The following is a 553,135-nucleotide window of genomic DNA, read 5'->3' as shown; positions in this document are numbered from 1 at the left end:
GCTTCAACATGTGATTTGGGGGGACACAGTTCAGTCCATAACTGGCTCCATGCTCCCCTCCTAGCTGCTGGACACCAGCCCCCAGCTGAGGGGCTCCCTGCTACTGTGGGCACAAACGTGGCACCAGGCCGTCTGCAGAGGGGGGCCTGGCGGGCACTTGTGGGCACCCCTGGGCTGCAGGCTCTCTCCACATGAGACCTTGGCGTGCGGCCTGGGTTTGGAGAGCTCCCCTCACTGGGCTTTGCCATCTGCTGGGTGCTGTTGAGTCTCCTGCATCCCCTTGTGGAACTGGAGGTGGTTCGACCGTCACCCACGGTCACCCAACTTCACCCAGGGGAGCCACAGCTGGGGAGGAGGGCTCGTCCAGCCTCTGAGAGTCTGTGGGCTCGTCTGGCCCCTCAGGGGTGGCTGCTGGAGGAGTGGGGTCCCAAGACCCACACAGCTGGGATCTGGGAGATCCACGCATCTCCTCGCCCAAGCCCCATGGCTGCCCCCACACTGCCACGGAGTGAAGTAGCCTCAGCTATTGATTGCCCCCAAAACTGTGTGGGGTGCCTGCATCCAGAAGACAATAGATGGGATGCAGCCTGCTCTGGGGAGGGGCCGGCGGGGTGTCTGTGTGCTGCCATGATGACAAGATGGTGGGCCTCTGCAAAATGGAGATGCCTCCAGCCTTGGGGAGCAGCAGCCGGCAGCCAACCAGAGCTGGGGCCTCGACTGGAGCCACCCCGCCTGAGCTCCCACGCACTTGCTCACACTGCCCCTCCTGCCAACTAGCCCGAGCCGATCTCTGCCTGGAGCAAGGGCCAGCACTGGGGTCTTGCCCTGACACTGGTCACTTGGAGTGTCACCTGGAGGTCACTTGGAGCGTCAGAGGGTCACTTGGAAGGTCACACAGATAGCCACCATGTGGCTCTGGACCCAGCCAGGATTAGAGCCCAGGCTCCTTCACAGCCTGGTAAGGCTGTCACCCCTGAGGGTCCGGGTCACAGGCACTTCCTCAGGGGTGCCCACCCCCAGCTGATGGAGCCAGCCCCCCTCTTCTGTGGTCAGGGGTCCTGCTTCTGCCCCTCTGGTGTCGGCTTCTGTTTGCATAGTGACCTCAGCTGTCCCTCCTGCCAGGACTGGTGGTTAATGAGCAGCCCTGCTGAGGGGCGGGCCCACTGGGTGCTGGAGAGCGCCGTCCCTCCGTCCCTCCTCCCTTGTCTGGTCTGCCCTGTGCGAGGAGCGTCCTGACCATGTCCCGGCTGATGGAATGTGTCCCCAACTTCTCAGAGGGGAACAACCAGGAGGTGAGGCGCCAGGGGGGCTGGCTGGGGGCAGCACACGGGGCTCAGGGTGAGGAGAGGGGGCTGCTTGGTGTGCAGTTGGGGGTCAACTTCTCTCAAAAGGGATGAGCCCTGTGAACGTGGGGGACCTAGAGGTGACCGACCAGGGGAGGAGAGGGCAGGGGTGGGCAGTCAGGATGGGGTCCTGGCCCGCGTGGTTATGCCTCCCCTCCCCACGCCTGGAGGGGTAGGCGCTGTTGTCATCTCCAGTGCTCCTACAGGGACACTGAGGCATGGAGTTGGGTAGGCCAGCGAGGGCTACGGAGCAGCTGGGCCCTGAGCCCTTGCTCCCAATGTTGGGCCATCCTGTGGCCTCGGAAAGTTCTAGGCCCTTCATGCTCCTCCCTGATGCAGAAGCTCCTGCTGGTGGCTGGGCCCTGACCTCTGACCTTGGCCTGTAGGTCACCTTGTCAGAGCCCTAGCAGCCCTCCCCCTGGGTCTGCTTCCTGCCTCAGTTTCCCCTGGAGGGTCCTGCCCATTATGCCTCCTTCGTAACCCTGTCCTGACCGTGGGTCCCCCAGGCTCCTGCTCTCTGAGGAGTCCCCAGTTGCTTAGCACCAGCTTCTCAGGCCCATGTTCGAGGTGTCAGGAGAGGCACGGCCCCCTTGAAGCTCCTGTTCCCTCTTCCAAGTGGGGAAACTGAGGCATGGGGCTGGGCTTTCGTGCCCAGGTGATTGACGCCATCTCCCAAGCTGTGGTGCAGACCCCAGGCTGTGTGCTGCTGGACGTAGATGCCGGCCCCTCCACCAACCGCACCGTCTACACCTTTGTGGGGCGGCCTGAGGACGTGGTGGAGGGGGCCCTCAATGCCGCCCGGACTGCCTTCAGGCTCATCGACATGAGCAGGCACAAAGGTGAGGGGTCCGGAGCGTCGGGGCTGCTGTCCTGCCCACAGGGTGCGGTGCAGGGGTGGGGGCCAACCCAGCAGGCTTCTTCTTGGGAGTCTCAGGCGCAGCCCGTGGAACATGCTATGCTGGGTGAAGGTGTGTGGCACCCCCTGTCCATGTTTCAGGGGGTCCTCAAGAGCCACTGGCAGTGAGGCTGACACTCTGCTGCAGGCCCTGGAGGCTGGAGGCAAGACATGGCCTGCTGGAAACCGGCCTGTCGACAGCCCACAAAACCAAACACGTTCACTGCAGCAGGCAGGGTCAAGGGTCGCTGGACACACGGGGAGCTGGCCAAAAGGTCAGGGTCTCTGGCCGCTCACAGCAGGGGACGCCAGGCCCTTGAGGAGCGAATTCCTAAGTGATCCCATCTGGGGAAGAGATAGGAGGCTTATCTGGAAGCAAGGAGCTGAGGGTGGAAGATGTGGGGGATGGGGGCTCGCCATCTTGAGGGTGCTGCTGACCTGCATCTTGGTCTGACCCACAGCAGGGGGAATCAGGTTATAAGAAGGGTGCTCTGTAATGTGGCATGGACCCACACCCACCAGGGGAGGGAGGGCTGGGTGGCAGGAGCCCGGCCAAGACGGCCTGGCAGCCTGGCCAGAGCTCACGTGGGAAGGTGTCCTTGCGGCTTTTAGGAGAGGGAGGGGTTTACCACAAGGATGTCCAAATACTGGGGCGCTTCTTCTCCCAGGGTCCCTGTGGTCAGCGTGAACACTGGGTGTGTGGATGCGGGCGGGGTGGAGCAGGAGACGGCGGGGGTCTGCGAGAGCCCATGGGGCCCATGCCCACCCCTGGACCTCCCTTCCTCAGCCTCTTCTCTCTGCAGGGGAGCACCCGCGAATGGGTGCCCTGGACGTGTGCCCCTTCATCCCAGTGAGGGGCGTCTCCATGGATGAGTGCGTGCTCTGTGCCCAGGCCTTTGGCCAACGGTTGGCAGAGGAGCTTGGGGTGCCAGGTGAGTGCCCCCAGGAGGGGCTCCCCAGCCCCTCCTCACTCTACTTCAGTCCCATCAGCAGCGGGGCATCCCTCATGGTTCTCTTCTCCTGACTCCTTAAAAATGCTGATTATTTTTAAAAACCTACCATGAGTGAACTCACGTGAAGGGAAATGTCCCGCTCCTTGCACGATGAGATAAATGCCAGTAGGAACACGAGGATGCGCCCAGTGTCAGGGAGCAGTGGGGCGCTCACACGTTGCTTGGTGGCAGGAACCCTGCAGCCACTCTGTAAAGTAATTTAGCAAGACAGACGGAGAGCCCATGCCCCCCAGTAGAATAATTCCACTTTGGGGAGTTAACCAAATCAAGAAAATGACATGGGACAGATGGAGACAAGCTGGAGACGAAGTGCCTGCCCAGCACAGGGGTCTGCATGAAGGACAGGACACGTGCGCACGTACGCAAAATCTAGCCCATGTGGGTGTAGGCCCCACGCACAGACTGAGGCACCCTGCCTCGGTGCCACAGTGGTTGTGGACGTGTCAGGGGTTTGGGCTGAGGTTTCTTTTCTTTCCTCTGTGTCCCTTGATCTGTAGTCTCGGTCATTGTGCAGTGAAAAGACCTTGTGGGAAGGAACGTGAGCATCTCTCCACCCCGCATGCCCACTCCTAACTCTTGTAATCACAGCAACGGCTTTTTTGGGGCATCTGTGCAGGGGGAGCAGCAGAGCAGGGGTCCTGGCCCATCAGGAGTATCCATTAGCCACCACCCACACCTGTCCCACGCAGCACAGAGAAAGGGGCGCTCCCCATGAGATGGGAGCCACGAGAAGGCTGCCCCAGGGCTGCGGCTGGCTGGATTGGGCCGCCTTGTTTCTCCTCTGGGAATGGGGTTTCTGGACCGCCCACTGGCCAAGGACCTGACCAGCAGGCCCCCCTTGCAGTGTACCTCTACGGCGAGGCAGCACGGACGGCCAGTCGCCGGACCCTGCCAGCCATCCGGGCTGGGGAGTATGAAGCCCTTGCTGAGAAGGTGCTGTGTCCCCACTGAGGGTGGGCAGGTCTGGGGGTGGACCCTGCAGGGGTGGGTGCCATCCTTCTTCCCCCTCCCCAACTCTGGGGATACCCCCTCCCATGTGGGACATCCACCCCAGGGTAATTCTCCCCACAGCTTAAGCAGACTGAATGGGCACCCGACTTTGGCCCCAGCTCCTTCGTCCCCAGCTGGGGGGCCACTGTCACTGGGGCACGGAGGTTCCTTATCGCATTCAACATCAACCTGCTCAGCACCAAGGAGCAGGCACACCGCATCGCCCTCAACCTGAGGGAGCAGGGTCGCGGGAAGGACCAGGTGAGCAGCAGCCAGGCTCATGGCCCACTGTGCCCACGGAATCCCGAGGGGCCCACGGGAGAGCGTCAGAGGCTGGATGGGCTGGGGTGTGGACCTGCTGACCAGCCCAGCCTCAGGGTCCATGCCACTCGGGGCCGGGCAGGGTCAGGGCTCCAGGGTTTGAAGTTGAGGAGGACATCTTCAAAGTATGTCTCCCATGGGAGCAGGCAGGACTGTGCCTATTGTTACAATATTCAGCATTTCCATACTGACATGGAAACGCTACTTCTCAACCCCAGGTGCCCCCACACACCTCCAGGTGCCCCCAGGTACACTCAGTTATTCCCAGGTGCCCTCACACACCTCCAGGTGCCCCTGGGTACACTCAGGTACTCCCAGGTGCCCCCACACACCTCCAGGTGTCCCAGTGCCCTGACCCACCAAGTCTGCCACAGCAGCTGTCACCTAGTTTGACCTCACCCCTGCAGAAAGTCCAGGTTGGACACAGGTAGACACAGAGACACCCGGGGAAGGAGGCGGAGGGTGACACCCTGCCCACCTGTCAGCACCCCGCCCCCCAGAGACCGGGGTCCCACCAGGCAGCTGATTCCTGCTCCTCAGACTCAGTTGTCTGTGGGCACAACACAAAAGCACAGTGAACCCCAGATCCTTCTTAAGGTCCTGCTGAAGTCAGAGGTCAAAGTTCCCTCCTCAGGTGGACTGAGTCACCCCAAGGAGCAAGGGGCTGAGAGCCAGCCCCTGGGATTAGGGGTGGATAGGAGGAAGACACTGAGCACAGGAGTTTGGAGTTGGGGGGGTGGCCCTGGGCTGGCTCCCAGGACATGGGTGTGGGTAGATGCTAGCCAGAGGCAGGGCCTGGTCTGAGCCTTGTGATTATGAGGGTGGGCATCGCAGCACCTGATGCTTTGGGGCCTCAGTTTCCCTGTGGTGGGTGGGCTCCTCCTGGCTCCACAGATGAGAGAGCCAGAGAATGAGCAGGAGAGCCAGACTCGGACATGCCATCGGGCAGAGCCCCAGACACACTCCAGGCCATGTGGGCCAGTGTGCCGGCTGCCCTCCGTGGTGCCCTTGTCCCGGTGTCTGGAGAGGAAGGGAGCCTCGGCCAGTAGGGGCTCGGGGGCAGGTACTCTCCGTGCGGGCCCCAGGAGAGGCTGGCGGGGCCTGGACTAGGAAAGGCTTTTGCTTTGCAGCCAGGATGCCTGAAAAAGGTTCAGGGCATTGGCTGGTACCTGGAGGAGAAGAACCTGGCTCAGGTTTCCACCAACCTCCTGGACTTTGAGGTCACAGGGCTGCACACGGTCTATGAGGAAACCTGCAGAGAAGCCCAGGTGAGCAGGGCGGGTGTCCCCTGCTGGTTGAAGGGGGGGGGTCCATCCAGGTGAGGATGGCTGGTGTCCCCACCACTCTCCAGGGTGTTCTCGAGTCCAGCGCTGCAGGTGTTGATGCTGCTCAACCTCTGCAGGAGCTGAGCCTTCCAGTGGTGGGCTCACAGCTCGTGGGCCTGGTGCCTCTGAAGGCCCTCCTGGACGCCGCCGACTTCTACTGTGAGAAGGAGAACCTCTTTGTCCTGGAGGAGGAGCACCGGATCAGGCTGGTGGGCTGGGTTCCATGTGAGGGATTGGGCTGGTGGGGCAGCAAACGGGCTTGAGGGAGCAGGTCCCCACACCCACAGCTGGAGGCCCGCAAACCCACAGCTGGAGACCCCCACGCCCATAGCCTAAGGGCCCCACGCCCAGGCCCAGAGCCCCCTCGCTGGCCTCATTCCTCCTTTTTTGTTTAGTTGTCTGTGCTTAGAAGGTGAGATCATACTATTTTCATTTTGGGCACACTATTGAGGTTTTCTTTGTGACCTAAAATATGTTCAATCCTGTAAAGATTCTGTGGAGAGGAGGGTACACCCAGCTTCCTTATTCCCTTCTGGGGTCTGTCTTGGAGCTGCGTGGCTCTGATGAAGGACGTGGCCCTCCCTCTTGCACATCTGGATCGGGGTGTGTGAATCTACTGCCCCTACTCAATAGATTATTTGTGCCACGTGACACCTTGGCCTGGAATTCCTCACGGCCGCAGAGCCTGCTCCAGGTGTGCACGTCCTTTGCCGTCCTGTCACTCTGGCCTCTGAGTCATGTCATTTGGAGGGTGTTTCTTATGATGAGTGCACGACTGTGTTTGGTGTTGAGTTATCCTTGAGCATCTGCTGACTGAGCAGGCACATCTGGACTGCTTTTGTTCTGCTTCCAGGTGTGTGTGGGGGAGGGTGTGGCTTCCTTCTGCTTATGTGGCAGAGTTAGTTTGTTTTTAGGTATTTGGGTAATTATAATGTTGACGCAAATAAACAATAACCACTGTACAGATAGGAGAGATGAGGTGAGTTTCACTTGAGCCAGGATTTCAATCCGGGAGAGCAGCTTTCACAAAGGAAGAAATTGCTCAGGAGAAGCGTGGTTTTCAGTACAGTTTTATACCTTCTTAGAACACAGAACATGCATCAAACACGCCTGGGATACGTCTTCATCAAAGTGGCAAAGACACTCAGCTGCGCATTAGCGGGTCCACATGACCCTGATGTCGGGAAAGGGAACTCCTCGGGAGTACTGATGTGGGCGTTAGGGATGCTGGAGTCCTGGGAGGGAAGTATGCGCCCGTATCTTCAAAGAGTGCATTCTTGTACTTTGAGATAATGTTTTACACACTGTTTACTTCACTGGTTAAGGCAGATGTAGAATGTCTGTCTGATAGGCGAAGTCAGGCTTCTTAGTTCAGGCTGAATCAGGGTCAAACCAGAATAGGCGCCCCATATACCTCAGTATGTGAAAATTTCTTATCAATAACTTAATATATTTATCTCTACTTTTTCATTTTAAAATTTTATCCAGATTTTCTAATTTTTCAATTTGACTGCCTTCTATGAAAATGGGAAAATAAATACGCAGCATTTACTCTCATCTTTTCTTCCTCCTCTATTTCCTGATTTCTCAGAATTGTTATTTTTTTTAGGGGGGGTTCTTTTGCTGGCTAACTTTTTTTTATTGTGGTAAAATACACATAACATAAAATTTACCATCTTGACCACTTTTACATCTACAGTTCAGTGGTGTTAAACACACTCACAATGTTGTATAGCCATCGGCACCGCCAGGATGGGTTTTCCGTTTCTGCAGCATCGTGGTTAGGATTCCGACAGTGGCGGCACTGGCTCTGTGGACTGCCTTGGGGGGTGTTGCCGTCCCAGCCGCGGGAAGTCTTCCAGTCCCTGCGCACAGGCTGCGTTTCCACTGATCCGTGTCTTCCTTCGCTTCTCACCTCAGTGGTCTCCAGAGTCCTCGTACAGGTCTCCCACCTCCTTGGTTGAGTTAATTAATTCCTAAGTATTTTATTCTTTTTGATGCTGTTGTGAATGGAATTGTTTTTGTGATTTCTTTTTCAGATTGTTCATTGTTGGTGTATAGAAATGCAATTGACTTCTGTGTCTTGACTTTGTGTCCTGCTATCTTGCTGAATCTATGAGTTCCAGGTGGTTGAATTTTTAAGTTTAAATAATATTCCTTTAGCTCTTTATCAGTGTTGGGCAATGTCTGTGACTCTTGGTGAAGAAAGAAGAAAATTAATGCACTTTGGTGAGCGCTCATCTCTGCTCCAGATTTCAATTGTGTTATTTTTACATTGTTGAATTTATAACATTTAGCTTCTGTAACCACGTCCACAAATATTAAATATATTAAATATCTGCAGATATCTGATCTTAACTCCACGTTACGTCAGTGAGGCCCAGATGCACCTCTGTCCTTCACGCAGTCTCCCTACTGGTCCGTCTGTCTGGATTTCAAAATCAAGTGGACTTTTAAAGAAAAGTCATGGGGGTTTTATTCTGTAGGTTCTGGCAAGTTTGGGAATGTCTTTCTGTGAGTTTATTCTCGCAAGACAGTTGGGCAACCAGAATTCCAAGTCACTTGTTTGTCCCTGAAAATGTTGCAAACATCTTTACCCTTTTCTAGAATTAAATGTCACACAGTGGGGGGTATCTACGGCCCCCTGACTGTCCCTCACCCCAGGTGGCTTGTTCTTTCTCTGTGATGCCTGAAGAATTCCTTCTTTATCCTTGAAATTCAGTGACTCTGCCATATATGTCTTGGGTGTTGATTTTTCCACATCGTGTTTTTGTGATTAACAGATTCCATTCTTGCTTAGTTTCAGGAATATTTTCTTCTGTTATATTTTTGACCCAGTTGTTTGGTTCTTTTGCTTTAGGGACAGCGATTTCATGGCAGTAGCATTTTCTGTCTTCTATATATCCTGCCCTTTCTCTACTTTCTTTCCATTTCTTTCCCCTTATAGTCACTGTGGTTTTTTCAAATCTAGCCAAGTTGCTGATACACTTTACAGCCAGGACTGCTCTCTTTCTAGCTGTTACAGCTGCTGTGTGACTTTTTATTTGGATGTGACTTCCTACTCACAGAAGAGGTGCAGGAATCGTGCGAGGTCCCCGTCCTCTCCAGGTCCACCAGGTGTTGGCATGTTGCCCACTTGCTTAATCATTCTGTCTGTATTTGTGCATCATTGCATTGTTCTTTTTTTTTTTTTTTTAAAGATTGGCACCTGGGCTAACAACTGTTGCCAATCTTTTTTTTTTTTTCTGCTTTATTTCCCAAACCCCACCCCGGTACATAGTTGTATATCTTAGTTGCAGGTCCTTCTAGTTGTGAGATGTGGAACGCCGCCTCAACGTGGCCTGACGAGTGGTGCCATGTCCACGCCCAGGATCCAAACCCTGGGCCACTGCAGCAGAGCGTGTGAACTTAACCACTTGGCCACGGAGCCGGCCCCCATCGCGTTGTTCTTTTCGGGACCATCTGACAGTAGCTGAAGACCTTGTGGCCCTTTAGCCCCTGATTTATTCAGGGTGTATTTCTTAAGAACAGGGACGTTCTCTTACACAACCACAGTATGATGATCAAAATCAGGAAATTCAACATTAATAAAATTCTAGTATCCAGTCTACAGACCATAATCAAATTGCATCAATGTCCCAATAATTTCCATTATAGCTATTTATCCTCCAATCCCAGATCAATCCAGGTAACACAATGCATTTAGCTGCCATGTCTTTTACAGCCTTTAACCTGGAACAGTTCCTGTCCTCCTTTTCCTTCACTGACCTTGACAGACTCTAACATGCAGGGTAGTTGTTTTGTAAAGTGTCCCTCACGGGGTCCTGGTCTGACGTTTCTCGTGACTAGACGTGGTTGGGCATCTTTGGCAGAAGCAGCACAGAAGTGATGTGGTGTCCTGGGCGCCAGGTCATGAGCCCTGAGGTGCCCATTTATCCGGGTAAACTTGGGGTAAACTGGATCCCTTGACAAGGTGGTGTTTCCCGCTTGGGTTATTCATTGCAATCTTTCTACTTTTCCTTTTGTAATAAGCTCTGTGTGGGGAGGTGATTTAAGAATATGTAGGGGCCGGCTCCGTGGCCGAGTGGTTAAGTTCACGTGCTCTGCTGCAGTGGCCCAGGGTTCGGATCCTGGGCGCAGACATGGCACTGCTCGTCTGGCCACGTTGAGGTGGCGTCCCACATCCCACAACTAGAAGGACATGCAACTAAGATATACAACTGTGTACGGGGGGGGGCGGGGGTTGGGGAGATAAAGCAGGGAAAAAAAAAAAAGAATATGTAAACACCCTATTCCTCTTGAAATTCCAGACACAAGTTTTAGCCGCCATTGATGATTTTCTAACTTCATCCTTTTCCTGTCGGAAAAAGCTTTAGCCTCTCCTAGTGTTTGATGCTCTTTTCTATTTTTGGCATCTTATCTTGTATCCTTTATCTGGAAGTTCTGATGCCTGCAGCCTTTGAGGGTCTGATTTTGCACCTTGTTGTGTCTACTGACTCTCTCTCATGGTGACTTGCTTCTTCATGTGTTTTGTGATTTTTGGTTGTGAGTGCATATTCTTTGAAGTTTTATCTGTGGTAATTATTGGACACCTTCATTTAAAGTTTGTGTTGGCCTCTGTTAGGTGCTTGGGGACACTACCATGCGGGGCCACTTTAGACTGAGTCTTTTCTCTGGAACTACACAGGCAGAGAAATCTATGGGAACCGTGGCCTGTATCCCATCAGGGTGGCTTGTGGTTAGAATTCCCAGGAAAGATTTTTTTCCTGCTTCGCAAAAGGGAAGGCAGAGACTGGAAAGTATCCCAATTATTTCCTCCAGAGGGTGGTTTTCTCTTATTCATCCTTGGTGATGTTCTCTTCCAGGGGTCTCCAGTCTCCCTACCTCTTGAGGGCTGGAGACCTCCCTCCTTCAGGGCGAGCAGGCCTCTGTGGTTCACTTCTGTCATTTCTGGCATTGAGTGACCTCCTTACTTCCCACCAGCTTAGGCAAGCATTTAAATTCATTTAAATGATTCTGTTGATCTTTCTGAGGTCGTCTGTGCCAGGAGGACTCTGCCGTGTTGCCTGCTGACTCTTGGGGGTGCTCTTTGTTTCCACGTTTGTGGGGAGAGCTCACGACACCCCGGGGCCCACTGGCTTGTTTCTCTCAAGCAGCAGTGTTGGCCTTTTTGGCTCAGAACAGGCTGAAGCTGGGTGCTGGCATATAACACTGTAAAGCATCTTGAGTGTTTTTTGGTGGGAAGAATTCTAATCTAAATGGGGATTGTTCCAACTTTATTTTGAATTTAGGTAGAAGTCACTTTTCCTCACATAGCAAGTCTTGTGTTTAGGCGAGTCAGGCAACTCCTGGACTTTAAGAACCAGTGAGACCCTGACACCTGAAGAGTCACAATCTTGTCCAAAGAGGCAGATTCTGTGGCCCCTTCCAGCACCAGGTGTGTGGGGTCATCTGTGGGACACACGAGAAGGGCCCCTGTGGTTTGGAATGAGGGTCAGTTCGCTGAGGGATCACCAGTGGGTACTTTCTCTCTCTGGGACTCAGTTTCCCTGGGGTTACACAGGTGGGCTGATGTGTCAGGAGGTCTGCACAGGCAGCCTCCCTGGGCTGGCGGCTTTCTGGGGGAGTGGGGCCCGGCTTGGACGGGGAGCCAGCGGTCAGCAGGGCTCCCAGTGGGCAAGGAGTGCCATCACTATGCCCCTGCTTGGTTCCCCACATAAAGGGTCAGGACAGGAAGGCCACCGTGAGCTGAGGTGGGACCCTGAGCAGTGTGTGGCCTTCCTCCCATGTGGGGACAGGCCCTGTGACTCGTCCTCACCAGCCCCTCTTCTCTAGGTGGTGAGCCGGTTGGGCCTGGACTCCTTGTCCCCCTTCAACCCTAAGGAACGGATCATTGAGTGAGCAGCCCCTCCATGTGGAGACCTGCCTTAGTCCTTCCAGAGCCTTCCACTTGGTCACATGTTCATCAGCAAACACCAGAGTGCCTATGCCAGGCGTGGGGTGGGGGCTCGTTGGGGGGTGCAGCGAGGCCCCAACAAGGTCTCACTCTGTCCTCATAGGGGCTGCTGGGTGTCATGGCCCTGGCCAGGCTGCAGCTGCTCTGCAAACCGGGACCTCTCTCCCTTGTTGACCAGGGCGGGGTCTTGGGGGTGGCCTGGAGTTAGGAACCGGAGTCTGAGTCAGCCCTGCCCTCACAGCCTGGCAGTTATCACCCAGAACCCCATCCCCATCCCTGAACTACCCTGGACCCCGTCCCCCATCCCCAGCCTCACCCTCCCCTCCAGGGCCTCACCTAGCCACCTCCTCCCCTCAGGTACCTGGTCCCTGACAGTGGGCATGAGCAGAGCCTGGTGGACAAGCCCCTGTGCACCTTCATCCGTGAGGTGGGCGCCCGCACAGCAGCTCCGGGGGGTGGCTCGGTGGCAGCTGCCAGCGCGGCCATGGTAAGTGGGGACTGGAGCCAGGGCTGAGGCCAGAGGTGAGGACAAGGATGAGGACAGGGGCGAGGTGGGGCAGGGACATAGGTGGGGACAGGGGCAGGGGCACGGGCCTGCAGTTCTTTCCCACACAGCTGGCTTCTCTCTCTGCAGGGTGCTGCGCTGGCCTCCATGGCCGGCCTGATGACCTACGGGCGGCGCCAGTTCGAGCACCTGGATGCGACCATGCGGCGCCTGATCCCACCCTTCCATGCTGCCTCAGCCGAGCTGACCACTCTGGTGGATGCTGATGCCCATGCTTTCCAGGCCTGCCTGGTGAGAGCAGAGGGGCTGCATGGCCACAGAGGTGGTCCTGAGCGAGAGAGGGGTCAGGGACGGCGGTCAGGGGGCTGCGGCAAGCGCAGGTGTCTGGAAACCAGGAGCAGCTGGTGAGGGACAGCGGTCTGGAGGCTGCTGGGCCCCTGTCCTGCTAATGCAGGGTTGAGTCCAGCAGGTTTGAGGGTTTGGCCCAGGCGTGCCCCCAGGCTGGCATCTGTGCCGTGGCAGGGTGGGGTGGGAGGGAGTAAAGGGCACCTCTGGGGATCAGCCCAGGCTCAGCACCCCCCACCCCAGCTGCCCGCTGAGCCCTGAGATAGGCTGGCACTCAGACCTGCCATCGCCAGAGGAATGCATGGTCCCTAGAGATGAGCTCGCATTCCAGGAAGGGCAGGCGGCAGAAATCTTAAAAGAAGAAAAGCTAGTGATTAATGGTCTCAGAGAGATCAGAGAAGACATTTCAGACATCGGACAAAAAGGCCACATGGAGAGCTGGGACATCTTCACCGTCACACAGCGGGTCTGCTCCAGATAAGCTCATCCCAGACTGGCTGGGTGTCAGGTGGGAAACAGGGAAGGGACGGTGCTCAAAACCCAGAGCAATGGCCTGGGAACATGCAGAAAGGTCAGAGCCGGGAGTTCAAGGTCCAGAAGTCCCACCACGTGTCTGAGAGCAGGACCCAGGAGTGGCGGGAATGACGGAGCTCAGACTCACCAGGCGAGTGAGGACGACCTGCCCTGGAAGGTGTGAGCTCCACAGACTCACGTCCCAGAGGCTCAGGACAGGGCTGCATCACGGGCAAGACTGAGTGTGAAGGCAGGGCTCAGGACAGGGGCCAGGGCTCAGATTTCCGCCGTGACCTCTGGGGAATGCATGTGGGCTGTGCGCCCCAAAGTGAATGCTGGGTCCACACAGGGAAGAGTCAGAGTTTCATCCAAATAAGTCTCGATACAGGAGGAGGTAACCATCTAACCAAAGTTCGTGTCACCAGGAGGGAGGTGCAGCTACTGATCACCTTATTCTGTTGTTTTTAAATGTGAATTTTACATATGTGCTTTTTAAGATGGGTGAAACCTTCAGGAGGTTCTGAACTCATGGGGCGGAAGGGCAGCCGTGAGCCGTCCCGGCGCCTGCCTCCGCAGCACCCTTCTTGCCAAACGGCGCAGCCTCCAGAGCTGCCCGAGACACTTTTGTATATTTGTGTACGTCCGATTTTTCTTTTTTCTCCTTTCTTACACAAATGGCGATGCATGTATTCTCAGGTTTGCCTTTTGCATTCCTCACTGGACGTTCTGTCAGATCTTTCTGTATCAATGCGTGGAGACCCCCACCCAGCTGCCCAGGGTTCCGTGGACGCACAGTTGTAATGTCTTCGACCAGCCCTGCCGGGATTTAGGCCGTTTCCAGTCTGTACGTGGGCATTGCAATGTGGACAACCCCAGCATCCGTAGCTGGGTGAGCGGTGGGCAGTCTGAGAGTGATTCCTAGAAGGACTTGCAGCCCATGCTGGGTGCCTTTCTCATTTCAAAAGATGCTGCCAACTGGCTCCTATGGAGCTTGCATGGAAGGAGCCCCTATGGCATGAATCTGCCCTTCTTCTGTGTCTCTCGGCCATGAGACGCCCTCATACCACCGCGCTGTCATGCGTGCGCTTCCCACAGTGAGCAGGCAAGGCGTCCTCACACTCGTCACATGGTTCGAGTCCTCTTCAGGAAGGTGTCCTTCCTCCCGGGTCTGTCGTAGGGCTTTTCCTTACTGCTGACCAGGACTTCTTTATGAACTCGAGGATGGTCTGCCTGCTGCCCTGGTTTGTTGTTTGTCTTCTGACATTGCTGGTTTCTGACAGTAGGAGTTTTGTGTTGTTGTTGAATATGCAGTCTTTCATTTGCTCTTGTCTGGGTTTCGTGTCATGGTTTAAATGGCCCCTAGACCAAGCATATTGAACTTCTCCCACGGTACTTTCTAGACTTTTATGGTCTGATGAACTTCAGATGTTGAGAGGTGTTGAAGGAGAAGCATCAGTTTAATAACAAGTATTAAAGAAATAGGGCTACCCACTGGAGATGAGAAATGAGATGAAAAATTGGAAAGCACGAGGAGAGGGAGTGGAAAATGGAAATCTAATCAAAAGCTAGGAAAGAGAAAGGAAAGCAATCAAAGATGTGTGGCTGAGGGAAAACCTAGAAGACAGTGTGAGCTGTCGACGGTCTCACAGGGATGCAAAGGTCAGTGCCGCGTTGGCTATGTTTCCTGAGAGCAGCGAAAAGATAGACTCGAAGAAAAATAAGACAACATCCTTATCTTGCACCAAATACATAAGTAATTTCCACGTGGAGTAAAAAGCCAGCTGCGAACCTCCCCCCAAAACAAACTTTGCAGTAAATCAGAAAACAAATCCAACTCTGGTGGGCAGGCCTCTTGACCCAGCGCAGATGTGGCCATGAGCGGCGGGCTTGACTGAAATCAGCAACTTCTGCTGGGGAGGTCCCCAGCCCCTGCAGCATGACGGCAGCCGGGTCACCATCCTGCGCGAGCCTGGCTCCAGGCCCCCGGGGCGGATGCCTGCAGAGGGACCTACAGTCACGGGGTCGGAGGACAGGCTAGTCTGGACTGTCAGTGTGTCAACTGCCGTTACCAGCACAACAGCAGGTCCAGTTCTTGTCGGGTTGGGGGTCATTGCTCCCACGTGTGGCTGACGGAAGTGGCGACTGTAATGCCTTTTGGGTGGAGCTTTGGCCAAATCTACAAGACTGTATCAGCTACAGTCCCCACCCGGCTGTGCCCATGGGCCCATCCAGAAGTCCTGGGGTGGACAGGGCCAGACACTGGGTGTGATGGGACAGCCTGGACATGGCCACACTGGCAGCACAGGGATGCGTGCAGGAGGGGAGGCCTGCGTCGTGGTGGCCAGTCCAAGGAGAGCGAGATCACTGTGTGGGGAGGACAAATCCAGCAGGGCCACTCCTTGGGGATGGCTGGGTTGGGGATGGGGGCGGCTGGACCTTTCATGCCCAGACTCTGGGGGTTGCGCAGTTCCCCGTGTTAATGCGCTAGCGGTGACTGTGTGGGGGCTGTGGGCGGGGGCGGGGCTGGATGACTTGCCTTCCCTTTGACCCCTGAGGGCACCACCCCCTCTTTTCCAGTGTCTTAGTGCCCGATGTGGGGTCCCTGAACCCAGCTGCCCTCCTCTGCCCGGGGCCAAACGCCAAGGACTTAAACCATGGAACCTGACAGAAGGGCTGTCCCCAGAGCGCATCTGTGCCCTGCAGAAATGCCGGCCCCTCGGGTGGTGATGTGGGTGCTGTACGAGACAGGCCCTCACCCTCCCAGGCTCTCCGCGTGGCCCCGGATGTGGCTGCTGCTCACCATGTGCATTTCTGTGTTTTGTTCTGCCAGGAAGCGATGAAGCTGCCCAAGAACACACCTGAGGACAGGGAAAGGTGAGTGCAGCAGTGGCCGCGGGGGTGGTGCCCCCTCACCGTGGACACCAGGTGCCTTGAAAGGACCTAGGTCCTATTCACTCCTCCCTCTGGGGTGTGTTTGTGATGAAAGACTGACTTCCCTGTTGTCCCCCCGCTCTGGTTAACTGCTCAGAGTGGAGCCGTTGGGGTGGGTCTGGCTGTCCCTGGGTGCCCCAGACTCTGACCATTGACGCCTTTGTTTCAGGCGTGCAGCCGCCCTGCAGGAGGGACTGAGGCGGGCAGTGGCCGTGCCCCTGGCACTGGCGGAGACCGTGGCCTCGCTGTGGCCGGTGCTGCAGGAGCTGGCCCTGTGCGGGAACCTGGCCTGCCGGTCTGACCTGCAGGTGCGAGTGGGGCCTAGCCTCCTGCTGTGGGGGAGCTTGTGGAGTGTCATTGGGAGACTGTGGCCATTTGTTGGGTATTTACTGAGCCAGGCCTGGACTTGAGTGCTTCACCAGGGTGGTCTTGTTCAGTCTCGTGCAGCAGGGCTGGCTTGTGTAGCCCATTTTAGGATGGGAATTAAGGATCTTGTTCGAGGTTGCACAACAGAGAGGCAAAGACTCAAATGTGTCCCCAGAGTCCACCCCTAAGCACGCTCCCCCAGACCCTCCTGGCAACTCCTCCCCTCCCCCGCCCCCTCCTTCCTTCTTGTCACCCCCTTCTTGTAGAAAACTCCGAAGGCAGCTCACAGACATGCACACGGTGCCCTGTCCACAGCCTGCATGTGGTGGGCTCGGGACCAGGGGCATCGGAGCAGGCTCTGCTTTCTGCAGCCCGTCCTGAGGCCCCACAGTTCGCAGGGTCTTTACAAGAAAGACACCTGTTCCAGTGTCTGGTCCTGAGGCCTCAGAGAAGTGTCCCCTTCTTCCCTGTGGAGGTCACTGTGTGCGAGTTGTTGAGGATGTTCCAGAAGGCGCCTGCCATAAAGGCTGATGTTCCTGCCATCCCAGGTTCCTCTTTGGGCCCCAGCCCCTGCTCCAGCCGTGTCCTTGGCCTCGTGGGGTCCTGTGAATGTTTGATACTCACTTGTTAGTTATTTATTTAGTTAGTTAGCTGCGGCCCTGCGCCGAGGAGTGGGCAGATGGAAGAGTGGGTGACCATCCCTGTCCGGCGGCTGTTGCAGGTGGCAGCCAAGGCCCTGGAGACAGGTGTGTTTGGTGCATATTTCAACGTGCTCATCAATCTGAAGGACATCACCGATGGTGCATTCAAGGACCAGGTGAGCAGCAGGTGCATGAGGCAGGCCCGTGGAGGCGCCTGAAGACGGCTCTCAGGGCCACGGTTTGCAGATGCGGGGCCTGTACCCCAGGCCGGCAGGTCCTCGAGGGAAGCATCCACCTGGTGAGACATTGCCCTGGCCTCCTGCAGGTGGACGAGGCCTGGCCTGCGGTCCGCGAGCGTCGAGGGCGGCCACTGTTCTCTCAGGGTTTCTGTGGAGGCAAGTGGCCCTGGTGCCCGCTGGCCCCCTTTCCCTCCAGGGGTCTCTAGCCGGGCCTGGGCCCATCTTGGGTGGGGGAAGGGGAGCGGGGAGCTATGGAGATCAGAGCCCCGGTTCCCTGGATGTAGCTGCTCCCGGCCACCCCAGCCTGCCCACCTTACCCACCTTCCCGGTGGGGCTGCCCAGGGTTGGGGTCCCCGGGTGAGCTGGACCACAGCACCCGCAACATGATCCTCAAAGAATGCTTGCCACCCGCGGTGTTACCTTAGCTTCAGCATTCATGATAATATCCTTGTTATTGTTATTGAGGTAAAATTCACAGAACATGCGAGTCACCATTTTACAGAGTACAATCCAGGGTATTTACACATTTATGATGTTGTACGACCACCCACTCTTTCAAGTTCCAGAACATTCTCATCGTTTCAAAGGAGACCCCACACTCATTAGCAGAGACCACCATTCCCCTGCCCCCAGCCTCAGCTGCCACCCATCTATCCTTGTGATTTTGTGATAATCTTTAAAAAGCAATTTCACAGTTCAGAAAGGTGGCACTGTGGGCTTTTCAGGGGCCAGCCCCTGTCCCCACCTGCCTGCTCCAGCCAGGCTGAGCTTGGCCACCCAGGGAAGTCACTGTCCATCATGTCACCACATGGGCATGGAGTTAAAGGACTGGTCACGTGAGCCCTCTGGGCCTCGGGGACACAGCCTGCCCTTGACAGTCAAGGCTAAAGTGGGAAGACCAGGAGAGTGAAGGCCTGGGGCCTGGCTGTCCCCACATCCCAGGACAGACAGAGGGGCCCCTCCCATCCCCTCTGAGGACCTGCGAGGAGCTGGGGGTCCCCAGGTCAGGGGTTCAGGATCACCCCAGAGTGGACAGGCCATGGAGTGTGGCTAGAGAGGGTGCGAGAAGGTGGCAGGGAGGGCCTGGGCCTGTGGGTTCAGGCGGCAGGTGCAGGGTGATGACGGGCCCTGTGTCTGTCAGGCCCACCAGCGCATCTCCAGCCTCCTGCAGGAAGCCAAGACCCAGGCGGCGCTGGTGCTGGAACGCCTAGAGGCCCGGCAGGAGTGACACCGGGCGGGAGCCTTGCTGGACTCTGCATCCCTCAGTGGCCCCTCTTCCTCCTCCATGGTGTCCAACCTCAGCCGATGGGACAGGGCAGCCTCCGGACTTCACTGCTGTGGGGCCCGGAGGGGTGGGTGTGTGGGGGGGGTGGGAGCCTGTCTGGGGTTGGCAGTGTCACTGTCTGTCACCTGCGGCGTCCAGTAAAGTCACAGCACACCAGTGCCTGGTCCTGTGTTGAGCTGGGGGAAGGGCTGAGCTGAGCTGGCAGGTTGGGAGACCCTGTGGCAGTGGGCATGGGGAGATGGGGTTGGGGGAGATGGGGTTGGAGGAAATGGGGCACAGCACGAGTGACACATGGGCTTCAGGGTCCCACAGACGCCTGTGCGATGCCGCAGATCACTCGCGGCACCCTGGGGCCCGGTGCAGGGCGCCTGGCCTGAGCTGGCCCTGGGGTGGCGCAGGGGACAGAAGCCCCCACAGGGACAGCAGGCTCCTCCCTTCACGTGGAGGGAAGCCCCAGAGCTGCCTGACGGGGCAGGGCGGGCAGCGGGCCCTCTCGGGGGGCGTGGCGATCCGGTCACCGCGGGGCGGGTGAGGATGAGGAGGGGCAGGCTGCCGGGGAACCTCGGGGGCTCCCGAGTCCTGCCTGGGAGGGGCGAAGCGTCGGGGTCCCGGGAGTGGGGCGCCGCGTGCGCTGGGTGCTGGCTCCTCTCGCGGTGGGAGCTCGGGGTGAGGCCGGTGACTGGGTCCCCGGCTCCCCCTCTCCCCGCCCACCCTCTGCCTCTGCAGCCCCCGCAGGGCCTGGGCGGGCTGGACGGGCAGGGGCGTGGCGAGAGCATCCCCGCGGGCAGCCCAGGTCCAGGTGTGGGCGCGATGGGGATTGGGATCCGGCCGGGGGCGGCCGCGGGGCCTGGCTGGGGCTGCGGGGGAGCGCAGGAGGAGGGTGGCGGGCGTGGCTGCAGCGGCCCCGCCCTGGTCGGGGACACCCGGGGCGGGTGGTCGTGTGGCCCCAGGATGGCGCTGCCCTGAGGCTTTGGCCTCCGGTCAGCGGGGGTCGGCTCTGCGTGGGAGGGCTGGCACCACCACCGTGGGCAGGGTCTCCGTTTTGTGGTTTCCTCTGGGCGATGCGGGACGCAGTTCAAACCCAGGACGATGCAGGGACTCCCTCCCACCAGGCCCCGTTTACCCTCTTCTGGGAGTCACGGAACCCCCTTTTGTGCCTGTGTAGTGTCTATTTAGGCAACACAAGCCCGTGTGGACATACAGTCTTAGTTCCTCCTCGGCTCCATAAGAAGAGCAGGTCATATGCTGATGGCCTTTCTGCTGAACCACATGGCCAAGACCCCCTCTCAGTGTTTAGAGACTCGACTCACCTGTGTTGTACTCACTCGTCCTCTTCCCTGCCTTGCCTTGACCGGTTTGCTGTGAGATAAACACGTTCAGAAAGGTGCTCAGAACAGTGACTAACAGGGGCTGGCCAGCGGCGTAGTGGTTAGGTTCCCATGATCTGCTTGGGCGGCCAGGGATTCCCAGTTTGGATCCCCAGCACAGACCTTGCACTGCTGGTCAAGCTATGCTGTGGCACCATCCCACTCACAAAATAGAGGATTGGCACAGATGTCAGCTCACAGCCAATCTTCCTCACACACAAAATAATAATAATAAAAGTAATTTCGAGAGTACATCTTTCTTAAGCCAAGTGAGACCCCAAATGCCTTAAACACTTGATTCTGGTAAAAGACATCCCAACGCAGGGCAATGAAAAGAATCCTATTGGAAGGAAACAAAATCCAACGAATGTAACAGGCAAAGAGTTACTATCAACCAATACAGAAAGCTCCTGCAAAGATGTGGTATATACACACAATGGAATACTACTCAGCCATAAAAAAAGACAAAATCATTCCATTCACAACATGGATGGTCCTTGAGGGTATTATGTTAATCGAAAAAAGACAGACAGAGAAAGACAAACACCATAGATTTCACACAGATGTGGAAGATAAACAAAGACACGGAAAAAGAGAACTGCGTAGTGGTTACCAGGCGGAAGGGGGTGGGGGGATGGGCAAAAGGGTCGTGAACATGGGGCACGTTTATATGGTGACTGACATAATAACGCACAACTGAAATTCACGGTGTTATAAACTATTATGACCTCAATAAAAAAAGAAAAAGCTCCTACAAATCAAACTGAATAGGACAGTGCACCCTGGAGAGAGCTGACGTGTATGTGCACATGTGTGGTGGGTGTATTCCTCTGCATCTGCATGTGCATGCGTGCGTGCACGTGTGTGGTGGGTATATTTGTCTCTGTGTGCGTATGTGTTGGCATGTGTATGTGTATGTATGCAAATACAAGGAAAGTTCCAGGAGGGTCCCCAGCCATGGTAACTCTGGGGGTAGGTGTGCAGGGGGAGGGTCACCCTCACCGTGGCTGTGTATCTTCCCATGTGGCTTGAATCTGTTGGCAGCAAAAACACATTTGAGCACTACTTTATAGGAAATACACCCAGGATCTCCCTTGCCCCTGCTAAGCGAGCAGGCTGGTGGTGGTCACATGGGGAGCAGAGGGGCCTCAGGAAGTGAGGAATTGACACATGGTTTGCTGCTGACCCTGGCTAGAGGAGCTGACCCCAATGAAGGGCCTCTCCGACTTGGGGCGTGTGCCTCGCTTGGGTTCCTCCCGCAGCCCTGGCCTTGGCTCCCTGTTAGCTGTCCCCCACCCTGGGCTTTGTGGACGAGGGGCTGAGGCTGGGGTGGTCTCAGGTCAGAGCTGGGGTGTGAGCTGAGCTCAGCAGCCCCAGGAGGTGTCCAGCCGGTGTCCGTCTCCTTCCTCTCATCCTGGTGTCTCCGGAGAGCCATGCTGGACCCAGGTCCCTGCGAGCTGGATCTGTGCCCCTCCCTGTGACTGAGGCTGGGCTGGGCTGAGCCCCCTTCCATCCATGGCTCACAGGCTCAGACACCAGGCAGGTGTCACTGCTGTTGGTAACATCTCCCAGGGACCGAGCGAGACCCGGGGCCCTTCCCTGCAGGCCGCCAGCCCTGGTCCAGGGATGTGAGCAGGTGAGCTTTTTGGGGCGGGGAGGGGTGGCCACTTCTTCGGCCCTTGAGATCGGGTGAGCCTCTGGGAGGCAGGTGGCCACAGGGACTGGGACCTGCTGTGGGAGAGTGGCTGGGCGTGGCCACTCTTCCTGTCCTGTGTCCACAGCTCAGGCCCTGGCTGACCCCTTGGCCTTTCCAGGGACAGGCGTGAGGAAGGGAGGCTGGACTGGAGATAAGCCACCCCGGGGAAGGAGAGAAAGGGCCGAGTCACATGGGTGGTGGGAAAACTCGGCTGGGCAGTGCCGTGCCAGCAGTGCTGGCTCTTCCTGAGGAACCACTCTCCAGCACTGGCAGCCCGGCCGCTGCCCATCCCTGGCCTCTGAGGGGCCTGTGGGGACACGTGCCCCACAACCTTGCCGGACTCGCACCGCGGGCCCTGCTGCCCTGGGGATGAGCTCCTGCTGAGCTCCTTCCGCCTGTCTCTGCCCGGGACGTTTCTGTGGGGTGCCATCCCCAGGCTGGGGCTGCAGATGCAGGTGCAGAGAAGGCTGCAGAGCCAGGCCTGGGGCCCCCAGAGTCCAGGCGGTTTGGGGAGTGCTGGTGGGGCCACAGGTCTGCCCAGCTCTGTAGCCTCCAGGTCTGACTGTGTCCCTGGGGGACCTCCTTGGACCCCTTCTCCTCAGTGACCATGGAGGGCATGGGCTAAACTAGACACAGGGAGCAGCAGCCCTCATGTGACCCTGCACATCTTTTGGGGTCGTTTGTGAGGTTGGCAAGACTGGGCTCCATCTGACAGTCAGGTCTCCCTGGAGGCACCTGCTGTGGGATGTGACCCAGGACTGCGAGCACAGAGCCATCCACTGCTGCCAGGAGGTGGGTCATGGGGCCTCGGGGCCAGGGAAGGGAGACAGGCCTTTACATCAGGGAGCACAGAGGGGTTGGAGGCCCAGCAGCCATTTGGGACCCGCTTTGACCAGGTGGGCCTGGGAGCATCCTACATTCCCCATTCCATTTCATGGGTCAGAAGGTGGGGCCTTAGTGTAGGCACATTGGTGAGAGCATGCTGGTGAGGGGACGTGTGTGAGGGATGCTGGTGAAGGGATGTAGGCGAGGGGACATTGTTGAGGGGGACTTTATTGTGGGGACGTTTGTGAGGGCCGGTTTGTGAGGTGATGTTAGTGAGGGGGTGTTGGTGTGGGGACTGTGGTGATGGCACGTCGGCATGGGGGTGTTGGTGAGGGAATTGTTGAGGGGACATTTGTGAGAGACGTTAGTGAGAGTATACTAGTGCAATGACATTAGTGAGGGGATGTTGGTAAGAAACATTGGTGAGTGAACACTGTTGAGGACACATTAGTGAGGGAGTAATGGTGAGGGGATGTTACTGTGGGGACATTGGGGAGAGATGTTGGTGATGGCTTGTTACTGACGGACGTATGTGAGAGGATGTTAGTGAGGGATGTTAGTGTGGGGATGTTTGTGTGGTCGTGGTGGTGAGGTGACATTCGTGTGGGGTGTTGGTGAGGGGACTTTTGTGACAGGATGTTAATGAGGGAACATCAATGTGGGACGTTAGTGTGGGGATGTTAGAATGGTGACGTTTGTGAGGGTCATCGGTGAGAGGACATTTGGGATGTTAGGGAGGAGACATTTACTGTGAGCCTGAATGTGGGGACACTGGTGTGGGGTCATTCATAAGGGGTGTTGGTGAGGGGATGTTGGTAAGGGGATGTCATGTAGGAGCATTAGTTAGGGCATCTCGGTGGGAGGACGTTGGTGAGGGGATGTCGGTGTGGACGCATTGTTGAGGGAACCCTGGTGAGATGTTAGTGAGGGGACATTAGGAAGCAGCTGTGCTACTCTGAGACACCGGAGCATGGCTGGTCCATGCCCCTCATCGAGACTTTGAAGACCTGGGTCACTCTGGACTGGATCTGTCCTTCCTGCTGGGAGTGGGATTGATAGCTGTGGTATCAACTCAGGCCGAGGGACCGCCTCGCACACTGTCTCAGAGGTCACGGAGTAAGGGCGTTGTTCCTGGGTGAGGCCTGTGCACACTTTCGAGGCCTAGGGAGTCCATTGGGCTCTCACAGGGACCTGGGACCCCCACTCACGGGCATGCATGCTGGCGATGCCTTGTGGTTGGTGTCCTTCACTGTCCTGGGTGGGTTCTGTGGCCACGCTGCTGTGTGCCTTGTCTGCCCTGACTTCCTTCTGTGACCTTTGCCCCAGGTGAGCCCCTTTGGGTTGGGCTCATGTCCACTTCTCTCAGGGGACAGGATACATGTCCGAGTGGGGCCAGGTGGCGATGAGCAGGCAGAGCAGGGGGCCCAGCCAACTGGGGCCATGGTGGAGGCTCTGAGGGTGTCCTGTGTATTTGGAGTGAAGGGTCCTGTATGAAACCATCACAGAATCCTAACTTGAACATTGCATGTGGCAGGCAGTGTGTCTGAGGGCCCCCCCGAGGGGCTGAGGGCTGGGGAGGTGGGGCCTGCGGGGGCGGGACCTGGACATGGGGCTGAAAGAGCAACCCCTAGAGGGGGCTGGTGCCCTTGCCCTCTGGGGAGGTTGGAGCCCCCAGCAGAGAACTCTGTGGACACCAGTGTGGCGAGCACTCTGAGGGTCTCGGAGCTGGCCTGCACCCTCGAAGAATCCCACCACCCACTCAGTGGTGCCATAAGTCCCTTCCAAAGAGACTGTTCGTCTCGTCTCCTGAGGGTCAGAGGCTAAATGTGCGGGGGCTGGCATCACAGAGAGGGATGTCCTTTGCCTTGCAGAGGGGACCCTGGGCAGGGCCCAGTGGGCAGAACTCGGGACATGTGGGGGGGCCTCTCCCTTCCCCACCTTCCCGACCCCTGAAGTTTGCAGGCCAGGGCTGCTGCTGAGGCCTCTCCTCTGTCTCCTGTTGGCACTTTGTAGGTTCTTTGCAGGGAGGGAAAACGGAGGCAGAGGGAGAGAAAACACTGGCTGCAAGCCTGCCCTCCAGCTCAGGCTGTGTAGGCAGATGTCAAGAGGGCTGGAAGTACCACAGAATGAGTTTGTCATCCCCAAAAGGGGATGAGCACGGTGTCAGCGTGCTCTGGGCTGGCTGTGTCCCCCTAAATTCGCATGTTGAAGTCCTAGCCCCCAGTACCTCAGTAAGTGACCTTATTTGGAGATCGAGTCCTGGCAGATGGAATGAGTTGAGATGAGACCAGACTGGAGCTGGGTGGGCCCTAACCCAAAATGACTGGTGTCCTTGTAAGACTGGGAAATGTGGACATGGACTCGCACAGGGAGAACCGCCAGGAGCTGGAGAGAGCCTGGAACAGACAACCCAGAGCCTCCAGCAGGGGCATGGCCCTGCCCACACTTGGGTCTCAGACCTCCGGCCTCCAGACGGTGAGACAATCAATTTCCGTTGTTTAAGCTGCTTAGCTGGCGGCAGCCCTAGCAAAGAATAAACGAGAGCAGAGCGTCTGCCTGTGGGAGCTGGTGGTTTAATATGGTGCTTCCCAGAGGGTGAGCTTCCGAGGCCAGGGGTTTGAACAGAAAGTCGCTGAGGTTCCAGAGAAAAATGGAATCTATCTATTTATCTATCCACAGAATGTTTTCATGCAAACCAACAAGCTTCTGAAAGCACGGTGGCCCTGGTTCGGGGACAGAGGAAAACTTCATCCATCAAGTAGCATCCTTTTCAGCCCAAAGCTGACTAGACCGGGTGGATCCACAGCTGAGGCATCCAGTCTATGCACTTGGAGACGGTGTGGGTGGCCAGTGCCTGGGGGCAGCACCTGCCCTAAGAGAGGAGGCCAGGCCCAGCACTACTGCAGTGCACTGAGCAGGTAGGGGGATGGGGCCCTGGGGGCATGATCAAGTCTGCGGGCATGGGACAGGCTGAGTGTCCCCTTGGCCGCCTGGAGGGGTCCCTGGCAGGGCACAGACACATAGAGCTGGGGAGCAGGAGGGGGTTCAAAGCCTTTATTGGATTGGGGCATGTGCACACAGGGACATGCTGGGCCTGCTGTCACAGATCAGTCTGACCCAGAGCAGGTGACCCCCAGAGGCGATGGGGAGACCTGGGAGCAGGGCCTGGAGGGCTGGCGGGGCTCAGCGAGCTGCTGGGGGTGGAGGTGGGGACAGGAGTTCTAGGATGAGGCTGGGCTGAGGGAGGCTGAGGGGACAAAGTGCCTGCGGATGAGGGTCTGGAGACTGGCTGCTGGGATGGCGGGGGGAAGCCTCTGGAGTCCGTGGGGGGCATGGAGGGCAGGGCCGGCGAGATAGAGGGGAGGGGTGGTGGGCTCCACGGCTCAGGGCTGTGGGACCCCTGGGAGGAGCTGGGGTGGGCGGGGTCGTCCGCTCCTGACTTCACACCCACACGTGGAGAGATCGAGGTGGCAGCGCGCAGGACCTCGCGGTGGGGTCTGAGTAGCACCGCCGACAGGAGGGCGGCGCCCACAGGGAGAGGAGCGCGGGGCGGGGCGGGGCGGGGCGGGCGTGGGGGGCACTAGCAGATCCAGCGGATGAACCTGTCGAAGAAGCCGGGCTGCGCCAGGCTGTCATAGTCCTTCTCTCGGAAGACGGCGGCCGCGTCGCCCAGGCTGATCTTGGAGAGCACGTCCGCGTCCACGTCGCTGCCCACGGCCACCACGGTGGGCACCACGTTCTGCTTGCGCATGGAGTGCACCGCCTCCTCCAGGCTGTCGTTGCCCGTGACGCCGTCCGTGAGGAACACAAAGGCCAGCTCAGCGTGGCGGCGCGCCCCGGCCCGTGCGTCCTGCACCACGTAGTTGATGGCGTGCACGATGCCCGCGCCCACGTGCGAGAAGGAGTTGAGGTAGCGCGCGCTGGCCAGCGCCTCGTGGATGGCCGTCAGGTTGGAGGTCAGCGGGAAGGCCACCTGCTGCTCGTCACGGCCCCCGAACTGCAGCAGCGCCACGCGTGCGTTGAGCGGGTCGTCCTCCCTGCGTGCCAGCGTCAGCCGCCGGGACACCTCCTCCACGAAGCGCCGGGCCTTGTGGAAGTTCTGCTCACCCAGCCGCTCGGAGCCGTCCAGCAGGAAGACGATGTCCACCGGCCGCTGCGTGCACTGGGCCACGTACAGCTCTGGGGGCAAACCGGGTGGTGGGCGGGGGCCACCCAGGCGAGGCCCCCCGCGGCCCTGCCCCTCCGTGGCCACACCTGGCCCAGGCCATACCCCGCCCAGGCCATACTCCGCTCTGGCCAAGCCCACTCTGGCCATGCTGTTTCCATCTCTTTATGCGACCCGACCACTGGAGCCGCAGGGATGCTGGGGCTTGGGGTGGGGGTGGGGGTTTGCACCCAACGTCACCCAGGCTGGGCAGGGTCCAGCATCCCACCCCATCTCCTCAGACCCATAACCGTCTTTCCTGGTTGTGCTTCCCCCAGGAAATGACCCCAAACCCAAGGGCTGAGGGGCTGTTTCCACTCCGCAAGCACCATCTCTGCCCAGCGGCCTCCTCTAGGCCCTCCAGAGCAGGAAGGCGTCAGTAAAGCCCCTTCAGTTGGCCCCAAAATTGGATACCCCCACAAAAACCATGGTCTGTGAGGAGTAGGGGTGGGAGAGAGGAGCAGGGGAGCTGTCCTCACATTTCTACTTGTGTAGAAAGACCTCATGAAGACTCTTAGCCCTGAAGGCTCCTGGACACAAGGACCCACCTCTGGCTGTGCCCCCCTCATTTTCCCTATTTCAGAGCCACTTGGTGCTGGCTGGGCCACATCTCACCTGGCCCTGGGAGCACTGGAAAGGGGAACCCATGTCCACTCCGACTGGACAAGACTTTGGTGGGCAGTGGGCACAGGTCTGGCCAGAACCCTGTGGCAGTCCCGGTGACTCATTGTCACCTGAGGGGACCCCTGCCCCGTTCTGGGTGGTCACCAGCCCTGGACATGCCAGACAGCATGGGGTGAGTCTGCAGTCAGGGCTGAGGCTGGGCCTCTGGGGGACACGGGTGTCATAGCTTAGCCTGAAAACTGGCTCCCCACATGTGAGACCATAGGCTGGAGCACAGCCCACCCATGGCAGCCACACAGCCACTTCCTCCCTTGTGGCCATGCCCAAGACCTCAACTCTAACCAGCACCGGGGCTGGGCGGACACAGGCTGGTCTCCCTGCTTGCGTCCAGCTCCTCAGCCCCACAGCCCTCCTCCTGGACGTGAGGGCAAAGGGCACTAGTCCCAGCCCAGGTTTGCCGACGCCCAGGGCCTGGAGTGTGGGGATCCCGTCGGGAAGGAGATCCTGACCTGCAGCACCACAACTAGGGCGTCAGCTGAGCACCTGGCTTCCAGGCGGCCCCCTGTGCAGTGGCAGCTCTCGTCCAGTCCCAGCCAGCAGCGAGCACCCCAGCGCGGCACCCGACCAGAGCAACGCATCCACCATCTTTGTTTCTCAGCTTTTATAGAATGTTTATGACGTGCTCACAGCATCTGAAGGACACTCCCCGGGGGCCGGGGGGCCAACAGAGGGAGCGGGTGTTCCTGGCAGACGGGATTCTCTTTCAAGGAGCTTAGTAACGACGTAGCTTATTTTGGCTGAAGTGCAAATGAAGGGCAGCTTCTGCTTTAAATTCAACAGCTGGAACTTGCAGAAAAGGTCCAGCAAGTTGTCTAGACTAGACTTGGACTTCCAAGTACCTACAGGCAGAGACAGACACGCGGGGGCGGCTGGTCTGGGGGAGTCCTCATGCACTGCCAGTGAGGCTGCCAAAAACGCACAGGGCGACTGCGGGCATGGAGGCCAGAGGTTAACACAGGAGTTTTGGGGTTGTTTACCAGGCTGTGCTCTTCCCTCTTCCTTTTTGGCTAAATAATGGCCCCCCAAAAGATGCCTGCGTCCTAATCCTGGAGCCTGTAAATATGACCTTATGAGGCAAAAAAGAACTTTGCAGGTGGAATTAAATTACAGACCTTGAGATGGGGAGACTATCCTGGACTATCCCGTGGACCATAAATGCCTCCACAAGGGTCCTTGTGAGACAGGTAGAGAGATCAGGCTCCAGAAGGGGGGAGGCCGTGTGGTGCGCAGGCAGAGGTAGGAGCTGGTGAGGCAGGGAGGCCCCCCACAGAGCCCTGAAAGGGGTGCAGCCCTGTGACACCTGGATTTGGACCTCTGGCCCCAGACGGAAAAAATAGATTCCTGTTGTCCCGAGCCCCCTGTATGGTGGGCAGCCCCGGGAGCTAACACAGCCGGGCGGGGCAGCTCGGGCTGTCTCTGACATGCGTGGCCCGCGGCTTCAGCAGAGCGCCAGCGCGGTCTCGGGGTCCCCCACAATGTCCTTGTGCACCAGCTTAAAGGTGTCAATGAACAGCTCCATCCAGTCCTGCCGCTCGTTTCCCGTGGCGAACTTGGCCCGCTCGGCGGTGTACACCAGCACGGCCACCAGCCGGGAGTAAGCGGCTGGGTCCTGCGTGAACTCCGTGGCGTTTAGCAACTGTTGGATCAGGGGGATGGTCTTGGGGAAGGAGCCGTCCGGGCTCTCTTCCGTGCGGAGAAAGGTGACCGGGGACTCGCCGCCGGGCCACGGGCCATCTGCGGGGCATCCAGAGAAGGCCGTCAGGGCCTCGGTTGGCGTGAGTGGGCCTCCAGCGCCCTCCTTGGCCCAGACAAAGGCGCCCCTCTCCTGGGAGGCGAGTTAGGACCAAAGCGAGGAAGGAGGATCAGCTCACCGAGGGGTCAGCGAGTAGACAGCGAGGCCGCAGCCCCCACCAAGGGCACAGGGCACCAGAGCTGAACAGGGCGGGGGAGCCAGCAGCAGAGCGCACGGCCGTGGAGACCGGGAGCAGAGCGCCTTTGGGGTCAGCACAGACGTTGGGAGCCACAGGACTTCCCACACAAACAGCCACACTGAGATTGGCCAGACGCCAGCTCGCTGCTGACCACTCAAGGCCATGTCCCCGAGATGAGCCCAACGCCCCTTAAATACTCAGCACCACGAGGAGAATTGCCTGCTTATTCCAGCCCAAACCCGGCGTCGGCAGGTGGCCCTGGACCCCTCAGAGCAGGGACATGAGACAACTCGCCATTACCTGTCCTCCTCTGCCCTCGAGGCGTGAATCTCCCACCGCCCAGAATTGTCCCCTCCAGTCCCCGCGGAGGTTAGGGCCATGCTCGGAGGGCACCACTGCTCCTGTCCTGAAGGTGAGAAGCTTCTCTCTCCTCCGGGCGAGCGCCAGTCAGCGACCCAGGGGACTGGCCACGGCCCCAGAGCCCTCGGAGCCTTCCCCTCAGCGCCAGCCTCTAGAGTCACCTGCCTTCGTCTGGAGAAGCCGAGCGCAGGTCCCAGGGCTCCTCCCTCCCGTGGGGCCTGTCCCCAGACAAAATCTGCTTCTCTCTGATGCCCTGTGGTTCCAGCACAACTGAGCTGCCCCTGGCCTGGTCCAAGCCCGGGTGTGGCTGGGGCTCTGGGTGGACAGGGCCATTTGGCTAGAAGGTCATGGCCATGGCAGAGCCGGCAGCGTCCACCCAGCACTCTGTGTGCAGCCCCGCAATGTGGAACCCACACGTGTCAAGGAGGCCGCTTCCCCCCTGGGTCAAAACGCCTAATTTACTGGGAATTTCTAGTCACTTTATAGGAGGACGAGCTTGCGAGTCTAGTAGAAGGGCATAAGGAGGAGGTGGGAGGGTCTCCAAGGCGGCTCCGGGGCCCAGGGGCCAGCGTCACTCTGACTAAAGCCAGACAAAGGCATCACAGAAAAAAACCACAGCCCACGACCTCTCATGAATGTGGACGCAAAAGTCCGCAGCAAAACATCAGCAAGTTGAATCCCACAACGTATAAAGAACGTATCCACTACAACCAAGCGGGTTTATCCCCCGTCTGCACCGCCAGTTCCCCCTCTGAAAACCAGTCAGTGTAACTGTCATGTCAAAGGATGAAGATGGAAGATGGCACAGTCATGTCAGTGGACGCAGAGAGAGCGTGATGGACTCCCACACTCCTTCACACTATCACTATCAAGAACTAGGAACAGAGGGGCCGCCCCGCCCCGACGAGCGGCCTCCACAGAGACCTCGGCTAACACCTCACCAGGGGTAGAGTTGTAGCTTTCCCCTAAGATCAGGGATGGGGCATGGGGGCTGGCCCCACTAGGGCTGGTCTGTACCTTAGGGGGGTCTCGACGCCCCCTAGGAGGACCACGCCCTGCAAGGCGGCCAACGCCCAGGCCGATGCTCTCGGGCCAGCACCTCCGGTTCCCGGTGGCCCCCGGCACCGCACACGGCCGTCCTCAGCTGACACTGAGGGCCCCCGGCAGGCTCCTGCAGAGACCCCACAGCTCGCCAACAGCCATGGCGTGGTCACTGGTACAACCGCAATGAGCGTTTCCTCTGAAGCTCCCTGTCAGCATGAGTGTGGGGACCCTGCCCCGGCTTGGCCCACCCCTCTCCTCAGGCCTTTGAACCCGCCCGGGGACCATGTGACACACCAAGGAGCCCGCATGAGAGCCAGGGAAATGCTGATGTCACACGGCAGGCGTGGGTGCCCCAGGGGAGGCAGTCTGTGTCCTCCGACGGACCTGCCAACACTGCCTGGCCCTGGGGGCCCCCACCTCGATGATCCGGGGAGGGGACAGTCCTGGTGACCCCGTTCCAGCTGGAGGATCCCCTGGCCTCAGGACCCAGGCCGGTGGGGGCAGGGCTTGCTGAGGGGGACTCCGTGGCCCCCATCGCTGTGCCGCAGCGCCGTGTGCACACGGGGGACGACCCCATCCCGCCCTTCCCCAGCCCCGAGGGCCCCTCGAGGACAGGCTCTGCGTGCCCCTGTGCTCCAGCCTTGCACACAAGGGCAACGATGTCGGGTGGGGGCATGGGCCCCCAAGCACCAGCAGGGTCTGTTCCCAGAGGGGTCAGTGCAGCCGTGCCGCCAGGGGTGGAAGCAAGCATGTCTGCCAGGTGCTGGGTGCCTGTGGGCGTGCTCACCTCCCGGGTGGTTTTCAATCAGCCATTTTGTTCACCAGATCCAGGGCTTCCACCTGTGGGAGCCGGAGGGCCCTGGGGCGTCTGTGCCCCTGGGTGGTGGGGACCATGAGGCCCAAGCACCTCAGCCGATGAGGCTGAGAATCTGCATTTGAGACCAGCTCCCTCCTCACATGTGCCAGTGAGGTGAGGATGGCCAAGGCCTCGAGATGCCACACCCTGTGCCCCCGGCACCTCCTCAGACGTGCTGGGGTCCTGGGGCGGAGAAACCCGCCAGTCTGGGCCCAGACCGGAACCTGAGAGTGTGTCACTGTGGAGAGGCCCCCTTCCTGGGCCCCTGCACGGGCCCCTCCTCCCCCAGCCCCGGCGCTCGTGAGTCGGGACTCGGCGGCGCCCGTGTTACCTGTTTGGCAGGGCAGGTCTGGGCACACGATCTGAGGGTCTAGAGGAGAGAGACAGAGGCCGGGGTCCCATCAGCCTCTGCCGGCCAGGGCAGGGCCGGGCTCCCTCAGCCGCCCACGGACGCCTGGCCCTTCCTGCCCAGTGGGTCCTCCTTCCCTCATGCAGGACCAGGGCTGGGCAGGCCGAGGGGGTGCAGGCGCGGCTGCTCACCTGGGCACAGGACGTCCTCCATGTCATCGATGAACTTCTCGGCCACCAGGTCGGAGAAGAGCGTCATGTTGCGCACCTGCTGTGGCTTGTCACAGGCGATGGAGTACAGGTTCTCGCTCTCGTGCCTCTCGTGGAACATGTCGCCGATGCCGATGGCCGTCACTGTGACGTCATGGTTGCAGAGCGCACGCAGGTTGAGGTCATCGTCCCGGGGGTCGTGGCGGCCATCTGTGATGACCACAGCGAACACGCGGGTCTTCTGGCGCCGGCTCTCCTTGATGAGCTGGTTGTAGGCAAACTTGAGGGCAGAAGGCGTCCAGGTGCCTCCCGCAATCCACTCGAGGTTCTTGACAGCCTCCTTGAAGCTGGACAGCGAGTTGATGCGCTCGTCGTCCAGCTGGATGGCCTCGAAGGTGCCCTCGTGGCTGTACTGCACAACGCCCACGCGGGTCCCTGTGATGGCCAGGGCGGGCATGAGGGACTGGCCCCGGCCACCACCCCCATGGCTCACATGGGCCCTGGGGCCTTGGCAAAGCTGAGGCCCAGCCTGGAATTTCTGACTGGATCTCAGGGTGTCCCGCCCGCCTGCTTCTCATCACGGACGGGGCCTGGTGACTCCCTGCCGCACGGGCCCCGGCGCCCCCCACCACGGGCGCAGCTCACCTGTCTCTGACTTGGGGTCCTTGGCGATGGCCCCCAGCCTGTTGACCACGTTGATGACAAAGTTCTTCTCCAGCGTGAAGTTGGTGTAGCCGATGCTCTCAGAGCTGTCAATGACGAACACCACGTCCAGGGCGCCACAGCGCTTCTCGCAGTCTGAGGGCCAGGCTCGGGGTCAGCGTGTGGGCGAGTGGGTGTGTGCCCTGACCCCGGACCCCGGGAGACCCCCCCAGGCTCCAGGGGTGCACAGCCAGGTACATAGTGGGAAAGAGCGACCCTGAGCGGGAGGATGCGACTCAGATGATGACCCTGACCCCTGGACCAGAGCCTCCAAGGACACAAGCATCCCGGCCGTGGCGGCCCAGCTCCCCCACTGCATGGGGGCCGCGTGGCAGTGAGCCTTACCACAGCAGCCACAGGTCTCCCTCACGTAGGTCATGACGTCACACTCCTGCAACAAAGAAGGGTCAGCCTGCCCGGACAGCACACCCCGGAGAGGCTGAGGACGTGCTTCTGCAGGAAGTCCGCAGGCCCCTGCTGACCTCTTCCTCTGACCTCACCCCTGCTGACCTTGCCCTTGCTGCCCCTGCTTTCTGACTTCAGGAGGGAGGAGGACACTGATTCCACCCCGACTGACACCTACCGTGAGGCCGGGGTCTCCGGGGGGGCCGGGCTCTCCCTGGAGGAGGAAGGACGAAGTGAGAAGTGACCACTGTCAGGGCCGAGGCTGGGCAGGGACCCACTCGTTCTCAGGTGGCTGTTTCGGGGCCCAGCCCTGCATGCTGTCCCGTGTTCCAGCACCAGCAGAGCCCTGAGGTTCAGGGTGCGTGTCGGCCCAGGTGGCCCAGGGCCGAGGCTTGAGGGCTAAGGAACGGCGGCTGACCTACCTCGAGTCCTGGCTCTCCTCTCGGCCCACGAGGGCCCGGCTCACCAGGGGGACCAGGATCTGCCTGAGAGGGGAAGAGGCAGGTGGGCTCCAGTGGATGCCTGGGGCCCCACGCTTGGCCCTGTGCCCTAACCAGCCCACCCGGCCACGGGACAGCCAGGTACTCACAGGCTCACCCTTCTGGCCTTTCCTCCCTGGGGCTCCTTTCATGCCGAAGTCGCCTCTGCCCCCCTGAGACAGACGCACAGGTGAGCCGGGCGGAGGGGTCTTTCAGGCGCCCTCAACTGCTGCCCCCACCCCTGGGTTCCCAGTGAGACTGCAGGACACGAGTGTGCAGGTGGGTCTGTCAGATGGCACTGACGGCGGGCTTTGCAGGCGTGGACTTCAGGTTGAGAGACTAGCGCGGCCTCCCCCTTCAGCCCAGGGAGTGAGGGGCAGTGGGCATGTGGGCGCAGGGAGCGGGCGCCTCGGATGGACGGATGTACCTCGGGGCCGCGTGGGCCGGGCTCGCCTTTCTCTCCCTGGAAGCAAGCACAGGTCACGGTTCAGGAGGCGCGGCGGCTGCCTCGACGGGAGGCCGAACCCCCGAGGCCTGTGTTTTCTTGGCCCGTCCTTCCCTCACGGGGGGCCTCGGCTGTCAGGACCCGTGCGGAGCCGCGCGTGCTGTGGTGAACGCCATGCAGCCTGCACTGCGTCTGAGCTGGCTCCCGGGGACCTGCCTCTGCACCACACCCCTGTCCTCACCCTCGCCCTGCCCCCCTGCAGAGGCCCTTAGGGAACTAGGGAGAACCTTCAGGGCCCTCCCAGCAATGCCCACCCCCTCCCCCGAGTCCCAGGCCACACAGGACTTACGGGCTCTCCTCTGGGTCCCGGGTAGCTGAATCCAGGCCTGCCGGGGTCTCCCTGGAGGAGGTGAGCCGGTCAGGGAGGGTCCAGCGGGAAGGAAGAGACTGATCAGTGGTGTGGACTGAGGGCGGTGGGGCTGGCTTCTGGGGAGGAGCCGTGTGCAGGGCCTGGCCTTGGGCAGGGTGAGCCACCTGGAGGATTGGGACACAGGGTTTCCCGGCCCCTGACGTCCTCCCACCAAGGGGCTGGGCCTGGCACGCACCAGCAGCCTCACTCTAGAGCCAGAACCAGCTCAGGCCCGAGGCCCATCCTGAGGGGTGAGGAGGGTGGCGTACCTTGGGGCCAGGCTGTCCTGAGTCTCCGCGAGGACCAGCGTCCCCGGGGTCTCCCCGAGATCCCTGAAGACAGAGAGAAAGTGGGAATTCAGCACAGACAGGGACTGACTGCATCCAGCTCTGGCCACCTCACTCCCCTGCTGCCCTGTGGGGGCCGCGGTTCTGATGGTCACTGACCAGCTCCTGGGCGCCACACCTGCTGCCCCCTTGCCCCCCACACCTGGTAAAGCTGGACCCCTCAGTGCACAGGGCTCCTGGCCCCATCCCATTGCCTCAGTTTGCAGGGGACAGTGTCCTGCCCGAGGACAGGGGGACCCAAATGGCACTACAGGGGGGGAGGTGAGGTCAAAGGGCAGTGAGGGGCCTGGGCCCCAGAGCCAAGGGGCTCCCCCAGGGATCCTGCTACTGACCTGCTTCCCGGGCTCCCCGAGAGCGCCCTGGGGGCCCCTGGGTCCAGGCAGGCCACGGTCTCCCTGGGGAAAAAGGGGACGAGGCACCTCAGAGACCCCGGAGTCAGTCACTGTGGACGCTGGCCAGGTAGGGGGTCTGCTGCCCTCCAGGAGGTCCTGGGCATGGCCTCGGTCTGCAGCCCTGACCACAGTGGCCCCAGGCAGGGCCTGCAGGGCCCCACGTGCAGCCCCTCCAGCCAGGGAGCTGGGCGCCCACCCGCTGGCCCACTTACCTTGGCTCCTTTGTTGCCAACCTCTCCAGCCAGGCCCCGGGGCCCCTCAGGGCCAGGGTCCCCCTGTGAGGAAAGGCCCAGTTAGTCTGCACAGCATGGGGGTGAAGGAGAGGCCATTTAGCTCCTGGAGACAAGGACCCCAGGTTGTGGAGGTGACACTGGAACAGCTGGAGCCCTGTGCAGCCTTCGCACAGTGTGGGCAGGGACCACCACCCGCTTCTCTGAGGAAGAAGCCCCTTCTTTGGCCCCTTCACCCAAATCTCACAGGAACTGGCCGCCCTGGGATTTCATCACAAAGACAAAGACATCGCACACCAGCCACAGGAGCATGTGTGTCTGCGATGGGGTGGAGCAGTACACAGCCTGCACATCTGTGCATGGCACTCATGGAACTGGCTGCGCTTGGCCCAGACCCCCCAGCAGGGAGCACGGGTGGGGACCGCCTGTCTGCCTCCTGTTTTTGGAAACCCTGCAGGATGTTCCCCCTGATGGTGAGGCCCCGGGGGGTTGCTTTTGTTCTCCTGGATAGACCATGGGAGGGGGTGGCTGTCTCTTGTCACTGGGCCCTGTCGGCACCACGGTGAGACCCCAGTGCAGATGCAGACACACCGATGGTGCCCCGCGGCTCCCCCATGCGGACACTCACCTTCTCGCCCTTGGGGCCATCGCTGCCTGGGCCGCCTTTGGTTCCAGGATCTCCCCTGCGTCCCTGCAGAGAACGGGCGTGTGGGTGGGGTCCCTGATGCTGGGGGCCACAGGAGGACCCCACACAAGGACTCTGGCTCTGGGCTCTGGGGGGCCCCCCAGAGGGCCTCAGGTTAGACCCTCCCCTTCTGCCGGGTGGACTCTGTCTCAGCCAAGGACTTAGGAAACCATGAAGGGTCCCTGGGCAGCTTGTAAGCCGGGGTCGAGTCAGTGTCTGGGTTGACGTAATTGGGACCCGGCTTTGACCGGCTATCAGCGAGGTCGCTGGGTTCACTTCCAGGTCAAGCCAGATCTCGGGATGCACCCTCTGAGGATCAGCCCTTGGCCTGGGTCCCCACCCCAGGTAGAACACCTGGGGATGGCTGGTGCTGGCTGGGGATGCAGCGTGGGACCTATGGAGTGTGTGCCTGGGTCTGCGTTAAGCCCTGGGTGTGCTGCGGGGGAGCGAGTCGGGACCCGGGGCCACTTCCCAGGCACTGAGTGTCCAGTGGGACTGCGGCTGAGCCGGGCCAGTGCTCGTCAGTGGCCTTCCTGTGTCGGCTGCAGTGGGAGGAGGCACATTCGGAGAGGCCAGAGGATGTCGGGCGCAGAGAGGCCCAGCGGCAGGTGGTGGGGCGGCCCTGCAGGAGGGGCTCTGGATCCCGGACCAGTGTGTGAGCTGTGGGGCAGGGGTGCACTCACAGGCTCGCCTTTGGGTCCTCGGGGCCCTGGTCCGCCCTTGGCGCCCTTCACGCCAGGACTTCCTGGGGATCCATTGTTGCCTTGATAGCCCTGCAGGGAGGAGATGGTCAGCCCTGGGCTGGCTGGCCACAGGGGCAGAAGGCCCACGGGAGGGCCCAGCTGCGCGGTCACAGGCCTGCTGTCATCTGGTGGGACTGTGGCTGCCTCGGCGTGTGGGGCATCCTGGCCAGCTGGCAGCAGGGATAGAGGGGTGGCCTGCTCAGGGCACAGGGCTGGCCTGCACACCCGTGGGCTCTGCTAGGGTGACCGGGCAGCTGGGAGGAGCCCTTACCTTACTTCCTTTGGCCCCGTCTTCTCCCGGGGGCCCTCTGCGTCCTGGGCGGCCCGGGTCCCCCTGGAAGGGTTTGGAGAAATCAGCCTCACGTCCTTTGGACGCTGGCAGTGGAGCAGGACCCCGGCGGAGCTGGGGCACAAGCTCCCCTACACATCTGCAGGGCTGGTGGGATGCCAGGTGCTGGCCGAGGTTGCTGACAGGACCTGGCACCAGCCGGTGAGTGTATGGGTGTCATTCTTGGCTGCTCCTGGCCCGTGCCCACCCCCCCATTCCTCCAGTGTCCTGGGCAGCCAGGGAAGGGATGCAGGCAGGGACAAAGTGACACCTCAGGTGACCTAAGAGGGCAGAACCCCCAGGCGCCTGAGAGCCCTTCACAGGGAGCCCCTGAGAGGCCTGGCAGGAAGGTGGGCTTGTTGCTGAGGTCATTCGAGCACCGCAGAGCTGCCTGAGCTGGGACACGTGCTCCCGTGTTAGACATGAGCTGGTGAAGCCCTGGGCACGGGCACTCCCAACCCCCTTGGAGAAGAGCACCCCACACCCCCTTCAGTGTGAGCACCCACGGTCCCCCTGGGCAGGGCACCCACGGCCCTCTCCTCGTGTGCAGGGGCAGGCCCCTCCTTGCTGGGCTTCTCGGCCAGGTGACCCCCCAGAAGCCATGTTCCAGGCAGGGAGAAGGCCACGGGGCAGTGGGGACCCGCCCGCTCTTCCCGCTCGCCACCTTGGCCAGGCTGCCTACCTTGGCGCCTTGGTCTCCTTGCTCCCCGGGGCTGCCTGCTTCCCCCACGTACCCGTCGGGGCCCTGTGAGAGAAGGGTGACAGGCTTGTCCTGGGGCTCCTGCTGAGAGCTGTGCTGGGGTTTTGCCTGTGAGCCCAGGGCCAGCGGACATGGGGGAGGCTGACCAGCACCCCACTGTCCAGACTGGATGCTCCGCCTGAGTCTCGGCTGTAGGAATCCACTGGGCCTGGGCAGGATGACCAGACAGGCTGCCCCCACACTGAGCCTCTCAGGACTCTGGGAAGCTGCTGCCCTCGACCTGACCCGGAAGCCCCTGAGGTTATTTTGTCATATGTGACCGCAACCCTGGCTGAACCCTGGGCAGGGGTCAGGGACTGGGAGGGGAGGAGCTGAAGGAAGGATCCAAGCTCCGTGACTGCCGGGTCCCTCACCGCAGCTTGTGGGGCCGGCCACTTCTCTCCCACCCAGCCTGGTGCCCGGCGTCTCCCAGAGCCCAGGGTTTAGCCACACTTACCCGGTTCCCAGGGTCTCCCTTGCAGCCAGGAGGCCCGATGCGCCCCAGCTTGCCCTGAAGGAGGAGAGGGGAGCAGAGGACACATCAGGGGGGATTCAGGGGTGGGCAGTGCCTGTGACAGAGGTGCAACAGCAGGTGCAGCCCATGCCAGGCCCACGTGCAGCAGACACAACTGTGCAAACATGTCAGTGGCCCAACTATGTGGTGGCAGCTCTGTAGAAGGGGAGTGAGTTCCGGGATGCAGACGGAGCACAGATGTCCAGAGTGCTCCCTGACGTGTGTGTGCCTGCACGCATGTGTGATGTGTGCGTGCACGTGTGATGTGTGTGCACACGTGTGATGTGTATGCATGTGTGATGTGTGTGTGCGCATGTGATGTGTGTGAACTGCTGGTCAGGCTGGATCTGGGGTTCTGCAGGACAGGCTGGGAAATTCTTGCAAGGCTGAGCCTTGGTTTTCAGAAGCAAATGTCCACTCCTGCTGTCACAATGTTCTTATTTGTCCTGCATCCACTGGATAGGTGCCCAAGCCATAAGTTGTGGGCAGTGGCCAGTGGGGCCCAAAGACCGGCCCTAAGGAAGGACCCGCGAGTCTTGAGGAAGTTCTGCTCCTTCTGCAACACTCGGATGCTGCAGTATACCTGCTCCCCAGCCCAGCCCCACTACGGAGCCCGAGGTGCACTCTACCTTCTGTCCATCGGTCCCATTCTTGCCGGCCAGGCCAGGGGCGCCCTGGAGGGAGAAGGAGGAGGGGACCCCATCAGCCCTAATCGTCATCCCCTCGGAGCAGCAGGAAGGTGGGGTGACTGCCTGCCAGGCTTACCTTCCGCCCGTCAGCTCCAAATTCTCCCTGTGCAGGAGGAAAGTGAGGCGTTAGCTCTGCGACTCCACGTCACAGACTCCGTGGCCTCAGGGGCCCAGTCTGCCCTCAGGCAGCACATGGGGCCAGAAAGAGCCCAGGACGAGGTCGCCAAGGGAAGCCGAGTCTCGCCCCCAGCAGGGACCACAGGCTCGCTGATGACACTGCTGAGGCGCCTGGGCACGCGGCTTGTGAGGTGGGAGGGAATCTCACCTTCTCTCCTTTGAAACCAGGAACACCCTGAGGTCAGAAGGAAAAAAAGCAGCATTACTACAAGGGATGTACACTGGGACCCCCCCAGGCCCCGGGGAAGAAGAGCAGCAGAGTCATCAGCCTCAGGCGACAGGCGTGACCAGGGCTCCGGCTGGATGCTGGGTTTGGGGACAATGTTCAAAATATTGAGGCGCTTCACGTCCTGGGGTCAGGCACAGGGAGGCTGGGCTGGGCTGGACACATCCTAACCCATTGGCCGGCCCACCCGGAGCCCGGCAGCGCTTGGCCTGTCCCTTGTCCCCAGCTGTGGGGCAGGGCCAGCAGCAACTTGCCTTGGGTCCTGGGAATCCAATGGGGCCTTCGATGCCTGGATCTCCCTGTGGAAGAAGAACAAAGAGCCGTGGCTGTAATCCCAGGAGACCGGGGACAGGGGATGATGGATGGGGATGGATGGCCGGGGGTCCATGGCTGGGGGCCGAAAGCCAGGTCGGGGCAGAGGACACTCACCTGTCGTCCCTTCTGTCCAGGCTCTCCCGGCTCACCCATGTTGCCCTTGGCACCCTAAAAGCAGATGACAGAAAAAGGGGTAAACCAAGGCAAGGAGGGATGGAGTGGGCCACCAGGGACCCTGTTGCCAGCTCCTGGGAGGTGGAAGAGCGATAGTGTGGTCAAGGCCGCTGGTCCCACCCAGGTGACGACATCACATGGGGACGGCCCAGTCAGGTCAGCTGTCCCTGAGAATCGTGGCCTCTGTCAGGCCAGGCTCTGTTCTGACCCCGTTTCTCCAAGCCCTGACTAACAGCTTTCCAAGAAGCCACCCTGCCAGATGGGCCAGAGCAGCCCAGGGTGGGGGCGCCTGCACAGGCCCGCAGCAGCCCCCTGCAGCAGTGGCTCTGATTCTGCACCCGGCCTGGGCTGCACCCACACCTCACACCGTGATGTCGACTCCTCTGGACCCGGCAGGGGGCCCCTCAGTAATTCACACAGATCGGGGCTTTAGAAAGCCAGTGAAAGGTTATGCTCCTCGGAATTAGAGTTTTAACCACGTCATGTAGGACTTTAGTAAAAAAACGCATCCATTTATTAATATGCTTCCAACTTCAGCACAAAGAGTAGCTGAGACGGGGGGGACGTGAGGCTTTTGGGGGAGAGAAGAGGGAGGAGAGGAGGTCAGGGAACCGCAAGAGGAAAGGAAGGCAGACAGGACACAGGAAGCAGGTGGGCGGGCAGAGGCTTCCGAACTGCTGGGCCCTGTTTTGGGGCTCCTTCTGTGTCCACTCCATGCTCACTGCCCCTCAGATGCTAACTGTAGTCATCCCTGTGGCAGCCTCCTGCAACCCGCACCCACAAGGACTGAGTCACTGCCCTGCCACAGCAGCCAAAGCCGCCTCTGGGGGCAAATTCATTCCCAGGCTGCGGCGGGTGGCACTGCCCCCAGGACCTGAGAGGCCAGGGAGGCAGTCGGAGGGTTGGCTGGTGGCCTGGCGGATGTGCATCCAGATACCTACTGGTCTAGGCAGCTCTCTTCCGAAGTTAGGAAAAAGAAAACACAACCCTACTTGGCAACAACTTTCTCTGAGCCGTCTTTCAGACTCTGTGTCTCCTCTCCTCAGAGGCTTCTTTCCCCTCCTCTGTCTTTCTTTATAATTTTTGACATGAATTACTGGTGTTTATGATGCTCTAGCAGTGAATTTTGGGAGAATTTCACCTCATACACCTCTGTTGTTAGGAAATGCAGGGCCAACCAGACCCTGAAAACCCACTTATTTGACAAGCAGCACAGTGGGTTCCTGTGTGGACTGGCGGTCACACCGCAGCCATCATGCGTGCCGTGTTTTGTTTATGTACGTGAGCAGCTTGTTTACTTCACAAGTATTTTAATGGCAAGTCAATAACAAAAAAGTGTTCCTGTTTTTCTCAAAATGCCATTTAGACAGAAGTAGATAAACATCGAATTTTAGGGTCAGAAGTGCTGAGCCACCCGAGGGGTAGCTGGCCCTCAGCTCAGATCTCAAGACAGGTTGGAGATTTCCCACTGGCGTGGACCCCACGGTGGTGTGGGCATCTTACCTTCTGTCCGCGGTAGCCCTTGGGGCCAGGTGGCCCAGGGATCTCCAGACAGCTCACTTTGTAGCACTGAAACGAGAAGCAGGTGGCGACGTGTGAGGCCAGCGAGACAAGTCCCAGGTGGGAGGGAGGTGGGGGAGCTGCCCAGGCCTGCGGCCTGCTGCATGGTGGCCCATCCTGAGCGTGGGGCTGGGTGAAGGAGCAGACTTGAGAGGCATCAACCACGGACGGGCTCAGGGGTCTACACAGCGCTCCAGTCAGGTTTGGAAATTGAGGCGGGGTTGAGTAATGACTGACATTGGAAGGGCTCACATCGCTGTCGGCCCCTGTGTTCAACTGTGTCTGCAATCAGCTGCTCTGGGGATGGGCGTGTCTGTAGGAGGCCCACTGAGTGGGACGCACCCTTCCCGGGCAGGAGTTGGTGCTGGGGACACACAGGGATGGGCGGGTGTCAGGGGCCCAGAGCCGCAGGTTCCCATGCTGGGTGCTCCACGGGCTGCTGCCTTCTCCTCCTGGCCTGACTCAGGTGGACAGAGCCCATCAGCCTGGAGGGCGACCTCCACCTGGACCCTCACCCACTTGGCGTGTGCTCAGCGGGTGACCCTAATGCTGACTTCCTGGCTTTAAACAGTCTGGTTTTGGCCAGGAGCCCTTCGTCCAAACTGGAGAGTCTGGGGCCCAACATGGAGCAGAGGGGTCTTGCTCCCTCGGCTCCCAGGAGTGCCAGGGAACCGAGACGTGGTGTGACCATCTTTGCTGGGTCAGCGCCTCCGAGGCCCAGAGGCAGGACCCAAGCAGGGTGGGCAGGGATGGAAAGTGCCCCTCACCTCTCCATAAGCTTCGTGTTTCTGCAAAAAGACACAGAGAGAAACCTTGGTTAGCTGGGAGCTGGAGCTCTGATGCAGTGCCATGTCCAGAGGACGCGGGACACTGGAGCCAGAGGGGACCCCGCAGTCGCCTCCCTCACAGACAGGTAAACTGAGGCCTGGAGCCGGGGACCACTCACTGCCATGCCAGGTGAGCAGATCCCCGGGCTCTGGACCCCAACCCCGGCCCCGGATGCCGGTGGCTCTGCCTCTGGCCCGCAGCGCTGTAGCTCACCATGACCTTGATGATGCGGTTGATGGTGTCCTGGTCGATGTCGGTGGAGTCGGGCCGCATGGTGGCGTAGTTGCTGCGGTACAGCTCCAGGGGCGTGCTGGCGATGTCCCGCAGGCCCTGCTCGTGCAGGTTCCGATTGGGGGCCACGGCGAAGAGCCGGATGCCTTCCTCGCGGGCCCTCTCGGCCTGCCGCTTGATGCCCCCGCACGGGCTGCCGGTGACGTGGCCGTCGGTGATGACCACCGCGAAGTTGACCCCCTTTTTCACGTGCCGCCGGATCTCCTGGGTCATGTTGGCCAGCGCGCAGTCGGTGAAGGTGCCGCGGCGGAAGGAGCTGATGCTCTGCAGGCTCTTGATGAAGGAGGCGCGGTCGCTGTTCGGCGGGCTGAACACCTCCACCTGGTCGGAGAAGTGCAGGCCGCCGTAGCGCCAGCTCAGGGCCACCTGGTCCAGGTAGAACTCGTCCTGCAGCTGGCTGATGAACTGCGGCACGAACTGCTGCATGTGGTAGAGCAGGCTGTCGGTGGGCGACTGCATGGTGACGCTCTCCGAGGTGTCCAGCACGAAGTACACGTTGACGGGGCAGTCGGCTTTCTCTGGGAGACACGGGACCTGTTACCTGGCCTGCGCTGTGGACTCATCCCGAGGCCCCGCGCTTGGGGACCGTCCTGGGCTCTGCCCGCCCCCGCCCCCGCCCCACCCCACCCCACCCCACCCCACCCCACCCCTCCTCCTCGGCCCCACTCCTCCTCCTCGGCCCCGCCTCCCCGGGCCCGCCCCGCCCCCGGCCCCACCACGGCCGGCCCTCCCGACTCTGCCAAGCCGCACCCCCGGCCCCACCCCTCCTCCTCGGCCCCGCCTCCCCGGGCCCGCCCCGCCCTCACCACGCCCCGCCCTCCCGACTCTGCCAAGCCCCACCTCCGGCCCCGCCCCTCCCCTCGGCCCCGCCACCCCGGGCCCAGTCCGAGACGCCAGAACCTGGGCAGTTACTGTTTCTCTCCGAGGGGTCAGGTGCGATGACCTCCTGCTGCTGGGCGTGGAGGGTCCCCAGGAGCCCCCAGAGCAGGAGGGCGGAGCAGGGGCCTCGCAGCATCTCGGCGGCACCCGTGCACCCTGCTGTCCTGCAACAGGGAAGGGCGACTGCTGCAGATGGCGCCCACCACACGCCCACACTGCCCCTCCCACCCCTAAGCCCTCCTCCCGGGTGGGGGTGTGGCACGCACAGGTCACCCGGATTGGGGGGCGCTGCCCCTCATTCTGAGAGTAAACGAGGGCGGTGGCCCAAGTTGTTGCCAGCACCTCGTCTCCCGGAGGTGCCCTCTCCCCCTGCCTGGGTGGGGGCCACAAACATTTCGTGGGCACAGGGACTGTAACCTTTGAGCTCAGTTCTGAGTGGGGTGCGGTGGGCTCCGTGGGGGCCCTGGGGGTGGGCAGGGCAGAGATGTCAGCTTGGGGTGACTGGGAGGAGGGGCATCACAGGAGGGGAGAGAGAAGCCCAGGCTGGGGCAGGGAAGGCCGTCCAACCCACCCCATAGTGGGGGAATGGCCTGGATGGTGGAGTGTGGGGGCTGCGACACAGGCCTGGGGGGCCAGCAGGCAGTGGGTGCCGCGTTCCAGTTTGTTGGGGGACATGGGGACAACCGCATGGGTTTGGGGGACCTTCCCCAGAGCGGGTCACTGTGCCCAGGCAGGTCTCCACCGGGTCTGAGGCTTCCCGGCTGCCATCTACGCCCGGGCCCACCCTGTAACCAGAGGACAGGAGAGAATGCAGGGGTGGGAGGACACGCTGGCCAGGCTCTGGGGATGGGGAAGGAGAGGAAGGGAAGTTCTCTTGGTGCAGTTTTCTGGCTGATGACCATCAACACTGTGGGAAACTCGCATTGTGAAAGGAGGTGGATTTGGGGGCAGGTGTTACTACACCTGGGTTTAAGGTGAGAGGGGCTAGTCCCGGCATAGTTTGGGGTGAACAGCAGCACGTGGCCCTGCCTCCCTCCACATGGGGTCACGGTCAGGTCAAGAGGCTGTGGCCCTTCAGGGTGGCAACAGTTGCTGAGATCAAAGCAAGCCCAGTGGGGGCACCAGGAAATCCAGGAGGGCTTCTCATAAGAGGTGACAGATGTGCCCAGACTGGTGGAACTGGCCAGAGGAAGGGGAGCTCCTGGCTGAGGGGAGACTCATTCACGGAGGGCTGGGGGCAACACCTGGCTGAGGGGGAGGCCAAGAAAGTGGGGTGTGGGGCAGGCCAGGGACCCTGAAGAGCCTGGAAGCCAAGAGGGAGTCAGGATGCAATAGTTAGAGCCATCAACAACTGGTGACAACCACCCTAGAACCTCCCAAGTGCCGAGGTGGGGAGTTGGTCAGGGCTGAGCATCAGAATGTGGGCGCAGCTCCATCCGCCACTACCCCTTACCCTGCTGCTCCCATAGGGGAGAGACTCCTGGGTCCCACCCTGTCCTGTCTGCTTCAGGTTGGGGAGGAGGGGACCAAGGGGCCAGGGAGACTGTGCCCAGCTTGGCATTGCTCTCCATGTGTGCATACACGCACACACACATAATAAATTAAAAGAAGTCCACATGATAAAGTGCACTGGTGGAAAATCTGACTCTTAAATGTAATAAAAGGTTTAAAAAGTATCTACACAGGGGAACAATACAAAAGCAACAACAAAATATAGGAAACACCTAAAGGAAAGAGTGTGGCAGCCTCCAAGGTGACCTCCAATTATTCTTGCCTCTTGGCATTCATGCCTTCATGAAGTCCTCTCACACACTGATTCGTTGCTGGCCTGTGTGACCAACAGAATGACGTGGAAGGGATGGTGTGTGACTTCCAAGACAAGGACATAAAAGACACTGTGGCTTTTGCCTGGCTCTCTCTTGGCCGGCTCGCTGGTGGGGGGAAGCCCACTGCCATAACATGAAAACACTCAAGTAACCTTTGCAGAAGCCACAGGGGAAGAGCTGAGGCCTTCAGCCAACAGCAGTGAGTGAGCCGTCTTGGAAGCAGATCCTCCAGCCCAGTCGAGACTCCCAGCGACCAGGACCATGGACAAAACCCTGATGGCACCTCGTGAGGGCCCCTGAGCTAAAACCACCAGCTAAGCCTCTCCTGAATCCCTGATCTGCATAAATTATAAGACAGTAAATGCTTATTGTTGTAAATCACTAAGTTTTGAGGTAATTTATTACACAGCAATAGATAACCAATAGAGGCATCAAACATTTTCTCCACAATATTGTAGACAGGAGACAAAGAGACAATAACTTCAGAATTTTGGGAGAAAAATAAAATGACCCAAGGGTGTCACCTCAGCCAACTTATCTTCCATGTACAAGGATAACAGTCTCAGATGCAAATGGGCTCAGATCTATGCCACCTACACTCCATTCCTAAAATAATTCTGCAAGAAATTTCTGCAGACAACAAAGAAATGAATAAAAATAAATTAAAAAAGCAAAGAAATTTGAGAAATACAGTAAAATACTGAAAATGAAGGGAAAAAGAAAAGAGCCAGGAAACATAAAATTAAATGCCAGAAATATCACATAGAACAGTTGTGACAATAAATATGAATGGTCTAAATTCTCCTATTAAACACAAACATTTCTAAATTGGTCAAAAAATGAAACTCATTTCAATGAGGTTTATAAGGGTCACACTTTAAACAGAATGTCACAGATGGAGCAAAGGAAATAGAGTGGGTGGGGTGGAGGCAGATGGAGAGGAGAGAGTGGCAGTGTTGCATGAGACCAAGTAGAATTTAAGGCAGAAGGGTGAGGGATGGGCCCAAAGGAAAAGTACAGGCTGAAGTCCAGTTACAAATCTTTAGGAACTGAATTTCATTAACATAAAATTACGTAAAAGTAAAATCTGTAAAAAATCAAAGAAAACTGACTGCAATCATAGAAGATTTTAACTTATCTTTTTTGGTTATTTATAGATTACATGAACAAAAAAGAAATGGAGGCTCTGAATGTCACGTTTTATAAATCTTTGACAGTAACAAGTAGGGAATATATAATTTCTAAAGAAAGAATTTGGATAATGTGCATAAAATACACACATATTACATATATATAAATATATATAAACACACACACACATATATCTGTGTCTTTGAAACCTTCAAATAGGGAACATACATTCTTTTAAAAAGTTTACAAAATTTGATCTCAGAGTGAGCTACAAAGAAAGCTTTAATTAATTAAAAAAATTAGAAATTGTACAGATCAAATTCTCTGAGCCATAATGCAAAACCAGTCACTAGTAAGGCACAGGAAAAAAAAAGCACTCGGGAATGTAAACCCTCTTTCACAAGAACTATGTAGGAATTGGTGACAATGACAATGTTTCTACAAAAACAAATATGAGAAGGCCAAAGCAATAATCAGAGGAAAATATATAGCCTTGTATGCTTTATGTTATAAAATAAGAAATTGGTGTAACAAACTAGGCATGTAGTTGCAGAAACTAGGGACAAAAAAATTTAACAAAATGAATCTCAGGAAAGCAAGAGAGAAAAATAATACAAAATTAAACCAATTGATTAAAAAAATAGCCACAGTAGAAAAATACATATATCTAAGAACTGATTCTTTCAAAAGGCCAATAAAATAGAAAAATTTTTAGCAAGTCTAATCAAGAATAAAAGAAGATGAAGCAGAAATATAGAAATATACAAATTTAAGAATGAGTAAAATACTATAATGTTAGGTGAGGAAGCTTGTGTTTTGTATTTAAGAGCATACCAAGCACAGCTCTATGCTAATAAACGTGACAGGCTGTTTTTGGGAAAGGCGTTAAGGAGAGGTGAGCCACTGGCTGGACTCCACCCTGGAGGAATGGAAACTGGAAGGAAACACATCCCCAGGGGTCCAGCCCAGGCAGCTTTTGGCTGAGTTCTTTTACATCTTCAAGGACACAGACTTCTCTGCTATTTTAACCTGTTTCAGAACATAAAGAGCTAAGTTTCTTTTCAATTCATTTTTAAACCTGGCAAAACCTGAGGCCAAAACTTGACAAAAGAAATGCCTAAAAAAGAGCTCTACACCTAAATCCCACTTTTGAACATAGCTGTAAAATTCCTAACTGATATTAGAAAATAAAATCCAGTAGCATATTAAGGGCTACTATATCAGAACTAGAGGAAATTAGTTAAAAATACAATGATGCAACACTAGGAAATATATTAACGTAAGTCACATTAGTATAAAAAGAGAAAATCACAAACATTTTAATAGAGCCCCAAACATCCGTTTCTGATAAAAAAAACAAAAACAACAAAACAGACAAGGCAAAACCTCATAAAAAAACTTAGGAGTTGGATTAACACTATAAAGCATGTAAATTTCAAATCAACAGCCAACATTATATTTTACACAAAAACTAAACTAACGGTTCTTATGTTTGTGGGTTATGGACGCCTTTAAGAATCTGGATTATTTCACTTGACACGAATGCACACACACCCATATACAGAAATCATATCCTTCATGAATTCAGGGAGTCCATCTATGAAGTTGACCCTAGATTAAAAACTCCTGCACTTGAATAATGCTCATTAGAGGTAAAAAAAAAAAAAAAAGGCAAAGAGTGTTGATCTCACTCCATCATTCAGTGTTGTGTTGGAAGCCAATGTAGTAAGACAGTAAAAAGAAACAAAGTATAAGTCTAGGAAAGGAAGAGATGAAACTGTCTTTATTAAAGACGGGACTGTCTACCTAGAAAACCCAATAAAATTAACTGAACAAAACTTAGCGGGGAGAGAGAGAGAGAATTCAGTGAGGCATTTATAAGAAAAATATATACAAAAAGGTATTGGTTTTCTTCTATCAGCAGCAACCAATTACAAAATGTAATGAAAAAGTACTATTTACACTTGCAAGAAAAACAACGTCAGTCCAAGGAACAAACTTAACAAGAATGTGCAGGAATTATGAAAAGAACTCAAAAATTTTCTGAGGAACACAGTGAAGAGCCAAATCTTGTTTTTGGATGAGAAACACAATATTTAAGAATATCAGTAATTTTGGGGCTGGCCCTGTGTCCAAGTGGTTAAGTTCACACACTCCACTTTGGCGGCCCAGGGTTTTGCTGGTTTGGATCCTGGGCGCAGACCTGGCACCACTCATCAGGCCATGCTGAGGCAGCGTCCCATATAGCAGAACTAGAATGACCTACAATTAGAATATACAGCAATGTACTGGGGGTCTTTGGGAAGAAGAATAAGAAAAAAAAAAGACTGGCAACAGATGTTAGCTCAGGGCCAATATTTTAAAAAAAAGACTATCAGTAATTTCTAATTGAATCTACAATTTAATGTGATTTTGATTAAAATCTCCAAGAAAATATTTTTCTTTTTTACTGGTATGTGTTGATAAAATGAATCAAAGACTCACCTGGAAGGATAAGTAAGGGTAGCTGAGAAAAATAACAAAGAGTGGTGGGGAAATCTGAACTATCAAGTGAAAATGATACAATAAAATTACAGTAATTAAGCATTTGTGGTTTTGGTGCTGGACTGTGGGCCAACAGACCACACAGCAATGGGCATCACAACACACAAGAGCAGAGGAAATGAGACCGTGGTGCTCAGAGCAGTGAACAGGGGCTGGAACAATGGCTCACGATGTGACTGGAAATAAAGGTAATTCTACCTCACACAGCGCACCAAGCACATTCCAGGAGAAGTATCTGAGTGCCAAACATGGACCCAAAAGTCTTCAGAGAAAATAGAAAGGATGATACGACAACGAAATGATTACTCTGTACCAGTATCTCTTCACCTCTCTTAACATTCACAATAGTTCTTGGACATTGATACTGCTATAATCCCCCTTCAAAGATGAGACACTGAGACCAGGTGTAGGCAACTTCTCCAAGGTTCTTGGCTAACAGCAGAGGTCCAAACCCAGGCAGAGTGGTTCTGGGTCTGCACTCTTGGTCACTGGGCTCCCACATGGGATCAGCATTACAGCAAAAGCAACAGGTGTCGAGTGGAAACAGACCATGAGCCAGGCAGCAGACTCCCAAAGTGTGACCAAGATCTCATATTCTTAAGGTTTAAAAATTTTGATGGCCTGTTATTGAGTGTGTAAATCTGCTCTGTGTATTGAATCTTTTATTAATACATAATGCCCTTGTCTCTTATAACCGTTTTTGATTTAAAGTCCCTTTTATCTCATATTAGTGGGGTCACCCTTACACTCTTTTGGTTATTATTTGCATGGAAAAACCTTTTCCATCCTTTCACTTTCAACCTATTTGTGTCTTTGGATCTAAAGTAAATCTCTTATAGACAGCATATAGATTTTTTTTTTTTTTTTTGAGGAAGATTAGCCCTGAGCTAACATCTGCTGCCAATCCTCCTCTTTTACCTGAGGAAGATTGGCCCTGAGCAATGCATAGGTCCACGCCCAGGATCTGAACTGGTGAACCCCAGGCCACTGAAGTGGAGCACGCAAACTTAACCATTGCGCCACCAGGTGGGCCCCTAGATCTTTTTTTAAAATCCATTCTTCCAATCTCAGTCTTTGGATAGGAGAGTTTAATCCATTTACATTCAAGGTAACTATTGAGGAGACAATTACTTCTGTCATTTACAAATTTGTCTTCTATATGCCTTATAGCTTTTTTGTTCCTCATTTCCTGCATTCCTGTCTTCTTTTGTGTCTAGTTGATTTTTATAGTAAAACATTTACATCCCTTCCTCATTTCTTTTTGTGTACATTCTTTAGGTATTTTCTTTGTGATTACATTTAACATCCTAAAATTATAACACTAATTTGAATTTATACCAGCTTTACTTCAATAATAAACAGAAACTCTACTCCTTTAAAACCTCCATCCCCATCCCTTTCAGTTACCGATGTCACAGAATTACATCTTTACACATTGTGTGTCCAAAAACATAAAAAATTTTTACTGCATTAGTCCCTTACATCAGGCAGGAAAGAAAGTGGAGTTACACACCACTGTTACAATAATAATAGCTTTTATAATTACCCATGTGTTTATCTTTACTGAGATCTTTATTTATTCATAATGGCTTCATGTCTAGTGTCCTTTCATTTCACCTGCAGGACCCCTTGAGCATTTCTCAGGGCAGGACTAGTGGTCACAACTGCCTCAGCTTTTGTTTATGTGGGAATGTTTTAACTTTGCCCTCACTTTTGGAGGACAGTTTTGCTGGATATAGGATTCTTGGGTGATGGTGCTTTTCTTTTGGCACTTTGAACATACCAGCCCACTGCTTCTGGCCTCCAAAGTTCCTGATGAGAACTCTGCAGATAATCTTACTGAGGATTCCTTGGATATGATGAGTCACTTGTCTCTGACTGATTTCAAAATTCTATCTTTGTCTCTGTGGTAGTTTGATTCTAATACTGCTCCTCAGTGTGAGTCTCTTTGAGTTCATCCTACTTGGAGTTCACTGAGCTTCTGGATGTTTCTATTCATGTCATTCATCAAATTCGGGAAGTTTCTGGCCATTATTTCTCCAAATATTTTCTGTCCTTTCTTTAATTTTTTTCTTTCTGTTTCTCAGACTCAATAATTTCCATTGTCCTATCTTCAACTTTGCTGATTCTCTTTTCTGTCTGCTCAAATCTGTCTTTGAATCCCTCTAATGAATTTTTCACTTTAGTCACTGTATTTTTCAGCAAGATTATTTCCTTTTGGATTTTATTTAGGTTTTCTATCTGTTTATTGATGTTCCCATCTTGTTCATCCGTTGTTTTCTGGGCTCTGCCCGTGCCTTCCTTGAACCCTGTGAGATGGTTGTGTTAAAGTCTTTGTCTGGTAGATCCTCCATCAGGTCTTTCCTGAGACAGTTTCTTTTGGTTTATATTTTTTCCTTTGAATGGCCTGTACTTTCCTCCTTCCTTTGTATGCTTTGTGATTTTTTTGCTGAAAATTGAACATCTGAATTTAATAATGTGATAACTCTGGAAGTCACCTGCTTCCATTTCTACAGGGTTTGCTGTTTTTTGTTTTTGTTTTTCTGATTGTTGTGGTCTCTGTGCCAAGGATCAGCCTGAGATGTAAACTTAAGGTGTTCTCAGGTCTTTTCTGAGCCTGAACCTTCCTCTGGGCATACTCAGTGACTTTTTAATTTCCCTGGTATATGCAGCTGCTTTTGGATGTCCTAGTCCTCAATGTCTGGCTCCCAAAAGGAGAAAAAGGGAAAAACAAATGGGGGTGTGTGCCAGCCCTTTAAATCCTCTGGAAGTCACTTCAGTCAGAGAGGGAAGAGCTTGCAACAATAGGCAAGTGTAACCACAATGGCAGCCTCAACAGATTTAAAAAGAAAATATTATACAAAGTGTCTCCTCTGACTACAGTGGGATGATGTTAGAAGTCAATAACAGAAGGAAAACTGGTGAATTCACAAACTTTTGGAAATCAAACAACTCACTCTTAAACAACTAATAGATCAAAGAATAAGAAGAGAAATTAGAAAACACTCAGAGACTAATGAAAATGAAAACACAACATACCAAAACTTACATGACACAGTGAAAGCAGTGCTAAAGAGGATATTTATAGCTATAAATATACATTTAAAAAACAAGAAAGATCTCAAATCAACAATCTAACTTCACAACTTAAGGATTTAGAAAAAGAAAAACAAATTAAACCCAAAGCTGGCAGAAGGAAGGAAATAATAAAGATTAGAGCAGAGATAAATGAAATAAATAACAGAAAAAACAATAGGAAAAAATCAATGAAACCGAAAGTTGGTTCTTTGAAAAGATCAACAACATTGACAAACTTTTAGACAGATGGACTAACTAACACTCAAATTGCAAAAGTCAGAAATCAAAGTGGGGACATTACTACTGATCCTACACAAACAAAAAAGATTACAAGAGAGTATTATGAGCAATTGTATGCTAAAAAATTGGATAACCTAGACAAAACGGGCAAATCCCCAGAAGCATAAAACCTACAAAGACCAAACCATGAAGAAATAGAAATTGTGAATAGGCCTATGACTAGTAAGGAGACTGAACTATTAATAAAAAATCTCCTGGGGCCAGCCTGGTGGTGCAGCGGTTAGGTTTGCATGTTCTGCTTCTCAGCAGCCCAGGGTTCACTGGTTTGGATCCTGGGTGTGCACACAGCACCGCTTAGCAAACACCATGCTGTGGTAGGCGTCCCACATATAAAGTAGAGGAAGATGGGCATGGATGTTAGCTCAGGGCCAGTCTTCCTCAGGAAAAAAAAAAATCTAATGAAGAAAAGCCCTGGACTTGATGGCTCCTCTCGTGAATTCTACCAAACATTTAAAGAAGAACTAACATCAACACTTCTCAAACTTTCTAAAAAATTGAAGAGGAGGGAATACTCCCTAACTCATTCTATGAGGTCAGCATTATTCTAATACCAAAACCAGACAAAGACACTATAAGAAAAGAAAACTACAGACCACTATGCCTCATGAACAGTGATGCAAAAATCTTCAACAAAATATTAGCAAACAGAATTCAATGGAATATTAAAAATATTAAACACCATGACCAAGTGGCATTTATTCCTGGAATGCAAGGATGGTTCAACATATGAAAATCCATCAATGTAACACACCACATTAACAGAATGAAGGAAAAAAACCCACGCAACCATCTCAATTTGTGTAGAAAAATCTTTTGATAAAATTCAACACCTTTACATAATAAAAACACTCAGCAAACTAAGCAAACTAGGGATAGAAGGAAACTACCTCAACATAATAAAAGCCTTATATGAAAAATCCACACCAAACATCATACTCAATGGTGAGAGACTGAAAGCTTTTCCTCTAAGATTAGGAACAAAGCAAAGATACCAACTTTCACCACTTTTATTCAACATAGTATTGGAAGTCCCAGCAAGAACAATTAGGCAAGGAAAAGAAATAAAAGGCACCAAATTGGGAAGGAAGAAGTAAAACGATTTCTGTTTACAGATGATGTAATCTTGTATGTAGAAAACTCTAAAGAGACCACAAAAAGAAACTGTTAGAATATACGAATTCAGCAAAGCAGCAGGATACAAAGTCAACACACAAAAATTAGCTGCATTTCTGTACACCAACGCGGAACAACTCAACAAGGAAATTAGGAAAATAGTTTCATTTACAGTTACATCAGAAACAATAAAAGATTTAGGAATTACCTTTACAAGGAGATGAAAGACTTATTCACTGAAAACTACAAAACACTTCTGAGAGAAATTAAAGAAGATATAAATGGAAAGACATTTCATGTTGATGAGCTGGAAGGCTTAACATTAGATGCCCATACTACCCAAAGCGATTTACAGATTTAATGTATCAAAATCCCAACGACGACTTTTGTAGAAATAGAAAAACCCATTCTAAAATTCATAAGGAACCTCAGGAGACCCCGAATAGCATTAACAATCCTAAAAAAGAAGAAAACTGCTGGAGTAGCCACACTTCCTGATGTCAAAACTTACTACAAAGCTACAGTAATCAAAACAGTGTATACTGGCATAAAGACAAACATACAGACCAATGGAAGAGAACAGAGAGTCCAGAAATAAACCCTTGCATGGAGTCAAATGATTTTCAACAAGGTTGTCATGACCATTTAGTGGGGGGAAAAGACAGTCTTTTCAACAAATGGTGCTGGGAAACTGGATTTCTACATGCAAAAGAGTGAAGTTGGACCACAAAATTAACTCAAAATGGATTCATGATCTAAATGCAAGACCCAGATCTATAAAACTCTTACAAGAAAACACAGGGCAAAAGCTTCATGATATTGGATTTGGCTATGATTTCTTGGATATGACACCAAAAGCACAAGCAACTAAAGAAAAAATAGGCAAATTTGGCTTCATAAAGATTTTAAAAATTGTGCATCAAAGGACACTATCCACAGAGTCAAAATGTAACCTACAGAATAGGAGAAAATAGCTTCAAATCATTTATCTGGTAATGGATTAACATACAGAATATACAGAGAACTCCTAAAACTCAACAACAAAACACCAAACCACCTGATTCCAAAATGAGCAAAAGACTTGAATAGACATTTCTTCAAAGAAGATATACAAATGGCCAATAAGCACGTGAAAAGATGCTCAGCATCACTAATCATTAAGGAAAAGCAAATCAAAACTACAATGAGATACCAGCTCACACCCACGAGGATGGCTTCTATAAAAAAACCCAGAGGGGCCAGCCTGGTGGCAAGGTGGCTAAGTTTGCGTGCTCCGTTTCGGTAGTCTGGGGTTCGCGGGTTTGGATCCTGCGTGTGGACCTAGCACCGCTAGCTGGGCCATGCTGTGGCAGCATCTCATGTGAAATAGAGGAAGGCTGGCACAGATGTTTGCTCAGCAACAATCTTCCTCAAGCAAAAAGAGGAGGATTAGCAACAGATGTCAGCTCAGGGCCAATTTTCCTCACCAAAAAAAAAACCAACCCCCGGGAAATAACAAGTGTGGGAAAGGGTGTGGAGAAATTGGAAACGTTGTGCACTGTTGCTGGGAATGTAAGATGGTGCAGCCACTGTGGAAAACAGCATGACAGTTTCTGAAAAAATTAAAATTAGAATTACCGTACAATCCGGCAATTCTACTTCTAGGTATATACTCAAAAGAACTGAAAGCAAGTTTTCAAAGAGAATTTTGTACACCCATCTTCACTGTAGCATTACTCACAACTGCTAAAATGTGGAAGCAACCCAAGTATCCACCAACCGATGAATGGATAAACGAGATGTGTGTACGCATACAATGAAATATTATCCAGCCTTAAAAAGGAAGGGGATTCTGACACCTGCTACAACATGTATGAACCTTGTAGATATTATGCAAAGGGAAATAAGCCAGCCACAAAAAGACAAATACTACTTGATTTCAATCATATGAGATACTTACAATGTCTTAGAAATCACAGAGACAGAAGCTAGAATGACGGTTGCCAAAGACTGGGGGAGAAGAGAATGGGGGTTAATGGTCAATAGCTAGAGAATTTCAGTTCTGCAAGATGAAAAGAATTCTGGGGATGGGGGGGAGGGCTGCAGAACGACGTGCATGTAGTTAACACCACTGAACTGTCCACTTAAAAATGGTTGAGATGGTAAATTTTACACGTGTATTTTACTACAATTTTTAAAGACAGGCGGGGAAAAGCTCTTATAAATGAATAAAAAGTGAGCATCCATTAGGAACGTGGGGAAATACTACCCAGGCAGTCACAACCACACTATGAATGGTCAGCGGAAAAAAATGTTGTCCTGCATAAAACCAAGGACTGACAGACACACCAACAGCCACCGTTCCTTGTATATGAAACTGGGAAACAAGAGAAAAGACAGGGCTGCTGCCCGCTCTGCAGGACACAGGGTCTGCCTCCACTTTCGGGCGGGCGTCTGACACAGCCTCGAAAGCCTTAACACTTCGCAGAACTCTTGACCCAGACTCTGCTCTCCCTGGAGCAGGGCCCCTCCCAGTGGGATCCCCACCCTCCGCCGGCTCCTGCTGTGAGGCTGGCCACTACTGTGGCGTGGAGAATGTTGGTTTAGAGTATGGCCCAAGCCCCGGGGAGCCCTGCTTCTTTGCAGGTGTGCCCCACACCGGGTTTTGCTTTGTATAAATGTGAGAAAAAAGCCACAGGAGGGACCGACTCACTAAGATGTGGGGCTGTGTTTAAAAGGAAACAATCAAGCTATTTGTATTCTTCTTAAAATCACAAGAGCGAGGTTTTTCCAGCATTATAAAGCATTTTGTGGCTGCAAACATGGTTTGCCTACACTCTGTGTACCTGGAGACCCCAGCAGCCTGGCAGGGAACAACGGAGATGGTGTTAAGCTGACCTCTTTCTACAGAGGAGAAAACCGGGCTCGAGACAAGGGAGCGCTCAACCCACACCTGCCCTTTGCTGAGGCCCCAGAAGAGCCTGCAGCCCCAGCTCCTTGTCCCGGGCACTGGCCATTACACAGGGTCTCCAGTGGTCCCGGCCCATCCCTGGGAGCTGTGTCTGAAGGCCTCCCTGCTCCCATGGCTCCCGAGGACACTGAGGGACCTCAGGTGGGCCCTCCACGGCAGGGCTGCCCTCGCCGCCTGCAATGCAGGGTCCCCGCTGGGCGTGGACATGGCTGCCCGGTGCTGGGGCCGCTCCATCCAACCAGATGGCCCGGTGGCACGAGTGTGACTGCCCCTTGGACACTGCCTTTCCTGTGGTTTGATGCAGGTGTACCCAACATCTGCCCCGACCTGCTGCGGTCTTCATAGCCTCCCAGGTCACTTTCATCAGTATAGGGTGGCAGCTTCCCAGCGGCCAGAGTGGCCCTGTGGCCCATAGAGACCCTTGTTCCACTGAGGGGACACAGCTGGGTCCCTGTGCCCACCTGGGTGTGCACCCTGGTGCCCAGCCCCTCCAGTCTGGCCAGGGAGACTCAGTGTCACCTATGCCCCAGGGCCCAGACCCACTTCCGGCCCCACTCTCCTTCCTTGGAATGAAGGCAGGCAGGCAGGAAACTCCCCTCCTCGGAGCCCCAAGTGCCTGGCCCGCCTCCTGGCCAAGGCAGGAATAAACCCCAAACACTGTTTTTGTTGCTGAACAAATGTAAGATGGCCCCCAGGCCAGCACTCCTTCATCGGAAGAAAAAAAACCCAGGAAAATCTGTGGATCTCAAGCCTCCTTTCTGGGCATCCATGTAAAAGTGAGAACCTTTCCTTGGGGACTGTGGGGGAGACAGGGGGTGGGGTGCAGGAGCCGGTGGTTTCCTGCCCGGGTGCAAGGGGCGATCCTCCAGGTGGGCACCGGGTGGCACGGCAGCCCCTGAGGCCCCATGCCCTGCTGTGTTTGTGTGTGTGTCTGGTGCCGGCAAAGATCTCTCCCTAGCTGACACTCCCCACACCCCTGAGGGTGCTGGTTCCCCAGGGCTCTGCTACTGCCCCGTGAGGAGTCCTGGGCCGGTGTTGGGGGCCCAGCAGGGAAGCGACCGCAGGCAAGACCAGCCTGGGCGCCCCCTCACTCCCTGCGCCCCCTGCTTGGTCTCTCCCGATTGACTGGGGAGAGGATGCCCAGGCGGCTGCCTCCAGCCTCAGAGGAGTGGGGGGCAGGCTGGGCTCTTGCTGATTCCTGGGGTAGGGTTGGGGTTGGGGTGTGACTGTGCTCTCCCCGCTCCCTGCCCTGTTGCTGGAAGAGCCCGGGTAGCCCTCAGGAACTCACTCTAGCCACCCTCTCCCTCTGGAGCCCAGGGGAAGGGACCAGCACCACTCGAGGCCCTGTGCCCAGTGCCAAGTCAAAGGGGGGGCCTTGCCATGGGGGCGACTTAGTTTCCTCAACCCTTTGAAGATGTCCTCCAGGCCGGAGTGAAAACCAAACCCTCCATGAACACCACGGGTCTGACTGCAGATGCTGTGCCCGGGGGTGCTGGTGACCTGAGAGGTGTCCCAGCAGAGGGCTGGAGAGCTGCGGAGTCTCAGCACTGGGCCGGGAAGAGAGGAAGTCCCCCTACCCTCCCCCGTCGACCCCAGAAGAGGCTAAGGGGGACAGCCAGACTGCACCCCGCACAAGTAACTCGGCCCTGGGCCCAACACACAAGGCACCGAAGGTGCCGACATCAGAGCTCTGAGCCAGGCCCAAGTGGTTGAAGTGGGGCCACTAAGGCGGGTGTGGTCCCCAGGGCTGGGGTGGGGTGGGGGACATTCCTTATCGTAAGGGAGAGCCCTGCCAGGTCTCCCGCATTCCTGTCCCGTCCTCTGTTCCGTTCCCTGCTCACTCACTCCTATCCTGCCCCCTGGTTCCTGTCCTGTCCCCCACTCCTATCCTGCTCCTGTCTCCTAGTCCTGTCCCCCATTCCTGGTCCTGTCCTCCACTCCAGTCCTGTCCCAGCTCCTGTCCTGTCACCCCCTCCTGGTCTGTCCTCCACTCCAGTCTTGTCCCCCCGACGCCCCCCCCCCCCGTCCTGTCCCCAATTCCTGGTCCTGTCCCCAGCTCCTGTCCTGTCCCCTGTTTCTGTCCTGTCTCCCGGCTCCAGTCCTGTCCTGTCCCCCGATCCTGTCCCGTCTCCCACTCCTGTCCCGTCCGCGGAGTTGCCTAGCGGCTCCAGCGGGTGCCCGGGCTCCGGACGGGCCCGGGAGGGGCGCTCACCTGACCGAGTGCGCGGGCGCCCTGGCTGGACGCGTCCCGAGGAGGCTCCGTCCGACCGCCAGACGCGGCGCCGAGCGGCAGGAGGGAGGGGACCGCGGGCGGGGCCGCCGCTTTATACCCGCCTCCCCCGCCCCCACCCCGACGCCGCGGCCGCCGGGAGGCGCTGCGGCCCCGCGGATGGGCCGGAGGGGGCGGCGAGCGGGGAGGGGATGCGGGGGAGGGGGGACGAGGGGGACCCGAGGGGCCACGGGGGAGCGGGGAGTTCGGGAAGCATGGAGGGCATGGGGGGGACGAGGGGGACCCGAGGGGCCACGGAGGGGGCGGGGAGTGCGGGGAGCAGGGAGGGGATGAGGGGGACGAGGGGCGGGCGGCCGAGAGGGAGTGGGGCGGGAAGGGCGTCGGCGGGATGGGCCGCTGCCAGCTCTCAGAGATCCAGTCTAGGGCGAAGTCAGCACCCCTTGCCCCCCGCCGGAACCCCGCCCCCTCCAGCGCCCCAGCCTCGCGGGGGCCCCCGCCGCCCCTCTCCCCCCGCGGGCCGCGTCTGCTGGAGGGTCCTGGTCCCCCACACAAGGCCGACTAGGCCCGCGACTCGCCCCGCAGGAGCTGCCACCCAGTCTCCGGGTCCCGCCTGGCTCAGCGGCCCGGCCTTTCTCCTCGTCCCGGCCCCGCGGGTCAGAACGTGCGTGGTCCCTGAGGGCGCGTCTGAGATGAAGGGCCGGCGGGGATGGGCCAGGGCAGCTGGACTCTGGAGGGTGCTCTGGGGAGACGGAGGGCGGGGGGGGGGGGGCGGGGGGGGGCGGGGGGGTGCTGGCTGGGCCGCCCCTTCGCCAAAGAATCCCATAGCGGTGCTTGGCATGGGCCCGGGACCACTGTGATGTCCCTGCCTGAGTCTGGAAGAGGGGGAGGGGCTCCCTGGCAGGGCTGTGGTCGAGATCCCACTCCCCACCCCGAGCGGCAGCCCCTCCAGGACCAGTGCTCCTCCTTGAGGTGGTGTGCAGGCTAGGCTGTGGGCAGGTCTGGGCTCTGGAACAGGCTGCATCACCCATATCCTTGAAGGGGGTCACGCAGCAAGAGACGGTGGCCTCAGATGAGCAGCGTTGCAAATCTCTGATTTAGTCCCCTCCCCCACAGAGGAGAGAGACCCGAGAGCCTCTTGGTGACCTGTGCGTGCCCCAGGAGGCCACCCTCCAGTCTTCATGGCCTTTCTCTCTGCACCTGTGGTGGCCTGGCCACCACTTCCCACCTCTTTCCACCTGCACCGTGGTTCTGGTGTGCCCACCCTGTCTCCTGCCTGATGGTGAAGTGGCTGAGGGCAAGGGTCTTTGTGTTCTCAGGAGCCTGCTGTAGTGACAGTGGAGGGGGAACAACTTCCCAGTGTGAGGAGGGACATCCAGCCCCAGCTCTGCCAGCCAAAGGGCCTGCAAGTTGTGCCCCAGCCCCGGCACACCCTCCCTCCTGCCCCAGCTCCCAGGGCCGCCTCAGGCTGGATGCTGGTCACTGCCCACTCGGCCCTTCGCTGCTCATGAGCATATGTGTGTCTGTGTATGTGTGTCAGTGTATGCGGAGTGTATGAGTATGCTTGTGTACACCTGTGAGCAAATGTGTATGTGTGTCTGTGCACCTGTGAGCGAGCCAGTGTATGTGTGTCTCTGTATAAGTATGCATAAGTGTGGCAGCCGTGTGGTGGCTGTGGACAGAAGCCCACAGCTTCTGGGCGTGCTGTGCCCCCAGATCCACCTGCACTCCCAGTGGCAGCACCTCCCACAGGGGCTGCTCCCAGGGGTGTGAACAGAGGCCCATTTCTCCCAGACCCAAATCCTTTCCGGGCTTACTTTGGCTCCAGGTGTCCCCGTCAGCCTGGCCAGGAGCTCCTCCCACTGAGCCTCCTCCCCCAGCGCTCCCTCACAGGGGCCTTGCTTGTAGTCTGAGGGCGCCCTCTCGTCTTCAGCCCCCTCCCCTGTCCCTCACAGCCATTGCCCCAGTAAAGGTCTAGTCAGGTCTAGCCTCAGCCCCTCCTTCTTAGAGGACCCCAGTGAACACAGAGAGTGCAAGAGGGCATCTATGCTGCCTCGCCCAGCACTGGCAGGTAAAGGGGACGCCATCCTAGTTGGCGTGTGGGGTCCAGGTAGTTCTTGGCAGGAGGTGGAAGCCCAATTGCTAGATTTCACCCTGGTGACCTAGGAAATGTCCCGGTGCAAGGGAGCAGGTGCGACAACTCGGGTGTTTGAAGGGGTGGGTGGGTGGGTCACTGCTGAGTTGCGCTGATGGCCCTGCAGAGGGATAATGGGAGACCAGGGCAGTTAGCCAGCAGTGAAAGGCTCAGTGTGAGAACCGGAGGCCTCTTTGGCCTGAAAAGAAATCCGTCTCCTGCAGGGAAGAGCTGATCTGTCTGGGCAGCAGCTGAAGATGATAGTGAGGACTTCCTGGCTCCGGACATGCTTGAGGGGTCGGCCAGCGCTGGTCTGTGAAGGTCAGGACCCAAGCCGGGAAAACCTGAGCCCCTGAAATATGAGCTGGAACATCTGGGTGGAAGCCCTGCGGATGCGGCTCTGCAGACTCCTGACCCTTCGGAGCTGGTAGAAGGGCCCACCTTCCCTCGTAAGAGCCAGCACTTCCTTTGTGCTGGAAGATGCTGCAGGGGCCTCCCCGCAACAAGGTGGCCTGCATTGGGGGCCACCCGTCTGTCTCCTCGCTGCCAGGCCAATGACTGGGGGGGAAAGAGGTTCTACACCAAGAGCTGCAGGAGCTGCTGGCTCCATCTGCAAGAGGCAGGGAGGCCCTTGGGCTGGGCTTTGAGGGTCCTGGGCCCAGGAACCAGAAGTGAGGATGGATAAGCAGAATTATTGACTTTGGGGAACTTTCTCAGAACATAGGATTTCATCCCCTGGCAAGGTCTTCAGGTCACGGGGCAAACTCAGTTCTGGGATGGCTCAGAGAAGCCTGGAGAGAGTGATGGCCCATGTTGAGCAAAATAGAAATGCCCAAGCTGTCTTGGTAGATGGCAAAGGAAGGAACGAATAGGCCGAGGGCAGGGGATCCAGTAAGAAGTCATGATCCCACTTGAGCCAGTTTTTTCCTCTGGAACCATTGACTGCAGAGGTGGCTGAAGGGCCAGGAGGAAGAGCAAGGCCACATCTTGGCAAGTGTATGCTGTAGGACCCCCCAGTCCTACATTTACTTGGATGACTGAACACTGGGGAGGGGGACAACTGGACACAAGGTCTGTGTGGACACTGACCCCTGAAGACCCAGTGTCACTATGGCCTCCCTGTGGAGGAGAGTTTATGGGCTCAGGTAACATAAGGACTCTTGGCTCCCCTGGTCAACAGACTACCCGGGGGTCACTTCCTAGTCCCCAACTGTGTAGCTGTAGCTCACATACTTGCCTGTTGGGTTCCTGGCCTGTGGCCACCGACCTCCTAGTGGGGAAGCCCCGGGGAAGCCCTGGACTTTGCCCCTCCATGGCCTAGACAGCAAACCACAAACAGTGTGGCCTCCCTGGAGGCCCAGGTCCAGAGGGTGCAGGTGTGGCTGGCCGTCCATCTCCTTGACGCCAAGGGCTGGTGTGGGCCTTACAGGGACCGATGGATCCTGGAGAGTGACCGTAGGCCACTGAGGCTTAACCAAGTGACAGCCCAGCTGCATCGGCTGTGCCAAAGTGTCTGAGTCACAGCAGATTAAAGGTCCTCAATCTGCCATCACATTCTTTTCCATCCCAATTGGAAAAGAGGATCAGAAATAGTTTGTGTTCGCATGGCAGGGATGCTGGTACTCAGTGACGCTCACTTACACTTTGGTTTCAGGGCTGTGTTAAGCTCCCCTCTGTCCTAAGATAGTATGAGGAGACTGGGCCCCTGGACAACTGCGGGACGTGACACAGATCCCTTCCAATGACGACATCATGCTGACTGGGCAGGACGCAGGAGAGGAGGCTGGTGGGCTGGAGGCCTTCAGACACGTGCACTGCAGAGGGTGGGAGATGAGCCCTGAGTGAGGTCAGAGACCCGCACTCCAGGGAGGTTTTGAGGTGCCCAGCGTCCAGGGTCCTGCCAGAACGTCCCCCTACAGTAAAAGACAATTGCTGCATCTCGCACCCTGTGCTCTGCAGGAGGGAGCTCCGGCCCGGTGGCTCTGGGTTCCGAAGGCAACATGTTCCACTCTTAGGAATATTGCTGTGACCCACATCTCAGGGGACACGGGGGAGCCAGCTTTGAGGGGGCCAGGAGCAGGAATGTCTGTGCAGCAGGCCCAGGCTGGGTGCACGTGGCCTTGCCACTTGGCCACGGTGGCAGAGGTGTCAGTGTGGGAAAGACGCCCTGTGGAGGTTATGGTGAGGCCTGGGGTCTGGAGTGAGGCTGGGCACCTGCAGAGAACAGACATCTTTAGACTAAGGCTGCCTGCCTCCTGGGCAAGGGGAGCAGCCTGGTCACATGGCTCTGTACTCCAGGGACGCCAGGCTCTGGCTGCAGGTTGGACCGGTGATGGGAGGCTGGGCACTGCTTTGCAGCCTTGCTGGGACCCTGCTGTTCCTGCCTGCTTCCTGGGGGAGGGTCCTGCTGCAGCCCGTCAGCGCATGGTGCCACCTCTCCAGGTGGCAATCATAGCATCAGTCATGCAACAGCTTCGCCTCTCCCAGGGAGCGTGCGCACCCCAGACGTGGCACGTGCAGCTCATGAGCTGCCCCCTGCCCTCAGCTGTCTAGAAGACAGGCCAGAGAGCTAGAGTGACCTTCCTGAGATGGCAGAGCCTGCTCAGTCCCCAGGGCGGGACCCGCCTCATGTGCTTTTGCAGGACAATGCCCAGCATGGAGCAGGCACCAGGCAGGCATGAGGTGGGCACGGGCAGCCTTGGCAGGGCTGCTCAAGCGCTGAATCCTGGAGCCTCTGAAATGCAGGCTTGTCAGGGCCCCATGATTCCGTGGAGATTCACGAGGAGCCCGAGACCCTGAGAATTGCCCTCTGGGTCCAGGCAGCCCTCGGCTGTGGGGTGACTGTCGGGGTCTGTGAGGTATGCAGTAAAACCAGATGCCTCACGTTTCCATGGAAACCGACAGGGCCTCCCAGCTGCGGCTTTATTGAGACAGCTCAGGAGGGACCAAGCTCTGGCCTCTACTGTCTTTTGGGCCCGGGGAGCCTTATTTTCCCTGACGTGCCCGGAGGTGGGCTCGATCCGATTCTAGAATTGCAGGTGGGCTCTGTCAGCGCCCCCCATCACGCCCCTCTTAGGAGGATAGAGGTGGCTGATTGCTCATCCCTCTGTCCCCAGTTTGGACCGTTTCCAGTTCCCAGCGAGGGAACTGATGCCAAGGTCACACGCCTGTGCCTTTTTGCTGCTTTCGGTCCTGTTTGTGGGGAGATGGCCTGCAGATGAGCAAAGCGGTGACACTGTGCTGCTTGAAGACTCAGCAAGAACTGAAGAAAGATGTGTGTGAACCATCAGCAAAGGGATGTTCTATATTTGGGCGCACGCTGGCCCCACCAGAGGAGAGTTAAGAAATGCCGTTTCATCTCTGCCCACACGTTCTCAGGCCAGGGGAGGCCTTAAGTGGTTCCATGTGGACAAGCCCTCGGTGGCTTTCTCATGCTCGGTACATCTTGTGGGCCCATTCTGGCTGGCGGGGCGTTGCTCTTGAAGGCCTTAGAATCATGTTTAGGAAGACGCGAGAAGATGACTCTGTACTCACACTTTCCTTTGCTCACTCATGGGGTTGACAGGGTAATGTTCTCCTCCCCACCCTAATGGTTCTTGATTTTCTCCAGGGACAACTCATAAAAACATTAACGCATTCCAAAACCCCCCATTAACGGGCAGTGGGCAGGAGTCAGCGTGCTGCAGTATGTGTTCCAAGTTGGTGGTAGAAGAAGCGGGCTTTTATTTTTTAAGCCAAAGCCGCGTTCCTGGTTTCAGTAGTCTCACTGGGTCTCGGGCAGTGGAGCGCTTGCGTTTGGTCTTCTAGTTTTATGACAGCACTAGTGCACTGTGAGAACTCGGCACGGACGATTGCTCACATCTCCCGTGGGAGCCAGGACAGCGGCCAGGCACCTGTGGAGGGGCCCACGTGGGGCGAGGGCCCAGGTGGCAGGAAGGTCGAGGGACACGTGCTGGTGGGTGAGAGCTGCATCCTCGGTGGAAAGGGGCCGTGAGCACCCAGGGGACTCAGCCCAGCCACGGCGATGCTCCTGAGGGGTCTTTACTTCCCCTGTATGTCTGGCCTTGGGCGTATGGTCATTTCTTGGAAAGTGAAGCCAGCTCGAGGGTAGCAGCACCCAACATGGTGCCCACAGGTGTCCCCTCACACACCCGATCTGACTGGATCTTGCATCACAAGAGTCTCATGGACAAGAGACAGAGGCTCACAGGAAGGACAGGCCCCATGGTGGTCTTTCTCCTCCACCGCCCCTGAGTATATCTAAACTACACGAAATTAGTTTACAAATGTTTCAAAATATTTACGCCTCATTAAACCTCCTCTCGAGCAGCTGTGCTGTACTGAATTGAAAGGGTCACCAGAATGTCATGCAACTCAGGTCTCTGCTGGCACAGGAAGGCCACACCGACAAATACCCCAGGGCGGCCTGGCCTGCTGGGCTGAGAATGCCGGGTCATCTCACCACAGGGCTTCTCTCGAGGGTCTGCCCCAGGAGGCGGGGTCACCAAATCCCCAAAGTCTGAGCAAAACCTTGCCTGTGTGCATTTTCCTGGGACGAGAGCCCACAAGTTTCATTGGATTCTCAAAGGTATGCATAATTCCAAAGGCAATGCATATTTTTTAAAAGTTGGAACACAACAAAATACACGAAAATTATATTGAACAAAATTTAATCTTCCTGCAATGACTTAGGAGGTCCGGAATCATCATCATCATCAATGCCAGGACCACCACCATGACCACCATCACCCCTACCACTGCTGTCACACCATCTTCGTCACCGTCACCCCCTGAGTCAGTTATCTATTGCTCCATAACAAACCATCCCAACAATTAATGGCTTAAAACAACAACCATTTTATTTGCTCTTGTGTTTGGTGGGTTGATACTTTGGCTGGGCTCAGCTGGATAACTCAGCTGGACAGCTCAGCTGGACGGTGCTTGTTTCACCCTAGCTCGTTCATGAGCTGGCAGTCACTGAAGGCTTGGAGGGTGTTGGGTGATCTAGGGTGACGTTACTTATGGGTCTTATAAGGCCAGCTGTTGGCCAGGGTCTTGGTTCTCCTCACTATGGCCTCTCTAGAAGGGTAACTCAGACCTGTTGATGATGATGATGACTCTGGACCTCCAATCACCTCTCTCCATATTTCAGGCCACCTTGACCCCCATCCCATAAATATCCCTGCATCCCCATTTTCAGGGAGGCAGATTTGAGACTTGGTCTCCCACTTCCTTTCTTGGCTGCCTTGTGATTAAACCTTCTCTCTGCTGCAATCTCATGGTCTCGGTGTTTGGCTTTCTGCACAGTGGGAAAATGAACCTGGTTGGGTAATATCCTTAGCACTGAGAGACTGGCAAGGCTATGCTTAGCTTTTTTTAAAAAACAGATTTATTGAGGTATATTTTTCATAACAGAAAATTCATCCCATTTAGGTGTACAAGTCAATAGTTTTTGGTAAATGTGTCACATGGTGTAAGGATCACCATAAATCAGTTTTAGAACCTTTTAATCACCCCAGCAAGACCCGTCATGCTCATTGACAGTTAACCCCTCTCCACCCCCAGGCCTGGGAAACCACTAGTCTACTTTCTGTCTCTACATTTGCCTTTTCCGGATGTTTCATGTAAACACAATTGTGCGATATTCTTGTGATCTCTTGCGTCTGGCTTGTTTCATTCAGTATAACGTTTTTGGGGTTCATTCCTGTTGCATCATGTGTCAGTGGTTCATTCTTACCGAGGTGCAGTAGGTTTTCTTGAATGAACACTCTTCAGATTGTTGTAATCCTTTGGTTAACCTCCAGAACTCTGAAAAAGTCCATTTTGATAATTTTGCCAATAATTCCATTGCTTTTAAGAAGGAATGGATTGAGAGAGGTCCTTGTGCCACCGTTCCAGAAGTCCTACCTTATAAGTTACTTTTATATATCCATCCTGTGCCTTGCTAAACTCACTTACTGGTTCTCACAGCTTTTTTTTTGGTAGATTCTGTAGTCTTTTCTAAGTACACAGTGGTATCATCTGTGAATAGACAGTTTTGTTTCTTCCTTTCAATCTAGATTCCTTTTATTTCTTTTTCTCTCTCTTTTTTTTTTTTTTTTTTTTAGGAAGATTAGCCCTGAGCTAACATCTGCCACTAATCCTCCTCTTTTTGCTGAGGAAGACTGGCCCTGAGCTAACATCCATGCCCATCTTCCTCTATTTCATGTGGGATGCCTGCCACAGCATGGCCTGCCAAGCGGTGTGTAGGTCTGCACCCAGGATCCGAACCGGCAAACCCTAGGCTGCCAAAGCGGAACGTGCTAGCTTAACCGCTGTGCCACCGGCCCAGCCCCTTTTTCTCGCTTTTATGCGCTGGTTAAACCTCCAGAACATTGTTAAAAGCAGCAGTGACAGTGGACACCCTTACTGTGTTCCTGGGTTTACAGAAAAAAACCTCTGTTTTTCATCTGAAGTATGAGGTTAGCTATGGGGTATTTTTGGTTGTTGTTGATTATGATGTTGTTTATCAGGTTAAGAAAGTTACTTTCAATTCCTAGTTTTCTTACAGTCCTTTCACAAGCAGGTGTTGTATTTTGTCAAATATATTTTCTGCATTTATTAAGATCAAATGGTTCATCATCTTCATTCTGTTAATATGGTGAATTATAGCGTTTGATTTTTAAAAGTCTTAAACCAAAATTGCATTTTATTGATAAACCCTCTTGGTCATAGTGTGTTGTCTTTTTGATAGGTTCAATTTACTAATGTTTGGTTAAGGATTTTTGTGTCTATATTCACGAGGAATGTTGGTCTGTTTTTCTTTGATGTCTTTGTCTGGTTTTGGTGTCAGGGTCATGCTGGCCTCATGAAGTCAGTTGTGAAACTTTCCCTTCTTCTCTCTGGAATGGATTTATGCAGGATTGGTGTTACTTTTTTCTTAAACATTTAATAGAATTCTCCAGTGAAGCCCTCTCAGATAATGAATTCAATTTCCTTAACAAATGTAGGACTATACTGCCTGAGTTAGTTTAGAAAATTTGTATATTTCAAGGAATTTGCTTATTTCATATACGTTGTCTAAGTATATTGGCATAAAGTTGGTCATCGTATTTCTCTTTTTTTGAAAATAAAGTGAATAGAGAAGAATTCTCTATATTATTGTTCAAGAACCAGGAATAAAACAAATCTAAGTCTGTAAGCCCACAGTTCTCTCGAGCGTAATTCTTATTGTGTAGACAGTTTAGGGAGCATTTTCTTGATGCTTCTTTCTTCTCTGAGCACCAAATAAGTAATCATCATGTTTCTTCATCATCCTTCTAGTGTCTGTTGGATCCATAGTGATGTCTTCTCTTTCATTCCTGATAGTAATAACTTGTGACTTCTCTCTTCTTAAAAATCAGTATGTCTAGAGTTTTATGTAATTTATTGATCTTTTTGAAGAGCTGGTTTTTTGTTTTGTTGGTTTTATCTTTCACTTGTCTGTTTTTTACTGTGCGGGTGTGTGTCAGCTTGACTTCCTTTGTAGCTGGGCCTGGCTCTCTGTCTGGGGTGATGAACAGGCACAGTCCAGGCCAGTCTATCTGGGGAGACCAGTGCCTGTGGCTGGTCCATGATGACAGTGGGCAGGATGATGGCGCCCAAGCACACAGGTGACCAGTCACAAAGGGCACGACTCCAAGTTACACCTGTGCCCCGAGATGCTGGCCAGGCCACAGAACCACTCAAGCCATGACCCCTCCTCTTCAGAGGGGGCTTTTCGTAGCACCTGTGTGAGGTAAGTGACTTTGCAGGATGCTGGGGTCTGGACAATGCTTGTCTGTGTCTTGAACCCTCAGGCATCTCTCCAGCTCCCTGGGCGGATGTCAGCACCACCAGGTGAACATACGTGTTGGCTGGCATGATCATGTGAGAACTGTCCAGCTGAACCCGGGGAAGCACATCTCAGTGTCCCATATGGAGAGAAGAGGAGAAAAGCCTGTCCTTGGCTTAAGAGAGGCCAAAAATGCAGTTAACCACACCCAACACCCATTTCTGATGAACCTCCGTCTCTTGTTATGAGAAGTGCACACTCGTGCTGGTGGAAACCCAGGAGCATTCCCACGTGTTCCTCTTTTCCCAGCTCCCGCCCTGAATGCTGACTTGCCCTCACCCGGGCTCGCCACTGCTCTTCTTGCTGTGTCTCTGCTGCTCCAGCCACACAGGTCAGCACCTTCTCTGGGCGGCAGCCCCTCCGTGGTGCCCACTTGCTCCTCCAGCATGGCTACAACCTGGCCCCCAGGATGGCGGGAATGTGCAGACAGACTGCTGGGCACACAGGAGCAGATGGTGTCCATCACCTCCCACGAGAAGCCCCAGCATGGGGAGGGGCAGAGGTGACGGGCGGTAACCTCAGGGCTGGCTGCAGGACAGAGCTGGCCACGTATGCCTGTGAGGGGAGGCGAGTGGAAAAACTCCTAGCTTTGTTCCAGTCTTAGAGGGGAGGGGACATCACAGAACTCCGGACAGGGCCCTGGGTCCTCTCCCAGAGCTGGAGCACAAGGCCTGGGGCCAAAGCTGACCTGGGGTGAGTTTAGACCCAGTGACCAGACACTGGGTCTCAGAGTCAGATTTTTGCTGCCCAATATGGAGGAAGGAGAGGGGAGCAGAAGGGGTCCCTGGACTCTGGAGCAGTCAGCGTCGTAAGTGAAACATCCCCTGGAAATTCGGAGCACTGCTTGGTAGGACTTAGGAGCCACTGGGAGGGACCCCCATCTCACAGTCCCCCTCCCCCAGCTTCTCCCTCACAGCCAGGACTCAAGGAATATCGTCCCCTCATTTATACTGCAGGGCTCCCCAAATCAGGAAGGGTGGGGACTGTCACAGCCAGTTTTGTGTCCTGTCGGCCTCTTCGGGACGCCGATTCTCCAGACGTTTGTGCAGAGCCCTCGCCTGGTGTGCACCCACTCGTGTTGCTTTCTGGCGCCCCTTCCCTGCGGCTGCCTCTGGGAGGGAGACTCAGCGACATCAGCCACAGAGGAGGATCTCTTCCCTTTGATGGAACCACTTTCTGGCGGGAAGAACATTCTAAATTGTCTGACAAATCAAGGCCTAAACAGAACCAGCTTGTCTGAGGATTAACAGCCTTGAGACGCTGAGCGAACGCGGGACATCGGAGAATTCTTACAGACCGACATGTGGAGGGTGAGCCCGCGCTGTGGGCGCTGCCTGGAAGGGATTTGTGAGTTGGAAGCGACTTCAAGAGAGTCCTGATTCCAGGGCTCAGGGTAATCATGGGTGTGGGGTTTTCTGAAATGCCACAAGAGCCCTATCCGTTTCTCCCGGATCAGTGACTCCGAGGGCCGGGGAGGGGCTCAGGCTGCAGCTGCCACCGCCCTCGAGTCCCAGAGCCTCCCCTTGTGTGGCCCGAGGGGTGTGTGGCCATGCGAGCAGACCCTCCCTCACCCCATGAGGAGGGCCACCTCTGTGGACGAGGTCGAGGTGACGCCAGCAACGTGTCGACCACTGCCCTCCCTCAAACCACTCAATTACTCCCCACACTGCACCCTCCACCTGCGTGGAGGTGGCGGCAGGTGAGGAGGGATGCTGGCGGTCACTGCTTCCATCTGTGGTGGAGGCGCGTGCCACCCAGGGTCCTGTGAGGTAGCAACCTCACATCCTGCAGAGAGCGAGCCCTCCCCCGCCCAGAGGAGTGGCCCCACGAAGCAGACTGCCGCCCGCAGGCCACCTTTTCCAAGCCTGGGGCCTGCTGGTGCGTGTGTGAAGCGTCTGGCCAGGCTGAAGGTCCTGCCTGGTGCTCCTCGGACCCAAAGGGAGTCTGGGCTGTGGGCCCAGCTGCCCTGCCCATCCTGGGGTGGCACCGAGGCCTGTGCCCATCACTGCCTCTGAGCCTGGCCTGTGGCGAAGCCCCCACCCCAGCTGGTACTTCCTGGAGCCCACCTCCCACCAGCTCTGAGACCTCCTTATCAGGGTACCCTGGCCACCTAGCCCTACCCCAGTCTGTCCTCTCACTTGGCCTCTCTGGTGACCTGGCCTCCCCATTCTGAGTGGAAGCCAGAGGCCCTCCTGGAGGAGGTGCTGGTTGACTCGATCCTACCAGATCTGAGGTCCTCCAGAGCCTTTTCTCCCCATGGGTCTGCGTGGCCGCCCCTGCAGCCGGCAGTCCCAGGCTCATTGGCCATGTGACTCAGGGGCCCAGAGTGATAGGACCTACTACCCTGCCCAGCTTTGCAGTCAAGGCCTGGCCCACAGGGCGGGTCGGGGCTGGGAGGGTCTCAGGGAAGCTGGCTGGTCCCTGGGCTGGGGTCAGATGGGGAACAGAGGGGCAGGCAGCTGTTGGTGGCCCTGGAGGGCCCAGCGGTGCCTGGAGGATGCTGTGGTGGACCCTGAGCCAGCGGGTGAGGGGCCAGATCACTCCAGTCACTCCTCTGGGAGAAGGGGCTGCAGCACCCGCCTGGCCTGCTCGCTCCAGGACTGACCTTGGCCTTCTATGGCCCTGCCTTGGTGGCCCAACTTTCAGCATTGTCATGCAAGCCACAGCTGACGGAGGGCGAGGGTCTGCCAGGGTGGGCGGCTAGGCTTGTGGACCCAGAGAGCCATTCCCAACACACAGCCCCCAAGGTCCCCATCTGCAGGCCGTCCTGCCCTGCACTCTCGGCCTGGCCTTGGGAGCTGCCTCCTCTGAGCCGGCTCTCACACTGCCTATGCTGGATGTTCCTGGTCAGCCTCTCCAGGCTGAGTGGCTGCAGCATGATGGAGGGACGCCTTCCCCCGGGACCTCAGGCTCTGGGCAGCTGCACGGTGGGCAGGGATCTCATCCACCTCTCACAGGCCCCCCACCCCCACGTCCCCAGAGTCCAGTCTTGGTGCCCATGCCCTCTGATCTCTGCCTATATGAGGTACTGACTGGGGAGCCAGGTGTGTGGAGCCCCACGCGTCTGCAGCTCAACTGAGGCCAGCCATTTACTCCCTCATTGCCTCAGTCTCCCCACCTGTGAAACGGGCATCTGTGTCATGTGAGACAGCCTGAGTCTGAGCAGGTCCTCCTGGCTGTCAGCTGGTTCTCCCGTCCACACGCGAGGGGGCTCGGCCGGGAGAACCAGCAAATGACCTATTACGGCAGGCGGACATCGCCGTTCACTGTGCTGCCAGCGGGGAATTCGATCATCAACCTCATCAGTCAGTCCCGACAATACTGGTCAGGTCAAACCCGTCGGCCCCCGAGGCCAGGGTGCACCTGCTGTCCCGGCCTTCCTGGGGTGGGGGACGCTGGCATCCACACTGGACCCTGCAGAAGTGACCTTGGGGTTGCTCCTCTCTCCTGCTCTAGAGGGGGTGCCAACTGCTGGCCTCTGACAGTTGCCGTCTCCATGACTGCCCTGGACGTCAGGGCTCCCCTGTGCTGCTCACTGGCATGGGCACCCTGTGGCCTGGTGCTGGAGGTGCTCAAGGCTCTGAGCCACTGCCGTGGCCCTAGGAGACCTGGGCAGGGGATCACCAGGAGCCTGGGCGCCAGAGAGGGGGTGACTGGCCAGCCCCACCCTACAGCAGGCTCCCTGCGCCCCTCCTCCCCGCTGAGTCCACCTCTCAGTTCCCAGGTTGGAGAATGGGGGTCTTCTGTGGGACCTGGGGGAAGCTTCACACGCATCCCTCACCCCACTGCTAGGGGAGACACAGCCACACCCCCCACACCTCACCCCCCAGACCAGCTGAATTGGCCACGGTGATGCCTGTATCGACACACTTTCCAGAACCTGGGCAGTTGAGCCATGTTAGTCACTCAGAGAAAATGTTCCGAAGGCGCTGGGGTCCAGGTGAATGCGTCACAGCAAATTGAGAGGGAGGCGTTTGGGCTGTTTGTGAGTCATGTGGAAACAGTCAGTGCCCAGGTTTCTGCAGAACAGCCCTCTGTGCCTTGCGAACGGTGGAGACTAAAACATTCGACTGACCCTGTGAATCTCCTCCATCCCGTCATCCTGGAGGGTCGCTCTATGCCCACGGGGTTTTCGGGGGCCATATGGGGTCTGCTTGGGCTCACACCACGCCTGGACCCACTGCCCTTCCCAGGGTCCCGCCTGCTCCTGTGGGCCAGGCCTGTGGCTGCCACATCCCATTTGCAGACATAACTAAGGTGGCCGATCAGTCGACCTCAGAATGGGGAGACCATCTGGGTGGGCCTGACCGGATCTCACGGCCCTGCCAGAGAGAGTTTCCTCCGGCTGGTGATGGAATGGGAAGCCCAGGGGTTGGAGGCCGAGGGGTTCGGTGTGAGGGAGCTGGGGGTGCCCTCTCGCTGAGGTGGAAGGAGCCAGAGGACCTAGTCCCCCAGCCGCAGGAACAGAATTCAGCCAGTGACCACACAAGCTGGAAGAGGGTTCCTCTCAGAGCATCCCACTGGGACCACTGTAGGACCAGCGGAGCCCCTTGACTTCTCACCCACAGACTGTGGGCCAAGACTGGGTGCTGTTTGAGCTGCAGTTGGTGGAAAACGAATATGCTCCAGGGTGCCCTCCTGCCAAGCCCAGTGGTTGCTGTCTCTCTGCAAGGCCAGCTTCTGCCTTGCACATTTACCACTCACTGAACGACGCCCCAGAGTCCTCACCTGCTCGAGGGCTGGCGTCTGCCTGACGCTCACTGAATGTGTTCCTTCCTCCTGGTGAGAAGCTCAAATTCCAAAGAAGACACACAGACAGGCAACCAGTGAATGAAAAGACCTCAATATCACCAATCATCAGGGAGATGCAAGTCAAAGCCACAATGAGACATCACCTCACACCTGTTAGAATGGCTGTTATCAAAAGTACAGGAAATAACAAGTGTTGGTGAGGATGGAGGTGGAGAAAGGGAACCCTGTGCGCTGTGAGGTGGGAACATAAATTGGTGCAGCCACTATGGAAAACAGCATGTACGCTCCTCAAAAGATTAAATGGAACTACCATACAATCCAGCAATCCCATTTCTGGGTATTTATCCAAAGGAAATGAAACACTAATTTGAAAAGATATCTGCACCCTGTGTTACAGCAGCATTATTTCCAACAGCCAAGACATGGAATCAATCTAAATGTCTGTTGATGGATGAATAGATAAAGAAATTGTGGTATATATAAAAAATGGAATATGATTCAGCCATAAAAAATAATGAAATCTTGCCAGTTGTGACAACATGGATGGACCTGGAGGGCATTAGGCTCAGTGAAATAAGTCAGAAAGAGAAAGACAAATACTGTATGATCTCACTTATATGTGGAATCTTAAAACAAAATAAAACCCAAAAAACCCGAGCTTGTAGATACAGAGAACAGATTGGTGGTTACCTGAGGCGGGGAGTGGAGGTGGGCAAAATGAGTGAAGGTGTTCAAAAGGCACAAACTTCCAATTATAAGATCAGTAAGTCCTGGGCTTTCACGTACAGCACGGTGACTACAGTTAACATACTTTATTGTGTATTTGAAAGTAGCTAGGAGACTAGATTTTGAAAGTTCTCATCACAAGAAAAACAATTTTTGTAACCATGTGTTGTGACGGATGTTAACTGGATTAATTGTGATCATCATTTTGCAATATATACAAATATAGAATCGCTACGTTGTACGCCTGAAACTAATACAATGTTATACGTCAATTACATTGCAATTAATAAAAAAAAAGAAGCTCATGGCTCCTGTCTGGTCACCCAGTGGTGGGTTCTAGAGCTGGGAAGCCAGAGGTCAGGCGGGTGTGGACTATTCTCCAGGGAATGAGATCAGGTAACATGAGGATGGGGTATAGGAGGTGAAGGTGCTCAGGCTGATGGGGCAAGTTTGGGAGCAGGTGGCATGTGTCCTCCACTGCAGTGCAGCCCTTGGCACACCCCATGACGCATACACCCCATGATGCACAACCCCCGCATTGCACACACCGCATGGCACACACACCCTGTAGTGCATACCGCAGAGCAGGGGCTGATTTGCTGTGAGCGTGAAGGCTGTTTTTCAATGGGGGACGAAGGAGAGTCTTGCAGCTGGCAGGAAGGACTTGGTGTCCTCACACCCTGCTGCAGGCTGCCTGATCTCTGCAGCGTTTTCCCAAAGCAGAGCTGCTGGAGCAGAGCCCTGATGGGTCGCTTCAGTGCACTGGGATCTCATGTCCTCGCAGGTGTGAGGAGATGATGGAATGTGTGTGTGTATGTATGTATGTATTTATATGTGCATGTAAATCCATGTGTATTTGCATATATGCACGTGTGTATGTACAAGGGTATGTTTACATGTGTTTATACGTACGTGTGCAAGTATATGTATGCATTTATATGTGTACACACATGCATGTACATGCATTGTGTGCATGTGCACATGTACACGTAGGCGTGCATGTACAAGGGTCTATGTTTGTGTGTAAGCATGTGTATGCCTGTGTGCATGTGTGTATGTATGTCTCTCTGTGTATGTATGTGTGCATGTATGTGTATGTATATAGCCAGGTGCTCTTGGTGAGGATGAGGAATTGTGGTGACCACTCTCTTGCAGTGATGGCGGATATGCATGGGAGCAGTGCCTTCTAAAACACCCCAGCTGGATGAGATTAGCTGTGTGGCCTACACATGTCAGCCAGATCAAGCTGAGGGCTCACAGGAAGTGAACCCCCCATAAAAATCCCTGTGTGAGCCGGTGGGGGAGGGTGGTGCGGCTTCCTCTGAGTCACACACAGGGTCTGTTTCCAATTACGAGTCTCACTAGTGTGTGCGGAGGTTGGAGTCTGAGAGCAGCTGTATGCAGCCTGCTATAACCTTCAGACCCCATGGGAGCCCACCCCCGTCCACGTTGGGCCACAGGGAGGGCCCGACTGGGGTCCCATCCGACAGCGGCTGCCTCAGCACTGCTGACTCCACATCTGGGACCACTTGGCCTGAATCTCTGGGTTTTGTTGACGAATTGGCAGCTTGGTGGGCCTGGGGTCCCTCCTGGGAGCGTACGGCTGTGGCTCCCAGGGCTGCTTCTCCAGCCCGGCAGAGCCTGGTCTTCTCTGAGATGCCGCCGTGGCACACTGCACCCACACACAGCGGTGCCAGGACACCACGTTCTTCATTTCCTTATAACTCAGCTCAGTGGCTAGCCAGCCTCCCAGCCCCTGGGAACACAGCTGCCTAATCTCCGTCATTGGGAATTTTCTTTTCCAGAGAATCCCAGGAAGCCCGTGTGGCCTGAGGCATGCGGGCGGTGGAGCCTCTGCCCAGGCCGGAGCCAGGAGCATCCCCTGTCCAGTCAAGGGTCCTTCCTGTACCAGATCATGCACCATGCGCCTTCCTCTTCACAGAAGACACTGGCAGATTCAGCCCTGGCAGCCACCACAGACTGCCCTGCGTGGCCCACGGGGCTGCCACTGTCAAAGGAGTCACTGATGGTTTCTCTGTGCCGCTGGCTCCCTTGCTGCTCCCAGGCCTCCTGACTCCAACTAACACAGAAAGCAGACAAAATGAGCCTGTTCGACTTTCATGTTTCAAAATCGTAGTCCCCGAGGGGGCTAGAAGGACCTCAGGTAGAGTGGAAGATTCCAGAAAGATCTTGCATCGTCGGCTGAGCCTGGAAAAAGTGACCTGGGAAGGGGAAGTGACGAGAGTGTAGAAGCAGTGGCATCCAGCATGGGGCAGGGCCACCCACTTCCACCTCGCTGGGCAGGCGTAGGCCTCTGACAGCAGGGCCCCTGGCCCACCACCTCCTGGGGTTCCCACACTTGGCACAGGGCTGGAGCAGAAGGGGCATCTGCAGTCCCCGAGGGGCCTCACTGGAGAAAACGAGCTGACCCTCGGGCCTGGGGCTGAGGCACCGAGGCCTCGGCTGGACAGAAGGCCCAGGGCCTCGGCCTGTTACTGGCTCTGCGCCTCCAGGCTGTGGGACCTTGGCAAGAGTGTTAGTCAGGGTTCTCCAGGGAAATAAAACCAATAGGATCTGTATGTATATCCACATCTGTGTCTATATCTATAAATCTATAGATACATCTATAGACATCCTATAGACATCTATAGACATATCTACAGACTTATAGGATGTCTATAGATATGCAGATCCTATATATAAATAGATCTTTTAGATATATCCTATAGATACATGTATATAGGTGTAGATATATATATATCTAGATATATATAAGAGGAGATTTACTATAGGAATTGGTTCCCATGGTTATGGAGGCCAAGAAATCCCATGGTCTGCATCTGCAAGTCGAACAACCAGGAAAGTCAGTGATGTAATTCAGTCCAAGTCCGAAGGCCTGAGGATCGGGGGGCTGATGGTGTCAGTCCCAGTCTGAGTGTGAAAGCCTAAGGACCAGGAGCATCAATATCGGAGGGCAGGAGGCCCCAGCTCACAAAGAAAGAGAACCAGTCCTTCCTCATCCTTTCTGTTCTATTCAGGCCCCCAGAGGCCTGGACAATCCCGCCCACACTGGGGAGGGTGCTCTTCCTTACTCAGTCCACCGATTCAAATGCTCATCTCTTCCGGAGACACCCTCACAGCCACACCCAGAAAGAATGTTTTATCGGCTCTCTGGGCATCCCTTAGCCCAGCCAGGTTGACACATGAAATTAACCATCACAAGACCACCTCTTGTCAACTCAGCACCCAAACACATCTCCTCCAAATAAAGGCAACAACTAGGTCGTAATTCCACCTAAGGTGATACAGCTATCCTGTGTGCTGACTCCCACCCAGAAGAAGAGGCGAGGTCCCTGAGGGATGTTTACTCTTCTGATCTCCTGTGACTTGAACACTATCATGTAAAATTAACTACTTAAATATTGATATAAAGTCAACACATCTTATGATAAGAGAATAAGAGAGGAAAGAAAACAAGGATATTTGCTTAATACATGTGTATATACACACGAATGTGTTTATGACAAAATGAGGAGGAAACTCTAGTGGTGACTACAGCCCTCAATTCTGTAACTGGTCACATAGTCATAGCTAATATTTATAAGTACTGTCTTCCACTACCCATTCTGTATTCCCTTTGGCCTGAGGCAAGCACCTCAGCTGGCTGTGATTCTTTACACGGTGGGTTGACCCAAACCTTCATTCCTGAGGGTCTGGGCCATTAGTAGTCCTACCTGGATTGGGTCGTTGTAGTTTTCCATTGACCTTAATCACAGGGCATGATGAAACTAAGAGATGCCCTAAGGGACTTGTATTGCAGACATACTCTTCCTGACCTCCACTTTGGAGTAGCAATCCAATTTCCCCCGGGAGTCAGGATCAGTCTCCCTAGCCAGCACAGTAACTCCCTCTTTGCCTGTTGATTCAGGGACACAAGAAGCCCAAAGTGTCCGGATGGCAGCCTTAACTTCCAGTTCGATGGAATCATTGCTGTGTCTTGGTGGAAGAAGTCTTCTTTCTGAAACTGAGACCTCTAGGCCAGCAGAGCAGAGGTGGCAGGAACAGGAAGCAAAAATTTTGCTAGTGGGTCTCTAGGGGAATTAGTGTGTGGTGCCACTTCTGCTTCCACCCCTTGACTTCTGGACCCGTGAATCCTGGCTCTCAGAGAAATAGTACCAGGCAACAGGATGCTAACTCAGAGCATATACAGCCTTCTGGAGAACACTGCCCAGCCCTGAAAGGCATTGCCACCTAACTGGCCCTATAAATGAGCTTTCAAGAGGCCATTTCACCATTCTACCAAGGTGGCTGCTTCAGGATGGAGGGGAACATGGTAAGACCAGTGAATTCCATGAACATGGGCCCATCACCACACTGCTTTTGCTGTGAAGTGAGTTCCTTGATCAGAAGCAATGCTGTGTGGAATGCCATGAGGATGGACAAGGCATTCCGTGAGTCCATGGGTGGTCGTTTTGGCAGAAGCACTGTGTGCAGGTAAGGCAAATTTGAATCCAGAGTAAATGTCTATTTCAGTAAGGACAAAATGCCGTCCCTTCCATGATCAAGTGGTCCATGTAATCAACCTGCCACCAGGTGGCCACCTGATCACCCTGGGAATGGTGCCATATTGGGGGCTCAGTGTTAGTCACTGCTGCTGGCAGCCTGGACACTCAGCAGTACCAGCACTCAAGTCAGCCTTGGTGACTGAGACCCCGTGCATAACCTCCGTCCCTGTTACCATGGCCACTTTGTTCATGAGCCCATTTGGTGATGACAGGGGCGGCAGGGGAAAGAGGCTGACTGGTGTCCACAGAATGGGTTAACCTACCCACTTGTTTAATAAAATCCTCCTCACCAAGGTCACCCTTTGGTGAGCGTTCACATGGGACACAGATATATTCACATTTTTTGCCCGTTTAGAGAGGTCTATCCATAGTCATCTTCCCCAAGTTTCTTTACCACCAGTTTTCCAATCATGGTTCTTCCAGATCCCTGACCGTCCAACCAAACTATTGGCTGCAGCCATGAGTCGGTGTATAGTCACGTGTCTGGCCATGTTTCCTTCCAAGCAAAGTGCACAGCCAGGTGTACTGCCCAAAGTTCCTGGAAGGCTTTTCTTTCACCATTGTCCTTCAGGGATGTCCCAATAATGGGCTGTGGTGCTGCAACCATCCACTTCTGGGTGAGGCCTGCATATTGTGCAGAACCATCTGTAAACCAGGCTTGAGTCTTCTCTTCCTCTGTCAATTGATTCTAGGGAGCTCCCCATGAGGCCACAGGTGCAGGCTGGGAGAGAGAAGGCAGTGTGTCAGGAGGGGGCACCATAGGCATCTGGGCCACTTCTTCACGTAACCTTGAGCCCTCAGGACCTGCTCAGGCCCATCGTGTACACACACTTCCATTTGATGATGGAGTGCTGCTGTGCTTGCTCAGCTTTATGGCTTGGAAGGTCAGATAACACTCAGCTTCCAATGGGCAACACGGATGCGTGGTAACTTGGTGACCCGTGGTCAAGCATTCATTTTCTCCTAAGGACCAGTAGCAAACCAAGAGCTATTTCTCAAAAGGAGAGTAATTATTTGCAGATGATGGCAGGGCTTTGATCCAAAACCCTAAAGGCGTGCGCTGTGATTCAACTATAGGGGCTGCCGAAGGCTCCAAACAGCATCCCTTCTGCCACTGACACTTACGAACTATTGGTTCTGCTGGACCATACGGCCCAAGTGGCAGAGCAGCTCACACAGCAGCTTGGACCTGTTGCAGAGCCTTCTCTTGTTCTGGGCCCTTCCCAAAACTAGCAGCTTTTTGGATCAACAGGAAAATAGGCCAGAGTAACACATCAAAATGAAGAATATGTGGCCTCAAAAATCCAAAGAAGCCCACTAGGTATGTGCCTCTTTCTTGGATGTAGGAAGTGCCATTCAACAAGTCATCCTTCACCTTAGAAGCGCTATGTCAGCATGTCCCACACCACTGGACCCCGGAAATTTCACCAAGGCAGAAGTCCCCTGAATTTTTGTCAGATTTATTTCTTACTCTCTGACACTCAAATGTCTTACCAGTAAGCCTAGAGCAGTTGTTACTTCTGGCTCACTAGGTCCAATCAGCATAATGTCATCAATGTAATGGAGCAGGGTGATATCTTGTGGAAGGTAAAGCCAATCGAGATTCCTGTGAACTAAATTGTGACATGTGGCTGGAGAGTTAAAATATTCCTGAGGTAGGACAGTGATGGTCTATTGATGACCTTGCAACTGAAAGTAAGCTGCTTTTGGTGGCCTTATGGACAGAGAAGGAGAAAAAGGTATTTGCCAGTTCAATAGCTGCATCTCAGGGACCAGGGGATGTACTAATTTGCTCAAGCAATGAAACCATATCTGGTGCAGCAGCTGCAGTTGGAGTCACCACATGGTCAAACCTACAATAATCCACTGTCATTCTCCAAGATCCATCTATCCTCCGCACAGGCCACACAGGCGAGTTGAATGGGCGTGTGGTGGGAATCATCACCCCTGCATCTTTCAAGTCTTTGATGGTGGCCTCAATCTCTGCAATCCCTCCAGGAGTGGGGTACTGCTTTTGGTTTACTATTTTCCTAGAACGAGGAAGTTCTAATGCCTTCCACTTGGGCTTTCCCACCGTAACAGCCCTCACTCCACAAGTCAGGAAACCAACGTGGGATCAGCTCTGAGTGTGCCTATTCCAATTAAGCATCCTGGGACAGGGAAATAACCACCGAATGGATTTGGGGACACACTGGACCCACTGCGAGATGGATCTGAGCTAAAACTCCACTGATCACCTCACCTCCTTGAGCCGTTACTTTAACTGGACCATCAGTGATGTTTTGGGCCTCTTGGAATCAGTGTCAGTTCAGAGTCAGTGTCCAGTGGCCCTGAATGGCTGATGATTTCCTTTTTACCAGGCATAGTTCCTCTGGTAAAGGCTGGAGGTGCCTTTGAGCAAGGCTGGGAGAAAGATCAACAGTATAACTTTTTGGTAGTGTACCAAGGTCCTTCCTCGAGGGGACCCAACCTGCCCTTCATTCAAGGGGTTCTGGCTCAAGTCTGGGAATTGATTGAGGGGTCATGACTCTCTGTTTTTATGATTTGAGTTAGACTTTTGTTCAATTGATTTAGAACTTTTCTGCTTATACACGTCAAGTAAGCATTTAGTAGGCTTCCTATCTATTTCAATTCAAGGAACATCACGGTTAACCAGCCAACGTCATAGATATACATGGGTCAGGCTGTTCTGATTGCTGTTTTGATTCTGCTGTTCATTATGGCAACCTTGCCCACCTTAGTTTTGGTGGTTGAGTGCCACCACTTGGCCCCTGCCACTCCAGGATCCAAATACTCTCTTTGTATTTAGGTTTTTCAATTGAGTGGCTGTGGTTCCCACGGTAAAGTCTGGCCTACAGAGAAGAGTGATCACAGAGCTCTTCAAGGATGCTGGGGCTGCCCCTACAAATTTATTCCTTACAGTCATGATGAAAGTTATGTCTTCTGGATCCTCCCAGGGTGAATGAGTAAGTCTTAACTGACAAATCCACTCTAACATTTCAGTCTCCCTAAGTCTCTGAATCATTTCCTCTACATTAGACCAAGAGAGGTCAGGCGATTCCAAGTTGCTAATGATGGGCCATCTTTTGGTCCCTGTTTTAGCCAACCAACCAACCAAACCATAGAGCTCTTTCTAGCTCCTGGAGCTGCAGCATTAAATGCAGAATCTCTGATTACTGGGCCCATATCAATAAATTTGGCCTGATCCAACTTTATATTCTTTCTACCATTATCGCACACCCTTAGTATCCATTCTCACATCTGTTCCAGGATTTCTGCTTGTATAAATTATAGAACTCAAGTAGTTCTTTGGAGTGTAGCACACTCCATAGGTCACACTTTGTTCTTCACCTTTAGGGGCCTATTGGGACTTGAGTCTAATTATAGGTCAAGAGGCAAAGAAAAGTAGTAGGAGTGGGTCCTGAGAGAATAGCATTGTCTTGCAGAGCAACTTTGTCACAGGAGGCCGCTATAGTTTCCTCAGGAAAGGCAGGGTTAACCCTCTCAGATGGAGATAGAAAGGCTGTGGGTGGAGACTCTGCTGGGGGCCATTTCTGCTGGGGGTGGGGAGGTCTCTTCCACTGATAAAGAAGACTCATCAGATTTTAGGAGCTTAACGTCCCCAGCTTCATTAGGGTCTTCCCATATAGCCTCATCCCAATGATGGGATCCATTCTTTCCCAACCAACGCCCTCACTTTAACAGTAGATACTCCATGAGGCTCAGAGTTCCATTTGCGTTGTAATTCAGGCAATTGCATGGATGGGGTACCTAGTCTGATTTTGAACAATTTCATCCCTTCTCTCCCTCAGGGCACATCTAGAAGCTCTCAAGTCATTCATGCAGGGCTTGAGCTGGGAATTGGAATCCCTGAGCTCATCTTTTTCTTTCACCACTTTGTCTAGCAACATTAGGAGCTACCAATGTCATTATATTCCTTCATTTTCCAATGTTCCAATGTATAATATACAGAGTCACTTAGCTCCTCACTTCTTATAAATGGTTGATTAGGAGGATCCAGTGCAGATATTTTGCATATCTCTATAAAGAGTTCATGCCATGGGCTATCAGTGCTCTCTTTACTATTAGAAATAGAGTCTTCATATCTAATCAGATTAGAGAGCTAATTCCAGAAACCTCAGAACGAATTCAGAAAACTCATTCTTAAAACTCTGTTTCTCTGGTACCACTCTTGGTACCAAAATCTGTGTTAGTCAGGGTTCTCCAAAGAAGCAGGAACAATAGGATATAGGTACAGAGATGTGTATAAGAGGAGATTTATTATAGGAATTGACTCACGTGGTGATGGAGGCTGAGAAGCCCCACAGTCTGCCATCTGTCAGCTGGAGACTGAAAGCTGGTGGTGTAATTCAGCCCAAGTCCGAAGGCCTGAGAACTGGGGGAGCCAATCACATAAGCCCTGCTCTGAGTCTGAAGGACCAAGAACCAGGGGCACTGACGTCTGAGGGCAGGAGAAGATGGATGTCTCAGTTGAAGTAGAGAGAGCAATTTCCTCCTTCCTCCCTTCCACTCTGCCCAGGCCCTCAAGGGCTGGATGAGGCCCACCTGCATCGGTGAGGGTGACCTTCTTTATTTAGTCTACTGAGTCAAATGTTAACCTCTTCTAGAGACCCTGTCATGACACATCCAGAAAGAATGTTTTCTCAGTTATCTGGGCACTCCTTAGCCCAATAAGGTTGACACATTAGATTAAACAACATAGCAACTCACCTTATCTCCCTGGACCCTGTATCCTCACCTGGTGTAAAGGTCCCTGTGGCCGCACAGCTTGCACGGAGGGTGCTCCACGGGTCAGGAAACCTCCTGCAGTTACCCCCTCTCCATCAGCTGGGATGCTCCAAAGATTAAGAAATGTTTCTTCGTTTATAGATGGCTGTCTTCTCTCTGTGTCTTTACAGGGTCTCTTGTCTGTGTGTGTCTGTGTCCTAATTTCCTCTTCTTATAAGAACACCAGATATTGGATCAGGGCTCACTCTAATGACCTCATTTTAACCTAATTACTTTTTTAAAATCCTATCTCCAAATGAAGTCACATTCTGAGGTGCTGGGGATTAGGACTTCAACATATGAATTTCGCAGGGACATAATTTAGCTCACATCAGTAAGCAAAGCAGTGCAATGCCCTACACCCACTGTCTGGTCCATGTCACCAGTGAGTCCTACAAAATAGGAATGTGAACCTTGGACTTAGGATTGAACTTCATTTGAAGAGACTGGAGATCTAGCAAAAGGAGTGAACACAGTAAAGCTGAAGAGGACGGCCAGAACGTGTGGCTTGTCAAGTGATGCCCAGAAGCCCTCTCCTTCCCACCGACATTCCTGAGATCTGCCTGGAGGCTTTGTGATTCCACTGGGACATCCAGATCCAAAAAGAGACCAACACATATCCCAGGGGCAACTTAGATCCTCCTCCCTGGGATTCTGCGTGTATCTGCACGTGAAGAGGGATGGAGTGTTCATGATAGAGGGCTCCCTCATGATGGAAGGTCTCCATGAGTGCTCGCCGTGTTCTAGCCCTCTGTAGACGCAGGGACACAAACGTGCTTCTGACAGACATATCCCTCCAGAGGGTCCCAGATTGCTGCCCTAAATGGTCCGTGAGCCCTCAGTACTACACTAACATGTCTGCCCCACTCCAATGGGGGCAACCAATGACAGGATAGTTTTTAAGGGTTCTCTGGGCCACTGAGACCTGGTGAAGTGATTCATTTGGTCAAAGAGGCATACAAATACTAATCTTCAATCCAAAATCACAAAATTGGCACATTTTATCCACATTTTTGAAAAGGGAATTTTATTATATAACTCCTGACTTAGAGTCACTATCTTTACCCAACATCTCAAACAAATAAGAAACAAAGAGTTCTTAACTCCAGGAACTCCCTCCCAGCCCACATCACTTCTATCCAGACTGTAGTCTTTTCTTTCCAACTGCACAAATAGACATCATAGAAGTTGCTTTATACCATTGATGTCTATATAGCTTCACCCACATGTTTAACAATACCTTTGCTCACAATTCCTTCTTACATCTCAGACTTTCTATTTGTACCATTTTTTTCTTCCCGGAGCACATCTTCTAAAATTTCCCTTGGAAAGAGTGTGTTGGCAGTAAATACTATTGGTTTTTGTTAGTCAGGAATCCTGTCGTGGGCCCTCATTCTCAATAGGGACATTCTCTTGGCTGAGACTTCCAGGTCAGCAGGTCTTTCCGCTCAGTACACTGAAGGTTTTAGTCCTCTGGACTGAGCTGCTGTGGTTGCCTTTGAGAAGTGAGCTCTTAAGCTAAATGCCATTCTTTGCAATAGTTCGCCCTTTCTCTCTAGTTTCTATGAAGATCTCCTCTTCATATTTGGTGTCCTGTGGTATGACAGTTGTATTTAGGTGTGGAGTACCACTGACTTTGGGCCATCTGCTTGGAATTTTAATTTAAATTATCTGTTTGAAAATTTTCCTATATTAAAAGAGTCACCAAGTTTCTTTATGTATCCTCAGTGGATATCTTATACCTTATACATAATTTTTGGGTTATGAAGATTACTTACTACCCAGTCACCCATGCATTTAAAAGGCTAACAGTTTCTTTCTTTTTGATCCAGCATTTTCAGTTGTGCTCAGTGTCATTCAGAGAATTTAATTTTCCATACTGGAAAGATAAAAAGTCCATGACTTAAAAAAATACAATGTACTGAGGTATAATTTATATCCTCTAAATTGCACTGATTTGAAGTGTGCAGTTAGATGAGTTTGGACAAATGCATACACCTTTGTAGTCAGCTCCCTAATCAAGCTTTAGAACATTCCCATTACTCCAAAAACCTCTCTTGTGCCCTTTTGCATTTAATTCCACCCCCCCTGACAAACAGTAATTTCCTATCCCTATAGATGAGATTTGCTTTTTCTAGAATTTCACATAAATGGAATAAAACAGTACTGTTTTTTACTTAGCATAAAGCTTTTGAGATTCATCCATATTGTTGTGCCTGTCAGTAGTTGGTTCCTTTTTATTGCTGCACCAATCCATTGTATGGATGCATCACAATTAGTTTATCTATCCTTCTGCTGGTGGACATTTTGTTTCAAGTTTTTGGTTGTTATAAATAAAACTGCTATGAACATTCTATATAATTATTTGTGTCAACATATATTTTCATTTCTCTTGGGTAAATATCTAGGAGTGCAATTGACAGGTCACAGATAGCATGTTTCACTTGATAAGAAACTATCAGTTTCCCAAAATAGTTCTATCATTTTGTATTCCTATCAGTTACTCCACATCCTTGGCATTGGGAGTAAACTCCATATTGGGTTCTTGACCTGTGGATTAAGAGCTGTAAGAAAGGGAAACCTCTGAAACTGCTCCCCATCCCTTCCAGATAGTAAAACAGAAACGATGTTGCATTCCAGAGGGGATGATGGAGAGGAGCCCCACAATTAAAGACCTAAAGTGTGTGGGATTCCTACCATATCTCTGTTTAAATGCACCCTGCAGCAACTGGATGGACCCTGGAGGATGACTATAATCTACCACAAGAGTAACCAAGTAGTAACTCAAATGCAGCTCCTGTTCTGGACGTGATACTGTTGCGACAGCAGATTAAGAACTCAGGTCCATGGTATGCAGCCATTGATTTGGTGAGTGCGTTCTTTTCTATTCCACTTAGAAAGCCTATCAGAAAAGTCTGTAATCACATGGGATGGACTAAAATATTCACTTACAGTCTTGTCTCAGGTACTGCTAACTCTTCTGTCCTCTGTCAAAATGTAGTCCAAAGAAATCTGGACTGTCTGGATATCCCATGGAACATGACACTGATCAATTATACTGATGACCTAATGCTGATCAAGCAGGATGAGGAAGAGGGATTCTGGATCAACCCATGCCATCTACAGCAGAAAATCATATGCACTTGGAGAAATAGCTCCCAGAATGTTACGGGGTCTTAAGGGGACAGAGTGCTTGACCAAGGGACAGCAAATAACCACGTATCTGAAACTCCCCATTCTGAGGTAGAGTCTGTTGGACTCACCATGTCATAAAGCCACATGTGTCAAGCAGCAGTCTTTCAAAAGATGGACGAAACAGTATGAGTAAGTTGCACGAGCCGGTAGCCCTGACACCCATGTCACCACAACAGCGACACCAGTGCCTCTCCCCTAGTTCACACCTATGGCTGGGTGTGGGGCTGTGTATGACCAGATGAAGAAACAGGAAAATGTCTGAGCTTGGCTTTAGATGGGTTCAGCTTGTTATGGGAGGAAGCTGAAAATGGATGGCAGCTTCATTCTAGCCATAGTCAAGGGTATCTTTGAAGACCACAGAGAAGGAAAGCTGCCCAATGGGCAGTGCTTCAAGCAACTAGTCTCCCACTCCATGTGGAAGGAGAAGTGGCCCAGGTGAGAATATATACAGACTCATGGGCAGTATGTGATGGCTTTGCTATCTGATCAGGAGCCCCGAGGAAAAGACTGCAAGACCGGGGATGAGGAATTCTGGGATGGAGGCATGTGAATGGGCATTTGGGAGTGGACAAGAAGTGTGAAGAGTTTTGTGTCACTCGTTAACACTCACCAGGAAACATTCACGATGGAAGAGGCTCTGAACAACCAAGCAGACAAAATGAGTTGGCCAGTAGACACTAGCCAGTCTTCATTATCAGTTACCCCAGAACTGGCATTACAGGTACACAAATGGAGTGGCCACAGTGGTAGAGATGGACCCAACAATACGGATTACCACGTGCAAGGCAGATCCAGCTACCTCTGAATGTCCAAATTCTCAGCAACAGAGAATAGCACCAGGCGCCCATTATTCCTCAAGGAGACAACTGGATACTTGGTGGCACGTCAAACTACATTGGGCTACTTCCACCCTGGAAGAGTCCGGTGAATAGACAGATATTCCAGGCACAGGTTGACCCTGCTCACAGAGCCTCAGCCTGCACAGCTACAGAAGGCCTGATCCACAGGCATGGAATCTCACAAGTGTAACATCCAATCAGGGGGCCCTCTTCCCAGATGGAGTGCAGGAGTGGGCTACTGAACACAGGACCCACCAGTCACATCATGTACTGCACCACCCAGAGTCAGCTGGCCTTGTCAAAGGCTCGAAAGGCTTTCTAAGGCAGAGCTGAAGTACCACTAAGGAGGCAATCCCGAAAGGAAGGTGTCTTCCTCCAGGATGCAGTGCCTGCGTTAGATCAGAGACACTTACACGATGCTGCGTCCCCAAGAGGAAGAGTATATGGGTTCAGGAACTGAACGATGGAAGCAGAAGTAGCCCCACCTACCATCACTCCCACTAGTCCATTGGGGGATTTTGGGTTTCCTGTCCCTGGAACTCTGGGCTCTACAGGGTTGAAAGTCTGGTCCTCAAAGTGTCCCATTGGACCACCAGGGCACGTTGGACTCCTTATGTCCCGTGTCCAGCAGATGAGGAGCCACTGGCTTGGCAGGTAAGTGGCTCTGATCATCAGGAGATAGGACCGCTTTCACACCATGGAGGCTGGGAAGGACACAGGTGAAACCCAGGTGATCCTCTTGGGTGCCTCCAGGCACTCCCTTCCCCATGGTCACCATGAGTGGACAGGTGCAGTGCAGCAATGGGCCTGAGAAGGTTTGACTGCTAAGAGCTCAGACTCCTCCAGAATGAAGGACTCACACCCCCAGGGAAGCCATGGAGCTCTCAGCAAGGGATGGCTGCCCAGCGTGAGGGGAATTCAGAATGGATGGTGGAGGAGGGAGAGGATGAGGGTCAGTGGTGGCCCTGAGACCTACTGTAGTGATGGGGGCTGTGGTTAGTCCCACTGACCTCCCTCCTCTAAGTTTCCCCCTGGAAGAGAGGCCTGTGGGAATCCCAGAGGAGCTGCTCGCCAGGCCTGAGTGGAGAAGTGGATCCGTGCAGTGCAAAGCCAGCAGCCACGAAGTGCCAGCTGGGGTAGCAGAGGTGAGTGACAGCCCCAGTGGTGCCCTTCTTGGACCACCATGTGCACGTGGGCCACACTTCACAGGAGATGCTCCTGCCCAAGACTCAGCTGGGGGGACACTAACGCAGGTCACTCCTGCAACACACAGGACGCCACGAAGGGGTGACTTGGGCTCCAGAACCTTCCATGGCCTGTGCAGCAGTCCCAGACTTCCTGCCCATCCTCCTTTCTCCCCCATGCCTTCCCAGCTCCCTCCCCTTTGTCTTTCACAGATGTTTCCCCATGACATCTGCACAGCTAATCCTATCTTGGCATCTGCCTGATGAAGGACATGAACCAGCACCTCGTGTCTCTTTGTTTTCGAATGGCAGCAATTTTTATTAAGTCCAGGGATTTTCTTTATTCAGTGTTTTTGAAGGAAGTCTCTGTTTAAGCGGTTCACTGCTTTCAGGCATGTTAGAGCTGAGATGGACCCTGTCCGAGAGGTACGCTTCTGTCAGAATTCCTTCACAGCCAGATGAAGGGAGAAAGATTTACCCTGAGTTTACATATGTGGTTGAAGAGCCAGCATCCAGTGAAGAGGGCCATGGCAGCAGGACCTGCAGACAGTTCTGGAAGGGAATGGAAACTCTGCTAGTCCAGGAGCAGTTGTGAGGTCTCCTAAGCTGCTGACATGACCAAATGCCACCACTCCTCAGCAGAGACGAGAGAGTCTGGGCAGCGCCTGTGTTCCCAAACTGCCCCAGGTACGCCCTCCCTCTGGCCTGTGCCCTGGGCCTGGGTCACTCGCAGGAGGATTGCCTCAGACAGCCTCAGCTGGTCCTTTCTGGTTTATCATTTACACAAAGGCTGGGAGGCAGCCCAGCCTCTCCCTTGGCTTCTGGCCTGGACAAATTTTTAAGGGGGTGGGGAATTGCTAGCCCAGATATTTTCGTAGGGCTCCTGGTTGGGAGAGTTAGACATTGCTTTTCAAAATTCTACTTTGCTTAAAATTCTCTCACCAACTTTACTGTAAGCTGTAAAGTACTGTAAAATTGTATTGTACTCATCTTTGTATATGTTCTCATTGAATGTACGGCAGGTGCCCAATAAGAGCATGTTTAGCCAACAATAATAAGATAATTTGCTAGTGTTCTGCTAATTATCCCATCCAGCAGAGGCTCAGAAGGGTGAACAATTGCCAAACGTGACACATCGAAAGGGGCGGCTAGGAGCAAGGATTGCACAAAAGACTTTAACACATGGAGTTTTTATAATCAGCTTAATATTTTGTTTCCTTGGGGTAGGAATACAATAAAGTAAGTATTAAATTGTTTTGCCAAGAAGACAAAGTAGCAGATATTCTTACCCTGTAAACACTGCAGAGGGAAGGACATCTCCAAGCCAACCCGTGTTGGCACTGTGGCCTGCAAGGCAGGCATCACCTGTCCGTGCCTCTGTCTGCTGCACTACGGGACACCAGGAGCTCTTGCGGACACAGACTTGGTTGTATCTACCCTTGCATTCCCACCACACATGGCCCAGCTCACAGTAGGTGTTGAATAACCATTTGGTGAATTAATGAGTAAAAGGGGAAATTTGGCTGATATGCTACTATGTGTTAGAAAAGTTTCTATATTGTCAGAGTACATATTTGAGATTCAAAACTGGGTAGAAATGTGAAATTCCTTATTTAGAACAAAAATGGAACAAGTCAGCAAAAACAGAACTGGTGAAAAAGCTAGTTCCTGGAGCCTGGGAGGCCTTCCAGACGAGATACTCGGCAGCTTCTCTCAGTGGGGACCAGCCGAATGGTGTGGAGGGCAGACTGGAGCCAGGAACGGGCTTCCTCTCTCTAGCTTTACCACTAATTCTCTGTGTGGCCTCCTCTTTGTTCCTTAGCTGCTTCATTTTACAATGAAACAACTGGAATAAAGGAACAATATTTTCCTAGTAAGCAAATTCTGTGGTTTCTAGAGACAAGGAATCCTCAGCTTTGGGGAATAAATAGCCTGTTCCACGGTCAGAAGCTCTGGTTGTTCGGAGAAGGCAAGTGAGTGTTGCAAACACCTTCGTTCTTATATTTAAATCACGAGCAGGGCAGGAAGATATGGGAGCAGAGATTTCTTCCCCTGCAAATGTCTGGGGAGAAGCCTGTTCCTGGGTGGTGGACAGAGTAGCCACAGCCCTTTCTCCTTGGTGCCTGGAAGAGGGCGTCTGCCCAGCCAGCTCTGTGGTGGGTGAGGCACAGAGAGAATTGGTGGAGGAGGAGTTAAGTAAGAGTTCATTTGGATTCTGGAGTCCAAGTCCTGCTGAGTTTCCAGTTGTAGGTGTCTGCTGGAAAAACGTAGCTGGGAGCCAGGTGACACATCTGTGTGTGTTTGTTTTCGATGTTACCAGAGAAACAAGAGGGAAAAATAAAAAAATGAAGTTTCCACAAAAATCCAAACTGACTTCAAAAACGTCTGTGTGCATGGAGCAAGGAGAAACACTCAGCCTGGGCTCCAATAACGGTGCCCTCTGTCCTGCCTCGGCAGCCCCCACCCCACCCACACCCAAGTGCGTGTACACTCATCCACAAGAAGTGGAAGAGCAAGTTGGTTTTTCCACGCGGGAACGGGCTGCCCCCATCTCAGGGCTGGGAGTGGTGCCACCACACAAAGTGACTCTCAGCCAGGGTCAAGAGAAACACACTGCTCTGACTGTTAGCATCAGATTACTGAGCGGATTTACTAAAACCACCCGACCACAGGGAGACACTGGTCTGCATTATGAAGTGGTTATAAATAGAAGGGGAGGGATTGCTATTAGCAATTAAACATCAAGAATCAGGGGACCGGAAAGGAGGAGGCTGTGAACTTCAAGCAAAGGCAGAGAGCCAAATGTGACAGGGCGGTGGGGCTGTAACTCATCCCACAGGACCTGACATCAGCCCTTGTGCAACTTCAGGTCTTTCCAGAGTAGACGAGGTGCCAGGCACTGCCAATCCCTCTTCACGGCATGAATGGGATGGGACCAGTCTCCTTCGAACCAGGCCCGGGAGGAAAGGACAGTGCACACGCAGGGTGCCCGGAGAGCATGCCAGTGGGCGGATCTTAGCCCTGCTGCTAGCCGGTCACTCTGGGCAGCCACTGGCCTCTTGCTTGTCCCTGAAGTGGCTTGTCGCCCGCTCTGGGCCTCAGCAGGTACATCTCCATCGCTCCTGCACAGCTATCAGGACCATCGCGATGCCTTCCAGGGGAGCGCTCCTCAGAGAGCGGGCGCAGGCCTGGCCTCGAGGCCCTTACCGTGGAGGCAGTCAGCCTAGGCCACCCCCTTCCTTCTCTCCTTCCTTCCTTCAGATAAAATTCATCATTGTAACCATGTTAGCGTCCAATTCATTGGCATCTCGTACAATCAGAATGTTGCGCAGCTGTCACCTCGATCTTGTTCCAGAACATTCTCGTCCCCCCAGGGGAAAGCGCGCGCCCGTGAGCAGCAGCTCCCTTTGCCATACTCCCTGCCCAGCCGCCGGCGATCACCGATCCGCTTTCCATCTCTACGGACGGGCCGACGCCGGGCAGTTCCTGTAAACGGAACCCCACACGCCGTGACTTTCTGCGTCTGGACGCTCACCGAGCGTAGTCTGAAGCGTCTCTGCCGGTGCAGCAGCACCAGGACGTCCCTCCTTTCCGCGCCTGAATGACACCGCCGCTCGGACACACCACGCTTCCTCGTCCGCCCGCGGGCCGCCGCGCGTCCTCGCCTGGGCTGCTGGGAGCGCGCTGCGGCGACGCCGTCCTTCAGAGCGACGAGAAATCAGCCTCACCGCCCCCGCCAACGCTGGGAGGGAAGCGGAGCAGGGAGTCCGGACGCCTCCCCGACACGCACCCAGGCAGGGCGGGCAGGGCCCTCGCACCCGCCGCAGCGTCCCCACCAGCTGGAATCCCAGGCTCCAAGGCCTACACGCTTCCCGGGACTTCCGGTCCCAGTCCACGTGACTTCCAGGGGGCAGGACTTCCTGCCCCAAGACTGGGCAGTCCGGGCTAATGGAGCCCGCCCTGGGGCCCACGTGACTTCCGGGGCGGGACTTCCTCTGCCGCTGCGGTGACCAGCACAGGCCTGGGCTTCCGGAATGCGGTGAGGAGACTGTGGCTCCTCTTCCGGTGCGAGGCACGGCCTCGTCGTGGGCGTGTTTGGGGTCGGAGGCCACCGGTGGGCGTAAGCTGGGTGGTGGGCGAGTCCCAGGCCGGACCCCAGCCCGCCTCTCGGTGGTCCTGGCGCCCCCGGGCCGGCTGCTGGTGCGTCTCCAGGGCCTGGGCTCGGCCTTGAGGAGCCGACGGCCGAAGCTCCGGGGTGCTGCCGGGCACGTGGTCGCTCCTCCCACAGCTGACTCACGACAGAAGCCACAGCCCAGCCGCTAGGGGCTCCTGCGCTTGGAGCGTTGGCGCCCTAGGCCCCCTGTTCTCCATCTACGTTTCCTCCTTCGCGCTTGAAGTGCGGGCCGGGAGCGCCGGGAAGGCGCGGAGGGAAGGCCGCCGGGCTCCCCCGCCGGAGCTGCCCCGTGGACTTCGCGATCCTGCAAGGGTGATGCCGCCCTGATGCCGGTTCCCTGCACTGAACCCGGCACGTGGGCTTAAAACAGAGCAGTGGTTCCCTGCTCCCTGGCCCCAGCACCCACTGTCGCGTGGAGATGTGGAGACCAGCGGCCAAGGTCACCACCTGGGTTCTGTATCATCACCTCCCCCAAGGAGCTCTGGGCTGGTGGGAAGCTGCTGGCCGGCAGGGTCATGGGCTCCTCGTCTCTCCAAGAGTATCAAGGCCAAACACAGGCTGGTGGGAAGGCTCTGGCGAGGACGCCATGTGCTCCCCCTCCGCTACCTAAACCCCAAATAAAAACCCTCCCTTTTAGCTTTTCGGGGAGTTTGGGGTTTCAGCGTTAGCTGCCTCTTCTCCTTGCTCAGTGCTGTGCAATAATAAAGTCCTGCTTTCTCCCGCCACACCCAGTGTGAGAGATTTGCTTGCTGTGCAACAGTGAGCGAACTCATTTCAGCTCCCGCATCAAGGGGCGGGGGTGGGGGGGGGGGGTGGGGGGCTGTCCTGACCAGAGGACCATGCCTGTTGACCAAGCAGGGTGGACTTGATTTGTCTGTGGCCTGTGGAGCTGAGTCGTCTGAGTTCACCCCTACCCCCCAGCTTCAAACCCAGTTCTCTGACCGTGAACCTTTCTGCCAGAACCAGAGTCTGTGCCAACTACAAGGAGGTGATGCCACAGCTGGGAGTTAAGGAAATTCTTCCTGGGTTGGAAAAAATGTGAGAGTGTCTTACAACAGCCGAAACAGGAATCATGTAGAGGACCTACAGCGCTATGGGAAGGGAGAACGGGGGCCGGTGATGAGAGGTCCCCACTGAGGCAGCATCTGTATTGATGGAGAGTTGTGTGGGTCAAGGGAGAGGGCAGGTCAAGCACAGCTCTGAGACTGAGCCTGGGGACTCTGGGATTATGGTGGAACCAGGACAGGACTCAGAAAGTCAGGAAGGAGGGAAAGCACTGGCATAAATGGAGAACATGAGGAGTGAGCTCTGCACCCCACAGCAGCCTGACTCTGAGAGTTGGTGACGTGGCCGGTGCTGGAACTTTTCCCATCAAAGGAGATGCTCTCCATTCCCCAGGGTGGTGCATGAGGTCCCACCTCCGTGATTTCCCTTATGTTCTTCTCAGTGTTTGAAATATCTTTCCCACCATCTTTATCTATCCAAATATCTACCACCTTTCAAGACCTGAACATGACTCCTGCCTGAAAACTTTTCCTGATACCATCCGTTTCTGTGGCCTCTGCAGCGCTGTGAGAGAAAGCACAGGGTTTGGCAAATGTGCATTCACAAAAGCTCAATAGACACACATTTTACAGTGAATTGAGTTGCATCGATTTCCTTAGTGTTCCCACTGGGACAGGCCATCCCCTCCTTCTTGGATCAGAAGTGGAGATTTTCCACTGGAAATTCCCAGAGGAGCCAGGCAGCTGGTGGTGGGGGTGTGTGGGTTGTACCCCATCCAGAATGACTCACTGTGGTCACCCTGTGACCCATTTTCCGCTGTAAGCTTTGGCTGGGTGGATTCTAGTGATGCCTCACTTTTACCGTGGTCACCTCCTCACTGAAAAACCAACGCTAAATGAAGCAAGTTGGAACTTTACAATGACACTTTGAGGGTGGAAAAAACGAATTGGTTGGGAAAAGGCAGGTCCCTCAGGACTGTGGCTTTACCTGGATTGCTTTTCTCCTCCAAAATACTTTCTGCCATATCTTCATAGAACCGCAAGCCCTATGACAAACAGGAAAAGGAGTCAGGGGTGGGGGGGATGACTTGCCCAACGGTAGGAGGACAGTGGGCCGTGAGTCCAGGGCTAGACCAACGTGCTCTTACTCCAAAGCAGTGCGGCTCCTGCCTCAGGGAAGTGAGGTGTTTCCTCTCCCGCAGGATCCAAAAATGAGTCCTTAAATGTGCTTTTTTTTTTTTTTTTGAGGAAGATTAGTCCTGAGCTAACATCTGCCACAAATCTTCCTCTTTTCTTTTTTGCCGAGGAAGATTGGCTCTGAGCTAACATCTGTGCCTGTCTTCCTCTGCTTTATATGTAGGACACCGCCATAGCATGGCTTGATAAGCGGAGTGTAGGTGCACACCCGGGATTTGAACCAGCGAGCCCTGGGCTGCTGAAGCAGAGCATGCAAACAACTGGTGTGCCACTGGGCTTGCCCCAAATGTGACCAACTTTTAACGAATTCTTTTACCCATGTGACCTCTAACCTTCAGAGAGTTGCAGGATGAGCTGACTCGGCTCTCTGTGAGCCTGTTTGTGCCCTGGTGCATTTCACAGTGTGCTCTGTGGGCTTAAGTGGGGCCTGGGGAACTTGATTTTCAATTGAGCACCATCCAGCCCTCTCTTTAATTAGAAACACAGAGCAGGCTGTTAATTGTTCAAAATTTAGAGGGTGGTACATGCAACTCTGCCAAGTAAATACTGTGAATAACAACAACATTCCAATTTTTTTGAGATGGCCTAATGTGAGAAAAAGAACAAAAATGAGAGATAAATGAACACACAAACCTGTCCACAGACACACTGAAGGATGGGGGCGCTCAGGCAGGCGCTGACGTTCTAGCGTCCTTGAAGTTTCATGTTGGTGTGAAGGCTCTTTCCAGCAAAGATGCAAATAATCCCTGTTTGGTAGGAAGGATAGCTCTAAACATTATTATCTAACTGCTCTGTAGGACATATGCTTTCGTCTCTAACTCAGCACAATTGTTTCAGAAAGTTTTTCCTGATGGACCCACCATCCCTGCTCCTGAAGGCCCATCTGAACCAGCCCTGCCATCTCCCTGGTTCCTCGTGAAGGAGCTGAAGAGAATCTCTGCCACGTCTTCATCCTATGTTTGTGTGAGAGGTGTGTTTTTAATTTTTTGAAGTTGTACTTTGACACTGAAGACGTGCAAGTCCCCGTAGGGCCTTTCCAGCTGTAGATGAAAGTCATGATGCCACGTCACTTGCCGCATGAGTCATGGGAACTCCAGACCAGTCTGTGGCAGACATGAGCCCTATGTGCTTTCACTTGGATGTGTTCTAGGCGCACAGACACCTATCCAGGCCATGACGACGGGTCAGACCTCACCCTCTGGGTAAGCAAGGAAAGCCCAGCCCAGCCCAGCCCAGGAAAGCCTTATTCTTTCTAGAAAGGAAAGTGGTTCTAGGCACGTCTGAGTTTCCTGAGGTGAGGTGAGGAATAAAGCTTGAGAGCATACAATTTAATGCCGTCTTTCCTTCCTTCCTCCTCCCTGCCTTCCGCTAAGCATCCAGCATGGTGAAGAGTCCTAGCTCTCCTTGGCTTGTAGTCTAGGTGACAGAACTAGGAGATAAAGACTGAACGTTTTTTCTTTAATCTTTAATATGTTAATAAAGGGGGAAATTATTGTTTTCCAAATTGGCTGCACTTTAGCTGATAGCTTAAAAAGGATGGGAGATTTCCTGTTAGGGGAAGACCCTCCCTGGTTGTTTGGGTTCTGGGAGGAGAGCTCCTGCCCCTTCTGCGCCCTCCCCTGGTCTGGGTGGAAGTGGACTGTGGCAAGGGAGAGGTGGGTTTCATGGAAGGTCAAACAACAGGAGTGCTTAGCAGCCCCTGAGGGACCGGGGTTCTTGGAGAAAAGAGGTGGGAAGAAGATTTCTGGGCATGAAGAAGATGCAGGGCTAGGGCCTCGAGCAGCATGCATGGCGGAGCCCAAGGGCCATTGACATGGGCCTGGGTGCTGGCTTCCGGGGTGTGCTGTACTTCCTGCTGGTCTCCAGAAGCCCAGGACCATCATGGTCACCCCAGCTTCAGTCAAGGGTGTGCTCCTGGGCTGGGTTCACACCTGGGCTGAGGCAGTGACCAGCCTGGGGGGCTCCCCACCCTTCACCACCTGCCCCTCCCCAGAGTGGGCAGGGTGGTTCCCGCCCCAATGAGAGCAGTAGACATTAAGTAAACAGAGCAAACTAGGCAATAAGACTAACTGTACCAGGCCCCATGGTGGCATCGATCCCCACCAGGCACGTGTTCCATGTATAATGGGAGTCCATGATGTGTGCCAGGGAGGAGCAGAGCCGCAGGCAGACCTCCTGGTGGGCGGTGGGCCCTTCCCCTGGCCACCCCCTCAGCAGTGCTGTGGTCTGTTTGGTCACAGTCACCGTGGAGCCCCTTCTGCTACCAGCTCCAGCCTCTTCCTCTGCCTGCTCTTGAGAGAAGCTCTGTGATGCTGTCTTTCATTTAAGTTTTCCCATCTGTGTGACCAAACTGGGAAGACCAAATTCTAACCATAAATGGAAACATTTTGAAGGGGCCACAGACAACTGCCAAATGACTTGGGAGATGACTAAGCAGCCAGAGGAGGGAAAGACACTCGTGGTCCAGAAGTCTGGCTCTCTCCTCGGAGGGCTGCTGGACAGGGCGCAGAAGGACAGTGTGAAATCCATGAACATGACACCATGGCAGGAATTTACTCACTAGATTTCTCAGAGGGAAAGGTTTCCCAGAGAGCCTTCTAGTCAAAGGCTAAACTGGAAGATTCTCAGTTGGTAAAAGGAAATCTTGAGTTTGACCTCCTTAAAGCCAGTTGGATGTTAATGAAAAAGGATTTTCTTTTTCAAAGTTGGGACTGAGTGATGTTGGCAAAGATCAAAGTGTAGCTGTTTCTACACAGACGTGCACATGGTGTGTTTATGCATTCCACAAAACAGTCAAGCGTCACCAGATTTGGTCAACTTGATGGAAAACAGGCAGGAGAAATAATTAGTGTTTTCTTAAAAAAGTTTTTAATCCATTGCAATGTGGACTTATTTCTTTTAGTTTAAAAATGGTATTTTCTTTCTCTTTTTTCTTTCCCATTTCTCCCAGTTTTCTGTCTAGAATTGTACGATGCTGCGGCACAGCACGATGAGGTCGCTGACGGCTGAGTGTGGAGAATCGCTAGGGAGAGGGGAAGCTGAGACCACAGCTAACTCCTGACGTGCCCGGAGCTCCCGGGCTCTCCAGCTGGTGCCTATCAGACCAGTGAGAGGACAGGGGGCCTGAGGGTGGCTATCCACAGCCGCCAGGGGCCACCAGGGAGGTACCTGGAGCTGGTCTTCTTGGCAATGAGCTGCGGCATTGCCTGTGCCCCTGAGGACCACTGAGGCATCTCAGAGTATCACGCCCATCAGAGAATCAAGTGGAAGTTCAGGAAGGGACACAGCACCCCTGGTTCTCACCCTGCCTTGGTGACGGAGACCCCAACCCAGCGAGGCAGGTGGTGCTGAGCTACACAGGTCATGAGTGGCAGGTCTGGGACCTGAACTCAGGCCTGAGGTTAGTTCACCCACCTCTGGGGCACACAGCTACACCCTCTTTGCCAGCTGGGTTCCGGCCATGGATTGAGGTGGAAGTGATGGGTGCCACTTCCAGGCCCAGCCCATGAACGACCTCTGTGAGATCTTCTGCACCTTCTCTTTCCTTTCACCTGCCTGGGTGCAGAGGGCTCCAGTGATGGACCCCACGGCACTAGGGGGCAGAACCATGGAGTGGAAAGATCCTGGCTCCCTGAACGACCAGGTGGATCGAAGCCCGTCCGCTGCCACTTTGCTCTGGGCCGTGGCAGGAGCAGCAGCAAACCTGCCGGTGTGGAGCTGCTGAGCTACAACACTGAGCTTTCCCCAGCCACCTCGAGAGGTCCCTCCACTACCCCACACTGCCGTCCATGTCCTGAACTTGGCTGAGTCCTGAGCACAGGCCTAGTGAGGATCGGTGCCATGCAGGACGCACAAGAGGATGTCAAATTTGAAGTTTCGACTGTGGGATCAAGATGCACTAGATGAGAAACTCTCAAGTGAAGGTCCAGACCACCAAGCAGAAGTCTTGCTCGGTGACTGAGACCCAGTTAGAAGTGCTGTCTGTGATGGGGCCGGAGTGGAGAGTGGAGGGTTTGTGAAGCGGTGTCTCTGGAGGGGGCTGCTGCTGGTGCCCTCACTTCCAGTCTGCTTGGTGGGGGGCCAGCCAGACCCTCAGCCTGAGGCCTTTCTCTTTTGTTGGTGACTGACAGGGAGCTGGGCCTGCCGGGCTCTGCAGGAAGGCGAGGAGGCCTGTGCAGGGCGGGGAGAAGACAAAGGCTGTGCTGGGGGACAGATCATATTCCATTCAGAGGAGGGACAGTGGGAAGGGATGTGTTGGGGAGAGAGGTGGGCCTCGTGGGAGAGGAATTTGGTGGATCCCTTTGAAGTCCTGCTAAAGGGGGCCCCTGGGACAGGGAAGGACTCCAGCAGAGAGGACCCTGGGACAGGCTGACCTCCGGGGCTGGGGGAATCTGGTTGGCCGAGGGGAAAGTGTGTCATCTCATCGAAGGATGCAGATCAGAAGGGCCCATGCGCCTGGGGCTGGGCACTGAGACCAGAACTGACCCCACAAACTTCACACGCAGCTCTCCTGTGGGACGCCACGCTAATACATGGATCCAACTGGATTTCTATATACTAGCAATGAAAATTAAAAAACCTTGTCATTCACAATGGCACCAAAGAATACATATTACTTAGAGACAAGTCTAAGAAAATAGGTGCAGGACCAATACACTGAAAACTAAGAATCATTGCTGAGAATGAAAGGAGACTTAAAAAGTAGAGAAATACCACACTCACGGACAGGAGACTTGACGCTATTAAGCTCTTTTTCCCAAATTGATCTTTAGATTTATTGTGATGTCAATAGATCCCACGAGGCCTTTGTGTAGACATTGAAAAGCTGATTCTAAAATTTATATAGAAATTCAGGGGCCGGCCCTGCGGCGAAGTGATTAAGTTCGTGTGCTCCGCTTTGGTGGCCCAGGGTTTCGCGGTTCGGATCCTGGGTGCCGACATGGCACTGCTCATCAAGCCATGCTGAGGTGGCGTCCCACATGCCACAGCTAGAAAGACCCACAACTAAGATATATAACTATGTACTGGGGGGCTTTGGGGAGAAGAAAGAAAAAAAGAGGAAGGTTGGCAACAGATGTTAGCTCAGGGTCAATCTTTAAAAAAAGAAGAGAAATTCAAAGGGTTTCAAATAAACAAAATGTTCTTTAAAAAAAGAACAAAGTTGGAGGTTTAAAACCATTTGACTTTAAGACTTACTATAAGCTACAATAATAAGAGTGAGGTATTGGTGTAAGTACATATAGATGCATATGTAATATGCTAATATATTTAACGTATATAATATATATTATATATAACAGTTAATATAAGTAGTTAATTTAATGCAAAATAAAACCTCAGTGGGACACCAGTACACACTCACAAGAAGGTCTATCGTAAAATGACTAACTGTGAGCCAGCCCTGATGCTCTAGTGGTTAAAGTTCGGTGCACTGTGCTTTGGCGGCCCAGGTTCATTTCCCAGTTGTAGAACCACACCGCCCGCCTGTCAGCAGCCATGTTGCAGCAGCAGCTCACATAGAAAAACTAGAAGGACTTCCAACTAGGACACACAACCATGCACTGGGGCTTTGGGGAGAAAAAAAAAAGACTGACCATACTGTGAGGTCGTGGAGCACCTGGGACGCTCGCACGCTGACGGCGGGAGTTTGAAGTGGCACACCCACCTGGAGAACCGACAGTTTTCCATAAAGTGAAATTTACACTTACCTGACGACCCAGTCATTCCACTCTCGAGTATCTACTCAAGATAAATAAAATCACACATCCACACAAAGATTTGTACAAGGATGTTCGCAGCAGCTTTATTTGTAACAGTCAAAAAGTGGAAACAGCCCCAAGTCCATCAACAAGAGAGAGGGTAGCGTGGTCTACCCTCATCACAGATAATGCTCAGTTGTGAGATGACCAACGACTGACACAAGAAGCAGCGTGAGGATCGCAAAACATTTTGCTGAGGGAAAGCAGTCAGACACCAAGGAGCGTGTGCTGTGTGCTTCCACACCTGTGAGGTCCTAGAACAGGTGACGCCATCTTCAGGGACCAGGAGGAGATGGGCAGAGGGCTGGGCGGGCGGAGACATGCACTACAAAGGGCACAGGCCTGGGGCGGCGGGGGGGGGACTTGGTCTGTCCCTGAGCGTGGCGGTTACACGGCGTGTGCACTTGTACAAAGTTGTCAGACTGCGTAGTATGTGTACTCTGTCTTTTATGTGACTTGTACCTCATAAGACTGATTGTAAAGGTCATGAAAAGGCACCCTGTTTGTACAGTACGATATCGTCCCCTTGTTCTTTGCCCCAGAGATGGCTGGAGGACCCACCCGTGAGAAGCGCTGATCTTGCAGCATCCGGGGGATTTGAGGGAGGCAAGCAGTCAGGACGGCCTCGCATCTCCCGCCAGACGCACAGACCTCATTTTTCTGTAGGATGGTGGGACTGAAGGGAAGGAGAGGCTGTGGAGTGAGGAATGGGATGACGCTGGATGTGGGAATCTGGTACCGGGTGGAAAAACGCCTGAACTTCTCACACCTTGGGAGAGAAGGGCAGGCATTTCCTTTTGAAAAAAGATGCTGAGCAAGACCTGGATGCCCCTCATTCCGGGAACCCCCGGTCCTGCAACTCCCACCTGCAGGCAGCCTGGACACAGGGGCCCCCTGCTGTGGGGCCGCCCCAGAGGACAGCCAACAAGGGCCCTGGACCTCAGCCGCTGGGGGCCAGGTTCTCCCACCTCTGGTCTCATTACCCTATTCTGCTCTCACGGATTTGGGAACTGCACAGAGCTTGTGTGTGTACATATCTGCCAATATTTAGGATATTAGAAATGAAAACAGGAATTTAAAAATATTTACTTATTGGTCCATTTCAAATCTACAAGGATAGACTCATTATACGCTAACATAAATAACGTGATTTTAATGAAAAGGCTATATTTTCAAAAAACAAAACCAGCTGTGAGAGGAGGGGCGCTGTGGTACGTTCTTAGGAATCTTGAATGTCTGGAGAGAGCTGGGTTCTCACACCTGCTTCTGCATCCAGACTGCGTGATAGGTTGTTGGGGGCTGACTCTGGGGAGGAAATGTGGCCTCACGCAGATGTGGAGTTGTGGGGAAGCATACCGAGAGGGTCTTTTCAGATAACTGGGGATATCCTTTGATATGACACCAACACCTAACAAAAGGTCATTTCTTAAAGGTTTGTTGCAGTGTGGGACCTGAAACCAAATCAACGGACTTTTTGTGCTCTGTCCATCTGTGAGAGAATGAGGATGAAGAAGACAAACAACACTGTGGTGTTATTACCAATCTAGGTTTGGCCTCACAGACCCTGAAAGGACCTCAGGAACCCTGCGGTCCCCAGACCACACTTTGAGAACCGCTGTGCTGTCATCAGGTGGGTGGGAATGCTCTCTGAGCAGACGGGACCTGTTGAAGGCTCGGGTGGGGCTGGAGAATACGTACTTTTACAAAACTCCCTGGGTGACTCTTGCGACCAGCTGGCTTAGGACTCACACTGGAGGAGCAGGCGGCCAAAGGTGGGGAGGGAAGAAAGCAGATAGTCACAGGGAGACCCTGGAGGCCTCTGCCTCCCCACAGCCAAGACAGGAGAGACGGCAAGTAAGGAGAAGGTGTGTCATCACATCCCTGCCTGTCTGCCCTGCAGCCTCAGTCACTGTCACAGCGTGTCTCTGCTGAGCCAGAATTGGACCTAGCATGTTTCCTGAAGTAAGACCCTGGCAGTGACCAGACCACACAGTGTTTATTCTCTCGCATAGCATTTCACTTGCTCCAGAGCACCATCAGGGAGCTTGCAGATCCTGTCTTCCTGCTGTGTCACCCTCAATAAGTGACTTCCATCCTCACAGTCACCTCATGGACCATGATGACTGCTGGAGCTGCTGCCCTCACTTCTGTGTCCCAGGAGGGCAGCAAGAAACATCAGGAAGGGGGCAGAGGGAGCTCTTACCAGAAGAGTTGGCTTCCTCCGGGCGACCTCCCTGGATGTCCCCACACTTCCACTGATAGCTCATGGGCATGCCTAGCTGCAAGAGGGGCTGGTACGTGCTGTCTTTCAGGTGGCGCATTGCTGCCCTGAGCACCAAGGAGGAAGAGGAGGGTGGGCGTGGGGTAAGCAGCAAGCAGACTCAGCCACAGCCTCACCCGCTCCTTCCTCTGCCCGGTCAGATGACGAGGCCCTTAGACCCCTGCTCCCAGCCCCACCAGGGAGCCCCGGGGCCCCCTTTCACCTGCCCCCAACTCCTGATTCTGTACCCCCTTTGTGGGACACAGATAACCAGGTTGCCCTCCTCTTACCCTAGGGCCTGTCCGGAGCCCCCAGAGCTCTCTGTGAGACCTCCCTCGGTGTCGGCTGTCTGGAGGGGTCGTGGGCCCGAACCCCTGGCCTCCTGGACATTTTGAAGGTGAGCCAGCACCCACCTCCCATGTCCCCAGGCTCCCAGCGCCCCACACAGCCCCCACAGTGGAAGGCAGACCCCTGAGCTCCATTTTGCAGGTGAAGAATGAAAGAGGATTGGGAGAGGGTGAGGCCCCGAAAGTCACGCCATGACTCCCGGGGCTGCGGAGCACCACAGGGCGGGGCCTGGTGGGCCCAGGGGGTCTGGGTGTGGGTCTCTGCGACTTACGGATGCTGGGCTACATCGGGCTGTCCCCAAGGACCCTTGTGTAGCCGGGAGGATGGTAGCTTGCTGCATGTCCTGGTCCCTCGTCACCGAGCTCACCAGCATGGCCTCTGAAGGGTCTGCAGGCCATGCACCCCAGCTGGCTCCCAGGTGGGTCCTTGAGTCCCCCCAGGTGCAGCACGCCTGGGGGAGAGGAACGCAGGGAGGGGGTGCTCAGGGCACAGGGGACACAGCTGTCCTTGCCCAGGGAGGGGCCGCAGGCCTCGCAGTTCAGGATGCACAGGCTCGGTGAGCCTCTAGAATGCTGGGCTCCGGCGGAGCTGCCAGGGGACTGCTCCTCAACTCTGCAGCCTGCTCACAGTGCCAGGTCCTCCTGGCCATCCACAGCACACAGGAACTAGCCAGCCTGGGGAGCTGGCAGGCATGAGGGGCCCAGGGCCTCCCCCACTTCAGCCAGAGGGCTTATCTGTGTGTTGAACCTCTGCTGACCACCCACAGCACGTCGTCTCAGGGGGCATCAGTGTGAAATCGGGTGAGGATGATGGCAGCCCCACAGCTGTCTGCCCCGCTTTGACCCTCCCGCCTCCTCGGGCACAGCCGGGTACTCCCTCCTTCAGACCCTCGCTGGAACCAGGGCCAGCTCTGGCGCAGCGGCCTCCCCTGCTATCACCTGCTCTGTCCCTTCCTCAGCTCCACGCCTTGAAGCAAGTGGCTTCTGTGTGGGGCAGGAGTGGAGTGGCGTTTCCACTCTGCCTTCTGTCTCCTGAACACCCCAACCCTGGTCCACCTTGTTTCTGAAGCCTCCTCATCTGAAGGCTGATGAGAGAGGGGCACTCTGCAGACTCCTGAACCACCCCGTCAGCCGTGTTCTGCATGAGCAGGCCGCTCCCACCTCTCAGTCCCTATGCCAGCGTGGGGAGCCCGACTGGGGGCTGGACCCCTCTGCCTGGACCTCCCCGTGACGTACACAGTCCCCTGTAAGGATACCCGGAGTGGCCCAGGGTAAGGCCACTGCTCTGGGCCTCACCTGACCTGGCCATGCTTCGGGGAGTGAGGGGCAGAGAAAGACATCCTGCCAACTGTGTTTGGAGAGCCTGCCGGGGATGATGACCTTGGCACGCGCCCCCACCACTCCCCAGGACCCTCCCCTGTGAGCCCCTCCTGGTACGCTTGGGGGTTGACAGCAAGGGCCCTTGTCCAAAGGCACTTCTGTCCACTCTGTGAGCGTGCGTCTTGCCCTGAAAGCATTGCCTCTTCGTCCTGAGCAGGGGGCCAGGCCTTGAGCCCACTTTTCCAGGTCAACCACCCAGTGGATGTTGTGCATTAACCCTGAGGGAGATAAGGTTCCTGCTCGGTCACCAGCTCTGAGAGCCAGGGTCAGGGGTGCGCGTGTTGTCTGGGCAGGTTCCAGGAGTGCTGGGAGCTTGTCCTGCCCCGAGGAAGGGGGGTCCTCTCGTTGGCCTGTCCCCAGCAGCCTGGCTGTGGGACTTTAAATGCTGATTTGGACTCTCTGCCATCACCTGTTTTTAAAAAAATAACACGATCGTCCATGTTGACCATTAGAAACTACTGCTTGCCAAACAAAACTGAACGCTTCCTCCTCAGAGACGGGCAGTCTCCAAGCACACATCTTGAAGTAAGTGTTTTTCTGGCTGAAAAAGAATCTACATACTTGAAAATAGTAGAATGGCTGTGAGTAACAGATCTATAGGAAGAGTGAGAAGCAATAAATCCCCTCCCCACTGGGAGGGAGCGGGAGATGATTGTGTGAAGAACAGATTTGATGAAATGTTTCTGGAGGAGACGGTTAAAATTTCTAATAAACTGAGAAACTGTCCATTGGAGTTCCATGTTTCAGCTTGCTCTCCAAATCCCCTGATAAATAGCTGCAAAAATAGGTCAAAGGGAAGAGGGTGAAGTTGGCTCCTCTGCTTATCGCTTTGTCTTTACGATTCCTCCTCTGACTTTCCTGCAGCATTGGTCTAGATTCCTCTGGACTGCGGACTCACAGATGTCGGGTTATGCAAGACTCATTCCCAATTTTGGGCAAAGGAAGTTACTCAAGGGGGTTTGGAAAGGAGCTTCCTTCGGCTGCCGGCCAGCTGGGCGTGGGCGGAGGCCCTGGGTGCCCTGGCTCCTGGTCTCTTGGGGTTGGGGACGAGGGAGGAAGGGCCCACGGCTGGTTTGGGAATGCCTCTCCCTGGGAATATCTCTCTGGAGCCAGGAAGTCTTTCCAGAAGCCCCCAGCAGATTCCTCCCTCATTCCCTTGCCAGATGTGGGTCACACGCTCTCTCCAGAGCAGAGTCTGGCGAGGAGGACCTCATTGCCCCCCTGCCCCGCTTCCCCCGCCCCCACTCTGGGGCTGTCCCTGCAGCTGAGCTGTGTGGGGGAAGGTGGACCACGGGGTAACACAGTCAGTTACGAGGAGAAGGAGGAGTGGATGGGGGTGGACAGACAAGCGTCGGCCGTAGCAATGGCTCTCAGACGGTCCTTGCTCTGGAGACTCCAGGGCAAGTCGCAGAGTCATCAGCAAGTCCCACAGGGGCTGGAATAATCGAGATAGTGCCTCTCAGTGGGGGTTCTCTCCGCTGTGGGGGCATATAGGAATGTAGGAGGGGCTTTTAAAGATCAACTCCACTGAGGTATAGTTTACATACAGCAAGATGCACACATTTTAAGTGTACAGTTTGATGAATTTTGACTGATTTATATAAACATGGAACCATCACCCCAAAGGGATCCCTCATACCCTTTCGCAATAAATTGCCCCCACTCCTTACGATCACAGATTGGCGTTTTGTAATTATAGATTAGTTTTATGTGTTGATTTCATACACGTGGAATAGGACAACATGCACCCTGCTGGCTTCTCCATAATGTTCTTGAGATGCATCCAGATTTAATCGTCAGTGTTCCATCCTGCAGGTGTGCCACAGTTTATCCATTATGAATGAAGCTGTTATAAACACTCACGCTCCAGCCTTTGTAAGGATGTGTTTTTGCATTTCTCGTGGGTAACTATGTAGAACGGAATGGCTGGGTCATGGAGTAAGTGCATGCCCAACTTTCTAAGAAATTGCCGTTTCCCCAGTGGCTGTGCTGTACCCCCCAGGTGTGTGTGAGTGACCCAGTCCCTCCACGTCCCACAGAGCTTTTGCTCCTGTCAGCCTTTTTACCTGTGGCCATGCTTGTGGTGTGCAGTGGTATCCAATCACAGTTTAATTTGCATTTCCCTGATGACTAATGACGCTAAGTATTGTTTCATGAACTCACTTGCTGGTTGTGTATCTTCTTTTGTGAAGTGTCTGTTCTACTTGTTTGTCTTTTTAAAACTGTTTTGAAATAATTTTAGACTCACAGAGAATTTGCAAATATAGTACAGAGCTCCCATGCACCCTTCACATGGTTTCCGCAGGATATTATCCTACAAACATTATCAAAATCAAAGCATATCAAAACCAGGGAATGGACATTGGTGCCAAACTGTTGATTACACTATGGACCTCTTGCTTGGGTTTCACAAACAACGTTTTTCTTTCTGTCTGTCTCTCCCCCAGCTCTTTTCTTTCTTTTTTCGTAGAGTTCCCAAAATTGTAGATTTGGTAACCATGACCACAGTCAGGATACAGAAATTTTTCATCACCCCAAAGAAACTCCCTCATGCTACCTCTTAATAGTCACACCCTTCCTCAAACCCTAACCCCTCGAAGCCACTAATCTGTTCTCTATCTATGCAATTTTGTTATTTCAAGAATATTATATAAATGGAACCATATAGTGTGCAATATTTTGAGGCTCACTTTTCTCCCTCAGCATAATGCATTTTGGACCCATGAATAATAATGTGTAATAGTTCGTTCCTTTTCATTGCTGAGTAGTATTCCATTGTATGGATGTACCACTGTTTATTTATCCATTCATCTGTTGAAGGACCTTGCATTTCTGGAATCATTCTGTTTTATTTGCTAACATTTTTTGATTTGTGCTTACATGATATATCTTTTCCATTCTGTTTACACTAACCTACCAATATTGTATTTGAAACGAGTTTCTTGTAGATAGTATATTGGTGGGTGATTTTTAAAAAGTTCATTCTGATAATCCCTGTCTTTTAATTTAGACAACTTACATTTAAGGTAATTATATTAGTCCCTCCTTAGCTGTGGGGGATATGTTCCAAGACCTCTAGTAAGATGCCTGAAACTGTGGATAGTACTGAACCCTATATATACTATGTTTTTTCTTATACATATATACCTATGATAAATTTTAATTTATAAATTAAGCACAGTAAGAGATTAACAACAATAACCAATAATAAAATAGCACAATTATAACAATATACTGTAATAAAAGTTATCATAGATCTTAGCAAGCTCAGCATACGATTTTTTTCTTTCCTTATTAAAGTGGAGAACTTTCACCTTTTCAGTTAAGAGAAACCCTTTCAGTTTCTCTTTGACATATCTAAATTTCCAGCATCAGTACTCTTGCACTTTGGACTCATTATTAAGTGAGATAAGGGTTACTTGAACACAAGCACTGCGATACTAGGATGGTGGATCTGATAACCAAGATGGCCACTAAGTGACTAAGAGGAGGGGAGCATCTACAGTGTGGACATGCTGGACAAAGGGAAGACTCATGTCCTGCATGGAACAAAGTGGGATGGCACAAGATTTCACCATGTTACTCAGAATGGCACGCAATTTAAAAGTTATGAATTATTTATTCTGGAATTTTCCATTTAATATTTTCAGACCACTGTTGACTGAAGGTAACTGAAACCATGGAAAACAGAACCACAGATAAGGGAGGGACTATTATATTAATATGTTTGGATTCAGGCCTACCATTTTATTATTTGTTTTTTGGAGTTTTTTCTCCCTTCTGTTTTTTATTCTTCTGTTTCCTCATTCCTGCCTTTGTTTTGCCTATTTGAACATTTTTTAGTATTCTATTTTAATTTATCTATTGCATTGTTGAGTATATATCTTTGTAATTTTGTTTAGTAGTTTCCTGCAAGTATGAAATTATAATATGCATACTTAACCATTCAGTCTAATTGGAATCAATATTTTACCATTTCAGGTGTTGTATAGAAATCCTACCACCATATAGGTTCCTGTACGCTCCATCCTTTATGTTACAGTGTTTTATGTTCAGCATCTACATATGCTGAAAACTCCTTGAGACAATATTGTGATATTTGCTTTTAATCATCAAACATGTTTTAAAGAACTGAAGTGGAGAAGAGTCTCCTATATTTCTCAGATACTTACCATATTTGTTGCTCTTCCATCCTAGGTTTTCCCTCTGTCTGAAGAAGTTTTAGCCATTCATTTAGGGTATGTTTGCTGGCAGCAAATTATCTTAGCTTTCCTTCATCTAAGGATGTTTTTATTTCCCCTTCATTCCTGAAGGATATAGTTTCTGGGTATAGAATTCTGAGTTGATAATTCTTTTCTTTCAATGTTTGAAAACTGCGCCACTTCCTTCTGGCCTCCCTGGTTTCTGATGAGAAATCTGCAGTTATTCTGATTGTTGATTTTCATCAATAATGTGTCGTTTTTCTCTGGCTGCACTGGAGATGCTTTTCTTTGTCTTTAGTTTTAGGAAGTTTGATTGTGAGGTGTCTGAATGTGGATTTACTTGGGGTTTTCCTGTTTGGAGTTCACTTAGCTTGTGAACCTGAGAAGAAGAGAAGGCTAACAGGGAGGGTCAGGCTCTGCCTGTGATACTGGCAGAAACTCTCCAGACTAGACCTGGCTACAGAGCCACATGTGAGGGAATTTAAGGCTCTGCAAAAAGTAGCTGTGGAAGCTCCACTGGCCTGACTTTTATGTGTGGTATTTCCCCAGGTATGACTTGGTCAGGTTGACTAAGTAGATGGAGATAATAGGAGTTCTAGGGTCTGGAGGCATGCTGTAGCTCACGTTGGAGGCCCTCAGGTAGATGGGCACACTGTTCTCTGGTCACTGGGACCATACACTGTGGCTTAATGGGCCTGGGTTTGGAATGACCCTTTTTCTCATCACTGATCCAGGAGGAGGCAACTTTAAACAGATAAAGTCAATGGCCATCATGCTGGCCAAATTCCCGTGGGCAGTGGGCATTTCATACCCCAAGACTCCCTGCTGAAGGCTGGGCTGGGGTGGAGCTGCGTGTGAGAAGAGGACAGGTTTGGAACCAATGCTGAGGAGAATGGAGAAGAGAGATCAGGGAGGCCTTGAGGCTGGAGTGGCTGGAATGATTCATCTTGGGTAGAGAAGACAGCTCCATGGTGTTGTGTTTGCAGGGGGGCCCAGGACCCCAGGCATGCTGGGAAGATACACAGCAGTGGCCACTAGTGAGCTTGTTCAGGTGGAGAAGAGGATAAACACATGTGGCACAGTCAATGGCCTTTAAAGATGTGGCCTGGAGCTACCACTCCTGCTATTGTCCCCTCATGGGCCCCTTCCCCCGTGAACCAGCCCATCTTCTGTGGCACCGGGGGGACTGAGGTTCTGCCAGTAAGTCTGCTTGGACATGAGTGACTGTGTCCTGGCTGGTGAGGACAGGCTGGAACTAGAGGGGAAGGACTGAGCAGGAGGAGGAGTGGGACACTCTGTGGCCCTGGTACCAGAGGCAAAGTGGGGGTCATTCAGAGAGGACACCTCCCAGATGAAGACTTTAAAGGCAGAACTGCTCTGGGAGACAGCAGGATATGGGGTGGGACCCTTGAGCTGGTGCAGATGCCCAAGAGGAGGCCCTGGGCATGGCACAGAGGGTCAGGGAGCTGGTGGCCCAGGGGGCAGCCAGGCAGCCACCTAGGAAGTGGACTTCTCTCAGATGCTGGCTTTGGAGTCGGGTGCAGAGAGGCACCAGGTTTGGGGCCCAGTGGCCCGTGGGTGTTCTGGGAGGTGGAGTTGGAGTGGAGGATGGAGGGATGTGGGTCCACACTGTGGAATAGGTACTGGGGCCGAAGGTGCACAGGGATGTGCTGCAGGGGGCGGGGCCGGTTCTCGTGGGATGGGGTGGCCTGGGGGCAGGGCTGTCGCACAGCATCAGTATTCCCACCACCGATGCGGATAGAAGCCCCTCAAGAGCATGGATATCCGTAAAACGGTGTCACATGATGAGAAGTGTGGAGTTTTGAATATTCATTACCTTTGTTTTCAATATAATTTAATTCAAGTTTATATAATTTGATTTATAATGATGGCTGTGTTTAACAATCAGCTCTCAAAATTCCTGAAGATGTATCAATCCCATGGGGGCTCCTGCGCACCGCTGGGTGTGGGTGAGGCTGGGGGAGGACCGTCATGGGGGTCAGGGCCCCTGTTGCAGGACAGAGATGCTGGAGGATCAGAGGGCTGATGCATCTGAGGGGACATGATGGGATTTGGGCCAAGGAGCCTCATGCCTGGCTTCCGGCTCTGAGAGACGGGGACTTGGGGCCTCCTTGGCTGCTTGCTGACTCACTGGGTCCGTCGTGGGACCTGGGTCACTCACTTCCTCATGACTCACAGGTTGGCAGATGCTGCCACCAGGTTGTTTCCCATCTGAGGGACACAGTTCAATGCTGCCTGTCCCAGTGCCTCTAGGAGGCCCCCCCTCCCTACCGTCAGGCCAGCTCCCACCCAGAGCAGGACGAGTCTGTGGGGCAAAGTCTTCGCGGACATCACGGCTGCTTGGGACGGCTCTTGTGGTTCTCTTTGAGGCCCAAGCAAGGTGGAACCAGGGTGTTCCAGAGCCGAGCCGAGAGCTTCAGAGGTCCAGTGCCCTCACAGGCCACACGCTGACCACAGCCTCATCCTCATTCATTCATTCTTTTCCAACAACTCTGTTCCGAGCGCACACTGGGTGCCCTTTCCTCTTGGAGCATGAACGGGCACACTTTGGGGGGAGACTCGGGTCCTAGCTGAATCCTCCCGGCCACAGGGAGCCTGTCCTCTTGGTGGTTTGAGGTGGCATCGCTGGGCAGCCGGACAAGCAGAGAGCAGCTGTGGCCACGGAAACTCAGGGTGGGTTGAAACTACGTCAGCCTCTCCCAGAGAAAGCCTGTGGGTGTCTCCTCTGTGAATTCTAGTCGCACTTTTACTTGCTTTATGCAGTTAAAACAATCGTGCCAAAATCCACTCTCATTTTGTTTTGCATTTAGCAAAATAGTTTTGATCAGTATATCAAATCCTGGGCAAGTGCTTCTCGCAGTGATTCAGAGCCAGACTGTCATGGGTGTGAGTCCTGGTTCCTCGCTACGGGCTGCGAGAGTTTGGGCAAGTTTTCAGCCTTCCTGACAGGGGGTGGGGACAGTGCTTGCCCCGAGTTGAAAGAGTGAATGTGGGAAAAAAGCAGTATTTTTGGAAGCAACTGAGTGTTGCACACTCACGAGGGGGTAATTTCTTAACTCGAGGACGTCTTTCAGCTTATGCTTTTTTAGGTGTTTCAGGTGTCCTTTGTTTGGGGAGTTCTGAGGGACGCCCATCACCCCTCTGGACTGCAGGCTTCATGGGGCAGGCCTGGCTCCTTGACCGCAAGGCAGCCCCCATGCTTTCTCTCTACTGCGGGTTCACTCCTCGTGGAATGGCCAGAGTCCCGACTCCATTTCTCACCCTGAGCAATCCCCTTCCCCCTCTGGCTTCTCTCGCTCCTTCTCTGCTCTTCATCCCGTTTAAATGTTTTGGTTTATTTCTCCCCTCCTCTCATTACTTCTCTCCCCAGTCTCCCCTCTTCACTGGCCCTCAAGTCCGATCTCTCTGGCTGGCCTCCTTTTCCCCTGGGCAAACCACCAGAATCCCCAAAATACCCCCAGTTCCAAAGCCGGAATGCCCTGGACTCTTTCCTTCGTGGGCCGAGCGTGGGAGGATTGCCTGGAGCTGTCAGGAAGCATGAGGTCTGCCACCAGGGGCCACGTCCGGGCCAGGAGACTGTCCTCCCTAACCGCAGCTTTCCACAGAAGTTGAATGCTCCAGGGGATGATGTCCAGAGTGGCTTGTGGTTTGGAAAACCGGGGAAGTGTGGCAGAGCGGTGGTGATTCCAGGGTCTGTTATCTGAGCTCAGTCCTTTAAAGGCCCTGGGCCCAACTAAGCCAGCCCAAAGACCAGAACCCAGGGACAGCCTGCAGACATGAGGACACTGCCCCGCGTGCACCTGCACTGCTGACGGTTGTGAGCTTCACACTGAGGAGGGGCACCAAGCCTGGGGGACTGGGTGGCTGTGATGGCTTCCGCCCCAAGTCCCCCAGCTCAGCCACCCAGCACCAGCAGTGACTGGCAGAGTGGCTTCCTGGGTGCCGCCCCTCACCAGCTGCCTGGGTCCTTGGGTGAAACTTCCAACAGGCTCCCCTTCCATCCCCTCTGATTCATTCTGGGCCTTCTCCCTCACTCCCTCTGCTCAAATTCGTGTCCAGGACAGCTGGACACTAAAAGGTTAGTGCCTCCTGTCTGCTTGTCTGTGCTCCATGTGGGTTGGACCACTGTCCCTCCCTCCACACCTTCACCCTGGGACTGACCTGGCTCAGCCCCAGACTCGCCCTGTGTCTGGTTTTCCGATTATTGTCTTGACAATGATGAAATTATTCAGTTGATGACGAGGAGGTTAACTATACCAAGTTTATTTGTTACAGTGAACTCACGACACAATTCCTACCTATTCCTTGCCCAGACCTCACTGAAGGGCAAAACTGTTTTGCAAGCTGGCAGCACTAGGGGTGGCCAGTCCAGTCCCAGGACAGACTCGTGGGGCGCCCACCTGCTGTGTGGAGCTTCTCCTGGGGACTCTCCCGGGCCCATCCTCATCCCAGGAAGTGGAATCGAAGTCCCTCCTAATGTGCAGGTGGAAGAAATCCTCAGGAACACTTTTGTGTGCAATTGCATTCAAAACTGCAAGGACACCCCTTCCGCTGGGCCAGCAGCTCACACAGAACCCCAATGACACACAGATTTCCCCTTATTTCTTGAGGTGGATGGATACTCTATGCAGCTGACTCTGCTGTGAGAAGATCTGCCTGGTCTTTAAATGGGATTTCTTTTTTATTGGATTTTTAAAAAATTTATTTTAAAATTTTCATGCAGTAACAAAATTCATAAAGCAGTGTAACCCCCACCACAATCAGGGCGCAGAATGTCTTCCTCATCCCAGATTCCCTCATGCTGTGCTGTGCAGTCAGCACTGCCCTCTCCAGCCCCTGGCCACTGCTCACCTGGTCCCCATCATGACAGCTTTGCCCCTTCCAGAGCCCCCTGCATGGAGCCCTGTGGCCCGCCACCTGGGTCCTGGCTTCCTTCACTCCGCACGAAGCCTTCGAGACACACTTGGGTTGTCGGTTTGTCCATAGCTGGTTCTTGCAGTGCTGTGTGGTTTTCCATCCTCTCTTGTGCCGAAGTCCGCGTGGCTGAAGGACACTGGGGCTTCCCCGGTGTGTGGTGAGCGTGAAGATGTGGCTGTAAACATCCATGTGCTTTATTTGAACACAGGTTTTCATTTCTCCCAGATGAATCCCTGGGAGTGGGTGTGCTGGGTTGTATGGTGAGTGTGTGTCTAACTTCATAAAAACTGCCAAGCTGTTTTCCGGAGGAGTCATAGCGAAATCTGCACCCTCCAGCCCTGCATGAGAGCTGTAGTTGCTCTGCGTCCTCGTCAGCACTTGATATTGTCAGAGGCTTTCTTTTTCTTTTTAAAAAATTTTACTATTCTGACAGGTGTGTGGTAGTACCTTACATGATTTTAATTTGCATTTCCCTAATCATCAATGATGTTGGACACCTTCTCATGGGCTTACCTGCCATCATATATATTTCTTGGTGACATATTTTTTAAATGATTCATTTTAAAAAATTGGATTGCTTGTTTTCTTATTGTTGAGTTTTGAGAGTCATGTTCTGGATAGGTCCTATGTCAGAATGGAGATATACAATTATTTTCTCCCACTTTGTGGCTTGTCTTTTTAATCTTTTAATAGCGTCTTTCAGAGAGCAAAGTTCTTAATTTTGAGGAAGTCCAGTTTATCAATTCTTTCTTTTATTGATCATGCTTTTGGTGTCGTTGCTAAGGCTCATTGCCTAACGTGAGGTTGCAAAGATTTCCTCCTGTTTTCTTCTAAAAGTTGTGCAGTTTTAAGTTCTATATTCAGGTGTATGACCCATTTTGAGTTTGTCTTTGTGTGAGGTGTGGTGAGACTCAGGTTGAGTGGATCCTTTTTTCTGTTTGCATAGGGTTGGCCACTTGCTCAGCACCATTTATTGGAGAGAGTATCCTTCCTCCACTGAACTGCATTTTCATCTTTATCAAATGCTCCAATTTTTCAAGTAGAGATGGAAGTCCGAGGACAAGCCTGGCAGGGTTTCTGGGAGTACCGAGTCCAGGCCCAGTTGTGTCCCCTCTCTGGGTAGGCAGAGGGCTATCTGACCCTCTGTGACCTCCGGGAATGAGTGGGAATGGGGATGGACCACTCCCTGATCCCTTCCATGACCGGCCATCTGTTTTGAGCACCCCCCAGCAGCGTTGGAACATTGAGGGTCAGCATCTCTGAGCTGCTGTCACGTACTCTTCAGCCTGGCTCCTCCATGCCAGGGTCCTCTGGCCTCTGCACCCAAGCAGCAGGCCCTCCTGAGGCTTTCCCAAGTCTGCCTCTGCCAGCCCAGAGCCTGGCCTCATCCCCTGAACCATGTGAACCTGGCCACACCAGCAAAGTCCCCACCAGGCCTCCTTCGACAACCTGGCATGGGCGAGTCACTCCTCGTGTCACTGCTGGTCCCCACATTCACAAAGCACAAGCTGTGGTCAATGCCGAAAGCTGGGTCCTCACCACTGTGAAGGCCTCCCCACCCAACTGGGGCTCCCGAGCGCTCTCCCTCATCAGGGAGTTGGGGGAGATAGCAGCTCTGGCCAGAGCCCCCGGCCAGCCCTGGCTCTCGGCAGAGCCCTCCTTTCCACACGGATCCCGTGAGTCGCTGTGCTGGGAGGTTTCCTATAGTGCTGGACGTTTGCATTGCCTCAAAAATTTGAGTATTTACATTCAAACTACTTCATTGGTAAAATTCCTAAAAAGAATCACTGGCTTCCAGAGGAGTGAACTTTTTTATGGATGTCTGTGCCTATTTTTAAAATTGAGATCTAATTTCCAACAGGAAAAAGCGCAAATCCTGAGTGCACAGCTCCACAAATGTTCCACATTGGCACACCGGTGCTATGTGCCGTCTCCCAGGTTAGGTATCCCCCAGGAAGCAGCCCCTCTTTTCAACAGCTCAACTCCCACCTCCAAATAAACACTGATTTCTATCCCTGTACGTTGATTTTGCTCATCCCAGAACTTCATTTAAAGTGCAAACTCTTGTGTATCTGGAGACCACCACTCAGCGTATTTCCGATGTTCGTTCGGGGAGTGTGTGTTGGTAGTTCATTCCTGTCTGTTGTTCGGTACTGTTCCATCGTGTGGCTGTACCACAGTTTATTGCTTCACCTGGTGATGGACGTTTAGGCTGTTTTTAGTTTAGGGCTGTTAGACGAATAATACTGCAATGAATGCTCGTGTGTGAGTCCTTGGGTGGACGTAAGCATTTGTTTCTGTTGCATAAATACCTAGGATTGTAGTGTCTCAGGAGAGAGGGATATTTAGCTTGAATAGATATTGGTGAAGCAGTTTTCTGAATTAGCTGGACTCCCTTAGCCCCCACCAACAAAGTCCGGACATTTGGTTATTCCGCATCCTTCCAACACCTGGTCTAATTTTAATTGTTTTGGTGGGTGTTTAGTGATATCTCATCATAGTTCTAATGTGTATTTTCCTGGTAAATAATGATCTGAAGCACTTTTCAGATAGCTACGAGTCTTGTGGATAAATTCTTTGGTGGCTTAAAACAATACAAATGGGTTTCGCTGGGCCAAAATCAAGGTGTCAACAGGACTGTGTTCCTTTCAGGGCTCTAAGGGAGAGTTCATTTCACTGTCTTTTCCAGCTTCTTGAGGCTGCCCACGTCCCTTGGCTTGTAGGCCCCTTGCTCCATCTTCAAAGCCAACAATGGCAGGCTGAGTCCTTTTCACACCTCTTTGCTCTGATCTCTCCTGCCTCCCTCTTCCATTTTTAAGGACCCTTGTGTTGACATTGTGTTCCTGGGGATAATCAAGGATAATCTGTCTATCTTAAGTTCAAATGATCAGCAATCTTAATTCCACATCCAACCTTAATTCCTCCTTGCCATGTAACACAACTTTCACAGGCTTTGGGGATTTCATGTGGACATCTTTGGGGAGACTTTATTCTGCCTGCCACAGATATTTTCACTGAATATAGAATAATAGGTTGACAGCATTTACTTTTTTTCTTTCGTCACTTTAAAGATATCATTCCATTGTCTTCTGGTTTACATTGTTTCTGAGAAGAAATGTGTTTAAATTCTTATTATTGTTCCCCTGTAAATAATGTGTCTTTTTTCTTTGGGTGCTTTTAATGCTTTCCCTTTATGTCACTGACTTTTAGCAATTTGATTATGATGTATCTTGATGTGGTTTTCTTTGTGTTTATCCTACTTGGGGTTTGTTGAATTCTTTTTCATCTGTAAGTTTATAGTTTTTATAAAATTTTTGGGAAAATTCAGCCATTATTTATTCAAATTATTTTTCAGAAGTCTTCTCTTCTCTCCTTATGGAGCTCCAATTACACATATGTTAGGCCATTTGATACTGTCTCACAGGTTACTGAGACCCACTTCATTCTTTTTTCTGTTTTTAAAAAATCTCTCTCTGCTTCAGTTTGCATAGTTTCTGTTACTACATCTTCCAGTTTTCTGATCTGTTATTCAGTGTCTAATATGTTAAATACATCCATTTAGTGAATTTTTCATTTTGAATATTGTATTTTTAGCTCTAGAAATTCCATTGGACTCTTTTTAATATCTTCCATTCCTCTCATTGTGTTCATGTTTTCCTTTAAATCATGCTCTGCTTACAGCTACCCCATTGTTCTTTGCCTAGGTTTGTGGAGATTCACAGTGTTCATGCACAACTTGATATTCAACAACAGCTTCAAGACCTTTTTTCAGTGTTCTGGAACTTTTTCTCTGCTTAGCTCCTTCTTCTCTGGAACTCTGCCTAGCAAATTCTTGTTGTGTTAGTCTTTCTGAACTGCGATATGTCTCCTCAGCTCAACAGGACCATCGTTTTCTGCTTGGCTTTTCTCTCTTTGCACTGGAGTTCAAAAAGACCCTCCAGGAAGACAGCTAGGGCAGTTGAAGAGCTCATCTTGTTTGTTTTCCTCTTTACAATCACAGTCCCACACTGACTCTTGTCCAATGTTTGAAGAGAGGTCTTTTATATATTTCATTCAGTTTTGCCATTATTTATGATGAAAGCACAAGTTCAGTTCCAATTAACCCATTACAGCCATCAGCAGAAATTGTGCCTTCATTCCTTAAATAATATTTTCACTGTGTATGAAATTATAGGTTGTTGTTAATCATTTAGCACTTTAAAGATGCTATTTCAGCCACAATTAGAAGGACCCACAATTGAAAATATACAACTATGTACCAGGGGGCTTTGGGGAGAAAAAGGAAAAATAAAATCTTTTTTTAAAAAAAGGTGCTATTTCATTGTCTTCTGCCTTTTGTTTCTAATGAGAAAAATCTATCATTTTGGTTTTTGTTCCCTGAATTTAATGTATTTTTTGTTTGGTTCCTTATGAATTATTCTCTTCACCTCTGGTTTTTATCAATTTGATTTTAATGTGCTTAGATGCAGTTTACTCTATATTCACCTTAACTGGTGTTCACTGAGCTTCCTGAATCTGTGCATTGATAAGTTTTATAAATTTTGGAAAATTATCAGTTATTACTCCGTATATATTTATTTGGCCACCTTCTGCCTCTTTCCTTTCTGGGACTCCACTCACACGTATGTTAGACCCTTGATATGATCCCACGTGTCTGTCGTGCTCTTTCTGCCTTTTTCCCTCCCACTCTTATTCCTCTTTCTGCTTTATTTCAGATAAATTTCTGTTTATCTATCTGGAAGTTCACTGATTCTTTCCTTCACTGTGTCTAGTCATGTGTTTATCCTATCCACTAAGCTATTTATATCAGATATTATATTCTTCAGTTCTGGAAGTCTCATTTGGTTCTCTTTTTAAAGTTTGAATTTTTCTGCTGAAATTTTCTATCTCCTCATCCATTTTCTTTATCTTTTCCTCTAAAAAATTTATTTATAATAGTTATTTTAATGTCCTTGCCTGGCAATTCCAACATCTTTGCCATCTGAGAGTTGACAATCTTCTGTTGACTTATTTTTGGTTTTAATTATGGGTCACATTTTCTTGCTTCATCACACATCTCGTAGTTTTTGATTGCATGATCTTTATTTTGTATAAAAGAACCACAGATACTGAAGTAGATCAGAAAGCATCAGATAGCTAGGGTAAGAAGGTAAGCTCCTACATATAATGAGGAGTTGAGGTGGGGTTGAGTTTGGTTGCATCTTTACTTAGTCTCGGATCTCATGTGGTTTCAAATGTCTGGTGGTGAGCTCTGTCCCATGTAACTCTAGCAGGATATTGATCTCTGAGCTCTATGAGATTACAAAGGTATTCCTACCATTTCATCCCAGACCACAGCCTCCCAGACCACGACATCCTTAGCATAGCTCCTTCTTCTCTGGAATTCTGTATTGCAAATTCTTGCTGTTTCAGCCTTCCTGGCCTCTGATATGTCTCCTGAGATCAACAGGACCATCATTTTCTGTTTATTTTTTCTCTCTTTGCAGTGAAATTCAAAAAGGTCACACAGAGCAGAAAGAACTAGTTTTGTGTATGAGAGTCCTTCAGATCCTAATTCTCTGCCAATCCACTCAGCTGTTGAAAAGTTTTGGTTTTCTCTGTACCCTAAGAGAGTCCTTCTGCCTTGAGAGGGCTGATTTCCATTTGCCTGTGTTCAGATTTGAAAATGCACTCAGGGGAAAAAGTGGCCACACTTTCCTTAGTTAGGGGCCCTCCCTCTCTGGAATTTCATTTATTTTGACTTCTTTGTCCCCATAGCTCTACTATATCTTTCCATTTTTGCTTCTTAGCATGTTCATTGTTTTCTGTTGTTACCAGAGGAAAGATGATCTGTCATCACCTTCTGCCTTCTAACTGGAAGCAGAACACTTGGCATACACTTTTAAAGTATCTTGATATAGATTTTCTAATTGCTTCCAGAAAGATTGAACTAATGTATAATCCCAACAGCAGTTTGCATGTGTGTGTGCTTGTACTCATCTTACTGAGTCCTTGCACGCACTGGGTATTAATCATTGTTCTTTATGTTTTTGGCTAACAATAAATTTTATTTTTTTCATATGTTTAAGAGGCATTTCTATTTTTCTTTTAGTGCTTTTAATTTATTTTTTGGGATCATTATACTTTTATTATTAGTTTATAGGATCTCTATGTGTTTGAGAGTTACTTTTATCTTTAAAGATTATATGTGTTATACGTGAATGCATTTTTCTCAAAGAATGTTAAAACTCTGATAGTTCTTTTTCTTGTACCCTACTCTTATTTTGTTTTCTCTGAGATAACAATTTTTATGTACCTTTTCACTTCTGTTTTAATCCATTTATTTACATGTAAATAGGTCCAATATGAAATTGTTGATATTCAATCATTTTTGTCTTATGAAAACAGCAGTTTCAAATGATTCAATCTAATGGCTAGTTGCAACTTTTAAATCACAAATTCCCATTTATTGTGTATGCACAGTTATTATTTTGTATTGGTGACTTTTCTTTGTCTTATGTAAGTATACATATATGCCCTAAATATTTTTAATTTAATCACTTGGTTTTTGAAACATTTATGTTGTTTATACATTTCTGCTATTATCCACAATGACAATACAGTCCTCTCTGTGCACATATATAATTACTTCTCTAGGAGATACACTTGTTATGGGATTATATTCATACCATGCTCTTTTAATTTCTATAGCTTTATATGTTTTTATAACTGATAGTGTAAGTCCTTCTGTTTCAAAAATGTTCTGGCAATTGTTTTCTGTTTTCTCATTGAGATAAACTTGAGAATTAGCTTGTTGATTTGGGATTACATCAGACTCATACACTTAAATTTGATTAAGAACTGACATCTTTGGAATGTTAAGTCTTCTCAACCAAGAATGGCATGTTTATTTATTTATTTGTGTCTTTTATGTTCACCAATAAAGTTTTATAGACTTTACACTTGTATTTATTTGTTTATTTTATTGAGGTATAATTGACATATAACATTATATTAGTTTCAAATGTACAACATAACGATTTGATATTTATATGTATTGTGAAATGATGGCTTTACACTTTTAAAATTAGATCTTAATTATTTTGTATATTTATTTGTTTTTGCAAATGGGATCCTTTTTTCCATTACATTTTCTAATTTTGTATTTGTATTCATATTTTTCTGCATAGTTATCCAATTTTTCCATAACCATCTTTAAAAAGTGAGCATCTGTTTCTGTTTGTTTCTGATGCCAGTATTATGGACTAAGTTTCTGGGATGTCTATTTTATTGGGCTACATTTTTTCAAGAGGTGTCTGAAAGGAGCTGAATTTTAAAAAAATCCACGACAAGAAAATGTGGCTTTCAAAACCCCACTTTGTTAACAAGAATTTATTTCATGCCTACTCAGCAATGGGCTACTTTCAGAACCAAGCAAAGATGGGGTCATCCCAGAGCTTGGGTAACTTAGTTCTATGGTAGCAGGTGTTAATGATAGAGCCACAGTGGTTGTGGGGTCCAGAGCCCAGGATTTTCATCCCAGCTTGCCTGACCAGTCACCAAGCCACATGACAATGGAGCTGAGTGTCCATACTGGAGCCTTAGGGTGAGGCCAGACTCAGTGATACCGTTAAAAGTGTTTCATCAAGAGTAAAGTGAGATTCCTCTTCTCCTTGCTCCCCACTGCTCCTCCACTCACCTGGGTCTAACCTGAGAGTCTCTTCTTTTCTTGGATCTTGCTATGAGGAATCAATATTCAGAGGATACAAAAGGATGGGAAGAACGAGACTTGGGCCCATGTCCATCTCAGTGGAGTTTTAACTTGCGCTATTCCCATCTTCCTCTCCTCAGTTCTATGGTAGCCTTGAAAACCAATAACCCAGTAATAGTGTTGAAAACCAGCAGCTTAGCAGCCATTGGAAGATGCCAAATGGATTTGGGCCTCTCCCTAAACACTATTCTTAGAGAATCACCATTATTCGATCTGTCTGGCAGTTCTCTGGGCAACCCCATTGGCAGGGATTGTCTTCATTCGTTGATTCAGACCTTGTATAGTGCAAACACCATTTTGCCCAAGGGCATTTGTTGAAAACAATCAGCAGCGATTGTTTAACATCTCAGATGTCTGAGGTGGCAATAACAGTTAGGACAAGCAAGAAATTGACCATGGCAGGCAGAATATTGGATCCCCCAGGTGTCTATGTCCTAATCTCCAGAACCTGTGAATATGTTAGGTTACATGGTGAAAGGGAATTAAGGTTGCAGATGGAATTAAGGTTGCTAATCAGCTGACATTAAGATGGGGAGATTATCTTTGATTATCAGGGTGAGCCCAATATAATTGCAAGGTTCTTAAAAGTAAAGGAGGGAGACAGAAAAGTCAGAATCAGAGAGAGATTTAAACATGCTATGCTGCTGGCTTTGAAAATGGAGGATGAGGGATATGGGCTAAGGAGCATGGGTGGCCTCTAGAAGCTTGAAAAGACAAGGAAACAAAGTCTCCCCAAGAGCCTCCAGAAGGAGAACAGCTCTGCTGACACTTTGGTTTTAGTCCAGTGAGACCCATTTCAGACTTCTGACCTCTGGAACTGTAAGGTAATACATTTGTGTTGTTTAAACCACTAAATCTGTGGTAATTCATTACAGCAACAATGAGAAATTAATACAGGGGTGTTGGAGTAACAAACTGTAAGTGTGAATTTGTCTATTTCTCCTTTCATTTTTTTTTCTTTACATATTTTGTGGCTCTGTTGTTTGATGCATTCCCATTTAGGATTGTAATGTCTTCTTGATAGGCTGACCCTTTCATCATTATGTAACGTCCCTCCCTGTTGTTGGTTATTTTCTTTGTTCTGAAGTCTACTTTATCTGATACTAATATAGACATTTTTTCCTTTAATTAACATTTGCATGGTTTATCTTTTCCATACTTTTTCTTTCAGTCTGCCTATATAATTATATTTGAGGTGAGTTTCTGTGGACAGTATATGGAAGAGGTAAAATGATCTCTATTAGCAAATGGCATGATCTTGTATATAGAAAATTCTAAAAAAACACAAAAAATGATTAGAATTAGTGAACAAGTTTAGCAAGGTGAGAGGATACAAGATTAATATACAAAAGTCAACTATATTTCTGTACGCTAGCAATGAAAAATTTGAAAAGAAGAAAACAATTTCATTTACAGTAGCATCAAAAAGAATAAAATACCTAGGAATAAATTTAACAAAAGAAGTGAATGGCTTATACACCAAAAATTTTAAAAAACATTGTTGAAAGAAATTTAAAAAGACACAGTAAAAGGAAAGACATTCCATGTACATGGATTGGAAGACATAATATTGTTAAGATGGTAATACTACCCCAAACTCATCTACAGATTCATCATAATCTCTATTAAAATCTCATCTGGCTTTTTGAAAGAAATTGGCAGGCTGATCCTAAAATTCATACGGAAGTTTGAGGGATCCAGAATTGTCAAAACAATCTTGAAAAATAAGAATCAATTTGGGAGGCTCACACTTCCCAATTTCAAAGCTTACTACAAAGCTATAGTAATCAGATCAGTGTGGTACTGACATAAGGGTAGCCATATAGAACAATGGAATAGAATTGAAAGTTCAGAAATAAATCCTTTCATTTACAGTCAACTGATTTTCAGCAAGAGTGCCAAGACCATTCCCTGGCGGGGAGGGGAGTCTTTTCAATGAACAGTGCTGGCCTAACTAGATATCCACATGCAACAGAATGAAGTTGTATGCCCACTTCACATCATTTACAAAAATTAACTCAGAATGGATCAAAGATCTAAAAGTAAGAGTTAAAACTACAAGCCCTTAAAAGAAAACATGGGCATCAATCTTCAAGACTTTGGATTAGGTAATGGTTTCTTAGATATAACACCGAAAGCACAAGTTACAAAAGAAAATATAGATAAATTAGACCTCATCAAAATTAAAAATATTTATACTTCAAAGGACACGTTAAGAAAATTAAAACATAACCCAAAGAACGGTAGAAAACATTTTCAAATCACATATCATATATGGATAAGGGACTAGTATCCAGAATGTATAAAGAATACTTAGAACTCAATAATAAAAAGATAACTTGACTAAAAAGTGGGCAAAAGACTTGAATAGACATTTCTCCAAGATGACATACAGAAGGCTAATAAGTACATCAAAAAAGATTCAACATTGTTAGTCATTATGGAAATGTAAATCAAAACCACGAGATACCACTTCATACCCTCTAAGATGGCTAGAATAAAAAGACAGATATTATTAAGCGTAGGTTAGGATGTAGAGCAATTACAACCTTCATACGTTTCTGATTAGACTGTAAAATGGTATAGCCACTTTGGAAAATAGTTTGCCAGTTCTTCAAAAAGTTCAACATAGAGTTACCATGTGACTCAGAAATTCCACTCCTAGGTATATACTCAAGAGAACTGAAAGCAATGTATACACAAAAACTTGTACACAAATGTTTATAGCAGCATTACTCATAATAAGTGAAAAATAGAAATAACCTAAATGTCCATCAGTTGATGAATGGATAAACAAAAGGTGGTACATCCACACAGTGGAATACTATTCACCCAAAAAAGGAATGAAGTACTGATTCATGCTACAACCATTATGCTAAGTGAATGAAGCCACTCATGAAAGGCCACATATTGTATGATTCCATGTATATGAAATGTCCAGAAGAGGCAAATCAACAGAGACAGAAAGTAGACTAACAGTTGCCAGGTACTGGGAGAGGGGGACTGGAGAGTGAGTGCTCATGGGTACTGGGGTTCTTTTTTGGGGTGATGAAGATATTCTGGAATTAGGTAACAGTTAAGGTGCACATCTCTGAGAACATCCTAAAAACCACTGAATTGCATAATTTAAAACGGTGAACTTTATGGTACACACATTGTATCTCAAAAAAAAATTACTACACTCCTGGTTAACAAAAAAAAAGGAAAGAAAGAAAAGAGAAAAAGAAGTTGCACATGTGCCCTAGGAAAATGTGGAGAGCCTACGAGAAAGTATAAAAAATAAATGATAAGTCACCACTAAGCCCAGCCACCAACCCATGGTACCCACTTCCCATATTTTTGTGTATATCCTTCCATAATATGCACGCATGCCTCCACACATCCACATACTGTTTTTAAAAGTGCGATCCTCTGCAGGTACCTGGTTTGTGACTTATTTTTTCCCATCTATCAATATAAAACAATATAACATAAACCCCTTTCATTTCAGTAAATATATATTGCTATTTAAAAAAATATAAAGTGAAATGAGACTAAACAAAGACAAGGATCACAGCAGGAAGAAGGCGGCCTCCTGGCGTTCTGACTGGCTTCAGTCTGCAGACCGTGGGAGAGTCATCCAGGGAAGCGGGCCCCTGAGGGAGGAGTCCACCGGGGCAGTGTCCCTGGCTGAAGGGGAAGGGAGGCCCAGCCCAGAGCAGGTATTGGGGGTTTCAGGGTCTATGGAGGCCCCGCTGCTGCCCTGGGACACGGCCTGTGTGCTGTGGTGAGGACACGGGGAGGAGCCCATCTTACATTCCCGAGTGCTCTGGTTTGAGGGCAAAGCACTTCATATCTTCATCTTCCAAGAACTAGGAGGATTAAACTGTTATCAAAACAGAAAAAAAATCCAAGCAATATTAGTCACAGGATGGGGCCGAACTGCGCCGTCTCCATCTTCACATCCCAGAAAAGGGCTTTGAAAGGGTCAGGATTCACCTGCAGGAGACTGACAATCCAAATATTTATGGCCTTCCAGCAGCAGCCACTGGCTCACAGCTCCCCTCCCACCCCATGCAGACACGTAGGGAGAGCTGGCCCCTCAAGGGATGCGGTCAGCCACTGGTGGACTCGACCAGCTGGTACACCTCCTCCTCTGATCACTGGGGAGGTGTGTGGGGGGGCGGTGTGTCTGACGTAGGGGCTGGGAGAGGCCTTGGCATGTCACTCACCTGTCTGTGGCTGAGCACATGGTATGTGTGCATGCATGTGTGTGCGTGTGCATGTGCGTACGTGTGCCTGTGAGACCAGAGAGAGTGGGCAGAGAGAGCCACGAGGAGGAGAGATGGAGAGAAAGTGGACGAGGCGCCTGCAGGCAAGACCTCTCAGTGGTCCTAGTGAGAATGCAGCCGGGCCGTCATGTGTGGGGTCATCTGGGTCGGCAGGGAACTGGGGAGCCTCTGCTGGTCACACAATACAATAAATGTGTACAGTTGCTCACGCACTGGTCACCCTCAAACCCTTGGAGAGGCCAGAAGACCACGGCTGCAGGGGGCAGAAGAATGCCAGCTTCGGACTCAGAAGGTGTGGCTCCCCTGCCCGGCCCCTCCACCGACGTCCACAGCCCGCAGCCCAGTAACCCAATCTGTCACCCAGGGCCCCTCTGCCTGCCCCCAGTGGCGTCATGAGGAGGAGTGAGGGCGGGAGTCACCTGCTGTGTGACTGCATGTCTGTGCCTTGGTTTCACTCTGTAAGGAGGGGACAATGACAGCATCCTCCCCCAGGGCTGTTTCAAGGGCCAACTGAGTCAACACACACAGAGGCCTCAGAACCAATACCTGGTGGCTCTTGCCAATGTTGTTGTTACTATTACTCCCATAGCCACCAAGCCAGGTGTCAGGGACTGTCTTTACCTATTCCGTGTCATCGAATCCTAGAAATCCCCCTCCAGGCGGGCCTCGGACATCTGCTCTTCTCCATCCTGGTGTGGCCCCAGGGCAGGCCCAGCCTCTCCTCTGGGATGCCCCGACCTTGGACCCTGCGTGTGAGCTCCAGGCCCTCCCAGTCCCCTGTAGAAGGCCCAAGGGCACAATCTCCCCTGGAAGGGTGTCCTCACCCCAGCAGGGGGAGGGCTGCCGAGGCAGTGCGCCAGCCTGTCAAAGGGGCAAGGACACCGCAAATGTGTGGCCTCTTAAATCAGGGAGCCCATGCAGGAGACATCTTCCTCCAGGAGTGAATGCAGGCGATCTAGGAAAGAGGCCCCTTTTCCTCTGCAAAAGGCCCAGGGTTCCCAGCACACCCTGGATACGAGCCAGCCAGCTGGGGCCCAAGCTGCCTTCCAAGAACCCGTGTCAGGGTGATCCGTGCTCGAACCTCTGGGGCTGAGTGCAGCAGCTTCCAGGAAGCCAGGAGGTTCTCATTGCCCCACACGCCATCTGGACCAGCCCTGCCCACCCGAGGCCACAGCCAGAGCAGGATGCTCCAGCTGGAATCCAAGGGGGGGAGGCGTGGGAGCAGGCCAGACCCCGCTCCTCCTGTGAGCCCCCCAAGCCTCCCGCTGGGGTCTCTAATGGGGATGGAGGGCTTTGGGACCCTGGGTGGTGGCAGCCGCGAGGTGACAAAACAGCTGGCCGGGCCCACTCCCAGCCCCCCCACCCCCCCACCCCCCTCCCACCACCCCCCCTCACCACCTCCCTCCCCCCCAACCCCTCCTCCCCCAACCCACCCCCACCCCCCGCCCCTTGGAGCAGCCCAAGCAGAGCTGGCAGACTCTCCATTTCCTTTCTTCTGGTTCAGAAGAAATCCTTCTCCAGATGTGTTCTCTGCAGCGTGTTTGTTTATAGTCAACTGACATGTTGCAGGGATGGGGTGACTCATAGCAGCCCTGCACTCCTGACACCAGCAGCTGCCAGGAGAGGCCCAGACTTCTGGGTGGGGTTGGGGATCAGGCCTGTCCTGGGGGCAGGGCAACATCCAGCCCCAGCTCAGGCTGGTCCCCCCAACCTCAGGCTGGCCACTGGGCAGGGTGTCCCCTTGTCCTTGAGGGTGAGCAGGAATGGGGGGAATAACTGGGAGGGGTCAGGGACATGGACCTGGATCTCAGCCTGTGGGGTCCATCTTGTGAGGGACTTGTAGAGATGGGCGACTGGGTAACTTCCTCCTTCTCTCCACCCCGTGGGATGCCCTGCGTGGCCTCAGTGCCCAGACAGCGTCCCCTCTGCACCCCAGTGGGTAGCAGGAGACCGACCTGCAGCTCCAACAGTGCATGGGTGAGCCCCTCGCCCACCCTGCCCTGGCGCTCGCTTGGTGCTGTGGCCACCATCCTTCAAGGCACAGCAGCTGGGTGACATCGGAATGTGAGCAGAAGACCTGTCTGAATCATTCCAAGGCTCCAGAAAATGTGAGCTGCCCCGGGGCCCCCGCCTGGGTCCCAGTGAGCCTGCCTCTGTGGGTCCCCAGATGGCTGGGCACACGTGTACAGCAAGCAAGTGAGAACTGTAAGAAAGCTGCTCCTGATGTGGGGGATGTTTGTTTCCCAGCCTGTCTGACTGATGCAGACCCCACATACCCCAGACTGCAAGGGGCGACTGGGCCTTCATGTTAACGAACCGATTATGGAACAAGGAGCAAGAAAGGGACTCTGGCTTGGGGTTCCATGTACGTTCCATTCTGGTCTCTGTTTCATGGGGGTCAAAATGTTCAGTGTGACCACCAGCCTGGGCAGTTGCCTCTACCTGAGCCCCACGGCCGTCTTCTCACCTCGCCCCTCCCCACCCAGGCCCCACCTCCCACTCTGAGCTCCCCTCCCCCCCTCCCGCTGGGTGAACAGGGAAGCCTGGTGGGGCTATGCCTGGGCTGCAGCTCGAACTCCACGTGACTCAGTTTCTTCCTCCCTAAAACGGGGATTAAAATAGCAGCGGCCTCCTCGGGTCCACGTGTGGGTAACCTCAGCCGAAAAACCCTCAGCACCATGGAGCCTGGCACTTAGTAGAGCTCTCTGTCCACCTGGCGTCGGCTCACACGCCGTTTGATTGGGGTGACGCTCCCATGGAAAAGTGCACACCTGCCTGGGCGCGGCAGCCAGGGTTCCATCGGATGCGCACCAGGGCGCCGCCTCCCGCCTCCCGTGGGAGCACAGAGCAGCCCCGGCCCCTTCCCCGCTCCCATCCTGCCCCGCCCACCACGGGCACCCCAGCCTTTGGCTCGGTGGTGGTGTCTGGTTTTGAACTTTCTAAGTGGAATCCTGCACCTCTGGCTTCCTTCGTCGACACGGTCTCTCTGCGTCGTCGGCATCGCACACACTTGCCTGGTGGATGCGCCCCCGTCTGCTACCCCATCCGGTACGGGCACGCGGGCTCAGTGGAACGGCGCAGGAATCTGTGTTGGGCGCCAGCGGGGAGGGGCTAGCTGGGCCCGAGCACGTAAGCGCGCTGCGGCTCGTGCTTCCCAGGGCCGGCGGCGGCCCAGGCTCCCAGCACCGGCTCCCTCTGCGACGCCCAGCCTCCCGTGCGCACTGTAGGGGCGTGACTCGCATTTAAAGGACGATCTGGTGGAGCGGGGTGTGGGGTGGGCGGCGGGGACGAGCGTCCGGACTGGGCGCTGGGTCTGAGGTGGGGACCAAGCCCAGGGCCAGCACTGCTCCTCTAGGCTATCCGCCCCCAGCACGCGTCCGGCTTCTCACTCCAGAGAGGAAGCCCATCCCTGCAGCAGGACCCCCAAACTCGAGCTCCTCCACCAGGCAGACAGCCCCCCGTAAGGAGAATGGGCGCAGGCGGCTGCCCTTTCTGAACAAGAGGTGGTGTCCCGACGTGGGGACGTGAGCCCGCTCGCTGGGCCAGCGCGATTGTAGACCACGGCCACCTCGGTTTCCACCTGGAGAGAGTAGATCTGCCGAGCCAAGACTCGGAAGAGGAGCCGCACGATCCCACCCTGGGACTCGCCCCCAGGTGCAGAGACTTCCACTCTTATCTGCTGGGGTGATGCAGCTGCGGGGTTCCCAGACTCCGGGCTCCTCGCCCCACACACCATCCCCGTCAAGCTGGGACCTTGTGCTCGGGCTGAAGCTCGGAGGCTGAGGCTTCCACACCTCCGTGGGCAGAGGCTGGATCCCCGCTTTCTTGTCAAGGGGCTGGGGACTTCCCTTCTCCCTGGGCAGATACTCTGCTCTGGGAGGGGCTCCTGGGGCAGTTCAGAGGGCTGAGCAGAGCCCTCTGTGCTTTGGAGGTGAGGATTTCTGATGTCCCCAGCGAGTCCCACACCTCCCAGACTCGTTTATGCTTCAGCCAAGGGGATGGGAGGTTGCAGGCCGGGAGGTCCTGGAGCCTTCTGAGCCCCGTGGAGAGAGGAGCGCAGCAGAGGACGTTGAAGGCATAGCCTAGAGCCAGTCGCCATGGGCATCAGGGTCCTGTCTGACATGTGGAAACAGTTCTGGGCATAGCTGGGTAGAAGGCATGGTTCCTGGGGCTCCACATTAAAGGGATTGGACCACAAATTTCCTTCTAGACTGAAGCAGATTTGGGACAAGGATTGGATCTCTGACCCTCTCCTCTTGGTTCCCTTTTCTCTGGAGAACCCTGGGACCTCCGACAGCTTTGGCCACTGAGGACCTCAGGCCACGGATCACTTCCCTCCTAGGCCATGTGTTCCAGCCTGCTTGCTTTCCCCTAAAACTGCCCGCATCTGTGTGCTCTCTGAGGAGGCAGGATTTCTCCTCCATTCAAATATGTTCCCTTTCTTGGGGTCACCCTCTTCCCTGCACTGGGCACAGTCAGATCTCATCTCTCTGATGTTCCCACTCTTGGGCCTAAAGCATCAGTGTCAAGGCAATCTGTGGGACTCACGAGGTGGAAACACGAGGGGAACAGCACTAGCCACCACGAAGGAGGTGCGCAGTCTTCAGAGCACTAGGGTTAGTACCAATGCCTGCTACTTTTCTCATGTGAACTAGGTGCCACTCCATGAGCGGGAGGTGGTAGGCAATGCCTAGAGACTGCTGAGAGGACGGGACCCACAAATGTTTCAAGCTCCAGTGTGAAAGACAGGACATCTCGTGTCATTTTACACCCCATGTCTCCTAGCATTTGTGGAAATGATCTGAGATTTTATATGTACATTTTTTTTACTAGCAATCATAATAAATTTAAAGGTCAAATAAGTAATTTCTTGTAAAAATTTTACTTGAATAAATTTTATAACCAGGTAAACAGCAATTAATTAAACCCAGCTCACCACTGTAACTAACTTTTTACTTCTCACCAGTTTCCTTATGTTGTGTCTTCCCTATTTTTGAGTTTCTATTTTTTATTTATTTCTCTATCAGTTGAAACCAGCCTCTGCCTGTCCAACTGTCTGTGTTTGTATTTTTATGTATGGTATGAGGTAAGGATTTTTTTACCTAGGATATTTTGGATCTGTTCTCCATACATCTTAATTTTTCTCTCATAATTTTTTTCATTTCATATTCTCTTCTGTATCCTAGGAAATTTTTTTCAGCTTTTCTTTGAAATGACCTGGTTTTCTGTAAAATCCAAACTACTATTCATTCTTTGCATTTAAAAAATGGTGGAATATGTCAAACAAAAAGAATACAGACACAATGTTGTCACCACCCATGGAGCCACCACTTAGGTTTAACATATGTTGGCATTTTGTCGTATTTGCTTTCGTTAAGAAATAAAGCATTGTAAATATAATAAAGACTTCTTGTCCTGTTTCCCAATTCCAAAAGGTACTGGTCCCTTAAAGGAGAAGTAATGATCCTGTTCAACACTAGAAAACTGCTAAATCATGGTACCACAGGAAGAGATTAAAGAGAAATCCGCACAGCCATGATAATAGGTGCAAAAACAGCATTTAACAAAATTCAATACTCAATACATAAAATATTAGCACATAGGAATAGAAAGAAATGTTCTTAAGCCGAGGGAGGATATTTATCCAAATTCTTAGGTAACGTCAGACTTAGTAGTGGAAGTATGAAATTTCCATTGCAGTCGGAACAAGGGTGAAATTGCCCACCATGGCAGGGTGTATTTTCCAGAAGCCACGACAGGATCTCCATCTACCTGTTTGCAAATGATAAACCCCAAATTAAGGGCTGCGGTTACCTGGGAATGAGAGAGGGTGGGATTGCTCTGTCCTTCCTTATCCCTGGTAATTAAAAAAAATTCTATTTTGTCCAATATTAAAATAGACAGCTTCTTTGTTTAGTTAGTGTTTACCTGATCTAAATTTTTCTTTCTTTTTATTTTTAACCTGTCAGTGTAGTTTATTTTAGTGTGTCTCATGTGGGCAGCACTAACTGAATATTATTTTATTTTATTTGTGTATAGTCTATTGATCATTATCCTTTAAAATATGGGTTTAATCCATTTACGATTACAGTAATTACTAACATATTTAAACATTTTTTTCTACCAGCTTATTTTGGGTTTTCTATTTACGAGGGTTTTTTCCTCTGCTTTTCTCTTTCTTTCCTGATTTCTGATGGATGTGACTTTAAAAAAAATCTGTTTCCTCCTTTCTCTACTAGTTTGAAAAGTAAAATTTATATGTCTATTCTTTCAGAGGTGACCTTAAAATTTTATTATACATTATGCACTAGAAATTTTCTAAGAAAGTCTAAAATTACTGAGTATTTCTATCCTTCTCCAGAACATGAAACCTTCGGACGCTCAACTAGTTGAACTGTGCCCTACATTGTTATTATTGTCTATTTTAGTTTTACCTTTTTAAAAGACTGAACTTTTCAAAGAGTAATTTATTACAGATGCCACACTTTAACCATTTTTCTTATAACCCATTCCATTTCTTCAAATTCACTTTCCTTTTGGTTGAAGTACATCCTTTAATCTTTCTTTGAGCGAGGACCTTTATAGTAAGGTTTCTCAGTTTTTGTTCTGGTTTTCTACTGCTGTTAACAAACTATGACAAGATGCAGTGGTATGAACAATAACTACTGTATTATGCTCCCAGGTTCTGTAGGTCAGGAATCCAGAAAGAGTACAGCAGGAGTAACTTGTTTCTGCTCCATGATATCTGGGGTCTCTGCTGGGAAGACTCAGAATGCTGAGGGCTGGAATCATCTGAAAGCTTCGTCACTCACGTGTCTGGTGTCAGGGCTGGGGTGGCTCAAAGGACGGACTCAGCTGGAAATGTTGACTGGAGCACCTATACATGGCCTCTCCATGTGGTTTGGGCTTCCTCACAAGATGGCAGCTTCAAGATAGAGTTCTCCAATGGTGGTCCAGAGCTCCCAGAGTGAGCGTCCTGCTCCAGGGCAGAAGCTGCACAGCCTTTTATAAAGAGTCCAGCCTTGGAGGTGATATAGTGTCATTCCAATCATACTGTATTGGTGGAAGGAGTCACAAGCTCACCCAGATTCAAAAGAAAGGGTCATAGACTCCCATCGCTGAAGGGAGAAGTGTCAAAGAATTTGCATCCATGTTTTAAAACTGCCGCAGCCTCTCTCTAGACAAAAGTTATTTATGTTCTTCTCCCAAGCAAAATATGCTCATTTCCCCCTGAGACTTCCCAAAATAGCTTCATCCCATTATGGTTTCAGGCATATGTTCAAGGTTGAGGCTCTTGTTCCCTGATGAAGTCCAGGTGTGAATAAGACTCAGGTTTGTTTCCTTGGGAAAACTTCCTCTTGTTCTGAAGACTTGTGAAGAAAAGACAAGTTGTCTTCCCCCTACACACTCCCCATACAATGGTGGACAGATCATCACAATGAATATTCCTGTTCACATAGGAATAAAATGGGAGGCAGTTGTTGATTCATAGCAAGTCTGAAGTCCAGCTGGGCGTCTACTACCGGTTCCCTGATTATGGGCCCACACACTTCTTGTGAGGGACTCTTCTAATCTCTTAGCTCTGTTCTCTGAGCTCTTGTTGGCCCTCTGAGTCATCCTTCATCTTCCATAAGAAACAGCTAAGGTTTGCAGCCGAGTTTTCTTGGCCTGCTTCCTTTCTGCAGAAGTTCGGGAACCCAAAGACCTCTTCTAATTTCGTACTTCTCTGTTCCCTTTAGACCAGTGATACATTCCTTTAAAAACATTGCGGGGTTCATTTTGTACAAACTGCATCAGACAAAAGCCACACCTGAAAATAGATCTTTCTCTACCATTTAGGTCCTCTGCAAGGCTACTGTGGGACGGTGACCTTAAAATTCTTAGGATCCCTATTGGTTAATGTAGAAGTTCTGGAAGGCATACCTGTAAGATCTTTAGAAAGCTGTTTGTTTATTTGAAATGGTCTTTGAGACACTGCTTTAAATATTTCTGAGGCCTTAACTAGAGATTTTACAGTCGTGCTCTTGGTTTCAGCTTTACTGAGACCACATTTTCTGAACAGTGACCTAGATTTGACCTTTATTCTTAAGCTCTGCATTACTTTGAGAGTCATTTTTTGGCAGGGAAGACTGCCCCTTTCTAATGCCTCTAAATTTTACTTGAAAACTGAAAAGTTTGTTTTTCAATTCATCTCTTTCCTGTTGCATTTTATTAGAGGTGGTTAGAAGATTCAGGGCAGAACCTTCAACAACCTCCTGCCCAGAAGTCTCCAGAGCTAGACCCTCAAGTTTGTCAGGAACATTGCCTCTTCTCCACGGTACTCCAGGTGAGTGTGGCCCAACTTTCCACACTGTGTAACAAGAGTTCCCTTTCTTCAAGTGTCTAAGGACATTCTTACCACTTTCCTTTGATCCCTAACCAATACCTTCTCAAGGCCCATCAGGTTTCTGTCTGCTGTCTGCTCCCCAAGTTAGCAAACACTGAGTTTTGTTACAACAACACCCAACTTCCAGCTGCCAAAATCTTAACAATGTGTTTTGCAGTCACACCCTCGGCCTGATCTTCACCCTGAGGCCATGTTTCCCTGCACGCTTGGGCGTATCTCTTCCCCAAGTCTGTTTCTTGCTTTGAGAGCTCTTTGCTGCCTCGAAAGGTTGTCCTTAGCCCTCTACATCTTCTCTAAACTCTGCTCAAAAACTAAGTAGTTCATTCTTTTTAGTTTGTGTCTCTGCACTCAATTGTTTTTATTATACCCTCAGTCTTGAAGAAAACCTTAGCAGGGTATAAAATTCTAGCTTGTTGGTTAGAGCTGATTCTCTATTATTTTCTTGGTTCTATTAATTTTGATGAGAAGTCTACTGTTGGTCTGATTGCCCCTTTGTAGGTGTCCTGTCTTTGTCCTTGAGGTTCTGCAGTGACACTGACATATTGGGTGGTGGAGACTATTCTCTTTGCTTGAGATTTGGACTCTGCTTTATATTGAGGTGAGGGAAAGGAGTGAGTTTCTTGAGACCACAGAGAAGGTTGGCACCAGAGCCAGAATCAGAATCCAGGCCTGTGGACTCCCAAGGCAGTGCTCTTCCATGGTCCTGCCTCCTCCCCTAGAAGTGTGGTTTGCTTTCTGCTGTGTTGGCTGCCTTAGGTAGTATGGAAAGGTGAGTAACCAGGGGACCTTACTTACATGGTGAGGTTCTTTCTTCCCTAGTTGTATGTACATTCATTGAGGGCAGGAATTCTATCTTCCTTTTTTCTCATCCTTGTTGACAACACAGTGTCATGGAACATGGTATGCTCATTTGAAAGAGAACAGAACTTTGGAGCTGGGCAGACCTGGGTTGCAATCCAAACTGGTACTGACAGTTGTGTGGTCTTGGACAGACTGTTAGCATCTCTGAGTCTTACTTTACTCATTTGTAAGTGGAAGATATCACCATCTTACTTAAAGGGCATATGGAGATTTGGGGGCACATAGTAGATGCATCACAGTTGCTTGGTACAATCCTGCTGAACAGGTGGTTGAGGCTGGTGATGTGGGACTGTAAACAACTAACAGAGCCACCCAGATGCCACCTTGTCAGGAGGAGAGGAAGGGACTAGAGATAGGAAGAGAGAGAATTGCTTTTCCCTTGTTGCCAGGAGCACTTGCAGACCTGAGGGCACCTCTGGCTGGGAGACATGTCAGGCTTTTCTCTGCTCCTCTAGGTGAATGATGTTGCTGTTTTGGCTACCACCTTCTTTATTTTTTTAAGAGTAGAGGAGATTTATGGAAGGAAGAAAGCCAGACCCCCAGTCCCTGGCTTACTCTGTGAGTTCATTCCAGAGCCTCCCAGTAATGTTCCCCAGAAATCTCTGAGCATGTGCTGAAGAAGGGGGCCAAGTTTTTGTATTCAGTGTGCTTTTGTTGGAGGTTGGCTAGTTTCCTCCAGCACTGGGATGAATGGCAGTCTCCAAATGAATTTTGATCCCTGCTATGAATAATTCTTGTTTGCTTCATTATTGCTTAAAAGCAGGGTGATACACAGTGGATTAAAAAGCATTTTGAATTTATTTCTTTCAGGACAAAGCATGTGCACTGAAGGGCTCTGAAAAGACAAATTAATTCACTTAAAACACAATGACTTAACACTTTTGACATATGTGTTTCAGGTGCCCTGTTATTCTCCGTAATGCTGATGCTGTGACCTACCTGAGGATAATGCCAATAGAGCTGCAGAAAGCATATGGTTCAGAGCAAAGGGAGAGACCAAATTTCTTATGAAAATCCTGGCAGGCCAGGCCATCCTCCATCCAGCAGATTTCCCTGAAATGAAAGCTGTTTATAAGAGATGCCAAATCCTGGATCACTCTTTGAAAATATTCCCTGAGCTCTGTGATAACCTCACTGGGGTCACATCTGGCCTGGAGGCCACATGCCAAACACTCCATAGTTAGGGCTGAATTTGCAAGTTTACAACCGGAGGGAAAAATACAACAGACTGTGTCAAAAATACCTTAACTAGAGGGAACCTAAGGACACACAATTTGTTGATCAAAAATCTTGTTTATTTTCATGGTATCATGATTGGTCCTTGCATGGCCAACTCCTCATGTCCTCACCATGTTGTCAGCCTTTTAAGTTTTTCCTTATAGTCAGTATGAAGTGGCATCTGATTGTGGTTTTCAATGGCATATCTCTGATGACTAATGCTGCTGATCACCTGTTCATGCGATTATTGGATATCTTTGTATTTTTCTATCTCATTTTTTCAGAGATGACTCTTTGGGGTTTTTGCCCACTTTTAATTGGGTTGTCTTTTTATTATTGAGCGGTAGAGGTTCTTTATATATTATGAATACAAGTCATTTTTTAGATATATGAGTTGTAAGCATTGTATCCCATTCTGCAGCCAATATTTTTAATTATGGGTTTTGATAAGGAAAAGTTTTTAATCCTGATCAAGTTAAATTTATCAGGTTTTTTTCTTTCACGGCTAGTGCTCTCTGTGTGTCTTGTCAGTCCAAAGGTTGCAAAGATATTCTCCACATTTTCTTTCAGACACTTTACAATTTTAGCTTTTATGATTAGGTTTTTGATACATCTTGAGTTAATTTTTAAGTATAGTGTGAGATAGACATCAAGATTTATCTTTTTTTCTCATGGTTAACCAGCTGCTCAACAATTTGTTGAAAAGACTCTTCCCCTGTTGAGTGGCTTTGGGGACCTGGTTGAAAATAAATTGACTATATAAGGGCTGGCCTATTTCTGGACTATATTCTGTTTAATTGATCTATTTATCTGCCTTTATAGCAATACCACACTCTCATAATTGCTGGAGCTTTACTGAGTCTTGAAATCAAGTAAGTAGTGTAAGTTCTCTTTGTTGCTCTTTTCCAAAAATTTTTGGTCCTTTGGCATTTTCATGTAAACTGTAGAATCAACTGTTACTTTCTGTTTATGAAAAGTCTGCTGGGATTTTTATTGAGAGCTATTGAATCTCTTTTTCAATTTGGGGAAAATTGGCAGCCAAACAGTACAGACTTGTCTAATCTTTCAGCATGATATATATTTTCATTTATTTAGGTTTTCTTGAATTTTTCTCAGCAATGTTTTGTAGTTTTCTGTGAATAGGTCTTCTATGTCTTCCATTAAATGTAATCCTAAGTATTGTTTAATTTTGATGGTATTACTGGTATTTTTTTCCATTAAATGGCTTAATTTTCTAATTGTTTGTTGCTAGTGTATAAAAATTCATTTGATTATTGTATGTTGACTTTACATCCTGTGACTTTGTTTAATTCACTTATTAATTCTCACAATTTTTTGTTGTTGATCCTTAGGATTTTCTACACAGACAATCATGCTCCATCAACAAAGACAGGTTTACATCCTCCTTTCTGATGTCCATCATTTTCATTTCTTTTTCTTGTCTTATTGCACTTAGCACATCAACACAGTGTTGAATAGAAGTAGTAAGAGCAACATCCTTGCCTTATTCTCAATCTTAGGTTGAAAACATTCAGCATTTTACTATAAAGTATGAACTTATCTATAAGTTTACAACTTAAAGAAATTCTTTTCTACTCCCTATGTCCTGATAGTTTTTAAGATGAATCAGTTTTGAATTTTGTTGCAAGGTTTTTAACGCATTTAGATGATCTTATGAATTTTTTCCTTCAATCTGTTAATGCGGTGAATTACATTTTGATTTTTGAATTGCATTCTTGGAATAAATTTCAGTCACAATGGATTATCCTTTCTTTGTGTATTGTTGTTTGATTTGCTAACCTTTTGTTAATTTTTTTCACTTATGCTCATGAAAAGTTTTGGTCTGTAGTTTTTCTTTAGTTTTGTAAGGGTTTGGTATCAGGATTATTCTGGCCTCAAAAAATCATTTGGGAAACATTCCATGCGCTTTTTTTTTTTTCTGAAAGGGTTTGTGAATAATAGGTGTTATTTATTTCTTAACTGTTTCATATAATTTACCAGTGAAGACATCTGAACTTATACTTTTTGTTGTTGGAATTTGTTTTTTGGTTTTTGTTTTTGCTGGGAAAGATTTGTCCTGAGCCAACATCTGTTGCCAATCTTCCTCTCTTTTTGTTTTCCTCCCCAAAGCCCCAGTACATAGTTGTGTATTCCAGTTGTAAGTTCCAGTTGTTCTATGTGAGCCACCACCACAGCATAGCTACTGACAGACAAATCATGTGGTTCTGCACCCAGGAACCCGACCCAGGCTGTTGAAGCAGAGCATGATGAACTTTAACCACTAAGACATCAGGGCTGGCTCTGGAATTTTTTTTTAAAGATTTTATTTTCGCTTTTTCTCCCCCAAACCCCCCAGTACATAGTTGTGTATTTTTAGTTGTGGGTCCTTCTAGTTGTGGCATGTGGGATGCCACCTCAGCATGGCCCAATGAGCAGTGCCACGTCTGCACCCAGGATTCCAACCAGTGAAACCTTGGGCTGCTGAAGTGGAGCACATGAACCTAACCACTCAGCCATGGGGCTGGCCCCTCTGGAATGTGTTTAAATATGAATTCCATTTCTTTTTATTCTTGGGTCATTTTGGGTAAGATTTGTCTTTCAAGGTTTTAATCCATTTCATCTAAGCTGTTGAATTTATTGACATAACGTTGTTAATAATATTCCACTATTTTTTAGTAAGAGCTTTATTGAGATATAATTCATATACCATCAAATCCACCTTCTAAAAGTATATAATTCAGTATTTTTTAGTGTATTCACAAAATTGTGCAACCATCACCATTATCTATTATCACAGCATTTTTATCACCCCAAAAAGAAACCTCCATCCCACATCCTCCCAGCCCCTGGAAAGCACTAATCTACTTTCCGTCTCTGTGGCTAGGTGTGGGTTTTTTTTTTTTTTGTATTTATCCTGTTTCAGAGTCATTCATTTCTTGGGTATATGGATTGATAATTTTCATCAGATTAAAATATTTTGGTCATTAACAATTTTTTTCCACTTTTTGCTCTCCTTTTGTTCTTGGACTAGAATGCTCATTATCTCAGACTACTTGATACTGAGCCTGCATTTTACAGATGTTCTGGCCAGGCTATTAAAATCTTTTGTCTCCTTCTTCTCCAGTTTGGACAATTTCCATTGATCTTTTTTCAGGTTCACTGATCCTTTCTTCTGAATTATCCAATCTAAGCCTATCCATTGATTGTTTTTTCTTTCACATAGTTTATTTTTCAGCTCTCTCTTTTTTAGTGCTTCTATTCATTTCCTTAAATATACCATTGTTCACTCATATTTGAAATAACTGTTTTAGTTTATTCTTATTCAAATAACTGAACCATCTATGGTATCTTCTAAAGAATGTGTTTTCTCTTAAGCATGGGTCACACTTTCCTGCTTATTTGTATGTTTTATAATGATGGTTCTTATTGTGTTCTGCACATTGTGAAGTATTTTTGTTTTGTTCTGTTTGCTCCTTAGGGATTGCAGACCCTTTCCTCTGAATGCAGTGAAGGCGGGGAGCTCACCACTCTGCTCTCTCCTGGTGTCTGGCTGAGCCAGAGGAGTTGCAGCTTCCCTCAGGCCGAGTTGACCTGTGATTAGCCTGACCCCAGTCCTGAGCTATGGTCTTTTGGATCTCGTCAGTGTTTGGGGTTGGGCAGGGGTTTCAGCTCAGGCAGGTGCCTGGAATCCATCAACCAGAAGAAAGCATAGGGCTTTGCAATTTCTCTCTCTTCCATGGCAGAACTTGGATTTTAGGGGGGAGAATCGTTCAAGTTGAGTGCTCTATCCTAGCCTTTGTGGCTCTTTTAGACTCTCTATGTACCATCAGCCCATACTATGATCCAAGGTCCAGCTGACAGCCCTTTGTTCCCACAAAGTGTCTTCATCCATGGCAGGTCAGCTCTTCCCAGGCCTCAGTACAGAAGTGGGGAGCTGTCAGTCTCTCTGCTCACCCATCCTATTTCTTTCTGGAATTCAGTTCTCAGGGCTTCCTTCTGTCCCTTCCTTACTCTTATAGAAAAGTACAATTTTTATTTTGTCTTGGTTTTTCTCATCCTAATCTGAATCAGAAATATCTTGTAATTGGCATTTTGCTACAAGCTTGTTCCAGTCAACAATATGTCATGGATATCTTTCCTTGTGAACACAAAGAGGTTTACCTCATAATTTTAGAGCTTTAAACACTTTTGCTTTTTACCCTCCAAAAGTAATGCCTTCTCATCATACACAACTTGGTAAAGTATTAAAAGGATACACACACAAAATAAAAACATCTCTAAGTTAACCATTGTTAACTTCTCTTGCCTTCCTTTTTATCAAGGAATAATTTGCATACAGCTAACTGCTCAAATCCTAAGTGTACAACCCAATGAATTTTATGTGCATTTACACTTTGTGACCACCACTCAGATCAAGATATAGGACATTTCCATTACGGCTCTTCCCAATCAATACTCTCTCCTAGAGATAACCATTATTCTGATTTCTAGACAATCGATTGGTTTTGCCTGATCTTGAGTTTAATGTAATTGGAAGCATATAGTGTGTACCGTACTGTGTCTGGCCTCTTTTGTTCAAATGTCTGTGAGATTCATCCATATTGTCATGTGTCTCTTTTGTTTTTTATTGCTGTGTAATTTTACATTGATGAATTATACCACAACTTATTTATTCATTATCCTGCTGATGGACAATTGAGTTGCTTCCAGTTTTGAGCCAACATGAATGTTCTTGTATGTGTTTTTTGGTAGGCATATACACTAATTTTTCTAATTCTACCTAGGGTGGAATTGTTGTATCATAGGGAGACACATGCATAGGTTTAGCAGAAGCTGCCAGATTTCCCGAGTAATGGAACCATTTTACATTCCAGCAGTGTATGAGAATTTCAGTTATTTTATATCCTCACCAACATTTGGTATTATCAGTCTTTAGAGTTTTGCCATTCTATTGGGTGTATAGTAGAGAATCATTAAATTTTAACTTGCACTTTCCTGATGCTCTCCCCTTCTTTTTAATGGCTGCATGGTATTCTCCAGTATGAAAATTCTAGGACTTATTTAGCCATTTCCTTATTGATGGATATTATCTTTGTTTTCAGTTTTAATTCTTAAAAACCCTGTGGCATTTCACACCCTTGACCCACACCTTAGAGCCCACACTCAAGTATTTCTGGGGGCAGGTCTCTGGGCACTTGGCACTGCAGCATAAAGCTCAAGGGAGCAAGCCTGTCATGCAAAGCCCTTCCAGCCCAGCCACAAGCCACCAGTCCAACATTACGCTGCCTTGGCTCCCGGAACACAGCCACCCCAAACCAAAACCTCATGGAAACATGAGGCCTTTCTCATGCTGAGCCCACAGTCACTTCTCAAGCTGTATTTTCATCTCCTGTTTCTTGAAACACTCTTTCCTGGAGTCCCCATTTCCTCTGACCTCATCATGAATGGGACATTTCCCTGGCTTTCTCTTCCTGGCTGCTCTTTCAAACAAGGCATTTTTGAGAAAACTTTTTGTTGCTTGTCACTGCAGCAAAGCAGACCCGCAGCAAGAGGACAGAACAATCAGAGGAAGCTGCACAGGCAGAAGCCTCCTCTAGACCTCCTTCTTGCAGCCTGTCTTCCACCCACACTGCCTGTCACGGTCTAAGATGGAAATGAGAAGCCTCCTTCACCGACGGCTCCTTTTCTCTGCTCACCTCAGCAGTCTCCTACATTAGACTTGGAAGGAATCTTTCCAAGTTCCTGACATAAGGAGAGCTTTGAGTTCATCCAAACCCTGGGAGGGAGGAGACTTGAGAGGAGCATGAATGAATGACACACCTGGCCCAGAGACCGTGCTGAAACCCACCCTAGACCGTGGTGAAGTGCTCTGGGTTCAAAGCTTGGCTCCTCCACTCCTTAGCCATGTCAGTTTGGGTTGGTAACATTAACCTCCCAGTGCCTCATGTTCCTCATCCGCTAAATATGGAAAAGAATAGGAATCATTTCATACGACGGTTGTATCAGCGCACTTGGAACAGTGTCCAGCAATGGTCAGTCCACAATATTGTCGATACACTAGGATTGTGATCGTCATCCCTCACCGAGTCTCCAGCGAGGAGGAAGGTGCCGGACGTGTGAGAGCGCTAACCACAGGCCTGACCACAAGAAGGGACCTCTGAGTGCTCACGGCACAGTCAGAGGAGTCACCGACGGGATGCGGAGCTGGGCAGCCCTGAGTTCCGACCCGGGCTCTGCCCTCGGTTTTCTCCTCTGTCCGACGGGCTGTGGGGGTTACGCAGCCTAACGAGCGGAAGCGCTGTGAACGTGGCGAGGCCGCGAATACAGGCCATCACGGCTGTCGACCAGGAGGCGGAGAGCTTCAGCCCGCGAGCTCGGGACGGGAACGCCGGGGTCAGAGAGCGAAGGTCCCCACCCGGCTCACTCTTCCTCTCTGAGGTCCTGCTCTGCCCGGACGGCCACCCTTCCGCTGCCCGGGCCCAGGTTCAGACCCGCCGCAGCACGCGGTCCTCAGCCCCGGCGCGACCGCAGAATCGCCTGCGGGACGCTAGACACGTCAGCGGCGGGCGCCCCGAGACCCCGCATTGACCAGCAGCCGGGGACGCCCCCGGAGCAGCTGAGCTACCCGCTTGTGATTGGCTTAGAAATGCTCACGCGATGCCTCTCTGGCCAATGAGGGGTGAGGATGAGTCCCCAGGGGATTCTGGGAAGGGCTTTTCTCCTGACACAGAGAAAGAGCGAGAGACCGAGAGAGACGGAGACAGAGGGAGAGGAGAAGGAGGAGCTCCAGGGCCGCTATGACGGTGTGTGCTGGTGGCCTCTGAGGTGGTCCCGGGTGGTGGTCCCCGGATGGTGGTCCCCGTGAGGTGGTTCCTAAGGTCGTCCCGGGTGGTGGTCCCCGTGTGGTGGTCCCATGAGGTGGTCCCCTGAGGTGGTCCCGGGTGGTGGTCCCCGTGTGGTGGTCCCATGAGGTGGTCCCCTGAGGTGGTCCCGGATGGTGGTCCCCATGAGGTGGTCCCATGAGGTGGTCCCAGGTGGTGGTCCCCGGGTGGTGGTCCCCGTGAGGTGGTTCCTAAGGTCGTCCCCGTGAGGTGGTCCCATGAGGTGGTCCCGGGTGGTGGTCCCCGTGTGGTGGTCCCATGAGGTGGTCCCCTGAGGTGGTCCCTTGTGGTGGTCGCCATGAGGTGGCCATGTCAGGTCAGGACCCACGGAAGGGGTGGGGTGGGGTCCTTGGGGCTCCACCAGCCCAGCGTCCGGCTTCCCCGAGGCGAGAGCAAAAGTGAAGGAGCGAAATCAGCAACAGCTGCGGAGCCTCCCTGCAGGCAGCCCTGGCAGCTCCGGCCTCGCTGCTCCTGTTACGGCTCTCCTGCCCCAGTGAGGCCGAAGGACCTTTCATCTTCTGGGAAATCGTCTGCGGGAGAGGTAACACCACAAGTGTTTCCACCCCGAGTCCTCCAAAAGCCCGACCGGAAGCTCATCCCCTCGCCGAGGGAATGCTGGCTGCAGCCGGGAGTGGCTCTCATCTTCCTCCAAGTGGTGTTTGGACAAAGTGTTCTGTTGGGTTTCTGCAGCTTCCAGAGCATGTAAGGAATGCTCAGGGCCTCTTTCCTCCAAGTCGGTGGCTGCTCATTAAACTCTTCTGGGCTCTTTCCAGGGCGGGCTGGGCCTGGGCTCAGTCCAGAGGGCCGGAGTCCCATGGGCTGAGCTGGACCTGGTATCAGCGATTCTAAGAAGCCCCTCCTCAGCCCTGCGCGTGTGAGACCAGCAGAGAACCTCTGCTCTGAGGGCCCGGCTGGGTGGGACTGAGGGTCACCTGGAAGAGGTAGCAGTCCACGTAGTCCACACACTGCCTCCAGTTCTCGGCGCAGCTTGGGCTTTGGGTCTACATGGTCATCTCTGCACCCCGAGTCAGTGGGCTGTGGTCCATACGTGGAGAGTCCACTGCATGTCTGGAATTTCTAGCTTAAATTGTGTCCTCTATCTCCTTGCCATCATCAGCCCAGCCATCTCGCATGTGCTCTGCCTCGGAGAGAAATCTGAACAACACTGTCAGCCCCTCCTGCACATTTGGGGACCATGTAGGAGAAGTGGAGATCAAAGGCGAGCTTGAGAGGAAACCTCATTAAATCCAGGTGGCAAAAGATAAACAAACATGCAGAACACAGAGACAGAACCCACAGAAAAGCAACACAAAGGCAAAAGCAGTGGGGATCTGACCTAGGAACGCTGTCCTGCAACAGGCGAGAGTGTGGACCGCGTAGCTCTTACACAGCGAGCACTTCTGGAATGCAAGGTGCAATCCCCTTGTCCCTTGTCTCACAGCCATAGATAGGCACTTTAATTGGGTTTACAGGTTTTATTTAAATGGCTCTCATCGTACTTCCCATGCCCCAGGCACGTCTAGGTGCTTTACAAAGATCTCTCTAACCCTCAGGATAGGGGGCTATCATGGGTGCCATTATTGCTCCCTCATCAGAGATGAGCAAACAGCGGCACCAGTGGCCAAGATATGAGTCCAAGTGGTCGGCTCCGGAGCCTGTGCTCTTAGCCTCAGCACCAAGCTGCCTCTGGCACAACAGTCAAGGGTCAAAGCCTACAAGCTAGCAAGTCTGAGCAAAGATCTAGATATAATTGGCCTTGACCCCAGCTGAGTGAAAATTTGAAGTTCTCCCATGACCTCTCTGCCCCAGCAGCAGGGTCTGTATGATGTCCCCAGTCCTACTCTATATTCACCAGGTGCAGGACTCATCACATCTCGGGACCCCTCAAAAGCTTTTAATGAGCAATGTAGACCATACCAAGTGTGGTATGTGGGTGGTGGAGGAGGGGATTCATGTCAAACACTAAGACATGCCTGACCTTCTGAAGTCCACTTGCTCTCCCATAGGCTCATCATCTGCCCAGCCCCAGCATTTTTTTTCTTCCCTCCCACATATCCCCTGGTGACTTCAAACTCCTCTCTCCACTGTGTTGTACATCCACACCACCTCCCCCTTTTTCTGAAGCCTTGGTGCCCTCCTTGGTCACAGTGAGGGGAGATGGGGCCTGTCCCTTTGCCCTTCTATCCCAGTACTTGTCAAGGAGTTCTTTCCAAGAAAGTGAGTGCTCTTCCCACCAAGACACCTCCTACTGAATGAAGCTTTCTCCATTTTTGATTAAAAAATGTTGGTTCTGTCCCTACCATATTGAAGAAGTAAAAATACAAGACAGAGATGAGAAAGCTCCATGCTATAGGCCCTCCACTCACTGCCTGAGGCTCTGGAAGAAGTCCCCAGTTTCCTCATCTACAAAACAACTACTTTATCCTGTTGAGGAGTTGTCAACTGCTTCCAGCTTAGGAGGCTAGGAGAAGCCAGTTGTCAGTCTCCTCACCCTCAAACACAAAGATGTGAACAAAAGAGTGGTTTGAATAAGTGAAGCCAAATAACAACTAAAGCCTTCATTGCTGAAAGGGAAAGAGAGGAGATCAGCTCCCTGCAGCAAAGTAGCACCTTCCTCCACCCTGCCTAGAATCTGTGGAGAGAGAGGACAGAAGTCAGCGTCTTGGGGAAAATGCCTACTGATCCTGCCAACAGTAGAGGGCTGAAGGACATGGGAGCCAGCAGTCCTGGGAAAGGAGGTGAAAGTTTCAAAGAGGGTGGAGCCTTTCTTACCCCTTACCTCTTGCTCCAACCACAATAATGGTGATTCTTCCTGGAGTGCAGTGGGGTGGCCAGCTGAGAGGAAGACTGAAAGACAGAACACCCAGAGTGGCTTATTACCAGCAGCAGACAGAAATGTGGCCAAGAGAAGGAAAGGAGAAGACAAAGAAAAGAAGAGCTGAGGGAGCAGGACGGGGGAGCTGGTACACTAAAAGCACCAGGGGATTCAACACGATGGCTCTCAGCTGTCTGCCGTGAGCTTTTATTTCCTTCTGATTTGAGGGAAAGATATGAAAGGCACCAACTGCCAGAAAGAGTTGAAGCTGGTAAGGAGCGAACAGGCTGTCAGATTTGGGCGTGACACTTGAGGGTCCTCTGCCCTGGGCCAGATGTGTTTTGGGCAGGGTAGAGTGGATTCTTACACTGGGCATTAAACAGAAGCTGGAGCCCAAGCCTGTGCCCAGAAAGGCACACAGCCTGGTTTGATCCTCCACTTTGGGAGAGCCCAGCCCTCAAAGGGTCCTACATGAGGGAGGGAGAGCATCAAGATGATTCACCTGAACATGTAAGAACAAGGAAAAGATTTAGCAAGAACTGAGCAAGATACACATGAGCAAGGAGGAAAAAGAAAAAAAAAAAAGCAAAGCCAGCATGCTGAAGCCTTTCTCAACAGAGCTCCTCAGCTGGACCCTAGGACACAGAGGATGATTGAATGACTGTTTTCTCAATTCTCCCAGGATGCTTCATGACTAGTACTATTTCAGAAGCAGAGGAAGCAAGTTGATTTGTTACCTGCAATGGATGTCTTAGGGTATTAGCACTTAATTTTTTCAGGGAAACCAGTTGAGAAAGGATGAAAGACTCTTAGTATGTAAAATCCTATTCTGGAGGAAAAATACCTAAGAGGGGAAAAATCCCATGGGCACTTTCAGTTATGGAGATAGCTGGCAATACTTACAGAAAAAAAGGTTTCAGTGATATGATGGTTAACAAGAGAGGTGAAAAAGGAAATTGCCCAGCCAAGGATAAGACGAGGAAACTGAAAGGTCAACAAGTGTCCAAGAAATGGTATGCTGTGCCATTCCAAGCATTCATTCAAGCAGAAAAGCAGCAAGGAGATAATCTCAAGTATGGACTTACTCTGGATGTGAGCTCCCATGGACTCTCTGTTAAATAGAATAAAACTCCTTAACCAAGATATGAAAGGAAAACTTACAAGAAAAACATGAGCATAGACTTAACAATATAGAAAGGCAAGTCCCGACAACTATGGGACAAAGAGTCTTGGAAGAAAATGTCATAAATCATGATGGGGTAAAATTGACAAAGAAAATGAAGAGGTTTGAGAAAGAGAGTATGAGTGTGTTAGAATATTGATCTTTCACAGTGGGAAGGCACAGATAGTTTTTAAGTTAAAAAAAGTCAAGAAACAGTTATAAAGGGATCCATGAGAAGAACTAAAATAGAAATGAGGATGAATTATAACCAGGAAAAATCAGAAATTAAGCAAGGGGAGGAGAGTTGTGATGAAGAGGAAGTCTATTTTCTTATCTTCTTTAGCAGACAGTCAATAGATGTTGTCTAAATATGCTAAATCTAGGAAAAGTTTTAGGGTGTAATATATGAAAGAGGAAGTAATTAACAGATTGTAACCCTTTTGAATTACTAGAAAGAAAACACCCAATTTCAGAAAGAAGTCACACAATAAGAATGAGAAAAAGAAGAAAGCATTATAAGTAGGAAATGTAAGATGCTGGCATTAAGACAAAATATCTGTTATGTCAAATGCAAATAAAATAAACTCATCTATTGAATGTAATAGCAAAGCCCATGTACATGTTGTAAAAATAAGTTAATCCAGGGGCTGGCCTTGTGGCTGAATGGTTAAGTTTGCACGCTCCACTTGAGAGGCCCAGGGTTTCACAGGTTCAGATCACATGTGCAGACATTGCACCACTCATCAAGCCAGGCTGAGGTGATGTCCCACATAGCACAACCAGAAGGACCTACAGCTAAAATATACAACTATGTACTGGGAGGGCTTTGGGGAGAAAAAGAATTAAACAGAAGAAGAAGAAGAAGCTTGGCAATAGTTGTTAGCTCAGGTGCCAATCTTAGAAAGAAAAAAAGGAAAAAAAAGAAATTAATCCAAAACAAAGTGATTCAGAAAGGATCCATTAAAACTTTAAAAAACAAGGCAGAGTGAATTCAAGACACAAATTATGAAAAGAGTTAAAACATCACTGAATATTTACAATCAAGATAAAATTGTCACAAATCTCAATGCACCAAATAACATAGCAATAAAAATACGTGAAACCAACCACCTCTCTGAGACATGGACATACTTTCCCCTATTTTGCCTGCTTAGTACAACTAAAAACTGAGTATTGTACATAAAACAAACATAAGAAGACTCTGCAAGGTAGAGAGAAGAAGGCAGACCCTCCAGGGACTTCAGGAACCAAGGAATGATATGGTGGTGAGTTCCCCAGGTTTTCTGTTTGCCTCATACATCTCAGACTTGGAGCTGAAGAAAGTGGTAACTCAGAAGCACCCATGGGTACAGGCGAAACCAGTCCCAACAAAAGCTTGCTCCTTCTAGTCCAGGAAAGGAAAGACCAGGAAAGAGGCAACCAAGGAAGACAGAAAACTTGGAGACAATAGCCTCTCTACTCTAGTCATAAATCACATAAAAGAAAAACCGTGGCCCCACTCCCACCATGCAGGTGAGGGCCAAGTCGGGGATCCTAGACTTTTGCCCTCACAAGAGTGATATCACTGCATGCCAGGGAGAGCCAAGATTTTTATCTGCACCAGTTGCTAATGAGGCATGACTCCCTGCAGTTCATTGGAGCCCATGAGAGACTGGGCTTCCTCCTCCACCCAGCAGTAATGAGGTATAGTCTCCCCTCCTTTCTGGAGTTTCTCAGAGGAGCCTGTTGAGGAGTTAGGACTTCCACGTGGCTCAGCAGTAAGGAGGCCACTTCCAGCATGGTATCAGTGGAGACCACCTGAGGAGCTGGAACTCCCACCATCACCCAGAAGTACAAGGAGCCCCCTTCCCCTGGGGTATCAACAGAGGCCTTCATGGGGAACCTGGACCTCCACCTCCACCTGACAGGAACAAGGTACTGCCCCCTCCCCTTGCCAGAGCACTGCCAAAGAAAGCCAACTAAAACAAGATTTCAGTGAGATCCAGAGTCTTATAACACAAAAGTCTTCAGACTTCAATCAAACATCACTAATTATACCAAGAACCAGGAAGATCTCAAACTGAATGAGAAAGACAATCAATAGATGTCAATACTGAGATGACAGAGATGTTAGAATTATCTGACAAAGTTTAAAGCAACCATGATGAAAAAAATTCAATGAACAATTACAAATATGCTTGAAACAAATAAAAAATAGGAAGCCACAGCAAAGAAATTGAATAGAAAGTATCACTCAATAAATAGAACATATAAACAAGAGGACACAGAAAATGATCGAATGACTAAAATGGAAATTTTGGAACTGAAAACTACGATAATCAAAATAAAAGCTCAGTGGATGTGTTCAACAGTAGAATGGAGGAAATGTGAAAGAATCAATGAACTGGAAGATAAAACAGTGGAAATTACCCAATATGAAGAACAGAGAGATAATAAACCAAAAAAAGAGAAAGAAAAAAAGAACAGAGCCTCAGGTACCTGTGGGACTATGACAAAAGAATTGTCAGTTTCCAAGAGGGAGAAGAGCAATAGGGCAGGGCTGAAAAAAGTATTCAAAGACTTTTTCACAGAGGTGCAAAACAGTTCAATGGGGAAGGAAGCCATTTCACCAAATGGTCCTGGGATGACAAGACATTCATAGGTTAACAAATGAACCTCTGCCTGTCTCACACCTTACACGAATATTAATTCACAATGGCTCGTGGAACTAAGTGTAAAATACTTTAAAGACTGATCATACCAAATATTGGCGAGGATGTGAAGCAACTGGAGCTCTCATACACTGCTGGCAGGAGTGTAAAAGTGGTCCAAGCGCTTAGGAAACAGTTTGTCTGTTTCTTAAAAAGCTAGCCATTTCTACCACATGACCCAGTCATTCCACTGCTAGGTATCTACTCAAGAGAAATGAACGTAAGTGTTCACAGAAGGACTTGTACACAAATGTTCATAGCTAATGAGAAATGGTCATGGCTCCACACTGTCAGTAGGACTCTATTTTGCAAACTTTTGGGGGGACCGTTTAGCACCATCCAGCATTTTATTCCCCAAGAGAAACTTAGTTGTCTGTCTGTGTGAAACTGGCTCTGTGGTTACCACCTTCATTTGGAACATTTCGGATTACCCTCGGTATTCAGAAAACAATGGAAATTGAACCACTGTAGAAAGATACATAAAAATATGTTGGCTATATGTTTGTAAGGATTTTCCCTTACATGCCCTATTTTCCTTGCTTAATTAAGTGGTATTAGTAAATTTATTCCAAATGGAAACTTTGTTTAAAACATTTTAATTGTATGGTCATCAGTACATTTGCAAAAGTTGCTGATTGAGACTTCCAAAGAAAAGCTAATTTCAACACTGAGCATAGTTGGTATTATTTTTATCTCTAAATACTTCAGTGTGTGTTTCCTAAGAACAAGAACATTGTCTTGCATAACCACAGTCCAATAATCACAATTAGGAAATTCACCATGGATACAATGCCACCATCTAATCCACAGACCGTATTCAAATTTTGGTGATTATCCCAATAATGTCCTTTATAGCTTTTTTTCCCTGGTACACAATCCAGTACTGGATCACATGTTGCATTTAGTTGTCATGTCTCTGGTCTCCTTTAATCTGAAACAGCTCCTTGGCCCTTCTCTGTGTTTTAGGACTGTGACATCTTTGAACAATATAGGCTAGTTATTTTGTAGAAAGTTCCTCAATTTGGGGTAGTTGGTTCTTTCCTCAAGTTTAGATCCACTTATGCATCTTTATATTTGTGTTATGGGCAGGAGCGCCACAGAGTGATGTTGTGTCCTTTCCACTGTTGCACATCAAGAGGTCCATGACACCTATAAGTTTCAGGGTTTTTTAAATATATGGATGTTTGGTTTTTCCATCACCATTAGTTGAAAAGAGCTTTCTTTCCTCATCAGCTTAAATTTTGCTTTCTTTTCCCCTTTAGCCCCTGCTTTTCTTTGGGCCTCTTGCACTCTCCACTGAACATGTGCCATCCAGGGATGAGGCAAGAACCTTGAGCTGATATGCAGCTCCATGCGTGTACACCTGCCTCCTCTGTGGCTCTCTCTCTTTACAGTTTCTCCACACAAATACACACAAGTCATGCAAACAGAGTAATTTGAGGTGGATCCTAGGCCTAAGTGTAAATGCTGAAGTTGTGTTAAAAGAGAGCATGCTCGTGACTTGGGGTGAGGCAAAGATTTTTTAGGACACAAACAGCAATAACCATAAGATAAAAATTGAATACTGGATGTCATAAAAATGGCAATTTATGCTTATCGAAAGACAACATTGAGAAGACGATGACTAGACAAGTCACGGAGTGGAAAAAAGTATTTGCAGAGTATGTCTAACAAAGGACTTGTATCCCAACTACCAAAAGAACGCATGAACAACCACATACACTGAGCTACAAGCTATACCACTTGATAAAATTGGGCAAGAGATTGCAACAGATGTTCACAGCGGAGTGGCTAGTCAAGAAGTACATGGAAAGGTATTCAGCTTCATTAGTCAGCAGGGAAAAGAAATGACCACCACAGTGAGCTGCCACCACATACCCACCAGAATGTCTAGAATGAATAAGACTGGCACCTTCAAGAGCTGGCCAAGTTGGAGCAGCCTACTGCTTACATTTCTGATGGAAATGTAAAATGGTACAAACAATTTGGAAGACAGTTAGTTAAAAAGTTGAACAGAGGGGCTGGCCCGGTGGCGCAGCAGTTAAGTTTGCACGTTCCACTTCTCGGCGGCCTGGGGTTTGCTGGTTCGGATCCCGGTTGTGGACATGGCACCGCTTGGCACGCCATGCTGTGGTAGGTGTCCCACATATAAAGTAGAGGAAGATGGGTGCAGATGTTAGCTCAGGGCCAGGCTTCCTCAGCAAAAAAGAGGAGGACTGGCAGTAGTTAGCTCAGGGCTAATCTTTCTCAAAACAAAAAAAAAAAAGTTGAACGGATACTTACCATACTATCCAGCAATTTCTCTCTTAGGTATTTATCCAATAAAAATGAAAATATTGGTCTAAACCAAGACCTGTACAGAAAAGTTTATAGCAGCTTTGTTCATAAGAGCCCAAACCTGGAAACAAGTCTCCTTATCACCAGCATCTCAGAACATCCATACAGTGGAAACTGACTGCTCAGCAATAGAAAAGAATAGACTCCTGATACATGTGACAACACGGATGGACCTCAAAAACATTGCTATGTTGAATGAAAGAAGCTGGACACGAAAGAGTACATACTATATGATTCCATTTATATGCAACTCTAGACAAATCTAATCTACAGCATCAGAAAGAAATCATGGCTGCCTGTGTGGGAGGATGTTTGGGCTGAGAGATGTTGCAGGTGTTGGTGGATGCCATGCAGGAGTACACATTTGTCAAAACTTATCTAACTATACACTTAAAATGGGCTCATTTCATTGTATGTAAATATGTTTCAATAAAGTTGATTTAAGCAAAAGAACACAGAGGTCATGATCTTGGTATTGTACTGGATAGATTTGGGGCCAAGAAACATCAAATGAGAGAAAGAAGGACATCACAGGGTGGGCTACTTTTCACGATGACTGCATTATAGCAACAGCCATTGATGCAGCAAATGACACAGGAACGATTGTCACAAAGCAGAGACTACAGGAGATAATAGGAGAAACAGAGAGAAATCCTGCTACTAGGAGATTTAATGCTGCTCTGTCAGTCCAAAACAGATCAAGTGGACAAAAGTGAGTAAGGGTGAGGAAGTCCTGCACGACGTGGCCAGGCAGGTCTCAGGGATAGCTATTGAAGTCTGTGCTCTGACCACAGAGATGTACCTTTTCTTTCCCAGTGCACAGAGAATAGTCAAGAAAACTGACCACAGATTAGCCCACAAAGAAAAGCTCAATTCCAGATAGCAGAAGTAAAGAATATGACAAAACTAGAATCAAAGCAAAAATTTCAAATGTCCTCTTGCCTATATATTTTAAAACTTTGTTTAAAAACTTTTGTGTCAAAAGGTAGATGCAAACCAATTTCAGAACTGCTGGGAAATGCTGATAATGAGAACAGATCAGAATCCAGGGAGCATAGCTCAGGCAGTCCCCAGAGACAGACTTGTAGCCTTATATTTATATGAAGAAAAAAAAAGAAAAAGAAATAAATGAATCAAGTGTTCACCTCAAAAATTTAAAGTAAGAACAACGGAGTAGACTGAAAGTAGCTATTATTAAGGCAAGGTCAGAAAGTAATGTGTTGGTTAACAGAAAAACAGTAGAATTGACAAATAAAAACCTGGCCCTTTGAAAACAATGAACAAAATAGATAAATCACCACTAACCTAATCCAGAGAAAAAAGGTAAAACTGTAAATACACATAACAAAAATCATACCTGAAAGGAGGAGGAGGTGACCATCAAGATAGGGGAAATTAAACAAATCTTAAGAGATTACCTATAACTCTAGGCCAAAAGACCTGAAAACCTGGATGAAAAGATAATTTTCTAGGACTTACCAAAATTGGGTAAGTAAATATAGAATGTCCAAGCAGACACGTTCGCAAGGAAAAGTTAGAACTGCTCCCCTCCAGCTCCATCCCCAAGTCACCTGGCTTCAGAGGGAGGTAAGGAGAAAATTACATGATGGTTTCCATTGATGCAAAAGAAGGTTTATTCCCTCGTCTTTTATAGACAGTAGGAAAAAAACATTGTCTTAGTGGGGTGCCTTGTCATCACCCTACTATTTAATGTCCTATTGGAAGCATCCTCAAATGCAGTTACACACACAGAGGCATAGGAGTTGGAAAGGAAGAGGTAAACGATCTCTAGGGTAGATTGTAATTCTGGTGAAGTCAGTCCTCACAGAAACAATGACCAAACAATAGTAAAAATAGATGAAATAGTCAGGAATTAACAATACATATGCACATTTACATGAAGAAAGACACTGAAGCAGACAAACAAATGAAAATACAGGGCGTATTTTTGGACAGGAACACTCGGTATCATGAAGACATCAAGTCTCCTTAAGTTAATTTATAATGAAAATACCAAAGCGTTCTTCTTTTCCTCTGGGGCCTAGAAAAAAATGGGTTCTAAAGTTCATATGAAAAAATAAACAAAGAAGAGTCAGGAAAATGCTGAAAAAGATTGGCGAAGGCAGGAGGATGGGTTACACCTGGCAGATGTTACAGAGATTATCAGGGTCCATAACTCAAAGTGTGGTGCTGGTGCGTAAATCGACCGATGAGAGGACAGACTAGAAGGTCCAGAAATGGACCCACGTGCACACGTGGGTTTAAGTGTGACAAAGGCAGCACCTCGAGTTGGGGAAAAGATGGAATTTTTAATAAATGGTCCTGGGTGATCTGGGTAGCCACTTGGAAACATAAAGTTGGATCCTCACATCCCACTACACACTACAGGATAAGCTCCAAATGGATCAGAGGTCTGGCTAGAAATCAGGAAACCATATACGTCCTAGGAGAAAAGACGTGAATTGCTTTATAACCTGGGCATAGGGAAATCCTTTCTAAATATTGTTCAAAATTCAGTGTCAACAGAGGAAACGATCAATGAATCAATAAATTCGACTATATTAAAATACAAAACATCCCTGACCAAAAAAATCAAAAAGCCAACAACAAACAGAACAGGCACTTGCACACTGAGGCCGAGCTACTTCTTGTGAACAGAGCTTCTGGAAGTGGAGAAGAGAAGCCAAGAACAGTGCAACAACAGGCAAGAGCCACAAACATGCCTTTTCAGAGAAATGGAAGAAAATTGGTGTCGAGGGGCCTCAGTATGTGAACATGTGCTCAGTATCACTTGTAGTGAAAATGCAAACCCGTGCCCCAGCTTGCAGCCCTCAAGTTGACAAAACCCAGAGATGTGATCACTAATTCTATTGGCGAGGCAGTGGCGGGGTGAGGGGAACGCAGTGACATCGTCCAGTCACCATGCAAATGGCACAGCCCATGGAACTGGCCATGATCTAACTCAGTTACACGTGCCTTTCCCTTGATCTGTGCTAAAGTTGCTCTCACGTGCAAGGGAAACAAATGATGCATTCATGGGCATTCTTTGCAGCCCTAGGACTGGAAACCAGCCGAAAGCATCCCTGAGAGGTGCTGCGTGAAACCGCCACAGATCCACAAGATGGAAAACCCAACGGCTGCAAGGGAGGAAGCGTGATCTGGAGTAATTTCCAGAGTGTGCCGTTAAGTGAAAATGTGGAGTGCAGATCTGTGAATGTGGTGCACTCTCTTTAGTGCAGAAATGGTGTCACAAAAAGAAACACTGACAGAACTAACCAGAAACTAATGAAAACGGGTACCTGCAGGAGCCGATGGGAGTGGGACTGAGGGACAGTGGGGAGCACAGCCTCTCTAGGGGACCCTTCAACCTTTGACTTTTGAACCAGCTCAGTACTTTACATATTTGAACAATTAAATGACAAAGAAAAATTCCTGATAATGAAAACAAGCTGAGAAAAAGCAAACCTCGCTGTATGTCTCCTTGATAACATAACCTCACAGACGGAAAGCCACGTCAGGTCCTTGTAGAATGTGGTGCCTTCGCCTCCCATCCTCAGTGGGATACTGGAAGAAAGGACTGGAAAGAACCCTCACACTTCATCCAGAGTTCAGGGGGAAAACAGCTTGTAAAAGACAATTTTGGAAAATTGTGGGAATTTAAAGATGTCCCGGGCGTCAGAGGATGTTCGGGAGCTCTCCTGAGCTTGCTATTACGTTTTGAACTTGGCTCAGTGGCAGTTATACTCTGTAGAAAGTGGTCCTTAGTCTTTTAGAGAGGAATGCTGAAGTATTTATGTGTGAAATGTCCTAACATCTGTAATTTATCCTAAAATAATTCAACCATAAAGTTGTTAAAGCAAGAATGGCCAATGGTGACAGGCTAACCTGGGGAAGGGGCACAGGGTGGTCGTTGCTTCTGTGTGTCTGAAATGCTTCACAAGTGAAAATCAAAATGAGGGTTATAAACCGAACAAGGAGGGTCTACTCTAGACAGGGATGGAGTGGGGGGCATTTAAGCTGATTCTTGAGAATGGAGGAGTGGGGGCTGAGAGAATTTTGAGGCCACAGGCAGTTGACACGGTTCCCTGGCCTCTTACTTTTAGCATCTTTCCTTATCCCAGAAAGGCGTCCCCTCAAAACACTAGGAAACTGTGGAGAGAGCCTCTTCTCCCAAGGATCCATCCTTCTTCGCAGCCAAGTCCCAGCTCCCTCCTACATAAACCAGATGCTCTCAGTGTTCAGCCAGCAGCTTCCCTGGAAAACAGATGATGCCTCAGAGACTGTGCAGCTGCTCTCCTGACCCAGACAAGCACACACCCGTGGGTTCCCGGGCAGGAGACAGGGGTGTGGGGTCCCGCATAGGGGAGAGGGGTGTGGGGTCCCGGGCAAGAACGTGGGGTTGTGGGAAGGGGCAGGAGGGCTGCTTTCGGCATTAGCCGGCAGCTCAGTCGGGCAGTGGTGACCTGACCCTGGGGCCAGGTGCACTCTGCCGAGTTATTACGTCCCCCCAGGGCATCTCAGTTGCAGCCTGTGAGGTCTCAGAACTGGTCACCGGTGTGTCACAGTGAACTGAAGCCTCCTTCTCTCTGAGTGGGATGTGAACTGAGGGCACCGCCCACCACTGGTCTTAGACCCCATGAAGCGCTGTCAGTAGGGCAATCCTCCTGGGTTGTGGAGATCCCCTGAGGGAGCATCCTCTCAGCCCATCCTGGGGCCGAGCCGGCACGGGGCAGGGCCCTCATGTTCTCTTGGCCTAGTGTTTCTGAAGAATCCAAAGACTTAGAAGCCAAAGTGATAAAATCCGCATTCAGGATTTGAGGAGCAAAATCAACCTATGAACTTTATTTTTATAAACATATCAACTCATCATTCATTGACCCCGGTGCCATTTTGGACCCTCTAGCAGATTTTCACAGGCTCAATGGGAAAATATTCTCAGTATTTCTGTGGTCACGACGGCAGGGTTGAACACGCTGCATTTCAGTCAGAATGTGTGTGTCCTGCAGCTGCTGTAACAAATTGCCACAAAGTTGGTGGCTTAAAACGACACAAATTTATTCGTTTACAGTTCTGGAGGTCGGAAGTCCAAAATGGGTCAGTAGGGTTGGTTCTTTCCGGGGGCTCCAGAGAAGAATCCATTTCCTGCCTTTTCCAGCTTCTAGAAGCTGTGGAATTTCTTGGCCTGTGACCCCTCCTGCATCTTCAATGCCAGCAGCACAGCATCTTCCGGTGTCTCGGACTTTCACCCCAGCTCCCTGATGACGACCTTGTGATGACCCTGGGCCCACCCAAATAATCCAGGACAACCCCTCAGTTGGAGAGGATGGAAGCCCACAAGAGGGCACTGAAGCCCCCAATGGGAGTGGCCCCTGCTCATGGTGACCTGGTGGCCGAGGCAGACAGGAGGTCTCAGAACCCTGAGGAGAGACTATCGGAGGGAGGGCGGCCCAACGTGACCCCAGGGGAAGAAGTTGCCCCCAACTGCTCCCAGGAGAAAGAAGGTTGCACTGTCCTGGGCTGGTGGGCCTGCCTCCAGAAGTGAGGGGTGTGGAGAGGGGGCGTCTGTGAGAATATGATGTTTGCAAGGACTTGGGAGGTGAAATAAAGTGAAGGTGTCTGGTTTTCTGACTTACACACAGCATAACAAATCACCACCAGCTGAGCAGCTTAAACCACACAAGCGACCATCTCATAGTTCCTGGGGCCAGAAGTGTGGGCACGGCTCAACCGGGTCTTGCTCAGGGTCTCACGGGCTGGAACCAGGCTGTTGGCCATCTTGTCTGGGGCTCGGGGGCCTCTTCCAGACTCACGGTTTGTTGGCAGGATTTAGTTCCTTGCGGTTGCAAGACTGGGGTCCCCGTTTCATTGCTGGCCCCCCCCAGATCCTTGCTGCGTGGCCGCCTCCACTGGCAGGTCATAGGAAGACCAGCAGGAGAAATCTCTCTGACCCACCCAGGAGAATCTTCTGTTTGATCAACTCAAAGTCAATGGATCAGGGACCTTGGTTACTCTGCAAAACCCTATGCTGTATCAAGTAACATAATCCCAGGAGTGACATCCCACCCGGTTCACACTTGGAGGAGGGTATGCGGGTGTGTGCACCACGGAAGGGTCAATGTGAATAAATAGATACCATGTTCTACCTACGACAAGGGTGGTGTGGCTGCATTAACAGCAGCACAAAGTTGGGGTGCTCATGGGGATTTCCATGAGCCACAGGGAGCAAGAAAGGAGGATTCAGAGCTCAAGGAGCCGGTGTAGATGGGAGAGCCAGTGTAGACGGGAGAGCCTGCGGCAGTGAGTCTTTTTTTAAAGTAAAGTGTCTGTGCGGGGAAACATGCAGACCTTACAAATACAATTCTAGGAATTCTGACGAACACATACCCACAGAACCCACACACAACCAAAACAGACCACATTTCCATCATCCAGAAGCTTCCCGCCGACCTCTACCCACAGAGGCAATCAATAGCTGCCTGATTTTTGCCACCACTGATTGGTTGGCTAGTTTTGCCGTCCTCGAGCTCCCTGCAGACGGGATCCCGCGTCAAGTCCGTCGTTGCCTCCTTTCACTCGGCACGGTGCATGTGAAATGTGTCCGAGTGGCCTGCACATTTCACTGCGACTAGTGCTCCGGACGTGGATGAACCACGGCTTGCTCGTCCTTCCTCCTGTCGATGGGCAGTAGGGCCGCTTCCAGGGTTTGACCCCTGTAGACGAGGTTGCTGTGAACATCCTTCTCTGGTTGGTTGGATGAGGGTTCGTTTTTTCACGGCTCTTGGCCAGTGCTCAGGAGTGCGGCGGCAGGTCGTATGGTACGTGCATTGTGATTTCAGGAAACTGCTGAAGAGATTCTAAGGTGGTTGTACCATTTCACACGGCCACCAGCAGCATGGAGGCTCAGGGCCCCGGCCCCCGTCCATTGCTGGTGTCAGTCTAGTATCAGCCATTCTGCATCTCGTCATGGTTCACCTTCTATTTCCCTGAAGAGGCATCAAGTCTCCGTCTCTTGGGGACTCTAAGTGACATTGTCTCAGCAACTAAAACACAGAGGAGCTGTGTCGGGGAGGGCACCACTCTCCAGAAGCCACACCCCCGGAGTCATCACCACCATTTCTTTAGACCAGCAGGGGGGACCCTGGGGCAGAGACACCCCCAAGGGTCTTGGCCAGTGGACCGAGTGGTCAACAGCCCTCTGACGGGACTGAAGTGATCCACGCGCTTCCCACCTGCTTTCAAAAGTCATGGAGGGAAAAATCTTCCTTCCTGTGTATCCTTAACATACAAAATGCATTATAAAGACCACACATGGATTGTAGTAATAAATGTGAAAGTGTCAGATTTTTCCATAAAAAACAAGGACTATCAGAGCGGGTGAAAAAATGCCACTACAGGCTGTTTACAAACTGCTCCTCAGACGGTGTGGCTGGACAGATTAGAAGATGACAGAAGAACCTTCACAAAATGCAAGTGAGGGAAGCGAGGATCACAGCCCTCCCGCCGTCCATGCAGGACTCACAGCAGAAGCCACGGGCAGCGAGGTTGTTTCCCCCGACGGAGGTGAGAGCTGATGGGGTGAGTGTCACCACCTGCTGGGCGCAGCAGCAGCACCGACACATGACTGCAAAGGGAGAAACTGGCCTTCACAGGACAGTCCAGGGTCTCTGACTCCCCCGCCCACCCAGATGGATGGTGGGGTGGGTCAGAATGACGGGATCTCGGAGGTGGGCTTGGTGCGCCCTATATGTCCCAGCGCTGATGGATGGGTCCTGGGGAGCTTCCAGGATCAGCAGGGGGCTGACCTGATGGGTGAGTGGGTGGGGGCTGGCACGGGCCTTCCTGAGCACTCCCTTGGATCCCACAGGCCCCTCTCTCCCTTCAAGGACCATCCTTCCCTGAAGGAGGAAGGAGTTGCAGCCAGAGGTACCTATGGGGGGTGGGAGGGCCAGGGAGAGACAGGGCACTGCCCCCCGAAATTCGGGGTCAGGACAAATGGGGTGGGGGTGGCAGGATCCCCAACAGCATTCTGCATCTCCCGCCAGCCCTGTGCTGTGTAGCCTCAACTGTAGCGGAAAGGAGGGGAAGCCCAGGGACCAGATGGAGCCACATGGCCGTGGCTGTTCCTGGCCAGGAAGCGATGGGGATCGCTGACCCCACTTACAGCAACCGGGGAACTGGCTTTGCACCTCACGCAACGACCTAAAATATTGTTTTTACAGACTTGGAAGGGACGCAGGCATGATGGGGCCTGAGTTTCCTTCATGACACACTTTTAGAAAGTTGAGTTCCATGGAATGAAGGAGCCTTATATTTGGGAGAAGGGGGGGTGAGGGGGGTGGAGGGGACGGTGGTGAAACGGAGCAAGTGCAGCCTGGCGTCCTGGGGCCACTTCCAGTTAGAGATGATTCACCCTGCAGGTTGGTCCTTTCTTAAAGGGGAGATGAAATTTGATTTCTCACTTCCTCAGGCAGTCGTCCCTGGGTGACCACCCCAGGTGGGTGGGGCGACCCGCAGGTGAGGAGGAACCCCAGATCTGCCCCCACGGCCCACCTGAGCTGGGGTGCAGAGCTGGGAGCCCCCAGGAGGGAGCCGTGCACGGCAGGCACAGGGACAGGGTCTTGCAGGGACTCAGGAGAGGCCGGTGCCCTCCTCACCTGGCCCAGGCTCTCTCCCCGAAAGCCGCCCCTCCGGCCAGCCCTCTGGACCCCCCGCCGTGGGCTCGATGTCCAACAGGAGCTGTGTTGGCCCCAAATGGAGAAGTAGGTGATGTCCGCCCCTGGAGGAGCTCGGGCCTCACCACAGCCTCTCGGGAGACGAACCCATTTTGCAGCTGAGGAAACTGAGCTGAAGGGGCAGGGGACTGGCTCAAGCTCCCACAGCTGCGGGCAGCGGGGAAGGAGCGGGCCTGGGCAGTGGCTCCACATTGTGCGGCCCCAAGGGCTCACAGGGTCCGGTTGCATGCTGGTTCGCGCTTGACGGACCAGCGGATGGAACCACTGCGGCAGCCGCCTGGTCCTGTCGCGTCTGCAGGACGTGGGCCCAGGGGCGCACCTGAGGGGTCTCCTCGGCCCCTCAGCAGACTGTGCCCAAAGCCCGCTGGGCCTATATGGGGTGCTGTTCTCCACCGAGTCAGAAGGGATCTCAGGGCATCCTGCCGGCCCCCTCATCTGGCTTTCTTGTGGCTTTCATTCACAGCCACATTTTGTGAGGCATCTGAGTGAGGCACCCGTCACTGCCCTCAAGTCCCCCCCTGGCTGGAACCGCCTGGAGGCCCGGCCGCCAATGGATGTCCTGTCCTGTCCTTCCCTCCTGCCCTCCTTTATCCCGATCCCATATCCTCCCCTGACAGCCCTAAGATGGGAGAAATGAGCACCCAGGACCCCAATGGGTGCACGTCTGCTCCTGTGAATCTGAGCTGAGCTGGGCTCACTGCCCCGTAAGCCTCCATGAGGCAGGGCCACTGCGATGATGGGCGGCCACGTCCCCCTGCACACTTGCTCCCAATCAAGGGCCCAAGCTCCCAGGCGTCTTCCCTTGGGGCCTGCTGGGTCCTGACCTGCCTCCAGAATTCCCAGGGTTCTTTTTGATGCCAGAATGCTGGCCCTCTGTGGTTAAATCTGCTTGGATCTGGCCAGCTCTTCCAACTGCCTGAGATGGAATCTGCTTCAGATTCTGCCGCCCAGGGAGTCTGGGCCCCTCACAGCCCCTCCCCATTGGCAGATGGTCTTCACGCCCCTGGGTCTTTCCCCAGGCCCAGAAGAGGGGTGTCGCTGACAGTGTCCAGCCAAGGCATTTCTCCTGACCATCACCGAGTGGGAGGCGGGCACTCCAACCAGACGCCCCAGCCATCTCCAAGCTCTCCTCCTGTCTGTGTAGGAAGCGCAGATATGGTGGGACTTTGACTGCTCAGAAGGAGGACCACGGAGAAGAGTAAAAACCTTTATTTGGAAACGTCGCTGACATGGACACAGTGAGAAAAACACGGGAAGGAGGAAAAATAAAACTAACAAATAAAGAGGGTCTTCAAGAGGATGCAGAACCGATCTCTCCCTTGAGAAAAAGGAGCTTTACTTTGTTTTTAGTGAAAGACATCGCTTTGTGCCAGCAGACGTCCGGGGCCCAGGCCTCTGCACACATGGAGTTGGCAGGGTAGCACCTTGTTCTGGGGTTGGCTAGGGCACAGGGTCGAGAAGTCACCATTTTCCTTCCGTCTCTGGCGACGTGGTCGCCACGTCTACTTCCCCGAGTTCTCGGTTTCAAAAGTGAAACGCAGTCACCACCTCCCATGATTGACTAGTGGGGTTGACATTAAGTGTGAGTGAAATGCTGAGTGGAGAGTCCTGCAGGATCAGAGGGAAAAGTCAAGGTGGGAGGGCAGTGGGGGGAGGAGGGGGTGGTGCGCAGCTGATCCCCCAGAAGGAGAGCGAAATGAGGCCTCAGGACTGTGCCTGGGTTGGGACCGGGCCCACAGGGAATGGGGACAGGACAGGACGCTAACTGGCAGTGGGAGGGGTGCAGACACCCGCGGGGAGGGGTGGGCAAACACAGAGCGGCTTTTCAAGCTTCTCCTTTAAAAACTCTAGCTAGTGGGCTGGTCGGGAGGATCCCGTCACATTTTACTCCACAGCAGTGAGGAGAGCCGCCTGCTAGCCCATGGCCACCTTCCTGGACACCGACTGGTAGAAGACGCCGCCAAGCAGCTCCTGGTAGCTGGCCACGCGGAACTGGTGGCGCTGGCCATAGGCCACGTTGTACTCGGCCGTCTTGTCCGTGACCAGGACGCGAATGTGGGGCTCGTTCACGTGGGTGCCCACCACCACCACGAAGACCTCGATGTTCGCCCGCTGGGCCTCCTGCACGGCCTTCTTGATGGCCGCCGCCGTGGCCCCCTGCGAGTTGCCGTCTGAGAAGAGCAGCAGCCTCCTATCGACCTCCTCCGACGAGGCCTCGCGGTAGAAGCGGGTCACGTAGCTGAGGGCATCGGTGACGTCGGTGGCATCGTTGATGAAGTCCATGCTGTCGATGGTGCTGGCCAGCACCGTGTAGTTCTGCAGGAACTGCAGGGACGCGCGCTCCGGCTGCTGCTGCCCCGTGCCGCTGTACTGCATCACCGAGACCCGCACCTCGTGGGCTGGGTTCTTCCGGCGTGCTGTCAGGAAGCGCTCAGCCAGCCGCTTGGCAAAGCGCTTGGTGATGTCAAAGTTGTGGCTGCCCACGCTGGCCGACCCGTCCAGCAGGATGGTGATGTCGGCCGGGGAGGAGAAGGTGACTGCGGGGTGGGGGGCGGCTGTTAGCGCTGGACTCTCCTTATCTCCAGACCATCGCCCTGGAACCCCTCCTCCCTGGGCCCCCACAGCCCCAGGTACTCACTTGGGCAGGTGTAATCTGGACACTTCTTGTCTGTAAAAGAGAAGGACCCCACACAGTGTGAGCCCAGCAATTGCAGGGACCATCATTCTGCCTGGATCCCCCGTGAGAGGATACCAGGCGTCTCTGTGGAAGGCGCGGTGTGGCCGTGTGCACAGGTGACGTTCCTTAACGCCTGCCCGGCCCCCTACTCGGCCCACTCTGCCCACTAGGAAGGGGTGTCCCCTTAGTCAAGAGCGGCCTTTGAGGTCCCTCAGCAACTATTTCCTGGTCCTCACACCAACCCAGAGAGGGCTCGGGCAGAGCCTTGGCACCTTCTGAGAATGGGGAAACCGAGGCTCAGAGAGGAGGGCCTATAGGTCAGCATGCTGTCCCCGGCAATGCTGACCACTCTGTCCCCACTGCGTGGGGAGGGGCCTCAAGTCTGACCCCGGCAGCTCCCTCTGGCTGTTCACCAGCTGCCTGCACTGTAGACGCGGCTCTGATCCCTGGGCTGAGCCCAATGGACATGTTCTGAGGTGGCGCCTCTGAGCCGTCCTGGGCTCCTAGGCCCATCACTGCACACGTGTGTGGGTGTGCATGCTCAGACCATGGCGATCACGTGTAGACAGAGGCCGAGAGACACAGTGCAGCCCACCCTCTGGGGAGCACCTGCGTGGACGCCGGGCCACATGGGAGAGTGTGGGCAGCCTGTGCGGAGGCAGATGGGCTGCTGGCCCCACGTGGGCATCGGCGCCTGCGGCTGGAGTCACAGTGGAGGGCAGATGGTGTCCCAGCCTAGCTGAGCGGGCTCTGCACCCCGGTCCCTGTGCCCACCTATGCAGATCTGTGTGGTGATGTTCTTGAGGAAGGCGTCCTCCAGCAGTTCTGCGTAGTTCTCCTTGACTAGTGAGATGCCGGGCCGACCCTGGGGTGCGAGGCCTTGGCAGGAAATGACATTGAGCTGGTCGGAACCCGCGATGGAGCCAAACACGTCCTTGATGCCCACAGAGACCACCTGTGGGGGAGGGACAGTGTCAGCACGGCCCCCAGGGAGAGAGCCCCCCCACGTCCCAGGCACCAGGCGGCGGCTGGCGGTGTGCGGGTGGCCCCACCTGGATGTCAGGGCCGCAGAGCACGCTGAGGGGGGTGGTGTCCCTCTGGGTGTCTGAGCGGCCGTCCGTGATGACCAAGGCGATCCGGGTGTTCTGGGTGGGCGGCAGCAGCCGGCTCCGGGTGTACTGCAGAGCCTCTCCCGTGAAGGTGCCCCCCGCCATCCACTGCAGCTTCTTGATGGCTCTGCGGGGCCACAGCACCGTCAGCGCCAGGGCTGGGGTCAGGGTCAGGGTCAGGGTCAGGAGGGAGGCCAGGATCGGGATCAAGGATAGGGCCAGGGTCAGGAGCAGAGTCAGGCCTGTTGTGGGATCAGGGGCCAGGGTCGGGCTCAGCCAGGGTCAGGGTCAGGGCTGAGTGCACAGGGTCAGGCAGGGGCAGGGCTGGTGGGCTCTTGGCGATGTGGATGCAGGCCTGGGGGTGCACTCACTCCTTGAGCTCCTGGGTATTCCTGATGTTGGGGTCGCTCAGGCCCACGTGCTCCTGCATCTGGTTGTGGCTGTACTGCACCACGCCCGCATGCGACTGCCCGGCCTCAAACTGCGCGGGGACGCGAGGTCAGGGGCCTCGGGGTCCCAGCGGCCACCCCTGCCCACTCCCCGCCGGCCCCTCCCTCTGCCATCTGTCCCAGGCTGGACCAGCCCACAGGCCCCAGGGGTGGCTCTCACACGCTGGTGGGCTGGGGTTACATGTTCAGAGAAACAAAGGGCCCAGTCTCTGATGGCCCCGGCCCCTCTGCAGCCTCGTCAGGACGGACCCTTGTCTCCCTGGGAACGTGCATTCTCATGTGAGGGGGCCCAGGGGTGCTGCCTCACCTTGACCAGCTCATCCCTGCTCAGCCGGTCGATGACCTTGACGATGAAGTCCTTGGCAATCTCAAAGTTCTGCAGGCCGATGCTCTCCGAGCTGTCCAACACGAAGAGGATGTCGATGGGGCCGCACTTGCACTCTGGGGGGAGGAGTGGGGAAGGGTCAGCCCCAGGGCCTCCCAGGACCCCCACTCAGAGCAGAGCAGCCCCTTGGGGCGGTGGGCTTGGCTGGGACTCCAAGCTGTGGGGAGGATGGACTGGGCAGGTCCTGCCCCACCTGTCCCTGGTCATGGTAGTTACTGGAGAGCCGGTGGGGTCTGTTACGGGGGGACGAGGAGCCAGCACCCAAGGACCGTGACGGTGTGGGTGGGGGCGTGAGTGCCAGCTGCAGCTCCACAGCGTGCACTGAGAGGGGGCCACCCCACCGCCCGGGGTCATTCTTCTCAAAAGCTAAAAACACACGAAAAACGTTCTAACGAGTTAGAAATGACACTCACCACAGCAAGCTGGGGAAAGAGGAGAAAGAGGACATTACACACAGTCAGGAACCTGCGCTGTGTCAGAAACCCGAAGGACGCAGGCCCTCAGCCACCCCCCAGCCCCCGACGCCCTGACCAGGTGGGCCGCTCTGCCCAGCGGCTGGGCCACCTTGCTGGGCCCCCTGCCCCCCGGGACTCCCTCATGGTTGGGGCACGTGCCCGCTCCTCTGGCTCGCCACTCTCTCAGTCAGTTTAATAGATGACAGAGCTGGGGCCAGGGGACGTGATTCTGTCTGCCTCAGGCGGTCATGCACACGTGGGAGGTACTCACAGCACATTTTCATGATGATGTCCAGAATCTCGCACTCCTGGGGGGAAGAAACACTGGCAGGATGGCTGAACTGCCTCCCCCTCCAGCCAGCACTGCACCAGATCTGGGGGCGAGTCCCGCCCTGTGGCCACCCTCCCTGGGACCACAGCAGGGCTGGGTTTGGGCAGGGGCTCTCCCTTCCCAGGGCACCACCTGCTCTGCCTCTGGGGCAAGGACATCTGATGTGGTCAGGACATGTGGCCATCACGTATGCCCCATGGCCATAATGTGTCCCCCATGGCCATCAGGGATCCCCCATGGCCATCATGTGCCTCCCTGTGGCCATCATATACCCCCTTGTGTCCGTTACATGCCCCCCATGGCCATCACAAGTCCCCCATGGCCAGCATGTGTTCCCTTCTTGCCCTCATGGCTCTCTATCTCCCATGATATCTTTGGCCAAAATGGTCAACCCCCAAGGACATTCACAGACACCCCACTTACGTCCATCTCTGGTCGTCCTGGGGGTCCTGGGGGTCCCTGTCAGAGAAAAGATGAGAGAAAGGCTGTGAGGCCCCCTGTGGCCCCGCTGGCTTCCTGGGCTGTGGCTCTGAGAGGAGCCCTCGGGCTGACTCCCCATCCCATTAGGAGCCCTGAAGGCCAGGGCAGCCGGGCAGCTGAGGCTCCTGCACACGAAGGGCTGGAGGAGACCCTGCAGCTGCCGTCCCCTCTGACAGCTGCCCAGCACTTGGCCTTTCCAGGCGGCCAGTGGATGGGCTCTGGGGCCCTGTCTGCGGCTCACCCGCACTGCCACCGGGTACAGAGTCTCCTTTGGTCTAACGGTGCTGCCTCTGCGGGCACCCGTCCCAGGCTGTGGAGCACCCCCATCACCTCTCAGGTGACTGGCCCCTTCTTCTCTGCCCCCTGAACCCCCCGGCCTCTCAAAACTGCCCGTTCCCTCCCATCCCACCTGTCAAAGCCCCAACCTTCCCGAGACCTTCTGGAGACTCGTTCCCCAAATTCCTGCCCCACCCCGCTCCCAGCCCCTCCCAGTCCCCACTCTCCTGCAGCCTCAGAATCCCAGTGCCCCCACCCTGGCCGGCCAGTCGGACTCACCGGAGGGCCTTCGGGGCCCCGATACCCCTTCGCTCCTTTGACACCACGGGGTGAAATATCAGTGTTCTGAAAGGAAAGAGCATGGCGTCACCAGACACAACTGTGCGTGGCTGGACCACGTGCTGCACGTCTGTCCACCATCTCCTCATCTCCTCGTCTCCTCAGTGTCTGCCCACAGAGCCTCAGCAGCCCCGAGGGCACACGGCTGCCCCCTCCCCGGCCCTCACGGTCGCAGACCCTGGGGCCAAGGCTGAGTCAGGATTTCACAACATGCCACTAGGCTCTGCACTCACATCCTCTCCGGGGTCTCCAGCTTCTCCTTCGTCTCCCTTGAGGCCGGGATAGCCTTTAGTGCCCTGCGGGTGACATGGAACACTTGGTCAGGGGGGCACAGAGTCCTGCAGGCAGGCATGTGCGTGGTGGGCGCTGTGGGTGCTATGGCCCTGGGCTCCTGGGGGGGGGGCGGAGGCTGGAGCCCCCATCTCTGTGGTTTGGCAGAGCTTCTGGGGCCATGGGGGGCAGCCCTCGCCCAGGAGAGGCGTCCTGGCTGTTCCTTTTCTTCACAAATTCTCTATTTTAAATCAGCTTTACTAAGATAGAATTTACACATATTTTATTTCCTTTTTAAGAAGCAGAAGTTTTCAAAGGAAAAGATAATGACAAGGAGACACTGTCTGCCCCGCCCCCCACCCCACACACGTCTCCTGGGGAGAAACTGAGGCTGAGTGGGCCAGAGGACACCCGAGGTTTAGGGGAGACCGGGGTGTGGTCGTGGGGAGCGGCCCTGTCCGTCTGCCCAGAGGCTGAGTCAGTCACCAGGCACCCCAGGCCACGTGGGAGGGGCCTCGGCGACGAGCCTGGGATAAGGATGTGTGTGCGTGCATCTTTGCACATGTGTGCATGTGAGTGTCTTTGCTCATGGGTGTGTGTGTGCATCTTTGCACACATGTGCGTGTGCATGTACTCACGTTTATCCCAGGAGGGCCCCTGCTGCCTGGATAGCCCTGCAGGGAAGGCGGGACTGTGAGGCCAGGCTCTGAGGGGGTCCCAGGCATCAGTCCCTGGCCAGTCCTCGTCTGGGTCCAGCCCAGCCAACCCACGTGTGCCCGGGTGGCCGCAAGGGGTGCTGGGGTGGGAGCTGGGGGCACTCACCGGGAAGCCGGGGAAGCCCTCGGTGCCGTTTCCGGGGGGGCCGTCTTCTCCCTGGAGAGAGCAGACTGAGTCCCAACACTGGGAACCGCCAGGCCAGCGATGACGCCAGACGCGGCGGGCACAGGCAAGGGGCCCATCAGCCTGGAAGGCGGCTCCCTGACCGGGTTGCCGAGGGCCCCACACCCACCTCCCATGGACCTCAGAGCGGGTGGCCGGGAGAGGTGCCCCATGCTGCGCGCAGACGCTGACGCAGCCGTCACTGTCACCGTCCGGTTGCTGAGACCCTGACCCTCAGTCAGAGCCAGGCCTTTGGTGGCCCACGCGGGCCCTGTGCCCTCGGACGGTCACTCACCCTTGCGCCCATGAGCCCGGGGTCTCCGGGGGGTCCTGCAGGCCCTGGGGCTCCTCTGGGGCCCTGAGGAGGAGAGAAGCAGGTTTGAGGTTTGGGAAGAACATCGAGGCAACAGGCAACACCAGCTCCGAGGCACGATGCCTCTTTGAGGAAAATACAAGTGAATTAAGTAAAATAATGTGTTTGTACTCATCAGCACAGTAATGATTAAAAGAAGGATTTTCAAACAGGTAATCTTGGGGCCGGTGCACGTGGAGCCAACCAGGACCCCGTGGGGCCTTCGGGTCCACACCTCCCACCAACTCCAGGCAGGGAGGGGCTCCAGGACGGGAACAGAGATGGGACAGGGACCCACCGGGTTACTGACAGTTACCTGTGGGGCTTGGAACGCAAGCTGCCTGACTGCAGGAGCTCACAGAAACCAGCGGACACGACCACAGTGTGGCCGGGGCGCACGTGTCAATAACGTTTTGAAAAATCATTTGAAAAATCAAATGCTTGTAATGAAAAAATTTTAAAAACCTCCTGAAGCCAAATTTATGAGGCATAATATTGTTCACACTGTTTATCTCTGGGTGGCAGTATTTTAGATTTCAGTTCTCTTTTTTATTGTTTCCTGCATTTCACACATATTCTAAAATTCATATATACCATAAAATGAAATAAAACATTTATCCAGTAAATGGGCTGGGGGCTGTGCCCAGTCTGAAGGGGCCCCCAGGGAAGCACTGGCTGGAGGCGATAGGGTCTGTGTCAGGGCTGGCTGCTTCTGGGGCGGGGGCAGCGAGGGCTACTCACCTCCAGCCCCGGAGGGCCCTCATCTCCTCGGTATCCTTTAGGTCCGATGGGGCCAGCCTCACCCTGCAGAGAAGACACACCGTTGGGCCCTCTCTCTACCCCACACCTGCCCTCCTGGCCCCAGCCTGCCTCCAGGATGCGCCCCCACTGCCGCTGGCACTCCATCGACTCCTCTCTGTGCTGGCGGAGCTCCTATCTTTCTGGGTCCAGGGTCTTGGTCCCGTCTGCACTTCACGGACAGCCCAGCCAGGCCCAGGGAAGGCAGAGGAACTCGCATCCCTTGCAGAGCCGACCGGCCCGCCTGGCCCCTGCACACCCCTCCAGCCACAACCCTGGACTCAGAGGTCTGTCCGCTGGGCCCTGTTATTAGGCTGTCAATTCCCCGAGGCCTTTCTTGGCTGGCCCTTCTCACAAACGTGGACAACTCTCCGTTATCCGCCTGTTCCATCACCCAGCCGTCAGCCGGGAGGCTGCTGCTGTGTTGCTGCCCGCGCCAAGACCATGGAAGAGCCCAGCTGTGGCTGGTGGTCCTAGCACCTGTGTTCTCACAGCCTCGGGCAGCATCTGCATCACACACTTCACCCCAGGCTTGCATACTGGAAACACTGTGAACTCGGGTTCACAGTCTGGGGCCCTGAGATGCTACCCTGGGGACATGAAAAGGGGGGACAGGAAGGAAAATGGGAAAGTGAGGCCCTGGGTGCCCAAGGCCAGGCCAGTGAGAGGCCAGAGGCCATGTCCGGCGGCACTTCCCGGTCCTCCTAGTTCACCCCAAGACACAGGAACACCAGGACCTGCCGAAAGCTGGCTGGGCAGGGCACCCTGGGACCAGACCAAGGCTCCCACTCCTGGAGGGCAGCACTGGCGGTCACACGGGGGGGAGGGGTGGTACCCTCTCCGGGGCAGAGAGGAGGCAGGGAGGCCTGGCGAGGGCCGATGTGCAACAGAAGGAGAACCGGAACAGTTTCCTCCATTTTCCCGATTGCTCAACTGCTTTTTCTTGGGATTTGGAAAAACAATTTCCCAGAAAGTTCCCCATGGACGCCATGATGTCGGAGCCGATGGCCTGTTGGGTCTGGAGTCGTGGAGGCTGTGACAGGCTCAGGAGACGCCCGAGCCCTGGGGGTGGACACAGTGCTGAGGCTGGGAAGTTGAACGTCCAGTGTGGACAAACTTGGGTCCAAAGCCAGCCCCCCTCAGCTCCGGCCCCTCAGGGGAACCAGCGCATCCCGGGTTGGGGAGCAGGCCCTGGTCACGGCCGGAGGGACAGGGACTCCTCCGCAGGGCAGCTTCCTGCGAGGCTCCCCAGCAACGCTGGTCCTGAGCCCTGGTGGGGGCATCCCTCTCCCTCATACTCTCTGGCTGTTTCCTTTTTTTTACAGTGACTATTAATTTCTCTCAAAATTGGGAACATAAACAAGCAGGCACTGTTGGAACGCTCAGGAGTAAACCCCGGTGACGGCTCCTGCCTTTAGCGGCTTATGCTGTTTGTGGCTCAAGCAACTTCGGGAAGGGGGAATGGCGGCCCAGGGCAAGAGCTGATCATGTGGCTGTGCGCCTGACCCAGCTTGTCCCACAGCACGGGAGCCGTCGCGCCACTCCTTGGTGCTGCCTGGAAATGTCACCAGCAGCAGGACCAGGAGGCCTGAAGTAAAACCTACTGTGAAGCCCACGTGATTACAAATGGGAATCGGGCAGAACTTGGAAGACTGTGGGCACAACCCAGCGATTCCAGGAAGAGACACACGTGGCTACCGGAGTTCAAATACGACGAAAGTGCATTTTAGTCACCGGGAAAGATACTTCTGCCATCAAATGTGTTGTGACGATAGGCTCACTATTCACAGAAAAAGTCAAGCTGGGTCAAGCCCACCTCACTACCAAACCTGCGACATTTACTCCAAAGGCATCAAAGATAAAAGCAAAAACTGCAGTAAAGGGGGGAATGCATTTGGAACCTTGTAAACGAGCAGGACATCCTAGCAACCAAAAGCCACAGACAAAGTCAACATGCAGGTGACAAGCGAAAAGGTGTCTGCACCCCAGACAGGGGCCTCATACCATCAACCCAAGAATCACAGCCTCCCAGGAACATGAGCCACTGCGGGAAGAGCCAGGAAGAGCACATGACAGCCTGGAAAGCGCGAGACCTCGCTCAGCCTTTCCCATAAACAGTTGAGCAAACCAAGAGAGGACGTGGTTTTCACCAGAGAAGCAAAAATGCACATTTGAAGTTTGATAATATCTCATGTTGGCAAAGGTGTGGGTACCGTCTATTTTACATTCTCAAGAGGAATGTAAGTTGGGCCTCTGTAGATACATAGGTAGGATTATTTAGCAAAATCAATGCACGCACACCCCATTTGGCCAAGAAATTCTCCTGCTAAGAATGTACATTCTGCATATAGCCTTGGAAGTATTTCAAGATGGATGGGTGGATGGATGGATGGATGGATGGATACATACACACATACATAAATGTCGGATGGATGGATGGATGATAAATGATAGAGATGGCTGGATGGATGGAGAGAGAGATGATAGACAAATGGTAGAGACAGACAGATGATAGATAAACAACAGAGATAGATGATGGATGGATGGGTAGATGGGTGACTGGCTGGGTGAATGGATAGATAATAGATGATGGATGTACGGATGATAGATGATAGATAGATGGATGACAGTTGGATTGGTGGATGGATGGATAGAGATAGATGGACAGACAGATGGAGAGACAGATAGACAAGCTGACAGAGGCAGACGGACGTTGATATTTATCAAAGCATTTTTCTGTTAAGCAAAATACTAGAGACAATCTACACGCACGCTGAGAGGGGACAGATGGCACATCAAGTAAGTTTGTACAGTGGAAACAGTGACACCGAAAAGTTTGGCGGGTCTGGAGCGCTGACCTGGACAACTGCCAACACATATCACTCATCACGGGCGGATGCTAATTGTGTAAACTGCAGGCGCATGAGGCCACTCTCACACACTCTGTGCTTTTTCTAGAAGGATTCTAGAAGAAACTAAGTTTTAGAAGAAACTGAGCAGTGATACCTGTGGTGGGGGAGGGGACAGGAGCATCCTGTTTTTCCATGAGCACCTCCTCCTGTTGCAGTTACTAATTTTAACCATTTCTCTCTCGTGAAACAAAACGAGGTGGGACAACTCACTTTACAGGAGTCTTTGAGCCCAGAGAACTTCTAAGCCTTATTTTGAGAGACGTCATCCTCCCTCACTGCCAAGGAGGAGGAGAGCCAGACAAAGTCAGGAGCCCACCAGAGGCCTCCTCCACTCCCACGTGGCCCCCTGGCCCCCGGAGATGCCTCGCTCCTCAGACAGCTGGCTGCTGGCCAGCTCAACTGGGATTACGTGCGAGGAAAGTTTTCCACTGAGCTGGCCCTGCTGTCTCCAGACGGTCCGTATTATCGAATAAATGGATCCCTGCCCGCCCCCTTCCACCCACCCTGGAATGGGCCTGAGGTGCATTTTTAATGCTCGATCAGGAGAATCGGCAAAACATCTCTGCCCTATTGTGGATGGTTCTTTTTTGTTATTTTTTAAAATTCCTTTTTTGCTAAAACTCCAATTTCAAATTTCTTTCCATAAGAAAAGCCACCAAAAAACTGGAAGCCATGAGCCAAGCCCCACCAGAGCCCAAAGCCTGGCCACCCTGGACCCAGCGCCATCTCACAGCCCAATACCGGGAGCTCTCCAACCCCTCTTGGTGCTGTCACCTCGTCCTGCCCCTGGGAAGTCCCCAGGCTCAGAGGCCGCTCCTCGCGGTCTGCCTGGACCTCCTCCCTGCGTGGTCCAGCAGCACACCTCACCCTCAGCACAAGGGACATGGGGACGCCCAGGAAGCTGTCCCACCCAGGAAACCCCCATCACAGGAGCAGCGGGTACACAGGCCAGAGTCTGGGGTGAGCTGAGAGGATCTGGCCACCCAAGACGGAGGGGGACTCCAGAGAGGGAGGTACAGGGAGGAGGAGGAGGCAGGATCATGGAGGGTCCCCTGGATGCTGCAGGCATCGTCTACCAGGCCCCCTCGTGTGGTCTCCTGCGAGGGGTGGTCCTCGCAGGAAGGAGGTGGAGATGAAGCCCCCAGTCCTGGTGATGTGGTGCCACCCTCTAGAGCTGGGGGCGTGAGGCTGGCCGGAGCCCTTGCTCCCCCATCTCGGCATAGCCAGGGTGACGACCCCCAGAGGCACAGGGTCCAGGCAGGGCCTTCCTTCTGAGCCCTCAGAGATGCACAGTCACCCCAGGTCCCCGAGGCCTGACGAGCCCCTGTCTGTGGAGGCTTCAGGGCACAGGCACCCTGGTGGGAGGCCTGGGACAACAGCCACCCAGTGATGAAGGGCAGGAAACTGCCTTCTGGATGAGTAGAGGACAAAGGCTCCATCTCAGGCCAAGAGCCCAGTGACTGAGATGCTGGGGCCCCAGGCAGGGCAGCACCCCAAATCGCAGGGTCTCCAAGGGTGCATAGGCCTTGGGCACAGCCCCACCCTGCAGCGACCCTGGGTTATGAGAGGACGGTGGTCCCTGCCAGCCCGACGTCCTCACCGCACAGGTGGTTCAGTTCATGCTTCGAGTTCACTTGTGCCTTGTGTCTCCCCCACTGGACCGCCAATCCCTGAGGGCAGGACCAGGCTCCAGACTGGGCTGTGCGGGAAGCTGTGCCCCCTGCCTTCCAACACTTCCCCCGGGGTCAGCCTGGGCTCCAATGGGGCCCCCAGAGCTCTGCCATGAGGCATCTGGCCCCCAAGGGCTCCAGGACACCACAGGATGTGGCCACTTCAACAAGCCCGGCAGCCCGGCCCAGACTGCCCCTTTGTCCAAGGGCTGCCTGGCGCTGATGGCTGTCCCAGCACCGACCGCTCTATGTGCGTTCACTCCGCCCATGGACCACTGTGGTGGGGACCCCAGACTCCAGGCTGGGGTCTGGAGAAGGAAGAAGAGCTGAGAACACAGTCCCACCTCTCCTTACCCCTGCAACTCACAGCCTCCTGTCTGCTCCCCCCGCCCCTGGAGTAGGGGACCCGCTCCCCTGACTCCTCCCCTTCCCCTCCCCCGGTTGGCTGGCAGGTCAGATTCTCTGCTTCCTGAGGCCCCCACTCTTCTCTCCCTCCCCAGCATGGCCTCTGGAAGGCGTCGCATCCAAAAATTCTGGAACTTTCCATGCACTGATGCTCTCAAGTCTACCTCCAGCCAGGATCTCATGCCTGGGATCCAAATGCTGAGTGAGCCTCTCCTGGGGCTGTGTCTCCAGTGTGGGGTGCCTGATGTCACGGGCTCAGTCCTCCGTGACGCTGCCGCGTGTGTACCCTGACCTCGATGGCTCACTGCTGGGCCTCCACCCTCTTCCGCCCTCCTCCAGAGCCAGCCCAGCCAGGGAGCCCCTACCCCAAGGGCAGAGTGCGGGGGGCAGCAGGGGCATCTGCCCATTCAGCTCTGTGCCCTGGCAGGTGGCCCCTGATGACAAACAGGTCCCTCTGTGATCCCTGGGTGTCTCAGGGCCCCAGGAGCTGGGCCTGCCCTCACCAGCTTGCACTTGGCTGCCCCTGGCTCCCACCCCCAGCACCCCCGCCATCTCCCAGGCTCACCCCCTGCAGGAAGTGCCCTGAGTCAGAGGTGGAGAGAGACCTCCCCCTAAATTCATGAGCAGCTGGGAGCGTTTCTGCTCCAAGATCCAAATAGGCAGACCTAGCTCACATGTGGACACCCACCCCCACCTCATCCCCTGAGAGCCTGGCCCCCTACCGGGTCTCCGGGGACGCCGACAGGGCCTTCTCGTCCCTGGTCACCTTGGGGTCCAGCTTCGCCCTGGGGAGGAACAAGCAGTGAGTGTGGGGCCAGGGGAGAGCGGCTGCCCCGGGCAGATGGCCTTTGGAGGAGGCCTGGGGGCCCAGAGCCGGGAGGGGCCTCTACATGCTGTGGCCTCGTCCTCCTGCCCCCACTTCTCCATTTTTACCACCATGTGGCCACGTGCTGGGCCATCCAGTGGCTCTTGCGGGTTCCGCAGGTGGCAGTGAGGAGGCAGCAGCCCCCCTGAGGCCTGGAGGCAGCTCCCCACTGTGCCTCTTGTCCAGTGAGGCTCAGGGACGTCCCGGGCCTGGGAGCTGGGGTCCTGCCAGCCAAGCCTCAGGGCCAGAGCTACAAGTGGCCTGCCATACCCTCTGTGTGCCTGGCCTTCAGTCTCATCTGACCTCAGGGTGGGGGGACTTGGAAGAGGGTTGAAGCCACGTTATCCCTGCTCGGACGTCCCTCCAACCCCTGCATGGGGGCCGTGGGCCCTGGGGACCCCCAGGGAACGAGGTGGGGTCAGAAAGCTGAGTCTCCCTCCCCGTGACCTTGGCCTCAGACTAAGCTTGCTCTCGCCACCAGGACACCCTCCTGGTCAGGCATCTAGAGGAGGAGCATTTCTGCCCGAGGGGTCACAGCAAGAGGGACCGCACGGCCTCTGCGGAGTCCTGTTCTGGGGATGAGAGGTGGCATCGCCCGTGTCTGCAGGTAGAGGGCTGGCCGCATCTGACACTGGGAGACCTGGGTCCTTTCCACCACAGTCCCAGAGGGTGGGGTGGGGCCTGTCCCTCCACCCTGCTCTCCAGCCAGGCGCTCTGGGGGTCCAGCAAATCCTTCCCAGTGACCCCCGAGGATGGAGGAAGCCCACCCCACTCCCGGCTGGGGAGCCTTCAAGATGAAGGGGCCACAGCCACGGGGCCACCACAGCCTCTCGGCTGCAAGGTTCGTGTGGCTCCCACTTCCTAACATCCCCTCTTGACGGTTTAACAAAAGAAATTTCTTCCAAAGAAGAACGCAAGCTCTGTCTGCAGAAACACTTGTGGAGCTGGCGGGAGATCGAGACAGTTAGAAAAGCCAGATGTGAGATGGGAGGGCCTAGTTGAGTGAACTGTGTCACACGTGCAACTGCAGCAATGACAGGCGTGCAGCACCGTGAAAGGCGTGGACTGGGGACAGAACACGCCGCCGGGCGGGTTGTCGCAAGTACTGCAACCGCGATCTCGCCGACCCCGCGTTTCCACGGGGACAACACCTTGCAGGCTAGGGGCACCCCAGTTGTCTCGGTGATGTTTCTAGGCTGTCAGTGACGAGGGCAGAGGGGGCGAGCCCACCTCCTGCCTTGGCCAGGCCCCTCGAGAGGACCCGGGTGAGAGCACGGCTCCAGGGTCTGGGATAGGGGCAGCTGGGTTCCCCGCATGTGCCCGGGACTGTCTTTGGGAAGACAGGTGAGGGTGCGGGTCCCATGGAGTCTACTGTGTGCATCCTGCGGTTCTGCCGGCCTGACCCCTGCCCCTCAGCAGACGGGGTTCCAGCTTTAGGAACGTGACTCACCGGGTCTCCTCTAGGGCCCCGCACGCCTGGCGTCCCCCGTGGTCCCCTTTCCCCAGGGCCGCCCTGTGGGGAGAGAAGCAGAGGGAGGTAGGGGAGGGACTCAGACAGAAGCTTGGGATCTGTCAGGCGGAGATGCTCCGCGCCAGCCATACGGCCACGTCCCCACTAAACGGTGAGGCCCAGAGCCCAGAGCACCAGCCCCCGACTCACCCTGTCTCCGGGGGGACCGTCAGGCCCTGAGTTTCCCTGGGATCAAGGGGAACAAACACAAGTGTTAGTTTGGACGGGGCTCTGCCTCAGGCTCTGTAACAGGGCAGGAGGCTGACCGGGGTGCTCACCTCGTCGCCAGCTTCTCCCTTCTCTCCAGGGGGACCAGGCTCACCGGGCTCGCCCTGTGAGGAAGGAAGACAGAATCGTCCATCCGTGATCCAGTGCAGGGCCCAGGGCCGCAGCTGGCCTCTGTTCCTGGTGGTCTCTCCCAGGGCCCGGCCCCGCCCTGGCTGCACTGGGGGGCTGCATGCAAGCTCACCTCATCTCCAGGGGGCCCTGTGTCCCCCGGCCTCCCGGGCTCTCCATCGGCTCCCGGTTCACCCTGGAAAGATCAGAGGGTCAGCCTGCAGGAGGCCATGCCTGGCCCTGGGGGGCTGGTGATTCCGGGCTGAGCCTCCTCATCCAGACTTCAGGTCGCTCTCCCTGACCAAGCACATGAGCCTCGGAGGCCAAGGACCCTCCCCAACCAGCCACATCCCTACAGGAATCCTCGAGTCGCCTCCCTGCTGCGGACTCAGCCCAGACACCACGCACGGCAGAGGCAAGCCCAGTTCTGGAGGGCGAGATTCCGAAAATCTAGTCCCGGAAATCCAAGAGGACGTGCTGGGGGCAGAGTCTAGTTGCCTCTCCTCTTTCCTAGCACTTCCTGTAGCTGAAACCCCAGAAAAATACCGGCAACGGAAAACTCTGCTTTAAATTAAACCCAAAATATCATCTCTTCATGTTCACGTCTCTGCCGACTTCCCGCCATCAGCATCGCTGTTCACTCCTGAGTTTTGATGTCTACGCAAGCAGACGCATTCTGGGATGGGACTTGGGGCTGGGCTGTGTGGACACTGAGGGCTGGCCCCCTGGGCCTGGGCCGAGGGCAGGCGGGAAGTGTCAGGATGTGGTCTCGGGTCGTGGGGAGGACTCCCCTGGGCAGACGCGCCTGCCGTGGGTGGCTGGCAGGCGGTACGTTCTACCCAAACCTTTGTTCCCGCTGTTCTTGCCCAGGCTCCCGCCTGCCCAGGGGGGTCATCTGCTGCAGGAAGGATTTCTGACTGATGCTCAGAGGACCATGAAGCCCGGCCCCCAGGGGCTCGGCTCAGGTCACTGACCTTTGCTCCTTTCAGTCCAAACGCACCAGCGTCGCCCTTGGGCCCGGGAGGTCCTTGAACGCCCTGGGGAGAGGACGGCAGAGGTCAGCCCAGCGGCTTAAACGAGCCGGCGGCGAGCTGTGCGTAAATATGTCAAAAGCCGCGGAGGCAGGTCTGTATGCAGCCCAGCCTGCGGGGGCTGCTTGGAGCGTGAGAAGAAGGGTGTGAGCCAGTGTTCACTCCCGAGAACTTTCAGTCTTAAAACGCGGGTGAGAGAGAGCCACTCACGTCCAGTCCGGGCGAGCCCTTGCAGCCTGGCAGGCCGGGGTACCCTGTCTCCCCCTGGAAGGAGGAAGGCAGAGTCAGTGGTCAAGGCTCTCGGCCGTGGCTCATCCACCCCTTCCTGGGACATCCCCACCCTGGGAGATGCACTGAGCAGGGCCCAGCGGCTTGGGATCCACTAGGACCTCGGACTTGGCAGCCACGTCTCCTGCCTTTTACACCATGTCCGAGTTGCCAGGAGGGACCGCACACGAGACCCCCTCCACACGTCTCGGGGTGGTCCCTGGCTCTGCCCACCACCCACTCCCCGAACCACGTGCCCCAGCCCCCTCACCCACGGAGGAGGGGTTACCTTCATGCCATCCACACCGTCGATGCCGCGCTTGCCCTTCTCACCCTGCAAGGTGCAGAGACCCGAGAGGGTCAGATGAGGGTCAGACCCCTCCCCCGGGGCAGCACACAGCCCCCTGCCACACTTACCTTGTAGCCCTTGGGTCCCCTGGAGCCCTGCGGAGACAGGAAGGGAGGATGAGGGGGGCAGTCCCCCTGTTGTGGGGCAGGTTCCCCGGAAATCCCAGGGGGGTGGAGGAGGATGGAGGGCAGCGAGGGGGGGGCCCCCGCCAGCTCCGCTTGGCCCGGCCAGGCGGGGCACAGGCAGTGGCATCCTTGCGTAGGTGAGGCGGGCGGCTCCAGGCCCTGAGGAACTCATCCCGAAGTGGCTCCTCACTTACCTTGTCCCCTCGGCTCCCTTTTTCTCCCTACACAGCAAACAGAAGAGGAAACAGGGCTGTTACAGCAGCGTCTGGGGGGACGACCCCGGGGACAGCTGTGAGGGGTCTCGGCTCAGCCAGGAAAGCTGCCCGGAAAGAGGAGGAGGGAAGGCCTACCTTCATCCCCTGGTAGCCAACGGGTCCGAGGTCCCCGGGCCTTCCCTGGAACAGAGGAGGGAGCACGTCAGACCCCCGGGGCAGAGGCAGCCCCCACCCAGCCCGCTTCGCCCCCACTACACTCAGGCCTGGTCAGCCAGAGGGATGGAGCTGGCTGACCGCTGGCCAGGCTGGACCCCGGCCCCTTCTCTGAAGGCCCCCCACTCCTGGGGACCCCTCAGAGGAGCTCCAGGGAGGGGGGAGGTCAGGAGCCCCCAGGAGGAGAGGGGTTTGTGGGGAGACTGGCTGGAGCAGAGGCCCTGGGACTTTCCTGGCAGACCCCCCCCGCTCCACCCCCCAGTCCCAGCCCCTCCAAGGGCAGGCTGGACACGTGGGGGCCCGAGGGCTGGTGGGCCCCGCCAGGTGAGATGCACAGGAAGGAATGGCTGTGCTGTGCGCCCCGGGCCCTCGTCGCCCACAGGACCACGTCCTCTGAGGGTCAGGCCACGTGACCACGGTGCTCAGAAACCAGGCATCCTTCTGGAAACTTCCTCAGCTGGTTCCCCAGCCTCAGGTTTAGCACCCCCGCCCTGCAGTCAGCCGCCCGGCACTCACGGGGTCTCCGGCTTCTCCTTTCTCTCCAGGCAGACCCGGCTTCCCTCGTTCTCCCTGGAACACAGAGCAGATCAAGGTCAGGGGACGCTTGATGTTTGTTTCTAAAAGGCTGGTGAAAGGGACCCCTACTTCCTCACAAAAAAAGGTTTAAAAAGACATTCCGTTGGTCTATACCCTTCGCATGATTTGCAGGCAGCTTCCCTGTCACCCGTGGCCCATCGTGGGGTCTGCGAGGTCAGGTCCACGTGTCCCCTCCCTCGCAGCGCCCCGGCCATGGGGCTGCCCTGCACCGGCCCCACTGACCCCTGAACCTTCCCTCTCTGTCTGGCCTGTGCCTGTTCCTGCCACTGCTCTGGGCTCCCAGGTGGGGGTGTGGGTGGCGTGGGCAGGCAGGGGGGTTGACACAGCAGCCCCTACACTGCTCAGCTCCCGTGGTCGGCGGCCGCAGGGCTCCAGGGCTACTAGACCCAACAGTTTTTAGGAGAAACCAGAAATCTGGACTTTCATGAGCAATCTCCCAAATTGTAAATATTGGCAACTAATTTTGATTTTGGAAATCTCCCTGTGTGAGCCACGCCTGGACCTGGGCCCTAAGCTCGCACCCCGACCCACAGTAAGCCCATCTCCAGGGACAGAGCTGCAGGGGCTCGTGTCCTCCACCTCCGGGAGGAGGCCGGCATGGTCAGACCCCAACACCCCACACCTGCCTTTAGCCGCCAAGTCAACCCCGGGGTCCCTGGACTCTCCCCCTGGCTGGGGGCACCTGCTCAGCGAGGGGCGGGTGCAGCAGGTGCTCAGGACGGCCCCATCATGTCCCTAACACTCGGGGTGCCAGGCTGCAGGGACGTTCCTCCCACACCTCACCGCCTCGCGGAGGTGAGCAAGGGCGGGGTGCGGCCACTCACCTCATACCCGGGGTCGCCCCGCAGGCCTGGGGGTCCTCTGGCGGGCTGCAAGACACGAGGGCACAGTGAGCCCGAGACAGTGTCTGGGGCAGCCCCGGGGGCGGGCAGGGGCCACACTCACCTGACACTCGAAGGAGCAGCACTGCCAGAGAAGGGACAGAGGGACACGTCAGAAGTGAAGGCGCCGCGGCTGCCCTGCCGCCCGCCCCACGCTCAGACGCCTGGCCCGGACACAGGGCGGCGGGAGGACCCCGCGGTGGGAGGGCCTGGAGGCGATGCCGTGGGGTTGGGTGGGGGGCTCTTACCACTTGCTCCACATTGTTTTTCTGAAAAGTGAAATGGAAAAGTCAAATTAATTTTTATTCTCAGCCACAGGATTCCCAGCATCTGGCCACGGGAGGCCACTCACGATCATGTCGGTGATGGTGTCGATGGTCTGGCTGATGATCTCTTCTGCGTCGCGGCTCTGCCCCCAGTCGGCCGCCGTGAAGTTGCGCCGGTACGTGTGGTCCGTGGCAATGATGCTCAGACGTGGCTCCTGGAGTGGATGGGCCGGAACGGGGGATGATGTCCACGCTGGTGGGGAGCCCCGGGCCCCCATCTCTGCTGCTCCCCAGGCCCCCTCCTGCAGTTCGCTGCCTGTGTCCCTGTGCCCCCTCCCAGGCCACAGCCCCCACGGGGACCCTACCAGGTGGTCAGGCGTGATGGCCACGGAGAAGACTTTGATGCCCAGGTGCTTGGCCTCGTTGACGGCGTCCTCCAGGCCCCCGCATGGCTCCTTGTAGCCCTCGAGGGGGTGCCCGTCGGTCACCACGATCAGGTACTTGTTCTCCTTCAGGTGGGAGCCACTGCAGGGCGTGGGTAGCCGTGAGACCGGCCCCGGCCTGGCTCCCTCCAGCTGCCCCTGACCCTGACCGCTCGGGGCCCCTTGGGAACTACAGAGCCGAGACCCCAGAGCCTGGAGGGGCTGGAAACCCCGGAGAGGCCTAGATCCAGGGCAGGTCTCCAAGCGCATCTCCTGTTACTCTGGACAGTCTGTTTCTCTCTGTTGATCCAGGGGATAAAATGGGATTATCCAAAAGGATATTAAAGCAGAGAGTTTTGTGGGATCCCATTTCTCTAAAACACTATTTTGGAAAATGCACATATACCAGGGGAGAGACAGGTCCTCGCCCAGCCTGGGGCATCCTGACCGTGAGACCCTGGCCACAGGCAGGTGGAGGGGTCAGCCAGGCAGCTGCCCACTGCCGCGGGCGGGGCCCCAGGAGTGTGGCCCGGAACTAATTCTCTTTCTGGATTAGTCAGGTAACTGTTGCTCACTGAGCGAAGATTCAACTCAATGTGCGGAGCCAGCACCGATGCTCTCCCAGGAAACCCCTCCCTCTTTCTCTCTCTCTCTTTCTGTCTCTCTCTCTTTCAGTCTCTGTCTCTGACTGCAGACATCATCTCTGCTTGGCCGAAGGGGAGGCAGTGACGGGGCGTTTCAGGGCCCCCTCACTCCCTCTGTCCTCACTGGTTGAGGAGACAGGGCACAGCTTGAGGGAGGGACAGAGAGTGACCCTTGGCAGCATGGGGCAGGCAGGGTGTGGTTGCCAGCATGACTCCCTCAGCCACTAGGACTGGTCCTTGGGGATCTCAGGCACCAGAGCTCGGTTTGCCAGTGGTGAGCCCCTGTGTTTGGCAAGTTTGGCTGACCAGAAGATGGGTCGGAAAGTGGTGTGCCCTCCCCAAAGCTGCCCAGGGACCGAGGCAAACCCCAGGGCACGATCGAGCCGCGTGTGGCTGGCCCGGGGTGCTCACCCCACGAGCAGCTCCTCCAGCCCCTTCTTGATGGCGCAGTCTGTGTAGGTGCCCTTGCCGAAGTACTTGACCGCATCCACGCTGGCCTTGAGCTCGTCGCGGCCACTGGGCATGCGCGTGAGCCCACGGATGATCTCCACCTCATCACTGTAGTGCAGCGCGCCAGCATTCCACACCAGGTTTCGGTCACACCGGTAGTACCTGCGAGCCGTGCTGGGGGTGAGCCGTGGTCCCCCAGGCCCACAGACCCTTTCACGGTCAGTCCCCCAGGGTGGCCCCCTCCTGCTCCCTGAGCACTGTCCACCCAAGGGCACAGTGCCGCCATTTCACAGTGGATGGGCTGCCCAGCCCCGTGATGCCCGAGAGGGACAAGCCAGAGAGCCGTGGGCTGGCCGTCTTGGGTGGCCCTAGGACGCTGGGTCCCTGCCCTGGGCTGCATGTGGGTGGGGTGGGCAGCAAGGCCAGGCTTCAGCCAGTGAGTGACCAGCACGTCCCCTGATCTCCAGGGGCCTGGGATGAGAACTGTGTGTGCTGGGACCCTGTTCCAGGTGGGCAGACCCCGCGTGGACAGCAGTGGGGCTGGGTGAAGGTGGGCAGGAGGGAGGCGCTTCTCAGTGGGACGCTGGTGGAGGATCCCATGGACTGAGCAGCCGCCTCCCTCTGCCCTGTGCACTGGGGCCTGGGGCTCTCGGGTTTGCTCTGCCAGGGTATGGGGGTGGCCGTGCCTGGCAGCCCGTCCAGCACCAGTCGTAGGACAAGCCCACCCACTTCACAGGTGGGGAAACTGAGGTACAGGGAGCTGAGAAATGAGGCCAAAGTCACCTGGAGGGGGACACTGGCCACATAGCTGCCCCAGAGCCCCCTCCTGTAGTGTGAGACACACCTGGGCCCTCCCTGCACAGCGTCATGGACTTGTGCATTTTGGGTGAGTTTGGGGTTTCAGATCCTATAGTTCCTGCATTGGGAAGTCCCCACCCTCTGTTCCTGAGGTCCCTTCTAGTGGGCAGGAGGCTCAGGACCAGGGTGAGCCAGTCAGGGGGTCAGCGGGTCAGCAGAGACAGGGTAGGACTAGGGGTGGGGCCCTGCCCGGGTGAGGCGCTGGGGGAGGAGTCTGGTTCTGACCGGTGCCCCTCCTCCCACAGCCCTGCCCCTCCCCCCACCCTCCTCACCCTCCAGGCCAGTCCTGTGCTTGGCCACACCCGCTGTCCGGGGCTCCCTCTGCCTCCTCCTAATGCTTCAGACTCTCAGTTGGATGAATGAGTGAGTGAGTGAGTGAGTGAATGAACGAAGTGTGAGGTGCCCTAACCCAGGAGTAAGGCCAGCAGTCCCTCCAGGCCCCTGTGTTGGGGATGTGGGGACATTGGGACATTGGGGACGCTGGGACATTGGGATGTCGGGTCCAGGATGTAAGTAAGCCCTCATCATCCATGTGGGCAGTGGTCAGTGTCCGTGGTTGGTGATGGGTGCCCCCTCCGGGCACCAGAGGCTGCACATGGCCTTGGGCCAACCCCCGAAATTCACTCAGTTTGGGTCGGAGGCGTGTTCCCTCGGTTGCATTTGGGGAACCAGGAGCCCCGCATCTCAGACTGTTCCCTGGGCACTCCCTGCTGACCGTCACCCCCAGTCTGCTCCGCCTCAGATTCAGCCCTTCTCTGGCCCATCTGAACCCCCGTGGACTTGGGAGGGGACTCGGCGGCCAGGCCAACACCTGCCCTCTCAGATGGGGAAGTTGAGGGCCATGGCAGGGGCGACACCGGGCCGGCTCGACCCCTGGGCCCACGGTGTCCCTGCGAGAGGCTCAGAGCCACGCAGGAGACAAGGTCAAGGGCGCCCAGTCCTACCTGTCCCTCAGGTTGTCGATGAAGCGCTTGGTGAAGGCCTTGACCTTGTCCACCAGGGCCCCGTAGGGCTTCAGCCTCAAGGCCACGCTCTCGGAGGTGTCCAGCACGAAGAACAGGTCCACGGGGCAGTCTGGGCCAAGGACGGGAGAGGGGAGGGCCTGTGCTGGCGCCCTGCACCCTTGGGGCACACCGAGGCCCCCTCTGCCCACTGGCACCCGTGAGTCTCCCACCGGCCCCCAGGCACCTCCCTGGGCAGGTCAGCCATGGCCCAGCCACCCCCACTGCGCCGACCGTCCCCCGTCAAGAAAAGCAGCAGTGCCAATGTGCTGGCCCCAGCGACAGGCGGGTGATTGCGAGAGATCTGGATGCAGCCTGGAGTCGCTGGCTCAGCTGGACCCACCAACCCGCCCGGAAGCACAGGGCCCCGCCCTGGTCTGGACACAAGACTCTGCTCCCTGCGCTTCAGGCTGAATTCAGAACTACAGGGGCAGCGCCTTTGAGAAAAGGTGCCTGAGGCCGGGGGACCATGGTCTCCACTGACCGCCGGGCAGGGGATCAGGGGTGGGATTAGGGAGTAACTGAGGCAGAGAAGGAGCAGCGTCCACCCTCAGGACAGCCCCTTGGAGCCGAAAGCTGAGTCCCTTCTGTGCTCCACCTCGCCAGGGTCCCTCCCGCCTCGCCCAGCCTAACGGCCCCTCGAGAAGGAGAAGCAAGAGTTGATGGGAGCCTAGGGGGCCCCTGGGAGCTGGGAGCCCAGGCGGGGAATTTCGAGCAACCCCAAGGCCCCCATCACACGTCGAGGGAAAGGGCCAAGGTCCCACTCGGGCGTCCCGGCTGGACACGTCTGGCCCGGGCCCGTCTCCTGGGCAGTAAACGGCGCGGAGTCCCAGATGCGGCGGGTCCACTCACCTTGGAAGGCGACGGTCCTCACGGCGGCCGTGTCATCCTGTGCAGCGGCCCAGCAGGCCTGCAGCAGCAGCAGGAGCAGAGCGCTGGCCAGCCTCATGTCCCCCGGCCTGCGTGCCTGTGCTCTCCCGCCAGCCAGCCGAGTTAAGCGGGAGGGAGGAGGGCGGAGCGGGGGGAGGAGCCAGGCGGGGCGAGGGCGAGGGCGGGGGTCCCTCCTGAGGCTGAGTCACTCTCTCTGGAGCAGCTCTGGGCCTGGGGACTCGGCCTACAGGTCTGGGGACGTTTGTCACCGACAGAGTATCGTGGCTCTCAGGTGAAACAGAACAAAGCTGCAGGCGAGTTCAGGACGTCGGAGCAAGAACGTGCGGCCCCAAACCAACGTCCCAGGAACCTTTGGTGGGTCCCAATCCGGACATCTTCGTGTGGATGGATTGGCCGTGTCCCCCTGTGGCCACACTGACTGCTCTGTGCAAACGTTTCAGATACGTCGCTTGCTCGGATTTCCGAGTTATTTTTCATGTAAATATTTCGGCACAGCTCAGTCACATACGCATCTGGAAAAGTTATTTCATTTTTCCTGCGGGAAAACAAAGTCAGCACAACTCCTACCCTTGTCTATTTGTGACGTACGTTTTATAGACATGGACAGTGGGACAGGGGAGCGTGGCCCCGACCCAAGATAGGTGTGGGGACCCCACAGGGCCCTGTGGGGTGGGTTCCAGATGTGGCTGACTGGCCTCTGCCCCAGAGAAAGTTCCAGAAGACCTTTCCCAGAGGTGGAGCTGTTGACATTTGTCTAACATCAGCCTAGATGTTTATAGTTTAAAACAGAAAAGTTGTCTGACCATAATGGAGAAACTTTTGAGAAAACCTTCAGAAATCGTACTTCTCAGCAACTGTTCCAGGGTTTCCTCCAGTATTTTCCCCAGGTCGGCTTCACGGAAATTTTGTAAACTGTCTGTGGAGTTTTACCTGCCCCTGATTTCAACTGGAAGGTGCCGTGGGCACGGCTCTCCGAGCTCCGGGGTTCGGTGCTATGGGGTCAGCTCATGGGCTTGCAATCCAGACACGGGGGGTTCAAGGCTCATGGAGGCTGTCGCCTGCCTACTGGCCTCTGGGAGCAGGAGCTGGTTTGTCTGCAAAGAGCGGCAGGTATAATGTTCTCACAGGTTTGGGACAGGAAACAGGGAAAACCCTGAGCACCAGTAACGGCGAGGTTCCTGAAGCAGGGGCTGAGGGGCCGTGCACGGATTCCTGACCCTCGGAAGCCTGAGACCTCGGCATGGGCTGCGCCAGGCCGTGGAGTAGAGTGACTTGCTATGCAGCGGGCAGTACCTGACACATCATCTGTAAAATGGACAGAACCGTAGAGGTTGTTTTTATGTCTTGGTTTGCAGGACACTGTGCACTCTGGTCAGTGGGTCCCCAACATGTGACAGTCCACACTGAGGGCATGGGCATGATGGGGGATCAGCCCCTGCTCCAAAAGCACATCTGCAAAGTGGGGCTGGCCCTGAGTCCCAATCTGAGTCCCAGATGGGCCCAGAGGTGCCCTCCACCGGACGAGAACCCAGGGTTGATGTCTGTGAAGGTTTATATTTTTCCTCGTATAAACAAGGTACAGGCTCATCATAGCAAGTTTATAAAAATAGAAAAACGTCACCCGGTTTCACTCCCCAGAGGTGATCAGAGCTGGTGCTTCTATGAATCTCTTATTGTCTTTCTCCTGTAAACATCTTTTTTTTTTTTTTTTTTGAGGAAGATCAGCCGTGAGCTAACTACTGCCAATCCTCCTCTTTTTGCTGAGAAAGACTGGCCCTGAGCTAACATCCATGCCCATCTTCCTCTACTTTATATATGGGATGCCTACCACAGCATGGCTTGACAAGTGGTGCCATGTCTGCCCCCGGGATCCAAACCGGCGAACCCTGGGCCTCTGAGAAGCGGAATGTGTGAACTTAACTGCTGCACCACCGGGCCGGTCCCTCCTATAAACATCTTTACATCTGTTTACACACTTGTTTACACACCTTCCCCCAAAGTCTTTTCTAATGATAAAAGTGATACAGATGTGCTATAAAAAATATGAAAAATTCAGAAAATAGAAAAAAGAAAATAGAAACCATCCTGGACCCCCGGAAGATGTGTGCTGGGCTGGGGCTGCCTCTATGCTGGGTTGAGAGGGCTGTCTTTCACGCCCCCGGCTCCAGATCCTTCTCCCCCAAGCAGCCCTGCAGGGCCCCAGAGAGGCGGGGTTGCCCCCTGCACAGTCTCGACATCTCTGTATACCCCCCAAAATCAAGGCCAGTCGATGGTCAGTATTCACCTGGAAAATCCATTCCTGCTCCTGCGGGGTGCCAGCCGGTTCTGGTGCAGGATGAACCCAGAGCAGACAGCTGCCCGAAGGGGCCATGGGTCAGAGGGTCGGGGGAGGTCTGGGGTCAGGGCTCTATGTTCACGCCTCTACTTTGGGAGAAAGAGGGAGACTGGGTAGCAAAGTATGGCCTGTTTCTCGGGTTCCCCCAGCAGCCGTGCTGCCAGGGCCTTGCTGACCCCTCCATGAGGGGTGTCTGGGCCCAAGGGTCCTTCATCTGAGGTCCCAGAACCAGCCCTGGGGAGCAGATCTTTACCCCAAGCTACCCACCCTCAGCACCACGGGGCCAGGCCGGGTCTGCGCCTGCAGAAAGGGAGGGGCCGTAGGGCAATGCCTGGGGCCCCTGCGTGGCACATCTGAGAAAGGCCCCCCATGAGCAAGGAAGGAGCTGGTGTTGAGACAGGCCTGAGGTCCTGCAGGGTCTGGGGCTGGGAGGGGCCGCAGGGGTCTCTGGGGCACAGCAGGGCTCCTGCAGGTTTGAAAGGACCCTCCAGAGCCGCCTGGCAGTGTGGCCAGGTGATGCCGGCAGGGCCTGGCCAGGCAGGTGAGAGGAGTTAGGGCCTGGAGGCGGGAGGAGGGGGTGAGCTGGGGGTGTCCAGGGGGCTTTGGGGACTGGGTTGTCCCAAGGACCTGTGGGAAGGGTGGGGGCAGTGACAGGGAGAAAGCCCCAGCTCACCTCTGGGGCCTTGGCTCCCACGCTGGCAGCTGTTTCAGGGAAAGATGGGTCACCTGTCCTGGGGGGCGTGCAGGCAAGGGGCAGAAGTCAGAGGGCACCAGGGCCCAGGGCAGGGCTTTCCTCCGACGGCCTACAGCGTGTGCACGTGTGTGTGTGTGTGCGTGTAACCCCGAGGGTGCCCAAGAGCAGACAGCACCTTGGAGACTGGGCAGCCCCCATTCACCCCTGGGCCATGCTCAAGGCGGGTGGGCAAGGATGGGCGCTCGCCATGCTGGGACCTGGGTCTCCGGGATGGGAGACCCCGGGAGCCCCGCGGACCAGCTCCTGCCCGCTGCCCTGTTCTCTAGTCCCTGTGACTCTCTGTGCCTCGAAAAGTGCATGCGGGGGAAAGGGGGTTATCCACCAGCCTCTGTCATTGGGGCTAAAAACCATGACAGTGGGTGGAGACTGGAAGGAAAGACGTCCCCACCGAGACGCCTCTGGCTCTGTCCCAGAGGAAGCCGAGAAAGGAGACTCTGGGGCAGCCAGGGCCTCGCCCCTCCCCTTCCACCCTCCTCTCCTCCCCCTTTCTCCCCTCTCCTCCCTCCCCGATCCCTTCCGTGGAGCAACAGCGCCCCCTCCACCATGTGGACCTCCTAACCCCAGCCCCAGGGCGGTGCCTTCTTCCTCCTTAAAAAAAATCCTTTTTCCCCCCACCCCCCTCCGCCCTCCTTCTGTTCTGAGGAAACATCCGGCCCGGCTGCGGGGGCTCAGGGAGGCCATGTGTGGACCTGCCTCCTGCTGGCTCCTCCAGCCAGTTGGGTCCAGGGCTGTGCCCATGGGACCCTCTGCGAGGGGCCCAGCAGGCGTGTCCAGCCTCCCTCAGCCCAGGGTCAGGGTCCCACAGCCACAGGGTTCACTCAGGAAGGACAGCAGCACGGTGACCGAGGGCCTCTGTGGAGGGCCATGCGGGGAGTCGCAGGGCGGGAGGTGAGGACTCGGCAGAGGGGAGGGGCTCTGAGCAGACCCCCCTGCTCTGCCTGGCAGGAGATGCCCCATGAGTGAAGCCCTCTGACAGGGACGCACCATCCAGCCTGGGCACAGTGCGGCCTGGGGGACTGGCCACACCGTGTGGGCAGCGGGCCGCCTGCCAGGCCTCGCTGTTAGGCCCCCACAGCACAAGTCCAGCCCTGAGGAGGAGAGGATCCCCCCCACCTCCCCACGTGCTCGGCCCCTGTTTCCTGTAAGTCCTGTGGCCTCACAGCACCATGTCCACACCATGAAGGAGCCCAGCACAGGAATCCCACGCGGCACCCCACGTGCTGAACTGCCGGCAGCACCCCAGGCACCAGGCCGGGGCAGCATCCGGGACGCACGGCCCACCATCCTGGACCTGGCTCTGCACCCACTGTCCCCGGGCCCTGGTGGGAGCTGGTATCCCCCAACTGCGCTGCTCATTGGTCCTCTGACAGCTCAGTCAGTTGGCTGTGCAGGCCCTGGCGTGGAACCCTTGCTGGCGAGGCCGGCCTGCTACGTGGCCTTTCTGGTTTACAGCAACCAGCGTGGATGGAGTCCGAGCGGCAGCCCTGTCTCCAGGCTGGAGTAAGAGTTCCCAGGGCCCAGCGGCCAGTGGGCCACTTGGATGGCACTGCCCTCGGGAGCAAGTACCGGTCCTGGGGTCTGAAAAGGACATTTCAGGGGTAAAAACTGTACATTTATAATCGCAAACACATTTCTTCAGCTCACAAAGGGCTTCTGCCCACCTGTCCCGGTTCGTCGCTTCCTCAGACGTGGGGGGAGGTGGGCAGAGCTCGCTCTCTCTTGTCCAGATGGGGAAACTGAGGCGGGTTACTGAGTCCTAGCCACGCAGCCGATGAGCGACCCATGGAGACAGACCAGGACGCTGGCCACGACTGAGCCCTCACCCCTGAGCCGGACACCTCTCTGCCCACCCAGGGCAGCACGGACACACCGAGTCGTCCTCACGGGCTTCGAAAACTGGGCTCCGCTTGAGAGAATTTTCTAGACAAGGAGAGCATGTGCAGCTGGGGGCAGTGTCAGGACCAGGGGGACAGCGCTCCCAGGCCCCTGGTGTCTGGGTGTCTCTCCCAGATGGGGACAGGCTGCCTGTCTGGGACCTGAGGGCTGAACCACCTGCTACATGTGGGCCTGTGTAGCTCCAGCTACAGCCCTGGAGGCTCCGGGCCCCTCCAGGTGCCTCTTCCCACTCTGACACTGGCCAAGCCCAGAATGTTCTCTGGACAGTGAGTCCGTCCTCCACCTTCAAGGGAAGTCCTGGGGAGGGTGGCTTCCATCCCAGAAGCTTCTCTTCCCGTTTCCACAAAAAAGGCCACGTGACTTCAGGGAGGGCATGGTGACAGCTGAGCTTGTGGGCAGGGGACAGGCACCAAGCCCAGCAGTTGGGGTGATGGGGGACCAGGTGACAGGATGACATGGGGGCCCAGAGGACAGAGTAACAAGGGGCACAGAGGACTGCGTGATGGGGGGTCTCGGTGATGGGGGACCCAGAGGATGGGGTGAGAGTGTCTGAGGAGCCCCCCCTCCAGTGACTGCAGTGTTTCCAGAGTGTCCCACTCCTTTCCAGGGTGTGGGTGACGGAAGCCGCCTTCATTCATAAACACCAAGGACCCAAACGTCCCTTACGTCTGTGAACAAAGAACTCCTTGATTTCTTTTTAATGCCTCAACCATCCAATGAATTTTCCTCCCAAATTAGAACATGATTCATCAAGCAAAATAATGTTTTCCGTGGGCTACACACGTGGTTTCCATGGTCGCACAACTGTGCAGACGATGGAGCTGGCGCTGGTCCTGGGCGGGCCTGTCACCCGCCCTCACCAGGACACGGGCCCCGCACCACGGTACACTCCATCCTGGGCTCCTGTCCCTGCCCCCAGGTCAGATGAGCCTCTCCCTCCTGTCCTTGTCTCGGGGGGAGACTTCCTCCTGGCCAGCTCGACCATGGGGGTGGTCTGGGCCCAGCACCCAGAACCGGCTGTCTGGCTCCCAGACTCCCTTAGCCGACATTTGCAAAATGAGTCAGCTGGATGGGAGACATGGTCAGATCCACTGCTGGGGTCAGTAGGGCAGGGACCCTTCCCAGTGGCCTCCAGGGTGGATGGTCACAGCCAGGCTGGCCGTCAGGAGGACAGCGCTGGGCACTTGGGGGCCTCTGACCCACATTGTCCTGCAGGCGGAGTCCCTCCAGGGATGGCTCAGGTCCTAAGTGACAAGGAGCCTGCACGAGTTGGCAGCAAGAAGGCAAAGGTCCAAGAGAGGAGTGTCCAGACAGGAAAGGCAGGTCCCACAGAGGCACGCGCGCCCGATGCGCTGGGCAGGATGTGGATGCAGGATCCGAGGGGGTACCTGGCACTGCAGCCGGCAGGTGGGCAGCACACTCGCCGAGGGAGCCAGGGACACATCCGACAGACCTACGTGCAAAAATCACACGAAAGTGCATGGTTTTCTGATTTAAAAAATGTGGTGGCACTCCAGAGGCTCAACAGTAGGGGGCCGTTCAGTAAATTAGGGGCCTTGTGACAGTCCCACAGTCCATGCGGCTGCAGGGACAAGAAGGAGCGAAGTCACAGGTGGACAGCAGCACCGCTCAGAGAACGTCCCGTGGAAGAGCAGAAGCCCCGGCAGAGCTGGCAGGGCACGCACTATGTCTGGGGTCCCTGGACCCCCAGCCTCCGGTTATGGGGGGCTGGGGCCAGGAGGGGACTCATTCTTGTCCCAGAACCGTGTCCCAGCCATCTTGTTAGGATGGCACGTGCCGGTGTCGCCGAGAGGCCCCGGCCAGTCCCCCATCCCCTACTCCCCAGCGGGTGCGGGGCCGATCACTGCCCAGAGGCAGCGGCTGCCTCCCGTCCTCCTTCCGCCCGAGCTGGGAGCTGCATCTGCTGGTCACAATCACACGTGGCCGCCATGGTCGGGGCACCACCGTAGCAGTGGTCACCCTGAGTGTCCTGTGCAGTGGGACGCAGCCGCTGCCCGTCTGATCGCAGGGGGCGTACCTGTGGCCTGAGGGTTGTTGCTCTGGTCACCCCGCTGCCCTTAGCTCCATGGCGGGCAGAGTGGCTGGCCCGTGGTGGGGATTCTCTTGCCCCACTGGAGGCCGTCAGATCCTGACCCCCGTAACACTTTATTTCAAGAAGTCCCCAGCATCCTCGGCAGCATCCCTGAGTCTTGTGGGGGGCACCCACCTTGGTAGGGGAAGGTATTTCTCTGCTCCCAGTGGGCTGGGGGAGGGGTGGGCACAAGGACTCCATGGAGGACAGGCCGAGGGATCCCCGACGGCTCAAGGGGGCCCGGGACAGGCCATGGGCCAGGCAGATGGGGGCCGGGCAGGGCAGCTGGGGAATGCGGGCCCTGGACAGCGCTGGAGTCCTGTAGGACCACCGGGCAGGGGACCTGCCCCTCGACTGGACAGGGTGACTCGGCTGTGGGGCCCGATGGGTTAATCTCTTTCCAGTTACCTCACACTGGCCTCTGGTTCTATGGAAAAAGCAGAACATCTGGCAGCAATATTTCTTCATCGCTGTCTGCGCCTGCGGGAGAAGCTTGGCTGCCCCCTTGAACGGGTGCAGACCTGAGGGACCTGATGGGGGCGCCGGGGGTGCCCAGCCAGGACCTGAGGAGGGGCCTTCCCCACAGCGACAGCCACCCAGCTCCCACCACACCCCAGAGCCCACCCATCATGGTCCCCTGGGGCGGAGATGCCAGAGCATTCCTGGAGCAAGAGTCACTTCCTGTGCTGCGAATGGGCGGGGGTCCGGCAGGCAGGGGGAACTGGCCGGCCGGGCTGGCCTCTCAGGTGGTGCAGCCAGGCTCCAAAAGGGACGGGTCAGGGTCGTCTGGGACCTCTGGTCTTCGAAAGCGCCCCGGCCTCCTGTGGCCTGGGGGGTGGGGGTCTGGGGAGTCCCTGCAGGGTCTTCTCTTTCTCTCCAGCTTCCTCAAGGGTAGCGGGCTGAAGGGGATGTTGGCGCCCTGCCTGAGGGCCTGGGGCCCCGAGATCACTTGCATTGACCCCACCCTGGGCATCTGGGGCGTGTGACAAGGAGGCTCGGCCCCGGAGCTGCCTTGGTGAGGGTCCACGGCCTGTCCACCCTGGGTCATGCAGCAGTTCCCACAAGGCCCCGCTAGCAGGGAAGAGGGAGAAGGTGGGCAGGGGCCCCTCACAGACCAGCAGCCCCTGCCCTGCCCTGGACAGCTCCTCTCCACCACTGGGCCCTGCGGGGACAGGGAAGGCTCCTTCCTGCTCAGCCAGGCAGGCAAAAAGAGACCTCAGTTCCGGTCACTGTGGCCCCATCCCAACAAGCCCCACCCCTCGCTTCCTTCCCTAAGCTTTCCTGGGCCCAGCACTGCAGGGGACCACTCAGACCCTCCGTGCCTGGGCCTGACTGCACCACGACTCAGAGAAGCTGCTGGCAGCCCCTGTGACCCCAAGGCCCGGTGCCCCCAGAAAGCAGGGGCGGTCAGTTGGGGTTAGGTCCCAGCTCTGTCACCTACCAGCTGTGTGACCTCAGGCCAAGTGAGCTCCCCTCCCCGCCGTGAGGCCAAGGGGGACCAGACATTGGTCCTGATGGACCCACCCACTTGAGCCTAGATTCCCACCTTTGGTTTCAATTTTCCCCATCAGTGTCTCATCCCAGGATGAGAGGCACGAGCGTGGGCGGATGTGTGCTCCGGAGAACATCTGGGTTCTCAGGAACAGCCTGGGGCCTGCTTGGCCTCCACCCTCCCATCCAAATCCAGGGGAGTGTGGGGGGCTAGCACCGCTGTTCCCTCCAGGGATCTGCGGTTTAGATCACTCCAAAGAAGGCTTGTGCAGCTTTCATTCCCTGCAGACGCTCCCATGGGCCCTGGGGGTGGGACGGGGCGGCCTTGTTCTGGGCCACGGTGGGTGTCCCTCCTGGGGTCCCAGTGGTGCCTGCCCCAGCGGAGGGGGGCTGAGAGGGAAGCCCCTCCCACAGGCAGGGGGAGAGTAAGGTGCTGGGGAGCAGCTTATCTGATCCCCCACCGGGGGGCCCACCCCTCATGGTTCAGCATGCGGACTGAGGGAGGGGGTCTCTATGGGTCCAGGACACGCTACCAAGAAGATCAGGTTCTAAAGGTTCGGAGCAGAGGGATCTGGGGTGAGTGCGGCGGCCCTGGGCTGCTGCTGCATGTCTTTGAGGCCGGGGCCTCTCCCAGGAGCCTGTGGAGGTCAGAACAGGCTGCCCTCCCATCTGGGCCAGTGGCCCCCGCAGGCCTGGGGTCTCAGCCTGGGGTCCCAGGTCGGCCCTGCAGGGAGGAGGGGAGGATGGGGTCGGGACAGGGTGGCTGTGATGAGAGTGGTGAGTGAATGTGGGCAGCCGGCTTTGGGACCCCTGCCCCCAGGGACACAGCCGCCAGTAGGACGCAGCCCCCGTCCCTGGGGACCCACAGGCCTGGTGGGGCAGAGCTCAGGAGCGGAGCCTGGGGGCAGCACGCAGGGCTGGGGATGGACTTCCGGGGCGGGGGGGGTGCTGCAGAGGACAGATGGACAGAGGGTGGAGGGTGGGAGGGGGTCGTGGTTGCAGGACACCTCTGTTTCCACTTCACTCGGAGGGGTCAGCCAGCCTGGGCAAGCATGGTGCCTGGGCGGGCATGGTGCCTAGGCTGGCGCCTCCCCTGCCTCCCGCAAACCTGCCCTGACACCCAGGACACGGTCTGGAGAAGCAGCGTGCGAGCCTGGGGCTGGGGCGCCCTCTGCTGCCCGCTGGGGCACTCGCGCTGGACGTCCACCCAGGAGAGGGGCAGCCCGGAGCCATGGCCCCGCGTTCACCCGGCCTGGAGATATGGAGGCGGGACGGGGCGTGCCCTGGGGATGGGACTCGTGTGATCCGCAATGGCCCAGGACCCCAGTCCTGCCAAGGACGTGGCGTGGCGGGGTCAGGGGGCTCCGCCTCCACACGCTCAGCTGGAGAAGCAGCTTTCCTGCCAAAGGCGTCCTTGGGTAGCAGGGCCTTCTGACGCCCCACCCTGGGGTGGTGGGCAGCGCAACGCAGGCCGGCAGTCAGCAGGCTCAGCCCAGGGCCACGGAGGACATGTGGGTTGCCCCCGGCCCTGGTCAGCCTGGCCAGGCCCGGCCCCTGCCTCCAGCTGCTGTCCCGGGAGTTTCCAGCCTGGTTCCTGAGGGCTCAGCCTGAGCCCTGAGCCGGCCCTGGCTGCACCAGGTGTCCCTGGTCACCTTTCACCGTGACCCTGGACCATGGGGACACTCTGGGCCAAGGTGCACTGGAGCCTCGCCCGGCGCCCAAGCCCTGAGGCCGTGGGGCAGGTGGTGGTTTGCCCCAAGGCAGGTGGGCAGCTGGGACATTGGAGGCAGCCCCTGCCAGCCCCAGGACGAGGTCACAGCCCTGGGGGGAGGCCAGGGGCTCCTATGAGCCCTTTGTGCTTGTCACAGGCCCCAGGTGATGGTGGGTGCTGGTCAGAGCCCACATAGTAGTCACGCAGAGGGGACACGTGCTCCATCTTCCCGCTTCACAGATGGGGAGACAGGACCTCGGAGAAGGCTGGTGATGCCTCCAGGCCGAGCCCAGGGCCCCAGGGGCCGACACCACCCCTCTTCTCCCACCAGGGTTCCAAGCCCCCGAGGAGGGTAGGTCAGCAGGTGGGAGGGAGACCTGGACAGGGGGTGACCCCAGGCTCCTCACAAGGCCGGCCGGGGAAGAGCTGGGTAAAACACCGCCGCTGACAAGCAGCTGACTTCCAGAGGAAAAGGGAGACAGGAGAGGGGCTCAGGGGCTGGGCATCCTGGTCCTCCTTCCCGTGGCCAGTCACACAGGACACCTTCCTCTGAGCTCTTCCGTCCTCACAACTCTGCAACTCGGTGCCACTGCCATCACCTCCCTCTTCAGACAAGAAACCTAGACAGAGAGGCCTTGAAACCACCCACGAACCCCCAGAACCAGATGCACACAGCTCCATGAGGAGAGAGGGCCCTGGGCAGCCCTCTGTGAGGACAGTCCCCTCAGGAGTTTATGGTTTTCCTTATAAATGTTGTGGACAGTTCTTGCAAAGTTTGTGCCTATGGGTCTTGCCATTTTCTTTTAATTTACTTTGCTCTATTTTATATTATTTTACCATTGCAAATGGGATTACCTCTTCTACTTCTGAATGTGATTGTAGGGAAATCCATGACACTTTATGAAATTATTCTATTTTCTGTGGTCATTTGCTCATTGAGCCTCTTGGGCTCACAGATGTATAATCGAATCTTGTGTCACAACTCCTTTTCCAATTCTTATCTCTGGTAGCTTTTTCCTGTCGAGTTACTTTGACCTCTTGCGCAGCTTTAAGCAGAAGCTGATACAGTGGGTGCAGCAGGCACTGATGAGGCCCTCTCGGATCCCCTTCATCAGGCTGGGGCACAGTCCCCAGTTGCTGTGCTCACATTTGCACAGAACTGCCCTCGAGCAATCCCTGGGAGCTGATGCCCGCCCGGTGGGGCAGCCTGCAGCCATGACGGACGGTAAAGGGGTCACAAACATAGATAGCCTTGCCTCAGAGGGCCAGCTCTTGGTGACATTCATGCTCCAAAGCAATCTGTGGGGTCAGGCTGAGGTCAGACTTTGTTGTGCATTTCCTCAAATCAAGGGCAGGCTCCTGCTTAACCACAGTGTAATTATTAAAATCAAGAAATTAACATTGAACGGATAACACTACCTAATCTACAAAACATATTCACATGTTATCAATTGTCCCAATAATGTCCTTTAGAGCAAAAGAAAAAAATATATATATATATGCACAGACGGCCCAGGATCCAGTCCAGGACATTTGGTTGTCATGCCTCTTTAATCTTTGATCTTTCTTGTCTTTCCTGACTTGACATTTTTGAAGAGTACAGGCCACATAGTGATTAAAATTCACTTCAATTTGGGTTTGTCTAATCAGGTTTTGCATTTTTGGCAGGAATTCCACAGCCCTTCCCACTGAGCCCTTTTTAAGACCAGGAGTCAAGAGCTCACGAAGGCAGCCTGTCCCGTCACTCTGTTCAGGTGACATCTACCGTTTCTCCACTGAGAAGTTCCCATCTTCTGGGGACGTTCTTGGGGACTATGTAAATTGACTCTTTCTCAGTAAACTTCACGCACTAGTTTTAACATCCTTGGATGATTCTTGACTGAAACAGTTACTACTGTGGCTTTTGTAATTTCATCCTTCCTTCTGCAGTTCTTTTTTTTGAGGAAAATCAGGCCCAAGCTAATATCTGCTGCCAATCCTCCTCTTTTTGCTGAGGAAAACTGGCCCTGAGCCAAGATCCTTGCCCATCTTCCTCTACTTTATATGTGGGATGCCTGCCACAGCATGGCTTGACAAGCGGTGCCATGTCTACACCCGGGATCCAAACTGGTGGACCCCGGGCTGTTGAAGTGGAACGTGAACACTTAACTGCTGGGCCACCGGGCCGGCCTCCCTTCTGCTGTTCTTGGTCTGCATTCTACTCCTCTACCCCTTTATCTTTTGATGTCTTTATTTCAGTGGGAGCTCATGGATTCTTATCTTATTCCATAGATTATAATCTAACTATCATGACGATTCATTTAGATGCTCACATTGTCCCATAGATGCCCAATGGGAGTCTTTTTGAACCAGTTTCTTTGTCCTTTTGACATGTCTCCATCATTCTCTGAGCGCTGTCCTTGTTTTCTGACACAGCAAGATGTTCCATGCCTATACTTCTCTGCTCTAGTCCTGGAAACAGCCATTTCTCCAGGGAACTCTGATTCCTTTTGAAGCCAGTAGAGATGGTATTTAGAAACCAAGGGCTGGGCTGTAGGTGTGCTCAGTGCTCCCGGGCTGTGGTAGCTTATAAGTCCTCTGAGAGGATGAAGCTGGGAAATCTGTTATATCTCAATCATCTGTCTACCTTCCCTATGGATCTATCTATCTATCTACCTACCTATCCATCGTCTACCTACCTACCTGCCTACACATCTCTCAGTCATCCATCACAGGGGTATTCTGGCTGTCCTCACGTCCACAACTCTAACTCCTTCTCTGACTGTGGGAAACCTGGCTCCCATTAGTCACAATATATTTGTCTATTTGCTCAATCCTAGAATACACACAAAGTAGTTTCCAAGTTGCTAATCCACACGTAGGTGAAAAGCAAACCTACTAACTAGAGTTGCATATTTGTTCAATTGTGTTTGGTCTTTAGCCTGAGAATGTATAGTCAAAATACTCAGTTCAAAAATTTCTTAGATTAATTCTCACTCCCTCCCTCACCTAGAGTGGGTTTATATTATTAGTTTGAAAAACAATTAGATGTATATTCCATTTCAGTTCCCCCTTCCTTTTTTTTTTTGGTGAGGAAGATTCGCCCTGAGCTAACATCTGTGCCAGTCTTCCTCTATTTCGTAATGTGGGTCACCACCACAGCATGGCCAAGGAGTGGTATAGGCCTGCACCCAGGATTCAAACTCATGAAACTGGGCCACTGAAACAGTGCACTGAACTTAACCACTACGCCACTGGGCTGGCCTCCAGTTCTCCCTTTCTTTTTGATTTTAGTTATTATGTCTTTGAGTATGTGAGACAATAACACAGTCCTGAAATCTAGAGCTTTAGAGAGAGTGTGCTCACACAAGCTGCTGCCCCAGCCCCTCCCTTCCCACCCACCTCCTGTAGTGACCAACTACATTCATTCTGATTTGTCCTTCTTGTGCTTCTTTTTGAAAAAAAAAATAAATAAATAAATAAATATTTCTCCTCTTTCTTGCCCCAAAGATAGTATAATATAATCTCTTGGGCTTTGCATTTTTCACTTAGCAATATACATCGAGTCACTCTTTCTTGGTCCTTTCGGGCTGCTATAAGAAAATACCGCAGACTGGGTGGCTTAACGACAAACACTTACTTTTCACAGCTCTGAAGGCTGGGAAGTGCCAGGCCAAGGGGCCAGCTGACTCGGTTCTAGTGAGAACACACTTCCTGGTTTGCAGATGGCTGTCCTCTCTGTGTCCCCATGTGGTGGAGATTGAGAGGAAGCAAGCTCTCTGGAGTCACTTTTACAAGGCCACTAACCCCATTCATGAGGGCTCCACCCTTGTGACCCAACCATCTTCCAAAGGCCCCACCTCGTTTTCTTTTTTTTTTTTTAAAGATTTTATTTTTTCCTTTTTCTCCCCAAAGCCCCCTGGTACATAGTTGTATCTTCTTTGTTGTGGGTCCTTCTAGTTGTGGCATGTGGGATGCTGCCTCAGCATGGTTTGATGAGCAGTGCCATGTCTGCGCCCAGGATTCGAACCAACGAAACACTGGGCCACCTGCAGCGGAGCACGCAAACTTAACCACTCGGCCACGGGGCCAGCCCCTGGTCCCACCTCTTAACGCCATCACATTGGGAGTTAGGGTTTCAACACTTTTAAATTGAGATACAATTGACATAACATTATATTAGTTTCAGGTGTATGAAGTAAGAATTCAATATATTTATATATTGTGAAATGATCACCACAATAAGTCTAGTTGACATCTACCACCTTACCACCTTGAAAATATGTACGCACAACGTTATTCATCGCAGTGTTGTTTGTGATTGCAAATTATTGGAAAGCAATTAAACGCCCATACAAAAGAGAGTGGTTGAATAAATTGCGGTACTTCTACACACTAGGGCACTATGCAGCTATGCAGAGAATGAGGAGGGTCTCTACAAACTTACATGGAATGATTAATGCTGCGGACTGGATGTCTCTGTCCCCCCAAATTCACATGTTGAAATCCTGTGGAAAGCTGGAATGCTGGGCCACGCACGAAGGCCCCATCAGAGGAGACCCCTGGAGTGGGCTGCCCCGACAGGTCACACTCCTCATGCTCCTCCTCTCCTAATGCTCCCTGCAGGCTCAGGCTTATCGTCCTGGGAGAACAATGTGAACTCCTCTCTAGACCCCAGCTGTCAGCCCGTCCTGCAGGTCTTTATTTCTCATGACTCTTAGAACTCGGCCCTCAGCCACCTGCACCAGTGTCCCTGGACGTTTGGAAATACACTGTTTAGTCCTCCTTCTTTACACACCCACTGCTTTCCCTCATCAGTCCTCCCACACCCTCCAGTTAATCCTCCATTTTCCCTCTGGAGGAACTTTCTAGAACACAGACACCGTCATGGAACTTCCTTGGCTGAAAGCATCAGGCAGTGCCTGGAGACTGTGGAACCCATTTCAAACCCTGGGATGAGGGCTTTCCCAAGCTGGGCACAGCTCCCTTGCCACCCCCACCTCCTACCTGAGCCCCTTGCGCCCTCAGCTACTCACAGCAGACAGCGGGGCATCCTTCCTGATAGCTTTATGGGATATGAGGGAATCGAATTAGGTGTACAGAACAATTTAAAGAAAGCCAACATCCTTACACCATAGAACCCACCAATCCAAGAAGAAAGCATGACTTACCCAAACCGTTTTTGCGTCATTTAGTGTTCGGTCGCGTTGTGCGAGTTCTCGCTGGTGGTCTTTGGACCTTGGGCCCATTTTGGCAGGCCAGGTGCCTAAAGTTCTCTTCTTCTGGTTTTGTGTATTGCGCCCCTATGCTGTTTTGTGGAATCCAGCCTGTTCCTTTCACCTTTACGACAGTCGCCATCAAAAGTCCCAAGGGGCAGTGGCCTGAGGCCTATTCTAATGAGCCCTGTCGTCCACTCGGCATGCTGCAGCCCTCCACCCATTTGAAAATCCATGAAATCACAGGTTTTCCGGTATCCCCTGCCCTGAACCCAAACTTCTGTCTCAAGCTGCTGCTCTGCGTCCTAATGTGTTAAGGGGTGGCCTCACCAGTGACATGATGTGGGCACTGCAAGCCATCAGGTACTGAAATGGGATCCTTGTCCTGCACTTCCTTCTAGAAAGCAACATTCACAGGCATATTTCTATGTGACAGGAAATAGTACACTGTCCTTGCATAGAGTATGAGGACATAACCTCCGTAACTGCAGCATCCAGAGGGAACATGTTGGAGTTTGTGCTTCCAACCTTGATTTACAAAAGGCAGGTGACAGAAAAGCCACGACAGCTGTTGAGTGTAGATTCTAACCTGAATCGGGGCTCTAACAGAGAGCTATGACTAACGACTGTGCTCAAAATGCATACACTTTTTAACAAAATTGGGGCCACATGGCACAGCCTCATTTGAACAAATCACGGGCATCTTCCTCTGTTCTTGGGGAAGGCGGTCTCCAGCAGCAGCCTTGTCCCTGTGTTGGCACTCTACAATTTGCTCAAAAAGCCCTCTGTTTTTCACGTCACTTTTTTCACTGCTTCAAAAATAATTCATGAACATCTTTGCACATAAAGATTTGAGCCCATTTGTGGTTGTTTTCTCATGATACAGTCCTACCAGAGGAATTTCCGTTCCGCGCCCCCTAAACCAAAGTTCACGTGAGACTGCGTAAGAAGAGTCAAAAAGGACACAGTCGGTGGAGCCGAGTGGACGAGACACACGTCTGCCTCGCCAGCCCACGCCTGGCTCAGGAGGCCCCAGCAAGGTCTCCGGGGTCACAGGTCAGGGTGTTCTCAGCTCAGTGAGGGGAAGAGCTCAGCAGATCTGGTTTCCTCCCGGCCTCTTTCCCTTGCTGGCAGACGGCTGTCTTCTCCCTGTCTCTTCGCGTGGTTGTCCCTCTGTGTACCCGCTTGTCTGGTGTCTCTCCCTGTGTGTCCTAACCTCCTCTGCTTATAAGGACAACAGTCACATTGAATTAGGGCCCACCATAAAGGCCTCATTTTAATGTAATCATCTCTTTAAAGCCCTTATCTCCAAATACGGTCACATTCTGAGGTACCGAGGGTTGGGGCTTCAACACACGAATTATTAGAGTGGGATGTTAGGTTATCAATTTGAGATCTTCCTTGTTTTTTAAATACAGATAGTATAGCTATAACTTCCCGTCTAAGTAGTGCTTTTTTGGAACATTGTTTTCATTTTCATTCATCTCAAAGTATTTCCTAATTTCTCTTGTGATTTCTCCTTTCACCTGATGATTATTCAGGAGCGTGTTGCTGAGTTTCTACACATTTGTGAATTTATGAAGCTTTTTCTGTTGTTGACTTCTAGTTTAACTCCATTGTGGTCGGAGAACATGCTTGATATGATTTCAATCCTCTTAAATGTATTGAGGTTGGTTTTATGGCCCAGCATGTGATCCATCCTGGAGAACGTTCTGTGTGCACCTGAGAAGAGTGTGTATTCATTCTGCTGTTGTTGGCTGAGTGTCTGTGATGTCTGTTAGGTAGAGCTGGTCTGCAGTGTTGTGCAAGGTTTTTTAATATCCTTGCCAATGTCCTACCTAGCTTTTCTATCCTTTATTGAAAGTGGGATATTGAAGTCTCCAGCCATCGTCATTGAATTGTCTATTTCTCCCTGAATTCTTTCGGTTTACCCTGCATATATTTTGGGCCTCTGTTACTAGTTGCATGTACGTTTATAATTGAAATATCTTCCTGATAGATTGGCCTTTTTATCAACATGAAATGCCCCTCTTCCTCTCTAGTAACTTTTATTTAAAACTCTATGTTGTCTCATATCAGCATAGCCACTCCAGGCCCCTTATAATTGCTGTTTGCATGGTATAATTTTTTCCATCCTTTTACTTTTTAATTTCAACTTATTTGTATCTTTGAATCTAATGTGTATCTCCAGGAGAGAGCATCTATCTGCATCTCATGTTTTATTGGCTGACAATCTGCCTTGTCATTGGATTGTTTAATCCATTCACATTTACTGTCATTACTGATATGGTTGGATTTAAGCCTGCCATTTTACTTTGTTTCTTATGTCTTATGGTTTTTTTGGTCCTCTATCCTTACTTACTGTCTATTTTTTTTTTCAGTTAAGTGGATATCTTCCAGTGTACTATTCACATTTTTAAATGAGGTTTAAAACATATTTTAAATTATTCTCTTACTGGTTGCTCTAGGGCATACAACATATATCTTAGTTTCTCATAATCTAGTTCACATTTATACTAATTTAATTCTAGTAAGATATAGAAACTTTATTTCTATATAGCTTCATTTCCTCTTCCTTTATTTTTGTATATATTATAACTATATGTTATAAACCTAACAATATATTGTTTCAATTATTGTTATATATAATTTATGTCTTTTAGAGAACAAAGAGAAAAAAAGAAGCAAATATGTTTATTGATTTTTTAATAATAACCCAGTTATTCTTTATTACTTTTCAATCTCTTCATTTTCCCTGTGGATCTGAGGCATCCTTGGGTGTCACTTCCAACAGAGGTCATTCTCATTCTCCTCCTTTGTGTTCTTATTGTCAAATATCATACACTTATGCATGTTATAGGCCCAACAGTACAACTGTATAGATATTGTTTTATGCAATTGCATTTTAAATAGTTAAGAGAAGATATGTGTAATTATACTGTTTTTATAATTACCCAAATAATTACTTTTATACTGGCACTCTTTGCTTTTGTGTGTGTGTGTGAATTTGAATTACTATTTGGGATCACATATCTTCAGCTCAAAGAAATTCCTTTAGTACTTTTTGTACAGGAGGTCTTCTAGCAACAAATTTTCTCAGTTTTTGTTTACCTGCAAATATCTTTATTTTATCTTCATTTCTGAACAATACTTTTGCTAGATATAAGATTCTTGGTTGATAGGTTTTTTTACTTTCGGTACTTTGAACATGTCATCTGACTGCTTTCTGCCTGCCATAGTTTCTGATGAGAAGTCAACTGTTAATATTATTGGGGTTCCCTTGTATGTGACATCATTTTTCTCTTACTGCTTTCAAGATTTTCTCATTATCTTTGGACTTCAATATTATGACTATAATGCATCTGGATGTGGATCTCTTTGTGTTTATCCTATTAGGAATTTGTTGCGCTTCTTGGATATGTAGATTATTGTTTTCTTTATCAAATTTGGGAAGTTTTCAGCCATTATTTATTCAAATATTTCTTCTATTTCTTTCTCTCCTCTCCTCTGGTATTCCCATCTTGCACATATTAGCGCATTTAATGGTGTTTCACATCTCCCCAAGGCTTTGTTAATTCTTCTCCATTCTTTTTTCTTTCATTTCTTCAGCTTAAATCATCTCTATTGATCTATCTTCAAGTTTGCTCAATTTTTTCTCCTGTCAGCTCAAATCTACTGTTGAGTTCCTCTAGTGAATTGTTCATTTCAGTTATTAGAGTTTTCAACTCCAGAGTCTCCATTTGTTTCTTTCAGATCATTTCTATCTATTTATACTCACTATTTGATGAGCCAGTGCCATCATGTCTTCCTTTACTTCTTTAAACATGGGTTCCTTTAGTTCTTTGAATATATTTATGATGGGAGCTTTTAAATCTTTGCCTGCTAAGTTCAACATCTGAGCCCCCTCAAAGACAGTTTCTGTTGTTTGCTTTACCCCTCTGTGTATAGGTCACATTTTTCTGTTTCCGTGCATGTCTCATAATTTTTTCTTGAAAACTAGACATTTTAGTCAGTATATTGTAGCAACTTTGAATGCCGATTCCATCCCCCACTCAGCTTGTTTTTTAGTGATGTGGTTGGACCATCAGTGAAGACTATTCTCCCACAGTGTGCAGCCTCCCTGTCCATACTCAGAATTTCTCCCCTGTTTTTATCTCTAAGCTTGGCTTCCAAGGGGTTACCTGTGGGCAGCAGAGCTTCACAGTCAACGATGATTCCTCAGAGGTTGTATTTAAGCCCCTGAGCCGGCGGGTTTCAGTCTTTCCTGTTGGGTCTGTGCGGGCTTGGAGGTTGCTCTCACAGCTCAGGAACTACATGAGTTTGCCCCATGTTCAGCCGGGGACCAGCAGCTCAGAAGTTGCTTCCCTGGTTGCTTCTGGAAGTGCACAGTGTTGAGCACATGCACAGTCCTGTGACCACCAGGAATGACAGTGACTTTGCCAGGGCCTCCTTGAATGTCTCTTTCCTGTATCTCCCTGTTCAACTTCTGGCTGGTCTGCCTCGCTTGGTATTATGCCCAGCTGTTATCCTCCAGTGATTGCTAGTGACTGCTCTATGGTTTCTGGCTCACCCTAGGACATAAATTCATTCCCAGGCTGACCAAATAATGTCAGACCTCTCAGGCAGGGCTAGGATGTTACCAGTGTTTGTGGCTGGCTCTGATCCCCTCCCCAAGTGGATCTTCTGTGCTTTAGAGCAGAAGCTGGTGGGTGGGGACTCACTCTTCACCAGCTGTTCCACCTGGATTCACCCCATGGAGTGGGAGCTCTGAGAGTGGGGGATGTGGGCACCCCACCTGGCTGCCACCACTCACACATATATTTCTCCCATGACGTATAGTGGGAAGGCAAGTTTCGCCAAAGTTCACCAGCTGCCGTGGTGGCTTTTCCACCCTAGGACCTGGAGAGATGGGTGTTGCCACTTATTTGCTGAGCCCACCAGAATGGCTTCTACACAACCCAGAGCTGGGTGGTCGTACCCCCAGCTCAAATGCCATGGCCCCTACTGTTTTTACTGAGTCTCCATAAGTTTTGTGGAATAAATGCTTCTAAATTTGTCAATTGAGCCCTTTGGTTAATCTCCAAAGACTTTAAGTGACTGCCTTTAAATGTACCGGGTGTTTCTTTGGGGAGAGGTTTTGCTGAGCTCCTCACACTGCCGTTTCATGAGGCCTCCTCCCCAAGTTCATATATTTTTAAAAGGAAAGAAAACAAAGGATGAGATATATCTGCATGAGGAATAATATTCAGCTCGATTTCTTTCCCTGTTGCTTATCTCTATTTTCTGAATTTAAAAAGAACATAGACTGGTTAGACGATAGAAAATAAACAATAAAATCTCACTTTCTCACTTATAAACGTTAGAACGTGTGGTGCTAAAGCGGCCAGTCCCGCACCTACCATCCCCTGCATGTAGCTCCTTGTGGCTGCTGAAGAACAGAAGTTCAACTGAGTCAATGTAAAGATTGATTGGCTTTACTCAGTGCCGCATGAATGGGGCAGCAGCCCCTCCAGCAAAGAGGTAGGAGCTGTGAGGAGCTGTACAAAAGGGAGGCTTCTATAGGTAGAAGGAGGAGGGGACAAAGAAGTGAAAAGAGTGGATTATTTCAGGTGGGGCCACCTCCCCCCAGAGGACAGCAGGGTCTATCAGGTAGATGACCTTATAGTGCTGACCAGGAAGTTGCAGGCCCATTGGTTTTTAAAGTCCATTCCTGGGTGAGGCTGCAACTGCAGTTAGGTTATGTACTAAGTCTCGTGGGCCCTAGTACAATTACTCCATTTAGGCCTGTTGTTTTCCACACTGGCTCCCTCCTCCTGCTGGCAGGGGTTCCATACCTGACAACTGTTCCCCGCTCCAGTCCCACTTATTTGAGACTGGTAACATTTCCTCACAACTTTTGTCCTCCAGGCTCCCGTGTGTCCTGGGAGTCTCTTTCTGTCAGAAGGCAGGTCTCTTGGATGCCCTCCTCCCTGGGTGGACCTGAAGCCAGGCTGACATGTCTCCACCTCTCAGGTGGTTGGCTGCAGGTGCGTTGTTAGCTGTGTGGTTGGGGCTGGGATGCAAAGCTGCTGCAGGAGGCTCCCCGCCTTTCTGGGGCTCCCCTAAGGCACGGGTGGTGCATCCTCCTGCCGGCCAGGCGGGCTTGGGCTCTGGGGAGTGGAGTGGTCTGTTCTCTGACTGCCTGTGTGGATGTGTCTGATGGTTGCCAGATATTCTCCCAACAGGCAAGTCACTGTTTCCCTCTAGAACAGGCAACTCCTGGTCCTTAATTAACAGGGGCTTCTTGGCTTGGAGCTGCCCAGAAATAGGAGTCAGTCCATCTGGAGGATGCTGCACAGAGCATTTGACGAGGGCAGCGCTGCTGAGGGAGCGCCAGGCTCGGGCTAATTCTGACCCCCGTCCAGCACCGTGTGGCCTGTGGGAATCCAGCCTGTCCAAGGCCCTGGTGGGAGGGATGCTGCTCTTTGGGGAAGCCCTGGAAGAGCCCCGGCCGCCCTGTCTCCTCTGACCTGGCTTCAGTTCACCTTTCACTTGATATTTGTATCATGATACTTTCTCCCTTGGTCCTCACTGCATGCATTTCAGACGCTGTTTATCTGAAGATCAGAAACACGCTCAGGGAGACCGCGATTTGGATCCTCCCTTCCTCATGTCAGCTCACAAACTCCCATTGTGAGCTCGTGTGGCTGAACGGGGGTGGCTGGGTTTTTGCCAAGTTTTCAGACAAAGTCAGACCCAAATTTACACACTGGCTGGATCTCATTTTGAATAGTCCTTGGGGCATAAATAGAAACAAACAGAGCACAAGAAAGCTGGTGAAAAAGGAACATGTATGATCCTGAGATTAAATAACTAGTAAAATTCTTTGTTTGTGAGCTCGGAGAATTAGCCAGAAAAACATGGGCAGGATTTCTGTAAAAGCTACGTGGAAGGACCTTACAGCCAGGTGCTTGACAGCACCTTCCAGGGCGCCCAGTGACTGAAAAACAGAAAAGGGTTGAACCCCGGGGGGCCCTGTGTGGTCCCTGTGCTGTTGGATTGATGGCCGATCCTTGCTTGCTCTCCTTTACGGGTGGGGGTGGCTCTGCCCCGGCTGCAGAGCAGATTCCCTCCGGGGTAGCGATCTATCCTGGGCCGGACCCCGAAGCAGAGCACACTTCCGCCCACGTCAGCAAGCCTACTTGTCCTCCTCAGGGAGAGAGCAGCAAACCATGTCCACCCAACCAGCTGTCCTCCCATGTCGGGGGCTCCCTACTCAGGCCAGTCACCAGGGTCATAGCTCTGGGGTCCCCATCCTCCTGACTTTTCCAGCTTGTTTCCTAGCCTCCTGCCACCTGGTGCTAGTCACAAGTCTTCTGGGGAAATTCTGGTCATTTCTGGGATCCGGACACTTTGGGCAGCTCCAGGAGGATGTTGCCGGCACTCTCCTGAGTGGACCAGGACCCTGTCCACCCCCAGGTGGTTGTGATAGGAATCCAGGTGGAGAGGTCAGCCCAGTGGGCTTGGCCTTGGACCCTCTGCCATCTTGGTGGGCTTTGAGTGCTGTCCACCTCCTGGAGACCAATTCTCCATCCAGCCTGGCCCACCCCTCTTGATTCACTGTCCTCAGATGCAACGGACACGTGTGATTGTGGGCTAGACAGGACGTGGCCGGGGTCGTGGGTGCCTACTCTGGCTCCTGGGGCAGCCCCTGAGGGGACCTCCACAGGTCCTCTGCTTCCTCCTGGGGTGGGGAGGTCGGGGGGCAGCATCCATACTCCCAGGGGGTCTGGAAAATGTGGCCAGAGACCTCCTGCCAAGGGTGTGTGTGGTACGCAGCAGACAGAGCGGGCGCTGTGCAGAAGGCTCAGTGACTGGACACTGGCGTGACCCTAAGTGGCGGTCACCAGATCAGGCAGAGCTGGGGCCCACACCCAGGACAGCAGAAGCTGCAGATGCTGCCGCTGAGTCGCCAGGTCACTGACTGAGGTCCCCAACCCTCTTGATATCAAAGCTCATTTGTGTGGGCTTGAGGTGTTCCTGCCAGGGGCAAGCTGGGCATCCCCGTGCGAGAAATGGGTGGATTGGCTCCAATTCCTCACACTTTAGCTTGAATGTGCATGTGCTCACACGTGTGTCTGAAAGGGGGGTCAGCACACACCACACTGTACACAAAAGGGTGGGGTGCTGGCGTCTGCTTTGAAGGCACTGGCCAGCCTGGCCCTGCACACAGCCTTGCTGTGCCCCTACCTGTCACTGTGAGAGCAGATGCCACTCGGAGTCCATCCATCACGTGTAGGGGGAGATGGAGCTCCCGTGTGTAATAAAGATCAGACCTCAAGGCCACGGGGAAGCAGGGAGGAGCTGCCAGTCCAGGGGCCGCAGGGGGGCCCTCGGGTGTGTCTGGAATGGGCAGCCCCATGGGCATGCAGACGGGAGCCAGGAGGTTGGGCGTGCTGTGGGCAGTGTGGCTGACCAGTATGGCTGTTCCTGGAGGTGGCAAGACCACAGCCTCAGCCTGACTCAGTGGGGTTTGTGCATAATTTCACCACAGGGTCTCGCCCCCTCTACCTCCCCCAGATTTCCCATCAGAATCCCCCAAGCTGGGCCTCGCCATGAGCAGTCGAGTGGCTCTGCCAGGTCTGGGCACCCTGCCCCGGCTACTTGGAGCGGACCCCTGCTGCCCAGACAGAGGTGGGGGCCATGTCCCAGCCACCTCTGTCCACTGTGGGCTGGGCCTCCCCAAAACATTGGCGCCGTCCCCACCCACTCGTTGCTATTTGGGAAGAGAGGAAACAGATTTTCCTCAGAAGCTCTGTTCTCTCTCCGCCTCCATCCTTTCCCTGGGAGCTCTGGCAGCGCTGGCAGGCTGGCCATTTCCGGAGTCAGACTCGGGCCAGAACCTGGCCACTCTCCCGAGGTCCCAGTGGGTGGGGAGATGGCTGAGGCTCACGGGCACCTCCAGGGGCCTTCTTCTGGGTGACACACAACCCACCTCCTGGCAACCCCAAGGGGACACTGAGGCCTGTGGGGAGTCCCGGTCTCCAGCTGCATGAAGGGTGCTACCTGCCCCCCACCTCATCTCACCCCATCTCTAGGGAGACACCAATGGTGTGGGTCCTAGGCCTCGCCTCACATGGACGGGGTCTGCCTCCACACTCTTAGGCAAGCTCCTGGCCGAGCCCAGCACACCTCAGGCCCCAGTCTCCATGGCACATGGAGCCCCTTGGGCTACATGTAGTCCACAGATGGCCCAGCCTGGTGGTAAAAATATTCAATTAGGTACCAATGTGAGTTGACATAAAAACCCAAATCTCCACAACTCAGCATTGTGTGGCCTCTGCCCTGTGAATGAGTGTGTTCTGAAGACACCCTGGACCTCACCTGCTGTACACAAACCTGAGCCCAGGAAACACCTGCTGAGTATATGTACATGTGAGCCCAGGCCCCATCTACTGAATTCACACGTGAGCCCAGGTCCCCCATGCTGAGTGTACACATGAGCCCAGGCCCCACCCACTGAATTAACTCCTGAGACCAGGCCCCACCTGCTGAGTGTACACATGAGCCCAGGCCCCACCCACTGAATTCACACCTGAGCCCAGGCCCACCTGCTGAGTGCATACCTGAGCCTGTTGGCTCCTGGTGGCATCTGAGCCTCCCTGAGCCAGTCCAACTGTCCAGTTTTAAGGAGACAACCGAGACTCAGGTGGTGGTTTCAGCTGCAGCGCAGAGGATGCAGGGACAGCCTCACGTCCTGTGTGGTGGGCTCTTCTCTGCAATCGACTTTGGTCCCAGAGGGTGTGCTGGCGGAGGCTGCACACCTCAGGACACTGGTCCCTCCAGAGGGACACGGCCCTTGAGGAAAGCTCTGCAGGGTCTACCTGCTGGGCAGCTCTCTCTCCTTGTGAGTGGATGAGCTGTTTCCAGGCAGGTCATGGTGCTGTGACCTCAGGCTGAGGCGGAGTCTGAGGGTCTGAGGGTTGGGGATCATTGGATCAAATCTCTTCTCCACCAATGGGACGGGGCAAGTCAAGGGAAGTCCTCCAGACTCTGGGCCTCTGGCTGAGACACATGACTGGTGATATGAAGAGATGGGAGGCCTGCTGCTCATCAGACCTGCCAGCTTTGTGCAGGGAGAGTGAGGACCCACGTTGGCCCAGGCAGCCCGGCAGAGGGGCTGCTTTGTAAGGTTGGGAAGACAGAAGCAAGAATGTATGGGTCACTGGGGCTGGCCCCGTGGCCGAGTGGTTAAGTTCGCGCGCTCCGCTGCAGGCGGCCCAGTGTTTCGTCGGTTCGAATCCTGGGCGCGGACATGGCACTGCTCGTCAGACCACGCTGAGGCAGCGTCCCACATGCCACAACTAGAGGAACCCACAACGAAGAATACACAACTATGTACCGGGGGGCTTTGGGGAGAAAAAGGAAAAAATAAAATCTTTAAAAAAAAAAAAAAAAAAGAATGTATGGGTCACTGACTCCGAGTCCCAGGTTCCTAGGGCTGTTAAATGTCTTTCACTTCATCTCAGCTGGAGACCAAGAAATTAAACAATAATCCTAAACATTTTGAGAGTCTTCAGTAGAGACGGGACGAGACAGGGCCCTTCAAACCATGGCCCCCAGTCCTCGAACCAGGAAAGATCTCAGGAGACCTGACCCAGATGGCAGAGGGCAGCCTCAGAGTGTGGCCTGGAGAGAAGGTGACACGGTCGGTTCTGTTTCCAGATGTGGAGTGAAGAGAATTTACCCTCTAGATGATCCTGAATGTAGCCAGAAATTTTAGGAAAGCTTAGGGTGCCAAATATCACTACTCATCCTGCGTAATGTAGGCATGAAGACATGCTCAAGTGAGACTGGTTTTATTTGTTGCCATGGTAACACATCCTTTAATCAATCTAATAACGCCTCATCTTAATTCTTTCAGCAGGAAACTTTTTATTCTTGTCAAAATAATCTTTGCCTAACTTTATGCTACATATTTTTATAACATTGTACATTCTAGGGTCAAAACTGGAAGTTAGTATTATGTATAGTCATAGATTTCATGGAGCAGGAAGAGTAACCACTGACTTAAACCTCAGACCAATGTGAAATTTCTCAAGGTAAGCAGTGGTGCTTGTCCATGGCTCCTGACCAAATACCAACCCGACAACCTGGTGTTGCTGCAGCCCCGTGGGCTGTACCTGTGTGACAAGCAATTTCTTTAGAGCTTCCCCCCTCTCCTAGGAAAGATGACTCTTGCGTGTCACTTCACTTTAGGTCAAGGTGAGTGCACCCTAAGTTGGAGTAAATTAGGGATTGGTTTGGGCAGAGAACTCTATTTCTCGGCTTCCTGCCCAGGCTGTCCTCCTCAGTCCTTCTCATCCCAGGGCAAGGCGCCCTCTACTGAGCTCTCAGTAACCACAGTAGAGATGCGTCCCAGGGTTACAGGATCAATGCACAGAGCAAGCACAAACTGGAGCCTAATTGTGAGTTTGGGGGTGCTGCTGTCTGACGTGGAGCTGGTTAAGTATTGGGCATTTCCCGAACTGCTGCTGGTCCTTTCAGTGGAAACATCTAAAAATACAAAATGACACTTGCAGGAAAGTTCTACTCCACACCATCAACTTGAAACCCATCCATTGCAGACTCAGGGGAGCCAGGCTCTTCCTCCATCCTCCTCCTCCCCCATCCTGCTTGCCCTGCTTCCCACCTTATCTAAACGCTTCAAAGATAGCTGGCCCCAGCAAGCTGTAGTTAATCAAGTATTCATCTCAAGGGAGCACCTCCAAGCTCATTCACATCCTCAGATAAATCAGAGTGGGAGCTGAGTTCTGTAACAAACCTGAAGTTGCTTCTGATTTTGAGTGTATGTTCAAGCCTAAGGTGATTTTTGGGTCTAATTAGCTCTGTGAAATTATCTTTCCTCGATAGAACTGCTGAAACTGATGCTAAAGGATAAAGGATGTCCATCTGGAATAACTGGACGAATTAAACCTGTTGCAAGTCTTTGTTGACTAATTGGATATTCCCATAACTCTCACAAAGAGTTTAATCTACTGAGTACTAGTATCTTCAGTGTATTAATTAAAAAAAAAATCCTGCCTCCTGAGATTTTTATATCAACCATGAAATTCTTTGAAAGCCCTCAAGTCTACGGGCAGGGACTCCTAGTTCCAGCTGTGACAAACACCCCCACCAGGAACAATTAGGAAAGTCGGGTTAAAAAAAACCTATTGAAGGTACTAGAGGACTTCTGAAGCAGCCCAAAATGGAGGGGCTGGGATCCTGGAGAGAAGGGAAGCCTGTGAGTGAGCTCAGCATCCTATGGCATCTTCCCTCTGCAAAGAGGTGTAGAGGACCAATCCCTCTTCATCACACTGGTCCTCCCTTCAGGACATGTGCCAACTCCAGATCTTCACATAGCAAAAGGCTAAGAAGCCAAACAGAAACTGCCCAAAGCTGGGCAGAGTTTTCCATAGTGTCCTGGTGCCAGACAACAATCCAAGTTCACAACCTTCCAAGGAAGAAGGACCTTGGTAAACACCCTAGGCTTCCAGTGGGACATCTGAGGGCCATACGCTCAGAGAGGAGTGAACCAGAAGTAGATGAAGTCCTACAAAATCTGTACCCCAAGCTTGATTAGATAGAGGGGGGCCATCCCTAGTCCAGCAGAGGATAGGGCGAAACACCTGTAGAGGAAAATCAGTCATCCAGAGCCTCTGCAACCTGCTGTTCACAGTGTTCATACACAACAGGGCGTTTGACAGTCAGTCAAATCATCAGGCACACCAAGAAATACGAGAAAAAACAGACAAAAGAAACAGACCCACAGGTACTCCAGATGATACAGTTGCCAGACAAAAACTTTAAATGAACTGTGATTGAAATTAACAAAAATAATCAAACGGAGTTTTCAGAATTTTAAAACTGAAAATGAAGCTAAGAACTCAATCGATGGGTTTGACAGTAGATTGGACCAAAAGAAATGAATGATTAATAAACTGGAAGATAGAGGCAAAAGAATGGAAAGAACAGAAATGAGCGTAAGAGACATGAGACTTGATGAAAAATATCTAACACATTTATTATTATTATTATTACCATCAAGATGAGAGAGTAAACCCTCTATCAAGGAAACAGAACAAAGAGTGGAAGTGCCTGGCAGCAGAATATGTGAGGAGTGGAGGAGAAACAAATTTTTTTATTTTTAAAGATTGGCACCTGAGCTAACATCTGTTGCCAATCTTCTTTTTTCTCCTTCTTCTTCTTCTCCCCAAAGCCCCCCAGTACATAGTTGCATATTCTAGTTGTAGGTCCTTCTCGTTGTGCGAGAAACAAATTTTGAATGGTTCAGCCATTGGTAGAAAAGCCAATAGGCGGAAAATTCTCCAAATCCTCAGGCGTGTAAATGTGTAAGCAGAAGATTGAGTCCTCACTGTTCTCTGGTCAAGGGAGAAGCCTCCTCTCATTTGGAACATGCCAATAAGGCAGAGTATGCCATCACTCAGGCAGCACACTGTATGGGTTCACACCTGCAGCAGCACTATGAGGAGGTGTGTCCAGCTGAGGCCAGAGGTTCTGTGCACCTCGACACACTACATCTCCTCATCACGTATTCTGGCAGCTCCAGAACATAAATTTCTTTTAAAAATATGAGATAAATTCTTACACAAAAATAATAACAATGTAATATGAGATTTATAACAGATGTATACGTAAAATGTGTGACAACAGTATAAAGTCCAGGAGGGGAGAGATGAAAGTAGACCCTTTTAAGGTTCTTATATCATATGTGAAGTGTGAAATCTACTTCTACTTGAAGTAGATTGTGAAAAGTTTACAAACCCTAAGTCAAAAATAACAAAATAAAGAGTTATAGCTAATAAGCCAACAAAGAAGATATAATGGAATCATAAAAATATTAAGTGAATCCAGAAAAAGTCAGAAAATGAAGAAAAAGGGAATAAAGAATACATGAGACAAACAGAAAACAAAGAGTACATGATAGACTTAAATCTATCAATAATCACATTGAACGTAAATGATCTAAATGCAAAGGCAGAGATTATCAGACTGGATTAAAAAAACCTAGGCCTACAATAAATTAATTTTAAATAGAAGACACAAATAGGTTAATAGTAAAAGAATGGAAAATATATCATGCTAACGCTCATCTAAAGAAAGCTAGAGTGGCTATGTTAATATCAGACAAAGTAGATCTCGGAGAAAAAACACTACCAGAGATAAAGAAGGCAATTTCATAATAAAGAAGTCAGTTGAGCTGGAGGACATAACAGTACTAAATGTTATTCACCTAACAAGAGGTTTCAAAACAAGCAAAGCTAAAATAGATAGAACCGCAAGGAGAAATTGACAACTCCACAATAACAGTGAGTTGCATAGCTTGTAAGATATAAGAATAATATACACAAATCAATGTCTTTCTATGTATTAACAATGAACAATTGTAAAGTTGAAGCAGTTTAAAACAGTATAATATATATGAAATACTTCAGGATAAGTCTGACAAAAGATTTGTAAACCTGTTTACTGAGAACTACAAAACACTGCTGAATGAAATTAAATAAGACATAAATAAACGGAGAGAGACACCTTGTTCATAGGTCAAATGACTCCAAATTGTTAAGCTGTCAATTACTGTGAAATTAATCAACAGGTTCCACACCATCACAATCAAAACCCCAGCACACTTTTTTTGTGGAAACTTACCAGCTTATTCTAAAATTCATATGAAAATACAAAAAGGACATACAATAGTCAAAACAACTTTGGAAAAAAAGAACAGCCTTGGAGGACTGACACTACCTGATCTGAAGACTTATCATAAGGCTATGGCAATCAAGACTGTGTGCTGTTGTCATAGAGACAGATAAATCAATCACTGGAACAGAACAGAGACCAGAAATAAACTTGCACAAATATGGATAATTGGTTTTTTTTTTTTTTGAGGAAGATTAGCCCTGAGCTAACATCTGCAGCCAATCCTCCTCTTTTGGCTGAGGAAGACTGGCCCTGAGCTAACCTCCGTGCCCATCTTCCTCTACTTTCCATGTGGCAGGACGCCACCATAGCATGGCTTGATGAGTGGTCTGCAGATCTGCACCTGGGATCCAAACTGGCGAACTCTGAGCCACTGAGGCAGAGCACATGAATTTAATCACTATGCCACTGGGTCAGCCCCAGGGAGAACTGATTTTTGATAAAAGTGCAAAGACAATTCAGCAGGGGAATAAAATTACAAGCCTTCTAGAAGAAAACGTATGAGAAAATCTGTGTGATCTTGGGTTAGTCAAAGATTTCCTGGATATGACACTAAAAGCATGATCCATAAAAGAACAAATTGATAATATGGACTTCATCGAAATTAGAAACTTCTGCTCTTCAAAAGACATCATTGAGAGAATGAAAAGACAAGCCACAGACTGGAAGAAAATATTTGCAAAGCAAATATCTGGTAAACGTCTCACATCCTGAATATATAAAGAACTCTCAAAACTCAATAATAAGGAAACCAAATTAAAAGATGGGCACAAGATTTGAACAAACACTTCAGCAAAGAAGGTATAGATGGCAAATAAGCACATGAAAAGATGCTCAACATCGTTAGTCATAAGGGAAATGCAAATTAAAACTACAGTGAGATACCATCTCACAGCCACTAGGATGGCTACAATGAAAAAGACTGGCGTACCAAATGTTGCTGAGGATGTGGAGTAACTGGGACTCCTGTGCACTGTGGAGAGAGTGTAAAATGGTACAAGCACTTTAGAAAGGTTTAGAAGTTTCTTAAAAAGTTAAACATAAACCTATCATATGATCCAGTCATTTCACTCATAGATATTTACCCAAGATAATGAAAGCGTGTCCGTACAGACTTGTATGTAAATGTTCATAGCAGTTTGATTTGTAGACACTGAAGTGTGAGCCCGCCCTGACTGACCCCTCCTCCCTGTGGTTTGTGGCTGCTCCCTGGGGGCCCAGCTGCTCAGGGTGCCAGGCATCACCTGGGGCCAGTGACATGCCCATCACATGGCATCCCGTCCAGGCCTCACCCCGGGCCCCGAGCTGGTCTGCATGGGCACGGCACCCTCTTTCCTGACTCTTGCTGTGTGCCCTGCGTGGAGCCCCCTCAGTGCTCCTGGGCTGCTGCTTCTACAGCTCTCCGCCGGGACTGGGCTCCAATCGCAGACCTCAGAGCCCCCATCTCCACAGTGGTGCCGGCATACCTCAACCCCCACTGGTCACAACTTGGCTCCCATCTTCCCGCACCTCTCACCAAGCTCAGACCAAGAGCCGTCATGTCCGCCTGGACCCTCTTTCTTTCATAGCCCACATCCCATCTGTCGGGAATCCTTAAGAGCTTTCCTCAACAGGCTTCCAGAACCCGATGCTCCTGGCCTGAGTTCCACCTTCCCTCAGCTCCCACAGCCTCCAGCGCTCCACTGGCCCCACCCTCACTCCTGTGCCCTCCTGTCCTCCTTTCCTTACCTGCACCAGCTCTGGCACTCCAGCCCTGGCGCTGGCACCCCTCCACCTGCTGTTCTTCTCCAGTCTGGGGCACAGCTAATGCCTCCCCTCAGGTTGGCCTCGGCCCGCAGCTTCTCAAGGGCCCACCTTGCCACCCACTTAATACTGCACTTCCGATGCCCTCCTCACTGTTGGCTTTACCTTCTTTCCACAGCATCTTTCTCTTTCTAAGACACCTACTCACCCTGTCTACTGGTTATCCGCTGCCCTCTTCTGACAGAGGAGCCCAGAGAAAGGCCTGCATGCCTGAGTGGCGGCTGCTACATGGCCAACGAGTCCAGCAGGTGTATGAGTGAACTGCAAGGCCCCAAACCACTGAGTGTGTGATTTGGCCAGGCATTGCTATGCTGTGCACCAACTCTGGACCACAGGACCCTGAGGAGAGCAGGGGCAGTGTGTCCGGGCCACCTGGGCACACAGGGTGAGCACCCGAGGCCTGGCCAGAGTCTGGGAAGCAGGGCACCTTCCACTCAGGGCAGGCAGGCTCTCTCTCCTGTGAGAGGTGGGCATTGTGAGCAGGCCATCCTGGGCACTGGATGCTTGATGGGTCCTGGGAGATGCTGTGGTCTCTGCCTGCCTTTGAGCCTCCCCTCTGCCCCAGGCCAGGGTCCTCTGTTGCTCGCCCTGAAGGAGGGTGGGGCCTGCCTGTGCCTGGGCCTGTGTCCCACCCAGGGCTTCAGCATCCAGAAGGGGCACAGTGGGCTCCTTAAAGGTGAGCACAGGTGAGCAGCCTGTCTGCTACAAGGTGAGCCGAGTAGACAGTTCCGTGAATGGGTCACCATGAAGCTAGGAAGCTGCTGGTATCACCATGCGCAGCCTGGCCTCCCATGCCCACGATGGCAGTGGAAGAGGCAAATTCCACAAATAGAAACTGGTACTTTGGTGCCAGGATAAAACAGAGTTTTCATTATTGTCATTTGAGGCAGTTTTGCAAAAGGAAAACTAGAACAACCTGCGCAAGTCAAACTCTTAAAAGGGGCTGGAGACAGAGGGGGAAACCTTAGCTCGAGGGAGAAAGAGCATCTTCTTCAGGCAGCAGGCCAGCCCAAGGCCAGGCCTCACAGGTGCACGTGTGCATGCAAGTGTGCATATGCGAGAGGGGGCACAGAGAGGAGTCAGAGCCAGTGGGGGGCAGAGCACGACATTTATTGAACTCCGACAAGGTGTAGAGGTGCTTCCTGGCCAGTCCACGCTCTCCAGCCCCCCTGGAAGCCCCTCGAGGGCCACATATGCCTCCCCAGCACGTGACATCCCCGTGAAGTCAGGGTCCCAGCACTCCCACTTCACCCTGCACCTTGGGTCAGGACTGCGCATCCTCTATTCTCCTCCCCTGGGAACAAGGGGAAAGGCGCCCCCTGACTGCACAAGACTTGCATGGACATGTAAGCCAAGATCAGCACAGGCTGTGAGGGGACATGGTCAGCAGGTGGGGCTGGTGTGGTGGGGGGCAACTCAAAGCAACCATGGTTCTAGATGGCTTAGGAGAGGACGCTGAGGAAGTGCTGTCAAAACACCAAACCAACTCTTAAACAGGTATACTGACACTAAGGAAAAATGTTTCTAGAATGTCACAGATGGGAATGCCCCCAACGTTTAAAATAATTAACACTGCATGCCAATGCATCAACAGAGCGGAGCCTAAATTAATGTACAGAGCAGAATCGGAGACAGAGCCTGGACCTCACACAGAGATGGATATCAACGGGCTTTGTTGGTATGTGCAGATCTCTAGGGCATAGATATTTCTGTTAGTAAAGAAAACCTCTATTTATATTTGGACGAAGGGTAGGTGGTCTGTACAGAGTGTGCGAGCCGGGTGGAGGTGCGGGTTCGCAGACCTGGGGGACGCTGGGTAGGATTAGAGCGCGCCCATCCCAGTGACCTCAGACGTCAGCCTGGAAGAGACAAAGACACAGGGTGGGCAGGTCACAACCTTCTCAGAAAACAGGCTTAACACAAAACCTGTGGCCCTGTGGCATCCTCACAGCCTTTGCATCTCTCTCTTTGTCGTGATGGGTCGGCCCAGGTCACTGTTCATGGCCGTGAGCTGGAAACCAAAGCCAAGCAGAGGGAGGAGGACCCACTAGGGCCAGATCCACAGGACCATTCTTCCCTGCCCACAAGGCCCCACATCAGGGGGGTGACGATAATCATGTGGACAAGCACAACTTCCACGGCGACCACTCGGGGAGGGGCACCAGAGTCACACTGCCCATGGCGGGCTGCCTTCCCTGACCACTTGAGCCTCCTGCGAGCCTGGCTCTACCTTCTGGATTAGGGAGGAGGGTCTCACCCCAGGTGGAGGGAAGATAGGGGCCCCTTCCCACCCTCCTGCTAGGTCCCACCTCCCCACGTGTGTTCACCTCATGTTCACTGACATGTCCTGGCAGGGAGGCCAAAGTGAATGGCCAAGGCGTGGCCAGGAGTGTCATCCCTGGCTCTCAGGCTCCTTGCTGTGAATGTGGCCCTGCCGCAGGACCTCAACTCCCACAGCAGCATAACCTCTGACCCTCACACACTTCCCTGATGCATTGCTCAGCAAGAGTCTGGGTGGGGGCGGGGGGGTCTTTACAACCACAGGATGTGTGAAAGCCGAATGATCTAGTAATGTATTCTCTGAAACTACATAACCCTTCATGCTAACTTTCAGTTAACCCAAGAGTGTGGCTGACCTAAGGCCCCAGAAATGCTCTCGTCTATTACCACCTAGCCGCTCACTAGAGACTCTTCAGTGTGAAAGTACAGAGGAGGGTGTGAGGCCCCCGTCTACATGGAGACTCTTTCCATCACACTCCACCCCCACAACTAGGAGGGAAAGAGAAGCCCCCAGAGGGAGGCAGGACATGGTCCAGGCTCCTGACCATGGCAAGCCAGGTTCTCTGAGCGTCCTGTTGGACCAGAGACAGGGCTCCGCGAGCACTCACCTGGCATTGATGAGGTACTGGGCAAGGCTGATGTTGGCTGGGGTCCCTGTGATGGTGATCTGGCGCTCTGACGACCCCTCTGTGGCATTGGCGATTTTGATCTGGGCTCCAGACATCTGTCGAATTTCATTGATTTTGGTCCCTTGGCGTCCAATTATGCAGCCTATTAGCTAGAAAAAAGGAGGGAGGGATTTCTTAGAGAAGAGCCCACAGCAGCCCTGAGTGGAGCATGCACAGAGCTTGGGAAAGCCTGTGGGGACAGGCCCAGCCTTGGTCTATCTACTCTATACCACACAATCCGTGCTTCTGGAAGGAGGCAGCACCGGCCACCCTGAGAGAGGGGGCGAGCACGAGCCTCCTGCTGGAGGGATGGGAGAGGGCGTGAGTGTGCGCCTGCCTTCCTGCTGGAGGGATAGGGGGGCGAGTGTTCGCCTGCCTTCCTGCTGGAGGGATGGGCGCTGCGGCACCTGGCTCTGCTCAGTGCCTCAATGCACAAAGCTCCGACAAATCAAGAGACTGGAGAGCCACATGGCTGGTCACCTCTCCTGGTGTCCTCTGGAGGCTGGATGCTAGCACCAGGGCCGAGGCCATGTTAATGCCTTCTTGGCGGCATCCTCATGGTAGTGGGGTGTTTGAAGCCAGGATAAAGCTTACTGCTGCCTAAACCCTGTCTTTTGATGAACTTGGATAAAATTCTGAGGACACATCAGATGTTCCCTTTCCTCCTTATCATGCGACCTCTGTTTAAAGATGGGATGCTGTGGCCTCTGGCCCTCTGAGCCACCTGAAGGAGCAGGTGGTCATTGAAACTGAAGCAGTAAGAGGGACAAGAGGCGGGGCCTGCCCAGGACACAGGAACAGCCATGGTGGGGCCGGACTGCAGCCTGAGGTTAAGACTATCTGTCTATGGCAGCAGAGTTGCCACTGAGTAGGCTCCTCCAAACCTCCCCTGCTGTGTGGGGGCAACTTGGACCCCAGGGAAGCCTCCATGGAGGAGAGTAGGCACCTCTCAATTTTCCCTTCATTTACACAGAGGCGCTGATGAGAGCTCTGAGAGGAAGCACAGAAAGAAGAGGCCGGACAAGTAGGGTCAGTGGAGTGGGCTTCTAATTCCACCTCCAGTGTGGCAGTGGGCGAGGCAGCCTGGCCAACGGTGTCAGCACTTGTGGTGAAATCAGTGTTAGGAGCATGCTTTTGTGTTCATGTCAGTGAGGTGCTGGGTAGAGGAGCTGGGCCAGGCATGCAGGAAGGATATCCATTTACAAATAGAAACAACTCTGAACCTATACACTGATAACAGTTCACTGGGGACACAGGTACATCTGAACTAGCTCCTGTCCCTGAGGTGACCCCTTGAGTTTCAGTTCTGCTTACTTGTAAGGCCATCTCTGCTCCTTTCCTAGGTTAGACCAGCTGCCTCACTGACCATGACACAGCCTCTCCAAAAGTCCAGAGACTCCTGTCCCCCAGCTGCTCAGCTCCCTCCCCATCCTGTCCATAGCCAGATCTCTCTGCCAGGAAGGACCAAGGGGTATGCTCTGTAGGGCACATAGATCCAAGAAAGGAAGCCTCCTTCTGGGAGCTCCCCCAGGAGGAGGGGTGGCAGCAATGTGTTGGGAGGGGGCCACAGAAGACAGGCATATCAACTCTCCAAAGGAGCTTCATCCTCTTGCCTTTTAGGTTCATTTCAGCTTTAAAACGAAGGGTTGGCCAACAGCAAGAGACCTGGTGTTGGCAAAACAGTGATTTAGGTAAAAGCCTACAAAAGAGGAAACCCACAGGGTAGAACGTGGGTGAAGCCTAGAGCCACGCTGCTCAAGGATGATTCACAGAGTGAGGACAGTGTCAGGAGCCTTTAGAAGCAGAGACCTTCTCCCTCTGAGGATGTAAGGGCCCTATGCAGGAGGCCTGGGACAGGCACCACTGGCCTGTGTGGGAGCCAGCCTGCAGCAGGCATGAGGGGCCCAATGAAGATGGTCTCTCTGGAAGGTCCTCTCCTCTGGGTGCTCCTCACCTCTCTTCTGCCTCTGTTCCTCCTGCCCTATGCCCATGTCCTTCCACACTCAGGATGGGTCATCTCCCCTGAAGTTACAAGTCTGTGCTTCCTGGGGTTAGTCCATGTGAAGGGAGGAGACAGGGCTAGCATTTCCTACCCTGCTGAAGCAAGGGCAAAGCACTAAAGGTTCCTGAAGGCCTCAGTTCTAGGGTGGAAAAGGCCAATAGACACGTGAGTTGGAAAGGCAGTGTCCCCACATGGTGGCCTCTCCATGCTGCTCCAGCAGTGACCCCTGCAGTTCATGTGGCCCACACCTGCCCTGGTGTCTTGGTTTGGGGATTGGAGTCAGCATTCTTAGGATAATCCAAGCATTCAGGATGCTTGGATGGTACTGGGGAGGACTGAGTGTGTGGAGGGGAGCTCATAAGGCCACACCCTCAGCTGAGCCTGAGGCAAGAACAGACAGTGGGCGCTGCGTACAGGGATCCAGGCAAACCTGCGATATCCTGACATCCTGTTGGAGCAGACTCACAGAGAATCCTAAACCCTCCAGGGGCCCTGGGTGCATGGGGCAGGTCCACTCTGGAGCATTCCTGCACCTCTCGTCCTTCCAGGGCTCAACCTGAACTAGGGCCGTGCCTTCACACAGGGTCAGTGGAGGTCCTCAGCCTTCCCAGCCAGCTTTGGCATCTAAATTCTGAATAAACCCTAAAGCCCGGTATTGACTCCTTTCTTGTCTGGTATCTTAGGGGTGTGACATCACATCCCTTTCACGGGCAATAAACTGCGTAAAGTGGGGAGGGAAGGGGAGAGTTCACACAGTAAGGTGGGGGGGGTGATGGCTCCAGGCATACTCACATCATTGGGAATGGTGAGCTCGTGAGTGCTGGCCGGGGGGCTGGCGTCCAGACCTAGGTACATCAAGGGGACACGGTTAGGCTGGCAGAAGGCTGCTCACGTTGCACCCTGGCGCCCGGCCCACACTTGGCCCACAAAGGCAGACCAGGGCCAGGGGCTGGCCCGAGGGTGAGGGTCAGTGCAGCTGGAGGCCCAGGGTCCTGTGAGCTCTCAGTCCCCAACTGCAACCCAACTCCTGAGTCCCAGCTTCTCTCAAAACAAAGAAAACCAAGCAGAGTGGCATTTCACTTTTTCATTTTGGGCACATCATGACCTCACTCCTCCACCATTTTGTACAACCTCTCATGACACCCTTCATAGACACCCTGGGAAGACCTGTGTTAAATGGCTCTTGGGGCATGGCCTGTGCGTGGGGGCCTCTTCGGCACACCTAGGGCCTGGGCCATGCTGGTCATATGGACCCCGGCTGCCCGTTCTCCTTCTGTGCTTGGTCCTCTCTGCTCTTCCCTCTCCCAGACCAAACAGTGTGCGGCCTCCTCTGTGGACCACCCGCCCACTGTGGCATCAGCTGCCTCTCATTCCCTTTGGACCCAGCTCTGCCCAACAGCCCCTGAGCAGCCCAGCTCTGTGGACCAGGCCCACTGTGCAATTCTTCCAGTTTGGAGCAGGGAGACCTGATAACTTCACTGATTCAAAACTAAACTGCTGGGCCCACTGGTAGACTGTGCATTTCTATGTTGAAGAGGAAGACTGGCATAATTTATCACCCTGCCCCCAATTTTTATCTTTACAAATCTCAGCTTAGGACCTACCAAATCAAAGACAACTTCTGAAGAGTTCAAGGACAGGATCTACACTTGCTTTGGAAGCAATGACAAGAAAATGCACAATGTGCTGTGCTGGGGTGCTGACGGGGACAAACAGCAAGGCAGACATGCTCCCTTGTACTCACTGCTTCCACCTCTTTGTTGAGGCATCTCCAACCCAAAGACCATAGCTGAGACCCTGCTCTTCCCTCCAATATGGTCCTGGTGTCTCGGGTCCTGCAGCTTAGTCCAGACCCTGGAGCTCTGGGCTCCACCCCTTCTCTCCACCCACAGCCAACCATCACACACCCAGCTCCTGTACCTTCTGAATATTCTGGAACCTGAGCCCTCTTCCCACCCCACACTTCTCCCTCGCTGGTCTACCCCTGCCCTTGCCCCTCTGTCCAATCTCCATACAGCCCAGAGGGCTCCCAAGAGAATGCAGGTCAGACGCAGACTGCTCAAAGCCCAACAGGCTCCCACTTCCTCACGGCGACCTGGTTCCTTTGTCCTGTGTTCAGCCGCACTGTCTCTGCCTCCCTAGCCTCTGCCCTGCTCTCCTCGATCCCTGGTCTCGGGTGAGCCCATACAAAATCTCCTCTCCCCATCCACCCACGGCTCCCAACCCTCTTCCTCCACAGCATTTGTGTCCCCAAAACCAGATGCACCTTGGTCACTGGTCCCCCTGCCAAGAGTGACCCTACGAGGGCAGGGCTGTTCTGGGGCCCAGTGAGCACAGGGGCTCAGTTGGTATGTGCTGAATGAACCAATTCATCCAAAATTGTCTGTTATTTTTCTTTTGCATATCTAAACTTAGAGTTTCTATCCTTTATCTTCTTTTAACAAAGATCTTTTCAATACAATTATTTGGTTGTTCGGCCATCTACACATATTCCATAAACAATGACATTAAAATGTCACTTAAGAGATTTCCTTGGTCCTGAGTCCCCGACTGGAACTCCTGAACAGCCTGGTTTGGGATGGACATGAAGCCTCGAGTCATATCTGTTCAACTTGGTTTATTTTGATTGAGGGGAGGGAAGTATCAGGGTTCTTTTTATGGTACTAAAATTAAACTAATAATTGGAAAACGTATCTGTTTAAAACTCGTATTCATGTAACTCAGAATCACGTAGCCAGTAGTGAGTATCTCTCTCTGAGACAATGACGTTCCATGCACTGGGATGTGAATAATGCTTCTCCAACAAAAACACAAGCCTGCTCTGGAAGCAATGGCGACATCTGCCTTCAGGATGATGTCAAACAAGCAAACACCTCTTGTCACTGTCCACCCTACCTAACTGGCTGTGGTGGGACATGTGTGTGCACACACACATGCACTGTGGGTCCCATGGGGATCTCAAGGAGGGAGGTCATAACGAGGACATCTTAACAAGGCCATGTGCATACATGTCCCACATCCCTGAGGCACTGAAGGCTGTGTTGGGAGGGGCCGTAGCAGGGGAGGTAGATGGCTGGGCAGGGGTAGGTGTGGTGGCAGTGTGCTCTGGGCAAGCCAAGCTCTTGGGGTCCCCAGGCCATCTCCAGGAGACCATCACTGGGTAATTATATGAAGTCACATTATAAACTGCAGAGGGCTGTATAGACGTGTGTTATCACCTAGATATAAACTTTGTAAGGGTTGCTATCCATTTCCTTAATCAAAAAATTCTATAAATGATTTTCTCTAATTTTCATTCATTAAATTCTGCCCTGACTTCATTAAACACTGCACCAAGATGGAACCCATCATGAGTGTGCGGAGCATCAGAGCTGACGGCTCGGCCTGGAGAGATGCCTCCGATTCTCTGTGGTGCACAGCTGGGCCCTCACGGTCCCAAGGGAGGGGTGAGGGGCAGACATAGCCTATGGGGAAGTCTCAGGACTTCCTCCAGCCTCAGTGACGCCCTGGAGCCCAGACCACATCAATGGGGGTGATAACTAACACCCACTGGAAATGCTCCTTCCTGTATTTCCCCTTTAGCTGGACACTCGCTCTTCTGCTCTGACCCAGGTTTTCAAGAGGCCCACGTGGAGATGAGAGATGGGGTGCCTCCCTCACAGGGAACCCGCTGTACCCAGGCCACGCGCTTCCATCGGCTTCATTCCCAAATGACATGTCAGTGAGCCGCACCCACTGCTCCATGCCCTGGGAAATGGGATCTACAAATCCACGCACCACCCTGCGATCTCCTAGGAGCTCTTTAATGCAAATCAGAAGAGGGTGTAGACTACGCAGCCCAGAGCTATCTTCTCCTGTGAGTGTGCACACAGCTGCTATGCAACACATCCTGGAAAGCGTACATCATGGTAAATCCTTCACTGCAGGCCCCCACACCCTGGGCCACTGGGAGGATCAACAACAACACTGACAGTGGCTCCGCCACATTCGAGACCTTCGGGTGACAGGGCAGCCATGCTCTGAGCATTGTCAGAGCCCACAGCCCACCAACACGCTCCTAGCAGTGACCAAGGCAGAAGGTGAGAACTGCGTGTGCGGACCTGGTGCCAGCCACATGGGCACTGGCCCCAGATGGCACTGGCCATGCCTTCACTGAGGCGTTCGCCGACCCCATGGCAGACGCGAGCGGCCCCGTTGCCCCCTTCTCCCACCAGGTTGGGAACCTGGAACCGAGTAAGGGCGGCTGCACGGCTTCCTGGCCTGCTCACCCTCCATTTAGTGAGGTTTTGTTTTACCTGACGACTGGCCCATCAGATTTTGAGCTTCTTCGGAGGAGTGTAAAGGCAGCTTTTCTCCTGGAGAGCAAAGAAGAAACAGATTTAAGGTTTTTGCCCTCAAGGAGATAAGCAAGACCACTTCAACTAGGGAAGCTCAAAGTCTGACTGGTGTGTGCAGCTGACCAGGGAGCCCAGTGGGTTCTCACCAGCCATGGCCGCCGAGGCGATGCTCTGCCATTACGGGGACGAACGCCCGCTGGCCAGACATAGCCATGGGAAGGCCCACCCCCGCCCCTGTGCCAAGCAGGTGCTGATGGTGACTGCGCCTTGGGCTGGGGACTGGCTCATCCCAACTTCCCAAGGGCAGGGCTGGGCGCCGTCCTGGGTGGGTGTCACTCCTGGGATGTGCACAGGCCTCCTGCAGAAGGGCATCCCTGACTGCTTGTCTGAGCTCTTGCTCTCTTGCTCCTGGACAGAACAGGCTCCAGGGCTGGCTGAATGGATGTGTTCAGCAGGAAGGATCCCCCCAGCAGAGAGCAGGCATGGACCAAAGGGGCAGACATCTCTTCACAAGACTGCCAGCTGTGAGGTGACTAACCCACCACAGGAGATACAGAGAGGCCTCCCTGTCCGGCCCTCGGCAGTGTGCACACTGTTGTGTGTGAACGCTGCATCCTTGGCAGCTACAACTAGAACCGTACCTGTTCTGCTCACTGCCCTGAATAAAGACAGTTCACAAAGAGAAAGTCCCCAGGTGAGAAGAGAGGAGGTCAGAAAGGGCAGCTGGGTACGTACCGGGGAAAGCGGGGTTGGTCTGTCCGAGGGGAGGAAAGGGGGTTTGCTGCATGGCCAACTGGTGGAGCTTGGTCAACTGCTGGGGGTAGGAGGGACATGAGAGCTAAGAAGGTTATTGTCATCGAGTACAAGTCACACCAAATCAAAAAGGCAGTAACAGAACTTTGTACAAATAGATATAAAGAGGGGCCATGCGGACACATGGCAGACGCAGCAGAACTCAAGGACTTGGCCTGGAAAACAAATGGGCCGTTGTTGGCAAGTGCTCTGAGTGCCGTTCCTCTCCTCAGCTCCCTGGCAGCTCCAGCCTGAACCAGGCAGCCTTCCCCTCTCACGGGCCTGGCCAGATGAGCAAGCCTCAGACCAATGCAGAAGGGCAGGAAGGCGTATGGAGGCCACTGTGCCCCACGGCCTCCACAGGGAGGGTCTGAGAGCCACAAAGCAGAACCAGCCCGGCCTGAAAGAGCTTCAGAGCCACACTGCTACTCAGAACTCACGAGCCATCTGTGGGAAGCCCATGCGATGCTCCCTTCTGCAAACCTCGTGGGGCCCCAGCCCTGTGCTCAGCCTGGATCACTCCCATGGCCAGCTCTGCCTTCCCTGCAAGGCATCACTTCACTGCAGAGGTGACTTGGAGGGGGTCACCCGTGGGGCACACAGGCCTGCCTCCTGTGACTTCCAGGATTACACAATGTAGGGCTGGAAGGTTCCACGGAGGGCGAGTGTGAGAGCCACCTGGAGGGTGCGAAGGGCTCGTTTGGAGCCACCTTGTGCCTGCACCACCATGTGGGAGCAGGCTGCTCCTTGTCCTGTTGTCTCCCATCCCCAGCCACTAGACTATGGTGGGAGGGCTTTGAAACGCAGATTCTTTAGTTATTTTATCTGAGCCTCACTTCTTAAATAAACACTAAAAATAACAGAAGATAAAGGTAGCTGTGGCCAGACTTGGCCACACAGGGGAGCTGAAGGTGGCAAGCTGAATGCTGGGAATCTTCTCAGCCTCTGCAGACGTCCTTGTCCTTAGGCATGGCGTTCCCACAGGGCCCCGTCACAGCAGAGGGAAATACACTCAACTCCCAACCTTCTCCCAACAGAAAGACCAGTTGAATGTGGCCCAGCATAGGCTTCCAGAGCTGGCCCTGGACTCTTGTCTGGAGTGAGGACAGGCACCACCATGGAGATCCTGGACGCCAGCGGGTGGGGCCACTCTGGGCACAGGGCTGGTGTCCCCTGGTAACACAAGGATCTGACCAGGCACCCAACTTTGCCCCATCATGCAGAATCTGGGCTTCCTTGGCTCCACAAAATTGCGTTGGGGAGGCAGCAACTGTGCCAGAGGCACAAGCATGCAGATTTCCAACATCCCAGCGCCTTCACAGATGAGCCCTCGGTTGACTGACGAGTAGGTTTGCTGCTGGCCTCCTAGGAGCTGGGTATATGCTCCTAACAAGTTAGCTCAACGCTACAATAAACGCCAAACGCCCCTTCTCAGTACAGAGAAGATCATGGCTGCCCCCAAGACGGCCCCTCCCTGAGAGATCCCTGCCCCTGTCCATGTGCCCTGCGGGTGCAGCTGTGGGGACAGGGGCTTGTAGTCAAGCAGCCAGTCAGTCTGGTCTCTTCCTGCTTCCACAGACGGGGTCTCAGCGTGCGTGGATCCCAGTTGCAGCCCAGAGCCAAGCCATGACCAGCCTGCGGCCTCCTGATTGGTCATAGCTTCAAGGTAGAATCTTTGCTGTGTGAGTTGCTGGGATGCAGGGTGAGTAGTTGCTGCAGCACAGCTCCCACACGTCTATCTTTCCTGGCTGATCCTGTAGCATCTTCACCTCAGAGGTGTCTGGTTTCCTCCCCACACCCTTGGAAATGGTGACTGCAATTTAAAAGCAGCCCTCTCCCCCATCCCAGGCCTCTCCCGTCTTCTGGGGTGCTCCCTGACCTGCGGCATGGGGTGGGCCTGCTCGGGGGAGAACCAGCTGTATCCCAGAGGCCACTCCAGGTGCAGCTGTAGTGGCCAGGGGTCCCAAGGAGTGCAGGCTAGGAGACGTGGTGACCTGGAGTCAAATTAAGCTCTAAGCGTCCCTGAGGAGGCAGGGGCTAGGGGGCTGATGGCATATCTGTTGCGCAGCACATCTGCCCCATGACCTAATATCACTGGGCACGGTGTGTGTGACTTGAGCGGATATGCATTGAAGTCTCCAAGAAAGGTGTTAGAAGAGCTGGCCCCGGAAACACGGGCATGGGGGTAACTGGCAAGACTCAGAGTGCACCCACTGGGCCTGGGCAGGATGCCTGCAGGTAAGGGGCCTGCAGGGGTTGGAGACCTTGCTGAGGGCTTGGCATCCTAGCAAAGCCTCCTCTTTCCAGGGATATGTAAGTGCCTTGTAGAAAGATGGCAAGTACCCACAGGCGCCCTGGGGCATCACGGATGAGTATGGAGAGACACGGCAAGGCTGAGGCCTTCTGGGGACTGAAACTTACATGCTTGATCAAGCAAACCCCATCTCCCACTTGACAGGACCAGGAGCTGAGGGAGCCTTGGGCCCCATGCACAACAAGTTCCACCAAGTCAGGGGGGACATCTGACAGAGGGCTGTGCTCTGAACCGCCCTACATCAGAGAGTTTGAACTAGGTTTCTTCACAAGGGTGAGAACTACAACTTCCTAGGATGGAGGAAGAAACCTTGTTTTCAGAGACAATAAATGTAAAGTTGAAGCGCAAAGGCTGTCCAAAGTCCAGCTCAGGGCTGTCCGGTCATGAGGGACTGTGCTATATCCTCTGACCATCACTTGAATTTCGATGCAGACATAACACTCACACAGAGAGAGCAGGCTGCTGCATGACCGGCCCCCTGGGGGTTCCAGCCCTTCACCCAGGGGATGGGGGCCAGAGGTGAGCCTCAGGGGACGGCCCCACATGCAGTGAGGTCTGCTGGTGCCTGCAGGGCCTAAGGAGTCCTGAGTAGGTGCTCTCTGCTCCTGGTCTGCTTTTTCACCCCCAGTGGGATGGATGCCTGTCACCTGCTCATGGTCTGTCAGCCAGGCTGCCATGCTACCCTCGAGGGCAGGGCCCTCTCAAATCTGTCCCTGGGAAGGCACAGCTGCAAGGACGGCAGGGAGAGCAGAGTATCCCCTGCTCTAGAGGCAGAAGAACTGCCCTGGGTTGGCTCCAACACTGACTGGCCTCGTAGAGATAGGTACGTGTGGTCTCTTTGGGCCTCCCTTCCCTAATCGGCAAAATGGGGGAATTTGTGTGAGTGAAGGGCAGGCTGTGAAGTGCTGTTCACGTTAGCTGGGGTGAGCAATCGTCATAAACTACCAGGGGCTTTCCCACCTGCTGTGCACAGGCTCCATGATTTCAGATGCTCCCCTGGTCTCTCCAGCACCTCCCTCAGTTACACAGGTGAGGTGCATCTGGCGGGGTGTGCTCCAGAGCCCACCAAGGGCGCATCTTACAGGCATATCCAAGTAATCCACGAGGTTGGCTCTGCTCCCACCAGAAAGTCTGACACTGCGAAATTGAACAACCCCGACTCTAACCTCTCCTATTGCAGTGAGTTTGCTGCTCTTCTGTGAAACAATGGCCACACCAGCAAAATCCCCCTCCACTCACACACCCACGAATGTAAAGTGATGTCTTGGGGAAGGACTGAATTGGCACACAGTGGTGCCTGGACAGACATCTGTCCGGTGGGTGGGTGGGTGGAAGGACAGAGGTCAGCTGGCATCTTTCTCCTCTTGGCTCTGCCCTTAATTAGTCAAGCCACTTCATCTCTTTGGGATTTAATTCCAAAATCTTTTAAAGGCCAGAGCATGACTAAGTGTGAAGGGGCGTTCCTGCTTTTTGAGATATTTCTGCCATAAAAAAATTATACTTTTGGTTCTCAACGTGCCTCCAAATCACTGGGAGGGGAGGGAACCAAGAGAAGGAAGAAAGGTAGGCAGGGAGGAGGGAAGAAAGGGGGAGGGAGAGAAGGAAGGAGTGGGGAGGGAAGGATAGGGAGGGAGCAGGGTGCCATATCATAGATATTTGTCTGTGACTCGCCTTTTCCATTTAACCCTGCGTAGTAATATAAACACATAGACAAATACTAAACACAGACCCTAAAATCATAGGCATCTGTAAGTATACAACTCAGTGAGTTACCACAGAACGAACATACCGTGCAGCTATTCCTGGTCAAGAAACAGACCACCACGGTAGTTTAATCTGCGTTCATGTCTCTTCTGTGAAATTCTTGTTTATGTATTTTGCCCATTTTTTTATTGGGATGATTTTTGCTGATTCACAAAAACTCCTTACATATTTCAGACACTAATCCTATTTCAGTTGTATGTGGTGAAAAGATCTTTTACCCACTCTCCTTATGGTGTCTTTAGAGAAAGAGAATTTTAAAATTTTAATGCAGTTGTAGGGGAGCATAATTTGTCACCCTAAAATATGTCTGTTTGGCGTAAGGATTATTTTAAGCTGGTTGTTTTTAAGAAACAGCAGGCATGGGAGAAGCTCTGCAACTGAGGAGAAGTTACCCTTTGTAAGAGATGTTTACATTTGTAAGGGTGTCTCCCTGTGGTACCAGGAGGAGGGGGATGACCTTATCTCTAGAAACTCTCATCAGTGGAGAAGGCAAAGCCTTAAATCTGCCTAACAACCTTACCCATAACTGACTTCCCACACCCAACACTTCCTTGTCTTTAGCTGACAATGGTACTTAAGGTTGGGGGTTCAACCATTTCAGGCAGTTACTCAATTTTTCTGGGTCTCTCCCATGTATACAGGAGGTATCCATGTTATTAAACTTTTGATTTTTTTCCTGTTTACTTGTCTTAAGTCAATTCGATTATTAGACCAACCAGAAGAACCTTTGAAGCAGGAAGGAAAAATTTGTTCCTCCTCAACATAGTCAAATTCATCAATATTTTCTTTATGGTTTGTGCTTATGTTTTGTTTAAGAAATCCTTCTCCGACCTGAGAACAGAGATATTCTATATTGTCTTCTGAAAGTGCTAAGCTTTCTTCTCTTGTGTTGAAGTTCTTGATGCATAAGGAGTGGTTTTTGTTTATGCTGCTGACAAACAAATGGCAAGCAATAGGATATACTGGAGGATATGAGGAAGCCATTTGGTGTAAACCTAATCGGCCTGACCTTGTTTTTCCAAAAGGGCCTGCTGTGGCCATTGAGCATGCATTGTATATCTGCCTTAAGCATTTGCTGTGTCCCAAAGACAAGAACAAATGGCCTTAAGATAAAGATGCAACTTCTCCTACATTGGCATTTCCTTAAGGATAAGCATCTCTCGCTAGGCTGGAGATTGCTTACTGTGCTCACCTGTGACCACCCAGCTTGAGACAGCAGACCTGCCATCCTGCTGTGTCCAATGAGACAGCAGACCTACTACCTGCTGTGTCCAATAATCGCTGTACCAGCAGAGCAGTCTTGTGACTATGGTAAAAATCTATTGTGACTATTTCAATCACGTGTGAAACATGCTCTTTGAGGGTATGTAAACATTCTCTCCCCTATGATCTGCATTGGCAGCTCTGGCATAGACCTGGTTTCCTTGTCCATGTGGGTCAGATCCTGGGCTCTCTGATCTGATCCACTGGTCTGTTGTCTCTCCATGCACCCAAACCACAGTTCCAATTAATATAGCCTGTCATAAGTCTTTGCATCTGCTAGGACAAATCTCCCTATCATATGTTCTCTTCATGAATATCTTGATGATTCTTGGCCTTTGCTCTTCCATATAAATATGAAAACATCAAAATATCAAAAATCCCAGTTGGGATTTTGATTGAAATTGTACTGCATTTGTACCTCAATTTGGGAGGCACAATTTAGATATATAGTGTTCCCATCCATGAACATGGTATGTCTCTCCATTTATCTTGGTCTTTTGGTCTTCTTTAACTTTCAATAAAGACAAGTTTTTAAAAAAATCACCTTTTGGGGCTGGCCCTGTGGCACAGCGGTTAAGTGCACACATTCCGCTTTGGCGGCCCAGGGTTCGCTGGATTCCAGGTGCAGACATGGCACTGCTTGGCAAGCCATGCTGGGGTAGGCATCCCACATATAAAGTAGAGGAAGATGGGCAAGGATGTTAGCTCAGGGCCAGTCTTCCTCAGCAAAAAGAGGAGGATTGGCAGCAGATGTTAGCTCAGGGCTAATCTTCCTCAAAAAAAAAAAATCACCTTTTAATTATTGATTTCAACTTAATTGCTTTGTGGTAAGAGAGTATAGTCTATACGATTCCAATTTTTGAAAGATGGTGAGTCTTCTTTATGGTCTAGTATATGATCAAGTTTTGTAAATGTTACCACGAATTCTATAGCTGTAATGGGTGTAGTGTTCAACACATGTCAATTATATCAGCTCACTGATTATACTGTTAATATCTTCTTTATTCTTGTCTCCTTGGCCTTAACTGAAAGAGAGGTATGTTAAGGTTCCACTACAATGTCTGTCAAATTCTCTTTATGGTTTGTTAATTTTTTATTTATATATATTTGAAGGTAAGTTTTAGGTGCATACAAATTTTAAACTTGTATCCTCTAGGAAACTGAATCTGTATCAATATGTAATGACTAAGTAAAGAATTTGCCTTAAAGTTTGTTTTTTTCCCCCATTGATATTAAATTGGCCTATAAGGTTTCTTTTGGTTATTATTTTCCTAGGACAGTTTTTTCCTATTCTTTCAATTTTTCTGGGTCCTTATTCTTTAGGTGTTGTCTCATGGGAAAAAAACCTGCTAGATTTTTTTCTGTTTTTGTTTGCTTATCTATTTGTTTAACTTAAAAAAAAAAAAAAGTCTGACAGCCTTGTTAACTGGAAAAGTTCTTTTACTTTGATCCCAATTACCCATATACATAGACTGACCTCTGCCATCTTATTTTGTACTTCTAATTGCCCTGATTTTCTAGGATTTCTTCTTTCCTTTTCATTCCTATCTTTCTTTTGTTTTGATTAACAATTTTTTCCCCTCACCCGTTTTCCCCTCTGTACCTTTATGGAACTTAAATAATAAGTCTTCTCTGAGTGGTCACTTTGAAATTTTTTTTTTTTTTTAAAGATTTTTTATTTTTTCCTTTTTCTCCCCGAAGCCCCCCCGGTACATAGTTGTGTATTCTTCGTTGTGGGTTCTTCTAGTTGTGGCATGTGGGATGCTGCCTCAGCGTGGTCTGATGAGCAGTGCCATGTCCGCGCCCAGGATTCGAACTAACGAAACACTGGGCCGCCTGCAGCGGAGCGCGCGAACTTAACCACTCGGCCACGGGGCCAGCCCCAGTCACTTTGAAATTTTAACACATACATTTAAAGTCTAAATTCAGTATCTTTACCCTCCTCCTGAATGATACAATGACCTACAGGATGTTTTAATTCCCCTCAGCCCATCCTACTCTTGTGTATGCTATTTTTGTCCATTTAGTTCTGTTATGGAATCCTACAAATTAGTATTGATATTGATTTTACAGACAATGTTTGTTTTCATTTACCCAAATGTTTAAATTTTAATGTACTCAACCATCAATATTTTCTTCATGGTTTGTGCTTATGTAAAGCGGGGACATGGTAGTTTCTTTGCTCACCATTCTTTCTTGCATCTCCAGTCTTCCTTCTGTGGTCACTTTCCTTCTCCTGACCAGCAGCCATTAGAAGCCTGTTGGTCACAGCTGTTTCTCTGAAAATGTTTGTATTTAGGTCTATGGAAGATCCTCTTGAGATAGAATTTTAGGTTGACAATGATTTTCTCTTATTACGCAACCATCCTCTGGCTTCCACTGCTGCTGGTGAACTCATTTTCTTACCCTTGTTCCTTTGTAATATTCTTTTTCTGACTACTCTGAAGATTTACTCTTGGTCTTGGTGTTATGTGGCTTTACTTTGATATGTCTAAGATGTATTTACTTTTGTGTATCATTTGGGATTTGTGGGATTCCTGAATATGAGGACTGGTTCCTTTTATTAAATCTGAAAATTTTTCAGAGTTTATCTCCTAGAATCTTCCCTCACTGCATTCTATTGTCTCTTCCTGAGGCTCTGATGGCATATATCCTCAGTTCTTGCTATCCGTGTCTCTCAGACTTTCATGTGCACACAAGTCACCCAGGGCTCTTGGGGAAATGCAGATTCTGACTCTGAGAAAGGGCAGGCTGGGAGGGATGCTTAACCCAGGGACAGAGAAAGGAAAGATTTAACACAAACCAGCAGCAAAGACTAACCTGCACCTCCTATTTTATGAAAAGAAGACTGTAGCAGCCCTGCTCTGGCAGCAGGTGGGCTCATGGGCACCCCTCCACCACTTGAGTTATGGGATCTTGGAAGGAACGCAGCCAGAGGTGCAGCCCATGGGCTGGGTGGCTATGGAGTGCAGTGCTGGTTACTCTCTTCACTGTTTTCACTGTGAAATGTGAGGAGCAGCCTCAGTGCCCACCTCCCTAACAGGGTTCTGGGGGAGACACAGGAAGCGGGAGGGAAAGTGCTCCGTAACCATCTGTTTTCAGGGGTGCACAATCGCTCTTTAGGTGTCCTCAGTGGACTGTCCAACCCAACAGCCCCTGGGAGTAGAGAACAGGAATCACTGTCAATATAGATCTAAGTGTGCACCCTTCCGCTGACTCCTTTTACTTTTATTATGACTCACATGTCTCTACAGCTCCCCACTATGGGCTCCCTAAAGAACAAGCTTCCTGGCAGATACTGGTGCCCACCTAACTCCCAGCTCCCTGACGTCCTCTGCCGGGATCCAGTGATGTAGGGGTGGGCCAGCTCCATCCTTCATTGGCTCTTGGGCTCTGGGCAAGTGACCTCTGGAAGCTTCCACCTCCTTGTATGAGAAATTGGAATGATGGTCCTGTGGGCTACTTCACATGGTTAGTGCCAGGCTCAGGTAAGAAAGCAGAGATGTTAAATCCTTTGTCATCAACTCTAACATCTTCTGTTTTTGCTTGCTTTCAACATCCCCTTTAACTGAGGGGGACATTAAGTCAGGGAGTGACATGGAAACATGAGGGTATGCTTGAAGTTGACTAATTTCTTCCAGAAGAAAATCTCTTCGTGGTGTAATCACACTACCATAATAAGTGACAGAAATGCTGGATGAGACAGAGTCACACAGTCACTGCTCTGTGTCTTTCCAGGCTTTGCAGCTCTCCGCATCTGCTCCCTCAACCCGAGTCCCTGCTGTCTCCCTTTCTTGCATCCAAAACTATGCTTGACCCCTCAGGCAGGACATGTGGAGGCAAGCAGGCAGCTTCCACGGCTGACTAGAGAACTCAGATCATGACTGAGGATGACCATTTCAGCTGCAAGTCCTCTCTGCCACAAAGCAGTCCCTGTGCCTCTCTGGAATGCCAGAGTGGGATAAGCTTCCAGAAGGACTCGGGTAGAACAATCCATGCGGCAGGCAAGAACCTGGAGGGAAACTGGCGAGGGTGGGGGCCCTGATGATTCTTTCTAAAGAATCTTTTCTAAAGAAAGCATTCTTTAAAACTGGGTTCAGGGGGCTGGCCCTGTGGCTGAGTGGTCACGTTCATGCACTCTGCTTTGGCAGCCCAGGGTTTTCTCAGTTCGGATCCTGGGCATGGACCTAACACTGCTCATCAAACCACACTGAGGCGGCGGCCCACATGGCACAACCAGAAGGACCTACAACTAGAATATACAACTATATACTGGGGGGCTTTGGGGAGAAGAAGAAGAAAAAAAAGAAGAAGATTGGCAACAGATGTTAGCTCAGGTGCCAAGCTTTAAAAAAAACTCAACTTTTACTCAGAAACCTGCTCTAGCTTAGGAGAAAAGAAAAACCAATAAATAAATAAGTAAAATTGGGTTCTGAGAAAAATACGTATATTTTAGTTCTAAATAAAGAATTACTCAGCTCTAAGAAATATATTTTCTCATAGTCTGTATCTGATTCAAGTAAGATATTAGCTGTAAAAAGATGGCTATGGTATATGTGTCAGTCACTCTGGGTGAAATATTTAAATTGTGTATTCAGTTATAAAATAAAGCAGTATTTCCTGTATTTACTATATTTGGGCTGTAAGAATTGAAGCTTTTAAACTTCTGACAGAACACTAAATGCAGATAAAACCTGCCTTCCTGGCTATCATCACTTCTGTCACTGTGATTTTATTTCATTCACTTTGAGGGGATTTTCTAAGTGACGAAGTCTTCCACTTTACATGCCTGCAAGAAGAGCATCTGCCACAGCTCCCACTATCCCAGTCATCACAGGGGCTCACCTCCACCTGCTGCTGCTCTAGAGGGCAGAGTGTCCTGCACAGAAAGCCATTTCATGAGAAGCAGCCAAGTATTTCAAAACTCTACAAAACGCAGTGAGGCAATTACATAACAGTTAATTTAGACAAATCTGAAGAAAAAAATCTGTGAACCTATCCATTTTTAAGAGAGATGAGAATCACATGGAAAGAGCAGAACCACCATTGATAGAAAAATCAATCAATCTCTCGCCCTCACACAGGCACACATGCCCAGACTGTGGAAATTTCAGACCAGAAACACTTTTCTGCCAGCTCAGAGGCCGTGCCGGAGATGGTAGGTCTGAGCATCTATCTTAGATCTGTTCTCAATTCTGGGGTAAACTGCCCTTCACTGTGGGGCCATACCACTGTGTTTCCTTTCATTTCTTGAGCTTTATAAAAGCCAAACATCCAGGTTTTCGAATCTGCTTTTGCACACACAGATGCATTTCTAAAGGCATGAGACCGCCCTGCCCATGTTAAATGAAGACTGTGCCGTCCAAGAAATCAGGCCCCTGACCCAGTGGGTCAGGGCATTCCATTAGGAGCCATGGAAGCTGCCCATTGCAGTACCTCCCAACCTCAGGCCCACCTACACTCGCACACGTGCTTGCTCACTCTGCACAGCACTCCTGCACTTGGGGACGGGCCACCCTTCTCCTAGGTCCTAACATCTGCCTCCCCTTAGCCACAGTCGGCTGACAGCTAAGACAACTAGCATCACCCATCTGGAATCAGAAAGTTTCCTCAGCTATAGGGCCTGCTCCTGCCTGTTCTTGGGGTCTTATAGCCCTCCACCACTGTTTCAGCTTCATGGGCAATGCTGTCAACTTCCTTGGAGTATAAGACATTATAACATTTTTTTTTACAGCTGCTGATGGTTCTTTCAAGAAGGCTGATTGTGTTCACATCTTCACCACTCCTACCACTTCCAAGATCTGATTAAAATAAACTCAGAGAAGAATGAAGAGCATCCCCAATAACAGCAAGTGTGGGGGAACCACTAGCAGAGGCCAGGTTTCAACACATGTCCTCAAGGGGAGGCTGAGGTGACCATGGCCCTCTGGGGGCTGTGGGCAACTACAGCAGTGGGGGGTAGGCAGAGGGACTGGAGTGAGCCATGGACAGAACTGGGCATCAGTCCACAACCACCTGCATGTGGCAACTATGCTTCCACGTAACAAGGAGAGCCCAGACAGCGTGCCTCAGGCAGGAGGAAGATGGCTTGCCGAGTGGGGACAGGTAGCTGTGTGTATGGCAGTCATCACGGCAGGTCTAAAACCAGGAGCCAAGAAAAATGGCCTCTGGGGATGTGACGAGGTTGGAGAAGGACTTTCTTCATCAGGCTTCTCTATCACTTGATGCCTATATCTGCTGATGCTTACTGAGGATTTTTTTAAAAAAGGAAAAACCCTTGGTATTTTTTCTACTCAAGAGAAATTTTCCTGCAACGATAGTGAATTGAATCTCTATTTTCCCAATACAGATACTTATCTAGTGTCAGTTAGTTCTTACAAACCCTCCTGGTCCTGTCTTCTATCTTACTCAGATGACCGTCTCTTCCCCTGCCCAATTCAAAAGTGTAAGGGTTTGCAGGACTCAGAGCATCGTGTGTCAGCCTGGCCTCACCTCCCTGTCTGGAATGGTGGCCTCTCAGCTCACAGAGAGCATGCTTGGCAGGAAATGCTTTCCCAGGAGGGAAAGGCTGCCAAGCTGGGCAAACACGCAAAATGGTTTAGAGAAGAAAACCTTCTCAAAATGGACTTGGGGTTTGCTCCCTCTTCTTGCCCCGCCCCATTTCTTCTGGTGCAGCCTTCAGGACCCAGGTGTTAGGAGATATCAGAGCAGGCCCTGATTATGGAGCAGGAACCCTCGACGCCCCGTGTGGTGTTTGATGAACACCACAATGAAGCCACGGCCTGTCTGCTGGCTTTCACACAGATGCGGACCCTGTTTCAACTCGGGCTCTGAAAGGGGAGAGTGCAGCCTCTCCAGATGTTCAAACACCCTTTCCAGCATTCTCAGACCTGCTGGACAGCATGTCACCTAACTCCTCAGGTGAGCAGCGGCGCTGCTCTATCCCCGCCCTGGGGTGTGCACCGGGCAGAGCAGTCCTGCCTCACCACCGGAGGCCCCATGTGCAGAGGTAAACCCCGGACTGCGGCAACAATCAGAACAATTTGACATCAGGCCAAGTCCTCCACAGGAGTAGAATTAGTGCTAAGAGGTTAAAGGTTATTCAAGGTCATATGGATACGACACAGGTCAGGAACATTGAGAGAATGGTATTAATATTATTGTGTAATATTAATATTAGTGGCAATTAACAGCAGCATGCAGGTAGGTGAATGGTAACGAGAAGAGAAGGAGACAGGGAGACAGAGTGAAAACTCACCTCTGGGTGGGGGATGGCGTACTGGCCCTGGATCGTGTAGGCCTAGGAAGAGAGAGACACCATCAGCTGGAGAAGAGGCTGGCTGCGCTTGTCACCCCTGCGGCCCTCCCCTGTAGAAGAGGGCTTTCTGGTGGCTGGGACTTTCACGTGAACGGGCCACAGGCCTTCTGGTTAAAGCTTTCCCTGGGCAAGCATGTCCCTGCCTGTCCCCAGTCACGGAGGAGAAAAGGGGAATCCTCCCAGGGCACCAGGTGGTGCAGACTGGGGTAGTCCTGGTGTCAAGCCTCGCCAGTGCCCTGCAGTGGCCTGAGCTACAACCAGACACATGAGCCCGGGAGCCGAGACTGGCCGAGCCAGCGGGGAGGGAGGACAACAGCTCAGCTTTGAATGCTGCCACTCTCACTCCCTTGGTTTCTTAAAAGAACGTATCTAAGAATGAGCTGACATCTTTTATGGATTCTCTGATTATTAACCTTTTGAAAATTTAATCAGCCAGCAGAGTAAACACTTTTAGGAAATATTTACCCCAAGAAGACCAAACAAAAAAAAGAAACCTTTAAAGGTGACCTAAAACCAATTTTGCAAAGGCCAGATTAAGTAAGAAATGCACCAAAATCAATCACAGGATTGACCAATCTGTCTTCCAGCCTCAGAGGTCCAGGTGGCTGCTCTGACTTGGGGGGCAGCACGCTCAAACCACAGCCTGGAGAGGCCAGAGTGGGTCCCCAAGGCCGCACTTTGTTTCATGGTTTCACTTGCCTTCAAGACAGTGACTTGGACCAGCCACAGTGGGTGGGACCGTGCAGCCTCTCCCACCGCCTGTCAAACTCACGGCGCCCACCCCCACTCGCCTCAATGGTCCATCAGCTAAGATGCTCCCAGAAACTCATGGCCAAAAAACAAACAAACCAAACGGAGTCAAGGGAGAGTAAAGACCAAAGACTTCCTATCAGGCCTCAGTGATGTGGACCATGTCACACCAGCCCTGGGCCAGTCACACGTGGGCCTGCAGGCATGGGTGGCACAGGAGTGGAAGGAGATGGCTTCCAGCACCTGACCACGTGGGGCTCCCATGCCATGTCCTAAGTGGACACGTGGTATCCACCCGTGTCCATACTCGGGGGTCGCCGTGCACCTGAGAGGGAAACCTCAGGCCAGTCCACATGTAATCTCTGTGGACCCCAAACCGAGGGTGGTTTCCAAGCTTCTGCCAAACTGCAGGTTTTGAATCTGCTTAGAGTTTTCATCATAAACAACCCAAACTAGGAGTTAAAGCCAACCAGCCATTGGGCAGAGATCACTGGAGGTGAGGCCCCCAGCCTGCTGGCATTTCACGAGAACGTAAAGGAATCTTACCAGACAGAGCAAGTGTCCTAGTGAAAAAGAAGTGGGTCACACTGCCCTGTAATTTGTTATGGGGTCCACAGGAACTGCATCAAGACCTCATCTTCAGGTTTTGTGGAGCTGCCACGAGGCACGTGCTCCAATGTGTCACCAAATGTAAGAGACCCTGGGACACATGCTGCCCCGAGAGCCAGGCAGGTCTGCGCCAGGTCGGGCCTCTGGCTGTCTGAGTGGAACTGCATGTACTTCCTGACAAGACAACTCTTTACCCTGATTTTACGTTTCTGACATCTTTTATTCACTTAGGCAGTTGTGATTTCTAGTTCTATTTGAACTGTGTGAGCAGCTGACCATCCTCTCTGGGTGGAGGTAGAGTGTAGACAGACAGATAAAAGGTTTTGTCTGGATGAAACCTTCATCATCTGTGACCTGCTTGAAATGTAGGAACTGCTACTCGGCAGTGAGGACACCCACCAGGCCCCTGTGACCTCCAGGGGTGTGTTACCAGCACAGGCAGAGCACTCACAGTGATGTTCCTCTTCACAGAGGTGAGTCGGGGGAGATTCTTGGGCCACATCTCTCTACAGTCTAGGCTTTGTAGTGTGTCCTGCATGTGGTGGTGTGGGGACTGATTCTGGTGGGGACCCCTTGCTGCATTAGGTCTCATTCACACCCTTATTTCAGTTTGTACTGTGGCTCCCATGCCTGGTTACCTGCAGTGCAGTGGTGACTCTCATGTGACTTTGTCCCCTCATAGATTACCAAGACTAACCACTGGCCAGACCAGACTGTCCCAAAGGCACAGGGGCCAGGTTAAGATGCTAATATCCTGGCAATAGCCTTGGGCCAGGTGCCTATGATGGCAGTGACCTTGCTGCCCTGAGAGGTCAGCCTAGTGCCCTTGCTTTAGAGACAGGAAGGTGACCTGGATAGTGGGGGGTGGGCTCACCCATGTGGCATCTGAGGCCCCCCATTTGTGTTAACGTGCCTCCCTTTTGAAAAAAGTCCCATACTTTGCATGCAGTACCACCACGGTTTGTTCACAGGTTAGGGTCAAGACCACATAGGTAACTAACCTGCTAGCTGACCACAACTTTGAGGGGAGAGAAAACAGTTCTGAAGAAGGCCCGCTGTGTGTCTCTGGGCCCCCAGGCTCCCAGAGGTCGGTGAGGAGGGGGCATAGCTGCAGGTTCTCAGGTCCCTGCCTCTGGGCTTCACTTTCCGACCTGTCAAATGGGGACATGCGCACATCCCGGGCTGCTGTAGAATGATGTATGGATGTGACAGCTAATGGCAAAGGGCAGGGCCCTTGGGAGACTGAACCACGCATGCCACATGGGAGTCGCTGTGTCCCTCACTATGGGAAGCACCACAAACGCTGCTAAAGACATGGAAACACAGACCTCTGCCCTTCACCTAACGTGTGAATCCATGCCAAGATCTGATAAGATTCCTTTACATAGCAAAGAAAAACATGGAGAAAATTTTTATTTCTCTCTTTTCTTTCTTTTTTAATGATAAAGTAAAATCTCACGGCCATTCTCCTGTGACCTGGGTCACCTCTGGGAAGTCTGTCTTAACTCTCCCTTGAGCAAAGAGACACGTCACTGCCGTCTGGACGCAGAGCTCCTCCAGGCACCACTGGCCAGGCATTTGCAAAGTCCATCTACCACGCAGCTATGTGACCCTGGTGAGTGGGACAAAACGAGCTCCTGCCACGGATACCTCTGGGCAGGTACCGGAAGGCAGGAGTGGGCACTTGGGAGGAAACAGGCACAGCTCCCTCTAGGTGGCTCTCTAGGCCCTACTAGTGGGACCACTGGCCTCAGACAAAAATTTCTTTGTAACCTCTGGCCTTTGAAGCCCCTTCCTTGTAGGAGAGAAAGGAGGTCAGTGGCACCAGACAAAACAACAGGTATGTAAAGTGGTTGTTCCCAGACTGCCGGGCCCTTCGCCATTGCTGTAACTGGGAAGGCTCTCATCCACTGGGCATCTTTCCCTTCCTTGGTGGCATGGCTCTTCTCTCACGTGCTCCCAGGATAAGCTAATTTGTGGGAAGAAGGGAACATGTATTTCAGGGGAAAATGGGACCCTAGTTCTTAACAGTCTTAAGGCCACCTGTAATGTTCCTGGCTCTTCTAACTCAGCTTCTTAAAAACGCTGGAGAACTAGACTTGGCAGGCGTCACCCAGGCAGACCTGGGTGTAGGCATGGAAACAGGGTCCTCCTGTGCCAGTTCAGGGAGAAGACGTTTCTGCATCCAGACTCCACAGGACACCTGCCTTGGCCCTTTCTTTCTGCCAGACACTGCCCAGCCACTCTCATGGTCCTGATGTCCGCCCCAGTGCCTAGCAGTGGGCCAGGAGAGCTCTGTGTCCAGTACGGTGGGGGGGAGACGTGCACGTGAGGAGGGAGAAAACCTGAGTGCACTAACGGGCAGCGGCGGGGGCTGCAGTAAAAGGCTGAGGTTGGCAGTGGAGGCCGCGAGCGGGTCGGCTCTTACCTGACCACCTGCAAAAATGACAGGGGTGGAGGCGGGCTTTGGGCGGTAGGGAATGGTGGCACCTTTCGGTGGGGACTAGGAAAAGGGATAGGAGAGGGAGAGATAGCATTAGAGCAGCTTCGCAGCGTGACAGATGTGACGATGGGGGAGGCCTGATCCTGAGCCCACCCCCGGCTGCACCACCCACTGGCCCCAGCCTCCCAGGTGCAGCGGTGCCAGGAGGGGTGGGGGGATGCCCCAGGGCAGGAGGGCCACCTGCAGAGAGGCCCCTCCTCCTCGGAACCACTGCCCTAAATACGCCCAGCCTGGGCGCCGATCACCCCACCAGATGCAGTGGGCTCCCTGGTGGTGCAGAGTTTCTGTCTCTGGATGGGGTAAGAACTGAAGATGAGACTGCGCCTGCATGGCCCCGGGGGCTGTCGCTCCACGTGTGTGTCAGCCTGGTGTCGGCCATTGAGAGAAAATCTCTCTTTCCCTCATCAATCCTCAGGAAAAAGCCGAGCTTGTGCGCAGCTCCACTGTGGGAGCTTTATGCCAGTGCCTCGAAGATTGTGCTTGGCCTGTGGTGACGTTGAGTAGACATCATTACGGGAAAGTTAGAAACATCCAATTTCACTATCAATAAAAAGGAGCCATTTTTCAAAAAGTTTAGAGTCTAAATGAAATATTCCACAGTCCTAGTGAGGTTTGCTATAATTTCCTTTGATTATTCGGGGCCAAAAGTATAGGATTCTTTCTCAGGGTGAATGATATTCTCAAGTGCCAGAAGTCTGCCAGATTTTGACAAAGTCAACCAAAGCCCTTGGTCAGAGGCAGTCGGGCCTTCCCTTGTCCTCTGAGAGGGTGGCAGTCTTCCCTGGGAGCAGAGGCCCCAGGGCCTGGCTCAGGTGAGCAAGTCAGAAGTCCCCAAGTGAGTGATACCACCAGTGAGAAGAAGAGGGTGGGGGGCCAGAGCAGCCTGTCCCTGCTGGGAGTTCTGGAGGCCATGGCCCACTCTGGCCCAGCCTGTGGCCTGGCCAGTGGGATATGATCTCAGAGTGCCCCCACTCAAGACACACAAAGTGATGAAGGGACAGGTTCAGCAGAGTGGGTGGGAGCTTCAACTCTGCAGCCTAGGCCACACCGTGTGACCCTGGACATACTGTGTGACCTTGGCCATGCTGTGTGACCTTGCTCTAAAGCAGGAAGGGCTGCTGAGAGGGTCGGCAAGCTGACTGGTGTCTGGGTGACACCAGGCTCCCAGGGAAGGCCCATCTTCAGTATTTCTGCAGTTATGACCAAATGCCTCCAGAAACGTCTCTGTGCAAACTGGAGTTCATTGTGGTCTCAGACTAGACTTGGCATTGATTGTGGAAGAGTCATGACTAGACGGAGAGTAAATGAGAGAGCATTTTCACTGCATCAAGCAGAGAACTCAGTCCAGCTGCTGCCCCCCTGCCCCAACGCCGGGCAGCGCACTCCTCGTGACTCTCAGCCCCAGCCCATCACCCCCACTCCATGGGGCCCTCTGACCCCACTGACGGCAGCACCTGCCATCCCGGCACTGTGAGCTCTGCTGGGGCCTCTTGCTTGTGATTCCCAATTCCCATTCTCATCGACTTCCTCTGCAGGAGGAGAGGCCTTCTGAGCACAGCCCCCCACATTCCCCTGGGGGGCAGCAGGTGTCATGAGGCAGACCATGGCCGTGACACCTGTGTTCTCCACTCAACTCACCAGCACCTAGGCCAGCCCTCCTGGTGTATTTCAAGGGTGTCAGACCCACCCCACAGCCACATCTGAATGTCCTCTGAACTTCTGCTTCATTTTTCCAGTCACTCTTCACTGAAAATGGGCCCAACTGTTCCCAGGTGCCATGAATCTTGCTCCTGGTGAGAGAGCCACGCCCCAACTCTGGGAGCTTCATAACGCCACTAGGAACGAGGTGTCACCTCAGCCCAGTGTTCATCTATTTGCACGTGTGCTTCAATGTTCATCAGCTCACAGAAGTCCCCTGGCCTTGGGAAGGAGACAGGGTCGTCCCAACCACGGCCCTGGGGGCACCAGCACCCCATGGCCAATGCAGGTCAAGCCTGATTCGTGGGAGCCGTGTCTGTCCTTGAACGTTGTGCAGGCAACACCACAGTGTGCGGAGTCCTGAGGAGACCATGCATTTGCTCTGACCTTCAAGCAGGGGCGGAGGAGGCTGTGACCCCCTTGGAACTGTTCCATCGCCCATCATTCTGAGGTGCCCTCACTGCCTAACAGACAGGCATGAGCTTCTTATCTCCTCGGGTGTCCCCAGCACTAGCGAGGGCTGGGCCCCACTCACCATATGCCCATGTGGCCCTTCTGGGGTCCCAGTGGCTGGAGACTGAAGGGAACAACAGCCAGCACCAGTTGTCACCAGGATCAGTGGTTGGGAAAAACTTTAGTATTTAGAAAAATACTTTTTGACCTCACAAAATATTATATTTCAGAAAAATAAAAACTATACATGTCTTTCTAAAGAGCTGGACATAGGTTTTCACACTAAGCCAAGTACAAAAGAGGCAGGAACCCACACTGCCTGCCGAAGCTTTAGTTCCTGTGGGGATGCTGCCGTGGTCGCCTGGAGCAGAGCTTCCCTCGCAGGGACAGCAGCTCAGGGCAGAGGAGGGGCCAGGCTGTGGGGCGACCAGCAGGCTGCTGGAACATTTGAGGCGGGAGTACTTCATTTCAGCAGCTCTTGACAGCTTCGATGAATCTTGCTGCATTTTGGGTATTGGTTGAAATTTAAATCTCAGGTATTTTCCCCCAAAATTTCAAGAAAGGCTTTTTCCTGCTCAGCTGGGCTTTGTTTCTCCTTTGCTTTTAATCCTTTTGTTTACTTCTCTTGTCTGTATAATTTGGGCATACGCGTGTGCTTTTCCTAAGTTGTGTCCTTTGAACCTCTGTGGGGCTCTGATGTCTGCAGGCCTGGCAGGCATGGGCCTCCTGCCTCACCTTCCCCAGCTGGCCCAGTGCTGAGGAGTCCCTCCCACCAAAGTGTGAGCCTTTCCACCTCCCCATGGATATCTCCAGTGCAGACTTGCACCATTTTTAAGACCCGACCCTTTGTGGAATGCCTCTCACTCCATGGACTATAACTCTCCATCCAACGCCAGAAATGAGGGGAGGGATGCGTGTCTCCCCACGTGTTCTCTCCCCGACTCCCCAGTGAAGATGAAGGACCCACCAGAGGTGGCAGGTACCAGCAGCTGCCCTTCCCACAGCACCCACACACCCAGCACAGCTTCACTCAGGTTGCCTTGGGCCTGGGTCAGGGACCTGCATCACACTCCTGATACCCAGCCCTAATATGGCTCTGACCATGTGAATCCTCAGCATCCCAGAGGTGCCAAAGCCTTTGCTGTCACCGACACTAAGAAGCCACAGCCAGCGTGGAGAGAGGGGCAGGCTGGCGATGACCCCTGGATGCACAGACAGACTGTACCTCCAGCATGACCACACAGATCTGCTTGACACACTGGATGATGGCGTCGGGGGTCCCCGAGATGGTCACTGCTCGCTCTGTGGAGTTGGGCAGCATGTCCCCAGCCACCTGGACCTGGGCACCTGTGGACTGGAGAAACTAGATGTTGGAAGGGGCATGATGGAAGGAGGGGCAGCAATGTGTACTGGAGTAGCACTTTCTGGATTTTTGAGAGGGTGTGCATCGAGGGCACAGTGCACCTTGGGAAACCCACCCCAATGTTGCTCCAATGTCACCCCCTCCATGCCCGCCTGGGCACCCCAGCCCTCTGCACATTCCCTTGGGAGCCACTGTGGGCAGGTCTTGTCCGCCTCAGGACACCACTGCCCAGCACAAACCTGGCGCAGGGCGAATGATGTTGGACAGGAGGCATTTTAACCTGCAGAGGGGCATTTGCAAGAGACAGAGGCTGAAATAGTTACTTTTTTCAATTATGCGGAATTCTATCTCCTTTGTAGAGTTTTAGGTCACAGAGAAAGATGGGTTCTAGATGGGCCTAAACTTTGTGGCCCTCTTTCCTTGAAGGAATCAAGACTGGGCAGCCACCCTCCTTCTGGGGGAGAGAAAGATTCAGGCTTTCCTTGGAATAGATGAACATGTAGACATGAAGTCCGAACCTCATGCAAACTCCATCCAAGCTGGGAGGGCTCACTGTTTTTCCAGGAAACTGGGTCTGACAGTTGGAGGAGGCCCCTCACTGAGGCAGAGACCATAGCCCCACTGTGCAGGGCCTCTGTGCCCTCGAGCCACGTGACTGGGTGGTGGGATGCTACAACCTGCACTGTCCACAAGGCCCCCAACAGTCCCAGGTCAGGCACACGTCCCTCCCTCTTGCAGTGCCCGGCATCTCTGCGTGAGGCCTGTGAGGGGGTCCACACATGCTGCAGGGTTTCCCATGTTCCACTCTTTGCTTTTTGGATTGTTCTTCTCTTACAAGCTCTGTGCTGGCAGGGTCTGCAGTGACAGGGGCTGACACTCTGCTGAGGATGGCCATGCCTCCCATGAGGACGGTCCTTATCCACCCAGTGGCTCGGCACCCATCAGTCTGGGGAAGGTTCTGTTACCTCCCTGATCTCCTTGATCTTGGAGCCGCCTTTGCCAATCAGGGACCCGCACTGGCTAGCGGGGACCACCAACCTCAGCGTCACTGGGGGCTTGCTGGTGGCAGGGCTGTTGCTCATGGAGTTAATGATGTCCTGGGGAAGGAGAAAAGCACACATGTTGGCCAACACATGATGCTATTTAAACATCAGTGAGTGCAAATGTGAGGCTCTGTGGAAAGGCATTTGGAATGTGCTTGAAGAGCCCCTTTGTGAGGCCAAGTGGTGGCGGGCACAGGCTTCAGGACCAATGGTGAAGTCCCTGCCCTGAGAGGCTCACGGTCATTGGGGGAGGAAGATAAGTGTGGAAATGCACATGCTCCTTGATGGAGGCACATGCACAGCGGTAAATGGCTGAGTGCACAAAGGAAGGACACAGTGGACAGGCTTGGCTGGTCGCAGAGGCTTGAAGGCCAAGCCAGGCTCAGGAGGATAAGGAGATGGCAGTTGCATGGGCAGAGGGGGCCCTGCACACACCGACCATGCACAGACATGCATGGCCAAGTGGCCACGGTGCTGCCCTGGGACAGGGCAGGGTGCAGATCCAGAGGGCACTGGCTCAGAGTCTAACCTTTGTCCTTGAGGCCTGGTGGGGTATGGAGGGGTTTGAACAGACACGGTGACAGATTTTTGATAGAAAAATTTACTCCCCAGCTTGATCGTCCTCTGAATAAAAACAGTAAATACATCTCTAAATAACTTTGGCAATTTCAAAAAAACCAGAAATACATAAAAACCTTAAGATTTGACTCACTAACAGAAATACACAAAAGTGCCACAGACACATAAATGTGTATGTATTTGTACGTGCCAGCATGAGAATTTGCACCTCTTTATCCATCCATATCTAAGCTGAGCTACACAAGCAGCGGGTGAGCTGCTGTGGAGGGGCCAAGGCAGGCACTCCTGCCAGGGCTTCCTGAGGGCTCTGCTCTGGCAGTAGGGCTGAGGAAACTGAGTGACATGGGCATGCGCAATGTTGGCCTTAGGAGGAGGAGGGATGTGGGTCTGTCACCAGATGGACTGGAGCAGGTAGAGTCCCTGGGAGGCAAAGGAGGTAAGAGGAGCCAGAACAGGTCTTGGTGGCCGGTCAGGGCATCCGGGAGGGCAGAGCTGTGCCCTGGTCTAGAAGCAGGGGAGAGAGAGGGAGGGGTAGGAGGACCAGCTGGGACCAGGCTTGCCCTCTGTCTGCCCACAGGGGTCTTGAGTGGGTGCATCTCACCTCCTCAAACTTGTAGGCGATCATGGCAAAGGCCTTGAAGATGGCATCCGTTGGGCCTGTGATGGTCACAATTCTTTCTGGGCAGTTTCCCTCTGAGATGTTGATCCTTGCACCACTCTGTAAGGGAGTTGAGCAAACCCAGAAACTAGATTAAAGCAGCGGGGCCAGTAATGAGCCATGTTCTCCAGGCCTACTGACAACTGATGCCAGTGTATCTGGCTGGTGCCTGAAGGGCAAACTTCAGCACCAAATAGTAAAATCTTTTCCAGCACTGTCCTTTAAAGTGAAATTTTAATCAGCAGAAAGGATCCAAGTGATCAGTAAAGAGGTGCCACACACCACAGCTGCTCACCCAGGAAATAGAAGCACCTGAACTGCTGGGGTGTACGTGTCAGAGGGAAGGGCTTCCCCCTGTTGTGTGCCCCCCTTCAGTGAGGTGACTGCAGTGGGCGGTGCTCCCCGACATCCCTGCGTGCACGGCAGGTTCCCAGGTGGTCTGAGGACACACAGAGGTCTGGACATAGAGCCACTGAAGGCCCTCCTGGCCTCACATCTCCCACCCGCCCAGAAACAGGATGCTGTTGAGGGCAAGCCAACTCACCTCTTCACGCATCTTTTTCACAGTTTCTCCTTTCTGGAACAAAGATTTAGACAACAAGGGAAAGGGGTCACTCAGGGTTTCCACTAAAGGCACATAGAGGATTTGGCAGGGCAGCAGGTGGTGTTGGGAGCCGCCTGCCTCGTGCACCCCAGCGTGCCCCAGGGGCACATGAGCAGCAGCCCCTCAGAAGGCCAGACTCCGTCCCAGGTGCTGTCAAGAGCTGGACACACGCCGTGACTGCTTCAGTGCTCACCACAGCTTTGTGAGTGGGCCTCAGAGAGGAGGACACCAAGGCACTGGCCCAGGGGCACATGGCTATAAGGGTGGGTGGGCTTGGACCCGGGGACCTGACTTGGCATCACACGTTGCCAGGGTACCTGCTCCACAGTATGGGGACAGGTCTGCACACAAGTTCACAGCAAACCCCTACCTTCATCACGGGCAAAGCAGGGACAAGGCCCATGGGCAGCAACTCCCCAAAGCTGCCTCCCAAGGCACTTGTGAGAAAGAGCTGGACTTTGAGCACTGACGGTGCCCCTACTGTACAGGGACCATTCAGGACACCAGGGAACCCAAAGATGGTCAAAGCATGACTAGACAGGGAGAGCAGCCCTCAGCCCTGCCCTCTCTCCCACAGGCACAGAGTTCAAACTGGAGCTTACTTTTCCCCATGGGAACATTTCTTTTATTTAGAAAGTAAATATAAAGAGACTCACTGCCACTCACTGGCTGGAGGCGGAAGGCGGCTCTGAAGAATGCAAGTGAAAGAATTCTTCCTGGGCTTTCAAACCCAGGAAGAGGGACTGGCCACTAGGGCAGTGGGGGTGGGGCAGCTGGGGTGACCAGCCGGTGCCTTGCCAGGGAGGGGCTGTGGGGGAATGCCTCCCGGGCTCCCAAGGAGCCGGTGAAGACGATGCTTTCGGACCAGCCTGAAGGTGGTGCAGCTTGGAGGCAAGGAGATGGCAGGATTCCCCTGGAATCCTCACTGCATACACATACCGCCCAGCACAGGTGTGCTGTGGTCCTCGTCCCCTTACAGAGACCCCGATAGAGGCAGGGAGTTCACTCAGTAATTACCTTCCCGATGATGCTTCCAACTTCCTGTAGGAAAAAAATCACAGAAAGATGACGTCATAGAGCAGAAAGAGAAAAAAACCTATGACAGACACTGCATAACTCATCCACGTTATGAATGAGGAAGATTTGGACACTCAGGAGGAAGTGTGCAGGCAGGCCACTTGTGCAGGGGCCCTGAGTTGGAGGGCTCCTCTGTGCCCATCTGACCATGGCCAGGCCCAGGCCCTGCCTCTGACTGACAGACAAGCAGATGGAGAATGGCCAGCTGCTTTCCAGATAAATAAGTTGGGAGGCATGACTATGCACTTAAGGCCTCAAGAAAACCCTGCAAGAAACAGATGACAAATAAAATCTCGCTTGATTTTGTGATGTTAAGAAAATTTAGCACTGCTATCGCTGTTTGACTTTTTGAAAAAGGTAGAACATTCAAAGACACACTTGAACATCCTGCCATGGTTCTAAAGCCTGAAGCCCATGATGGTTCGGACATCCCGGCCAGGCCTGCTCATCACAGTGCCTCCCTGCCTGGGGCAGACCCCCACGGTGCTGCCAAGGCATCTCATGGAGACAGAGCTCCTTGCTTCCAGCCACAGACAACATCTTTCAAAATCAAACCCATTTTCCTAATTACAACAAAGTCCTCAGCAGCTACAGTGCTCCTGGTGAAGCCCCTAAATTCTGCTAGGCCATGGAGAGGGCGTGTGCGGCAGGGAATGGGGCAGCAAAGAGCAGCTGGGCATGAGGTAATGACCCCTCTGGGGTCAGGGCACCTCACCTCCCACAGGCAGCGTTTGGTGCTTGTTGTGGCGGCTGCTGGAGGTGGGGGCTGTAGAACTGACCTCACAAGACGCCCTCAGCTTCCGACAACCTTGACCACATGCCGCCCAGTTAGAAGAATGAAAGGCTGGTCATCATCTCACCATCACAGAAAGGGATGCTCTGGGTGTGAGCCCCCACCCCCTGCCCCGAGGATAAGGGCATATCTTCTGGAAATCTAGGATGAACAGCACCTCAGGTACTAGGCCAGAGCCTCTGCCACCAGAGAGCACGCAGATACTGGGAGTTGGGTTTCTCATGGCACAAACATGGGACAGACAGAGGAGCTAGAACAAACCCTGTGCTGTTGGACTGGAATTGAGAGTGTGAACTCACGGGAACCAATATATAGAGATAAACACGGAAATAAATATTATGCGAATGTGGGTATACATGTACATGCGTGATTATATACACATACACACACGTATATATATAAACACATTGATACATATATTCCCCAGCTCTGGCTGGGACCCGTAATAACCCAAGAGAGGTGAGCACCTCATGTGCCCTGATCTGGGCTTCCAACACCAGCCTCCTCTCAGAGGAATCAGGGTTCTTTGGAGGAGTGGCTAGTTCCAGGACCACCGCAGGGAAAAGTACAAGATGAACCATGAGTGGCATTTTGTGCCAGAAAGTGAGTACTATAAGAAGGACAGATCACATCAAAAGGACACAGGAGCTAGCTTGGAGGGGCTCCCATTGGCCAGGTCAGGAACAATATGAACATCAAAGTAATGGTGAATAATATGAACAGAATAGCAAACCCTGAGTCCATGAAGACGAGCATGAATGAGGGGATGACAAACGGGACATCTACATGGTGTCTAAGTACCCCCCCCCCAGCAACGCCTTTCTCTTAACAGTGGAAGCAGAGCAGCGCTAGGTGGAGAAGCCTGGCAGGTACCCCCTAACCAAGTGATAAGTAATGGGACACCCTGAGATCTGGGCCACCAGAGAGGAAAACTTCTGTGACATTCCTGCCAGCGACGAGGAAACATCAGAAAAAGCCAAAGTGAGGGACATGCTGTGAAAGAACTGACTGGAAACTTTCCAAAGGGAAAGGCAGGAGGACTGGGGAGCATCCTGTCATTGAAGGGCAGCATTGGGATGGCTGGTGGGCTTGTGTAGGGTCCAAGGAAAAGTGGCCAGAACTTATCAGTGTTGTCATCCTGATTCTGACGGGTATACTGAGGGTATGGAGGAGAATGCCCTCGTGTGCAGAAAATACACACTAAGGTATTCGCTGATAGGCATCAAGTGGCAACTTAGTCTGGAACGGTTCCGGGAGAAGCCTAATTTGGACTGTAATGCGGCTGCTTTATCAGTTTGAGATTGCTTGCAACTTTAAACAGCATAATATAAAACAAAGGCCCGGCCTGGGCATGCCCTCCCTCTCCTCCCAGCTGCTCTGGTGCTTCCTTCCGAGGAGAGTGACAGGGCAGCAGCCTTGCACTTCTGTACCTTTCCATGCATCAGCAGGCGAATTGTCAGGGTCACGTTCAGGCCACCTTCTGAGACCTTGGACTCCATCTTTCTCCCAAAATGTGGCTGGAGGTGGTGGCTTAAGGTGCTGAGGGTGCCGTGAGGAAGGACAGATGGGGCCCAGATGGTGTCACCTGGAAAGAGAAGGCACAGCAGCTGCTAACCGAGAACAATCTCAACAGCCAACGCCCATGTGGAGGATGTCCTGTTCTGCAGTGACTTTCGCCTGGGGAGGATGGGGAGCAGAAGCGTGCTGCCTCCACCGCTACTGCTGGTGAGGCGGAGGCTCCAGGAGGCAACAGGTTCCCCGGGCATCTCAGTCAGCAAGAGGAACAAGCGCCTGGGATTCCCAGGGGTGTGACCTATGTGACCTGCTGGGGCAGGAGGAACACAGAGTGGGGGGACAGGCCTTGGGGCTCCAGTGCTCACTAACCTAGTGACCCTGGCCAGGTCATCAAGCCCTCTGGCCTCAGTTTCTGCCTCTGCAATGCAGGAAACAAGAACAGCTCTCTCAGTAGCTGGAGAGGGGAAGGGGTTCCCCGGTAAGCTCTGGGGTCTTTGGTTTGTGTCCAGTGAGTGTCTGCTCCACTATTACATTAGTTTTGCCCATTTCCCATCACACTCCTGCCACGATCCTCCCTCTGGCTGGGATTCCCTTCTCCCTTAAAAAGCCAGGAAACTGCAGGTATTGGTGTTCCCCTTTCATCTAGATTTAAGATTCCTTGCTAATCCTCATTAAGTGGATTTAGTTTCTATTAACTGAACTGCCAAATAGCTGAACATTCTTCTTTATAAAGGTTTCAGAAAATGCTTTCCATACCCCATCACTGGTGTATGTTTACTGTATAATTTCTGCGACATTTGGCCCAGTGCTTAGCCCACCAGAAAGAGTTAAGGCTCTGTTTTATGATTTACAGGCAAGGAGTAATTATAGGCAGTCAACCTGAAGTGCTCATGGGAAGAGCACAAGGCTGCCGTGAGCACTGGTGACGCGGGTACATGTGACTTGGCCTGGAATGGGCAGAAGACAGAACCCCTGCCAAGGTCTACACAGGGTCCCCCTGGGGCTGCAGCCCCTTCTCAGGGAGCATCCAGGTCCTCCTTTGCAAAGGCTGAATCTTGAGGGACAGGTAGGTCACCACCAGCCAGTGTATGGAGTGGTCGCATAAGACAGGCACCAGCGAGGATTAAATGTGAATGCCAGGTGAGGCTGGGGAGTAGGGTCAGGAGGGAAGTCTCAGAATAGACCAGGAGATCCAAGGGAACCACAGGCGTGTGCAGATCCCAGGTAGTAGGGGCATGGCCAGGGGGGCACCAGACCCTGACCCAGGCCTGGGAGGTGTAACTGAGGGTAACAGGGGTCATAAGGAAGTGGAGTGTTTGGGTGGTCTTTCCTGGAGTAAAAGCAGGCCGACTCACACTCGTGTCAGTGCGGTGCACCAGTGGGGGCTGGAGAGCCATCTGCCTGGGTGTGTGGGAGTCCTGTGGGGCGACAGAGAGGAGGGGGAAACAAGGGCAGGATGGGACACAGGCATGAGCAGCCCCCATGGGAGCAGGGGACCTGTCAGCCTTGGAGAGCCGCGGAGTGGTAGCCACAGGGTTCTGACAGCATGGTGCCGCCTGGTGGACAGAAAGGGAAGTCCTGGCTGGGGAAGATTCCGGATAACCTGGTATGGGTCTGGGGCCCAGGGGTCCCAAGAGAGGGCCAGGAAGGGCCCCGGGCCAACCCTGCAGGACTGAGAGCACCACAGGCCTCCAGGAGCACAGGCACCTGCCCAGGTGTACACCTGAGTGGGCAGAGCTGCTGGGGCCATGAGCGGAACCAAACGCCGGCTCGTGACTAAGAGTCACGGTCCTTAATAGTAGATTCTCCCAACTCTTTCCCCTTCCTCACTTCCAAATCCTGTTCGACTTCTGCCCCCTTCCTTCCTCAGAAATTGTTCTAATAATTTCCTCATACACAACCCCTGACTTAGTCCTTCACTAATGAAAATATTGCACTGCCTGCTGGCTGCCTAAACCCTTCAGGAACACAAGTCCTGTGAAGCCTGCATATGCACCACCCCGCAACAAGGTGTCTGGACACTGGCCCTTTGATTTAAGCTTTAAAGATGAGAGGCTCTGTCTACACACAGGAGAGACCATAGCTTAAAAAAGCAAGATTTTCCTTTAACCTTATAGGTATCTTTGGGCCAAAAAATTTTTTTTTCCTCATCAAAATATTTCTGCTGAAAAATATGCTAAAAGGAAAACACAAAAATAAAGTATAGAAACAAAACACATTCCAAGTACCTCTGTGATGTGTGCGAGGAGACGCCTGTGAAGGGCAACCACTGGAGGCTGATGGGCACGTACAAAAAAGACGGCTCCTGGTACACTTCCGCAATAGGAAACAACGTGTTGTTCCACACACGCATTTTTAAAAACGTATTTACAGGTACTTTAATGAATCCAAACTATTAGTTCTAATTATTTGTGATAAAATGATACTTTTGAATAACAAAGATTTAATGTGAGGGTATAATTCATAGCAAAGAGAATTTTTAAAAATCATCCTTAAATATTAATGTTCTCTGACTTCATTGTCCAATGCAGTAGTCACTAACCACTTATGGCCATTTATATTTAAAATAAAACATTCACTGGCCACATTTTAAGTGTTGAATAAACAGTCTCATGTGGCTGGTGGCTGCATTTCTACCACCACAGAGAGTTCTGCTGGACAGTGCCATGTGCGTGAACATATCAGAACTTTGTTTCTAAGTAGGGCACTCAGGAAGAAAGAGCCCAGAAAGAAGAGGAGTCGATCTAGCTCAAATGCTCCTTCCTACACTGACACCCACATCAAACCCCACAAAGCCCTTTTTAAAGATTCGAGTATATGCTAAGGCCAAGTTATCAGCACCAATGAATGGGATCTTGTGGTAGCCAGGCAGGGGCGCTGCGCCTCCTTTTTAATTAGGAACATCTCCTGTGTCAGGGAGACAGCAGGGCCCTGCGGCCATCTGTTATGTAAATGTTTCCAGTCCACAGTGGAGAAAGTGGGTCAGCGAGTGCCAGGGGTGCTTCAGGCTCCAGGCTGTCGACTGCCATCAGTCATACAGACCAGTGAGCTGCTGCACAGGCCAGTGCCTTTCTTCCTTCATCATGCAGCCAAGAGCGAGCATCACAGTGCCCTTGGTAGACGGGTGAGAACAAGGAGCAGTCCCCGTCAAGGTCACCTGTGAGTTAGTAGCCTTGACCCTGAAGAATCCACCCTGTGCCAACAGCAGACAGGCATCTCCCCCAGGATCATGGGCCTGCAGCAGGCACGAGGCCATCCTCTGGCTGTCCCTGCCAGGCCCTGGGACACCTGCTTGTCAGACGTAACACCTGAGTGCCAGGCCTTGCTCTTGTCTCAGGGGCTGCCCTGCAGCAGTGTCCACTGGGGGCAGCTTTGTGGGCTATGAGGGAATGCACAGGCGCACTCGTGGTATTCAGCAGGAAGCAGCAGCCGGACTCCTGTCATAGTCACCCCAAACCAGGTCAGATGGCCAATTCATCAGAGAAAACCTTTCTGTGACTCACTCTTCCCCCACACTTGGTGTTCCAGAGACTGGCAGATCTCTCTTGCCAGCAAGGACCCCTTCTTCTATTCTCTTTAGTGCTGGGGAGTTAACATATTTTAATTCACTTAATGGGAAGGACAGGGGAAACAGGCACATCTCCCTAGAGCCCGGGAGGGGCCCTCCCCTTCTCACCCATCTGCATTCACCAGGTGAAGCCCATCCAGTGTGTGGTTTCAATGCTACTTTGTGCTGACACCATCCACAGATGTGCCTCAGTCAGAATATGCCCTGCACCAGACTCCCACAGCCACCTCGATTTCTCACATTCAACATATGCAATCCACCCCAGTCTTCCCAGTCATCAGTCTGTCTGTCTCAGCACTTCTGCCATACAACTGCTCAAGCCCAAATCTCAGAGCACAATGACTCCCTTCTCTGCCCCTATCCCATTCATTAGCAAATTCCAGCACCTGGATGCAGGGTTTAATTTTTTCATCTTTTTCTAGTTTCTTAAGGCAGAAGCTGATGGCGCGGATTTAAAACCTTACTTCTTACCCAATACAGATGTTTAAGTCTATAAATTTCTCTCTACACATGGTTTTAGCTGCATCCCACAAATTTTGATATTTATGCTTTTTTTCCACTCATTTCAAAATACTTTGAAATTTCCCTTTTGATTTCTTAATTCATGAGATATTTTGAAGTGTGTTACTGAGCTTTCAAATATTTGGAGATTTTCTAGATATCTTTCTTTTGTTGATCTCTAATTTCATTCTATTATTATGATTAGAGAACGTATTTGGTATACTTTAGATATTTTAAATTTATTAGGACTTGTTTATGGATGAGAATCTTGGTAAATGTGCATTCTTGTGCTTTTGGGTGGAATGTTCTACAAATATCAATTAGAGCAAGTTGGTTAGTAATACTTTCAAGTCTCCTATAGTCTTACACTTTTCTGTCTGTTTATTCTATCAAATATTGAGAGAGGGATGTTGAAATCTCTGACTATAATTGTGGATCTGTCTGTTTTACCTACAGTTCTATCATTTTTTGCTTCGTGTATCTTTAAGCTCCATTATTAGTATCATAACATTTAGCACTGTTACGTGCTGTTGATGAACCAACCCCTTTATCATTATGAAAGATCATTCTTTACCTCTGGTAATATTCTGCTGTGAAATTTACTTTGTCCGTTATTCATATAGCTACCCCAGCTTTCTTTTGATTAGTGTTAGCATGGTTTATCTTCTTCCACCTTTTATTTTTAACTTATTTGTGTCCTTATATTTAAAGTCAGTTTCTTAAAGGCAGCATACAGTTGGAACTTGCTTTTTTATTTACTTGACAATCTCTGCCTTTTAATTGGGGGTGTTTAGACCATTTACAGTGATTGTTGACAGAGCTGAGTTTAAGTCTATCACCTACTGTTTTTTTCCTATCTTTAGCATCTGTTCTGTGTTCCCCCATTACTATTGTTTTTTCTCTGCCATCTTTTGGGTTAACTGCATACATAGTATGACTCCACTTTATCTCCTTTGTTCACTTATTGGTCATGACTCTGGTGTTGGGGTGGCGGCGTCAGGGTTTAGGTGCACACCGGTAACTCACTCCAGCACGTTGTGGAGTCATCTCAAGCCTCTTCTCATCGAGCGTGAGGACCAACAGCAGTGTGCCTCCCGTCCTCCTCTCAGCCTCTGCACTACCACTGTATACGTTTTAGTTCTACCTATGATATAAACCCTAGGTACATTATTATTTTTAATTTAAAGTTAGTTGTTTTTAAAGGGATTTAGATAATAATAAAAAATGTCTTTCATACTTACTCATGTAGCTCTTCATTCCTTTGTGTAGATTCAGATTTCCACCTGCATCACTTTTCTTCTACCTGAATAAATTCCCATGATATTTTTGTAGAGCAGGTCTGCTGGTGATGAATTCTCTCAGCTTTTGTGCATCAGTCTTTATTTCACCTTCAGTCTTTAAGGCTATTCCGCCTGGCATAGAGTTCCAGGCTGACAGTGTTTTCTTTCAGTTCTGGGGAGATGCTGCTCCTCCTCCCTCATGAGCACTGTCTCCAAAGACAAGTCTGCTGCATTCTCATCTTTGTTCCTCTATCTGCAATATGTCTTCTTCCCTAGGATTCTTAAAGATTTTTCTCTTAATCAGTAGTTTTGAGCAGTTTAACTATGATGTGCCTTGTAGCTACATGCATGTTTTTTGTGCTTGGGGCTTCACTGAGCTTCTTGGATCTGTGGCCAGAGAGCTTTCATAAAATTTGGACAATTGCAGTCATTGCTTTTTCAAATTTATTTCCTGTCCCTGCTACTCCCCCACTTTCAGGCCTCCAAACACACATCTCTTGACTGCTCGAAGTTGTGCCACAGCTTGCTGATGCTCTGCTCATTTTTTTCTGCCTTTTGTCTCCGTGTTTCATTTTGATAGGCTCTATTTCTGTCCTTAAGTTTACTGTTATTCTGCAATGCCCAATCTGTGGTTAATCTCATCCAGTAGATTCTTCATGTCAGACATTGTTGTTTTCATCTCTAGAAATTTGAGCAGGGTCTTTTTTTGTATCTTCCATGTGCTCAGTCTTTCCTCTTGCTTCTTGAACATGTGATTTTCAGTTATAATAATAATTTTAATGTCTGTGTACCCCAGTTGTATAATGGTTGTTGTTTCTGAGTCTAGGTCAAGGAAGGGAACACTGAGCTGGGAGAGCACAGGCCACTGGTGCCTTTGACAACAGCTCCTTCTCTGTGGATCACAGAGCAAGCACTCCACAGTCCTTGGTCAGACCTGTTCTCCCAGGGCCCGCATGGCTGGTGCTCTTACAAGCCAAGAATGAAGGAGACCAAAGCACTGCCTCACACAAACCTGAAGGCCAAGTCACTTCTTCAAGTCCTGTTGCCCTCTTTACAGTCCTGTGGGCTGGCACACGCTGGGGTGCAATGGCAGAAACAGGGCCCTACTCAATTCAGTTTGATCTGTAATGAAATAGTTAAACCTGAAAATGACTTGGTTTCTAAGTACATGGGAGACAGAAATCCATTTCAAAGTACTTTGTTCAGTACTCTGTTGAACAGATATATGTCACCTCCTATTGCTGAGGGAAAACTTGAAACTCAAAGTAAGGGAAGGTGTAGGGTGTAGCTGGGCTGCAGGAACAAGAACTGGGGATGGGAGCCCCCAGTGTGTTCTCTCCCCAGGTCTCCAGTTGTCCGTTCTCTCCTGTGGAGAAAGCCTGGGGATGTGGCCACTGCAGCAGCTCCTGAGACCCACAGCCTGTGTCTCCCACCCCTGGGCAGGGCCACACTCAATTCCTGTCTGTAATGTCCTCAGGAAGGATTCTGGCTGACCTTCTGTGGGCCATGCACTGAGGTCAGAGGTGCCAGGTCATGTGGCCCAGACTCGGCATGGCACCCCACTGCTCTATGTTGAGCCTCTGCTAAGCAAAGGATCCACTGGTTGGAGCAGGTCTCAACTCCCTGGCAGGGCAGAAATAGCTTCTATGTGCTACACTGACTCGTAAGAACTCCTCCTGGTTTTCAAAGGCATTTGCCCTCTAACGCCAGGTTGGAGAGAATCTGGAGGGATAGAGGCAGGTTTTGTGACACTGTAATCCCCTGCGTCTAGATGAAATCTCCATGAAGTTAAATGTTCTTCCCTCGAGGACACCACAGACAGATGTACACCCAAAGCTGAGGAACACTTACAGCCACACGTATTTGTAGCTATTTCAAAGTCCTGCCACAGGCACTGTGGTGGGGAACTAAGATATAGATTGTTCAAAATTACCAAGCGAGCAAAAGAGAGTGAGGTCTGTCAGCACCACTGCAAATCCTTTCTCAAGAGTAGGGTTTGGAAGGAGGGAGGGAAAAGATGGCTGTGGGGCACTGGGAAATTAAGGGGGAAGGGGTTGATGTGACACTGGGTTGAGCAGACGGAGTCCCCACATTTGCCACACTGCCTGTTGAGAATGCTGAGTCTGTGTACAATAATGACCTGATTTTCTGCTCCTTAGCTCTTCTGAAAGCCAGTCTGAAGCTGGGGGAGCCCCTCTGAGCAAGGCCTGCCAAGCACCAGATGCTCAGATTCCCACATTCAGATCTGGGCCACGTCTTTGCAAGTGAGGCATCAGGAGGGAGGTGGACCACAAGGAAAGTCCTTACAATGTCTAAAGATACCCCAGGCTTTACGTGACTTGATGATTCTTCTCTAGTCAAAAGAAACAGACAGAGGGCGTTGGGGTCAGTGCTGGCAGCTCTAGGGGGCTTGCATCTGACAGGGTGGCTCCTTGCAGGCCGTATGCGCCTTCCTGGCTGCATCTGCCCCTCACCCGCCATCGCTCTTCGTCTCCACAGACGAAGCCGACCCAGGAAGCAAGCATGTACGGACTATCTGAGGTGCAAACTTCAGAATCATCACCTATAGATTCTGTCTACATGTGTAAAATACATTCATTTAAAATTCACTTAAAACTAATGATGGCTTTAAGAAGTCAGCCTCAATGGGCAGTTCTGTGTGAACTGCTGCAGTGGGCTTCAGTGGGCAGCCGGAGGGTGAAGTCACACGTGACGCTGAATACCCAGACTCTCCACAGGAAAGTTCTGCTGCTGAGCAGGCCCTTGCATCAGGGAGGATGCCAGAGAATGCCTGCTCATGGTCCCTCCTGGGAGACGGGGCTGTGGAGCCACACCACCTGCCCCATGTGGCACGGGGGTCAGAGACCAGGGCCAGAGCCAGTGAGGTGCTCCTGCCTCAGCTCCTTCCTCCAGGAACACATAAATGCAAGAAGCAGACTGCAATTCGCCTCGTAGGTAATTGGTAATTAATAACTTTGTTAATTCAACAAATATTTCCTTGGCAACTACTAAGCTCCAAGCACTGTGCTGTCTTACCAAGACAGATAAACAGGACCCCTTCCTTCCTGAGGGAGGGGCGAGGCTGTCAAAGAATCATTATGCAAACAGTGAACGGCATACAGGAACCAGAGGAACAAACAGGAGGGCTCAGCGGCCTGCCACCCCCCAGCAGGGCTCACGTGGGAGACCCCTCAAGGCGTGGAGCCCTCCAGGAGTTAGTCACGGCTGGGGAGAGTCCTCCAGCAGCAGCACTTGGGGACTGTGAGTGCTCCTGGGGGAAGCTCTGAGAAGATTGTTAGCCCTGCCTCCCAGCCTCCCAGCCTCCCAGAGCTGCCCCCAGGTGGTCCTGTCCCAGGAGGGTGGGGAGGTACAGCTGCAAGATTCAAGTCTGGCAAAGGAGGCCCTGCCCTACTTTGTCCCAGTGCTCACCTGGTGTCCCAGTGCTCGCCTGGCTGTCCTGTGGTGACAGAGTAGGGAGTCCTCAGCATTGGAGTCACCTGGACGGCACGTGCTGCTGCTCAGAGCCTGATCCAGCAGACCCGGGTGGCACTGGAAGCTACATTTTAAGGTTCTCCAGATTTCTCTTGAGCAAAGCCACATTTGGGAACCACTGGTCCTAATTCCCACCCCAACTCTTTCCCCACACTATCCATTAGGAATTCCGGTAGGCTGCCAGTGACAGTAACCAACTAATCACATGACTCAGTGACCCAGTACTCAGGGCCTGCTCTTCTCCTTTGTGAAAGAAATTGGGAGGAGGCAGTGAGCTGGGAGAGGTGCAGACTGTGGGAGGTAATAGGACGAGGAAGTGGGGGCTGTGCCTCCTTTCATGAGGGATGGGAGACTCACGAGCATGCGCCCGAGGCCAGGCAGAGGGTGGGGCAGGGAGACAGAACTCACACCACCAGCCATAGGACCCATCAACAAGTGTGGCCCACTCCAGCCATGAACAGCAGAACACATGGCTCTCAGGCACCACAGAACGTATGCCAATACAGACCATATCCTGGGCCACAAAACAAACCTCAACAAATTTAGAAGAATCAAAATCATATAGTGTATCTTCTGATCACAACTGAATCAAACTAGAAATTATTAACAGAAAGACAACAGGAAAATTTCCAAGCACTTGGAAACTAAAACAACACCCACCTAAACAGTCCGTGGGTCAAACAGGAACTCTCAAGGGTTACAAAAAAAAATACACTGACCCAAATGAAAATAAAAATGCAACATATCAAAAATTGTGGGACATAACTAAAGCAGTGCCTATAGGGAAATTTACAGCACAAAATACATATATTAGAAAAGAGAAAAAGTCTCAAATCAATCATCTAAGCTCTCATATTAAGAGTCTAGAAAAAGAGGAACAAAATAAATTCAAACAAAAAGAAGAAAGGAAATAAGAAAGAAATCATTGAAGTTGAAAACAGAAAAACTAGAGAAAATCAATGAAATAAAGAGCTGACTCTTTGAAAAGATCAATAAAATTGATAAACTTCTAGCAAGACTGACAAAGAAAACAGAGAGAAGACTGAATAGTGTGAGGAAAGAAACTGGAGCTATGCACACCTCAAAGGGATGATGAAGGAGAGCTCCACACAGATGAAGCGACTCAGAAAGCCGGCTGTCCCTTGAGAAAGAGGAACAGCCACGCTCACCCACTATGAAAGAGATCATCTGAATAGCCCTATGTAGCCATTAAGGAAACTGAATTCATAATTTAAAAACTCCCCCAAAAGAAATCTCCAGACCCAGATGGTTTCATTAGAGAAATCAACCAAGAGTTTTATGAAGAAGTAACACCAATTCTACATAATTTCGTTCAGAAAATAGAAGAAAAGAGAAACATGTTCCAATTCATCTTACGAAGCTAGTATTTTCCTGATACAAAAATCAGTAGAGCTATAAAACTTTTAGGGAAAAAATCCTGAGGATCCAGGACAAGGCAGAGTTCTTGGACTTGATGCTAAAAGCATGATATACAAAAGGAAAAGTGATAAATTGGATGTTTGAAAATTAAAAACCTTTGCTTTGCAAAAAACCATATTAAGAGGATGAAAAGACAAACTTAGACTGGGAGAAAACATGAGCAAACCATGCATCTGGCAAAGAACTAGTTCCTGAGATGTATAAAGACTCATCAAACTCAACAGTAAAAAAACAAACAATCCAATTAGAAAATAGGCAAAAGACATGGACATTTCACCAAAGAGGGTATACAGATGGCCAATAAGCACATGAAAAGATGTTCCACATCATGAGCCATTATGGAAATGCAACTTAAAACCACATGAGACGCCACCACACACCTATGAGAACAGCTAAAATAAAAATAGTGACAACCCCAAATGCTCGGAGGATGCGGAAAAACTGGATCTCTCAGACACTGCTGGCAGGAATGCAAAATGGTGCAGCCACTCTAGGAAACGGTTTGGCAGCTTCTTAAAAAACTAAACATGCAACTGCCCTACAACCTAGCGATTGCACCCTGGCATTTATTCCAGAGAGATAAAAATTTATGTCCTCATAGAGACCTGTACATGACGCTCACAGTGGCTTTACCTGTAACTGCCCCAAACAGCAAAACACCTTCAACCAGTGATTGGTTAAACAGTCCTGGCACATCCCTGTCATGTGAAGCCCCAGTAGGAAACGAACACCCCATAGAACACTACTCAGCCATAAAATAATCACTGATGCACTCAACAACCTGGATGAATCTCCAGAGATTTAGGCCGGGTGAAAAAAGTTAATTCCCAAAGGTTACACATTGTATGATCCCATTTATATAACATTTTTGAAATGATAAAATTATAGAAATAGAGAACAAACTATTGGTTTACAGTGGTGAGGGGGGCTAGTGACAGGAGGGAAATGCTTGTGGCTGTGAAACGACAGCATGGGGATTCTTGTGGGGATACAATATTCTGTGTCTTCTCTGTATCAGTGTCAACCTCCTGGTTGTGATATTCATACTGTAGTTTTGCAAGATGTTACCATCGGGGGACACTGAGTAAAAGGTGCATGGACTCTCTCTGTATTATTTCTTGCAACTGCATAGGAATCTACAGTTACCTGAAATACAAAATTTAATCAAAAAAAGCAGCCACCACAACCTGAGATTTTACCAGGCAACTCTCAATTCACAAGAGAATAAGGGAGCCAAATGTTTCCTTAGACAATTCAAACAAAATAATCCTCTTGACTGTATGATGACACTGAAATTATAAAAAAAATAAAATAAAAATTTAAAAAAAAATAAAACTCAGATAGCAAAAATCACCCTCTCCTTTTGAGGGAAAGCATTTTGACCTAGTTCCTGGCTTTGATGCTGGATCAGAGGCCCCACGCCATTCCTTCACCCACCCGCTCACCCACCTACTCACTCCCACACCCACTCACTTGCTCACCCACTCACACTCACTCACCTACCTACTCATCCACTCAGACACACATTCATTCACACTCACTCACACACTCCCCCACCCACACACTCACAGGTGTCTCCCTGGTGAAGAGGGCGCGCAGGTGCTGGGCATGCAGTGGGGTGTGGCTCCAGAACCTCTAGTTACAACTTGGCCTCAGCCTATCCAGGGGAGATGCAGGTTGCTCTGGAGCCCAGCGGCACTTGGAGATGGCCTCTGTACACAGGGCTGGCCTGGCCAGAGGATACCATGTGCCACCACCATCCTGCATGGCCCAGGGGACCATGGGTGTGGATGGAACATTTGGGGACACACAAAGGGTACCCATGACTCTGAGAACTGCACACAGCCTACGTCTCCTTGTCCCAGTCTATGGTGGTAATGTGATTTTGCCTCCAAACACCACAAACAAAAGGAAAAGGACTCCCAGCTCTCCCTGTAAGTGCTGAGTCCAAGTCTGCACTTGAGGTGTCTGTCCTGAGTGCCCTGGGGAGGTGCTGGGACTCTCCACTGACTCCCTCCAGGCCAGGATGCAGTATTCAGAGGACATGGTCTCCCTACAGTCACACTCTGTGGCTGTCGGCTGGCCACTTGGCCAGGGCGATCTTCCTTGGGAAGACGTGGAGGATGCACATCTTGGCTCATGTCACCGGTGACCTTTCAGAACCTCAAATCAGGCTGTCATCCCCTTGCTGAAACTCTTGAGCATCTTCCATTGCCCCTATAATTCGACCAGGCTCTTCCCTCCCAGAGCACTGCTCCCAAGGCCTGTCTGCAGCTCCTGCTCTGCTGATCCTCGCCCAGCCCCACTGGCCTCCCTTCCTGGGACAGGCTGAGTTCTCCTGCCACTGCCCACTGCCTGGGCTTCTGCTGAGGGCCCTCCCTACCAGGTCTCTACTGTACCCCCTAATTGCTGGCACCCCATCTCACCTGTACCCTGTTCTCCCCCACAGCCCTGGCCCTGTCACACTGTGGACATAGTTCATTATCTCCTTCATTCAACACTGAACCCCCAGTTCCTGGCACCATTCCAGGCCCACAAGAGTGCAGGAGCAAATTCAGTACATATTTAAAGACTGACTGGATATATACAATGAGCACTAAGCTCAGCTCCATTTCCACGGCATCACAGGACATTCTGAAATCAGAATTTAGTGATTTCTAAACTCGGATACTCATGAAACACCCAGGATTCTATTTCCATTCTGCCAAGTCCACTTATCTCCTTATTCATTCACTTGGTCACTGAGGGCATGCTGGGGTCTGAGGGCCCCTGGGGGAACACACTTGGCCGTGGGCGGGGGAAGGCACAGCTCGACAGGCAAAGCCAGAGACAGGGCCTTGCCTCCCACGGGGACAGCTGAGGATCTGGGACAGCTGAGGATCTGTCCTACGTCCAGGCTACATGACCTTCCTCTCCTCCATCCCAGGTTCAGTCTGATTTGCAAACCCACCAGTAGAGGGCAGAGGAAACACTCATAAAGCAACAAGGCTTGTTAAGGCCAATAAAAGGGTAAGGAAGAATACTGTGAAAACAGAACCGCATCCCATCCCCTAAAACGACGCAAACACCAGCCGCTCTTCTCATTTCTTGAAATACAGGATTGCGTCTTCTCTCTTTGAGCTAGTCCAGTTTCAAAAGGCTTAGGTCTGTGTTCGATTTCATTGGTTTCTGGTCTTATTTTATTGTGTCCTCCTTTCTGCTGGCTATTCCTCTTCCTTTTCTTTTTCTTTTCCTTTAGCTTCTTAAGGTGGAAGCTTAGATTACTGTTTGGAGACCTTTTCTGATGGTAGTATTTCATGCAATAAATTTCTCTAGATGCACTGATTTACTCGTATCCTACAGATTTTGATATACATATATATATTTTTTTCTCTCAGTTCAAAATATTTCCTAATTTCCTTTGATGCTTCCTCTCTGACCAGCACATTATTTAGAGGTGTCTTGTTTTGATTTTCAAGTATTTGGAAATTTTCTAGTTATCTTTGGTTATTGATTTCTAGTTTAACTCCACTGTGGTCAGAAAACACACTTTTAATGATTTCAATTGCTTTAAATTCGTTAGACACTCCTTGTTTTACAAAGAGTCTGGTCTACCTTGGCAAGTGTCCTATGTGCACATGAAGACTACGTGTGCCCTTCTGTTGTTGGATGGTGTCCTGTGAGGGTCAAGCAGATCTCGGTGGTGGGTTGTGCTGTTTAGCTCTTCTCTGTCCTCACTGGTTTTCCATCTACTTGTTCCATCAATCACTGAGAGTGGAGGTGAAATCTTCAATGATAATCACAAATTTGTCATTTCTTCCTTTCTGTTCTGTCAGTTTTGTGTTGTGTATTTTGAGGCTATTTGATGCATGTACCTTTGGAACTGTTACGTCTTCTTGGTGAATTGATCATTTTATGTTCATGTGACATCTTTCCTTATCCCTAGTAATTTTCCTTGTTCTGAAGCCTACTTCATCTCATATTAATGTGGCCACTCCAGCTTTCTTCTGATTAGTGACCACATATCTTTTCCATCCTTTAACTTTTAACCTACCAATAGCATTATATTTCATGTAGGTGCCTTGTTGACTGCACAAAGATTGATCTTGCTTTTTTTATCCACTCAATCTCTCACTTTTAATTGGTCTGTTTACATAATTTACTTTTTTTTTTTGAGGAAGATTAGCCTTAAGCTAACATCTGCCGCTAATCCTCTTTTTGCTAAGGAAGACTGGCCCTGAGCTAACATCCATGCCCATCTTCCTCTATTTTATATGTGGCACACCTGCCACAACATGGCTTAACAAGCAGTGTGTAGGTCTGCAACCAGGATCTGAACCAGCGAACCACAGGCTGCCGAAGAGGAGTGCACGAACTTAACTGCTACACCACTAGGCCGGCCCCAAAATCTACTTTTTTATATTTGCAGATTTAATACTTGTCAACTCTATATGTGTGTATGTGCATATGTATATGGATGTGTGTGTACAATTTTGAAATAATTTTAGATCCATGAGTAGTTGCAAAAATATTACAGAAAGTTTCTGTGTACCCTTCACCCAGGTTCCATTTGACATAACTGCAGTACATTATCAAAACCAGTAAATGACATTGGTAAAAATACTATTAACTAAACTGACCAGCTTTTACATGCACTCCTTGTTTTGGTGTATAAGTCTATGAAATGTTACCACTTGTATCGACTTCTCTAACCACCTCCACAAGCAGGATCACTGTGAAGAGACACCTGTACGCTACCCCTTTACAGTCACTCACTCTCCCCAACCCCAACCCCAGGCAGTCACTGATCCGTTCTACATCACTATAATTCTGTCATTTCAAGAACTTTATATAAATCAAATCAAACAAATGTAATCTTTTGAGATTGGCTTTTTTTTCACTCAGCATAACAATGCTCTTGAGATTTACCCAAATTGTTGTACATAACAAAAGTTTATTTCTCTTTATTGCTGAGCAGCATTCCACTGTATGGCTGCACCACAATCTGTGTATCCAGCTACCCTGTGAAGGACACCTGGGTTGATTCCAGTTTATGTCGACTGCAAGTAAAGCAGCCAGGAAAAACAGAGTGCATATTTTTGTGTGAACATAAGTTTTCATTTTTCTGTGATAAATACCCAAGACTGTGATTACTGATTGAATGTTAAGTGCATATTTAACTTTATAAGAAACCGTCAGACTGTTTGCTGTAGTAGACACACCATTTTCTATTCCCACTAGGACAAGACAGACCCAGTTGCTCCGTATTCGTGTCAGCACCTGGAATTGTGTTTTTTCTTTACCCATTTGAATAGATGGTAGTGATATCTCATTGCGGTTTAATTTGCTTTCTCCTAACAGCTAATGATGCTGAACATCTATTCATGTACTTATTTCCCATCCAATCATCCAGTTTGGAGAAGTGTCCGTTCAAGGGTTTAGTCCATTTTCTAACTGGATTGTTTGTTTTCTTACTGTGGAGTTTAAAGAGTTCTCTATATACTGTGGATACAAGCCCTTTTTGGGATATGCAATTGACAAAGATTTTCTCTGAGTCTCTGGTTTGTCTTTTCACGTCTTAATAGGGTCTTTCACAGAGCAAATGTTTTTAATTGTGATGAAGTACAACTCCTCAATTTTATCTTTTATGGCTTTTGTCTAAAATTTTCATTTTTATGGATGTGACTAACTCTCCTGTATTTTCTCCTAAATAGTTTATAGTTTTATATTTAGATATTTGATCCATTTTTTATTTAATTTTTGTGTAAGGTATGAAATTTAAGTCAAAGAATTTTTTCTTGGTTTTGTTTTTTGTGTATGGATATCCAATTGTTTCAACACCACCTCTTGAAAAGACCACCCTTTTTGTGTTAAATTGCTTTCTTATCTTTGTCAAAAATCAATTGTCTATACCTGTGTGGGTGTATTCTCGGCTGTATTCTGTTTCATTTATATATGTGCCCATCTGTCCACAATGTCTTGATTACTGTAGCATTATAGTGTCTTAAAATTACTCCAACTTTATTCTTTTTTCAAAATTCTCTTGGGTTAACGAGTTCCTTTGTGTTTTCATGTAAATTTTAAATTCACCTTGTTTATATCTATAAACACTCCTGCTGGAATTTTGATAGGAAGTGCATTAAATCTATAGATCTATTTGGGAAGCATTAGCATCTGTATTATACTGATTGTCCCAATCTATGAAGACAGGATGTCTCTTATTTGGTCTTCTTTCATTTCTCTCATCAGCATTTTGTGGTTTTCGGCATATAAACCTGTGCATATTTTGTTAGCTGTATAGCAAGTATACCGCTTTTTGGAGTTCTTGTAAGTGGTGTTGTATTTTGAATTTTGGTTTCTGATTGTGCACTGATGTCATATAGAAATAGAGATGATTTTTGTATGTAGGCCTTGCATTTTTTTTTCGCAGAAGATTAGCCTTGAGCTAACATCTGCTGCCAATCCTCCTCTTTTTGCTGAGGAAGACTGGCCCTGAGCTAACATGTGTGCCCATCTTCCTCTACTTTACATGTGGGACGCCTGCCATAGCATGGCTTAACAAGCAGTGCATAGGTCCGCACCCAGGATCCCAACCAGTGAACCCTGGGCTGTCGAGGCGGAACTCGTGAACTTAACCACTGGGCCACTGGGCCGGCCCTGGCCTTGCATTTTTAAACAAGTGAACTTGCTTATTAGTTCTAGGAGGTATTTTTTGTAGCCTTAACGGGATTTTTGATGTAGACAATTGCGTCATCTGCAAACAGGACAGGTTTATTTCTTCCTTCCAAATCTGTATGCCTTTTATTTCCTTTTGTTGTCATATTGAATTGACTAAACTTGCAGTACTCTCTCCAACAGGAGTGGGGAGATCAGACATCCTTGTCATGTTCATGATTTTAGGGGGAAAGCGTTAGTCTTTCACCATTACCTATGATGTTAGTTGGCAGGTGTAGCTTATTTCACTTTAACCAGAACCAAAACCTCATCTGATCTTTTATATTGATTAAATTGGCAAAATGTGTTTATGTCCAGTACTGCTTAGTGAAATTCTTATAAAACAAATTTTCCAATCATTCTTTTTTAAAAGAATATTCAAATCATTAGAATTCTAGTAGAATAAATATTGTCATAATAAGATGTGTAGCTACAACAGCAGCACATGCTTTTACACATGCAAATCCACTCTGTCCTAATTCAGGAGGGCAGTGCCATCTCTGTTTTACATGTAGAAACAGAATGACCACCAGCTGGTTCTAGAGCTCATGTTCCTGACCACTAGCCAGGCAAACTCTGTGTTCGTTCTGGTCAAATATAAAGACCAATGATGACATTCATTTCAGACCTGGAGGAAGGAGTCTGGGGTTTGAAAGTGGCATCTAATGTCTGAATTGTAAGACTTTTCTTCTAGGGGGAAGGGTACATAGATTTGCCTATTAAAGTAGAAGTCATACAGCTGTCTGTGGACTTTACAACAGCAATCACACTCACTGTGAGCGTCCTAGCCCCTTCTCTCCAACAGGAGATTTCTTGCCCAGAGAAGGGAGAAGTCCTGCCAGCAACACCGCCACCTGAGGCCCACGCAGCAGCAGTGAGTGCTGGTCAGGCGACAGCTCTGCTGTGGCCCCATCAGCTGTGCTTTGTCCAAGGCTGCACCCAAGGCCTCAGCTGTCTTGGGGAGGCGACTGTGGGAAGAACCTCGGGGACAAGCATAGACTTGATTTATCGTGTTTAACAGCTCAGTGCCCCATCAGGCTGTAGGAGGCCAGGAAAGCAGAACCCGACAGAGCTTATTAGCTGCTTTATGCTCTTTGAGAGACTCACAATGCATGTTATGTCCTCGAGGCCATGTAGAGGAGAGGAGATTTCTGTAATGTAAGGCTCTTGCCAGTCACGGTTAGCATTAGAAAGATGTTCAGGGCTTATGCAACCCCTACGTCAGTGAGCATTCTGCACAGGCTGCTGGCTTGTCGCTAAAGTGTCCAGACAGACAAATGCAATGGGGCTGGGAGTCAGCGGCCTGCTCCCCTCCCCTCCCTGCTCTAGAGGCTGTAGTGTACTGGCCTTGTGTCTGGGATGGTACAGAGCTTTTTTCTCTATGGCAACATGCAGGCTTCCCCAGGGATGCTGATACTTCTCAGTCCTACCTTTGGGGAAAGTGCCCAGCGTCTAGGGTATAATCTACGTCTGAGCGTGTCTCTTACAAATGTTTCAATTATTTCAAGTATGTATTTCAAGACTATTAACGTCTTTCATGGGGAGACAGGGTAGGACTCCCTGAGACCTGGGTCCGGCCCTGGCTCTGACACCCCCTCCAGCCCCTGGTGTGATGAGCTGTGTGTGGACTTGACCTTCCCAGAGGCTGCAGGTAAGGGAGCCCTGCTTTCTCTGTGTGCCTAGCACTTGCATACAGCAGATGCTCAGTCTGTCTGCATATGTCTTATCTTCCCGTAGACTCTCTGGCCACAGTGCCGATCACAGCAGGGACATTCAACAGGAACACTCACTTCTTACCAGGTCCCTGGCACTGGGGCAGAGAACGAGGGAACACAGCCATCACCCTTGAGTGGGTCTCAAGTTTGGTGGAGGAATTAGACTGCAGCCTGGACAGTTGGCAACCCAAAAGGTTGAAAATCAACCTTCAATTCCTACCTCACCCTTCAAACGTATATCCCAGGTAGATTGGAGATCCCAGAGGTCCTCTTCTGGAAGGAAGTGAAGGAGATCTTCTTAGGGCCTCAGGTCAATGAGATGTGAAGGGAAGAGACTGGGAATGGTCCCCATGCTTCCACTGCACTGGGGGAGGATTGGACATCCCTCCCTCCTGTCCTCACCCTGGATGGTGGACATCACCTAGGTCCTTGCTGGCAGACATCCAAGACCACAGCGGGAAGCCAGGAGAGGGTGCTGAGCCAAAGGAAGTCAGAGGGAATGGCAGAAACACACAAGGTCCACCTGCCGGTGGGGTCTGCCCAACTCGTCACTCTCCAGGCCCAGCTGACAAACAACATGAGCTTTCTGGTGTTGTGTGATTTAGCCCAAGGGAATTCGATGGATGCCGTGGTGACAGCATCAGCAGGGACAGAACTGTGCTTACCGACCCCACTGTGGACTCCCAAGGATGGCAATATGATGCTGGGACCTGACCGGACCACTAAGGTGTCTGCAGTGCCCATCCACCCAGGACATCACAATGAGCCAGGCACGCAGCACAGCCTGGGGGGCAGCCTTGGTAGAGACACTCCAAGTTCCCCAGGTGCTGGACCAGCTGTGGTTCCTGACAGTGATTCCTGAGACCCTGGAACCAGTTATGGGTTCTGGGAAAAGAGATGCTTGAGTCGGAATTACTGTGGCCACTTGGGTTTCATAACTGGCTTTGGGACCAAGAGCTCCCGCAGCACAGCCCTCCTGACACCTCCCGCTTGGAGACACATGCACTGCACTGCGGGTCTGTGCCTCCTGAATATCAGGGGCCCCTGATGGGCACTCTCCAGGGTGTGTGCCCCATGACACGGCAAGAGGCCAGCAGGGAGGAGCCACCCACCACACAGATGGGTACAGATGATGACCGGACACACAAGACTCAGAATAATCTACAGATAATTATAAGAAGGGATGAGTTTAACTGGGTGACTGGAATTATCTATCTCTGCACCAGCAAAAGTTAGAAAATGAAAACTTAATGAAAGATACCATTTATGAGAACATAAAAAAAATCAGAGTTGGGATAAATCGAACAAAAGGTGTGTAAAACCTCTATGAAGAAGACTATAAAACATTATTAAGAGAAATTAAAGAAGACTTAAGAACTAGAGAAATATATCACATGCATGGACTTGAATACTCAATAAGTTGGTAATTCTCCCCAAATTGACCTCCAGTTTCAATTACATAGACAAGCTGATTTTAAAACATATGTGAAAAATGCATCAGGCCAAGAGTAACCAAGACTTTCCCAAAGAAAAAGCATGAAGTGAGAAGATCTATTTACCAGAAAGCTAGAGTAACTTAGTCTGCATGATAGGAGCATAGGAATAGACAGCAGAGTGATGGAACACACCAGAAAGTCAGGAAAAAGGGCACTGGTATGGACGCTCGCAAAGCAGAGGTCAGTCCTCCTGACAAATGGTGCTGGGTCAACTCGATCAGCGAGTAGAAAAATAACCTGAAGCCTACCTTATCAATTCCATCCCCAAATAAATTCCAGGGGACTGTGGCTCTGAATGAGAAGACAACATAGGGTCCTAGCTCCATGAAGTGGGGAGAAGGACAGACTGCTTAGACAACAAGGCTCCAATGGTTTACAAAAAGATCGATATGATGGACCACATTGGAATTAAGATCTTCTGTTTGTCAACAGACACGGTCAGGAGAGCAAAAAGCGGCCCACAGAGTGGGAGAAGATATTTACAATTCATTTAATCACACAGGGCTCCTAGCCAGAAAATACTTCCATATCGCTCATGGAAAAGTGAGCTAAAGCCTTGAACAGGCAACATCCCAAACGGCTAATAAATATGTCAGAAGGCAGTTAGCCTCATCAGCCATGAGGGAAACGCAGATTACAGGCACAGAGCTGTTCTAGCACTGGCCCACCAGAACACAACATAACACAATACAACACAACACACACAACATGAACCCCAACTCGAAGCGCTGGTGAGCATGCGCTGCAGCTGGAAAGTAGGGCTCACACACTCACTGGGAGAACTGGTCCTGCTTGTGAGGTTGGCCATGTGTATGTGCTGGGAGCCAGCAACTCAGCTCCTGATCAGTTAGAGATTCTAATGTTCTGATCAAATACTAACAAATAGAATCAGCAAAGTATGAAGACTAATAATACTGAGGTTTAGTCTTGGAATGCATGGGTCATTTAATATCAGGAATTCGGTCCACATAATTAATAAATTAAAGGAGAAACTCAAAACAATATAAATAATAATAAACAATACCTAACGCTGATGCAGTCTCTATGGTGTGCTCCCCACAACCCTGCAAGGAAGGCACATCCTCATTTCACAGAGCAGACACGGGGTGGGGCAGGGCACATGCCTGCGGCCTCATATCTGGGAAGTGGGAGCTAGGACTTAGCCCAGATGCCCTTGACAGTGCATATGGTGCTTCTCAGCAGGTGCTGGAAAGGCACATAATAAAACTCCACAGCCATCACTGATAAGATAAAATAAAATAGGGATAGAAGAAACATTTTAAGTAAAGATCATTTACCCAAAAAAAGCAAAGCACTGATTTCAAGTCTGTGTCCTTGGGACCATTTTTTACTGGAGAAGGGGGCACAGAGCTCTTAATTCCAGCTTTTATTACAACAAAAGGACATACATGGTAATTTGTTCCAAGAAAAATATGGAAATTAGGGAAGAATTTTAGATAAACATAACAAAAGGAAGGATGTTGTGCTGTTAGCATGAAATGCAAATGAGTCTGGGACAAGTTGAGTATATGAGATTTTTAAGGAAAAATAGCAGCCAACCAGCTAGGAAGAAAAAGGCTGTGGAAGGGGCCAGTCTGGGCTGTGGGGACGCTGCACTGAGGGCAGGAGCCTCCGCACTGAAGCTGACCTCTCATCCCCAGGCATCCACTCCCTGCAGCTCACTGAGGATGTGAGAAATGCTTGTGTTGGGAACACGTCACAAGGCAATAACAGAGCAGGCTGCCTCGCTGCCTGATGGGAACCAATGTTCTTCATAAGCCGCTTATTAATGTGGCACCCCAAAATAGGAACCTCAACCCCTCCTCCTGGGGTGTTCTGAGTGCTGGGCTGCTCCCGGCTCCCTGCCATTCCCTGGGCAGGAGATGCAGCCCAGTTGTTTCAGAAGTTAGCCAAAACTATCCCCAGAGAAACGTGCATAACCACCCTTGCTCTGCCAGATCCAGGGCTCTGAGGAGTGAGCAAGTCCTGGGATTCGCTGCCTACCACAAGGTTCACACCCAGGAGAGGGCATGAGGAGGTGGGTCACAGCCTGGGGCCCCTATAAGGTCATCAGGGCAGTAGCCGCCCCTCATCCTTATGACCCAGTTAGGGTCAAGGACCCTGCGCTCATCCACCAGCACTGCCCTAGGACGCAGGGGTGAGGCAGACTTGCCAGCCTGCCCTCCTGCACTCAGAGCTGGCGGGGAGAGTGGGAGAAAGCACCTAGAAAGGGCACAGGTGCGCAGCTCTCTCAGGAGCTGGGCCAGGGCTGCACAGCTGTCCCAGGGCCCCTTTCCTTAGGAGGTGTCTTCACGGGGTACCTCAGGTGCTGACGGGGTTCTCGTTATCGAGAGGGCTGGCTTCTCTTTCCTCAAAAGACTCAGAGTAGTCTCAGTCCCGAGAATAAGAACAGCACCATGGTCAGAGCTGTGACAACACTGCTAACAGAAAGGCCAACTGTCTGGTCCATAGATGGGACACAGAGGCCAGAGGCAGCAGGTAGCTTGCCTACTGGACCGGACCGTGGGGTAGGGACTTGCTGGCAGCCCCAGGCAGCCTGGTCCAAGGCCCTGGCCTTCCTGTCCACCCTGCCCTGTGCAGCAGGAGGGCCTGGGACCTAGTGACCCAGCCTCATCACTGCAGGGCCCAGAAGCTTCCAGCCAGATCATGGCTGCTCCTTGCCCCCACCAGTCCTTGTGTGGCTGCCTGAAGCACAGGCAGCGAGTCTGGAGGTCACTCGTGCCTTGTGGGGGCCTGGGTGGGGCAGGAGGGACCACAGCACACGCTCTACTTCACCAGCCTGGAGCTCCCAGCTGCCCTGCTGGCAGGTCTCCCAGACACACGACTGATGTTTTCAGAAGATGCATTCAGCATCACAGGCAGAGTCACAGATTACTCTTAACTATGTTGGAAAAATAAGCTAAAATTAGTTTAGCAGGACATTTCTTTCAATGTCTCAATATTTTAGTAATAATATCATTATAATACTGACAAATGGCATCTGCTAAAAAAAATAATTTTTTTAAAAAGATATAAGCTAAAATAACTAAAACCATTAAGAATCTTCCCAAAGGAAGGAAAGGAAAATTGAGAAAAAATAAGAGGAAACATAAATATAAAGATAATAAATGTGAGTAAAACTCTAGAGAAAATAAAAATGAGTGAAAACATGAGAAGAAAAACAAGTGATTCAAGTAGTTAAAAATAGACAAGACTTATAAAGGTTAAGAAAACAGAGACAGCACCAGAGAACTAAAAATTAAACAAAGATAAATTCAGGGGAAAAAAGCAAGACAATTTAGATAAAAAACTAAAAAGACAAAAAAAATTTCAAGTTTAAAGTATGACTAAAAGCTACAAAAAGTCAGATTAAAAAACCAAGCATACCGTGAGTTGGAAATTGAACCTGATGCCACTGAATTGCAAGCGTCTTTGATAAATCCCAGGGAAGCAATGGCCTGCGCCCCGCCTGCAGGGTAGAGTTGGGTCACAGAGATCCAGTATGCAGACATGGGATGGAGGTGGCCTGGGAACAGGCTCCAGGGAAATGCACACACACACTCAAACCTGTGGTCTGGCTGGGCAAACACCCTCTGGCTGACTGAAGCCCTCACCCTGTCAGGCGTGAGCTGCCCTGCCCATCAGGGACAGCGCACAGACAGCGTCCTAGCGGGAAGCTGAGGGCAGGAGGGGGATGGCCAGGGGATGCTGAGGGGGACAGTAGTGGGTCTGCCCCCACAAGCCCTGCTCTGTGCTAAGGGATTTGCACTTGTAATCTGGTTCCCACCCTGTAGGGAGCCCATCCTACGTGGGCCCACAGAGAGTCACATAGGAGGGAGCCTGAGGCACAGCCTGAGGCCCTGGAGTGGTCCTCTCCTGTGTTAGACTCACCCTGGGGGAGGGAGGGGAGAGCTGAGGATGACCTCTGGGCACCTGAGGGGTCCTGGCATCCAGGGGCCAGGGGCAGCCTTGGCAGAGGAGATGGGGGCAACAAGGCCACAACCTTCCTGTAGCAGTAACCGCACTGACTTGTGAGTACCTTGGGGTCCCCTCCCCCCAGCCGATGCTCCTGATGAGATTTAATCCCCTGGACTTCAATCTGCTGATGGCCCCTTAATCCTACAAACCTCTCGGCAGCCTGCCGCATTTAATTTACTTGTAATGGGTCTGGTTTGTTTTTATATGAGTGTGTGACATGTGTGTGACTACGGAGTTTGGTATTTCCACCTGCCAGAATGCAATTGAGGATTTATGCACCCATGCATAGATACCACACAGGTAAACCCAACAGAACCACCAGACTAGGGTGTCTGGATTCTTGAGCTTGGTTCTGCTGCAGTCTGCCAGGAAGAACTGGGTCATACCACATAAGCTTTGTTAAACAAAGATTTGGCTACAGCAGGACCTGAAATTCAATGGAAGAGAAGTTTCCACCGAGCTGCCCAGAGCTGTTCCCAGCACCCATGGGCTCCCCTGACAGGACACATGGCCTTGAGTGATGACACACTGTCCCAGGCTTTCTCCCCGTGCACCGTGTCCCAGCACACCTCCCGTTTGCTCACTGCCTGGGCCACAATCTTTGCTGACTGGGGGCTGCACATGAGGATAGGGATGGTGACGAGGATGGTGGCAACACTCAGGGACCAGATGATTGGCTCACTGTGTTTCTGGAAGCCCAGCCAGGTAGCTGTCCTGGAGGCAGGTGCTGTGGACGTCTTCCCTTTCCACCCCACTGGAGTCTGAAGCAGGGAGCTCTGAAACCCAGGGTGTTACTGGCTGAAACCAGCTGTCCATTCATTAATGTGTCCCCAGATGCCACTCCAGAGGCTTTGTGGCAATTTCAACCTCAGAAAGTCAAAGATACACATTTCTCAGTCACCCAGACCATGGAAAGATTTGATTATAACAGCAGCAGAATCCTTTTCAAAAGAAGTAAAAAGCAGAAAATAAAAAGGCAAAACAAATACCAGCAGAACTGCTCTGGCTGAGGTGTAAGTGAGCATGACAGAGCAAGCCATGGGCAGTCCCCCTCGCAGCTGGGGAGACAGGGCCCCAGAGGCTCTGAACAACATGCAGACCAGGAGGAAGGAACAGAGCCCTGAACTCCCCCTCCTCATCAGGGAGGGAGCTGCTGTCACTGGACCCTTTTCTTAGCATTTCCCAACAGACACACACACTACCTTTTGGTTTTGCATAGATACCACACTCTGTGTGTTCTGTGACGATGTTACAATGCAGGTATAATTTACAGGCAATGAATGCTCAAATCTAGATGTACAGGTTGAATTTCACAAACATTCGCCTGTGTGACTGCCAGTTTATGACACGGAACCTTCCAGACCTGGAGAGAGGTGCTGCTGGCCCCTGTCCTGTAGCTCCGCCAGCCCCAGCTAGTGCTGCTTGCTGCTGTCACCACAGTTCCCCCGGCTGCTCTTCCACTCGGACAGTCTGCACTTCTTTCAATCAAAACAACGTTCCTGAGACTGTCCATGCTTCCTGTTATCACTACTGATCTCACTGGAGAGCAGGCCTCCCCAGTGTGAACATGATCACACATAGTTGACCCTGCTCCTGTCCAAGGGCCTCAGCTGCCTCCAGTTCTGGGCCGTGCCTGGTGTGCACATCTGTGTGGGGACATGGGCCCTGCTGGGGGTGCAGGACTTGGTGTTTTCACTGAGCAAGCTCCACACGAGATGATCCACTAACTTTCATGTCTACACAGCTCCCACCTGTCTTAACAGTGTGTACTGACAGTCCCCTTTCTTGCTTATAACCATCTGCGCACATGCAGCCTTGGTGAGACAGATTCCCACAGGCGGAGCTGCTGGGTCTGGGGGTTTACACAGACGATCTGCATAGACACTGCATCCACGCAAAACTTCACTGCTCTCTAAGCGTGTTTCCTCTGGATGCTGCCTTCGTGGGCTCTCAGTTTGTTCCCAGTCTGCGTTTCTTAAGAACTGTGTGTTTATGTCTCCGTGGTTGCAGTTTCCCTCCTGACCTGTAGCAGCTTCCAGTGTCACTGTAACATTCAGGGCCTGTTCACTGAGTTACCACTCTCTCTTGCAGTTGGCCCTCGCTCTAGACCTGGGAGTGGTGTAGTCACGCAGGTGTGTGAGCACGGGACCTTGGCCTCTGTCTTCTGGGATGTGTGATTTGCTGAGGAAACCTTTCCCCAAAAAAGCCCGCTTTAAAAAGTTGATGTAGGAGCTGGCCCGGTGGCACACTGGTTAAGTTCACACATTCTGCTTCGGTGGCCTGGGGTTCGCCGGTTTGGATCCTGGGTGCGGACCTACATATTGCTTATCAAGCCATGCTGTGGCAGGCGTCCCACATATAAAGTAGAGGAAGATGAGCATGGATGTTAGCTCAGGGCCAGTCTTCCTTAGCGAAAAAAGAGGAGGATTGGCAGCAGATGTTAGCTCAGGGCTAATCTTCCTCAAAAAAAAAAAAATTCTATGTACATTTTCTAAGAATCCTTTAAGCTTTTGCCAGCTTTAGCTCATTCCTCCATCTCAAACACATTTGCATTTGGTGTGAGGTGTAGTTCTACATTTGCTATTTGCTTTTTTTTAATAGATGCCTAATTGACTTAACAACATTTATTGAATAGTTTTTCCATTCCTATTGATTTAAATACCACTATTATTAAAAATCAAAGGAAAACAAAACAAAACCCACCTCCCTTCAGACCTGTTCTCCTCCACTCACCTATTCCTGTCTGATGTTTTCATTAGTCTAGCCTGGTAGTTGGCTTCTATAGGTTTTTGCCCTTTTCTTCTGGATTGTTTTTAATGACAGCACCTGAACACACACACACACCTCAGTGTGGGGGCTGTGCGCTCATGGGAGTGAGTCCAGTGCTCGGGAGAAGGGGTAGGCAGGAGGCGAGGGCTGCTGGAGCCTTGTGCAGGGAGAGGGTATGAGTAGCTGGCTTCTGAACTGGCTGCCGTCTCTCTCTGGAGCTTGACCCCTGCTCCCAGCCAGGCCTCCAGAGATGCCAGACCCCATGGTGGCTCCCATGGTCCCCTGGCATTGTCTCCTTCCCTCACCTGACCACCCAGCAGACAGCACAGGCGAGGGTGCTGTGAGGCATCATCAGATGTCCTGTGGCCTCTCCCATGCCCTCCTTCTCACCTGGCCGCTGCCTTGGACTCCTGCTGACCTGAACACCAGTGAGCAGGACCACATTTTCTCTAAGGTTCCTGCTCTTCCGTTTTCCATGAGTCTCTCGCTCAGCAGTGGGGCAGATGAGGCACTGCTTAGCAATGGGGTCTTGCTGTGTAGCAAAGGCACAGACAGACAGACCCTGTAAGACTTCAGCACAATAAGGACTGACCTGAACACCAGAGTCACGCACCATATGAAACACTCAGAATGACACCACAGGGTTCCCCACTGGTTTGCATCTGACCTGATGGGTCATCTCATAAGCACGGTCACTCCGCGAGGATGCCTTAGCTGCCGACCCGGCCACGTCTACGGGTCACATGCCCGCAGCACCAGGAGAGGCACATGAACAATGTCTACACTTTCACTCCTGTGTGGTCAATGCCAGCGGCTCGCACAGTTACATAAACAGCAGCCTCACCCAGAAGGTTGTTAAATCACAGACTAGATCCCACCCCAGAGTTTCTGACTCAGGCAGTCTAGGAGAGGGGGTGGCTGAGAATTTGCCTCTCCAGAAAGTTCTCAGGTGATGGTGATGGTGGTACAGGACGCTCCTGGAGAATCACTAATCTGTACTATTCTTTAAAATAACACGGCTTTCACAGAGAGAGAGGGAAACCCAGTGCTCTTCCTGTGAGACATGTCATGCGTGCTCTTCCTGCAGATGGCCCTGGGGGCCCCAGGTCACAGCACCCAGCCTGCTGTACCTCAGTCCCCTGACCTCTGAACCCCGCATCTTAGCCAGAATGAGGATGTCTCTTCAAAAGCTTCAGCTGCAGGGCACTCAGGATCCCAAATCTTCCTGAGGCTTCGTCACATGGTGACAATCTGCTTTATTGTGGTGGGTTTCTTCTTGTGATGCACAAGGGGCCTCACAGAGATAGCACACACCACTGACAAACCAAGTGGGTAAGGTCAGAGGGCACTTGCAGAAGGCCAGCCTGGCCCAGCTCCATCTGTGGTCCTTTCAGCTCCCAGTGAGTCAAGGCCAAAAGCGATAAGCATGTTGTTAAGAAAGCAGCCCTGGTTTGCTCCTCCCAGGTCCCTTGCAGGAGTCGGCCCAGCTGGTGCAGACAGGCGTGTGGGGGGACCAGTGCTCGGAGCTGCTCACCTCTCGCTCCATGTGGGGACAGTGTCCTTCCGGGCAGTGCAGAAGGCCGTGGCCATACTGCTTCCACATTGTTACATTTAAATTATTTCTGGAAAAACAACACTCTATTCCACCAGTAAGTACAGTGAACAAACACCCCGTAATGCTCGCTGGGGTGCTGGCTTTACTTCAGAGACAACAGATCTCATTTCCCATAAAGGCAGTGAGTGGGGCACAATTTTATAATTCTATTAACAGGGAACACACGCGGTTGTCGTGTCAGCATGTCTCAGGCTTGCTACCACATATAATGACTGAGTGCTCACGTTCTCGGAGTCATGGGGACACAGGGCAGGTGGGGCAGGAGAAAGGAGACTTTAAAAACGGCATCGAGGGGCTGGCCCCGTGGCGGAGTGGTTAAGTTCGCGCGCTCCGCTGCAGGCGGCCCAGTGTTTCGTTGGTTCGAATCCTGGGCGCGGACATGGCACTGCTCATCAGACCACGCTGAGGCAGCGTCCCACATGCCACAACTAGAAGAACCCACAAAGAAGAATACACAACTATGTACCGGGGGGCTTTGGGGAGAAAAAGGAAAAAATAAAATCTTTAAAAAAAAAAAAAAAAAAAAAAAAAAAACGGCATCGAAATACGGGAGACCTTCCTCAGGCATAAAAGATGCATTTATAATCATGAATACAAAAAACATTGAAATTTCTGCCCTATCTTAAGGAAATAGTACAAAAACTTCCCTTTCTTCAAGACTGGAAAATGGGTAGAAGGAGCCCTTTAGAAATACTGCGTGAGATCCATTCACAGGCTACAGTTGGAAGGAAGTGGACAGTACCCTAAATGCTGAATATTTCTACAAGGCATTATTTCCAAGAAGAGAAAAGCTTCTTTTATTACCAAGGGTGCAACTGCTATTTTTTACATCTAAAATGCAGAGTAACTTATAATCTAAAGAGTTTACATTTACTTCTATGAACTTGGCCATGGACCCATGTTTCCTGGAAAGCTAGTTAAAATACAAATTTTAAACATTTTATCCCTGAAAGGCAAAAAAAATTTTCTCTGCTAGAACAGGCTCAAACCAAATACCATTATGACTTTGGTTCTGACAAACTATTTCTGAAAACATTTTTTCCCAGCAAATCCAAACAGGAGCATATAATTCGTCTAAATACGGCACCAGCGGTCAGTCCACTATACAGATACTACAAACATTTTATATTATCCTCATTACTTGCCAAAATATATTCATCAGAAGGATCCTGAACTAACAGAATACTTTAGTCCTTTCAAAGGACAGGCAAAAAAACCGAAATTTTGTTTTTTATAAGCTATAAAACTCACGTTAGTTATACAAACACTGTTACACTATTGTACATTCCACATCTGCTTATCATGAAGGAATCACATTCTCTAGCCTTCCTAGAGATAGAGAATTATGTTATTTGTCAATATAAGCATCAAGCTCCAAAAGTGCACGTCCTCATACATCAATAGCAAACATATATTAACTGTGTTCTCATACGTGGATCTCACAATGCTTTACATTAGTGGAAGCCGATAGCTCACCCGTGCACCTCAGAGGTCGACGTTCTCAAACACCAAGAGCCCAGGGCCCTGCACCATGGGGATGACCAACAACACCAAGAGCCCAGGGCCCTGCACCACGGGGACAACCAACATTTCTAAGAAAGAGAACCACATGTCCACACCTGTTCCCAGTATCAACGACTGACAAACACCTGTAAAATGATAAGTTCATCTTTCTACTTAATAACACTTTCACATTAGGGTGTTAATAGTTGACCTTGATTCTTAAAAAAGAGCCATATCATTAAAATAGAGGACTTGATGTGAATACCCTCATCTGAACGTCTAAAACCTTGTATAAATATAACACCATTTCCACTTTTTCCATCACAGTGAAAAATACTGCGCAGAGCTGCGGTCATCCTCCTAACACTCTTCCTGATAACCGGTACCCACCCGGCTCCTCAGCCCTCGTGGACTCAGCCTGTTCTCCTAGCCAGAGAAGCCTCGCTCGGGCCCCAGCATCCCCTTACCTCAGAACAAAGCGGCTCTGTGAGGTCGGGAAGGGCTGGTTGGATGTGGCTATCAGACAGATGGTCACTCTCCCTGTTTAGAGAAGATGAAATGCTAAAGGAGAAAAATTAGAGTGGTGTTTTGTTCTAAACCAAAGGAGGCTATGAATCCCATTGGCCTCAGGTTGGAAACCTCGTGACATGGGACCAGGCACATGTGACCTACTTTTCGCCCAACTCCCCTCGTTCTGTTGGAGGGGTGCACCCGGCATGGATGCGCTGTCATTTCAATGACTCCTTCCCCCAAACAGGGGCCACCGCACAAATCGGCATGCCTGCAGGACACCAGCCGCAGCAGCTAAGCCCTGGGAAGGGAAGGGTGGGTGCGGGCAAAGACCTCAGGGCCCAACACTAGTCACAACGCAGCTCTGAAGACTTAAGCTGTAACTGCTGCATGGGCTGTCTGCCGTGCACGGGCCTCGCACAAAGCTGCAGGATGAGGCTCTTCCTCACCAGGACGAGGTGCCTGAGATGGCACCAACTGCAAATCGTTTCTCCATCTTCTTCTTTGTTTGATCTAGAGCTTCTAGGTACCACCCTAAAAGCAAGCCGCACATAGAGACTTAGCACTGTGTGTCCTTGAGAGCCATCCTGATGTTAGGGCTCTGATCTGGGCAGCGCAAGACAGAAGGATGGACCCAGACCCTAGGAGAAGACATGGAGAATGCACACTGATCCACCCACCAAAACAGGCACTTCTGCCACCAAGCAGGAGAAAGTGGCCCTCCGCTTCCACTTTTCACTGAATTATCACTTTTACCTCACCATCTCACATGAAATCAGATGCAGATAAATGATAAAAAGGACAACAGGCAGTGGTCAAACTAGGACTGCGGACAGGAATCACTGGCTGTGAGGTCAGGCATGCATTTTGCCAGGAGTACTAAGCTGCCCACTGCAAGAGCCCACAGAATGTGCCACAGATTGTAATGCCAACAGAGGTGCACAGAGAGAAAGCGGAGGCACGCAGGTCTTACTACCAAAGTCAGCCTGATTGTTCATTATGGGAAGTAAAAATGAAAAATAACACAAGTATTGGAAGCTCATTACAGAAAAAAATAGAAAACACATATATGCAAAAAAAACCCTGTAATATCATCACCCAGAAAGACCACCTGCAATAGCAGGATTTTGGGGGTTTACCTATTCATATTTTTTCCAGTAGGTGTGTGTTATTATATTTTTTAAGAAAAACAGAACCAAACCACCCATGTTTGTCCTGTTCTTTTCATTTAACATTAAATACAAAATACTTTTCTATGTCAATATATTTAAATCTACATAACAGTGATCAAATTCCCAATGACGTTCTATTTTATGCACAAAATTTTATACTTCCATTTATGCATAAAAATATAATTAATCTGCAATGATTGTATATCCTGGGTTTTTGAACTGTTATATTAAACAATGTTTTAACAATAATCTTCGGGTGGACCGCATTCCGACCCTCTCTTATTTCCTTGGAATGCATATTTATAGATATAATTTCAGGGTCTCGAAGGATACACATGCTTGAAGCTCTGGCACACAGTGACAAACCCGCTTAGCCAGCCAGCGGCACTCCCATGAGGAGGGGCCTTTCCCCGCTCCCACCCACCCAGGCAAGCTGTCATCAGTGCCCAACCGAGCTCTGAGTCCTGGGGATGTCAACATGTAGCAGCCAGGCAGAGGAGGAGGACACTAACAGCCAACATGAAGACAGCCCTTGCTATGTGTCTGGCACTGTCAGCTAATTCACGCCCCACAGCAGCTCCCTGTGTAGGGTCTGTCCTTATTCCTGCTACGGATGACAGAAGGAACCGCACAGTCACTCATGGCTTGCTCACGCTCATAAAGCTCAGGCCATCGAGGGCCTGTGCTCTTGCCTACCAGGTGACTGACAGCAACAAGTGCCACTGACAGGGCGTTGGGGTGGCCTGGACACTGACCTTAGGGTCTGGTGGGGGTAGGTGTGTGGACCTTCACAAGGCAGGTCTGGTGCAAGATGAGCTGGTAGCGCCAGTAAAGCCAGTCATTAAGGGGACACAGAGATGAGTGGTCACTGCAGGTGGACATGCTGCCAAGGGGCATGCCCACCTGTTTACATGCAGGTGGGAAGCACAGAGAAGGAGCAAGGCAGAAGTCAAATCCTTGAAGAGGTGAGAAGGACAGGAAACAAGAGGGACACAAAGGACCAGAGTCACTGGCCAAAGAGAAGGAGCTGAGGGTGTGAGGACCACAAAGAGGGCCAGAAGGGAAACTGAGGGACAGTGGCATCCAGGGAGCCAAGGGGAGACTAGTTAGCACTGAGCTGAATGCTGCTGAGAGGAAGAAGGCCAGGGTGAAAACTGAGGACATGACTGCGGGCAGTTTCAGGGTGGAAGACACATTGCACATGGGGAGGGGATGGGTAGGAAGGAGAGGAGAGAGATGGGTGAGGAACCACACTCCACGAACACTACACCTCCCGGATGGGGGTGGGCCAGCACAGGGCACTCAGTGCCTTCACGTTCATTGGAATGTGTTGGGCAAAGTGGTGGGGCACCTCCCTAGTGGCTGTGGGTTTTCTGTCTTAGTGGACCACCCATTACTTCTGCAGCCATGTCGCATGCCTAACACAGGCTCAGATGCTCAGACCATCAAGCATGGGGGAACCTGGCAGATGCGGCCAGGCAAAGCGCAGGCAGACAAGCAGTGCATGGGCTCCCCAGCATGGATCCAGGTAGGCTGAAGAGGAGGCAGAGAGTCCAGAGTGGGGCCCCCTCGGCTCCTGGCTTAGGTGAGCTGCAGCCTGGCCTGGGTGTGCTCCTGGCCGGTCCTCCACATGTGCCGGAAGAAGCCCAGTCAGCTCTGGTCTGGTTTATATAACCGACCTTGCTCTTGACCACAGCCTGGGATGCGCCAGTCATGTGAAAGAAGCTGTTTCATTTGGCTCCTGTCCAAATCCAGCAGATTTCAAGACTGCTGTGACCAGTCACTGACATTCAGCCCAAATAGACACCTGGAGGTTGAAATGGTTTTAACAGTCCTCTGTGCAAAGCAGAACAAAGCAAAGATCAAAACAACACAGGACACAGGCTTATGGAATTGGGTCAAACACCACGGGATTAAAAATGCTGAGCTGCAATTAAAAAAACCCAAAACCAGACAGACAACATTTGGGCAGCACAGGAGAGAAGCCGGTACTGAGAAGAACAATCAAAAAATTCAGAAAGTCGGTGAGGGACCTGGTGTCCCTTATTATAAAGTCTTGTGACTTTTTAAAGATGCACCTGTTTCTTTGACAACCACCTCAGAGGTACGTTAACTCAGAACCTATACAAGGTTTGTGTTGTGAATCTGCATTAATAAATTATACAGCTTAACACAGATTCTCAGTGGCCACCTTTGGCCCTGGATAAATAAAGCACCCTAGAATGTACTCTTATATTGGCGGTACCCTCATAACACAAAATATATGGATGGATAAACTAGAATTGGGCTGGAGCTGACCAAGGCATGTGAGTGGTAGAAGGAACCTCTGAGGTTCCTTTATTTTATAAGTGAGAAACTGAGGCCAGGAAAAGTCAGTACTGCAGGCTCAGAACCCGTGAGCCCTGCCAGAGAGAACCCAGGGCTCAGAGCACTGGAGAGCAAAGCAGCACACAAAACAGACACGCTACCGCATACACTCTTGCATACATGCACACACAGTACCCCACGTAAGCACACAACACACATGCTCCTGCACACAGAACACACATGCTACTTCACATGCTCTTGCACACAGCACACACACTCCTGCACACAGAACACACCTGCTTCTCCACCCGTGCACACACAGCAGGACTGTCAGCAGAGCCAGGCGAGCCTGCTTTGCTTAGCACAGGGCTCCTCATGTGGCTGGTGCTTATGTACAGGGGAACTAATAAACAAGCTGACAACAGACCTGGCTCTCCAGATTTCCCACCCAGTGAGTGTTCTTTACAAAATGGCAGGATGAGGACCTGGAAGGGTAACAACAGGGAATACTTACGGGAAAACAGTTCTAAAGGTTCCCATGCTCCTCAAAATTCAAGGGAAAAAGCCACAGAGAAACATTTCTGCCTCAGCTTAGACCTGCTCCCTCAAACTTTGATCTGCTTCTTCAAACTCCATCTCAACTCAACAAGACTTTTCAAGAGTCAACCAGGAATGAGGTTCCTACATTATCACATTATTGCATCAACTGCCTTTCTTTGTTGAACTTTCCCTGTTATCATCATTTGTCTTCTCTCCTGTACTACTTCCCATTTGACACCATATCATGGACTGAAGAGGGTAAAGTACACATTGTGCCACTTCAAACATACTTCATTTTCCAGAGTGAGCTTGACTTTCCCATACACAGTCTTGGTAAACAAACGAGCAAACAAAAGACACTTGACAGGAACTCACCTTCCCCCATAAGCAGGCTCTAAGAGTCAGAGCAGATCCATAGACCACAAATGTTCAGCCTTAGTGTAACTCAGAGCATCATAACCGGAACTGGTGCTTTATAGGAGGACTGACTTTGTCGTGGAACCCCTACCTAAAACACAAAAACACAGGGGGATGAGCTTACAAATCTATAACCTTGTCCATAACGACTGAGCTTCAACAGAATTGCTTTCTGGCATTCAAGAGAGCAGTAAACATTTCTTAAACATTCAAAGATGAGGCAGCTAAGACTGTGGAGATGAGATGCCAGCAAGAACTCACTCTGGGATACCACCCTCTATGGCCCAAATGAGGCTGCTCCAAAAACAAGGAGGTTTCCATTTGATAAATGAGAAGTCCAAAAGAAGAGTTTTGGTAAAACTGTATAAACTTTGAGAATGTAAACAAAACAGTCAACTTTCTATTTATAATATTTAGCATATTTATACACATATATACTGATTTTTAAATAACATTTATGAAATTATATATTAATATAAATACATCGCTGGTTTTCTACTTCTACAGAAGGTATAATAATTTCATTCAAACTCTTTAATTTCAGAATGCAGTTTTGTCCAAATAGAGCCACCTTCTGCACCATCTAGCGTGCTTCCAGAGTGCATCACTTCACCTTGATCTGAACTGCTTGACTTTTTACTTTTTGAATTCATGTTTGCTGTCCAAACTGTAAGTTTAATCTCCAGTCACAAGTACCCATTTTCTTAACATTCTCTGCTTTGCTGTGTGTTTTTTTTTAAGTCTTTTGTCAACATAATATATTGTAAGGTATGCTAACATGCTGCTTAGCCTTAGTTTCTGAATCTGTAAAATGGAGCTAACAGCTATTAAATGAAAATAAATGAGATAATAAACATAAAGCATCTAAACATAACATGCAATAAAGGCAAGTTTTCCTTATTGTTTGGTATAATTTCAGGTGATTAGAGAACAATAAAGTTTTCAGAAAAAAATATGGAGCAATTTAAAATATTGTCTTTGCTGTGTTTTTAATCTATTCCATAGGTGTATATTTATGACCTCCATGAATTATTGCTATAGACAACTGAAAAGGCTTGCCTATAACAGCATCCAACATTTGGAATTGTGAGGTCACAACACCAAAAATAATTAGAAACCTATGTTAAATGTCTTTCCCTTTCTCTGAGTCAATCAGGTAATCACTTTAGGCAATAAACAACAGCACTGACTTTGTTTCAAGCTAAAATGTCTTATCCATATAATACATTAAGGTACAACTAAAAACTCTGGACATTAAATATGAAACAAACATCAGAAAACCTTTCAAGATGGAGAAAAGAAAGTAAACTGGCTAGGGTACCTCAGATTTGAAGAGTGATGTGGCAGTGAATTCACCATTTTGTTTTGTTTTGTTTCCCTCATATATATTCCCAACTGGTCACTGAAAAAGCCTGCACCCTAAAAATGCCAAATAACAGAAGAAAAGTCTGCTCTCTGTCTCTATGCAAAGGACTGGGCACAGGAAATCTAGTGAGCCAGAAGTCTTTTTGACAATACCTGCCCTACTCCAGGTGAAGTGACAGGATACCCCCGCATACACTACAACCGAAGAGCCTGTGCTGGGAGCCTAGACTTCCACACCTACCCAGCAGCAACAAGGCACTCGTCCCTCTACGATGGAGTCAAGGGACCACGGGGGAGGAAAGTGAGTAAAAACAAGAGTAAGAATTAACACTTTCTTTAAGGAAGCACAAGGTCTCCAGATGCCCCAGCACCTGTCATTGCTGGCTGGACACTCTTCTATTCCCACAGACAACTGCAGTCTTCCTTTCTGAGCAGGATGGCTCACTGAGGATTGGACAATAAGCAGTTCTGAAGAGAGTGCAACGCCAAAGTTAAACCAGGAGTGTGGTGCGGAAGAAAACAGACTGAATAAAAAGACCTCCTGTCCCCTCCTCCCAAGAGGCTCTCAGAATTCTAGCAGGCAGGATGATTCCTTCTAGTAAGGTACAGAAAGTAGAAATGGTACAGACAGCAGTCTCTGATAACAAGGCAATATAATCAGAAATTAATGGACTTTAACCAAAGGACATTCCATTTGCAATTTACTTCATTGTAGAAACATCTAAAGGGTAGTAGCTTACTAAATATATATGGCTCTGACGTTTCACTAAATTGGTAAGGAACACCAGGAGACTAGAAATCTGGGACATGACGTGGCAAACAGACATACTCATGCAACGACCCACTTCTGCTGACATTGCCAACATGCTTCAGGGAGCCAGAGACACCAAGCACCCTGTTAGATGTGAGTCATCGTGAAAATCTCAGAGATGAAATGCTCTGCTGTTCTCTTTTCAAAACACAATTGTGTTAGGAAGGGAGGACGACAGAGAAGATACAGTGAGGTACGTGAGTCCCCTTCCTCACCTCTATGGCTTTCCCTCACTGCGTGACCCACTTAGTAACGACAGAAGCAATAGTTTTTAACGACTTGCTGAACAGGCCGTCACAACAAATCAGCTTCAAAGGATGAGTCCCCAAGGACGTCCCATCCCCTCCTGGGCAAAGTCCAGAGAAAAGAAGCCCATTCAGCTGCAAACTATACACACACACACACACACACACACAGGTAGGCACATCCCCACACACAAGTGCACATGGGGGCACAAGCAGCTCACATCGTCATCCGTGTTCTTAATGAAGGGCTTGGACTGCATCAGAAGTTTGAAACATCAGACAACAAGGAGGCAGAGGGCTGTCCTACCTGCTTTCTACTGGGCTTCCTCCACGTCCTCCTTTTGCCAGGAGGACACGTGTCAGCAGAGGGTGAGTGAGGGGAGGGCAGTAGAAGATGGATGTGGAGAAGAGACGAGGAGCCATGTTGGCTAGGGTGTTTTAGACCATTTTAAGAATGGGGGCAGGTAGAACCTGTGGGAAACAGGGCTATGAGAAGGCATCAGGAAGAAAAGAGGCATGACAAATCACAGTATTCTAACACAGCAATCAGGCTGCTGGTACGGAAAACAAGCTGAAGGTGAAGAGGGGCAGGAGAAGCAGGAGGGACTTCAGGAGCTTAAGCAATAATCCCATTGAGAGGTGAGAGCTGTTTCGGTACAGTGAGGAAGTACACAGATGCTCCAAGAGCCCGAGATTGGGAGTTCAATCTGAGGAGTGACACTCAAGCCTAGCAACCCCTGCCTACCTGGTGGGAGACGGAGCACACCCCCTGGTCACAGCACACAAGCATAATGACAACATAACAAATATGTGGAGTGCATAAACAACACAAAAATATGATGCTGTGTGTGTGAAACTCTGTACCTGACATCTAGAGGTTACAACACATTCTCCTAAAGCTCTCAGAGAACAGAACAAAAATTGACAATGTTCTAACTCATAATGCGAGTCTCAACAAATTTGGAAGACATAGAATCAACAGACCATGCTTTCTACCCACTAGGCAATTAAATTAGATATGATTAGCAAAAAGATAACTTTATAATTCCCCGGGACATAACATTTTTTAAATGCGTCTAAATAAGAAATGGATGGGATCAACATAATGAAATTAGAAAATAATTAGACCTCAACAATAATAAAATTACTATGCACCAAAATTTGTAGCCAGCAGCTACAACAGAACTTACAGGAAAACTTACAGCCTTAAAAGCCCATATTAGGAATAAAGAAAGGCAGAAAATTAGCGAGTAAAAAACGCAATTTAAGAAGTTAGAAAAATAACAGAAAGTATCCACAGAAACTATAAAGAAGGTAAAAATAAGGCATAGATCAGAAGTTAAGAAAAGAAAAGAGAGCCAATTGAGAAAATGAACAACTATAAAATTTGGTTCTTCAAAAAAGGTCTAAAAATGCACAACCCTCTGATGACATTGGTCGAGAAAAATAATCAAGAAAGTACAGATGATACTAGGAATTAAAATGAAAACAAAAACTGCTGGTTCTGGACAAGATGAAGTAGACACATTTCTCCCTATTCTTCCTGCTGAGTACAACTAAAAACTTGATATTAAATATGAAACAAACATCAGAAAACCTTTCAAAGTGAAGAAAAGAAAGTAAACTGGCTAGGGTCCTTAGGATTTCAAGAGTGATGCGGCAGTGAATTGACCATTTTGATTTGTTTCCCTCATGTATATTCCAAACTGGTCACTGAAAAGGGCTGCACCCTAAAAATGCCAAACAGCATGGGAAAAAAAGTCTCAACAAAAGTCTGCTCTCCGTCTCTAGATAAAGGACTGGGCACAGGATATCCAGCGAGCCAGGCTTTTTGTTATCCACTCCAGATGAAGTGACAGGAAGGAAACAACCTCCCCCCAACACATACTACGACCGCCCCTACCAGAAGAGCCTGTTTTGGGAGCCTAGACTTCCATTCCCACCCAGCAGCAACAAGGTACTCGTCCCTCTACCATGGAATCAGGGAGGACAAGGGGCAGCCTGGACCTGTTGTTGACAAGGTGCCCTCTTCCCCCTGGTGTTGGCAGAAGCCTGCTAAGATAGGAGATTTATATAAGATCCAGACTATTGTAACATAATAACCCAAATTTCCAGGATACAAAAATCACTTCTCATATCAAAAACTAGGAAAATTTCAACATGAAAGAGAAAAGAAAATCAACAAATGCTAAACACTGAGATGACAGAGATGCTACAATTCTCTGACAAAGATTTTAAAGCAGCCATTATAAAAATGCTTGTTTCAATGAGCATTTATAAACATGCTTAAAGCAAATCTCCAAAAAAATTCATAAATAAATAAGAGATATAAAAAACAATCAACAAAACTACCAAAAAAAATCAATCAAAATGAAATAGACAATCTCAATATTCCTACAGCCATTAAAGAAATTAAATTTGAAATAAAAAACTCCAGAAAAACAAATCTCCCGGCCCAGATTTTCACTGGAGAATGTTACCAAACATTGAAAGAATGAACACCAACTTTCGACAATCTTTCAGAGAAAACAGGAGAATACTTCCCAATTCATTTTGCGAGGCTACTATTACCCTGCTACTAAAATCAGAGATAAAGACAGTACAGAAGAAGAAAACCACAGACCAATGACTCTCATGAACATAGACACAAATAAACTAAAAAAAAATTTTTTTAATTAGCAAATTGAATCCAGCAATGTATAAATGAATTATATGCCATGACCATGTAGGATTTATTCAGATATGCAAGGCTGGCTCCATATTAAAAAATCAATCAATATAATCTACCATATCAACAAGCTAAAGCATAAAAACCATATGATCATATGAATTTCTGCATAAAAAGTATTTGATGAAATTCAACACCTATTCATGGTAAAAAAAAAAAATCCAGCAAATTAAGAATAGAGGAAAATTACTTCAACTTGATAAGCAGCATCTACAAAAAACCTACAGCCAGCATCATACATAAAGATGATAGACTGAATGCTTTACTCTAAGATTGGGAACAAGACATGGCTGTCCACTCTCACCAGTCTTAGTCAACATACTACTGGGAGTTCTAGCTACTGCAACACACAAGAAAAATAAATCAGAGGTACATAGACTGGAAAAGAAGAAATAAAACTATATTTCCAGATGATAGGATTTTCTGCCTACAAAATCTCAAGGATCCTACAAAACAAAACAAAACTCCTAGAAGCAATAAATGAGTTCAGAAAGGTGGCAGAATATGAGTACTACACAAAAATTAACTGCATTTTTGTATACTAACAGTGAACATACATAAACCAAAATTAAAAACACAGTATCATTTAAAATTGCTCAAAATAAAATGAAATACTTTGGTATACACTTAAACAAAGCATATGCAGGATATGTATGCTGAAAACTGAAAAATGCTGATGAAATAAATCAAAGAAACCTAACTAAATGGAGGCACATACATTATTCATGGATTGGAAGATTCGACATAGTAAAGATGTCAATTTTCTCCCAATTGATCTATTTGTTAATGCAATTCCTATAAAAATCCCTGAAAAGTTTTTTGTAAACATAGACAAGCTTATTCTAAAATTTATATGGAAAGGCACAGGCCCTAGAGTAGCTTAAAAAACTTGAAAAAAGAAGAAGAAAGCAGGAAGAATCACTCGATCTGATAATAAGGCTTAGTTTACAGCTACAGTATTCAACATAGTATAGTATTGGCAGAGGGAAAGACACATAACTCAGGGGAATAGAATAGAGAACCTAGAAATAAACCCAGCCAAATGTGCCCAACTAATTTTTGGCAAGGTGGAAAGGAAATTCAATGGAGAAAGAGAATTTTTTTCAAGAAACGATGCTGGGACAACTGAATAGGCAAAATCCCCAAATCTTGACCTAAGTCTCACACCTTACATAAATATTAACTCAAAATGGATTATACACATAGATGCAAAACAAGAAACTATAAACCTCTTAGAAAAAGACAGGAGAAAAATCTTCAGGAGCTAGGGCTAGGCAAAGATTTCTTAGACTTCAGAAAGCATGATCCATGAAAGGAAAATCTGATACATTGGACTTAATAAAAATTAAAAACTATTGCTATACAAAATACCCTGTTAAAAGAATGAAAAGGCAAGCTATAGATTGGGAGAAAATATTTGCAAACCACATATCCAACAAAAATAAGTATGCAGAATATATAAAAGATACTCAAAATTCAATAGTAAAAAATTTTAAAAAATCAATTGGAAAGTTGAGTGAAAGACATGAACAGATATTTCCCCAAAGAAAACATATGGATGGCAAAATAAGTGCATGAAAAGATGTTCAACACCATTTGTCATTAGGGAAATGCAAAGTAAACCACAGTGAGGTATTACCACGCACCTATGAGAATAGCTTCAAAAAACAGTGATAGGGGGCTGGCCCCGTGGCTGAGTGGTTAAGTTCGCGCGCTCCGTGGCAGGCGGCCCAGTGTTTCGTTGGTTCGAATCCTGGGCGCGGACATGGCACTGCTTATCAGACCACGCTGAGGCAGCGTCCCACATGCCACAACTAGAAGAACCCACAACGAAGAATATACAACTATGTACCGGGGGGCTTTGGGGAGAAAAAGGAAAAAATTAAAATCTTTAAAAAAAAAAACAAAACAGTGATAGTATCAAACATTGGCCACTCTGAAAAAATATTTTATTACAAAACTAAACATATACTTACTATACAACCCAGCAAATACATGCTAAGGCATTTATCCCAGAGACATGAAAACTTATGTTGACACAAAAACATGTGCTTAAACTTACAATGCTGCTTTATTTACAATAGCCCCAAATTGGAAACAATCCAAATGTCCTTCAACGCTGAGCATTTAAACAAAATGTTGTACATCCATAGAGGGAAAATTGTTCAGCAATAAAAAGAAGCAAACTACTGACACATAACAACTGGGATGGGTGTAAGGGCATTATGCTGAGTGAAAAAAGCCAATCTTAAAAGGTTGAAAACTGTATGATTCCATTTATATAACACTTTTGAAAAGACATAGTTATTGGTTTCCAGGGGATAGAGATGGGAGTGGGTGGGGGAATGACTATTTAACAATTGAAGGGTAGCTTAAGGCAGTTCCTTTGTGGTGATGGAACGAGTAGTTCTGCATCATAGCTTGCGGAGGTGGTTATACAAATCTGTCCACAGGGATAACATGGCCTAGAACTACTATTACTACTGTTATTACTACTCCTGAATTTGAGGATGAAAGGCATTAAAATTCCCCTGGATTAGGGTAAAAGCACACTTTGTACCCACACAAGGTTAACATGGGGCACAAAATAACCAGTTTCTGAGCTTGCCTTGCAGAACAGCAGGAGGACGGCTGATGAGAGGGCAGCTTGCTGACAGCTTCCGCCTGACTAAGCATCTTGCAGGAGCAGTGAGAAGCTACAATGACTGTAAGCGTTAGCCACATGCTCCCCTTCCCCTACCTAAAACCCCAAATAAAAACCCTTTCTTGGAGCTTTTTGGGGAGTTCTGGATTACATCCCGTTCTCCTTGCTCAGTGCTTTGTAATAAAATTCCTATTTTTCCACTACACCTGGCATCAGAGTTTGGCTTGCTGCGTGACAGTGAGCGAACTGACTTTAGGTTCGGTAACACTACGACTATTACTACCATCTCTACACACACACAACTGAGTGACAGTAAAAACTGGTAACATTGGAATGAGTTAGCAGTCTTGCACCAATGTCATTTTCCTGGTTTTGATATTGTACATAGTCACGTAAGATGTTACCACTGGGAGAAGCTGGGTGAATGTTACAGGAGACTCTGCACTATATTTGCAACTTCTTGTGAGTCTGTAATTATTTCAGAATAAGTTAAAAATACTGCCATAGCTCACTAATTGGGAAAAAATATTTACAAGCCACTTATCCGACAAAGGGTTAATCTCCCTAATATACAAAGAACTCACACTGCTTAACAACAAAAAAACAAACAACCCGATCAAAAAATGGGCAGAGGACATGAACAGACATTTCTCAAAAGAAGATATGAATATGGCCAATAGACACATGAAAAGATGTTCATCATCGCTAATCATCAGGGAAATGCAAATCAAAACTACACTAAGATATCACCTTACCCCCGTTAGATTGGCAAAAACATCCAAAACCAAGAACGACAAATGTTGGAGAGGTTGTGGAGAAAGAGGAACCCTCATACACTGTTGGTGGGAATGCAAACTGGTACAGCCACTATGGAAAACAGTATGGAGATTTCTCAAAAAGTTAAAAATAGAAATACCCTATGACCCAGCCATCCCATTACTGGGTATCTATCCTAAGAACCTGATATCAGATATCTCAAGAGTCCGTTGCACCCCTATGTTCATCGCAGCATTATTTACAATAGCCAAGACGTGGAACCAGCCTACATGCCCAGAAACTGATGATTGGATAAAGAAGATGTGGTATATATACACAATGGAATACTACTCAGCCATAAAAAAAGACGAAATTGGCCCATTCACAACAACGTGGATGGACCTCGAGGGCATTATGTTAAGCGAAATAAGCCAGTCAGAGAAAGACGAACTCTATATGACTCCACTCATAGGTGGAAGTTAGTATATTGAGAAGGAGAATCTGATCGGTGGTTACCAGGGAAAAGGGGGGGTGGGGGGAGGGTACGGAGGGGGAAGTGGTGTACCCACAACATGACTAACAAAATGTACAACTGAAATCTCACAAGGTTGTAATCTATCATAACATTAATAAAAAAAAAAAAAATACTGCCATAGCAAAGCTGAAAAAAAAGCACAGAGAAATTCTAAAACTAAAAACTACAATACCTAAAATTGCAAACTCAATGAAAAAGTTTACTGACAGAACTGTGTAGAACTGAAAAGATAATTTGTGAGCTGAAACTAAGTCACAGGAGACTATCCAAAATGTATTACAGAAAGAAACAGAAGGAAAATGCAAAAGATAAGAGGATATAGAAATACTGTGCAGATATCTAACATACTTTTAATCAGGCGCCAAGGAGAAGAGAAAGAATGGAGCAGAAGCTGTATTTAAAGAAATCCTGGCTGAAAATATTCTGGAAATGAACAACACCAAACCCACAGACTCAGGAACTCTAACCAATCCCAAGCAAGATGTATAAAGAAACTCACAATGACACATCATAATAAAGTCTTAAGAAAACAGAGCCAAAGAAAATATCTTAAAAGCAAATGAAGGACTAAATGAGACTATTTTCAAAAGAGCAATAGTTAGACTGAAGGGTGCCTTCAGCAATAACAATGGTTAACAGAACACAGCTGAACTAGAGCTGTAGTTTGCTAAACAAAATCACTGTCCATTGAGGATTTTTTACAAAATGTGATTACCTTTCACAAATGAAAGTGAACAAAGACATTTCCAGACAGTCAGAAAACTGGGACAGTTCTTCTCCAATGGACCTGCTCTAAAGCAAATTTTAAAGGTTGTTTAGGCAGGAGGACAAAGATCCCAGATAGCATACTGGATTTGCAGGAAGGAATAGAGCAATGAAAATTACAAAAATATGAATAAAAGTAAATGAATATCAACCATATAGGATAAGAGTAATTATTTATTATTTATTTAATTAATAGTTAAGTCTCCTGGGACTTAAATGTATATAAAAATTTACTGTCATGGTCATGGCAACAGCATAGTTGATTTTTCTTTTAATTCTCAAAATTCCTTTAAAATTCCCAGAGTGACAAGATTCATAAAGAAAAAAATCCACTGAAGATCTCTTCAATAGACCTGGATGTCAAGGAATCCCTCAGATCCCCAGAATATGGGTAGGCGTGGCCAGAACACAGACTCAGGATCCAAAATGAGTCAGCTGAATGCACGGAGTTTGTAGTAATGGAAAGGAAGTGGGGAACAGTCCTTTGAACCACAGAACTCAGAAATACCCCACAAATATTACCATGCCCCAAAGAAACAGGGATTCACACTAAATGAGATCTAGATGAACATTCTGATAGCAAATGGAGAAACTCCAGAAAGTACTTACAGACACCAAGTTCTAGGAAAGTGAAAAAAAAAAGTAAAGAAAACAACAAGGAACCACTTAGGAGTTCAGGAGAAATTTAAACAGTACTGAAGGTACTGAAGGGCCCTAAGTCCTCAAGGATTTCAATAATACACAACAAATATTCACTTTTGGACAGAGAATCACCTAGAGGAAAAACTGTTCCAAACAAAATACAAATTAAACTAGATTGGAATGCTGTGCGTTTTGGTAGAAAGTTCCAGAAAAAGAGAACTCCAGAGGAGACAAACCTCAAAATGTATGGGTGTGCAAAGCACAATGATTTAAGGTGAAAGCACTGCCTTGAGAGGGAAGACTGTACATCTCTAGACAACAGAGATGGGAGAGGAAGCCCCCGAACCAAGAGCAATCTTCAGAGACAGAAATCCCTATGCAAAGAGGCCATTTAAGAACTATTTCATGGCAACAATAAAGAAGAGATCCTCTGATCCTTGAAGCTAGCAAAGTTAGTCTGGCCCATTTCCAGTCCTTCTGCTGGAAACTTTTTCCTAATACCCCAGAAAAACCATTATTTAAAAATGGGAGACTAAGTCAGCGCCGATGGCCTAACAGTTAAAGTTCCCGCTCTCACCGCTTCAGCGGCCCAGGTTCATTTCCTGGTCACAGAACCATACCGCCTGTCTGTCAGTTGCCATGTTGCAGCAGCAGCTCACATAGAAGAACTAGAAGGACTTACAACTAGGATACACAACCATGCACTGGGGCTTTGGGGAGAAAAAAAAAAAGAGGAAGATTGGCAACAGATGTTAGCTCAGGGCAAATCCTTCCCCGAAAATAAAAGCGGGGGAGACAAAGAATTATGATCAATCCCATATGAATATACCACCAAAAAGAAGTAAAAATAAAATAAATAACATTGTAACAAATAAAAACTACGAACACAAAGAAGATGAAAATTATAGCTAAATATGTCAAATTGAACTAAAAATTGAGAAAATAACATTTTAGAAGAACATAATTTAAAATAGAATTAGAACATCTCAAAAGTGGTAGGCAACAAAACAGGAAGATATGAAAGGCAGCTGACAGAAACTCAGGAGCAAACTAGAATTTTTTTCAGAAATGAAAAGCAGAAAAAATATGAGCAACGAGACAGCACAGAAGGCACAGGAAATGAAATAAAGCACAGAAGAGAAAGAAAGTAATGAAATGGAAGTGGAGGCAAAAAGATTCAGGGGAACATGACAGACCCAAAAGACAGCCAAAGAGATCCAACATATATATAACTGCAATCCTGTTGCAGCTTCATATATATTCCAAAAGCATCTCCCGAAATAAAAGAAGGCTTGAATCTGTGATTCAATAGTGATTAGCACACTGTGTTCCTGGAAAATTCAAACCCGAGCAGTTAAGACCAAAACACACTATGGAAAATGATTAGAACTTAGAGATGAAGACTTTTGGGCATCCATGCAAAATGTCCCAAGCACTTATAATGAGAAGAACATCAGAGAGATGCTGGACCTCTCAACAGCAACACAGAAGGAAAGCAACATTTTTAAGATATTAAAGAAAAAAAATATGAGCCAAGGATTTTTATGCAGCTAAAGGCCACAGATAAAAAGACACAAACTTGTAAGAACACAGGGAATATTTTTCTTGTGAGCCCATCCTGAGGAACCTAATATAGAATGGGTTTTGGCCAACCTCAAAATAAGTGGAGAAGATTTGTCATCAGGTATGATGATAAGCGTCTAGAATCAGGACTAAATGATGCAGTTAAGGGTGACAGAATAACATGCAAATGTTAAACGTGCTGGAAATAAAAAATCAATACCACTAATGAAATGGGAGAAGAGGCGGGAGAGTGAATGGGAATTAGACTAAATTTCCTCACAGCCTCGCAGCTATTAACAGGGAGTAAACTGGTAACAATGAAAATAGATGCTAGGGGAGAGGAACAAGGGAGGAAAAGAAGAGGTTTCTAGTTAACTTTAATATTCCTCATGACAGCAAGTCAATAGACAGTATGTAAAAAAAGAAAAGGGGGTTTACGTGAATTATATAGACAGAGAATAGTATAAGACCAAAAAAAAAAAAATGCAAACCTTCCAAAAAATCAAAAGAAATATGAACGAGGAAATATTTACTAAGTTAAGGAACTCATTTATATACATATTAGTTTATACTTTCAAAAAGAAATAATGGGAAGATAAAATTAAAAGCTACTTAGAAGGGGAGGGAATTGAATGGGATGGAAGTAAGACTTCTGAATATACTTTGCAATAAATTTTTACTTTAGAATCATGTAAATGTTTACATAATCAAAACAAGAAATTTTTTAAATCCCTAAAAGCTAAAAAAAAAATCTAAGTATACACCAAGTTGGTGATGTAACCATAAAGAGAAAAGAACCATGGCAATTGACCTTAAAACACAGGAATCTGGCTGCATATTCTCAGGGGATATATTTTAAGGATAGAAAGAAGTGCAAGGAAATATACTACCCTTAATTTAGTCACTTATTGATAGTAATGACATTGGTATTATTATTCTAAACCTGCTGAATGTATATTTAGGATGAAGCGAGTAAGTAATCATGCTAATAATGAGAAAAAAGAGAAGTACAAAAATTTTTAAGTAAAAACGCTGTAATCTTAAGTTTGATTCAGAAATATTTCTGTGAACTCATGATTTCCCCTTTCACATTTACAAAATACAAATTTCTTAATTCTGTCCTCTAAAATTATGAAAAAGCAATGACAACTCAATTGCAATAAGCACCCTTAATGCCTAGACTATGGTCTCTAAATACTATTCCCTACCTGGGGCTAAGACAGGGTTCCTTAGGAGAATTAAGTGATTCCAGAACGTCTGAGAAAGGAAACATGAAAGATGAGGTTGGGACATGTTGTACGACAGAGGCAAGGAAGCCATCAAAGACTAGTGTGGTTATACCAAAGAGACACAGGAGCCAGCCAAATACAGCATGATTTGAGTAAAGAGAATAATAGTTGCAACTGAATAAAAGTTACTGTATATATGAAATCCATAAATTATTAATGCTGCTTTAAAAAGAAAGAAAAGCAGAGAGAGAAACAAAACTCATTGGACATCATTGGAGGCTCCCAAAGTACTAACACACTCCAATGAAAATATAATTAAATGCAAAGAAGTAAACATTCCTCTTGCTTTTCTGGTATCAATCTTATTTTAGGTAACCAAATAGCCCTAGTGGATGAAGGAAGGTTATTCTATGTAGAAAAATCACAACTAATAGATGCAGAAAGAATCACAGAGTTGAAAAGTCACATTTCTGCAGACCTAATGGAATAATGGACCTAGGCACGATTACCAGTAGGTCCTAACAACACTCCATGAAAGGTGCCAGTGAGCCTGAGACTGCAGGGATCAGACGGACACACCCAAACTTGTTCCTCAGTCTTGGCATCGGTCAGAGGGAACATCACACAGTACAAAGCACACAGCACTACCTATGATGTTTGCTTGCCTAACAAAACAACCCTGAAAGGGGGCTGGCCCAGTGGCATAGTGGTTAAGCTCGTGTGCTCTGCTTCGGTGGTCTGGGGTTTGTATCCCAAGCACAGACCTACACAACACTCATCAAGCCACACTGTGGTGGCATGCCACATACAAAATGGAGGGAGCCTGGCACAGATGTTAGCTCAGGACCAATCTTACCAAAAAAATAAATAAATAAATAAAAAAGACCCTGAATGTAAGAAAGCCAGGTTGCAGGAAATATGGAAATAGAGGAATATGCTGAATGACCCCATGAGGAACAACCAGCCAAGTCCAGAATGTGGGACATTCCTCAAAACTAGATTTAAGAAGCATAACAACCAAATCCAATGAGTGGACCTTGTTTTGATCCTGACCAAACACATCAACAGTAAAAAAACTGTTGGAAAATTTTCATGTTGACACACTCGTGTCATATTTTATGATGTTAAGGAAGTGTGGCTCACACTTCCTCACAGCATAGCACCTGAGACTGGGTCCTGAAAGCAAGCATCCCGAGAGGCAGGACACTGTGCTTTCTGTGATTTAGATGTGGAAGTCACATCATGTCACTCTCACTGTGGTCACTGGGTGCCCAGATTCCAGGAGAGGGAATGTTGACTGCCCCTTGACGGGAGGAAAGTCAAAGTCATGGTACAAGAAGAGCATGTGGGCCGGAGCTCTGTGGCATGATGGCCTGGGGTCAGGTGGAGCATGGTGCTTACAAAGGACTGCAAGAAGGCCAAGACATTAGGGACAGTTGTCATTGAGATGGGGGGTCAGCAGAGCAGGAAGACACGGGTCAAGTAGGCAGGGCCTGCCTGTGCAGGTTGTAAGCAGCTGGGACTGTATTCTAAGTGCCAGGGCTGGTGTTGGGTGGGTGTCCTGTTTGCAGCTATACTTATTAAAGGTCATTCTGGGGCCGGCCCAGTGGTGCAGCAGTTAGGTTTGTGCACTCAGCTTTGGTGGCCCAGGGGTTGCAGGTTTGGATCCTGGGCATGGACCTACACACCCCTTGTCAAGCCATGCTGCCGCAGGCGTCCCACATATAAAGCAGAGGAATATGGGCACAGATGTTAGCTCAGGGCTAATCTTCCTCAAAAAAAAAAAAAGGGTGATTCTGGCTACTTGGTGGGTGTGACTCGTCCCAGTGACTGGAGCAGTCAGGATAGAGGGAGATTCAGGATTCACCACTGGAGGTAGAATTAGGAGGGTCTGGTGCTGGATCAGATGAGCAAGGAGTGAGGAGGTATCAAGAATGACTCCAAGGCTCCATCAGAATATATCTCCCAGGGAGAAGTGCAGCCTTCAGGCCTGACCAGATGCTTGGCTCTGGGAGCAGTGGTGGCCCAGGACCAGGGGGGCAGCAGCAGCCTGCTGCAGGGTAAAGGAGGAGGCCACCTTAGACAACATGGCAGCGCTGCTCTCCTTGCCCTTCCTGGAGCCCTGGGCCATGTACCTCTGTTTCTGGCCTTGTTGGCAGGTATGCTGGCCTGGCTTCTGCTCTAAAGCCATTTGGCCTGACTAAAAACACCACAAGCAAAGCACTGTTGCACTGTCCAGTCTGGCTTGCCCAAGCTGGGGTTCAGGCCCACATCCAGCTAACAGGAGTGTGTTCAAGACCCCCTGGTCTGTGTTGCTCAAGTGTCTGTCTCCCACAAAGCCCCGAGCAGTGGTAGGGTGGCCAGGCCGAGGGCCAGCACACCTGTGAGGTGCTCAGCGTCTCTTTGGGCTTGAGCCCAGTGATCCTTTCTCTGCCTCTGACTTCTCAGATACACAGGGAACCAGCAGAGCTGCTCTCCAGGGTGCACTGGATCAGTGCAGGAGCTGGGAGCCCACACAGAGGCCAGGGCTGGCAATGCTTAAGCATCTGGGCTTTGCTGTGACATCAAAGCCGCCGGGTGCTGGACTCTCCTCAGCCAAAGGGCGTAGCCCAGCTCAGGTGCTGTGGAATTGCTGCAACAGGTCCTTGGGGTGTCTTGCAGGAGGATCACTTTTGGGTGGGCAAGGGACTGGAACTTAAGGAAGAATTCATTGGTCTGTGGAGAGGCACAGTCCGGCAGCCTGCTTTGGCCCCACCAGGCCAGCTCTCTGGCCCTGGCTGGCCTCACTTTGGCTTCAACTCAGACAGACATGCACCCAGCTACTATGATGATTCATCTTTTTAAAATGTCATTCATCAGAACCTCTGTGGCATGGAGAATGAAGCACAGCCCCCGGGTCAACAGAAGCTGTGCAGATCTGCCCTGGCTGACATCACAACACGCTCTCTTCTCCAAGCCAGGCAGGTAGAGTTGATCACGGTGGACCCAGACTGAGGTCCAGGCTTCCAGCAGCTTTCTTGGACTCACTGCGGCCTCGTCGCCTCTCCTTTATTCCCTCTCTGTGTGTGCTGGCACACTCAGCTTTTAGAATTGGTGTTCCCGGGTTTTGCTGTAAACGTGCACTTTACAATCTCAGAACTCATTTGCTCATCTCCTTCCCTATGTCAGTTCCAAAGGCTGCTTTGTGCCTTTTTAAAGAAATCTTTCACACCACCTATCTCTTGGATTGCACTCTCAAAGAGCATACTTGGTTTTTAAAAACAGGGCTTCATTTGGAGCCTGCTGCCCCATTTTGCTCACAATTTTCCATTTCATCTGTGTGCAGTTTCAGAGATACTGTTACTTCAAGCTGTATGTCCCACACTAACACTTACATTCTGTGGTACGCAGTGACCTGGGGAAGGACAGGGCTGCTGTGGTCATTCTCTGTTGTGAAGCCATCATAACCAGACATTAAACAGACTGTGCTGGAGGGAAGCTAAGAACCAGGACCCAAGGCTGTCCTTCCTCCCCCACCAACTGGGTGACAGTAGTGCCTGACAGTCTGCATGACCGGGGAGATGTCCAGCTCAGCACAGACTTGGCTAACGGAAAGCAAAGCCCCTTAGGTGATACATTCTTGTTATTATTGATGGTGTACAGTAGGGGCTCTCACGTGAGCTGCAGACAAGGAGCGCCCTGTGATGGGCATCCTGATGCAGAGGACAGGCCCAGAATTGCACTGGGACCACCTGGCCCAGAATAAGAAGCCCACAGCCAGGCCTCCCAAAATCCCACCACCCTTTTGCCAAGGGGCCTGCCTGGGCCAGGCCTCCACTGCTTCCCTCCAACTTGGGGTCTGTGGACTCGTGGCCTCCTCAATCAGAGCTGCTGTGAGGGGCCCAGGGGCTGAGGGGACCATGACAGCCACCGACTGCTGAGGGCTGAGGACATGCGTCTGCCTCTGCACAGAGGGGTGCTGCCAGTTCCTCACTTCCTCTGCTCACCTGAGCGTCTCCTAGCTTGGCCTCAGCCTTCCCTGAGAAGTCTGGTGATCAGACCACGTCCACCTGACGTGTGCTGACTGGTCCCCATGGTCTGAATTCGTTTCCAGCATTTAAAAACTAGGAGATATCCGGGGCCAGCCTGGTGGCGTACTGGTTATGTTCACATGCCCTACTTTGGTGGCCCGGGGTTTGCAGGTTCGGATCCTGGGCATGGACCTACACACCACTCATCAAGCCATGCTGTGGCAGGGTCCCACATATGAAATAGAGGAAGATTGCCACAGATGTTAGCTCAGGGACAATCTTCCTCAAGCAAAAAGAGGAAGACAGGCAATAGATGTTAGCTCAGGGCCAATCTTCCTCAGCAAAAATAAATAAACAAAAATTAGAAGATTTCATATTCAAATCTGATTTTATGACTTTAAATGGGGAAGCAGAAGCACTGAAACTTCATGCCCAGTAAAACAATGAAGGGGAGCAAAATATGCCACTTTGGCATATTGATTATTTTGAATTAAAGGTACTTGAGAAACAGCCAGTGCAAGGACACTCTGTCCCTCCTCCATCCCCCTGAAAGCAGAAAATAAATCTACTACGTGAAAGGCCCAATCCCTGTACCAGGAGGGCAGAAGGTGTCTCTATCAGCAGAAACAGGGAATTTAGGGCCAAGAAGGCTGCATAAACAAACCTTGTAACTTCTTTACTAATTTACTACTCCAAGCCCAAATCTCTTTGTCTTGTCAATTCTTCACAAATTTATTGTTTCTTTGTCTAAATGGTATAAGCACTTCCTGCTTTGGTCACTTCTTTGAGCCTCATATTTTTATGGGGCTCCCGTATGTATGAAATTAAATTTATTTTTGTTCTGTTAATCTGTCATGTCAATTTAATTATTAGACCAGCCAAAGAACCCAGAAGGGAAGAAGGGAAAAGTTTCCCACCCCTACAGCAACCAAGAGCCCAAGCTAAATCTATTACATTTAGATTATTTCTAAATGTAATATAAACTAACCCAAATGTTTTTCAAGTTAATTTGATAAAACTTTTGTTCTACCTAGGTTTACTAAAAGTCAAACAAATTCATTTTATCTTTGTTACAAAATTTGGGAGCAAAAAATTTATGGCTGACTTTGTCTAATGTGTTATTAAGTTCTTGCAGGGATAATCTAAACATAATTGTTGGGAACAAGTAAACTAAATAGATGGAAGTAAAATAAAAAGGTTTTTAAGTGAACTTTTTAACTGTAATTGTGTGTTATGGTATATGTACTTAAAAATAGCTTCCAAAATTTTTTTTGTGACTTGAAACCTTAAGAGTTTTACTAAGTTAAATTAAATGATGGAAAATTCGTTGAATATCTAGACCATTTTCAGATAGGATAAAATACTGAAACATTAATTGCTAAACAAGTCTAAGTTTACCTACTTTTGGCTTCTTATTACAGAAAAACTAAAAGATGTTTAGATCTATTAGAAAACATGGTTTGCGCTACATTAAAAAAATTATGCTATGAGAAAATGTATGTTTTCAGTCAAAGAAGGCATAAGGAATGAAGATACTTTTGTTAAGAAAGTAAATTTGTCCTAAATTAAAACTGGTTATGGGAAAGAAGAAAGGATAAATTCTGAATTCAAAAAGAAAGTTAACAAGGTTTGTGGAAAAGGAAACCTGAGAAAAGAGTCAGAGAAAAGAGCACGGTCAAGCTGGCTAAGATTAGAATGGATTTTAATGAAGTAAATGAATTTTAATATCAAAAGTATACTGGCACAAATTAGAATTTGGCTTTTCTCTCTATTAGAGGACAAAGTCTTCTCAGATTATCAGTCTGCTCTTAATAAGAAATTATAAACAAAGTTTCTTTATGTTTAATATAATCTGCCCAGGAAACAAAGATTCTGTGTTTTGTCTTCATCAGGTCTGCGATTACTTAGAAAGGCTGACTCTTTTCAATTAAAAGAAATACTGTTTTGTAGCTATGTAACCTCCCATACTTGTCTTTGACATCTGTCTTTTGTTAAACAGATAATTAAATATTAAGTTTCATAATGATTTGTGACCCTATTTAGGCAAGTGTTTCAAAACCTCCTTGGTATTTTTGACAAACTTCCTAAAATCAGATTCTAAATGAAGTCTTTTTTGACCTCTAGCTAACTTTGGGATATTTCAGAGGATCCCTGAAACATCTAAAAAGATTTGCCCTTTCTCCTTATAAAAAGAGGGCTATCAAACTAATTAGGCTTATCTGATACATTAAATTACATGGGAAGCACTGTCAAATAAGAAATAACATTAAGCCTTCTTTATATTATGTCTTTATAAGCGTATGTTATAAGAGTTCCAGACATTATGTGAAATTCCTGGAAATCTAATATACCCTGGTATAAAATGTTGTCTGTCATCAAAATTAAGGCTCACACTAACTATCAGGAAAGCACCTGAGCTGAATTTCATGCAAAGGCAGCAACAATGGAATCTATAAAGGTTACGACACGTGGATGAAGTCTATTCTGCTTCTGCAAAAAATTGACCCCTCACTGCCAGACTTTTGCCATCCTGATATCCCTGTAACATTGCAACAGTGTGCTCCTGAATCAGAGAAGTTAAGACGGGGAACCAATGGCTCTAAATCAAATGAACAGTCAGAGCTATGGGAAATCCAACATGCCCATATGGCTTTCCCTGGCTACCCTGAAAACTCCATTTTTTGTTTTTACATTCCCTTACCAACTATAGGAAGAACTATTTCTGTCCCCAGAAGCCTCAAACTCCTCCCTCTGGGTCGTTTAAGCATTTGCAGCTAAATTTCATTCAACTGCTACTTAGAATGGGTTATGAACATGTTCTTGTTATTGTACACATGGTTTTCTGGATGGGTTAAAGTTCTGCCTTGCCGTAAAGCTGATAAACTCACAATGGCAAAGAAACTGTAAGAAAATGTCTCCTACTTGGGGTACATGTTCCACCGTCTCCAGTGATGGAGGTACCGACTTCACTGGGCATATCATACAAACCTTAACAAAAACCTTTCAAACTTCGTGGAATTATCACTGCTCCTATCATCCTCAATCATCAGGCAAAGTCAAGAAAACTAGTGGAAAAACTGGATTCAAGCAGAAGAAATATTAAATTACATGGGACCATGTGAGCTGAGAAAGATGCTCTAAAGCTTTGTTTTTACAAATTTAAAGAAATATTTTCTCTTAAGCTATCAACAATTTGGTAAGATATACCTTTGTAAATAAAGATGAAACATTTACTTTTTCTCCTTAGCTGATTCCTCCAGAATTCAGAAACTTTCAGTGAGTATTCTTATTTTCTTCTTCTTTTTAAAGGATCCGTGTTTGGAGGTTATCATAACTCTCATATTAGGAGGCTTTTCTCTTTTTTAAAGATTGGCCCTGAGCTAACATCTGTTGCCAATCTTTTTTTTTCTTCCTTCTTCTTCTCCCCAAAGCCCCCAGTACATAGTTGTATATCTAGTTGTAGGTCCTTCTGGCTGTGCTATGTGGGACACTGCCTCAGCACAGCTTGATGAGCAGTGCTGGGTCCGCGCCCAAGATCTGAACTGGCGAAACCCTGGGCCACCGAAGAAGAGCGTGCAAACTTAACCACTTGGCCACAGGGCTGGCCCCTCTTATTTTCATCTGTATAAATAATCAGGTCAAGTTTATAATAAACAAATTTGTTTTATTGTGATTATCTTTGGTAAAAAAATCAAAAGAGGGTAATTGTAGACAGAAAAATTAAGTTTGCACCTTTGTAGATATTGGATTCAGGTCCTGTGAATTGTCTTGGAGGTTTTTATTATATGTATCTATAGACTGGACTCCCCTGGCCTAAGGTATGGCTTTTGGTCTCAACAATTGTTCGCAGTCTTCTCTTTGGAAAACATGAAGTGACTCTACATGGGATGGTCACTGGCAGGTCAGTGTCTGTTGGTACACAATCTTCTGCTGATCCTTTGTTGTCTTACACTGGTATGACCAGCTACCGTAAGTCTCTAATGTCTTAGCTCGAGCCCATCATCAGGTTAAAGCAGCTTTCCTGGATTCCAATTTAAAGGATCCTTTTGGTCACAGTCTAGAGCCTGGTGACTGTTATTCTGGAAGTATCATCAGAGAAAGACAGCCCTCAAGCTCCATTGGAAAGGACCTTACCAGTGCTCCTAACCTCTGACACTCCTACAGAACTAGAAGGCACTGAATCTTTTTTTTTTTTTTTTTTATTAATGTTATGATAGATTACAACCTTGTGAGATTTCAGTTGTACATTTTTGTTAGTCATGTTGTGGGTACACCACTTCCCCCTCCGTACCCTCCCCCCACCCCCCCTTTTCCCTGGTAACCACCGATCAGATTCTCCTTCTCAATATACTAACTTCCACCTATGAGTGGAGTCATATAGAGTTCGTCTTTCTCTGACTGACTTATTTCGCTTAACATAATGCCCTCGAGGTCCATCCACGTTGTTGTGAATGGGCCAATTTCGTCTTTTTTTATGGCTGAGTAGTATTCCATTGTGTATATATACCACATCTTCTTTATCCAATCATCAGTTTCTGGGCATGTAGGCTGGTTCCACGTCTTGGCTATTGTAAATAATGCTGCGATGAACATAGGGGTGCAACGGACTCTTGAGATATCTGATATCAGGTTCTTAGGATAGATACCCAGTAATGGGATGGCTGGGTCATAGGGTATTTCTATTTTTAACTTTTTGAGAAATCTCCATACTGTTTTCCATAGTGGCTGTACCAGTTTGCATTCCCACCAACAGTGTATGAGGGTTCCTCTTTCTCCACAACCTCTCCAACATTTGTCGTTCTTGGTTTTGGATGTTTTTGCCAATCTAACGGGGGTAAGGTGATATCTTAGTGTAGTTTTGATTTGCATTTCCCTGATGATTAGCGATGATGAACATCTTTTCATGTGTCTATTGGCCATATTCATATCTTCTTTTGAGAAATGTCTGTTCATGTCCTCTGCCCATTTTTTGATCGGGTTGTTTGTTTTTTTGTTGTTAAGCAGTGTGAGTTCTTTGTATATTAGGGAGATTAACCCTTTGTCGGATAAGTGGCTTGTAAATATTTTTTCCCAATTAGTGAGCTGTTTTTTTGTTTCAATCCTGTTTTCCCTTGCCTTGAAGAAGCTCTTTAGTCTGATGAAGTCCCATTTGTTTATTCTTTCTATTGTTTCCCTCAACTGAGGAGTTACAGTGTCCGAAAAGATTCTTTTGAAACTGATGTCAAAGAGTGTACTGCCTATATTCTCTTCCAAAAGACTTATTGTCTCAGGCCTAATCTTTAGGTCTTTGATCCATTTTGAGTTTATTTTGGTGTGTGGTGAAAAAGAATGGTCAATTTTCAATCTTTTGCATGTGGCTGTCCAGTTTTCCCAGCACCATTTGTTGAAGAGACTTTCTTTTCTCCATTGCAGGCCCTCTGCTCCTTTGTCGAAGATTAGCTGTCCATAGATGTGTGGTTTTATCTCTGGGCTTTCAATTCTGTTCCATTGATCTGTGGACCTGTTTTTGTACCAGTACCATGCTGTTTTGATCACTGTAGCTTTGTAGTATGTTTTGAAATCGGGGATTGTGATTCCGCCGGCTTTGTTTTTCTTGCTCAGGATTGCTTTAGCAATTCGTGGTCTTTTGTTCCCCCATATGAATTTTAGGATTGTTTGTTCAATTTCTGTGAAGAATGTTCTTGGGATTCTGATTGGGATAGCATTGAATCTGTATATTGCTTTAGGTAGTATGGACATTTTAACTATGTTTATTCTTCCAATCCATGTGCAAGGAATGTTTTTCCATCTCTTTATGTCATCGCCTATTTCTTTCAAGAAAGTCTTGTAGTTTTCATTGTATAGATCCTTCACTTCCTTGGTTAAGTTTATCCCAAGGTATTTTATTCTTTTCGTTGCGATTGTGAATGGGATAGAGTTCTTGAGTTCTTTTTCTGTTAGTTTATTGTTAGTGTATAGAAATGCTACTGATTTATGCACGTTAATTTTATACCCTGCTACTTTGCTGTAGTTGTTGATTATTTCTAATAGTTTTTCTATTAGATTCTTTGGATTCTTTGGGGTTTTCTATGTATAAGATCATGTCGTCTGCAAACAACGAGAGTTTTACTTCTTCGTTACCTATTTGGATTCCTTTTATTTCTTTTTCCTGCCAAATTGCTCTGGCCAGCACCTCCAGTACTATGTTGAATAGGAGTGGTGAAAGTGGGCACCCTTGTCTTGTTCCTGTCCTCAGAGGGATGGCTTTCAGCTTTTGTCCATTGAGTATGATGTTGGCTGTGGGTCTATCATATATGGCCTTTATTATGTTGAGGTACTTTCCTTCTATACCCATTTTACTGAGGGTTTTTATCATAAATGGGTGTTGGATCTTGTCGAATGCTTTCTCTGCATCTATTGAGATGATCATGTGGTTTTTGTTTTTCATTTTGTTGATGTAGCGTATCACGTTGATTGACTTGCGGATGTTGAACCATCCCTGTGTCCCTGGTATAAATCCCACTTGATCATGGTGTATAATCTTTTTGATGTATTGCTGTAATCGGTTTGCCAAAATTTTGTTGAGGATTTTTGCATCTATGTTCATCAGTGATATCAGCCTGTAGTTCTCCTTCTTTGTGTTGTCCTTGTCAGGTTTGGGGATCAGAGTGATGTTGGCTTCATAGAATGTGTTAGGGAGTTCTCCATCTTTCTCAATTTTCTGGAACAGTTTGAGGAGAATAGGTATTAAGTCTTCTTTGAATGTTTGGTAGAATTCTCCAGAGAAGCCGTCTGGTCCTGGACTCTTGTTTTTGGGGAGGTTTTTGATTACCGTTTCTATTTCCTTACTTGTGATTGGTCTATTCAGATTCTCCATTTCTTCCTGATTCAGTTTGGGGAGATTGTAGGAGTCTAGGAATTTGTCCATTTCTTCCAGGTTGTTCAATTTGTTGGCATATAGTTTTTCATAGTATTCTCTTATGATCTCTTGTATTTCATTGGTATCTGTTGTGATTTCTCCTCTGTCATTCCTGATTTTATTAATTTGCGATTTCTCTCTTCTTTTCTTGGTGAGTCTGGCTAGGGGTTTGTCAATTTTGTTAATTCTTTCAAAGAACCAACTCTTTGTTTCATTGATCCTTTCTATTGTCTTTTTTGTTTCAATATCATTTATTTCTGCTCTTATTTTTATTATTTCCCTCCTTCTACTGACTCTGGGCTTTGTTTGTTCTTCTTTTTCTAGTTCTGTTAGGTGTCGTTTGAGGTTGCTTACGTGAGCTTTTTCTTGTTTAGTGAGGTGAGCCTGTATTGCGATGAATTTCCCTCTTAGGACTGCTTTTGCTGCCTCCCAAATGATTTGGTATGTCGTGTTCTCATTTTCATTTGTCTCCAGATAATATTTGATTTCTTCTTTAATTTCTTCAATGATCCATTGTTTGTTGAGAAGCGTGTTGTTTAGTCTCCACATTTTTGCACCTTTCTCTGCTTTTTTCTTGTAGTTGATTTCTAGTTTAATAGCGTTATGATCAGAAAAGATGCTTGATATTATTTCAACTCTCTTGTATTTATTGATGTTTGCTTTGGTTCCCAAAATATGGTCAATCCTTGAGAATGTTCCATGTGCACTTGAGAAGAATGTGTAACCTGCTGTTTTTGGATGAAGTGTTCTATATATATCTATTAAGTCCATCTGGTCTAATTTTTCATTTAATTCTATTATTTCCTTGTTGATTTTCTGTCTGGATGTTCTGTCCATTGGTGTTAATGGTGTGTTGAGGTCCCCTACTATTATTGTATTGTTGTTGATGTCTTCTTTTAGTTCTATTAAGAGTTGCTTTACAAATTTTGGTGCTCCTGTGTTGGGTGTGTATATATTTATAAGTGTTATGTCTTCTTGGTGGAGAGTCCCTTTTATCATTATATACTGTCCCTCTTTATCTTTCTTTATCTGTTTTGCTTTGAAATCTACCTTGTCTGATATTAGTATAGCGACACCTGCTTTCTTTTGTTCATTATTAGCTTGGAGTATTGTTCTCCATCCCTTCACTCTGAGTCTGTGTTTGTCTTTGGGGCTGAGGTGTGTTTCCTGGAGGCAGCATATTGTTGGATCTTGTTCTTTGATCCATCCTGCCACTCTGTGTCTTTTGATTGGGGAGTTCAATCCATTTACATTTAGAGTGATTATTGAGACGTGGGGGCCTACCACTACCATTTTGTGTCTTGTTTTCCAGTTTTCTTCAGTTTCCTTTGTTTCTCGTCCCATGGTTTAATCTGTTCTGATGTAGAGCTGCTACTCTCTGTTGTTGTCCTTCTACTTATCTCCTCTGCTCGTGGTTTTGTAGCCCCTTTCCTTTTTTGGATTTTTCAGGAATGAGGGTTTTCCTGAGGATTTCCTGAAGAGGAGGTTTTGTGGCAATGAACTCCCTTAATTTTTGTTTATCTGGGAAAGTTTTTATTTCTCCATCGTATTTGAAGGATATTTTCGCTGGGTAGAGAATTCTCGGCTGTAGATTTTTGTCCTTCAGATTTTTGAATATATCATTCCACTCTCTTCTAGCCTGTAAAGTTTCTGCTGAGAAATCTGCTGATAGCCTGATGGGGGTTCCTTTGTAGGTTAGTTTCTTTTGCCGGGCTGTCCTTAATATTTTCTCCTTGTCGTTGACTTTTGCTAGCTTCACTACTATATGCCGTGGAGTTGGTCTTCTTGCATTGATAAAGTTTGGAGATCTATTGGCTTCTGTCACCTGAAGATCCATCTCCCTCACCAGATTTGGGAAGTTCTCAGCCATTATTTCTTTGAATAGGTTTTCTGCCCCTTTCTCCTTCTCTTCTCCCTCTGGTATACCTATAATCCTTAGGTTGCATCTCGTAATTGTGTCTGATAATTCTCGGAGAGTTTCTTCATTTCTTTTAAGTCTTGCTTCTCTCTCCTCCTCTGCCTGCAACAATTCTATATTGCCATCTTCCAAATTGCTAATTCTTTCCTCCATATTATCGGCCCTACTGTTCAGAGCATCTAGATTTTTCTTAATCTCCTCTATTGTGTTCTTCATTTCCAATATTTCTGTTTGGTTCTTCTTTATCGTATCAAACTCTTTTGTGACATAGCTCCTGAACTCGTTGGGTTGTCGGTCAGAATTCTCTCTTAACTCATTGAGAATCTTAATGATGGCTGTTTTGAAGTCATCATCATTTAGGTTATATATCTCATTTTCTTTGGGATTGTTTTCTGTGTATTTGTTACTTTCTTTCTGTTCTGGAGATTTAATGTATTTTTTCATATTGCTTGATGTTGTTGATTTGTGCCTCCGCATGGAGATAGAGTTTAGTTGCTCCTTTCACTTGTTTCAGCTGCTGCGGTGGGGGGAGCAGCTGTTTATACTTCACCAACCAGGAACCCTGTTCGTAGTTGCTAACTGGGCCTGGGCCCCTCTTCGTAGCCACAGTGGCCCTTTGGATTCCCTCCTCTGCCGTGGGGGCCGTCACAGGGGGGCTTCAGGCTGCAGGTGCCTACTGTTGCAGCCCACCTAGATGTGCTCTCTCCTTGGGGTCTGCAACGGTGTTATGGGCTTTTCCAGCGGCCAGGGGTGGGATCACTTATATTTGTCGCTCCGTTGCTGTCAGCACCCACCGAATCTCACTTGTCCTCTATGGGTCGCAGGAGAGCTATTGGCATCTTCTACAGTCTGTGGTTAGTACACCTAGCTATGCTGCTTTTGCCCTGGGGTCTTCCAGCCTTGTGGCTGGCGGCTGGGTGCCTTCTACTGGTGCTGTGCAGAGGCTTTCCCTAAGGCTGCTGTGAGCCTGTAGGGTTTCCCCCTAGGCTACTAAGCTGGGTCTCTGGAACTCTCTCCAGCCCCAGTCCTCTCCGAGATCTCCAGCAATCCCTAGTCTCACGGGGCGGGCAACGGCAGCTGGGGGTCGCCCCACCCTCTGGGCTTCTCTCCGGGCCTCTCCCGGGAGCCCTGAATGCTGGGAGTGGCCCCTCTGCTAATGGCAGACAGAGAGTTTTGTCTGCTGCCTGGCGGAACTCCGGCGCTTCCCCTCTGGGTCTCAGAACCGGCCTTTGAAAGTCCCCCCCGCCCCGGTCCTCTCCGAGATCTCTGGCAATCTCTAGCCCCACGGGGCGGGCAACAGCAGCTGGGGGTCGCCCCGCCCTCTGGGATTCTCTCCGGGCCTCTCCCGGAGCCGTGAATGCTCGGCGTGGCCCCTCTGCTAACGGCACACAGAGAGTTTTGTCTGCTGCCCGGGCGGAGCTCTGGCGCTTCCCCTCCGGGTCGCAGAACCGGCCTTTGAAAGTTCCCCCAGCCCCGGTCCTCTCCGAGATCTCCGGCAATCCCTAGACCCACGGGGGCGGGCAACAGCAGCTGGGGGTCGCCCCGCCCTCTGGGCTTCTCTCCGGGCCTCTCCCGGGAGCCCTGAATGCTGGGCGTGGCCCCTCTGCTAACGGCAGACAGAGAGTTTTGTCTGCTGCCTGGCGGAACTCTGGCGCTTCCCCTCCGGGTCGCAGGACCGGCCTTTGAAAGTTCCCCCCACCCCGGTCCTCTCCGAGATCTCTGGCAATCTCTAGCCCCACGGGGCGGGCAACGGCAGCTGGGGGTCACCCCGCCCTCTGGGATTCTCTCCGGGCCTCTCCCGGAGCCGTGAATGCTCGGCGTGGCCCCTCTGCTAATGGCAGACAGAGAGTTTTGTCTGCTGCCCGGGCGGAGCTCCGGCGCTTCCCCTCCGGGTCGCAGAACCGGCCTTTGAAAGTTCCCCCAGCCCCGGTCCTCTCCGAGATCTCCGGCAATCCCTAGCCCCACGGGGTGGGCAACGGCAGCTGGGGGTCGCCCCGCCCTCTGGGATTCTCTCTGGGCCTCTCCCGGAGCCGTGAATGCTCAGCGTGGCCCCTCTGCTACCGGCAGACAGAGAGTTTTGTCTGCTGCCCGGGCGGAACTCCGGCGCTTCCCATCTGGGTCGCAGAGCCGGCCTTTGAAAGTTCCCTCAGCCCCGGTCCTCTCCGAGATCTCCGGCAATCCCTAGTCCCACGGGGCGGGCAACGGCAGCTGGGAGACCTCCGTACCCTCCGTGACTCTCTCTGGGACCCTCCGGGCGCCCCGAGCACCAGGCTGGGTCTCCCCGCCAATGGCGGGGAGAGACTCTCCCCGCGGGCTCAGGTGTGCAACTCCAAAGTTTCCCTCTGTGTTTAGGAGTAATTGCGGGGGGTTTAGGCAGGGTTCTGGTCACCTGTTTCCACCGTCACTCCTCTGTTGTGTTCTCACTCCTGCCCTAGATGTGTGTGGATCCTCTGGGGGCGTCCGTTGGAAGAAAGCCGCTTGCGGGTACTAGGCTGCCCGTCGGGGTCGGAGAGTTTTCACCTATTTCCACATCCTCCCGGAGGAAAGTCCGTCCGCCTTCCGATGTATAGTCGCGTGGGTGTCTCAGACGTCCTGAGATGCTGTCTGGATATCCTTTGTCAAGCGATAAGTGTCCAAATAATTGTAGACTCGAAGGGCGAGAGACAAAGAGGACTACTCACGGCGCCATCTTGGATCTTCCTCCCAGAAGGCACTGAATCTTGAAGATACATCTCACAGCTAAAGAAAGCTCTGCCTGACATCTGGTCATGTGCAAACACTGGAGACCTCCAAATGCAACTGACCAGGAAGAGAAGCAGCTGACATCTGAGGCGTACAGCTTCCCCAAGACAGCTGAACCAGGTCTGTACACCTTTCACTCGCTGCTGCTTCTTAGCTTATTTTCTCCCTCTCTCCGCATCTCCCAATCTATTACAAAAGAGGGAAATCTTTCTGACTGTTGGGTTTGTCATCAGAAGCCTCATTCTGTCCATGAATCTAGAGACCATTTAGTACATTTAATGACCAATCTCTCCACCATTCCTCTCCTAACTCCTTGTGCTAAGTGTCTAGAACCTCTTGCCTAACCAACGAAACCTCCAGAGATTTAAGAGGTAACATTTGTAACTGTTGTAAATACCTCTTGTTTTACTTGGGTAATGCCTCTGTCAAGGTAGAGACAGAACTAGACAGAACTGGGGCACAAGTCGAATGGCTCAAAGCAGTGCCCACTGACATCCTGTGATTCTTTGATCTCTAGAGCTGGATGCTCTCAGGCATTGCCTGCTGGTTCAGCTCTGTCTCCAATTTGGACTTAGAACTTTGTGTGTAATTATAGGAATTCTGTTGTTGTAAAACTTTGTCTCCTCCGCATAGCTTGACGTTATAAAAACACCACTTGGATAATGGTCACTCAGTGCTTTGAAATGATTAGTAAGGCCTATGAAACTCCACATGAGAAACTTTAAGGAACTGCAGAAGATGTTAATCCCTAAAAGAACCTGATGGCAGAGCCTTCCTCTGCTCTGGCACTCTTGTTGCTCTAAACATGGCCTACATCCTCCCAAGGAAACCACTTTCCCTCCCACGTGGGACATGACATACAGGAATAAGCCATCCTGGTGACAAGGGACCAGTGATGCTGTGAAGGCTGATCAGCAATATTTTCCAATAGTCGATCAGCAATGCCTTCCAGCGTTTGATCAGCAATGTCCTCAGAGAAATATCTTGATCAAAAGGGGAAATGCGAAAGATGACATGAGTGGAGCCATATTAAAATAGAGCCAGAGCAGCCATTTCAGAGGAATTGCCTTGCATGTCTTGTTTTCCTTATCTTCCAAACTGGACCAAACCGCCAACATTCCAAGAAGTCTGAAAGGACTGATGAAACTGGACTTGGCTGATGACTGAATCACTAACTAATCAATGAAGTAAAGTCTAACCTTTTGCCTGATAACTGAATCTCAAGCCAATCTATGAAATACAAACCTAGCCTTACTTCATCTGGCACCAATGAACTCTTCCCTTTGTTTTCGTGAGGAAGATTGGTCCTGAGCTAACATCTCTTGCCAATTTTCCTCTTTTTTTGTTTTCCTCCCCAAAGCCACAATACACAGTTATATATCCTAGTTGTAAATCCTTCTAGTTCTTCTATGTGGGATGCTGCCTCAGCATGGCTTGATGAGCAGTGTGTAGGTCCGAGGCCCAGGATCCAAACCAGTGAACCCTCGGCTGCTGAAGGTGAGTGGGCGAACTTAACTACTATGCCACCAGGCCAGCCCATGAACTCTTCCGTAATACAACTTACCTCATCTTCCTCCCTTTCTCCAAAAAGAACCCTTAGCCCTACTCCTGTAGTCAGAGCACATTCTGAGTTCTACTTGAATCTGTGTCTCCCAAATTGCAATTATTAAGACCTCAAAAAAACCTTTTGTTTCTCTTGCAGTTTATGCCTCTTATTTGTTGACACTGGGGTGCAGGGGCTCCAGGTGCCTGCCCTCCTGGTCCGTCAGAAAGGTGGCTTGTTCAAGTTCTTGCATACTGACCCTACCCAGGTACATCACAGTGGGAGAGCTGTCAGCAGCTCCTCAGTCCTTAGGTCTCCAGAGCAAGAGGAGGCAGATCTGGAGCTAACTAAGAAACAGGACAGAGAACCTGGCATTCAGCCTGTGCCACAGATGGGTTTTTGGTGGTCTCCCTTGGGCAGGCCTTATTTTGCATGGGGAAAGGAGGGGAGCAAACCTTTGTGACCAGAGGGACAAACTGTCGTGGCTGCATTATTTATTGCTCCTGAATATTCACCGCCTGTCCCTGGGAGAGGATATACTTGTCAAGCCCAGTGAGGTCAGGCTGGGCCACATGATATCTCCTCTGGGAAGAAGTTTTACGGGCCCGTGTACAGTTCTCCATGTTCTCATTGTTAAAAAGAGAACCACAGGGGCCAGCCCAGTGGTGTAGTGGTTAAGTTCATGTGCTCCACTTCAGTGGCCTGGGGTTCACAGGTTCAGATCCTGGGCATGGACCTACACATCACTCATCAAGCCATGCTGTGGTGGCAACCCACATACAAAATAGAGGAAGATGGGCACAGATGTTAGCTCAGGGCCAATATTCCTCATGAGAAAAAAAAGGAAGAATTCATTGGTGCCAGATGAAGTAAGGCTAGGTTTGTACTTCATAGCTTGGCTTGAGATTCAGTTATCAGGCAAAAAGTTAGATCTTACTTCATTGATTAGTTAGTGATTCAGTCATCAGCAAAGTCCAGTTTTATCAGTCCTTACAAACAGGATATTCTTGGTCCTTACTGACTTCTTGGAATGTTGGCAGTTTGGTCCAGTTTGGAAGATAAGGAAAACAAGACATGCAAGGCAATTCCTCTGAAATGGCTGCTCTGACTCTATTTTAATATGGCTCCACTCATGTTAGCTCAGCAACAATCTTCCTCAAGCAAAAAGAGGAAGATTGGCAACAGATGTTAGCTCAGGGCCAATCTTCCCCACCAAAAAAAAAAAAAAAAAAAAACACCCACAAAAAAACCCCAAAACTAAATAAACATACTCTTACCATATAATCCAACAATCATGCTCCTTGGTATTTACCCAAAGGAGTTGAAAACTTATGTCCACACAAAAACCTGCACATGAATATTCATAGCAGCTTTATTCATAATTGCTAAAACTTGGAAGTAACCAAGATGCTTCTCAGTAGGTGAACGGATAAATCGTGGTACATCCAGATAATGGAATATTATTCAGCCCTAAAAATAAATGAACTATCAAGCCATGAAAAGAAATGCAGGAACCTTAAATGTATATTAAAGTGAAAGAAGTCAGTCTGAAAAGGCCACATACTGTATGATTCCAACCAAATGACATTCCAGAAAAGGCAAAACTACAGAGACAATAAAAAGATCAGTGGTTTCTAGGAGCGGCAGGAGGGATGAAGAGGCAGAGTGCAGAGGATCTTTAGAGCAGGAAAATACTCTTTATGATGCTATAATGATGGATACATGTCACTTGACATTTGTTCAAATGCATAGAATGTACAAACACAATTTATGGTGAGAGTGAACCTAATGACTACGGGTGACTATGACGTGTCAGTGTAGGCTCATCCACTGTAACAGGCACACACTCTGTGGAGGATGCTGATAGTTGGGGAGGCTGTGCACGTGTCGGGGCAGGGGGATATGGGAAATCTCTCTATCTCCCCTCCAATTTTGCTGTGAACCTAAAACTGCTCTGAAAAAATAAAGTCTAAATAAAAAATTCAATTTGGTTGTTCCTTACATCTTCTATTTTTTTGCTGAGACTTTTAATATTTTGCCAAGACTTTCTAGCTTTTCATTTGTTTCAACTGTGTTTGTAATTTCATTGAAGCATTTTTATGAAGGCTTCTTTAAAGCCTTGTTAGACAGTTTTAACATCTGTGTCAACTCAATGTTGGTGTCTACTGACTGTCTTCTGTTACTCAAGTTGAGGTCTTCCTGCTTCTTAGAATGCTGAATGACTTTCAGTTGAAATCCAGACACTTTGATATTATGTTATGAAACTCTGGATCTTATTTAAATCTTGTGTTTACTTTGGCCTCCTCAGACACCACTGCAGCAATGAAGGGGCAGGTGCTGCCTCTTTGCTGCCAGGTTAGGGCAGAGGCCCAGGTTCCCCACTTGGCCTCTGCTGATACCCAGGTGGGAACCCTGTTATTGCTGGGCAGGTGGGGGAGTTCCAGCTAATACGGCAATGGGGGGCCTCCACAGAGCCAGGCAGAGACGAAAGTATGGGACCCCACCCAGCCTTCTCTGATGCCAGTGTTGTGGGGGCTGGAGCCTTCCCCTCCAGACCTTTCCTGGCAAGGGTGGAGCTGGAGCCACAGTTCTGGGGAGATGTTTGGCCAGAGTAGAGAACTTCCTGCCTAAAGGTTTCTATCTGGCTGGGCTCCTTTGCTTAGAGACAACAGGGTTTGTTTGGATTTTCTTTCTTTTCGGTCCGCATTCATTGGCGTTCCCAGGTTTCCACTTCTCCAGCCCCCAGTCCAGGACATAGGAGGCAAAAGGAAATGCAGCGGATTCACTGCCGTGTCCTCCAGAGGCCCTGGGGCCCCTGGCTCATCTGCCTTCATCTCGCCACCTTTCAGAGGGATCTGTGCTTGTTTCACACGTGACACCCAGGGTCTGTGGTTGCATTTAGCCAGAGGAATAGGGAAGTACATCTAACCCACCTTCCTGGAAGCAGAAGTCCGCTGCTCCGCTTTCCGTGTCTACAGATTCGTTTGCACTTCTAGGATAGTACATAAATGAAATCACAGAGCATGGACTCTCTTATATCTGGCATCTTTCATTCAACACAGTTACTTTCACATTCATCCATGTTGTTGTGTGTATCTATAGTTCACGTGTGTTTGTCATTTAACAGCAAAGCTTAGTCATTCAGATTTACTGCTATAACTGATGATGCTGGGAGGGGTCTCACTCTCGTTGTTTTTTTCTTTTCCTATCTTTGTAATATACTTTTTGTCAATAAGTCCCGTGCTGTTTTCTTGAGGCACCTCTGATATACACAAGGTCATCTGCGTTCTCACAGAAGCGACAGACTGAACGGAAGAGAAGGCACTGGCAGATGTGAAATGACGAAGCAGCAGACCAACCTGGGAGGCCAGCCCCCTGGATTTCATCATATGCTGCTGATGTCCCTCAGAAATCTCTCCTCCTGTCCAAACATGCCTTGAAGACAAACCTGGGGGAAGGAGGGCGACAGCTCCCTGCTTGGTTGTGGAAGCAGAGTTTTACAGCACAATCCCAGGCCCAGTCAGTGATGCATCGCTGTGAAGAAGCAAACCTGATTTGAGAAATCAGATCACAGGGCACATGGAACATAACGACAGTGTGACCCTCTGCTTCCATGACTGAGTTTAAGAACTCTGGATGTGGCTCTGAAAGCCACTCTTTCTGATATGACTTGGTATAATGCCCTGAGATTCTCTTAGAGAATGAAAGACTGTAAAAAAAAATAAAGAAACAAGAGATCCAGAAACTTTAGCAAGAATTTGAGTGTTTTAAAACCCCAGATGCTCTGTAAACTAATTTTCAGTTCAGCACAGTGATCTTTGGAATTGTCTAAAGTACTTTAGAAAAACAATGAGGAGATGGAGCTACTGGGAGGTGAAGTGGGCTTAGCCACTCCTGTTTCCAAAAAACAATGAGAAAACTGTCAAAAAAATAATCACTTGAGGATGCTAGAAATAAAACAAAAGCATATAACAAATCAAGAAGCATTTATTCTAGAAAACCTACTGACCCTTGGTTCTACGGCAAGGGGTAGGAGACTTCCTGTTGTATGGGATCTAAGTGCAACCACTGACCAGTCATGGGTGAGGACAAGCTTACCCACACAGGTGCAGTCCCTAGGAAGTCGGTCTTAAAAATAAATACAGCAACACTAGGCAGAGGTCTCACACTGTGGAAGAGACAGATACCACAATCTTCCAGGCAGCAGAAAACTCAAAAGTGTGCAGTTGGTAAAGAACAGTTATTGCCATTTGTTTGTACCTGACAAACCAACATTGCTCACTGACTCAGGCAGATTATCACCAGTGATTCTGGAGCAGACAGCCATGTTGACCCGCTCCGTTTTGCATGTGGCAATGCATGTGCATGAATGTAAGTGTGTGTACAGTGTGTGCGTGTGGTGGCAATGCAACTTTGTACAATGGGACCTACAGAGAAACCAGATGCCAAAGGAGTGGCCTGGTGTGCTGGGGCTGCACAACAGGGACCAGACATCCTAAGGCAGCAGCAATGAACTCCATCACCTCTTCCAAGTCCTTAGGTCACAGAGCACGCAGGCAGTAGGTTACTGGAAAGGTGGTCCTTTTTGGTGAACAGAAAATTTCAATCTGCAAGCAGCAATCCAACTGAGGAAAAATGCAAAACAAAGCAGTATTTTCAGGTAGGATCTGTTCATGCATTGTTTTTACATTGTTGACTCCTGAGCCTGTGGAATACACTCCCAGATCCTGCAGTGCTGCAGCCTGACCACCACTGGGTACTCAAGGGAGGACTTCACTATGCCTCAGCTCTGAGCAGGCCTTCACCTCAAATACACATCATTGACAGGAGCTAGAAAGAACACCTGGCTTCGCTTGAACCCCAACTCATCTTGCCAGCCCCCTTTATGAGCTGGATATTGGGAACAAAGATCTGTCAGTGGGGCAGTAAATTCAAACTTGAAATACCAAAAATTACATAGCTGACGAGCTTCAAAGGACAAGTAGAGAAAACCACATGTGTGTTTGGGTTTATCCAAAACACAAATACCACAGACTCTTCATGAGGAAAACCCATGCCCAGGGATCTGGAAACACATTGTAAGAAAAACCCCAACCTTACACAGTTGTGGGTTTAGATGATCCTTTCAGTGCATCACTGCTAGGATGCAGTCCTAGTTCCCACCCTCACAGGATTGGACGACAGTCTGGAGCACATCCAGTCCAGGCTCCACAGCCAGCCATTGGGCAGGCCGTCACCGGCCACTCCTTTGGGGAAGTCTGGTGGATTGCAGGACAAAGGCCTCAAGCCCTGTGGAGCATACCCTCAGCCAGTCGAGCCTGTGGTTTAGGTGAGAAACAGGGAAAACCCTAAAAGAAGTGACACAGTAGTCTGCATTGTGGAGAGCAGGGCCAGGCCCCTGGGGCCGGCTTCATGGGGGGTTAGATGGCCACACTTTCCGCTGTGAGGAGACTTATCACAATCCCAACCAAAACCCCAGCTGTACTTTTACAGAACCTCAGAAAGTGGTGGGAAAGGTCACTTAAAAGAATAAAGAGCCAATTTTTCAAAGGCACTAACTGAAACCATGTGCTACTGGCACAGCAATGCAGGGAGATCAATGGAACCAATCAGAAGCTGTGCACGTAAAACACAGAAAGATGATGTGACATTAAGGGCCAGTGGGGAACTAAGAGATCATTTAACAAAGATGCTAGCACACTAGTTTTAGACCAAAAAGAAAAAAATTAAAGACTGCTTCTAATCTCACACACTATACCAATATAAATTCTAGCAAAATTTAAAAAGTAAAAGTTAAACAAAACTATATTTTTACTTCACTCCTTAAATGTGGCGACTTCCTACCAAGAGGACAGTGTAGGGAGAGGGGACAAAGAGTAACCTTATTATGGAGACACCTGACAGATGCCCCTCTGCCACGGGTCACGTCCACACCCACAGTGACAGGCCACGTGGACGGCATGCAACCTGGGTGTGAGGTGGTGAGAAGCGCACTTCACCTCTGTGGTCTTCCTCCCACCACCCATGACCCCTGTCCCACCGTGAGAAACCATCATACAAATCCCAATTGGGGGACACCCCAAAAATGCCTGACTAATGCTCCTCAAAACTGTCAAAGTCATCAAAAGCAAGAAAAGTCTGAGACACTGTCACAGCCAAGAGGAGCCTAAAGAGACATGTGATTAAATGTCATATGCTGTCCTGGAATGGATTCTTGGACAGAAAAAGGACATTAAGGAAAAACTGGGGAAATCTGATATAGAATGGACTTTAGTTAATGACATTGTATCAATATTGGTCCATTAATTGTAACCAATGTACACCACTAACATAGATGCTAATAACGGGAGAAATTAGTGTGGGGTAGGTGTGAAATCTCTCTGCTGTCTTTTAAATTTTTCTGTAAATCTAAAATTATTCTAAAGTCCATTTAAAAAATGCTATTATCAACAAAACATAAGGGGAAATAACTTGAGAAAATATTTGCAACATAGATTTCAGAAAAAATTATGCAAAGGACTTTTACATGCCAAAACAAAAAATTAGACTAAGTAGTGTGCAAGTTTACTAATAACCAGAGATGCAGCCAGAAGTCTCCTTTTGGCCTATGAAACAGGCAGGGGCTACTGCACCCTGCTGGTGGAGAACTGGTCGGTGCTCCAGGTCTGCTACTCTCACAAGATGCTGTTTTACACTGTCATGATCTCTTGAGAAAGCAATGTGACCAAGAACACCAGAATTTTATGTATTGAATGTTTTCCTCAGTCCTTAAATATGCTTCTCCAAAACCCTTTCTAATGGCCATCTTTCTAGTATTCCATCATATTTCACTAATTCTCCCATAGTTTGGCCATTTAGGTTAATTATGATATTTTCACTTTTATAACTTTGAGAAGCATCATTACCCATAAATTGTGACTTGCTAAATTGAAATATAGGTAGCCTTTTGTGACTGCAAAGTTCCAGTCATGTACCATATGACACTGACCTTCCTTACAGTTCTACTGTCCCCACAAAGCTCTTCCTGGGCATCTGTCAGGGGATGCAGGCTCCCACAGTGAGGCCTGGGAACGCGAGGGTGGGAGCCTGGGGCCCAGATGCAGAATGAGTTCCGCAGTCAGCAAGGATGCCATGTGAAAACTGTGAGGGTGGGTGAGGTGCTCAGGAAGTCTGCAGACGGGGACTAGTGCTAGCAGGGAAGTTCTATTCTGCCTATTGCCCTGCCAGCATGGGAGGGGCCCAAATGCCATCAGCACTGCCCAAGGGCACAGGCTGGGCCTCTGGGAGTGATGCCAACAGTGAGCTCAGCATCGTTGGCAAGTTGGGCACTCAGCATGGCCACAGCCAAATCAGCCTGGTGAGGGGAGCCCATGCCTGCCTTAGGATACTTGGTTCTAACACTGGGTGAGAACACTGGGCAAGGATGAGGGATGGGGAAGGCTGACTTCCACCCTCCCCCTCAGCAAAGGTTACCTACCCACTTCCCACCTGAAAGGCCCTCTGACCAGTGTTCACACGGACTCATCCGAGAGGTCCACATACATCCTTCTTTATTCCCTCTCCTGGTCACAATTAGTTCCCAGACCTGCCTCCTGGCCCAATAGTGAGAGAGTGGCATGAGTTGGCATGGGCGCAGGCCTTAGCTTTCACCTACTTCCTGGGGCATGTCAACTCAGGATAGCCTTTCTGTCACAGGTATTTGACTTCAGGTCAACGCCGCAAGTAAGGCCAGTACGTGGTTAAATTTTTATGGGAGAATGTCTTCCCCAGGCCGAGGCATTAGGTGGTGCATTGTAACCGTCCCTTTCTGTGCAATAGCCTCACGTTCCATTGCCTTGCACCAAAGGCACTGCCCCTTGAGTCACACCTTCATGAGACCTCCTAAACCCTCACTTCCAGGGACCCTGAGCCCTGCATCCTGTGTACATCAGCCCAAACCAACTGAAACGGAAGCTCAAGGTCACAGAGTAGGCCAGACACATGCAAAGCCCAGGCTGGCCGTGGCCTGCTCTCCCCTGAGCTCCCACTTTCACTTTACCCGGTGCCAATGAAGATTCTTTGCATCCTTCCCAGCTCATGGGTGTTATTTAAAAAGATGTTCTTAATATTGCCCCAGTTTTGTTGGATAAGGACCACTGTGCAAGGTGTGGGGTCTAAGATAGTGAGTCACGGAGGTCCAGGACCATCCCTTCCAAGGCCACTCCCTGTGCTCCAGGCCTGCGTGCTGCATCCTCATACCTCATCCCCTTTATTGGAAAGGTCAAAATGCACAAGAGAATGCTTCTGGCCTGGACCACTGAGGGGATGGCACAGCCATGGATGAGATGGGAAGGTTGCAGGTGCAGGGTGTGCACAAGGAAGCCGGTCAATCCTGGACACAATAAGTGAGAGGCAGTTACCGGACCCACTAGAGGAGATGTGCAGGAGCTAGACACATGTGCTGGAGCTCAGGGCAAACAGGGTTGGAGATGTAACCCAGAAGTTGTTGGCGACTAGATGAGACTGAGAGCCTCTGCCCCAATCAGAGTTGAGGATCAGGCCTGAGATCCCCCCAAGGACAACGTGGCTGGAGAGGAGAGGAAGAGGCAGTGACACAGCCAGCCGCCAACAAGCTAAGCACAGAGATGTATGTAGCAAGGATTAAGGAACAGGTGATGCACGACACACAGGACACTTTCTGAAGAAAAGATTCTGCTTCTAAAAATATCAAAACCACCAAATTAACCTAGACAATACTTGAAGGCCTGTCAGCTCTGGAACATGAGGATTCTTTGTCAGAAAAGAAGTTGGTGGACAAAGGACAAGTGGAGGAATTTCCTTTCCCCCTTAGAGTGCAGTCTGTAGATACATGGGTGCGTTGGGACGCGCAGCTCCAGCCTATTCAGCCAGCTGCCTCCGCACTGTGCTCCGTCATCATCTGTCAGCATCTTGTGTTGGAGGATGTTGCTTCCAGATACTCAGCCCCACCCTGACGTGGAGTCCTCTCCAAAGAGGCCCAAAAGATGTTGGTCAACAGAACCTCCCAAACTCAACAAGGATAGAGAAAGCCCTTCCCATTTGGGTATTTCTAAAAGCCTTCAGTCTCTCCTACAAGGAAAGCCAGAACTATGAAGATGAAGGGATGTGACTTTATTGAGCAAAATTATCGCCACAAGGTGGTAGCAGAGCACTACTGGCCTAATCACAGTTCTTTTAAAGAAAAAGAATTCTCTGACCAGTTCTCAAAAATAAACTGCTTCTGAGTTTCATCTATCATCCAGAGGTCTGCAAACTATAACCTTCAGACCAAACCTGGCCCACTGCTGGTTTCTGTGGCTCAAGTTCTATGGGCACATAGCCATGGCCACTCACTTACTGCTGTGGCTGTTTTCAAACTACAAGGACAGAGTTGAGCAGAGGTTACAAAGGTGGCACAGCCCAGAAAACAGAAACTCTCTCCTACAGGCTGTTCCAGAAAGCATGTGCTGACCCTGGTGTAATTCATGGCCCACAGGGTCTCCCCAAGTGTCCTGACAACAAGCAGTGCCCCTCCCTTCTGATAACCAGCCACGAACAAGGAAGGTCCTGTCTGCAGCAGGTAGGGCCTCACAACCCCTACAGGTTTCCTGGAGGAGCATTTGACAGAGGCACAGTCTGTGTGCATGGCCACATACATCCTGGGTTTAAGGGCTGAGCTTCAAATCCATGTGCACAAACCCACTCCTGCCTCTTCCTCTGCAGGAAGCTTGCTCAGGGCAGATATGTTACCTCCAGGCCTTAGCTCACTGGAACAGGGAGAGAACACCTCTCCTGCCACCGCCCTGCTGATGACTCCCTCCTGCCTGAGTCAAACCTCTAGGAGAATCCAAAGCTTTTCCACTCTCATCAGAAAACAAAGTCTCCTGGACACTATGAGTTTCGCCTGAGTTGACATGAAGCCCCCCAGGCCTGATGACAGAATCCCAGGTGAGCCTGCCGGATGCCCCCTCCTGGGTGCCCCCTCAGCTGGGGCTGCAGTGGGCAGTTTGAAGGTGTGATGCGGCTGCTGAGTTGTGTCTTGGAGAAGGGGCACGGCAGGCTGCACTTGGCCTTTGAGCACCATGAGGGCCAGCCTGGGGCAGCGACCCCCAGACCACAGGCCCTTCTTCCAGGGGGGCACTCAGGGACTCAGGTGGCAGATATAGCCCCTTCCCCGAACTGTAGGAGGGGGCCCTCACTGGGCTGGAGACGCGTGAGACAGCCATCTCCCCCCATGGCATTGCCTGCTCCAAGAACAAGGAGCTTAACCACCCAATGGCAGGAGCCAGCAGCCAGCAGCCAGCAGTGGAGTCTGCCGGAGCCATAGGGAATGTGGGAGGCGGCAGCACCTGTGAGCAGGGCTCACTGTCCCTGCCAGCATGGTAGAAGTGGTCCTTGCGCTGTGAGAGTGGGCTCAGGCTCGAAGCTCCAAGAGGAGCCTGCAGTAAAAGGGGGTGGGCACATGGGACAGAAGATGTGGGTGTCCTGTGGCATTTCCGGGAGGGCCCCTCATGGAGGTGACGAGGGAAGCACTGGAGGTGGCAGAGCTCAGAGGGAAGCACTGGTACCAGCCTGACTGCAGAGGGGCTGGGCTCCTGAATATCAATGGGGTGATACAATTCTGGGACAGCAAAGGCCAAAGGGTCACGTGTGACCAATGAGGCTAGGTGGGCGAATTACATAATAGGCAGCAAGGCCAGGGGGAAAGCAGGAAGCACTGACCCACAGTGCTCTGTGGTCACTGCAAGTGGACTAGGGTGTCCCCAAGATTGACCTATGCTTGACATGAGTGCACCAAAGAAAACCTGAGAGCTGCAGGAAGGCCAACACAACCACTTTCAAGGAGAGTCAGGTTCCTGGACCCAATTCTAGGTCCAAACTCCCCACAGGCAGAACCCACGAATGAAGGGAGGCCCTGCCACAGCCTGCACCACAGAACAGGTGTTCACCCAGCCCTAACTGACAGCGAGTGTGTGGTGGGCAGAGTGAACACCCAGGCCTTTCTGGGGCTGTTGGGAGCTGGGCCTGAGCTCTCCCCAATTCCAGGGGACCCAAACACTACCATGAACCCCTAGTTAACACAGCGAGTGGAACCCTGGTCCAAGTCCATTTGAGCAGCCCGCTGTGCCTACACACACACCCAGGGGACATTTCACCCAGTCCCTGAATGTACAATTGGGTGGAGACACTTAGCAGCTACCAGAACACTCACTTTGATCCCCTGGGCTAGCAGTAAGATGTTAAGACAGAAAAGGTCACGTATAACCCCCGGAAACCTCGCCACACCATGTCTCTCCTAGTGGAGACAGCATGCAGGAGAAGCCGCAAAGTCAGAGCCACCATGAAGGACTTCCAGGTTGCAGGGCTCTGGATCCCAGGAGCACCCCTTTCCATTCTCCACTGTGAAAACCAGATGGACCATGACAGACAGCAGTAGCCTGCTATGGTCTTAGCTGGGCAGCAGCCCCAGTGGCAGTGCTGTATGGCCTCTGTGCTGAACTTGCTCAGTGATTTGCCTGGGCTTGAACACATTCGTCTCAGTCCCATCAGTACAGAGGATCAAATTCAGTTAGCACTCCTGAGAGAAGATGGGCCCACAGTCCGCTTCCCTCAGGGCCAAAGTAACTCCACTTGCTCTGCCACATACAGTCCTTGGGAACCTTGACAGTGTTGCAATACAACACAGACAGCATGCTGGATCTCTTCATGGCTGGCACTTTCTAAACGGACATGGTGAGCAGGTTATAGCTCAAAGACATGGGGTGTGCAGTTAAATATATGTTAAATTTTGGAAGTGATCTGCTAGCTTTTATTGCAGGTAATTTTGTCGGGATGCTCTGGGGGACACACCGGGCCAGAGGGCAGGAGGTAACTTACAAGGTCTCCAGAGCCTACACATCAGTACCATGTGTAAGATGGAGCAGACTGGCCACTCCAGGACAGCTCCACTAGGTTGACATGTTTGTGTCTTGCACCAGCAAGGGCCACACTCCCTCTGGAGCTTTAAGGGAGAGTCTGCATCTCCCCTTCAGCTTCTGGAGACTGCCAGTGTTCCTGGGCTCTAGCTGCAGCACTCTGGCCTTGCAGGCCAGCACCTTCTTGTCTCTCTCCACTCTGTCTTCACATGCTTCTCCCTTGGGCATGAGAAAATCTCCCTCCACTCACCTCCTATGAGGACACTGGCAACTGCACCTGGGGCCCACAAGGAGAATTCCCACCTGCCTGCAGTGGCAGCAATGCAGATCCAGGTTGTGAGATGCTCTCCGAGGCGCCAGCCTTTTCCTGCTGTCAGGAGAGCAGAGCAGGTACTTGATCACCCCAGCACAGCAGTAACGAGGCAGGTGTTTGGGGGCGAGTGGTGAGGGGTAAAGAGAGACGAGGCTGTGGGGAGACAGCAAGGGCCAGCAGTACTCTCCTTGTGTAAGGCCCAGGCCAGCGGAGCCCAGCATGAAGCTTCACACCATATCTAAAAACAGTGACTCTCACAACAAAGAAGATCCAGGGTCTCACCACATGATACTCAAATGTGTAGGAGACAATCAACCAAAAACTCATCACACCAAAAGCCAGAAAAATCTCAACATGAATAAGAAAAGATAGTCAATAGAAGTTAGCACTAAAATGACAGATACTGGAATGATCTGACAGGGATTTCTTTTTCTTTTTCTTCTGAGGAAGATTAGCCCTGAGCTAACATCTGTGCCAATCTTCCTCCACTTTATATGTGGGTCACTGCCACAGCATGGCTGACAAGTGGCGTAGGTCCACACCTGGGATCCAAACCTGTGAACCCCGGCCACTAAAGCGGAGCACGCCAAACTTAACCACTACGCCACAGGGCCGGCCCCTGATAGGGATTTCTGAAGCAGCCATAATAAAAATGCTTCAATGAGCAATTATATACATGCTTAAAACAAATGGGACAAAAAATGGTCTCAGCAAAGAAATAGAAGGTATAAAGAAGAACCAAATGGAAAATTTAGAACTGACAAACACTGAAACAGAAATAAAAACTCACTAGGTAGGCACAGGAGCAGAAGGGAGACGATAGAGCAATCAGTGAGCCTGGAAGATAGAACAACAGAAATGACCAGACTGAACAACAGAGAGAAGAGAGTGAAAAGTAAAATGACTCTACTATTTGTGACATGAAAGTCCCGGAAGAAGAGAAAGAGGGTGGTGCTGAGCAGGCATCTGAAGAAACAAATGGGTGAAAAAATTGCAAATTTGGTGAAAGACAAAAACCTACAGATTTAAGAAGCTGAGCAAATCCCAAACAGGATGACCCTACAGAAATCCACTACAAGACCTTCAGAAGATAAAAGAGAGAAAAGTTCCTGAAAGGAACTAGAGAGAAATGACACATTATCTATAGAGAGACAATGACTCCAATGACAGTGATTTATCCTCAGAAGCCACAGAGCCCAGAAAGGAGCTGCCATGAGGTTTTCAAGTGCTGAAAGAAAAGAACTGCCAGCTCAGACTTCCACACCCAGTGAAAACAATCCTTCAGGCATGAAGGTCACATTATCAATTCTAAAAAGAAAAAAACTAAGAATTTGTCACCATTAGATCTACCATAAAAATAATGATTAAAGGAAGTTTTTCAAACAGCAAGTGATTATAAAACAAAGAAATCTGGAACATCAGGAATAAAGAAAGAACACAAAGAGTAAAAATATGTGTAAATACAATACGTTGTCCTTCTCCTCTTGAGTTATCTAAATTATATTAGATAGTTGAAGGAGAAATTATAGCATTGTTGAACATGGATGTCAACTTATGTAGAGGAAATAATTATGACAATGATTCTAAAAAAGAGAAGAGTAAAGAGATCTAAATGTAGGTAAGGTTTCTTTCATTTACTCAAACTAGTAAATATTGACACCAGTAGATAACAATGTTACCACATTAATATGTATAGCATAATACCTAAAGGAACCACTTTTAAAAAATCTGTACAAAGAGACACACTCAAAAATGTTACAGACAGATCAAAAAGGAATTGTAAAAAAACAGCCAAGTAACCCAAAGGAAGGGAGGAGGACAAAACAGAAAAACAAAAACCAGAGAGAACAAACACAAAACAAACAATAAAATGACAGCCTTAAGCCCTAACATAGCATTTATGATATAAACGGTCTAAATATACCAATTAAAAGACGGAGATTTGCAGAATAGATTAGAGAAAAAGAATGACCCAACTATATGCTGTCCAAGGCAAACATTAATAAAAATAATCGGGAATGACTACATTAATACCAGACATGGCAGACTTCACAGCAAAGACAATAATCAGGGGCAAAGAAGGTCATCACGTAATGATAAAAACTCTGTCCATCAAAGAGTGAGCAATCCTAAATTTGTATGTACTACACAACAAAGCCAAAAAATTCATGAAGTAAAAACTGATAGAACTAAAGGAGAAATAGACAAATCCACAGTTATATTTGGAGACTTCCAACCTCTATTTGGTAGAACAACTAGGCAGAAAATCCAAAAATATAGAAGAATTTAAGGTCATCCTCCAAAATGAGGTAGTTGACATTTGTAGAACACTCTACTCGACAACAGCAGGACACACATTCTTTTCAAGCACCATGGAACATTCACCAAGATAGACCATATCCTGGGCCATGAAGTTAATCGCAACAAATTTAAAAGAATTAAAATCATGTAGATTTCCCTAATTCTCTGATTACACTAAATCAAACTAGAAATCAGTAACAGAAAGACAACAAGAATTTCTCTAAACACTTGGGAATTTAACACACTCTGAATAATCTATGGATCAAAGAGGAAACACCTCAAGCGAAATTTAAAATATACATTGAATTGAATGAAAATGAAAATGAAAATATAGGGGCCGGCCCGTGTTGCCAATCTTTTTTTTTTCCTGCTTTATCTCCCCCAAACCCCCAGAAACAGTTGTATATCTTAGTTGCACGTCCTTCTAGCTGTGGGATGTGGGACACTGCCTCAATGTGGCCTGACGAGCGGTGCCATGTCCGCGCCCAGGATCCAAACCCTGGGCTGCCGCAGCAGAGCGCGCGAACTTAACCACTCAGCCACGGAGCCGGTCCCTGCCAATCTTTAAAAAAAAAATATGCAAGCCCAAATGTACTAGAAATAAAAGGAAAAACTGACATAGCATTGCTAGTATAACATCCCATTGTGTTTCTAACTATATAACATGATCTTCAAAGTGTGCGAGTGAGCTGTCTCGAGTTCAGCTCAGTGTCACCTCACACCTCCTTTTCTCTTCTGTGATCTGTGACAGTCGGGACTATTGTTTCCCACTCCACTCTCTCTCCTGCCTAGGGAATCACACGCTGCACAATCGTGGCTCCAGGTGGTAGAATGCCCCTTCTGCACTTCCCACCCTGGTCCTGATCATGTGACTTATTTGGGACAGTGAGACCTTAATGGACAGAGGAGGCAGGACACAGGCCCCAATGGTTCCTGCACAGGTGGCTTGCCCTGTGTGACTCTCTAACCCATCAGGAGAGAAGCATGCCACTGCCCCTTCAGCCCAGGCCCAGAATGAAGACACAGAGCAGACCTGAACTGAGGTGAAGTCTGGGTCCCTCCTGGGCAGCCAAGCAGGCAAATTCAGATATCATGCCATTTCACCAATAAATTCTTTGGTATACATTTAAGAATATTTTTCATAAGCACCATGCAATTCTCACATGTAACCAAATCAGGAAAAATTCCTTAGTGTTATCTAACCTTCAGTCTATACTCAGATTTCCAGTGACCTCAAAGCTGTCTTTTTACAATCGCTCTGTTCAATAATAATCCAAATAAGGTTTACAGAATGACAGTTCTTACGATATCTCTGTAATATTTTATTCTTTAACTGTTCCCTCTCTTTTTACATCATTTTATTTATTGAACAAACCCAGTCATCATTCGAGATTTGGCTGATGGTCTGCTCTTGGTATATTTTCACAGGTCCTCTAGCCTTGCTAGTTTGCAGAAACTAGCAGTTAGCTCCAGAGGCTTGCTTCAGACTCACATTCAATCCCTGCTTCATAGTCAGTGCTGTCGACATCCTGGTCACACAACATGAGGCAGAACATAACGTGGGTCAGCCTGCCTTCCTGATGCCGAGTTTTATGAGCGGCTCCGGTGGTGTTAGCCCAAGGCTTCCATTATAAACTTCCCCAAGAACCTTTTTACCTCGTAGGTTAACAGCCATTGATTAGCACTGAGATCCTGTATTCATTAAGGATTCAAAAATGGCAATTTTATAATTCTATCACAGTTAGCTTCTATAAGTAAGAACTTTACCTCTTCTACTGTTTGAGGCACTGTTTGAAATATAGTGTACACAGTAAAGGAAAGATGCATGCTGAATGCAGTCCCTATTACTTAGTGATGATCAAGATACTAAGTAGGTTATCCTAATAACGTCCAGAGAAGAATGACTTCTTTCTGTTCTTGTTATTCAGATTCATTATGACTCATGGATTATTAAGTATTTCAGTCCATGGCAGTCCCTATTATTTTTGATGTCCAAAACATCACATCTCTGGCACCCAGAGCCCTTTAAGGTAGATCGTGTGTGGTTTTTGAGGTTACTTCTTAGTCCTGTTAGCTTCCTTACTTTTAGTGAAAATCAGATATTCCAGTCTCATCTTGCATATTTCCTTGTTTGTATAAGAAACTACTTCTCCAAGAAACCTTCCCTTCTAGTAAAATAAAATAGTACTTAGAGACCACAATCTGAATGGCAGAAGTGTTCATAACTACTGTTTTGTGACTGCTCCTAGAACTTTTCCCACGAACTGTCCTAGAATACATTTTTTTTTAAAGTACATCCTGTGGTCCATCCACACAATGGAATCGTATTTAGTGATAAAAAGAAATGAGCTATCAAGCCATGAAAAGACACGGAGGAACACAAAGTTCATATTGCTAACTGACAGAAGCCAATCTGAAAAGGCTACATACTGTAGTATTCTAGCCCATAAAGAGATCCAACAATTTAGAAAGACTGAAATAACAAAGTGTATATCTGTGGCCACATAGAATTAAATGAAAAATCAACAAAAAGATATCAACTCCCCAAAAATCTGGTCAAAGAAAAAAATTGTAAAAGAAATTAGAAATATTTTGATAATGAAATGATAATGAAAAACTACATATCAGAATTTGTGGGACACAGCTAAAGAGGAGCTTAGAGAAAAATGTATGATTATACCAGAAAAGAAGAAAGGTCTAAAATCAATGATATAAGCTTCTACCTTAAGAAGCTAGGAAAAATAAAGCAAATTAAGTCCAAAGTTAGTAGAAGGCAGGTGTGGCAGACAAAGTAATGCCTCACCCTTTACCCCAAAGATGTCCAAGCCCTCATCCCTGGAACCTGTAACCATGTGACCTCACATGGCAAAGGGACTTGGCAGATGTGATTAAGGTTACGTCTACCTTGAGATGAGGAGATCATCCTGGATTATCCAGGTGGCCCAAGAGAATCACATGAGTCATTAGAGTGGAGACTTTCTGAGCTGGATGAGAGAAGAGTGATGATGGAAGAAGAGTCAGAGACATGTGGTGTTGCTGATGTGGGAGGGGGAGGGCCAGGGAATATGGGAAACCTCTAGAAACTGGAAAAGGCAATGAAATGGATTCTCCTAGAGCCTCCAGAAAGGAATGCAGGCCTGTAACATCCTGATTCTAGCCCTGTGAGACTCGCATTGGAATTTGCCTCTACAGAACCATAAGATGATAACTTTGTGTGGTTTTAAGCCACTAAATTTGTGATAATATTTTAAGGCAGCCATAGGAAATGAATACAGCAGGATAATGTATAATAATAAATATGAATGGAAATGAATGAAACCAGACAAACAATAAAGAAAAATAAAACAAAATACAATTAGTAATCTGTAACTATATATAAAGGAAAATTCCCTAGATGAAGAGAAAGAGAAAACAAAAATCCCAAGTAACAAATATGAAAGATAAGTTGTCACTACAGATCCTACAAATTTTAAAATGATAACGTGGGATTATTATGATGAACAACTTCAGGCCAACAAATATATCAACTTAGATGAACTGGACAAATTCAAAAACCACAACTTCCAAAATTGATACAAACTGAAAAAGGAATTTGAATACTCTTATGGATACTGAAAAAACTGAATGTTGTCAAATACCTTCCCACAAAGAAGACTCCAGGCACTGCGAAATTCTGTGAAACATGTAAAGAAGTGATAACACCAATCTCACACAAACTCCTTCGGAAAATGAAGGAAAAGGAAATAATTCCAAAGTCACTATATAAAGTAGGCATAACTCTGATTTTAGAATCTGAAAAAAATATGCGAAAAATGAAAATTGCAGACCAGTATCTCCCATGACTATGAGTGTAAAACTCCTCATCAAAACATTAGCAAAAAATCCAAGAATCATAACCAAGTAGGGTTTATGCCAGGAATGTAAAATTGGTTTAACATTTGCAAAACCCATCAACATAATTTACCATATTAACAGGATAAAGCAGAAAATGATCATTTCAATAGATGTAGGAAAAATTATTTGACAAAATTCAATAGCATACATGATAAAAACCCTCAACAAATGTATGTTTTTCTATAAAGATAAAACTCTTGATTTCCAATGACATTAACCTGATTACTGACTTGTTTGATCCTTCAGAAAATATGAGGTAGCATTTAGGATTGGGCTACAAGGCAGTCACGGCCTGGACCTCTCCTCAGGTAGGAATCCACAGTGAGAGCTGGACAACAGACATAGAGCTGTGATCCTTGGGGAAGGCAGACACTGGAGGAGCTGCACGTTCACAATGCGTGCTCCCTGATGTGCTTTCTAAGCTGGGGTGCAGAGATTATAGAGGGACTGCTGAGTCAGCTCTAGAGAAGGAACCCTAAAAACCTGTGTGAAGTCTTCCTCAGGTCTCGGCAAATCCTAAACTGTGTCTGAACTCTGGGATGCCAGGATAGTCACCAGGCAGCTGAGGGTCATACTGAAAGCTCAGAGGGAGCCAGTGTGGGACTGGAGTGGAGACCCCGGGGAGCAGAATAGGCTTTCTGCTCAAGTCCCACAAAGGTGACTGGGAAGGGGGGCAATGGCCTTAGATTTGGGCAAAAAGGAAACAGACTTGTCCTAACAAAGCCAAAACTTAGGCCCTGAGAGAAACAAGGTGACCCATTCGCCATTTCAGTCTCTACTGGGACAGAGGGGGAACACATGGAGAGCCCTGCAACACTTCATCCACAATGCCCAGCACACAACAGAGAATTCCCGAATGTGCACTGAAGCAGTGAAAGGAGACTGGTAATCAGAAGATAAAACATCCACAATAGCATACTTAGGGGTGATCCAAATATTAAAGTTAGCAGACCACAAAAGAGCCATGATGATTATGTGATAGAAAACAAAGAAAAAGGTGAACAAAATGGACATGGAATATCTCAACAAAGAATGAAAATTTAAAGGAAAAATGTACTCTAAAACAGAAAATTACAAAATATGAAAGAAAAAACTCATTGTGTGGGGTTACCAAGAGACTAGACACAGCAGAAGCCCAAATTAACGAACTTGACAGGTTAGTGGTCAACAGAAAAGGTCCAGACTATAGTACAGAGAGAGAAAAAATGGTTAGAAGAAACAAAACAACAACAACAAGCCCAGAAAAGAGCATAAGATGAGGATATATTGAAATGGTTTACCCAAATATATATGATAGTTTAAAAATAACTGTAATAATATTAGTACTAGCAGTTAGTCTCTAGAAATATTTTTTCCCTTAGAAAATATCTTACTGGGGATATAGAGTAAAACTATCATGTTACAAAGTCATTTGAAGTAATTTATTTTTCCTATTTGGTTGCATCACCAACTTGACAACCATTTATACATTTAAACTAATTAATTCCCATTCATTTTCAATGTTTAGCAATTGCTTTCTCATTTTTTTCTTGATTTAAATGTTTATTGATTATCCAAAAACCTTTTCATGATTCCATTGTCAAAATTATATAATAAGATTTTCATTAACAGAAATCTTTCCACTTCTGTCCCATTTTGGTCTCTCCCTTCCAATATAAGTAACCAAAAACTAGTTTTGGGTATGGATCCTTCCAGGGTTCTTTTGAGCATATAAATGAATGCATCACCTACACACACAGTTGCATACATACATAGCTACCTTTTAGGGTAGAGTACTATAAACAGTTCTGTACCCTGCTTTTTTTTACTTAATGTATTCCAGAGATCACGTTGAATCAGAATACAGAATATCCCTCACTCCTTTTCTACAGCTGCATAGTACTCCATGGTATGAATAAGGCCCAGTTTATTCAGCCTCTAAATGAACCTGCGGACCATCACCATATTTTGCCATTCCTACCATGCTATAAGGAACACCCTGTGTGTGCCTCACTCCCTATTTTGTCCAGTGATACTCCTGGTAAAGTCCCAGAAACAGGACTAATGGAGCAAAAGGTAAACGCAAAGGAAATTTTTCTAGATGTTGACAAGTTCCCCTCCACAAGTACTGTATTAGTCAGCTCAGGCAGCTGCAACAAAATACCACAGACCAGGAGGCTTAAACAATAGACGTTTAATTCTCACAGTCCTGGAGGCTAGAAGTCCAAGATCACAGTGCAGGCAGGGCTGGTGTTTCCTGAGGCCTCTCCTGGTATAGACAGCCACCGCCACCTTTTCCCTGTGTCATGATGTGGTCATCTCTCTTGTGCATACACATGTCTGTCTGTCCAAATTTCTTCTTACAAGGACACAAGTCAGACTAGATTAGGGCCCAACCTAGTGCTCTCATTTTAACTTAACTACTTCATTAAGACCCTCTCTCCAAATGTGGTCACACTCTGAGGTAGTAGGGGCTGGGATTTCAACGTATGAATTTTGGGGTGACACAACTCAGCCCAGTATCGCACCATTTCTCTACACCCACCAGCAATGGATGAGAGTGTCTGTCTCCTCACACGATCCGAGTATTCTAATCTTTGTTTTGCTTAAGCTTTGTCTTCCTTAAAGGTCACATAGTTGTTTCAGTTTTCCAAATCAATCTGAGAAGCTCTGTTCTGAAATAGGACAGTTTAATGATTGCTTATTTTGAAACAGGAGGATTTAATAATTTCCATTTATCATCAGTAGTTAAATAATTAACCCTACTTCTCAATTCTTCATTATGATTTTTTGCTGTTTCCTTATTTAATGATTTGGCTCATATGAAATATATTTTTATTTACATTCAGGTGTAAAAATACTGAGCTAGGTCCCAGATATTTTCTTAACTTCTGCAGTAACTTGGATGATATTCATCCTCTTTCCTCCTTCTTATTACTAATAGGATCTAAAAGTGAAACAGGACCTTTTAGTCCCCATCATCAAGAAATCAGGAAAAAAAGAAAATTTTATTATGTTTGTGCCATTGTACCAGTTAGCACTGCCTTAACTAAGACCATGAGTCTGGATACTTTAATTACCATAGTGACTAGTTTGTGACTAAAAGTGACCCCAGGACATGTTCATCTGAGAGGAGGAAAGATCCAGGTCAGCTTGATGTCTCAGATAAACAAGGTTCTGACTCTATAGAAAGATACCATGGAGGTGCCTCGGACGGAACCATGTCTCTCCCTCCAGGGCCACCCAGCGCCAGGTGGAGCCATAGCACTCTCCCTGCTCCCGCCAACCTCAAGGGTGCAGCTGGCAGTCCCTGCCCGGTTCTCCCCTGGCCCTGCTTCTGAGATGGTGCTGTGCTGCGTCTGGGTAACCGGAAGCTCATGTCACCAAAACTATGCAGTAATGTCCAGTCAGCACTGAGCTGGTGCCCAGGGAGAAGGAGTGACATTTGGGGAAGGGACATGAGCCTGTAACACGTGCTGTGCTTGGGCTTGAACAGAAAGAAGGCAAACTCCTGGGCCAGACAGTGTGGAGCCATAGAAAGGGCGGCCTGGCCCGGGAGTGGTGTTCTTACCCTCTCTGGGTGATCTCCCAGCAGCTGGCTCCTGTCCCTGCAGCGTACCCTTGGCCAGCTTTTGCCCCAGTGAAGTCCCGGTGAACTTCAGGCGGCCCCTGGTCATGGGCACGGGGTGCTGAGCAGGTTGCAGGGATGCCTGTTATTCCGGTTCAGAGTGGGGAGGAAACTGAGGCACAAAACTGTCCTTCACCTGGTGCCACGTGCCCCAGCCATGTGGATAGTCCTGACCAGTGGAGAGAAGGATCCAAGATAGGGAGAGGCAGGGACCTGGGAGAAAAGGAAGGGAGAAGAGGGTGCGAGAGAGATGAGCAGAGCCAAGGGGGAGGGAGACAGATAGACTAAGAGGGGTCAGGGAGAACAGAGGTTGAGGAGGAGGGGGAAGAAACCAAAGGGCAAAAGGCAGAAACAGGCATGTTTACTTGGACAGCTCCAACGGGGTGCTTGGGACAGTGCCCGAGACAGGAACCCAGGCAGTGCTGCCCAGGACCTGCAAGCCTCGGCTCTCTGACAGGGTGCCCCCTGCCCAGTGTCGCCACGGGTGCACAGGCCATGAGCCGTGTGCTCACAGGAATAACTAGAGTGAGAGGACATGTCCTTCCACGTTCACTGCCTCAGTGACATCACTGCCCTTCAGACCCTAGAGCCTAGGAGCGGCCAGCTGGCCTCTGGTCAGGGCAGAGCAGACCTATGCCCACGAGGTCCCCGTCCCTGCAGCAGCACCTCGGCAGCCCCAGGTGGGTGGGGAGGAGGCTGCCCGGGGAGTGACACAGGATGGCTCTCTGAAGACTGTCCCTCAGCCAGCTGCTCACTGAGAGGTGGGCACCACAAAGATTTCCTTCCAGAGGTCTCACTGCTGAGGAGTGAGTGGTGACAGCATTTTCTCACTGGAGTTCTGATTTTACATCTTATAACTTCTACATGAAAACGAGGTCTGTGGCTTTCATCCTACTCTCTCCAGGAAAACAGCATAATCCATAGGGCGACCATGTAAACATAACACGTGAGCATCATCTCAAAGGCTGCGTGCCAGCCTGGAGAGAAGGGCTGGCTCAGGGCAACACTCGCTGCATATGGCAGACAGGAAAAGAAAGTAGCTAAATTCTAATCTTTGAGCCTGTTCTTCAGAGGAAACCGAGAAATGCTCCAAAAGTGGGAGATGGAGACTCCATCAAGCCCAACTTCTAGCCCTGTTCCGTGGGGCACCCTCGCTGCTCCTGGGAAGGGGACATCCCCACTGTGCCTCCCTTGTACCTCAGTGACCTCCTCACACATCTTCTGGAGGCGCTGGATCCACACTGGATCATGAGGAAGGGAAGAGGAGGGGAGAAGGAGCCCACCCAGCTCAGTGACTAGCCCCACCAGCAGGCCAGGGAAAGGGTCCTCGGGAGAGAAGCTGCCCAGGCCTGGGCTGAGCAGCAAGCACAGGGGGCTTCTGGTGACTTCCCTCAACCCAAAACCATGGGGAAAAGTCCACACTTCAGTCCAGGGGTGGGGCATCGCAAGCTGGGGAGCCTCAGCTTCAGAGCTGGGCTGGGACCAGGCCCACCAGAGCTCTGGACGTGCTGAGAGCACTGCAGGGACTCCAACCCTCCAGCCCAAGAGCACACAGGGGCCCCGGCAGCAAATCCCATCAGGATGCCCTCTGAGTAAGGGGGTACACTGTGAGACAGCTCCCCTTCCTGAGACGGCTCATTGGATTTACAGCTGGAGAAAACAGTTTTGATTTCTCACCATGAACTATTTCAAACCTAGAGAAACTAAAACTATGAGACATCAGTGTACCCAATACTAAGAATTAACAAATCTTAACATTGTGCTATATTTGATTCAGCTTATTTCTTAAATGAATAAAATGCACAAAAGACTAAAGAACTGCCCCAGCAGCCTGTTCTCTGCTCGTGTGCCCTCCAGAGGCCCCTGCCATCAACAGGAGTGGGAGTTCTCCCTGTGCACACTGTCGCACTTCTGCCACCAAGGCATGTGCCCTAACAAGATCTCCTATTACGTCATGTGTTCAGAAAACCGGTATAAATGGCATCATGTGCACATGTCCACTGCTGCTTACATTCAAGATTATGTTGTTAAGGCAGATGGGAACTAGACTTATTGTGGTGATCGCTTCACAATGTATACAAATATCGAATCATTATGTCATATACCTGAAACTAATATAATATAATATATCAATCATACCTCAATAAAAAAAAGATTATGTTGTCAAGATTTATCCACACTGATGCATGCAGATCTAATTCTTCATTTTAGATGAGATGTATTTATATGTCTAGTCCCATGTAGACTGGGCATTTCTGAATATTTGCAAGGGAACCTGTTCACATGTCTCCTGGTGCACCGTGCCTGGTTTTTCTCGAGTGCACTCCAAGGAGAGGGCCAGCTGGGTGGTGGGGGATACGGCAGTCCTCAACCTCCCTGGTCACTGCCAGGCTGCTCTCCCAGGTGGGCGCTCCGGTCTGGTTCCCCTAGCAGTGTGAGTGTCCTCCAGCATGCTTGTCCACTCCCCAGATCTTCAGCCCACATTTGCCAGTGAAGTCATGAAGCGGCCCCTCCCCTGTTCTTGACATTCCTGGGGTTGAGGGAGGCTGGGCCCCTCATGTGGTGACTGGCCAGGCATTTCCTCCTCTGTGGCTCTGGTGCATTCTTTGCCCCATTTTCAGTGGATCCATTCGTCCTTTGCCTTCCTGATCTGTGGCCTGCCTTGCATAGTTGCACATAGCCCTAGCCTATGAGCACATGAGGAGGAGGACATGGAGGAGCCTGGGCTCATGGTGGGATGTGGTGAAGGTAGACTTGGGAAGACGGCCAGCCTGGGAAGAGGACTAGAGGGCCAGTGGTTCCCCGCAGTCAGGAGGACAGGAGCAGGTTCTGGGGTCTGGCTCCTGTAAGGTACCAGAGAACACTGTGGGAGGACAGCTGGCCAGGCCCGGAATGCATCTTGGGAGAGAAGTCTCCACAGAACAAGGATGCTCACGTCCGTATTCCCAGTGACTGGAAAACCCGGAGAGCAAGCAGAATAACCAAACTTTCAGACACTGCCCCATCTAGTGGTAGACAAGGAAAAAAGCCTACATCCAGTCAGGAAAGGAGCATTCCCAGAAGCAGGTGGGGGGCAGGGTGGGTGTGGCAACAGCCTCGGGAGGAGAGGTTTTCTGAAAGGAACATAAGAACAGTCAATAATTCGTTGACTTTAAAAATCAGCAGGTCATGCATAAGCTGTGTCCTGCAGCTTCAGAACAGGAAGGAGGTGGAAGTCTGGCTGCAGGGGCTGAGCATGAGTACAGCTTGGTACAAGAGAGGCTGCAATTCAATGTTATTATAAAAATTTGGGCCATGCAGTTAGTTAAAGATAACCAGGAGCTATAGATACTTTAAAAGGAAGGGCAGTAAGTTTTTATTTGTGATAATGTGATTCTCTGCCTAATATATTCCAAATTATGGGACCCAATAGGATGCAGTTTCTAATAGATTATAAACTGAACATGCAAAAATAAATATTTTTACTATATATCAGTAATAATTACAATAGAAACCAAGAATATGAAATATAAAATGATCAGGGAAAACTTGAATAAGGAGCACAAAAGATCTATACCAAGAAAACCATAAAATTTCATTGAATGTCCTGGATGGTATATGAGCAAAGAGCCCCACCACATCCCTTCCTCTCAACATAGATGTGTAACTAATGAGAGGCCAACCCAAATCCAACTACATTTTTTAAAAGTGACAGAAGGACTCTAACATTCATCTGGAAGTACAGCAGTGTGAAATAAACTAGAGTTTTGGAGAAAACATAGTAAGATGGGTCATAACTTGGCCTTTTGTAGAAACAGACAAATATCCATGAGATGGAATATATCAGAACACTCTCAAAGGCACAAGCATTTGCAACCAATTACTGCGATAAAAGCAGCCCTTCTCATCAGGAGGGAGGTTCTGATTAGCTGTAATATGGCACTGAGATTACTAGCTAATCTTTTAAAACAAAACAAAACAGGAGCTGGCCCTGTGGCACAGCAGTTAAGTTCGCACGTTCCACTTCGGCAGCCCAGACTTTGCCGGTTCAGGTCCTGGGTGAGGACCCACGCATCGCTTGTCAGGCAGTGCTGTGTCAGGCGTCCACATATAAAGTGGAGGAAGATGGGCACAGATGTTAGCTCAGGGCCAGTCTTCCTCAGCAAAAAGAGGAGGATCGGCAGCAGATGTTAGCTCAGGGCTAATCTTCCTCAAAAAACAAAACAAAACAAAGCCCAGTTGTCACTCGGCGAGGGAACGCTGCTGGGGCCAAATCTGCAACCAAATCTGCAAACCACGCTTCCAAGATTCCTTTGGGCACTGCTTCTTCATTGCTGAAGAGCAAACTACCACAACTTAGGGCTGAAAACAGTAGCCACTTATCAGCTCACAGCCACAAAGGGGAGTGGACAGAGGGTAGCTTGTTCTCCAGGGAGAAAGGTCCCAAATGCAGGAGTCAACCAGCTGTGTTCCCCCTGGAGCTGGGTCTCTTCAAGGCTCACTCAGGATGCCGCTGAGTACAGCTCCCTGTGGCTGTAGGACTGACATTCCATTTCCTGGCTGTCAGCTGGGGGCCACTCTCAGCTCCCAGAGGCTGCCTGCATTCCCTGGCACATGGCCAGAGATGGAGATGCTCCCTCATCTCGAATCCTTTCTGGCTTCCTCCATCTCTGACATGTATACCCAGACTTAAAGGGATCATGCGACTGGGTCAGGACCACCCAGACCATCTCCTTTCTGATTCACTCCAAGTTAACAGATTAGAAACCTTAATTACATCTACAAAATCCCTTTGCCAGGTAACACAACATAATCACAGGACTATGTCCCATGACCCACCCACTTTCAAGGGGAAATTAAGCAAGGCTTGCATACTGGGGTGAAAATCTTGGGGTCCATCCTAAAAGTCTGCCCACCACACCTCATCAGCTGACTTTCTGTTTGGTTCTCCAGCAGGAGGTCCGGAGGGAGACCCAGAAGCAGAAGGGCAGGCAGGCCTTCCTCCTCTGGCTCATCAGTGTGGCAGCGGGAGGATGGAGCGAGGGCAGAGGCAGCTCCTTTTCGGAGAGTCAAGCGGAATGAAGCAACCCCTTCAGGAGGATGTGGAGCTGGGTCCAGCAGCGTCTCCACCAGTACAGCAGTAGGGGGGCTTCCAGAGGCACGGGGATACTCCCTGGGCCCACGACCCCAGCCCCTGGGGGCCTGCTTGGCATAGGACCCTCAGCTCAACCACCTGGGCCAATCCCCATGACTCAGCTGCTCTCAGCCTCAGCCCCTCATTCTAAATGAGGACAAGAAAATACCCACCTTTCAGCATTGTGAAAAGTACTGTGTAATTTGCAAAGTGCTATACAAATGAAGAGTTTTAAGCCTTATTTTCCCAGGATAATTCTAGAGTAAGAACAGAAAATAAGAGAAAGGAACAAAGTGTGAGGAATGTATTTACTCTATTACTTCTGAAAGCGTCCAGATACAAACAATGCCAGCCTTCACCTATTTGCTGGTGATGTTAGGAAGAAAGGAAGACTGTGCTCCGTGCTCTGGGAAGAGCGTGTCTCCTGATCACTCTCAAGTGGGCTCAGGTGCAGGGAACAGCTGGTCCTTCCAGCAGGAGACAAGAGGGGAGGCAGGTAGCATTACCCTCAAGGTCCCCAGCTCAGCTTTAGTTGCCTCTGTGTGCACTTCTCCACCCTGCTGCCCCAAAAGGCCCCAAGCACCCAATCCAGATAGCCCCACATCCCTGGAAGGGCCACTGCAGGCAGCAGGACGAGAGAGGGGGCAGGAGTTCCAGAAGGAAGGAAGGAGCAAGCTCTCCTCTCCACAGTGGGGGCTGGCTAGGGACCCTAACCTTGGCTTTCTCCCGTGGTCCAGCCTGGGACCCTGACTTTTTGCCACTCCTGCCCCTCCACATTATATATATTACTTTCTTCCTGCTGCCCTCACTCAGGTCAGGGGTGGTTTCCGCTCCCCCAGCAACAACCCATGTCACATACAAACACCTTTCCCATAGAAGGAAGCCTCCAGGGGGCCTTAGACCTTCCCATGCCGTGGCTGTGGGTGTGTCCCCAAACCACAGCTGAGAGAGTATGACCCAGACTGCCACAACCAGAGACTAAAGAAGGCAGGCTCACTTCATCCTTTCTTCTGCCCATACCCGGACACCTGGACACCTGGGCTCCACAGGCGCTGAGAGACTTGGGGGTGAAATTCGGTGCCAGGCACACTGAGCACTTGCCTGAGCGGCTCCCCAAACCCCAAAACCCCGTCCTATGCATCGTGTTTGCATTTAAACTTCATGGGAAAGGGAGATGGGCAGGCGCCTTGCTCCCTGCATTCCTAGGACAAAACCAACCAGGGCTTCTTCCTAACCTTCCCACAGGCCCCGCAGGAGTCCTGGGGATAGACAGTAGCACCACGCTTCCACTCCATGGAAGGGACAACAAAAGACGACTATCGTCCTGGGCCAAACTGTTCTGAGGGGCAAAAGATAAAAAAACCCACAAACATAATAAAAACAAAATAAACATAAGCAAAATTTAAAATAAGGTTATTTTAAAAGTCTGGCCAGCAGCATAAGCAAAAAATACATAAACCCACTTGCATGGTCACCACACCCAGAAGAAAGGTGGGCTCTGCCCCCTCAGAGCCCCTCGGGTGCAAGAAGCGAACAGAGGCCCTGCCTGCACACAGCAGCACAGACAAGCGTCAGGCGAAGGAACAGTCCCCAGGTTGTGAGGAGAGAAACCATAAAAATCAGTCTATTTTTTGAAGTGGCTCTGCAAGGGATTTTCAATGAATGAAGTTAAAGAATCAAAATAAAATTTTTACAACAAAATAAAGATTTTTGTTTTCAAATTATAATTCTGTCCAATGCAGACTGAAGTTTTTACTCTTTATTGAAAATAAGAAAACAGTCACAAACAACTCATAGGGATTCAAGAGAAATATTTTAGTATCAACTAAAAATACAGTAAAACCCAGCCAATCCTTCAACCATGACAAGAGTAAACCTTTTCCTTATGCAGCCTACACTGGTGTCTCCGTGGCTGGCAGCCCTGGCATCTCCACAACTTCCCCTGCAGTGTTCCCATGCCCAAACCCACTCCCCAGAAGCCTTGCCCTGGGGTCCTCAGGGTCCTCATGCTGTTCTGCTCCCACCTCCCTCCAAGCCTCTCCTCCCTCTGAAGCCAGAGGAACACTGCAAAAGCACAAATCTGCCCTGCCCTGCCCTGCTTACCACGCCCCAGGCATTCCAGTGTCCAGGAGGAAGCACAAGTGCCCCAGCTGAGTCCTCCCCACCCCTCATACCTGCCCACATCACTCATACTCAGGCATCCCAGGACTCTGTCCCTTCCCAACACCCTGCTGACCCTACCCTCAGAGCCCCACCTTGAGGGCCTCGGCCACCACAGCCCTAAGCTCACACAGCCCAGGAGACATGTAGACAGCTCATAAATGTAATTATCTTTCATGAATATTAAGCCAAGAAGAGGCAAGTGAAGGGAGGTTAAACCATCAGAGCTGTTTTATAATTTGAAAGATCATACTGACCATGGACATCAGGGCCTTGGGCTCCGAGAGAACAGCAAGGAGGGGCCGTGCCCACACAGGAGGCCGACAACCAGCGATGCTGCTGTAGGACCTGCTGGAGCCCCGGGTCCCTGGCTCACCTGTAGGAGCGAAGAGGAAGGGCCCCCAGCTGTGAAGTAAGGAGGAGGAGGGCAGTGAGAGCTAAGCAGCATCTGCACCCCTGCCTGGGATGCACCCCAAGGGAAGGAGCCCCCTCTAAGGTCCAGCTGAGCGGTCACAGCCGGATCATGAAGACGTCCTCTAGGAAAAGGAGGGGGAGCTCTCAGAGAGCTCCCAGAGGGACAGTCAGTGCCAGAAGACAACTGATCAGCTCAGTAAATGTCACTCAGTAAATGTCACTAAGAGACACTGGAGGGATGTGCACCATAAGAGTTACAAACATAATTAGTTTTTATAATATGATTATTTTAAACTTAGAGAATAATCATATGGGTTTGAATCTTCACATACTGTTTTAGTGTTTTCCTGCTGGAGTACTTAACCTTGTCTCACAGGCACGAGCCAAACATTTGCTAATGTAACAGATCAGCAAATGCAGTGATGGGCTCTGAATAGCACTCATGTTCTAGAATTTCTTCCAAAGGAAACGAGAGCCAAAAGCAAAAAATGTGCGAGAAGCATATAAGCAGAGCGTGTAACGAAAGTCTACTGCAATCAACTGTGTGATAAAGGTGTGGTTTTAAAGTGGCTACGTGAACAAACTGATTACGACCAACATGATGCCAGATGTGGATCGCCTCCCTGTGAAACCCGCATGGAGAAGAGCAAATGCAGTGAGGACGTGGCACGTGGAATCTGTCTGTAATCCTGCCCAGGCTGACCCCTTTCCCCATGGTCACTTTCACTCCTTTCATACCCAGAGGTGACTGCAGTCTGTCTCGGGAGCGTCCCTAGAGCACAAAATGGGCACAGCACTGCCCGTGTGCCTGGGGCTTCACCCATGACATCCTCGGCCAGCTGAGGTGACAGCTTCCTCTGGTTTTACAAGTTTCTGCCTTTCCCACAGCTCCTATCTATAAGAGGACATGTCGCCTCCACTTCACAGAGACCCGGTCCAAGGTTACCGCCAGGACATCTCCATCAGGCTGGGAGCCCTCAGGCGAGCTCCTGCATCGTGCTCTCACTGGCCACGAGGGCAGCCCCTGCCAGGGACGTCTGGTGTTGCTCAGGATAAAAGCAGAAAGCTCTACAGAAGAAGCAGTTGCGTGCCCAGCGTCTGGACTCCAGCCTCAGGCCTTTGCCCAAGGCCATCTCTCTGCGCCCCTTGCCCTCTGGCCCCCTACCACACAGCAGTCAGCGCAGCTCCAGCTATGTTCAGAAACTCACTCTTGGCATGTGTACCATGAGCCCACTAAGAACTGAGTAGAACCACGGCTGGTTACACTTGATAGTGGAGAAAAGCAACCTTGGCAACAGCTTGAGGCACTGTAACAGGAAGTCGTCGCACACGCAGCCAGACCCCTTCCCCCAGGCACCCACCTAGCCTTGGAGAGCTCAGTGCCACCTGCCCTCCCCAGGCCTCCTGGGCTCAGAAACCCCAGTCACTTCAAGAGGCTTATCCTCTTCTCACTCAATTTTTTATCATATTCTGAGGGAGTTATTTTGTTTTAATTAAAATTCCAGGGGTCCGGCCCGGTGCTGAATGGGTAAGTTCACACACTCCGCATCAGTGGCCTGGGGTTCCCTGGTTCAGATCCTAGGCACAGATCTACACACCGCTCATCAAGCCATGCTGTGGAGGCATCCTACATAGAAGAATTAGAATAACCTACAACTAGGATATACAACTATGTACTGGGGCTTTGGGGAGGGAAAAAAAGAGGTAGATTGGCAACAGATGTTCACTCGGGGCCAATCTTCCTCACCAAAAAAAAAAAAAAAAAAGGCTACTACCTCTTCCTCTCTGGAAAAAAAAATTCCAGTTTGAGGGAAAGTATTGAGAAACTAAAACAGAGAAAGGCTGGCTCCAGCATCCCTGGCTCCAGGTGGCCTCTAAAGTGGTCCAGATACCTGGCCCTCAGCCTTGGCTCACTTTAGGATCCCCAATTGGTGCACTGTTAAATCAACTCCTCCCAAAGTCTCACAGGAGATATGCCTGGAGAAGGGCCATCACATTTTCCACTGAAGAATTCAATTTACTTATTTATTTGACAGCTTTTTATTGTGATGTAATGTCAAACCTTGAGAAAACTTGTATGAATATTACAAAGAACTTCTATATATCCTTGAATTGTTCCTCCAATTGCTCACATTTAGGCTTGCTTGTCATGCATGTATTCATTCATTCATTCTCCCTATTGATCTACACCATCTGAGAGTGATTACCAGACATCACGCTCTTCAACTCCAAATACTTCAGTGTGTATTTCCTAAAAACAAGGACATCCAGATAACGCCAGTACAATTACCAAAACCAGAATATTTAACATTGATACAACACTGTTACCTAATTCCCTGGCCACCTACCCACCACGCCCTACCACAAGACACACTCCAATTTCATTCATTAAGCCTTCATAGTTTAACCATTCATAAAAATCACAGAAGAGGGCATTCTAGAGGCACGAAATTAGGAATGCTACTATAAACCACGTCTCCCTTCTAAGAAGTTCAGGAAAACAAATTTCCTGCAAAGTCAAATCCCATACAAAGTTTTTTAAAGACAAAAGAAAATAAGAAAGAAAATGACATCCCTACTGACAACAAACATACGCCCTAAAGACACGCTAGCAAAAATAGAAAAACAGTAATCTGACATCTTTACGTTGATTAAAAGGCATTATGATAATGATGCAAGAGATGAAAAAAATATAATTCAGAATTAGAAAAACTAAAGAATGAGGTCACAGAACTCAGGAAAGAATCGGGAATAAAAGAAAAAATATTTCAAAACTTCAGATGAAATCAGAAGACACACAAGATCAAGTAAACACAACAGAGGAAAATAGAAGACGAAAGAGAAAACCTAAAAATCAAAAGGAATGAAACAACGAGAAGAATTCAAGAAAAGTGAGACACAGAGAAGACAGGCAAAGCAGAGCAGACACACGTGAGCAGAGCAGAGAGGAGACTGGAGAGGGCCAGCAGCCCTCCAACAGCGCTCAACAAACTCCTTAAAGTAAAATAGTGTGTAAACTGAATGTGGTGTTGCATTCCATCTGTTAACATTTTATTTATGGTTTGCACATCTGTCTTCAGAAGGCAGAGGTACCTATAGATTAAGATTACCTGCAGGATACTTTTTAATTGAGGTCAAACCAGTTTATAACATTGTGAGTTTCAGTTGTACCTTTTGTTTGTCAATCTGCATATAAATGTGCCCCTTCCCTCCTGGTGCCCACCTCCCAACCCCCTCCCCCCTCGTAACCACTAAACTGTTCTCTTTGTCCGTGTGTTTGCTTATCTTCCACACGTGAGTGAAATTATGTGGTGTTTGTCTCTCTCTGTCTGGCTTATTTTGCTTAGCATAATACCCTCAAGGTTCATCCATGTTGTTGCAAATGGGTCAATTTTGTCTTTTTTATGGCTGAGTAGTATTCCATTGTATATACACAACACATCTTCTTTACCCATTCATCAGTCGATGGGCACTTGGGTTGTGAATAATGCTGCAGTGAACATAGGGGTGCATAAGTCTCTTTGAATTGCTGATTTCAAGTTCTTTGGATAGATACCCAGTAGTGGGATGGCTGGGTCATGTGGTATTTCTATTTTTAATTTTTTGACAAATCTCCACACTGGTTTCCATAGTGGCTGTGTCAGTTTGCATTCCCACCAGCAGTGGATGAGGGTTCCCTTTTCTGCACAACCTCTATGACATTTGTTATTTTTGTCTTGGTGATTACAACCATTCTCATGGGTGTAAGGTGATATCTTAGTGTAGTTTTGATTTGCGTTTCCCTGATTAGTGATGTTGAACACCTTTTCATGTGCCTATGGGCCATCTGTGTATCTTCCTTGGAAAAATGTCTGTTCATATCCTCTGCCCATTTTTTGGATCAAGATTTTTTTCTTGTTGTTAAGTTGTGTGAGTTCTTTACATATTATGGAGATTAACCCTTTGTCGAATATATGATTCGCAAATATTTTCTCCAAAAAAGTTGGTGGGCTGTCTTTTCATTTTGATCCTGGTTTCCTTTGCCTTACAGAAGCTCTTTAGTCCGATGAAGTCCCACTTGTTTATTTTTTCTTTTGTTTCCCTTGTCCTAGTAGACATGGTATTCAAAAAGATGCTGCAAGGACTGATGTCAAAGAGTGTACTGCCTATATTTTCTTCTAGGAGTTTTATGGTTTCACGTCTTACCTTCAAGTCTTTGATCCATTTTGAATTAATTTTTGAGTATGGTGAAAGATAATGGTCTACTTTTATTCTTTTGCATGTGACTGTCCAGTTTTCCCAATACCATTTATTGAAGAGACTTTCCTTTCTTCATTGTATGTTCTTAGCTCCTTTGTCAAAGATTAGCTGTCCACAGATGTGTGGTTTCATTTCTAGGCTTTCAATTCTGTTCCATTGATCTGTGATTACCTGCACAATTTTATATCATGATATTACTGATCTCACAAAATGACTAGAGGAACTTTGGCTCTTTTCTATACTCTAAAACAACCTACATACTGTATGAATTGCATTTCCTTTAGGCGGTATTATAATATGTCTGCAAAGTGGTACTGTCCAGCGCAGATCTCTGAGCCTTGTGCCAGCCCCTTCCACAGTGACGCATTATTCAGATTTTCTATGTTATATTGAGGCAATTTTGCTGATTTACATTTTTCTGGAAAATCATTTCATCTAGATTTTCCAATTTCTTTGCAGAGTTGTAAATAGCAGTCTCTGAAAGGTTTAATAACCTCCACACCTATAGTTGTATCTACTTTCCTGTTACTCAAGTTTTAAAGTTTTGCCTTTTTCCCCCTTGATCAAAGTTGCTGAGAGTTTAAGTATTTTATAGTCCTTTTCCGGAATTTATTGCACCAAGCAACATGCTTTCATGTTCTACTGCATTCATCTCTACCTTTATCTTCATTAATTTTTCCTACTTTGTCTTGAATTATCCTATAATTCTTTCTCTCACATTTAGAGTCATAGGGCTAGTTCAGTTATTTTAAGTGTTTCTGGTTTTCCAACATTTTCTCCTAAGAATCGTTTTGGCAGCATCCTTCATGTTTTTGACATGTAGTGCTATCTCATTTTCATTACTTTTTATACAGTTTATGATTTACTTAAAAGCATTCCAAAATCTCCAAGTATATAACAGGGTCTAGTTACTCTTGGTGATCATTTTGTGGTTAATTTTCATTTTTATTGTACTTAATGACTTCTGCTGTTAAAAAATAAGATTTTCTTTAAAATCAAATACATGGTAAATATATTTGTGAATGGTCCTTGTGTGTTTGAAAAAAGAAAGGAAGGAAGGGAGGGAGGGAGGAACGTATATCTGTGTCAGGAACAGAGTTTGTTAAGAATGCTACTCAAATTCTTCATAACCATATGAATTTTTTCGTCTTCTTGATTTTTTTTCTTTTCTTTGTTTTTGGTGAGGAAGATTCGACCTGAGCCAACATCTGTTGCCAATTTTTCTCCTTTTTTGCTTGAGGAAGATTCTCCCTGAGCTAACATCCATGCCAGTCTTCCTTTATTTTGTATGTGGGTCACCGCCTCAGCATGGCCGCTGAAGAGGGGGGTAGGTCCATGATCAGGAACGGAAGGAACCTGGGCCGCCGAAGCAGAACACACCAAACTTAACCACTAGGCCACGGGGCCAGCCTGTCTTCTTGAGTTTTCAATTAAGGTTTCCCATTATGGTTCTGGATTTGTCCATTTCCTATTCTTAGAAGTTCTTCCTTCATAAATTTTGCAGCTACGTAATTATGTACATAAAAGTTCATGAATACCACATCTTTAGAGGATTATAACTTATCAAAATGAAATATCTTTGTCCCATTTAATGCTTTTTATCTTTCTCTTGAAAATAACATTGCTAGGCCTGCTTTCCAGTGGTCGGCATTAGCTTAGTACCCTTCCCATTAACATATTTTCTATTTTTTTTTATAAGGTATACATTTTGGTGAGGAAGATTGGCCTTGAGCTAACATGTGTTGCCAATCTTCCTCTTTTTCTTTTTTTCTCCCCAAGTACTTTGAAGATATTAATCCAATTAATCTATAATACAAATTTGTCATTGAGAAATTTGATGCCAATTGATAGCCTGATCTTTGCTCCTCCTGCTGACCACTTTGGGGGTTATCTCTTATTTGACAGCATCCTGAAATGTTGTCCTAATGTGCCTGGGTGGTTGTGGTTTCTCACTCCCCCTACTAACACTTGCCCTCCACCACATTTTGTGCTCTGAGGAGGGCTCTTCTAGTGTGCTTTTCACATCATTCCTCAGCTTCTCTACTCTCTCCCTTTCCGACTCCTACACAACAGAAAATGGAGCTTCTCAAACTAGCTTCGGTCTAACCTTTCTCTCTCACTCTCCACGTCTTGGTCCTTGTGGTCTGTATTCCAGAACAACTCTCGGTCCTTGAGATCTGTATCCTGGAACAACTCTCAGTCCTTGAGATCTGCATTCTGGAACAACTCTCGGTCCTTGAGCTCTGCATTCTGGAACAACTCTCAGTCCTTGAGATCTGCATTCTGGAACAACTCTCAGTCCTTGAGCTCTGCATTCTGGAACAACTCTCAGTCCTTGAGCTCTGCATTCTGGAACAACTCTCAGTCCTTGAGATCTGCTCTGCATTCTGGAACAACTCTCAGTCCTTGAGATCTGTATTCTGGAACAACTCTCAGTCCTTGAGATCTGTATTCTGGAACAACTCTTGATCCTTGAGATCTGTATTCTGGAACGACTCTTGGTCCTTGAGATCTGCATTCTGGAACAACTCTCAGTCCTTGAGCTCTGCATTCTGGAACAACTCTCAGTCCTTGAGCTCTGCATTCTGGAACAACTCTCAGTCCTTGAGCTCTGCATTCTGGAACAACTCTCAGTCCTTGAGATCTGCTCTGCATTCTGGAACAACTCTCAGTCCTTGAGATCTGTATTCTGGAACAACTCTCGGTCCTAGAGATCTGCATTCTGGAACTCTTGGTCCTTGAGGTCTGTATTCTGGTACAACTCTTGGTCCTTGAGGTCTGTATTCTGGAACAACTCTCAGTCCTTGAGATCTGTATTCTGGAACTCTCAGCCCTAGAGATCTGCATTCTGGAAGTCAGTCCTTGAGATCTGCATTCTGGAACAACTCTAGGTCCTGGAGATCTGCATTCTAGAATATCTCTGGGTCCTCTAGCTCTGCATTCTGGAATAATCCTTCTTTCATTTGTCCAATGACTGATTCCTTCTTAACTTCTGTCTGGTCTGCAATTCAAGCCATCCTGATTGTTCCATTTTGGCTAACTTTTCTTTCCAAAATCTCCAGTTGTTACTTTCAAAAGAACAATTTTTTTTATGAGAATTCTTCTCTTCCTCCCATTAACTTCCCTTGAGTATCTTCGTTTGTTGCATTTGGTGCTTCTTTGTCCTGCTGTGGTTCTCCTCAAATGCCTGGCAGCTCTTGGCTATGTCCACAGTTCTGCTTTGGAGAGGCTTGACTTGCTTGCCATGGATACTAGCTCTGGTGTTCAGGGGAGAAAGGTGAGCTCTTTGGATGGCACGTGCCAACACTTGTTTTCTCAAGTTGCTCCTGGCCCTTCTCTGGCATTGGTGGCTGGCTGGGACATACTGCCTGACTGCCCTGGCCCAAAGTATACCCTCACAGTGGGAGTTGGGTGCACACATCCCTGACCTTGCTGCACACACTGCTGGGGGTGGGAGGGGCTCCCTGTCCTGACCCTCTGAACAGAGGCTGCCAGTCAATCCTCTTAAACTCCTAGTGTCCACTGATTGTAGCTGAGTGTCCAAATTCTCATTCTTATTTACATTAGGACTCTCCACATGTCTTCTATGATGTTTTGATTCCATAACCATTATCCGTTTCTATCGCCTAATAATTAATCAGAACGTCTGATGCTCTGACTGCAGTTATCCTTGCTTCCTTGAACACCATGCATTTCTGTTGTTGCTGCTGTCTTAAAATTTCTGTCCTTTGGGGGATTCTGGTACAGAGTGACAGCAAATGAATGCTCTTGGGTAACCATCCTGTTCCAATCTGCAGAAGACTGATGTCTGTACTGATTAGTACTGTCTTTTTAAAAAAGAAAACCCTATTTAGGTTTTCTTTTCATAGCCAGTTGATAAACTACCCAAAGTCTAGAAACACTCTTTTTAAAGTTCCAGTTCATAAAATTAATCACAACAGCCAGAGCCTGGAGCCCTGTTCCTGGCCTCCACATGCTTTCCAGCCTGGCCCTGAGAAGGACAGCCTCACAGAGGCACAGGTCATGGGGACAATTTGCCTGAGGTCCCAGTACAGAGAGAAGAAGAGAAGCAGGATTCACACGTAAGCAACTGGAGCTACACGAGGCTGTTGCCCAAGAGTGGGCACTGTACCCAGACTGGTGACTGGGTACAAGGCGTGGCTTGGGAGCAGACGGGGCTGGAAATGAACCGCATACTTGCTTTCAGGAGCAGAACATAACCACGCAGTCACTTTGTGTTTATTTAAGACTTACCCTACAATTTCCCTGTTGTCTGTAATTACCCTGTGTCACCACATAACACTTGCCATGTAGTTAAATGGTTGGCAGTTACCATGGAAACCAAGTACTGTTTTCTAACTTGGAAAGGTAGATGTATTTTTTAAAAATTTCTTAGCTGTATTCTACTTTGATAGAGATTAATTTACAACTGCCACCAATTTGAAAAGAAAGTCAACCGTGGCTACCTGCCATTTCTGCTGTCTCAGCTCCTCCCTCCTATCTATCTCTTTCCCGGATCACACCCAAGGAGTCACCATCATCTGCTCTTTGCATTGGTGCTTGGCTTCCTTTGTCCTCATTTGCTTCCTTGTCCTTGCTTGGCAAAAGCCACAAGCCTGTTGAAAGGTAGCTAGCTCTCTGCCAAGTCCACGCCTATACCCAGACAGCTGCACCTAACTGGAGGGAAACGCAAACCACTTCCGCCCACACATACCAGGCATCACATGCACTACCCTGGTCCAGTCATGCTCCCAAACTTTCCAAAATTTCCTGCACAAATCTTAAGTTGAACCATACGAAATTATCTTTTATTATATGTCAAAAACAAGTGAATACTGGCAGTTCTTGAAGACAATGTATATTTCATACCAATTCCTCGGTCTTTCAACTTCCCTATTCCCACCCTCTGCTTCCAGGGATAGACGCCACTGTTTCAGCATACCCACTGCTGGTCCCATGGCTAGCCTGCTCCTCAGCAGAGGAGGCCCTCTATCCACCCCAGGCCCACCAGCCTTCTCCCACCTTCCCCCGTAGTTCTGCTGGCCACTTCACCAACACAGAAGCCAGCTACTGTTTCTCCCACAGTCATGGAAAACTTCGCACTGTCTCCCCTAGTGCTCCTTTCTTCTTTGCAGCAAATCTCCAAACCCTCCGTCCTTGCGGCTACGTTTGCTGTTGCTCTTCTCTCCAGTGCACACCCGATTTCGTTTCTATCCCTACCAGTCCACACAAACTGCTTATGCTGCCAATGAGCTGCAGGAATCCCAGTTCTCCCTCCCCAACGGATGGCAGGGATGGAGTCAGCACTGCTGGCAGGGTCAGACAGCTCGACCCGCAACATGCCTGTCCTCTGGCCTCTGTGTCTCCCTCCTGGGTCTCTCTGGCTCAGAATCCAGCCTGTCAGGTCGGGGCAGCCAGGCCTAGTCCTTGAGTCTCTCTTTGACACTCCCTTCATGGCGCATGTGTTTCCTACATGGAATCCATACAAGTCCACACCTCCTGCCTGTCCTCTCTCCCAGGCTCCAGTCTCATCTGTCCAGCTGTGCCCTGAACAGTTGCCTGAATGTCAAAGTGTCTCACCTTAACACAACCAAAGGCCAACTACTTCCAAATCTGCTCTCTCTCCAGCCTTCGTCATCTTGCCGGAGCTGGAGATGATGCCATCTTGTCAGCCTGAAACCTTGCAGTTGTCCCTGCCTCCCTCACGGTCACTTCTACTCTGTTAGGAATTCACTGGCTCTACCTTCTAAATATCCCAAGTCTGACCAGCTCTCACTACCTCTGCAGCATCACCTCTCCCCTGGGCTCAGGGAGAGCCTCATAATTGGTCCCTACTTCCACCCTGGGTCTCCTGAGAGTCCATTCTCTACCAGAAGTCAGAGCAATTCTGCAAGAACCCAATGCCACTCAGTTCCCACTCTCCCACTCAGAGTGAAAGCTCTTAGATGCCACAGCAAGCCAACCCCTCACCCATGCCCTCGCATCCCGCTCTAGCCACACTGGCTCCTGGCTGTTCTCCAGACATCCACACCTTAAGACCCTCACACTAGCTGTTCTCTCTGCCTGGAATGCTCTTCTCCACCCATGACCTTTACTTAAATCTCACCTTCTGAGTGAGGCCAACCCTGACAGCCGTATTGATCACCGATAACTCCCAATTGTGCACATGCATGCATGAGCATCCACACATATACACACATACATGTACACACACATACACACATGTGCACGCACACACATGTACACAGATGTGCATGCACACACCCACTCACTCTTGCTCTCCCTTTTTCTTTATCCATGGTGCTCATCACCTTTGGACTTCTTAGGTGTGCTCTACCTTTGATGGCCATCTCTGGGGACAGAGTCTGTTGGCATGGTGCTGATGGATCTGACCCAGCCCAGAACCAGGACCTGGCACAGAGCATGTGTTTGATCTGTTTAGTGAGTGAATCTGTTGAATGTGAGAGAGCAATTCAATTCTCCCAGACTCATTTCGAATTATTCCTAAAATCAGTTCTGATTCTGACACATCTCATTACCTTTACTACTTTTCTAACCTCACGAGAACCACGTATGGCCAGTGAAAGAGTTAACATTCTGTGTGGATAAAGAATAACAGTCACCATATACTCCAGATTACATTATTGAAGAAATAGGACATTCTTTCTCATTTCACTACAAATTACCCTATTAAAGGAAATGAACAGATGCCTCGCAGCCAAGCGAGGTTAATGGGAGTCCGGGTGCAATTCAGGGTTAAGAACCTCAAAAGAAGTGGTCAAGCAAAGGGAACAACCAGAAGTGAGGACCAGGTCCCAAGTTGGGTGGGAGAAGGGAGGGTCAAGATCCAGGTCAAGGTGGGTCAACCAACAGGCACTGAGGTCAGGCGCAGGCAGGGCACAGGTGGGCAAAGCAGACCAGGAAAGGCAGGGGTCACAGGTGAGTCATCATCTGGAACAGGATGGGGCCGAGCAGGCAGGTCACCAGCAGGGGTAAACGAGAGTACCTGGGAGTGTCTCCTTCTCCCGGCCTGTGGACGCCTGTCCTGCCAGCCCACCTGCTTCCCCCGAGGGTGAGGACACTGTCCATCTACCAAAAAGCAAGGGAAAAGTGTCACGTTACCTGATGAACTCAGCAAGCCCAATATTACGGCACGCCACGAAATCCCACTCAGCCCAGCCTTATCATTCTCACATTTGGAGATTCACAGAACACCTTGTATACCTAAAATTTGGTTTGCATCCATCAGTGATGATCAGACACGATTCCACAGGTCACAGTGCTGCTCCCTGATGAGACATTGTGCCCTTGTGTGCTCCTGTCCACTCCCCGTGCTGGCACCCCCGACATTTCCCCATGGATGCCCCCTACTCCTCCTTGCCTCTGCTCTGGTCTACTCAAAGACCTTCACCCTTTACTTGAAGCCAGTATGACCTAAGCTACATCTCAAAGCTTCAACTGTTTAGTGTGGCTTTTGACTTACAACTTACTGTCAGAACAGCATGCACTCTCAGTTATAGCAGAAATACCTTTTAAAAAATCTGGCAACATATTTAGAAGAATCCAAGGTGCCCAGGCATGCTGCGGACCCCAGCCAAGCACCACCGTCTACTTGAATGGACCAAAGTGACTGAGGAGGAGGCCTCGCCCTGTGGACGGCCCTAAGCCACCTGGGAGGTCTTCCCTGTGGCTCTGAGTGCAGTAACCCCAGTGCCCACCAACCTCAACCCAGACACGAAGCTGCCTGGGTCTCAGGAAGCTCCTCAATGGAATTCAGGTGGCAGGAAAACATTTCTAAAAAACAGATAAAATCTCAAGATCTAGTCATTATCCTAACCACACTTAATGAATTATGTTCCAGAAATAGGCAGTGGATTATGAAAACATGAAAATCTTTAAAAGGGGGAGAAACTAACAATTGTTAAGCACTTTATGATTTCCAAGCACTTCCGTATTTATTCTCCTACACCTCATATTTACCAGATTAGTAAGAAGGGATTATTACCACCATCTTTATAGAGGAGGAATGAGGCTCAGAGAGGGAGGCAGTTGTCAGAGTCCCAGGCTAGCAATTCTTAGTGGGAAGATCCAGGTCGGCCTGACCAAATCCTTCCCCAGGGGCTGCTGGCCTCTCTGGGACCCGTATGCTCTTGTGGAGCGGGCAGGAGGTATAATTCCTTCAGAGGGTGTGGGTAAACTTAGGACACGTTGCTATTTACAGCACTTTAATGACTGTTATTCTGTGTCCCTTCTATGTAAGAGCAGTAATGATGCCAGAACTTTTTCTGCTCTGCCGTGCTCTCCAAAGTGGTGGGTAAATTATAGTTCCTGACTTAAAGATGGTTCTACTTAACGATTTTTCGAGTTTATGATGGTGCAAGAGCAATGCACGTTCAGTAGAAACCATACTTGAAATTTTGAAATGTGACCTTTTCCAGGCTAGTGATATGTGTTATGATACTCTCTTGCGATGCTGGGCAGCAGCAAGCCGCAGCTCTCAGCCATGCAATCGCAACCAGGAGGGTAAACAACTGATACACCATTCTGTTTTTCACTTTCAGCACAGTGTTCAATATGTTACATGAGACATTTAAACACTATTATAAAATAAGCTTTGTGTTGGATGATTTCGCCCAACTGTAGGCTAATGTCAGTGTTCTGAGCACATCTAAGGCAGGCTAGGCTAAGCTGTGATGTTCAGTAGGTTAGGTGGATTAAATGCATTTTTGACTTAGAATATTTTCAACTTTATAGTGGGTTTATCAGGACATAAAACCTCATTGTAGGTTGAGGAAGATTGGTCCTTCATTTTGTGTTTCAGGTTTCTCAATTATTAAATAATATTAACATATCATGAGTTTAGAATAAACTTGGCAATACATGTAGATTCTTTTATTAATAACAATTATTATAATTTTTTATATATTTACTATATGTAATATATAAATTATAATATATATTTTTTATTAACAATAATAACTATTAAAACTCTTCTTGCTCTTAGGTAGTTTTCATAACTCTTCTAAACTATAGATGTTTAAATATAAAGAGTAAAAATGTAAAGAAACAATGAAAAATAAGGCTGTCTCCTACTATTTCTGAGCTCACAGTCACTGCTGTGTCCATCCAGAAATATTCTATGCATGTGGGAGTAAAATGCACATGCCTTGTTCTACAACTGGCATGTTATTCTTTACCATCAATACATCTTAGAATTTTTTTGAATCAGCACATTCAGAGGTACCTCACATGAGAAGTGAAATACCGGACATTTTTAATTTCAGAGAAGTAAACAAAATGTTTTCCATACAGGTCTCTGCAAATTATATCCCCATCAAATTCATGAGCGATATTTCTCCAGCCAGTACATATAAGATTAACTCTCAAACATTTTGATCTTTGACAAATGGAGAGGTGAAATATGTTACCTCATCAGTTTAATTGTTTAAGACTTTAAAACTGTAAACATCTTTAGTGAGGCTGAGCTCTTTTTTATGTTTACTGAATATCTTTACTTCCTGTGTGTGTGAAAGGCCTGCTAGTGGCCTTTGTCCATTAAGCAGAAGAATTGATGACTCACCAAGGATAGTGTGGGTATTACCATATTTACACCCTCCCCCACTACCCAGTGTGAGTCCTTATCTAGCTATTCACGGTTCTCTGACTGATAATCTCTGAATGATGTTCGTAAATCCCTATGCATTGACTGACTGGCCTGAAAGAGCATGAAGTGTACAGATTGCACCCCGGCCCTCTCTGCTCACTCACACCCTCACAGGCCTCCTCCATCACTATTATGTATACCACTGCTGCTACCTTGTGAGGTCACTGTTCTTGACACCTCCCTGTACACTGTGCATTTGGGTCCCCCACCAGTCGTTCTCTGACCTTTCACCCCCTTACTCCATTGCTTTGTCTAGAGTCTGGTTCCATCTTCATGGGGCTCTTTCAGCAAGGGCATAGGAACACCACTTTTCCCTAAGTCCTCACATGTTTAAAAATGTATTATTGAGAAAATTTTTTTTCCTAAAGATTTTGTATACTTCGTTACACTTCTGTCTAGCATGAAAATTGCTGTAGAAACATCTGAGGCCAGCCTGGTGGCTCTCCCTTACAAATTACATAGACATAAATTGAGAAAAGCACTTCACAAAAGAAGAGATCCAAATGGTCAACAAGCACATGAAAAGATACTCAATCTCATTAGTAATTAAAGATAGGAAAATTAAAACCAAAGACAGATGTAAATACACACCCCCTAGACTTCCTAAAATATAACACTCTGGCAATACCTTGCCAAGTGCTGGCAAAAACAAGGAGTAATGGGAACCCTTACACACGTTCCAGTCACTTAGGCTATTATTTTGTTCTAAAAAACCTTCTATTAGACAGGAAAAACATGTATCCACTAATTGTAATGGAAAAATTATGATGTGCTCAATCCCAACCAAAGATAACCAAACAATTTTCAGAAAAGTATATCAATTGGACAGTGAAAAAACAAAAGTAAAAAATAATTCACAAGCAAATAAGTACAGTTTGCACTTGCACAAAATAAGATAAAAGGAAGGCTAACAGTATGTGCCAGAGGAGGGGGACGGGACTTGCCAAGGGTGCTGCTTGGAGGAGAACAATGCAAGAGGTCACTCTTTGGAAAATACAATCTTATTTCTGCACCATTTCCTTCAGCAATATATAAACCTTTTTAAGGCTCATGGCTATTTTGCACTCCGAGGGCATTTACAAACAGAGTTACAGCACAGCAAGACACCACTAGGACAAAATGATGGCTAGGCATGAGGAGACTTTGCGACACACGGAAATAGACTCACAACAGAACACAACACAGTGTGACAGGAGATGCTACCTATGTGGTCTCTCACACAAGATGTACCCACGCAAACTGCTGGGTGTTCACTCAAATATTGTACACAGAGACACTTGTTCCATATTTTCTGGTGGAAAAGGTTATATCAAGAAATTGGTGAGTGTCCCTATTTTGAAACCATAATGCTACAATATCACTCCATATAGTTTATTTGTATTTGGGTAAACAGGGCATTGTACGGAGGGGGAAAAAAAGAAGTTGCTCTCTAAAATTTGGTGTAATTTTGAAGAGAAATTAAGGAGAAAAGTGGTTGCCTGAACAGTCATTACATGAGGTAAGTCTGTGTTTTGCTGGTATGAATAGAAACTATATGAGAAAAACAGAATGGCATCAGCTAGCAAAGCAGAAGACGTGCATCAGCGATGGTGCAGCAATTTCACTCAGAGATGCATGCCACAGCGAAGCATGTGCACACAGGGACCTTGAGACATGGGCCAGATGCAGACTGTGGCTCCTGTGAGAGCAATGGGCCATCTTTAATCTGGTTGCTTTTAAGATTTTCTTTGTCTCCATTTTTCCAGTCAAACCATGACATGCCTCGATTCAACTAGTTTGTTTTGCTTATTCGTTGGCTTGATTTTTTATTTATTCATTTCAGAGTAGGCTGTTTCATGAACCTAGCATGGATATCTTTCAATGCCTTGGAAAAATCCATGGCCTTTATCTCTTCAAATATTTTTCTGAATCCTCTGCCTGGGGCACTCATTGTGTTACATTAGACCTTTAGGCTCTGCCCCACGGGTCTCTTACACTCTATTGTGTATTATCCTGTTCTCTGTTCTCTTGTGCTTCAGTGTGGATACACTGCAATGAATTGCTGCCCAATTCACTACACCTGTTTTCTGTTGTGTCCAGTCTTCTGATCCAGTGAAATATTCATTCCAAATCCTATATTCTTCAATTCTAGAATGTAGATATGATTCTTTTTATAGATTACGATTTCACTTGAAACCTCCATTTTTTCATATATTTTTACATCTTTTCTCTATTTTTAAAAACATATTAATCTTAGTTATTTTACAGTTCTTATCTGGTAGTGTGATTATATAAGTCACCTGTGGGTCTATTTCTCATCCGTTTTATCTCTTATTTTTCACTCATTGGTCCTGTTTTCAGCATGCTTCAAAATTTTTCACTAGATACTGGACATTTTGGTTGAAAATAATTTAGCCCCTGGATCTTGCTCCAAAAAGGAGTGCTGCTATCTTTTTGTCAAAAAAAAAAAAAAAAAACCCCAGCTTTGAGCTATAACTGACATATAATAAAATGTACATATTTTAAGTGTACACATTGAAATGTTTTATCATACATACATGTCCATGAAACCATCACCACAATCAAGATAATGAATAGACACACCCCAAATGTTTCCTGTGGTCATCTGTCATCCCTTCCTCTCTCTCCTCTGCACCAACTCCCTGACCTCAAGCAACCACTAACTTGCTTTCTGACACTACAGAATTTGTTTTCTCTAGAAGTTTATATAAATGAAATCATACAGTACACATACTTTTTGGTCTGGCTACTTTTACTCAGCATAATTGTTTTGAGAATCCCCAGTGTCATTGTGTGTATCATATACCACAATTTGTGTACTCATTCATTTATGGATAGACATTTGGGATGTTTCCAGTATTTTAGCTATTAAAAACAAATTGCTGCAAACATTTCTGTTCAAAGCTTTGTATGGACATATGCTTTCTTTACTCTTGGGTAAACACTTAAGAGTGGGATGGCTGGTGGGTGTGTATTTAATTAGCTTTTTGGTTTAATTGCCAAAATGTTTTCCAAAGTAATCATACGTTTTTACATTCCCACAAGCAGTACGAAATGGTCTCCATCCTTGGCATGATGGGCTATACCAATTGGTATCTCACTATGAATTTAATGTGCATTTCCCTAATGAACAATGATGCTGAGTATCTATTCATGTACTCATTTGCCATCCACATATTTTCTTTGGTGAAGTGGATGTTCAAATTTTTTGGTCAGGAGCTGGTCCCATGGCTGAGCAGTTAAGTTCGCACATTCTGCTTCAGCTGCCCGGTGTTTTACCAGTTCAGATCCGGGCACGGACCTAGCACCACTCATCAGGCCATGATGAGGCAGCTCCCCACATAGCAGACCCAGAAGGACCTACAACTAGAATATACAACTATGTACTGGGGGGCTTCGGGGAGAAGAAGGAAAATAAAAAGGAAGATTGGAAACAGATGTTAGCTCAGGTGTCAATCTTTAAAAAAAATAAATAAATGAATCTTTTGGTCATTTTTAATTATGTTGCTGGTTACCTTAGCATTGCATTTTAAGAGTTCCTTATACATTCCAGACACATTAGATTTGCAAATGTTTTTCTCTCAGTCTGTGGCTTGTCTTTCCATTCTCTTAACAATGACTTTTGGAGAGTAGAAAATTTTGAAATTTTTTAATTTAATGAAGTCCAATTTATAAATTTGTTTCTTTTATGGATAATGCTTTTAATGTCATAACTAAGAAAACTTTGCCTAATGCAAAGTCACAAAGAATGTCTTATGCTTTCTTCTCAATGTTTTATGGTTTTGTGTTTTATATTTAGATTTCTGATCTACTTTAAGCTAATTTTATATATGATGGGAGATATGGATCAAAGGTCGTATTTTCTTCTTTATCTGCATCTGAATGTACAATTACTCCAGCATCATTTTTTTACAAGACTATCCCTTTTTGGCTAAATTGCCTTAGCACTGTTGTTCAAAACTAATTTTCTATATATGTGTAAGTCTATTTCTGGACTCTATTCTGATCCACAGATCTACTTGTCTGTCTTAACACCAGTATTGCACTGTCTTGATTACCACAGCTTATAATAAGTCATGAAATCAAGTAGTGTTAGCTGTCAAGTTTCTACCAAAAAAACCTTGCTAGAATTCTGATTGGGAGCCCACTGAATCCATAGACCAATTTGAGGAGAATTAACATCTTAACAATATTGAGTCTTCTGAACCATGAGCATGGTATAATCTCTCCACTTACTTACGTCTTCAATAATTCCTCCTGGCAATGTTTTGTTATTGAAAACATTTTTTTCAATTTCTAATTATTTGTTGCTAGTATAGAGAAATACAATTGATTTTTGTATCTTGCATCCTATAACCTTGCTAAACTCATTTATTCCGGCAGCCTTCTTTTGATTCTGTAGGACATTCTACATAGACAAAATGTTGACTTAGAATAAAGACAGTTTTTACTTCTTCCTTTCCAATTTCAATGCCTTTTGTTTCTTAATGAACTTGCTAGAACCTTCTGGAAAATATTTAATAGAAGAGGCAAGAGCATGTTTCCTTGCCTTATTCCTGAAGGTAGGGGGAAAGCATTCAGTCTTTCAACATTAATATGATGTTAGCTGTGGGTTTGCCATAGATGCCATTCATCTCAGAAGCTTTCATCTATTACTAGTTTCCCGAAAGGTTTTACCCAGAATGGATGCTAAAATTCGTCAAATGCTTTGGCTGCATATACTGCAATGGTATTGTTTTTTGTTTTTAGTCTGTTAATATGGTGAATTATATTGATTAATTTTAGAATGTAAAAGATACTTTGCATTCCTAGGATAAACCCCAATTACTTTTTCTATACTTTGTATTCAATTTGCTAAAACTTTGTTAAGCTTTCACGTACGTTCATGAGGAATATTTGTCTATGGTTTCCTTTTCTTCTAATGTCTTTGCCTGGTTTTATTATTAGGGTAATGCTGGACTCAGAATGACTTAAGAAGTATCCCCTCCTTTTCAATTTTCTAGAAGAGTTTATATAGAATTGGCATTATTTCTTCTTTAAATATTTGATAAAATTCACTACTAAAGCCATTTGGGCCTGGAGGCTTTTCTTGGGGAAGAGGAGGAGGAGGTTTTCAGCGCAAATTCAATTTTAAAATATATACAGGACTATTAGGGTAATCGATCTCTACTTGTGTTAGCTTTGGTACTTTCTTTCAAAAAAATGTGCACATTGCATCTAGGTTATTGAACACATTGGCATAGGGTTGACCATGACATATCCATTTTTTCCTATGTCTGGCTAGAGGTTTATCAATTTTACTGATTTTCTCCAAGAACCACCATTTGCTTTCACTGATTTTCTCTACTGTTACCTCTAGTTTATATTTCATTGAATTCTGTTTTGATTGCAACTATTTCCCTTATTCTGCTTACTTAAATTTAATCTTCTTTTTCTGTCCTTAAGGTGGAAGCCAAAGTCACTAATTTGAGACATTTCTTCTTTACTTATTGGTATTTAGTGCTATAAGTTTTCCTTTACATGTTGCTTTAGCTGCATCCCAAATATTTTGATATGTCGTGCTTTCATTTTCATTCATTTCAAAACAAATTTGCTCTGAGCCTGACTACGCTGTGTGCATGCTGTGCTAATAATGGTTGTGGTATGGCCACTCTTCCAGTGACACTTGCCCCCCCTCCCCACCTTATTTGGGACAATATGCTGCTCAGAAAGTTCTCAAAACAGACATTTACTTTTTAGCCACCCACCACATGACACTGCTAATTAAGTTACAGTCGACCAAGATCTCTAAGTCTTTATTGAATACTCACCATGTGCTTCAAATAAAATTTTAGTGAATTCACTGAACAGGTTACCTATGGGACCTTGTGTGGAATATTAGTTAGCCCATCATCATGGCCTCAAAATATATCATCTATTGGACATGAACATGGGAAAGGCTTAATGTTACAAAATCCAAAGCCTGGTTCAAGGCAACAAGAGCAGTAATGTCATGAAGAAGGGGCAATTCTGTCAATGGACAGTGATAGACCCCTAGCTGAGCAAGAGGGAAGAGCAAGCACTTTGAGCCAGGACATGAGGGCTGGTGAAGGAAGGCTGTGGCCCAAGCACACGCATTTTACTCTCCATCTCCCAAATTTCCAGTGAGTCCAGCAAAGAAATAAGGAAATAAACCACTCACAGCCACAAATGTGGCCTTTCTGCAAGCTCTCATGTGATGGCAATGGATGGCTAGGAGTCTTGAGGACCCTGTGAAGTCCTTCCAGAAAGGCAGTGTGCCATGGAGACAGAGGGCAGGGAGACACTGGTCCCAGCCAAATGGGGTGCCACATAGGAATCATAGGCCATGAAGTCTCCTCTCAACATTCTATGGGCTGCTGGTTCCCAAAGCAGTGACGTGAGACTCAGCCTAATGAACAGTCACCCAGCTCAAAGTCCAAGGACCCAGAGAGGACCCAGGCGAGAGAGAAGGGGCCTCACAGAATATGTCCACACACCTTGGGGCACAGATAATACAGGACTGTCTTCTCCTTCAGGGAGGAGCAAACAGAAAGAAACACAGAAGCCATAAAAAAAAATCCTGCCACAGAAAGAAAACACAGCAGGAGGTAGAAGAACATGTGTTCAGAAATATGTACAAAAAGAAACATGAGTGATTTTAGTCAGCAGCCTGACATGTGCTTTCAGAGATAGAAAGAAAACAAAAACTTATGAAACAAGAGATTAAAAAACTGTAGGATGGCAGTCTAAAAGGAAAGGGAAATAAGAATATCAAGAAACAAAGTTATAATAGAATTTAAAATTGCTTTAGACAAAGCAAAGTCTAGTCAAAGTGTGAAGAAAAAGGACCCTTTAGAACCTGAAGGAGAACTTTTGACCAGGCTGAAGCAGAGCCAGGCTGACATATATTCCACTTGGGTGCTAGTATTTTCTAGCATTTTAGAGAAGTTACCAGAATCATCCAAATGCCAGTTCCCTCAGTTGAAGGGAATGCAACAGCTGCCTCGGTAGGTGGGTACAAGGATTAGACTCACCAACGCAAACAGACCAGCACACCCCGGAGGACTCAGAACCAGCCCTTCACACAGCGAGCAGTGCCCTCAACAGGTCCAACCCAGCAGTTCATCACCAACACATGCACACCCACACCTCCACTGTCACCTGAACTCCAGGGATAGGTCTGGGAGGGCCAGCTCCCACCCTGAGGAATAGGTCTGACAACAATCTCTCAATGGTGGAAACACACTTCCACTTGAGTCAAATCACAGAATAATGCAGGCAAGCACTGTGGGAAAGGCACCCACCAGTCCCTGTGCCCCCAGCACCTTGTGGGCCCTGGAACTCAGCAGGGCCATAGCAAGTGAGTGACCACAAGGAGAAAGTGGGAGACAAATGACGGAGGGAGGCAGACTGTGCCTGTCAGTCACGTGGCTGGGCCTGCAGGACGTCAAGAAAAGCCTAGAACGCTGTTACTACTAACAATTCCCCTGAACTTGAGAGGCAGAGGCACTGTCTTCTGGAACAGGCTGTGCATGCTGCCTCTTGCAGATCTGTGCTCACACATAATGGGGCACTGGTGTTTGCACAATGGGGCATTGGTGTTCTGATGCCCTGGCTCAGATGGAGCGGCAGTGGTGGCCCCCTGTGGATGAGGAGGCCAAGGCATAGAGGGGCGACAGCAGACCATGTACCTGACAGCGAGAGGTGCCAGGGTGGCCCAGGTCCTTCCAGTGCACTTCTGCCTGCTCCTCGCCACCAGGCAATGCAATGAAAGTTTCCAGGAGGTAAAACTACCAGCCTCTCATGCAATGCGCCCATAAACAGGAGTGTTCTGAGCAGTCTTCAACGTTTTCTTTGCTAAACAAATTTAGGTCTCCACAAGTTATAAAGAAAAGTCGTGCTGATGTATTATACTAAATCAAGTTGAATTACCAGGAAACTATCACACAAGAATGTGATAATGATATACTGGAAAATCTGAATAAATCTCCCTTCAAATGTATCTGCTTTGCCACCCATAAAAAATCATGATTATATCCCACAGTCTGATGCTAAGTAACAAGAATTCTGCTAATGATTTTCACTGTATAATTGAAATGCCTTCAGCAATTCACTGTAAGCGAAAGCAAAGTCAAGTAACCCAATATTCTAAAAGTGAGAGTCTCCAGTGGCAGAAATCTTCATCTTGTTGAAGCGTTTTCTTTGCTGTGGAATATGAGGGTGGCTCTGAGGGGAGCGACAACGAAGGCTGGTCAAGCATCGCTCATGGCAGAGCTCGGCCTCTGCCAGGGCCATGGCAGACCACACACAGAGGGTAAGCCCATGGCCCAGGGGTCTCCCCCTTAAAGAGGTGAGAAGACAATTCCACCAGGATGAATGTCAGGGAGCAGACAGAACCTGGCACTTCTTGGCAAGCAAGGACACTGGTTGTGGGTCTGGCCAACCAGGTAGCAGCAGGGACTAAAAATGACGGCACCTTATCAAACAACTGAATGAAAATCAAAACCCAGAGAGCTCATTTCAACCCCTGAGACCCCAAGCTCTTGCTCACATTGCTCGTGCCTCAGATGGCCCTCCCCTCTGCCTGTGCCTGAAAAGACACAGACACCCCTCCTCTCTGAGCCCCTGTCAATGGCCCATCTCACTGCTCCAGCCTGCAGGGTGCCCAGCCAGGGACCGACACACATGCCAGGGCAGCTGCAGGGGCCTAGCAAAGACCTCCCAACAGGTCAACAGTGACCTGCCTCTGTCAGCAGAGGGCTGTCTTATCCTGAGCACATCCTCCAGCTCCCCACTCACTAGGCCCTTCACTTATTAAAATGGGGCTAAAAGAGTGCCACCTTGGGAACGGAAAATGGTGCAGTTGCTGTGGAAAAGTCTGGCAGTTCCTCAGTAAGTTAAACATTTAATTACCACATGACCCAGCAATTCCGCTCCTGGGGATATATCCAGAAGAAGTGGAAACAGGTGTTCAAACAAAAACTTGTACAAGGACATTCGTGGCAGCACTAGCCACAATGCCGAAAGGTAGAAGAAACCCTAATGTCCTTCAACAGGTGAATGGATAAACACATTGTGGCCTATCCACACAATCCTAAAAAGGAATGAAATTCTGATACATGCAACAATATGGGAAAGCCCCCAAAACACGCTAAGTGAAAGAAGCAAGAGCCAAAAGGCCATAGCACGTATGATTCCTTCATATGCAATGTCTAGAACAGGCAAATCTGGAGGCAGAATGCAGACTGGTAGCCAGGGGCTGGAGGCAGAGTGGGGAGTTACTGCTTAACAGGTAAAGGGTTTTATTTTGGAGTAATGAAAAGTTTTTGGAACTACATAGACATGGTAGCTGTATGACACTGCGAAATAATCAATGCCACTGTACATTTCAAAATGGTTAATTTTAGGTTATATGAATTAAGCCTTAACAAAGAAAAGGAAAAAAGTGACCACCTCAGAGTTGCTGTTAGGATCAAAAGTAAGTATATGTCAACGTGTATGTGTGTGTGGACAGATGATAGAGACGGAGGGAGGGAGGGAGGGAGATGAGTGTATATACACATGCATATATATGTCAATGTGTGTGTGTGTAGACAGATGACAGGGAGGGAGGTGAGGGTATATACATATACATACATGTCAACATGTGTGTGTGTATGTAGACAGATGACATGGAGGGACGTGAGTGTATATACATATTTTTTTTCTCTCTAAACAGTGCCTGACACATGATAGTAATACTTTTCTTGCTCTTGTGTTTGTTGTTCATGCTAATTATGTGTTGGCCTTCCCATTTGGTTTAAAAAAGCAAAAGAATCAGCACTAAATAATCCACAACTCCATGAGCCCCTGAGGCCTGCAGGGGCAAGGAGATGCTCTCAGGTTGGGCAGTACCCAGGCAACCTTCAGGCGGAAAGAAGTCAGCTGCCCCCATCACACCTTTTCAATGACAATAGCTGTTTATATCTGCTGGGACTGCACTCAGCTGCATGTTGCTCTCCCATAAATGTAGCCATTATGTACATAACACATGGTGTCTTGGTCAGCTCAGGCTGCCTTAACAAAATACCACAGACTGGGCGGCATGAACAACAGACACTTATTCCTCATGGTTCTGGAGGCTGGAAGTCCAAGATCAGGGTGCCAGCTCAGTAGATTCTCAGTAGGTGAGAGCTCCCTTCCTGGTTTGCAGACAGCCACTTTCTTGCTGTGCCCTCAAATGAGGAGAGAGAGCGCTCTGGTGTCTCTTGCTCTTCTTATAAGGCCACAGTCCTGTCGGATTAGGGATCACCCTCAGGACCTCATTTAACCTTAATTATTTCTTTAAAGGCCCTATCTCCAGATTCAGTACACGGAAGGGTAGGGCTTCAACATGTGAAACTGGGGAGACACACTTCAGTCCACAGCACATGGTTTCTGAGGAGGAGGAGAAAATTGGTTCCACAGTGAGAAGCATGAACAAATCAAGTGCATCATTAAGACTCCAGAGGGCTGCCTGCACAGCAGTGCTTCACAGGGCGCACTAGAGGTTCTTACTGCACCACCCTCCTCAGCCTCGGCTATAAAACTACAGCAGTGCCGCCTGGACCGCCGTGTCAGTGTTCTGAAGAGATGAAAACATGGGGGTGAGCCATCTTAAGGGTGCCCGTGGCATTTCCTAATTTAAAAAGCATAATAACCTACATCCAACATTATTCACCACTACTGCTAGCATGCTTACCCTTCACCCAAGTCTCCATGAGGCTTTCTGAAAGCATTCAGTTGGAACATTATTCTTCAGCACAGTTATTAGACTGAACATAATCTGAGCCTTTCTCATTCTCAGTGATATGAAGGAAAAGAATCACCAAGTCTTATTCAGAATGAATGACTAGTTTATTTTCTCTGTTAAGCATCATCCCCAGTTACTTTGGCGAAAGTCAGTGGTCCCCATGGAAGTCCCCAGAATGCAAGGCTGAAGCTGTGCCTGGGCCAGAATTGAGCAAGTCCCTCCACTGACCAGCACAGACACGGGAGCCCTGTGACAGCTCAGTAACCAAAGAGCTATGTCATGAAGCCCTCACCAGGCCCAGCAGCTCATCGGAGCCTCCAAGGTCTGATGGGCCAGGCCGCCCTCTCGCTGGGACAGCACAGCGACAGCTCTTGAGGGTTGACTTGGTTTTCACCTGAGCATTTTCCCCTACTTATTTGTGCTGTCCTCTTATTTCAAGCTGTTGTTTCTATCAACTTCAGGAACATAATTTTTCTAAAACAAAAAATCTGGTCACATTGTTCCCTGCTTTACACCAGCCAAAGGGTTGCCCTGTCCTGGGGATGCGGCTGTGGCTCTGGAAGGGTCTCCTGGCTTCTGGCTCCGCACCCCACCCCCAACGGGACCTAGCAAGCCTAGGTGGTCACCACAGTGTGCAGTTGCCTAGCCCACAAGGGCATCATCTCACACTGCTCTGTCCACCTGGAGCAGGCACCCCACCTCCCACTGCCCTCAAAGAGCCGCCACCTCCAACTCAATAGCTCCACTCTGAGGGTGGACCCAGTGCTGGGCACCCAAGGGGTGGACCCAGCGCCATGAGGCATCTCAGACCCAGGCAAACTAAGTTGAGGTCAGACTTAGCCTTAAAAATAGAGAAATAATTAAGATGGCTCCACCAAAAAGATTAGGGCTCAGGCTGTTCCCAGAAGTGACAGAGACTCTCCAAGGCAACGGCCATTCTGGATCAGGGCTGGGGGCATGTGTTAGAAGTGTGTGTGTGCGTGTGCATGTGTGTGCATGCGAGGGACACACATGGATCTCCATACACACTCCTGTCTGATTTCATATACATGATACCAAGCACACACACTTATTTCCTGTTGGCATCTGGAAACTTGTCTAAATCTCTAACGCTCATCAACTCACTAAATGCACATAAAATTTGCACATTAAATGTTTCCCTTAATTTTTCTTTAAAAAGGAATCCTACAAGATGACAAGAGGTTGCTCTGGCTGTACAAGTAGCTGCTCCCTGAATCCAAGCACCAGCCCCTGCGGGAGTCACTGTCATGTCGCCCTCTCCCAGACAAGAACACCGGGCACTGGGAGGATGCCCATGGGTCAAGGTCACCCAGGAAACACGTGGGGAAGCTGGCATTCAAACTGAGGGAATTGGCCCAAGGTTAACCACTAACTAGACAGGAACTAATAATAGCTCCATTCACCTAGTCAGCAGTGCCCTGGATATGCTCAGCATTCATCTCAACCAACAACCTGGGCGGAACACCAAGACCTAGGCCAGGCCCGTGACACAGGGCACAAAGGCGGGCGCACAGAGCACCAGAACACTTCCAGGAGGGGAGAGCCACCCCATGCGCCCCACGTGCTATGCATGGGGTGGCTCTCCTTGAAGCAAGCCAGGCCCTAAGAGGGCTCAGGAGAGACTCACATATTCTATTTGGGAGTTGTTCCTGTGATGACAGTGGCCCTGGGCCCCAAAGGGAAGGACCAGCACTGAAGGCAATTTGTGGGCCAGGTTCTGAGCCAGGCATCTGCCTGCACTGCCTGATCACTCCCCACAGCCCCAGGGGTGGGCAATAACCAACCCACTAACCGACCGGCCAACTAGTGGCTTGGAGAGACTAAGAAAGTTGTTGGCAGTCACATGTGGTTGGTGCAGGGGCCCATTCAAACCACTCCCCACTCACTGACACAGACCTGACCCTGGCCACAGTGAGCTCAGCGTGAGTCGGTACAGGAGAAACGCCTATAGAGAGGGCACAGGCACCTCCAGCTTTTCCCCAAAACCCAGGCAAGAAAGGCTGCTGCCCTGCAGACCAAGTCTCCCCGGGAAAGGACCCCTGAGGCCTTTCTAAAGCAGCAAGGCAGGACAAGAAGCAGGAGGAAGGCCCTAACCTGCCCAAGTCCTTGGCTCCCTTGGGGAGCTTCCGGGACAGGTCAGCACTGGGCCTGCTATGCCCATGTCCCTGCAGGTCCCTGGACCAGGCTCTCCTCGAAGGTCCTCAGGCACGCGCCACATATGTGGAGGAGGTGCTCCAGGCAAGCCAGGCCACGTCCACGGAGAGCAGAGAGTGGACACCCTGCCCAGCTGCCCTGGGCTTCCACAGCGACCCCTCCCGCGCAGCTCCAAGCCTCTGGGACCCCTGTCACAGTCAATGAGGCCAAACTCCCCCCACATCCTGCCTTCCCAGAGCACAGCATCTCTGACACAGCCCCATCCAGCTCCCAGGCAGCTCACATCTGTCTCCACACTCTAATTATCACTTAACAAACACAGAACGATGACACCACTCTCTCGCTCGCCAGAACGTGGCAAACAGAAACGAACATTTTAAAGCTCACTTTTAAGTTCTATGACTGTGTTTAAATTAAAAGCACGAGAACACCCTTGAGGTGGCTGACTCCATGTTGCCCACATGTACTCCTAACCACATCTGCCTGCTCCCTGCCAGAAAACTATCTGAGGGCTCCTCATCAGCCGGGGCACATCCATGTCCAGTAGAAGGTGCTCCGTGAGCACCCTGCCTCCCCTACAGCTGGGTTTCTGAGAGGGGCTTCATGAGGGCAGCAAGATGAACTCAAATGGTCAGAAACAGGGTAGGAAAAACCCGTACCCCACATACAGCAGTAACTAGTAGACAGCAGCTGGTTTTGCTATAGCATAACCATATTTGTGAAACTCTGTAGAGCAGAAACAATTACTTCAATAAGAAAAAAAAGGGAGGAGGCTTACGAACTAGTTCCATAAAGCTATTTTTCCGCAGATATTTCAATAATCCAGAGCATTAGACACATTAGATGATTAGAAGCTAAACTGGTTGGTTGGTTGATGCAGACAAAAATCAAGCCTAACTATTAGTGAGCAAATCCTGAGCAAAGTGTGACCAAAGTTCATAGTGATCAAACTCAGGCTTCCAGGAGCATGATAGACAGGAGAGAAGAGGGTGCATGTCCTCTGAGAAGCCATGCAGGAGAATAAAAGGTGACTGTGTTTGATAGAAGTGTCCCATGCAAACAGCTAGGTGCCCACAGCAGCACGTGTAGAGCAAATCACATGCCCCACAGGCTAGCAGACTGATGAGGTTTCCACGGTCAGAAGTGCCACCGCAGGAAGGTGTGCAGGTGGGCCAGTGTGCAGGTGGTGAACAGGAGGCCCTCCCACAGCCCTCTGCTCTCACATCACGAAGACCACTGAGGCCCGACCTCAGTCACACCTTTGCATCTGGGAACGCCCTTCTCCCTTCTACTCCTCTTCCCTGACAGGAATTCAGCCAAGCAGATTCTCTGCAGTTAATTCTGCCGCCCTCTACCTATTTGTCTTTCGAATACTCGATGCAGTGAGAATTTGGAGGAAGAAAGGAAAGAAGAGCAAAAACAAGAGGAAAACAGTAACAAAATCCATGTCCAGACTGCCCTCTCTGGCGGCTCACCCGCAAACATCACGGTCATTACAGCGCAAGCACTGAAGTGCCTGTTTTCTCCACTAATCCTGAGCGTCTGCAGGTAAGGAGCCCTGTTAGGAAACCTGGTGCCCAGTGCCTCGCACAAGCCCTGGTCCGTGGTCTGAGCACAGTGAGGGCTGAATGAATGTTGAATAAATAAATTATCATCCAATATGTCATCTAAGCCAGAAATAGGGAAATGTGATTTCACTCGCTGACAGGAACTGCAAAACCTCAGCTCTGCAAACTATGCCCTGAATAATAGAAAGGTCCTCACCATGTGTATTGTTTTGCTAGCTAAGTGGTCAGGTAGCGGGAGGGCAGATTTAGAGCCTGCTGCAGCACTGTCTGCCCAAGAGTGACCTAATGTGGAAGCTTCTAAGAAATGTGTGTGAAGCTCAATAACAAGCAGGAGAGCAAGCACTACAGAAGTTAGATATATACTGTTTTTTAAGTTAAATTACCTGGACAAAAGCCTATAACAAAAGATGATGAAAATAACCACAAAAATTATAAGACACGGAAAAGCCCAGAGTTATGTGGACACCATGAAGGTTTGTGACTGGTCTGATCTACGAGGGCAACGTGGAGACGGACGGACCTACAGGGCCACTTCCTCACTTCAGAGCCTGAGAATACTGGAGGAATTCATCAATGAGAGTGAGGTAGTTTCAATTATGTCCGCAGATTCCATGATACTCTTCCCATAAAAAGCTGGAGAATAATTCCCCTCCTCTAAGAGTGGACTATACTTAGTAATACACTTGTAAAGAATTCAGTGGGGAGAAAGGGACACTGCGTGACATCCAAGATTATGACAGAAAATGCATGTGACTTCCTCCTTGCTCCCTCTCTCAGATCACTCACTTCAGGGGAGTGAACTGCCATGCTGTAAAGACACTCAAGCAGCCCCATGGAGAGGCCTATGAGGGAAGGAACTGAGGCTTCTGGCCCCAAGCCACACAAGGAAGCCAACTCCTCCAGCCCCAGCCAATCATCAGATGACACAGCTCTAGCCAATATCTGTAACCTCATGAGAAACTCAGAGCCAGAACCACCCAGCTAAGCCACTCCTAAATTCCTGACCCACAAAAACTATGAGATAATACATAGCTGTTGTTTTAAGCCACTCAGTTGTGGGTTAATTTGGTACACAGCAATAGAAAACAATATAGAAAGAAAGCAGATGGAGTGAAATCTATGGAGAAAAAACTACAAAGAAAACCAGAGTACAAAATACAAGCCCATGTCAGGAATGCCAGTGAGTTCCGTGGAGAAGTCAAATAGAGAAAAAGTCGACACAACCTGCAAGCACGAATAGGGAGATGCTGTCAGGACCAACAGCAGGGGAGCCAAGGTGCACTAACTTCCCCAATTAGGTGACAGTGGAGTCTGCTCCAGGTGAAAGCTGACAGAGGAGAGGCAGTTATTGCGTCCCTCAAGGCACAGGACAGCACATATCCCCACAGGACAAGCCATCCCAGCAAACCACACCTAGCTGCATAGCCCTCAACTTTCTACCACAGTCACCAGAGACAGGCATCATTAAAATGCAAACCTCATCAGTCAATAAACAGTATTTGAAGAAAACCAATGTGGTGAGAGACACCAAACTCACAAAAGAATGGTCATCTGAGAAATCATAAAGCAAACATTAGGCATTAATTTATATGTTCTAGATAATGGACATGATATTCCATACATGAGAGAGAAACAAGCAGACGCCTTCAGAGGGAAAATATTGTCAAAATGAAAAGCTAATCTGTGAATATAAGGGTAAATGGACACAGCTTAAGAGCAAGGTAGAAAGTCAGAAGACAAAACCAAGGAACTTTCCAGAATGCAGAGTGAAACAAAAAAGAGAAAGTATGAAAGATACTAACAAGAGATCCTTAAGTTCCTGAAGGAATGTACACAAACGACCCGGTGAACAACATTCTGATTACATTTAGAAAATCTAAGGATAAAGACCTAGCCCTAAACCTGCACCAGGGCACCACAGCATGCTAAAAGATGATGGAGTTCTGAGTGAGAATTCTTCCAACAGAACTTTTTAAAGCACCTAGCCCGTTAATATTTATAGAAATTTCTGATATGTCTGGATTTATGTACCATTTTATATTGTGTTTTCTACTTTCTTGTTTCCATGTTTCTTGTAAGTCTCTTTTCTTGCTTTTAGATTTTTTCCCTCCACTACTTTATACATTTTTTTCTTTGTACGTCCTACCCTAGAAATGATCACCAGTCCCCAACTTATCAAAGTCTGGTATCCTCACACTCCACCCAAGCAACCCCAGGATCTTAAAACTCCATAATTCCACTCCCTCCCCACTGACATGACCTGTGGTCTGGTATTTTAGTTCCACCATTTGTTAACCCTGGAAGACATCTGCCTCCTTGCTCTAAACGCTTAATGTGCATTTGAATTAACTCACATGCATACAACTTTCTCTGTTTTTAATGTCTTCTCAAATCTCAGAACTTCCATATAGGACAACTTTCTTTCCTCCTGAAATAGATCTTTTAGAAATGCTGTTAGTAAAGCCCTATATAGGTATCAAGTTACCTCAATTTTTGTTTGTATGAAAATGCATTTATGTGTTTATTTTGCCCTCACTCCTGAAAGATTTACTCATGAAGTATAGAATGCTGGAGGATTTCTTTGCTCCCACCACATGGAAGATCCAGCCATCTTCCTGTTTCTTTCAATGCAGTTAAAAGTCGTCTGGTGGCCTTAATGCTCCTTCTTTGAACAATGTCTTTTCTTGCTAAGATCTTTTGCTTATCTTTAGTATTCTAGAGGTTCACCATGGTATGTCTAGATACAGAGAGATTTCTCTTCATATCATGTGGTAAATATGTGCTAGGGTTTTGGAAACTATACAATGGTGGCTTTCATCAATTCTAGAAAACTGTTAGCCATTCTCTCTTCAAATATCACGCATACCTCACTCCTCTCTCTTCTCCTTCTGGAACACAATGATTCCATTATGACTTCTCAATCTCTCTCCAAGTCTCTTATCTTCTCTTTCATTGTTTACATTGTGTTGTCTCTCTGGGTCACATTCTGGATAATTACTGTAGATTACAGCTAAAAACCATAGAAGGATGGTGACTATGGAAAAGAAGTTAAGTGACAAGAAGTATTGAGTAGGAAAGTCTGACACAAAGTAATTGGGGTTTTTGAAGAAGAGTAAAATGTGGCGGAAGTAATATTTGACATAAGATAAACAACATGAAATGTTAAAGGAAGCTGCTCCAGTAGAAAGATTATTATATCAAACAGAAACTTGGATCTACAGAAAGCAATGAAGAGTCTTATAACAATTAAAGAAACTGAATTCACAGTTTAAAACTTTCCAACAAAGAAAACTCCACAATCGAATGGTTTTAATTGAAAATCCTAATAAACAATTAAGAAAGATAGAATACCAATTCTACACAAACTTGTCCTGAAAATAACAAAGGAAGGAACACTCCCCCACTCATTTTATGAGGTCAAAATTATCTTACAGCAAAACCACATAAAGCTATTTCAAGGAAAGAAAACTAGACCCAAATCCCTCATGAATATACATGCAAAAATCCTTAACAAAATCTCTTTTATATAATACATCATAACTAAGTAGGATTTAACCCAGTAATATGTCAGTTCAACATTTGAAAATCAACCAAAGTAATTTACCGTTTTTATAGATTAAAGACGAAAAACCATTATTTCAATAGATGTAGAAAAAGCATTTGACAATATTCATGATAAAAATTCTCAGAAAATTCCCTAACCTGATAAAAGGCATCTATGAAAACCCCACAGCTATCACCATACTTAATGGTGAGAAACTGAATGTTTTCTCTACAGAAACAAGTCAAGGATTCCATTCTGACCATCTCTAATCGACAACATACTAGAGATCTTAAGTGCAATAAAGAAAGTAAAAGAAATAAAGTGCACATGGATTGGAATCTGTAAAAAAAAAAAAACAGAACAAAAAAGTTCAGTAAGATTTCACAAGAGCAATATACAAAAATCAGTTGTATTTATATACACTAGCAAGAAAAATTCAAAGTGAAATTGAGAAAACAATTACATTTACAATAACATGGAAAGTAATAAAATACTTAGGAACAAGTTTAACAAAAATGCAAGACTTGTACTGTGAAAACTACAAAATATCATTGAAAGAAACTATATAAGACCTAAACAAATGTAAAGACATCCTGTGTTTCTGAACGGAAAGTCTTCATATTTTTAACAAGGCAATATTCCCAAATTTATCTATAGATTCAAGGCAATCATTGTCAAATGTCTATCTGTCGTTTTTTACATAAATGGTCAAGCTGATCCTAAAAGTCATATAGAACTACAAAACAAAAACAGAATAGCTAAAACAATCTTGAAAAAGAAGAACAAAGTTGAAGGACTCACACTTGCCAATTTCAAAACCTACTACAAACCTATGGGATTCAAGACTGTGTGGTACTAGGATAGGATACACATATAGATAATGGATTAGAATTGAAAGTCCAGAAATAAACTCATATCTCTATGGTCAAGTTAATTTCAACTAGGATGCTAAGACCATTCAATAGGGAAAGAATAGTTTTTTCAACAAATGGTGCTGGAATAACTGGATATCCACATGCAAAAGAATGAATTTGGACCCTTGATTCCCACCATATACAAAAATTACTCAAAATGGATCAAAGACCTAAATGTCAGAGCTAAAACTATAAAGCTCTTAGAAGAAAACATAGGGCAAAAGCTTCATAACACGGGATTTGGCAACAGTTTCTTAAGCACAAATAACCAAAGAAAAAACAGATAAATTGAAAAGACAATCGAAAGAACGGGAGAAAATTTATATCAATTATATATCTAAGGGTCTAGGATCCAGAATATATAAAGATTCCTTACAACTCAACAGTAAAAAGACATCTCAATTAAAAAGTGGACAAGGAATTTGAATAGATGTTTCTTCAAAGGAAATATACAAATAGCCAATAAGCACATGAAAAGATGCTTAACTTCATTAGCCATTAGAGAAAGGCTAATCAAGACCACAATAAGATATAACTTCCCACCCACTAGGAAGGCTTTAACCAAAAAAATGGAAAATAGCAAATGATTCAGAGAAACTGGACTACCCAAACATAGGTGGTGGAAATGTAAAATGGTATAGCCACTTTGAAAAACAGTTTGGCACTTCCTCAAAAGTTAAACACAGAGTAACCATATGATCCCACGATACCACTCCTAGGTATAAACCCAACATAAATTAAAACATATATTCATACAAAAAACTTACATATAAATATTCATAATAGCCAAAAAGTGGAAACAACCCAAATGTCCATCAATTGATGAATGGATAAAGAAAATGTGGCATATCCATACAATAGAATATTAAAGCCACAAAAAAGGAATGAAGTATTGAGAGATGCTATGATATAGATGGACCTTGAAAATATACTAAGAAGTCAAACACAAAAGGTAATATACTATATGACCCCATTTATATGAAATGTCCAGAATAGGCAAATCCATAGAAACAGGAAGCAGTGGTTGTAAGGGACTAGGGGGAGGGAGGAAGAGAGAGTGACTCCTAATGAGGATGGGGTTTCCTTTAAGAGTGATGAAAATGTTCTGGAATTAGATAGTAGTGATGGCTGCACAAACTAGTGAATATAGTAAAAACATGGAATTTTACACTTTAACATGGTGAACGTTATGATATGTAATTTTATCTCAATTAAAATTAAAACAAAAAAGAAGCCAGTTATCCCCAAATTGATCTATGTAGATCCAATGCAGCTTAATCAAAATCCCAGCAGTCTTTTTTGTAGAAATTGACAAGCTGATTGTAAAATTTACGTGGAAAAGTATGGGGTTATGTCCTGATAAACCCAACATAAGTTGAAAACATCCTAAGTTGAAAATGCATTTAATACACCTAACCTATCGAACTTCACAGCTTAGCCTAGACTACCAAAGACGTACTCAGAATACTTGCATTAGCCTACATTTGGGCAAACTCATCAAACACAAAGCCTATTTTATCATAAAGTGTTGAACATCTCACGTAACATATTGAAAACCGTACTGAAAGTGCAAAACAGAATGGTTGTATGGGTACAGAATGGTTGTAAGTATATCAGTTGTTTACCCTCATGATCGTGTGGCTGACTGGGAGCTGTAACTCGCTGCCACTGCCAGCATCACAAGAGAGTAACGCATTGCTAGCCTGGGAAAAGAACACAATTAAAAATTCCAAGTATGGTTTCTACTGACTGCGTATTGCTTTTGCACCATCATAAAGTTGAAAAATCATAAGATGAACCATTGTAAGTTGGGGACTATCTGTATACCAATATCTTGAACCAGATTTAAAAAATTAGCTCAAATGGATTGGAGGGAAAAAAATGGATCAGAGACCAAAAAGTGAAACCTAAAACTATACAATTTCTAGGAGAAAACTTAGGAAATAATTTTTGTGACTTTGGGGAAGACAAAGTATTCTTGACTAGGATACAGCACAAACCATAAAAGAAAAAAACTGACAAATTTTACTTTATCAAGATTATACACTTCTGCTTTTTTGAAAGACATTGTTAAGAAAATAAACCTTCAAGAAAATATTTGGAAAACATATATCTGATAAATGACTGGTATCCAGAGTATACAACAAACTTTCACAGCTCAATAATAAGAAAACCAGTAGTAAAAAACTTTTAATGGGCAACATACTTGAACAGACACTTCACCAAAGAAGACATACAGATGGCAAGTAAACATAGGAAAAAGTGTTCAATATCATTAGTCATCAGGAAAATGAAAATGAAAACTATGAGATACCACTATACATACCCACTAGAAAGGACAAAATTTTTAAACGTGACATCAAGTGCTCACCATTTTAAGAGCAACGGGAACTCTTATACATTGCATGTGGGAATTCAAAATGGTGCAGTAACTTTGGAAAACAACTTGGTAGTTTCTTACAAAGTTAAACACACACTTATCATATGATATAGAAAAGCCCACTCCTAGGTACTTAGCTATGAAAATGAGGATGTACATCCACATAAAGATCGATACAAGAAAGTTTATAGCACGTGTTTTCATAATCTCTGAAACCACAAATTTCCAAGTTTCCATGAATTGGAGACTGAACAAATAAACTGTGGTGCATTCACTAAATATTAACCAACAACAATACTGGATGCATCTCAAAAGAATGATGGGTAAGTGGGAAAAAATCAGACTCAAAAAGCCACCTACTATGATGCCACTTATACAACATTCTGAGGAAGTAAAATTGTAGTTACAATAAACAGATCAGTGTTTGTCTGGGGCTTAAAGTGAAGGGAGGAGAAGGGGCATGAGGGAATTTTGAGATGGTGAAAATATTCTACATATCATGATTGTGTTGATAGCTAATACCTACATATGTTTGTCAAAACTCATAAAACTGTATCCCTAAAAAGAATGAATTTTATACTATATAAGATTGTACCTCAATAAACTTGATGGGAAAAAAATTAAGAAGAACCCCAAACAGGATAAACATAACGAAATCTATACCTAGATACATCATGGTGAAAATGTAAAACGCCAAAGACAGAGAATATTTTAAAAGTAACCAAAGTTTAAAAAATTCCTTGAGGGGAGGCGGGACCAAGATGGCGAAGTGAGTGGTCTTCTTTGTCTCTTCCCCGTCGAATCCACAACTAATTGGACATTCACCAATTAACAAAGGATATCCAGATAGCATCTCAAGATGCCTAAGAGTCTCGTGCTACTACACATCAGAAGGCGGACGGACTTTCCCCCGGGAGGAGGTGGAAATAGGTGAAAACTCTCTGACCCCCGACCCCCGGACAGCCTAGTTCCTGCAGGAGGCTCTCTTCCAGTGGACTCCCCCATAGCATTGCCACACACCAAGGGCGGGAGTGTGCACTCACCAGCGGAGCAACGGTGGAAACAGGTGACAACAGCCCTACCCAAGACCCCGCGATTACACCTAAGCCCAGGGGGAATCCCCAGGGTCCTGCACCCACCGGCAGGGAAGGCCTCCGCTCACCATTAGCAGGGAGGCCCCACCCAGAATCCAGAACAAAGAGAAGCTTCTGGTGGGCCTGGCACGGCACCAGACCGCAAGCTGCGGCTGGGCTCATGGTCTCCGGTGCACGGGTCAGTGCAGGGGGCACCCGGACTTCCCGTAGACATGCTTGGGGACACGGTTGGAGCTCCAGAACCTGGCTCTGTGGCACGGGGGAAGGCTCCGGGGTCCTGCACCTCCCCGGCAGGGAAAGCCTCTGCTCGCCATTAGCAGGGAGGCCACACCAAGAATCCAGGACAAAGGGAAGCACCTGGTGGGCGGATACCCCAGCCCGGCACCAGACCGCAAGCTGCTGCTGAGCTCACAGTCTCCAGCACACAGGTCAGTGCAGGGAGCGCCCGGACTTCCCATAGATGTGCTTGGGGACACGGTTGGAGCTCCAGAACGTGGCTCTGCGGCATGGGGGAAGGCTCCGGGGTCCCGCACCTCCCTGGCAGGGAAAGCCTCTGCTCACCATTAGCAGGGAGGCCACACCCAGAATCCAGAACAAAGGGAAGCTCCCGGTGGGCGGATTCCCCGGCACAGCACCAGACCATAAGCTGCTGCTGGGCTCACAGTCTCCGGTGCACAGGTCGGTGCAGGGGGTGCCCGGACTTTCCATGGATGCGCTTGGGGACTGGGTGGAGCTCCAACACCCGGCTCTGCAGTGCGGGGGCATGCTCCAGGGTCCTGCACGCCCCCAGCAGTGAGGGCCTCTGCTCGCCATTGGCAGGGAGGCCCCGCCCAGCATTCGGAACATCAGGAAGCTCCCTAGAGCAGAATTCCCCACAAGGCAGCAGCTTACAAGCCACCGCCAGGCCCACGGACTGTGGCCATGTCCCAGATGAGGCAAGGGGCTCCCAGAGATCCCGTGAGAGTGGAGAGGGGCAGAGTGGAGCTCCGGTGAAATGGCTATGTAGCCCAGGGGGGAACTCCAGGGTCCTACAGCAGCCTCAGTGAAAGCCTCAGCACAGCACTAGTGGAGAGGTCCCGACTGGCAATTGCAAGGCAGGAAGGCCCTGGGGCAAAAGCAGCACAGCTAGGTGAGCTAACAACAGACTGCAGAAGATACCCATAGCTCTGCTGGGACCTATAGTGGACAAGCGTGATCTTGTGGGCTCTGTTAGGGACAAAGCGGCAATTATAGGTGATCCTGCTCCTGGCTGATAGGAAAGCCCACAACACCACTGCAGACCACAAGGAGAGAGTGCGTCTAAGTGGCCTGCAGCAGTAGGGATCAGCAGCCTGAGGCCCCCTTGAGATTGCCCCCACAACCAACGAGGGACCCCACAGGACTACTGTGACTACAAGGAGGGGGTCCAAATCCAGTCAGTAACAGCTGACAGGGTTCCTGGTTGGTGCAGTCTAAACAGCTGCCCCCTCCACACCAGTCGCAACAAGTGGAAGCAGCGACTAAACGCTATCTCTATGCAGAGGCACAAATCCACGCCATCAAGCAGTATGAAAAAATATATTAAATCTCCAGAACAAAAGGAAAATGATAAGCACCCAGAAAACAATCCCAAAGACAATGAAATCTATAACCTAAATGATGATGATTTCAAAACTGCCATTATTAAAAAACTCAACGAGTTAAAAGAGAATTCAGATAGACAACTCAATGAGTTCAGGAGCTATGTCACAAAAGAGCTTGACACTATAAAGAAGAACCAATTAGAAATACTGGAGATGAAGAACACAATGGAGGAGATTAAGAAAAATCTGGACTCTCTGAACAGTAGGGTCGATAATATGGAGGACAGAATTAGCAATTTGGATGATAGGAATATAGAAATGCTGCAGACAGAGGAGGAAAGAGAACAAAGACTAAAAAGAAATAAAGAAACTCTCTGAGAATTATCCGACTCAATTAGGAGATGCAACATAAGGATTATAGGTATACCAGTGGGAGAAGAGAAGGAGAAGGGGGCAGAAGGCCTGTTCAAAGAAATAATAGCTGAGAACTTTCCAAACTTGGGAAGAGAGATGGAACTTCATGTGACAGAAGCCAATAGATCTCCAAACTTTATTAACGCCAGAAGACCAACCCCAAGGCATATAGTAGTGAAACTAGCAAAAGTCAACGACAAAGAGAAAACATTAAGGGCAGCCAGGCAGAAGAAAATAAATTACAAAGGAAACCCCATAAGGCTATCGGCAGACTTCTCAGGAGAGACCTTACAGGTAAGAAGAGATTGGAATGAAATATTCAAAACTCTGAAGGACAAAAACCTGCAGCCAAGAATACTCTACCCAGCAAAAATATCCTTCAAATACAATGGAGAAATAAAAACATTCCCAGATAAACAAAAGTTAAGGGAGTTCATCGCCACAAAACCTCCTCTTCAAGAAATGCTCAGGAAGAACCTCATTCCTGAGAAATCAAAAAATGGAAAGGGGTTACAAAATCCAGAACAAAGGAGATAAGCAGAAGGACAATAACACAAAGTAACAGCTCTCCAACAGGACAAAATGCAAAAGAACTGGAAAACAAGTGATAAAATGGCAACAGTAGGCCCCCACGTTTCAATAATCACTCTAAACGTGAATGGATTGAACTCTCCAATCAAAAGGCACAGAGTGGCAGGATGGATCGAAGAACAAGATCCAACAACATGCTGCCTCCAGGAAACACACCTCAGCCCCAAAGACAAACACAAACTCAAAGGGAAGGGATGGAAGACGATACTCCAAGCTAATAATGAACAAAAGAAAGCAGGTGTTGCCATACTTATATCAGACAAAGTAGACTTCAAAGCAAAATAGATAAAGAAAGACAAAGAGGGGAGGTATATAATGATAAAAGGGATGCTCCACCAAGATGACGTAACACTTATAAATATATACGCACCTAACACAGGAGCACCAAAATTCGTAAAGAAACTATTAACAAAACTAAAAGGAGACATCAACAGCAATACAATAATAGTAGGGGACCTCAACACCCCATTAACACCAATGTACAGATCATCCAGACAGAAAATCAACAAGGAAATTATAGAATTAAATGAAAAATTAGATCAGATGGACCTAATAGATATATATAGGACTCTTCATCCAAAAACAGCAGGTTACACATTCTTCTCAAACGCGCATGGAACATTCTCAAGGATAGACCATATCTTGGGAAACAAAGCAAGCATCAATAAGTTCAGGAGGGTTGAAATAATATCAAGCATCTTTTCTGATCACAATGCTATGAAACTAGAAATCAACTACAAGAATAAAGCTGGGAAGGGCGCAAAAATGTGGAGACTAAACAACATGCTACTGAACAAACAATGGATTATTGAAGAAATTAAAGAAGAAATCAAATATTATCTGGAGACAAATGAAAATGAAAACACACCATACCAAATTATTTGGGACGCAACAAAGGCAGTCCTAAGAGGGAAATTCATTGCAATACAGGCTCACCTCACTAAACAAGAAAAATCTTACATAAACAACCTCAAACGACACCTAACAGAATTAGAAAAAGAAGAACAAACAAAGCCCAAAGTCAGTAGAAGGAGGGAAATAATAAAAATTAGAGCAGAAATAAATGATATTGAAACAAAAAAGACAGTAGAAAGGATCAATGAAACAAAGAGTTGGTTCTTCGAAAAAATTAACAAAATTGATAAACCCTTAGCCAGACTCACTAAAAAAAAAAAGAGAGAAGTCTTAAATAAATAAAATTAGAGACGGGAGAGGAGAAATCACAACAGATACTGAAGAAATACAAAGGATCATAAGAGAATACTATGAAAAACTATATGCCAACAAATTGAACAACCTAGAAGAAATGGATAAATTCCTAGACTCATACAACCTACCCAAACTGAATCAGGAAGAAATAGAGAATCTGAATAGACCAATCACAAGTAAAGAAATAGAAACAGTAATCAAAAACCTCCCCAAAAATAAGAGTCCAGGACCAGACAGCTTCTCTGGAGAAGTCTACCAAACATTCAAAGAAGATTTAATACCTATCCTTCTCAAACTATTCCAGAAAATAGAGGAAGATGGAGCACTCCCAAATACATTCTATGAGGCCAACAGCACCCTGATCCCCAAACCTGACAAGGACAACACAAAGAAGGAAAACTACAGGCCAGTATCACTGATGAACATAGATGCAAAAATTCTCAACAAAATTTTGGCAAACCGAATACAGCAATACATCAAAAAGATTATACACCATGATCAAGTGGGATTTATACTAGGGACACAGGGATGGTTCAACATCCACAAGTCAATCAACGTGATTCACTACATTAACATAACGAGAAACAAAAACCACATGATCATCTCAATAGATGCAGAGAAAGCATTCGACAAGATCCAACATCCATTTATGATAAAAACCCTCAATAAAATAGGTATAGAAGGAAAGTACCTCAACATAATAAAGGCCATATATGACAAACCCACAGCCAACATCATACTCAACGGACAAAAACTGAAACCCATCCATCTCAGAACAGGAACAAGACAAGGGTGCCCACTTTCACCACTCTTATTCAACATAGTACTGGAGGTTTTGGCCAGAGCTATTCAGCAGGAAAAAGAAATAAAAGGAATCCAAATAGGCAACAAAGAAGTAAAACTCTCGCTGTTTGCAGACGACATGATCTTATACACAGAAAACCCCAAAGAATCCATAGAAAAACTATTAGAAACAATCAACAACTACAGCAAAGTTGCAGGGTATAAAATCAACATACATAAATCAGTAGCACTTCTATATGCTAACAATGAACTAACAGAAAAAGATCTCAAGAACTCAACCCCAGTCACGACTGCAACAAAAAGAATAAAAGACCTTGGGATAAATTTAACTAAGGAAGTGAAAGATCTATATAACGAAAACTACAAGACCTTCTTGAAAGAAATTGACGACTACATAAAGAGATGGAAAGACATTCCATGCACATGGATTGGAAGAATAAACATAGTTAAAATGTCCATACTACCTAAAGCAATCTACAGATTCAACGCTATCCCAATCAGAATTCCAATGTCATTCTTTACAGAAATGGAGCAAAGAATCCTAAAATTCATATGGGACAACAAAAGACCCCGAATTGCTAAAGCAATCCTGAGAAAGAAGAACACAGCTGGAGGCATCACAATCCCTGACTTCAAAACAGACTACAAAGCTACAGTAATCAAAACAGCATGGTACTGGTACAAAAACAGATGCACAGATCAATGGAACAGAATTGAAAGACCAGAAATAAAACCACACATCTATGGACAGCTAATCTTTGACAGAGGAGCTGAGGGCCCACAATGGAGGAAAGAAAGTCTCTTCAACAAATGGTGCTGGGAAAACTGGACAGCCACATGTAAAAGAATGAAAATCAACCATTCTTTTTCACCATTTACTAAAATAAACTCAAAATGGATCAAAGACCTAAAGATTAGGCCTGAAACAACAAGTCTTCTAGAAGACAATATCGGCAGTACACTCTTTGACATCAGCTTCAAAAGAATCTTTTCGGACACCATAACCCCTCACGTGAGGGAAACAACAGAAAGAATAAACAAATGGGACTTCATCAGACTAAAGAGCTTCTTCAAGGCAAGGGAAAACAGGATTGAAACAAAAAAACAGCCCACTAATTGGGAAAAAATATTCAAAAGTTATTTATCCGACAAACAGTTAATCTCCATAATATACAAAGAACTCACACAACTCAACAATAAAAAATCAAACAACCCAATTACAAAATGGGCAGGGGACATGAACAGACATTTCTCCAAAGAAGATATGAATATGGCCAATAGACACATGAAAAGATGCTCATCATCACTAATCAGGGAAATGCAAATCAAAACTACACTAAGATATCACCTTACACCTGTTAGAATGGCAAAAATATCCAAAACCAAGAGTGACAAATGTTGGAGAGGCTGTGGAGAAAAGGGAACCCTCATACCCTGTTGGTGGGAATGCAAACTGGTGCAGCCACTATGGAAATCAGTATGGAGATTCCTCAAAAAGTTAAGAATAGAAATACCTTATGACCCAGCCATCCCACTACTGGGTATCTACCCTAAGAACCTGAAATCAGCAGTTCCAAAAGTTCCATGAACCCCTATGTTCATCGCAGCATTATTCACAATAGCCAAGTCATGGAACCAAGCTAAGTACCCAGCAACTGATGATTGGATAAAGAAGATGTGGTATATTTATACAATGGAATACTACTCAGCCATAAAAAAGGACAAAGTCGTCCCATTCACAACAACATGGATAGACCTTGAGAGTATTATGTTGAGTGAAATAAGCCAGACAGAGAAAGACGAACTCTGTATGACTCCACTCATAGGTGGTAGTTAACATATGGACAAAGAGAACTCATCGGTGGTTGCCAGGGGAAAGGGGGGTGGGGGGAGGGCACTAGGCGTGAAGTGGTGTACCTACAACATGACTAATAATGATGTACAACTGTAAAAAAAAAATTCCTTGAAATGCACATTTAGATGGAAAGATAGCTTCTTCACAGCAATGGAAGTCAAAGATAGAATATAATCTTTGCCATACTCCAAGAAAATAACTTTCCACCTAGAACTTTAAGAAATACCTTTATTAATTTTGTTTGTTTGTTTTGGTTAGGAAGATTTGCCCAGAGCTAACATCTGTTGCCAACCTTCCTCTTTTTTTTTTTTTTTTTTTTGCTTGAGGAAGATTAGATAACATTTGTGCCAATCTTCCTCTATTTTTGTATGTGGGATGCCTCCACAGCATGGCTGATGAGTGGAGTACGTCTGTGCCCAGGATCCGAACCCACAAACACAGGCCGCCAAAGCAGAATGCATGGAACTTTAACCACTTGGCCACAGGGCCAACCTCTTTTTAAAAATAAAGTGAAAGATAATTTTAAAGCTATTTCAAAACTCTTTTATATTTATTTTTATTTGCTTTAGGCTAGGAGTAGAAACTATGACTAATTGCTCCGTTACTGAGTCTTCAGCTTCTTTGTAAACTCTGAAGTAGGGTACATTGGCACCTTCCATTTAAGTTTTCATGGTGCTACAAGAAGAAACAAACCCACAACTAAGATATAAAACTATGTGCCAGGGGGATTTGGGGAGATAAAGCAGGAAAAAAAAAAAGAAGAAACAAGATATCATACTAAATATAAAACTAATGAAGATTTTCAAGCTGTATCAAGAGAAAAAATGGAAATTAAAAAAAAAAACATGGTTGAGGGGCTGGCCTGGTTGCGTAGCGGTTAAGTTTGCATGTTCTGCTTCTTGGCGGCCCAGGGTTTGCCGGTTCGGATCCTGGGTGCGGACATGGCACTGCTCGGCATGCCATGCTGTGGTAGGCGTCCCACATATAAAGCAGAGGAAGATGGGCACAGATGTTAGCTCAGGGCCAGTCTTCCTCAGCAAAAAAGAGGACTGGCAGTAGTTAGCTCAGGGCTAATCTTTCTCAAAAAAAAAAACATGGCTGAAAACTTGACATAATTTCTAGGGATCATAAATAGAGACAACAGAAGATTTTGGTAGATTAGCAAGCCAAAATTAAACAACCACAGAGAAAGAATGGAGTCAGTGAAAAATTAGTCACCTACCCAAAAAGTCCTGGGGCCGGCCCAGTTGGCGCAGCAGTTAAGTTCACACATTCCACTTCAGCAGCCTGGGGTTCACCAGTTCGGATCCCAGGTGCAGACCTGCACACCGCTTGTCAGGCCATGCTGTGGTAGGTGTCCCACATATAAAGTAGAGGAAGATGGGCATGGATGTTAGCTCAGAGCCAGTCTTCCTCAGCAAAACAAGAGGAGGATTGGCAGCAGACGTTTGCTCAGGGCTAATCTTCAACAACAAAAAAAAATCCCACTGGCAAAGAGGCAACAAGTAAGTAGACACATTAGATTTCCAGAGTACAACTGAAAAGTTCTCTCGGTTTTTTTCCCATTAATTTTTTCCTGGGTACTTGAACTATTTCTGTGCTGCCCCTTTTCATTATGGTAGGACTGCAGAGATATACTTAAAAAGGCAAACATATATCATCACTCCTGAACTTGTAAATAAAGCTATTTCTAAAGAAGCGCATGTCTTTTTACATTAAAATTGATTTTCATTTTTGAAAGCAATCTTGGGTAACACAACTTCAGAATGACTTAGTAAGTAAAATGTGTTTTGAACATTAAAAATAAAACATAGAATAACAGGAAAATAAGTTTCAGTTAAAAATTGTTTTCTACTAACCCTCTCACCATGCTGCATTTTAGAAGCAGCAGCATCTAAGCTTCAAGAAGAAATGAAGAGCAAAGCAAGAGGTGGAGGTGAGGAAATCTGAATGGGTACTGACAGGATAAAGTAATAACCAAGGTTGCGTGGCACCACCACCACCACAACAGAGGACAAAAGTTCCATTTGAGGCAGGAGAGGGTATCAGAGGTCAAGTACAATAAGACTTTTGCACCATTTGGGATGTGGCTACAGAAACTGATTAACTTCAGACACTGAGAATCAAGTTACATGTAAGGCAAACACAAAAATAGGAGAAACCAAAATCATATGGTGAAGGAGAAAATTGAATGAGGAAGAAAATCATTAGTCAATCATAAAATGTGAAGAAAAGAGAAAAAATAAACATAAGAAAGTTGAGCTAAACAGAAAGCCCAAAATAAGATCGCAGGAAGGAGTCCAAATCTATAAGTAAAGTAAATAAAAGTAAACTAAATGCTCCAGTCTTTAAAGACAAAGATTGTCAGAGAGGATAAAAGAAAATTCCATTAGATACCATTTAGAAAGATACATCTAAAACATACAGATCCAGAGAGACTGAAAGAAAGGGAAGGAAACCATATACTGGGCAAATACATCAGACAATTTACTATAAGGCAAAAGAGCATAACCAGAGATAGAGCATATTACATAAAGGTAAGTGGGTCCATTTACTAGTAAGATACTACAACTCCAGACTGGCATGTACCCAAAACCAAAGTCTCAACACCTTCTATAAAGCAGAAATGAACAGAAATATAAGAAAACAGACAAATCCACAATTGCACTGGCAGAGTTAAACACAACTATCACAGTGACTGATACATCAGTCAGAGAAAAATATCTGTAAGGACAACAAGTATTTAAACAAGATCACCAAGCTTCATCTAGTGGACTTACACAGAGTTTATACTCCAAACCAGCAAAACACGTTCTACTGTGAAACAGAGAACATTTATGATGCTTGACCACACCAGCCATCCTCCATGCGTGTCAGGGACCACCAAGATCCACATCACCTTGCCGACCATGCAGTGCACCAAGAAATTAAAATGTTTTAAAATTGTATACATAAATACAAATATATATTTAACGTAATATTTATTTTTAAACTCCATGTGTTTGGAATTGAGAAACACTTCTAAATAACTCAAGTCAAGAAAGAAATCATAGTAGAAGCATAATATTTATAAGGATAATAAAAGTAGTATATATCTAAATTTCTGTACTGCAACAAGCTGTACTTAGAAAGAAAAGCTTAATTTTAAATGCCTATTTATATGCAAAGAAAGCTGAATATCAATGAGCAAACATCCAATATAAATTAGAAAAAACAGCAAAATTAACCCCAAAAAGTAAAAGGAAGGAAATAAGAAACAGAAGTTAACGAAATATAAAAATAATTATCCCATAAAAAAATAAACATATTAATTTTATTTTAAAAATTAACTAAAAAATTAAACATACAAATACTAGGATAAACATGAGTGATTTTCTCTTTAATCGGAGTGTAGGAAAAGCCTATCAAAACATGACTAAAAAAATTCAGATGCTATAAAAGAAGATAGATAAATTTGACTTTATAAAAAATAAAACTCTTCGGCATGGCAAAAATGCCATGAGAAAATATTTATGACAAACAATAAAAGGAAGAAAATATTTGTAACATATATCACAGGAGAAAGAAACAATATCCCTAATATAAAAAAAAAACTTTTTAAAATTAAGAGGTAAAAAAGACCAAAAATCCTCTAGAAAAATAAGCAAAAGACATAAAAAATTATAGAAAAAATGTCTTTAAACCTATAAAAAGATGTTCCACTTCACTCTTAGGCAGAGAAATGCAAATTAAAACTACACTGAGCTACAACTGCTCTCCAATTACTGTGGCAAAATTCACGAGCTTAAGAACCCACTGTATAGGTGAGGCTGTGGTCAACGGGCACTCTAATACACCGTTGGGAGAAATGGAAAATGGGAATGACTCCTAAGACAGGGAATTTGGAAATATCTAGCAAAATGTGAAATGCACTTATCACTGAATCCAACCATCCCACTTCCAGGAGTTGACTCAGAAGATACGATAATATGGAAATACAAGTGCAGGTTATTCATCACAGCACTGCTTCTAAGTGCAAAATATTGCAAACTACTTAAATATCTTAACATCATAGGGGATTAATTGAATAAACTATAGAAAATCCACACAATGAAGCAGCTCTAGACAGCAGAAAGAACAAAAATGAGGAAGCTATCTATGAATTGATATGGAGTGATTTTCAGGAGATGCTGTTAAATGAAAAACACCAACCAAGTGCAAAAGGGTGTCTACAGACTGGTGCATACCACTGTGAATCTATTGTCACTGAATTATACACCAATAAATGGTAAAAATAACAAATTTTATGTTATATATTTCTTACCACAATAAGAGATAGTAAAAAAAAAAAGCACAGATAGCAACATACATATATTACATATATCTTGTGTAAGAAAAAAGGCAAACTTAGAAAACATACATATAGCTACTTCTTTTTACAAACAGTAATTTAGGAAGGAAAAACGAAAAGAAAGAGAGAGAGACGTCATTTTCCTGCAATGGCATGCTGCTAAACGTTAACAAGAGGCTCTTTGGCAGGGGGAGGGAAGGCCTGGTTTGTAGTGTTTGCCAGTTTCCGTGATGTGAATCTTCCCACCGCGGTGATTTCAAACCACAAACAGGACATCACTGAACATGGAGTAGAGAAGAGATGTGCCAAATTGGCTCTCAGGAGCCAGTGAGAAACTCTTTAGAACACTACTGTCACCTACAAGGGGGGAGGTAAAGGGAAGAGAAAGGATTGTAAATATTGCAAACACAATCAACACTGTATTTATTATGTATGTGCACAGGTGTGTGTCAATGTGCACATTTTTATATGTATGCATCCATGTGAGTATGCTTGTTTCTGTATATGCGTATATGTTTGTGTATACATGTGTATGCATGTTTGTGTATATGTGTATGCATGTTAATGCATACACATATACATGTACATGTGTCTGCACATATGTGTGTTTGCTTGTTTGGGTATATGTGTATGCATATGTTTCCCATCTCTGTCCACTGATGCGTTAGAAGCAAAGACACCCCAATAGCCATAGCATACCTAGAACCCAGATTTTGGTGTTTAATAACATTTGCATACTACAAGAAATCAGACCCCTTCAAAGAAATGCTGATTCCAGGGCTAGGCAGGAGAGGTATAAGATGAGCCTGAAACATTATATAAGAAATGTTAAAAACTAAAATTAAAAAAAAAAACATTGGGGGAGAGGGAAGAAAAGGAAGGGAAGGAGGGAGGAGAGAAGGAAGAGTGAATGTCTGTGTCCCCCAAAGTTCATACATTGAATCCTAACCCTCAACATGATGGTGTTAGGAGGCGGGGCTTTTGGGAGGGGGAGACCTCATGACGAGATTAGTGCCTCACAAAACAGACTCCAGAGAGCTCCCTCACTCTTTCCACCCTGTGAGGACACAGGGAGAAGTGGTCGTCTGCAAGCCTGAAGAGAGCCCTCACCAGGACCTGACCATGCTGGCATCCTGATCTCAGACCCCAGCCTCCAGAACTGTGAGAAATAAATGTCTGTTGTTCATAAGTCATCCAGTCTACAGTATTTTGTTATAGCAGCCCGAATTGACTAAGACAGGAAGGGAGGAGGAAAGACAGGGGCTCACCACAGGGACCAGGAGTCAGCCTGGAGGGCTCCCCCTGATCTGGGGCAATTTGGGCACCAAAATCATTGAAGACAGTGAAGAACTGCAAACTAGAACAGGCTAAATTAAAAAAGAGGAATCTGTCAAACCAAATTGACAATAAATAGATAAATAAACAGAAATGGAAGACCTGCATACCACAGACGGCCTAGTGCTAACAGACAGACGTAGAGCGAGTGCTGGAGCTGGACAAACATCATTTTGCAACCATCACCGTAAAGAATGGTCTAGGCACAAATTATTAATGGATACTAAACCCAGGAGAAATTTCCCTGAAGAGCAGGATATCTGCATGGTTCTAAAATGCCTCCCCACAGATGGCTTCTTAGTGGCAAGGGGGAAAGTAGTAACAATCCTAGGGAGAGACTGGGCTAGTCCTTAACCAAGCCAACGGCTTACCACCCCTGAAAGGGCAGATGGACACTCGGTGTGTCCAGACATGAGGCCCTGAGAAGGCTTATCTCACACATGGAGAGTCTAGTCAACAATGCACAACACCCTTATCATGAGGAAGTGATTATCAGACAAACCCAAAAGGATGAAACTACCATTTTTTAAAAGGGACGACATTCTTCACAATGTCAATGTCATAAAAGTGACAAAAAGGCTGTGAAAATGTTCCAGATTAAAGGGACTAAAGAGGGGCTGGCCCAGTGGTGCAGTGGTTAAGTTTGCACGTTCCACTTCTCAGCGGCCCCGGCTTCACCAGTTCGGATCCCAGGTGCAGACATGGTACCGCTTGGCATGCCATGCTGTGGTAGGTGTCCCACATATAAAGTAGAGGAGGATGGGCATGGATGTTAACTCAGGGCCAGTCTTTCTCAGCAGAAAGAGAAAGACTGGTGGCAGATGTTAGCTGAGGGCTAATCTTCCTCAAAAAAACAAACAAACAACTCAACTCTCTCCTGGACCAACATTTGCAGAGTCAAACATTTAAACAGCCACTCTACTCCTCTTTCTCCATTATTTCAAGCCGGTTCAACCTGGCATTCTCTCGCAATATTGAACTGAGTTTTCTTCTCAGTTATGCCAATTCCAACGAACATCTTACGTCCTCATCTTACTGTACTTTCCTCCCCTCTCAACCTGGAAAAAAGACAAATCATTTTGTGATGATGCACAGTGTTACCTTAGGTCCACTAAAACCGGCACTCTCCAAAACTGTGGTGAAAATGGAAAATGGTCCCATCTCCTGGAAGGTAATTTGACCATGAGTACTTAAAAACTGAACTTCCTACAATTTAACAGTAATGAAGTGAAGGAGTTAAGAGAAGGTTCTAGATCGGAAGCTCCAAACTTGACTCTCTGCTCTAGTGCTGACTTCAGTTTTCTTATTGATAAAACAGGGCAATCAGAGACCTTGGAGAATTACGGGGATTGAGCGAGGAAATTTTGCTTGGAACATAGCAATTATTATGGAAATCATCTTCTCATTGGTCATATATTTATTCCTGGAAAGATACTGATGCCCCTCACCCTCTTGTAGAAGCTCAAATGACCTGAACCTCCCATCCTCGCCACCTTCCCCGTTCTGGACTGGGCAGGAACAGGTAAGGAGATCCAGTCTCACAGAGGGAGAAGCAGTGCAGACAGGACAATGCCTTAGCCAAGATCATAGAGTGATCTGGGAGAAGAGCTAGAAGCAGGATCCCAGGCTGACTCTACCAGCCCAGGTGGGCTCCTACCAGAAGGTTCTTTTCCCATGATTTCCACTCATGCTCTGCCAAATTAATACAAGCAGATGATGAGAACAGCTCACTGTTGTGCTCCCAAGAACAGCTGCTCCCCAGCTGCCACCAGCCCTGCTGATCTGGCCTGAGGCCCAGGCTCTGCAAAGACGGTACACGTAGAGCCAGTGGTGTTTAGAGGCAGTCTCATAACCAGCTTGTTGTGAAGCCGAGCTGGGAGACAGGTGGGTAAAATCAGCACATTCACTCAATTACAGAGTGCACAGAGCTAGAGGGTTAGAGGCTGGTGCCTGAAAGAGGGAAATGGCCAGAGCCCTTGGAGAAGGTCAAGGCCGGCCCTGGAAGCCTCTCTCCAGGTCAGTGTTAACGGAGCATATCACTGGTTATCCTTCAGATCCAGTGATATTCTCTGGATATAAGATATGATAAGGTAGCCTCTATGATACAAGGAACACACAATCCAAGGGGGTATGGGAGCAAGCACTAATCCATAGGTGGAACCTGTAGGTGCTACTGGAGTTTTGGAGAGGCAAAACGGAGGCCTGAAATAAGCAGGATGAGTTTGTTTAACCAGAGAAGTAGAAGCATTCTTGGCCTCTGTGACCACGCATGACATTCCCTAGGGTAGAAAACATCAGGCCGCCTGCAGCCAGAGCTGAAGGTGGGGCACAGACCACCACCTCTGGGCACACCGAACACCACTCTCACTGAAGAGCAACCGGAAAGGTGCCATGTCTGTACTGACTGGGCGGTGCACAGAGAGACAGGCTCCTGTTCTTCTAAACGTGTACCTAGAGGTGACTTGGCCTTCATCCCCCACACGCCATCCCTAGCCACCAGGGACCAGAAACAACAGTTCTCCAGATCCATCACTGTCTCTGCATGTGAGGCCGCCAGACAGCCTGGCAACGTGGCAGCAGAGGGAGGAAGGAATGAGTCATCTCGTGAAAAACGATCAGCCCCTTCATGTCAGGCTGCAATATGACCTAAACCTCTGGGAGGACACCACTCTCCACCATCCCTGTGAGAGGACAAAAGACAAGGAATGAACAAGGCCCAGAATGAACACCACTCCACCAAAACAGAAAGAAAAGCGAAGAGGGGAAGTAAGTTAAGAAATCGGTGCCTTGAGGTCTTTGTGGGCCTAGCATGGGCAGTTCATGCATCAAGGCACTTGGTTCTCTCTCAGAGCCCCAGGAGAGGTGTCCTATGCCCATTTAAAATAAACAGCATAAAATAAAAGGTGAGACTGCAGAACCTCGGGAGGTAGGTAAGGAGCAGAGTGGGGGTCTGATGCCTCTGCAGCCATCTGCACTTCACCATCGCTTTTGGAGAGGGTGTAAAAATGTCTTTCCCAGGGCCAGCCCAGTGGCACAGTGGTTAAGTACGCACCTTCCACTTTGACGGCCCGGGGTTAGCTGGTTCAGATCCCAGGTGCAGACATGGCACTGCTTGGCAAGCCATGCTGTGGTAGGCATCCCACATATAAAGCAGAGGAAGATGGACACGGATGTTAGCTCAGGGCCAGTCTTCCTCAACAAAAAGAGGAGGATTGGCAGCAGATGTTAGCTCAGGGCTAATCTTCCTAAAAAAAAAAAGAAAATGTCTTTCCCTCATGGAGCCACAGCCTCCACATCTTCATTGTCTTCCTGTTTCTGGGACCCACATTTGAACGAGGAAATAGTGCCCCACCTCCATCCTGTCCCTGCAGGCCTTGGTGTCTTGGTGGGAGTGGGGCGTGGGCAGGTGGGTAGTACCCATGGCTGCTGCAACTGCTGTCAGCGAGATTCCCAGGAGGAGGCCAGTGCACCCTCACAGCACTCCCTAGTGGGGCATAAGAAGCAGCGTCACCACACCTAAGTCTAGCTTCCTCCGAGATCTAGCAGGGAGATGTCCTGACCTAATAGTATCTGGGCTCCACATCTACCTTTCAAACAAGCGACCACTTCTGCTAGTTCCCTCCCTCGCTCCCTCTGACATACAGGTGACCCCAGGCTCTTGCTCGGCCCTCTCCTCATCACACTTCACACGCCTCATCCTCATCTGTGGCAGACAGCTAGCTGTTCCCCCAAACGCCTTCTCGCTTCTCCATGACCACAGAGCTGCGACTGAGCACAGGGCTGCCTAGGAGGAAACTGTATTGCCCAGTCTCCCAAGCAGCAAGAGGCCACCATGCCACCCTGCTGGTATAGAGCTGGCACTGTATAACACCACTGGTACACAGTTGGCCCTACACAACACCAGTGGTATGTTGTTGTCCTGCACAACACCGCTGGAATGCAGGTGTCCTGTGGACCATGATACAAGATGGCACAAGTGGGGCTTCAAATCCTCACTGTGCAGTTATCTGCCCTCCACTGCACCCTTTTTCCTTCCCATGGGCTGAGAACACATGAGATGCACGTGTTTTTGTTTCAACTAGAGGTCATGACAACAGTGTGAGGTAGAACCACACCCAGAATGGCAAGTTCCCCAGAGGATGGCCTCTGAAGTAGGAGGCCTTGCAGAGCCCAGCCCACCTACCCTCAGGACTGTCACGTCAAGAAATAAACTTCACCTTATTAGAGGCACTGTGTTTGGGAGTTCTGTTTCAGCAGCTTAATCTCTCCCTCCTACAGCCCCACGGGTTCAACTATTGCTCTCAGCACATGCATCTCCATGTGTCTCTCAGCTCCACACCCTTTCCTCAGCTTGGAGCAAGGATCCCAAAGTCCCTTGGAGATTTCTACCTTGAGTCCAACACAGAAGTTAATCTGCTTCTCAAACTCCAGACTCTCTTCTCTGTGCATGTGCTCTTTCCATCTTCTTGGCAGCAGGTGTGACAATTCCCCTGTCCCTGTGTTCTCACCACAGCCCTGTGACTCATGGCATGTCCTCCTCTTTCTACAACAGCATCTTTCTACAATAACAACACTCACACCAATCCAACCCGAACCTCTACAGTAACAGTGCTCACACCAACCCAATGCAAACCCCTACAGTAAGAGTGCTCACACCAACCCAACCCAAACCCCTACAGTAACAGTGCTCACACCAACCCAACCCAAACCTCTACAGCAACAGTGCTCACACTAACCTAACCCTAGTCCTAACCGTAATCCTCACACTACCCCTAATCCAACCTTCACAATAACAATGCTCACTAACCCAACCAACCTTAACTCTAACCCTAACCCTAACCCTATTACTAACCCCTCTTCTAGCCCAAATAATACATTGGGAGGGTATTATAATTGGAAAAGTAATAAAAAGTATCAATAAGATCTAACAGGATTTCTTGCAAGAATCAGCACTTGAAATTTCATCACAGGAACTGTCTACATTAAGAGATGAAAGGAGAAAATCATGTGATTATCTTAATAGCAGCAATGAACACATTTAGTAAAATGTAACTTTCATTTTTGATTTAAAAAAACAACTTAATAGACGAGCAATAGAAAGAAACTTCTGTAACTTGATGAACAACACCTACCAGACAGCCAAGCAAGCATCCTACATGGTGAAAGCATTTGGGTCTTGTCAGGAACAAGTCAAAATCTAACTGAGAAATCTATTGCAACTAAAAGCATTTTAACACATGGCCACATCCAAATGCACGAAGATTAACAGCTTTCCTATACACTACGAAATATTAGAGAAATGTTCTAGGAAAAATCTCAATTACAATAACCAGATAACATAAATCAGTTGGAAGAGTTCAAAAGAGAAAAACAACCTACAGTAAGAAAGCTATACAATGTAACTGAAGGCTAATAACAGAATAAATGAGAAATAGAATATTTTCCTATATTAGAAACTGAGTATTGTTAAAATGTCAGCTGTTTACAATTTAAATTATGAGTTTGAGCCATTTGAAGTAGAATCCTAATCTGATTAACTTTTTAACTTGAAAATCATTCTGAAGTTCATCAGAAAGTGAGTAGCCAACAATAACCAAAATACTTTTTAAAATAATGAGGCTATCGGATAAATAGACCATAATGCTAAAAAAAATTAAAACAGTTGTACTAGCACAAGAACAAGCAGATCAGAGAATTCAGAAACAGACACTAAAATATACAATATTTTCATAGAAGATGCACATATAAGACAACAGCAGCAGCGCAAATCATTGGGAAATGAAGTATTTTTCAGTAAATAGTGTTTTCAACACATGTAGGAAAAATAACTTATATCTTCACCTAATAATATATATCAAATTAAATCCCAAGTGGATTACACAGGTCAATGCAAAAAGTAAAAACAGAAAAGAAAATACAAGCAACTACCCACATCTCGGGATGGGAAAGGATTTTCTAAATGTGAACACAATAGGAGAGGACCTCATAAGGAAAATACTGATGCAACTGCCCAAACACCAACATCTGATTAAAGCTGAATGACTCAACTGGGGAAAATACCTGCCACAAACATAAAAACATAATATCTTCAATAGAACATGTATGTTTACAAATAAGAAAAAGACTGCACTACCATTGGAAAGCTCAATCCACACTTACATTAGGTGTGTTTCTACATTTAGAGGTTCCAATAGACGAACTATCAGTGTTTTCAGGGATATGGCAACACAGGCTCTGTGCGCTGGTACAATCTAGCCATCTTGAGATCAATTTGGACATTACACATTATGGCTCTTTTAAAATGTCCATCTCCTTTGACCCAGGAATCCCATATGGACCAATACTGCAAAGCTGCCTCAAGAAGAGGGGATGCTGATTTATGCACAAAGATGCTTACCTCATTATTACAGATATTAGAGACAGATACGAAAAAACCCCAAATACATTAAACAAAAAAGGAGTGATTTAATTAAATAATACCTACATCCAGGTAGTGGAAATTACGCCTTTTAAAAATAACGTTTTCAAACTAGGTAACAGGGAACATTTGTACTATACCACTCAGTGTCAAAGCAGGACACAGCAGGGCGTATCCATCTTAATCCCTGAGGCAAAGTCTGGGGTAAAACAGACCAAAATATCTGCAGCAGTGCCTTAGTCCCCCAAAGCCCCCGAGGGTCCTCTCTGAGCACTGGGAAAGAGCTGTGACTGTCACAGAGCAGCTTACATGTAGGGGTGACCAGGCAGGAGGAGGTCACACACAACATACATGTGGGACCAGGAGAGCTGGAGAGTGTGGGGTTGTAGAGGATGAGAAAGAACACACCAAAGGGGTCATTCTACGGGTCTAAAGCTGCAGAGCTCAAGCTCCCCAAGGAGAAAGAATTTCCACTGGATTCAGCAAGGCAGGGCCACGCAAGCTAGCCACATGGTGAGGACAAAGCCCCACTGGGGAGGACCAGATGGCTATGCAGTGGAGTTTGGCCCTGGCAGGAGCAGTCAAGAGGGGTGGAGGGGCCTTGCTTTCATACATTTTTGTAAAACAGTATTTGCTATGTAGCCTTTTAATTTTTAACAAAATTATAAATGTACATAGTTTTATGGTGAAAACGGTTTCCTCCCCCCCGCCCCCCCACCTCTGTCCCACAAGAATCTTTCTCTGGGCTCTTTTTCCCTCTTTTGGTATTGATCTCCACAGTTCTATTTAGAACAGTCCTCTCTCCTGTGCCAGCGGGCTCCTGGTCCACCCTCCCAGGAGGACCCCAGCAGTCTTCACCAGGGTTGGGAGGGGCTGTCAGACTAGGTAGGGGGAGGGACGGAGAGTCTGACAGCTTCATAAACAGGCTTTCCATCAAGGCCCTATTTCAGCCCCATTTTCAGAGGTATATGGTAATACCGTTCCTGAGACTTGGTGGGACCACCTGCAATGCAATACATTCACTTTCTGGTCCCCCAACACACACACACACCCTCCTGCCTCTGTTTTCTGTTTTTCAGATATGCCAGGTCCCTCTGTCTGTCTACTTTCCAAATTCCAAAATTCTGTCATCCCTCTCAATCACATGGTGGCTCCTGCCCCTTAAAAATATCTCACCTGTCATTTTAGTGGACTTTTAAGAAGAAGCAGAGGTCACTGTCAATTCCATCTGCCATTCTGGCTAAAAATCTGGGAGGAATTTTTTTTTTATTTTAAGAGGGGAGTTATCAAGTCAGCTGGGATGCTACAAGAAGTGATCTGCCAGGGAGAAGAAACTGAGGCCCAGGAGAGGCAGAAGAACTGATGCTAAGTAAAGGAGAGGCAGCCTGCCCTGGGAGAGGGCAGGGACACTCCCTGCATGAGGGTGCAGGGAAGACCAGGCTGAGAGGCAAGAGGGCAGCACTCAAGATGGGAAAGGAAGCACCTCTTTCCTCTTAGAACTATGAAGTGCCTTCATCAGCTGAGACTGAAATCTGATTGGATTATAAATCTGATGAAGAAAGAGCAGATGTACAAGAACAGCCTCAGATAAAAGCAGACCTTCCAGGGAGGTGTAACCAGACTGGAGAAGGGTGGAGGCCATCCCGAGGCCCTTGGCCAGTCTGCAGGGCTATGTCTCCCCAGCAAAACTCCACTGCTGTTGTGGGGAGCGCACACTCAAGGGGCAGGAGCTAGGGATGTTTGTGAGAAAGTGATTACAGGGCTCCACCAGGACTTGCAGGCTGAAGGTGGAGGAGCACCAAGGACACAGCCAGGAAGGAGGCCCCTGCTGGAGGATCCCGCTTCAGGAGCGCTCTGCACAGTCCTCCTGTCTATACTCACGCAAGGTAAATTTTCAAGCTTTTTTTTCATATTTTCCAGATTTTCCAGTTCTATAGTGAAAAGTTCTATGGTGAAAGTTCTTATCTTAAGGTAACACAGAAAAAAGGCTGTAAAAAGCAAATAACTAATTCAGCATTACAAAGAATAAAAGACCTCAAAGGAAATAAAAATTTCAACAAAGTTTTCGTTATCATTATTTCTAAATTTCCTGATCTTAGTGCAGTAAAAGGCCCAGTCCTGAGCTGGGCTGAAGTGGGCTCTGCCACTAACTAGCTATGGGAGCTCCAGTCCCCTCTGCAAAACAAAGACGGATTTCAGGGTCTCAGCTGTGTCTAACTAAGCACGGGCATAGTGCAGAAGCCAGGAAAGGCCCATCTACGGCTTCACTACGGAAGACTGCCCTTCACCTCACCCTAAGGAAGTGGGGAAAGTTCTCGGAGATGTGCAAATGGAAAACCAAGTTCTTCCAAAGCCACCACTTCCCCTGGGAAACATCCACTGCAGATGAGTTCCATTCTGGCTCATCACACCACCCAGGAATCCCACAGAAAGACAACACAGGACTCAACCAGATTGCCAATGGAATCAGAGCCATTTCTGTTCCAACCAGCAAAATGCTCCTAAGAGCTCCTTCCTACCCACAGAAGAGGCCACAGGTGGCCTATAAAAAGCTCTCTGCCTTTACTTAACCAAGCCTCAGGGAATTCCCAGAATCATTCTGCAGTCCCCCGGAATTCGATTCGCAGTCTTGATGACTCAAATTGCATTGCTGGTTTCTGCCTCTCAGCCTGGCTACCTTGAGCCTCTCTAGTGTGGAGCCCATGGAGCTGTGCACATGCAGACAAGGTAGGTCACTTTGAGCCAGCCCATCCCACCCAAGCACACTGGTTTATTTCCAGAACTGCAGGCTCGGTCCAAATTCAGCTTCCCTGGCTGTCACGAGGAGGAATTTGGACCCACCAAAGTCTAGGGGAAAGAGGCCCAGCACATACAGGATGTTGTTTACATGCCTGAGTCCCAAGGGCTCTGACCTTGGGATTTCTGTGAAAATTGGATCCAGATTTGCACAGTTATGAAGTTGGTCCCCAGCCAGTAGGGATTTGGATGTCCTCTAACAAGCAGATATTAGAATTGCTTTAGTTTGAAAAAACAATCTGACACAGAGAAGAAAAAGACTACCTGGCTTACTGCTCCCACACTCAGCCCCCATTCCCAGCAGACTGAGAGCCAACCTTAGGATGATCCTCCAGGCCCCTGATGTGTCCCCCGTTGCCCTCTGACCTCATCTCCTGCCCCCTGTCCCTTTGCTCACTCTGCTCCAGCCAGACACCAGGCACATCATCCAGAGCCTCTGCTCCAGCTCCCCTTGGGCCCAGAGCCATTTACTCTCCAACACCCACAGTGCTCGCTCCTGCACCTCCTGCAAGGGTCTGCTGAGATGCCCCCTTCTCACTCGCCTGTCTGACCACCTATCCTAAATCACACCCAACACTGAACACCCTCACCCTTCTTTATTTCCTCCACTGCAAGCGTCACCACCTGACAGCTATGTAACGGGGTTACTTATTACACTGATGTATGCTAAAAGAAGCCAGAATTCCAGAAGAGTGTCCACACATCACAGGCATTCCGTAAATATCTGCTGAATGAATGAAGAGCAAACAAGGTCTTTGTTCAGGCCTTTGTTCATCAGGAACTCTCCTCTTCAGACGTCAGTCAGGATTCCATTTATGCACCAGCTCTGTGTGCACGTGCTCCATGACTCCTCACCACTGTCTCTCCCGAGGGGGCTGCTGACTAAGTCTCAGCTCTGCTGCAGGCCATAGGCTCCAGAAAGTCAGTGGGCTGCACCTGCAGTGCTCTCTGACCAGAATCGCTGAGCTCAGGACTCCATTGTGGCCATTCCGGGCTGCCACCAAGACCACAGGGAAGGACAGACACTGAGTTCAGGGCCCACATCCCAATCAACAAGGCAGCTCCCACTTATCCTACCGTCATGAATTGGACTCAGGCTCCTGAGATCAGAGGCCTCAGCTCAAATCCCAATCTCACCACTGACCACCACAGTGATGTGACCTCTCCGAGCCTCAGAAACTGGGTAGACCAACAGTATCTGCCTCACAGGGCACTGTGAGGACTGAGTGAGGAATCAGATGTGAAGTATTCTGATCAGCAGAGCTGGCACAAATCAGGCAGCTCATAAACATTAGCTGCTACTATGACCACATTAGCATTCCCTGCAAGGCTGCTGAAAACCAAGTTTCCTGCCATAAACTTTAGAAAACAACATTTATAAGCTTTAGAAAAATGAAGATGTCTTAAGGTAAATTTAAAAGGAATCATTTCAAGGTAGTTTTGCAAAACTGGAGTCATGGCCACAAAGAGGTGTTCACACTGCCTGGACGTGCCATCACAGTGCACACTCATCACTGCCTGGCCAGCGGGCACTGCTGGAGCTTGGGACAAAGACACGGGTCTGCTCAGTGCATGCTACCAACTGGCCCTCAGGCCCCCTGCTGGAAAGTTTGGTCAGGTTAACTTTGGAGAAGAGAGGTTACTAGAAAAAGAGGAAACTGCCTCTTCTTAAATCTCGGTTCTGCAGAAGCCAGAGGGGAAATCATGCATGCCACTGATGCTGCTGTTGCACCCTGATTTGTAACAGGTCCCTCATGTGACATAAAACCATTCTACAGGGAGGGGCAACAAGACACGTGGCTTCATATGCAAGCAAGAATTTAAAAATCAACTGATGTAGACAGAATCACTCAATTTAAAAACACGACCACTCTGACGGTACTGTAAGAAGCACTACTTACATGGAAACACATGAAGATCTTCTCTCTCTGTAGACAGCCCTGTAAATAGGTTAAAAAAAAATTATAATTGGAAATCGTAGGTTGAAAATAACCCAAAAACTGATCTACCACCTTAGATATCAAATTAGATATCACCTTAGATATCAAATTTTATCCAACCAAAGTAATTTATTAAAAGAATGTAGTCATATATCAGTTTTTTGAAAGGTCAAAGGCAGTTTCCCAGAGAAAGAATTCCATAAAAAAGTGGTTCAATTCTAAACTGAGTCTGGAACATAAAAGATACCAATAAATGCTCAGAGTCCCAGACTCCCCCAAACCTTGACCCACAGTCCTAAACCTGATGCAAGTCTGGGGCAGTGTTGAGTCTCAAATTGCTCTAAAACTGTGGGGAGTGGTAAAGAGAGGACTGTGCCCATATAAGACAGCAAACTTAATCAAGTGGTAAGCAATGAGGTGTAGGTGGAACACTGCAGACGCCCACATGGTCTCAGCTCCAAGCCTGAAGAGAGCTTCCCCTAGATGACAGGATCAAGGAGCCCTGCCTGTGCAAAGACTCATGCGAAGGCCAACAACACTGCCAGAGACTCCCACAGGCAGCCCCAAGGCCTCTGTCCAGTGCTGACTAAAGACAAGGGGAACATTAGAAACCACCAAAGGAGGACATCACTTCCAGCCATGACAAAAGAAGAGGGATCAGATTGACTCTCCTGCCTCAAACAATGAAAAAACAGACAAAAGGCATGAGGCAAGGGTGCTCAGACACGGGACAATAGGGAGCATAGGACAACGATCCCTGAGAGAAGGAAAACAGATGTGATGTATCCTGATTGCCCATCCTACAGCTTGAGGAAAGTTTCCAGGCCACAGGATAGCAAGGAGGAACCCAAGCAAAGTCAGGGGAGTCCTGAGATGAGGAAACAGAGTTGAGATTCAGGGAGGCAACGGCAGCTAGAATGAGCAGGGCAGAGTACCAGAAAGGAGAGAGTCACACAGAGAAATGCTCCAGAGACTGAGGGGCCTCACTTGAGTGTTCGCCTGGACACCAACCAGCATGTGCAAGTGAGCAAACTACCCGCTGCCAGGGAAAGAACCAACACAAAGAAGCAGGACAAAAAGCAACTTTGGCTCTCACAGCTTGAAGAATGATTCGCACTCCCAACAACCAGACTGGAGAAACCCTGTAACAGAGGGGCCACTGGGCCGAGCACCTGGAAGAGCATCACCTCAGCAGCAGGGCCGCGTCAGCACCAAACTAACTGGTATACAGTTACACGTCGCTTAACGACGGGGACACATTCTGAGAAATACTTTGTTAGGCAATCTCATCACTGTGCAAACATCACAGTGTGTACTTACACAAACCTAGATGGTGTAGCCTATTACACACCTAGGCTATATGATGCTAATCTTATGTGGTCCGTCATTGAGCAAAACATCATTCTGCAGTACATGATGTACCAAACTAAGTACATACATACCTCATTTTACTGTGCTTCGCAGATGAGTTATTTTACAAATTGAAGGTTTGTGGCAAGCATGCGTTGAGCAAGTCTATCGGTACCATTTTTCCAACAGCATTTGCTCACTTCGTGTTTCTGTGTCATATTTTGGTAATTCTCACAATATTTCCAACTTTTTCATTATTATTGTATCTGTTATGGTGGTCTGTGATCAGTGATCTTTGATGTTAGTATTGTAATTATTTTGGGACATCAGGAACTGCGCCCATATAAGACAGCAAACAATCAATAAATGTGTGTGTGCTCACTGCTCCGCTGACTGGCTGCTCCCCCATCTCTCTCCCTCTCCTCAGGCTTCCCTGTTCCAAGACACAATAATATTGAAATTAGGGCAATTAATAAGCTTACAATGGCCTCTGAGTGTTCAAGTGAAAGGAAGAGTAGCACATCTCTCACTTTAAATCAAAAGCTAGAAATGATTAAGTTTAGTGAGGAAGGCATGTTAAAAGCTGAGATAGGCTAAAAGCTAGGCCTTTTGTGCCAAACAGTTAGCCAAGTTGTGAATGCAAAGGAAAAGTTCTTGAAGGAAATTAAAAGTGCTACTCCAATGAACACACGAATGATAAGAAAGTGAAACAGTCTTATTGTTGATATGGAGAAAGTTTTAGTGGTCGGGATAGAAGATCAAACAGCGACAACATTCCCTTAAGCCAACGCCTGATCTAGAGCAAGGCCCTAACTCTTCAATTCTATGACGGTTCTGTGAGGTGAGGAAGCTGCAGAAGAAAAGCTGGAAGCTAGCAGAGGTAGGTTCATCAGGTTTAAGGAAAGAAGCTGTCTCCATAACAGAAAAGTGCAAGGTGAACCAGGAAGTGCTGATGGAGAAGCTGCAGCAAGTTATCCAGAAGATCTAGCCAAGGTCATTAATGAAGGTGCCTATATCAAACAACAGCTTCTCAACATACAAGAAACAGCCTTATATTGGAAGAAGATGCCATCTAGGACTTTCACAGCCAGAGAGGAGAAGTCAGTGCCTGGTTTCAAAGCTTCAAAGGACAGACCGACTCTTGTTAGGGGTTAATGCAGCTGGTGATTTAAGTTGAAGCCAATGTTCACCATTTCGAAAATCCTAGGGCCCTTAAGAATTAGGCTACATCTACTCTGCTTGTGCTTTATAAATGGAACAACAAAGCATGGATGACAGCACATCTGTTGACAACATGGTTTACTGAATATTTTAAGCCCACCATTGAGACCTACTGCTCAGAAAAAAAGTTTCCTTTCAAAATATAACTATTCACTGACAATATACCTGGTCACCCAAAAGCTATGATAGAGATGTACAATGAGATTAATGTTGTTTTCATGCCTGCTGACACAACATCCATTCTGCACCCATGGATCAAGGAATAATTGCAACTTTCAAGTCTTATTATTTAAGAAACACATATTGTAAGGCTACAGCTGCCATAGATAGTGATTTCTCTGACAGATCTGGGAAAAGTAAACGGAAAACCTTCTGGAAAAGATTCACCATTCTAGATGCCATTAAGAACATTCGTGATTCATGGGAAGAGGTCAAAATATCAATATTAACAGGAATTTGGAAGAAGTTGATTCCAACCCTTATGGATGACTTTGAGAGAGTTCAAGACTGCAGTGGAGAGGTTCCTGCAGATGTCGTGGAAATAGCAAGAGAACTAGAATTAGAAGTGGAGCCTGAAGATGTGACTCAACTGCTGCAATCTCATGATAAAACTTTAATGAATGAGGAGTTGCTTCTTAAATAAGCAAAGAAAGTTATTTCTTGAGATAGAACCTACTCCTGGTGAAGATGCTGTGAAGACTGTTGAAATGACAACAAAGGATTTAGAATATTACACAAATTTAGTTGATAAAGCAGTGGCAGGGTTTGAGAGGACCAACTACTCCAATTTTAAAATAAGTTCTACTGTGGATAAAATGCTATCAAACACCATCACATGCTACAGAGAAATCATTCAAGAAAGGAAGGGTCAATTGATATGACACACTTCATTCTTTTATTTAAGAAATTGCCACAGCCACCCCAACCTTCAGCAACCACCAGCCTGATCAGTCAGCAGCCAACAACATGGAGGCAAGACTCTCCACCAGCAAAAGCGTGATGACTCACTGAAGGCTCAGATGTCAGTTAACAACTTTTAGCAATAAAGTATTTTTTAATTAAGGTATGTACATTGTTTTCTAGATTTACTGTTATTGCACACTTAATAGACTACAGTATAGTGTAAACATAACTTTTATATGCACTAGGAAACCAAAAAATTCTGATGACTCACTTTATTTTGATATTTGCTTTATTGCAGTGATCTGGAACTAAACCCACAATATCTCTGAGGTATGCCTGTACTGACTAACAAGGTTCAACAACAAGCCACAAAAGGATTTAGACTTTCCAAGTAAATTAGATACATTACAAAAAGAAAGTTTAAAATATTTTTTAAAACACAGAACCTAACAACATAAAATTCACAATGTCTTTCATTCATTCAAAAATTACTAGGCAGGCAAAGAAGGATGCAAATATATCTCATTATGAGAATAGTTGATCAATAAGAAAAATATCCAGAAATTTCATAAGGAAATAATTAGTATACAAGGTCCTTAAAACAGCTATTATAAATGCATCGTATATGTTCAAGAAGATAGAAGAAAGCACAACATGCCAAGGAGGGACATGAAAAGCATAAAAAAAGACCCAAATCAAACATCTAGAGATGAAAAATATATCTGAGACAAAAAATACACTGGATGGGATTAACATCACATTAGACACTACAGAAGGAGAAACGAGTTGATGTGCAGATGAAACAACCTGCACAGACAGAAACCATTCAAAATGAAACACAGAGAAAGGAAGATCCCCTCTTCCCCCCAAAAAAAAGAAAAAAAAAAGGCAGAAATATATGTATAACTGGAGATGCAGAGGAGAAGGAAAGATGGGACAAAAACACATTTAAAGAAATAATGACAAAAATTTTTCAAAAATTGATGAAAATTAGGAACCCCTAGATACAAGGTCAGCAATCCCCAAGCAGAAGAAAACATGAAGGAATTAAACCAGGACACATCATAATCAACTTACCTAAAGAGAAAATCTTAAAAGCAGGCAGAAAAAAGGAACATGTGCAAAGGGACAAACCCAGACATGGTAGACAGAGGTCTTCTCAGAAACAATGCAAACCAGAAGACAATGGAATGACATCTCTAAAGCAATGAAGGAAAAAACTGCCAACCTGAAATACCATACACAGTAAAAATAACTTTCAAATACAAACAAACAAAAGCTAAAACAATTCATCACCAACACACTGAACCACAAATAATATTAAAGCAAGCCCATGACACAAAAGGAAAATGATATCAGAAGGAAATCTAAATCTACAAAAAGAAATGAAAAGCACTGGAAACAGAAATCCATGAATAAATATAAAAGCATTTTTTCTTAATTTTTAAGATTGTTTTAAAAGATAATAGACTATTTAAAGCAAAAATAATAACAACGTATTGCAGGGTTTATAACAATGTAGAAGTAAAATCACACAACAACAGTAATATAAAGGCCAGAAGTCCTTGGCTCCTCTCTACTGACTACACTCACTTCCCTAGGTTAGCCCACTCAGTCTAGAGCCATAAATACTCTTTCTCTACTGATAATTCCCTAAATTAATCTCCCTATCCCTATCCTCTCCCCTGAGCTCCTGTATCTACTGCCTGCCTGCCCAAGGATGTCTAGATCTATTGTCCAAGACCAATCCTGGACTTCCTCTCACCCCCAAACCTGACCCTTCTGAGGTTATCTCACCTCAGTTGCTCAGACCCCTGGGAGTCATCCTCTGTCCTCTTCACTCCACCTGCCTGACCCCTCCTCCAGCAAGTTCTGTCAGCTCTGCCTTAGCATAGCCTCTGAGATCCCCCACCTCATCCCCCGCACCATAGCTGCAGCCTCCCAAAGAACCTGCCTCCCCTGCATCCCTGAAGCCAGATGAGCTTCAGAAAATGGGGAGGTGGATCTGACTTCCCACTGCACTCAGGAATCACACCCAAACTCCTGGGAGGGCCCACACAGCTGACACTGTTCTCCTGAGCGCATCTCACCCACACCCTTCCTCACCTCGTCCCCAGCTGCCCCCCTGTTTCTCTCCCTCCACCTCACCAGGCTCACCCCACCTCTGGTCTGCTCCAGCTGGGGCATTGTGTGTGGGTTCCCTCATGCCACCAGCTCGACCACCACATCCTCAGAAAGGCCTCCCGGGACCACCTGCCAAGAGTTTCCCCACCTCTTCATCAGTCTTCCTGTTCTAATCCACCTGGCATGTGCCTGTTGTGTTTTTAAGTCATTTCCTTTGTTTTTGGTCTCTCACACACAGTAGAAGTGAACCCCACAGCAGCAGGGAGTGGGGCTATGTGTTCCCTGTCATACCTCCATGCCTGGACAAGCGCTTTGTGGGAGACAGGCCCTCAGCACATGATGGACGGGTGCATGCACAAAGAGACAGACAGGCAGCTGCATGAAGCAAGGGGCCTGCACGCAGGTTGGGGCTCCACTCCCTAAGGGGCAGGACCCTGAAGGAGAATGGACAGAAGTTTAAGAAGAGTTTGCTAGGAGGCCCAGGATGTGCACACCTCTCTCTACATCTGTGGTACTCTCTCTTTTTTCAAAATCACAGAAAGAAATAATACTTATTGGACAGGGAAAAAAAGAGAGAGAGAGAGAGAAAAAAGACATTGTACCTACCGCAAGAGACTTGTAATTCAATTAATCAGGAAAAAACACAATCAGAACATGTCTGATTAGACCTCACCATCTGTTCAGAGGTCAGGGTGCCACAGGGTGAGAGTCACTGCTGACCATGCCGGGGCCACGGGAGTCATAGCCTGGCTCTCGCATCATCAGTAGTCTGAAAGCAACACCCTAGCATCACATATGCTACCACAACCCACAACAGAATTTTATCATTAGAAAGACATTTTAAAAGCCCAGACTAGAAATGATTGTTCAAAATTAACAAGCAAAATTTTATTCCTTTTAACGATTCAGCCATATACACAAATAGTCATGCTCTTATTTGAGATACTGTTTGTAATTTTCCTACTTTAAGGCGCAGAGGAATTTCATGGAATCTTAGTGTTCCAACCAGAGCATCTCCCAAGAATAGAAGCCCTCCCTTACTGAGCGATGCTTTTGTCCTCCCAACGCCCTCTCTCAGACAAGAACACCCTCCACATTCCAACAGCTTGAAAACTGTCAGCAGACACCTAAGGGAGGGAGAGTTTTCTTCTAGATCCCAATGAGGCCCCCATCCCTACACAAGGGCCCCGTGCCCTTGCCTTTTACCCCTCCCACAGCCACCCACACACATCCACACATTCGATAGTCCTTGTCATCCTTGCACTTAGACACTGCTGACATTTTACATAAGAGTTTTAATGTTCATTTTACAGAATGGCCAGGCCCATCAGTCTGAAAGCAGGGAGATTCCTAGCTGTCCTCCCTCATTGGGCAGGGGTGGGGCTCGGACCCCAAAGGCTCCACTAAGAGTGGCTCCTTCTGCAAGACATGCAGTCATGGCTTCTGGGGCTCCTCTGGCGGGAGAGAATGAGTGAGCAGAGACCAGTAGAGAGTGGGGGCAGCAGCCATGGACCACCCAGTGAGATGTTTTAGCCCACTACTTCCAAAGACCATTTAATCATGACTTGAAGTAACACAGGTGGTTTTGCAGTGGGACACACTTGGAAATGTAGCTCCTAGGATTCTGCTCATAGGTCCCATTTTTGCTAAATAGGAGCTCACGCTTCAACAAATCTCAATAAAAGAAGAAGAGTACATGCCACCATTTTTACCCAAAAATTAAACAGGCCATAGAAAAGATCTGACTTGAAGAGGAGGACAGCCTTAACTGCACATTTCTCCACATCTGGGAGACCAAGTATCTCATTAACTCACCCCCTGCAGCAGAGCAAATTCAGAGTTCTGCAGTGCCAACAGGAAGTCAAGGGTGACTAGAGTTTAAAAGAGCATCTGCAGAGGGAGGACGAGCAAGCATGATTCAACTTCATTCCTATCACAGAATCCACCAGTGCAATTACTGTTTGTAAGTAATTACACTCTTGGTGATGGTCGCAGCAAAAAAAGAGAAAGAGGTAGCCAGGGGGTTGAACTTCTTTACTCCTCCACATCAAAACACAGCATCCTGAGGTCAATGCATAGTGATGACATGGTCAACAAAGCCAAGGAACACAGACCCTGAGAGCCTCTCACCTGACCTCCGGCCTGGCATTGTCCTGCAAGGCATGCCAGCCACCTTCCCTGGCCTGGGACAGCAGGCCCTTGATGTTCCCACGCATCCCTGATTGCAAGTTTCCGCCACTCAGAAGTTCAGTGTCATGCTCACAGCACCTGCCCACATCCCAGGAGGGGGCATTTTTCGTTTCATTTTCCTATTTAAGATAGACTATATTCCATGTGTGTGAATATAGATATGCACACCCATGCTTCAATCTTTTTAAATTATATTGATAGACTTTACTAGCAACTTGCAATAATTTATAAAAGGATTTTTGTTTCAATCTCAGTACATGGACTTATTAAATTAAATTTCACTGATTTTACTTTTTTAGTTTTCTGAGTGGGTCACTCTCATTACCAGAATTGGACATGGGAAATCTGGTTGGCCTCTCACCAGGGCATTGAAGTTGCCTAGAATATATCTACTGGTCTTTCTAGACAACTCCCCAAATGTAAGAGTTTCAGTCAGTGACAGAGAATTAGCTGTGCACACCCCTGCCCAGGAACCTCCCATGAGAGTAGGCTCCCATGCAGTGGCAGGCCCTGGCATGGACAGCAGGGCTGGTGCTCAGACCCCGCACTTTATGACAAGGAATGTGTATCCTATGATTGCAAGACACACAACTGCTGTCTGTGTAGAAAGTTGGAAAGTGCAGAAAAGTGAAAGAAAAATATTTAAAACATCCCCAATTCCAGACAGAAGCACTGATAGAAGTAGAGTGTATTTTCTTCCAGTAGTTCCTCATTATAATATTTACCTATAAATTTTTAAAACAAAATGAGGTCAATTATATGTGCTCTCAGAACAATGCAGTTTACCTATGTCTGTAATATTTTTAGAAAACATTAACAGCTTGCTTTTAGCCTTTTAATAATGTTTATTGATAGAGAAATTTGTCAGTGGAAATCAAACTTATCTATTAAATTACTTGCATTCTTTTATGCTCATAAAAATGTTTCTGCATATCAAAGATCAGACTAATTTTCACATAATTCTTCTCTTATTAAAAAAAACATGTATTGTTTCTCCTATGAGTATAAAGTCATGTATGTTCATTTAGGAAAATTCAGAAAATCCAAAAGTGTGTAGGAACAGACACCAGCAGTGATCCCAGTTCTCAGAAACAGATACCCTAATCCTTTGGCTGTACTTCCTTAAGGCCTTTAAAATGCAGGCACACATATACACATGTATGTATATTTTATATCATATATATACTGTTTTTATGTATGTTTTGACTTCATGTGCTGGGCACAATTTTTCACATCATGAATCATTCCTATAAATGCTAATTGCTGCCTAATATTCTATTGTGTTGTAGAAGTACAATAACTGATTTACTAGGTTCTCTATTATTTGGGCATTTGAGCTGCTTCCAATTGTTAATTATTTAAATTAAAGATGTAATGAACATCTTCTGTATATAAACTTAGTGCTTATCTGATTATTTCCTAAAGATAAATTCTTAAGAGTAGAATTTTCAGCCTAAGTGCATGAATACTTTCAAAGCTGCAGACACACAAGGAGCCTCCAGAAACTCATCTCCCTGCACTCACTCCCTGAGACACATAAAATGAAGAGGATGAGAGTCTGATCTCTGTGATTCCTTGCCAAAACTCCTTATTATAAACCTTCTCAAAATTTATGCCAACAAGATGGTCAAAGAATGATGTGTGTGCATGTATTCATCAATAGTGAACTTTGAGGGCCTGCCCTGTGACTGAGTGGTTAAGTTCGTGTGCTCCGCTTGGGCAGCCCAGGGTTTCACCAGTTCAGATCTTGGGCGCAGACATCACACCACTCGTCAGGCCATGATGAGGCACCGTCCCACATGCCACAACTAGAAGGACCCACAACTATAATATACAACTATGTACTGGGGAGATTTGGGGAGATTAAAAAAAATAGTGATGTTCGGCATCTTCTCACATCTGTTGGTATTTGTGTTCCTTTTCTAAACTGACTGCTCAGCGTTCGCCAGCAAAGTAACTAGATGAGAATCAATGAAACACATGAAGGACACAAAATTAATTTCTGGCCAAAGGTTCAACAAGTAAGTTTATTGTAGAAAAGAAGAAATTCACGTGTTTTTTCTTTTTTGATTGGCACCTGAGCTAACAACTGTTGCCAATCTTTTTTTTTTCTGCTTTATCTCCCCAAACCACCCCTCCCTGCACATAGTTGTATATCTATGGGTCCTTCTACTTGTGGTATGTGGGACACAGCCTCAACATGACCTGATGAGCAGTGCCATGTCCGTGCCCATGTCCGCGCCCAGGATCCGAACCCTGGGCCCCCGCAGCGGAGCACGCGAACTTAACCACTCGGCCACAGGACCGGCCCCTCATGTGTTTTTTTAATATTAGATTTAAAAAAATTTAATAGACCTAATAATCTGATTAAACTGGGAGGAAATCACTGTGAATTCAGGGTCATAAAAGGTTTGTCTCCAGTTCTCCCAGTAGAAGTGGCCACCACAAATACTCATGTGATTTTAGCTTCTAACTCTACTTTCCACACATACACACACACAAGTTCTTTGGCAGGTAGCTGTTTGCATGACTTGAGGCAGGAGGAAGCAGAGGGCCAGAAAGCAATATGCCTTCAAGTGTCTGAGGAGCCACAGGGCCCCTGTCCAGGGTGCAGGCATCTCAGCATAAGAGAGAATTCTTATTATAGTTTAATCTGAAACAGGAGCTCAGGCTGAACTCCAGGTTCAAACCGTCTTAGAACAGGCAACCAAGTCACCTATGCTACTAACTAATTGGTCAAAAAGGCAAAGCCTCGGAGTGTGGGAGTGACATCAGCAACATGATGGCATGAGCTCACCCGCAACTCTCTCCCCTCCAAAGTACAACCAAAAAGAGCAACGGCTTTCCAACCAAAAAAACAATCCTAACAACAGAAATCGTCAGAGACCCATACCAGCCAAACAACGGAAGGCAGAGAGGCTGCAGCCCGCCTCCGAGGAGCTGGAACCAGCTGGGAGAGAACCTCACTCAGCCCCTAGAGACTGAGATCGCTGCAGTGGGTTTGGGAAGGAGCGGGGGAGGGGCCGCACGTTGGGGGACTCCCACCAACCAGGACTCCCACCACCAGTGCAGCAAAACCCTCTAACAGGGGAAAGCTTTCTGTGGGGGTACCCCAGCAAGCCAGGGCCCGGGGAGACCAGAAAGTGAGAGCTGATCCAATAAGGGCCGGAGTGAGTGAAAGTGCCCATCCTCCCCCAACCCATGCTGTGTGCTGCCATCTTGGCTGAAGGCACAGGGCTCAGAAAACAAGCCTCTCGATCCCCATCTAGTGGCGACAGGCTGCAATTGCAGCTGAATAATAGCATCATGCGCAAATCTGCTCCTCTACCATCCAGCAATTTATAAAAGCTCCAGTCCAAAATGAAAACAATAAAAATACAGAAGTAGCTCCTGAGGGCTTGGAAATGGGTAAACTAAGTGAAGAGGAGTTCCAAATAGCTATCCTCAAAATATTCAATGAGGTAAACGGAAATATAGAGAAACAAGTCAACAAGTTCTGGAGTTACTTCACAAAAGATTGAAATTATAAAGAAGAATCAATTAGAAATACTAGAGATGAAAAATACAATGGATCAGATAAAACAGAATACGGATTCCCTGAATGCCCGTGTAGACACCATAGAGGAGAAAATTAGCATAATCGAAGACAGACAGGCTGAATGGCTCCAGACAGAGGAAGAAAGAGAACTAAGACTTTAAAAAACTATACAAAATCTCAGAGAAACAGCTGACTCAATGAGAAAATGCAACTTAAGAATCATCGGAATTCCTGAGGGCGTGGAAAAGGAAAATGGAGCAGAAAGTGTGCTCAACAAAATAATAGAAGAGAACTTCCCAAATCTAGGGATTGAGAGAGAAATGTGTGTGGAGGAAGCTTTCAGATCTCCTAGATTTGTCAATGTAAAAAGACCTACTGCAAGGCACATAGTAGGAAAAATGGTAAAAATGAAGGACAAAGAAAGAAGACTCAGGGCAGCAAGGCAGAAGAAAATAACCTACAAAGGAACCCCCATCAGACTTTCAGCAATTTCTCTACAGAAACCTTACAAGCTAGGAGAGACTGGAGTGACATATTCAAAACTTTAAAGGATAAAAATCTTCAGCCAAGAATACTCTATCCAGCAAAAATATCATTCAGATATGAGGGAGAAATTAAATCTTTTCCAGACAAACAAAAGCTGAGGGACTTCGTAGTCACACGACCTCCACTACAAGATATCCTCAAGAAGGCTCTCATACCTGAAAAAAGAAAAAAAGGGAGTAAGGGGTCACAAAACACAGAGTAGGGAGACAAATAGATAGAATTTGAATAGGATAGCAAATATTCAACTATAGCATTAGGATAAAGGGAAGGAAATCACCAAAGCAAAGACAAGCTTATCACTCTAACCACAAACTCACAACACAAGTTGGAATAAGAGATGAAAATAATAATTTAGGAGGGGAAGAGGAAAAGGACTGAAACAGTCTAGGCTAAGGAAGTAAGAGACCACCAGAAAATTGACTATGTTATACACGAGATTCTGAATGCAAACTTCAGGGTAGCCACTAAACTAAAAAGCAGAACAGAAACACAAAACATAAATAAGGAAAAATCTAAGAAACCCAGCATAAGAAATTGCAGAAGTCAATGGGTAGGCTAAAACACACAGGACGAGAAACAAAGGAAACACAGGAAAACCAGAAAACGAGCAACAGAATGACAGCATTAAGCCCTCATGCATCAACACTCACCACCAATGTAAACGGATTGAACTCTCCCATAAAAAGACACAGAGTGGCAAAATGGATTAAAGAACAAGATCCAACAATTTGCTGCCTCCAGGAAACACACCTCAGCTCCAAGGACAAACACAGGCTCAGAGTGAAAGGGTGGAAGACAATACTCCAAGCTAACAGCAAACAAAAGAAAGCAGGTGTCGCAATACTTATATCAGGCAAAACAGACTTCAAGATAAGGCAGGTAAAGAGACACACTGAGGGCCAATATACAATGATCAAAGGGACACTTCATCAAGAAGAAATAACGCTTATAAATATCTATTCACCCAACATAGGGGCACCAAGGTTCATAAAGCAACTATTAACAAACCTAAAAGAAGGTATCAAAAATAACAGAATAATAGTAGGGGACCTCAACACCCCACTCACATCAATGGACAGATCATCCAGACAGAAAATCAACAAAGAAACAGTGGAGCTAAATGAAAAGCTAAAACAGTTGGACTTAATAGACATATATAGAACACTTCATCCAAAAACAGCAGAATACACATTCTTCTCAAGCGCACATGGAACATTCTCAAGGATAGGCCGTATGTTGGGAAACAAGGCAAGCCTCTACAAATTTAAAAAAATTGAAATAATAACAAGCATCTTCTCTGATCATAATGCTGTAAAGCTAGAAATTAATTACAAGAAAAAAGCTGAGAAAGGCACAAGGATGTGGAGACTAAACAATACGCTATTGAACAAGCAATGGATCATTGAAGAAATTAAGGAAGAAATCAAAAAATACCTGGAGGCAAATGAAAATGATAACATGCCATACCAACTCGTATGGGATGCAGCAAAAGCTGTATTAAGAGCAAAATTCATCACAATTCAGGCACATCTTAACAAACAAGAAAAATCCCAAATCAGCAATCTTAAACTACACCTAACTGAATTAGAGAAAGAAGAACAAACAAAGCCCAAAGTCAGCAGAAGGAGAGAAATAATAAAAATCAGAGCAGAAATAAATGCTATTGAAACAAAAAAAAGCAGTAGAAACGATCAATGAAACAAAGAGCTGGTTCTTTGAGAAGATAAATAAAATTGACAAAGCCCTAGCCAGACTTACAAAGAAAAAAAGAGAGAAAGCTCAAATAGACAAAATCAGAAATGAAAGAGGAGAAATAACAACAGACTCCGCAGAAATACAATGGATTATAAGAGAATACTACGCAAAACTATATGCCAGCAAAATGGATAACCTAGAGACAATGGATAAATTCTTGGACTCCTACAATCTCCCAAAGCTCATTCAAGAAGAAGCAGACAATTTGAACAGACCAATCACAAGGAAAGAGATTGAAACAGCCATCAAAAGCATCCCAAAGAATAAAATCCCAGGACCAGATGGCTTTCCTGGGGAATTCTACCAAACTTTCAGAGAGGACTTAATACCTATCCTTTTCAAGCTATTCCAAAAACTTAGGGAGGATGGAACATTTCCTAACACATTCTATGAGGCCAACATCATGCTGACACCAAAACCTGACAAGGAGAGCACAAAAAAGGAGAACTACAGGCCAATATCGCTGATGAACATAGATGCAAAAATTCTCAACAAAATTTTGGCAACCCAAATACAGCAATTCATCAAAAGGATCATACATCATGGTCAAGTGGGATTCATACCAGGGACACAGGGATGGTTCAACATCCGCAAATCAATCAGTGTGATACACCACATCAACAAACTGAGGAATAAAAATCACATGATCATCTCAATAGATGCAGAGAAAGCATTTGACAAGATCCAACAGCCATTTATGATAAAAACTCTGAACAAAATGGGCATAGAAGGGAACTACCTCAACATAATAAAGGCCACATGACAAACCCACAGCCGACATCATCTCAATGGGCAAAAACTGAGCGCCATCCCCCTGAGAACAGGAACGAGACAAGGATGCCCTCTATCACCACTCTTGCTTAACATAGCTCTGGAGGTCCCGGCCAGAGCAATCAGGCAAGCAAAAGGAATAAAAGGAATCCAAATGGGGGGGAAGAAGTGAAACTCTCGCTGTTTGCAGACAACATGATCTTATATGTAGAAAATCCCAAAGAATCCATTGGAAAACTTTTAGAAGTAACCAACAACTACAGCAAAGTTGCAGGGTATAAAATCAATTTACATAAATCAGTAGCATTTCTATAATAATGTTCATCATCGCTGATCATCAGGGAAATGCAAATCAAAACTACACTAAGATATCACCTTACACCCATTAGAATGACAAAAATAACTAAATCAAATAGTAACAAATGTTGGAGAGGTTGTGGAGAAAAAGGAACCCTCATACACTGCTGGTGGGAATGCAAACTGGTGCAGCCACTATGGAAAACAGTATGGAGATTCCTCAAAAAATTAAAAATAGAACTACCATACGATCCAGCCATCCCACTACTGGGTATCTATCCAGAGAGCTTGAAGTCAGCAATCCCAAAAGTCCTATGCACCCCAATGTTTATTGCAGCATTATTTACAATCGCCAAGATGTGGAAGCAACCTAAGTGCCCATCAACAGATGATTGGATAAAGAAGATGTGGTATATATATACAATGGAATACTACTCAGCCATAAAAAAGAACAAAATCGTCCCATTTGCAACAACATGGATGGACCTTGAGGGAATTATGTTAAGTTAAATAAGCCAGATAGAAAAGGACAATCTCTGTATGACTCCACTCATATGAGGAATTTAAACCTGTGGACAAAGAGAACAGGTTAGTGGCTACCAGGGGAAAGGGGGGGTAGGGGTTGGGCACAAAGGGTGAAGGGTTGCATCTACAACACGACTGACAGACAATAATATACAACTGAAATTTCACAAGATTGTAACCTATCATTAACTCAATAAAAAATTTAAAAAAAAGAATGCAAAGCCTCCTCCTGCTGGTCTGGAGCAATATTGCTGTGCCACAGGGGGTTATCCGCCCTCTGAGGAAGGTGCAAACGAAGGCTTCTGTAAAGCCACTGTAATCCTATAAAGGGGTGGTGACAGGGAAATTAATTAAAATTATGGTGCATGTATTTTTTAAGGTTTACATGTAATAATGAATTTTGTAATCATATTTCTGTATGTTTTACAGCTAATTTTTTTATTTTTGAGGAAGATTAGCCCTGAGCTAACTACTGCCAATCCTCCTCTTTTTGCTGAGGAAGACTGGCCCTGAGCTAACATCCATGCCCATCTTCCTCTACTTTATACGTGGGATGCCTACCACAGCATGGCTTGCCAAGTAGTGCCATGTCTGCACCTGGGATCCGAATGGTGAACCCCAGCCCGCCGAGAAGTGGAACACGCGAACTTAACCACTATGCCTCTGGGCTGGCCCACAGCTAATGTATTTAAAGAATAATTTCTAACACTGCTTAAATTGTTTTTTAAATGATTATTATATATAAACAACATATTGAGTCCTAAATAAAGTAGAAATAGCAGCAAGTGTTCATCTTCCAGTACAAAAGCCTCGTAGATGTTAAAGACCCTCCCCATTTTCCCACCTGCTTGTTTATCTTTTAATTATCAATCTGGAGATGCCCTCTCTACTAATCATTGGCTATTACATGTTTCCACTTCCTCTTACTGGCCTTTGAATTTGGTTATGGAGTGATTCTGCCTTACAGTTTTGAAATCTGGCATTCTTTTAGTTTCCAGGTTTGGTATCATGATTGGAGAAGTCATACCAAAAACATATTCTGCTACCAGGTGTATGGCTTTTCTTACCCCCTCCGTCTGTTCCTCAGCTGTCTTTCTTCACCTCTCCCAGTGACAGCACCTCCAGCCACCCTGAGAGCATCTGCTGCTCCTCCCTCTGCTACTGACACCCAAGAGCTGTCTGCAAGTCACCCCACAGCCACTGCGAAGCCCACTCCCCTCTCCCACAGCTTCCTCTCACATGGTGCAGCTGCACAGCCCGAATTCTGAGGCCATATCAGCCCGACCTTGGGAGGAGAAATTGTGAATGGTTAGCTAGATACAACTGAGCCAATCACACCAATGTGATTTGTTCCGTGAATTCCCATGGCCGGTTTAACACCAGACGGAACTTTTTTACACACTAATCTCCCTTTTTATGAGTTGGGCTCTAGATTCTCTACTCGGCTCTCCTGAGCTCTTTGCCTCTTTTCAGCACTAATACCACACTGCTTTGATTTCTTAGCTTTATAGAATGTTCTGATATCAACTAGGATAAGCAGCCATGCATTGTTCTTAAGCTTGCATTTTACTTCCTTGTGACATTTAGAAGGGGTTAACCAATTACTATAAAATATCCTGTTAAATCGCATTCATTTTTTTCTTAATTTTTAATTATAAAATATGGTAGGTAGATGACATCACTGGGAATGACAGAGTAATAACCACTGACAGCTCATTCCTCCATAAAAACAATGAGACCAATGGCAAAGTTTTCATAATTAACTTGTTAAGAACTCTGGAAATTAACCAAAGGGCTGCAGCAATTCAAGGATCATTTATTTATTCAGGAAAATCAACTGGATCTTGGTAAGAATGGCAAGCTGTGTGGCGTTTTAACTTGCCCTACTACCATCTCCTCCTCCCCTGCTCCACCAGGGCCTTGAAAACCAGCAGCCCCACAGCCCTGGAAGGGGTAGGATAGGGCGGGCACTCCTGCAAAGCTGTGAACACTCACATTACAAAACGAAGAAAGATCCCAACTCAATAACCTGAACTTCCACCTTAACAAACTAGAAAAACAAGAGAAAATTAAACCCAAAGTAAGCAGAGGAAAGAAATAACAAATCCTACAGCAAAAATGAGTGAAAGAGAGAATAGAAAAACAAACCAAAAGTGATTTCACCCAGACTGACCAAGAGAGAAGACTCAATTACTAAAATTAAGAACGAAAGAGGGAACATTACTGCCAACCTTATAGATATAAAAAGAATTATAAGGAAATACTAAGAACAATTTTTTATCAACAAATTAGATAAACCAGATGAAATGAACAAATTCCTAGAAATAAATACAGCCTATGGAAACTGACTCAAGAAGAAACAGAAAATCTGAATAGATAAATATAGATGATATAGATATAGATCATATGGTACAGATAATATAGATATTTCAATGGGGGAGAATTAAGGATCTACAAATAAACTCCTACATTTTACAGTCAATTGGTTTTTGACTAAAGGTACCAAGACAAGTCAATGGAAAAAGACTATACATTTCAATAAATGGTGCTGGGACAACTGGATATCCACAGGCAAAAGAACAAATTTGGACCCCTACTTCATATCATATACCAAAATTATTCAAAATGGATCAAAGACCTAAACATTAAGAGCTAAAACTATAAAGCTCTTAGAAGAAAATGTGAAAAACGTGAAAACATGACCTTGGATTAAGCAATGGTTTCTTAGATGTCACACCAAAAGTACAAGTGGCAAAAGGAAAAATAAATTAGACTTCATCAAAATTAAAAATTTTTGTGCTTCAAAAGACACTATCAATAAAGTGAAAAGATAATCCAGCAAACAGGAGAAAATTTCTGCAAATCTGATACAGGACAAGCACCTAGAATACATAAAGAATTCTTGCAACTCAACAATAAAAAAACAAACAACTCAATTGAACAATGGGCAAATGATTTGAATACACATTTCCCCATAGAATGTATATAAATGGCCAATAAGCACATGATTCTAAACATCATTAGTCATCAGGGAAATGCAATTAAAATCACAGTGAGATATCACTTCATACTCACCAGAATGGCTATAATCAAAAAGACCAACAACAACAAGTAGTTGGTGAGGACATGCAGAAATTGGAAGCTTCAAACAATGCGAGTGGGAATGCAAAATGGTACAGCCATTTTGGAAAACACTCTGGCAGTTTCTCAAAAAGTTAAATATATTGTTGCCATGTGACCCAGCAATTCCACTTCTATATACCCAAGAGAACTCAAAATATATATCCAAGGAAAACTTGTACACAAATATTCATAACAGCATTATTCATAATAGCTAAAAAGAGGAAACAACCCAAACGTCCATCAATGGATGAACCGATAAACAAAATGTGGTATATCCATGCAATGGAATATTATTCAGTCATAAAAAGGAATAAAGTACTAATACTGGCTATAACATAGATGAACCTTGAAAACATTATGCTAAATGAAGGAAACCAGACACAAAATACCACATACTGTACGATTCCACCTATACAAAATGTCCAGAATGAGCAAATCCATGGAAACAGAAAGTAGATTAATGGTATACATGGACTAGGAGAAAGGGAGAATGGGAAGTGACTGCTAATGGGTACAGGGTTTCCTTTTGGGTTAGAGAAAATGGTCTGAAATTAGATAGTGGTAATGGTTACACAGTTCCGTGAATAAACAAAAATCCACTCAATTATTATGCTTCAATGGGATGAATTTTATGGTATGTAAATTATATCTCAAAACGTAAAAGGCATCTATGTACTTACCATAAAGAGTAAAGAGTTGTCAACATTTTGTATTATTTGCTTCAGATCTCTATTAAAAATGCTTACAGATACCACTAAAGCCCTCTACCCCACTGACAACCCCTCCTTCCCTATAGGTAGGTAATGACATAATCTAAGGATGGTGCATCATCATTCACAGTCAGGTGTTTATACCTTTACCGGCTGTGTAAGGATGCAAAAACAACAATACCATACTTGTGCAACGTAGTTTTTTACAGTCAACATTGTTAGTAAGGCTTATGCATCTTGATACACGTAGACCTAATTCATTCATTTGAAAGCTGAATGATTTCTGACTGTGTGAATCAAACCAACTTCTGAGTCCCCTTATTGAGGCCACTTAGGTAGCTGCCACTGTTTTGCTGCTACACACACTGTCAGACCATATCCTCAGTCCCCCAGGAGTTCTTCTAGAGCAAATGCCTGAAAATGACATTGGTGGATCAGATTTTGTGCACACTGTCAACTTTACTTATGTAACCAAATCTGTCTCCACAGCAATTATACCAATCTGCACTCCCCAGAGCTGGATGTAAGAATGCCCATTCCCCCACACCTCCCTGATATTTATGAAGTGACTTCATGCTTGCCCATCTGATGACTATGAAATGGCCTCTCATTGTTTTCATCCTATGTTGTAGATTAATAGAAAAATCAGTTTTCACACACACATAACCTTTCTGGTTTCCTCATTTTGAATTGTCTTTTCTTCTTCTTCTTCTTCTTCTTCTCCTTCCCCAAAGCCCCCCAGCACACAATTGTATATTCCAGTTGTAGGCCCTTCTGGTTGTGCTATGTGGTACACTGCCTCAGCATGGCTTGAGGAGCAGCGCCATTTAGGCGCCCAGGATCCAAACCAGTAAAACCCTGGGCCGCAGAAGTGAAGCACGAACTTAACCACTCGGCCACAGGGTGGCCCCTTGAATTGTCTTTGTAAAGCCTTTATCCATTGTATGCTTATTCTTTCTAGATCTTTGATCTTAATCCTTTTCAAGTTATATGACTTTCAAATGTATCCTCCTGTCTATAGTCGGTCTTTTAATTCTATAAATATCATCTATATCCAGATGCTTTTTCTATGTAATACAGTCAAATAAAGCAGTCTTTTTCCTTACAGTTTGCGCCCGGTTTCAGAAATTCCTCTGCACCCAGAGGTCAAAGATAGTCTTCTCTCTTTTCTTCTGTAAGTTTTAGTTTTGTTTTTCACACTCAGGATTTTATTTCATCTAGAACTCAGTCTCATATATGAAACATTGGGTAGGGCTCTAATTTTATCTTTACCATATGGGGAGATTATCCCAGCAATACAATATTTATTAAAAGGTCCATGCTTTCCCTATAGACTTGCAATGCAACCTCCAGTGTTACGAATTCCTGTGGGTGTGGGGAGTAGGGGGATTGTGTGGGTGCAGGAGTAGGGTATATGTGGATGTGTGAGGGGGTGGGGGTGCGGGGGGTATGGGTGTAGGCATGAGGTGGATGTGTATGGTGTAGGGGTGGAGGGGGTATGTGGGGGTGGGGAGTATGTTCCCTAACTATGTTGCGTTGGCATATCTGTCTATCCCTGGGCCAATAATACAAATCTTAAATATTACACTTTTATAATAAGCACTGACATCTGGAAGGGCAAGCCTCCTCTTATTCTTTTTTACAAAATTACTTACTATTTTGGCCCCTTACTACCCTATCTGTAGTGTAGGATCAGCTTTTCAAAACCCATGAGAAGCCCTGACAGGATCTGGTTTGGCATTTAATTGACAAATGTCATCTTTAAATATCAACTGTTCACATCATTAACAAGATATAGATAATACTGTTTATTTATGCCTCTCTATTTTTTGATCAACCTTATCAAGGGTTTGAAAATTTTGTTTTTCTTTATAAACAACCAGCTTTTTATTACTTCTATTTTTCTATGTTTCCCATTTCACAAATTTCTCTTCTTACTTTTATCATTTTCTTCTTTCTACTTTCTTTTGCTCTCTTAGCTTCTTAATTTGAACACATTTAATCATTCTGAGCCTTTATTCTTTTCAAATACATAACTCTAAGGATATAAATTTCCCCCCAAGAACTGCCACATTCTACAAGCTTTAATTTACATTGTTAGAGTCAGTCAATTCTGGATATCTCCACTGGGACCTCCTCTTTAATTTGCAAGATTTTTAATGTTTTTTTAAAAGTCAAATAGATTTTCTTCTTTGTGCTTTTATTATTGATTTCTGACTTACCTTCATTAGGTCAGAAGATGTTATCTGAAAGCATATGAGATTTACTTTGTGACCAAATACAAGGTCAAATTTTTCTTTTCTTTTCTTTTCTATTTTTGCTGAGCAAGATTAGCCCTGAGCTAACATCTGTTGCCAATCTTCCTCTTTTTTGGCTTGAGGAAGATTAGCCCTGAGCTAACATCTGTGCCAATCTTCCTTCACTTTATACGTGCGTTGCCACCATACCATGGCTGACAAGTAGTGTAGGTCCACATCTGGGATCTGAACCCGCGAACCTGGCCGCCAAAGCAGAGTGCGCTGAACTTTAACCACTACACCACAGGGCCAGCTCCACAAGGTCAGATTTTGAAAATGTTTCATGTACCTCAAGAAAATATGTATTCTCTAATTGACTGTAGTTTTTTTATATGACAAAGAGACAGAGCTTGTTCAAATCTTGTACACTTTTACTTATGTATTGGTATCTGACCTATCAATTCCTGAGAAAGGAGCATTAAAATAGCCAATGTGATTGCAGATTTATCAATTTCTCCTTGTAAATCAGCCAATTTTTCTATATATTCTGAGGTTTAGTTATTGTATATATATAATTTCAGAATTATTCTATCTTTATCATGTTTATTTTCTTTTATCACCATATAGAACGTATATTTTACATTAAAAAGTTTTTTGTCTCTACATGCATTCACTCATCTGATAGTAACAGAGCTACATGAGTTTTGTTGTAGGCGTTAATTGCCTCAGATGTTTACTTTATGTATACCGTCAAACTCTCTCCCAGACAATATTAAAAGCATTTGAATGGGTTTTGTATTGTATTGTTTAGGTCCCATCTTAAGACTTCATGTCCACATCAACTCTCTGGGTGCCCTGAAACACAGGATTTCCTGCAGGACTAGATAGAAGATTGGGATAAGAGGTGGGATCAGAGTGGCTCCAAGACTTCTGGCTCAAGCAACTAGAAAACAGAGTTATGGTGGGAAGCTCAAGAGTTCAGTTTTGGACATGTTAAGTCTGAGATGCAAGTGGAGATGTCAAATAGGCAAGAAGACAAATTAGTGCAGAGTTGACTGGACAGATCCAGGGTGGGAGTCATCAGAACAGAGAACAGGTGAGACTCCCAAAGTAGTGAGGAAGTGGAGGCACAATCAGCCACATTGAAGAGATGATGAGCAAACACAGTGAGTTCAGAACAGTGTGTAGGCACCACAGCCTTTCAGGGAAAACGACAAAGCAAGAGAACAGAAATACAAAACCTTCCCATCCTCCCAACCCCAAACCTGAGACAAAGTTTGAACACAGCTGGGTCTGTGCATGTCCCACCCCCATCTGTCCTGGGAACAGGCCCCCTGCACCAAGCCGACAAGGAGAACGCCACATACAAAGGAAGAAAACAGAAATCAGAGGCAGAGCTATGACGGTGGAGTTGACTCCTCCTTAGGAAAGGTTTTGGAAGGAGTCACTGAGGCAGATAAAGAACCAGATCCTGAAGAAAGCAACCTGCATATGACTGAATGGGCACACTTACGTCTGTGCACGTAGAAGAAAGCCTGAGTTGAGCTGGTCAAGTTTTTCTGCTGACTCTGGCCATGTCAGTGTGGCTCTGAAGTCACATGGCTGCACATCTTTACTGTCATTCTCATTGGCATCGTCATCTCTAACTGCCCACAAACTGAGATAACGGAGACCCTCATCTTCATAAGCCCCTAGTAAAGAGGCCGGATTGGCGGCAAGCTGAGAGGGGTCCTGCTGGCACTGCAGTCCCTGCACTTGTCACGCAGGCTGGCCCCTCCAGAGCAAGCAGTAGACAGGGAGTCAACAGAGTGGGGCACAGCCTAAAGGAGCCCACACTGTTTTAGGAGAGAGGAGATGTGGACCCCTGTGTTAGGAGAGAGGTGATGTGGCCCTCCATGTTAGGACAGAGGAGATACGGACCCCCATCTTAGGACAGAGATGTGGACCCTCATGTTAGGACAGAAATGTGGATCCAAACAGCCAAAATGCAAGATGGGCCAAAAGTCTCCCTCTGCTTTAACAAGGTAAAAATCAATGAGTTACAATATTCAAGAGGAGACACTGCTTCCTCCTGCGTAGATAGGAAAGCTGCATGGACAGACAAGGTACGTCTGCGCACCAGGCCGTGTGGAAGGATCGGATACAGTCTGCAGAGGGGCAGTCCTGCCAGATGGAAAGCACAAACAAGGTCAGGGGTCAGCCCAGTTTGGCTGGAGCATTAACTTAATAAAAGGGAAAAGTGGTAAATTAAGCTAGAGAGACAGGCTGCAAGCCAATGCTAGAAAACCCACAACATGTGGCTAAGGGGCTTGCTTGCTCAGACTTAATATAAAAAATAAAAGGATATTAAGGACAACTTCAGAGCAGTGGTGGCAAGTTGAAATCTGGAACTTTGTTACTATTGGAGTAATTTCCTAAAGTCTAGATAATACATTTATCCCAAAACTCCCATGTGGTGCTGGGGATTGACCTGTGTATTTCACCGCAAAGGCAGCAATATTTCAATATAAATGATACAGAAGCAACCCTCAGTAAAAATGTATCATCATAACTAGTATATAAATGTAGATCTTGAAAACAGCTCAAGCTAATAAGATGCTAATCACAAACCAATGTTTATACCATCAATGGAAGACTCAGGGACAAATCACCTGAAAAAGAAACGGTTTACTTGAAAGAGATACAAGAGAATCATTCTTCAAAACTGACTTGCCAAATGAAAAACAGAGCAAAATTGTAAATTTGGGGAATTTAGGGAATGGCAAATTAAAACAAGATACAACTACACATCTATTAGAATAGTTAAAATAGTTAAAATTCAAAAGTGACAATACTAAATGCTGACAAGTGTGTGGAGCAGCAGGAACTCACTCTCATTCATTTCTAGCAGGAATGAAAAACAGTACAGCCACTTTGGAAGACAGTTTAGCTATTTCTTACAAAAATAAACACAGTCTTACCACATGATGCAGCAATTATGCTCCCTGGTATTTGCCCAAAGGAGCTGAAAGCGTAGAGTCCAAACAAAAATCTGCACACAAATGTTTATAGCAGCTTTATTCATAACCACTCAAAACTGGAAGCAATAAAGATATCCTTAAGTAGGTGAATGGATAAACAAACTCTGATACATGCATACAATGAAATATTATCCAACAATAAAAAGAAATGAGCTATCAAGCCACAAAAAAAAGATGAATCTTAAATACACACTGCTAAGTGAAAGAAGCCAATCTGAAAAGGCTACATACTGTATGATTCTAACTATATGACATTCTGGAAAAGTCAAAACTATAGAGATGGTAAACGGATCAGTGGCTACCCAGTGTTCAGGGAAGGGGCTGAATAGGTGGAACCCAGGATATTTTTAGGGCAGTGAAATGATTCTGTATTATACTGTAATGGTGACTTCAAGACAGTAAGCATTTATCAAAAGCCACAGAACTTTACAGCATAAAAAGTAAACCTTAATGTATGCAATTTTTTACAAAGTCATTTAGGATGTCAGGGGAATCCAGAGGACGGACTGTGGAATGTGACAGAAGAATCTAACTGTATTACAAATGTATGAAACAACCTCCATGAAGAGGGTGGGGAATAAGATGCTTACCTAAGAAACTTTGGAAACGAGTGGAGCCTATGAGAGTAAAGGCAAGAGAAACTGTACATAAGAACTGTACTCTAGTTGATACAGTTGTGTCCGTTTCCCAAGGGGTATGAGTTAACAATTCTGAGACTGCTGCACATGGACACGGGAACTGAACAAAGAAGTGAGTGGACGGCAGATGCTGGGAGCCAGGTGTCTCACTTTCAGAGCGGAAGTTACTAATACGCTAGGGGAGGAGGATGTAATGATCCACGTGGTGATGGATTGGAGCATGAAATGCCAGTATGAATGGATGTTTAGCTTAATGTAGATACAGATGGTCACGTATGGAAGTATTTACAGACATGTGTAAACACAGGTTAACATACACACACATATCTCCCCTACTCTGTCAGCTCAAAGGGCCTAGAAGCAACAACACTCCAGTAGCAACGTACATACCAGTGCCCACGTATTGGTTTCTTATACCATTTTCCAATTAAAGGAACCAGGCTCCTGATTCTAGGACAGGGTCAGGATATACACAAAATGAGCCTGGAGCATCTTGTAGGACCAGAAAGGAAAGAGGTGTTTAAAAAACAAAACAAAGCAAAATAAACACATGTACACAATGACAGACGCATAGCAAAGAGACACAGGAGCCAACTGAAAGGACCCCATTGGCCTAGGCTGGAACAATGTGAGCAAGAAAATAAATAAAGGAGCATAGGATTATAAGGCAAAGTATAAAATAAACACCTATGAGTCAAGACTGATATGAACACATGATTCAAAAAATAAATGAGAGGGCACAACAAATCTCCCATGCAGAGAGTTCTAAATCATTTATAGTGCTACTCTGTCCTCAGGGAGGGAGCACACCTCCCCACTCCTTAATCGTGCTCTGTGCATAGTGAGTTCCTTTCACAGAGGACAGTGTGGGAAGGAGGGAAAGTAATGTAGAGTGGAGAGAGGTGACAGACACACCTCCGCCAGGTGATCACAGTCAACACCAACAGTGATAATTCATGTTGACGGCATGCATCCTAGGTGTGATGTGATGAAAACAGCACTTTACCTCTATGGTCTTCCTCCCAAAAACCTATTCCCCCAGTCTAACCATGAGAAAAATATCAGACAAATTTCAATAGAGAGGCATTCTACAAAATACCTGGCCAGTAGTCCTCAAAACTGTCAAGGTCATCAAAAACAAGGAAAGTCTGAGAAACTATCACAGCCAAGAAGAGCCTAAAGAGATATGACGACTAAATGTCATGTGGTGTCCTAGATGGGTTTCTTGGACAGAAAAAACACATTAGGGAAAAACTAAGGATATCTAAAGTATGGACTTTAGATAGTAAGAATGTACCAACATTGTTCCATTAATTACAACAAATGTGCCATATTAATGTAAAATGTTAAACTAGGTGTGGGGTATACAGGGATTCTCTGTACTATCTTTATAATAATTCTGTAAATCTAAAACTTGTCTAAAATAAAAAACAGTTTCTAAGAAAACCAGCAATTAAAGGAAAATAAAGACCAAGATCAGCAAGTTTTTATTCGTCTGTTCACAGTGGGAAAACAGCAACTTTCTCACAGTATTGCCAAACTCAGAAAGACTATGACATATCTTCAGACACCACTTTGCTTCAACAATATTTCTAATTCTTACACTGAATGTTCACCACAGGACACTGAATATTCTAGAAGGCAGGCTATCAGTCATGGCCACGATCAAATTCTTTCACACTTGCTGGTCGCTGCCTTTAGTAGCAGCCCCCTTTGCTGAGCACTGCCAACACGCTGGGTGCTTCACATACACTGCTGCTCTCCTGCTCTCCTCAAGCAAAGTCAGCAAGACACAAACTTAATTTCCATCTTCCAGATGTGAAAACTGAGGCCCAGAAAGGCTAAATGGTTTGTCCAAAAGCTTCACAAACAGCAAAAGCAAGGGAGCCAGTCTTTGGACTCCCACCTACCAGGTACAAAAGCAAGGCCAGCTTTGCCCTCCAGGCCAGGTTCTGATGGAGGCCCATTCACCTCTCTGAACACAGCCAGGGATACAAGGTGGCCTGCCAGCAAGGGCCTTGCCCGGCCATGAGCAGAGCTCTGTGGTCAAGTGGACATTTTTGTGAACAGTGCAAATGCTCCCAGAGGAACAAAGGATTCTTCCTACACGGAGAAAGATCAGGAATCATCTTGAATCTGTGCCTTTGAAACAGAGCCAGGGTCTAAAAGCTTTTACGGAACCACATGCATCACAGTCATCAATATGCCATTAGATCCTGGACATTAATTCCCTAAAAGTATTTCTGAACCTTTGAAAGGATTAACCCTTCACTGAATTAAATCCTCCCCCCTCCCATAAGCTACAGTTGCTAGCTTTTCTTTTTGAATGTAAATGAGACGCTGATTGTAGTTTTCTACCTTCATTAAGGTTCCTTAGATAAAGCTATGTTTTGCAAGCGATCCTTTTCACTTTATTTCCCGAATTCACTGAATTTCCCCTTCAGCTTCCAAAAGTTCCATGGTTCCCAAACCTCAAGCAGCAAAAACAGTGGTGTTCCCTTCCTGGTTTCTAGATCAACACAGGTTCCTCAACGGTTCAAGGGGTCAGAGACCACAAGGTACACAGGGTCCCAAAAGTCTCCCAAGAGACTTGGATGGGGTTTTTAGAAGTCATCTAACCCAACTGCCCCCAACAAGGGATTCCCTGTGCCCTTCTCCTGCTACCACCTCTTCCCACAAGGTGGCCCCAGCCTCTGCAGGAACATTTTCCAGGCCAGAGCTCCATCCTCAGAGCCCCATCCTCACCCTCATGGTAACTGGAGCTGTCACTTCCCCACAGTGACACTGTGATCCTAAGTATGCCCCTGTCACACAGTACCAGTCTAATCCTTTTTCCAAATCAGAGCCTGTTGAATAGTATACCTTTATCACCCCTAGAAGGGAGGAAGGAGGGCGAGTGCGGGGTCCCCCTCACAGGGACAGCTTTTCCTGAGTCAGGTTAACCTGCCTCAGTCCTGTGGTTGTTACTCACTGGTGAAGCAGGACAGGGCTCTGCACTCGGAGAAGCCTGGGCTGAATCCGGACACATCTACCAGTGGATTGACTTTGGGCGAGCTTCCTGACTCTTCTAAATCTCAGTGTCCTCCTCACCTGTGAGCGGCCAGCTTCCCAGGACTGCAGGAACAGTCACAGGGCAGCACGTGTGAGTGCACAGCACTGCGGCCTAGCAAGAGGGTTCAGTGCACCACTCCTGACACTCCACTTGCCTGTACACGCCAGTGAGAGCCTCACTCTCTGACTTCCACTCTAGGAGCCTGACAACAGGCAGGCAGCACACAGTGAAGCAGGACTATTACCTCCATCATTCGGACGCCATGCTCCTAAGAATATAACCTGTATTTGCCAACTGCCCTCTAGAATCAATCTGATCATGCCTCAGAGGAAGATCATGTGCAATGGCCCAGATGGGGCCAGAGGACGCTCACTGGGAATGCAGACTCCCAGGCCTCATACTTACTGGATGGGAATCTGCCTATTTAAACATCCCAGTGATTTTTGTGCACATTCAAATTTCAGAAGCACTGGCCTAGATCCCCAGAGACAATAAAGTATTTCAATTCCAAGGTTTCTGTTAGGGAGTCCTTCAGAAGAGAGTGTTCTTTCTTTCCTACTCCTGCTATTAACAACGTATACGCACATTTGCTCAGCATGGTGAGTAAACAGAGACTGGCTTCAAGGGCCTAGAAATACAAGTTATAAAAAAGGAATAATTAAGTGTGCTGACAAGTCTCACAAGTGTGAGATTTTCTGTCATCGTTTTTCCAAACTCCCTCTAAGCACTTTCTCCTCTGATCAAAGTTTGCAGAGATAAATATTGATTTTTTTTTAAATAAACAAACACCTAATTCCTGGATGTAAGTCCCACTGGGAACTGGAACAGTCTCAAATTGAAGAAAGAGAGCAGGAGTTCACTGGCACTTTCTGACATCTGAAGGCCAGGGAGCTCGTCCCTACACGTCCACAGCAGACCAGCGCCACTGTACTACGCCGGGCTAGAGCTTCTTACTTTAAGCTGCTAAGAGGCCTCCCATGCCCTTTGGGGCTTGTGCTAATTGAACCAACACTACTGATTAAGCCAAGACCCTTCCTCTTTTACTGCATGTTGGAGTCAGGGGGAAAATGGGGAAGGAGGGAAGGAAGGCAGCGGGGAGAGAAAGGAACAGCCAGCACCAGCAGCAATAATGAACTCTCATCACACACCAACATATTAGAGTCTGACAACAACAAAACCAGCCCAACTGGGCATCCAGGCAGCGCAAAACAGAATGAAGAAACCCATCTCCTAGATACTACAAGGCCTGATTTTACCCATTTGGGGACCCGAACACTGCTGTTCTGTGAAAGCCCTCCAGGTGACACTTATGTGCAGTTAGGGTGGAGAAGCACTGATCCAGGAAAAATGATTTGCTGAAATTTATTACAACTGGCTTTTTGCAGTAAGGAGGTAGATTTTCTAAAATACAACACTGCAAATGTAATGGTGCAAGTGAGTACCCAGCGACTGGGTGTCCTGAATGGTGGAAGCATCTCTCAGACAGACAGAAGGTCTTTCCCAAGACTGATGCTCACGATGACATAAAGGCACCTGTACAAAACAATGGTCTGAAACACTGGATGCTCTCTGTGCCTTTCCCATCTCTAAGTGGATGGAATTAGCGAACTTAAGACCAAGCCAACGTTTCTCTCTGCCTCCTGGGCTTATGGCAGGGGTCAGTAAACTATGGCCTGCCGCCCGTTTTTGTATAGCCCTTGAGCTAAGAATGGTTTTTGTGATTTTAAACGGTTGAGGAAAAAAAAGAATATAAGACTGAGACCACATGTGGCCCACATGCCTAAAATATTTATTATCTGGACCTTTACAAAAAACATTTGCAGACTCCTGGCTTCTGGCAACCATAGGTGACCAGATGTCTCCCGCACAGGTCAGTCCCCATTTGTGGGCACTTTCTCTGCCAACTTCACAACCAAGGAAAGACCTGAAAAGCTTGAAAGGATGAAACCAGGTGAAAACACGTGCTCAGTCATGCTAAAAATCTCACGAAAAAACAGCCACTAACTGCCAAGCTCCCTAAGGAGCAGCAAGAGACTCTTGTCTCCATGTGCACAAGGCGACCGTCCAGCAGAGTGAGCCCCCCAGTCTGAGTCCCTCTGTGCCAGGCTAACTATGCTGTCACAGGAAAGCTCAAGATGCCCAAAGAAGCCCCTGCCAAGGTGATTCCTCAAGTCGAAGACATTCCTGGGACTAAGTGCAAACAGCAACATCCCTGCTCAGCCCCAGGGGCCAGCGTGGCCATGTTCTCTACGGTTAACCACGGCACTTGGCTGATCATGGGAAACGAAGTCAGAACACATAACACATGAGAAGGATTCACATTCAAGAAGAGAGTCTAGAACCATGCCACCCAGACAGCAACAACCAGGTGCTAATGGGAAGCACCCACAGAGGCCTTCCTGCTGACCCAGAGCACCCCTCCACACCCGGCCCAGGTGACCCCACTGAGAGACTCTGCAATCAGCGCACCAAAACCAGAAAAAGAGGCATGCTTCCCTAAGACAGCCTCCTCGGAGGCTGACGAAGGAGCCTTAACCAGGCTCCCAGAAAACAAAGGAAAGCGATATTTGGTTATCTCCAAAATCAATTGTCATAATGTATTCCGCAGACAGGAGTGCTCTGTGTCATATACCTGCACTATATCACATCCCTCTGTAGGTCATTTGGCTCACAAAATTGATTTAGGAGAGATTATTCAATTCCATTTTACATTTTCATGTTTTGGAACTCTGCCAGCAGCAACTTCTGTTCTTCCAGAGGTCAGGAAGCTATGGACAAGGCAATCTCCTGCTGTTGTAAATGGAACTCCATATTCCCGTTATGAATTTCCTGTCAATCTTCAAATTACTTCAAATATGATTGCCCTTCATTTAGACAGTGTTTTATGTCTCCATGTCTACCTTCTTCCCATATCCGATTGCCTCCTTGGCTGTAGACAGCTCTCCCTTGGAGGCCCTTTGGGCACCTGTGACGGAGGGAGTGTGGATAGACAGGGACACGAGGGGCCACTGTAGCTTCTGATTCACAGCAAGTTTGCTGACCAGAGCACACATAAGTGAGTATGTCTTGGATTTTAAAAATTCCTGCTCTTGGTCCCACGTCCCCCACCAACCAGCACCAAGTGCCCTTATTCTTTTTTACAGGAAAACGTGAACTATCATCGCTGCTTTCTCCTCTCACTCTAGTCAGGCTTTGCCTGCCCCTCTCCCAGCCCCAGCCACTCTATATTGCTCAGTCCTGCTGCCAGTGTCCCCCATGTCTGACACCCATCACCCGACCTGCTCCGTGCGTCCTGGGCTCTCCCCCACCTGAGCAGCTGCTCTTCTCAGTCGCTCCAATGGAGGAGGGTCTTCACCTCAAACTTTTCACATCGGAGGGCCCAGCCTCAGTCCTAGGGCCACATCTCTCTGAACACCTTTCAGAAACCCTGTTCATCCATCAAAATGCATTAACAGTCCCAAACCTCTACCTCCATGTCCTAGTCCCCCTCCCAAACCCCGACTCACATGCAGTGCCCGTTCCTGCCTCCAATGTGACATGTACAAATTGGAACCTCAGGCCTCCCACCCCTCTCACCCTGAAGCCCTGAGGGCTTCCCCATCCCTGACCACTGCATGCCACCTTTCCAGGCTACCTGGCCAAAAATCAACCATGACACCCCTCCTTTTTCACATCACATGTCTATGTCTATGAGGAACTGTGAGGTCTACCATCTAGCCGTATGCAGAATCCAGCCACTTCACATTCCCACTACCCTAGCACATACCACCACTGCCCCTTCCCTGGGTTAATGGAATGACCACCTAACAGGTTCCTTCTTCTGTCCTTTCCCCCTGAAAGAGCTGGCAGAGTTGTCCTGTTAGAACCTAAGTCCATTCACATCACTGCTCTGCTCAAAACCCTGCAATGGTTCCCTATTTCCCACAGAGTAAAAGTCAAATTCTCCCACTGTTTGCAAGACCCAACCAGACCTGCCCACCTTCTCACCACCCACCATTACCTCTCAGCCCGGCTTCCATCAGCTCTCAGTCACCATCTCCTCAGCCCTGACCTCTGCTCCACCACACCAGCCTCTCCTGCTGTCCCCTCCCCTGGGATGCTCTTCCCCAGATATCCACTAACTCCCTCACCTGGTCCAAGCCTGTCCTCAGGTGTCACCTGCTCAACAAGCGCAGCCCTGGCCTCCCCTGGCCTGCACTCCAATCTCCCCTCCCCTGCCCATCCTCTATACCAACATGCCAGTGGCCCCTTTATTACCATTCCTGTTTCTGTCCCTGTTTCCCCCTGACAGAATGTAAGGTTCCTCAGGGCAGGGGTCTCCATCTGTCCTGTTCACTGATATTGCCCAAGCACCTAGAACAGGGTCTGGCCCTTGGTAGGTGGCTCCATAAATTTGAATTTAAAAATTGTTCGTTTCAAAACCTGAGTTTCCTGGAAGCCAAAATAACAATGGAAGTTAAATGAATTTCAGTTTGGACTATGTGCTTGGTGTTTGAGGAACAGCAAGAGTGCCAGTGTGGTTAAACAAAGTCAGCGAGGGTGAGCGGCAGAAAGTAAGTTCGGGGGCAGGCAGAGGCCAGGTCGAATGAGGCTTGGAACGACTTGCCTTATCCTGTGAGGGACACAGGGAGATCCTGGAGAGTTTTGGACAGAGGGATGGCATGATCTAACCTATATGTTTTTATTAAACTTTTGATTTCTAGATAATTGTAGACTCACATGCAGTGGTAGAAATAATACAGAAATAAGCCATGTATCCTTAACCCAGTTTCCTTCAATAGTGACATCTTGGAAAACTACGGCACAATATCACAACCAAGACGTTGACATTGATACAGTCAAGATATGGAATATTTCTATCCCCACAAGGATCCCTCACATTTCTCTTTTGTAGCTACAACCACATCCCTCCCACCCCTAGCTCCTCTTTAACAGCTAGCAACCACTAATCTGTTCTCCATTTCTATAATTTTCTCATTTTCAAGAATGTTATATATAAGTGGAATCACACAGTGTGTAATTTTTTGGGACTGGATGTTTTCACTCAGCATACTTCTCTGGGGATTTATCCAGGTTGCTGTGCATATCAGTAGTTCAGTCCTTTTTATGGCTGAGGAGTGTTCCATGGCATGGATGGGTCAGTTTGTCTAACCATTCATCCACGGAAGAACATCTGGGCTGTTTCCAGTTTTTGGCTATTTCAAATAACCTACTATGAACATTAGGGAAGAGGTTTTTGTGTGAATATAGTCTTCATTTCTCTGAGATAAATGCCCAGGAGCTGAGATTGCTGAGTTGTGTGGTAGTTACAAGTTTCCTTTCATAAGACTCTGCCAAACTGTTTTCCAGAGTGGCTGTACCATTTTCCATTCCCACCAGCAACGTGTGAGAGATTCAGTTCCTCTGCATCCTCACCATCATTTGCTATTATCACTATTTTTTTTTATCTCAGCCATTCTGATAGGTGTGTAATGATACCTCATGTGGTTTTCATTTGCAATTCCTGAATGGCTAATGATGCTGAACATCTTTTCATGTGCTTCTCTGCCACCTGTATCTCCCCTTTGGCGAAATGTCTCTTGATGTCTTTTGTGCAGTTTCTAGTTGAATTGTTCATTTTTTTACTGTTGAATTTTAATTTTTCTTCATATATTCCATTTCCAGTCTTTTCTCAGATATGTGATTGGCAAATATTTCTCCAAGTCTGTAGCTTGTCTTTTCATCCTCTTAACAGGTTCTTTTGCAGAGAAAAAGTTTTTAATTTTGATGAAGTCCAATTTATCAATTTTCCTCTTAGAGATGATGTTTGGTGTCAAGTTCAAGAACTCTGTGCCCAGTCCTTGCCCTAAAAGGTGGAAATTTCTCCTATTTTTCCCCAAGTTTTATAGTTTTCCATTTTAGATTTGAGTTTGTGATCCATTTTGAGTTAATTTTTGTATAAGGTGTGAGTCTTAGGTTGAGGTTCATTTTTTTGCCTATATATTTGATTGCTCCAGCACAATTTTTTGGAAAGGCTATCCTTCCTCCATTGAATCGTTTTTGAAATTCTCAAAATCTTTTGAGAAAATAATTTCTCAAAATCAATTTGGGCACATTTCTGTGGTTCTCTATACTATTTTCTATACTGAGTTCCCTGTACTGTTTCATTGACCTCTGTGTCTATCCTTCCAGTACCACATAGTCTTATTACTGTGACTACAAAAATAAGACTTGAAATTGGGCAGACTGATTTCTCTCACTCTATTCTTCATTTTCAAAATTGTTTTAGCTATTCTGGTTCCTTTGTTTTCCATATTTATTTTCGAATTAGCTTTCCAAATCTGCAAAAATTTTTGCTGTGATTTTAACAGAAATTACATTAACCTGTATAATAATCTGGGGAGAATTGACATCTTTACCATGTTGAATTTTCCAATCCATAAACATGGTATGTCTCTCCACTTAATTACATATACTTTGATTTTTTTCATCAGGATTTTACAGTTTTCAGCATAAAAGTCCTATAAATGTCTTGTTAGATTTATATCTATGTGTTTGTTTATTTGTCAAGGATTGTATTGTATTTTTAATTTTTAAATCCACGTGTTCATTGACAGTATACAAAATAAAACTGATTTTCATGTTTATCTTGTATTGTGTAAGCTTGCGGAATTCATTTATTAATTCTAGGAGGGTTTTTCTTTTTTTGAGGTAGACTCCTTGGGCTTTTCTACATAGATAACCATGTCATCTGCAGATAAAGACAATTTTATTTCATCCTTTCTTATCTGTAAGCCTTTTCTTTTCTTGTCTTATTGCATAGGCTAGAACTTCCAACACCATGTAGAATAAGAACAGGCATCCTTGTCCTGTTCCTGATCTTAAGGGAAAATCATTCAGTCTTTCATTATTCAGTATAATTTAGGTTTTTGTAGATGTTGTTTATCGAGTTTTTAATCAGATGTTGGATTTTGTCACGTTTCATTACATTAAGTCATATAATCATTTGACTTTTTTTCTTTGTCCTGTTAAAATGGTGTATTATGCTAACCACTTTTGCACCCCTGGAATAAACTCCACTTGGTCATGGTGCACAGTTCTTTGTAGGATATTGATGAATTCTCTTTGCTAATATCTTGCTAAGGATTTTTGCATCTATATTCATGAAGGTTGTTGGTCTGAATTTTTAAATGTCTTTTTATGGCTTTAGCATCAGGGTAATATAACTTTATAAAATGAATTGGGTAGTAATCTCTCTTCTTCTATCTTCTGAAAAATACAATAATCAAAATAAAAAGCTTGATGGATGGGCTCCGTAGCAGACACGAGGAGTCAGAGGAAAGAATCAGTGAAATGAAAGACAGAACAATAAAAATTACACACTCTGAACAGAGAGAAAACAGACTGAAAAATCTTGAAAAAAGGTTCAGGAACCTGTGCAGTACGGCAAAAGAGCTAACAATCATGTCATCAGAATCCCAGGAAAAGAAGAGAAAGACAGCTGAGCGGAAAAAGTACTTGAAGAAATAATGACTAGAAATTTCTGTGCTGTTTGCCTAGAGTAGAATAGCTATTATCTAAAAGTTTTCTGTCTTACTGGGCTATTTCCTGATCCTCTGGCTAGAGAGAGCAGATTTCAGTTGCATCTTTTTTTCTGCACCCATTGGCATTTATGGGTTGCCAGCTTCTCAGGTTCAAGTCTGTGATATATAAGGCAAAAGAACACTCAAGGAATTCACTACTATGTCATTCCTTGGGTCCAGAGGCACACAGCTGGTCTGCCTTCTTCTCATCATCTTTGAGAGTCTACATTTATTTTATATATAATGTCCAGGATCTTTAGTTGTACTTAGTGGGAGGAATAGGGAAAAGTACATCAACTCCATCTTCCCAGAAGCGGAAGTTAACCTACATTTTTAGAAAGATCATTCTGACTACTGTTGGAATAATCACCTATAACTGGGCAAAAGCTGAAGCAAGAAGATCTGTTAGAAGGCTAATGAAATTATCCAGGTGAAAGATAATTGCAGCTTGGGACCATGGTGATAGTAGTGGAGGTAGTAAGAGAGAGTTAGATCCTGAATATTTTGTGAAAAAGTAAAGACAAAGTTTATGGATATATTAGCATGGGACATGAGAGAAAGAAAAGAGCCAAACATGATTCCCAGGATTTTAGCCTGACAAGTGGAAGAATGGAGTCGCCACCAACTAAATAAGAGAAAGCTGAGGAAGGAGCAGCATAGGGGAAAAGAATGATTGAGTTGTTTTTCAAATGTGAAGTAAGAGATGCCCATCATACAGCCAAATGGCGGTGTTAAGACAAAGGTGATATTTAAAACCATGAAGCCAGGTGAGATAACTGAAGGAATGAGGTAGAAAGAGACGAGTACCAAGGATATAGCCCTGGGCTCTCCAATGAGAATTGGGATAAGGGAGGGAGCCAGCAGCAATCAGAGAGCTGGACAAAAAGCTAGGATAGACGTGTGTCCTAGAAACAAGTAAAGAAAGTGTTTTAAGGAGAGAAACCAATGATCTGAATTCAGATGAAGCTGACAGGTCAAGTAATATGAAGACCGAGGTTTTATCACTGGATTTAGCAAAGTCAAAGAGGCCTTTGGTGATTCTAACAAAGCTGTTTTTGTGGAGTAATAGGGAAAATTCAGATGTAGTGGGCACAAGAAAGAATACGAAGGAATTAGAGACAATAAATGTAGACCTGAGACAGATGATTCACTAACTTCATCTATAATTAAGGAGAACGATGCCTTTCCTTCCTTAAATTAATCTTTACTGATGACCTACTTTGCATTAGACACAGTAAAATAAGGAGATATAAGGGGAACATGACATGTAAGGAAAGACATAAACATATTAAGTATATTGGATTTTAAGAGAAGATCATAGACAAATATATGGAATACCACAATGGAATGGTAACTTCTATCCTGGATGGGAAATCAGGACAGAATTTTCCAAGGTGGGGATGGTATGTCTTGAAAAGGGCTATCATGAGAATAATGAAGCTCTTCATGCAAAACCTTTTCAAAAATACAGGCCTATAAAAGTACATGCAATTAGGAGGGTCTTAAGTATCAATGAAACTTGGGCAGTTCTGATGGTGTCACTGGCAGGGAAAGACCTCAGTTTAACTCTTAAGAGAGAAGGAGAATTACTGTGTTCAGTGAACATACAATGTTCTTTAAGCCAAAGAATATGAGTGAGCAATGCTATAGTTTAATTCTCCATCACTAACATTACAAAGTGTCTTACAGGAAGTTAAATTCATGTCAAGCTATGGAATAAAAACACACAAAAGGGAGCTTGCCCCTGTGGCCAAATGGTTAAGTTTGTGTGCTCTGCTTCAGCAGCCCAGGGTTTCACCAGTTTGGATCCCGAGTGCGGACTTGGCACCACTCATCAGGCCATGCTGAGGTGGCGTCCCACATGGCACAACCAGAGGCACTCACAACTAGAATATACAACTATGTACTGGGGGGCTTTGGGGAGAAGAAGAAGGAAAAAAATAAGAAGATTGGCAACAGTTGTTAGCTCAGGTGCCAATCTTTAAAAAAAAAAAAAAAACACACAAAAGGCTATCCCCCACCAAAAAAATAAACAAACAAAAAATACCAATGTATATTTCTCCCACTCACCACCATATCAGCTTGTTGGCTTAAACTTTCTGAGTATTGCAAACCATCATCCTAAACTAACACTACAAGCAAAGACTAAATGATGTACTTTTTAAAAAAACAAAGGGCAGTGTAATAAGCCAGCCACAAAAGGACAAATCCTGTATGATTCCATCTAGATAAAGTACCTAGAGTGGTCAAATTCAGAGACAGAAAGTAGAATGGTGGTTTCCAGGGATTGGGGGTGAGGGGAGAATGGAGAATTATCATCTAATGGGTAGAGTTTCAGTTTTGCAAGATGAAAAAAGTTCTAGAGATGGATGGTGGTGATGGTTGCACAACAATGTGAATGCACTTTATATCACTAATCTGTACACTTAAAAATGGTTAAGACAGAAAATTTTACATTATGTGTTTTTTACCACAGTTTAAAAAAAAATAAGAATTTTAAAAAACAAAGAGAGGAGACTTTTGCTTCGGCCCATGATGAAGTAACCAGGGTAGGACTTACTCTCTTGCTGTGAACAACCAGAAAATGGGAAAAAAAATATATATGAAACAACTAATTTCAGACCTTGGACAAGAGGCTGCACAAGATTGCAATAAGGATAAATCCTGTAATGGCCCTTTCTTAGCGAAAGCATTTTCCAGACTGCCTGGTAAGGCGGGGGAACCCAAGCAGAACACCACAGTATACTGAGTTGGTGAAATATATCAGAGCTCAGGGATGCTGAGGCAGCTGGAGATTGCGAAGAGAAGCGTAAGAAGGCTCTGAAGAGAAGAGAGCTACATAAAAAGAGTTTAAAAAAATCTGCATAGGGGTCCCTTTCATCTGATGCCAAATTCTAAGCAACACATGAAACTCAGTGAGGCGAGGCAAAAACTGACCAGGGAGTTATAAGTTGAACAATTTCCATTGCTCAACAGAGGTTTGGAAGACATTTAAAGTTTTGACCAGTCAGAGTGGAGAGTCCCAGTTAAACCATCAAGGCACTAAATAGAGACAGCAGGATTGTACCTCATTAGTGGGGCTAAATTAGCCCTAGAGTAAAAGATACTCTGCATCCAATCTAAAAAGCTTAAAACAAAATCTTGAAAAATATCAAGCTAATCCACAAGTAATTTAACTTTCTGAAAAAACAAAGTCCAACATTCTTTTTAAAAAATGACAAAATCCAGACACTTACTGTAATATTCACAATGTCTATCATCCGGTTAAAAGCTACTGCACCTACAAAGAGGCAAGAAAATAGGACCAAAAACGAAGGAAAAGGTAATCAATAGGAACAGACCCTGAAAGGCAGAGATGATGAACTGTCCACATAAGGATTTTAAGACAATTGTAAATATGTACCAGTATTTAAAAGACAACATGAATACAGTAGGAGGTAAACAGAATATATTAAAAAGAACAAGATGGAACTTCTGGAGATGAAATAAATACATATACGTTGGAAATGAAAAATTCAATAAATGAGATTAACAGCTGATTAGATGTGCAGAAGAAAAGGAACTGGACAACACAGAAATAGTAATACACAAACTGAAACACAGAGAGAGAAAAGACTGGGAAAAAGAGCCTAAGTGACCTGTGGGACAATATCAAGTAGTGTAACACAACCAGAAGTACCAGAAGATGTGAAGAGGAAGGTGGGTAGAAACACTATTTGAAGAAATAATGGCAGAAAGTATTCCAAATTTGATAGAAACAAAAAATAGACCCTCAGGTTCAAGAAGCTTAATGAAATGCAGAAAAGTTAGACACAAAGAAAACTGCACTGAGGCATAAGACTGGGAAGACAATCTTAAGTACAGAGGAAGAAACATAAGAATGGCACAGATTTCTCATCAGAAATTATATAGCCAAAACACAAGGGACAAAAAGTTTTTAAGTGCCGAAAGACTGTAAACCTAAAATTTTACTATCAAAAAATATTCTTTCAATTTAAGGAGAAATAAGGACTCTTTCAGATAAACAAAAGCTGAAAGAATTTGTCACCAGTAAATTTAAGCAACTAAAGATGTTAGAGGAATTTCTTCAGGAGGAATTAAAATGATACCAAATGAGAAACCAACAAAACAACAACAAAAACCCCACTAAAGTAGATAGGGACGATACAGTGATGTTGTGAGTGATGCTGATAAAATGGAATCCTAAAAAACACAGAACTAATAAAAAAGAAAGATGAAAAAGGATAGATAAATAAAAAATAAAAAACAAGTAGCAAGACAAGTAGATTTAAACCCAATCCTATTAATAATTACAATAAATGTAAATTGTCAAAACATTCCAATTAAAAGACAAAGACAGTAAAAACAAGACCTAACCTGTTTAATATACTGTCTACAATAAAACCCACTTTATATATAATGACAGAAATACGTTAAAGAAAAAGAAGGGGAAAGCTAAACCATGGAAACACTAACCAGAGATAAAAAGGACATTTTATAATGATAAAAATGTTCATTAAGAAGACATACCGGGGGCTGGCCCGGCAGCACAGAGGTTAAGTTTGCATGTTCTGCTTCGGTGACCCAGGGTTCGCCCGTTCGGATCCTGGGTGTGGACATAGCACTGCTTGACAAGCCATGTTGTGGCAGGCATCCCACATATAAAGTAGAGGAAGATGGGCATGGATGTTAGCACAGGGCCAGTCTTCCTCAGCAAAAAGAGGAGGATTGGCAGATGATGTTAGCTCAGGGCCAACCTTCCTCAAAAAAAAAAAGAAGACATATCAGGGCTGGCCTGGTGGCACAGTGGTTAAGTTCACACGTTCCGCTTTGGCGGCCTGGGGCTCACCGGTTCAGATCCTGGGTGCAGACCTACACACTGCTTGCTAGGCCACACTGCAGCAGGTGTCCCACATAAAATAGAGGAAGATGGGCCCGGATGTTAGCTCAGGGCCAGCCCTCCTCAGCAAAAAGAGGAGGATTGGTGGCAGATGTTAGCTCAGGGCTAATCTTGCTCAAAAAAAAAAAAAAAGACGACAACATACCAATTCTACATATGTGCGCACAATAACTGACAGAATTAAAAGTTGAAGTAAAACAATACTCCTCTCTCTGTACTAGATAAATCAAGTAGACATGAAATCAATAAGAGAATAGAAGACTTGAACAACACCACCAATCAATTTGCCCTAACTAAAACTTTTAGAATACTCCAGCCAGTAACTGAAGAATACATACTAATTTCAAGTGAACATGGAAAAGTTCAAAATAATACAAAACATATTTTCTGACTAAAAAAATTAAATTAGAAATCAGCAGAAGAGAGATACCTAGAAAAACCCTAAATATTCGTAAATAAAATGCCACACTTCTAAAACACCCATCGGACAAAAAAGATATTACAAGGAATTTTAGAAAATATTTTAAAGTGACTGAAAATGAACATATGACATAGGAAAATATGTGGTATGGTCATAAATTTCCAGTGGCAACATAAAATGATACAGCCAATCTGGAAAATCATTTGGTAGTTCCCAGTTAAATTTGCAACCACCACATGACCCAGAAGTCATACCTATGGGTATTTGTCTCAGAGAATAAAATTTGATCTTCACAGATCAAATTTATTCTTATTCTTTATTCTTAGTAGCAGTACTGGAAACAATCCAAATGCCTTTCAATAAGTGAATGGTTGAACAAACTCTGGTTCATCCATACAAGGGAATGCTACTCAGCAATACAAAGGAATGAACTACTGATGCGTGCAGCAACCTGGAAGTACCTCAAGAACACTATGTTTAGGAAAAAAAGCTAATCCCCAAAGGCTGTATATTATATGATTCCACTTATATAACATTCTTAAAATGACAAAACTATAGAGAGGGAGAACAGATTAGTAGTTTCCAAGCATCAGTGACAGTGGGTGAGATGGAGAATGGGTATGAATGCAAAGAGGTAACACAAGTTCTTTTGTGGTGATGAAACAGTTTTGTCCCTTCACTGTGGTAGTGGTTACACAAATCTATACCTGAAACAAAATGGTACAGAAATGTATACACCCACACACACACACACACACAGAGAAATACACAAGTTAAAAATATTGTGAAAACTGAATAATGCCTGTGTTCTAGCTAACAGTGTATCAATGTCAATATATCAATATATCAATGTCAATTCCCTGAATTTGACATTGTGCTACACTTATATAAGATGTTGCCATTGGGGGAAAGTGGGTGAAGGGTACACAGGATTTTTTATGCTATTTTTGCAACTTCTTGTGAGCCTATTTCACAATTAAAAGTTTAAAAAATATATAGAGGGGCCTGCCCAGTGGCAGAGTGGTTAAGTTCACACACTCTACTGTGGCGGCCTGGGGTTTGCGGGTTCAGATCCTGGGCATGGACCTACACACCACTCATCAAGCCATGCTGTGGCGGCATCCCACATACAAAACAGAGGAAGATTAGCAAGGATGTTAGCTGAAGGGCAATCTTTCTCAAGTAAATAGAGGAAAATTGGCAACAGGTGTTAGCTCAGGGCCAAGCTTCCTCACCAAAAGAAAAATATATATATATATACACACACATATATATCTCTCTCTATATATATATCTATATATATTGAATACAGCTCAAGCAACACTTAGAGGGAAATTTATAGGTCTAAGTGCTAATATCAGTAGAGGAAAAAAGCCCAAAATCAAGTATCTTAGCTTCTACATTAAGAAACTAGAAAAAGAACAGTAAAGTATATCCCAAGCAAGTAGAAGTAAGAAAATAATAAAGTTAAGAGCAAAAATCAATAAAAGGAAAAACAGACAAAAATACAGAAAAGCAATGAAAGCAAAATCTATATATTTGAAAAATTCAAGAAAATTGATAAACTACTAGATAGACTGTTCAAGAAACAAAAAAAAAGACAAATTACAGATCTCAGTAATGAAGGAGGAGAGATCATTATAGATATTACAATAATGAAAAGGATAATGATACAATATAAGAGAAACTTTTTATCACCAAACTTGATAACTTAGAAAAGATCACTACCTTACAAAGTACAAATTACCAAAACTGACTCAGGACACAAAAATCTGAAAAGTTTTTAAAAACTAAATTCTTAATTAAAAATCTTTCCACAAAGAAAACTTGAGGTCTAGATGAATTCTATGAAAAATTTAAGGAAAAAAAAAACACAATCCAACACAAACTCTTTCAGAAAATGAAGGAGGAAATACTACCCAATACATTTATCCCATACAAAACAAGGCAAAGATGCTACAAGAAAAGAAAACTAATGAACAACTTCCCTCATGGTGATAGATGTAAAAGTCCTTTAAAAAGTATCAGCAAGTGACATCAGCATCATGGCAGGATGAAAAGGACATTCATTAACCAACAGAGGACATCCATATTAGCACAACAAATGTCACAGAGATCCACAGAGCCGTACGTCTGAAGGTGGGGGTACTGGATACCCCAGGAAGCAGTAAAAGGAGGTAAGAGGATCTCCTCCCCACCCCCAGTGGCAGCAATTTAGGGCACAGGACCTTACACTGCAACCAGCGCACAACTCTGAGAGGAGACAGAGAAAAAGGCAGGCCTCTGTAGGAACACTTTCACTCTTGGGGTTGCTTCCTGGCCCACAGGAATGTTCCACAAGGAGGCAGCTCAGTCACCACGGGGGCACCCCTACAAAGCCAAGCATCCCAGGCGGGCCTGTGAGTGCAGAGCGGGAGTGCAGGGGGGAAAGAAAGCACTTCCTCCCCCCCATCCCACCTGTCACACCAGCTCAGCTGGTTGGCCAGAGCAAGGGATCTGTGCAAGAGTGCCTGCGCCTGTGTGTGTGAAGCAGTGGCGGCCCTCAGACAAATGCAGATGGGGCGTGTTGGCACAGCTTCCAACAGAGAGGCACAACTGCCAGGGGAGGTGGAAGGCTCGGAAAACACAGCTCCTACCCCTCCACCACATGGTGGCAGGTGGAATCTGCAACCAGCCACTACCATTATGCACTGGCAAAGGTCCACTCCATCAAACAGCATGAAGAAATACATTAACACTCCAGACCACAAGGAAAATGACAAGTGTCCAGAAACCAATGCTGAAGTCACAGAAATTTACTATCTAAATGACAGAGAATTCAAAATAGCTATCAGAAACAAACTCAATGCATTACAAGAAAACCCAGAAAGACAGTTCAATGAATTGAGGAATAAAATTAATGAGCTGAGGGAATTCTTCATGAAGGAAATTGAAACACTAAAAAAAAAAAAAACAAATGCTGGAGATGAAGAACACAATGAATGAGATTTTTTAAACTATCTAGAATCCTTAAAAAACAGAGCTGACATAATGGAGGACAGAAATAGTAATTGAGAATACAGAAATAAAGGAATGCTTCAGGTGGAGGAGAGAGAACTAAGAATAAAAAGAAATGAAGAAATTCTCTGAGAAATATCTGACTCAATTAGGAAATACCACTTAAGGATTATAGGTATTCCAGAGGGAGAAAGGAGCAGAGAGCTTGTTCAAAGAAATAATAGCTGAGAACTTCCCAAACCCGGGGAAGGAGGTGGAATTACATGTAAATGAAACCAATAGAACTTCTAATTATATCAACGTAAAAAGACCATCTCCAAGGCATATATTAATAAGACTGGCAGAAGTCAATGACAAAGAAAAAAACATTAAGGGCAGCAAGACAGAAGAAAATAAACTACAAAGGAACCCCTATCAGGCTTTCAGTGGATTTCTCAGCAGAAACCTTACAGGCTAGGAAAGAGAGGAATGATATATTCAAAATACTGAAAGACAAAAACTTTCAGCCAAGAATACTCTATCCAGCAAAACTATCCTTCAAATATGATGGAGAAATAAAAACTTTCCCAGATAAACAAAAGCTGAGGGAGTTCATCACGAGATACGCCCCTACAAATGATCAAGAAGGCCCTCCTACCTGAAAAAAAAAAAAAAAGAAAAGGTTTACAAAGCCTTGAGCAAGGAAATACACAGACAAAATCAAAAAACTGTAGCTCTCTATCAAAACAGGTTAGCAAACAATTATAACACTAAAGATAAAGGGAAGGAAAGTATCAAAAATAACTATAATCATTTCATTTTAAACAAACTCGTAACACAAAGCAGAATAAGCTGTGACAACTTAGATGAGGAAGAGGAAACGGATGGAACCTGCTTAGGCTAAGGAGATAAGAGGCTATCAGAAAATGAACACCTCATCTACGAGATCTTTTATACAGACCTCACAGTAACCAATAAACAAAAAAATCAGAACAGAGATACAAATGATAAAGAGAAAACTGACAAATCATAGAAAATCACCAAACTGAAATGGCAGTCAGAAAAACATAGTACAAGAAACAAGAGAAATACAGAACAAGCAGAAAATAAGTGATAAAATGGCAGCATTAAGTCCTCATATATCAATAATCACTCTAAATGTAAAAGGATTGAATTCTCTAATCAAAGGACACAGAGTGGCAGGGTGGATTAAAAAATAAGACCCAACAATATGCTGCCTCCAGGAAACAAATCTCAACTCTAAAGACAAACACAGGCTCAGAGTGAAGGGATGGAAGCTGATAGTCTAAGCAAACGGCAAACAAAAGAAAGCAGGTGTCACCATAGTTATATCAGACAAAATAGACTTCAAGATTCAAAAGGCAATGGGAGACAAAGAGGGGCAGTATATAATGATAAAAGGGACGTTCCACCAAGAGGACACATCACTTATGAATATATGTGCACCTAACACAGGAGCACCAAAGTACATAATGCAACTATTAGCAGACCCGAAGGGAGAAATTAACAGCAACCCAATAATAGTAGGGGACTTCAACACCCCACTTACGTCAATGGAATGATCATCCAGACAGAAAGTCAGCAGGGAAATAATGGATTTAAATGAAAAACTAGACTAGATGGACTTAATAGATATATAGAGAACACTCCATCCAAAACCATCAGAACATACATTCTTCTCAAGTGCACATGGAACATTCTCAAAGATAGACCATATGTTGGGAAACAAGGCAAGCTTCAATAAATTTAAGAAAATTGAAATCATATCAAGCATCTTTTCTGACCATAATGCTATGAAACTAGAAATCAACTACAAGAAAAAAGTTGGGAAAGTGACAAATATGTGGAGACTAAACAACATGTTACTGAATAATCAATGGATCAATGAAGAAACTAAAGGAGAAATCAAAAAATATATGGAGACAAATGAAAATGAAATTCATCATACTAACTCATATGAGATGCAGCTAAGAGGGAAATTCATAGCAATACAGCCAAACTTCAACAAACAAGAACAACATCAAATAAGTAATCTTAAACTACACCTAACGGAACTCGAAAAAGAAGAACAAACAAAGCCCAAAGTCAGCAGAAGGAGGGAAACAATAAAAATTAGAACAGAAATCATTGAATTATAAACCAAAAAAAAAAAGAAAACAGTAGAAAGGATCAATGAAACTAAAAGCTGGTTCTTTGAGAAGATAAACAAAATTGACAAACCCTTAGCCACACTCACTGAGAAAAAAGAGAGAAGGCTCAAATAAAATTAGAAATGAAACAGGAGAAATTACAACAGATACTACAGAAATACAAAGGATTATAAGAGAATACTACGAAAAACTATATGGCAACAAATTGGACAAACTAGAAGAAACAGATAAATTCTTAGACTCATACAACCTCATGAAACTGAATCAAGAAGAAATAGAGAATCTGAATAGACCAATCAAAAGTAAAGAGAGTGGAACAGTAATCAAAACCTCCCAAAAAATAAAAGTCCAGGACCAGATGGCTTCTCTGGAGAATTCTACCAAACATTCAAAGAAGATTTAATACCTATCCTTCTCAAACTACTCCAAAAAATTAAAAAACATGGAACACATCCTAACTCATTCTATGAGGCCAACATCACCCTGATCCAAAAGCCAGACAAGGACAACACAAAGAATGAAAATTACAAGCCAGTATCACTGACGAACATAGATGCCAAAATCCTCAACAAAATATTGGCAAACTGAATACAGCAATACATTAAAAGGATCATACACCGTGATCAAGTGGGATTTATACTAGGGATGCAGGGATGGTTTAACATCTGCAAATCAATCAATGAGATACACCACATTAACAAAATGAGGAACAAAAGCCACCTGATCATCTCAATAGATGCAGAGAAAGCATTTGACAAGATCCAACATCCATTTATGATAAAAAAAAAACTCTCAATAAAATGGGTATATAAGGAAAGTACCTCAACATAATAAAGGCCATATAGGGGCCAGCCCGGTGGCACAGTAGTTAAGTTCACACGCTCTGCTTCAGCAGTCTTGGGTTTGCCAGTTCAGATCCTGAATGCAGACCTACCCACCACTTATCAAGCCGTGCTATTGTAGGTGTCCCATATATAAAGTAGAGGAATATGGGCACGAATGTTAGCTCAGGGACAATCTTCCTCAACAAAAAAAAAGAGGAGGATTGGCGGTAGACGTTAGCTCAGGGCTAATCTTCCTCAAAAAGTAAGTAAATAAATAAACAAATAAAGGCCATATATGACAAACTCACAACCAACATCATATGCAATGGGAAAAAACTGAAAGCCATCCCTCTGAGAACAGGAACAAGACATGGGTGTCCACTCCTGCCACTCTTATTCAACATAGTACTGGGGTTTTTGCCCAGAGCAATTAGGCAAGAAAAAGAAATAAAAGGTATCCAAATTGGTAATGAAGAAGTGAAACTCTTTCTGTTTGCAGAGGACATGATTCTATATATACAAAACCCTAAAGAATCCATCAGAAAACTATTAGAAATAACAACTACAGCAAAGTTGCAGGGTACAATATCAACTTACAAAACTCAGTTGCATTTTTATATTCTAATAACAAACTAACAGAGAACTCAAGAATACAATCCCATTTACAATTGCAACAAACAGAATAAAATATCTAGGAATAAATTTAATGAAAGAGGTGAAAGACCTACACACTGAAAACCATAAGACATTATTGAAAGAAATCAAAGATGACATAAAGAAACGGAAAGATATTCCATGCACATGGATTGGAAGAATAAACATAGCTAAAATGTCCAGGGGCCAGCCCCACAGCCAAGTGGTTAAAGTTCTGCCAGCTCCACTCTGGTGGTCTGGGTTCATGGGTTCAGATCCTGGGCACGGACCTGCTCCACTAGTCAGCCATTCTGTGGAGGCATCCCACATACAAAGTCGAGGAAGACTGGCACAGATATTAGCTCAGGGCTAATCTTCCTTACAAAAAAAAAAAAACAAAAAAACAAAAAACAGTCCATATTACCTACAGCAATCTACAGATTCAATGCAATCCCAATCAGAACCCTAATGACAAAAATAAACTCAAAGTGGATTAAAGACTTGAATGTAAGACCTGAAATCATGAAACTTCTAGAAGTAAACATAGTCAGTATGCTCTTTGACACTGGTCTTAGCTGCAGTTTTTCAAATATCATGTCTGACCAGGCAAGGGAAACAATAGAAAAAATAAACAAATGGGACTACATCAAACTAAAAAGCTTCTGCACAGCAAAGGAAACCATCAACAAAACAAAAAGACAACCTAACAATTGGGAGAAGATATTTGCAAACCATATATCCGATAAGGGGTTAATATCCAAAATATACAAAGAACTCATGCGTCTCAACAACAAAAAAACCAACAACCCAATTAAAAAATGGCCAAAAGATCTGAACAGAGATGTCTTCAGAGAAAATACACAGATGGCCAACAGGCACATGAAAAGATGTTCAACATCATTAACTATCATGGAAATGCAAATCAAAACTACAATGAGATATCATCTCACTCTGGTCAGAATGCCTATAATTAAGACAGGAAACAACTGTTGGAGAGGAAGTGGAGAGAAGGGAACTCTCATACACTGCTGATGGGAGTGCAAACTGGTGCAGCCACTATGGAAAACAGTATGGAGTTTCCTCAGAAAATTAAGAATAGATCTACCATATGATCCAGCTATTCCACTGCTGGGTATCTATCCAAAGAACTTGAAAACAAAAATGCGTAAAGATACATGCACCCCTATGTTCACTGAAGCATTATTCACAGTAGCCAAAACCTGGAAGGGATGAATGGATAAAGAAGATGTGGCATATATATATAATGGAATACTACTCAGCCATAAGAAATGATGAAATCTGGCCATCTGTGACAACATGGATGGACCTTAAGGGTATTATGCTAAGTGAAATAAGTCAGAGGGAGAAAGTCAAATACCATATGATCTCATAAGCAGAAGATAAAAACGACAAACACATACATAGAAACAGAGATTGGATTACTGCTAACCAGAGGGGAAGGGAGGAGGCAGGAGGACAAAAGGGGTGATTAGGCACATGTGTATGGTGATGGACTGTAATGAGTCTTTGGGTGGTGAACATGATGTAATCTATGCAGAATTTGAAATATATTATGATGTACACCTGAAAGTTATACAATGTTATAATCCAACGTTACTGCAAGAAAAAAAAAGAATTGTGAGAAAATAAATTTCTGTTGCTTAAAAACAAAAAATCTCAATGACATTCTTCACAGAAATAGAAGAAAGAATGCTAAAGTTCATACGGAACAACAAAAGACCCCAAATAGCTAAAGCAATCCTGAGAAAAAAAGAAAAAAGCTGGGGGCATCACAATCCCTGACTTCAAAATATATTACAAAGCTATAGTAATTAAAACAGCATGGTACTGGTACAGAAACAGGCACACAGATCAATGGAACACACTGAAAGCCCAGAAATAAAACCACACATCTACAGACAGCAAATCTTCAACAAAGGAGCCAAGAACATAGAATGGAGAAAGAAAAGTCTCTTTGATAAATGGTGCTGGGAAAACTGGACAACCACAGTGAAAGAATGAAAGTAGACCATTATCTTTCGACATACACAAAATTAACTCAAAATGGATTAAGACTTGAAGGTATAATGTGAAACCATAAAACTCCTAGAAGAAAATATAGGCAGTACACTCTTTGACATCAGTCTTAGCAGCATCTTTTTGAATACCATGTCTACTCAGGCAAGGGAAACAAAAGGAAAAATAAACAAGTGGGACTTCATCGGACTAAAGAGCTTCTGTAAGGCAAAAGAAACCAGGATCAAAATGAAAAGACAGCCCACCAACTTTTTTGGAGAAAATATTTGCAAATCACATATCCGACAAAGGGTTAATCTCCATAATATATAAAGAACTCACACAACTGAACAACAGAAAAAACAACTTGATCAAAAAATGGACAAAGGATATGAACAGACATTTTTCCAAAGAAGATATACAGATGGCCAATAAGCACGTGAAAAGATGTTCAACATCACTAATCATCAGGGAAATGAAAATCAAAACTACACTAAGATATCACCTTACACCCATGAGAATGGTTGTAATCACCAAGACAAAAATAGCAAATGTCGTAGAGGTTGTGCAGAAAAGGGAACCCTCATCCACTGCTGGTGGGAATGCAAACTGACACAGCCACTATGGAAACCAGTATGGAGATTTGTCAAAAAATTAAAAATAGAAATACCATATGACCCAGCCATCCCACTACTGGGTATCTATCCAAAGAACTTGAAATCAGCAATTCAAAGAGACTTATGCACCCCTATGTTCACTGCAGCATTATTCACAACCCAAGTGCCCATTGACTGATGAATGGGTAAAGAAGATGCGTTGTGTATATACAATGGAATACTACTCAGCCATAAAAAAAGACAAAATTGTCCCATTTGCAACAACATGGATGAACCTTGAGGGTATTATGCTAAGCAAAATAAGCCAGACAGAGAGAGACAAACACCACATAATTTCACTCACGTGTGGAAGATAAGCAAACACACGGACAAAGAGAACAGTTTAGTGGTTACGAGGGGGGAGGGGGTTGGGAGGTGGGCACCAGGAGGGAAGGGGCACATTTATATGCAGATTGACAAACAAAAGGTACAACTGAAACTCACAATGTTATAAATTGGTTTGACCTCAATTAAAAAAATAGCCTGTAGGTAATCTTAATCTATAGGTACCTCTGCCTTCTGAAGACAGATGTGCAAACCATAAATAAAATGTTAACAGATGGAATGCAACACCACATTCAGTTTACACACTATTTTACTTTAAGGAGTTTGTTGAGCGCTGTTGGAGGGCTGCTGGCCCTCTCCAGTCTCCTCTCTGCTCTGCTCACTTGTGTCTGCTCTGCTTTGCCTGTCTTCTCTGTGTCTCACTTTTCTTGAATTCTTCTCGTTGTTTCATTTTCCTTTTGATTTTTAGGTTTTCTCTTTCGTCTTCTATTTTCCTCTGTTGTGTTTACTTGATCTTGTGTGTCTTCTGATTTCATCTGAAGTTTTGAAATATTTTTTCTTTTATTCCCGATTCTTTCCTGAGTTCTGTGACCTCATTCTTTAGTTTTTCTAATTCTGAATTATATTTTTTTCATCTCTTGCATCATTATCATAATGCCTTTTAATCAATGTAAAGATGTCAGATTACTGTTTTTCTATTTTTGCTAGCGTGTCTTTAGGGCGTGTGTTTGTTGTCAGTAAGGATGTCATTTTCTTTCCTATTTTCTTTTGTCTTTAAAAAACTTTGTATGGGAATTGACGTTGCAGGAAATTTGCTTAGATAGGTAGATAGATTAAAAACATAATCCATCAGGACCAAGCAGGGTTTGACTTAGGGATGCAAGGTTGGTCTAATAGTCAAAATTCAATAAATGCAATTCAAAATATTAACAGAACAAAGGAAAAATACCCCATGATTATTTTAATAAATGCAGAAAACATGTGACAGGATTCAAGATACATTCATGACAAAAAGAATTTTAATTTAGGAAACAAGAAAAAAAAGGAAATTTCCTCAACTGATAAAGGGATCTATGAAAAACCTGCAGTTAACATTATAAGTAATGATGAATGACTGAACACTTTCCCTCTAATTAAAGAACAAGGCAAGAAGATCCAGGGCCATCCCCGAGGCCGAGTGGTTAAGTTCGTGCACTCTGCTTTGGCGGCCCAGGGTTTCACCGGTTCAGATCCTGGGCACAGACATGGCACCGCTCATCAGGCTATGCTGAGGCAGCATTCCACATGCCACAGCTAGAAGGACCTGCAACTAAAATATGCAACTATGTGCTGGGGGGATTTGGGGAGGAAAAAACAGGGAAAAAGAAAAAAGCTGAAAAGCTCCTTTAAAAAAAAAAAAGAAGATCCACTCTCACCACTTCTATTCAACAGCATACTGGAGGTCCTAGACAATAAAGTGGGAAAAATAAATAAAAAGCATACATGTTGGAAAGGATAAGTAAAACTATCTTTATTTGCAGATGACAAGACCATGGGGGAAAAGGTGACTAAAGTAATAAGTGACTTTAGCTAAGTTGAGGATATAAGTTCAATATACAAAAACAAACTATATTTCTATATACTAGCTAACAATTAGAAATGACAATCTCTAAAATTACCATTTATAAAAGCATCCAAAAACATGAAACATTTGAGGGGATAAATTTAATAAAATACGTCCAAGATTTGTATACTGAAAACTTTAAGACACTGTTGATATAAATTAAAGACTTAATAAACGGAGAGATTACAATGTGCATTGACTGAAAGATACCATATCGTTAAGATGTCAATTCTCTTTGAATTGATATACAGATTTAAAGCAATCTCAATCAAAATCCTAGCAGAATTTTTGGAAGAAGCTGAGAAGCTGATTCTAAAATATAGGGGAAAAAACTGCAAAAAGACCTAGAATAGTCACTATTTGGAAAAAGAAGAACAAAGTTAAGTTGGAGGACTTAGTTTACCTGATTTCAAATATCCAGGAATCAATACAGTGTGATATTAGCATAAGGATAGGCATATAGATGGAACAGAAGAGTCTAAAAACAGACTCAAGCATGTATGATCAATTGATTTTTGATACAGGTGCCAAGGTATTTCAATGGGGAAAGGAAAATTATTTCCAAAAAACTGTGTCAGAAGAACTTGGTATCCATATAAAAAAATGAACCTCCACCCTTACCTAACATCATACACAAAAATTAATCTAAATATAAAAGCTAAATCCATGAAACTTTTAGAAGAAGAGGAGAAAAGCTTTCTGACCTTAGGGTAGATGAGGGTTTCTTAGATACATCCACAAAAGCAATATGCCAATCAAAGGAAAAAAATGATAATTTATATTTCATCAAAATTTTTAAATTCTGCTCTTTGAAAAACACTGTTTACAAAATGAAAAAGCAAACAACAAAATGGAAAAAATATTTCTCATACATATACCTGAAAAAAAAGGACTAGTATTTAGAATATACAAAGAACTTTTGTAACTCAATTAACAAGGAAAGAACAGTCCAATAAAAAATAGCAAAATATTTCAACAGACACATCACAGAAGACATACAAACAGCTAAGAAGATATGAAAAAATGCTCATCATTGCTGGTGCTCAGGAAAATAAACACTAAAATCACAATGAGATACTAATATCTATCATTAGTCTTTGGGAAAATAAAAACTAAAATCATAATGCGATACCAATAAACATCTAGTAGAATAGCTAAAATAGAACGACTGACATTAACAAGTGTTAGTAGACAGGACAATAAACTGGAACTGTCATATGTGGCTCGAGGGAGTGTAAAATCATTCAACTTTGGAAAACAGTTTGGCAGATCCTTATAAAATTGCTTACCACACCACCTAGCAATTCCACTCCTAGATGTCTACCTAAGAGAAATGAAAACATACTCCTATACAAAGACTTAAACACAAGTGTTCATAGCAGCTGTATTTATAATAACCACGAGTTACAAACACAAATGTCTACCAATAGGCCAGTGAACAGATGGTACAATGGAGGCAGCAGAAAGAAGGAACAAACACATCCACATAACACAGATTAGTCTCAAAAGCATAGATGCTGAAAGAAAGAAGCCAGACACAAAAAAAGAAGCCAGGACACACTGTATGATTCTATTTACATGAAATTCTGGACAAAGTCAATCTAATCAACAGTGATAGATGAATATCTGAATGGAAAGAGGCACCAGAACCTTTTAGGATGATGTCCTATACCTTGATTGTGGTGGTAGTTACATGGCAGTATACATATATCAAAATTCATTCATCTGTACACTTAAAATAGATGCATTTGATTGTATACAAATTATCCAAAGGGAGGGGGATTGTGCCTTCAATTATAATGTTGTGGATCACAGCAGGCCAACACTACCAATGGAACAGCTCAATTTTTTTTAATTGATAAATTGCAAAAACTGTATTTCTAAAACCATCAAAGCAATGAAGACTATATGAATTAAAATTCCACACGAGGATGGGGCTGGCCCCATGGCCGAGTGGTTAAGTTCGTGCGCTCCGCTGCAGGCGGTCCAGTGTTTCGTCAGTTCAAATCCTGGGCGCGGACATGGCACTGCTCATCAAACCACGCTGAGGCAGCGTCCCACATGCCACAACTAGAAGGACCCACAACGAAGACTATACAACTATGTACTGGGGGGCTTTGGGGAGAAAAAGGAAAAAAAAAATTCCACATGAGGAAGAGCCTTTACAGATAGGTTAAAAATAAGCTACTCATTCTGAACACTGGCTAAGCATCAGGCTTGGTCCAAGCCAAGGGATTCTCTGGGAGGGAAGAAAAACCAACAGAGCTTTTTTGCAGTCACGAGGACTGCAACAGAATGGAAATAAAAGGAGTCTCCATCATAAGGCCTGTTCTCCCCACCAGACATCTGCTGAGTTCTGGAATGTGCAAAAGGCAAGATGGACTGACATCTCTCCCCACGTCTCCAGGTGTTTAGGGGTAGGAGTCACACTAAAGGAAAGGGGCCTGTAACAAGTAAACAATCCATCTCCCCCTCAAGTCATCTGCCAGATTTTGCACCCATGGGTGGGTGGCAGGAGCTAATCATCTTTAACTGGCTGAACCTTCAGAACTGAAGAGATAGGGACCTGTAAGCATCTCAATCAAGAACCCAGGAAGGCCACTCTCAGGAACAGGGACAATCTAGAGGTTTCTAAACAATGGCCTTAGATTCCACCTCAAGGAGCTAAAAAAAAAAAAGAGCAAAGTAAACTCAAAGTAAGTAGAAAGAAAGAAATAATAAGGAGCAGATATCAACAAAATTTAATACAGACATGGAGAAAATTAATCAAGCTAAAAGATGGTTCTTTGAAAAGATTAATAAAATATATAAATGTATACACTCATGGTTAGAATGATCAAGATAAAAAATAAATAAAAGGGCATAAGTCATCAATATCAAGAATGAAAGAGGTATTATCTCTACAGGTCCTACAGGCAATAAAAAGATAATACAAGAATATCCTGAACAACTTTAGCCAACAAATTCAACAACTTAGAAGAACTGGTAAAATTCCTCAAAAGACAACTACCAAAGCTCATTCAAGAAGAAGTAGATAACCTGCATAGGCCTATATCTATTACATAAATTGAATTCCTAATTAAAACCTCTAAGAGCTAAACCTCCGAGGGCTACACTGTTCAATTCTATCAAACACTTAAGAAAGAAAGAACACTGATTCTATACAAACTCTTCCAAAAAACAAAAGAGGAGAGAACATTCTGAACTCATTTTATAAAGCTAATATTACCATGATACCAAAACCAGATGAAGACATAAGAAAACAAATGTACAGACCAATATGCCTCTTGTAATTGGACACTGAAATCCTTAAAACATTGTCAAATCAAATCCAGAAATATTTTAAAAGGATAAAACATCACAACCAAATAAGGTTTATCACAAGAATGCAAGGTTGGTTTAACATTCAAGATCATTCAATGTAATTTACCATATTAACATAATAAAGGAGAAAAACAAAATGATCATCTCAGTAGAAGCAGAAAAATATTTGACAAAATTCACCCACTGTTGATAAAAATTCTCAGCAAGCTAGGAACAGTCAGGAATTTTCTCAATCTGATAAAGGACAGCTACAAAAAACCTACCGCTAACTTCACACTTAAAGGTGAAATAGTGACCACTTTCCTCCTAAGAGTAGCAACAAGGCAAGGATGCCCACTCCCACCATTGTTGTTTAACATTGTGATGACACTCACAAGACGGATAAACCTCAAAATTATCATGCTGAATGAAAGGAGCCAGACAGGAAACAGTACATAGCAAATGATTACATTATTATACGATACAATCTACTCTAAAATGACAAAAAGTATGTCTGTGTTTTCCTGGGACCCAGGGGCAGAGCAAGGAATGGACTGTAGAGGGACACAAAGAATCTTTTGGGGGTGATGGAAATGCTCTGTCTCATGCCTGTACACAACTGTCAAAACTCATCAAATTGTACACCATAAATGGATGTCATTTATTTTATGTAAATCATTCCTCAATAAATGTGATAAGAAAAAAATGATTAATATATTTAAAAACAGGAAGAGAAGAACAAATGGATGAAAAGATGAATTTCCACAGTCTTGGAATCTACAGAAAAGTAACCAAATGAACATTCTACAATTGAAAAATATACCTGCAATTATTGGATGTCTTAAAAGTAACGCAACTAGAACTGAAGACACAATTAGAGAAACTTAGGCAGGTCCAATAGAAAACATCCAAATTTTCATATATTTGGATCCGAAACTGAAGTTCAGAGGGAAACAAATACAAAAGAGAATGAAAACAACAGTACAGAGCATAAGAGAAATGTGGGACACACTCAAAAAGATACCATTAAGAGAGTGAAAAGATGGTCTACACACTGAGAGAAGATGTTTGCAATGCATATATTAAAAAAAGGATTTGTCTCTAGAATGCACAAAAACTACTACAAATCAATTTAAAAAAAGACAACCAATAAAAAACAAGCAAGAGACTTGAGCAGGCACTTCACAAAAGAGGACCTCCAAATGGACAACAACATATAAAGAAGTGCTCAACATTATCAGTTGTGATGTGCTGATTTATGATAAGAAATATATATTTGGTCTACATCCCTGTTCCTGGTAGAAGATCCTTTTAAAACTCTTGGAATTTCCTGGAGTGAGGAGAGTGATCGCGGTGTTTTTTGTTACATTAATGAGGTAACTTCTGGAAAGCTCCTAGGTAAACTAAGGATGGGAGCTAGTTGCTAAGGGAAGAACCATGTGATTAGAAGGTTGGACCTTTCAGTCCTACTCCCCTGACCTCCCAGACAGGAGAAGGGCTGCAAATTGAGTTCCATCACCAAGGGTCAATGATTTAACCAATCATAGCTCTGTAATGAAGCCTCCCTAAAAACCCAAAATGACAAGCTTCGGAGAGCTTTCAGGTTGGTGAACACGTGGAGGTGCTGGGAGGGACCAGGACCTTGCCCTACTCATCATTTCCATCTGGCTTTTCCTGAGTTATAACCTTTTACAATAAACTAGTAATCTAGTAAGTAAAATGTTTCTCAGAGTTCTGTGAGCCACTGTAGCAAATTAATCCCACCCAAGGAGGGCATCATGGGATCTCTGATTTATAGCTGGCTGGTCAGAAGCCTGTGGGGTCTGATGTTAGCTCCAAGTAGATGGTGTCAGAACTGAGTTGAGGGGGCCAGCCTGGTGGTGCAACCGTTAAGTTCGCACATTCCACTTTGGCGGCCCAGGGTTTGCCAGTTCGGATCCCAGGTGTGGACATGGCACTGCTTGGCGAGCCATGCTGTGGTAGGCATCCCACATATAAAGTAGAGGAAGATAGGCACAGACGTTAGCTCAGGGCCAGTCTTCCTCAGCAAAAAGAGGATTGGCAGCAGTTAGCTCAGGGCTAATCTTCCCCCAAAAATTAAAAATTAAAAAAAGAACTGTTGAATTGTAGGACACCCAGCTGGTATCCAAGAATTGCTTGGTGGTGTGGGAAAAAAACACACATTATCAGTGACAAGGAAAATGCAGATTGAAACCATGATGAGATACTACCATACAACCTCCAGAAAGGCAACCACGAAGAAGACAAAAACCAGCAAGTAATGGTGAGAATGCAAAACAACTGAATTTCCACACATTGCTGGTTAGACTGCAACCTGGTTCAACCACTCTGAAAAACTTTCTAGCAATTATCTGCTAAGAATAAACATACACCAATCCTATGACACAACAATTCCACTTCTAAGTATATATGCAAGAGAAATGTGCATATATGTCAGCCAAAAGAAATCTACAAGAATAGTCAGAGAAGCTTTGTTCATAATAGTCCAAAACTGGAAACATCCCAAATGCCCATCAGTGGTAGAATAGTTGAACAAACAGGTGACTTGTGGTATATTAGGTACACTGTAATACCACATAGCCATAAAAAAAAATCCTCTAAACATCTTTTTGAACTCCTGCTCTGGCAAAACTTGTTGAGAACACCCTCTCTATTAATTTAATTTTTTCAGTTTTTCCCCTTATCATGCTAAACACTTTTTAAAAATCATAAAGGGATTGTTTTCCTAGTTACAGCATTTTATTAGTAAGAGTCAGAGCATGCAGCCACGGCTCATTTTCCATCAGATGTGTACTATTAATTGCCACAAACTACAGAGGGTGCTTCCTCTATTCTGTGGCAGCAGCAGCAGAGGGCGGACATCACCCAGGCTCAGACATCTTGGTCATCATGCACCAGATATGGGGTGCCCACCTTACCTGGCTGCCTTCTCCACACGCTGCTCCCCAGTATCTTATCCTGTCATCTCACCTGGGCCTCACAAGTTAATCTCTGGGAGATATTGAAGACAACCTTTTCCATTTTACTAATTCGTAAACAGAAGTCTAGGCAATACAAGAACAATAGCCATCACTGCACACTTCCTATGTGCTTGCCCCCATTCCAGGCTCCAAGATCAAGCTGAAACGCCCTATCATCTCCAAGGCCTTCCTCCAGGTCTCCAAAATGCTTTCCTCTCTCAAGGTCCACATTCTGTTTTGCTCTTCTCTGATGACACGTAGCTGACACTTTATGGTATTGAAGCCATATGTGTTTGGGCATTATCCTCCGCACATCAGATGACATGCTCCTTAGGGTTGGGGGGACATCGCCCACCTGTATTTACACCCTCAGCAGCCACCAAGACAGAGCTTTTCAATAATTTGTTGGGTTGAATTCCTAGCATCACAACTCAGAGCCTCAGCCTGGGAAGGCTTTCTGAAAGAAAAGGGGTTTAAGGTTCATTTGATGAAAGCGAAGACCAGAATATGACACAGGAAAAGAAAGAGCAATCTTTGTGAGGGTTCTGGTCTGCTGCAGTGACAGTATTAATTCCAGCAGAGTTCTTGGCCAGAAATGTGGGAGCCAAAAGGCTGATTAGCTCATTGCTGAAATGCTGGCAAGCATGCTGTTTCTTGGCCCAGCCCCAAAAGAATGTGATGTGAACATTAGACACCATTAAGCTGACTCAGAGAACAAATGACTAAGTTTCCAATAATCAAGGAGATTTTGGCTTGGCCATTCTTCATTCTGATGCAACCTGAGTTTAATGCGTTGTGAGGGATGATTCCGGCCAAACCAAAGGAAGTGTCTCTGATGTGGTGTGTGTGTTCTCAGCCAGTCTTGCCTCACAACAGGGGCGGGATGAGAAGCATCTTACTGCCTTCTAACATTCTACCAGCCATTCGGAGTCCTTTGTGAACAATCTTCTTCAATATCAAGCTATAAAACAGGTGATTCTGTTTATAGGAGCTGTGCTATTTAAAGAGCAGCTAGCTCATTAACGTCACCAGCCACAGCCCTGCGCTTTATGTAGCAACTCAAATATGGCCCACAAATGGAGGGAAAGCTCATATACAAAGGAAATGAAAGATATTAGAAGGAATGAAAATGGGCATAGACCACCTAATCCACACCTCTGAGGATATCAGAAAATAAGTTCCCAGGCAGGAGCGGCCAGGGCTCTCCCAAGTGACCCAAAGGCTAACAATTCCACATCATTTTCCATATTTTCATTATTCCTTCATTCTGGAGACTCAGTTGGGGGTCGTGGTGTTGAGACTCCTGTGAGTGACTCTTAACTAACAAGAGGTGATGATGGCATTCAGAAGGTAAGCCAAAGTTCAGTCTGTCCTTCCTTCACACCAATGCAGCAGAGATCTCAACCGCACACCCTCTTCCTGTTGGTCACTAACACCGAGCTCACCAACACTTACTTGCCAAGAAGACACAGGCATTAAGAGAGTCCAAGGGCACGTGCAGCTTGTCATAGGAGGGACAAGAAGCCAGGTTTCTGCCTTCACTTCTACCCCTAAGGAACTGACAGTGACACTGTCCACCCTGCAGGTGCTTCTGCTGAGACAGGAAATCTAAACCAGGTGATTTCATAGAAGACTGGGATTACTACTATTCTGTGGTCAATGATGCCCCAAGGCCCTGCAAAATCCTGTCTTTTTAGAAAGATTCAATCATGTTTACCATATTCTAGGTAATAAATTAGAAACTTAATCTTACAGTTTAAAGTTTTTTCTAGTGATGGTCTGGGAACTGAAAGGGAAATGCAGTTAATCAGAATTCCCCTCTCCCTGACTCCCATTAGAAGCAGCTTTACTGTTCCTTCCATAAAGAGCACTGGAACCAGCCCAGAGTCCCCACCCAGGAAGAGGTGCTGACGCACGGTGAGGATGAGCACACAGTACCTCCGCACCCCAGACACATGGGCCTGTGTCCTGGCACTCCCCACAGGTGCAAGTCTTCATACACACAGCTCGTCCAGCAAGAATGACCTCCCTGGTGCCCAGAGGCATGCTTCTTTACCTTTTTCTCCACTGGCACCCAGTAAACGCAAGTAGCCAGCCTACACGTTCTGCTTCCTAACACCAGGCAATGAACGTGCTTTTCTGTCCAGGGGATCTAACCTGCCAGACTATTCCTGGGCCAGACCAAGGGTCACTCCCTCCTGTTCCACCTCCAACCTCCTCTGGTACAGAGCCCTTATGCAGAGCAGCTGCTACACGAGACACAACTTTCCTATCTCCTCTGTCATAGCTTCTTAAGGCAGCTTTTCAGTTGAAAGCTTCTCCTACTAACCTTCTCTCTCTCATAAATTACTGAAGATAAAAGCCCTTAGGATCAGGAGAACCATCTACAATACCTTTGACCTCTTTCTTAGCACTAAACTCAGAGGTCTACACCCCACTAATAATGTTAGTACTAATAAATATGGTTGAAGAACAGAACGATCAGGGTGAGAACTCCCATCACAGTAGAATTACTGGTAGGGCTTTGTCTTTTTTTTTAAAATAGAAGAGAGCTTTTATTTCCTTGTTTGACAAATAAAGCGGGCTGAGTTGGTTGCTTTTGTAGGGCTTTTGTCTTCAAATTCAAATTTTGACATCAATTTCTAAAATTATTTACAATATTAAAGTTGAAATGAACCCCTCAGACAACTTCCTTCAATGACAGTCTTTCAGCTGAGCCCACCTTCCTATTAGCATTCACCTAAAAACAAACAAACAAATGACACAATCTTCTCTCTGACTTAGTGTTTGGCAACAGCTCATCATCTCAGTGGTTCTCCCAGGTTCTTCACCAAAACCCCCTGCACCTCCACTCAAGCACCACAGTCTCCTGCAACACTAGACCAGTGCTTCTCACACTTTCTGGACTCAGGACTCCTTTCCTTTCCTCAAATTATTTTTTAAATGGGTTCTATTGATCTTTACTTAAACTAACACAGAGAAATTTCAAACTTATTCAGTAATTCATTTACGACAAATAATAAGCCCATTACATAATGACAACATTAACTTTTTAAATAAAATTAACTATATATTCCCAAACAAAAATAAATTCGTGGGAAGAATTTCTGGAACTCTTTAATGTCAGGATTAATAGAAGACAGCTGGATTGTCATATCTGTTTCTGCATTCAATCTGTTGTGACACATTGTTTTTGTTATAGTATGTGAAGAAAACCCATCCTCACACAGTCAGGTGGCTGGAAACAGGAGGAGTATTTTCACAGATTTATCAGACGTTGCGGATATTCTTCTTTGATATGACATCAAAACTTGGCAAGTGGTCATTTCTTAAAGTTTAGTTGCAAATCTGAAGCCCTATCAATAAACTTTTAGGGCTACACTATATTAAAACCCATTATCTATTAATCTTGCACCTTGAAGAAAGCTTTTGTCCATGCACGATTGTTATAACAACACTCACTGGACATTTGGAAAATACTGGGAGATCATACAGATCTCCCAGATGTTAACACATTTCAATATATAGTGTCAAAAAATCACATTTGTTAATATCACCACTCAGTTCATCAGAAACATCTTTAAGTATTGGGGAGCTCTCAAGTTCACCATGGCAGATACAAGTTTTCCAAAATTCTAACTTTTGACTGAAAAGTCAAATTTTATCAGTTGCAACAAACACAGGCAGTTATTTCCTTTGCAGTGACAAGCTCACTTAGTTCAATTTTCAGACACTGTCTGCCAAAAACACAAGTCTGAATAACCATGGTTTGTCTGTCAGTTATTCTTTAAAGTAAAAACAGTGTTCCATGAGAAGAGGAGCTGGTTTAGCTCCCAATCCAAAAAAAGCACAAGTGCTTTTCCTCGAAACCATCGTCATAATTCCATCTGCAGACGTGCATTATGCAAACTTCCCATTCTGTCTCTCAGAATGTTAAAAAGATATGTGTTCGGGGGTCAAGATTTAATGGAATTAATAACTCTCCTGGGGCCAGCCCCATGGCCAAGTGGTTAAAGTTCCACACACTTTGCTTCGGCGGCCCAGGGTTTACGGTTCAGATCCCGGGTACAGACCTACTCCACTCATCAGTCATGCAGTGGAGGTATCCCACATACGAAATAGAAGAAGACTGGCACAGACGTTAGCTCTGAGCTAATCTTCCTCTAGCAAAAAAAAAGAGGAGGATTGGCAATGGGTGTTAGTTCAGGGCGAATCTTCCTCACAAAAAATAATAACAATAATAATTCTCATCGCTCCATCAAGGAGAACATTAAATGATGTTGGCTTCTTTGTATGTGAGTGGATGGCAGTGAAGGACATCATAACTATTAGTAGTTTGGGGCCCAGCCTTGATGGTGCTCAGGCACCACAGGTTTGCCTGCCATCACTTTTGTGCCATCAGCCCAAATGTCAACAGAGAGAGAGAGGAAATGATGTCTCAGCACCACTGAAAACTGTCTGACTTCACCAACCCCTAAAAGCATTTGGAGGGCCCTGAAGGTCCACAGATCACAGATTTCAGGGGTGTTCTGTGGGCAGTAGAGGCCAAGAAGAGGGTTGGAGTCCTGGGTCTGCCTTCACTGGTGAAGTACCACTCTGACAGCGCCTGGCCCTGAGCCTGACTGTTATCAGCTCATGAACGAGAGCCCTGCGACACTCATCAGACCGTCCTCCCTCTCAGGGTGGAATTTGATCCTCTGTTCAACAGGGACTTTCAGCTCCCTTTCAGCTCAACATTCCAATCTGGGTCTTTGCCTAATAGGTGCTGCAAGTAACAGCACTGAGGCTTCACCTGTGGGTTCCCATGGGGTACAAGCTGAGCCTGGGCCTGTCTGTAGGGGTTTGCCCACCTGAACAAGATCTGACCCCAGAAAGACAGGCCCAGCCAAAGACCTCAGCCTCAGCACCCAAGAGGAGGCGGGCACACTTTGATGCACCACAGTGCCCGCTCACTGAACTGACTCCACACGCAGCTGCTCCCAGGCACTTACTTCTGAGCCTGAAGGAAGGGAGGCCTGAGAGCCAGGCTATCCTCAGCAAGTCCAGCAAAGCACAGGGTCTCGCCTCAAGCATGCTCTGTTCTCCAGATACTAGAGTCTCTTGGGACCTTGCCACAGAGCACCTGGCAGTGGGGAGACTCCATTGGCTCCAGGACATCCCTGTCAGCCCAGAAGAAGCTGTACCGGAAAGATACAGTGGTGCCCAGAGCAAGAGAAACAGAAATGTCCCGGGCGTGGGGAAAGGCAAGGCATATCCAAGAGCAAGAGGCCCCTGGGTATCCAACTGTGCCAGGGGAAGGCAGAATGCTGTGTTGGGGCTGGAGTCCAGTTCAGGTGCTTTGGGAGGTAGGGAAGAGAGGTGGACAAAGCAAGGATCACAGACCCCTGTGGGGATCAGTGGCCCATAGGTCATTCCAGAGCCTTTAGATAAAAGCATCATCAGCCTCTATGCTAATCACATGGATAATATGTGAATTTGAAAGACCGCTAAACCAAAACTTTCAGCTTCCTAAGTGAACTAGAGAAGTATGGCTACCTCAAGATTAACAATTTCTCAGTAAGCAAAACCATCTACTTCATTATTATCTGTTTAACTCATGAGGTAATTAATGTCTAGAAAATTCAGCAAGAGTTTAATCAAAAAGGGTTTTGAAAGACATTAGTCAGAAACATAGTTCTATTACAAAATCTCCCATGTTTAAAATTCCATGAAAACTCAAACTACCAGTCTGAGACACTGAGTATTACAGATGATTATTAACGGTGTCATACCACAGATAACTACAAACTGCACTCTCTATGAAGTGTCACCACTTTGGACTGTTTCGTATTATTAAGGATAATTATGAATAGAGCTCAGAGCTCTCTGGAAAAGCACCCAACTCAGTCCAAATCACAGAAGGACACTCTTGTTGGCCCTCTTCTGTGATGCTGTAAGTTTCCAGGGCTGGATGGGTACATTATAGTAGGAGCACTTGGCCTCAAAGGATAAACTTAGTGAGCTACATAAATTATTTATCCCCAAATGTACTTCAGGATGAAATAATAATGCCTTACCCACCCAGAGAGCCTTACTATTGAAGGTATTTGCATGTCAATCATCTCATTTTGCTTCCACAATGGTCCCAAAAGAAATACAGGCCAGGTACTCAGATCCCCCTTTCTTCAAAGCAGAAAACACTAAGAGCAAGGGACAGGCCCCAGCTCCCACTGGCAAAGAGGGGTGCCCTTGTGTGTCTTCTATATCACTGCAATTTGAATTCAAAATGATTTTCTTTATTGATTTTCTTATTTATATCCCAAAAAACTGAAGTGTTTTATTTTTTCTTCTTGTAAGAAATTTAAAAAGGCTTAATTTTCCAACATGAAAACAGTGAAAAAACAAAATGGAGTACCAAGCCATGCCCTTGTAAGGTCTAGAAAACTGCCATGAATGTACAGCTTAATTTCCAAGTGATGGAGATACAGGGAAATAGAAAATGGGTCAAATAATTCTCAAGGAAAGAGTTTAAATCAGAAATTGTCCTCTTTTAAATTCTCTATCATTACATATTTCAACAGAGATGAATTAAGACAGAAATGGATTCTTTGAAGAGGGGTGATGCCATAATAAAAACCATCATCAGGCAGCTGGTCATAACAAAGCCCTATTTTATGCACTGCCAAGCATTACCAGTGATCATCTGAAGGCAGACCACACTCACGCCCAGCACTTAGCTCAGAAAGAGGAAAAAAGGGAGTGCCAGCAGTCTGGGGGACCGTTACCCACTTTGCTTAACTAGGCATCACAGAAAGAGACGAGCTTACGCAAAAACTGGCCAACTTGAGAGAGACAGGAAAGCATCTCCAGTCCAGAAACATGAGGCTCACCTAGCAGGAAGAGCTGCCTCTTCTGCACCCCATGAGTAAGATATACAGCTGAAAGTGTTCTGAGAAGCAAAGGCCCACAGAGCCTCCTTGATTATAGAGAAGGCTCAGCTGTACAAACAGAACAGATTACAGGGGTTCTCTTCCACCCACAGCCATGCCTTCAAGATACTCTGAATACAAAGGGAGGCATGAGAAAGCAAAGATATGAAGCAGGCTGGAGGATCATGACTAGGAAAGAATTCTGAGTGTAGTTACTGGCACATGGAACTGCCAGAAGCAAACAGAACAGAAGCTACGGAATTTGGGGGAAATTGTACTGTCAAAGAAACATGAGCCTAAAATAAAGTCACTGATTGTCAAAACAACCTCAGGCCTCCAAAATTCCATAAGTGGCAAATAAGCTGTGGAACCTGTGCAGCCCCCATCACCCAAGGAAGACATTCTCCCCAAGGCCTCAGCCAGATGTGTCCACAGAGGACCAAGGAAAAGGATAAGCCTCCTAGGGGCAGGGAAAGGAGTCCTGGAGGACAACAGCCAGGAGTTCTTCCTGCCCCATTCCCAGGGCGGGAAGTGGGAGAATCAGATAAGGCCACACTGGGACCAGGAGGGATCAAAACAAGACCACATCATTATCATGTCAGAGCACAAACAAAATATGAACCCTGTCAAAGCCATAAAACACCAGACACGGTCCACTCACAGCTAACATGAGTGATGGCTGCTTTGTTACCAATCACAGCATTAGCCTCGCCATAGTCCATGCTCCCTTTAGATAAGATCTATTGAGATACTCAATCACAAATTCGTTCCTGCTTACTGACAGCACCCGCACTTTCTTGGACCCTCTCCAAAATCAGCCAACCAAAGCCCAAATCCTGTAACAGGTTCTTCTAACACCCTCTTACCTTGACACCCTGTGGTTCCGCATGGTGTGTGGTCCCAACCTGTTCCATCACAGGTGCCAGATGAGTTCCAGTGGCCTTTGCTTAGTAGTCATTGACAGATGCCCTCACATCTGCCCACAGGGTGTCACTCTTGCTTTGGACCAAGAACTGATGTTTATCTTCCATTCCTCCCCTTTCAAAATGGGAGGGTTTTTAAAATTGCAATTGTCCTGGCTCAGCTCCAGTACTGCAGAGTGTGAGCAGCAGATAACCTGTGTGTTAGTTCAGTCACTGAACCTCAAGAATGACAACTGGATTTGATTGTCTTCCTGGAGGAGGTGAGTGTATTACAGCTGTAAAAGGAGAATATGCACAGATATTTCAGGGCCAAGAGGAAGGACTAAGGCAGAGACAACTGTCCACCAAAAAGAGATGCAGCTGCCAACCACGGACTATACTCTGCAAATCTCATACTTGCATCTAGGTGAGGTCATGTGACTAGATGTCACCAGTGGAATGTGTGTGGTTATGTACACGTCACGTCCAGGCCAACATAGGTGAGAAGTATGTGTGCCTCCTCCACACTGTGCTCCCCATCTGCCAGCTGGACAAAAAGGAAGTTGAGGCCCTATAGGACACTACCAACCTAGCAGATGGCAGGACCAGAGGTGCAAGGAGCCAGGCCCGAATCACTATGCAGAGGAAACCTGCACTGATGAGGAACATCCACAGTGGACCGTTAAATGAAAGAGAAGTAAATTTTCCGTGTAAGGTCCCGACATTTGGGAGTTTTATTACAGATGCTGAAGTAACCCCAAATGACCCAGAAACTGAAGGCTAGCACAGAGAATAAAAGCATGAATCGGATTCTGAGAAACTGGCCCTCAACTTGTATTAGAAGCATAAAGGGCTAAACCTTAAAGGTGGAGAAGTCCTGAAAAGCAACCCAGCCCTCCCACACATGGCAGTCCTGTTCTGCTCAGCTAGTTGGCCTCAGGCCTGCACTAGGATTAAGGTGGCTCCTTTAAGAATAAAAAACCTAGCGATAACAAATTAAAACCTCTCCAAAAATGATACAATCATCCTAGGTCTCAATTATTCCTCAAAATAACTCTGTAAATACAATGTCTAGCACACACCAAGAAATAAGACACCATGAGCTAAAAATCACAGAAAAAAAAATTCCACAAGACTTGAGAAGTTGGAACTACCCAATATAGACTATCAAAAAACTTACACTTGCAATAACATAAAAACAAACAACCCCACTAAAAAATGGGCAAAAGACATGAATAGACATTTCTCTCAAGAAGGTATACCAAGGACAATAAGCACATACAAACATGCTCAACATTACTAATTATATGGTAAATGTTAATCAAAACCACAGTGAAATATCACTTTGTACCCATTAGGATGGCTAATATCAAAGAAATGGAAAATAACAAGTGTGGGTGAGGATGTGGAGAAATTGTAATTCTTGTACATTGTTGGCAGGAATGTAAAATGGTGCAGCTGCAGTGGAAAATAGTATGATGGTTACTCAAAAAATTAAACATAGAATTACCATATGATCCAGCAATTCCACTTCTGAATATATGCCCAGAAGAAGTGAAAGCAGGGACTTAAACAGATATTTATACTCCCATGTTCATAGCAGCATTATTCACTATAGCCAAAAGGTGTAAGCGAGCCAAGTGTCCATCAACAGCTGAATGGATAAACAAACTGTGGTATATACATACAATGGAATATTATTTAGCCTTAAAAAGGAAAGAAATTCTGACACATTCTACAACATGTATGAACCTTGAAAATACTATGCAAAGTGAAAAAAGCCAGTCACAAAAGGACAAATATTGTATGATTCTACTTATTTGAGGTATCTAGAGTACTCAAATTCATAAAGACAGAAAGTAGAATGGTAGCTTCCAGGGGACTGGGGGAGAGAATTATTGTTTAATGGGGACAGAGTTTCAGTTTGGGATGATGAAAAAAGTTCTGGAGATGGATTGTGGCAATGGTTGCACAACAATGTGAATGTACTTAATACTACAGAACCATACACTTAAAAGCGTACATTTTACCACAATAAAAAAAGCACCATATTTTGTGGAAAAGAGTATGGCAACTCCTCAAAAAATTAAACACAGAATAACCATATGATCCAGCAATTCTACTTCTGGGTATATCCCCAAAAGAATTAAAAACAGGGTCTTGAAGAGATATGTGTACACCCATATTCACAGCAGCATTATTCACAATGGCTAAAACATGGAAGCAACCAAAGTGTCTACCAATGGAAGATGAGATAAACAAACTGTGGTATATAAATACAATGGAATATTATTCAGTCTTAAAAAGGGACAAAATTCTGACATATGCTATGACATGGATGAACCTTGAGGACATTATGGTAAGTGAAATAAGCCAGTCACAAAAAGGCAAATACTGTATAGTTCTACTTATATGAGGTACTTAGAGCAGTCAAAATCATAGAGACCAAAAGTAGAATGGTAGTTCCCAGGAGCTGGAGGGAAGGGAAAATGGGGAGTTAGTGTTTAATAGGTATAGAGTTTCAATTTTACAAGATGAAAAAAGCTATGGAGATGGATGGTGGTGATAGTTGCACAACATTAAGAATGTACGTAACACCACCAATGGTTAACACGTTAAATTTTATGTTGGTGTATTTTACTACAATTTAAAAAAGTGGAAAAACAAACAAACAAAGAACACTACACTTGCTATGATCAAAAACAAATGAGAGATTAAAAGTTATAAAAAAGTAGCATCATTTTAAATTTTTTTAAAAATCTAGAACTGAAAAGTAAAAAAATACATGAGTGGGTTTTAAAGCAGATTAGGTGCTGCTGAAGGGAGTACTGGTGAACCGGAAACTAGGTCAGAAGAAAATATTCAAACTTAAGTATGGAGAGACAAAAACCTGGGGACTATAAAAGAGAGGGCATGAGAATATACGGAGAGAAATTTAACACACATTTAATTAGAGTCCTGGAAGGAAAGAAGAGAGATGAGGCAGAAGCAATATCTGAAGATACTGGCAATAAATTTTCCAGACTTATTAAAGACATCATACCATAGATATAAGAAGCCAACATACTTTTGAGAGGGATGCATGAAATTACAGAAACCTAAGGACAATGAGAAAGTCCTTTAAAAGCAATAAGAAACACACAGATTATCTCCAGAGGAAGAGCAATTACATTGACTACTTTCTGAACAGGAAAAATAAAAGCCAGACACTGTGGAAAGATATCTCCAATGTGCTGAAAGAAAATAATGCCAACATGAAATGCAACACACAGGAAAAAATCCTTTTAGGAATAAAGGTGAGAGATGTCAGTGAAATGATAACAAGATGTCAGTGAAAATAGAAAGTAAGGACCTCAAAAAATTCCCTCTCCCATAAAAGCAATGAAAAAATAGCAAAAATTGTCAGATTTAACTTTTTCGGAAATCTGGGAATTTAATGAAAGGCTTGGCGCAATCTAGGGAGAATTTGTTAAAGAAAAATGGTTGCATCTCCAAAAGAACGGAAAATTTGTGGTGTTTCAACTTGCCCTATTATCGTTTTCCCCCAATGCCACCTCAACTCTATAGTAGTCTTAAAAACCAACAGGCTGCAATCATAGTGAAAACCAGCAGCCTGGCAGCCACAAAAGAGGACAGAACAGGGTTGGAACTCCAAAGCCTTAATCCCAGAGAACTGTCATTATTTGACAAGGCTAATGGGTTTCACTTGCAAGCCTGTTTTTATCTGACTTGAGTCAGAGCTTGTCCAGAGTGGAAAGCATTTTCTTCTAGAGGTGTATGCCAAAACAATTAGAGGCAATTGTTTAATTTTGTGACTACCTGAGACAGTGGACAATAGTTGAGGCAAATAATACATTAACCCAAATGCTTAAAAGAAAAATCTGGGAAATGAGATGTCTATAGGAGATTTGAAAAACTTCAATATATTCCTGGAAGTATAGAAGGCCACATGTATATGTAGAACATACCCCAAGTTGTATGTATGTCCAGGAAAGACATGAGAGCTGTAAGCACTCACAAGGGCTGACTTTGAGGTTCTGCACAAGCAGGAAGTGAAGACTAAAACAGAGTTGTAAACTGCCCAATTAAATGGTGAAGCATGCCCCAATACACACACAGAGTGCCTTGGGAAAGACCACCAGATTCACTGATTCCTGGCATTTAAGAAAATCTCTGTCCAATCATCAGCTGACCACTAAGCTAGCCAAGCAGAGACTTCGGTGGAAACACATGACAAAGAATACAGACTTTACAAAGTTAGTTCAGGAAAGTTACTAAACAAACAAACAAAAACTACAACAAGCTGCAGCACAAAATCTCAGGGAAGAGAGGAGAATCAGACTTTCAGAGTTGCCACATGTATTATTTAAAGTGCTCACTTTTTAACAAATCATTATGAGACATACAAAAAAAACAAGAGAGTATGGCCCATATATAGGAAAAAAGCAATCAACAGAAATTATCCCTGAGGAAGCTCTAATGTTGGACTTATAAGACAAATACTATATATAACCTACTTTAAATATGTTCAAACAACTAAAGGAAACCACTTCTAAAGGATTAAGTTAAGTATGACAATGATGTCTCACCAAATAGAGACTATTTATTGAGACAGAAATTATATAAAGGAACCAAATAAAAATTATGGAGCTAAAAAGTACAATAATTGAAATGAAAAATTCATTAGAGGGATTCAATAGTACATCTGAGCAGGCAAGAAAGAAACAGAGAACGTGAAGATGTGTCAACTGATATTTTCCAGTCTAAAGAACAAAAAGTAAAAAGAAAGAAGAAAAATGAATAGAGCAAGAGTTTAGCCCAATCTCTTTCCCCTACTACAAAATCCCATGGTAATAGTCTACTTGAACAGTCTTCCTTATAAAAAATTAAAAAGAAGAGAGCCTTAGAGACCTGTGGGATACCATCAACCATACCAATATATGCATAATAAAACTCTCAGAAGGAGAGGAGAAGGAAAGGAGTACGACAAATATTTGACGAGATAATGGCTAAAAACTTCCCAGATTTGGTGAAAAACATTATACATCCAAGAAGCTCAATAAACTCTAAGGATAAACTCCAAGATATCCATATCTAGATACATCATAATCAAACTATCAAAAGACAAAAACAAAAAGAGCATCTTGAAAGCAGAAAGAGAAGAAACTCATCATGTAAAACGAATCCTCAATAAAGGTAACAGCTGATTTCTCATCAGAAGCCATGGAGGCTAGAAGATTATGAGATGTCATATTCAAAATTATAAAAGCAAAAGACTGCCAAACAAGAATTCTATATCCAGCAAAATTATCCTTCAAAAGTGAAGGAGGAATTCAGACATTCTCAGATAACAAAAACTGACAGAATATGTTGCTGGAAAACCTGCCCTACAAGAAATACTAAAAGGACTCCCTCAGGGCCGGCCCAGTGGCACAGTGGTTAAGTTCGCACGTTCCGCTTCTCGGTGGCCCGGGGTTCACCAGTTCGGATACCGGGTGCAGACATGGCACCACTTAGCAAGCCATGCTGTGGTAGGCGTCCCATGTATAAAGTAGAGGAAGATGGGCATGGATGTTAGCTCAGGGCCAAGCTTCTTCAGTAAAAAGAGGAGGATTGGCAGTAGTTACCTCAGGGCTAATCTTCCTTGGAAAAAAAAAAAGGAAAAAAAAGGACCCCCTCAGGCTAAAATGAAAGGATACTAGACAGTACTTCAAATCCAGGTGAAGAAATAAAGAGCACCAGTAAAGGTAACTATAGAAGTAAACCTAAGAGAGTGTATAAATGTAATGTTTGTAACTTTTTTGTCCTACCTGAAATAAAAAATAAATGCAAAAGGCAATAATTACACATCTGTGTTGATGTGCACAGAATGTATAAAGATGTACTTTGTAGGATAATAACAGCACAAAGGAGGGGGAGAAAATGGAGATATATAGAAGCAAGGTTTTTATATACTACTGAAATTAAATTGGTATTAATCCAAACTAAACTGTTATAAATTGTTAAAAGTAAGATGCCATAGGTAACCTCTAAGAAAATAACAAAAATAGTGAAAGAAATGACAAGGGAATTAAAAGAGCACACTAGAAAATATCTATTTAACACAAAAGAAGGCAGTAAGGTAGGATAGAAAACAAAAAAAAAATGACATATAGAAAACAAACAGCAAATGGCAGGAATAAATCCCACCTTCTCAGAACTGCATTAAATGTAAATGGATTAAACATTCTACTCTAAAGGCAGAAATTGTGTTAATGGATTTTTTTATTTTGAGGAAGATTAGCCCTGAGCTAACTACTGCCAATCCTCCTCTTTTTGCTGAAGGAAGACTGGCCCTAAGCTAACATCCATGTCCGTCTTCCTCTACTTTATACGTGGGACACCTACCACAGCATGGCTTTTGCCATGTCAGCACCCAGGATCTCAACCGGCAAACCCCGGGACACTGAGAAGTGGAACATGCTAACTTAACCGCTGTACCACCAGCCCAGCCCTAATGGAATTTTTTTAATGTAATCCAATTATATGCAGTATATAAAAGACACTCAAATTCAAAGACACAAATAGGCTGAAAGTGGAAGGATGAAAAAATATATACCATGTAAACCATAACCAAAAGACAGCTGGAGTGGCTGTAATAACATCAGACAAAATGGTCTTTACGACAAAAATTATTATTAGAGACAAAGAAGGGAATTTTATAATGATAAAAAGGGTCAATTCATCAAGAAGATATAACAATTATATACATATATATCTAACAACTGAGCCCCAGAACACATGAAACAAAAAATTAACAGAATGAAGAGAGAATTAGACAATTCAACAATAATAGTTAGGGGCTTCAATATCCCATTTTCAATTCAAGCTGGAACAAGACCAAAGATCAGCAAGGAAACAGAAGATTTTAACAATACTATAAAACATTTAGGCCTAATAGATATCTATAGAACACTCCCTTCAAAAAACAGAAAACACAAAATTTTTAACTAGACATGGAACATTCTCCAGGACAAACCAGATGTTTGGTCAGAAAAACAAGTCTCAAAATATAGAAAGATTGAAATCATCCAAAATATGCTCTTTAAAGAAATTAAAAATCACTAACAGAAACTTAAGAAATTCACAAGTTTGTAGAAATTAAACAACACACTCCTAAATAACCAAGGAATCAAAAATGGATTCACAAGAGAAATTAGAAAATACTTTGAGATGACTGAAAATGAAAACACGACATACCAAAACTTACGTGAAGCAGTGAAAGCGGTGATTAGAAAAAATAGCTGTGAATATCCATGTTAAAAAAGAAAATATGTCTCAAATCAATAACCCAACCTTCCACTTAAGAAATCAGAAGAGCAAACTAAACCCAAAGCAAGCAGAAAGAGAAGAAAACAAAGATTAGAGCAAAAATAAATAAAATAGAAAATGAGAGAAAAAACAATGAAACCAAAAGGTTCTTTGGAAAGATCAACAAAACTGGCAAATGTTCAGCTAGACTGACCAAGAAAAAGAGAAGGAAGACTTAAATTACTAAAATCAGAAATGAAACTACCAACCTTACAGAAATAAAAAGGATTATAAAGAAATACTATGAACAACTGTTTGCCAACAAATTAGATAACCTAGGTGAAATAGACAAATTCTTAAAAAGACACAAACTACAAAACCGATTCAACAAGAAATAGAAAATCTAAAGAGACCTAAAACAAGTCAAGACATTGAGTTAATAACTGAAAAACTACCCACAGGGAAAAGTCCAGGCCTAGATGGCTTCACTAGAGAATTCTACCAAACATTTAAAAAAGAATTAACACCAACCCTTCACAGACTTTTCCAAAAAATAGAAAAGGAAACTTCCCAATTCACTCTATGAGATGAGTATTACCCTAATATCAAAACTGGACAATGATACCAGAAGAAAACTACGGACCAGTATGCCTAAATAATACAGATCTGAAAATCCTCAACAAAGCACTAACAAACTAAACTAGCAATATATGAAAAGAATTATCCACCATGACCAACTGGGATTTATCCAAGGAATGTAAGGTTGGTTCAACACACAAAAATCAGTCAATGTAATGCATGACACTAATAAAATAAAGGACAAAAACCACACGGTCATCTCCATAGATGCAGAAAAAGCATCTGACAACAACACTCTTTCATGATAAAAACACTCAACAAAATAAAAATTGAAGAAAACTTCCTCAATCTAATGAAAGACATCTCCAAAACCCACAGCTAACAACATACTTAATGATGAAAGACTGAAAGCTTTCCCTCTAAGATCAGGAACAAGACAAAGATGTCCATCCTTGCCAGAACAATTCAACACTGTACTGGATATTATAACAAGGGCAATTACACAAGAAATAGAAATAAAAGGTATCCAGATTAGAAAGGAAGAAGTAAAATTATGTATATATGCAGATGACATAATCTTATATATAGAAAATCCTCAGGAACCCACTAAAAATTATTACAGCTAATAAATCCCATGTTCATGGATTGAAGGACTTACTATTGTTAAGATGGAAATACTCCCAAATTGATTTCATATTCAATGTAATCCATATCAAAATTCCAGGTGCCTTTTATGCAGAAATTGACAAGCTAATTCTAAAAAGCATATGAAAGTACAAGGGACCACAAACAGCCAAAACAATCTTAAATAAGAAGAATAGAGTTGGAGGACTCACACTTCCCAATTTTAAAACTTACCACAAAGCTCCAAAAGTCAAGACTGTGTGGTCCTGGCATGAAGACAGATACATAGATCAATGGAATAGAATTGAGGGTCCAGAAATAAACCCATATTTTATGGTCAATTGATTTTCAAAAAAGTTTCCAGGACTATTCAATGAGAAAATAGCCTTTTCAGTAAATGGTGATATGAAAACTGGATAGCCACATGGAGAAGAATCAAGTAAAACTCCCCCCTCACACCATATATAAAAATTAACTCAAAATGTATCGATGACCTAAATTTAAGAGCTAAAACTATACAACTCTTAGAATAAAACATAGGTGTAAATCTTTGTGACCTGAAATTAGGCAAAGTTGTCTTAAATATGACACCTAAAGCACAAGCAACCCAAGAAAAAAATAAATGAATTAGACTTCATCAAAATTAAAATCTTTTTTTGTACATCAAAGGATACTATCAAGGGCCAGCCCTAGTGGCCTAGTGGTTAAGTTCGGCATGCTCCACTTCGATGGCCAAGGTTAGGACCAAGGCCAGGCATGGACCTACACCACTCATCTCTCAGCGACCACGCTGTGGTGGCAGCTCACATACAAAAAGAGGAAGATTGGCAGCAGATGTTAGCTCAGGGCAAATCTTCCTCAGAAAAAGGACACTATCAAGAAAGCAAAAAGACAATTCACAGGAGAGGAAATATTTGCAAATTATATAGCTGATAAGGGATCAGTAAACAATATATAAAGAACTCTTACCACTCAACAATAAAAAGACAAACAATCCAATTAAAAAATGGTCAGGAGCTGGCCCCATGGCCAAGTGGTTAAGTTCATATACTCCGCTTCAGAGGCCTGGGGTTTGCCAGTTCAGATACTGGGCACAGACCTACACGCCACTCATCAAGCCATATTATGGTGGCACCCCACATAGAAGAACTAGAATGACTTACAACTAAGATATACAACTATGTACTGGGGCTTTGGGGAAGGGAAAAAAAAGAGGATGATTGGCAACAGATGTCAGCTCAGGGCCAATCTTCTTCACCAAAAATAAAAAAATTGGTCAAAGGACTTAAATAGACATTTTTCCAAAGGAGATATAAAAATGCCAATAAGTACAGGGAAAGGTGCTCAATAGCATCGTCCTCAGGCAAATGCTAATCAACACCACAATGAGAAACCACTTCACACCCACTAGGATAGCTATAATCAAAAAACTAGAAAATAACAAGTGTTGGTGAAGACATGAGAAAACTGGACACAAACATTGCTGGTGAGAATGTAAAATGGTTCTGCATCTTTGGGAAATGATTTGGCAGTTACTCAAAAGTTAAACATAGAGTTACTATATGACCCAGTAATTCTACTCCTAAATATACATCCAAAAGAACTGAAAACATGTATCCACACAAAAACTTGCACATGACTGTTCATAGCACATTATTCTTAATAGCCAAAGAAGTGGAAATAATCCAAATGTCTACCTACTATTGAAGGGACAAACAAAATGTGATATATCCATGCAATGTAATATTATTCAGCCATAAAAAGGAATGAAGTATTGACACATGCTGTAACATGGATGAATCTTTAAAATATTATACTAAATAAAAGAAGGCAGGCAATAAATACATATTTATCAATAGCTACTTTAAATGTCAATGGACTAAATGCTCCAATCAAATGCCATAGGGTGGCCAACTGGATAAAAAAACAAGATCCATATATATGCTGCATACAAGAGACACACTTCAGACCTACAGACACCCACAAACTGAAAGTGAAAGGATGGAAAAAGATATTCCATGCAAATGGCAAAGAAAAGAAAGCAGGGGTAGCAATACTAATATCACACAAAATAGACTTTAAATCAAAAACTGTAATAAGAGACAAAGACGGGCACTACATAATGATAAAGGGGACAATCCAACAAGAAAATATAACACTTGTAAATATCTATGCACCCAACACAGGAGCACCTAAATATATAAAGCAATTATTAACAGACATAAGAGGAGAAATAGACAGTAACACAACAATGTAGGGGACTTTAACACTCCACTTACACCAATGGATAGATCATCCAAACAGAAGATCAATAAGGAAACACTCACCTTAAAGGACACATTAGACCAGATGGACTTAGTAGATATATACAGAACATTCCATCCAAAAACCACAGAATACACATTCTTTTCACATGCCCATGGAACATTCTCCAGGACTGATCACATATTAGGCCACAAAACAAGTCTCAATAAATTTAAGAAGATTGAAATAATACCATGCATCTTTTCTTACCACTAAGGTATGAAACTGGAAATCAACTACAGAAAGAAAACCAGAAAAGCCACAAAAATGTGGAGACTGAACAAAATGCTACTGAACAATGATTGGGTCAACGAACAAATCAAAGAAGAAATTTAAAAATTCCTGGGGACAGATGAAAATGAAAACATGACATGCCAAAATCTGTGGGATACAGCAAAAGCGGTTCTACGAGGGAAGTTTATAGCAATTCAGGCCTACCTCAACAAAGAAGAAAAATCCCAAACAGACAATCTAAAAGCGCACCTAAAGGTACTGGAAAAAGAACAACAAACAAAGCCCAAAATCAGCAGAAGGAAGAAAATAATAAAAATCAGAGCAGAAATAAACGAAATAGAGACTTAAAAAACAATAGAAAAAATTAACGAAACCAAGAGCTGGTTCTTTGAAAAGATAAACAAAATTGACAAACCCTTAGCTAGACTCACCAAGAAAAAAAGAGAGAAGGCTCAAATAAATAAAATCAGAAATTAAAGAGGAGAGATTACAATGGACACCTCAGAAACACAAAAGGTAATAAGAGAATACTATGAAAAGCTATACGCCAACAAATTGGATAATCTAGAAGAAATGGATAAATTCTTAGAAACATACAACCTTCCAAAACTGGACCAAGAAGATGTAGAAAATTTGAATAGACCGATCACCAGTAAGGAGATCGAAACAGCAATCAAAAACCTCCCAAAAAATAAAAGTCCAGGACCAGATGGATTCCCTGGTGAATTCTACCAAACATTCAAAGAAGACTTATTACCTATCCTTCTCAAACTCTTCCAAAAAATTGAAGAGGAGGGGAGGCTTCCTAACTCCTTCTACAAAGCAAACATTATCCTGATACCAAAACCAGACAAGGACAAGACAAAAAAAGAAAATTACAGGCCAATATCACTGATGAACATCGATGCAAAAATCTTCAACAAAATACTAGCAAATCGAATACAACAATACATTAAAAAGATCCTACATCATGATCAAGCGGGTTTCATTCCAGGGATGCAGGGATGGTTCAACATCCGAAAATCTATCAACATTAACAAAATGAAGAATAAAAATCACATGGTCATCTCAATAAATGCAGAGAAAGCATTTGACAACATACAGCATCCATTTATGATAAAAACTCTAAATAAAAGGGGTATAGAAGGAAAATACCTCAACATAATAAAGGCCATATATGACAAGCCCACAGCAAATATCATTCTCAATGGAGAAAAACTGAAAGCTATCCCTCTAAGAACAGGAACCAGACAAGGATGCCCACTGTCACTACTCTTATTTAACATAGTATTGGAAGTCCTAGCCAGAGCAATCAGGCAAGAAAAAGAAATAAAAGGGATCCACATTGGAAAAGAAGAAGTAAAACTGTCACTCTTTGCAGATGACATGATTTTATATCTAGAAAATCCTAAAGAGTCCACTAAAAAACTTTTAGAAATAATAAAGGAATATGGTCAAGTTGCGGGATACAAAATCAATGTACAAAAATCGGTTGGGTTTCTATACACTAACAATGAAGTAGCAGAAAGAGAAATTAAGAATACAATCCCATTTACAATGGCAACAAAAAGAATAAAATACCTACGAATAAACTTAACCAAAGAGGTGAAAGATCTGTACACTGAAAACTATAAAACATTGTTGAAAGAAATCGAAGAAGACACAAAGAAATGGAAAGATATTCCGTGCTCTTGGATTGGAAGAATTAACATCGTTAAAATGTCCATACTTCCTAAAGCAATCTATAGATTCAATGCAATCCCTATCAAAGTTCCAACAACATTTTTCACAGAAGTAGAGCAAAGAATCCTAGAATTTATATGGAACAACAAAAGACCCCGAATAGCCAAAGGATTCCTGAGAAAAAAGAACAAAGCTGGAGGTATCACCCTCCCTGATTTCAAATTATACTACAAAGCCATAGTAACCAAAACAGCATGGTACTGGCACAAAAACAGACACACAGATCAATGGAACAAAATTGAGAGCCCGCAAATAAACCCACACGTTTATGGACAGCTAATATTCGACAAGGGAGCCAAGAGCATACGATGGAGAAAGGAGAGTCTCTTCAATAAATGGTGTTGGGAAAACTGGACAGCCACATGAAAAAGAATGAAAGTAGACCATTCCCTTACACCATGCACAAAAATCAACTCAAAATGGATTAAAGACTTGAATGTAAGACCCGAAACTATGAGACTTCTAGAAGAAAACATAGGCAGTACGCTCTATGACGTTGGTCTGAGCAGCATATTTTCAAGTCCCATGTCTGACCAGGCAAGAGAAACAAAATAAAAAATGAACAAATGGGACTACATCAAACTAAAATGCTTCTCCACAGCAAAGGAAACCATCAACAAAACAAAAAGACAACCTAACAATTGGGAGAAGATATTTGCAAACCATATATCAGATAAGGGGTTAATATCCAAAATACACAAAGAACTAATACAGCTCAACAACAAAAAAACCAACAATCCAATTAGAAAATGGGCAAAAGATCTGAACAGAGATTTCTCCAAAGAAGATATACAGATGGCCAACAGGCATATGAAAAGATGCTCAACATCATTAGCTATCAGGAAAATGCAAATCAAAACCACAATGAGGTATCACCTCACTTCGGTCAGAATGGCTATAATTAACAAGACAGGAAACGACAAATGTTGGAGAGGGTGTGGAGAGAAGGGAACCCTTGTTCACTGCTGGTGGCAGTGCAAACTGGTGCAGCCACTATGGAAAGCAGTATGGAGTATCCTCAGAAAATTAAGGATAGATCTACCATATGATCCAGCTATCCCACTGCTGGGTATTTATCCAAAGAACTTGAAAACACAAATGCATAAAGATACTTGCACCCCTATGTTCATTGCGGCATTATACACAATAACCAAGACATGGAAGCAACCTAGGTGCCCATCAAGGGACGAATGGATAAAGAAGATGTGGTATTTATACACGATGGAATACTACTCAGCCATAAGAAATGACAAAATCCGGCCATTTGTGACAACATGGATGGACCTTGAGGGTATTATGCTGAGTGAAATAAGTCAGAGTGAGAAAGTCAAATACCATATGATCTCACTCACAAGTAGAAGATAAAAACGACAAAAAAAAAAAAACACATAGCATTGGAGATTGGACTGGTGATTACCTTTGGGGAAGGGGGGAGGGGGGAGGGCACAAGGGGTGATTAGGTTCACATGTGAGGGGATGGACTATAATTAGTGTTCGGGGGTGAACATGATGTAATGTATACAGAATTCGAAATATGACGTACATCAGAAAAAATTAAAAATTAAAAATTAAAAATTAAAAAAAAGAAGGCAAACACGAATGGCCACATATTTATGCTTCAATCCTTTGAAATGTCTATAAAAGGCAATTCCTCAGAAACAGAAAGCAGATTAACAGATGCCAGGGACCAGGGAAAAGGAGCAGTGGGGAGTTACTATTAATGGGTATGAGGTTTCTTGTTAAGGTGATGAACATGTTCTGGAATTAGGTAGTGATGATCATTATACAACCTTGTCAATATACCAAAAACCACTGAATCGTAAAATTTAAAAGGGTGAATTTCATAATATGTATGTTATATCCCCCCCAAACTTTTAAGCAAATTGAAAGAATAAAAAAAAAGAAAAAAGTGAAATCAAAATACTTTTAGAAAAAAAACATAGGGAGGGTCTACTACCAGCTGACCTGCAATAAAGTAATTTCTAAAGAAGCCTCTTTGGGCAGGAGGAAAATGCCCCACGGAAAATGAAGGTCAGAAATGTCAGAGAGCAATGAAACCAAAGAATGAATAAAAATGTGAATAAATCTAAATGAACACTGATGGTATTTTAAATAATAATGTTAATATTAATATTATTTCATTGAGTTTAAAAGGAGCATGTCGAATTAAAATACACAATAATAAGCACATATAAATCTGGAGGGAGTGACTGGAGTTCAAGTACTCTGAGAAACTATGATCTTAGCATGGTCCAGGAGGAAGGTATAACTGCGTTATCTGGATAAGTTGATAATACACTATCTAATTTACATAGTAACCACAAAAAGAAAAAAATGGAATATAACCTCCAATGTACTCAAGAGACTGGAAAAGTAAAATGATTCTGAAAAATCACAATACTAGTTTAAAATAATACAAGAAAGGGGGAAAAATAAACACAGAAAATGTGGGACAAGAGAAATATATAATTATTAGACCAGATGAAAAAAATCTAACTGTATAATCTTTGCAAGAGACATATCTAAAGTATAAGAATATAGTAAGGCTGAAAGTAAAATGATAAAAAACAAAGATATCATGCAAACATGAGCCTAAAGAAATCCGGTCTGGCTACATTAACATCAGACATATTATACCATGAAAGCAAAGATTCATTACTAGAGATAAAGAGAACCACTCGTAATAATTCAAGTCTCAATTCATCAAGAAGACATAACAATTTTAAATTTGCATGCCCCTACTAACATGATCTCAAAGCATATAAATAAAAATTGACAGGACTACAAAGAGAAATAAGACAAATCCATACTCATAATGAAATTGTGTAATTATCTTAGTAATGGATATAACGACCAGACAAAAACATAGTAAGAAAACAGAAGATGTGAGTAATATACTTATCAAGTTAGCTGAATAGAATATATAGAACATTGAACCTAATTCTTTTCAAGTACACAGGAACATTTCAGAAAACTTATAACCATATTCTGGGCTATAAGACAAACTGGCAAAGCTCAAAGGATTAAAATCATACATCGCAAGATCTTTGGGCAATGCAATTGTCCTGGAGAAAAATAAAATAAGAAAATATGCATATGCTTGCAAATTTAAGAATATTCTTCTATTATGACCTACAAATTAAAGAAAAATCATAATGGAAATGAGAAAATAAACTGTCTTCGTCTACTTCAGCTGCTATAAGAAAATACCATAGACTGGGTGGATTAACAACAGACATTTACTTCTCACAGTTCTGGAGGCTGGGGCGTGTCAGCATGGTCAGGTCCTGGTGAGAGACCTCTTGCTGGACTGCAGAAGGCTGCCTTCTTGCTGTGTCCCCAGTGGCGGAGAGAGAAAGAGGGCAAGCTCGCTGGTATCTTCTTATAGAGCACTAATCCCATCATAAGGACCTCAAACTCATGACCTCATCTAAACTTAATCACCTCCCGAAGGCCTCATCTCTAAGTACCATCACATTGGGGGTTAAGGCGTCAACATATGAATGGGGGGAGGGGTACAGTTCAGTGTACAGCATATATCAAACGATAATGAAAATACTTCAAGTTAAACTCTGAATGACACAGCTGAAGCACTATTTATAAGGAAATGTATCAACTCAAATGCACATATTATTAAAAGAGCAAAGCTGCAAATTAATAAATTAAACACTCATTTCGAATTAGAGACAGAACAGCTACAGGAAAGAAAAATTATAAGCCAGTTTCACTCACAGACATGTATGCAAAAATCCCAAACAAAATAGTAGTCATTGTAATCTAATCAATATAAGAATAAGCTAGTATGAACAAGTTATGTTTACATGGTGGTCACCTGTGGGCAGTAGAATTAACGATTGTTATTCTGCTTTTGATGCTAATCTTTATTTTAGAAATTTTCTAAGTAAGCATCCATTATTTCACGAATCAGGAAAAAATATTTTTGAATAATTAATCTGCTGATATCTTATCTTTATGAAGCCAACTAGTTAATGAGTGGTGAGAAGAAAAGAACAAGGGCTAGCTCAGATAGCCATTTTATATGAGTAATCATAAGGCTAGAAGGCCTTATGTGTCTCAGTGTCTCTATCTGGTTGAGAACAAAGAAAGGGTAGATGGGAGTAGAAAAGGATTTACAAAGATAGGAATGTGATAATAGCAATTCATAGGCTTTTTGCCCAGACATTAAGGGAGCGATCTCACACACAAATGTGTCTATAAATAGAATCCATACTGCACTTTAATGAATAATTTAAAAGCACTTTGCAAACAGGGTTAAGAAAACAGGAACCTAAATGCTCAAAAATCAATAGTTCTGTCCTATCCCAACCTGGTGAGTTCCAGAAACAGACGTTTGAGTTTTATATTATTTTTCAGAAACACTGGAAGCTGGATAATTAAGTATCAAAAGGCTTAAAAACATCTATAAGGTCTGACCTAATAATTCTGCCTTTAGAAATTTATCCTTCAGAAATAATCAGTGATTCACACAATAATTTTTGTGTAGGATATTTACCAAAGCGTTGTTTATCATGGTAAATATTTTAAAGCAGCATAAATGTCCAGCTATAGGGAAGTGGCTCAATAAACTGGGACACCCAATGGACTAGTATGCAGCCATTCAAAATGATATTTTAGAAGAAAATGATGTGACACTCACTATCAAATGCTCACTATCTAGTACAAAGAAAAAAGCTGTTCATAAAGTATATTATGGAATGAATCCCACTTTTACGATATGCATATCATACAGTAGTCACCCCTTATACACAGAAGATACATTCCAAGACCCCCAGTGGATGCTGGAAACAACAAATATTACCAAATCCCATATATACTATGTTTTTTCCTATACATACATACTTATGATAAAGTTTCATTTATAAACTATGCAAGTAAGAGATTAACAACAACGAATAATAAAGTTGGCTTTGCAACCATTATTAAATAAAATAAGGGTTACTTGAACATAAGCACTGAGATACCCCGAGAGTCAATCTGATAATCGAGATGGCTACAAAGCGACTAACTGCAGATAGTGTATACAGTGTGCATATGCTGGACAAAGGGATGATTCATGTCCTAGGTGGGACGGAGTGGGACAGCTGAAGATTTCATCAGGCTACTCCGAAAAGCACCCAATTTAAAACTTATAAATATTTATCTCTGAAATTTTCCATGTAATTTTTTTTTTGAGGAAGATTGGCCCTGAGCTAACATCTGTTGCCAATCTTCCTCTTTTTGCTTGAGGAAGACTGTCACTGAGCTAACATCTGTGCCAATCTTCCTCTATTTTATGTGGGATGCTGCCACAGCATGGCTTGATGAGCAGTGCTAGGTCCAAGCCCGGGATCCGAACCTGCAAACCCTGGGGCATGCAAACTTAACCACTATGCCACCAGGTTGGCCCTCCATTTAATATATTTGGACCACAGTTGACAGCCAGTAACTGAAACCACAGAAAGCGAAAGCATGGATAAACAGGGACTACTGTACATACATAAAAGTAGAAAAAACATTAGCTACCTTTGTGTGGTAAGACTATGGATGATGTTTATTTTGTCCTTTGTACTTTGTTTGCTCCAATTTTTCTACACAGATCATTTATATTACTTTTATAATAGAAAAAAGGCTTAAAAAATAATAAAAAACTGATCACCTCAAATAGATTCAAATATGTTTCATCAACCCAAACCCACTTCTAGTGAGGGTAACTAGGAGGTCAGTATAGATTTGATACATTTGTTTTCTATAGCTGCATAACAAAGTATCAAAAACTTAGCAAGTGAAAACAATACACATTTATTATCTCCAGTTTCTGTGAGTCAGGAGTCTGAGCAGGCTTAACTGAGTCCGCTTAGGGTTTCATAAAGCTGCAATTATGGTGTCAGCCAGGCTGTGCTCTCATCTGAAGGCTCAACTGAAGGCTCACGGAAGAATCTGCCTCCAAGCTCACTCAGGTTATTGGCAGAAGTAGTTTCCTTGCTGTAGGACTGAGGGCCCCTGCTACCTACTGGCTGTCGCTGTAGGCCACCAGCAGTCTTGCCATGTAGGCTTCCCCAACATAGCCAGTTACTCAAGCCAGCAAAGAGAGTCTCTAAACAAGTTTCTAGCAAGATGGAATTGTATACAATGTAACATAATCACGGAAGTGACGTCCCATCACTTTTGCCATATTCAATTGGTTAGAAGCAAGTCACAGGTCCCACTTCAGTGGAAGGGCCTTATACATGGGAACGAATACTAGGAGATAGGGATCATGGCGGGGCCACTTTCATGCAGTCTGTCCATATCTAGCCTCCCAGTGCAGAGCCTAGACAAAGGAGGGAGGCTTACACTTGGATCTGAAGACTCTTCTGATCAACCAACCACCCGTAAACAAAACTGAACCCAGCTCTCTGCAGTGCTGAGATAGGATGGTACTGTAAGAAGTGAAGGGAGAATTCACCATGGGTCAGCGTTAACGCAGAGAATTTCAACAGGGAGGTGGGACCTGTGCCAGCCTCAAAGGATGGTTAAGATTTAGATCAGCGGGAAGGAATGAAAGAGGAAGACTTTTCCTCTGCAATAAGGAAAGGTAGAGAGGCAGGAATTCCCAAGGTGGGTTCTGGAGAGAGTAAGTAGAATGGTTTGTTCACTAGAAACACAAACCAACATGATGTCTAGCTTTACATTCTAATTGGTCCCGTGATGACCAACACACTTGCAAAACCTACAAACAAGACCTAGAAAGGAACACAGTTTGAGTTTTGGTCAGCTCTGTAGCAGACATCAATTAGCCTCCATAATGTGGTAAATGTTACTAATATTTACCGGTATTCAGTTGTCCCAAACTTCTGGGAAGTGGAGGACTCTACCTCCCTGTCCCACTTGAAACTAGGTGTGACTGGAATGACTCCTTCAAGCCAATGAAATGTGAGGAGAATGGAGGAATGACCCTTCTAAAGCGATTAATTGCTGATGCAAGAGTCTCAATGTTCTAAAAGGGTCCAGATCCAGAACATTTAAGAAGCAATTTTGCCAAACTTCCAAGTAAGAAAAATCCCTCCCTTTCAGAAACTATTACAGAGATGATGAAGTATCACCTTGATACCAAATCTGAATAAGGGCAATGCAAGAAAAAATTATTATCAATTAATACTTCTTATGAAAATATGTACCAAAATCATAAATGAAATACTACCATATTGGATCCAATAATAATTATTAAATGTAGTACATTACAACAAAGCACAGTCTATCCCAAGAAATCAATGATGGTTTAAAATTAAAAGATTAAAATATTTCATCTCAGTCACAGTTTAAAAAAGAAAAAACATAAAATCATCTAAATAAGTAAAGAAAACCATTTGATAAAATTCAAAATCTATTAATGATTTTTAAAAATCTTTTATCAAACTATTAGTAGATGAGATCATCCTTAACCTAATAAAAGGAATTTACAAGAAAAAATAACAAACTTCATATTTAAGGCTTTAAAAGTATTGCCTTTAAAGAGAAAAACAATACTAGGAACGCCTTATCACAATTCCTATGCAACTCCGTCTAGTGGTCCAAACAAAGGAAATTCGACAAAAAATTAAATAAATGATTTAAGGACTGGGCAGGAAGAAATGAAATTATCATTATTTACATGGAGGAATGAGAAGCAGATCTGCACATCTGTGGAATCTGGTAAGTCTCAAAGGCAGCATTGCAGATCACCAGAGAAAGCATGGCACTCAATCGACGGTACTGGTACAACCGGTTATGCATTTGGAAAGATTCTAAAATGCTATCTCTACCTCACACCTCACACAAAAATAAGTTCAAAGTAGAATATAAAAAGCAAACGTTCAAATTTGTTTTAAAGAGAGGGGCATCTTACGACCTTGGGGTAACAAAAGATCTTAAATAAGACTCAATAACTACAAACCATGAGGGAAAGATGGATAAATTTGACTACATTAAAATTAAACATCTGTTCATCAAAACAACATTTTTAAAAGGATAAAAAACAGGACACAAATAGAATCCAGAATATATAAAGAACTTCTAAAACGTTCTAAAAAGGACAACCCAGGCAATAAATGGACAAACAATATAAGAATACAATTTATAGAAGAGGAAACCCAAGTGGTCAATAAATGGATTAAAAAATCCTCAAACTCACTGGTAATCAAGGAAATGCAAATTAAAACAGTGATATATTTCATATCTACTCAACTGACAACAATGAAAACGTCTGAAGATACAAAGGAATAGCGAGGATGTGAATAAACAAATCTTTAGAAAATACCTTGACAACAGCTCTGAGATTGGAACTGGGCCTACACTATGACCCACCAATCCCACTGCAGATGTGTGCCTGGTCTACTCTCTCCTGAGTGCCCAGCACAGAGAAAAGGTGGGCCAGTGGGACATGGCAGTTAGCAGGCGTGGAGACCTAGCAGGCATGGAGAACTAGCAGGCTGCTGGGAGGAAGACGTCAAGTGGGACTCAGGCCAAGTAAGGCAATATCAGATGCCAGTCTTGCCAGGAAGTGAAACTGGGGATCAGAACCATGCTTTCCTGGGGCAACCACACCCAGACAGCAGCTGGATTATTTTATCCTCTACAGCCAATCTGATCATGTTATTTCCTCCTTAAATTTCATCAGCGAAAAATTCCTAGAGCAGAGTCCTAACTTTATCAGTTTCCTGTGGCTGCTCTAACAAATTTCCATAAGTTCAGTGGCTTAACACAACACAAATCAATTATCTTACAGTTCTGGAGGTCATAAGTCCGACACAGGTCTCACTGAGTGAGAATAAAGGTGTCAGCAGGGCTGTGTTCCTTTCTGGAGGCTCTAGGGAAAGTCCATTTGCTTGCCTCTTCCAGCTTCTAGATGCTGCCCTCATTCCTTGGCTCACCGTCAAAGCCAGCAATGACTAGTAGAGTCTTCCTCATTTCATTTCACTCTGACACCGACCCTTCTGCCTCCCTCCTCATTTAAGGACCCTTGTGATTAAGGACTTTAGGCTCACCCAGGTAATACAAGATAATCTCCTTATTTTAAAATCACCTGATAAAATCAACCTTTATTTCATCTACTACCTTAAATCCTCTTTGCGATGTAACATAACACATTCACAGGAACAGATGTGGACAGCTTTGGGAGGCCATTATTCTGCCTACCACACAATCTCTCCACAACTCTCCCCCCACCTCTAGCAGAGTCCCAACCCTTTCACAATGCCCCCCCAAACCTCTAGCCTCTGAACCACCACACACTCTGTTCTACAGTTACACCGACCTCATCTTTTTCTAATCGATTTATACCTATCTTTGCTCAAACAATTACAGCTCATCCTCCAGGTCTCAGCTCAAAGGCCACCTCCTCTCTGTAGCCTTCTCTGATGGCCAGCCTAAATGAATCACCCCTCCTCAGCCCACCAAACTGGCTTTCTGTGTATCCCAATTCCAGCACTTAGTGTGGCCCCATGTAAGCATCTGTTTTCATGTCCTTTTCTCAGTCATAAGTGGTGAGTCCTTCAATGATAGGAACTCTGTTTCATTCTCCTTGGGGTTCCCAGGTCAGAGCACAGGGCCTGGCAAAGAACAGACACTCCGAGAGCATTTCTGAAGCTTGGAGGAAGGAAAAGGAAGCTGCTCTGGGTTTCCCTCAACAAAAGAGATGTCAAAGAGTAACCTCGGCTAAGTGTATGGCTGCCAATGGGGCCAAAGAACTAATTCAGATGCTCATAACAAAACCCCTCAACAATCCACTGTTTAGTTTAATGCACAATTTACTATCCTGTGGAAGAATCTCTGCACCACAAGTGACACCTATTATTTTTTATTGCTAATCTGTGGGGCAATTCTAAAGGAACAGACAAAATTAACCTCAGGAGAAATGAAGGATTTCTCTAAAATGATTTACAAAGATGTCCTCAAAATTACAGAAGAGTAGATGTTGCTCCAACCCAGCAGGAAAGCCTGGCAATTGCCCAACAGCCCACCACACACGCGGAGAGCTCCAGGCCCTCTCCAGGCAGGCTGGGAAGCTCCCTGCTAGTGACGGGGTTGAGGCGGGGGACTACAATCCACCCTGTTTAGGGAAAAACAAATTGCCTCTATGCACGCATACGTGCATGTATTATAATAGAGAGTACACTTTTTTAGAGTGTGGTTGTTACAAAACAGGGTCTTATTTAATTTCAGTGGTTTGTAACTTGATGTCCATACTCTAGCAAGAAAATTCCCACCTGGGGAGAAGGAGACTAAGCAAAGGAAAGGGAATGTTGGTTTGGTACAAGCATCCACTTTAAAAAAGGAGACAACAACATGGCTTTAGTTTTTAAAAGGAAACCAAATTCCATTCAAGTTCAACAGAACTCCCCTGTTCAACTCTTCTTTTAATAGAATGAGTTCTGAAATTCGTTTTAAACATACTCCAAAAGCCAGTGTCACGCTGGAAAGGAAGTCAGACGAAAGAGCAAACAGAGCCGCCGCGCTCAGCACCACGGACAGCAGGCGCGAGGCGCGGCCGTCGGAGCCGCCCCCAGGAGCCGCGCTCAGCACCACGGACAGCAGGCGCGAGGCCCGGCCGTCGGAGCCGCCCCCAGCCGCCGCGCTCAGCACCACGGACAGCAGTCGCGAGGCCCGGCCGTCGGAGCCGCCCCCAGCCGCCACGCTCACCCCGGGGCTCAGGCCGGGCGGCTCCTACACGCGAGCAGCCCTTTTCTTCGCTACGGCCCAGAGGACCAGCCTTCTTCACCAAAGGGCTGCGCAACTCGCATCTACCAAAACCTGCTTCGGTGGCCACTTTCACAGCAAAGCCTGCGATTTCCGCAAAGCCAGGAACGACTCCGCCTTTGACCCCGGAACCGGCTACAGGCCCGGCAGGGAAACTGTCGAACCCGAGCCGCGGGGCCCAGCCTTGGAGGGCACACTGGTCAAGGGCCTCCCGGGACTGTCGCAGACACACCCAGCGCCTCGGCCCCTCCGGAGCGCAGGGGAAAGGCCGCTTCTTCTCAACCCTAGCCGACGTTCACAAACGCCTAAGGAACGCTCGTGGAGCTGCGCTCCCACCTCCGAGCGTTAGTGACACCGGGGGCTACGTTCGCGCCCAGCATCACCACCCGCCGGCACCACCGCGCCAGCCGCGCCGCGGTCCCGCGGACCCTGCCCTCGGACCCTCCCGAGACCCGGCGGCCGAGCTGGAACCAGGAGAGAGCGCTGAGTTACACAAACTCCACAGCCTGCGGCGTCCACGTGCGGGGGACCACGCCGCGCCCCACGCCGGCCAGCGGCGGCGCCCGTCGGGTCTGCCCAGGCCCAGCGCCACCGCCGCGCCGTCTCCGGACCGGCGGAGGGCGTGCCCGAGCGCTCCGAGCCGCCGGCGGCCGCCGCACCGGCCCGCGCCCAAGCCAGGTTCCGGGGCGCCGGGCGGCCGGCAGCCGAGGGCGCGGGGGGAGGCCGGCGCGCGGGCTCCAGAGCCGGCAGGAGGGTCGCGAGAGACACAGGGGCCCGCCCGAGTCAGCGGACTGGGCGCGCGACCCGGGGAACCCGCACGGCGGAACGCCGGACCCGCTGACCCCGCCCCCGAAGTCGGCCGGCCGGCGGGTTTCCAGCCTCGGCCCCTGGCGCGGGCTCCGGCGGCCCGGACGTGCGGTCCCCGCCAGGAGCGCGGGCAAAGTGCGCGGCCGCGGGCTGGCGCCCTGGCTCGACCCCCGGCCCCCGACCCCCGACCCCGGCCCAGGCTCGACCCCCGCCGGGACCCCGACCCTCCACCCCGGCCCGGGCCCCGCCAGGACCCCGACCCCCGACCCCGCCCCGGCCCGGACCCTGTCCCCTGGCTCCAGTGTCTGACCCCGACCCCGGCCCGGCCCCGGCTCGACAGCCCCACCCCGACCGGGCCCCTGGCCCAGGTGTCTGACCCCGGCCCCGGGCCCGGCCGCCACCTCAGCTCGGCCCCCAACTCCCGACCCCACACCGGGTCCCTGACCCCGCCGCGCCCCCGGCCCGCCCGCGACCCTCACTCACCTGCCCCGCGGCAGAGGGCGTGCCCCGGGCCAGCCGGCGGGAGGCCGGGGCGGGGCCGGAGAGCGGGGACAGGGCGGTCGGGTCGGCGGCGGCAGAGTCTGAGGCGCTCGAGGCGGCGGCGACGGCGCCTGAGGCGACCGAGTCTGAGGCGACTGAGGCGGCGGTCGCCGCTTCTCGCGCTCCAGCCGAGGCGCTGCGCGCGGCGCGGGCCCGCCCCCTCTACACCGCTGGCCAATCCCGCGCCGCCCGCCGCCGCTGGCCCCGCCCCCGCCCGAGGGCAGGGCCCCAAGAAAGCGGGTGCGGCGGGCCAATCGAATGGTGGAACGGGCGGTTGCGGCCAATCGGAGCTCCGGAAGCTCTCGGAAAAGAAACCAATTAGCACCATGGGGGCGGGGGCGGGGCGGTGCCAATGCCGATGGAGGTGGGACCGACTAGTGGGACGGGGAGGAGGCGGGATCTTGGGAGGGCGGGTCACTGGCCGTGGGCGGAGCCCAAGGTGGGCGGGGCCGCACATGGAATGGGGCGGGGCCTCGAGAGGGGGGTGGGTCACTGGGCTGGGGCGGGGCCACGAGTGGGCGGGGTGGGGCAGGACGCAGGCCGCTCTCGAGGGGCGTGGCCTGGAGTGCGGGAGGCGGGGCGGAGTCACAGGCGGGGCAGGGGCGGGGCCCGGCCCGGGCGGTTCCGGCGGGGGTCTGCGGAGTGAACTGGACCGTCCCGCCTGGCTCCCGCGCTCCACGCCCGGCACGTCTCGGACGCGCTCGGCCGGCCCGGAGGCTGCGGCCGGAGCCCTGCAGGCCGGGTCCTGCAGTGGTCAGGGAGGCGGGCAGTCCCCCGGGCCCGCTCCGACGTCCCCCCAACGAGCCCGGCCCCACCTGTCCCGCCCTGCACGGGCCCCCTTCCCTCCCGCGCCGCGGAATCCGTGTGTCCGGCCGAAGTGTCCCGCCGTCCTTGCCCCTCCACCCGCCCCAGCCGACCCAGGACGCGGGTGGGCTTGCGCATCGACATCCGCAGGTGGCCCGAGGACGGTGACCGAGACCATCTGAAGACCTGGGCCGTCCTCGCGGGACAGAGGATGTCTCGGTGTTTGGTGTCATTGTCCTCGTTCCACCCTCCCTCCCCTCCCCCGGCTGCGTGCTGCTTTTGTTTTGTTTCTGTGTTTACGTGGCACTGAATCCCCGTGTCTCATGTGTGCGCTGTGGCCTCTTAGCAAGGATCGTGCAGCACCCACCCACACCAGCCAGGTGACAGACACGCCTTGACGTCCCGGGAGTGACTGGGCAGCGGGGCAGGCGGGGCAGGCAGGAGCCCCGGAGGCCCTCCCCACGCAGCTGCAGGACAGAGCTCAGCCTTACGGAGCTGTCTCAGATCTCCGAGCAAGGGGAGGGGTTGTCCAGCCGCCAGATGGGCCTGGAGCGCCACCCTGTCCCCGGCTGGCAACCCCCCTCCTTTGCCCTTGGCACCATTTGTCCCTGTTCCCGGGCAGGAGGCATTCGCAGGCCTCTCCTTGGTGGACCCCACTCCTTCATGAGCAGTGACCAGGTGGTGGTAGGGCCGCTGGAAGTACCCACTCAAAGGTCACCATTGTGACCTCTTCTTTTCGTGGAAGCATTAGAAATGACCATAGTACCCACAGCTCACCACAGTACACAAAGGACCCCACTGGCACACAGAGGCAGGAGAGGCTGGGCAGCACCCAGGATGAAAATCTGGACAGTCCACACCAGATGCAGGACAGCAGTCATCCTGGGCATAGGCTGGGTCAGGAAGAGCCCTGTGCTTGTTTGTCTTCAAGTCACTTATATAATTCGGAGACAACCTTTAAAAAGGAAAGGCTCTGGCTGGAGGGTGAGAAGGGCTTGGGGGTGGGATCCACCGCAAGGGCAGCAGTTGGGAGAAGCAAGAATGCAAGCAACATCTGGGTCGTGAGTCCTTCCAAAGGAGAGGGCTGCAGAGGAGCAGCCGAGGAGCCCTTCCCAGCAGTGTGGGGGCACCTGTCACATTCCAAGCAGGAAGATGTGGTTAACCAAGGGCTCTGGGCAGACTGCTGTGGAAGTAGGGAGGAGCATGCAGTGGGAGAGGGAGGGGGCGGCCTGGGGCCTGGAGGGGTCAGGACGCTGGGACATGATGCAGGAAGTGAACAAGATGGGATGCTGGCAGAACAGCCCGCAGGACTGGATCCGGAGACCGAGGTTGCACGAATTTACTGCGTCCCAACTAAGTGGCCCTGGCTGTCAGCCTCACCTTGACTCTGCAGGCAGAGGGGCCAGAGGGAACCCTGGGGACCCCACTCCTGAAGCCAGAGCATGGGGCGGGGGCAGAGGCAGAACCCCCTCTGCCCCCCCCCCGCCCCAGATTACAGGCTGCCACCTTCCCCTTCCCCATCCTCTCCAGGAGCCCACAGCCTCTCAGCTGCCTTCATCACCCCCTGAAAGACACAGTTAGTCATTAGGAAAGTAATGATAGTGTTTGGGGACAGCATGTTGGACTCTAACAACTTTCAATTATTTCCAGTTCCTGCCAACCCTGGGAGGAAAAAGCAGCTTATCTCATGCCTCCGCCCTTGACACACAAGACAATCCGTGTCTGCTGGCGTATTATCATATATTAGCAGATCTCTGAGAGCCACACGGCCCGCCCCCAGGTCCCAGCAGCTGGGCAGGGCCTGGAGCGGGCCTGGGTTCCTCCCATAAACAGGACCAGCCCACCTCAAATTCTCCACACACTGTGTTCCGTGGCTGCCCCTCCATTAGCATGGTGTGTGTGTGTGTGTGTGTGTGTTTGCCACACTCTCTATTGCTGTCACTGTGGTCCTTCCCATGAGAAGTGTACCCAGGGGCCTGTGTTTATAAATAACTCCATGGTGTCTTGTTGGGGGATGCAGGGGCCTCGTAATTATCATCTGCTTGGACTGATGTCAGATCAAGCCCTGGGAAGTCCATAGCCCTCAGCATTCCTGATTATCACACACATCCCTGCCATCAGAGTCAGGGGGTGGCACAGGCTGCTGCATCTGGAGGAGTGGGGGCAGGGAGCCTTCTCAGCTCCATATTAGATGGCTAAAAGGGCCGGGAGATAGTTACAGGCAGAGAGCAGCCCCAGTGGTAATCATGTCAAATCCTGCTAGGTGTGCAGGGCTCATCCAGGTGCCGGTGCACATGGCACCCAGCACCCCAAGTTGCAAAGCCCCCCTTCCCTGCTACAGGGACACATCTGGAGCATTTGACCTGAGTCTGGCGTGGGGTTTGGGGCATCTGCGGGCCTTCAGCAGAACTCAGCCCGCACGCTGGGCCTTCTACAGTAGGAACTCACATTATTATCACAACCACCTCTTAAGCTCAGCGTAAAGCACAATGACACAGATTACCTAGTAGGGAATGGGGCATTGCCACTAAAATCCTCTTCAAAAAATAGTGAGGCAGAAGGCCCTCTTCCTAGGACCACACCCTTAGGCGCTCAGGGAGCCACTGGAGCCACTGTTTCTGCTCATGTCTCCCATAGTCTCGGCAGCCAGCCCTCCTTTCCTGCACCAGTGCTACTGTCCTCTCACAAAAGCCACCTGGGGGAGGAGTGGCTGGGTCTGCTGAGCTCAGAGATGATTCTGTGAGAGCCAGAGTGATGGAGTGAAGAAGCTTGGAAAGCAGGGAAACCAATCCCTGTGCGAGCTGCCCTGACCAGAGGAACATACCCAATATATCCAGACTTTCCTTTTATCTTAGGAAGACTTTCTGCACCGTGAAAGCGGCAGCCAAAATTCCACTCCTTCTCCATGTGCTTCAACAGTGCCATTCAGCTCTAAATCTCTAAATGAGAACTGCTATCTTTGTTTGGGTAGATGGCCACCCTCCATCCCTCAACACCAGGGCTCGGCCAGCAAGAGGAGCCTGGGAGGGAAAGACAAAGTTCCCGAACCCTGACTCCTGGCTGAACGAGCACGTGCTGTGGGCACCCTGCTGTGCCTGCAGATATCCAGTCTTCCCAGACGGACTCACACTCATTGGCTGCTTTTCCATTAAGGTCACATGAAACTTTTCTGTTGACATAAATAATCTCTAGCGAATATCAGTGGAGATGTGTGCAAACCCACAGAACTGTCTAGGAGCACACTCTTGTGAGAGAGAGAGGGCGAGGGGCAGGCTGGCCCAGGCCTTCCAAGCCCTTCTTTCTTGGGACCCCAATTTCTTAGAGTTCCCCTTATGTCATCCTGTAGCAACTGCACTGCCTTTCTACTTTATTGGTCTAGTCTTCTGCCACGAAAGAGCTCTGACAAGAGTTTTAAGGTGCAAAGTCAAGAATGTAAATGTTGAGAAACAAACCATTAAAATGCAAATTAAGGGAGATACTCCCTTTGCTCTGCAGGGATCACAAACTGGGAGTCTGTGAGCTGATCCGGCTGACAGAGGGTTCTACATAGGTAGCCAGTCTCCCAGTTATCGATCCTCCGCCACTGCCTCGGACCAGGCCAGCCCAGACACTATGACACCCCCAGGTCAGACCCGTGAGCAAAGGCAGAGCATCAAAGGGTCTCAAGGGCACTGCGCTGGTAGCACCCCCGTGATGAAGAGCCAGGAGTCCCACACTAGGCCTGTGAACAGATCAGAGCAGCGGAAGGATCCACCTGGCAGGCAGGTTGCAAGGGGTGGGTTCCCTTCCTCCCGCAGCTTGACGAGCAGACTAGCCTGAGGTCCATCCCTCCTCTGTGCCATGCTTGGTGATCCAGCTCACTCACAGACAGGTGGTCTCTCCCCTGTCACCTCCTCTCCCTGCCCAGGGTGGAGGACTGCTTCATCACACGCTCCACGGCTCCAGCACAGCCCTCTGCAACCCCACGGCCAGCCCTGTGTCTGTCCCACACCACTGCTCACACCCAGAGAACAGCAGGGCCCACCCCCTTGTCTGTCTTTGGCTGAAAGGCCCCAAGAGGAGCTGGTAATGTGCCCTCTGCTGGTGTGAACATTACGTCCAGGTGCTTGTGAACTGCCCCAAGCAGGGCCAACAGACAGTGACTTCTACTGGACACCAGCAGGCTTTACAACCACAAAATGTCTCGCACACGCGCGATGCTATTTTTATCGTTATTCCTCTGTCTGGTCTCTCGACACCCTGCAGTAGTGCAGCCACGGCGCCACGCTGAGCTTGAGAGAAGCCGTGCCCAAACCACAAACATCTGATGAAGCGGCAGCATTGCTGCCACCACCAGCATCCTTGGGCCACCGGACAGACAGATTCGCAGAGCTGCTGAGCCTCCCAAAATGCAAATGAAAGATGCTTGACTGCACCAAGAATACGGCAAAGTTGAGTGCTAGACGAATCGCCACCTCGTCTAACACAAGCAGGCCCATTGCTGATGCTGTGAATTTCCACATGGGAGGACTCGGAGGTGGCAGTCCGACGAAGAGAGGAGAGGTCTGAAGCTGTGTGTGCAAAGTGCTTCATATACAGTACACACTGCTGATGGGACTGTGGGCCTGATGGCGGCGTGGAGGCCCAGCTGAGGAAAGAAGTGCACTGCTCCAAACACACACACACACACACGCACACACACATACAAGCAAGCACACGCACACGTGCACGCATACACACGCATACTTTGGAGGCAGTGGCCAAAACTAAACCAGACATCTGCCCCCAGGCCACCCACCTGTCTATGTGGGAAGAGGATGAGGTGGGCAGAAGTCCTAGGAGGCGCTGCCTCCTCAGGGGGACACTATCTATCAGAGGCAAGTGGCTTTCCCTCCCACCTCTCCACCCTCCTCCCAATGGGAGAGAAGCACCAGAGAACTGCTCACAGAGGGAGGCAGCCTGGGAAGGGGGCACATGAACCTGGTTCCCAGGGTGGACACTGACACTACATCCCCATGCGGGGCACAGCGAGAAACTTCTCAGGAGAGCGTAACATGCATCCCTGATGTGCAACGTAGAACTGGTGCCCACTTCTCAGCTCAAGATCCTTGAAGGCAACAAGTGAGCTGGAGCAGTCAGACCAGCAGGACCAAAGCTCACCATCGTGCGGCGATCCTGGGAGAAAGGATGCCCTCAGCTCCCTCAGCAGAGAAAGAGCCAGAGGAGAGGGGTGGAGAGATCACCATGAGGCCCCCCAGGAGGACTCCAGGCCAAGGCTGTCAGGAGAAGAGCTTGTACCAAAGACAGGATTGAGGGGAGACAAGGCTGCCCTTCTCAAGAGCACTCAGGGAGAGATGGGCCAAGGAGAAGCAGAATAGCACACCCAAGACAACCCCACACACAGTCTGTGTGGCAGGCACTCCATCTGCCGAGACCAGAGGGGACCTGGGCCACATTCCCACCCTAACCTCTACACACCAGGCAACCAGTTATATGAAAAGTTCTCTGCCCACCACCACCAAATGCACTACTCCTTGAAAAAGGAAAAGAAGCACAGTGAAAACTTGCAGTAAGTTACCCCACAATAGCACACATTTTAATGTGATTATTAATTGGCTCCAGCCATCAAACCAGCCTCTGATTTGGTGACAAAGGGCACATAAAGGGGAGGATAGGGACAGATAGCCAGAACTCAAGAAGCCCCAATTGTAGCTGCTGTAGCAGACGTGGTGTCTTCCCTGGGGCGGGTCAACCCAGCCTCTGCATGTAGACAGCAGCTGCTGAGGGGGCAGGTACATTCTCCTCAGTCCCCCTCCACACGGAGGACGAAAGCACTTCTGCTTTACCTGGCAAGGACGGCAGCACACATCATAGTCCTGCCCCAGGAGCTACATGAACCTTCTGCCCTCTGTCATAACGTGGTCTACAAGAATCTTGACTGTCACGGTCTACTATGCAGTCACACATTGCTTGACGATGGGGACACGTTCTGAGAAGTGCATCGTCAGGTGATTTCCTCATTGTGTGACCATCACAGAGCGCACTTCAACCTAGACGGTACAGCCTGCTACACACCTGGGCCACGTGGTGCTGATCTTACAGGACCACCGTCATAGATACCGTCCATCGCTTACCAAAATGTCGTTATGCAGTTCATGACTGTGTTGGCGACATTATGCTCACTGGATCTGATGAGCAGGAGGCGGCCAGGACCCTAGATTCCCGAGTAAGAGATGCGTGTGCCCAAGGATGGGAGCTGAGCCTTGTGAAGATCCAGGGGCCTACTATGTGAGTGAGATCTTAGGATCCAGTGATGTGGGGCATGTCCTCCAAGTAAATGACAAGTTGTGACACCTTAAACCTTCTAACATTAAGAAAGAGGCACAGGGGCTGGCCCAGTGGCATAGTGGTTAAGTTCGCGCACTCTGCTTCAGCAGCCCAGGGTTTGCAGGTTCAGATCCCAGGAGCGGACCTACACACTGCTCACCAAACCACGCTGTGGCAGTGACCCACATAAAATAGAGGAAGATTGGCACAGATGTTACCTCAGGGCCAATCTTCCTCAAGCAAAAAGTGGAGGATTGGCATCAGATGTTAACTCAGGGCCAATCTTCCTCATGTGGTCTGACTGCTCCAGCTCACTTGTTGCCTTCAAGGATCTTGAGCTGAGAAGTGGGCACCAGTTCTACGTTGCACATGACTCTCATGAAAAAGAAAGAAAAAAAGAGGCACAGGTTTTGGCAGACTGCTCAGATTTTAGAGACAATATATAGCACAATTGGAAATAGTGTTTCAATCCACTTAGCAGCAGATTCAGAAGGCTATCAGTTTCAAGTGGGGCCCAGAGCAAAAGAAGGCTCTGTGGCAAGTCTAGGCTATGACGCAAGAGGTTGAACCACTTGTTGCGTGTCAGCAGCAGAGTCAATGGTTCTGGAAGTACTTATGGAGATAAGGACGTGGCAGAGCTTCTGGTAAATCCTGACATGAGAGTCACACTGCAGACCCTTGGAGTTCTCAAGCAAGGCCACACCTGTGGCAAAGAACTACCTTCCATTTGAGAAACAACTTCCGGCATGCTTTGGGGTGTTAGTATAGACTGACTACGAGACATCAGGCACTGCGTGACCAGACTGCCCATGTGAACTTGGTATTATCAGGTCCATTGAGTCATCAGTAGGTTGAGGGCAGCAGGAATCTATCAAATGATGGAAATAGTACATTGGGGATCAGGCCTGAGCAGGTGCAGAGGGCACAAGTCCCAGGTGTAGACCTCCATGTCACCTACCTCCACGACACCAATGCCTCTTCCTCCTCTTGTACGCATGGTCTCATAGGGGTTCCCTACGGAAAATGAGAGACAGGAGGAAATTCCAGCCTGAAACACAGACTTGTCAACACAATGTGTTGGTGCTAGCCAGAAATGGACTACTGCCACATCATGACCCCCTCTACGTGGCCCTACAGGTGGTGACAGGAAATCCTAGCAGAAGAGCTGTGAGCACAACACTTAATCCTTCCATTTATACAGAATGACAAATGCCATAAGGTAAGAATATTCACAGACTCCAAGGCAAGCCACCCAAATGGCTTGGGTTGTTGATCAAGGAACTAAAACGAACAAGATTAGAAAAGAGGAAACAAGAAATTGGGGGCAAGAGGTGAGTGGATGGCCCTGCAAAGACGGCCCAGGCCCAGATCTTTGCACTTCACATTAATACACACCAGAAAGCATCTCCTACAAAGGAAACACCAAACAGCTAAGTGGACAGGATGACTCCCGTGGATACCAGGCAGCCTCTGTCCTCAGCTGCTCCACCGCTTTTGCCATGGTCCCATGAGCAGAGTATCTCTGAGCAAAGGGATGAAAGCTATGCATGGGGCCGACAGCATGGCCTCCCCCTCATCAAGTCTGATCTAGTGACTGTCGGTGCTGAGTGCCTAGCCTGCCAGCAGCGCAGACCAGCACTGAGTTTCTGACGTGGTGCCGTACTTTGGGGGGACCAACGAGCCTCGTGGAGGTAGACCAGTGACCTCAAATCCCTTCTGCCTTGGAGGACTGAGTGATTTGTCCTTATAGAAGTTGATAAATACTTGAGGATGGGATTTCCTCCCTTGTCCTTACCATGTCCTCCAGCACTCCCGCCCAATGGCTTAGAGAGTTCTCAACCTATCGACACGCTGTGTGTGGGAGATGAAAGACGGCCACCGATCCTTTGGCGCTCCTCCTGTCCAAAGGTGAAGCCCGTGCTCCTTCCCCTGGAGCTGACTCTGGGGCAGTCCTTAAGGAAGAAGGAAGAGACAGGTGAATGCGCAGGTCAGTTAGGAGACACGGTCCTGGGCCTGCGTTAGCTGGGACAGAAACCCCAGAAATAAAAAATACAGTCATAGAAATTAAAATTCAAGGGAAAGGCCAAAGACAGATGAAGTAGAGTAGAAACAACATGACCCCCAAAATGACCCCTGGGGCACAGGCGACACCCTGGAGCTTCTCTCTGCAGTGACCTATCACTGTAAGGACGAAGAGTGACACCGAGTCGTGGGTGGTGGCTGACAGCACTGGCTCCCACACCAGCCCAGGGGGCCTACGTAGGCCTTGGAAGCTCTCCTAGGAATTCCGGGATGTGGGGACCCAGAGTGTGGTCTACGAGGGAGAGGTGTACGATCCGGGTGGAAACAACCCTTTGGCCCCCAGACTTCTGGTTCTACAAGGAAAGGCCAAGTAGGGCAGAGAAATCGGAGGGGATCTCTCAGGTCTGAGGGGGCTGCACTCCATGTTACCTGTGCCCAGGTATGTGGATTTACAGGTGATATTTCACTCTAACAATCATGTATGTACACACACATATACCACACACACCACACATGCACACAGATGTGCGCACAACCCCACAGCCTGAAGACATTAGTAACACCAGCCCAAGGAGGGACAGGAAGATGTTGTTGCTGACTTTTGCCAACTCTGCAAACTACTCACAGGCCACATCAGAGGGCGAAATAGGTAAAATCAGCTGTCTGCTCAGGCCTGATAGCTGGTTGCTATCAAGTATTTTTAACAAAAAGCAAACAGCTTACGTAATCTGTATCTTCTCAGTAAAAGTGAAGTTTTTAACAATCAGTGAGAAAACAACTGCACTTTAAAAGAAATAGGTGATGTTCTCTGAAAATCGATATTTGAACTGTTTTTAATGTCATGTGACTTTGTTGCCAAAACCTGTTAAACGTGGCACCTATGACAGCTTTCATATTTGCTGGTTTTTAAAATGTAGAAACATTTTTTCTAATCTGTTAAAGAAAGGTCTTCCAAATAGAAAGTCTCAGGGAGTTTTGAACCCATTTGCTAAAAATTCATCAACACAACGCTTTCCAATTAGTTTGTAGAACAGTGGTGGGTATCAGGGAAGAAGGAAATTTACCAGCTGAATCTCACCAAGAGCTTCTGCATAACTGATGGATGGACTGAAACAAACAGTTTCATGATTTTGTAAGTGCAAGGACGACGCACTTTTTAAATTTGTATTTACATATTTTTCTGAGATGATCTTTTCAGCTGCGACAGCCAAGTATTGAAACAAGCCCATCTTAGTCAAGACCCTTGAAATCGCAGTTTCAAAATGTGCCAAGCCAAGGTGTTAAAAATAATTCAGCATATTCATTCACACCAGCCTCCCTAAATAGTAGTATAATTATTAATTTTAAATTAGTAATAATGTTAAGTCGAGTGCAAAACGTTTTTAACAGTGCATGAATATTTTGAAATACTGTTTATTTCATTTTACCTCATCCTTTCTTTCTCATTTTCATGTCTGTTTTATGGTGTATTTAATGTTTTAGTACAGTTAGTCATGTACCTATTTTCAATTGAATAGATCAATGTATTTGGGGGGAATTTGCTCAGATGACTTTTACTGATGGGTAGGTGATCAAAAAAGTTTCAAGACCATACATCAAAGTAAAGAATTTTAGAAAATTTTTAAAGAGTTAAACAATACACGAAATACCAAGAGGAAAACTGGAAGCAGGAGAGAACAGAATGCAATCAACGAAGAGCTTTACTTGGGTGAAGATCGTTATCTCACATACAAGCGCGTGAAGTGGATCCGCGCCTATAAAGCAGAGTAATAGCCCCTCTCTCGGGGGCCGGAGGGGATGGAGTTAACAGGCGTAATTCCTTAGTGCCCAGCACAGGTAATTGCTGCATAAAGATTGCTGTTCTTAGGAGGCTTAACTGTAGGAACTTGCCAATATTCAGGGGTGTCTGACCTACAACCAGCATTCACCATCGCCCGAGCTGTGGAGAGGAGGAAAGAGAGCACACAGCTGTTAAGTAATGTAGCAGACTGTATTTTCCCAAAATGCCCACAATATTTCCTGCCTACGAGTTCTTCCAGAACTTGCTGCTTGTGAAGAAGCCAGACCTGTGTCCACTCCCCTCGGACCAGAGTGGACTTCTGTGAACGCGTCAGTTCAGACGATGGTATAGGTGTTGCTGCACCACGTCTGACCCCAGGCTGGAAAGGACAGTGCAGCTCTTGCCTGGCTCTGTCTCTCTCGGGCCAGTCTCCTGGAGCCCTGAGCCCCAAGTACAAAGTTCGCTGGCCTGAAGCTGCCGTGCTGGAGACACCACTCGGAGAGACACGTGGACACAGCAGGAGCTCCCCTGAGTCCAACTGTTGAGCCCTCCCAGCCCAGACGCCGGACACAGGACAGGCATAAGTGAACCTTTGGGGGCCTCCTAGCTATCATCTGAGCGCAAGCGAGTGAGGGCTGCCCGGTCGAGCCCAGTCAAGCCCAGAACCAAACAGACAAGGATAAATGATTGCTGTTGCTTCAAGCCACTGAGTGTCGGGGGGACTGGCTTCAGTACTGGGTGACTGGAACAAGGAGCTTGCTGAGTCTCAGTGCTCACAGTGAGTGCAGCCAGGACTCAAAGCCACAGCCTCCGCTGCCACAGCCCACTGGTTAGCATCCACGCTGTGCGTTTCCCAGCCCTCAAAACCCTTGGTTCTCAGGAGAGCCTGTGAGGAGGGCCAGGAAATGAGAAGGGATGCTAATTCACACTGACTCAGCAAGTACTCAGTGGTGCCTCCTACAGCCACGTGTGGGTAATGCAAGTTGCCCACCCATGATGGGCTCATGGTCCTCAGAAGAATGGAGGGGATGTCAGATGGTCAAGTCTGTGAAGTCGGTGACCTTGGTCTCAGGAGAGGAGGCTGCTGGGTGCGGCCCCCCAATCGCCCCCCCCCCATCGCATGAAGACTTCACCTCCCTTCTTGTCCACCTTGCCGAGGGCATGGCCACGAGGTAGGCAGCTCATTACCGCATTTTACTTAAAACAAAAGAAACAGCAATACAGGGAGCACGCCACCAACTGAGTCACTCCTTTCAACCCTGTGCAAGCAGAATTTTAATTGGTCCAGAGCCAGGACCGGTCCTCATGTACACTGGAATGAACAGCTGAGTGTGACAGTGGCACACACACAGTGCTGTGGTATGGAACCACCATCCAGGATGTGGGACCATCCCCCAGAGCATCTCAGGACTGAGATCCCGCTAAGCAAGTCATCTCAGCAGAGGATGCACCCCCACAACCTGCTGTCCTGCCAGCCTGTGTGTTACTCACGATAACAAACAACACTTACTTTGGGACAAAACTCGGCATTAAAATATTCGAGGGGAAAAAATCTGCGGATGATTTTGACAGGGATGAAGTGACTGATCCTTTCTAGGGGTTTATATCTCAGCTGGCGGGGGGCTTCGGATTAAAACCCTCAGTCCTGGAAACGTAATACATGGTGCGTGCTTGTCACTCGAAACGAGAGTATTCGGCTTAAGCTTATTTTTTCCCTTTAAGCTGCCCGGCACTTACTTTGCCCTGTAAGTGGTTTTACAAAGCAAAGATATTTATTTCCCGAGTTTTGGAAAATGTGTACCCCTCCCAGCGACCTGCTTACGTGAAAAGTTAAGTAATGAAGCACCCGGCCTTGCAGATGAGGCCACCAAGCCTGGATGAAACCTACGCCACAGCTGGGTGGATAAGTAGTCTGCTCAGTGGCCCGCACCATGACAGCCTCACCTTCCAAGGATAACTGCACTGTTTTTGTCCAGTGTGTAGAACAACCTGACTGGTCGGGTCATATTGTCAAGTCAAATAATTGGCAAGCGGGGGGGCCAGGCCTTAGGAATCTCCCTGTCCTTCTCTCCCTTCTCCCAAGATGGGGCTCAAAGTCACCAGGGGTGAGTGAGACCCCTGAGTTACCACCTCTAGTTGTGTGACTCAAGCATTCATTCTCTCTGAGCCTCAGTTTCCCTGTCTGCATGGGAGATGTGGTCACCTGAGTCCTGACTTGGCCACAGGGCCACCAAGGGAACCAAACGGCATCCCAGGTTTTGCGAGAGCTCATTAGGCAGGGCCGAGCCTTTGCTGTCCCCACAGGGAGCGGAGCCCTGCCAGGCTGGTGGAGTGGTGGCAGCTGGCGTGTCTTCCTCACGCAGAGTGTGAATGTGTCTTCAGGACCGTGAGCTCAGGGCCACACTTGTTCATCTCTGTAACCCCGGGCATGCTGCAGTCCTGCTGTCTAGTAGTTCTTGAGAAATTCCTGTGGGGAAGAGGGAGCCAGGATGGGAGGGAGGAGGAGAGAGAGAGGAAGAGAGGGGGCCAGAAGGAGAGGGAGGGAAAGGGGCGTGTGCTTCCTGGGGCCCCCAGAATGCGCCTCCCTCCTCCGTTCACTCAGTTTGCAAACTCTTCAAATGCTGCTTCCTGGGAGTCTTCTCCTGCAGCCCAGGTGACAAATCCATCCACCTGCTTGGTGATTGATGCTGGGAGCACCTGGGGCCGGGTCCCAGGGGCTAGATGAGCCAGGAGTGGGGAGGTGGTACAGGTCAGGGCCGATGTCGATTGGTTCTCAGCAAGGCGGGGGGCCTCGAGTAAGTCCTCTCATATCTCATCCATGGCAAGTGTCCTGGGGTGAGTGCAGATTGCCTGGAGCAGCCCCTCTGATTGGGGCATTTTCCTCCCCCGCCCTAGAAGCTGCTCCTTCTGCTCTCTTCCCATCTCTGCTAGCAGGTCTAAGGTCGGTTGAAGGTGGTGGCAACTGTTAGGAGTCCCGGGGGGTTCCTCCCTAAGTCCCCTTATCTCTATCACAGCCCGTGTGGGTCTCCTGCACTGTCATCATATGCAGATTTCTATGCTCCTTCCAGAAAGGAAGCTGGGGAGGGGCTCTACCCTGTTCTTGGACTGTGCGCCCAGCATCTGGAACACGCTGGAACACCAAATGAGTCTGCTGCTCAGGTTTCTGTTGCTTCCTTGAGTTAGGAGCCTGAACCAAGGAGGCTGAAACAAGGCAGTCAGCCCACCAAGGCCTCAGTGTCCCCATTTGTAAAACAGAGTCGATGAAGAGACAATGCTTAGGTGCCTCCAGGACTCACATTCCGAGTCTAACATTTTAAATGAACGAGATGAAATTAAAGGAGATGCAGTTAATGATGCAGAGCTGCAGGTGGCAAGGGCTGGGAGAAGCCAGAGCTACAGGCGTTTTCACGGAAAACTACCGTGGATGGAGTCAGCCCACTTGGCAGACCTGGAAGCAGCAAGGAAGTTTCTGGAACTGCCCAAAGACAGGAAAGTTTACTGCGCCTTCATCATTCTGCTGAACACCACGCCCGAGCACTGTACAGTGAACATCGGGTCCCCCCCTGCCATTACCCATGTCCTAGTAGATGAGACCTCATATGGGAAAAAGGGCTTTGTGGATGGGATTAAATTAAGGATTTTGAGATGAGAGATTATCCTGGATTATCCAGATGGGCCGTAAAAGCCATCCCAAGTGTGGAAATTAATAACAGAAACCAGAAGTAACCAGATGGGAAAGGCGTCCATGGGTAGCTCTCACCCCATCACCCGGCTTCAATCACACCAAACAGGAAATGGGGATGCTCACGTCTTCCACAGGAAGTACAGCCACTCTACTACTCAGGAAGACTTCTCTCCCACCTAGCAACAGCCCAGCCAATCAGAAACACTGAAGCTCAGCCAACAGGAAGCCTCCACAGCCCAGCCAATGAGAAACCCCACAGCTCAGCCAATGAGAACCCCACAACTCAGTCAATAAGAAACCCCACAGCTCAACCAATGAGAAATGTCGCAGCTCAGCCAATGAGAAGTTGTTGCCGCCCTGAACTGCTGCTTTTCCCCAAGGGACTTTCCTTTAGAACAGCCCCACTCTCTCCCGTTTTCACTATAAAAGCAGCCCCTTCCGTTGTTCCCTGGATTTGCGTGTGGTTTGTGTAGCGTGTGCCTCCTGAATTGTAATTCTTCTGGCTATTCCCAAATAAACTCATTCTGAGATAAAATAACAGGCAAATGTGCTTTTTAAATTGATGCACGTGTCTTTATAAGAAAGAGGCTGAGGGAGATTTGACAGAGAGAAGAGGAGGGCGCACGACCACGGGGGCAGAGGTTGGGGTGACATGGCCACAGGCCCAGGAAGGCTGGCGGCCCCCCGAAGCTTGAAAGGCCGGAGCCTCTGCAGGGAGCGCTGCCCTGCCCACTCCTTGACTTCACTCAGTGACTCCGACCCTGGACTCGCGGCCTCTGGGGCGTGAGAGAAGAACCTGCTATTGCAGGCCGCCACATGGCGGCTTGGTCACGGTGGCCCACAGGCTCCTGCACTGACCACGGGAGCAGGGCTGTCAGCTGCCAGGAGGAAAGGTGAGTGGTGGGCGCTGGGGCCCGCCCAGCCCGGACAGAAAAGAATGGGAGACCCCAGTAGTGGGACCACCTCCTGAAGACATCCAGCTCCCCAGGAGAGGAGGCGAGGGTGGGCCAGGGAGGTGCAAACTCACCTCGGCATGTGAGGACCTTGCTGAAACCCTGCTACAAAACGTGAGACACTGTGTTCCTTTTAAGTCCCTGGTTCTGCTTAACGAAGGCAAACGACACCCAGCTGTTCGCTCCCTGCTGATTCCCGGGTGTGAACTATGCAGTTGTGTCCCGCCACCTGCCAGCGCTGATGGAGCACAAAAGGAAGTGTCTGTGGGATGCAAGGCTCTCAGGCTTGCACTGCAGGCAGTCCCGAGCGACTGCTTCCCCCGGGCCTCCTCCCTCTCGGGAGCCCCTGCCAGGCCTTTGAGAAGGGACCTTCTCTCCTTCTCCTTCTGCACCATGACCTCCTTCACAAGCAGCACATCTACTGAGACATTCGCTCAGCAACGCAAACCCTCACAAGACGTGCGGAGACCACCCTCCCCCCGGAACCCAGTTAGGCTCAGGCCCCTTTAGGGGACCGGAGGTCACTAGACATTCACACTAGCAGCCAGTGTGACCTGCCAGAGACAAAATGCTAGGGATGATGCCACTCGGGGACGTGGGTGGTCGCCTCTGTCGGAGGTCTTTTGCAATGCATGGAAGTATAAGTTCCAGAAGCTGAAGCTCGTTCTAAGTGCCAAGACTTCAACAAGGTCTTAACCACTGTTTAACTCAAAAACTTAACTTGTATGTAATGTAAACTTCCAACTTTTCTGAAATGTGCTTTGTGGTGTTCTGTGTCCTTAAATGCAATTGACGTGCATATAAAACTGCGCACAGGACTGGGCCACAGGGCGGAGCCGGAGGTGGAGATGGAGAGGTGGTGCCAGAGCCCTGGAGCTGCTCCCTGGCAGGAACCGGGGATCCCAAGGCGGCGCATCTCAGCAGAGAAGCGGTTCCTGTTCCCCCGCTGTTCCCTTCAGCAGCTGGGAGGGCGAGGCCGGCGTGGTCACTGGTGGGTGTCTGTTCTGCGAGTGGGGCCGTGTCAGCTGGGGCAGGACCCGAGGGTTTGCAGGCCTCTCTGGGGCCTGGCCCGGGGAGGGACCCAGCAGTGCGGGCTCCGAGGTTGGGGCGGGAGGCAGCAACAAGCAGGTGAGGGATAAGCGGGCCAGGGGTGCTGGGAGGTGGTGAGTTTGCAGACAGAGTTGATGTCGGGTCAGAGGAAATGCCAGAAACACATGTTCTGCAGTATTTTCTATTGTTTAAACTGCTTGACACAATTTTGGAACACGAGTGTGTTTGCTTGTTCCAGGATGTTCACAGGAGCAGGGCAACAGGAGGAGAGGCCGTTAGATTCTGCGAAGCTTCGTCACCCTGACAGGTTCTCAAAGGGTTTGCATCAGTGGAGGCGTAAGACGGTGTCACGCTTGTCTGCGTGTTTTTATTTTTTAACATTTACTGCGTTGACGCACACCCACAGACAAGCGCACGGCGCAGTGAATCATCACAGGCCCCGTGGAGCCACCATGTAGTTTAAGAAACTGAACGTTATCCACCCCCTCAAGCCCTGCTCCCTGTTGCCCCTACCCTGAGCCCCAGGGACCCCATGACCTGGATGATGCACCTCCTTGCCAGCGTGGTGGGTATTCCACTGTTTCTCGTTCCTCGGCTCCACACGGTGTGAAGGTCACTTGTGTTGCCACACGTGGCTGCAATTTGTCCCTTTCTATCACTATCTACTGCTCCATCGTATGTAATGTAGATCTCTATTTATCCACTCGACTGCTGATGGACGCCGAGTCATTCCCTGTTTGTCAATATTTCAAACAAACCTGCTATGAACATTCTTGCACATATCTTTCCGTGCACACATGTGCACCCCTCTGTGGGGTGCAGACGGAAAGACTGAATTGCTGGATCGCAGGGCTGGTGAACATGTTCAACTTGAACGAGGCAGCCAAAGATGTCCCAAGGTGGCTGCACCAGCCCACATCCCCACCAGCCTTGCAAAGAGGTCCGAGTGTCTTCATTGTCATCATCCCTTGCTGTTGCAGCCTCCAGTTTTAGCCGTGCTGACGTGTGCTGGTGTCTTCCTGAGGTCTGACGGGCTCTCCTGGTGGGAGATGAGTCTGTCCGCCATTTTATTTGTCTGCTGCCCATTTGAATATCCTCTTTTTGAAGTGACTGTTCACAGTGTAGCCACCTTGCTATTGTGTTGTCCCGGTTTCCCTTCTCCATCTGCAGGACTTTGCACACCTGTGGGTGCGTGTGCTGTGAATAGCAGCGTCCACTCTGTAACTTGTCTGTTCACTTTCTTAGTGGTGTCTTTCAAATAACAGAAGATCTTAATTTTAACATAGGCCAATTTATTAGTCTTTGCCTTTAGAGTTGGTGGTTTGTGTATCCTAAGACCATAAATATATATCCTAGTATCATACACTCCCAAGGTCATAAATATAATTTCCTGTATTGTTTGCATGCTATTTTATTGTATTATTTTTTGTTTTATCTTTCACTTTGAGTTCCACAGTCTCCCTGGAATTGATTTTTGTAGATGCTGTGAAATAGGGGTTTTATTAGTCAGCTTTTGCTGGATTACAAACCACCCCAAAACCTAGAGGTTTAACACAGCATCCATGCATTTGGCTCTCGAGCATGGCCTTGGCCCAGCTGTTCTGGGCTGGCCTGGCTTGTCGATCTCTGCCGCAGTCTCTCGTACACGTCTGTGCCAGCTGCTAGGTTGGCTGTGGCTGTTGTCTGGGTGATCACTGATGCTCACTCACATTCTGGCGTGGGCAGGCTGACCAGCAGCGGACACAGGGTGCCTGGGCCACATGCGTCTCATCATCCAGGGGCCACATGGTGGCAGTTACAGGGTTCTCGAGATCGGCAAGCCCAGGATGCCAGTGCTCTCAGGTCTCTGCTGTGTCCTGTTGGGTGCAGCCTCGCTGGCCAAAGTAAGCCTCGAGCTAAGGCCGGAGTCCGAGGGAGAACGCCCCAAGAGGGAGGAATCTGCAGCCGTGTTTGCAGTCCACCATGTTCCATGCTCTGGCCCCGTTTTATTCGTGTTCCCCCACGTGTGAAACATGCTCAGCCACTCCTGGGACGCCCAGTCTCACTCGACTGTGGTCTCAGCCTCAAAGTCCTGGACCCTCTTGATTCAAAGACTGAAGAACTGAAGAGACGGGGTCTGCCCCCAAATCCGCACCCACCGTCTTTCTGGGACAGCTCCCTCTGCTCTGGAGGGATCCGATCTCTGTGGGACCACGCCTGTAAGATTCCTAGACGTCCTTGTCTAGCTGAGAATCTACTCGGCACGGTCTTCAATCTTTCAGAGGGGTCGTACCCCTTCGTCTGACTGACCCTGAGGCCAAGTAGCATTTTGAGAACTTTTGAGACATTCAAGCTATGAAACTCAGCAAGTCCTGCCCTTTCTGTATTCCCTCGCGATTTTGCAGTAAACTGGACAGTTCTCCAGCTCCTTTGCTCTTCCTGCACACCACCACAGGCAGCTGAAAGAAGTCAGTTGATACTTTCAAATTCTGCCTGTAAGCCATCTTGCTGAGGCGACAGTTTCATTCGATACTTCTTCCACCTTCCAAGCATCCTAGACCACAGTTCTGCCAGTCGTTTGGTGCATCACACAACACAGGCTGCACGTCTCCAGCCTCCAGGAATAAATGCCTCCTCATTTTCCCAGCCTCTGCCTGCAAGAGCATTTGGGTTTTTGTTACAGTAGCACTGCCCTTCCGGGAGGCAGTTTCTGTATCTGTCAGCTTTGCTGCCTAACAGACCACCTCAACGCTTAAAGGCTTAAATCAACAACCACTTATTTAGCTCACAACCTTGAGATCAGCAGGGCAGCTCTCCCAGGCTCGGCCAGGGCAGCTGGTCTCTGCTGGACTCTTGCGAATCTCAGAACACTTTGCCCCATTTCCTGCACTCCCACCCTCGTCTGATCCTGCACTTCGCTGTCATGATTTTTAATCCCACAAGAAATTATTAGTGCTTTATGCAGTCAATATTCAATTAGACTTACCCACATATCTGTCCTCTTCATTGTCTTCATCCCTCTTTTATTGTCCGACACCCACCCAGGATCCTAGTCCTTCTGTGCAAACAACATCAAGGCACAAGTGATGAATTTTATCAGCAGTTTATTTGGGAGTTGTGGAAATCTTTTATTTTACTTTCATTTTTCTCTCTTTGTCCTTGGTTTACATGTCTTCATGTTGATGTTCTTAGGTGAGACTTTCTTCTATTTTCCTGCTTCGTGTGTTTGGTGCTTTGTGAATCTGGAGTTTGATATCTTTCATCAGTTTTAGAAAATTATCAGCCATCATCTCTTTGAATATTTCTTTGTCTCTTACTCTCTTTCCTCCGTGTCTAGGACTTAAATTGCACCTTTGTTAGCAGTCCTACTGTATCACGCCTTTTCCCCTCTGTTTGATAGTTTCTGATTTTTGTCTCTTCACGCTTTACTCTGCTACCCTCCAAAGCAGCGGTCTGTGTGGGAATGAGATCCAGTAAGAGCCACACCATGTGATCCATAAATCCCCTGGCCAGAGCCCCGTAAACTGCAGTGCACCACTGCACTGCCAGAGAGGAGGGTCCAGGGTGGAGGGGGTGCCCGTCAGCCCTCTGCCTTGCAGGGTCCCTCCTCATCTCGGCAGGCGGGGCATGTACTGCGTGGGACATGGGACACTCTGGCGCATTGACCTGCCCATCTGCATATCATATGTTAGTAAAGATTAGTTTCTTTCTCATAGTTGAAGATTCAATATGTAACTACAGAAAAGCAGCTCTGCTGTCTTCTGTGGCTCCCTGACCGACAGGCTCGAGTCCTCGAGAGTAGGACCTGACCACTGGCACCTGGTCTTCTGCTTTTCCCGTGTCCCATAGAAGGTGACCTCGGCAGTACCAAGGAGGCACCCAGGGAAGTCTGTCCGGATGAACGAGGAACAAAGTGCCTTCTCTCTATGTCCTCTTTAGAGCTCTTCTGGGGACACAGGCACTTCATGGGGACAGAGAATGGAGCCGCGACTCTGCTCTCTGGAAAACCACACAGAGCACCCAAACCCCCAGGTTCATGTTGTTTTGAAGGCTTCTGACTTGCATCTTGTTTTTGCCCCAGGAGCTTTTAGGAGACAGCCTCTGTCAGACTGAGTTTGAGTTCCTCTTGGGCTTATTTAAAATTTGATGCTCTTAGTGTGACGTGTTCTCAGCTGATAACCTCCTGGGAAGAGCTGAAATGTCTTCCTCATCTAAATAAGCTTCAGATTTGCTCCCCGGCCCCCTGCAACAGCAACCTTCAGTCACCCCCCCTTCACGCGCAGAGACGCATCGTCCTGCTCTGAGGTTGCTCCCGACATAGACCCACATCTGGGGATGCTGCTGGGCTCTGTTCTCTCCCTAATCACGCAGTGATGCACTTGTTATTCCAGCCTGAGTGTTCTCATTGGCTCCAGCTTCTTCTCCTCCCCAGTATCTAAACAAGAGCCCTCAAGCCCCCAAAGAACATGGTGCAACCTCAGATCACTTTGGAGTGAAGAGGGAGTGAGGCCGACAGATGGACGAAGGGTGGGGAGGGCAGTGGGACCATCTCTAGGAGCAAAAACAGGAAGAGCAGATTACACTGAAGGAGCGTGGAAGGAAGGGAATGACAGAGCAGAAATCAGTTAGAGAGAACAGACATACAACAAAGAAAAATCAGCAAAGTGGAAATGAGTTTCCTTTAAATGATTAATAAAATTGACGAGGAAATAAAGGGAAGCCACAAATGACTCCGGCTCCCAGGAGCGAAAATATGGACATCCCTGCAGATCCCACGGGCATTCGGAGGTCAAGACAAGGATCTCATAAGCAGCTTCACACCAGACGAGATGGACAATTACTCGAGAAACACAACCTACCAAAATTGACACAAGCAGATATAAAAACCCTGAGAGGCTCTGTTACTGTAACAGTAAAGAATTTCTGTAAAGAAACTGAACCTGTAATTAAACACCTCCCACAAAGAAAACTCTAGACTCTGAGGGGTGAACTTTCCTTTAGGGAAGGACGAATACAATCTCGCACTTGCTCTTGCAGGAAACAAGCGAGGGAACACACCCAGCTCGCTTACGGGATCAGCGCGACCCTGACGCCAAAACCCACAGGCCCACGTGCCCTGTGAACATCACGTGAAATCCTGGATACAATTCGGTGACGAAGAAGATATGCCAGGAATGCAAGGTTGTTTACATATTCAGAATCAGTTAATGCCATTGACAGAGTAAAGGAGAATAGCTGTTTGATCAACTCAATTGGTGCAGAAAAAAAGCTGATAAAATTCAAAATGTTTGTAAAAAAAAAAAAAAAACTATCAGCAAACTGGACACAGAAGTTTCCCCAATCTGATAAAGGGCATCTGCAGAAACCCCACGGGTGACATGCTGGATGGAGAAAGACCCCCACACTTGGTGACCTGAATGCAGAGGTGAAGACAGTTTCAATCCGAGACGCTGTGACGACTGGATGTCAACACGGAACACAAGGAACCTGGGCCCTTGTCTCACGGGACACGAAACTAACTTGAGATGGATCACAGACCTAGAAGGATGGAGCGGGAGGGACAAAACCCTGTAAAGCTTCTGCAGGAACACGTAGGAGGGCATCTTCCGACCTCGGCACCGGTGAGATTTTCGTGGGCAGGATAGAAAAGCACAACCATAAAATGAAAAATTGGGGGCTGGCCCCGTGGCCGAGTGGTTAAGTTCGCGCGCTCCGTTGCAGGCGGCCCAGTGTTTCGTTGGTTCGAATCCTGGGCGCGGACATGGCACTGCTCATCAAACCACGCTGAGGCAGCGTCCCACATGCCACAACTAGAAGGACCCACAACGAAGAATATACAACTATGTACCGGGGGGCTTTGGGGAGAAAAACAAAAAAAATAAAATCTTAAAAAAAAAAAAAAGAAAAATTGATAAATTGGACTTTGTCAAAATTAAAAGCTGCTGCTCATCAAAAGACACCATTAAGAAAATGAAAAAGCAAGCCAAAGTCTGGGGAAAATATTTGCCATACGTGGGTATGACAAAGGACTTCTGTCCAGAATATGTAAAGAACTACAGGTGATAAGGAAAAGACAAAACCCCAACAAAAAATTGGCGAAGACATGAGCAGACACCACACAAAAGAGGACATCCAACAGGCCGATAAGCGTATGAACAAGTGCACGGCATCGTTATTCAACAGAGGGATGCAAATTAAAACCACAGTGAGACACCGCTACATGCCCACGGTGGGGGCTGAAATGAAGATCACTGACAGCACCAAGTGTTGGAAGGAGGCAGAGCAACAGGAATGCTCGTCCACTGCCGGTGGGCACGTACGGCACGGCCTCCCTGGAAAATGTTCTGACAGTTTCCAAAGAAGTAAAACATACATCCACCGTCCGGCCCAGCAGTTCTTCTGGACATACACCCAGCAGAGACGATGCATCTGTTCACAGAAAGACTCAGACTGGATGCTCACGGCAGCCTTGTTCATACACCCCCAGCCGGAGACTGTGCCCAATTCAGCAAGAGGAGAATGGGCACAAATCATGGTCCGTCCCTGGGGTGGGGTGCAACCCAGCCATGGAGGAAAGGAGGAGTGAGGGTGTGTGAGAGCCCTGGCTCTCCCAGATGAGGTTGAGTGAAAGAAGGAGGACCCAACCGAGGGCGAACTGTGGGATTCCTTCTAAGCTGAAGATTGAAAAAGGCAGAACAAGCTGTGGTGCTAGAAATCAGATGCTGGGGACCTCGCCGGGGCGGAGGTGGGAGCTGTTGCTGGGGAAGAGGCAGGAGGAAATGGATACGCTTGGTATTTTGCTCTGGTGAGGAGTCACATGAGTGTAGACGAGTGTAAAATTACTGTGCTGTGAGCTTAAGACTCATGCATCTTACTGCTTGTAAATTATACCTCGGTTTTAAAAAAAACAACCCCCTTCAAAATCCAAACTAACATTCATGAGTAAATAAATAAAGTGGCTGAGTCAGGGCCGCTCTGCACGGACAGCCTGGGCATGAGGTTTCCAGGAAAGACAGCAGGACGCAGCCACCAAAGGAGCGCCTGTCATCCCAGCATAGGGAACACCACGCCCTAAAGTCCAGCCGAATCTGGTGATTTTCTTTTAGTGGGGACACCAGCAGTTTGAACTTTGATTTCTCCCTGAGATGTGGATCACAGAAAGGGGTCATAAAGTTCCATGGGGTATATTTTTAAATTGTTAGCATTTCATACGTGGATTATCTTTACATTGACTTTTTGTTGTTCTCCCCCTCAGCTTTGTTGAGGCATAAATGACCTACAATAAACTGCACATATTAAGCGTCCAGTTTGCTGAGTTTTGACACATGTACACTCATGACTCCATGTCCACAATCAAGATACTGGACGTCCCCATCACCCCTACTTGCCACCTGCCCTTCGTGATCCACCCTCTGCCCGCCCCGTGTGCACAGACACTGACTTGCTTCTGTCTTCACAGATTAGTTTGCATTTTCCGGGGTTTTGTATACGTAGGATCATACTGTATAGACTTTTTTCCGTCTGACTCACTCAGCATCATTAGTTTGAGAGTCGTCCATGCGTTGCATCCTCCGTGCTTCCTCCCTGTGTGTTCTGAGCAGCATCTCCCTGTACGCATGGACTACTGTGGGTTTTCTGTTCACTCGCTGGTGAACATGTGGGTTGTTTTCAGTTTGGGGCTGTTAGGAATAAAGTTGCTAAGAACATTCTTGTACAAATCTTTTTTTTGTAAATATGCTTTAACTGAGAGTAGAATCACTGGGTATATTTGACTTTCTAAGAAACTACCAAATTGTCTTCCAAAGTGGATGCATCATTTTTCTTCCGACCAGCAGCATATGAAGGTTCCCGGCATCCTTGCCCTCCCTCAATGTGGTCGGTCTTTTTCTTTGCAGCCATTCTCCTGTGAGTGTGGGGGTGTCGCACTGTGGTTTTAATTTGCACTCTCCTGATGACTAGTGATGTCGAGCATCCACATTGACAATGAAGCTCATTTCCAGCCTCCTGAGCCGTTCCGGAACCTCCAGGCATCAAAAGCCCAAGCGTCCAGCTAGGGTCCTGGGGCGCAGTGGCAGTGGTGCCCCTCCCTGTTGACCAGCGTCTTGCTGCCTAAGGCAAGCGGGTAAGAGCAGGATGGAGGGAAATACTTCCTGCGGGTGTCTGCGGGCTTCATGCTGCCTTGCCAGCGCCCCATCCACTTTTGGGTTGCACAGCCCACCCGGGAGGGGGCCCTCGAGAGGAGCTGTGCATGTGCAGGGTGTCCCCGATGGAGTGGGGGTGGCTAGGATCCCCGTCTGAGGCTGCTCAAACTCTCCCACCTTCAGGAGCCGCCCAGCTCAACCACACTGGCCCCCTCCCGTGAAGGAGGGGCTGGAGCTGGAGCGGCTTTTCTTTACCTGCCTGTTAGGCTGCTCCTAACTCGACCCCACCCCCACCCCATGCACCTTCGACACTTAATTTCCTAACAATGGTTTTGTCCGCACATTGCCCCATGGGCTCGGAGGACGGGATTCAGTGTAACCACTGCTCATTTGTCCAGAATCGGGGGCTGATTGGATGGCAAAGCAGTTTATCAACAGCGTGGGGCCAACGGGGAGAAAGCTCCTGGAGATGCGGGATGACCCATGCTGGGCGTGTCTGTCCACTGGCCCTGGGAGCCTGGGCCCTGCTGGGTTTAGAAGTTTTGGTATCCAAGGGAGTAAGGATTCTCCCAGGAGACACGATTAATTTCCCCAGAACAGAAAGCTGAGAAAGCCTGTGAGCATTCTGGGGTGCACATGCCCCTAATGTGGTTAATGTGCTTCCTGGGTGACCGACCCTAACGATCAGGGTGCTGCCACCCAGCAGGGGCTGGCAGCCTAAGTGTGGGATCGGGGGACCTTCTAAGACACATCTTCTTACATTCCCCAAGGGCCGTGGGAAAACCACAAGTCAGGTAGGGAGGACCCCCTCCGATCCCTCGGGGGTACAAGCGTGGGTCCTCTCCCTCTGTAATGAATCTAACTGGTGGAGGTGCAGTGGAGGGAAGGGGACCTGAAATGGCCTTGGGGAAGGGGAGGCATACTCATCAGTCCCATGCGTGGCGGCGGCAGACATAGAACCCAAGCTCTGAGTGGTATTCCTTCCCCACAGCGTTACAGGTGCGCCCACACAGCTCCCTGACGTCCCTTCTCCTGGCTCCCCACGCTCCCCACTGCCACAGTCAGGGTGCCCCCCAGGACACCGGATATTGGGAAGGATCTGGACGGAGCCAACAGAGGAATGCTCACCACCCAGAGCCCCTGGACTCGAAGCTACTGTGGTCTGGGTGGCCCCTGGCTGGGGGGCTTCTCAGCTGTCAGAGGAGGGCTGTGCTGGGGCAGGTGGGAGGTCTGTGAAAGGGTGGGCACAGGGGGGAGCCCGAGTGGTGAGGGCAGTGGGGAGGGGGCGGTCCTGGCTTCAGTGGTCTGGACCCTCTTCCTGCATTAGGGGGTTCCTGAGTCTGGAACCTGGTGGGGGGCATGGCTGCACTCTGGGGCGTCCCGCACTCTTCTTGCTCAGGCCTCTCTGAAGCGTCCCCCGGGCGAGCCGCCAGCCAGGAACGTGGGGTTCCTTGGAGGCGCTCGCTGTACCTGGAACTCTGCGCAGCGACAGGCGTGTGCATGTTGTTCTGCATCGAGATACTGCTCACGGTTGTGTGTCTGTGAGGAAAACTGACACTCGGGTTTGTTCCGTGGGGCCATGTACTCCTGGCAGGCTGCCAGAAAGGGCCCCAGTTTGAGAAGCAAAATACCTCACCATTTTGACTTCCAAAATGTGTTCTACTCCCCTAATCGGAATTTTCTTCTTTGTGTAGAACCACGAGTTATGCTGTGGCTCCGATATCTAAACACTCTTTTGATGTCTACTTGGAAGACAAAGAGAGACGGTCACACTTCAGGATGCGCCACGTTTCCCGGATTCTGAGATGCACGTTTTTCATGCTTTAGCCTCGAGAGATCTGGATGCACTTCACATGTGCTGGCGGTGGTGGCAGCGGCGTGGGGCAGATGTGCAAGGACCTCAGGGACCTTCTTGGGGGACAGGACAGGGTGGGCAACAGTGTCCCCTCCACAGACATCTCCGCCAGGCACAGTGATGACACTGCAGCCACCCAAACCATGTCTGGGGCACTCAGTGCCAATTGGCTTAGTAAGTGCCCAGGAAACGCACCAAGAGAGCAGCCGTCTGCTCCAAAGATTTGCAGCACCCCACACGGGCTCCGCGGGAGCAAGGCTCCTCCTGGCCGCGTCTGCACCTCGGTGTTTTATTCACTTACGTTTTTAATATTTCATGGCCCCTCTTCTGCCAGATCTTCAGAGGAAACGCGCAGCCTGTCCTTGTCGGCCACCTAGACCTCCTTTCGGAACAGGACGCAGCAGCTTCCACTCGAATCAGGACCATCTGTCCTGTCAAGCATAAGCTGGCTTGTTAGACTTTCGTATTTTTAAGGTGTTGCCTGGAAGATGGAATTAAATGAACACTGGCACAGGATAGAAGGAGAACCCAGAGGGAGGCACTGTCTGAGGGTACGGGGGAGTGCCAGCTCCTGAGACCCTGTGCGTGGGTTCCTGCGAGGTCCAGAGCGAGCAGGCCCTGCTTCTCGCTCCAGGTCTGAGTAAAGACCCCAGTCTCTGCCTGCCTGCAGGCCCGGCCCTGGGCAGAGGGGTGGCAGACCCCACACTGTGGCCCGTGGCCCTGTCGCTGTGCATCTGGCTCCAAGAGTGTCTGCTGGAGCCTCTGGACTCCAAGGGCCTGGAGGGCATCTGCCTAGGTGGGCTGAAGTGCCCCCAGCCCTGTGGCTAAGTCAGGGGGCTGCAGGCCACACCTCTGAGCCCTGGAAGGGACAGTCTGACATGGGGGGCCGTGATTCCCACCCTGAACTGTTACCTCGGCTCAGACGGCTCTGGGGCGGGATCTCCAGATGCCAAGTGGACGCACTGATGCTGCTCCAGTGGCTCAGGTGGAAGGGACCAGAGAACAGCAGAGCCATTGGGAAGGCACACCAGATCACGAACTCACACACAGGTACATGTGCATGTGCCCACACGCACACACTCATGTGCACACACATGCACAGACACATGTGTCCCACACACATGCACACACATGTGTGCACACACATTCACAAACACTTGCCCCCCCACATGCATGTGCACACACACAGACGCACCAACGAAAGGGAGCGCTTCAGGCAAAAGGAAATGACGCTAAAGGGAAGCTTGGAGGTCAAGGAAGAAGGGAGGAAGAGCCAGAGAAAGGGTAAATAAATAACTAGAAGCAAATATGATTGTACAAATTAATAACAATGATCATGACAGTGACTCCCAGGGTTTAAACTGTAAGCAGAATTAAGACATAACAACGACAGTGAAAGAGTCGGGTGGAGATGGAATCCGGAGTTCGGAGTCGCTGCGTGTCTGCAAGGAGGTGGCAGGACCATTTACACTAACGTTAACAAGTCAGAGATGCACGTCGTCACCCTGAGGGCAGCTGCTGAAAGAAGAGTAAAGGGATTTATAACTGGCGAGCTAATCGAGGATAAACACGGAATGAAATTCATCAATCCGAAAGAGGGCAAGAGCGGAGAGAGGGAACAGGGCCCAGGCGAGAGAAACAAAACAGCAAGGACGAGGCCAGTCTGAAGCCGAATGATTCAAACGTCGAGAACCAGGTGTTTCAGGGAAGAGCGAAGCCTGTCTGACAGACTCGGTGGGAGCCGCGCCCTCAGCGCAGGACGTGGGAGATGGACGTTGAAGGAGAGACCAGGCGCGCGGACCCGGAAGAGAGCGGACAGTCGTGTTGACACAGCTGGCGCAAGAGTGTGGGGACACTGAGGCCAGGGCTCTGCTGGCGCTGAGGGGAGGGGGTCTCCTCACGCAGGACGGCCCACCCACAGGAGGACGCGTTCTATGTCGATGGCTTTGCTACCCTGGTCTCAAACACGGGGAGCACGGCGGCCGAGTCACAGGCGGAGACAGACCCACGGCCGGCGCAGAACACCGCAGACTTCTCCCTTCCCGCCCGACAGGACGAGCAGGCGAGAAGACGGACTGACGGAGGGGCTCAAACAACAGTGACCTCGCTGATACACAGACAATAACCCCCGCAGCGGGGAGCGGCGGACCACGCCAAAACCACGGAGCCCGGCCACCAAGCGAGCAGAGCTTGCGCAGGATTTTCCTGTGTCATCCCTGCGCAGTGGAACAACCCCATCCGATACCAGGGGTATTTTTAAGTCACCGTCAGAGTCATGTATCTACTCTTTAAATGTTAGATTTGTGCATCCTTGTTGTCAAGTAAAATCAGCTGATAATTTTCTTTTCTACTGAACGTACCCCGTATATGACAAAGGGCCCGCCCCCAGAGTGGCTTTCTCCAGCTTGATTTGTGGATGGACACGCGTGTGCCAAGGTCAGTTTAAACACGGAGGGAAAGGTCCATGTTTTTCTTTTCTTGCTATTTCAAGCACTGCAGTGCCGAACATGCTTTACGTGTTGTGCGTGTGTGCATGTGCGTGTGCACGTGTGCTTGTGTTTGTGCACGTGTGTGCTCATGCATTTGTGTGCTCATGCATGTGTGCATGTGTGTGTGCAAGTATTTCTCCAGAACAGATTCTGAGAGCTGCAAGCACGGCTGCGAGGTGAAAGGACGTGTGCGCTGGGGTCTGGCTGAGGGCAGGAGCGGGCTGCCCACTGGGCAAGGAGAGGAGGGTCTGGACTTCTCGAGGCAGAGGTGGAGCGAGGACTTTAGGACGAGGACGCACCCAGGAGAAAGGCCGGTCTCCTGGGGAAGTGGAACCAGAAGTACAGCGACAGGCAGGCCCGGGCAAGTCGGCATCTCCCCACCCGGCCCCTAAGGTGTCGGGGGAGGACACGCCGGCCTAGGGGGGCTGACCCCGGACGATGACACAGGCCCCTGAACCCCAGCCACTCTGTCACGATGGCGCCTGACCAGAGACCAGAACATGGAAGGAACTGAACAGGCCCGCGGTGGTCCCTGGGTCACTGTGAGACCTCCAAGGAGAAAACTGGGCAGCAAGACACCAAAGGAAGAAGAGAGGAGGCGGCTTTGTCCACCTGGGTCGTCTGTGTAAATACCGCCAATTCTGGGTCGTCCTCCGACCTGGGCAGCTGACCTTCCTCTCTCCGGGACGCATTTCATCCTGGGTCCTCAGGACTCCAGCTCCCCCGCCCATGCCCCTGCACGGTGGGCTGCCCCGGGCCCAGCCCCAGACCCTCCTCTCCTCCCCCTACGTGGCTGCCTGGGGCTCCTCCAGATGCCCCCGCTCCACGTCCGGAAAGGCCTGGTGCACACGGTCAACGCAAGTCCGTCCTCCCCCTGCACCGTTTCTCCCACAGTTGGAAGCTGATCACGCGTCCTTGCACCCCGTCTTCCAGCTTTTCCACACTCCATACCTCCTGAGGTCCTTGCCTCTGCACCCTGGGCCAAGCCCGCATCACCGCTTCCAGATTGTTCCCACAGCCGCCTAAATGGTGCCCTGCTTCCCCTGGCCCTCACCCTCCCCTGCAGTCTGCCCTGAACAGTCTCCAGAATGCTCCTTCTGAAAACAAGTCAGGCGACACTCCCTCCCCTCCAAGCCCCACATGTTCCCGATTCTCTCCCCGTCAAAGCCCACGTCCTCCCATGACTGCAGGCTCCTCGGGAGCCCCCAGGCACCCCCTCCAGCCACACTGGCCCCACGTGCCTTGGGCTGAGCCCTGGGCCCCCAGGAAGCCCCTCCCCACTCGCCCATGTCAGCCCTGCTCCGTGACACCCCTCCCAGCCCCACCTGGGCTGTCCTGGTACCCAGCCATGCAGCCCTGGTCAAGCCCTTGGTCCACTCTGGCTGGTCCACGCAGCCCCCAGGGTGGAGCACTGACCACGACTTCTCTTCTGTTTCCCCAGCACGTGGAGCCCCACTTCCTGCACTCAGCAGGTGCTCCAGCAGGTATGGTGAAGACTGCATGGAACTCGCCTGCTGGAGGCCCTCCTGGCCCACCCTGCCCCACCCCTATCCCAGCTGCCCTGCAGGGAGCAGATTCTGCCCCCACCTGTCCTCAGCCTGCGCGGGAGGGACCCGGCGGAGAATGTGTGCTCACCCTCTGGTGGCGTCTGTGGGGCGGCACGGTCCCGACGCCACGGCAGCTGTGGGCAGCCTGGGTGGTGCCTTCACACTGCCAGCAGGGAGGGGAGGGAGAGGAGGAGCCGTGGGGGGCGTGCGGCCAGGGCAGCAGAGAGCGGGACAGCATTAGTGAGAAGGCGGGTGCCAGGCGTGACCTCCCCGGGGTCTCCCCACCAGACCTCGGTGAAGACCCTCGGGATGAGGAAGCACTGAGGAGGCAAGACCCTGGCCGGAGCGGGTGACCGTCCCACCCCAGCAGGCAGCCCAGAGGCGAGGGGGCAGCAGACCCCAGCTACTGACTCAGGGAAGCTCTCTCTGTATCCGCTGGGGCTGGAGCCCCCCAGCCCTGAGTCCCCAGCTGCCATGTGGGTCCTTTCATACCTGGGCTTTGGGGGGGGTGGCCTCCAACCCCTGACCAGAGCCTTCCTCTCAGCAGCTCTGGGCGCGTTCCCAGGGTGCTTTTAGTCTCACAGAACAGAGGACGGCCTGCGGCCCACCCGGCCATCCCAACAGTGCTGGGGTATGAATGTTTGATGAGGCTGTGCAGACATGCCAGGCTCCGTTTGCAGCCAGGAGGTGACAGGCGGAAGGAGAAAGAGAACAGCTCGTTCCGGCAGAAATCCCTGCCAGCTGCGGCTGGGAGGGCAGGTGGGGGTGCCTGGGGGCTCCAGTGGAGTGCAAGAGAGGGCTTTGTCCCTGGATCCCAGAGCGTGAGGTCTCAGAAGGGGCTGCAGCGTCTGGAGGTCAGGAAGGGCCCCATGAGAAGGGGCGGGCATCCCCACCCCAGCCCCAGTGCTCTGCACACCCGCTTTCTTCCCAGGGTAGCCGTGGTCACTGCTGCGTGGTAGGTGCTGGCTCTGAACCAAAGCTGACACGCCCAGAGTCCCCACGGCAGCAGTGGTTGGGTTTTTTGCTCTCCAGCCACCCCGCGGGCTCCCTGGAGCAGGCCCGTGAATGCATGACCTTCCGGAAGGCCAGGCTCAGGCCCGTGCCTTCCCGGGTGACCAGGGCCAGTCCAGCCTCGTGAGCCTTGCCTTGCCCCCGTGTGAAGCGGGTGGACAGCCCCGTGGGAAGGCAGCTCCTCCTCCAGGGCAGTGACTGCGCCTTTGCTCCGTGTTTCTACTAGAGGAAAGTGGGCGAAAGGAGCAAGGACATTTGCCAGGAAAACAAGCCTCTGCTCTTCCCACCAGAGAGACCCTTTCTCGTACAGAAACCTAAACATCTTGACAAACGTACTTTACAATATTTTTAGAGCTCGGCCAGGCTGACTAAGGGAGGCAGTGGGAATCCAGAAGCAACTAGAAAGAGAGTTCATTGTGGTCAGAGAGCTCTGTGACCCGGAACCCAGACTGTGAAAGGCCCTAGTGGGGAGAGGAAGCCTGGAGCTGGGCAAGGAGAGGGGTCCAGATGGAGACCACCCTGTAACACTGGGTCTTCCACACACTCAAAGGAAAACCCTGACCCTCAGAAGGATCTGGGTGGAACAGGAAAAGGAAAGGAAGAAAAGGAAAGAAAGAAGTCTGCTCTGAGAACTCTCAGCACGAAACCCGACTCACATAGCACGGGGCCAGCGGGCACACCCCTCATGGCGAACCAGGAAACGCAAGACAAAAACGTGGCTCCACATGGTCCCCGGGTGGTGGCGACTTGATTAATATGCTTAAAAAACCAAAGAAGTTACTGGAAATAGATGGACAAGAGACTCTCAAAATTGAGAAGGCAAAAAAATTATAGAAATAAAAAAGGATAAATGAAACTGAAAACCCAGCAAAGAGATTGAGTAGCAAATTAGATGCAGATGTCTATGAAATTAGTGAACTGGAAGATATATTTGAAGAAGCCACCCAGACGGCAGCACAGAGGAACAAAGGTTGGGAAACAATCTCTCTTCAGTGGTTAGCATTGTCTGTGGAGGAAAAAGACCCCACGGGGTGCAATCAGGGCTTCAGAAGAAGAAAGAAGATAAAACGGGGCTGAGGTAACCGTGAGGAGAGAGTGGATGAGAAAGACACCGTTCCTCAGATTCTACGAGTTTAATTGATCTCACAGGGTGAATATGAAGAGAGCCATGCCTGGACAGATCATGTGGAGACTAGAAAATTCCAAAGACAAAGAGAAGATTACAAAAGCAGCTAGAGAGACAAGAACGAGTAACTTGATTAAATAGCAGTCAAACTGGCATCTCGACAGCAATGGTGGAACCACGGGACAGCGACACTTTCAAAGGCCTGGGCGAAAAGGGCTTTCAACCAACAATTGTTCATCCCATGAAACTCTCTTTTAAGAATGAAGGTGAAACAAAAACATTTGTAGTTAAACAAAAACCAAGGCTTCCACTTCTAGCCACCATGGAATAACTGGGTCTAGAGTTACTCTACCACCTTAAATAACTAGAAAGGTGGACAAAATATGAAAAAAATGTTTTGAGACGTTGGACAACAGGCAGCATCGGATAGTGGCCTCTGGGAGATAGGGCCCCTTTAAGTGCCCCCAGCTTAAAGTCTTGCTGAGTTGAAGGCACAGTTAGGATTTAGGGAGGCCAAGGCAACTAGAATTTGCAGGGCCAAGTACCAGAGAGGAGGGAGCTCCAGGCAGCGGTGGGGGGGAGGGAAGGAGATATTGAGAGGGAACTGCTGGGGGTCCCCTCAAGTCCAGCACTGAGTACTGACCTCTGTGTGCACGTGAAGAAGCCGTCTGTACCCGGGAAAGAGCCACTGGAAGGGAGTGTGCAGAACAGGCCTGGGAGTTCACGTGGGGAGAGGGTTGTCCAGGCTCCATGAGCCAGAGTGCAAGATCTCCCAACCCGCAGGGCATCAGTGGGGTCTTCAGAGGGCGTTCTCTCCATGATGGGACCAAATTAGCCCCAGAGGAGAGGGCCCACAGTAATGAAGCTTGAAAGCCTCTAAAGGACTCCAACAAGACCCAGAAATACCTGAAGCAATACCCAAATCCAGCACTCAACGGTGCAGACCTCCCAACGTCTGGAGTTCTACTGAAAATTGACGCACGTGGAAAGAAGCAGGAAAATATGATCCATAACCAGGATCAAAATCAATCAATAGAAACAGACCCAGAAAAGACGGATGATAGATCAGTATACGAGAACGTTAACACAGTTATTATAAGTAGATTCCATATGTTCAAGAAGGTAGAGGAAAACATGAGCATGAAGGGAGATGTAAAAAGACCCAAAGTTCTGAAGATGAAAAATATACTTCTGAGATGAGAAATGCACTGGCCATCCCAGGGACATGATAAACGCCCACCTCAGAACGCTGAAAGAATTATTTTATTAATATAAACAACTGGCAGCATTCCTTTCTTTCTCAGTGGCACATAAAATAGTGGTACTTTCCCAAATTGGGTGAAATATGGTAATAATGTCTATTACAACCCACCTGGTATTTATTTACCTTTGGAGTGTAACGGTCACTTTATCGATTCATTCGTCTTTCATTTTAGAGATGAAGTTGGCAAGAGGGAAAGTCACCTCCCATGTTGACTCATTTATTCACTCGTCAAATGGGTTCTGAGGATTCTGGATAAACCCTGAACTGTGCCACCCAGAAGTCACCACGCTGAGGACGACAAGGTATATAAACCAGTAACAGTACATGAGACACTGCAGGAAAAGAGGGAGGGTGAAGTGAGACAGAAGTTCAGAGGCAGGAGGTCAAGCTTGGCTCCATGGAGGAAGTGGAGCTTGGGCTGGGTTTGGAGGAGGGGACGTTTGACGCGTGAAAGGGGCGGAGAATTTCAGGTGAAAGGCCTGGGCTCCACCAGCTCCTGGTGTGAATTTTTTTTTTTTGAGGAATGTTGTCCCTGAGCTAACAGCTACCACCAATCCTCCTCTTTTTGCTGAGGAAGACTAGCCCTGAGCTAACATCCATGCCCATCTTCCTCCACTTTATATGTGGGACGCCTACCACAGCATGGCTTGCCAAGCGGTGCCATGTCCGCACCTGGGATCTGAATTGGTGGACCCCGGGCCACTGAAGCAGAACATGCGAACTTAACCACTGCACCACCAGGCCGGCCCCCCTAGTGTGAATTTTGAAGGGCCCTCCCTCTGTGTGACCCAGACCTGCAGGTGCACTACTTGGCTGGCAGACAACACCTCTGGAGTGAGGAGTTACTGAAACAAGGCCTGAAGTGTGTGAGGTCGGCTTTGGAACTGGGCAGCGAGCCCGAAGGAGCTCCAGGTGCTGCTAGCGAAGCCTTGAAGGTCAGTGACGATGCGGGGAAGTGACCGCTGTCCTCTAGTAGCAGAAAGGTTGGTAAAAATATTCCCTGGGGAAATCTGGACAGCAGAAAACACACTGCATGGGCTCGTGGATTTCACTAAAGACGTTTCCGGGCAGAATGTCATAAGTGCCAGCTGGTTTCTCTCAGTGGCATAGCACAAAGTATGGATGAAATAATGAAGGAACTTTCTATTTTTGAACAAAATTTAGAGGAAATATAAAGGAGTCAGGATTTGGCTAGGTTCAAAGCAGATTCTTACCAGAGTCTTTAAACCAGCAAAATGTCCCCAAAGTGTGAAAATGCCCCGTTATGGACTCAATGTTTGTGTCCCTTTGAAATCTGTATGTTGAAATCCTAATCCTCAATGTAATGGTATTAGGGGGTGAGGCCTGGGAAAGTGACTAGGTACGAGGGTGGGGCATCATGAATGGGATTACTGTCGTTCTAAGAGGCTGAAGAGACCAGAGCTCTCCCCCTCCACCACAGGAGGACTCAAGGAGAAGACAGCTGCCTTTGAGCTAGGAGGTAGACTCTGCTCCCCAGATGCCAAATCTGCTGGCACCTCAGTCTTGGACTTCCCAGCCTCCAGAATTGTGAGAAATAAATTCTGTTTTTATGAGACACCTAGTCTATGACATTCTGTTATAAAAGCCTGATGTGACTAAGACAAACCCCATGGCAAGGATCAAATTCAGAATCCTGCCAGTCAAACATGGTCTTGGGGCAAAGGTCAGATTAAGAGTGTGGCTTCCATACCTTTTGTTGAGACTTCAGAAGGATTTAAGGCTAAAACTTTATAAGGATATCTTTTGTCTAATGGAGTGTACCCCCCATAATATACATAGGCAATCCATGAAGTTTTTAAGAGAATTGTAGTGGCAGAAGCACTGCCACTTGGAATAAGAGAGACAGTTCAAAATGAAAAGAGGTCTCTGGGACATCAACCTCCTATTCTCAGGAGGCAGACTAAGCAAGGTCCTCAGGTGCAAATATGGACAATTTCTAATGGAAAAGGAAGGATGACTCTGGAGTCAAGAGCACAGAGGCAGAGGCAAGAACAGAGGAAACCACTTGTAAGGAGGGCACTCAGACCTAAGTAGGTACATCTCCTGCCTCTGGAGCAGGGGGATTGTTGCCCTGGCAGGTGGTTCTCCTCTGGGTGGACCATGACCAGTCTGTGCCACCCACGTCCCCTCCTTTTTGGTCAGGAGTCTCTATCCTGACTGTCCTTCCTCCCGATCATGTGCTTGCTGTGTGGAACAGAGACTTCGACCCCTCTTGTCTGTAGCTCTTCAGATCAAGAGAAATTGCACTTGAGGAAATATCCTGGGAATAAACTTGGGGACTTTGAGGCCCTGGACCCTGTTTAGAGGATGAGATTCTGGACCTTGAGCTGATGCCATAATGAGATGAGACCTGGGGGACACTGAGGGAGGGAATGTGTGTATTTTGCATATGGAAGGGATGTAAATACTACAGCCAGAGAGAGGTATTTTTCAAAGGTGGCCTCCGCAATGTTTCCCATTCCACATGAAGAGACTTGCCACACCCGCCTCAAGTGGCAGGTCTGTCTCTCCACCTTCTAAGCTGTCAAATGAGGGAAAGTGGAAACTTGGCCGTGCTTTGCCTAAGACAAGTGTACAGAAGAAGGGACACGAATGAATTCACGAAGTGGGAAATCACCCGCTGGGGGAAGACACATGGCTAGAACAAACAGACTTGGAAAATAACATAAGCAGCTGTATTTGTTTAGGAACCTTCTCTATAAAATCAAACTGTTTAGAATTGCTCTATTTTAACTATATTCTGTTTTATCTAACATTTACAAAGAAGGCTCAACAATTAATGTACGTTTTGAATTATTTCCTTAAGAGATTTGCAATGCCCTCAGGCTGGATCACAGGCTTCCTTTACTCCACAGCCTGCTGTGGCCATCACCGCCCCGTCTATTGACAGTCTTGACCACCCAGAGGGACGAGAGGATTGGAGGCCATCACGACTGAAGGTTGGATTTTTAAAGTTCCTGTTCTCTTTCCATTTGTTTATACAAATACTTCGTTTCAGGCACAAATCCCCTAGAAAAATAGATGTTAAGGAAGGGTTCAAGCTCAGTGCAGGCCAGCGGGTTACAGCAGGCCCCTGTGTGTCCTGGCTCCTGGCCCGAGGTCTCCCGGGGAAATGCAGATGGAGTTCCTGAGACTGAGGACAAAAACTCCCAGAAAAGGCAGTGGGGGTTTTGGGGGGACCCTGAGCAGGGGGTCTCTGTGTGGGAAGGGGCCTTTGGCTGCCTGGTGGCCTCCCTGCCAGGCTGGAGGATCCAACTGTAGGCAACTGGGGAGCCTCTGCATTCGGAAGGGGAGAAACGTGGGGCCCTGGAGCCCATGACCGCGCTTGCTGCCTCTGTCTCCCTCCCCGGGGGTTTCTCTCTGGTCTTGATGAGCATCTTAGTCTCTGCCCACCATCTTCCGCCCCAGGCACAGTCCTGAGCCTGGGCTGAAGCCGCACAGCCAGGGCGAGAGCCCCCAATTTCCCAGCTCCGATTTGGGATCGGGAGGAGGGCACCACGAGGCGTCTGCTGGTTGGGGGTGGGGTGCTGCATGGGAAGGGGGGGATGCAGTTTGGGCAGGCATGGGGTAGGGGTGTGCGTGTGTGTGGGAGCGTGTGTGTGTGTGTGTGTATGCAGGGGAGTGTATCTGTGTGGGCGGGGTGTGCACAGAGGATGTATGCGGAGGTGTAAATGCGTGTGTATGTGGGGGAGGAATGTACCGAGCTGAATAGCGTCTTCCTAAACTTCACCCTCACCCGGAACCTGTGAAATACGATCTTTGCAGATGTAATTGTTATGATGGAGTCATACTGGAGAAGGGTGTCCTTAAAAGAGGAGGGAGGGGCCGGCTGAGTGGCACAGTGGTTAAGTTCGTGTGCTCTGCTTCAGCAGCCAGAGGTTTGCAGGTTTGGGTCCCAGGTGCAGACCTATGTACCGCTCATCAAGCCGTGCTGTGGTGGCGTCCCACATATGGAACAGAGGAAGATGGGCACAGATGTCAGCTCAGGGCCAATCTTCCTCACCAAAAATAAGAAGAAGAGGGAAATTTGGACACAGAGACACAGACACACAGGGAGGCAGAGGCTGGAGTGAGGCAACCAAAAAAGGGTTCCTGGCAGCCACCAGGAGCTGGAAGAGGCAGGAAGGGTCCTCTAGAGCCTTCAGAGGGAACGCAGCCCTGCCCACACCTGGATTTGGGGCGTCTGGCCTCCAGACTGCGAGAGAATCAATTTCTGCTGTTTTGAGCCACGAAGCTTGTGATCATTTGTTACGGCGGAATACAGCGTGTGTATGTCAGCGTGTGGGGGCGGGGGATGGTGCGAGGGAGTGTCAGCGTGCGTGAATGTGTCTGGGGTACGTGGGTGTGGGTGTGCGTGGGATGGTGTGTGCACAGGTGTCAGTGTGTGTTTAGGGGTCGGTGTGTGTGGAGATGCAGGTGGGAAGCGTGTCTGTCTGGGTGCAAATGTGTGTGCACACGTGTGTGATATGTGCATGTGGGATGCACACGTGTGTGCTTGCGTGATGTGTGCATGCAGGAGCGTTCATGTGTGGGTGTGGATTGTGTGCAAGCAATGGTGGAATCACAAGTCCACAGTCGCAGTAGGAGTTTTATGCATGTTTTTCAAAAACAAGACAACCATAGTAGCCAAAAATTAGAAGGATATAAAGGAATGAGCTGGTTCTATTTGGAAAGATCTCTTCAATATGTTGTTTATCCAATATGTCAAGATTTGGAGCCGATTACAGCGTGATCTCATTGATGTTTAAATTTATACGTGAGCACACACCCCCACACCCTTTGCATGCACATTTCTGAAAGATTACACACGGTTACAATAGTGAGAACAGAGCTGGGGTTGGTGGGGGTGGGATGGAGAGAACCTTGTATCTCTAATTTTATTCCCTTTATTGTGTTTAATTTTATCATGCACACATATTAGTTTTATACCAATTTAAAAAAAGAAGAAAAGGAAAAAAGAAAAATCAGTTTAAAAATCTGGTTACTTAACTCTCCTTGCAAAGGTATCCAGTTGGTTTCCCAATTACTGTGTCAAGTCAAATCGGCGACAGGATTAATCACTGCAAGTATTTTCAACAGAGAGAAGAAATAGTATTTAGACATCAATCCATTTATTAGGAAAATTGGAATGTGCACCAGAACTCGACAAACCTTGCAGGGGAGAAGCTTGTGTGAACTCCCTGCTACTTCCTTTTAGAAGCCTTTTTATCTCTGAGAATTCTCACAGCCTTGTCTCTTCATCTTCCCAGGCTCAGTGGCGGGGGCGACAGGATATTCTTAGATCCAATTGTCGTAAAGTGGACGGCCCGCGTCACTCCCGCTCTCACGGTGAGTCAGAGCCGCGCGCTCGCTGTGGGAGGGAGACGGGCGCTGCCTCGGGTTTGGGAAAGGAGGCACCTGTCCTCACTGCTAGGTGCCCTCTCGTAGGGTCTCAGCTCCTTCCCCAGGGCCACACCACCCTATGGTCACCAGGAAAATATAAACCTGGGCTCGAACTCTGGGCCTGCGTTTAATGGGGTGGGGTGTGGGCAAGTCTCCTGACAGATGGTGATGGTCATCCCGCCTGGGGGCTCTGCTCAAACACCCCCCCACCGTCCCCCGAGCCTGTCCTATCACCCTGGACCTCTTCCCTCAGTGTCCTTGTCACTCCCAGACCCACTGCGTATTGTCTGTGGTTCATCTCCCCCTGGAGACCAGAGCTCCACGGAGGCAGCATTTGCCCTTTTTCTTCTCACTGTCACACCAGAGTGTCTGCAAGAGCGCCTTGGACACGCCTGGCGGGGACATGACCACTAGCTGGGGCCCACATCCCCACTGCCTGGCCTTGAGCTCGTGTGGCCCAGAGCCTGGTTCTCCCACACGAAGCGGGCAGGAGAGACGCCCGTGCACGGGGCTGGACCCTCTCAGCTGACAGAGAAGGAAGTAGAAGAAGCGTGTGGACGCGCTGACCCTTCCCAGGGGTCGGCACGAAGGTCCAGAACAGGACTGCTGGCTCCACGCGCCGTCACGCCCATCGTGCTTTTCCTCTCCTCTTTCCACGTAACGCTCCCTTCCTGGCGCAGAAGCTGACAGTGTGGGGGCTTCTCACTCACTCGGGGACTCGGCTCCCAACCGCCTCAGAAGCAGCTTGCTTGCCACCTGTTGAAGATGAAGCCGCCGAGGCCCAGAGAGTTTGCACAGGTAGCCGGGACGCGGGGTCCGAAGTGGCCCAGCTGGGGAGGAAGGCCAGAGGCACGAGGACACAAGTCCCATCCTGGGGCTCCCACAGAGGAGTGGTCTCCCCTGCCCACGAGCCCTGGTCTCCACGAGCTGCAGCCCGGGGTGGAGGTAACAATGTCTGAATTGAGTAAAAGACAGTGGCGATGTGTGTAACAGAGGGAAGGGACCCGGGCCATGCACACACACCCCGGGGGGCGCTGATTAGAGCAGGAATCAAGAGGACACACCCTGAGGATGGGACCTTTGGGCTCAGAGCTCAAGGCTGAGATGCAGGGGGCGGGAGCAGGCCTTCCGGCCAGTAATGTGAGCCAGAGCGAGGGGGAGAGTCCACCCCAGCCACAGACTCATTACAGAACCAGGGCCCCCTCCGGTCATGACAAGCCCTGGTGCTAACACAATGCAGACATGGACCCCACAAACACTCACAAGGTGGCCAGGGTCAGATTCGGAGCCCCCACCCGTCACTGGGGCCTCGAGGGCACAGCCAGACGGAACCCCACTCACTCGTTTGCAGGGACTGCTGCCCCGGCGCCCTCGTCCCTTGTCCCTCACCCCCCCATCAGGATATGACTCGCGTGCAGTTTTGTCCTCACAGATGCTGGGAGAGCTCCACGCTGAATTCACGACGGGGCAGAGCAGCGGCTTCGAGGAAGGAGAGCCCAGCGGGGCAGGAGGACGAGCTCGCCCTGCCCGGGTGCCACCCACACAGAGAGCCCCCAGCCTCTCTGAGAGGAGGCGCCTGTCCCGTTTGGCTCGGGCAGCAGTAACAAACGGCCACAGGCTGACGGCTTGAACAACAGACGTTCGTTCTCTCACAGTCTGGGGGCTGGACATCCGAGATCCGGCTGTCTCAGGGCTGGTTCCTCTGAGGGCTCGCTCCTCGGTGTGTAGACACCGTCTTCTCCCTGTGTCCTCGCATGGTCGAACCTGTGCGTGTGTCTGCGTCCCCATCCCCTCTTCTCATAGGGACCCCAGTGAACGGGATTAGGCCACCCTGGTGACCTCAGTTTACCTGAATCACCTCCAAACATAGACACATTCTGGGGTCCTGAGAGTTAGGAATGTGAATTTGGGGGCACATTTCAGCCCATAACAACCCCAAACCCCATTTCCTGAGGCTGAGGACGGGGTCAGGGGCCGCCTCTCCAACTCCAGCCCACTGCCCTGCTGGCCTCACTCCCCCACGGGTGGGCGGAGAGGCCGTGGGCATGTCTGGAAGTTTCTGGAGTGTAGATCACCAGCTCCCAGGGCCATAGCAGGCTCGCAGGAGGGTGCTAGAAATTTCCCAGCAGCTCAACCAGCCGCGCCCAAGGTTCCTCCCAGCACCGCAGCCAGGAGGCCAGGAACAAGGGCAGGAGCCCAGAGCCCCGTGCAGACACCTCTGCTGTGGACCAGACAGTCCCAGGTCACATCTTCACGGTCTGGGTGGGGGTGGGGACTGTGCCCGGGTCCCAGGACTTCAAAGGTCCAGCCCACGTGTGCCACTCCCACCGCCTGGGCCCACCGCCCCTCCCCACCACACGGCTGCGTCCCCTCCACACGGGCGCCCCTGCCCTTCACACGCCCTGTGTCCCCTCTGAGCTCCTGCATCCAGCCCGGGCTCACATCAGTGTCTGAATGACTTTTAAAATCGTAAGAGAAACAAAGAACTTTGAGATTGAAGTAATATTTTCATTTATAGTATTAATACGTTGGTCTTCACGTCAGCACGGTTGTTACAAAGAATATTTCCCAGTTTTTACGGAGGGCGCCCAGGAAGGTAGGAGGGCCCTTGGGGGTCAGGGGGCCCCACACCCCATCAGCCCCTCGTGTGTCCTGGCAGCCTGGGCCCCGGGGGTCCCAGGGTGTCTGCTGGCAGGACCCTCACCCCTAGCTCCCAGGTTCCCACACTAGGCAGGAGCCCAAAGCCACGTGTCGAATTGAGTTTCTTCAATTCCTATTGAACTGAGTTTGGGAAAGGCTTCTGATTCTGAGAAATTCCCCTGGGAACAGGCCACAGCTGCCCCTTCTCACCTGAAAAAGGTGCAAATCACTTGCTGGTCCCAGGGGAGAGGTGGGCACAGCTGGCGGGCCCAGAGCTGGGGACTCTGAGCAGAGCCAGTGGGTGGGGGGCCCGGGCTCCCCCAGCCTTAGGGGAGGAAGGGGTGCTGGGGGAGGTCTGGGGGCAGCTAATGAGCAGGGGCGTCTGCAAGGAGACCCTCCAAGGAGCCCTCCCGGGGCAGCTCCACCCTGTCTGGGGAGATTTAGGACCACAGCCCAGGAGGAAGGCAGGGCAGGCGGGCGGGCATGTGGTCTCCCGGGAGGGGCCAGTGGGGTGTCCTCTGAACAGGCCTGTGCTTTCGGGCACCCAGCCTGCCCCTGAAGCCTCCGATTCTGGAAAGCCGCTTCCCCCGCCCACTGGGGCTGCCGAGCAGGAGGACGGTGCCTGTCCCCCTGTGCTGTCCCTTTGGGCAGAGCTCCACTCGGGGAGAAAGTCGCCTTGGCAGAGACATGAGGGCAGCAGACTGTGCGCGCATTTCTGCATCTAAGAGGGAAACACAGCCAGCCAGGCTCTGGCAGGAAGGCAGTCCGCCCCCTACTACGCAGCGGTGGGGTCACGCTGCAGTTCTCCTGGCCCACAAAGGCCGTCAGAGATGCTGATCCAGCTCACAGATCCACTTTACCGGAAGAAGCAAGGACGACGGCAGAGCTCCCAGCACACGAGGTGCTGACTCACCAGGGGACATTTGGAGTCGTGCAAAAAGCCTTAATGTGTGGCCCTGCGTCCGGCCCAATCTGATCCAGTCTGAGAGGCTGGAACTGACCCTCGGTCTCGCATCCTCAGGGAGCCCAGGCTGGGACACTCTGTGCTCCTCCTTCACCCGCGCACAGAACACTGCGCCTGTGACATTTCCCACCCCAAAGGTCGGGGTTTCGCCCACACTAAGCAATTCTCCGACACCACCGGGTGCCCTACAATTCAATTCGGTTCTGACACCATCTGCCTGTGGAGTAGATAGCAGCGGATCCCGCAGGTTAAGGGCTCAGCCCCACAAAACTGCTCCCCACTTGAGACGCCAATTGCAAGCCTAGGTTGTCGCCTGTGCTTCTGAAGGACCCTCTACAAATCGGAGGTTCCCACGACCCCTTCCTCGGTTCAATTAATTTGCTAGAGCAGCTCCCAGAACTCAGAGAAACATCTGTGTTTACTGGTTTACTATAGAATAAAGGATACAGAAGAACAGCCAGATGCAGAGACACACAGGGTGAGATCCAAGAGGGTCTTGAGCTAGGAGCTTCTGTCCCCTTGGAGATGGGGTGTCACCCTGCAGGTATTTGGATGTGCTCACCAGCCTGGAAGCTCCCTGAACCCCGTGCTATTGGGGTTTTATGGACGCTTCCTCACGTCGACATGATCAACCCTTACCTCCATTTCCAGCCCCTCTCCCCTCTCTGGATCATGGCTCCACCGAGGAGCCCACCCAGGATCACCTCACTAGGACAAAAGACACTCCCATCACCCAGGAAAGCACAGGGATTTCAGGAGCTCTGAGGCAGGAACCGGGGGCAGAGACAATGTGTTTACTTTTGGTCATTTCACATCAGGCCCCTTTGCGGGGTGGAGTCCCAGGACATCATCTCTCGTTCCAGGCTCTGGACCAGCCCCTGGGGGATGCAAGGGGCATCCCACCCCACCGGAAAGGCTGACCAGCCTGAGCAGAGGGCCCAGCGGGGCTCCAGGGGCCCCACCAGCCCTCCTGCCCTGATGCCAACAAGACAAATCTGCAGCCCAGGACCCATGAAACCAGGAAGCTTCCTCCTTGTCCCAGAGATCCCAGCCAAGCTGCTCCACCACCTAACAAGCCCAAAGACCCCACAGGCCCCCACAGGACTCCCCAGGCACGGGTGGATTCCGGTCCTTTGTCTTGGGGGTTAGAGCTGAGCTCTATCACAGTCAGCGCAAGGAGTGGGACCTGCTTTCCTGGAAGGGGCAGGGGGGCAAAAAGTGAGCGGGGGTCTCCAGGAATGGGGAGGGAGCTTTCTTGTCGTCGAAGAGAGGAGGACAGGAACAAGGGACAAAAAGACACTGCCACTTGTGGAAGGTGGAGAACCCAGCCAGCTTACATTTCCAGCAGATGGAGGATGGCGCAAGACACAATTAGCTAATGGGATACGGGACAGGCGCGACTCGGGCGCTGCGTGAGGGGCCGGGGATCAATGGAAGCGCTGTGTCTGAAATGTAAATCAGCACGAAAGACTCCCCATCGATTGCAGAGAAGCCCAGCAATGACCCCAAAGCCCCGTTCACAGTGCCCAGCCACAGGGCTGGCCTGGACAGACGGACGGACAAGCTGGGCTCAGTCGGGATGCACCAAGGGGGGCACAGGAAGTGGCTGGTTATGTGCTGCCTGCTCCCAGCCTGGAATTCACAGGGAAGAAACCCTGTTCCCTCCCTCCCCTAGGGGCCCCCATCCTGAGACCACCCATCCTCGCCCAGCCCCCCGCTGTGCATTTCCCCAGAGCTGAGGGCCAGGGACAAGCAGAAAACCAAGGGCCTCGTACATTTCTGCAAACCCAGTGGCCCAGGCTTGGCAGGGCACTTGGTGGGGTGGGGGGTACGAGGATTCACACTCACCCCAAACTTCAAGGCCCTGTCTCACTCACATCTCACCACGACGACCCACAGAGCCGCCACCCCGTCCCCTGTGGGAGGGTCCCTCTTGCCAGGAGCCAGCTTCCGTTTGTGCCTGAAAGAGGACTCCATGGGGGCCGATCTGTGGCAGTGGGTGTCGGGACTCTATGTGCAGGGGTTCACCGGGGTGCCTGCCTGTCTCAGGGGGACACTGAGGGGTCTGTCTGTCTTTGAGAGATGTTGGGTGCCTGCCTGTCTCAGGGGGACACCAAAGGGTCTGTCTGCATGGAGAGAACTTGGGGTGTCTGCCTGTCTCAGGAGGACACCAAGGGGTCCGTCTGCCATGGAGAGACGTTGGGGTGTCTTCCTGTCTCAGGGGGACACCAAGGGGTCCGTCTGCCATGGAGAGACGTTGGGGTGTCTGCCTGTCTCAGGGGGACATCGAGGGGTCGATCTGCATGGAGAGATGTTGGGGTGTCTGCCTGTCTCAGGGGGACACCAAGGGGTCCGTCTCCATGGAGAGACGTTGGGCGTCTGCCTGTCACGGCGAGGGCACTGAGGTCAGGCCCCGGGCTCAGAGAACGAGGTCTGGCTCCCCGCAGTGTGTCTGAGCGACGCCGCCCCTCCCACACGGGGGTGGGGCAGTTCAGATCTCTGCTGCCCACACGCTCGCAGTCACAGGAGCCAGAAGCGGGTCACACAGGGTGCGTCTGGGGCAAGGAGGGGTGGGAGGCCTGAAATGCAGGTTCCCAGGCCCGGAGCCGCACTGTCAACAAGCCTTCCCCGCGGGGTCCCCCGGGGGGCTCTGGCACACCAGCTTTGCGGAGGACGAGGCAGAACGGCGGGGGTGCCTGCCCCCCCGCCCGCGGCTCAGGGCTTTTAGGGGACAGGTCCTCTGGGACTCAGGAGTAGGCGAGCCCCCCGCCCTGCGCCGGATGAAGAAGAAGAAGCATGCGCAGTGCGGAGCCCCGCTCGCCGAGATCGCAGACGGCAGCTGTATTTCCGTCGGCCGCGATGAAGACGGTCCACGCAGCCTCTCGGAGATGGCCGGGGCCGACGGACCAGCGCGGCGCGGAGCGCTGGAATGCAGCGCGCGTCTCCCACGGCGGGAACCTGGAAAGCCCACCCAGGGGAGGAAACGAGGATGCTCGTCGCTGGGGCGGGGTTGGCTGGAAGTCTGTTCCTGGAATTGGACGGTGGTGCGCGTGTGCATGGGGTCGTCAGGCTCAGCAGCGAGCGCCCAAGGCCTGATGCGCTCCGCCGCGCGCTGATCGCCACTTCAGTTCCGCGGATCTGCACAAAATTCTGTGAACCAGGCTCCCGTCCCGCCGCCTCCTGCAGACCGTGCGCGACCCAGTCTTTGCCACCAGGTGTCGCCTGGAAAACGGGTCCCCACGGGCACCCGGAGGTGAAGGCGTGTCCCTGCTCAAACGCATTTGGGGAACCTGAGGCTAAGGGGGTGCACGCTGCTTGCCTGTAAGGCCCTGACCCCAAAGCGATGATCGCTGGACACGGAGGCGCGGCGTCTCCACCGGCGCCCGCGGGAGGCGGGTTTCTTTCCGGAGCGGCTGGCGCGGCGGGGCGGCTGTGCGCGCCGGCCCTTCTTTCTCCTCTTTGTTCGGAAATGAGGCCCAGGAGGCGGGGGCTTCCCACGGCGCACAGAAAGGGCAACGGAGACGTAACGGCCGAATGTGTGCCCCACGCCCGGAGGTGTCGTCGCCTCGCGGAGCAGCGCATGGGGACGAGCGGGCCGGTGCCGCTTCTGGAAAGGCGCTGCCCCTCGTCGACCGCTGAGCGGGGCCCCTGCCATCCCGCTGCCCTCGTCGTCCTTGGGGCCCCTGTCATCATGCGGAAGCCCGCAGGACAGGTCTGCCTCGCTGCCTCTCACATCCCTGATGGGCGTCCAGTGCGCAGTATCAGGAGGACAGACAGAAGAGGGAGAAGCCATCCCTCTGGCCAGTGTCCGGAGCACCAGGCCCTCAGAGTGTTTAGGAAACTGCCCCCTGCAGACCCGCCCGCCCCCCCACCCCCCCGGTGGCCAAGCCCTCCTTCTCCCGTGAAGCACCAGCATTTGGTGGTTTTCTCTCTCCCTCAGAAAAAGGATGGAAATAGAAGCTGTGACTGTTGCTGTCGCTGTCAGATGGTCACGGCAGGATCTCTGCACGCCTTCTGGCAAAGATAAATGTAACATCACCGACAGCAAACACACAGTCGTGCTCACCAGCCTGTGATAGACGGGTACGAATCATGGTGCCAGAGACATGGGGACGCAGGGACGCCGACCAGTGGCCTCCAGGTGGGCTCGGGCCACCATCCCCACTGTCCCCTCGGCTCCCTCACAGGGTGTGGGACTCTGCCGCAGGACTGTGGCCAGGGCTGTGCCTGCTGCCCCCCGCACCGGTGGCTGACGGTGGGAAGGACCTGACTATGGGCGGAGGCTGAGGTCCTGGTTGTTTAGGGCCAGGAAGACCACCCTGGGACAGAGACGGGGCCTAGGATGAGGATGGGGCATGGACTGGGATGGGGACAGAGATGGGGCCTGGCACAGGGCCCAAGGCAGGTGGCCTGGAATGCCACCCTGCTTCCTTCATTTCATTGTCCTGGAAGGACACATGGGCAGCACACTGTCCCTTCCCAGGCCCAAGGTGTGAAGCTGCCAGCCTCCCACTCAGGAGGAGACTCAGCCAATGACCAAGGCCTGTGGCAGCCGAGCAAACAGAAAGCACAAGAGGGGAGAACCCCCTGCAGACCACCGAGGCCTCGTGAGCCAGCAGTCAGAGAGGACCCCAGCACAGAAAGGCGAGAGGACCATCAGGAGGAGGTGCAGACAGATGGAACCAGAGCAGAAAGTCAGGAGAAAATGAGGGAGGGAGATGGAGGGGGGAGCAGGTGGGGTTCCAGAGAAATCCAAATGCAAGAGTTGGGGGGCACTGTGGGAACCAGACCTCCAGCTGCGTGATCCCCCGCCCCGAGCAGAGGAGCCGTAAACCCGTGGACGAGGAGATGCAAGCCCACACAAGCAAGGATCCTTGACGCCTTTGGGGAATCAACCAAAACAATTAAATGGAAGAGAAAATAATCAAACACATACCTGGAAATAGTCCCCTGGGCTGAGACAGGATGTGCTCACGCAGGGTGAACGTGGGCTGAGTGGCTCCGGCGCAGCAAAGACTGCAGCCGGATGCCGGAATGGGTTCAGATGGCAGGAGCTCTGAAGACCACAGGGAGCGCTGAAGACAGGGAAGCTGCTGGAGGAAGACGAGAGCTGGCCCACAGAGGCGAGGCTGGCCCGGCGGGCTCTCCCCCGACGTGTGTGCGGCCTGGGCACCTGTGCAGGGGCTGGACATGGAGACCCCTTGGCGCCTGGCACTCCCTCCTGGCTGGGGACCCACAAGTGGCCCAGCGTCTTCTCCAGGCTCGTCTCCTCCTCTGAAGATGGAGGTGATGATAGTTCTGATCTCATGACACTGCAGGGAAGATGAAGTGAGTCACTGCCTGTGAGGACTGTGGCACCGTGCCTGTCACACAGCAGATGCTTCCCACTCTGGGGCCAGTCACCTTATTATTATGTGGCTGTCCTTTGTAGGAATGAACCAATACAAAGTCAACTTCCACAATCTGAGTTTTCTCCAGTTCTAGAAAATGTACTTCCCAGGGCTGGTGTCAGACGGGACACTTTAATTTTCTAGAAACAGAATGCCCAACTCCAACTGGCTTGAACATGAATTTGTTAATACGTATTGACTCTCGTAACTAGACAGTCCAGAGGTAGGGCAGGCTTCAGGTGTGATCAGGTTTCCAGTCGCATCTCAACAAATATCTGTTTATGCAGTCCTCCACCTGTCAGTCTTATCCTCAGGGCAGCTTCCCTCATGGTGTCAAAGTAGCTGCAGTAGTTCCAGGCTTCACACCCACACACCACACTGGGAGGGAGAGAGAGAACAAGCTACTATCCCAGACTTACCAGTAGAGACCATGAAACTGCCCTGTGGTTGAGGTGGAAGCCCACTCCTGAACCTGGGGCCAGTGGGAGGGCAATTCTGATTCAGCTAATCAGAGCACCACCCTTGCTGGCGAGGGGTGAGTGTCCCCAACATGGGCTGCTTGGGGGAGGGTGGAAACCCAGCCAAAATCAGGGTAGTTACCAAATGGTAGGGGGAAGGTGGTTGGGCCAGCAAACCCAGAGTCCGTGCAGTGCAGCCTCCTGCCCAAATAAGATCACAGGAATCCAGCTGGGCTCAGCTGCCAGGCCTGGGGCAGGGCCTTGCCTCCTCCAGCAGTCCATCCTCAGTGTCTGTCCTGTCCCAGGACCGGGAGTCATTCTCAAACCGCGTCCTTCACCCCGGAGTTCACGTCAAATCTCCTGCCTCTGCTTGAAGCAGCCCCGGGCAGCTCCGCTCCAGCCCGTGCCCAGACGGCAGACCTGTGACTCCGACACGGCTGCCCAGTTCTCGCTGGGAGAGGTCTCACTTGTTCTCCCTGGAAACAAAGCTGCAGGGACCCACGTAAGACTCACCCCTGCCGGTGTTTTTTGTTTTGCAACTTTTATGTCATAGAAAATAAGCCGTCCCTTCTTTTTAACTTTATAAATCACCAAATCAGGGTCCAAGGAGCCCTAGAATGCTCAACTTGAAGGGAACCCTCAACTGCAGGGGAGGGAAGGTTGGGGCCCAGAGAGAATAAATTATGTCCCCAAGGTCAGGAGCAGCAGTGGTAGAACCGAATCTCACCCCAAACGGACTCATTAACACGGACCTCCAGGCATAGAGCACCTCAGGAGTCCAGGCGCCCGTCACATGCACAGTTTCCTTCACGGTCAGACGAGGAAGGAGCGTGTGCTTCAGACAGGAGCACGGCTGGGATGCCACACGCTCTTTTGGTGAACGAGGTGAACACACACTCCAATTAGCGTGTCAGCCCTCGGAGTCCTGCTGGTCCCAGCTGCCCGGGACGTAGGCGGCCGGAGCTCACAAAGCGGATGGAGTGCAGGGTCTGGTCGTCACCGAGGCTGAGACCTTCCCGGGACGCCCGCCAGTTCCTGCCCTGGCAGCCGTGTGAGCCTGGCCACCAGAGCGAGGAGGCCCATTTGACAAATTAAAGATGATGAAGGGAAAAGTCTCTGGAAATTTCCGTCCGAGTCGGGGACCAAATCTGGTCGCCCCCCAGCAGGATGCAGGCAGCTGTCTTCCTGCCAAGAAGCTCAGCGGGGTGTGTTTCCACTGGGCCGGCGAAGGAAAAGTCAGCTCTCAGCGCCGTGTTGTTGTTTAGACCTGAGACATGTTCAAAGACAGGATTCGGAAGACGTGTTTGTCCTAAAAATTGTGACTTGCTCCATCTGAGCCGTTTGCTGTGCGACGAGACTGCGTGAAATTTAATCAGGTCCCATGACACCGCCTCTGCGGGTGTTTGCCCCTTTAAATTGTTATGTATGTTTGCAGATTTGGACATTTTCAAAGTACATTTATCATTGTAAAATCCGGAAAGAACTTTGACACACTCTTGAGGTAAATGCAAGAGGGCACGCTGTGGTCTGTGGCTGCCCCCTCGCCTGGAGCACCCACAATTCACAGATTTTACCAACTCCCCAGGATTCCGATTTCTTAGATTGCCATGTGTTTTTCCCTGCGGCGTTATTGGGAACACAGATAAAATGCACACATTTAAACTGGGCGATCTCATACATACGCACCTGCGAAACCATCACTAAAATCAGGGCCCTGAAGGTGTTCACCCCAGGCTGCTCCCTGCCCCTTGTGATCTCGCGTCCCAGGCGACCGCTGGCCTGCTTCCCCTCCCTGTTAGGCTGCATTTCCCAGGCGCTCCTGTCAGTGGGGCCATCAGCCTGCACACCTTCTGGTCGGGGTCGTGACGTGACTCAGCAGGGTTACCCTGGGACCCCACGTGGCTGTGTGGTCTGGTCGTTCCTCCAACTGTGCCCCGTCCTCCTCTGACGCACCTGGTCATGGGCATCGGGGTCAGCTCTGGTTTTGGGCGATGACAAATAGGCTGCTAGGACCGTTTGCTTTTGTTTCTCCTGGGCAAGCGCTGGGAGTGGAGCAGCTGGTCAGGCGGAAGGCGGCTCTCTAACTTTTCAAGAAAATGCCCATTTCTCAAAGCAGCTGTGTCTGTTCTGGCCCCACCACAGTGGGGGCCGTCCCAGCCACTCCCCCTCCTTGCCCACCCCTGGCGCTCCGTCATCTTCATTCTGTTTTCATTCCCGCCGTCCTGCTCGGGGTGGAGGGCTCACTCTGGGGTTTAGTCTGTGTCTGTCTCCCCAGGGAATAATGACACCTTTTCATGTGCTTATTTGCCAGAGGTAAAATCTTTGCTGGATTTTTTCCTAATATGGATTTTTCTTTTCTAAAAAAATAAGCTTTCTTTTTATAACAGTTTTAGATTTATACAGAGATTGTAAAGAAAACACAAAGATTTGCCACACCAATTGCACTCAGTTTTCCCCCTTTTTAAACATCTTGCATTAGTATAGTACATTTGTTACCATTAATGAACCAATATTGATATATTGGTACTAACTAAGGCCCATGCTTTATTCAGATTGCCTCGGTTTTTCCTAATGTCCTTTTCTGTCGGGGACTCCATGCAGGACTTTACATGACATTCAGTCATCACGTCCCCTCCGCTCGCCCCTGGGCTGTGACAGTGTCTCAGACTTTTCTTGCTTTTGATGACTGTGACAGTTTTGGGAGCACTGGTCAGGCATTTTTGGGGTGCCCCTCAGTTAGGATTTGTATGATGGTTTCTCCTGGTGGGACTGGGGTCGTGGGTGGTGGGAGGAAGACCACAGAGGTGAGGTGCCCTCTCACCACCTCACACCCAGGGGGCGTGCCGTCCACGTGGCCTGTCACTGTGGGTGTGGGCGTGACCCTTGGCGGAGGGGCGTCTGTCAGGTGTCTCCACTCGACATCCCTCCGTCCCCCCACTGTCCTCTGTGGGAGGAGGCGCCCGCACAGCCCACCCCTAGAGAGAGCGCAGGCGGGCTCCCTCCCTGAGGACGGAGGAGCCACGTAAGCCATCTGCACCCTCCTCAGAGATGGACTCTTCCCCCGTTTACTCACCAGTCATTACGTCAGCCAGACTCCTGGACATTCTCTCACCCTTAGGGCCATAACCCAGCACGACGTTACTCTGGTGCTGAAACTGTTCCGGCTCCGGCCCCTGGGAGCTCTCAGGGCGGCTCCTGGGTCCCTCTGATGCACCCCGTCTGTGTGGAGTTTTTTGGTGTTTTGTATTTTTTATAGCACTTCCTTACTTTCTGGCACCACAAGATGCTCCAGGCTCATCTTGGGCATTTCCTGCCCTAGTCCTGGATCAGCCGTTTCTCCAAGGAGCCCTGGTTCCTTGCACTGAAATAAGGTGTTAGAGACCAAGATCTGGGCACTGGGTGTGCTCATTGCTGCTGGGTGTTGTTGCTGCTGGACCCTCTCAGCTGACAGAGAAGGAAGTAGATGTGTGTACGTTAACTCACGCGTGTGCACATACCTGAAATACGTCCATACATCGCCATCTGTGTCTACATTAAGCCAGACATTTGCAGCTCCAATTCCTCACCAGGTGGATCATCCAGCCTCCTCCCCTGGCTTATCAGCGACCTCCCGCTCTGACAGTGAGACACCTGGCTCCCGGCATCTGCCATCCACTCACTTCTCTGTTCAGTCCCAGTGTCCATGTGCAGCAGTCCCAGAATTGTTAATCATACTCCCGGGAAACGACCTTGTCACCTTACGTACCGTTTCTTTTGCCTTTAGTCTCACAGACTGACTCATCTTCAAAACTGGTTATTTCTAAAGGCTCCCACCCTCTTTATAAGGGTGCTTTATACACTTGTGAGCCAGGTAGATCGTTTTGTCACATTCCGGATCTCACATTCTGAGATCCCCCACCTCCTAAATGGTTTTAAATTTGCACACAATAAGGTGTGTGCTCTTTTGCTGTAAAGTTCTTTGGGATTTTTTCCTTTTTTAAGATTGGCCCTGAGCTGACATTGCTGCCAATCTTTCTCTTTTTTTTTTTTTCTCCCCAAAGCCCCAGGACATAGTTGTATATCCCAGTTGTAAGTCCATCTAGTTCTTCTATGTGGGACGCCACCACAGCATGGCTTGATGAGCAGTCTGTATGTCAGCGCCCAGAATCCAAACCGGTG

The 553,135-nt window shown here is 48.4% G+C and overlaps 4 protein-coding genes and 3 long non-coding RNA genes across 64 annotated transcripts; 2 read left to right on the top strand and 5 right to left on the bottom strand.

The window, feature by feature from the left end:
* The first annotated feature begins 1,141 nt into the window (after nt 1-1,141).
* Nucleotides 1,142-18,827, top strand: FTCD (formimidoyltransferase cyclodeaminase). Of its 2 annotated transcripts, none has more exons than XM_001488166.5 (14): nt 1,142-1,292; nt 1,999-2,182; nt 3,042-3,170; nt 4,096-4,184; nt 4,323-4,502; nt 5,693-5,830; nt 5,965-6,096; nt 11,723-11,784; nt 12,201-12,330; nt 12,478-12,639; nt 16,037-16,080; nt 16,307-16,445; nt 17,225-17,320; nt 18,525-18,827. In XM_001488166.5, exons 1-14 carry the CDS (start codon nt 1,239-1,241, stop codon nt 18,609-18,611), a joined length of 1,626 nt encoding a protein of 541 aa, XP_001488216.1. In that variant the 5' UTR covers nt 1,142-1,238; the 3' UTR covers nt 18,612-18,827. The 2 variants fall into 2 exon arrangements, with proteins under 2 accessions (XP_001488216.1, XP_014591929.1); XM_014736443.3 differs by having other exon boundaries at nt 1,151-1,292; nt 18,555-18,826.
* Nucleotides 18,828-25,595: 6,768 nt separating this feature from the next.
* On the bottom strand, nt 25,596-59,066 carry COL6A2 (collagen type VI alpha 2 chain). Of its 7 annotated transcripts, none has more exons than XM_023630335.2 (28): nt 58,905-59,066; nt 43,772-43,914; nt 42,794-43,389; nt 42,520-42,540; nt 41,696-41,761; nt 40,133-40,186; nt 39,958-40,002; nt 39,626-39,652; nt 39,377-39,403; nt 39,241-39,285; nt 38,555-38,608; nt 38,041-38,103; nt 37,302-37,364; nt 36,971-37,060; nt 36,231-36,293; nt 35,585-35,647; nt 35,313-35,375; nt 34,903-34,965; nt 34,574-34,624; nt 34,207-34,242; nt 33,890-33,952; nt 33,723-33,785; nt 33,479-33,514; nt 33,241-33,286; nt 32,839-32,991; nt 32,176-32,628; nt 31,967-32,005; nt 25,596-26,735 (listed from the first exon to the last, which is right to left on the bottom strand). In XM_023630335.2, exons 2-28 carry the CDS (start codon nt 43,884-43,886, stop codon nt 26,137-26,139), a joined length of 3,057 nt encoding a protein of 1,018 aa, XP_023486103.1. In that variant the 5' UTR covers nt 43,887-43,914; nt 58,905-59,066; the 3' UTR covers nt 25,596-26,136. The 7 variants fall into 7 exon arrangements, 5 of the variants coding, with proteins under 5 accessions (XP_023486103.1, XP_070108740.1, XP_023486105.1 ...); XM_070252639.1 differs by having other exon boundaries at nt 25,596-29,178; nt 31,567-32,005; nt 58,905-59,065; XM_023630337.2 differs by having other exon boundaries at nt 25,596-29,178; nt 58,905-59,065.
* A 30,182-nt stretch (nt 59,067-89,248) lies between these two features.
* LOC111770848 (uncharacterized) lies at nt 89,249-97,590 on the bottom strand. Of its 2 annotated transcripts, none has more exons than XR_002804284.2 (4): nt 97,405-97,590; nt 95,963-96,075; nt 95,121-95,178; nt 89,249-89,506 (listed from the first exon to the last, which is right to left on the bottom strand). It is a non-coding gene; the product is annotated as an uncharacterized lncRNA (long non-coding RNA). The 2 variants fall into 2 exon arrangements; XR_011432855.1 differs by lacking the exon at nt 97,405-97,590 and adding an exon at nt 96,190-96,297.
* A 64,922-nt stretch (nt 97,591-162,512) lies between these two features.
* COL6A1 (collagen type VI alpha 1 chain) lies at nt 162,513-186,149 on the bottom strand. Its single transcript, XM_001488351.6, has 35 exons — nt 185,988-186,149; nt 185,079-185,208; nt 183,238-183,438; nt 182,126-182,285; nt 181,847-181,975; nt 181,743-181,763; nt 181,559-181,579; nt 181,438-181,482; nt 180,533-180,586; nt 179,939-179,983; nt 179,783-179,809; nt 179,532-179,558; nt 179,404-179,448; nt 179,058-179,111; nt 178,791-178,853; nt 177,950-178,012; nt 177,759-177,812; nt 177,631-177,666; nt 177,421-177,483; nt 175,828-175,890; nt 170,062-170,124; nt 169,264-169,326; nt 168,912-168,962; nt 168,728-168,763; nt 168,053-168,115; nt 167,760-167,825; nt 167,148-167,183; nt 166,665-166,701; nt 166,352-166,360; nt 165,861-165,994; nt 165,476-165,585; nt 165,048-165,231; nt 164,770-164,950; nt 163,957-163,986; nt 162,513-163,855 (listed from the first exon to the last, which is right to left on the bottom strand). The coding sequence occupies exons 1-35, from the start codon at nt 186,082-186,084 to the stop codon at nt 163,233-163,235; spliced, it is 3,084 nt and encodes a 1,027-aa protein (XP_001488401.2). The 5' UTR covers nt 186,085-186,149; the 3' UTR covers nt 162,513-163,232.
* Nucleotides 186,150-219,136: 32,987 nt separating this feature from the next.
* On the bottom strand, nt 219,137-500,332 carry PCBP3 (poly(rC) binding protein 3). 50 transcript variants are annotated; one of them, XM_070252618.1, is made up of 18 exons: nt 500,054-500,233; nt 409,097-409,135; nt 360,778-360,860; nt 289,383-289,515; nt 259,739-260,899; nt 254,344-254,498; nt 252,061-252,084; nt 250,984-251,016; nt 250,383-250,499; nt 249,125-249,256; nt 248,022-248,150; nt 244,571-244,645; nt 240,724-240,765; nt 228,068-228,146; nt 227,291-227,350; nt 223,788-223,840; nt 220,934-221,103; nt 219,137-219,904 (listed from the first exon to the last, which is right to left on the bottom strand). In XM_070252618.1, exons 5-18 carry the CDS (start codon nt 259,752-259,754, stop codon nt 219,868-219,870), a joined length of 1,122 nt encoding a protein of 373 aa, XP_070108719.1. In that variant the 5' UTR covers nt 259,755-260,899; nt 289,383-289,515; nt 360,778-360,860; nt 409,097-409,135; nt 500,054-500,233; the 3' UTR covers nt 219,137-219,867. The 50 variants fall into 50 exon arrangements, 41 of the variants coding, with proteins under 41 accessions (XP_070108719.1, XP_070108700.1, XP_070108709.1 ...); XM_070252599.1 differs by lacking the exon at nt 360,778-360,860 and adding an exon at nt 324,342-324,443 and having other exon boundaries at nt 244,502-244,645; nt 500,054-500,231; XM_070252608.1 differs by lacking the exon at nt 360,778-360,860 and adding an exon at nt 324,342-324,443 and having other exon boundaries at nt 500,054-500,231.
* Nucleotides 500,333-528,502: 28,170 nt separating this feature from the next.
* Nucleotides 528,503-540,470, top strand: LOC138920859 (uncharacterized). The gene is made up of 6 exons (XR_011432786.1): nt 528,503-529,121; nt 534,295-534,424; nt 534,915-535,057; nt 536,950-537,082; nt 539,393-539,471; nt 539,890-540,470. It is a non-coding gene; the product is annotated as an uncharacterized lncRNA (long non-coding RNA).
* LOC111770847 (uncharacterized) lies at nt 539,238-548,480 on the bottom strand. The gene is made up of 3 exons (XR_011432785.1): nt 548,066-548,480; nt 540,093-540,281; nt 539,238-539,493 (listed from the first exon to the last, which is right to left on the bottom strand). It is a non-coding gene; the product is annotated as an uncharacterized lncRNA (long non-coding RNA).
* Between the last annotated feature and the right edge of the window lie 4,655 nt (nt 548,481-553,135).

The sequence above is a fragment of the Equus caballus genome, chromosome 26 (assembly GCF_041296265.1).
Source record: "Equus caballus isolate H_3958 breed thoroughbred chromosome 26, TB-T2T, whole genome shotgun sequence".
Lineage (NCBI taxonomy): Eukaryota > Metazoa > Chordata > Mammalia > Perissodactyla > Equidae > Equus > Equus caballus.
This window is presented reverse-complemented; position numbering and strand designations above follow the sequence as displayed.

Excerpts from the sequence above, each read along its gene's own strand:
- FTCD (XM_001488166.5), top strand. The coding sequence starts at position 1,239 with ATGTCCCGGCTGATGGAATGTGTCCCCAACTTCTCAGAGGGGAACAAC. Across the intron at positions 3,171-4,095 it reads AGAGGAGCTTGGGGTGCCAG|TGTACCTCTACGGCGAGGCA; the intron begins GTGAGTGCCCCC and ends CCCCCCTTGCAG. Across the intron at positions 16,081-16,306 it reads ACACCTGAGGACAGGGAAAG|GCGTGCAGCCGCCCTGCAGG; the intron begins GTGAGTGCAGCA and ends CCTTTGTTTCAG.
- COL6A2 (XM_023630335.2), bottom strand. The coding sequence starts at position 43,886 with ATGCTGCGAGGCCCCTGCTCCGCCCTCCTGCTCTGGGGGCTCCTGGGG. Across the intron at positions 37,365-38,040 it reads AAGGAGACCAAGGCGCCAAG|GGGGACCCGGGCCGCCCAGG; the intron begins GTAGGCAGCCTG and ends AAACCCTTCCAG. Across the intron at positions 35,376-35,584 it reads TTGGCAACAAAGGAGCCAAG|GGAGACCGTGGCCTGCCTGG; the intron begins GTAAGTGGGCCA and ends CTTTTTCCCCAG.
- COL6A1 (XM_001488351.6), bottom strand. The coding sequence starts at position 186,084 with ATGAGGCTGGCCAGCGCTCTGCTCCTGCTGCTGCTGCAGGCCTGCTGG. Across the intron at positions 185,209-185,987 it reads GAGGACCGTCGCCTTCCAAG|ACTGCCCCGTGGACCTGTTC; the intron begins GTGAGTGGACCC and ends TCCTTGGCCCAG. Across the intron at positions 166,702-167,147 it reads CAGGACGACCAGAGATGGAC|GAGTGCGAGATTCTGGACAT; the intron begins GTAAGTGGGGTG and ends TCTTCCCCCCAG.
- PCBP3 (XM_023630318.2), bottom strand. Across the intron at positions 248,151-249,124 it reads AGATCAAGGAGATCAGGGAG|TCCACAGGTGCCCAGGTCCA; the intron begins GTAACAGAACCT and ends TAGTTTCTCCAG. Across the intron at positions 221,104-223,787 it reads AGCTCACCATTCCCAATGAT|CTAATAGGCTGCATAATTGG; the intron begins GTGAGTATGCCT and ends CCTTTTTTCTAG.